This window comes from Bactrocera neohumeralis, chromosome 6, assembly GCF_024586455.1.
Source record: "Bactrocera neohumeralis isolate Rockhampton chromosome 6, APGP_CSIRO_Bneo_wtdbg2-racon-allhic-juicebox.fasta_v2, whole genome shotgun sequence".
Classification (NCBI taxonomy): Eukaryota; Metazoa; Arthropoda; class Insecta; order Diptera; family Tephritidae; genus Bactrocera; species Bactrocera neohumeralis.
Genome location: NC_065923.1, coordinates 52,762,746 through 53,339,461, shown reverse-complemented (window position 1 = coordinate 53,339,461; position 576,716 = coordinate 52,762,746). Strand labels below are relative to the sequence as shown.

The following is a 576,716-nucleotide window of genomic DNA, read 5'->3' as shown; positions in this document are numbered from 1 at the left end:
ATAAAAGTTAAGGACCGTAAATGACATCCATGCTCAGCCACTCAATTATATAATTATTCCTTGCGGCCTTCTCTGGAGCTCCGCAATAATCGGTCTGGCTGTGTGTCTGGTTCCACCATCTTTCTGGAACTAAATGCTATTGATAAGCGTACGTTTTAGGCCCAGTTCTGGATGTAAAAGCCCATTCAACATATTTAAATAACGGTGCTCATTGACAGTTACTGTTACAAAGTTTTATTGAAAGATGATGAAACTGCGTACCAATGTCCCATTTTGGGTAATGTTCCATCTCGTGGATTATTTCTGGATTCACTCCATTTACGGCAATTTGGCATTTAATTTCCGTTTAGATGAAAATGAGCCACATAAGACATAAACAAGCAATTTATCAAGTTATTGTCTTCTTCGGTCAGTTCAATAATTTTTTGGCGAAATTCCAATAGGCAAATCTGGAGAGTTAACCGATTTATGTTTGAACTTTGTCTGGAAATCGGCTTAAATCATCATGAACTAGTCGTTGTAATGACCGCCTTTTAACTCCAAATTGCGCCGATAAGTTGTAAGTCGAAATTTTTGGATTTGCCTGAATTTACGATGCAACAGCCTTGATTATTTCTTGAACACGAACATGCGGATCTGCATGGTGCAGTACCAGGCTCAATCAGTCATACGGTTAATGCAATTAAAAACGAAGGTCCCGTGTCAAATTCTTGATTATTTTTATAGCAGATTCTGATTCTGAGGCATATCTTCAACTGTTAGCGTTAAAGATTATTCTCCGTATCATTTTAAAAACACAAATATGGGGTTTCGTAATATTAAACTGTTTAATGACAACGGAAGATAGCAATGTATATAAGGTAACATCTTTGAAGCTAACGAGCTCAACATATTACTTTCACTTTCATTTAAAAAACAGTCAATTTTCGATGTTTGTGAATGATCACTGTTTGGGTACCACATGAGTTGTCGGTAAAAATTTTATGGACCGAATTAATAACATCTGCGATTCTTTGCTGAAATGAAATGAAATCGAATCATTTCTGAAGCGAATGGTAACAGGAGACGAAAAGTGGATCAAATGATCACTTCCTGTTCTTCCATTTTATTTTTTGTTTCTTTTATTCCGCTTCACTGAGTATTTTTTAACATCACTCAGTCCAACAATTTCTTATTTAAGAACTGGAACAAAACAATATTGAATTGAAAGTTCTCCTTCGTTCAGATTTGAGATTTATTAGAAGAAGAGACTTTTATTAGACGCACTATAGATTTGATATGAAATTATTCACAAAATCCGCGGAATACTTCGAAAATAATACCAAAATCATTGCGAAATGACTTTTCTCGTTTTTGAGGTAAACATGAGACGCACATCTTGTTTATACCGCCACTCTATATCAATCTCACTTTCTGACAATTTCAATATATCGAAGCAGTTAATGTATAGGTATTGGGAATAATATAGAATTGCACTGTATATCGCACCATTTTTATATTATGTTAAATATTTAAATTTCCGGCAAATTTCTTAAACTTTTATTTGGTATGTGTATAATAACGAAAAATTTATGAACGAAATCAGCCGCTCAAGGCTTCAGCCTACGCAGCCCGCTGGTAAATTGGCCTCAACACTTCCCTTTTCAACCCCGTGGAGCCACTTTTGGGAACACTTCTCTTTTTCTTATTATTACCAAGCAAGGCGCATAAAATGAAGACATCAGGAGTCTAGCGAAGTGGTTTTTCTCCTTAAAATGTTGAAAATCTAAAAAAAATAATTCCATTACTTATCGCACCAGCCTATTATTCGGGCAGAGGAACAAACCCAGAAGCTTAAAAGTATGGCATAAAAGAATATGTGCGTATATATTACAACGGTAATTAAACACACACGACCGCTGATACATAAGCTTGCGTCTATTCAACTATTATGCGGTATACAATTCTTTGCCTCCATGCACAGCATTCAAGCGGTTATGCAATAGCGGAATTGATTTCTCGGCAACAAAGCCCTTATATTACTTCCTTTTGTAACCGTTACAATATGTTCGCTTTTGTGGCTTCGGCAGAATTTCCATTATCGTCACAAAATACAAAATGTACAAAACACTGCTAACAATAACAACAACACAAATCGATGATTAAGCAGAAAAAATACAGGCAATTGGCAATGAAGTCATTGCAATGAATTCTATAAATGAACTCCCACACACGCATACAAACAACGAGAGAAACATACCTGCATGAACATTAGAAAAGCAATAAAACTCTGCTGAAATCTTTCACAAACTAGCCGCTTTGCTCCCGCAGAAAGACCATTAGATAGCGCGTCTTTGTGATGGTTTAAGCATTACATATAGGATATAGGTAATTTGACAAATGCATGTCTTCTCATTAACGAGAATCTTACAAATTTTAATTACACGTTAAGCATGCGTTAAGCACAGAGTGATCTTTCATGTATGTAACGAGCAGATTTCATATTTTTATGGGATACGCTTTATTAGCACATTACATTGCTTACTTTATGGCGTAGTTACTTTTAACTTATAAATGATGTCCTATGTAGTCAGTAAATAGCTCAGCCGTAAACATTTTTAGTGCTAAATAAAGCTGGGAGCATAAAAGTGGCATATTCAATGTTTATCACAAAAATGTTATATAACGAACGCCAAAAATACAAATACGAATTTTTCATCTTACATTGCTCAAAATGAAATTTTTATACTCTCGCAACAAAGTTGCTAAAGAGAGTATTATAGTTTTGTTCACATAACGGTTGTTTGTAAGTCCTAAAACTAAAAGAGTCAGATATAGGGTTATGTATACCAAAGTGACCAGGGTGACGAGTAGAGTTGAAATCCGGATGTCTGTCTGTCCGTCCGTCCGTCTGTCCGTCCGCCCGTGCAAGCTGTAACTTGAGTAAAAATTGAGATATTATGATGAAACTTGGTACACGTATTTCCTGGCTCCATAAGAAGGTAAAGTTCGAAGATGGGCAAAATCGGCCAACTGCCTCGCCCACAAAATGGCGAAAACCGAAAACCTATAAAGTGTCATAACTAAGCCATAAATAAAGATATTAAAGTGAAATTTGGCACAAAGGATCGCATTAGGGAGGGGCATATTTGGACGTAATTTTTTTGGAAAAGTGGGTGTGGCCCAGGCCCCTACTAAGTTTTTTGTACATATCTCGGAAACTACTATAGCTATGTCAACCAAACTCTATAGAGTCGTTTTCTTCAGGCATTTCCATATACAGTTCAAAAATGGAAATCGGATAATAACCACGCCCACCTCCCATACAAAGGTTATGTTGAAAATCACTAAAAGTGCGTTAACCGACTAACAAAAAGCGTCAGAAACACTAAATTTTACGGAAGAAATGGCAGAAGGAAGTTGCATCCAGGCTTTTTTTAAAAATTGAAAATGGGAGTGGCGTCGCCCACTTATGGAACAAAAACCATACCTCAGGAACTACTCTACCGATTTCAATGAAATTCGGTATATAATATTTTCTTAACACTGTGATGACATGTACGAAATATGGGTGAAATCGGTTAACAACCACGCCTTCTTCCAATATAACGCTATTTTGAATTCCATCTGATGCCTTTTCTGTATAATACAAGTACATAAGTATATACATTAGGAACCAATGATGATAGCGGAATAAAACTTTACACAAATACGGTATTTGAAAAATATGTAAATGACGGATAATGAAATCTCGATTATCACTTTATCATGCGACAGTATAAAATGTTCGGTGACACCCGAACTTAGCCCTTCCTTACTTATTTCTATAGATTATAGTTTAAGTGAATATCACTCTTCTTAGTTGCAGCAAATCATTTGCCGATATTTTATATGATGGTTGGGTGAGTAGTTCATAACTGATAGTGAACTAGTTGCACCATTTTTATACTCTAGCAACATGTTGCTACAGAGTATAATGGGTTTCTTCACGTAACGGTTGCACGTATCACCAAAAACTAATCTAACTCGATAGGATTTTATATAAATTATTCGAAATTAAGACAACTTGATGAAACTCGGTACACATATTCCATGGCAAAAAACAAATTATGAGTTCGTAGACTGGCGTAATCGGCCATGCACCATTAAATTAAAATTTTGAAAAATTGGGTGTGACGCTGCCTTCTAACAGGTTTAATGTACATATCTTCTAGACCACTACGTTGAAAGAAATCAGATCATAACTCCGCCCCCTCCCCATATAATGGTACTGTTAAGAACTACTTGAAACGGATTAATCAATAACTACATATGTCAGAGACATTAGATTTTACCCCCGAGATGGTATAAGAAGATTTTGAAGGAGCCGATATAAAAAATGGAGGATGGATATATTTTATATATTCTCATATTTCTCAAGACCTGCTCGACCGATTTCAACTAATTTCGATACATAACATTTTTCTAACAGTTTACTTCACAGTGCGAACATGGGCGAACTTGGACTGCAACCACGCCTACTCTCCATACAACAAAAATTTAAATTTCATTTGATTCTGTATGCCGGAAAATGAACACAAATCAAAAAAAAAATATTTAACGGGAATATTTGGACCCCAGTACCTGTGGTTGACTTTTTATCTCAAAATCGGTCAATGTGCGAGATATATTTGGTAGTCGAAAAAGTATTTTCGAATTTTCTCAATAGATGTCTTTGCAGCCGTATATCTCCAGTGCTACCAATCACATTGTGTCAGACCATATAGATTATTGGAAAGGTGAGATTTTAAGCATCATTTAACTAAAAAAAATTATGAAAATGATGATGAAATTCGCTACATCTTGAAATTTTTGTATAAAAAAGGGAAGAATACCATGCAAGCCATCAATGAAATTTGTGAAGTTTAAGGAGACGATGCTGTATCAGTTCGTGTAGCACAACAATGGTTCGCTCGCTTCCGTTCTGGAAATTTCAATGTGACACCTCGCTCTGGTCAGCCTGTTTTTAAAAAAGTCGATGAAATTATAGAAAAGATTGACCAGGACCGTCACATAACCAGCCATGACATCGCTAAGGAACTTAACATTCATCATTCAACGGTTTGAACCATTTAAAAAGGCTGACTAGAAAAATAAGCCCGATGTATGGGTACCACATAAATTGTATGTGAAAAATTTTATGGACCAAATTAATAACATCTACGAGTCTTTGCTGAAACGAAATGAAATCGAAGCATTTCTGAAGCGAATGGTAACAGGAGACGAAAAGTGGATCAAATACGACAATAATGTGCGAAAAAGATCATAGTTTAAGTATGGTGAAGCTCAACAAATAGCCACAAGGCCAGGATTGACGCCTCGAATGGTTATGCTGAGTGTTTGGTGGGATTGGAAAAGAATCATCCACTATGAGCTGCTCCAGCCTGGTCGAACGATTGATTCTACATTTTACTGTCAACAACTGATGAGAAGAAGCAATCGAAAAAAACCGCTAGAACTGCTCAACAGAAATGGCTTCGTCTTCCATCAGGACAACGCTAGACCACACACATCTCTAATGACTCGGCTAACACTGAGAGAGCTTGGCTGGGAAGTCTTGATGCATCCACCATATAGGCCCGATCTTTCACCATCGGACTACCATTTGTTTTGGTAAATGCAGAGCTCCCTTAATGGAGTAAAGTTGGCTTCAAGAGAAGCCTGTGGAAATAACTTGTCGCAGTTTTTCGCCGAGAAACCAGAAAAGTTTTACAGTGATGGAATAATGTCTCTAGCGGAAAAATGGCAATAAATGGTACATATAAAAAAATAAGTTGAAGTTTGATTTGAAATACGAAAAGACTTTTTCGACTAACCAATGTATTTGAAATTGTTGACAATAGTAACACTGTGTATCCAAAATGGGTTAAATGAGGTCAATACTTCTCTTACCTTCCATATACTACTTGTACCTAACCCAATAATTTTCGCACTTCCAGATGACTTTATACCCCATATATCGGCCAACATGTGAGTTATCTTTAGAGCGTGTTTTACTGATAACAGTGTATATTTGTGTCTAAAATGGTCAAAATTGGGCGCAAACTTGACCTAGCCTCTCATTTAACAAAAACATAATATGACTTTACTTTACTCAATATGATTGAAATGGTACCCTAATAAACTTCAGGGAACATTTTTTTAGTATGTGGAATATTAATAGAAGGTAATATTGGCAAAAAATAGTTTAAATCGGGTCGATACTACCCTTAACTTAAATATAATACATATAATGATTTTCATTTTTCTAACATGTCGGTCAGTGTATGTGTTATATACAATATATAGTTAAATAAAAGTAAATAAAAGTCAAATTTCATACAAATCTTCTTCCATAACTCAAAGGCTCTCTAACTGGAAGTTTCTTCTGAAGTATGGTGACTCGCCTTAAGGAAGTTCAACTCTATATATAATTGCTTGGATTCCTATCCTCTGGTTGACGGTTTACACCTTAAGGTATTTCTCTGGCTTTGATTCTTGCAAGAGTACAAAATTTTCGGTGGCATCCAAACTTGGCCCTTCCTTACTTGTTATATTTGAGAACCTCTTATGTGAAAAACCAATCAAAAAGTATTTATTATAGCTAGAAAATTTCTTAAACCGATCATTACCAAATTAAACACATGTTTCTGACATTTAAGTCCCCCACACTTCGGTGAATTAAAAAGGAAATATTTATTTTCAGAACTCGCAATCCACGCTAAAAAACCCTCTAATATATAGGTTGCTTTTTAAATCTCGAGATTTGGCAACCCCAGCGTTGCAATCTGAGAACTCACAAATTTATCGTAAATTTTGACATTTGTGATGTTATACATACTCAGACTCAATTTGCGACGTTGAGTTAAGCAACAGTGGTTCGATGAACTTAAGGGGGGAGCCTGCTTTGGAAGTTTAAAAAATATTTTTTTTTTTGCTTAAATCTCTTTAAAAATAATATAAGAATATGTCTCCAAAAGTTATAGATGGGAATTCGAAATATTTTCGAAGCTAGAAGGGAAATAGTGACCGAGCGTCTAGCAGATATATTAGCGCTTGGGCAGAAAGCGAAGCTTTGACGCGCGATTTCTCGGTTTTTAATTCTTACGATTTTTCTTAATTGGCGGGCAGGATAGAAAAAAAACTAAACGTCGTATAGTATTGGGGCAAAGTTTATTAAGATGTTCAAATTTATAGCTCCAAATCATAGAAATTTCGCATTAATCAATTATTTTTCATAAAAGAATCCAAAAAAAAAATCGATTTTTGTAACTCTCTACAGGAGGCTCCCCCCTTAATTCATATTTTAGCGATGAAGCTTCATCAAGAACTAGCGTTTATCGGTGGTATGGTGAACCCAATCGATGTCGTAAGTCCTCCAAGACGAGGTTTTTGAAATTCGAGGTTTTTGAAATTCGAATTCAGTTGTTGTTTCCGAACTTTTGATTGATTGTCACATCGTCTTGAACTCTTTATAATAAGTATATAGTTCCACTGAAGTCGAAATTACTACGAAATATTAGAAAACTGAAACTGAAGAATGATCAGAACTCAAGGTACATGTAGGTGACATATGCACAATTTTAAAAAAATAGTATGTATAATATACATATGATATATGTACATACATACATATGCGTGTTTAAATTGGTCGCTCGTCATGCTCAAAATATCAACCGATAGGTGTTGGCTGAGTCGGTTCATATGAGATGATGTGAACCTCTGCTATTATTCCAGCGCTAACAAGACGATGTTCGAATACAATTGCCTTCACTTGCTTAATGTTTTAGATGTTATGCGAGGCGGTTAGCTGACTCACAGAGCACAGAGCAAGAGTATTTGCAGTCTGCTGTTAAAACCAGATAAGAGGGGCTCTAAATGCTGGCTCAGTAACATACTATGTGGTTTGCTCATGTGAACGAGTTCAAGCTTTTTGGTTCTAAGTGATGTTTATAGTTTATATATACATATATATATATATATATCACCTTTGTAGGTTAAGTATGTTTGGACTGCCACGAAGATGATAAAACAGTTTAACTATGTGGTATCGGTTCGACGGTACATCCCTATTCGCTTCAGCTTTTGATACTCTAACAACTTGAAAAACCCTCAACATAAAGTGATTACGCCTATTGCGACCAAATCTCATATTTGTCGTCAGTAAGTATCTAGAGATTATATTGTTGAAAAAGTATCACGGTGATAGTATCTTAGGCAATCGACTCCTTTGAATACAAAGCAACAATGGAGAAATTAAGGCAGCACCGATCAAAGTAGGTCCCGCAATCTTGCGGCTGGGACACCATACATATACTCTTTGATTAGAAAAGTTTAAAATAATTTTCTATTTATCCTGTACTTCTTCATTTGAGCTCAGTGTAAAACGAGATTATTTTCTTTCAATTTTCGTGATGATTTCCAATTGTATTTTTCGTGTATTCGTACAAAAACAAAATAAAATTCCCTTACTTTTATTCAGCTTCTCCAGCCACAGTCAGCATTTAGCAAGCAAATACGCTCGTGTGCACCTCCCCAATCACTCACATGTGCATGGGCGCCATTATTCAATCTATTTGCCACTGTCATCAGAGCAATCACGTCACGCCGCCGCTTATACAGCTTCGCGGAACACAAGTGCGCCTAACGATATGCAGCAAACTATATAAGCCTTCCGAGCGCCACTCAAATGCGCCATTTACGCCGAGTGAGTCGAGTCTTACAGAACAAATCAGAGCGAATTAGAGCGTTCACACGCAAGCGGAAAAATAATTCGATAAGCAACACAATTATAAAAGCACTACAACAACAAGTAAAACGAGTTTGTATAAATTTAACAGAAATTAAAGAGATTAAAGCAAGCAACAACAATTTGCTTACGGCTCTATAACTGCATCAGTGCGAGCGCATAGCGTACAACTGGGCACCAACTAACGGTAAAGTGGGAAAACTCACGCCTATAAATACAACAAAGCACCGCACCCCCCAAGCGCTAATGATGTCTGTGCGGCAAGGCAAGCGCAACAAGCACAACAACTACAAATACAACAACAGCCAAAGAGCGCTTAACCTGCATTTGACCACTCAGTCACCGCTGTTGTTGCTGTTGTCGTTAATGCTCTGCTGTGAAGTGATTTTCATGGAAACGATTGACGCTGCCGAACTGCCGGCCGAACTGATGTTGGAGAGTGTTGGTTTACTAAAGTCAATGGAACATGCACAACAGCACCAACAACTACAGCAACTGCAACAACAGCAACACCGCTCCGGCCAACAAAAAGGGCAAATGTTACATGAACAAGCGAAACGATTTCCCTTTGACACACTCAACTCTGCCAGCGCCGATGTCGGCATCGATAACATGCAACTATCCGAAATGTCACCGGCCGATTTCGCGCGCTTCGAACGTGAGCTCTTCCTGCAGAGCGCCATTGACGAGACCTCACTGGGCGCCTCCGACGATGTGGAGCTGCCGTTGGAGCCGCTTAACATGGAGCAGCATGCAGATTTAATGGAGCATGCAATCGATTACAAGCAACAACACCAGCCGACAGCCATGTGGTTGCAACAGCATGGCAGCAGTGGCGGTGATGGCAAAAAGGCCGGCAGCGTCTTCTCAAAATTCCATCATCCACACCAGCAGCAGAAACATCAGCAGCAGCATCGTCTGAGTGGCGACGCCGCCAATTCGGTCACACTGGCCCCGCCGCCGATGCCTGTAGCGTCGCCACTGCGCCATTGTGCCTTGGAAGTTTGCACCAAACTGAGAGGTGTTTGCCAGCCAATGCCAACTATCGGCACTGCTTGTGTGGCAGGCGACAACATAGAGGTCTTCCATCAGGATTGCATGTAAAGTGGCCGCCGAGTGGCGCAGTTAACAACGTTTACAGCTGTTTTGCAGTTCCGCCATGCATTTGCGCTGAGTTATTGAGACCCCTTTTGATCAAATACCCTCTACAAACCATGCAACGAGCTTGTATTTGTTTTGTAGTTTCATGTTTGTTACATCAATAGTTCATTCCGACAAAACTGGCATTCTTATAATCAAATAAATTTAACCTCACACTTAAATGTACAGTTTATGTTTACTAATATGGCTTTAGTATAATTTGTTAAGAGAGATTATTCGGTTATGACATGAAAATAACCTATCGAAGCAGCTATTTTATAAAAAAGAGCTTTCATCCAGAGGAAGACTGAAAGCATTCGTCAATAATTTTTTCCAAGAAATTACATTATAAAAAGCATTATCTTAAAAGTTGTTAACTTCAATAAATTTTATCTGTTCAATTAAGATTTCCTTATAAAAGTGGAGCATGAAAAGAGCAAAGAAAGAATGAAGAGCTTTCCTAAATGTGGAACTAGGTAAACAAAATTATGGTTAATGCAGCTTTGAGGAAAATAGTATTTTTATATTAAAATGGTATTTCGTGTCGACCAAAGTCTACGGTATGAACGAATACAAATATCAACAGTTAAACACACCCCACAATTTACCTCAGCAGAATTGTATAACAATTTCACAAATCGTCTACTTTAACCATTGCAGAGGTAACTTTCTTTGGTTTCAAGCACAAGCACGTTGATTTAGTATGCTCGGCTTAGCCATCTGCGTATGTAGGTGCCTAAGGAGCTCGTCTGAACACCGCTATACACATTGCCTTCTTGCTGACAGCTGACAGCTAACTGCAGGCATAAGGCAAACCAAGTTGTTAGTGGGAGACTGTATGCTTTAACCGTTTAAGGGGTATTCTCATGTAATCACTTCGAAAAATCGATTTTTTTTTATATTTTGACAGTAAAACCTATTGAAAACATGCTGTGAAAAATTCAGACCGAAATTCATAATATTTGATAAGTTTCAGCTCTTAGTCGCCGACGTGTCGTAAGCGACTGTCTACCTGTCTTACTGTCTTCAACGCATTTTTCTCGAATCATCATTTTCTGAAACTGTCATGGTCCTAAAAAAAAAGTATTCAACCGATTGCTTTAAAATTTACATATTAGGTTGTCAAAAAAGTCTTGCGGTATTTTAGCTAGTTGGCGCTGAAAGCGCGTAGTTCTAGTTTTATTCGTCGCATTGGGTCATGCTATACCTTTTTTGGAAAGCTCATTTTACGCGCTAACACGTGTTTGATTGATTGTCGTTTCTTTTAAGTCGTTCGTGAGTTTTAGCGTCGCAAACATGGAACAAAATAAAGAGAAAATACGGCATATTTTACAGTACTACTACGATAAAGGCAAAAATGCATCTCAAGCCGCCAATAAAATTTGTGCAGTGTATGGACCCGATACAGTTTCCATTTCCACCGCACAACGATGGTTTCAACGTTTTCGTTCTGGTGTAGAGGTGGTCGAAGATGGGCCACGCTCCGGAAGGCCTGTCGACGAAAATTGCGATAAAATCGCTGAATTGGTCGAAAGAGACCGGCGTAGTAGCAGCCGTAGCATCGGTCAAGAGCTGGGCATGAGTCATCAAAAATTCATTTCAATTTCAAAAAAAAAAATCAATAAAAATACCGCAAGACTTTTTTGTCAACCCATTATGTTCTTCTACTCATTTATAGTTATCGTCCCTACCAGAATTTTTTATTCTCGAAAATATTTTCATTTTCTTTTTAAACGATTTTTAACAAAAAAAGAACAAGATTTTCGTGACTTTTTTTGAAGTTCGACATTTGGGCAAATGAAGTTTTTCAAATAGGTAAAGGGTGCTAGATCATGTGAGTAGGGTGAGGGATTAATGGTTAATATGGAGTTTTTTGTCAAAAAATCAGTGACAAGCATCGACCGATCACACGGCGCATTATCGTGCAACAGGCGCCAGGACCCTGCCTCACGGTATTGTGGTCGAGCACGACAAAAGACGCTTCATAACACCTAGGTAAAACACAGCATTAATCGTTTGGCCAGGTGAGATGAACTCTCGGTGTACAATACCCTCGGAATAGTAAAAACAAATCAGCATTGTTTTTATTTTTGACATCTGAAGACGACCGACTTCTGATCGTCACAGAGGTCCTCACGATCTTCTTGGAATCGCTTAAACTACTCATGCACATTACTACGGGATAGGCACTGATCACCATAAACTTTTTTCATTATTTGAAATGTTTCAGTAAACGTTTTCCCAAGTTTAAAACAAAATTTAATATTTGCTCTTTGCATTTTACGACCGATGACCAAAAGATGCTGTCACTTTTTGATCGATAACATCGATTGTAGTTATCCAATTGTCTTAAAATTTTTACGAAATGTCAACAAGAGATCAAACTTTTTATTTCATATACCCACCAATAAGTGGCGCCACCAGAAACTGTTATATTTAAAAAGTTCTGTTTCTTTTGCGACAGACTTTGTATTATAAATGTAAAAAAACGAAAAAAAAAAATTTTGTACATTTCAAAATACAAATAAAAATATATTAAAAAATTAAAATTATTGAATTTTGTTGTCGCATAAAAAAATTTTCCTAACAAGTGGTAAAATGTATGCGTTCACATGAGAGTACCCCCTTAAACAAATTATAAACCTTTACAGAGAAAAATCGGTCTTTTAGCGGCAAGTTATATTTAACGTTGATATAGCCTTTCCTGCAAATTGTCGGTTTTACGACGAGAAGCCGGAAACTCTGGAGCATCTGCTTCTGGATTGCATAGCGAATATCGGAGTAAGGTCTACACTGCTTCAATGGCGCCTAGTTAACTGTAGACCCAGCAGTAAATAAGTTCTTGAGAAATAGCAGAGTTCGCAATAGTGCTCACCTCAATTTTATTATATTATAATCTAATGTTTTGAGGATCCTTTTCAGCTAATAAATCTATAATAAAGTATTATAGAGTGACGCAACCCGTCAATTTAACGAAAGATCATAAAATAATTGTCTTTACTTTAATGTTAAAACAAATCGTTCGAATGATATTCCATTGTCGGCATTTAATTAATTAAACAATTCCTGAGTTTAATATTAATTGCTTCATTTATTTCAAATATTGGTGTGCATACTCGTACAATCTTTAACAAGTCATACGATTATAAATGAAGTTTACAAGCGCATTACAGAACGAACAAAAAATCGCTTAATTGCACAGCTCAGGCTGTAATGTACCAGTAAACACATTTTCGGAAAACCCATTAGGCAGTGCAGTGCTCTACACACACACAGACACACAGTGTTTGCTTTGCTTAAATACTTCAGCTGCTGGCGGCTGAGGTCCTTTCCTCCCACAGCTTGGTAACGCACTTCATTGCGCTCTCGTATCGCCATGTCGTGTGCGTCTTTAATGTGTTTGTTAAACAATTCTCTCCTCTATATGTATATGTGCATATGTATGTGTGTGCGAATGTGCTTGGATGTGAGTGTGTGTGTGCTCTGAAGTACTTAGTAATGCCAATGACAACCGTTTATTTTTAACGGAAGACATTTTACTTGTACGAATTGTTGTTGCGAATTAATCCGGTTATTTCGGTGCTGCCGTATTACCGTTAAAATGTTATGTGTTGACTTTTTAATGAGCCGCATCAAAGGAAGTTAATGAACCAAACTGCAAGTAAGTGCTAAGTAAGTAACTGTAACGGAAATCGAATTGTTCAGCTTGAAAAGGAAAACATTTTCAACTTAATGCTCACTTTGACAATTTCAGTGATTCCAAATGAAGATTCAATTCCTATTTATATAATTTAAAACTAGTTTTTTAAATTAATTTTGTCTTAATAGAAGATTTAAGTTATAATAAAGTTACATATTATTATATTATTTATATTTAAACCGATAACTGTACTCAGTCAAGAACAGTCATCAAAAATCAAAGCATATGACTGATGTTCGTTTTTCCTTTTTTTTTTGCTTAAACTTTTTTGACACTCATTGTTACCTTGCTTCTGAGACTACACAAGTGAAGCTCTCTGGTTCAAATATCGGGTGATTTTTTAAGAGCTTGATAACTTTAAAAAAAAAAAAAACGCATAAAATTTGCAAAATCTCATCGGTTCTTTATTTGAAACGTTAGATTGGTTCATGACATTTACTTTTTGAAGATAATTTCATTTAAATGTTGACCGCGGCTGCGTCTTAGGTGGTCCATTCGCAAGAACTGAAGCCGAACGATCTGCCACAACGTCGAATTTTCAGTGAATGGGCCCTAGAAAAGTTGGCAGAAAATCCGCTTTTTTATCGACAAATTTTGTTCAGCGATGAGGCTCATTTCTGGTTGAATGGCTACGTAAATAAGCAAAATTGCCGCATTTGGGGTGAAGAGCAACCAGAAGCCGTTCAAGAACTGCCCATGCATCCCGAAAAATGCACTGTTTGGTGTGGTTTGTACGCTGGTGGAATCATTGGACCGTATTTTTTCAAAGATGCTGTTGGACGCAACGTTACGGTGAATGGCGATCGCTATCGTTCGATGCTAACAAACTTTTTGTTGCCAAAAATGGAAGAACTGAACTTGGTTGACATGTGGTTTCAACAAGATGGAGCTACATGCCACACAGCTCGCGATTCTATGGCCATTTTGAGGGAAAACTTCGGAGAACAATTCATCTCAAGAAATGGACCCGTAAGTTGGCCACCAAGATCATGCGATTTAACGCCTTTAGACTATTTTTTGTGGGGCTACGTCAAGTCTAAAGTCTACAGAAATAAGCCAGCAACTATTCCAGCTTTGGAAGACAACATTTCCGAAGAAATTCGGGCTATTCCGGCCGAAATGCTCGAAAAAGTTGCCCAAAATTGGACTTTCCGGATGGACCACCTAAGACGCAGCCGCGGTCAACATTTAAATGAAATTATCTTCAAAAAGTAAATGTCATGAACCAATCTAACGTTTCAAATAAAGAACCGATGAGATTTTCCAAATTTTATGCGTTTTTTTTTTTTTAAAAAGTTATCAAGCTCTTAAAAAATCACCCGATAGTAGCAAGATCAATTTCAAATATATGTTTTCTTGCTGAGGTTTAACCTAAAGTCTCCTAAAGAATATCAGGACACTGCTGTTCGCTAGTCTTGAAAATTTGTGCAACAAATTTCGTTTTACATGAACCACTATGTTATTTATACAAAAATTTCAATTATCACTTCTGTAGACTTCTTCTTCTTCATAATTGGCGAAGACACCGCTTCCGCGATTATAGCCGAGTTAACAACAGCGCGCCAGTCGTTTCTTCTTTTCGCTACGTGGCGCCAATTGGATATTCCAAGCGAAGCCAGGTCCTTCTCCACTTGGTCCTTTCAACGGAGTGGAGGTCTTCCCTTCCTCTGCTTCCCCCGGCGGGTACTGCGTCGAATACTTTCAGAGCTGGAGTGTTTTCATCCATCCGGACAACATGACCTAGCCAGCGTAGCCGCTGTCTTTTAATTCGCTGAACTATGTCAATGTCGTCGTATATCTCGTACAGCTCATCGTTCCATCGAATGCGATATTCGCCGTGGGCAACGCGCAAAGGACCATAAATCTTTCGCAGAACTTTTCTCTCGAAAACTCGCAACGTCAACTCATCCGTTGTTGACATCGTCCAAGACTCTGCACCATATAGCAGGACGGGAATTATGAGTGACTTATAGAGTTTAGTTTTTGTTCGTGGAAAGAGGACTTTACTTTTCAATTGCCTACTCTGTCCGAAGTAGCACCTGTTGGCAAGAGCAATCCTGCGTTGGATTTCCAGGCTGACATTGTTGGTGGTGTTTACGCTGGTTCCAAGATAGACGAAATTATCTACGACTTCAAAGTTATGACTGTCAACAGTGACGTGAGAGCCAAGTCGCGAGTGCAACGACTGTTTGTTTGATGACAGGAGATATTTCGTTTTGCCCTCGTTCACTGTCAGACCCATTTTCTGTGCTTCCTTGTCCAGCCTGGAGAATGCAGAACTAACGGCGCGGGTGTTGGGGCCGATGATATCAACATCATCGGCATACGCCAGCAGCTGTACACTCTTATAGAAGATGGTACCTTCTCTATTTAGTTCTGCAGCTCGAACTATTTTCTCCAGAAGCAGGTTGAAGAAGTCGCACGATAGGGAGTCGCCTTGTCTTAAACCTCGTTTGGTATCGAACGGCTCGGAGAGGTCCTTCCCGATCCTGACGGAGCTTTTGGTGTTACTCAACGTCAGTTTACACAGCCGTATTAGTTTTGCGGGGATACCAAATTCAGACATCGCGGCATAAAGGCAGCTCCTTTTCGTGCTGTCGAAAGCAGCTTTGAAATCGACGAAGAGGTGGTGTGTGTCGATTCTCCTTTCACGGGACTTTTCCAAGATTTGGCGCATGATGAATATCTGGTCGGTTGTTGATTTTCGAGGTCTGAAGTCACACTGATAAGGTCCAATCAGTTTGTTGACGGTGGGCTTTAATCTTTCACACAATACGCTCGATAGAAGCTTATATGCGATGTTGAGGAGGCTAATCCCACGGTAGTTGGCGCAGATTGTGGGGTCTCCTTTTTTATGGATTGGGCATAGCACATTTAAATTCCAATCGTTGGGCATGCTTTCGTCCGACCATATTTTACAAAGAAGCTGATGCATGCTCCCTATTAGTTCTTCGCCGCCGTGTTTGAATAGCTCGGCCGGCAATCCGTCGGCCCCTGCCGCTTTGTTGTTCTTCAGGCGGGCAATTGCTATTCGAACTTCGTCATGGTCGGGTAATAGAACGTCTGCTCCATCGTCATCGATTGGGGAATCGGGTTCTCCTTCTCCTGGTGTTGTACGTTCACTGCCATTCAGCAGGCTGGAGAAGTGTTCCCTCCATAATTTAACTATGCTCTGGGCATCAGTGACTAGATCACCTTTGGGGGTTCTACAAGAGTATGCTCCGGTCTTGAAACCTTCTGTAAGCCGCCGCATTTTTTCGTAGAATTTTCGAGCATTACCACTGTCGGCCAGCTTATCAAGCTCTTCGTACTAACGCATTTCAGCCTCTTTCTTCTTCTGTCTGCAAATGCGTCTCGCTTTCCTCTTCAACTCTCGGTATCTATCCCATCCCGCACGTGTAGTGGTCGATCGTAACGTTGCGAGGTAGGCAGCCTGTTTTCTCTCCGCTGCGACACGGTACTCCTCGTCGTACCAGCTGTTCTTTTGCTATTTCCGAAAACCAATGGTTTCGGTTGCAGCTGTACGTAAGGAATTTGAAATGCCGTCCCACAGTTCCCTTATACCGAGTTGTTGACTAGTGCTCTCAGAGAGCAGGAGTGCAAGCCGAGTAGAAAATCGTTCGGCTGTCTGTTGTGATTGCAGCTTCTCGACGTCGAACCTTCCTTGTGTTTGTTGGCGTGCGTTTTTTGCTGCACAGAGGCGAGTGCGAATCTTAGCTGCAACAAGATAGTGATCCGAGTCGATGTGAGGACCTCGAAGCGCACGCACATCTAAAACACTGGAGACGTGTCTTCCATCTATCACAACATGATCGATCTGGTTGGTAGTTTTTCGATCCGGAGACAGCCAGGTAGCTTGATGAATCTTCTTATGCTGGAATCTAGTACTACAGATAACCATATTTCGGGCCCCGGCGAAGTCAATCAGTCTCAACCCATTCGGGGATGTTTCGTCGTGGAGGCTGAATTAACCGACCGTAGTGCCAAATATACCTTCTTTGCCCACCCTGGCGTTAAAGGCGCCAAGCATGATTTTGACATCGTGGCGGCGGCAGCTCTCATAAACGCGCTCTAAGCGCTCATGAAGGCATCTTTGGTCACCTCGTCCTTCTCTTCCGTCGGGGCGTGGGCGCAAATCAGCGATATGTTGAAGAACCTCGCTTTGATGCGGATTGGCTAGACGTTCATTCACCGGAGTGAATGATAGTACTCGGCGACGGAGTCTCTCTCCCACCACGAATCCAACACCAAACTTGCGCTCCTTTATATGGCCACTGTAGTAAATGTGACAAGGACCTACTCGTCTCTGTCCTTGTCCCGTCCATCGCATTTCTTGGACGGCGGTGATGTCAGCCTTTATTTTTGCGAGGACATCAACCAGCTGGGCAGCGGCACCTTCCCAATTAAGGGTCCGGACATTCCAGGTGCATGCCCTCAAATCGTAGTCCTTGTTCCGTTTGCCATGGTCGTCATCAAAAGGGGGGTTTCTCATCCGAGGCTGTTTAAACTTTTTCATTGGTATTGTTTTTTACGTGGCGGGTCCCAAGCCCAGCGCAAAACCCTATGTAGGGAATGTTTCGCCTTCTCACATTAGCTCGCCTTCGAACGGATGTTCTTAGGCTACCCCGAGGATACTTGGTCAAAGACCGGAAGTAGTGAGCTGCTTGAGCCATGTGTAAAAGAATCGTTTCTGGCCACTCCCAAGTGAATGACGATCAGAGAACTTTCCTCACTTGCGTGAACTTCTACACATGACTCCATCCTCCAAACAGTTGGATCAGCATAATTGACGTTTAGTAGGGCTTTGAGTGACGATAAAGAATCTGAAGATGAGATGCTTACGTCTACTCTTTTTTGCTATTAGGTAAGCGTGCAGGATGGCTGTTGCTTCTGCAGTGAAAATTGAGGCAAAAGGAGGTAGTAAAGCTGACATGATTACAGAGTTATCCTTAACGACACTGAAAGCCACATTATCATGATACTTTGTTCCCTCTGTATAGAGTGTATCCCAATTTTTGTGAGAACTTATTATTTCTGAGAAGTATTTTAAGTAAATGTCTGGTGGCGTAATTTCTTTTTTAAATTTAGCCAAATCCAGAATAACGCACGTTTTTGTAAGACTCCAAGGAGGAGCGCGAAGGCTTGGGATCACTGGATTATTTAAATGAATATTCATTTCCTTTGCAAAATGGATCAGCGTTGGTAAGGCTGAGGTTTCCTGGTTTTTCTTTTCCGGTGTAGCCTGTTTGTTAGTGCGGCTTTAATAGGAGAGCCTTCTGCATTGATCATTTTCGTAATCATGTTTCTGATGATGTAAAGCAATCTGTTTTCTAAGGTAGGTAATCCGGCTTCGGCTAGAATGTTTGCTATAGGGGTAGTACGGAAAGCTCCAATGGCAAGTCGGACTGCAGTGTGGTATGCTGACGCCATCTTTGACCAGTTTCTTTTTTATGTGCTGAATATAGGGAACCCATAATCAATTTTTGACAGAATAATTGATTTAACTATGTGAGTGAGTGTGTTGGAATTACTTTCTAATTTTATATTGCGGGGATTTCAATGCCTGAGCGATAGAATAGGGAAGCAAAGCAACTAACTATAGAGGAAGTACACTGCTTAAAGCCTTCGCTGTGCTAGACGCTGTCCTGCTGAACACAGGGACAAAGAATACATTTGAAAATAATAGGCATAGATCCCTTTTTGACGTATACTTACTATTAGAACTTTAATTCGGTAATTCCAAAGCTCCAGGCCTGGATGGAATCCCAAAGAGGGCCCTGAAGCTCGCAGTGAATCACATCGCAAATCCATTTGAGGAGCTATTTACAAGCTATTTATACGATGTCTACGAGAAAGGATATTCCCCAAGATATGGAAATGCAACGATGGAGTTGAATATCTGTGTCCAACTAGAAAGTTACCTAAAAGGGAAAGCCTGCAGGTGACATAATGCGGATCTATGACAAATTATAGACAGGAACCTGACAATGACAGAACGTAAAGAGGAAAGACAAGCCTGCATACAGAAAAGACAAAAACGTTGGGACACAGCAGCAAAAGGAAGAGGGACGCACCTATTAATTGGAAATGTGCAAACATTGGTGGAACGAAAGCACAGCGAGATAGACTTTTACATGACGCAGTTTCTAACAGGACACAAATGTTTCAGAGAGTTCCTGCATAGGCACGGTCATGACAATGGAGTTATTTGCTCTTTCTGTGGTAGCAGTAGCGAAAATGAGGAGCATATAATGGGTTGTCAAAAAAGTCTTGCGGTGTTTTTATTGAATTTCTTTTTATTGAAATTGAAATGGATTTTTGATGACTCATGCCCAGCTCTTGACCGATGCTACGGCTGCTACTATTGCTACTATGCCGGTCTCTTTCGACCCGTTCAGCGCTTTTATCGCAATTTTCGACGACAGGCCTTCCGGAGCGTGGCGCATCTTCGACCACCTCTACACCAGAACGATAACGTTGAAACCATCGTTGTGCGGTGGAAATGGAAACTGTATCGGGTCCATAAACTGCACAAATTTTATTGGCGGCTTGAGGCGCTTTTTTGCCTTTCTCGTAGTAGTACTGTAAAATATGCCGTATTTTCTCTTTATTTTGCTCCATGTTTGCGACGCTATAACTCACGAACGACTTAAAGAAACGACAATCAATCAAACACGTGTTAACGCGTGAACTGAGCTTTCCAAAAAGGTATAGCATGACCCGATGCGACGAGTAAAACTAGAACTACGCGCTTTCAGCGCCAACTAGCGAAAATACCGCAAGACTTTTTTGACAACCAATATTTTTCTGCTGCCCAAGATTTACAACCGAGCGACAGGATCTGAAGATGGAAGTGGCAAGCCGAATAACACCTGATAATATAGTCCCTTATATGCTACAAAGGGGACAAGCGTGGTTCCGAATGAGGTGCACCTTTAGTGAACAGTACGAATCGTACATACTGCATACTACTAAGTGTCAGTATCTATGGAAAATTCCTCCTTCGAAAACAAAACAAAAAAAGCACAAAACACTCCAATTAATTTAATTATCTTTTGTTTTACGATTTTAACAACACTTTTAATAACATTCACGAAAATGATCGGCTCGTGCCAAACCTTATTACTATTTACATACATAAATAATTATATTAAAAATTCCGTTAGCTACAAATACAGATACTATGCATAGATGTGTGTGATTTTTAGCCGATCTGCTGCACAATCACCTCACAGCCAAGTCGACTCACCGGTTTCCCATGCAAATCAAAGCCATCCGGCAGCGCGAACTCACTGCTGCAGTTGGAATGTCCAACAACAATGCACTGCCGCGTGAATATGTCGAGTAACTCTGGTGCATTGAAGAAGCGCTCACGCTTGCGCCGCGGGCCGTACAAATCGATGCGGTCGTAAATTACGCCGGACACATGCCAGCGTTTGAATTGCTTAACAGTGCGCGCATCTTGCAGCTCATCGCCCCACACAAATGTCGCCTGACCCAAGTCCAAACCGAAGTCAAGCAACGCGCCATGCTGCAGAAAGTCTTCCGCATGCGCCACGGTACCCAAAAGATTCGCTGATTGGGCAAAGTTCACGGCGTTCAGATAGCTGCGCGTGCGCAAATCCTTAAAAGGTTCCCACAAGCGCGTTTCGCCAATCGTCACGAACGCAACGGGAAAGACATTCTGTTTCAGACGCAACATAGTGCAGATGTCAGCATCGAAACTGGAGAAGAATAAGGGACGACCGCAACCATATTTAACGGTAGTTTTCAAAATGGTGTCGACGAAGCGATTTTTACGCTGCGTTTGCTCTGCCTCCAATGCGCCGCTCACTAAAGGCTGCGGCCACTTGATTTCGATATCCAGACCGAGCGTTGAAGGCAATATTTCGAATACTTCACGCAGCGTAACGAATATGCGTTCCATCTCCGAAGCATTGCGCGCGTTGTAGTTCGTGTATTCATAGATGTCGCCATCTTCAATGGCAAATACGCGACTGGCTTTCAGTTGTTTATAAGTTAAGTCCTTAATTAGAACATAATCCAAGTCCTCTACGCTTTCCACAAGGCGCCCCTTTGGCGCGGTCTTGAAACCAAAATCATGCCAGACTATTGGCACATAGTCGCGCGTTAGCTGTACGTCCAACTCCACCATTTCTGCCTTGAATTTGTGTGCGTATAAAAAACTGGCTAAAGTATTTTCCATCAATGGTGCATCCGCGTTATAGCTGGCACCTATGCCGCGATGGCTTATATCCACCGATGGCCAATTCATGGGCCAGTAGCGCTGAAAGCTGCCGCGCAAATTATAATCCGCAGCGCCGGCTAAAGGGCGTATAATCACGTAGGGCAACGTCAACGCACCGACTTGAAAGCCATTCACAGCGCCTTGTATAGGCAGGTTCAGCACGCCCTCCCCGCCACGTAAATCTAGAGATAGAATTAATGCTTCGCCTACGCGATCGGCATCCGCCGTAAAAATGCTCAGCTGATATGAGTTTTTGGTGTTCAACGCGGCTGTGAAGCGAAATATGACAACATCGCCCGCTGTATAGGGTACGCCGCGCTCAGTTTGCGCTTGAAACTGCGAGCGATTATAAGCGTAGTGTGACACCTCCAGTTCGGTGTCGCGCCAAGCGCTGAGCGGCAACTCAAAACCATTTTGTGAAACGCTCATCTTCAGCAGAAATTTCGTGGCCCGATTCAAGTGCATATAACGGTAAAACTTCATATGCTGCTCCCAAATGAACTTAAATTCGATGGCATACTCATGGCGCAGCCAACCTTTTTCGTGCTCCACATCACCCACGGTCATGTGTGACAACAAGCCAAATTGATCCTTCCCAGGTGGCCGATACATCTGGTATTGCTCCAACACGCGCCCATACGGTACACCCTCCCAATCGTGCACCCGTCGCCTGCCGTATCTATCGACGCTGAAGATAAAGTAACGGTAGTGTATACGCGCGTTGGCGCAAATTGCTACTTTAGCTGACCAGACGCCGTTGTCGCGACCGCTTGGCGTCATCACCACAGCTTGTTCCACCTGCCATGCGCCAAGTCGCGCATGATCACCCACCACAGCAACACGCTCGCCCGCAAGCACAACGCGACGCACCTCCACAGTGAAAATACGCATTATCGGCAGACAGAGAAAGCTACGCGTATCTTCCGGCACATACTCGTCGTCCGTTTGGTCTTTTGTCCGATTGCGATATGCGACTGAATCGCTGGGCATATCCTCGCCGCCGCTCATTATTGCCTCGTAGTCTTCCATTTGTTGAGGCGTTAGCTTGAATGGTGGCGCTTCCGAGTTGCTTTTGCCAGCCGCGCGTACGACGAAGTTCGCTAACGACTTCTTCAAGTCCAACGACCATTCACCAGCTGTGTCTGCATAGCTACTAATTTGGCTTTGTACGCTTGCCGTTCGTGGTAGTAGAACGCTATACAGCACAACAACAAATAATATGACTAGTTGTATCGTTTGCGAATTGGCACTCATTGGTTGAAAGCTGATAGAATGAAAAGTATATTTTATTTAAACTTTGCTCTTGGAACTCTCGACGTCTTTAAGTGTTCGATTTTTTTATAATATTGTTTTTGTTGCAGCGTTATTGATTTACTTTTTTATATTTCTTATTTACTGTTTATCTTTATTTAATGCGTCTGCGCAGCGTGTTGCGTCGCTTCTTCTGTGATCGTCGCGTTTATCTAACGTTAACGCTCGCCGCTTGGCATTTCGGAGCTAACTGAAGCGCGCTGACGGAAGAGTAAGAGCACTGCTAACAGATAACGTCACGGTGATTCTCTTTATGTGCATTTTGGTGTTTTTATTATATTTACATACATAGATTGGTTTAGCTGGACCAGCAGACGCCAGCAATTACTTGAAGACAGTGAACTCGCGCTTAATGTAACTCCTAATTTCTATGAGCTCTCAATAAGAGAAAACATACCAGCTGGAATTTATTCGAACAAGACTGGCCCAACGATCGGCCAGTTCGTTCCAATGAGTTTATATGATTCATCTTTCAAATGAGAATGAATTGCCAGAGAGTCTTGATTGGCCTTGACAATATCGTCAAGTTCGTGAGTACTTTTATTGTCTTTGACCAGAACTTATTTTATCAAACTAAGCAAGTGGTAAATAATTGTATATTCTCCGGTCAACATTAGAGAGCCAATATTCTAGAAAAAAGAATAAAAAAACAGCGAAAGAAATTATCGTCAACGAAATCGGACATAAACAGTTCATCGTGCCCATCATCAACCATTCTATTTCCAGAAATTTACTTGAGGACGTTTTTATCTAGTACCCACTGTTGTCTATAACTTTAATGAATTCAAATTTATTCCAATTTAAAGCTGCCTCAGGTCATTTATGGAGCGCCATGAAAACTGCAAAGGTAACAAAACCATGAATTGGATTTGAAAAATAAGGGTAAATACTATTTAATTTATGCAGAAATTTCTTTGACTACAAGTGGATGACTGATCAGAATGATCGTAAATTTCCAAATAACAGCGCTTATCCCATTCGTATTAAACATTGCTTACATAACTTTAAAAATGCAATCATAATTATAACTCAATAAATAATTATTATTTTCTTTAGTAGTAATGGGTGACCCAAGTAGAGTTACTTCTTTCAATAGCTTTTTTTACAGATCACACGTAAGTCGTGTCAAGCTCTCACTTTTTTGTATTGTTTGCCATTTCATCATGGAAAGACTTACGCCTGAACAACGTTTACAAGGCTTTCAACTTAATTATGAAAATTCACGATCTGTAAAGAATGTGTTTCGCGCCCTTCGCTCAACTTATCGGCAACACAATCGACCTGCTGAGCATACTATTCGCAACACCATCAGAGTAAACACGAAGACCGTGAAGAGTCGATTCGGCTCCGTTCGCAGCGCAGTTCATTTTACGTCGAAATCTTAAAAGTTCCGATGATCTCGAGCTAAATTTTATTCAGCGATGAGGCTCATATCTGGCTTAATATGTATGAAAACAATCACAACTGTCACATTTGGGACGAAGACCAACCTGAAGAGATTCAATCGCAGCCATTTGATCCAGAAAACACCACGATTTGGTGTGGTTTGTGAGCCGGTAAATTCTCACACATCGTATCAATCAATGGATTTATTGAGAGAATACTTCTGTAAGCATATAATTTCTCGTTTTGATCCTGTGAAGATATGTAAAGTTTAAAGTCTATGCGGATAATCCCGCTTCGATTCAGGCCTTGGAGCATAATATCACATGTGTCATTCGCCTGCTATCCGTCGAAATGAACGAGTCATCGAAAATCGGACTCAACGGATTGACCATCTGAGACGTAGCCCCGGCAAACAGTTGAAAGAGATAAAATTCAAAAAATAAATGCCAAAGAATGTTCTTTCGAAAGATAATAAACATTCACTATTAAGTTTGAAGTTTCCGTGTTTTTTCTTTAAAAAAGTAGAGAAAGTCGCAATGGTTCACCCTTTACCTTACAATTACATACATTCTTAATATACGCCGTTACTAGTATGTAAAAAAATTGATTTATTAGTATAGTATTGTAATCTGTTAATCGGGTGCTGTAGGCCTTAATTACTGAGCTGGTAATGTAAATTCCGTTACACAACATCACACACCTTCTCACTTGCTTTTGACACTCACACCTTGTTGTTGATTGTTAAGCGTGAAATATAATACATATGAGCTGCTTAAATAAATCGAACTACTTAATTAATGAAAACAAGTTTTCTCGCGTTAACACGATGTAAAGGGCGCCAGATGTCGTGTGTATATTTGTACTAACTTTTCGGGGCCTGATTTGATTTTGTTTGGACTAAATTATTTCCTTCGCTGGGCCTTTGCGAATTTCTATTACGATAACACACTTTCGTGTTAATCAGTGGTTTGAAAACCCATCTCTCTTAAAGACCATCAAATGGTCAAGGTATACTTCAAAAATAAGAGACGAAGCTGGATACAACTTCCATAAAATATATAAAATGTTATTTTACTAGATGTTGGGATTAGCTACTTCACCTATTTCTGGAAATTGACGCAACAAATAAGAGTTTTACAAATCCCAAGACTTCAGAAGTTAAGTTCAAATAAAAACACACACATAAATCTTCCGCAGAATTTTTCTCTCGAAATCTCGCAATGCCGACTCATCAGATGTTGCCAACGTCCATGCCTCTGCACCATATAGCCAGACAGGATAGAATTTGATCTTTGTCGAGAGAGAACTTTACTTCTCAATTGCCTACTCCCTCCGAAGTAGCACCCATTGGCAAGAGTTCTTCTGCGTTGAATTTGGAGGCTGACGTTGTTGTTGGTGCTAATGCTGTCGAAACCCATTTGCTTCGCTTGTTTGTCCAAACTCGTGGAAGCAGAACTAACAGTTGTTATGGCCCATGATATCGATGTCATCAACGTACGCCAGCACTTGTACACTCTTGTAGAAGTTTGTACCTATATACTACAAATGAATGATTTTCTAAGCGAGACGCACTCCTGCTTCGGACGAGCACTCGTCAACAACTTGGTATAAAGGGAACTCTCGGCGACAGCAAACTTTATTTCATTATTCCCGTCCTGCTATATGGAGGCCGAAGATGACAACAACTGAAACCATTGGTTTTCGAGAGAAGGTGCAAGCTGTACGAGATATACGAACACTGAGCTGGTACGTCGAAGCGGCTACGCTGGCTAGGTCATGTCGTCCGTATGGACGAAAACACTCCAGCTCTGAAAGTATTCGACGCAGTACCGGCCGGAGGAAACAGAGGAAGAGGAAGACCTCCACTCCGTTGGAAAGACCAGGTGGAGAAGGACCTGGCTTCGCTTGGAATATCCAATTGGCGCCACCTTGCAAAAAAAAGATACGACTGGTGCGCCGTTGTGAACTCGGCTTTAGACGCGTAGGCGGTGTCTACGCCAGTAAAGAAGTAGATGTATCACCAGTATTGTCATTCCATCTTGCATTGATAACGATGAACTTCTCGAAGTCGTCGGGATCATATCGAAAGGTTGCATTGAGATTTGTTTTTTTTTTTGCAATTAAAAGCGTGTCATTTCAAAGGATATATTAGTTCTGAGGGTCTAGATTTTTATACAATACTCTTCGACATTAAAAAAGAAGGCAAACATTTTTGGATCCGCTGAAGTCTTCTAAAAGATATTATGGCAGTTTTTTAACCCCATGTTCGTTACATTTAACAAACCTAAATATAGGTCAAATGGGGCTATAATCGGTTGTTGAAAAAATACGATAATAATACGCTCTTCCACTTACTAACTTCAATCCGAGCCCATGGATCTCAATTTCTGCTCAATTATTTAGCTTAAGGCCATTTTTTCTTTAGAAAACGCGTTCCTTACAGGTACAGTAAATTAAAGTCGGAGTTTCCGTCCAGAATTAAGTGCTTTAAGCACTCGACAAAAGCTTCCTTCAACTGAAAATTAAAATCCTCTAGCGAGTAAAGTCTTAGTTCGACGTTTCAACTCTCTGCATTAGTTTAACCCGACACTAATGGGAATGAATTCGTGCATTTATCATAACCTTTACTGAACAGCAGTAAGAATAAAACAATGCTGAATAATTTTGAATTTTTTTATTGAACTCAATTTTGAGTAATTGGAAAATATTCTTTGTGAGCACTGCTCTTTCATCTTTTAAAGCCTCTTTTATGTTTACAGGTACATACATACATTTTAGCAGTTTCTACTGACACTTTTAATAAATATCTAATATAATTTACTTCTAGTATAACAATATTTAATAATTTTAATAAAAACATTTGTAACTCTGATAAATGAAGAACGCAGCAATTTAATTAATACAATAAAATTTGTATATTAAAACCTTCTATTACTTGCGTATTTTCGACAATTAAAGGTTAAGAAATAATACGTATAAGCCGCTTATATTATCTTTAGCACTCAAGGGGGTTTCCGAAGTCGCTTTATTACGCGCTTCAAATTCTCAGTAAAATTATTTCACCCTTATTATGTAAAATACACGTGTGCCATTGCTTTAAGCTTTTATGAGTACAAATACTTCACAAGGCAAGTGTATAATTTCTTAAAAAAAAATATCTATTTATTTTTCTTTTTTTGCTTTCCAAAGGCCGACCCAATATTGCGCCGCGCGCTCAATAATATTTTAGTTTCGTGTTTATTATTTTAAAAATATTATTGCTTTGCATTGTTTGTCATCACGGTGCAGCTAAATATATTAAATATTTTAAAACTCGTTTTATAGAAAATATTATTTTGTTCATATTTTTCTTAGTAATTTAAATTTGATCCAGTAAGCTCTTTGTCATGCATTTTTTATTGGAAATAATTTGATTTATATTGCCGTAGGCTCGTAGTGTTCGAAAGTCTGAAACATTTTCTATAATATACATATACATATGTACATATATATATTTCACACATTTGTGAAGTAATCACAGAAATAATATTAATCTAGTTTTGCCCATAGATAATTTTAAGCTTTGCTTCTTATTGTCAATTTTCAAATATTAGAATATTTTCATCAACTAGAATTTTTTAGTTTTAATACAAATAAATTATAGAAATTTTTTCTAAATAATTATCACACAGTTTTTATATAAATATTACATTAATTACATAAACAAGCAAAATTTTTTTATATTTACGGGTTTCATAGCCTCATAAAGTTATAACGAACCAAAAATAAAGCGTTGAGAATTGTAATTTCGTAAACCTGTCTTTGGAGGTAATCAAACAACAATTTATTAAACAAGTGTAAAAATTTATGATTTTTTGAAGCTTTATAACAAGACGTGAGCCACTAATTTTGAAAATTAACGAAAACAGAAAATGTTTTTTGAAAAGTTCTGCACTTCTTAATGATCGCAAATTATCTATTCTTTATTTGTGTCAAGTCTTTTTTTTATACTTATTGCTGATTTTAGGTCTTATACAGTCTGTTCAAATAAGAAATATATTTTTTTAATAAAAATTCATTCCTTTTCCTTTCTGCATGATTTCCACAATAAGAGTAAAAATATTTCTTGATTTTGTTCTAAAGATACAGTCAATAATTGAATCATAGTTCAACTAGTTTTGTTTGAAAACTCAATTTTCATTAAAAAAAATTCTAAAACATATCCTATCTTCCTTTGGGAAATTAAAATTATTCACTATAAATAACGAAAGATTTCACTAAAACTGTTTACGCTTTCAGGAAAAGTCCGGTAATTTCATAAAACGAAATCATGTCTTAAGTAAGGTCTTAAAAAGGGAAGCTGAAATACATAAATAATTTTGACTAAATTCACATATTTATAAGCATATTATCTATTATTACTATCACTTATAACTATTACTTTTACTTGAATCTCATTATTCAAAATTTTATTTCACGTTTTCTATTTCTGCACTATGTTTCCCCAGTTGGCTACGTATTTCTTAAATTTTTTATAAAGTTAATGAATTTTTCAAATTTTTCTATTTTGGCAACGCAATAAAATGCGCCATTTATAGTTATGAAGTGTTGAAAGTTTATTCATGAAGAACTAGGTCAGAATTCCTGGACCTTAATTTAGACTTCCTGAAAACATTTACCAAAACTCATATAACTTAACATTTTCTTGTCTTTCCACAAGAAAATCTTCGCAACTATTTCGTTGAAAATTTCCATTAATTCGATGTCTTTAATTTTCCGTTATACTTATTGGTGATTTCTAAAATGCACAGATTGTTGTACCGGTATCTATAACGAAGTGTCTCCGCCGCATTTCCTCAATACTTCTGCAACAACAACAATATTGTGAACTTACTCCCGAAACGAATGTCATATGTCTCATTATCCTTGGTTATCTGTCATAACTAAGTGGCTGTCTATGTCCTAGTCCTATATCGGCGCTAAATTTTCGCTTAGAAGCACAAAAGGCTGTAATAGTTGAATGCAAGACATTTACTGTTGTTATAACGGTAAAAAAACCATGCCCAAAATAATTTACAAATTTAGATTCATCTGGACCCAACACTTGCGTTGGAACGGAACCCCTACAATATCAATGTTATCGGTCAACTTCGATAAACTGTCAACATTGTTGAATAAGAGAGAGATGAGAGAAATTCCCAATCAGCCTTCTGGAATGATTCCGGATCCTATAGTTTCAGAGTACATGTTATATTGCGAAAAGTTGTTAAGGCAATTAATTAATTCCAGAAATGTTTAGTCACACTCTTTCGGATTTGCCATGTCAATATTTTCTTTGTTGAGAAACTACTTCTAATTACTAGTTACTTCTCTCTTAAAAAAATATATAAATTGACAGTACTTTTTCATATCAATGAAAGTATGATCCTCGGTGACCTTTGATGTACGAAGTGATTAATTAGTCGACCTAAACGCGATAAGGCTCTCAACCATACCTATGCAAATACAGATATTTGAGGTATTTTTCCGTCGCAGTTATTTGAATCTTAGGTTTGCTTCCGTCTGTTTCGCATTGGGGATATTGGGGACCCTTATCAATTTTGACTCTTAGAAATCGCTTTCGTGGAATCAGTTGTTCTTATTCTCTTTTTATAGTCACGTAGCCTCGATCTATCTATCAAATATATTTAAGAACATATTCAGAGAATTCTTTATAGCTTAAGAGAGGCTCTTTTAGTTTTAAGAGTAAAATATGTATGTAAACCAGGGCAAAAATAAGTCCGATGGCAATACAATTATCCTTGCATAGTTGTTTGAGGTTTTTTAGGCCAATTCGTCACATTTTTTAAAATTTCCAATTTCTTGTAAAATTACAAGAATTTCATTAGCTGTTTACTCAGTAGAGTAAGTTAGCTGATTATAGAAAAGATTGTCTCGGAAAACATCTTTTTAAATCTTATTCCAAGTGAAGTGGGCAGAATACTATACACTTCTTAATAAGTTGTTTGCTTACTCAAAGGCTGTTTAGTTGTCACCGTGTTTGACCTCTTCGCGGGATGATTTATATTCTTGTCACATTCTTTAATGGCTTTGTATGGTTTCAGATCTATCAAAGGATCATAAGTCGTTTAAGTAAACTATTAAAGGTAAATTTTACATAAAAAGTTGGAGCATACTAATTGTGTCTACATGCTAAGGCTGCTTTGTGATCCATATTTTTGGCACGACTAATCCATAATAAACTCATTTATATAAATCCGGTACACCTCGGTGTCATGCAAAATATCCTTGCGATGTGAACTCGTGCGATTTAGTGATTTGGCTCTTAAATCTCATCAATAACTTTTTCAAGAACTAGTTTCTCAGCTCTATAGTTTGGAGTTTGGTAATAAGTCACATGTCTTTCAGTTAAAAAATATACTGTTGTTTTATATTAAAATTGTCTAATAAATATAAATTAAATTAAAATTAAAAAAGTTAACTTCTAGAAAAGCTTCCAATTAAATTTTTTCGTTCTTAAGAGTTATCATAAATCTCAAAGCACTTGTACGATATGTGAAATAAAAATTTAGTTAAATTAAAAACAATTAACTATTTAAAACTTAAAACTATAATTTCATCTGAGAATTATTGCAAAAAACAACAATAATAAAAAATTCTTCACAATAAATTTGATATTCACATTTGTTAACTAAAAACCAAAAAATTTACAAAGTTCGTCAATACAATTTTTTTAACTACTGTAATTGTTAAATTTGAAGAGAGCAAATATTTGAAAGAAAAACTGCCAAAGTTATAAGGTAAAATAGTAATTTGTATATGGGTCCATATCTAGCATGCTGCACTCTCAAGCGCCACTCGGGCTATGAGTTCGAGGGACGCTCACCCTGGGTTTCCCGCAAACAGACTCTCACTTTGCAATTTTTGTTTTTTTTTCAAGAGTTGTTGCTGTTACTGTACGTTTTTATCAGGGGCAGAATTACTTACTGCTTGGGAGGGTCACCGCCGCCACACCACAGTTCCTTGCTGGCGCTCGAGCTGTACGCGCAGCCGTTTAGCCGCCAACACATACAACGCTACTGTACCTTATACTTTCGCTTTGGATTTCTCATGCACTCACTTTGCGACCAGCGTTCGCCAGCGAACCGCATTGATCGCAAGCGGCGACTTAAATAAAAAACAGTTCCAAGTTTTTCTTGTATTCTTGTTTCTTTAACGGAACTATTTTTCATATCTTTTGTGATTCATATGTCTTAAGCGTATTTTTGTTTTTCTTTCTACGATTTTTAACATTAAATTATGTTGTGTGTTGTTATTATTATTGCTTATTTATATGTGTAAGTGTGTGTACTAATTAAAATTTATTTGCGACTACTTGAAGATTTTGTTTTCTATTTTTATATGGTGTTTTTGTGAATATCTTTTATAAAAAAATATAGTTAAGTCTACTGAAAGTGAATAATGCCGTTACTCAAATCGCCCCCGTATAAAACTCGGCATATACTTCCCCCCTTTGCTCCGATCGACAAGCCGATCACGATCACTTATAAATTACCCTCCCTTCAGAGTGTTATTTCAACTCTGTTATCACTTTGCTGCTTCCGCTATTGACGGCAAACCCGCTTAGCGCAGGCACTGCTCCTCGAACTCTGCTAGGAGACTGGACGAATTGAAGAATGCGCGCTCCTTGCCTTCCGGTATGTATAGATCTGTGCGATCGTAGCATGTGGCAGTCGCACCAATTTCCACAAAGTACTGCACGCGTTCCTTGGAGTTGCAATCGTCACCCCAGACCAGTGAGATCTGTCCCAAGTCGCGCGCTTTCTGCAAAAGCTGCGCGCCCTCTTCGCTCAGCAGGTCCTCAGCATGTGGCGCCGTGCCAGCCAACTCGAAGGCTTGTGCATTATTGATAGCCTGTTCGACAGTGCGTGTACGCAAGTCCATGAAAGGCGACCATTTCTTGGTTTGACCTTGGGTCAAGAACATCACAGGGAAAAGATTTTGCTTGAAGCGTAACATTGTACATATGTCCGCATCGAAGCTGGAGAAGAGCAGCGGACGGCCACAGCCATGGTTGATGACGGTCGCTAGCACACGATCAGTAAAGAAATTCTTATCGATGGTCTGATGCGCTTCGGGCGCGCCGCTGGCACGACGCTGTGGCCACTTGATCTCCACATCGATGCCCAACGACTTGGGCAAACCCTCGAGTACATCGACTAGCGTGGGGAAAATACGATGCTCCACACGGGGCTCTGCATTGTGCGATGGAAACTCGACTGGCTTGCCGTTGATAATAGCGAACACGCGCAACTGCTTCAATTTCTCGTAATTTATATCTTTGATGAGCACATACTGCAGCTGCTCAGCCTTAGTGATGTTTTTACCCTGTGGTGCTGTGCGCATGCCAAAATCGTGGTAGATGACAGGCACACCATCGGCCGTTAAATGCACATCCAATTCAATCATGTCAGCGAATTTTTCATAAGCGCGCATAAACGAAGCGATCGTGTTCTCGCGTTCGGCTGGCGGATCAGCAATGTAGCTGCGTCCATTGCCGCGATGACCCACATTCAAGTTCGGCCAGCTCCTGGGCCAGTAGTGCGCGTATGTGGTGCGGAAGTCAAGCGTCTTGTCGGCGAACGGCTTCACAATCAGGTACGGTAGTGTTAGACGCGCAATAACGGTGGTAGCCTCAGGCACCGGCTCGGTGATGGACAATTCCAGCACACCCTCGCTACCCTCCAGCTGTGCGGCTGTAATAACAGCCTTGCCGACTGGACGCTGATCGGGTGTGTGGAAAATAATTGCGAACGCTGTCTGTAAAGGACATGGCGCCGTAATATGGAATACAACAATGTCGCCTTGCTCATAAGCAATGCCGAAAGCTTGCTGGGGCTGCAAATGACTCTGCGCATACTTCAATTTCGCCACCTCAACATGTACGCCCGCCTCGGTCGGTTCGCCCTCCTCATTCAATGGCAAAATCTTCACCAACACTTCATCGGCCGGGTCAAATTTCTCAATGTCAAGCACCTGGAACATTTGTTCGCGTTCGAACTTCAACTGCACTATACAATCATTGGTCAACCAGCCACGATTCACTTGTGTCTCACCACTGCCATCGGCATCACCGAAGCGATCAATGCGCGTCTCGCTATTAGCCGACTCAGCGCCAGCGGGCTTGAGCACACGAGGCTGTAGACGTGTCTCCCAGCGACGTATCTGCTTGCGACCTTGCTTGTCCTCCACATAGATGAAATAGCGGTAACTTATGTTACGGCAAGTTTGCAACAGCACATTGGCTTGCCATCTGCGTTCGCCCTGTTGTGGTTCCAATGCAATGGCGCGCTCCAAACGCCATTCACCCAAAGCCTTGACGTCACCGGTGAGACCGACGCGCTCGCTAGGACCCAAATCGGTGTGCAGTTCTACGGCGAATTGCTGCAGCGTCGGCGTGCATGGCGTCGTTTCAGAGGCAGTTTCCAAAACCCGCAGTTCGTTCACGATCGTAGCTGCGTCCACGTACGAAGCGCACTGCACGAAAAAGAGCAAAAGAAAAGGACGAAAATCATTTAGTATTTTGCGAAAAGACATCTTGCGTTAAGTTAAGTTTAGGCTATTTCAGTACGATTAGTGCGATTTAAACAAGTGCGAACTTATGCTATTGCTTGTCAGCGTTGAACTGCGGACATGCTTGATTGGAAGCTTAGTTTAAAACTAGACTTTGGTTCGCTAAATGGCGCAACTGTTTCCGTAGACACAGGTATTGCGATTTCAACGACACAACAACAACATGATATGGATTGTGTTTTCAGAATTTCTATAACTGCTGATAATAGACTTATACTAAGACATATAACAAGACATATACTAAGATGCGATTAATGGACTAATCTTACATATGTACATACATATGTACACGGTTAGCTGGGTTGAATGTCAAGCGCACGAATCTGACTTCATCACGTGCGTCAGCCGAGCCTTCCCGAATGCAAATCAAGTCAAAAGGCGGATCTTAATACGTAAGCTCGCTAACAAGCAGCTTCCTAAAAAGCTGATCTCACTCAATCTCACCCGTGCATACGTACATATATATACATATATTTATATGTATAATTATATATATATATATATGTATATATACACGTGCAGTGTGCGGAAAAAATAGAATGTTTTGATTGAAGTAATCACTCATGTTATTGCCCTATGATCCGCTGTTACAACAACAAAGCTATGACTAGAAACATCTGATAAGCTGATAATTGTAAAGCTTGTTTGTTTCGACATTTTTTTTTGTTTGATTTTATGAAAATTAAAAAACAGTACCATAATTATATAAATAGAGTACAGTCGAGCGCAAAGCAAAAGAATCTTCTGTTTCAGTCAAGCTTCGGTGAGTGGGAATACTAATTGCTTTTAGATATCAGAGCAGTTTTTGAAAAACAAGACAAATTTCTTCAAGCGGAAATTTTAGAAAGAAAATCAATTGAATTAAAATTCTTAGAAAGAACCAACAGCCTGGAACATTCTTAGCTTAACCATATCAATATATAAACAAAAATTGAAAGAAGCGAGCGAAGCAAGCATAGTTACTCAACACTTAAGCACTTAAGATTATAGAAAAGTGAAAAAAACGAAGCCACTGCAGAATTCATTAAGCACAACGAGTACAACAACAACAATTTCAAACAAACAACTTGGAAAATCCAATAATACCTGTTGGCATGATTTGTTGGATAAGGTTGAGAGGGAATTAGTTGATGGATTTTGATAACCGGTTTTGGAGTTCTGTAAAAACAAACGTGTATTAAAGTAATTGCTACCAACTAATAATTTTAGGAGCATACAGAGTGATGGCAAGCGGCTGGTAGTAGGTAAAAACTTAACATAACTTAACGTAATGTAACCTTAACCAAAAAAATATATACATATGTTCATAAAACAAAATAAAAAAGATTAAGCAAAGAAAAAAATTAACTTAACTAGACATAACGTAATGTAACATAACTTAACATAACATAAAATAATTAAACAAAATAAAAAAGTATGAAATGTTGCGCACTTATGACTTATGAAATTTAACTTAACTTAACGTAACATAAAATAATTAAACAAAGTTAAAACGTTTGAAATATTGCGTACTTAAAATATAAAATTTGAACTTAACTTAACTTGACGAAACGTAACTTAACTTAACATAACAAAAAATAATTTAGAAAAAGTATGAAATGTTGCACACTTAAGACATAAAATTTTAACTTAAGTTGCCATAACGTAACGTAACGTAACGTAACGTAACTTAACATAACATAAAATAATTAAACAAAATAAAAAGTATGAAATGTGCGCACTTGTGATATGGAATTTTGATTACACCCTCATCATGAATTCCATATTAAAACAATTTTCATAATTTCACTTACATTTTTTCCTAAATTCCTATATGAATAACATTGCTAAGTTTGATTTATCAATCCATCAATGTAATTAAAAAACAATTTTATTCCGAAAATCATTATAACCAAACCGTACTTCCCCCCAAATCTAATACCTGCCCATCCAATTGGCTGATAATTTGCCAATTTTTATTAAAACTCTGAGCTGTTATTGCTGCACTGGAGAATTGTGCCTCAAGACATGAGCAAATGCGAAAATCTAAAGAGATTTGTCGACAAAGCGGTAAACAAATCAGCAAGTGGATATTATGCATTGGCAATGAGCTTGACAGCTTCAAATTAATAGCTGCATATAAGAAGTAGATATGTTTGTACTTACATACATATATATATATTTAATATATAGGTAAAGGTATCTAGTATTGTTTTGGCTAGCTGTCACTTGAAATCAATCACTGCTTTGAAGACGCGTGTCCCTGACATAATTCTAATGTCCGCAAATTGGAATAAATATAATAAGTACGCATAGGATTCAAATGTTTGGCTGTCGTCTTTGTTTACGTCACTATATCCATGGAGTTCATACATATATTTATTTTGGCACTAAATATATGAATATTTCAACACTATGTCATATATACATGAAAGAGTTTCAAAATGGCAATTTTAATTTTTGAAAAGTCAAAAAACTTAAGTCTGAGAAGACCAAAATTAGCAACTGAACTTTCTAAAAACTTCAGTGCTCATTTATAAGTAAATATGAATATAAGTATATGAGTACAATTAGATATGTATGTACTCCATTAAAAAAATTTTCGAATTTCAAGAAAAAGCTAAAAAATACTAGCTGTCACAATTATTTCTCATTTATATATACCATATATTTTTATCTTATTTCTTATTCCAAATCCGTCCATTTTCTTCGCCCACACTGATTAACTTGCACACATTCCAACCAACGAACCACTCGACAGCACGTGATCACGTGTCGTTTCTTGCCAAAGATCGCCAGAATACATAAAATTATCGCTATTGTTTATTAATAGCAGTTTTCATGCATTTTAATAGCACTTTGTTTCAGAGAGCTTGTGTTCACGTGATCGGCAGTTAATGCCGAAGCATTGAAGTCGTGCGTGGAATATAAATAAAATGTTGAAAGACAAAGAATGAAGGCAGAGAAGTGTTTTAAGATATGAAAAATAAATATGGAGGAGCAAGTAAGGGCAAATTGTGTTTTATTTTTAGATTTTAGCTGCCAAACAACAAGTCTAGTCAAACGAGTTAGCTGTGCCGTGACCAGTAGCAATCTAAGAAACATTATCAAAGTGCTTATCAATATGCACAAATGCCTAACAAGTTTCATATCACACCACAAAGCATACAGAAAACTATTCGAAAGCATTCAAGTTTGACGCGATTTGAATTTTAACGACAAAAAGCTCGTGTCTAAGGTAAAAGTAAAAGCTCCTAAGCTTTTGACAGCTTTTATTTCCAACAACATAACGGCATTGAGGGCGCTTAGCAACAACTGGTTATTTATTTGCGTCAGGGCTTTTAATGCACACACCGTCGCACATGGCGTATGAGTAATCTATATAGCCATTTACCTCACTTGCGCTCCTCCCACACACACATAAAACACTTGAGACGACTAAGCGGCCAGCCTTGGGTAGCTAAAACACAAGTGACATGTGTTTTGGTTGCATCAGCTGTTGACGCAGACAAAGCGACACAGATATTTAACTGGGGGATGTACACTGCGTATACGTAACAGTGGGCGTGTAACAAAAATCGGAAAGCTTTTATATAATGCAAAAGCAATAAAAAGTGTCACAGATTTAAGCAAACTGCTATATTTATCATTTCTGCGCTTAATTTTACCTCCGCGCCGCGTGTTTGCTGGTTAGCACTTGTTATTTTTGTTGTATTTGTAATGAGAAAATCTGCCATATCTGCACTGGCCGTCATGCCGTCAACAGCGGCTGTTACTGTTACTGTCGTAACTGGTGTTTTCGTTGTTGTTTGCGGCGTTGCTGCTGCTGTTGTTGCGCTTGTGCCATGCGACCTTGAACTGTAGAAGGCGACGCTTGTCACACCTGCCACGTGAAAGCAATCAAAACATTGCCCGAAATTGCGCGGCAAGGCACAACGCTTTGGTGAGCTAACGGCGTATGATCGCGTTTGTATTTCTTGTTGGTGTTTTTTCACTACTTGTTGTTGCCGTTGCGGTTGTGTTGTCACGGTTTGTGCTACAAAAGTGGGCATTGGTGTGGCACATTTTCTCAGCGTTGCCAGATAACGTTGCTGTAAGTTTTTATGCATTGAGTTTCTTCAGTCTTCAGCACTGCGCGAAAAATTAAATTCAGTTTACACTGCGCGAAATATTTTGTGCAAAAAAAAAAAGTTCACCAGACACGCTCGGCACTCGTGTGTTTGCTACGAAATTCGCGGCGTTCGACTAATGCGCTGGCGACGCACCGTCAATTGGGTGGGTGAAAATAAATTTCGCACCAAATAAATCAAGAAAAAATCGAAATGCAAACAAGGAAACTCACCTACCCACATGATTACTTATACCATTATAATTGTTAAGTCCGTATGTATGTATGTAAGTAGTTGTGCGCCACCGTAAGGCTTGTCGTTGCGTCATTTTTTGCACGAAAAGGCCTTCGAAATCCACCTTTAAATCGTGAAGTGAGGTGATTTTTATGCTCTTATGAGACATTTTTCTTTTGGCAGCGAATAAGTTGTTTTGGGAGGGAAACGCTGGCAGACTTTGCGCTTATTGCGTTATTTGTTTTCTTTGGAAAATTTATACAAAATAAATATATTATTTTTGGTAAATTTTCGCATGACAAGAATGACGAGGCATAAGGAAAAACTTTATAGATTTAATGTTGGCACATCAATAAGTATAATTAGTGGCGTAGCTTTAATGCTTTTAGGTGATTGATTGGTTTGTTGACTTCAGCATATCGAGAAAGATAAAAGAGTTTTGAATATCTGCACATGTGCAAATGAGAAGCTACGTAGTTTTATAGAAGTTGAAAATTGGCGAATTCCGATTTCTAATTATTTGAAACTTCTTTTGCAGGAGCAAAACAGAAGATTTTTTATATTAAAATATATAAAGATAAAAAATTATATATTTTCTTAATTTTCTGTTTTAAAAGCTTTAAATATAAATAATGTATTTTTTTATTAAAAAAATAGTAGTTTGAAATTTTTTTTTTAAGAATTTTTTAAAGAAAAAAATTTTTATATTAAATGGTAAAATTATTTTAATTTTTAAAATCCAGTTTTCCGTCCTTTATAATCAAATCTTAAAACATAATGTGTAATTACGATTACCTTATGCCCTTCACATAAAAAATAAAAATTTTTTTTATAAATTTTGAGGAAATCATTAAAGCTACTGAGTTGTCTATTTTGAACCCATTTACTTGGTACTTGGTACTTTCTTGTCTATTTTGAACCCATTTATATACGCAAAACACAGTTGGCACACTTTGCCCGTCACATGCTGCCCAAAAATTGCCAACAATTATTTCTAATACGAATTTCGTCTAAAGAGGAAAAAACAATATAAATGAACTAACCACAATTGGCTGCTAAATTCCGTTGTTTTTACGACATGCCAAGTAATGAAGCTAAAATTAGCAGACGACCGAAGAGCAGCACGTGCGAGAGCTTTTATACCACAGGCCAACAACGCTCTTATTGAAGAAATTTCAACTAAATACAGTAAGATGTATATATAATGTGTATGTCTGCTTTCGTTTTAAAATTTAATGAATACATGACACTGACTATTTTATTATGTAAATAAAAAAAATAAAAAGTTTAAAATTTTTCATTTGCCAAATATTTTGCAGAAAAAGCTCTCTACTGTGGACCGAAATTTTGAAAACAATATGTCAAAAATCAATATCCTTTACGGCTTCCCCATTTACCCATTCAATAAAGTTAAATTGACCTCAAATCACATTTGCCTGCGCTCAGCGCAAAATTTCGTAGCAAACCAAACAATAAACACTCACTAAGCCGACATTTAGACAGCAGCATTTATAATAATTTGCATTTCTCACACGTAATTCTGTTACATTGTTGCTGTTATTGTCGTTTTTGTTCAATATTTGCACAAAAATTTACTGAATTTACTCCGAACGTTTTGAAAGCGCTTAACCGATGGTGCGAACAGCCGCAGCACATAGCAACGCAGCCGAGCATGCGATGACTTTTATTTTCTTACAGAACTTTGTGTGAATTTTGTAATTTTTTAAACGACATGTTGAGGTCCTTTCAACTGTAGATTAGCAGAAGAGCGCATGCGCAGAACTGAAACAGCTGGATTTGTTACTACCGCGCTTTTAACGGTATTAATGTGTGTAGAGGAGAGAAGTATGCATATGTGAGGTTGTCAAAAGTGTGAAAGAACTTTTTACTTGGACGATGGCTTAAACATATTAAACTGTGGCACTCTTTGGCCTTATGGCGTAAGCATGATGACTCATTCGTTGCTAACACAACAACAGATAAATAACGAAGCGTTGTTGTTATAGTTGTAGTGGGACTCTTATGAAGTGCCGCCAAAGCTTACTACAAGGTAAGCGTATATGCACACATTCCTTACTCCATACGCTTTAAATCGTCACCTGGTGTGTATCTAAATAAAGTATTGAGTTGAAGTCATCATTGCAGTTTTTTCCAAGAAACTTTCAACTTTTTATGTTTTAAACGTAAAATTATCATTCAAAAATGCTTGTTATTGCCGAAGCATATGACTCTATATTGCCTAAAGGAGAGCAGATGAGTCATTGCTAAGAAAAATGCTCAGCAAAAATTAAATTCTCACCGGAATGAGCAGCTCTGTAACAATTTTACAACGCTTGGGTGGTATGAGTAATGTTAAAAATATTTTTTCATTACTTCTCTTATAAGAAACAATAAAATTTCAAAGGCTTCGAAAGTTTGAGGAATATAGTAAAGTAGTATTTTTCACATGAACTGCTACTTCTAAATAATAAAACTTAAAGTATCCCAGAAGCTTTACTTAACGTTAAAAAAGTTTGCAACAAAATCAAAATGATAAAAATTATATTAAAACAAATAATGTGGTAATAAAAGATAATATTTTAATTTTATTACATTTTTTCTGCTTTTTAGTATTTTTAAATTGTGTTTAAATCCACAGAATTGACGTCAACTACGTTATTAAAATATGAAAATAAATACAATGTCCCCTTTTATTTGCTCAGATGGCGCAAAAAACATCTGATATTACATACAAAACGTGTTCAATTTAATTTAATTGTTATATATACAGTTACGTGTATATATGCAAGCCCCTTCGAAGACACGTTTTAGACAATTAACACGTTTGCGATATGAATATGAAGTTATTGCAGAAAAATTGAGGTGAGCAAGCTTGAAATCGGTTTATTGACAGTATAAAATTTGACCTTTATATTCCAATAATATTTTATGCAAATAGAAAATCGAAAGAAAATATTTTTATTATTATTACTAAAAAAACGAAAAGGAGAAAAATATTTAATGAGAGAAAAATATAATATTTGAATATTTAACTTTTTTGGAATATTTTATAAAGAGAATTTTTTTAAACTTTTTTTTTCTTTCGTTGAAAAAATATTTCTTCTTTATATTATTCCAGTATTTTTATTATTAAATAAATTTTTTATTTATTTTTTAGTTAATTTCAACCAGTGATAAAAGTTGTTGGATAACAAATATAGAAAACATTTTTGATTAAAGAAAAGAAAAGGGGAAAAAATATTTTTATGACAGAAAAAAAAAATTGAATATTTAACTTTTTTGAAATATTTTATAAAGAGAATTTTTTTAAATTTTATTTCTTTCGATGAAAAAAAAAATATATTTTTTTTATATTATTATATTATTTTTATTATTAAATAATTTTTAATTTAATATCAAGCAGTGTTAAAAGTTTTTATTTACAAATCCATTTTCCATAAAAAAATTTGTTTCAAAAGTCCGAAATAAAAGCAAAGCTTTAAGCTCTGAACCGCGGCACGTGAAACTTGTCACAGCAACTTTGCTCGGAAACGTAACGCAGCAAAATACGTCAACATTCTTAATTACATTAACATTTGGCATTACATAGTAACCAGTAAGCGTGACTGAAGCGAATTGCTATTAAAGCAATGCATTTGTGTAAGCTTGTATGTACGTATGTAAATCAAAGTAGACAACCTTTATCTGGGTTGCTCGATTGCACAATCGTCGGAACTTTTTTGAATCATAGACAAAGCAAACACAAGTTATTCACACACACCCACACACATACATATGTTGACGTGGAGAATACTCATTAAAATCAATATTGTTTTCCCTGCTTGGCACTCAAGCGCCGCAAATTCAATCTAAACAACAATTGTCAATCATATTTCGTTGTAATTACCAATGGAAATTAGGTAATTTAATTAATTGGCGCCGCGTTGTCTGCGTCTCAATTGAGAACAAAGAAAATGTCAGCATATTTATGAATTTGAATGTGTGTGTAATTGTTGTCGGTGATGGTTTAAAAATTTTTCTCTCATTATTTGTTTAATATAATATGCTGATTAACTGCTTAAGCGAGCAAAGTGCAATTCTTTGTTTCCGTTTAGCGAATCATGCGCACAATTTCAAATTAATGCGACTTTTTATATAGTAGATGTGAAGGAAGTACAACAATGTAATGACACTCATATTTCAAAGGAATTATATAATAATGCAAGCAGTGAAATTTGTAATAAAGAACTTTTGTTGTGTATATGTACTTGTATATGTAATTTTGTTTATGCCTCTATTAAATTACACACATATTTACATAAAAAAATTTAATTTTCATTATTTCACTAAAGAGCCGCTTGAGCTTTCACAGGTTCTAAGGTTTGCTACATTTTCCTCTTGAGGGTATATGTATGTACTTATGTATACATTCTCTATTTGCATAGCTAAATTCAATTTGAACCAATTTATACTATGTACATATATATATACAAATATGTCGGACCATGCATTAACATGGATGTATAGTATACATGTATGTTTGTTAGTACTTTTTTAGAATGGGCTGATAATAAGAAACAACAACACAGAAAATATGCTTTGCAAAAATAGCAATGATCTCATCATAGAAACCATATAACAAAGCAGAATGGGCGAAAATCGAAAAAATGCCTAACAAAATTCACGCAAAGAGTAGCTTTATACCAAACTACAAGTAATGCATTAAATACTTTTTAGAGTAAATAGAGCGATTAAAAATACATATACAGAGCACAATTTCTTCAAAAATGTTGGATTTAAAATAAAAAATTATTAAGCACAAAAATCAAAATCAGTCAAAATTCCATTAAAATTCTTTAAAAATTATGTCTTCATTGTTTAACATACATATGTATATTATCACTTACAACACTTTATGTCTAGCGGCAGTTTATGAACCTAGGCCACAAAAATGTGATTACTAATAACGGCACTTTCTTTACTTTATTTGAAGTCCTACATTTTTCTCTAACTCTATCATTCTAAGAAGTAATTCAGCTACTAAATGCGCTCAGAAACCCACAGCTGATGCGATAAAGATTGGAGAGCATTAAGCGGAACAGCCCATGCAGCCGCCGAGCCGTCCAACCGGCCAACACAACACATCGAACTCAAGTGGGAATATTTATTATTCATTTATTTATCGCATGAACTGTACTTTGTACCATTCCATTACACACAGAAATATCTCTCAGTGTACAGTTGCCACAAAAATACACGAAAAATAGGCGATAAAACAACAACTGGGCGGCATACTGACAACATTGCCAGCGCGACGAAATTGTTGCTATAAAAACACATAAAAGAGATCGAAAACATTTATGGTGTGGAGAGCGCAAGCCAGAGAGCCGAGTGCGCTGTCAAACACAAGCAACTCAAAACTGTGGTAAACACAATAAACAATGGAAATCATGACGCTGACGACGTCACCTGAGAAACGCGCTCGTAGATACACTCGTTTTTGCGCCAAATGCGTGGCCCAAGCTAGGGGTTTGCCCAGTTGCTGGGCGCGCACAGCTGACGATGCAAAGGAGCAGCATTGCACAGGCAGACTGATAAAGAGTACGGTGTGTACACTTGTGTGCTTGCGAGCATGTGTTTGGCTTGGCAGAGAGCTTTACTACGCGACGGCAGACAATCGATTGATTTTGTTGAAAACGCCAAAAAAAAAGTGAGAAATCAAAAATCGAAGCGAGGGAAAGGACAGCTGTTGCAGCAGGAAGTGTTCGACGCACTTTTGGTTTGTGAAATCGATTATTTTTGTACACAAGCTCTGCATTTTAAGCACCAGGTGCGCGCTAACTCAGCGTGCGACAGCCAAACATTTAAAAATATTTCGACCTTCAAGCGCCATAATAGAGGTTGTAGGTACTACTATATACAAACATAATGCATTAACCTAAAAACTTTGCTTTGAAAAAAAGAAAAAACCAAACATTCCAATAATTATGAAATTTTTCAATACATACACTTGTTATGTGCTCGTCCAGCAGCAGCGCCTCGGCCAGCTCCATGCCTACTAGGGAGGTGCTAGTGTTTGTACGGGTCAACAGCATTGGCACAGACATTTTGCGTTTTGTTTGACTTTTTGTCTTTTGCTCGTGAAATATTAATTAATACTTGAAATTTAGGCTAATTTTACGCCTTGCTTAAGGATGCGCGAAGTTTGGTCTGTAACAAGCAATTAGTTCAGCAAACCGTAAAGCGGAAGCGGAAATGCGCAACTGTTGCCTTGATGCACGGGAATTTTTATAGAATATTGCAAAAGAAAATTTTCTTTTATTTTTAGCACATTTTATGTTTAGACATCTTTTGTAATATTTTTTTTTTATTATTATTTGCTGGCACTTTCTCTGGCAAGCTGCTTAGGTTTTTTCTTAAATAAATTCGGTTTATATTTGTAAAAATGTTTTTTATACTACGCATTCACTGTGTGTTTGCAAGCGCACATTGCTTTTAGTTTAGTTTCGCCGTTATGTGTTGTCTGCTTCATTAGCACTAGAAAACTGTCGAGTTCACCAACTCTCTCTTTCAATTTATAAGTTTCACTTTTTAATAAATTTTTGTATTTTCAATAAATATTTTTCCTTGTTTGCGCTGAGGTCCTTCCTCCACTCGAGTATTGTGTGTCTTTTTCGCCACAAATTGAAAAACGTTTTGCTACACGTACAGCAGGCACAGTCGCAATTTAAACGGTTTCGCTCGCTGCTTTTGCATTTGGCAGCGCACAACAAAAGGCAATTACGTTGCGTTGGACGTCGGTGTCGACGTCGACGTCGCCGGCATACAACGCTAAACAACTCTCTCTTCTCCCTGAATGCGCGAGTGTATGTGTAATATTGCGCTTGTGTGTGTGGTATAATGCGCCTGTGTGCGTGTAAATCGTCTATGTGGTGGTGTAAAGCCTTCCACTGCCTTTGTAGTGGTGTTATGTTGCGCTCACTTTGTTGTTGTTTACATGCGTCACTAATAAACAGGCAGCACACCTATAAACATACACACCCAAACAGCAAGATTCCTCAAAGAAATACACTGGCGTGTTCAATAATGCTGATAACACAAACAATATCGGCATAAATATCACAATAACAGCAACAAACAAACGAGTTTGCCAATATTACGAAAACACTTTCAGACAGACGTCAAGATCAGCGTGATTGTGTGCACTCCCGTCATTGCAGCGTAGTATTTCTTAACACTTTTTTCTTTACACACAAACACTTGTATATACATACATACAAACATAAATACAAACACATGTGTATGTACCTAGCACAAAAAAATTTTGGGCTTGTATAATTATTGACTCACGACGCGTGTCTGTGCACTTTCGACTGCGAAATAAACTCTGCTCTCTGCGCTCTTCAAAGTCAGCGCGCTCATATTTTATAAATATAATATAAAAAATAACATCAATTTGAATATGCAGTGATTTTAGATAATATATTTTCTGTTTTTAATTTATTTCTGATTATGTAAATGTTCTATACTAAGAATGCAGGAAACGCTGCTTTGCAAGTATGTTTGTACATTTGAGTGTGCGTGTGTCCGAGTCATTAAATGCGCTGCGGTAATCACGCCACAGCGCATAGACCTAACCGTACACCGCCGAGTCTCAACACATACTGAAAGAAAACAATAACAAATCGGCTGTGGAAAAGGTGAGATAAACAAATAAATTGGATTTCACAGTGGGGCGTTTTAAGATTGTACGTTATGAAATTCCCATATATACCTGAAAAGCCATAAGAGGGGAGCAAACCCGTTCCAATGTTCGCCACTTTTGATTTTTAAGTGCCGTAAAATTATTTATCACAGCTCAAATTTGACCAGAGATCGGATAGGTTTAAGATCCACAGGAATGTACTGAAGCATTAACCTATGGGTTCGGGTGATCTCGGAGTTTAGATTTATATTTCATTCTGCTGCCCTTTACTTATTTCCTTACCATAGAAATACCAAGATCTTTATGGATATTTTCATTACGCATGTACCAAGGCGAAAACGTGATTGTTCTAAGCATTTAAGATAACAATTTAAATACAGTTGCATTAACCAAACGAAAAGAGAAATACCACAAAAACTGAAGTAAACCTAACCTAATGAGGTACAGTTTCGCTCGTAAAAAGTGAAAGGCTTCAGTCTACACAGTTTAGTATTTGGTCAAAAGATCTTTGTGTTCTATTACACATCTCGACATACTTTCAACCACGGTCGTTACTATTTTCTTTGTTATGCTTCTCCATTCGATTTGAACTCTGCTCCACAGGTTCTTAATTGTCTAAAGTCGGGACTTTGTGCTGGTGATTGAATAAGCTGAAATAGTTGACTATGCATGGAACCAGCGAGTAACAATTTAGACACTGTGTTTCGGATCGTTATCCTGTTGGAAACCGATCGCTTTCTCTCGATAAGCACTCCTGTTCATAAAACCCGTAAATTGTAAAATATTCAAATGGTCTTCTTTTATCATAACTCCAGAGATTTTGACTAGTGGAACTATGTTCCACCACGTAAAGCAACCCCTACTACGAGACCGCGTCCACAATGTTTTCTAGTCTGTCGCACATGATTTTGTTGATAGTTTTCAAGTAGGCGACGCCAGTAGTACTGTTTGTGATCCGATTTTAAATAAATGATTTTTATATCATCCAACCAGACAACTTTTTCCCAATCTTCTAAGGACTAGTTTTTATGTTTCCCACTAAACTTTAGACTGTAGCGACCTAATTTCAATTGAAACTTAATTTTAAAAAAGTATGGAAGGTAAATTCCGAAAATGTTTACATATAAAAATTGCTTTCCGGAAATTTTTTAGGATATAAAAAATGTTGAATACCTTATCAACACAAAATTTCCGGAAATTTTTTAGGACATGAATTTCAGGTAACTTTTAAAGTGTCGTAAAAAAACGCAATTAATATACTATCCAAAAAATGTTGTAAAAAAATTTCAAAAAATACCTTATCAACACAAACTTAATGGCAAACAACCCAAGAGATCTACTGACAGTTTCATTGAATACTTGTAAAAGAAAGCTTTACTTGAAAAATAAACCATAAACCTTATAGTTCAATAAACTTAGAATGAAGTATATAGGTTAACATTAAACAAGAACCAAGTGAGAGCAACGTGTGTGGACTTCAAGCTTGTCGAAAATAATTGAGTATTATACCTACAATTAAAGTTTGAGAATCAAATTAAAATAAGAAGTTTGTACTCACAGAAAAAACCGGTGGACCGCGAATATCTTGGACCATGAATATCTTATTAGCAGGTATACTAAATTTGTAAACATACCGTGGATGTCACTTTTATCAAACTCGAATCCCGATGCATTCTTTTCTTATTTGGGATCTGAAAAATGATGGATGAGGCCATTCATCAAAACGCTGTTTTCTCCCTTTGCAACAAAAGTTTGGAGGTCGATGAACTCAAGGCCCTAAACCGATTGTTGCCTAGGGTATTCAGTACATTATTAAGAAGATCTCGAAGACTTAAAAATTGTTGTTAATTGTTACTATTTACAAATTTGGCTTTCATAGAAGTTTTCATCTGAATTAAGTACACATCTGTACGAACTTCACAATTATTTATTTCGGAATTGTAATAAATCGACGCTCGATGATGAAAAAATTTTTATATTCGTTTCATTCGATATGCTAAAACTATTTTGGAAACAAATAATTCAACCAAAATAGTCACAGTCTTTTAAGAGCTGCTTTCAGCATAGTTAAGCATAAAGACATTAAAAACGACCAAGTTTGTAAAAAAATTGTTTTGTAAGTGATCTCTAACGACATTCATTTCACCGATAAACATAATTGCATGTCTAACATTTAATATTAACGCCGGAAAAATTTTTTTGGGTGACCGCAAAATAAAATTCAGTTATTATTGTTGTCTACAAATGAGAACAGATTTACACTCATAATAAATGTTATTTCATTGTTATGCCAGGGACTTTTCAGTTGATATAGTATACCTGTAATATTTCTTTGTAATAATAATAACTTCATTTGAAAATTAAATTACATTTTGAAACACTGTGCAGCATGGTAAACAAAGCACACGAGTGTAATACACAGCTGTGGCTTCACCGAGTACAAAAGCGAACGAGAACAAGGCGAAATGAATGTATAAAAGTATTTGCAGTAGCCGATGTTATTTACATACACATGCGAGGACATTTGAGTACATACATACATATGTACATATGTATAAATAATTATTGTCACCGCAAATGAGGAGCAGAAATGAAGTAACAATAACAAACAAAAAGGGAACTTTTGAGCGATGACAATGCTGTTGGCTTTCATAACGAAGATAGCACAAAGGCAGGTAATACATACGGATGTGTGTGTATGTATAGGCGGGGTAATTGAAATCGAAGAACTGGTAGCGATTTCATTGCTATTAACAGTCAATTACCATTAAAAATCTTCGTTGGAATTCCAATTACTGCGCACAAATACAACAAATTATATGTACATACATAGATACATATGTATATAAGCACATGTACAGTCTCTACTTACATACTTATGTACATATATAATTATGTATGTTGCTGAGACAAAAATATTTAGCTGCACAAATAGAGTATTTCATCAGCAACAACAGAAAAGTTCGGTGTAGTGTCGCGCCCAAAAGCAGCACAAACACGTGCTTCATCACGCAGCGTGCCAAGTTTGGCAATTGTTGCCCACACTTAATAAATATTTATTGACCTTTGTATATGTGTGTGTATGTAACTGCCGCACATTTAGTTTTCGTCAACAACAAAACTGTACACTCCCACTTTTTTAAGATCTTTTACATTGTTCGACAAGCGTCGATATCTCTCGCTCCCTGTCTCTCTTTTGCGGCCATCAGTCGGCGTCAGCTGGTGGAGATCGTACGAAATTGGCTTGAACTGGTTTCACTTCGCCGCTGAATACACTCGCATGATCACTCGTGTATATTTATACTTATGTGCTTGTATATTGTTGATTCGATAAAAATTTATATATAATATATATAAACATACATACATATGTATATATAATGCAACAGAATGAAAATTGAATAGAAGTGCTGTAAACAGAAAATTTCCTGGTCTTATCGCATTGACTTTAGTAAACAAGTTTATGTAGATATATGTACATATGTACATATGTATGTACTATATATTATATACATATATAAAATACTTATGTAAGAAGGTAAAAAGCATTGTTTTTGCACGTTGGTTGTTTACAAGTTTTTATGACAATATTATTGTTTTTAATTTGTTTACCGTAAAAATATTATATTGCGCTTAATTCAAATTATCTTTACGGTACACTTAATTACCTCATTTACCGAGAAAAACAAAATTCTTACATATATATGTACATAAATAACTCTATTGTGTTGCGGCGAATGTGAAAGTGAGCAAAATTTTGTTTTGATAGTTTCGAAAGCAGAACCAACGCTCTCTTCATTGCTCTGCTTAAATATAAATGCATATACGTATGTATGTATATGTAGTTATGCATGTATATATGATTTTCAAAAACTATATACTTACATATGTATGTATATTTATACTTTCAAAAATATTTATAAGAATATTTTATTGTTAATCGTATAATTCGCAAATGAGAAGGTTATGCCGAGCCAAATCGAAAAAAAATAATTCAACATCAGCAAATGTCTATCTGTACTTGTATAAGTATGTACATACATATGTGTATACTCAGTTTTTTCGCACAGGTGATTTTTTCAATTTACCTGTTCACTTAAGGTCAAATTTAGCCAATATTACGGTCAAAGACCCCTTGCATTGGAAACTTAGCTCGACTTCATTCTGATTGTATGTATGTACATACTTATATATGTGTACAGGTCGGTACAGTGAAGTTCAGCTAAATGATACTAAATATTACTTCAATAAAAGTAATGAAACACATATAGAGAAACGCTATCAATTTTTATACTTGTATTATAAACAGACTTATTGAAGAGAACAGACAAATTAATTTCATATTAATACAAAGATTGTGGAATAAAAAATGTGTTCGCAAAATAACATGATTGTGTTCTGTATGTATGGGGACTTTTCTATGAAAATTTCTTTGTAGAAAGCTTGAAATACTGAATATAATCTGTAGATTTTCTAGAATTCTTCTCTTTGCAGTGACTAATACATATGTGTATCTTTCTCTTCTCCTCTGCCTCAATACTGCTTTCAATTGTCGATAAGACGGCCTTACGAGCCGTTAAACCACAACCATAGATTATCACATTGTTTATTATAGAATTATGCCTTTTTTATAATAAAACTTTTGAAAAAATTTTCGCCAATAGTATCTTGGAGTAAAGAATGTGTTGCTAACTTCACCTCCGAGTCCATAACTAAGAGTGTGGTTGATATGAGCTCAAAACCAAAATATTTGGATCAAAATATGTATGTATGCACATAGATGGATAAATTTTTTACAGACCAAAAAAGCAAAACAAAATAAGTTTTTGAGATAGTTTGAGAAGAAACAACAAGCAGATACATATGAAAATTTATAGCGAGGGCATTTTCAATGCGTTTTATGCTTATTTTCGTCTCAACAAACGAATACCTTAAGGAAAGACACACCACTCGCCCTTCCTTCAATTGACGGCGTTACGAAGAGGGTAAACTTCGTAAAGATTTTTATTTTAATATAGAAAGGCTGAACCATTTATCAGTTTGCAAACCGTGTACACTTGATCTGGGTGCCGGGACACATGGTGGTCGGCAACGAGCTGGCCAACGAACTCGCCTCTTGCGGCTTCTAGGATCATGTGGCTAGAAAAAGGCCTTGCGTTTGGGTGCCACACCATAAAATGACTGCTCCGTACAGAGGAGAGTGTTGGTAATGAAAGACGTCTGCAGCAGGCAACAGGAATGCGCCATACCAAGCTGCTGTCGGGAGGATACAACCTAACAAAGTTTAAAGATATGATCAACCTCCCCCGAAACGAATTCCATCTACTTGTCGCGTTTTATGCTGGGCACTGCAGGCTCCAGAAACACCTGTCCAACACGAGCGTGACCTCTTGTGCAAAATGCCGGTTTTGGAACATGAAACCGGAAACTCCAGAACACCTAATTCTAGATTGCCAAGCAATTTGCAGAAGCAGACTCAAAGCTCATGGATCCAACTCCGTGGACAGCGGTCATATCACCTCCATTGCGGCCAGCAAGTCCATGGAATTTATCAGAGTGCTGGGCCTATGTGAGCATATAGGCCAAAGGCCGCGGTAAAACAACCTCACTTAATTTCTATTTCCATACTTCATTTGGTGTATGATCTCAACAAAAATATTATACAAACATTGTTGAAAGTCACACTAGTTTTTTGCAGTGCAGCACCTCACGCCCCTTGCACGTGTGTAAGTTTTCATTGTAAGCCTACATATGCAAGCTGCAATTTTATATAAATACCGACATACATACATCTGTGCCCAAAAAATAAGGTGACATTGTATTTATTTTGAAAATTCTTTATTTATTCTTCCAAATCAATTTCATCACCTTCAAAGTAATCCCCTCCCGATGCAATGCACTTACATATGTCAACGGATTTTCCAATCTTCGAAACACTGGTTGTAGTCACTTTCCGGGATGGCCTTCAGTTCCGTCTTCGCTGCGGCTTGAATCTCCTCTATCGTATAAAAACGGTGCCCTGGAGCGGTCTTTTGAGCTTGGTGAACAGCCAGAAGTCGCACGGCGCCAGATCAGGTGAATACGGTGGTTGCGGAACGATATGGGTTGAGTTTTTGACGAAATGATTACGAATTACGAGGGCAGTATGGGATGGTGCATTATCGTGGTGTAAAAACCAAGAATTGTCTTTCCACAATTCGGGCCTTTTTAGGCGGATAGCGTTACGCAAACGACGCATAACGTCGAAATAATATTCCTTGTTGACTGTTTGACCGGTTGGAAAGAATTCATAATGCACAACACCACGATAATCGAAGAAAACAGTCAACATGACCTTGATTTTTGAGCGGCTTTGGTGCGATTTTTTTGAACTCGGCTCTCTTTTGGCACGATATTCGCTCGACTGATCGGTTGTTTCGGGGTCGTAAGCATAGATCCAAGTCTCATCGCCAGTTATAATGCGTTTCATGACACCCTGGTAGTCGGAAAGCATCGTTTCACACACTTCAACGCGACGCCTTTTTTCAAAAAAATTCAATGTTTTCGGTACCAGTCGAGATTTGACGCGCTTGAGGCCGAAAACATCCTTCAAAATGGTATTGGCTGAGCCTTTCGATATGCCAACTTCATCAGCAAGGTCTCTCATTGTTAATTGATGGTTTTTCAACACCAAATCTTTGATTTGTTGAACGTGAGCTTCGTCGGTTGGGGTTGATGGTCGCCCTGGACGCTCTCCGTCTTCGACACGTTCACGGCCGGCTTGGAACTCACTATACCACTTGTAAACATTTTTTTAGACATAGCCTCATCACCAAAGGCTTTCTGCACCATCCTCAACGTATCTGGGGCAGAAAATTGATTCCGTAACAAAATTTAATGCAAATTCTTTGCTCAACAAATTTCGACATCGCAAAAAACGAAAAACTTACTTTTAGCAGCTCACAAAACGACACGTATCTCAAACACTAATGAATATTTTGACATAAATGTGACTGACAGTACTACCAACCTAAAAAAAAAATAATAATTTTCCAAATCCTTTGACGCGCGCAGTTTAAATTCAAATGTCACCTTATTTTTTGGGCACAGTATTATATGTATATTCAGTATGTAACCATGTTGATAATTTAACAAACGTAAATAAGTATGAATTATTACATATTGTACAACAATAACATTACACACAAGTTGAACAAAACAAGCTGCGCTTAAAGCAAGTTCAGCGTAAACACTCGTCTTACAACTCACGCTTGTAGTTTTGCTAGAATCAATAGTAGTTCAACAAGTACACACCTCCTTTTTATGTAAGCTGTTATATGTATGTATGTATGTGGATGTATGTTTATATGTATGTATATCGGAAGCATTACTATGTTAATGTCTCATAAATGTGTGGTTAGAAGAGAAGAGGGGGGGCTAAGGTTTGACCGGATACATATACATACATATGTACACATATGTATGTACATATGTTCGTATTTATACTTACATATGTGTAATGTAAATCGCATGCAAGTTGCGTTTATTTCGACGATTTACGTTATCAAGGTTTAATTAGTTTATAAGCATTTCATTGCAGACAAGTAAATATGTACTTATGTATATGCATGCAATTTAAAACAAGGCAAATTAGTCTCTAATAAATTTGCTACAGAAATAGGAAAGCATGCAGTAAAGTTGAAATAATGGCATATTTAGATAACAACCACTATTGGTAAGTGGGAATAATTGCAGCTCAAAACAGCGTGTTCGACCACTGCTTTACTGTTTTTACTGTTATCTTTATCTTACATTTCTTCTTTATGACGACTTGACAACATTGTACAATAAAATTTTATTAGTTGACGTTTGCTCTCCTTCTATGAAATACTCGTGAAAATCACTCAAAATCCAACGTCAATTACTACAGATTAGGTCTGCTGCTGCCTTTCATGTTGCTTATCGGATTAATAAATCTCAAAGTTAAAAATATACATAGATACATACAAACATACATACATACATGTTTCCACAATTCATAACAATTATAATTTTAGTTATGATATATGTACATATGTACACACAGAAAACGCTAGATGTCAGATTTGTCTCAAAAGAGTGGTCCAAGAATCGGTGTATCGGCCTCGATGGGATCTCTGTTGAATAATAAAATGGAGTTTTACCAAAATAAAAGGGTTTTCCGTTTGCCATTTAAATTGTGTTTTAAGGGCAGCCTCAATTTTTCTCTAAATTTTTAAATAAATACCAACTTGGGAGTATTAATTCTATATAAACCTCTAAGCTTAAGCCAACTGCACTAGAAATCATGTACAATTTTACACTCGAAAATCCAGAATAATAATCTCGATCCAGCCAGTACAGTCATTAATCAATCTGCAAATACGTTCTGCTAGAAGTTTAAACTATTTTATATAATGTAGTCATTATTATACTTATTCATATAACTATAATGTGATTTTGAACTCAGTTGTCATTTAGATAATTGTCAATAATTGTCGTAAATTTTTCATTTTAGTTGCCGCAATGCTTGGTCAGTGAATGCTTTTATTATTCGTTCGTTTTTGAATGGAGTTGGAGTAGCAAGCTCTTTGATCTATTGAAGAATATTTCCAACATAAGAAAAGAAAATTATGGATAAATTTTAATCCCTGTTTCAGCTGCCTGACTTGATCGTAAATATAAATTTTGAAAACAGAATTATCACAAAATAGGTTCTAACGCAATGTAATATAGTAAAAATTCTTGTATTATATTTTTAACAAACAAGTTGTGAAGGTTGAAGGAAATATACTGCAAGTCTACGGTATACTTAGGTATATAGTTTTTTCAGTCGAATGATTTTCACACTTTGCATTTGTTACTCAAGTTCGTCACTAATTAAATATTTTAAAATTCAATTCTTATTTTATTACTATTTTTAATCAGCATTTATAGAAATGCAAGCTTCTTTTTGATAAAATTTGGCCTGTAAGTAGTCATATTTTTTAGGTTTTTGTACAAACCCCACATTACAAATAAATAAATTGCAAACAGATTGAAATTTAATTTTAACTGCCTCTGCATAATAGTATAATTAAGGGGGTATTCTACTCTAGAATTTTGAAACATTCGATTTTTTTCAAATATATTTAAAGTTTAGACCCTTAAGAACATATCCTGCAAAGGATTTTTAAAATTTAAAATTATTTTAAGAGCTACAGTTACTTTAATGACGCAGTACCTAGCCCGGTTCGGCCGTATGGAATTTTTTAAACGTGTTTTTCTCGAAACTACTTTTTTCCACACGGTACCGGCATTATCTCAAGTTCTATACAACCGATTTACTTGAAATTTTGTGTGAACCTTCCTTATATAATCCTTTATCGTTCCGATAAGCATCGTGTAAAATTTTTTGTTTTTAATATTTTAAAAAAATTTAGGAATTTCAAAAAGAACGTAAAAAATTATTTTTATTTTCAGGCAGTCGCCATTTTTCAAAAAAAAAATTTGTTTTCGTGTTCCCTGAGGTAGGGACTATAACAGCATCCTTACTGATTAAGAATTTCTTTTGATTTTTTTTTCAGACCACCAGGAGAGTCAGGATCAATGTCACCAGGATGCGCCATTTTTTTTACACCTGTCTCTACCACACCCCCCGCCCCCCTCTAATTATTTCAATTTTTAATATTTTTTTGTAAATTTTTTTTTCTGTATTCTTAAAATATCAATAAAAAAATAAAATACTATCCATAAAAAATGGATAGTAAAAATATTAATTGCTTTTTTTACGACACTTTAAAAATTACCTGAAATTCATGCTTCTAGAGTAGAATACCCCCTTAATGAAAGCAACATTTTTAATCCAAAACTGAAATGAAGACACTTTTATTTGGCTTCAAACGCAAAAACGCCTAATTCACATGCATCAAATCCGAGTTCTTCAATGTTTCAAAAGTTCAAAATTTCTTTTTAATTTAAGCATTTCAGAATTAATTATTTTTAACGCAGAAGAGACTCTTCGAGTTTTCCAGACAATATTTCTAAGGCCACAGTCACTGTTGTATATTTCCGACGCTATGATCAGTACTTCTTATGCAAATCATTGGTGCGACCTTTGACCTTCACCTTATCATCGCTTCTGCACCATATAAATATTAGGGCAGACAGACTGTACATAATCGCATCGGACCTGAAAATTTATACGACCAAGGACTGTCAACTCGGCACACTCAGTCCGAAGTAGCACCTATTGGCAAGAGTTATTCTGCGCTGCACTTCTGACGTTGTTGTAGATGTTAATGCTGGTTCCAAGATAAGCGAAATTATCTACGACTTCGAAGCTATGACTATTAATAGGGACGTGGGAGCCAAGTCGCCAGTGCGACGACTCTGTGTGGCATACCATTGCGGCTTGTAGTGATTTTGAATAACATTATAAGCTTGCGGTCGTTGCCAACTGTCAGCCATACTATCCAATGGGTTACAAAATCGTGATGAGAGAATTGAAATATTTGATTTCTAGAAGTGATACCACGTGTTTTCAATATACTTAAAAATGTTAAGTAAACATAAAAAATGGTTATTTAAAAAGCATCTAAAAGTTCGTTCAGTCATTCTCATTTGATTTTACTTCGAATTGCAACAACATTTGGTTGTTGCTTTTATATTTCAACTTGTTGTTGTGCGGTATTTACATTTAGTATCTCAATAATTTATTGGCAGTTGGCAGTTGTGTATGCCAACATTCGCTTGGTAACAATGCACAACAACAACAAAAATGCAATAGCCTGTTGTTGTTCGTACAGTACAAAGTACAATTTCTATTTTTTTGTCGCTTTGTTCTTTTTCACTTTTTTTATTTTTATTGCGGCTTGTTATTTAATGATGCGATTATATTATTGCTTTGCTTTTATTTCTTGATAAATACTATGTAGTAGATCTCTTAAAATTATTTGAATAAGCTGAAAACCGATTATTCGAATATCCGATTTGTAACCGTTCGTATGAATATTAACCGAATAATAGTATTCGAACAGTCGTTAACATTGCGATTATTCGAATATTTGTTCTACTGCGACTATTCGAGTGTTTCAAGTGTTTAAAAAATTAAAATTATCTGAAATCCAAGCAGCCTTTGATTTTTGATACAAAGTTTCTATAAACTTATATATGAACACGTAGAAAAAATTTGAACGAAGTTCGAATATTCGAATAGTCGACGACTTACGACTATCCGGACACTGCAAACCGAATATTATTATTCCAATAATGCCCTATCCGGTTAATCCGGTTAGTCGATTAGTCGAATACCAAGAGCGCTACTAAGTAGACATTTCAAATACATATACTAAATACGAATATATGCATATATGTATGTATGTACATATGTATAAATATGTATGGAAGTGTATGTTGGGTTGTAAAAAGTGGGCGTAAGCTAGTTCCCACTTCAAATTTTATAACATAGGCACATGCGTATGATAGACGTCAATTTGTGTGTATGTGCGCGTCGAATTAAATTCCTCACACTATAAGTATTAGTATGTACATATTCTACTGCCCTCACGTGCTGTCCACAGTGCAAGTTATGTGAGTATTTTTACAATTTGCTTGCGACGATTGTTCATATTATAGTGAGGGGTTCACAGTGCGATAATTTATGCGCATTTTCAATTTAATTTGTGCTCAAGCTTTTGATTGTTTTGATCATTTTTAAGTATAAGTATTAACTATTTTCTATATACATATGTATGTATGTACATCCATATGTACATATGTACATATAAAAGTGTTTACGTACTGAAAATTTTAATAATATTTTATATGTATATAAAAAGACGGATTAAGGGGGTATTCTGGTCTAGAAGCATGAATTTCAGGTAATTTTTAAAGTGTCGTAAAAAAAGGCAATTAATATTTTTACTATCCATTTTTTTATTAGTTATTTGTTAATTTTAGAAGAGTACAGAAAAAAATTAAAAACTAAAAAAAGTAAAAAATTTCAAAAATTATGAGCTGACGAAGTGGGGGTCTCTAAAAATTTCCACGTGACCACACCCATGATTTCAACCCTCCTAGTTATCTAAAACCAAAAAAAAAAAGATTATTGATCTGGAATAATGTCGCAATGGCCGGAACTACGGAAAAGTGGGAAAAAATATGTTTCACAAAATGGCGACTGCCTGAAAAAAAAATTTTTTGGATCACTTTTTCTGACTATTTCGAATTTTTTAAAAATAATAAAAATAAAAATTTGGGGATGAGGCTAGTTCCAACCATAGACAAGCCTATAAAGAAGACTATAAAAATTTCAAGTAAATCGGTTCAGTAGAAATTGAGAAATCGTGGGTATCGTTCCGAAAAAGTCAGTTTTGAGAAAAACGCGTTTAAAGTTTCGCGTAAAGTCTTTTGTTCGATTAGTTCCGGCCGAACCAATTTGGATGCCGGGTCAGAAAAATGCCTATATCTCCGAAAATAATTTGAATTTTGAAAAATCCTCTTGTACACATATTCTTGAATAGTTAAACTTTGAAAATATTGAAAAAAAATTCGATTTCTTTAAATTTCTAGACCAGAATACCCCTTTAAATATTAAGACACATTTATATGTTTATATATAGGGTTTTCCAATTAGAGTGATATGAATTCTTAAAATAAAAACTAATTTTTAAGGAAATTCAATTTTTTCTTATTTCATGTGAAAAGTCTAATCGATAAAATCATTCAAACGGCCCACACGACATCTTTTGCAGAAACGAATTCGATGATCTCAATTTACGAGTAATTTTGCCACTAAATCAGGTCATATGTACTGAATAGCGTGACTTCTAAAGTTTGAAGAGAGTCTGATTTATTGCTTAAGTCCAATGACTTCAAATAACTCCACAAAAAGTAGTCTAATTATGTTAAATCACAACTTCTTGGAAGCCATTCAATGTCAAAATTTCTTGAAATAATCGAATCTACAAACTTTTCTCGCAATAATTTGGTTGTTGCAGGTGCTGCATGGCACGTAGCCCGTCTTATTGAAACCAGATTTTGTCTTTTTCCAATTGCGCCCATAAAAAGTTGGTTACCATCGATATATATGTAAGTATACGTCTCTTCTTTAACATTTTTGGCGGCACCAGCTTTATTTCGAAGGAAGTGCGGACCGATGATTCCACCAGACCAAAAACCACACCACTCTGTCAATTTTGGGTGAATGTAATGATTGTTCATAAATAATTTGTGGATTTTCTTCGCACCAGATTCGACAGTTTTGTTTATTTATCGCATCACTCAGATTACAGTGAGCCTCGTAGGATATGATTTTCTTAAATAAATTGTTATCGTTGTCAAGTTGTTTAAAGGCAAAATTAGCATATTCACGACATTTACGGAGGTCCAATGACTTCGGTTCCTGAGTGAGAACTATTCCATACGGATGCAAGCTCAAATCCTTTCTAAAAATATGGCAGGTTGTTTTTTGAGTCAGTCTCAATTTTTGAGAACATCTTGGAATCCAAAAATTGTGATCTTCAGCAACACTTGCTTGTACGGCAGCAATATTTTCATTGCTATGAGCGGTATTGGCACTTGAATATTATGTGGAGAAAATGTACGCTCGAAATTTTCAACAATTCGACATATAGCGAGCACAGGTGGACGATTATTTCAACCATAAAACGGGAAAAGCATCCGAAAAGTTGAAATTGAAAAACGATTATTTTGATAATAAAATAGAATAATTTGTAAAGGTTGTACTTTCGTATACATATCTTTCCATGATAAAATTGTTAACATTACTGAATACAATGAAAAAAATTACAGATCATGACATTTAAAAAATGACCGAAACGATACTTAGATCACTATTGGAAAACCCGGAATAATGCATATACTTACATATGTATATATGTATATTAGGGTGATTCAAAAATTTTTTTTTTTTTTTTTCAATTGGTACTCGCAAAAATAGGTTCCTAGACACCTCTAAGAAAGCCTCTCCAAATATGAGTTTTTAATTGTAACGGGAAGGGCCTCCGCCTAACGGTTTTCTATTTTTTCTTATTATCAGATAGAAAAATTTATATCTCGCTTCCAACTACTTGAAAAAATATTTTGTTAATTAGGTTTTGTAGGAAATTGAATGCTCTAAAATATGGTCTCTTATGATTTTTTCGTAAACCCAACCGTTTAAAAGATATTAACGGTTGAAATTTGACTATTTTTGGAAAAATTCTTTTTTTCTTATTAATTTTATAACTCAATGAAAAAAAATTATTATGAATAGATTTTTGGAGAGGCTTTCTTAGAGGTGTCTAGGAACCTATTTTTGCGAGTACCAATTGAAAAAAAAAAAAAAAATTTTTTTGAATCACCCTAATATGCATTGATGTTTGACGATGAATATCTCGTAAACGCTTAACTTAATCGAAATATCGTAGTAGACCATTTTTATAGAGCAGTAAATTTCCTACAAAACTATGTGTATCATCATTCATAATAATTTTTTTTTCATTGAGTTATAAAACTAATAAGAAAAAAAGAATTTTTCCAAAAATAGTCAAATTTCAACCGTTAATATCTTTTAAACGGTTGGGTTTGCGAAAAAATCATAAGAGACCATATTTTAGAGCATTCAATTTCCTACAAAACCTAATTAACAAAATATTTTTTCAAGTAGTTGGAAGCGAGATATAAATTTTTCTATCTGATAATAAGAAAAAATAGAAAACCGTTAGGCGGAGGACCTTCCCGTTACAATTAAAAACTCATATTTGGAGAGGCTTTCTTAGAGGTGTCTAGGAACCTATTTTTTCGAGTACCAATTGAAAAAAAAAAAAAAATTTTTTTTGAATCACCCTAATATATATATATGTACATACATAAGCATGTACATAAGTATGTATGTATGTACTTATATATTTTATATATATATGTAAATAAATACTCAAGGCAAATAGGTCGATGAATACAAATTTACATACTTCCATACATACCCACATACATACATACTTATGTACATACATATGTTTAGGAAAAGAGAACATGCTTTTAGTCACGTTTTCTTAAAAATATTTTCATTTGTTCTGAAACTAGTTTCATTTAAAATATTACTAAAATATGCATAAGCACTTGCAAGTGTTGTTTTTATTTTATTCTAGGCTTACGAAAATTGTTATTTTCCATTCGAAAATGTCAAAGTTTTATCAATGTGTGTATTATTAATTTGTTTGTGCAGCTTTTGCATTTGTTTACATGAATGTTGAATTGTTTACGAAATCGGAGCGGAATTTCAAGCACTCAGTTTACGTTTATACATATTTACATGTTTACAACGCAAAGAAATTTCTTATTTGTTGATATATACATACATACATATGGACATAAGCAGATGCGAATACAAATCAGCATTTGTATAGAAAATTTATATTACAAAATAAAAATAGCTGTTTCCGAACTGCGAAACCTTAAACAGTGGCGAATCGAACAGACAACCTGTATCAATGTAATATCTACATATGAACTATGTATATAAATATCTAATGTTTTAAGAAGGCAGAACTTAGTGTGCAGAAAAGCGTTGAGTCGAACATACATATGTACAACTAGTATAAATATATCAATTGGTATAATCAAATATACTCATACATATACATAAATATGTATGTATGTAAGTTTTATTCGATTTGCGAAACGTTTGAGACTGAACTGTCGTATAAATACAATAAACCAGAATAATCAGTGAGAAAGAAAAAATCTAGCGAGCTTACCACTTCAATGACCTCAATTAAATCGCTTTGTTATTATGAGCGGATAGTGGCGAATCGAACTGAAAATTGTTAGAGATGTCGAATACTGACATAATCAGAAAAAACTTAGTTTGAAGCATGAAACATTGGAGTTTCGGAAACAAAACAAACAATTGGTATAAAAACTGGCATAAGCAAACAAAATGAGAAAATCAAGGCGTTGTAACGCCTCAATGACTTCATCTAGATAACTTTATATGTAATTGTTTTCAAATATCTACAATAGCACAAATAACAGACATAACAGACATAATACTATATAAAGAGTGATATATAATATTACATTAAATTCAAGTGCTTTCACAAGGTTATTTTCGAATTGTTTTAGAGAGCAGAATACAAACCTTTCGAGTAGAGAAATGTCGAGTCGAAGATGGGTAATGCTTACTTCCTAACAAAATGGAGAGGGTGTTGGTGATTATTTTCTTCCATCAATAAGCAAAATTGTGACATACTTAGATTGTAATTTTTTTTTTTTGCAATTCACTCTTTATGAGGGAGTATGAAAAGATTTATTTAAATGTTTATTAAATTGAGAAAACAAATGAGCAGGAAAGACTCCACTAGTAGGGAAAGAGAATTAGCGTTATGCAAAGCTATGTTCGAAAGAGATTTTTTTTATTTCATTGCCATTGTAACTAGTTAACATAAAATAAATTAACGAACAATTTGTTTGCTTATTGTAAGAGATTAATCAAGCAATGAACTTACAGTGGCATTCAACAAATTTTGAAGCGAAATTCACAACTCGTATAGAAAAAAAGTTTTGAAGCCTGTACATACTTTTGCCAAGGCATAAAATAGCAGGACTTCGATTTACTGAGAAATACAGATGAAGACAGGAAAAAGTTATTTTTTCAGACGAGAAAAAATTTTATTCAGATGATCCGGATGGAAACAATAAATACTGGATACATACATATGTAAAAGCTCCCCAAGGAAATTCAAAAAAGAAGAAGCTTTCTAGGTGAGTCTTGTATTACATAAGGTAGTAGTCTGGTAACTTGGGTTCAAAGAATCGAAAATTTTCTTTTTTGCTTAATTTGAAAGTACAATGTCTTGAGAATATGTATACTGTGAAAATTTCAGACAGAAATTGGAAATATTTCGGGACTTATAACGCGTTTCCTTGAGCGCCTCGGAGTCCTCTCTCTCGGAGTTGTTGAACTTTAAGCGCATTTTTCTCAAAACATTGTGTTTCTGGTCGGCCCTGGTTCTAACTTTTTTTCTACTAAACCATTGCTTTCAAATTTTAACATGTTATACACACTCATAGTTCTCGTCGGTACTAACGAGAATTTTTTTCACCCCGAACTTTTTATTTTAAAACCCTTTCTTTGCTAAAATAAAAGGCTTTATTTTTCAAAATCCGTCATTTTGTTATTTACCCTTGAAATTTAACTTCAGTAGTTCCGACCAGAATGACATGTCTATAGATTAGGCCACGAGCCAAAATCACCCGGGCCACCCACGTGCATTTTTTTTTTGAGGTTCCAAATTCGAGTGACAATAATAATAGTAATAAAGTATTAAATTTTTTCAAATACATTTTTTTTTATATTTTCAATATGTAAATAAAACCACTCTAAATATTCAAGATAATTCATTTTTATTTTCCTATAAAAAACCACTCTCCAAAGAAGTCATGAAAATATGCATTAGTTACCAGACTGCTACCTTAAATAAAATTTTTTATTAAAAAATAATAATCCAATTTGTAATACCAAATTTTTGAGTTAGAAATTCGCATCCCTGATCCTGAGTTCATTTTTCAACAAGATAATGCAGAGATTCTGATGTTCTCGTAAGAGTAAAGGCAAGTGCAATAGATAGGACAAGGACTGAGACGACTAAGTCCTTGTAACATTTACTAAAGAGGCCATATAACGAAGCGCAAATTCGGTGTGGGATTCGTGGTGGGAGAGAGACTCCGTCGCCGAGTACTGCCATTCACTCCGGTGGAGGAACGTCTTGCCACAATCCGCATCAAAGAGAAATTCTTCAACATATCGCTGATTTGCGCCCACGCCCCGACGGAAGAGAAAGACGATGTGACCAAAGATGAGAGCTGCCCCCGCCACGATGTCAAAATTAAGGTATCTTCGGCAAGGTTTCTTTGGCACAACGGTCGGTAAATTCAGCCTCCACAATGAAACATTCCCAAATGGGTTGAGGTTATTGGTAGTACTAGATTCCAGCATAGAAAAATTCACCAAGCTACCTGGCTGGCTCCGGATCGAAAAGCCACCTATCCGATAGATCACGTTGTGATAGACGGAAGACACATCTTCAGTATTTTAGACGCGTGTACGCTCTAAGGTCCTAACACCGGATCACTACCTTGTTGCAGCCAAAATAGGCACCCGCCTCTATGCAGCAAAAAACACATGTCAACAAACACAAGGAAGGTGCGACGTCGAGATTTTCTACTGGACTTGCACTCCTGCTCTCTGAGAGCACTCGTCAACTACTAGGTATAAGGGAACTGTGGGACGGAAAAAAATGCGGCGACTAATAGAAGGCTTGAAGACCGGAGCATAAAATTATGGAGGGAACACTTCTCCAGCCTGCTGAATGGCAGTGAGAGCATAACAGCAGGAGTAGGCGAACTCGATTCCCCAATCGATGACGATGGAGCAGACGTTCCTTTGCCCGACCATGAAGAAGTCCGAATAGCAATTACCCGCCTGAAGAACAACAAAGCGGCGGGGGCCGATGGATTACCGGCCGAGCTATTCAAACACGGCGGCGAAGAACTGATAAGGAGCATGCATCAGCTTCTTTGTAAAATATGGTCGGACGAAAGCATGCCCAACGATTGGAATTTAAGTGTGCTCTGCCCAATCCATAAAAAAGGAGACCCACAATCTGCGCCAACTACCGTGGGATTAGTCTCCTCAACATCGCATATAAGATTTTTTTCGAACGCTTTGTGTAAAAGATTAAAGCCAACCGTCAACAAACTGATTGGACCTTATCAGTGTGGCTTCAGACCTGGAAAATCAACAACCGACCAGATATTCACCATGCGCCAAATCTTGGAAAAGACCCGTGAAAGAAGAATCGACACACACCACCTCTTCGTCGATTTCAAAGCTGCTTTTGACAGCTGGAACACCCTAAAAGTTTTAGGAACGCCCCCTCAGTCTACGGATCTTAATCCGATTTTCGAGAGGTAGAAAGGATTGCTACAAAGTAAAGTTTTCTCATGCGGAACAGGTATTACTTAAATTCATTTTCTTTGTATGTATATATATACATACATATAAAATATATTTGAATAATATTTTATGAAAATTTACACATTAGTCTTGGATTTGCTCTGGATCTAAGCCTCACGATGTTCTCCTGTTTACAGATCTCAAGAGATTGAAAGAAAACGATGAGATAGAGGTATATTTTAAAGCGAAAGGCTAACCGTACTAAAAACAAAAAACGTTAACTTCGGTTGAACCGGAGCTCTATACCCTTCACAAATGCAAAGGTTCCATACAAGGACATGATTTTGATCGTTCATCAGCAACTTCTTGAGGAGAAAAGAACGTATGTCAATTTTTAGATATCTCAAAAATTGAAGAATTATTTCGCTTATATTATATATAGGTGAACGGACACACAGATGGACACTTTCTTTCCGCTCTCCCTAATATAACATACATACATATGTACGTTTAGAACAAACTAGCTCACAACGCGCTCTCGCAATTTTGTTATCGACTGTTCGTTAATACATAGATGTTAGCTTTGATTGCACAATTTGGGTCCGACACTAAAGCAAAACCTCGAACTAACTATAATATGATACCAGAATCACTCAAGTATTTACAAATCGCATTTCTGTCGCGATCCTTACACAGCCTCAATTTGGCACTTTCTTATAACACACAAAAATGCGCAAATTACACCGAGCAAACGAATCATTCGACCATTTGTTGTACCGCAATATTTCAAAGCGTAACTCACCTCTTTTTCCATTGTTTTATTGTAATATTTGAGTGTTTTGTTGTTGCGGTTTAAATGACTTAAGCGATTTTAAACGAGCAAAAGATCTTTATTTCAAGTCTTTGAATCCTCCGATTTTTGAGTATGCTTCGTGCCGTGTGCCCGATCACTGAATGTAAAGATTTGCTAAAAATTTAGAAACTGATTCCCCAATCTAGTAATCTAAATAACTAACGAATGAACTTTTTATTGATACTTAGTTTCAACAATAACAATAACGAATAATTTCATTTTATGACTACGGCTGTCGACAACAATCGCCGTTCATACTAAGGAAAAAGTACGTAATGCCGAGGTAGAAGGGAAAAGCATATCTAACAATGTAAACCCAGTGCACGTTTTGCGAAAATTGCCGAAAGTGATTTACATACATATATAACAATAATAATTAAGAGGCGGTTATAAATAAGGAAATGCTGTTTCTTTTGATTTACTTCGAGAAATTCTAAAAATAATTAGCTATAAAATATTTCCGCAAGTTCAAAATAGTTAATTCAATGATTTTGGAATCGTCGACTAACTTATATACGAAAAACTTTTGGTCCACTTCATTCCTTTATCTGTACCGCTGACCGAGTAAGTAGTTCTCCCTCTACTGGTGCCGAAACTAAAAATCCGAATCCGATCCAAATGCCATATAACATACGGCAGATGTAAAACATATTCAGAGAGATCTATCTTGATCCCCGGTTTATATTTCTACAACGTAGCTCTGCACTGCCTATACTCGAACAATGGAAAGTATTTGATGTTGTCCTTCTTCCTAAACCTAACCTTTAATTTGATACTGGAAAAATCAGTTAAACTAATGGTTATATGCAGGGTAACAAGATATTTAATGTTTCGTGGGAGCAATTCTTCTGAACCTTAAGGTGGCGACAGAATGGGTACTTGTACGTTAAAGACGGATAATTATTCGAATGAAGGGGCGTACGTAACGTATAGGTATGCATAATGAATGCGTTGCGCAAGTAAACAAAAAATTTTCATAATCGACAAGGTCAAATGTCAATTCCTCCATAAAAAAGTATACATTCAACTCAGTTGTCAGTTGCATACATTTCCGCTACGGAACGTACGCACATACCTAGTCTGACACGACCTTTACATTTTATAGTTATTTTCCATCCGTAAGCTCGCCTCAATTGAAGAGACCAACTGAATTACTGAGATTTGAGGCATGAAAAAGAACAAATAAGCATTGTCAAATCTGCTACATTTGCTCTTTCCTAGGTTTTATATTCCTATAGACATACATATGTACATATGTATGTATATAATGTAAACGTGCATCATAAGAAATCTATGTGGACATACAGTGACTTCCGAAAATATTCGTCTAAATTTAATACTTCCCGACATCTTTATTCAGCATAAGTCGTTAGGCTGAGATCTATGATTGAATACGTGACAACTGAGTAGGGACCAGGAAATAATAACTGCACTGAGCTTAATTTAAGTATAGAGATCGTATGAAAAATTCAAAAATTCTAGAGTCCATACAAAACATATTCGTGAAGTGGAAGATATAATCGAGGGAAGAGAATATTATAAATATTAAGAATAAAGAAAATATTAAGTCTAATTTCTAACTTCAAATCTGCCTCTCTCCTTTACACACTTTTAACTTCAGCGCAATATTATTCGTCATTATTTTATACAGCAAAAATCCGTCTGAAAATAAATACTAAATTTACGAGGATACGAGGTGAGTTCAAAAAGTATCGCGAATTTTGTGTTTTTTCAAAAATTATTTATGTATTTAATCATGAATATCTATTTTGTTTATCGATGCCGTCTTTATCTCGTCACAAGAAGCGTAACGTCGTCCTTTCATGGGCCTCTTCAGCTTAGGGAACAAGAAAAACTTACAGGGGGCCAGATCTGGGGAATACGGTGGCTGCGGCATCATTAGTGTGTTGTTTTTGGCCAAAAAGTCGCGCACAAGCAACGATGTGTGAGCAGGGGCGTTATCTAAGATTTTTGTTCTTCAAATAATTGTGCAAATTGCGCTTAACTTGCAGGTAATATTCCTTATTGACCGTTCTTCGCAAGAACTCGATGCACCACGCCCCTGCAATCGAAGAAAACTGTTTTCACATTCGACCGAACGGGCGTCCGGACGCTCTTCGTCGTTCACATCTTCTCGGCCTTCTGAGAACATTTTGGCAATTTGGGTAAATTAATAAATAACGTTTTTCACACAAAATTTGACTATTTTTTTGAGTAAAAATTCCAAAACACTGAATAATAAATGAACATTCAAAATGGCCGAGCTTGTCGGGATTTGGAACACATGTATATTCGAGCCACTGTGTGTTTCAATAAGTGAATTAAGTCGTAACAGTCCAATTTTCTTGTTGAGTTCATACACTTTCTCATGGCAATTTGGGTAAATTAATAAATAACGAGACTATTTTGAGTTCACTGCATAATAATAACGGATTTGGATGATATTTGTTTTAAACTAGTTATTTTAGGAATTTTGCTTTGCGTGTTGTACTTGTCGTGTTTGTTCCTGTTAAGTAGACCGTAGATAAATTGAAAATAATTGAGTTTTTGCACTGGTCTATTGTGTCCTCTCCTATATCACACATGGTCACAAAGATCCAGCATTCTGAATAATTGCAGGGGCTTGGTGGGCGTGACTGAGGTGATGTGATCCCTGTCAACGTGAATGGATACTAAGGCCTTGAGCCTGCTTCTACAAATTGCTGGGCAATCTAGAACCAGGTATTCTGGAGTTTCCTGTTCTGTGTCACAAAATCGGCAATATGCACAAAGGCTATGCCCATGTTGGACAAGTGTTTCATCCACCTGCAGTGTCCTGTAATCACTATGAACAGCACGCTCTTGGTAATTATGTATTACTATTTTGAAAGTCAACGTTATTGTTGTAAATACGGGTCCGTTCCGATGAAAAATACGGGTCCGTTACGTAGACCCGACTATCGTGAGACGGTTTTTGGAAAATTTTAAGTTCTGGGTTCTAAAACTAAAATCAAACATTACATGGGCTTTAAGAACAACTGATGGTCTATTCCAATAATATTTTTTATTTAATTCAAAATAAAATAAAAATTTTTTCTATTTGGGTAAGTTAAAAAAAAACGTTGCATATGTAAAGTATAGTAAAATTAATTTATTAAAAAAAAATACCCAAAAAGCAAGAAAACCGTATTGTAATTATGTATGAATAATTTCCGTTAAAATTACTTTCAAATTCATTATGGAGGCATCTAGCGGGCAATGGAAAATAAAGTTTAGCTCCAGAAAAATAATTAAATTTAGCAAATATCTGGCAGCGCCACCGAACAGCTGTTTGCCGAAAGTTGCCGGGAAAGTCTTATTTGACGCCTTTCTATTTGACAAGTATTCGGCACAAATTCCAATAGCGATTGTCAAATATTTTTCACCAGTTTTTTGCACTAGTCGAAAACTTATAAAATTTGCTATAAATTCAAGTAAATTGTTTGTTAGAGTCTAAGTGTGCATTTAGGAAATATTCAGAAGCAACAATAAGATTTGGTATGTAGTGACTAGGCAAAATAGAAAGAGCGTATGGCCATTGGTGAAGTTTTCTCGACTGTCTAGAGAGTAGGCCAATACTAAAAACAGGGAGGATGACTAATTTGTGTTATTACTTTTCTTACCATGTTTTTCTACACCCGTACGACGTTGGCATAATAGCTAACTGTTTGAGTCGCTGATTTGTCGATTCGGCGTACGTCATCCTATTTGTGCTGTCATATTGTTAATATGTGTTTTTTGTATATTATGATTATGTATGTATGTTTACTTGTATAGCTAAAAATTTATGGTAACACTATTTGCAGGCTTCTCCGTTTTTAAACGCAGCTGCTTGCCCACACAAACATACAGAAATTGTTATTTATATACATTTTCGCTTGCGGTACCGGCTAACTTAAAACCGACCTAATGTCGGAGCGGAGTTTGAAGGTGGGCGCGCGGGTCGATATAACCGGCAAGGATCTTCAAGGAACTGTTGCCTATGTTGGTATGACCAGCTTCGCCGTTGGCAAGTGGGTGGGCGTGGTGCTTGACGAACCAAAGGGTAAGAACAATGGCACAATTAAAGGTCAGACATACTTTGAATGCGGTGAAAATTGTGGCATGTTTGTGCGTCCGACTCAGCTCCGTGTCATTGGTGGCAGTCCAGATTCGAAGAAATCATCAGAAGACATAGCTGACTCGGCAAGTAGTGGCAGCAGCGCTAGAACCCCCATGACCCAACCCACTAAAGCACGGTTGAGCGGGTCGCGTAACTCGCTCTCTTCCAGCCGCCAATCATTGCTGGGTTCACGTTCGCAGCTGTCCACCTCGTTGATAGAACGTAGTGGCAGTACAGCAAGTAGTTCCAGTGGCGGCCGGAAGAGTTTACAACCACCCAGTGTAACAGCCAGAGATCACGCCGCTGGTTCTGCCACGGCATCCAGTTCGTCCATACCCACGGCTGAGGGTGGCAATGGCAATGCTTCACATTCAACTTCGAAACGTGCTTCTTTCGTCGAAACTGGTTTCCTTGAGATCCTCAAGCCGCAATTTACGCCATTGCAGCCAATGCGCTCGCCCTCTTTTACCGCTGTACCGCAAGGTCCCACTGCTGAAGAAAAGGCCGCTGCCGCTGAACAACAGAAACTCATCGAGGATTTGCAAATGCAAGTAACCGATTTAACGGAAAAATTGGAAACTTTAAAACAACGCCGTAATGAAGACAAAGATCGCCTACGTGAATTTGATAAGATGAAAATTCAATTTGAACAGTTGCAAGAATTTCGTAGCAAAATTATGACTGCACAATCATCGCTACAAAAGGAACTACAGCGTGCGAAGCAGGAAACAAAAGATGCCATCGAAGCACGTGAAAGACATGCCCAAGAAATGTCTGAACTGGCCGACAATGTCGAGCTCATCACCTTGGACAAAGAAATGGCTGAAGAAAAAGCAGATACTCTGCAGCTCGAGTTGGACTCTGCAAGGGAACGTATTGAGGAATTACAAGTGGACTTGGAACTAATGCGTTCAGAAATGCAAAACAAAGCTGAAACCTCGATTGGTGAAATCTCCGCTGAAGGTGGTGGCCTCTCCACCTATGAATTCAAACAACTAGAACAGCAAAATTCACGTTTAAAGGAGACACTGGTGCGCCTGCGCGACTTGTCAGCCCATGACAAACATGACATACAGAAGCTTACAAAGGAATTGGAAATGAGGAAGTCAGAAGTTGCGGAACTGGAGCGTACAAAGGAAAAGTTATCGAGCAAAATTGATGAATTGGAAGCGACAGTCGCCGACTTGCAAGTGAGTAAAGGCCCCTTACTGGCGGTCCAGGGTGCGCAGATGAAACACATTGTATTTAAAAGCAATACAAAATGTTTCCATAACAAAACAAATAAAATGTGTAATTACCACAGTTTAGCTACCAATTGTATAGCAATTCATCTGTTGACATTAGACATTTTATTTTACACTGGCGCAGATATAAGAATAATGTTTAGTTGTAGCATCCATTCAGACGCTCATGTTTATTCTTGCCGAAAGTTTTTCTATATGGTCCTTTTGTTTCTTGTTTATAAAATTTCAAGAAAGTACATACATAGATTAAACCTTTTTGTAAGCACTTTAGCCACAGAAGGTGCCACCAATACAATTTTTAAGCTTTTGTTCTTTTTTTTTAATTTATTTCAATACGCCGTTATCACATTTTTTTATCAGTGATGCACACAATGCCAAGTGGTTTAATTGCAAACTTTCTCGAGCTTATTTTAGCTTTGTTTATAAGCACAAGCAAAGAAGTCTGTCGTGCTGCGCCTGCCGTGTGGCACGTACCTTTGGCACCTATGAGTATGTTTAATAATATTATTCCGTTTAATTTACCGAAAATCTTTCTTCTATTTCTCCCCCGTAACTGCTTGCCAAACTGGTGTTCAGGAGGTAAACGCAAAAATTGTAAATTATTTCAAAAGCTTTGTTTATCGATTCGAATACACCAGCGTTAGTTTTTATGTTGCCATTTCATTTCGCTTTAAGCCGCTTAAGCTTGTTGTTCCGCAAATAATTTTCTTTTAATTAATACTTGCTTTTCTTTCTGCAGGAACAAGTCGATGCTGCACTTGGCGCCGAAGAAATGGTCGAGCAATTGGCCGAGAAGAAAATGGAGCTCGAAGATAAGGTGAAAATGCTTGAGGAGGAGGTGGCACAGCTGGAAGCGCTTGAAGAAGTGCATGAGCAGCTGGTAGAGAGCAATCATGAACTAGAAATGGATTTGCGTGAAGAATTGGATTTACTGAGTGCCGCACGTAAGGAAGCACTGCGCGAACGTGACGCTGCTATCGAGACAATTTATGATCGCGATCAAACAATCACCAAATTCCGCGAACTTGTGCAGAAATTGAATGAACAGTTATTGGATTTGCGTGATCGCACTACGAACAATGATCCTAAATCTCTACAAGACCCCAGCGGTGTCAAGATCGCCAGCGAAACAATCGATTATAAACAGATGTTCGCTGAGTCGAAGGCATACACACGCGCCATTGACGTGCAGCTGCGTCAAATCGAACTAACGCAAGCAACGGAACATGTGCAAATGTTGACTGCATTCATGCCGGAGTCGTTTATGAGCCGTGGCGGTGATCACGATTCCATATTGGTGATATTGCTAATCTCACGCATCGTTTTCAAATGCGGCATTGTGGTAAGCCAGACGCGCGAACGCTTCCCCGCTGTGGATAATATAACACGTGAGGCCGTTTTTCAGGGTCACTCAGTGCAGCAGTATGCCTTCAAGTGCCGCCTCATGCACTACATACACAATTTACAATGCGCTCTCCATCAAATACTCTACGGACTGAATAGCTGTCAGCCAGATACGCTGTTGCGCGCCGGAAATTCACTGCCCGAAATGGTTGCACAAGAGAAAACTATCGACGGCATTATTGAGTTGCTTAAGTCGAATCAATTAGATGAGAATTCTACCACAGAGAACATTGAGAAATGCGTCGCTTTCTTCAATGCAATGAACTCTGTGTTGTTAGCCGGCGAGGATCTACTCAATGAAACACAGATGATACGCGATTGCGTCGCTGCTCTGAGCTCGTCATGCGAGTCCATCTTGAATGATGTTACCATTGCGCGCACCATTGTACGCGAGGGTGGTGACACCAGTGACTCCATGTTGCTCATGCAATACCTCAACGAGCAAACGGAGGCGATCAAACAGCAAGTGAAGCTGATCAAACGCCGCTTGCCACAGGATCTGCATGTCATCAAATGTGGCATATCGCCGCTCAAACTGGAAGCCATGCGTCAGCTGGCACATTCGCTGTCGCGCGTCATGTCCGTTATGCATTTGGCTACCAAGCAAGGTGTGCAGCTAATAGCCGCCTCAATTGAAACGGACAACACCGCTGAGCACACCATAGAGCATGCGAAATTCTGGGAACTGCTCACACAGGCTTGCGAACGTGTCTATGAACAGGATGATCGTGGTCCATCACAGAACTTCAAGGGCATGTTGGCACAGGCCAACTGCGATTTGCAACAAATGGCACAGTATTTGTTGGACAAAGAGTATGAGATTATGTCCTTGGCCAATCAGAAGCAAGAGAAACCCGTCTCACCCATCATTTCACGCGCACAACTCATCAAGAAGCAGTTAGAGCAAAAGAACGTGCTTGCTGCGACACTCGAAAATCGTGAAGCCGACATAAAACAACTAAAACTGGCTGCCAAGCTAAAGCAGAACGAACTCTCCGAGATGCAGATACGCAAGGACTTAGCCGAGAAGAAACTGTCCGTGCTGCAGGGCGAATTCGAGCACACGGTTGAAAAATGGAAGCGTCAATATGAGGAGACGCATGCGCAGCTGGAGCAACTGCAGAAGAAGGAGAAAGAGTACGAGGATACGCTGGATCATCTGCAGAGTGACATTGAAGCTTTGGAGAGCGAGAAGAGCACGTTGCGTGAGAAACTCAAATCGACTGGCGGCACTAAACGCTTTGCCGACTCATCCCTTTCAACGACCAGCGGCAGTGGCGCCGCCTTCGCCAATCACGGCGTCTCCGGCAGCACACCACTCATCGCCGAGGAGTTGCAGTTGCTGAAGACAGTGGTCCATAACGAACGCAACGCACGCTTACGCATGCAGGCACAGAATATACGCGACAAGCTGAAGAAGTTCGAACCGATTTATGTGCCGCAACCGAAGGACAAACGCATCACCGAACTGGAAGTCGAACTCACGCGCATGAAACACGCATGGGCGCTATCGCTACTACAGGCCGCGCCCAAGTCGGATCCAATGGCTGCACAATCGATTGTGGCGCAACAGCGACGCAATCAGCATGTGCCCGCCAAGGCGGAGATCTCCTCGCGCGCTAGTCACTTGGCAGCTGAAATACTCGGCGAATATCTGCAACGCAATCCACATCGTGCCGCCAACTGCGATTTTGCGGCCTTCCCCACTGTGGAGGTGAAGCGTGTGTTAAAGCTGTAGGCTTAAGTTTACACGAAGGTATTGAATAGAAAGGCTAAGGATCTTTAAGTGCAACTGAGTGGCTTGTGATGCGGTTTTGAAAGCTGCATATAAGTAGTTAGTGGCTATAAACGTACATACATACACATACTCTCCCAATTTTTATGAACCCCAATGTATTACTCATAGCCGTAAATTAAAGGCAACCAATTAATGCTTGTTTCTACCAACGCTTCCTTACATTTCCCCTTATAACTGTTAAATTTTATATTTTAATATTTCATTCGAAAGTGCGGTCTCCATAATAATTGTATTTATTGAATAAAAAGAGGACTAAGCAATTTTCAATGTAAAATTATGAAAGATGAAAAAAAGTATAGCACAAAGCGAATCAAATGATAAACAAAGCAAGAAATTATTTTCGCTTGAATATAAATTCCATATAACATGCACTTTCTTATATAATTGTTAAATTATAACGTCACAATGAAATTATTGATATGTTTTATTATGATATTTATTTAGAAAGTTAATAATGCTAACAATATACGATACTTTTTTAAAGAATTTAATAAAAAGACAAACAAATGAATTCTTTTAAATTTGTGAGCTCTGTTTGTGTGCTGTAAACTTTTATTTTTAATATTTTCATTTTCGTTTTTGTTCAATTTTGAATGTTTGTTTAAATATATTTTTAATGCCTTTTCTACGTAATAGTGAATGTTTTTTCTATTAAATGTCCAATGGTTTTTTATTAAATTTAAACTTTGTTAATAAATAAATAAATTTTGAATTTTTTAATAATTTTATATAAACTCAAATCAAGTTTTGAATTTGTTTACAAAATTTTGATTTATTTTTAATAAATATCAATTTCAAAAAATTTAAATTTAAAGCGCGGCAACAAATAAAGATTGCATTATTATTAATGTATGAAGTGAAATTAACCTAAAAAATTATAATTTAGAAAATAATTGCAATAAAATACAAATTATATGAAAAGTAAAACAACACTAAATGTTGTATAATATTTTCCGAGGTATGGTATGGCATAAAATCTATTCGGGTGTGAGCAAATTAAAGGTGAAGGTCCATCAGATTTAAATAAGACATATGTATATCGATCTCTACGAACGCACAATCGGTCAGCTGTAACTCGAAAACCATTCATCACATCTCTTCGGTTTTTTCTGAATATTTTGTATATTTTCCAATTTTTTAATTGTAAATGAAATAAACAGTTATCCACAGAAAAATATTTGTTTAATGATGCTCTTGTCTTGACTGAAAACTTCAAAATAATTTTTACCGTCAAAATTATTCCCGCCAAGACCAATCAAAGAAGGTGTGACGATTCGACAAAAATCTTGTCAGTATTTGCGAAACATTTTTTTTTCAAAGATCTGACTTTTATCCCCTATAGCGTCAACCAAACTTATGACCGTGATCGAAGAATATTAAACACAATTAAAGTTTTTTCTCTTAATTTGAGATGATTGATGTTCACAACATTTTTTTGTATCTTTAGAGACTTACATTCAATATATCAAGAAAAACCGTTAATTTCTGATCTGAAAAATATGTTCGGAGATTGTATGCGACGTCTTGGATAATAAACTGTGGAGATTTTCGTGTTCAAAAATAGTAAGATTTATTAATTTAAATTTCGCGCGAAAACCCATTCGTCGAAATATTTTTTAACTAGATTGGTATGATTGTCAGTGACATCTGCGCCAAATTTCACATCTTAGTAGTTTAGTACACACTTGTCTTTCTGATGTACATAAAGTGCATTCGGCGATTTTTACGATGAGTGAAATTATTCAACATAGAAAAATCTTGCTAGCATATTTGGGATATCGGAAAGAGAAGTGGAAACCATTTTGAAATATCACTTGATCCCAAGTAAAATCACAATTTTTTTTTTCGAAAAACAGCGTCGCACTTACGTCTGTGAAACAATGCTTACCGACTACTAAGATGCGAAACATATTATTACTGGCGATGAGTATTGGATCTATGCTTACAACCCGGCTGAATATCGTGGCAAAGCTGAGCCGAAGCCGAAAAGCATCGTCAAAGCAGGTCAAAAATTAGGGTGTTGACAGTTTTCTTCGATTATCGATGTGTGGTACATTCCGAATTTCTTCCGACCGACCAAACTATTATCAAGTAATACTTTTTGAGTGTTATCTGTCGTTTGCGCGAAGCTATTCGTAAAAAGAGATCGGAATTATGGGTCGACAACTCTTGGTTTTTGCACCACGATAATGCACTATTATATACTGCAATGATTCTTCGTGAGTTTTTCGCCAAATTTTTAATCAATATCGTGCCGCAACTACCGTGTTCGACTCATTTAGCTCCATGTGACGTCTGACTATTTTGCAAACTCAAACGACCGCTCCGTGGAACCCTTTTTTAGGCAGTAGGGCTATGCCGGAAATTGACTTAAACAATTGTTTCGAGGATTGAAACATGTTTAGGATTGTTTACGTCAGTTTTAAGTTGATGTTCTAATAATGTTAAGTCGATCTGGCAATACTGTTCTATCTAAGTGTTCTATTTCTCATCTCTCTTTTATCATACATTTCTGTTTGATATTATCTTTGTTTGTTAATATTTCGAAGTAACGGTATTTTAAATTCCTTTGTCTCTCTTCTCTGATTGTAACTCAGTGCTGGTGGTACTCATCTCAATAAAGCATTGAGAACTCTACCCGCTGGTAAAATTAATTATTTAACAAAACAACTTAGATTTTGAGGAATAAATTGAGAAATTCTAAATTATGAATAAAGTATATCTTTTGTCCAAATGAGAATAGTAAATTAGCGTTCCTCAGTAGTATTCAACAGGATCATGGAACAATCAGAGCAACCACAATTTGTGAACTTAAAAAGTTTAAAATTAAGAAAGCAGCTGGATCTAATTACAAATGTTTATCTCTTCAATACAGCAATCCGTCTGACACATTTTCCAATTCTTTAGAAAGTTGCCGAAGTTGTTATGGTTCCTAAGCCAGGAAAGGATCACATTTCACTACTTCCACAAATCTCAAAACTTTTTATACTCTTGCAACCAGTTGCTACAGAATATTATAGTTTTGTTCACCTAACGGTTGAAAATCTATAATCGACGAAGAGCATTTAATCCCATCGCATCAGTTCGACTTCAGAAACAAGCATTCAACAATGGAATAATATCCGAAATAGAAAAATCCTTGGAAGAGGGAAACGTATGCTCAGCGGTATTCCTTGATGTTGCGCAAGCTTTTGACAAGGTGCGGCACAAAGCCCCTATGCAAAAACGAAAATCATGGCTTCCGATTGAGTATTGTGCTCTTCTAGAATCATATATCAATGTGAGATTTCCCATGTAAAACAAGGAAATAAATTCTCCAGAATTTGAAGCAAAAGTTCCTCATTGAAGTATCAACTTCTGCTGATGACACCGCAATACTGCTGAAAGAGCTGGGCGAAACCTGCAACATGTAATCAACTCATTAATTAGTTGAACTCATAAAAATTTTTATTCTATGTATAATAGAACTTTTTTCACATATCATGAGGTATATCGAGGAGTGCATAAACAAATTTTTTCGGAATTTTTGGAATGACATCTGTCAGAGAAATGGCTGGGTGAATGAGATGCCTTTTTCACTGGCGGACACGATTCCTCATCTGAAACACAAAAACCCAATTTATACTTAAGAAGTATGTGCATGGTTAGACCAGAATCATGAAAACATGTTGATAAATAAAAAAACTAATTAACATTTTCTTTTTAATTCTTTCCCATGTTTTTTTTTACATAAATTTCGTCATAACATTGTCAATAAATTATAAAAAATATAGGGACGATAGCCAGGCGTTTTGTGAACAGTTAAAAAACAAAATTAAGCAAATCGGTTGAGTAGTTCGACAGGAATCATGTCTGCCAGTTTAAAAAAGTGTGTTTTGAGAAAAACGCGTTTAAAGTTTGAGGTGTGCACTCCGAGCGCTCCGAACGTCGAGCGTTATTATTATATTTGGGCCTTTTCGAAACCTTCCACTGATAAAGTGGGTTTCTACATTAATTCTAAGGGTATAAGGGAACAGAAAATGCAAAAAAAAAAAAATTTTGAAAAAAGATTACCCTACTGACTCCTTAAGTTGGAAAGAGCATATTAAAATAAAAAGCATTGAACTTAATCTGAAATTGTCAAAAATGAAATGGCTAGTTGGAGGAAGGTCAAACCTATCCATACACAACAAATTACTTCCTTATAAACAAATAATCAAGCCGGTATGGTCATTTGGTGCGCAACTGAGCGGACGTGTCAATGATAGCAGTATTAATGTTATACAACGTTTTCAAAACAAGGTAAGAGGCATTGTAAACGCTCTTTGGCACTGCAGAAATGCTGATATTCATCGAGTCCTCAAAATAAGGAGTCAGGCAGATGCCCATTACAAAAGGCTTAATGCACATGTTAACGAGGAGGCGAGAAATCTCCTCTTAGACACATGACTCTCTAGTCGATTATGTCGAAAAAACCACGTAGTTTAGTTGGAAGCTAAAATACAAAGGAATTAATTACATACCATATACATATGTACATTTGTATGAAAGTTATTCTTAATTTCTATGTAATTTGCTTGTTAGTTATTCAAATCAAACTGCTCGTTAGTTTTCAAATATAGTTGGAGTGGTATGAAACATTTTTAAAGTTTTATAGTTTTAAAAATGTTTGTAGTAAAAAAATATTGATTTTAATCGATCAGTTTAAATGCACCAATATGATGTAGTGGTGTGATCTAAAAAATATGTGCCAAATTTGGATATACCTTCTCAAATTAAAAAGTCAAATTATACCCCAATTATATGCTAAAGTTGACACCGATATCGGCGATTCCGACAAAAGTCCAGGTTCTTGGTGAGAAATGGACGTGTGCAAAATTACACATCGAAATCTCAAATATTGAAAAACAAGTTCGCCTTTATACAGACGGATAACAACTTATATAATTAGAGGGTCTCTGAAGTTCGTGGCAAACTTAATATACCCAGTTCAGTTTCGTAGTCGATCTTGCCGTTTAGTGTTATTTTGATTTGAATATCAGAGAATTCCTAATATAAATTACAATCACTTGCTACTTAATTAAAAAATGTGAAATTAACGTTATATCCAATATGTTTTTTATACCAGAGAATGTTAAAGAATAGTCACTACATTTATTATATTCGTTAACATTCGCTGCTTTCACGAGGCAGCTGTTAACGGTTGTTAATTCGATTTCTTTGAAATGACTTGTGGAACGAAAGCTCGCCCAGCTTTCTCTCATTTCATTCAGAGGCTACTTGACTTTCGCATCGATTCTATGTTTGGACGAAGTAAGTAGCTCCACATTCGCTGACCAAGTACGGGAACGTCGACATTGATTTTCATTGAAAACGAATCGTCAACAGCAACAATGAAATGCATCATCTGCCTGCTAGCAACAACACTCATGTGCGGCAAAAACGAAATAACTAGAGTTAAGTCAAAACTGGAAGCAATAGCTCGTCAAACTGCCGCAACATGAACAATAACTTAGCGTCAATTGAAGGAGCAGCGGAGCAATTAAGCGGAAGCCCCGATATTATTCTACGCCGGCAATAACTACTTTGTTGCAACATTATTGTTGTATTTTTCTTGTAAGCTACAATTGAAGTTGTTATCAATTTACGTTTTATTTACAACTTTTTGCCTCTGCGCGTCGCGGTTGAGTGTCTTCTGAAGGTTCTCTAACCCTTGCGCCATGCGCCATGCGCCGCACCGGCTGGACTTGCGTTGTGTGGCACTTGCGCTGTGATTACTTGGCTTGGTTGGCTTAGCTGCCACCTCAATTCAGTCAGGCGTGACCAGCAAGAACTGGCTCTTATTAATTAGCCTCGTTCTAGGCGGTAGTGGCAAATTGCCGTCGACATTAGTCGTACAATCGAATGGATGGTCACTCTATGTGTACATATGTGTGTACATCTAGGCCTTAATGTATTACTTCGGGATGTCATAACTCTCTGTTGAAACATGAGCAGCCAATGCACTCGACTCTTGCAATTTGAATGAGAAACTCGGAAGCATCAAATCACATTTCCGCTTGATTTCATTGCGATAAAAGGCAAAATGATTTCAAATCATTAAAAACAACTTTTGTCATCTCAGAACTTAAGCTTTGTATAATTTTAAGTCTGGATTTTAAATTTAATGTTTCATGTTTTTTTCTGCAACCATTCATATATAATATATCCGATTTCTGTCAATTCTGAAGTTGTTCATTAATGATATTTAAAGCAAAATTCATACCAGGACACCATGACTGTGTTCTACAAGTATAGCTTTGATTTTTCCTCAAAGCCTTTATGATCGTAAACTCTAACTGTGCATTGTTGATAGGTGCTAGGTCTAAGACCTGGATACTTGGTCATATTTAATAAAAAAGGGGTTGGCGGGCATCCTGTCTAAGAAAGAAGCTTCAACTCTCATTCATTGACTTTAATCCCTTCAATGTAAAGTCCTCGACTAATTTCATACGCCGGACTTTTAACTGTTTTACAGAACACGGTCAAAGCTGTGCACAGGTACCACCACCATAAGTCCTCAATTTTGACACTTCGAAACATTCACAGCATATCATAAATAGAACCATATCAGCGAGCCATATGCTCATACAAATTTCGATATTTGACCGTCTATTATTAATCTACGTTCCAAATTTGAGATATTCCATACATTCATCTGTTTGTTTGTTGATCTAGAGCCTTAATTGATCGGGATAGAGACCTCTGAATAATATCTTGCACACCAATGACATTATCGATCAAAAAATTTGGGAAAATATGTAATTATTTTGCTGACTCTTTTTTAATAAAAATAAATGACTACACAGCTCTATAAAAATTATTTTTTGTTGACCTGGATATCTTAGCAAACGTTGATGCTTTCAAGCCTTACGACCTTATTGATTATACTCGTAATATTGAATTTGCTTTTATTTTTGATTGTTTCATCTAAAATTTTTATAATCATCGACTTGTTAGTAATAAAGATTTAGTTTTTCAGTCATGATTAGGGTTCTGAACACCTTTTTCGCTCATACAAACATCACGTGATCTCCTGGAAACTCTCGGACTCCTTAACGAAAATATGCGAAAAATTATGCGGGAAGTGTTAAGGTTTTATTAAAAATCAAGCGTGGAGATATCTACAATTACAATCTAAAAAAAGGCCTGTTTTACTCAATGAAAATTTCGATTACGTTTCAAAAGAAATGGCAGAAACAGCGAATTCCGCTCCTCCCTTCCCTAGTTACCGCCTGTAGTGAACAAAATTTGTCAAAAGTTGAGAAGAATGTTGCCATTGCTCAATACGCATATATAGTTTTGTACACATCTAAGTTTTCAATTACAATTTTTTATAATATAAAATATCAAAACTGAAATCAAACTATTAAAAATAGTTTATATATTTATAAATAATAGCATTCGACTCTGATTTTGAGTTAGTTTAAGAAAATTTCAAACATATTGAAGACAATTTTTATAATTACTACAGTATATCGAGAGTGGTAACCCTGCGTTGTGAGAGAGCAATCAGCTGACACGTTTCTACGGGAAAAATCCAAATACTGTGGAAATCTACGGTATCCTACGGTAAAGCGTGCGGTAGAGGCGGTGTTGGTTGATCATTTACATAGCGCTCCCATAAGATAGGTCGTATCAGCTGATTCGGGCTGCGAGTTTTCATCCGATTTTATCCCTTTCAGGAACAAAGATACATTATTATTAGAAAAACGCTCTCTTACAATTTCATTAAGATAACTCATATACTTGTATTGACGGATACTTTCGGTATAAAGTCAGCCGAAAGTTAGAAACATTTTCTGTTAGGTACATATATGGGGAATGAGGGAATTATTGATCCGATTCAATCTGTTATTGGCATTCCGGCATACTACCATATTGTCAGAAAAGGTTTCCAAATTTTTCTCGCATATTGACTTATATTTTCGATAAAAAGTCAGTAGTTTTTAATGGGATGTGGGCGGTGTTATAATCTGAATTCACCCATTTTCACAGATGTAGTACGAACAAAGACCAAACTCTATAAGTCACTCATTATTCCCGTCCTGCTTTATGCAGAGGCTTGGACGACGACAACAACTGATGATTCGACGTTACGAGTTTTCGAGAGAAAGGTTCTGTGGAAGATTTATGGTCTTTTGCGCATTGGCAACGCGAATATCGCAATCGATGGAACGATGAGCTGTATGAGATATACGACGACATTGACACAGTTCAGCGAAATAAAAGACAGCGGCTACGCTGGCTAGGTCATGCCGTCCGCCGGGGAAAGCAGAGGAAATGGAAAAGTGGAAAACCTCCACTCTGTTGGAGAGATCAGGTGAAGAAGGATCTGGCTGCACTTGGTATCTCGAATTGCTAAAACAGTGCTGAGTCACGCCTATTTTTCATAGATTTTGAAACCACAGTTATCCCTGTGTCTTAATTTGGAGAGTACAGGGTCCGACCAACTTCAGACCATTCGCGCAGCTGTCGCACTGGAATCAGCTGTTTATAAATTTGCTGAATGACAGTTCGGAGTATTGTTGACAAGTTTACAAAAGCGTTTTGCCAAAAGTGAACGCAAAAAAAAAGTGATCAGCGATGGAATTCAAACGTAATAGTGTGACTGCTTTATATTTAGCTGGAAAATCACAGCTAGCAATTGTTCGTGAGCTCAAACACCTTATTGTGAATAAAGCTTTTGTTTATCGCACCATCACTCGTTACAATGATACTGGTAGCATCGCAAAACGCCATGGAGGTGCCAATCAAATGGCTAAAGAACTGAAAATATCCGACCACAGCATCCGACGCATATTGAAAAATGAGCTCAAGGTCAAGCCTTACAAGTTCCAAAAGTCCCATGATCTCACACCGAAGCAGCAACAAGTAAGACTTGAGAGAGCGAAGCAGTTGCTTCGCTTGGCCGAACATTGTGTTTTCCGACGAAAAAATTTTTCCAATTGAGCAATTCGTAAACTCTCAAAACGATAGGGTTTACTTGACCGACCGTTCAAACGAGAATCTAAGTCATCGGTTGGCCACCAGGAGGCAGCACCCGCCACAAATAATGGTTTGGGCCGCTGTCACCGCAGATGGGCGCTCTCCAATTGTTTTCATCGAGCCTGGCGTCAAAGTTTATATTACTGGGAAAGTATTCTGGAGGCTCCAGCCGTGGGCAAACAAACATTTCGGTCGCAAACCATAGACGTTTCAACAAGACTCAGCACCGTCTCACAAAGCGCGAGTGAACCAAGAATGGCTGAAAAACAACGTTCCGAACTTCATTACGACCACACAATGGCTCTCGAATTCACCAGATGCGAATCCAATGGATTATTCTCTCTGGGCCATTTTGGAGAGCAAGGTCCGAAGTAAAAAACAAACCAGTCTCGAGATGCTGACGGAAGCCATTGTCCGTGAGTGGGCCAAAATACCGGCAAGTCACATTCGGGCAGCTTGTGATTCGTTTTTTGACCGTCTCAAGGCCATAGTTAAGGCAAAAGGTGGTCATATCGAGCAAAAGTGAATTGGTCCTGAATTTATGATTATTTTCACATATTTTGTACTTTAAAATAAATAAAAATAATTTTCCAAACCGAATTTATGGCTTTTTTGGTTAGTGCCTTCGGTTCGAGTGCCGGACCCTGTAGTTATAGCACTTTATAAGTTCTCGATTAATGGCATTTTGTGGATATGGCAATGGTCTGATCTATCTGCAATACCAACTTGAACGCCAAGAAACAGGTTTAATCAAGATATCTTAATTTTTACTCAAGTTATTACAGTCACTGACAGACGGAGAGACGAACAGACAGACAGGCATACGGATTTCAACAGCGTCTCGTCTTCCTGATCATTTATATATATAACCTTATATACTTGTATGTACATCTCGATTAGGTTTAGGTGATTTTACTCTCTAGCAACATGTTGTAAGAGTATAAAAATAAAAGTAAGTCTTACAAAAGCTATGATTATATGGGTACTGTATGCTGAAATATATCCAAAATCTATGTTATATCTATGGCAACAAAACCACTGGAGACCTGTGTTAATGCCTCAAAAACCAGGTCTCGACTATGAAGTGAATACGTAAGAATCTCCCAACTAAGGCCGCGTAGCTTTTAACGAGTCACTTTCGAAGCCTTATGGACCTGAACATCAGGGGTAGAATACCAGGAGTTGAGGTCGAATCGAACCTCAAGCATCTCATATGTTGTCATCTCTGCTATAGAAATGTCATGTCGGAGTCGAGCAGTGCGCGTGTACTACGAAAGGAACTGAACTGGTTTTATTACAAAGAGGTATAACATATCGATGAGGTGCCTCACCTAAAGTTATGATTTGGCTTTACGAATCCGTAGCTAAGCCAATACAGTTTTATGGTGTATTTGTCTGGTGGAGGGCGATAGTTAAAACTACACTCGCTATAGACTTCTCATTAGCATCAGTGGTGCCCTTGGTATAACACCAATGATTACACTTAATGTCATTCTGGAGTTAGCAACCATGGACATATGTGGCAGATGAAATTCTGCGAAGGTTGCTATCAGAATCGGGGAAATCAGACACACTAAGGGTCCCATAGAGGCATTCCTGATAACTTGGATCACTAAACCACGCTTGGAGTAGACGATAAACAACTTCTTCGCGCTTTTTCACAGATGAACCAAAGCTCAAGGAAATGTTGAATGGAGAGTCTTTTATCGCCAGTTTCCAACCAACGCTTGGGTCAGGCTGTCAGACCATTGTAGTCTCTTGCAAACAGAAGTGGTAGCCGAAGAGGTACTTTTCGACGGCTTCTTTTGGGGAGGTATGCACTTCAATAGCAAAGTTGTTATACAGGCCTTGAGCTTGAGGACAGTGCGCTCAAATGCAGGTGAGCTTGCAAGAAATTGAGTTACCCAAACACCTGCTTAGTTCCTCTGTCTTCTTGCATTCGGACGCTGGATCAATGGACCTAGCGTGAGCTCAGTAAGCGTTGGCCATGCATAAGAATTTGTGGAGTTCTATAAGACTTACTACCAAACACGCCTGCAACCTCATAACGGATATCAACACTTAAGTGAATTTATAACTTGAACCAAGAGGTTATGTTTCTTCTCTGCAGCTTGGAAAAAGAAAGAGAACATGAACATCGCTAAAAACTATATAACTACAAATCAAAGTTCTAATATTAATTAGCTGCGCGGTAATGACAAGCTGGCTGCAGGTTCTGCCTTATAACCGTGTTGCCAGCTTTCATTATGGCTTTCGTTCAACATGTTGCACGTACAACGTCAAAGTATCCAGTAACGGTAAAACGTATGCTTTCCCTACACACAATCTTCCGAAACTCATTTACGTTCATACACTGCTAACTCTGTAGATTTCTATGCACTTAAGTATGTATGCATACATATCTCATGAACATCATTCTGTTTTCTTTGCTCCGTTTTCTTACTTTGTTTTTGCTCACTCATTCTACGCATCTTCCAAAACCTTTGTATTATGTGTTGTGTTACTAGTCTGGCTCAGCTTTTCTATACGTCCGTATAATGAGTACCTAAACCATGGGCGGTCAGCTGGACGCAGTGACCATGATTTGCTACAGAGCAACGGAGTGAAACGTTCTTGAGTTACTTTGTTGGTGGTTTAGATATTTACAAGTCTAGAAAAAGAATCTAACTATGTTCGAAGTAGTTTCCGAAAATATAATATCAAATCATGTTTAATTAAACAAAGTTTTAAATCTCTTTACTTTTAAAATATTAAACTTTACTTTTTCATTCGCTGGGACCATCTATTCTAAAAATTGTTTTGTTTGATTATGATTTCCGTTGATTAACATACATTCATCAAGTTACAGTTATCTTCAAAAGAGAGAGAAAATACTTAAATAAATATTGGTTAGAACAGTTTCTTTTTGAGGTGACATCATTGTACATGTCTTATACTAATCATTTCCAGTTGTTTTTGTTTTCTCAAATTTTAAGATCACACGAGTGTTATCATTCTCCTTTCGGAGTTCTAAATTCATATTGCAGTTAATACCTGTATGTCCACTAAAAAGACGAGATGGAGCTAAGTGTGCACTCAATATTCTTTTACTTTTTGAGGAAATGAGGAAAGAGGAAATGATCTATAGGGATGCCGGGCCTTGACATTATAAGTATATGGTTTTACCGGTCGGATCGAAATGGTCACTGAAAATTCGATTAGTCAACTCGGTATTGTCGTGAAAAGCGATGATTATAACGCAGGAGTTTGGCTGAAGTATATAAGTTGATGTATACCATATCAAGTTAAGGGGTTATATACAGCTAGAAGACCGAAAAAAGCAAATTTTCCAGACATTTTTTTGAAAACTTTTAGATTTATTTTTCCAAAAATTTGTACCTTTGTACATATTATGGTATCTTTTAACTTAACTTTTTTAATATTTTTTGGAAAGGAACTCATCTTTGGGAGCTCTTCTCAAAAAAGACTATTTACGATGTCTCTGAACTGGATCCTCTGAAATTAAAAAACCAAACAGATTTCGTTAAAGTAATGTAATGTTAAAAAGGCACGTTCAGATTTTGAACTGCACTTTACATACACTCTGAAACGCCTTTTCAAATTTACATGTAACTTCGAAAGTATTCACCGGAAGGATATGCAGTTTTCTGTGGTATTCCTAAATATATGTATAGTACATTAAGAAAATAAAATAAACCCTTAAGGTGCTCATATTGATGTGGTAAACATTTATTCATACACTACTTAAAATTGTGGAGTTAGGTTTATGCTCACCCTAATAAACTTTAAGTAAGATTTTTAATTTAAATTTCGCGCGAAAAATAGTTTTTAACCCTGAACAGGGTATATTAAGTTTGTCAAATTTGTAACACCCAGAAGGAATCGTCGGATACCCTATAAAGTATATATATAAATGATCAGCATGTCGAGCTGAGTCGATTTAGCCATGTCCGTCTGTCTGTCTGTCTGTCTGTATATATACGAACTAGTCTCTCAGTTTTTAAGATATCGTTTTGAAATTTTGCAAACGTCATTTTCTTTTCAAGAAGCTGATCTTTTGTCGGAACTGCCGATATCGGACCACTATAACATATTGCCATACAAACTGAACGATCGGAATCAAATATGGAATACTTTCACATTTGACAAGATATATTCACGAAATTTGGTATATATTATTTTCTAAGGCAACAATGTAATCTCCGAAGAAATTGTTCAGATCGGTTGACTATAGCATATAGCTTCCATACAAACTGAACACATAGTTACTAACAGAAATGCACCTGTGAAGGGTATTTAGCTTCGGTGCAACCGAAGTTAACGTTTTTTCTTGTTTTTTTCTAGGTTCGTATGTATGACAACCATGACATCTGCGCCAAATGTCACATCATAATAATCATTCCTGTTTAGTATACTCTAATATTTCTGAAGGACATAAAGTACATTGGCGATTTCTACGATGAGTGAAATTATTCAACAAAGAAATTCTAAAAAAAATAAAACAAATAAAGGAATTTGTGCTTGCGACGATTAACAGTCCCTTACTAGCATCGTTGGAAATTAGTGAAAACCATTTGGGCCTAAGAAAAATGAAAGCATGATTGGTTCCAAAATCACTCAATTTTTTCGGAAAACAGCGACACGTTAACGTCTATGAAACAATGCTTTCCGACTACCAGGATGTCATGAAACGTATTATTACTGGCGACGAATCTTGGATCTATACTTACAAGCCGGAAACAGATGATCAATTGGCCAAATATCGTGGCAAAGGTGAGCCGAAGCTGAAAAAATCCCGTGCTTTGACGTCAAAAATCAAGGTTATGTTGACAGTTTTCTTCGATTATCGATGTGTGGTGCACTCCGAATTTCTTCCGGCCGGCCAAAGTATTAACAAGGAATACTTTTTGAGTGCTATGTGTTATGCGTGAAGATATTCGTAAAAAGAGACCGGAATTATGGGTCGACAACTCTTGTTTTTTGCACCACGATAATGCATAATAATAAAGTCGCATAATCCAATAATTCTTCGTGAGTTTTTCGCCAAATTTTAAACCAATATCGTGCCGCAACCACCGTATTCTCCTGATTTAGCTCGTCTGAGTTTTGGCTATTTAGAAATTTAAACGACCTCTCCGGGGAAACCGTTTTGAGTCAATTGAAGACATTGATTTTAACAACTGTTTCGAGAAAAACGTTCTCACTAGTGTACTGGAACTAAGGTGGATTACTTTGAGGGGACGACATAGATTTCGAGAAATTTTTAAGAATTTTTTATATTTTTGACAAAGTCTTACTATTTTTTTTGCTCACAGAAGTATGTACATAAGTCTGTTAAATATACATAAATAATATATGTAAAGTATAAATAGGCAAAACACACCCAATATTGCTATGGGCTCTCAGTTGTTGATCGCCAACAATGTTCTTCTTAAACAACTGAATTGCAGAAACAACAAAAACATGAACAAAGAGTATTGAGAACAAACCTGAAATTGAATGTATTTATGCCAGTAACAAATGTACATACATACATGTCTCTCAAAATAGAAAGGATATTTTTGTAAACAAGATTAGTTCGCTTTAGACAAGTGCTTTAGCCTTATTCTATCTATAGGTTTGTATACACTATATGTACCTATGTAGAATAGTGTACTGAATGGATTTAGCTTAAGCACAGATTTGAATGTAAATATAAAATGCGGCCAGGTGGCTGAAATTAAGGTTCGGCTTTGAATCCAAGCAACAGGTTTGGAAACTAAACGGAGCACAAAGTTCTAAGCAATTGACTCGCTGCAAATATTGTATGATAATGTAGAGAGAGGGACTATAAAGAAACTCTGCTTTGTAGATTGGCTGTTGGGCAGAAAACTGTGTTCACTGTAAAGAATTTTGTAAAATATTTGCCTTGACAAAATAAAAGAAAAAAACTCTGAGTTAAAATATTTTTTAAACAATAATAAATGCACTTCATAATTCGAGAGGACTGTCATGTTATGAATCCAAAGTGAGGAAGAATGAAGGAAAAGATGAAACAAGTTGAAAATTATATTGATGATAAATATACAATTGAGCAACACCGAAAAGATTGGAGTTCACGATAGTGTCTGAAGATATATTTAACGAAATCTAATGATTCCATTAAAATAGCTTCTGAAGACCTGCTTTGGGAATAAATAAAACTATACTATATATGTCATACGAGTATATGATCTTATGCGATTGAAGGTAAGTGCACAATATACGCTTAGAACTGAGGACTAGTTGAAAAGATGTTCATATTGCTAATAGTTGTAGCAATCAAATGCCAATTTTTGTTAAAGTAAAAGTGTCTCGTGGAACTCTCGTTAGTTCCAAAGTCATTGATAAGCCATGAAATCTAACAAAGTTAAATGAATAAGCTCTCCATAGCTACTAGGTAGGAATTGAGGCAGTCACTCTCTCTCTCTCACGAACAAAAGTATATCTAAACAATAAGAGATTAAGGACTGATTTGTTTTTTTGAATAAATATTTTCTCTTGAATTGAACTTGACTCTAAACTTTGAAGGTTAATAAAACTAAGATCTCGGCAAACTGACAGGTTCTCAAAAAAAGAATCGCGCACAGAATGAAGCGACGGGAACTGTGCCAAGAAAGTCAAAACATGAGCAGAACAACACAACAAAAAGAAGGAACTACAGTGAGGTGGCCATAGACAGCTTGCAACTGACTGTCATCGACGGAAACTAATCCTCACCGAGCACCATACAGGAGAGATGGATGAATATCGACGCCACAGTGTGGTATTAAGCTATGTATATCGACCGTCTGGCGGGTCCCCATCCAGAGTTTGACTCATCGGAAACCCAAAAGGGCTATAGCGTCATCAAGTGCGTAAATCTGGGCTCTCTGAGGCTTATACTCGCTAAGAACATGCCAAGAAGGCCTCGTGCTGACATTTGGCTGCTCCCTCTAGAGGAGCCGGGCGAAAATTCCTGTGGTGCATCAAGCACCAGCAGATACTTACAATATATACTAAATAGCAATTTAAGAATTTAAAATAAGAGCGACAAGCCAAGCTTTCCAGATTGGAAGGAAATACTGAACCCAACGCTATCAACGTGAACGGATAGCCTCGATGTCCGAGGAACCATTTATATCGGATCACTCCTGGATAGGCTTCAACATCCTCTCCAATTCCGAAATCTCAGAAGAACAACATGAGAAAAATTTTCCAAGATGGCAACAAAAAGCTTATTAAACAGCAAATGCCATAATATAATCAGCACTGTTCAAGAATTGTATGAAGAGGTAAAATAGTTACAAATAGGCTTAACCATATCTTACAACTAATCTACACTATTAACGGTTCGGCGGACATTGCCTCCTTGGTGGAACGTCGACCTTAGGAAACTAAAAACCCACTTAAGAAAAGCCATCACTGAATATTGAAGGATACTTATGGTAACCTTATATGGCCACCAATTCTTTCTTCCCACACTCAGTGGTACCACAATTTCTCTGTCCCCCATGGCAAAATACCTAGGGGTCGAAATTGATACCAAATTGAATTGAAAGATTAACATTGAAAAACGAATAAATAAAGCGTACATGGCCTACCACATCTGCAAAATGATACTTAGCAGAATCTGCGGCCTTAAACCAAAAATAGTTACGTGGATGTATACGGCCGGCTAGTTTACGGCCGTCTTTCGACAAATTCTAACTTATGGAGCACTGGTTTTGTGGTCAGCATTAAATAAGCAATATAATATCGGCAATAAAATACATACAAAGAGCAGCCTGTGCAGGAGATATCGAAGCCATCAAGTCCTGTCTGACTGGTGCGTTCAGTATAATCTTGTATCAGCTACCCATAGACGTGTATACTCTAAAAGTAGCAGCAAGTGGAGTAGGGGCGGGAGTATACTCCAATCTCAGCCAGCATCTTCCAAACGGAAGTACTAGATATAGAAAGCTTATGAAGTTCTGTTGAATATCTGCATGGGGACACAGAAACAACCATATACATAGACAGCCAGGCGGCTTTGTTTGCTTTACCGACATCACAGATGAATTAAAACGTAATCAACAACTGCAGGAAAGCTTTAAGCTCACTAGCACAGGAACATTTACGGCAAAAAAAGGCGGACGAGTTGGTAAGGCTGGGAGTCTCTTTAGACGAGTCCGAAGAGGAGCCAGTAATAGCATTAGCGGCACTCCTACCTTCCTACGTATCTAATATCTCGGTTACGACCTTTTTAATTAGAAGCATCTAATCGGTACCGATATATTATATTTGTATTGTCGTATTAAGAAAGAAAATATTGGTGAAGGTGATCCACTTTAGTCTTTTGCCCTTGAGGTTTTAATTTCTGTATTTCTTAATTTCCATTGGGTGTTCTGGCATTCGATAACACCTCCACTCATCAAGGTGCCGGTTGGAAGCTTTTGATCCAACCCGTTTGAGTCTTTATTAATTAAAAGTATTATAAATCTGCAAATATTATGTATTGAAAAATATTTCATGATTGAATTTGACATAACCTCAAAGTACGGATGAGCGAAATTTAATAACTGCCAAAAATATGAAAGAGAGCAAGTTCAAATATGACTAATTCAATGCCAGTTGCTCCATTACTTATTACCCATATTCATACAAAGTGAATATTATACAGTTAAATTGCTAATAAATTAAGAGAACAAAAGCAACAAATGGAGTAACTAAGCAGTTACCCTTCGCTGGCATTCAAACGCCACCACGATTATGCCAATGAGTTTAAAAACAAACAACACGACACATTTCACCACAATAAAACCCATTACAATTGGCTCTGGCAAACAAAAAGTCGCATTGGCACACATAAGCCTCAGCAATAATAAATAGCAGCAACAGAAGTAAAGACAAAGCACAATAAACCAGCCCCCAACAATTGCAACACAGTCCGTCACACCGCCCGCCCCCCACCTACCGTCAGACAGCGCAAGGCACGACCATAGAAATGTTGTGGCAAAAATCTGACCCTGTGCGACGCAACTCCGCAGTGTAAGGTCAATTTGGCAACAACAAAAATCAGAGCAACAGTAATAACAGTGTACAAGCCGCATGCATTTTAATGTATATGACATATGTAGTTACAACAACAACAGCATATGTATGAATATGTGTGTGCATTTTATAGCAGAATGGACGCAGTGGCACAATAAACCAACTGGGCGTGGGAATTTCGAATTGAATCGACAGCTGGAGGCAACAGCAACAACAATAGAACCGGTGTCATTTCGGCTAGGCTTGGTTGATGCCACACAAGAAACACAAGAAAAGGCTAACAAACAACAATAAGTGCTGAACGGGTGCTACAAATGTATTTACATATTCATACCTACGAGAGCGGTCTGAAAAATGCATAGTCCCACCGCTAGATGTTGCTAACATCGTAAGAGAAATTTACTATGCATGCACTACACGCTCGTAAGCAAATTTTGATCAAATTTCAGCCAAATCCAACCCATAATATTGTTTTGGTAGCGAATGGAAGCGGGAGGGTTAGTGGATTGTTGGGAATATGGAAAGAATAATATCGGTCGGTGATTCGAATCTCGTATTTGGAAGAGAAATCGAGCACAAAATCCAAGGATGCTGTATAAGTGATCACCTTCTTCGATAGCCACTGTCAAAAATTGGATCTGACGAGTTTCAATGTCGTCGGATGTAGGATAATGAGAGAAAAATCCACAATCTGGTAAAGATAGATTGAAGGAACGGGAAATAACTCAGACTGTAGACATCCCAAAAGGCAATTATTAGGTTATAAGCCATTAGATGATAGCAGTTGTCACTCCACATTTGTTCACTCGAAAACAAGCGCAACCATGGGATCACTACACAGCAGTTGTGATGCCCGAAAGAGTTTCAAAGCCGTTTCGTGGGTGATACACACCAGAGAAAGTCAAAAAGAAAAGTCACGTGGCTGTACTACTATGTCTCATTTGGGCAAGAAAAAAGTTCAAGATCAGTTTTAGCCCAATGCGACTTATTTTTGTTTCTAAACCTAAAAAAAATCATTCGCCAGCGGTAATTGAAGCTGAATGAGGAAGCCTATTTTGCAGACCTCTAGAAAACATATTTTTGAGGCGGCTTAAAAACATCCATAAGTGGCACAAATCGCAGTTTGGACAAAATTTTCGTTTTTTTTTTTGTAGTCTAAGTACTTATTGTACCGCCCTCGTATGTATGGAAGTATATATGTTCATCAAATACATGTGATATTCCATTATTTGGCAATCAAAAAGGTACTTGGTTCTAGCCGCTCAATTGTTGGTGTGCCACTTAAAAGAGCGCACTGTGGGAAAGCGTTTAGTTTCGGTGAATTTTGGCATTGCGAGAATTTGAAACAGTTATGAAATTTCTTCCAGAATGTAAATGTGGGCCAAACCACAAATGCAACAGCGACACATTAACACACAATTAGCAAAGCTTTTAGACTGGTTGCTAACAACAACACAAGTGCCAAGGCAAGTGTACACAAGGCACCCACGGATTAACGAGCACTATCAAGCAAATCGTTGAGTAAATTGTATTGCGGCCAATGAAAATCTTGTTTTCGGTTAATTAAAAGTGCAGTCACTACTCAATTAAGCAGAACACGGTCGGGAAGAGAGAGTGCCCGGCATTAATAAATACACACATACATAGAAATTTGTGTGTGATTCTGAAGTGCGAAAGCCCCATGCACTGTGGTTTAGAGAGCGAGAGTGATGCAGTCCACTAAGTTGAGTGAGAGAGCCAGAGAGTATGCCGTCTACTGACCAGCGGCTGAGCACCGCAATATGAAAGCACGGAAGCGGGAATAAATGTTACGGCAAGTAAAGTCGGTAAATGGCAAAGTAAACAAAGGTAAAACAGTGGAACTGGCTCCACTCTGTGCGGTGTAAGAATAGGGTCAATCAAGCGTGGAAATTCGCGTTTGGCCAGAAAGATGAGTGTAATTGAGTAATGCGGCTGTGGAAGAAGGGCACTAGGGTGTGAGTGTAAGTTTTGGCATCAAATTTCAATGGCCAATGACCAGCAGGTAGCAGCATGTTACCAGTGCATGGGCAGCAATTGCAGTTGAATGAATTGCGATGAATGACAGTTGTGTAGGTTGCACTGTGGTTGCGCTTAAGCTTAGTATGTCGAATGAAGACAATATAAGAATATGAATATTTCTGAAAGTTTAATTTGTAAGAATTCCATTTAAAAAGCTAAGGAATAATTTCGTTTTAATTGCTTTGCGTTTGGGCTTCATTTTATAGTAAAAAATATTATATTTGATTATATTTAAAATCCTTTGGTGTACCATATTTGAAGCAACTGGAAATTAGCACTCAGTTACAAAATTGAATTTTCTTTGCAGAACAAAAGTCAAAAATCTTGCAAGTAAGGCTTTTAAATAGTCACTGATATTTCCATATTACAATAGAGAATTAGAATATTCATTTTTATCTCACCTGGTTAATTCAGTAGAAACGTCATAATATCGATAGACTGGTAAATAAAGAGCCACCAAAGGATATTTTTCTCATAATCTTTGTTTCTAAATGTTGAAAGTGTTTATGTGCAGAGTATAAACTTAAGAATAATTTATTATTGCTTTCAACGGCGTGAATATCTAAAATAACGTTTGAAACGTAAAATGGCTCGGAAATTGTAAATAAAACGCAAAATATTTAATTATTCATTAATATTTACTTTTAGCTCTTCACTGGGGGTGTTTTTTACGTGGCGGGTCCCAAACCCAGCGCACAACCCTTGTAGGGAATGTTTCGCCTTCTCACTTTAGCTCGCCTTCGAACGGATGTTCTTAGGCTACCCAGGGATACTTGGTCAAAGACAGGAAGTAGTGAGCTGCTTGAGCCATGTGTAAAAGAATCGTTTCTGGCCACTCCCAAGTGAATGGCGATCAGAGAACTTTCCTCACTTGCGTGAACTTCTACACATGACTCCATCCTCCAAGAATAAAGAGCAATAAGAATATTTATTTTTTCGCCTTCAAAGTAATTCCTACCAGATGTGCTACACCTACATATGTATATGCCAACGATTTTTCCAGTCCTCAAAACACTTTTCATAAGCAATTTTTGGATGGAATTCAGCGAATTTTGTTTTATTTTTTTTGGATCGACTGAAAACGGGTTCGATTCCGATGATTGTTGACTTGTTAGCGAATGACACCCATGTCTCATCGGCAGTTATAATGATCTTCGTGAATGTGGGATCGAAATTCGCGCGACCAAGTAAATCCAAAGGGACCTGTTTATGGTACTCTTTTAAAACAAAAATCAGCTTTATCGAGGCGAGTGGAGCAAGAACGCGTTTAACCATAAAATTCATTTGAATAACCACCAAAATCATTTGAATGGACTTGCGAGAGATGTCGAGCTCTCTTGCCATCTCTCTAACACTTGCCTGATGATTTTTAAGCTGATAACTGAAGTAATGAGAAAGATGCCGGAACAAATTTAGAAACCTCATAAGAAATAGATTGAAATCGGTACAAAATGTTACTTATCTCCATAAAATCGCACAAATCAATCTGTATTAAGAACAGAAAATTCTGCCAAAAGGTAAAAGTTTTTCAATACTTTGAAGAAAAGAAAATAATGCCAAATGTTAGAATTAGTTAAGATCAGAAAGAAAACTTAAGCAATGTCACCTTTATTTATTTTTATTTATTTCAGAATATCAGGTTTAAATTTAACTTTTGTGTTATTGGCTTTCCAAATCTTTCATTTTACTCTCTCTTTAAATTAAGAAAAATGTCTCCTGTCTTTTTATTCACAAACATTGACAAAAAATATGAAATTTAAAATTTCATTTAACCAAAACTAAACACTGTTAAACTTTTCCGACTCTTTTTAGTTTAATGCACTTTATTGCCAATAACTCTGTTTTCAATTCGTGCAGCTCTCCGGCGTTGCAATTTCTCACTGTAACTACAACATATGAGTAAAGCGCTTTTACCACGTTTTGTGGAACCTAAATTTATCTCTACTAACCAGCTCACCTGTGCTTGGCCAAAAACATTGCCGCTCTCTTCTTTATGCTCTTTGAGCAAAGCTGAACCTCTCGCACTTTGGGCCGCCGCTTGCCAAACAATGTAGTGAAACTTTAGTAAGGCACCAGCAGAAATGCTCACAACTGTGGTGCTTTATTGTTTGCTCAGTTGGTAAAATTGTTGGTAAGAGATAACTGCGTGTGCATGTGTGAACGTTAGGTTGTGTTTGTTGGTAGTTTCGTAGAACGCTTTAAGCCAAAACGCAACGGTTGACTTGGTTACTCACTCTCTAACGACATTTCCAGCTCAAGTGTGTTCGCGTGTGTGCGTGTATGGATTCGTGTTTTGGCTGTGTTTTGGTCTCGGCGCTTTGCCATTTCAGTTAATATCGAACATTTGCCCGGAGTTGTTGCTTTGGTGCTGACGGAAAAAATTTAAAAAACGTTGTGACTGAAACAACAACAAAACCAATAATCATAATAACAATAGTAAAAGCAATAAGAAATAAACAAAAACGTTCGTTACCATTCTTGACACCGTCGGCAGTATCTTACGGATCCGTGACTAGTTCAACGGCAGTCGTCTTTTGCATAAATAATCTCGACCAGTCGTCGGATCGGGCGTTAAAGTGAAGGCTTCATCAAGGGCTATATTGAGTACCGCGCGAGTTAAACGGCGAAGACGTGCAGTGTAGGTGAGCAGTGTCTGTGTGTGTTGCCAAAAAGGTGAAAATCAGCAACAAAAACAACAACAGCACCGATACGGCAGTTCAGTGAAAAGTAAGCTGCAGAAAGAGTGCATGTCACTGCAGAATCAACGATTTTTGTGTTCTTTTCTTTCTTGTTTTTGTTTTGCGTTTTTATCGCTCTGGCTTCGGTGTTGGCGGGGCAGCGGCGCTTTTTGACTTCGATTTTGTTTTGTCAATAAATGTTGTTGTCGCTGAAACAGTTAAGCAGAATTTCCGCGAGTGACACGTACTTAATACTTCTACAAGTAAATATGCAGATATGCATGTGTGTCTGTGTGTGTGTGCTTGGAAATCGAATAAACTGCAAACAATATACAGTTGTGCAGAAAAAAACAACAATAACAAATAATATTAAAATGCAAAACTAGAATGGTTTTGTTAATAATAATGTGAAAATGAAATGGAAAAAATTAAAAAAAAAATTTAATAGTGGACGGAAAATAAAATAGCAAAATTCAATAATATAAAAAAAGCTTATACAAAAAATACTTAAAAGAAAAGGAAGAAAACAATTAAGAATAAAAATGAAAGTTATTAAAATGTAGTGAAATTGTTTGTTTATTACTGATTGCAAAGTAAATAAAAAAATTTAATTTGACGCAAATGGATTGCTTCAAATGTATGTACATATGTACCTATGTATGTATGTCGAGGTCACCCCAATTGATGTGTGTGAAAATTATAAAGATTCATAAATATGGAGTAGTGATGATAATTTGGCTACATATTAGTTTAAAAATAAAGTTTTAGAACTTTTAGTAAATTATCATAATCGAAATATTTGTTAATAAAAATGTGACTGATGAATTTGTCTTAATAAGATGCAGTAGCCAATTGTTTTATGTTTTTATGCCCGCAACAGTAATTCTTATATAAAGTTTTCTACGATGTTTATAACACTAAGAAAGACGCGTCGGAGACCGTATAAAATATATACACAAAAGGTCGGTGTGGCGTGCTCTGTCGATTAACCATGTTCGTCTGTCTGTTTGTCTGTAGATACCCGAACTAGTTCATCAGTTTTTGCGATATCAATCTGAAATTCGGCACTCGTTCTTTTCTCCTCAAGAAGCAGCTCATTTGACGGATGTATATTAGATGCAGCTGCCCTTGTATGGAGAACTTGCTTATATGCCTCGTTATCTTCTCGAGATTTGGTCTAAAGCTGCAAACTTCAATCATTCTTATTGTTCACAGCGGACCACTATAGCATATATTGCATACATACCGATACCGATCTTTTTATACCCTTTTACGCTATAAAAGTGCACCTAAAGGGGTGCTATACTGCAACCAATATTTCTACAAAGAAGGTGAGAATTGACAATTGAGACTCTCCAGAAGTTGAAATTCAAAATATATTCGGAGAACAATCCCAAAAACCTTAAATCTATGTGTTTTCTATTACATGCATATTACGACTTTTCATATATGTATATCATTATCCAGTTTTCTAGTTGAAAAACAAAGAAACTTCAAATTTAATTGGAAATGTTCATTAACATTCGAAAGAATCATCTCTTTCAAATGTTGACCGCGGCTGCGTCTCAGATGGTCCATCCGTTGAGTCCAATTTTCGAGTACTCGTTCGAGTATTTCGATTGGTAACTGGCGAATTACACGCGCGATGTTTTACTCCAAGGCCTGAATCGAAGCGGGATTGTCCGCATAGATTTTACACTTTACATATCCCCACAGGACAAGTATAACGGTGTGATATCACACGTTCTGGGTGGCCAATCGAGTGATCTAAAACATGAAATTACCTGCTCACCGAAGTTGCTGCGAACGGCGCCGAATCGAATCTCCACGCTCTTCGTAAACACTCTCAGCTACGGCTGCTATATCTTCCTCCCTGCCTGCTTGACGTGGTCGAATATTATCCAATAATGAATGCTGACTCTTAAGATGGGTGATGAAATTCTACGCTCAGTGGGCTAAGTTGAGCGAAGCGTGCGAAACGCGTTTATTTTTCTGAACATAAATTTTCCTAATAAAGTTGAACGATTTCTAAACGTTGTTCGGGTGTAAGTTTTTCGATGATGATATGCCAAACAGTACTGAGCAAAAATAAGATGACACAACTCACGCTTGATCTATCGAAAAATGCTATTGGAAAAAGAACCTCTACTTGGATCACCCGTCATACGCAAAATACAACTATTGTTTACTTCTATTAACAATTAGTCCGAGTTCGGTGTCAGCTTTGCTACTAAGTGGTAAATAGAAAGACTTTCAAGTTTTAAAGCGATCCTAATCGGTTCAGTAATCTTAATAGAAACTTCCTTGGGCACAAATGTGCTAAGAAGTTTGGTATAGCCTGGTATAGCCTGTCGATAAATAGTCGCTATTTGGCAGAATTATTTAGTATAAAGCTGAACCAGGTCTAGTTTGTAGCAAGGCGCTCGTTTAACCGTTAAGGGGTCTGCATTGTTCAGAAATAGAATTGTTTCTGATAATGAAATATCATAAAATTAGACTAATAAGATTTTGCTGCATTGTAATACCCTATATTGAAAGTTTTGAAATACACTAAAAATGGTATATTCGTTTTACTTCAAAGCTCTCAAAACAATATTAATGAAATATTAGCAAAACTAAGTCATGTGAAAGCTCCTAAACCGGCTACAGCCGAAAACTTTTAATTTTGAAACTAAAAAAGTAGAAAATTTGGCTCTTAACTTATAGAGTTCAAACGTAACTCTATTCGTGGATTAATAAGTGGTAATACTAAATTTAAAAAAAAAAAAAAAAACCTTATATGCTTTGCACTGATTTGGTACAACAACACAAGCGAGAAAACAGCGACTAAAACTGCAATGGCAAAACAAAATATGAAGTAAAATAGCAAAATCTGATAAGAATTAAAATAAAAAAAAATATGCAGCAAGATTCTAAAAAATACAAAAAACAGAAATAAAATTAATGTAACCCCGCGCACACGAGTAAAGTCAGCAGCGCGTGAAAAACATATAGCGGAGCGATGGCGCAACGCGGGCCGGCAGACGCACTAACAGATGCACAGTAGTTAGAAAAGCGCGCACACATACATACATAGATAATAGTGAGGATGGCACATGAAGATAATGAAAGATAAGGCAATAGAAAACAAAAGTCAAAAAACTAAAAATATAACGGAAGAATTTCAGAATTATGCAAAAAGATTAGTTAGCGTTATTTTGTTGCGTTCGGTGGAATAACAAAAACAAAACCAGATAGCTAGCTAGTGCGAGAACGCCCCCAAGTGGCAAGTATTTTGTGCGTGTTGATTTGGTATGAATGGATGACACGCATGTGTGTGTGTATGTGTTTGTACATATAAATGTGTGCATGTGTGTGTTTTATGTGCTCTACTAACTTTGCTTGCATTCACATCCATAAATAAAGTTCATGTCGACACATTGCACTTACTTTAAAGAGAAATGCTACAAAAAAACATATTTTATATTTGCAACTAACTAGTGCAACCACACGAAACAACAGCTTTAACGACAACGCCGACACACATACATGCTTAAGTTTATATATGCAGATAGACATCTCTCTCATACTAGTAAGTAATTAACTCCTGTGTTTTTGCGACATTTTTCCATCTTCTGCTCATCTTTAATGCGGCATAAGTCTGCCATACAGGCATACACATGCATATACATATGTACACTGTCAGCCATGCCGAAATGGGAAGCGACACCGAGCCGTTTTGTGAAATTACAAATCCATAGTAAATGCAACGGCAAAGTAATGCAAAGTGTAGCAAAAAAGTGACACCAAAACTCTGCCACATTGACGTAAGCACATGCTTACATATGCATGCGTGTGTGTGTGCAATTGCATATGAATACCGTTGAGGTAAAAGCCGCTTAACGTGCGCTGACCTTCAGTGCAACTGCACCAAAGCGGCGCAACCAAACACATTTCATACACATTTACACATTCATTTGGAAACATATACAGACCTACATACATACGCACATAAATATATCACAAATGTGAAGGAAGAAATAAAAGTGTAAATATTATATATGCACTTCGAGTGCAACGAAACGCTGCTGCATTGCTTTTGGGGAGAAGGGGGCGGTGGCGGCCAGGTGGGCATATCATTACCACCAAGTGGAACTAAGCGCTATGTAGATAAACGGTTCATGGGTGGTTGGGCTACATAAAGCACTTTGCTTGCGCAAAAACAGTTAGGGAATTTGCTTAACCCACACCAACAAAAACATTGAAGACGAAGGGGAGAAGGCTAAAAAAATGATAGAAATCGACTGCACTGACACAAAATTTCCATGTGACCTTAGTTGCCCCGAAATATGAAGAAAACAAGATGGATACGCCTGCAGTGTGTTGGTTGTCCCCCATTTACTTGCTGCATTTTTCATGTTTCGGCTTTCTTATTGGCCTCGTTCCATTGCGTTCGGTCATTCTGTGCACTTAAAGTTGGAGCTTTACTTCAATTTTGAATTTGTTGCAGTTGTTATTGGGGTGGATTAAAACATTTTTGGTTTAATACAAAACCTGCTTCATTCCATTTACTTTCAATCGGACTTCATGGGAACGACACTTTCGTTAAGATAAAACACAGTTTACATAGATAGAATCGAGGCATTTTCCTAACCGTACACTTTATTGTAGTTAAATACTCCCTAACCTCACTATCACCAGCATTGAGCTACTTCTGAGAATAGTTGGGTTACCAGGCCACAACGGAATCGTAACAATTGTAATGCCGATGAGTTCGCAAGGAAAGACATCTCAGCCTTGCTATCGGTGAATGGAACATTTCAAACTCGTGGGACCTTGACTTCCGCGGTTGCAAGACCCTTCTAGTCTAAAGAAAATTGCAAAAGAAACAGCACCCTCGTCGCCAAAGACAATTTGACTTTCCTTTTCCTTTTCTGTTAATTCTTATGCTTTCAAAGTTGTTTAGTTCGATAAATAGAATAGATTTTCTAAGAAATTTCCGCAAATACAATCGACAGTCCTTAGTCGAATAAAATGACGAAACCGTTCCGATTTCGTAGACCCAATTGTCGTGGAAATAATTTTTAAATCTGATAGTTGGCTATTTATCAGCCCTTAAACTCCCTTGAAGCTGCTGATTGGTTATTGGTTCAAATACTTGGTTTGGATCTTGTAAACATTAGAGACACTTACTAAATGTCTTATATCACAAATGGTGTTGGACTAATCTTTTTCACACATAGCACACATACACATCTTTTGTACATAAGATCTGCCAGCGTTATGTCGCCACAATCCGTGTACTGTAATTAAAAAAATTAACCACTTATTTACATATGTATATATAAATATTACTTCATTCAAGGCATCAACTCGCATTTTAATACATAAATAACCAAACAAAAGGAGAGAAAAAATATTACGTCTAACTCGCAAAGCTTCAAACCATCATTTATCAAACATATGAGTAATACTAAACATTTAAGAAACTAAATACCTAAATAATAATTTTGTGTGATTTGTGAAAAAATAAAATAAAAAATCGACGTGTACAAAATGCGCGCTTGGGTTAAATATGCATAAACCTTGGCTAAATCGTAGATCTTTATACGCTGAGCGCGATCGTGATGATCCAGCGATGCACCATCATCACAACGGTTTGCACTCTGCATCAGCTATAAAGCATAAGCAACCAACCTCGTTGATGTCGTCGCCGTCGTCGTCAATGTCGTTGTCGTCGTCGTCGTCGCCATCCTCATCAACGAACATTTTACATAATTCAAGTATTGGTTCCATTAATTTAGAGGATTATATAACCGCAATGGAGGCACGTACCAAAGCATTAGACCGTCAACAATCCGAAGTTGATGTATGGGCACAACTACAACAAAAAGAATCGGATATATTACTAGCCGCAGAGTTGGGCAAAGCGCTATTGGAGAAGAACGAAGAACTGGTGAAACAGCATGAGAAACTCATCGAGGACTATTCCATGAAAATCGAGGTGAGTACAAAACTTGAAAAAGTAAAAATAATTTCACAGTTCAAAGAACTTTCTCGGAGAAAATTTTTAGTGATGGAGATTACCAGTTTGTCTAGCATTGAAACTCGAAGTCAATGAAAATATAAAAATAATTTCTCAGTTAAATGAACTTTGTCGAATAAAATGTTTAGGGGAAGGTACGCGCGTCGCACAGTTTATCTAACATTGAAAACCGAAGTCATTGACTATTGACTTCCTTTGTTTCTTGAACTCTTCCGAGGTAGATAAGCCAACCATTAGCGTATGGCACGTAAATAGGAGTGTAGGCATTTGTCAACAAAGCGCCTGAAGTGAAATTTAACTAACCTCTACCGAGGCCACTATGTTAATTACGACGCGTAGGGGGCGTTAGCTGCGCTGAAACAATTCAGACAGGAGTCAATAAGCTGATGTGCCCGACACACCTTGAACTTAACGCCCGAATGTTTATCAGTAATCAACATAGTACATATGTATATATATATATATATATATATATATATATGTTTATATAGTAGCTCTACTAGATTATCTAGTAATAGAAAGTAAAACCGTATTGACGCAGCGAAAATTGTGATAGTTTGAATAGCTCTGGACACTGTGGCGTTACGACAAACAAATAAAAAAACGCTAGAATATCAGAACTCATAATTTTTTATGTGGCACATTTACCTTCTGGGAAAAGCGAAAGCTATAAAACCACAAAACCGCCGAACGAAAAACTATAATGAAAAGAAAAGCAAAAATTATTAGTAAAACGTACATATCAACGAACGAAAAGTTCAAGGCCAAACGACACGAATGACAAGCTCGATTGACGAATATTGTGTACAACACTTGCGTATACACATGTATGTATGTATGCATGTGTAAGCTTTTAACTATTCTCCCAAGCACCAGCTTGTGCTTATCATGTATTGCCGCGTGTCTCTTGTAAGGTGTTGTAGGTGCAGTTATATTTATATGTATACTTATATACATACTTTGATAGCCTTTCGGTGGCGCTACACCTGTCTTTCGCACGCTCATGGGTGGATACTGATTTTTTTGTTGCTTGTTCACCGCGTATGCAAGGCGTTTTCTATTCGTGGGGGTTCACTGATAATATATTGTGGCTCGTGTCACTGGAAATGCGCGCCAGAAGTGTCATGGAACTGATAGTGGTTCTACGGTTCATAATCAATAAGTCTACATACATAAGTAATATAGAGTACGAGGAGTGTTTTATATGAGAAAGTAGTGGACTCTAAAAAGTGGTATTCGCAAAGAAAAGTAAAAATTACTGCTTCACATATTTTCAATCGGATCAGCATTCAGAGCCCAAACTCAGTCGCTGAATGTTATACTTGAAATCTTTCCTTGAACTTCACAATAAAGCAAGCTTGCCTCATCTGTAGAGCCGAAGAGTTTATAACCAGTCAGCCGACCTTAGTCCAGTCATTTAAGCTTAAATTAGGGAAGAATCTCGGGATTCGATATACCCATTTATATGTCTGTAAATACTTGTATATTGACACCCTAAAATTGTATCAAAACCTACATATGGCAGGGTATTAGGGTGTCAATATACAAGTATTTACAGACATACATATGTATAAATGGGTATATCGAATTCCGAGGTGAACTTACTATAATGACTGGACTAACCTGTCCTAGTAGCCGGAAATTAAATAATATTCGTTAAATTGTCGTTAATTTTTTCCGACAATTCAAAACTCCGGTCTCGTTTCTATACCCTGTATATTAGGACGGACGTAATACTTATGTATATCTCTTATTATACATCAGAAATGCCTACTTAATCCAAAGTGACACTATGTCGATTAAAAAACTTTATAATTTTGTGGCATACGAAATTCTTCAAACTACCAGAAACTTTTGTTAAGACGAGAAATATATGATGGGTATTCGCTTTATCAGGCCTTTGCAAGCGTTTTAATAAACATAACGCCTCACTTTTAAGGCCCAACATAACAGCAACCTTCTCTCTTGTATTTGGAGATCAGTCTGACGACAGTTGGTGCAGGATATGGAACACCTGGCTATAAATACCGAAGAAAATTACCTCAACTAATAAGTATAGTCGTTTCAATACAAGCATTAAAATTTAAAAAATCCCCCTCTCATATCGATTTGAAATAGAAAACTTAGCCGATAGGCGCTTAATTTTCCAACACATGTGTCATATTTATTTATATTTGATGTTGAACTTCTAATGACGCATCCGATAAAACACAGTACCACAAACGTCAATTAAGTATTAAGGCGTTATACAGGGTGTTTCAAAAAAACGTTGGTGCTTAAGTAAAAAGCATTGACACAGAAAGGAAACATTTTTATTTCTCGAGCATATTTTTCGCTGGGTAAATTTGTGACTGCAAACATTTTGTTAAGAAAATATGTTATGAAACACTGCCAGTTATCAAAAGTATAAACTAAAACTTACCTTGAAGGTACCCTTTAAATATGTATATGCACCATTAGCTCGGGTACAATAACCGCCTGTTACAATATGTAGAGCCTTCTTCGTCAACAAACGCAAGCCATTCGAAACAGGTAAATAAACAAAATGCGCACAAAAACGCAAATGAAATGAATGTTATGGCGGAATAATCGATGGTACTGCGTTATAAAGGTAAATAAGCTAAGAATGGGGTAGTTAGCTCGTGTTATAATGGTGATAGGGGTAGCCAGACAATATGTCCCATCGACAGCGCGGATAGTTTATATTATTGAAACAACATGTGTGGGAAGTAAATAACTTGGGAAATATTTATGCATGTACACAGTTAATTTTGTATATCAATGACATATGATGAAAACGCACAAATCGATAATAATTATTTTTTTGGTATTGATTGTTCCTCCTATGTAGCATAAATATTTTATTTTCATGTATGTATGTATTTGGAACTTTTAATTTTCCATGTGTAGACTCAAATTATTAAATTTTCAAGAGTTATTAAAATGTTTTAGATTTTCACTATATTTCACATATATAGTAGCTCACATTCTTGGAATTATTTGATAACTTAAGAAGGCTTAAACTTCACAGTAAAAAACTGTCTTAAGTAGTAATTCATTTCCCAAACGTTCAGTTAGTTTAACAATAGATTGTCAGAACAGAGCAAATCGATATTACGGTTACGACGAATCTAACAAAACAATATTTGACAGTGGCTAGGACAGATTTCCCGCAATCCCTATTTGCTTCAATGTCATTCTTTCCTATTAGAAAACAACTCTTTCAATTCAGAAGTGTCAGAGGTAATCAAAGCCAATAACTTGGGAACGGTTGGATGAACTGTCGAAACTTTGAAAATATTCTATTTAAGGAAGAATGTTCTGTGAGTTAGAAATTAACCCCCTCAGCAGAGATACCATCCGAATTCCCATTATTTATGCGAAAGCCCAAAAATTAATTAAAAATTACTACCTTTAAAAGGAGGTATGCAGTGTTACTCTCAAAACTTATGATAACAATATTCCACTGTAGATAGGTTTCGCTACAAGCTAAGTTCATGGTCTTTATATTGCGAAATTCATCTTAGCATTTAGTCATACTGCTTTGGAAACACACTTTACCATTGGTTTTATACATTTTTCATTCAGGGGTTACATGGGTTCCTCCGGTAAAAAACAGTCTTTTTCTCAACAACTTTTTTCATGTAGAAAAATAAATATTTTTTTAGAATTTCGTATTATTGCAAACATAAACTATTAACAAAGAAATTTCGAAATTTTTGAAAAAAAATATTTTAAATTTTTTTAGATTTTTTTTACTAGAAACATAAACTATTAACAAAGAAATTTCGAAATTTTTGAAAAAAAAAATATTTTTAATTCAGCCGTTGCGACGCCATTTCCGGTGACTCCTCGGTTAAAGATGCGCCCGCTTTGGCAGAATAACTGCTTACAGGATCACCTACTTAGAACGAAAAAAAACATAAAATTGGATTTTTGGCAGACATTTTTACAAAAAAAAAATCAAATTTTCAGTGGAAATTATGCCACATTTTTTTTCAAACGGTTCTTCGTCCAAGTCTTAAAGAATTGTATCTCAAAGACCTGTGTAAAATTTCATGAAGATCGGTTGAGTAGTTCACGAGAAATCTTGCCAATAGACTTCAAAAAGACAGTTTCGAGGAAAACCCGTTCAAAGACGGCGCACTTATTCTAGCTAGCCTCTGAAAATTTAGAAAAATATTCTAGAGGTATTGTAGAATTTAATAAGACAATAAAAAAAATTCGATGTTTTGAAACCCGTAGACCCATGTAACCCCTTAACCCACCAGCATAACCATAATATTCTCACTTCCACTTGGAAATTTTCTTAGCTTGAATATCTCCATTAATATTTTAATTTATTGCCTCATATTCGCTATATTTACAGTATCACGGGAATTCAGTTTTAATTTTCCGGACTAAATCTACAAATTAGTTATAGCTCATCTCTATTACACAAAAAAATATCTGTATATGCATTCGTTCCAATATAATGTTACTAATGTTATTAGAACGTGTAATTATGGAATCCTCTCTGCAAGAATTATAGACACTCCATCAAAGAAAATAGAAATAGCAATTACGACAATTTCAACCAGTTACCTTCTCTGCAATGATTTCAAAATATAGACAAATACACGTGACGTCATAAACGAAAGAAGTGGAAGATTTGTTTGCAATTATTATGGAAGTTTAACAGTTCATTTCAGTTCGCAATCTGATCTTCATTGTTGCTATTTTATCTAGTCTGATTTTACACTGGCTTTGTAATAAATTAATTTTAGAGACGACCTTACTGTTAATCAAATTTGTTTATTTAGTAGTTTGTATCCAGATCCAGTATAAACTTCAATATTTGACTGAAAACGCCGGCGCTTAACACCTCTAAAGTTGTTTACATCAACAATTGTCTAAAAGTTTTTTTAATTATAAAACAATTACTTTTGTCAATTATTTTTTCTTCGAACAGAAATGGCTAACTCGCCCTGCTCATGTTGAAGCAATCTGCGGAGACAACCGGTAATCTTACATAGCCCCAGCCAGTTAGCCAAACACTTCACTAATTCGCCAGCTGCTAGAAGCCGAGTGCCTCTGGAAGCTGGTAAATTGCAGCAATTTACAATGGATTAAATTATAATTGTTTACAATTTCCGATCTATGCTCGATAGTCACGCATTCAAGATAAACAATTGTCTGCACCGACGGAGCCTTCGATCTTTGTGGCTTAAAGTGCTGCTGTGTTTTTAAAGCGTGGCTGAAGTTCTGTAATTACAGCCACTTCTTGTATATATATGTACATACATATAAGTATATATTTATGTGTGATGCAGCTGATGAATTACATATTTTAATGCTGAAGCCGCCAAAGGTGCTAGTTACCCGAATTGATTTTGTAAGCCTTTGCATTCGATGTGGATTCGGGCAATCTTCAGATTAAGTAGGAAAGTGGCTATTTTAAAATCGTATTTTTTTTATAATTCAATTTTTTTTATAATTAATTTTTTATAAATAAAGCACGTACCATATTTATCTTGCTTGCTGTAGACCTCAGTGAGATTAGACGACTAGATCGCGTTCATCATAAGCATTATAAGCATTAATTTTTGGTATGGCTTTAAAAATTCGGTAGCCTAAAATGTTTTTTCTGATGTCATGCGTCCACACGAAAATCGTATTTATTACGATTGAACAGCAGCATGTATACATTAATCGTTGTTGTTTTTAGTAGATTGTGAGGCTAAGTGGAAAGTCCTTTACACCGAACTTTCCTATACCCAAACATTCTCGAGCAACACCATGTTCCTTTGATATATTTCTGTGTCACCTTAATAGGTCTTGGTCAAAATCGGGAATTACCATTTTGCTAAATTTTATAAAACTCATAGAACTACTGGCTCAATGTGTTAAATGTATAGATATGGAATGAATACAGTCAATTTTGACCGCTGAACCACTTTTGGATTGTTGCATATTTGGATTCAACGGATTCATAAAAACAAAAAAAAAACGCTGTTAAAGAACTATGACTGCCATTTGACTAAGTTTCTTTCGAACCTATCTTCTGTATCATCTTACCACAACTTCTGTTCAGTTAGGTTGCGATACCAAAAGTGTTCCAAGGTACAGCCCAACTGTGAATTTTTATTCCAGTTTTGCACCAAGCAATTAAAAATCAAGAGTATTTAGTAGGCACACCATCAATACAAATCGGTTAAATTTAATTTTCAGTTTCTGAAAAATGAGCCAGCTCATCTGGCAGCCTTGAATTTCGGTATCATTAATCAATTGGTTTCTTTCGGTTTTGAGTGGTGCAGTTGAGTTGAGTTGAAAGCGAATTTAAGCCAGTAATAATTTGGTGGACTTTCAAGACACAATTTAAAGATTTTTCTCAGTAAAGTTTATTTTCTTACTAATATACTTCTTCTTCTTTACAATAATATTCACACACATACTTGAATATAAGCGGCCTCTTTGGCAATCTAAAGATTACAAATTTCAATTTATTAATTAAAAATTTAATTGGGTTTCTTAAAAGATAACAAAACACCGTCTCATTGCTGTTGCTTTGAACAATAAAAGGTAGAATAATTAAACGCCATGGGCTACTATTGGCAAAAATTAAAGTTTGATTTATTTTGTCTTCTTTCCATTATCTATTTAATGACTTTAAATTATTGTAAAAACCATCTGTTTGGATTTTCACATTCGAGCATTTGTTTCTAGCCATACAATGCTCCTTTTTGTTTTCATTTCTTCTTCTTATAAAGGTTGATCCATTTCGAGGTTCCCTACTTTTTTAAACGAAAAGCACAGAAACTTCAAATTTAATGGGGAACGTTTATTATCATTCGAAAAAACATTATTTGGCATTTATTTTTTGAAGATTATATCTTTCAAATGATGGCCGCGGCTATGTCTTGGGTGGTCCATCCATTGAGTCTAAGTTTCGATGACTCGTTCGAGCCTTTCGACTGGCAACTGGCGCATGACACGCGTGGTGTTTTGCTCCAAGGCCAGAATCGGGAAGGGATTGTTCATATAGACTTTAGACCTTATATCCCCACAGGAACAAAAATAACATGACAGCTTGACACGACTAACGCATTATCTGTTAAAAAAAGGCTATTGAAAAAAGTACTTATACTTGGATCACCCATTATATCATATTTCCCTTTCTACTTATTCATTTCTTCTAATCACTTTGAGGCAAAGAAGCTAAAGCCATTCTCCCACTTAAGTACACTAAAGAGCCTGAAATTAAACTTTCTCGCCGAAAAGTGGTTAGCTAGAAACAAAGAAAGGAATATTTGGTATTTTACATTTTTATTTTTATGTATATTTTCTTTACTTTTACTAGTTTTTACACATCTAAATAACTTAATTCGAATTTACTACTGCGATCAAATTGAAAGGTGAATTTTGTCCATTTCATCTCCTTCAAAGTAATCCCCTCCCGTTGCAATATACTTATGCCCACGAATTATCCAGTCATCATAGCACTTGGAAAAATCCTCCGTCGTGATGGCCATCAGAGCCTTCTTCGATTCAGCTTTATATCCTCAATTGAGTTAAAACGGTATCCTCGGCGTGGTTATGTGAATAACTAATAACCTAATAATAATAATAGGTAACTCAGTCGAATGCGGTGGTTGCGGAACGATATTAGTTGAAAATGTGGCGAAATGATCACGAATAACCAATGCCGTATGAGATGGCGCATTATCGCACTTCTTTGCTCAATAAATTCAGACATAGTAAAAACGAAGAATTCACTTTTAGAGCTTAATCCTTTACTAACACTAGAGATTTTTTAGTAAGCCGGCCACAAACATGGCTTCACTTGACTCCCTTACTGAGGAAGAAAACTTAATCGCTGGATTAAAGATGATCGAACTAGATATGTACGTTACTTTAGATCTCGTCCTATGAGTGATATTACTCTTTCCTCAATCGTTCACAGTATTCGGTGTCGCCTGTTTGCTGTAAAAATTTTTCGTCACGATGTTTGTATAACTTATTTGGGATTTGTGAATGCAACTTTCTTGTAGTTGGTTCAATATCAGGATCATTTTCTCATAACGTATATTTTTTTCATCCTGACCAGTGGTATCTTCTAGAGGACATATTTAAACGGAAGGGGTTTCTTGAAGCCCTTATTTCTGAAGAGTTTATTCAGAATGTTCATCAAAAACCAACATTTTTATATCAGAACAAAATTTAGTTCACACATTTTATGCTGGAAATATTAACAAGAAAAGAAGAAATATGTTACCATATAACATACATATACATTTACGGTTTACTGTATGATTTTTTTTTTAATTAGCTAATTTATTTGAAATGTAAATAATTTTGAATATATGTACATATATAAGTCTTATTCATTAAAATTTCACGAGCCACTCCTAACTACATATAAAAGTAAACAAAAAACAAGAAAAACGTTAACTTCGGCAGCACCGAAGCTAATATACCCTTCACAGGTGCATTTCTTTTAGTAACTATGTGCTTAGTTTGTATGGAAGCTATATGCTATAGTGGTCCGATATCGGCCGTTCCGACAAATGAGCAGCTTCTTGAAGAGAAAATGACGTTTGCAAAATTTCAAGCTCAAGCTTCAAAAGCTGAGAGACTAGTTCGTATATATGTATACAGACAGACAGACAGACGGACAGACAGACGGACATGGCTAAATCGACTCAGCTCGACTTACTGATCATTTATATATATACTTTATAGGGTCTCCGATGATTCCTTCTGGGTGTTACAAACTTCGTGACAAACTTAATATACCCTGTTCAGGGTATAATTACAAATATTATACACATATGTACGTATATAGAATGATACATACATATGTACATACAGAGTATTCCCCTCATATTCATCTTCGCAAAGCGCAACACAAAACACACGGGATGTCAGTCATTGGCTTGGCTTAGGTCACTTCTCATTATTTCTTTGCTTTCTCTATTTTTTGTTGGTATTCTTTTTTTAATTTCTCATCAGCCTAATGGACATTAAGCCCTATTTTTCTGCCGCAACATTATTCACCAAACCCAGCATTTGTCTGAAACACACAGTGCTATTCAAATATTTCTTTCTTCTTTTGCCTTGACAGTTGTCGTTTACCGTTGTCGTTTTTCGCGTGAAATTTTGTACATATTAGGCAGAATCTCCATGCTTTAGCAAAAATAGTGAGGAAATATGTAAACTTTTTGTGTGCGTTTCGCAACAACAACAATGTAGGGCTGTGAGCCCTTTTACTAATTTTCACCTTGAGTTACTTTTCTGTCCCATGGTATTCGAAAAATATATTTTTTGACACACTTGCAGACATATTACTACCAAGGGCTATGAGCGAGTTTAGGCATTTCTTGGAAGATAAATATATACATGCATATGTTTATATAAATATTTATATTGACATCTATGTATGTATATTTGCATAGTTGGAAGCCTAAATTTATTTGTATTTACTTCTATATTTTTTATGTTTGAGTCCATTGGCTTTCCCCTCTTTCGAATACCTTCCAGCTATTTAGTCACTCATCAAGCGCTTATGAGTGACCTCTAATGACCATTGTTGCCAGTTTTTTATACTCTCGCAACAAAGTTGCTAAAGAGAGTATTATAGTTTTGTTCACATAACGGTTGTTTGTAAGTCCTAAAACTAAAAGAGTCAGATATAGGGTTATATATACCAAAGTGATCAGGATGACGAGTAGAGTTGAAATCCGGATGTCTGTCTGTCCGTCCGTCTGTCCGTCCGTCTGTCCGTCCGTCCGTCCGTCTGTCCGTCCGTCCGTGCAAGCTGTAACTTGAGTAAAAATTGAGATATCGTAATGAAACTTGGTATACGTATTTATTGGCTCCATAAGAAGGTTAAGTTCGAAGATGGGCAAAATCGGACCACTGCCACGCCCACAAAATGGCGGAAACCGAAAACCTATAAAGTGTCATAACTAAGCCATAAATAAAGTTATTAAAATGAAATTTGGCACAAACGATCACACTAGGGAGGGGCATGTTTGGACGTAATTTTTTGGAAAAGTGGGCGTGGCCCCGCCCCCTACTAAGTTTTTTGTACATATCTCGGAAACTACTATAGCTATATCAACCAAACTCTATAGAGTCGATTCCTTCAAGCATTTCAATATACAGTTTAAAAATGGAAGAAATCGGATAATAACCACGCCCACCTCCCATACAAAGGTTATGTTGAAAATCACTAAAAGTGCGTTAACCGACTAACAAAAAACGTCAGAAACACTAAATTTTACGGAAGAAATGACAGAAGGAAGCTGCACCCTGATGACATGTACGAAATATGGGTGAAATCGGTTCACAACCACGCCTTCTTCCAATATAACGCTATTTTGAATTCCATCTCATGCCTTCTCTATATAATATATACATTAGAAACCAATGATGATAGCGGAATAAAACTTTACACAAATACGGTATTTGAAAAATATGTAAATGCGAGAGTATAAAATGTTCGGTGACACCCGAACTTAGCCCTTCCTTACTTGTTTTTTAATATTTTGGTAGCTATGTTTCAACCACTTTTGGTAGTATTGCGATTTTTGGTCATCCAAATGCAAATGAATGCTCTTTGTGCAAATGTTTTTGTTGATGTTTTATGAAAAATTCAAAAGCGACTTACGCTCTTTTGCATGCAAATGTAAATAATATTTATGTATAAATGCCATTGATTTTGTTGCTTTTACTTTTGCTTTAATACTATTAATTTTTGGCTTATGACTAACGATTTCGAAATAACTTAACTATCAATCTTCCGTCAAGTCGGAAATAAGATTGAAGTAAACACAAAAAAATGGTAAAATTTGATATTTTACATGTCTTTGGAAAAGTCTTAATCCATCTAAAATAATTTTATTTTTATATATAGTATTGTTGGCACTAAAATATATACATATATACATATTCAGCAGCCGCAATGGGGTCTGGGCTATCGCACTTTGTGCACGTATTAGTTTCATATGCCAAATAACTGTGGTTGTCTCAAGTGACGTGTGTACGTGGTTATTGAAAATGTTCTGTGCCCAAATGGTTCAATAAATTTCAAAATTCAGACTTACAAGAAATAAAGCAGCAGACGTGAGAATTTTGCTAAAATCTCTTTTAGCCATTTTTGTGGTAATATTTTTAAGTATAACATCTTAAGTCTGCTTTAGCTTTGATAGGAGGGTTAAGTTGTAAAAAAAATTTTTTTAATATACTCAAAGTTCTTTTGGGGGAAATTTGAAGCTTTTGGTGCAAATAAAAAATACAACATTGAGTATTGAAAATGTTAGTCGGAATAACACACCCATCATACATTATTTTTAGTCCAAATGCCTTTCAAAGGCTAAAAAACGAATAGAAGTTGAAAAGTTGTTATCTGCTGAAGTGCTTTTGGCAACTTCGAAGGATCATCCAAAAACGTTGTTATCTCATCCAAAGCTATTCCTTAAGCTAGTTACTAAAGTTTTAAAGTGAAAATAATAAATTTTTGTCAAACTGCTACACAAAATAGTCAACAGTTCCCACTGTCGGGTCCTTGTAACCCGAACATCTGGATTTTATGCGGCAAAGGAAAGTCGTCAGCATTTCTCAAAATTTTCCAGGAATATATTTGTCAATTATAACAGCAGCAACCGCACGCTAGATTAACATATCTAGATTGGTATTTAGACTTTAGCTTCTTTTTACTGGAATTTGTGTAAATAACAAAACGAAACGAAGATTTATACAACATTCACGCTTTTTCTCAAATTCCATTTCTGGATCTAAGTACAGGCACTATATAAACTCCACTAATAAGACACTTAAGTAAGAAAGCATTTAATAAAACAAAAAGTATTTGCAAAATTTTCGACAAAGGTTTTAAAAATTCTAGAGTTTTGTAACCCCTTAAAGAAGTTACGCTGGCGTGCCACCACTGAAATCACTTCTTCGTGACACAAGAAGCCAAAATATTCATGGTTGCTGCAACACCCTTTAAGTGTTGTTTATGGTACACAATATTTCTGAGTATTGACCACCACCCGGCTGACAATTTAAGATTTAAAAGGTTCAGTTCAAAAAGTGTTTCTTAAGAATATGTCTGCCATTTTGAAATAAGTTTCAAGTTCTTTTAAGATCCTTTATTTGTATGAGAATATTTATAAGTGTAGGGCAGTGCAGCAAACGACACATCAAGATCAAGATGTAACCGGGAATTCTCCCACCAACGAACCTTTGAAAATACTGTATGACCTCTGAAGTAAAAGCTTAACCATTTTAAAGCTATACTTGCTGAAAATGCCTCTTTTCTGTGAGAAAAACTTAAAGCCAATGATTTCTTGAAACACGCTAACATATTGCATTCTTTGAAAGTATGTATTGCCTTACTTGTCGCATCCACAGAATACCGGAAACAGTGACAATTGGATAACACTGTACTTTAGTGTATTGATAGCACACAATGAGATAGCCATTACAAGTTTCTTTTCAAAACACCTTTTTTTAACAACACGCTTTTGTCAGGCATTGAAATGACGAAGGAAATGTGTGAAGAATGATCCAACACAATGACTTGGTGGTGATTATTGCGGCAATTCAAACTATTTACAACACGGTACTGTGCCATTAAGCGGGTTTTAATTGGCTAAGAAGGCGTGTGTGACAGTGAGCGTCAAGAGAACGGTGACAGCTATAAACGCTCGAGTATAGAAGTATGTAATAGTTGCAAATGATATTAATTTGAATGCTTATAAGATATACATATGTGTGTGTGTTTAGTATGCGTGTAGAGTATTTATAGCATCGACTGTTAAACGACTTTGTTGGCGCACAGTTAGGCGAACAGTCATATTGTTATACATCATATAATACATATGTACTTAGTTACTGTTAACAGTTAGTTGTGAGCGTTAAAAGACACCCATGGTCTACTTGCAGTCCAAACCTCGGCTTCTATTTTATTATTATTGCCGCACAATTGGCCAATATCAGCCGCCATAAAGTGAAATACACCCATACACACATACAAGCAACGAAATGCAAGTGCTTGTCGCTGCTGCGTGAATGGGAACGGTAGTCGCGGCTTATGACTGTTGAATGAGTTCTTTGGACTTTTGACGACTTCTGCTAACTTCCAGCTGCGCGGCGTCGCGGTCTTGCTATCAACGCGCCTAAGCTGCTTTATGGCGGCGCGGATTGCGCCAAACGTGTTGTTCTTAATTCGCTACACCATCGCCAGCATTGCGGAAATTATTACTGATTTTTATATGCCTGCTAGTTTTGCAACACACAGAGACGCACACAGCCACGCACAAAACTCTGCACATGCGCTTTACCGCCGAGCTGCCTAGCTGCCGTCCGTCCGTCTGTAAAGTCACAGAAAGACCTCACAACTGGTTTTAAATTGCAAATGCAAATTAAAGAAAGAAAAAAGAATTAGAAGAAAAATAAAAAGTAATAAAACGCTGGACGAGACTGGCCAACAACAGTTGTTAGGCCAAAGGCTAAAGTCGCAGAACGTGTAGAAAACGCCAAGTAAAAGGCCGCAGAATATTTGTCTGTATGTATGTTTGTGCGTGTCTTTCTATGCTGAACTTGCTAAGCCTTTCACGCTGACGACTCTTGCCGCCTGAATGGTCGTGGCAGACACGACAAAAAGTTCGCTATAAAATCGTTATATCGAATCCCAAATAGAATGGCGTCGTTTGCATTTCGAGCTTTGCCAAATATTTAAGAACGTGTTTTGGCAGTAATTCCCGTTTGGGTTGATTCTGCTTGACTAGCTTAGGAAATTAAGAAATACAAAGTTTTTTTATTCGCTGCGAGTTGGTCACACGTATTTTGGCGATTGCGCAAAAAGTCGAAAGCGGAACTTGTGCGCTTCACAAGCAGCTATTTTTGGTGTTTGGGTGTGTTTGAGCCATCAAATGTTATGCTTTCACAACTTTATTAACACTTTGGTTACCGCAGTGAGTCTAGCTGGGTTCACACGTTGGAGTCGAGCATATTTTTTATTGACTAGAAGTTTGTTATGAAATTTTTCGTTCCAAAGACAGCACAAATATATAATTTTTACGAGCTAAGGAAGCACTAAAGCAATGAAAAGTAGAACAACTTAATAGTAGATGGTCGAAATTATGTTGAGTCTCATTATGTGGGTTTCAAAATACAATTTTTTGCTTAAAACCTTCACTGGAAAGGCCAATTCAGGCTGGATATAAAATATAACTCAAGATAGCTTAGATTGAGTTCCGATGTACAAAGCTTTTTTGGGAATTAAAAGTCAGTTAGGCCCATGCAATATCATATCAAATATAATATCATCCGTTTCGCACATTTCTTGGAATATATGCTGAAATATTAACAGCTCTAAAGGACTGTTACACACCTCAAATACCCTATATCTAAGAACAAGAGTGTAAATATAAACGTAGGTGTATATATAATTTTTAATGTCAGCAGGATAACCTTGTGCTATATTAGCCACCTACAGTTTCATACTGCAAGTGATTCGAGTTAATTTAAGCTGCCTTTAATATTTTCTACTAAGAAATTGCTGTGCATATACTACGGAAGCTTTTTATAGTAGAGGAAGCATCGAAAGCGCGGAGTGCGGAACTTTAATCCGCTAAACCTAACCTACTCCCAGCTTAAGACTCTCCCACGGAACCACCAGATAAGATATTACTTCGTAGAAGTGACAAGACATTTTACGTCTCCTCTATAGCACGTACGGACTGACGCCTATTCTGATGTAACTGTGATGATGGATGTTTAGTCGTGATAGAAGTTGCCGCTTCGCGAACAGCTTTCCACTTATCAGAGGACTGACACATAAGTCCAGTCAATTTTTCCACCGTTAAACTACCACCTAGTGCAGTTTCTAACTTTTCCTTTATGTTTAGAAACCGAGGACAATGGAAAAAACACTTGTTCAAAGTCTTCTATGGACTTGAACAATCATTTTGAAATTTGAATAGATATCCTTTGAAGGTGGAAATCCGGGACCCCACGTTGTCTAGTTATCCACATATGGATGCCAGGTATAAGTCTGTAGGTCCACCATTCTTTGATTGAGGTCTGCCTACGTTGCTGCCATAAAATTATTCTCTTCTTTCTCTCCTCTCTTTTTTTGGTTTCTGTAATTGGGGCTGATAGCTCATATAATCTCGTGAATTCGTCTCCCTGGATGTCTATGGGCGGCATCCTAGCTAGTACTTCAGCTGCTCCGCTGGATATACATACATAGTTCGAAAAGCACTTGTTACTCTTATTGCTGAGAGTCTGTGCACCGCATTAAGAAGCTTGTAGAGAGCAATCCGTTTATTTTACAAAGGATGATATGGTTTGATCACCTTTAAACATTTTTTTATACATTTTGAAAAGGCTAGAGGTGGTCCGGGTACGTTCCGGTTTTATACTGCTAAGTTTAAGGCTTTTCTAGAGTTGTTATAACATTAGTAACTTTAACAATTTTTTCTTCCAATAAGTAAAAAAAAAAATCTGGCAATCTTCTGAGTCACCTCAGCAAAGCCTCAACAGCCATCAATGATTATAAGATATTATGCGACCTAAAAAGAAATTAAAAAATTGGATCTTAATCAGTATAAAGCTCGCTAGTAAATAATGTATATTTTTAGCTTTACAGACCTCATTGTCTCAACCGAAAGAAATAACCGCTTTCAGACTTAACATCCGTCCTCGAAGTAACTAAAGATATATGATACACTCTATATGCATATGACCTATGACCGACTACATACTATAGCATCGATTTACATCCTCGTTTTGTCATAAAAAGGAGCTTTGACCTCAATTTTTTAGTACGTCATTCCTAAGCCCGTTACTCATTAAGTATTTGCACATTCTAATGCCTTGTAATTGTTTTTAATACCCCACACACTAATGCTTATACTAAACTAAAGTAAGCAAATGCAAAGTGATTTCGCAATGGACAACGCTTTGCATACAGGGGTTTTAGTAAAACAAAAACAGAAACAAACATAAAAGAAAAATATATACCCGCTATACATTTAGTGGTGACATAAACGTTAATGATTTTTATATTCAGGTTACCACAGGCACCTACACAATGTTATAAGTATACCATAATTAGACAAATGTATATAAATGGCTACACTGTAGTTGGCAAAAATATTGTTTTGGAGGGGCGTAGAAAAATCAAGTTTTGAAGCGGATGGGTATGATGAAAATTTAGTACAGAGTGATCTCTGAAGCTTTTCATATGTATTTAAAAAGAACCTTTGAAACAAGATGGCAAGTTTGTATCTTCGCATTTGTAAGAAAAACATTTTAGATCGTTATTGAAGTTATAGTAACCCCATTCCACTTCTCCATCGTTTAGTATGACCAGAAACGCATTTTGTTGTTTTAAGTCGCATACAAATTTGGGGTATAGGAGACCACCCAACTGCCAAATGAGCGGGGAGATTCTCCGCAGAAAAATTCATTCTTTTTCATGCTTCTTTAAGGGGGCATGAATTTTAAAGTGTCGTAAAAAAAGGCAACTAATATTTTTACTATCCATTTTTTATTAGTTATTTGTTAATTTTAGAAGAGTACAGAAAAAAATTAAAAACTAAAAAAAGTAAAAAATTTCAAAAATTATGAGCTGACGAAGTGGGGGGTCTCTAAAAATTTCCACGTGACCATACCCATGATTTCAACCCTCCTAGTTATCTGAAACAAAAAAAAAAAAGATTATTAATCTAGAATAATGTCGCAATGGCTGGAACTACGGAAAAGTGGGAAAAAAATTTTTTCACAAAATGGCGACTGCCTGAAAAAAAAAGTTTTTTTGGATCACTTTTTCTGACTATTTCGAATTTTTTAAAAATAATAAAAATAAAAATTTGGGGATGGGACTAGTTCCAAACATAGACAAGCCTATAAAGAAGACTCTATAAAAATTTCAAGTAAATCGGTCCAGTAGAACCTGAGAAATCGTGGGTATCGTTCCGAAAAAGTCAGTTTTGAGAAAAACGCGTTTAAAGTTTCGCGTGAAGTCTTTTGTTCAATTAGTTCCGGCCGAACCAGTTTGGATGCCGGGTCAGAAAAATGCCTATATCTCCGAAAATAATTTGAATTTTGAAAAATCCTCTTGTACACATATTCTTGAATAGTTAAACTTTGAAAATATAAAAAAAAATCGATTTTTTTTAATTTCTAGACCAGAATACTCCCTTAAAAAATGAAAAAAAGCCGATTATAACGGTAATCCAATCAGTTCCATAATAGCAGATTTAGGTATTTAAAGGAATTTCTATTAAAGTGTGCTTGTCTAACGCTTTAGACCCCATTGCCCGCCGCCTTTTTGAAAACACATGTTTATGTTTGCAAATACATTTTCTAATATGTATATAGATATAATATGTATATATATATACACATTTGTATATGTATGCACATATATATGAATTAATGCGCTGCCATTAGTCCATCTTTATAATTGAAGTTGAAATGGCAACAAATTCGCATTTGCATGCCAACACGCACACGCCAGCGCACACACATACATACAAATACCAACACAAACACATATTCAAATAACCAGCATTGCGGCCGATTCTGGAGCACAACTATAACGTGGTTGTTGTTTTCGTTCCATCATTGCTTTTTCATATTTCTTTTAGCTTTTATAAAACAACAAAAAATACAAAAATGATGAGCGCGTGTTGAATGTGCGTACTATATACACACACATATACATGCACATACATACTACTATAGAGCCACTGAGCGCAGGAGGTGAGTGGGCGGTTGGGAGAGTGTATAATTCAAATGAACCGTTACATGTTCGTATGTGTGTATGAATTTGTATGGGAGTGTGTGCGTGCATTGGTCATAATCGTACCTGTGCCGCTTTGGTGTCGCATCACATTTGCCATAATTATTTTGTGCGTTGTAATTGTTGTTGTTAGCATATGCTGTCACATACTCTGATATGTAAGCTTTACTATATGTGTATGTATATATATTATGTTATATATAAAAGCGCTAGCCGCTTGCTGCCCGCTCACCTCACACTCCTTCTCGGCCCATCAGCCCAAGTATGCAGTTTAACTTTCATATGGAGGTGCCCACTTTGTACCGAGCGTGTAAGTAGGTACCTACCTTTTTCTTGTTGTTTTTTGCTTTTCTGAGATCAACCGATGACTCAGACAGACTCTAGTTGGCTAGTTGGTATTTTATGATTATTATTCTTTTTTATCTCATCCCTCTTTGTGCACTCGTTTCGGAACAATTTGTTTTGCCTTTCAGTTTTTAATGTTTTTTTCTATATTTTGTTGTTTTTTTTCTTTTAATTTATATGTATATTGTTTTCGTGTTTTGTTTTGTTGTTTTTTATTGCGTTTCTCTTCGCTTGAAACATTATATTTCTCAGTCTATGTATGTTTTTATATTTCTGCGTAGTTGTTGTAAAGGTAAAAAGTACAGAACTGGTTTCCAGCAGCACTTCCAAATTGGCCAACACCAACAAACAGCTGTGCAAATCTACACTCATACATACAAACAATCATATAAACACACTAGTACAAGCAAACAAAAACAACACGTATTCAATTTGGTTAACTCCATCAAAACCACAAAAGCATTTAAATAAATTGTTGTATGCAAATAAAATTTTACAAGTCATTGTTGTTGCTATTTTCTGTTCATTCTTCTATATCATTTCATTTGCTACCATTTTCTGGGAACTTTTCTATAACTTTTTAATAATTTTGCACAACCATCGGAAGCACTAAGCGCCGTGGTACATCTGCTTGGCGCATGGTGACTTCATTCAGGTCGGTGAATGGTTCACACCAATTACACGTTGTTAAACTTTGCGCAATACATTTTACCTAAAAACATTTTCCCAGCACGAAATTACAAATTATGTCCACTACATGCCGCTCTCACAGCTTTCCGCTTCAAATATGGCTTGTCGATGGCGGTGGGCGTTTCTGGTAGGCGACCCATCGATTTTGCACGCCAACACACTATTTTGATGCTTTATTCTCGGTGTTTTGAACTCTTCAAGCGTTTCTAGACATAAATTCACAATGTTTTGTGTCATTTAATTATTATTTCAATTGCTGTTAATGGTCACTATATTATTGTTGGTTTTATACCACAGGGTGGTTCATAGAGTGGTTTCTTATGGAAATTCTAGAAGATTATCAAACAGAAAAGTCTTATTAGCATTATGATACTAAAACACTTTGGAAATCATTATCGATAATCTATTTCGATTATTTAACTTCGACTTAGATTTGGAGATCTTCAAAATTCACTTCTGTTAACATATACATATCCGTTATGGTACTAACTACTTCAAATAGTATAACGGCATAAGTAAATACCAAACTTTAAACTCAAAAAGTCGCCTTCCTAGGATAATTTCCTTATGGTTTGTCAAAACATTGCGGTCTAACGGTAACAGTTGAAATATGTGTTTATTCTTCTACGGTCTACCTAGTCCTCAAAAGTTTCAAACTGAAAAACTTTACTTACTTGCCATATCGGAATGAGAGCGACTGTAATTTACTCTCACTTGCCCTCTCGTCTGCCAGAGAATCACGTACAACTAAAAGCTTCTGGAAGCTAAAGTGCGTAAATTTTGATCTCTTAAAGCGCAAAGTTTCTTTATTAGCACAAATTCTGCTTCGTCAGAATTTCAATTTAAATAATTTAAATAAATTTTCACATGTTTTTTTAACATAAAACGACTAGTTCCTTTGACAAAGAAGTAAAACTGGCTTTACTTGAATACGATTAATAAATGCGTCTTTTTGACAACCACCCTTTGTAAAAACCCGCGCATGTTTCTTTGTTTGTAAGTACAGGAAGCTAACAGGTAGAACAAGTTTGCCAAAAATAGTGCGAATACCAATTTGTAAATAATGATTGGTCCACTTAAAATGTCTATTGCGTAATTAACTGTGAAGTTCGAGGCATTATGGCGCACAAGTTTCTATTTTGGCTTTTAAACAGGCGCTCAATTAATATTTGATTATACATACATACATATGTTAACACGAGAATACCTTACGAAGTTTGATGGCATGAAGTTAGCTAATTTTAGCCTCCGCCGTGCTGAAATGAAAATAGAGTGCAGAAATATTTATAAATCTTTTGTAACAATTCTCGTAAGCCAAAGTTGTCAAGGCTCTTGAAATTTAACTGAATTCTTTAAGCTTTTGATATACTAAGTTCTTGGTAAGGACCGACCTCAGAGCTATATGCCGCTCAGGAATGACCACATATCGAATGGTCTCTTAGCCGCAGGAGTATTCTGGTATATCTTTTATTGAGAGAATGACCAAGCAATTGTCAAAACGACACTTCTGTAACGGCTCTACAACATTATAAATATAACCTTATCGAGTTTTCCTAATTCGTGAAGATAGTACCCTGGTGCTGAATAGTACTATTCCGAACCAAGAACCAAGTTCTGATAAATATAGAACATAGGTCTTCATAATCATATACTCATATCTAAAAACTGGAACCGATTGGAACAGATACATAAATTTACCCCCGGCCAAGGCTTGCCACATATATTGTATGCTAAAAAAAGAATTGTAGCTTTATCACGATTATTTAAGAAAGCTTTGAGGGATCGTCTCAGTGTGACCTTTTGAAAAATCACTTATTTTCGCCATTTTTTTATTGTTGAAATTTACTAATCGGTCAGATGTTTTTTTTATAAAGAAATACATGCATGACGAATACAAATTGATTTTTTTATGTTTATTTATGGGGTGTATAATAGTTAAGTAAGTTGTTGAAATGACACGTAAAAAAAGGTCCTGTACGATGTCCACGATTGCGGCTGCAATTTTGTTATAAAACAGATATTTCAAAAAGATTATTAATCTGTAGGAAAGTCGCTATCGCGCTATAAAAGCCTCTTTTGTCGTTTTTTTTTTTGTTTAAATTGACGAAATGGCGCCGTTTTGAACAAAAAGTATCGAATTTTGCCCTTTTTTCGACAGTTTTCCGTGGAAAAAACTAGGAAGATTTCAAAAAAAAAATAAAAGCTTCCAAAGCCCGAAAGCGAATGTCGTCAAAAATGTTCTCTTCAAATTGGAACTAGATATCTTTAAAACTCTTCCTTTGAGAGTGAAAACCGTTTTGAAAAACACCATTCTGAGAAAAACGTGTTTAAAGATTGGAGTCGCTATGTTCCCCACTCTGTTCCCTTTCTACAAGAACCGCTGTATCGTTTGTAATAATTTGACTTTCGATTTCAAAATTTGAAATAATGTTTTTTACAGTGTATACTATCCGATAATGCAACAAAAAAAAATGATTTTTCGAAAATTTAACACTGAAACGATCCCTTAAGTTATATATAAACATTTTAGAATTTGATTATACATTTCAAATGATCCCGTTGCCTAAATTTGCTGATGAAAAGTTCGACAGTTTCTGGCTCCCTAAATACTAGTTGGAAACTCTATAGGAAAAGCTATACTTTGATTTTATTGTTTAACAGATCAAAGAACCCTTTCAAGTTAAGCTGTTCGTTTCACCAATTCTGTAGTCGCTTGGTTTCAGCGGTGCTCGCTTGTAAATTTTGTATGTTATAATATAACAGCAACAACAAAAAAACATTGTCGAATCCAATACAAAACGGCATCTGAATAATTAAGTGAGGTATAACTATCTCTCTCTCTCTCTCTTTCTACCTCTATCTCAGTCGTTTGTTCGATTCGACAATTTCTAAGTTTTCGAATCATTTTGTAACCATTTAATATTTAATAGACCGCACTTGTTAGATAAGAAATATGCTTTAAATCAATAAAAAACTCTCTTATATCCGATTATAAGCGTATCATAACGGTATCAGAACTAATCCGTCTCTTATTAATTTCGTTGAAAATCTAAGGTGTAAGATTTCAGTCATCAACTCGAATGATCTGACACCACATAAGCTTCTTATGCGTTCCCACCAAAAAGGTCACTTATGTACATAAATACAACAAATATGCATATGTTTGTGTCTATAGAAAATATGTTAGCACTGACATTAAGTAAAGCTCACCGGCCCGTCGTCAACAGCCAATTAAATTGTTGACTTAAACCATTAAAGCTACGGTCAAGCACAGCGCGAGCATATCCGCTAGAATACCCCCTCTCGCAGCACCACTCTAGGCGACCTTTAATGCGGCTGCGCCAACCGCACCGCACCACACGCCAGCGTGTTAATTCGTCAATTCGTTTGCGATTGCGCACCACAGTTGGCCTTCCGGCTCGACTATCTATATGAGTATACCAGTGTCTATATAGTAATATATATATATAGTGTGAATATATAATACAATTTATATGTATGTATATAGCTGGTCAACCCAGTTTATGATTCACCGCACGTTCGTGCGCAAGCGCAGCGCCGAGTGGCGAGCGTGTAGCTAAAGCGACGGCGAGCCAGCGGGTGAGTTGGCGAGCACAGCGAATTAGCGTTAGCGGCGCGTCGAAGCGTGTTGGACGTGCATCATATGATGGCCAGTGTCACTGGTGGCCACCACTGCTGGGACGAATGCGGTCTTTCGGACGCTTGCGGGGGCCACAGCTAATTTCGTTATTATTATTGTTTCCATTTGCATGTGTGTGTGTTTGTGTCTTTTTCCTATTTATACTCACATTGCCGCTTTTATTTTTGCGCTTGTCGATGGCAAACCTTGAAATTTTTGAGCTTTTTAACTAGCTGTATAATAAAAGCGTTTTGTTTGCAAATTTTATTTTATTGAAAATTAAAAAGCAAATGTTTCTTATTCGATTCGCTGAAGCTTTATTAAGTTGGCTAAAATGCAAATTAGCTGTTTTACGGAATGTTTATGCGAAATGCCTTTTAAAAGTCATAAATTTAATTTTAGTTTTTGAGCAATAAATTAAATTCCAAACAAAAGTGTTTTTCAGTTAATTTTTTATACATATTTAAAGTAAACAATGAGCCAACTTAAAAAGCGAAAGTCATGGGAACAAAAAAGAGAAGAGACATACACACATACACTTATACGCTCATGTGGTGAGACAAATTGTTGAAGAAGCTTCTGCGTTTCCGTCCAATTATTGTGTATTTGTAACAATATGCTGGCTAATTGGCCAATTTCTGTACGGAGTTGTGAACAAATATCATTATTTATGAGAAAAGTAAAAGTGCATATTTACAAATGCCTTTTATGCAGACATTTCCGTTAAAAATAAATTTTGTGAAAGATTCAACACTTAAAAATAGCAAATAATGAAAGGTACATACATATATAGGTACATTAGGGTGTACGTTATTTCCCAAGATAATTGGCTGCCTCCCCCAGATGTTTGAGTTTTTGCACTAAAAATGATCCAACACTAACAATTTAAATTTTCAAAGCATCGGACACATGCAAATCACTCACCAACATCTTCTTGGCGGCAATCCTATATGTACCATCATGCCCATTCTGCCCCAGCACATTATCCATGGAACACATATTCATTATCTGTGCAGCAGTAGAAAGTATTAGGCAAAAACACTTCAATTCTAGTAAATACTAAACATTGTTAAGTACACCATCTTTCGCAAACATTGTTAATATATGCAATTTTCTAAAAGAACGTAATTTTTATAACAAAATATAAACTTTGCAACTTTATACTATTATATCGGAGGCGATGGCCACAGTAGCTTGTACTCCTTTCTTACCATTAGGTTTATATTTTGTATATTTTTCTTAATAAAGTAATAATAATAGTAATAAATTTTCAATTTAAACCGTGCCTGAATTATCCTTCTTTCCCCTTGTATATAACCTAGGATTTTTTGATATTTTGCATTAAGCAAGTAAACATATAAATTTGACAAAGATACTATACCTATCACAAATTTCCGCTGTATAAAACAGCTATATAGACTTTTTCCATAAAAACATTTCTTTTGAAGCTATACTCAGTTAAGATTATACATCAAATGTACTGAGCATTCATCCAACTGATTTCTATACATATGGTACATTCTGGTTGCTCATACGACATGGTACTCAATTTGGATTAGATGGAACTGAAATTAGTAAATCAAAAGTTTTGCGATAGTTTCAAACCAATTTTGTTCATAATTTTAAAATTCTTAATTTATTCCTCAAAATCTGTTTCGTCCCTCCCAAAGTAATCCCCCTTGGCCCCAATACGCTTGTAACAATGTTTTTTCCAATCCTCGAAACAATTGCCAAAATCATTTTCCGGAATATCCTTCAATGCTCGTAATGATTTACGTTAAATGTCTTCAATTGACTTAAAACGGTTTCCCCGGAGCGATCTTTCTAGAAGTCACACCGAGCTAAATCAAGCGAATACGGTGGTTGTGGAACGATATTGATTGAAAATTTGGCAAAAAACTCACGAAGAACCAATTCAGTATGCGACGATGCATTATCGTGGTGCAAAAACCAAAAGTTATCGGTCTATAATTCCGAGTATAAAAAATTCTTGCAACATGTTACTACAGAGTATAAATATGGGGTTATTTATATATGTATAAATTATCAGGATGACGAATCGAGTTGCAATCCGGGTGACTGTTTGTCCGTCCGTTTGAGCTGTATCTTTAGTATAATGTTTGTTTGGTACAAGTGGGATGTATCAGTTCAATACGGGAAAAAATAACAATAAAACGATTCTCGATATTTCGGGTGACTTTATACGGAATATATCGGACAATTTTATCCATTTTATGCACAAAGATACTCCCATAGTAATCTTAATAAAGTATTGAGAGCGTATTTCTTATAACGGAGTATCTTTGTGCATAAAATGGATAAAATTGGGCGAAAGCTTGTCCTAGTCCCAACATAATTCGGAATGCACAACACCTCGATAATCGAAGAAAACTGTCAACATAACCTTGATTTGTGAGCTGATTTAACGTGGTTTTTTCCGCTTCGGCTTTGCCACGATATTCGGCCGATTGATCATCTGGTTTCGAGTCGTGAGCATGGATCCAAGACTCGTGACCAGTAATAATACGTTTCATAGCATCCTGGTATTCGGAAAGCATTGTTTCACAAACGGCAAAGCGATCTTCCGTTATTCCAACGATCCCAGAAAGTTATCTGACTGCTAATCGCCGATTCTCAAGCATCAATTGCTTTATTTTATTGACATGTTGATCATCCGTTCTCTTTGAATAATTTGTACCAATCGAAAATTGGCCCGCGGCGACAAACAATTATCACCGAAGGCCTTTTCTAACATTCTGTCTAATAAATTTGATTTCGCTCACAAAATTTAATGGAAATTCTTTGTTGAATAATTGCACTTATCGTAAAAATCGCCGAATACTTAGTACCGGTCTGCAACTATTTAAGTGAATTACCTTACTCTGCGGAAACAATCAATTTTTTGTTGCACAATTAGTTGATGGTTTGCAAAAATAATGAATTTACTTCATAATGGATATATGTTCCTATGAAGCTTTAGAAACGCCTAAATCGATATGCCCCTCTTTACATTTAATAACACGATTCTTTTCGAGAGATCGAGTCATGAGTAAAGAACTAATTTCTCCGTTTTTCGAAGTTAGCCTCCAAATTCGAAATATTTGTAGTCAGATTTCAAAATTGAGCTTATTAAGGACATGATGTTTAATTATAGAATGTTAATTCCTAAAAAGTTAAAATATGCCCATCATCCATCAAGCTTAGTTGACAGTTGGTACAAGAATTCAAAGCTCGATTAAGGCTGCATGGAATTTTCATCATTTTTTATTACATACCATATGAAAATACTTACTTAAAAAGCCGAAAATGAGAAGTATTAATGATAAAAATCTCGAACCTTTTTAGTAGCAAATAAAATTTCCTACAAGTTTGTGATGAACATTTTTTCTATAGCTCTTTTCATTTACGAGATATATACAAAAATGCGAATTTCATGAAAAAATCTGGTTTAGAGCCCTGTACTACCTCGCCGGTGTGAGTTTGTAGAGTGAGTTTTAAACGATATATTCTATATAAAGTCAACTAGAGCTCAAACCAGTAGTCATTTCTGACTGAGAGTGACTGTTATTTACTCTCTCTGCACACGGCAACGCTTTGTAATATATGCTGGTAAAAAACATACAATTTATGGGGACCAATGGGGATTATCTTGAGGGGGACGATATATATTTTGAATAAATTAAGAATATTAAAATTACGAACAAAGTCTTACTAATTTTTGCTAATAGTAGTACTCACATAAGCTAAGCTATCAAAAGTATGTAGAGACAAAACTTGATATTCAGAACTATTTCTGGTGGGGGAACATCCACTATTTTTTACCCACCTATTATTTATCTGATCGAAATGAGCAATATCAAGTTGATGGTAAGCATTACACAAATTTGCAACCGAAAAACATTTATTAAAATGACAAGGTGAAAAATGCGGTTTTTGATTTCCAGTTCATCCAGTGTGTCATCTCTTCCCAAAACAAAAATCTCAAAAGATCAACACTACACAAGCGTTGTACCGTTGTTGAACATACAACTATGCAGTATACCGCCATATTATTTCTATACAATCATCAGTGCAATGCAATACTTACTGGCAATCCAACAACAAATCCGCCTATTACGAGTATTGTAGCCATGACATAAACAGCGAAGAGATTCGGGTGCGCCACTTTCTACAAGGTGTGAATTGATGATTTATTTTTAACTATGAGAGTGCTGATTATTTTTACTTTTTTTGTAAATTCAGCTATCTTTTTCAGCAATGTCAATAAATTTTCACGAAAATAAACGAAAAGAAACAAGCAACAATTCGATAGCGCACGACCACTTGTAGGCCTTCTTATTGCAAAATCCGGTTAAGTGCATAGTGTTATTTTATTTGTGGTTGTTGTTATTATAAATCCGCAGTGATTGTGTTTAGGTTCAAGTTGACTCACGCCACAACCGAAATGATCTCATTCGATCAGGTCATTTAACTGACTTTTACAGCAAATACAGCATAAGTTAGTGTTGTTGTTTTTACCTGCCGACCAGCAGTCATCACAACCGCCAACCTCAGCAACGAATTGGCTTTTAGAATAAACGTAAGCGTCAAGTGTTTACGTGTGTTTGTGTGTTTATAGCTTTGCTTGATGACCGCCCAAATGCTTTAACGCTTTATTTCACGCCGCTGAAACGCTTGCATTGCATTTGTAAGCATGTGTATGTATGAGTGTTTGTAATTCTTGATTTACTTGGTGTGCGTTAATTGAATTTGCGAAACGGCCCACGCTTGCCGAATAAAAACCCGTAAATGTATAATATATAAATGTGTATGTGCTCTCTGTGTACTTATTTGCAAACTCAATCAATCACACAAGCACCTCTTTGAGTGTAAAGAGCGTAAATGTTTGCTCCTTCAGCGAGCAGAAGCCAGGCAGTTATTTGAACAGATTACAACAAATTATTTTGGCCGTTACTCATACCATGTAGGGCTGTTATTTTTGCTCTAAGAGACCTCAACAAATATCCGCCAAAAAATTTCATGTGGTTGTTGTTATAAAGTAACGCTTGGTGTTGGTAAAAATGTAATGATCGCTTTTTTTAAATATAAAAATATTATCATGTTAAGTCTCTTTTGAAATTAATTACTTTCAAACCACTTCATAACTAATTGAATTGAAAACTAGTTCCGAACTAGTTAGTTTAAAACCAGACCAAAAGCTACTTAAAAGACCTTTCATCACAAAATAATTTAAACATATTTTCTACCGCAAAAATTAACTGTGGAAAACTTGCACCAAAGCATCAGTAAATCAACAGTGGCCACAAACATGTCAGTTGTCTACGCTAAAGCTAAAGTGTGCTATTCGTTCATTATATTTAAAATTTGGTTCAGCACTGCTTCCTCTTGTATTATTAATCCTCGTTGTTATGAGGCACTATCAATTTGTTGCACACAGTTTAAATCTCTTTCTACGATCTAAAGTATTTTGAATAGCACAATTATATTGAGCATAAAGTATGAATTGTGCCAAATTTCCCAAAGGTTAATTAGTATGAAAATTAACCAAATTTGTCTATGAACGAAAATATGGTTAGCAATAACTTCTTGGATTGTGAGTACCCAGAAATTGTAAATAAAACGCAAATTATTTAATTATTCATCAAAATTTATTTCCCACCACCACAAGATGTAATATATTTATGCCAACGATTTTTCCAGTCCTTGAAACACTTTACATAAGCATTTTTTGGGATGGCCTTCAGCTCCTTCAGCGAATTTTATTTGATCTCTTCGATCGACTAAAAACGGGTTCCATGGAGTGGCAATTTCAGTTTAGGGAACAAGAAAAAATCATATGGAGCCACGTCTGGTGAATACAGTAATTGATTGATTTAAATTTGGTCACAATCGTGGCTCGATGCGATGGTGCATTATCATCGTATAAAATCCAAGAATTGTCCTTTAACAATTCCGGCCATTTTCGATAAATGTTCTCAGTTATTATTCTCTCAATGAATGTGAGATCGGAATTCACACGACCAAGCATGCCGAAAGAGTACTACTGTTACCTTACTCTTTTTGAAAAAATTTAGCTTTATAGGGACGAGTCAAGCAAGAATGCATTTCAAACCCAAAATATCCACCAAAATCATTCGAATCCTTTTAATACCTATGTTCATCAGTTGAAGAGGTCGAAAGTGGTCCAGAGCGAGTAGTGTCTTCAACGATCTATCGACGGTCTTTAAAGGCTTTGTACCACTCGTAGGCTTGTGATTTTGATAAAACGGAACCACCGTAAGCATTTTTCAACATTCGCAATGATTCCGCACACGAAGTTGGCTTAGAACAACAAAATATGAGAGAAATTCTCTGTTCGATAATTTTATCCATTGTAAAAATCCTAACGAACTACTGAGGTGTACCGACTGGTAAATCGCGCTCATATTTCGCATAGTAATTAAGAACAACTGTCAATGTGTTTTACGTGGGATCCTGCTTATGAAAAGCTTAACTCCACGGTGCTCAAAAGCACAACGGATCAATACAATGCGTCGATCAGCGCCCTGAAAATTGGGTAAGGATTTTCAGTACCAATTGGCAGTGTGACATGGATACACTAACCAACTTGGTAGGCCCATCTAAAACCTCTGCCGTACTTTGGGTCCGGCACCCGGTTGCAATGCAACTCCACATTCGACTGACAAGTCAGTTCTTCCCGCGATTTGGGTTTTAACCACAGCCACCACGAATCTCCACAAAGGGCCAAACCCAATGAGCAGACTGGAGCGAACTCCAGGGGCTACTGCTCCCCGTGGTACCAGGTTAAAGTCTTTGGTATGACCTTGTAGCCGAAACTACGACCAGTTAAGCCTCCATACAGCCCTGGACTGGTGGGCAGGATCTTAGTCGCCTCTTACGACAGGCATGCCTTACCGCGGGTATATTCGGTTTCCCCTCGAACCCGGAGGGGTCCCCCCGTACCCGCAGGGGGAAGTAATTAAGAACAGTTGGTAACTTAGCAAAATACATTTTTTTAATTATCGTTTATCCGGAGAATTTAATTAAATTTTCCGGTTGCTTTTTTTATCATGCCGTATATTCTAAGCCGATCTTGAAATTTTTTTTGTAATTAATCCACTTTTAATAACACATTCTCTCTACTTGGCCTTAACTGCACTGCTATAGAAACCTCACCTGGCGACTTAAATTGGAATTGTTGTAGCCCTCTGGTTGTTCAAATGCCGACACCAGTAACGTTGAAACAACACTGTCAATGTGTGATCCCTAAAAAAAGTGAAAGCTCAAGCGCTTGCTAAAGTGAAAATTGAAGCGGAGTAAAAAAGCTTCCTGGCATATATATGTAAGAAAGTATAAGAAAGTGCGCTAGAGAAGCATTTCCTGTGCGCTTAAAGAAGAAATCGGCCGCTAATTACAGCATCGGTTTTTGCCCACATCAAACATGCATTTCCTTTAAACCAGGCTAAAAAGCTCAGAAAACAAAAACTTGGCATTTTCAAGCTGAATTTTTGCATAAAGAAGAAGTAGAGTCTCCAGCGCTAATTTCCCCGCCTGTACTTGCACTTAATTGCGCTTGACAGCAAAAATAAAAATTAAATGCAAATAAAGAAAAAGTTATGCAAAAAAGGAGAAAATAAGCGAGAAGTAGACACAATATGCAGAGGTGTGCAAAGGAGGGAAGAGTGGGCTTGAAATGTCATGAGAATTAGCCGCCACTTGCATTCAAGTTTATAAGTGTGTGGATGGGCCCATGTGTGTGTGTGTGACTTGTGTCGGGGAAAAGTTTTTGCCTAGCATGCAGAGGTGTTGCTGGGCCTTTATGCAAACTCGTGTGAAGTGTCGTAAGCGCTTTGTTATCCTCGTTTGTTGTTGTTATTGCTGCAGTTCAACACCGTTAAATTAATGCAACTCGGAGTAAAATTGCAAATAAATGCGCTACACTAGCATGTGGAAATTTTTTCTTTTATAAAAAAACCACAACAATAAAAAAATAACAACAACAAAGTAGTTTATGCTGCAGCTTACGAAGCGCCATCTCTGCTTGTGGCTCGGTGGCAACTCTAATTATACAATTTACGGTATTTTAATAACATATTTAATAGGGCCCATCACCGCTAGAAGAACACATGTGCACGTGTGTAAGTGTGCGTGTGTGAATAGTTGGCGATATGAAAGTATTTTTTGTTTGCTATTTTTTGCCATTGAAGGTGAAAGCATTTTCACTTTCCAAAACTGATTTGATGTCATAGCGACCCATTGACAGGCGTCCATATAAATGCCAAAACAGCGACAACAACAACAATGCCAATGTGTAGCATAATGATAATAACAATAGAGGCGCATATGCACACACACAAGCTCACATATACACTTTGCTTTTAATCACACTTACGAACAAAACTTATTAGAAGCATAAAAGGCGAAATTATTGACCACACACACACATACACACACACTTATATTGCAGCGGGAGAAGCAAAAAACGAAAAAAAAAACAATAAATATTAGAAGTATAAAAATAACAGCGCAATAAAGTTGACTTGCAGCAAAAAGTGATAAGCGGTAACTATGTACATACATATATATAGTAGTATATACTTATCTACACTCATATATGTAAATATTTATGTATATATTTCGTATAAGCCGAAAAAACTTGGCGACAAGCGTAAAATATGAACGAAGCAGAAACTACAGCAAAAAATGTCTAATCAAACGCTTGCGGGAAAAAGGAAACATTTGAAAACGTTTTCGAAAAAAGATTTTCTGAAGTAACAATTAGTCTAACAGCACAGTCGTGGATGTACTATATATGTTTGTATGTGTGTGCGAAAAGCACTCGTGCTATACATGAGACCTGCTAGAGCGTTCGCATGTAGAGCCACACATACATACGGTAGCAAGCGCGTATATGGCGTATGAGCAACTTTCGCAAATGCCAAAGCAAAAAACCAACACAACAATAACAACAAAAAGTACACTACTTCACTTTATCTAAGTTAATAGAAACCTGCACGCATCTATGTACATATGTACATATGCATAAATATATACACATACACGCACACACTTATGCATTTCCATATAGAAAATAGCACCAAATGTCAAAACGGAAGATGGAAATAATGAGGTTGCCGCTACTTAAATTGCTTTGTATATTAATTTGTGGTTTGTTATTGCCCGCTTGTTGTTAGTTGTTAGTGTTTTTGGCGTTGTTTTTCCTAGGCAACGAACTGTGTGCGCCCACTCATGCGACTACGCGCATATTTTCGTACTAAAAAAATTTGCTTATGTGTTAGAAAAGGCACTCGAACTTATAAGTAAGCTGCTACTTTTGAAAGTTATGATTAATGGCTTAATATAGGGTGTTTCAATAAAGCAATGAAGTAAAATATTTCTAGCAAATTTTCAAAGTAATATTTTGAAAGAACCTTTATTAACTATAACGTTTCTGAGTGGAATTCACCAATCAGCTTTGTTTTAATACTCAAAATAATATTAAGTTATGCTTTTATTTATCGAATATTTATATACAAGGTGCGTTCCAAAGTAAACAGGACTTTAAAAAAAAACAGAACAAATGGTTTTTTCGGCAAAATCAATTTATTTTATTCAAAATAGTCTTCTTCTGCTTCAATTCAGCTTTTTGCACGGTCCAAAAGCATGTCGAACGAGTGTTTTAGCTCGTTGGCCGGTATGGCCGCCAGTATGCCGGTGCAAGCCTTTTGAATGGCCTCTACGTCTGCATAACGCTTTCCTTTCATGGGCAAATGCATTTTTCCGAAAAGGAAGAAGTCGCTCGGTGCCATATCAGGTGAATAGTGGGAAGTTTTACCAATTTTAAAACAAAATTTAATGTTGATTGTTGGTCATTTTAACCGATAACACAAACGTCGATTAAAAGCAATTTTTGGTCGTCAATCAATGAAATATTGAAATTCTCACTGGTAAATCGATAAAGATAGCAGATTCTAACGCACTAGTCGACATATACATAGATGGGCCACCGTGCACTCTGCTACTTGATTCCAATCAATGAAATATCTTTGGAACGCAATTCTCACTGGTAAATCGATAAAGATAAATAGTTTTGTATCAAAAATAGACTGATTAAAATTTTTGAATATTTAAAAACAATACATATAGAATTGGCAACGCTGTAAAATAAACCAACAAATATTTTTCAGAACATTTTCTATATACAATGTGACAAAAAAGCAACCGGAAATTGTAATTTATTTCCCCAGGTGAACTACATTTCAAAAAATATATTTTACTAATTTGGTAGAACTACCTTTAATTACTATGGCAAACGGCTGAAGGCCTCGTAGCCAGTGCTGCGTTTATGTCTTTATATAATAAAACTCTTTTTTGTTATATGAATTATTATAAATAAATAAATAAATAATACTATGGCAAATATGAGCGCGATCTGTCAATCAAGTTGTCTACAGCAGTTGCTTAAGTCCGTATACCTCAGTGGTGCGTTGCGATTTTTACACTGGGTAAAGGTATCAACAACGAATTTGTTCCAATTTTGTATTTCTAACCAAATATCGTTGCGGAACCGTTGCGAATGTTGGAAAAGGCTTACGGTGATTCAGTTTTTATCAGAAACACAAGCCTACGAGTCATGCAAACCTTCAAAGACGGTCGAGAGATCGTTCAAGACATGCCTCGTTTTGGACAACTTCGACCTCTTCGACTGATGAAAATATTAAAAAAGTTAAGGATATAGTGCTTAAAATCATCTCGCAAATGTTAGAGAGATGGCAAAAGATCTCGATATTTCTCATGAGTCCGTATGTGGTAACAAACACATTCCTGCTCGACTCGTCCCGATAAAGCTGAATTTTTTTCAAAAAGAGTACGTAAATAGGTCTCTTTGGACATGCTTGACCGAAATCCGATCCAACATTCATGGACAGCATTATGACTTCCGAGTCATGGGTTTATGAGTTCGACATGCAAACAAGTCAACAATCATCGGAATAGAGGGAAAAAAGGAGCCGAAATCAAAGAGACCATCCTCAAGCCGCTCAAACATCAAGGTGATGCTCATTATTTTTTTCCGATATTCTTGATTTGGTGCATCATGAATTTGTTCCGGAGTGACAGACGGTCAATAAAGAGTTCTATTTGCCTGTATTGAGGCGTTGAACATCGTTGAAAACGGCCGGAATTGTGGAACAACTATTCATTGATTTTACACGATGATAATGCACCACGATTGTGGCCGAATTCGAAGTCAAAAACGCAAAGAATACCATCGATCAACCACCGTATTCATCTGATTTGTCTCCGTGTGATCTTGTTCATCAAACTGAAATTGCCGCTCCGTGGAACCCTGTTTCAGTTGATCGAAGAGATAAAACAAAATTCGCTGAAGGAACTGGTGGGGATTACTTTGAATATAGATGAATTATTAAATATTTTTCGTTTTATTTTCAATTTTCGGGTACTTTTTTGTATAATACTAATTTACTAGTTGACGTGGTAACCGTCAATTTGTCTCAGTTGATTCACTTAAAGTATTCTTAGCGTTCTTGTGACAAATACTTTGTAATACCTTCGGTTTTACTTCTTTCTTTTGGCGGTAACGTAGTCACAAGTGTGTGTGTCGATTATCCGATGACTTCCGTTTAGCAATATTTTTTGCTTTCCTCTTAGTCGAATCTGGTGTTATGAAAGTCTGGATCAAATTTTAGTTGAATTTTTATCAAGAAACTTATATATCAACTACTAGAGAATATGTCTAAAGCAAAGTTTATGTTCCATTCGAATGGAAAATCGGAAAAAATCAAGGCAGAAGCGAATTTTGAAAATGCAAACAGGAAGCACAAACCGAGAAGAGGTAGAACTGAGGATTTCTACTACTTTTTGTCACATAATATTGCAAAAAAGATCAAAAATTAAACATCCAAAGTTTGCTCTTGCTGGGATCCAACTCCCCAAATCCCAAAACCCCAAACAAAAGGCATAAGCAAAAATTTCCTGTCAAAAAATAATTGACTTCTTCACTAATTTTCATGTGAGTATTCCTTTGTAGTTGCTCATAGTAAATAACAGTTAGAAAAGTGAGTTGGACAATTAGTTGAACCATTAGTTGGAGTGCACAGAACGTGGCCGAAATGTAAGTGACAGTTGACAGCTTGTCGCTGCGGTTTGGGCCACCACACGCTTGCAAGCGAAATTTGTATTGTGTGCATGGCAGACATGTGGATGGGTGCATAAATTACTGTTATCGCAGCTGTCAAACAATTCGAACAATATGCAATAACAATAACAAAACGACAATTCAAACAATTAACAAACGAACAGGCAAAGCAATCAATGGAAATGCCCGGAGAGAAAAATGAAAACATAGCAAAATAAATGACGACGATGAAGGGGAGGGGGGAAGCAGTGAAGTTGCGACGAGCAACGATATAATAGTTAATATTATGAATATTGACTTCGAAAATATTTTGCATGGTTGTTGTAAAAATATTTGCATTGTCTGGGTCTGCTCGTGTCTATTACATACCGAAGTGTTTCCATGCTATTATATGGAAGCAGTACATAAGCGTATGGGGCAATAGCTGCCAAATAATATAAATGATTTGTGATTTCTTGTGCTTTGTGCGGAGTCATTAGTTAGTCACTAACTGCCGATTGCGAATTGCCAATTGTGAATAATGAAAGCTAATTAAAACGGCAAACGAAAGAGATAGCAAGATGGGAATGGCTGCGTCATAGACAAAGACGAAAAGTTAAAGATGTTAAAGGGAGTTGAGGCAAAACGGCGCTCGGTGGCAACGTCGTCGTCTATTGCTTGTTGAAATGACATCAGCGTCTTCAAGATGTTTGCAAGCTATTAGAGACTAAAATAAATTAACTTAAAGCCTTTCTCGCACGAGCAATTACAAGTTAATATCTTAAATAAATTCTTTAATTGGCCATACAAATTTTAAGAGCTCGTATCTGTCTTGTCAAAAGTAAATATGTATATACTACTTAACTTTGATGGTCTTCTGGGCCAAAAAAAAAATGAAGGAAGTATACTTACGGCTGTGAAGAATGCGTAATTCTTCTACAATCTATTGACGAATAAACGTAAACATATATTTGGCCCAAAGAAGTGGGAAATATTAGATCTATATATTGACTAAAAATAACAGTTATTAACAGGACTGTTGTAAGAATAGCAGTTATCTCACATTATTGCCACATATAACGCCGACCAAAAAACCAATGGGTTTTTGGAAAAATTAAGAACAAACTAGGTTTAAATGTCCCACGCTAACATGTTTTCTCTAAAACAAAAGTTTAAACTTTTAAAGCCTCCGAGGCATTATCGTGAAAGCTGTTCTGATGTACCTCTTCGTCTATCTCTTGACAACTTCAATGGTACGAGTAATCGTTGAATGGTAGTAATGGCAGTCTGCTGATGTGTCTACCAATAAGGCAGTGACCTGTTAACACCCTTAAAAAACGGTATGTTCGTCCCACATTCCATTCATACCACGTTTTGACATTTATTGAACAAGTCGCGGATTGTTTCTACTGAGACTCAACTATAGTATTACTACAATATGGTGATTAATTATTTACTTGTAGCCAGAGGCATAAATATAAAAAATAGATTGTAAGTTGGTCCCCGAGCTATGTAGCTAGTTTGTCTGAGTCACAAATACCTGCAATACCACTGTGTCCTGGAACCCACTGCAGATTTATCGTGAAATAAAATGTTAGTTATACTAATAGATCAAGACATTCTTTCAATATCCTTGCTGAAACTCTAGGAGACTATAGTGATTTCAAGGACGTTTGGATATCTGTGAATATGAATATATATATTGTTCTAAGTGCCTTTTTTGAAAAATAGCACTGTGACAATTATTATGTTATTCCGACCAACTTAAACCACACTAAACCTTTACTTTAACGGAAAAATACTTAAGGAACGTAAAGTTTATCATGAGAAGAAATGGAAATGTAGAATTTACTCATATTTTTAGTAGAAGTCAACGCACTTATCTTAGTTTAAGTTCACCTTAGATTTGTTTAAATACATTTTGCCGAAGAAATTATCATCGAAAATGTTTACAGAGATTTTTACTCGAATGGGTACAAAGCTATTGACATTGCCACCATATTTCTCGCAGATGTAAAACAATCGATATAAAGTCGAATAATGAAATGTCTAAGTTTTGAATTTTTTCAATTGTTTGTAGCACACAACTGATTGCATTTATTTCTTATTTCATTACAGGTATGTAAAATATTTCGACACAAATATATGTGACTGACTTGTGAGTATGTACTTTTCCAAACTTTCTTTTACCAATCCACCAATAACTCTGGTTTATTTGATGAATAAATTTTTTTAATTAAGGTTGATGGTGGATTCTTAACATTCTTCACAAGTTCTCGGTGCTTGGTTTGTCACAATCAGAAAAAATGCACATTCCATCGGTTTTTAGCCATCTCTTTAATTAGCATTGAGTTTTGTACCAATTATTTTAGATAAGAGCCGTCTGCGGATAACAATACATACTAGTCAACTTCTTGCAGTTTTTCACCAAGCTGGTTTCAGTACTTGACAAAAGCGTCTTCTGAATGAGACAGCGCATAAGAATTCTCCTTCTAAAATAATAGTTTCTGTCTGGTCTTCCAGATTCTCCCATATCTAGGTACTTAGATGATTGATATTTTGATAGTCAAAAAGTTGCGAATCATTTCTATGTAGTAATTGCCAGTTCCGGCATCGTAATCAAAACCTACCAGATATTTACTATTTGTTCGCACTCCAAATATGGCGCCAAAAGGGTGGTTTTTTGAAATAAACTTCCAAGATTTGTATGCCTTGCTTTGGAGTAAGTCTTTATATCATAATTTGCCATAAGTACATTGAAAATAAATGTCAAACAAATGTGTTTCATTTTACTTTTTATTAAAATTTAATAAAAATTTCGCTAAATAGTCCTCCAATTGGGGCCATGTGCTACATACTTAAGGCTTTTTCAGGCAGTGTCATAGGCAAGTAAGGTAATCAACAGCATATCTAAGGCCTTAAGTAGCTTCAGCTTAATTCTCACATACATATTTCAATTACAATATTGCAAAATATTTGAGTACGTTTAATTAAATTTTTTACCCACAATAATTGCAACAAAAGATTTCGATGCGCATGCGCATGTACTCAGAAATAAAAACCGAAAGTCACAGAAGCAGTAAAAAAATCCGAATCTTGATTACGTTCATGCTTCGGCAATTTCGTTGTAAATAAATAAATAAGCAACTGTATGCGTTTTAGGTTTCATAATTGCCTCGACAGAAGTGACCAAGACTTCATGACACTTTACGCTTCTTACCCATGACGCTCAAAAGCCCAAAATGCAGTGAGACCACTAATCCGCGCTTAATATAATACCATATATTGCCATGGAGAATGATTTCGTGTAATTACGTATGCATGTATGTGTTTGTTGTTCATTAAAGGTGGCCACCCTTTTGACATGTTCATTCATATATTGCTGCAATAAAGTAAACAGAGCGTATTTTACACAGAAATATTACAAATTTATTAAAGTTGTAAAAGAAATCGCTTTGACATGTGAGACTCATGAAACTTTACAAATTTATACTCAAAACTTCATTAAAAATGTATGGTTTTTTGTTACTCATACCTTTCTAAGATGCTGGAAATGATTTGTAATTGTGAAATACGGTAATCATTGCAAAATATAAATACATAAGTACGCGAATGTGGTGATTCAACTAGTTTCTTTACATCGCAGACCAGAAGAAGAAATTCCCTAATAAGATTTATTGGCTGGGAACAAATTTACAACTCTTACTGACATAGTAACACGCTTTTGAAATGAATTGCAGTTTTTTGTTTTTTTCAACACTTCATGGATGCCAACGATGTGTGTGCAAATTTCTTAAGATATACATAAATGTTAGAAAAAAATTCATTATATCTTATAAAGAAAAACATTTGTAAGAAGTTATTTGAATACGCCTCCACTTACTTACCCCTTAGGGGTAGTCAGAATTTTCAAGAAATTATTTTTTTGCATTTCCGTTAAGTGTAATATCTTAGAAATATTCTCTAAAAATTCGTTGATCCGATAATTAGTTTTTGAGTTATTCGACAAATAACAAAGAGATCTCGGGCATTTCAAAGCGCTAGTGTGAAACTTTAAACGCGTTTTTCTCAAAAATATGTTTTTTGAACTGCTGACAACTGTAACTCGAAAACCGCCTAGTAGATTTTAATGAAATTTATACAGCTTTTAAATTACATAATAAACTCGGGCCTAATCGAAGGATTTTTTTTTGAAAAGTTTCTATTTTTTAAGACCAATTAATTGTTGATTTTTTCCCAAAAATTTAGACCAACATTTTTTTTGAAATTTTCATGACTTCAAGTCAACATATTCTATAATAACTACTACTTTTGTAAAATACCACGATTTAATGCGAAAAAAATACTGAAAATTCTCATTTTTTCGTACCTCTGACTACCCCTAACCCCTTAAGGATTCCATTGAAAATCTTAACAGCTCAACTCTTGAATTAATCACCCTCATATCATCTATAAACGTAGTTTCTTTTCCCATACTAATATAAAAGTATAAAGAATAATACTTTTATTTTACTTTTTAATCGAACTTGAAATTTATATACAAACATTACGATAACGTATGTTATTTGCAATGATACCTGAACACAATAAAAATAAAAACTCAATGTATTAAACAATATTTCAATGATATCTAACGAGAACTGAAAATGATTTTAATTACCTTGGATCTCATAAACAAACTAACGGGGTTTTCAATAGGAACGCTACAAAAGTAGACCAATAGGGACAGCAAACGACGCCATATTTTTCCCGCTCTTTTGACATTTTTCTTCAGTAAGGTTTGCCATTTCATCATGGAAAGATATACGATACAACAACGAGTCGAAACTACTAAAATTTACTAAATTCGAAGTCAGTGGCCTCAACTTTACGATATATTTAGGTATTTTGTACAACCTTTCGGGCTATGTATGATTTAATTCTATAACACTGTGATAGCTTTTTTCAAAAAAAAAAAAAGACAAGACCAACTTCGACGGTTTCCCCCTATTTCGGGTCCTACGAATCGAACTGCATCATTACTTTTTTGAGTTACAATCATGGTTTCATACAAAATTTTTTGTTGAAGTTTTTCATCAAAGTGGCCCATTGTAAGAGAAAGGCACATTTTTCTTCGGTCTCTAACTTTTTTAATGTTAACTTTTTTGGTAAACTTTCTTTGGCAAAGCTTCTCAGAATAAGTCCGTCTTTAAGTTCTTAGATGACTGTAAACCCCAAAATCAATGTTTTTTAGGTCCTTATAGCCAATATGTCGAAAAAACTGAAATTTAATCCATTTTTTTTAATGTTTTTTTCCCTCACGTTTCGTCAATATTTTAATTTACCCTTTGATACTTATACATTAAGTGACATCTTGTAATAGTAAGAAACTTAAGCAAAGACAACGTTCTGAGCAAACTAACCATTAGAAAAAAACTTAATAAAATTTGTATTTTTTAAAAAAGCTACACTAACTATGTTTGTGTGCTGTTTTATTTTTTGTATCTTATACACAAGTGTTATCAATAAGTATCATAAATTTTTACACAATATTATATATATATTTTATATTAATATTTGTGTTATCCACATACAGCAATACTGCTTTTAAACTATTTTTCGACGAGTCAATAAACAAGCGCTATTGCTCTGGTTTGTACTCACAGTTCATGTATTGCAAAAGACCAGGAATATTTTTACAATACGAAAAAGTATTATCGCCATTAACCTCAAAGAAATCTAAAAGCTCCTTCTGTCTTTTGCGGTATCCATACACCTTTACATCTTTAGACAATATATTTACCGATCGAAGATGATGTGATCGGCAAATCGCTTGTCTTTGCGATAATTTCAGCTGTCGTACCATCGTATTCAAACGGGCTTGGGAAATCTCCAAGTGACGACATGGGCTTTCAACTTCGGTTGGGTAGATTTGTAGGCTCGGTGGAAAATGTTGGCGAAATATATCTGTCAGTTGGACTTGGACATCTTGTTATCGGAGCATTTTCTGAGTGAGATACTGGTAGCTGTGCAGATTGAACACTTTTGTAAACTGTGTTTTTTTTGTTGAGTCCTGCAAATTTGTTCTTGCACGCGTAGCAGTTACCAGTATGATGCCCTTGTGGATCTATCCAAATCATTGGGATGCCGAACCCCGTTTTTAGGCACAGTCTTTTTGACCAGTTATGCAGGTTGTTGTTGCATTGCGTGCAAATGGTATTTGGCACCCAATCTACGTCTCTTATAACGGGCAAATCGAAACATTTCTCGTAGATGCCGGCAGTTCCCGAAGATATTTTGCGTCTACTCCGAGGGCTTGTAAATTTTCCACATACGTAGCAGAACAACGATAGGCCAATTGGACACTTATTCATTTTAATTTATTTTCTTAATATACAAGGCACTAAAACAATGTTCTTTCCGCGAAGTCAAAGTCAAATTAACAACTGCAATCTATGCTTAAAGTTTGTTAAGTTTTTTTCTAATGGTTAGTTTGCTCAGATCATTGTCTTTGCTTAAGTTTCTTACTATTACAAGATGTCACTTAATGTATAAGTATCAAAGGGTAAATTAAAATATTGACGAAACGTGAGGGAAAAAACATTAAAAAAAATGGATTAAATTTCAGTTTTTTCGACATATTGGCTATAAGGACCTAAAAAACATTGATTTTGGGGTTTACAGTCATCTAAGAACTTAAAGACGGACTTATTCTGAGAAGCTTTGCCAAAGAAAGTTTATCAAAAAAGTCAACATTAAAAAAGTTAGAGACCGAAGAAAAATGTGCCTTTCTCTTACAATGGGCCACTTTGATGAAAAACTTCAACAAAAAATTTTGTATGAAACCATGATTGTAACTCAAAAAAGTAATGATGCAGTTCGATTCGTAGGACCTGAAATAGGGGGAAACCGTCGAATTTGGTCTTGTCTTTTTTTTTGACTATCACAGTGTAATAAAAGTTTTTCTAATGCAAATTTTTTACTCAAAACGAGATATATTCTAGATAGACTTTTGGTATCAAATGTTCCCTTATATTATTTAAAAAAGCCATTTTCTACAAATCAAAATTTCAATAAAATTCGAAACGTAGAAAAATATACAATAATACACCGCCTACGCGGTCATTGCCGTGTTTACAAAAGCGCGTCAGTCCTTCTTCTTGGCCATGAGTCGCCTTGTCTGAAACCTCATTTGGTATCGAACGGCTCGAAGAGGTTCTTCCCGGTCCTGACGGAGCTTTTGGTACCAGTGTGGATACTCCATTAAAAAATGTTGCTGTTAAAAAACACTCAGAAAATTTTTTGAACTATAACTAGACATTATTGCTAGCTCCGAAAAAATGTCCAAAAAATAACTATTATTTTACTTGTCCATTAGCATGTCACTTCCTTCGCTCTTTTTCACGGATAGACCGAAGCGTAAGCGGAAGGTTGGGGGCGGGGGGTGGGTTTTGTCTTCTGACGGGAACACTCAACGAACTCTTGTTTCAGTCTTCCAGGCTACTGCAGTGGTTTCAAGCAGAAGTGGCAGCCAGCAAGGAAGCAGCAGATGTAATTTTCTAAAATGCGGCTTTTTGTAGGTAGCCACTCCAATAGCAGAGTTACTAAACAGGCCTTGAGGTCGATGACAGTGCGCTGGTTATGAAATGAATGATCTCACTAGCAGTAACATTAAGTTACTTCCATATTAAACTTGTATGGGACCTGACCACAGCGGATGCGTGGAAAACTGTACTGCAGATAAGCTTGCAGAAAGGCACCCATACCGAAATTCCATCAGGGTGGGAACAAACAGGGGTTCCCCTGTCATCGTGCATTCGGGCGTTCATGTAGGGTTTGGAAAGCCTTCGAGCCTAGAGTGGAGCATAAAAGGTCCGGTGAACTGCTATCTCTTAGCAAGGCTTTATCCGGCTAATTGGCTGGAATAGATATTAGCCACCTCAATAAATTTGTGTCAGGCTCCAAACGTTTTGTCGATATCCGATGATCTGGAGTTCTAAGCATCACAGCGAACAAGCATCTGTATCAGTTCAAGAGGGGCTATTCATGAGCTCCGATACCTTAATATACTTTTTGGAGAAGAAATCAACTAATCCTAATAGAAAATACCTATATATAAGTACATACATATTATATATATGTATGAGCAAAAATTGTATTATTTATATTAGCCAGAGTAATTATAGCTTGTTTTGCACATTTTCATGAAAAGTCCAAAGTGCTTCCAAATATATACGATTATTGTTTAACAATATATATAATACATAAATATAGTATGGTTGTATTAGCGTTGTTGTTGACAATAGCATATCAAATTCGAACAGTGACCTTCCGTCGATCAGCAAACAATAACTAACAAATACTAACACAAAAAACAACAATGGAAATAAAATATTAAATGACCGAAACATTAGTTGTTAGCCAAGTTAGCCAACAGTGCAATTGGGTCGCTCACTACCACCATTGTTGGTGGCTGGTGTTAAAGCGGCCAATCTCGAAAAGCGGAGCAAATATGCGAAAAGTGAACGAAACTGGGCTGCCAGTGCACACATACATACATATACATATGTATGTACGCGCGGTTGTGGGTTTTTACTTTGAGCAATATCAAATAGTGAATAGATGAGCTGATTAATTGTTCAATATTTGGAGTGATGGACTGACTAACTGATAGGCAGACGTCTGTAGACGCATCGGCGAGCTGTGCGGTTGTAATGAATAGTTTTAACACCAAATTGAGGGCTATGCGACCTCTAAGTTGATTGGTTGTGGTCAGACCGAAGTTTTTGTTCGAGATACTTGAACCAAATGTATATATTGGAGCAAAATACCAATAATTTTGTAAATGCAACACTGAAAATAGTATTGTGTTTTGATATTATTGGCATGTTTATACAGCCTTGTTGCAAAAAATTGCATTACTTGCAATATTGTCCTACATCTGCGGCTTAACCTCGATCAAAGATGTTGCAATTTACTACAAAAATGACATGAATTTGCAACTTTCTTACATAAAATCGTGAAATATCAAGTTTGACAAATTTATTATGGTAAAATATATTGATTTTGGTTAGCCTTCCCTTCCACAGAAAGGAACTTATTTCATCAAAAACTGTAATACTTTTTAGACTTTGAGCAAAGGAGTTGTACAGTTTATCCATGGCTATGTGGGTATCTCATATAAACCAGTAAAAGCTAAGCAATAAGATACTCATAAGCCCCAAATTTCGCAATTAATTATTTTTATGAGCGCCTTATGTATGTACTTAAGTATCTTTATACATGTTTATGTATACTTGTATACAATATTATGATTCTTTGCGAAGTCATCATCACAAAGATTTTATATCTCACATTCATTACCGTTTTTGGTAAAAGAGTCAGCATAAAGCCAACAACCATAACTAAATCATGCACTTTAAGAATCAGCCTGTTGTCGGTGCCAGGTACCGTTTTTATACCATATACCGTTCTTAATAGTTTTTGTTATTGCTGATATTTATCAGACTTACCAACTCTTACAATATTCTTAAAAAGTCATTAAAAGTGTTAAGCAAAAAATAAAAATATTTTTATATTCGCTGAACTTATTTTATGTTTGTGGTAGCAAGAATGGTAAAGACAAGATTGCGACACGCTACGTCATAAACGGACCAACTGTCAGATTCAGCAGTAATTGTAAACAAATCCTTCCCCTACTTTTGCTTATGACAGCACGAATAAATCTATTGTTGTATGAAACGAACTCGTAGAAAAGTTAAAAAGGGTGATATTATGAACTCTAATTTTATCATGTAAAATATGGTCGGACGAAAGCATGATGCCCAATCCATACATATGTCTGAGTTCTATCGAGCGTATGTATGTATCGTCAACAAACATATGGAAAATCCATACCAGATATTATCCGCCAAATCTCGGAAAAGACCCGTGAAAGGAGAATCGACACACACCTCCTTGTATCGACAGCATGAAAAGGATTTTATGCCGCGAATATTTGACTTTCAGAATCGGGAAGGACCTCTCCGAGCCGTTCGATACCAAGCGAGGTTTGTATATATGCTACTTTTTATGTATATATATTAGTGGTTGATATGATATATTTCACCGATGGTTCGCTGTAGAGTTAGTTCTCTTTTCAGGCTGGACCAAAAGAAAATGGGTTTGAACGATGATTTCTATCAAACCATATTTCATGTGTCTTAAACACCACCAATCTTAAAGAACCTTTGCTCCTCTCTCGACAAACAAAACCAAAGTTATATTTCCTGCTATATTACTTTGGACGAAACGGATGAGTCGATAGCGAGTTTTCGAGAAAAAGTTCTGCGTCCTTTGCGCGTTAGCCACGGCGAATACCGCCTTCGAAGGAACGATGAAGATATACGACGACATCGACATAGTTGAATTAAAAGACAAAATTCATACCTTTGAAGATAAATTTTCTGGTTTCGCTTCAAGGAAGAAACGACTGGCGCGCTGTTGTTCCGGCTATAATCGCAATTTTTGTAGACATACATATGTGTGTACATATGGTCCATACAATGTTGTATCTTTTCTTGTAGATATTACAATATTTAATTTTTTTGTGTTGTACATTATATATGTATATTAGTGGTTGATATGAAATATATTTCACTGGTACGCTGTAGAGTATCTTCGGACCTTTAATATGATTTCTAGCTTTATTTCAAGTGTCTTGCTCATCTTAAAGAAACTTGCTTCGAGTTATATTTAGATTGGTTTTAAAGCTTTGATATCAATTCACCCAAATTTGTTGGCGCACACCTTTTCGAAAGAAAATTCTTCACCATCTGAATCAAAATTCATATCTTTGAAGATAAATTTTCTTCTTAAGGATACGTGACTATTTTCCAATTTCCATTTGCAATTTTTTTTTCGTTAACCGTGATTAATATTTTTTTAGAAAACATTGACTTCTGTAGTGTAGAAAATATATAGAACATTTTTGCATGAAATAATGGCTTGTTGGCTTAGATGGTAGTGGTTCCAACCTGTTTGACCGACACGACATTAGAAGAGATAAAACGTTAACTTCAGAATTAAGTTTTCATTCTTTTCGGCTGCTGTTCTAACTATAGTGATTTATTTTCGAAAATCGTCAAGATTTCAAGCGAAAAGCACTGGGTTAATCTAAGCAATATATGAAAAGAATAACAAAAGGACGTTTTTTGAATAACAAAATGAAAAAAAGCGGTGAGGTTTTATGTTACCACATAATTTTATTTAATTCAATTTTGTTACCAAACTTTCTTACAATTAAAACTAAATCTGAAAACTTAACTTGCTCTTCATGACGTTTGTATCGTGTTTAGTACAGTCATTATAGTAAGTTCACCTCGGAATTCGATATACCCATTTATACATATGTCTGTAAATACTTGTATATTGACACCCAAAAGTTGTCTCAAAACCTACATATCTTAGGTATATCGAATTCCGAGATTCTGACCTAATTTAAGCTTAAATGACTGGACTAGTGATCGTTTAACCAGGACCCTATCTTTTTTTATGTTCGAAGTCTAAGGCAAGTTTAGAAATTTTTATTTTTGGCTCGATCAATGACATTGTCATTGCGTTTTCGTGCGAATACTTCAGTGAGAATTCAAATTTTTTAATCAGCACTGGTTAAGTGGTTTCCAACATGGAAAGTCATGAGAAGTTATTACTCATTTGCGAAGTGTAAACAATGCTAATTAATAGACCCATTTAGTGTAAGTGTTTTCAACGCGCTTCCTTTCCTTCAAACAATTAATTTTATTGAAAATATTTATTTCTCATTCATTCTTATTTAATTACTCTACACATTTTCTCAAAACGCTGAGAAAATGAAAATTTTTTTTTTTTTTTATGACACTTGAATTTATTTCAATATTTTTTCCGGCAGTGTGTCATAATTAATGAACAATACGGATAAACATCTCTGGCTAAAACGACCAACTTCACCGAATTGTGCTTTATTATTTATTTCGACATCACACTGCCATCATTTAAGTCTTCCTTATTTCGCTTGTGGTTTTCCTGATAGCCGCCGAGCGCCGCAAAAACCAAACAATATTTCATAATTCTTCGCAAGCTTCTTTTTTCTTCCAAAACCAAAAAGCAGCAGCTGCTCTGGCAACACGTTTGTTGTTGGTACTACATAAGTGTTGGCCAATTCACATGCAATATACAGTTAATTTGACTGAGTTAACTGCATATGAGTGAGCTCAATCTGCTGAGTTTCGGCTTCGGCTTTGTTAGTTTGTTGTTAATTTTTTTGTATGTTGACTTATCGCTTTTCCTGACTACGTATCATATGTGTGTGTGTATGTAGTCGCCCGCACTGCTCATAAATCATCTGCTAAAGCACAAAATTTTCTTCAGCTTCACTAACTTTATGATTATTATTTTTCCTACATCATCGCTTCCACTTTACGTCATTGTTTCTTCTCAATTATAGTCTTTGTTTTATGTTGAACATGACCCAAGTCTTTCAAGGACGCCACTAAACAATATAAAATACAAAACATATGTATGTATGTATATAGTTAACGCTCAAAGTCGACTGGTGTAAACCACAAGCCCAACTAGTCTGCGAACTGTTCAAAATATTCCACTAACGTCTATTAAGAGGTTAGACCAGTCTAGAGTGCTCAAAAGAGCTTCACTTTAACAAATTATTTCAGAAGTAAGGAAAACGGGGTAGCATTTTTGTTTATCAGGCAACATTATTAAACATTTGCTATAATACCCTTCACAAATAAAAAAGTTTCCTTGCAAGAACTTCATTTTGATCGACCCGTTTGTAAAGGAGCTGTAGTAACTTTTTATTATGTAATAAGTTTTCAAACTCCTAGTATATTCTGATATACCTCTATTATATATTAAACCTCGTTCCAAGATATATGAGAAGTCCCTAGCTTCACAAGAAAACTCGTTAGAATGTTACCTGGCATATTCCGCATTCTAAAGAATTGGCGTGTAATAGAATATTACTTTCGTCGAGAAACTGACAAAGTCAATTGGAATTTCTTATGTTTTGTGTTCCTAGGCGATGATAAATATCAGAATTCGGCTGGAAATTGATCAGTTTCATACTAGCTAAGGACAAAATTTAACTATCTATGTACTTCAATTTATTTCAAGTCCTCTGTGTTTTATACCAAAACTATTGATTTGCCGGGTCACTATGCTGCTCTTTGAACCAACTTTCCCAAAATCTGATACTAATGTGCTACTTTTCGGATTTGTTCAACTTTAGTGGCGAAATTTTAATCAAATACTGTGATTTTATAGGTTGAATTAAAAACAGAACAGGTAAAGTTTCATGAAGATCGGATCATTTATCTTCGAGATATCACTGCAGCAAATTCGCGAAAAATGAAGTTTCGAGAAAAACGCGTTCAATAATAAACTTATGAAGCTGATTGAACTGATCGGATTCCCTTTAAATGGGTGTAACTCAAAAACTATTTGAGATATCGATATGAAATTTTAATATGTAATTTCTAAAGTGACAGGCTATCGAAATTTGAAAAAAAAACAAAATCGATTTTATTTTTTTTAATTTCACACTAGGCTTTTGCTGGGTGGCTCATACGATTATATTGTTCATATACATACATATACTTGTATACCCATCTTAAGTACATGTTCACTGATTTGTACTCATAAGCAGTTTGTTAACTGCTTGTCTAATTAACAAATTTTCTTGCACTCTAAGCAAGCAAATACGTATGTACATACATATATACATTCATGTATGGTATATATATCTGTCTAAGTAATATAATATGCTTGTCCGACTTGCCACGCGAAAAAAAGTTACCGCCTGCTTTTGTCTTTGCTCATTCAAATCCATTTTCGTACTCATATTCATATTTAAATTCATTTATTCATATTCACAACAACACAACTTCGTTTTATGATGGCTTAACTGAACAACCCACCAATCAGTGTGAGCACTTGGGTGCCGAAGTTGGTGCTCACTGGTTTGTGGATGTTTTGCAAAATTTTCACTAACAAAAAAACGAATTATTTTTAATATGAAGGGAATTTAGAAGTAGGCCTTGAGGAACACACAGGGTGACCAGCGTGTAATTAAAACTGGCTAATTATTATTTTTTTGATTCAACACGGTTTGTTTTTTCTTATTCTGTATTTAGCTTTACCAGTATGCCTAAGTTTGCTTCTCGAAATAATAATAAATAATATTTATATAAGAATTCTGTATTTTATTATTTACCACAAAGGCTTAATTGTGGTTTGTGAGCATAATGGCTCATACTTGATTCCGTAATGACATCAAAAAAGAATAAAATAAATATTCGTCATTCATTAAAAAGAATAGAGAGGCAAGAGATTGCGATACGCCGCGTCATAAAAGAAACCAACTGTCAAAATATCATAGTAGTTGAAAGCGAAGATCTCTCTTTCTGTCATTGAGGACATGATGCATGATGCAAATTGCACTAAACCTAACAAGGTGAAATTGTGTAATATCTAAGAGACCCGACTAGGATATATTCTCATCGGGAGAACTCAGCTCAAACAAATTAGTAGTTGACAGCTTTATATAAAATGTGTTATTTTTTTGTTTACAAAAGAATATAAGGGGGGAGAGGTATATTCATTACCCATACATCATTTGTACTTGGTCATTATTCAAAACTTAGCCATGCAGTGACAATTGCTGCTCGCAATGTTTCCCACAAAGTAGAGAGTGCTTATATCTTGATCTTAGTCGAAAAATAGGCATCTCCCGCCATTCAATAAATCTCATCTTTATTATTTTGTGATTCTGCCAGAGTGAATTATTATTTTTGAATTAAACGATTATTAAACACATGACATTAATCTTGGATGTATATAGATAATTACTCTTTGTATACTTAATTGAGATCAATTAGGGGTTAATTTCGAGAAATTATTTAAAGCAACCAATCAAAAGTCATGTTAGTTCTTGCATTTCCCAAATTATTTTGAAGAAACTTGCCGAGTTGAAAGTCATCCACCTGAAAATATCGGTTCGTACATATTACTTAAACCTGACTGCCGGAAGTACGGTTAAAAATCAGTTTGAATTTATATAATTTAATTTTGGAAAACTTAAAACAAAGAATATCGACTAAAAATCATAGAAAAATCATTGTTTAAAATTGCCAAAATTATTACATTTAACGCCGAAAATGTATGCAAAAGAGATGTAGGGGAGCCATTTTTAAACAGGTTAATTAAAAATACCAAGAAATATAATTAAAAAAGGCAATTAACAATTGCAAGATGCTTAACACCAAAAACTAATTTACTGCTAATAACCAAATAAACGTAAGTAGCCATTAAAGAATAAGTTCAAATTTCATCAATTTTCTATTTGCCATTGTTCAATATTTTTAGAGTAATGTGAACTACGTCCAATAGTTTCTATGTATTAGATTATATGAAAAAACCGCCAGCCAACACAAATGGCGAATGTGGAAACAAAAACAGACATTTGTGCACATAGAAATTTGAGATTCACCCAAACCCAACTGACCCATTTAACGAGCAATGAAAACCCGCATTAACATAAGTATTTCAGTAAGTTTAAACGCCAGCACTCAAAGTTATGGTAAGCTATTAAGTAATTGAGTTGGGTGTTACTTTTCATATGCAGTCATAAATAAGGTAACATACATACTATTTACCTGAACATTGCCAGCAAAATGTGCCAGTGCCATAACTAGGTATATTGTAATAAAGTCCACGTTTTGGTCTAAATAAACGCAAAGAATATTATAAATATTAATAATCAGTTGTTGGTGGGTTAGTTTAACTCAATTTTGATAAATAAAGTTTTTGTAAAGTGATGGCAACTCTCAGTGGCGGATCCAGAAACATTTTTTGGGGGGTGTTTTACGAAAAGTTTTATTACTCAACGTATTTTTAATATAGCAGTTCCCTCGCGAAAATTCAGTTATTATAGGACACGTTTTGTCTTGTGCACAAAAATGGGTATAAGGATAGTTCAATTGCGAAAAATCATATTATACTGTTGAAAAGAATGAGGCATACTATCGCATTGCTTTTTATATTCCCTTTCTTGATGCTTATGTACATTCCTCATTTGAAAAGCCGCTTTCTTGACCACAGATCATTGTTAGAAAATTTTTATGTATTTTTCCCAAAGTACGAATTTGACGCTAAAAAAGCTCGAGAAATATTTTCTTTTTATGAAAGGGTGATCAACTGTTCAGAACAAAACTTTCCTGCGGAGGTGAAAATGTGGAAACAGCGAACTTCAGGCACACATTTTCGGAATGCTCTCGAAGCTTTAGAAGCAGTGAACAAAACGTCTTTTGGTAATGTTTTCAAGATTTTACGCATATTGGCGTTATTGCCTGTTTCAATGGCATCACCGGAAAGAAGGTTTTCAAGTTTAAAGAGAATTAAAACCTATTTACGAAATACGGCAGGTCAAGATAAGCTTAATGGTCTAGCATCGTTGAATATTCATGTGAGATCCCTTGTAATCCTCAATTAATCACTGAGCTTCAGCGATACTGCTTATACAAATGTAGAGAAAGTTCGAATTATATGAATAACAACAAAAATCTTGTAACTTATTATAATTGCTTATAATTTGATGTAATTTTTTTGATCAATAACCTCATTCCAAACCCATATCAACAAACATATATTTTTCTCTGAGTTTAGGGGGTGTTTTAACACCAAAAACCCTCCCCGTGGATCCGCCACTGGCAACTCTAATCACAAAATTTGTTCAACTAGAAGCTTTATTAACACTCTTGGATTTGAAATAAGAGTATGAGTATGTGGTGTTTATTTGTCTTATTCTCATTTTTTGTTGACTCTCAATTTTCCATCAGGTGGCAATCTTATTATGCCCTTAACAGGGTATATTAATGTTTCAGTTGTTCACTTTTGTTCACATTGCCATTACTCAATTTGTACAGATATCTATTTTGCACACATCTATAATTTTTCATTATGTAAAAGATCCAAACTAAAATCCAACTATAAAAAATAGTCTACCTATTTATAAATAATAATATTGAACTGTGCTTCTGAATTTGTTTAAGAATATTTCAAATATATTCAAGTTTATTTTTTAATTACTACAAAATATCGAGGTTGGCAACCCTGTGTTATAAGGGGGTAATCAGCTGACTCATTTCTACGGGAAAATCCACATACACGTACGGTAGAAGCGGTGGGAATGTTCGTTTAAAGTATATAAAGCTGATTCGGTCTAAGATTTTGCGTCGGTCACTAACTGCAGCATAAGGTGGCCACGAAGTTTGTAACACCCAGAACGAAAAGTCGGAGACCCTATCAAATATATAAATATACCATATACACATAAATGATCAGCATGGCGAGCTGAGTAGATTTAGACATGTCCGATCGGAATTTAGCGCTTGGATGGGAAACCTTTGTATTTGACGAAACATCTTTACGAAATTTGGCATGGATTATTGGCCAAGACAACGGTGTAACCTCCGAAAAAATTGATCAGATCGGACCACTATGACATATAGCTGCCATACAAACTGACCTATCAAAATCAAGTTCTTGTAAGAAATATTTTGTATTAGTGACGGGTATTATAGCTGCGGTGCAACCGAAGTTAACTGTTTTCAGTTTACAAGGAAATCTTATTGTATAACTTTATTTCTACGATTTGAAGTGAGTATATGACGGATAATCGCTTCATCAACATATTACCCTGACGCACTTTATAAATCTTTCACAGGGGTACCATATGTTGAATGTTTCACATTTTGAGGCCACTCCTCCCCCTTGTGGTTGCAATTCGTTTCAAATTGTAAATCGTTTAAAGTTTCAAATTCGCTTTCATTGCATTTTCTCTCAATGAATGACTGAGTGACTGAGTGACTAAATGAATGCGCCACCGACGTCTGCAATTTGGAGCGCGTTTTGTTTTTCGGTTGTAATCAAATTGCACAAACGCTGGCTGCTATGGCTGTTGTCGTTGCCAATACTATTTGGCCCAATTAGCTATGTAACTATACGCACACACAAACACACACACACAAGCACTACGTATACAGCTGACTAACTGTCTGAATGACTGTTTGCTTAAGGCACTTGGCAAAAGCCAACCGCGTCATCGCAATTGCGCCAACAACCGCTACTTGCCTAAATGCGAGTACGCGCCGCCGACAAATGCCGAGCTTTAGCCAAAAACGTTCGAAAGCCGCATAGCTGTTGTAGTGTAATGCAATCACGTAAACGGCGGTGGCGTTGATTTTTGCATTGTTGTTATTTTGTGCTTTTGTTATTTGCTTTCTGTAATGTAGTTATTATTGTTGGTGCATTTAGTTGGCACGCTGACGCTTTGCGGTAAATAATTGCTTGTGTTGTTGGTGTTGTTTTTCTCAATTCGCGCAAAGATTAAGTGCAGTACTAGAGTCTAGCGGATGACTTAAGTGTGAAGATTATGTAATAAGTATTTAAATAGGCATTATTTTCGCGTTGCTCTGCCTTCAGTTTCATTTTCCGTTCTGCACTTGCTCGTACACACACGCACATGTAATAATGAGCGCAGCCCAACGGCATAAGAAAGCAAAAGTAAGCACCTGGAAGCGCAAAGTTTACGAAACCGTAGCCCTTATAGTTTTTTTTAGACATAAATGTGTTAATTTGACAGCGATAGTTCTTTTCTCCCAAAAATCTTAACATAATGATATTATCAGTAAACAGGAAGGAAAATATTTGATTTTCGAACATTAGTTGTGACTATTCTAACAGCCAAACTTGCCGCATTTGAGAATTGGAAAAGCAACATTTGATTTTCGCTAAACCAAAGTATGTTCAGAGAATATGAACTTGGACTATTTTTGGTGTACGAAGGTACTATGAGAGTACCACAGTATTTTTACTCACCAAGCCCAATAATCGTATTAGAAGTCAAATGTATCAAGACACCATGACTTAACTTCGTTAATGTGCTTCCATCCTTAGCTAAATTTCTTTGGTTTTAAAGTTATACTGGAAATGAAAATTTGTACCTTATATGTATATAAAAGGTGATCCATTTCGAGGATCCCTACTTACAAATTTAATGGGAATGTTTATTATCATTCGAAAGAACATTCTTTGGCGTCTATTTTTTGAAGATTTTCCCTTTCAAATGCTAGCAGCGGCTACGATGGTCCATCCGTTGAGTTCATTTTCGATGCCTCGTTCAAGCATTTCGATTGGTCACTGGTGAATAACACGCGTGATGTTTTGCTTTAAGGCCTGACTCGAAGCGGGATTGCGCGCATAGACTTCAGACTTTGGATATACCCACAGGAAAAGGTCTAAAAGTGAGATATCTGCTCACCGAAGTGTTCTCTCAATAAATCCATTGTATGATACGCTGTGTGGAAATTGGCGCCTTTTATCGAAACAAAATTTCGCCGATATCACGAGCTTCAATTTCAGGCATCAAATAGTCGGTTATCGTGGCGCGATAACGGTCGCCATTGACGGTTACGTTCTCACCGGCATAATTTTTGAAGAAATATGGGCCGATATTCCTCCGTTCACAAACCACACCAAACTGTTGTTTTGTCTGGATAAAATAGGAGCTCTTGCATCTCTTCTCAAATGCTCTTGAATTTCGTCTCAAATGCAGCGGATTTACTCGTTTACATAAATATTGAGCCAGAAATGGGCATCATTGCTAAACAAAATTTCTCTCGAAAACATTGGATCTTCTTAGAGGAGTCCATGGAACGAAGCGATGTCGTTTGGGAAGGTTGAGCGGCTTCAGTTCATGACAAAGTTGTATTTTGTACGCTTTCAATTTAAGATCTCGCGAAGGCGCCAAGTCGTTCCATACGTCGAATCGACTCTCAACGGTCTTTGTGTACACTTTCAGCTACGACTGCTATATTTTCTTCACTGAATGCTGGACGTGGTCTATTCGGTCGAGCATTATCTAATAAGGAAAGCTGGACCTAAGGATGGGTGATAGTGCTGCGAATAGTACCCTCATTGGCCGATTTGGTTAACCAAAAATTCAGCGAAGCGTGCGAAACACATTCTTTACAGAGCGTGAATTTTCGTAATAAAGTTGAACGATTTGCAAACGTTTTTCATCAAATGATCTATCAAAAAAAGGCTATTGCAGAAAGTACCTCTACTTGGATCACCCGTTAATAATGGCAAGTAATACATAACAAAGTTTTACAAGATCCCAATGTCTTGTTAAACATAAATAAAGTTTCTCGGGATTCTGTTTCCATCAGCACTGAAACTATCAACTAAGTATTGATTTAAAAAGTTAATTTTTTTATTTAATACTATCATTCTTTTGGGGCATTGAGTGTTAAGGGTTCCATGTAAATTAAATTATATAAATATTTTCTTTAGTATTCTCTTATATAAATACGTGTGCTTACTCATATTCATGCCTATAAATAAATATTTCACATGTTTACCTGGAACAATTAACATTTTTATGTGAGAGAGAAAGAGCACCTGACGACTTCGTGCCTTTTTCAAAGTAAGTAGGCGAGTGCAGCACTGTGCCTTGGCTGTGTAATTAATGTCTTGAGGATGGTGTTAGCCAATGCTACAACAATCAAAAATTTTTTATTGTTATTGTTGCAGTACTTGTAAGTAGGCTTGTTAACAATTTGTTGTTTGTTGCTCTTCCTTAGCTTTGTTTTCGCTTTCGTAGTGCATTTTTTAATGACGGAAGTAATTAAATCACTACTTTAAGTTTTTTTTTCTATGCCATTAAAATAAAATATTATAAAAAAAGGTTTGTCGAATTTGTTGCTGACTTAATAAAACATACTGTGGCTTTAAAATGCAGAAGCTCATCAACTTCAGCACTGATGGCTGACATTAGTTTACATTATTACAATAACTACAATAACAACAAAAACATTTTTGTGCGAAGATAGCCAGGGAAAACCCCACAAAAACAACATTATTAGGCAGACTTAGTTATTGTTTTATTTCAAATGAATTATTTAATATTTCAGAAGTGAAAATATACTTAATATAAAGAAATAAATGATTAAATGAACTCAAACCGGAAAATACATAAATAATATACTCGTATAAATGGGGAGCTACATCCAAAAATATTTCGACGAAATTTTTGGAAGCAATTGTATAAAAAATTGCATTTCTTGATTTAAAACAATCACTGATTTTTTTTTATGTAGGCAGTCATCAATATTTTTTTATGAGAAACAAAAATGAAAAAATATTGTTTCCGGCTGCATTAAACAAATTGTTAATAGAGCAATTACTTTAGATGGAAAGATACAATGCTCTTTTTTCTATTCTTTGGATAATATTGCGATTCTCCACTTCCGACAATTCGTCTTAGTTATACGGTACTTTTAAATGAGTGCATAACAAAATATACACACTTTATAGATGTAGATGAAGCGGATGTCTTTTTTAGCGATTTTCTTTCGTCTATTTCCGCATAAATATGTGAAAGCAATCACATGTTTTGAAAAGAGGCCTTCATTTCATAAAGCTAAACACACAAGATTTTACTTGGACTGTCTAAAAGCTTCAAAACTTTTGCCACAAACAACTAACTAACGGTATTTGTTGCTAACTTCCAAATATTAATGCAATTATTTTGAGTTGGATGTTAGAAAAGCCTCAAATGTGATATAAAAGTACATTTACTTCAAGATTATATTGAAAATCTCTTAAAAGTACTCCGTTAGTAATGACAATTTTTGGGGACCTCCTCAATATATTCATTTCAACTTCGAATTAAAAATAATTTATAAAGTTCAAATGTGATTAGTGGTTGAGGAAGACAGCACCAAAGTCTATGATTCTGATAACAGTCTGAAAACTCAATATCACTGGCAGAAAATGGTATTCTTATATCATTACGACAAAGTTTGGAAAACGAAACGTGATCGTAACAGGTCTGAAAGTACGATTTTCGCCAAATATGCACTATTATGATACGACACTCTTTCGCTCTTCTTTTTTGGCAAAAAAAACAGGGACAGTCAGTTTTCACAAGCTTTTCTTGAGGCAGGAACAGGTCTAAGCTGAACCGATTGCACTTCACCACGCGAGACACAGGTTACTAAAGCCTAGAAGGATGGAAAAATAATGGATTGCCTTTACTAGACCTGCTGAAAAGATAAAATCGAAAATAAGAAGTGTATACATTATTAATTTCGAATTGGACTTTAGAATCTATGAAGCAGAAAACAATACATTCTGGTTGTTCGCATAAAGCGTTTAAAAGAAAGGCATAGAAGGGAATCTAAAATAAGTTACTACTTAAACATATTTCAATAGAAAAGCTACACTATGAAATTTCTTTCTTACAAGAAAAAGTATAACGCGCAGGCCAAGTTAGAGCTTCTATACGAAAAGTAATCAAAATATGAAAGAGCTCAACGTGGTACTCACACCAGATATGCCCGTTTCCTCACTCAAAATATTTCGATGCGCAAAACAAAAACTTTTTTTGCTGTTAATGTTATCAGAAACGGAAATTGTTATAGATAAAGTATGTATTTGTGATACCACCCACATATGTGCACTTCTGTTACAGGGAATTCCGATAATTGCGATATGGAGAAAACAGATTTTTTTGCAATTATGGAAACTGATTGATCACTACATTTATATATAACCATTCAAACCTCTCGCATATTAATTTAGAGGTTGGAGAGTGACAACCGTAAGGGAAGAACCATATATGTAATCTCTATCATTAGCAATTCACATTCATTTTTTTTAAATAGTTTTTTTCACAAAAGTAAGCTTGAGGTATTTATATTTTCTGATAACTTTTCACTGATTTGTTATGAATTTTCCATATATTCATAAACTCATATTGTATTTACTCTGCAAATAGTGCAATATGCGCTCGTTACTCATACTACTATACTCGTATATACCGTTAAAAAGATAAGATAAGACCCGATGTCAGTTTGTTATATTTGCACAATATTTTTGGATCTTTTTTTATACAGCTTGTTTAATAATAAAAGCAGGTTGTGAGTCATGACCGTATAACTGTTATTTTTGATATGATATAAGTATTACGAGTATGTGATAGTGGCGGCTGGCGCTCTTGGCAATATATTTCTGTAACTACATATGGTATAAGACTGATAAAAACCCATAATAATTGAGTGTTTACCTTTACAGTAGAATGAAGTAATCACCTTAAATGCAAAATAATTCAATGTTAATTAAAGACTCAAGCACTTAAAAGTCTATGAGATGACAATAAAATTTTTTGTGCACTTATTTAGTATATAATTGTATTTTTATACATAGATCTTGGTAATTGTAGAAGTATAATAAAAAATATAGTCAATCACGAAAGATCAAAGAAGAAAATAGCCGAAAAGTCGTAAAACTGAATTCCAAAACAAAGAGTAAGCCAAATCAACGGTTCATTTATTAACTTGTCAAATAATGATTTTTAATTGACTTACGGTCAAATCATTTTATCATTTACAACTTCAAACATATTAATTCGAAATTTCGTACAAATATCACAATATTTATTTAAAATTTTATTGCAATTGTGTGCGCATACTTTTTTACTCCAAGTTACAAAAATATTTGGCGTGGAATTCAATCACATTTCATGCGCACTCGAACGTGTTCATTGAAGAGCTCATAGCACGCTTATGTTACTCAAGCTAATAAAAATAGAAAAAATGTACTATATTTAAACTTTAAAATTTTGAGATAACAAAATGCGTTACGTTAAGCGAGTAACCTTGAGCATTTTATGCAATGCTACAATACTAATACTACAATTGGATTTTTCAAACATTGGTTGAAAGCAGAGATTGAATTATTGTGTGATTCTCAACTAATTCTTTGAATAATTTTATCTATCTATTTAGCTTGGAACATTGGCTACCAATGAGGTGATATAATATAATCCGTTTTAATCATCTGAAGTTTGAGAATTTCTGCTGTAGTGTGACTGGGTACCCAAATGCTATTCGCCAAGTGTTTGTCAGACTATCAGAAAACCAAGATCATATTTATATTTGTCCATTTCCACGACAATAGAATTTGCTTTATCGAAATGGTTCCACAATATTTAATATACCATTTACAAACTAATTTATTAGCTTCTGATTATAGTGTTTATTCCGGTGAGTAATTTGTAGTAGATAGATTATCCACAAAAAATCTTCAAAACATTTTTTCAGGCCACCCTAGTTAAGGGGTATTCTGGTCTAGAAGTATGAATTTCAGGTAATTTTTAAAGTGTCTTAAAAAAGGCAATTAATATTTTCAATATTCATTTTTTTATTAGTTATTTGTTAATTTTAGAAGAGTACAGAAAAAAATTAAAAACTAAAATAAGAAAAAAATTTCAAAAATTATGAGCTGGCGAAGTGGGGGGTCTCTAAAAATTTCCACGTGAGCATACCCATGATTTCAACCCTCCTAGTTATCTGAAACCAAAAAAAAAAAGATTATTAATCTAGAATAATGTCGCAATGGCCGGAACTACGGAAAAGTGGGAAACAATTTTTTTCACAAAATGGCGACTGCCTGAAAAAAAAGTTTTTTTGGATCACTTTTTCTGACTATTTCGAATTTTTTAAAAATAATAGAAATAAAAATTTGGGGATGGGGCTAGTTCCAACCATAGACAAGCTTATAAAGAAGACTCTATAAAACTGTAAATCGGTCCAGTAGAACCTGAGAAATCGTGGGTATCGTTCCGAAAAAGTCAGTCTTTTGTTCGATTAGTTCCGGCCGAACCAGTTTGGATGCCGGGTCAGAAAAATGCCTATATCTCCGAAAATAATTTGAGTTTTGAAAAATCCTCTTGTACACATATTCTTGAATAGTTAAACTTTGAAAATAAAAAAAAATCTCGATTTTTTTAAATTTCTAGACCAGAATACCCCCTTATATGTAAATAGTCCAGATAGATACGCATAGATAAGCTGATGGAGCGAAAATAAGTGTAAAGGTAAATATTAGTATAGTTATTAAATCTGCTACTTATTAGTAGTAGCAGTGTACTGCTATTTTACATACCCACTTTTGGTCGTTTGTTGTTGTGAAAATGTTGAATTTTTACGATCATATTTTTCTACACAATAAGTTCCCAAGAAGGGAGTCTACAAGTAAATGTGAACCAAACGAAAACCAAAATGATTGCTCTTAAAATAGTTAACACCGTTCTGAAAATGAAATTCTGAAATTTAGCTTAACATTAGTGGTTATAGAGCTATTTATGAATAAAAGTTGAACTAAAAGTTTTGCGAAATGTTTTCAATTCATCACTCAAGAGTATCTGTCGTAGAGTGACGCAAGTTGTTATTAAACATTCGAACCAATTACAAAAAGGACATATTTGGCAAATCACATTTCACCAGGTCAGATCAGATCAGAGAAATCTAGTTTTGCTTATCAAATATATTCTGCAATGTTTATTTTATCATCGTTTTAGACGTCAGTCTTGTGTAAAATATTTATATAGTATATTTTATTTTTTTATTCATACAACAACACCGACTTAAATGATTTTAGCAATTAATATATTTGGAGTTTTTGTTGCCAGAAATGCGCTATGAGAACTTGACGTTGGTGAACCGGGATCGAATCTAGGTCTTGCTTGGCGGCAGTACCATCGGCTAATTAACTGAGTAATTTCGTATGTGAGATGGACCGAGTCGTTAAAATTGATTGGGTACATAAATGTCGTAGAGTAATTCAATGCGTTCACCAATATGATTAAAGACCTTGATTTATGAATAATATCCATCAGTCTAAACACGTAACTGGGGTTAATTTAAAGGTAACAGGGATGTATTAATAACTTCCAATTTAAATATATATTTGGAACAAAAATTTGATATAGTAATATCAGACTATAAATAAAGACAGTTAGACTTTGTTCATAATTTTAAAATTCTTAATTTTTTCTACAAAATCTTTGTCGTCTCCATCAAAGTAATCACCCTTGGCACCAATACACTTGTGCTAACGTTTTTCCAATCCTCTAAACTCAATTTCCGGATTAGCCTTCAATGCGCTTAGCGATTCACGTTTAATGTCTTCAATTGACTCGAAACGGTTTCACCGGAGCGGTTGTTTGAGTTTGCTGAATAGCCAGAAGTCACATGAAGCTAAATCAGGCGAATACGGTGGTTGCGGTGTGATGTTGGTTGAAAATTTGGTGAAAACCTCATGAAGAATCAGAGCAGTTTGCGACGGTGCATCATGGGAGGATGGGATTTATTTCTTAAATATGGATTGAGTAATTTTATTCGGACCTTTTTAAAATTTTGCGCACACTTTTGACAATATAGGGTAATTTTTTCATACTTTTCATATTGAAACAAGACTTTGAAAGAGTAGTTTTGAGAAAAACCACGTAAACGACGTATTCTTTGTTGACAGTTCGGCCAGTTGGAAGGAATTCGGAGTGCACTACACCTCGATAATCGAAGAAAACATAACCTCGATTTTTGACCTGCTTTGACGTGGTTTTTTCGGCTTCCGCACTCGTTTGCCACGATTTTCGGCCGATTGATCGTCTGTCTCCAGGTCGTAAGCATAGCTCCAAAACTCATCGTCACTGATAATACGTTTCATGAAACCTGATAGTCGGAAAGGATTGATACACAGACTTTAACGAGACGCTGTTTTTTGTGATTTTGGAATCAATCATGCTTTTACGTTTCTTAAGCCTAAATGATCTTCCAAAATGGTTTTCACTGATCCTTCCCAGTCAGAGTAAAATCTCTAAATGTTAATGGTCGATTCTTAATCACCAGTTCCTTTATTTTATTGACGTATTCTTAACCCTCTTTGCATAATTTTTACTAAACAAAAACACTTGCTTGCGACAAATAATTATCACCGAAAGCCTTTTCCAACATTCTGATAGTTTCGGCTCATGAAGATTGATTCCGCAGACAAAATTTAATGGAAATTATTTTTTGAACAATTTCACCGAATGCACTTCAGAAAGACAAGCGTTTACTAAACACTAATGATTATTTTGATGCAATGTTTGGCATAGATGTCACTGACAGTCATTCCATCTAAGAAAAAAATATTCCGACGAAATCAAATTTAAATCTTTTTTGCTGTGCCGAGTGAAACAACTCAAAAAATTTCTGAAAAATTTTCACATAAAGTTGAAATTTCAAACGTACTGATGCAATCTAGAACTTGTATGTCCTAATACATCAAGAAGGACGACATCTAAGAGGATTGAGCTTTACGTATATAATATATTACATGTACATACATATACATACATACATATTCTTACACTTGCAATTTTTAATTTACAAAAAATTATTTTTAATCGTGGCATAAAATGACAATAATGCAGCTCTAATGCATTTTCACAATACATATGAAGCCACACACTCACACATGGGCGTATCATTAAAGTATTTACTAGAGATTGGTGGATAAATAATTTATATGGTTAACCCACTTTCTTATTCAATTAAAGCTAATTCAATTCTCTGGAATTTTAATCTACAGAAATGCGCACACACACACACCCGTATATACATATTTAAGTGCGTGTGTTTGTATATTATTAATTTATAATAATTTTTCTGCTTCACTCATTATAATTTCTTTTGCGAAATTGCATAAATTTTACAAAATTAGCGCATTAACCGGCAACACTTGCCGCCCGTACGAGAGCATGAAAGCAAAAGCGCTACCTCTCTCTGTGTGTGTGTGTGTGAATGCGCATATTTTCACACATATTTTTAAATATGTGCACCTGTTAGTGATGTTGCAGTAATTGGCAATAAATTTTGCGATTTCTCGTATAATTGCGAAAATTTTCACATACTGAAAATACACTTTCCATGGCGTCGAAGGCGCAATGAAGCCAAGCCGCCGCTTTACTTGCCCACTAACAAAAGTTTTTATTAATAAATTTAAAATTATTTGTAAAAGTGTATTTATATTAATTAAATACGAGGTTTTGGTTCCTTTTTTCTGTGTAGGTTAGGAAAAACATTGAAACAATTGAAATTAAATAATTACTTCAATGCAGAATTGCCTCAAAAGTCCATTATTTTTGCTTACAACTGTATCTAAAAGCATTACAACAGCAATCAAAGGAAGAAGAAAAATAAAAAAACTCGCTGAAGTGCATTGCGATTTATCGCTTCTGCCGCACATTGCTGCCACAATGAATTATTACAATTGTTTTCACTGTTAGTCACTGACGGCTAACGCCAACTCCTTCGCAGCGAAGTTCAGATGTACATGTTTTAGGGAGGTACTTTAAAGTAAAAAACATTTTAAAAACTGAAATAATTTTGGTGCCAATTAGATAGGGTTTAGATTAATTGTATAGAAGTCAGAAGTCCAGATTATGCTATGAATACTAATTAAAGGTAACTGAAGATAAAATTTGAGATAGTTTTCACATACAAAATAGGTAAAAATCACAGGGTGCCAGATCAGGTGAGTAGGGTGAGTGATTAATGGTTAATATGGAGTTTTTTGTCAAAAAATCAGTGACAAGCGTCGACCGATGACACGGCGCATTACCGTGCAACAGGCGCCAGGACCCTGCTCACGGTATAGTAGTCGAGCACGACGAATGCGTGACGAAAGACGCTTCATAACACCAAAGTAAAACACAGCATTAATCGTTTGGCCAGGTGGGACGAACTCTCGGTGTACAATACCCTTGGAATCGTAAAAACAAATCAGCATTGTCTTTGTTTTTGACTTCTGAAGACGACCGACTTCTGATCGTCACAGAGGTCCTCACGACCTTCTTGGAATCGCTTAAACCACTCATGCAGATTACTTTTTTCATCATTTGAAATGTTTCAGTAAACGTTTTCCCAAGTTTAAAACAAAATTTAATATTAGCTCTTTGTTCAAAATGCATTTTTCCGATGACCAAAAGCTGCTGTCACTTTTTGATCGATAACATCGATTGTAGTTATCCAATTGTCTTAAAATTTTTACGAAATGTCAACAAGAGATCAAACTTTTTATTTCATATACCCACCAATAGGTCGCGCCACCAGAAACAGTTATATTTAAAAAGTTCTGTTTCTTTTGCGATAGACCTTGTAAGTTTAAATAAAGCTCTTCTATTCAGCCTTTATAAACTTTTCTGAACATTTATCTATGCATAATATGACGTAAACAATCTACTGAGGAGGGAAATTTGATGTAATAACAGGTTGACTGTTAGATATTTAAGCAACTTGATGTCTAATTCAGTCAATATGTATTTTTTCATTGCTTTGAGCCACGGTACATGTCTCTATTGCCACCTCACTTAACACAGAGCCTTCGCATACCCAAATATGTAAGTCCAACAGTTCTAACACTCTCGATCAACCCCATTTTACGGTCATCCAAAATGTTTTATAGATTTTTGATGCTCCGACCCAAAACAGTCTCTTTTGGACACCCACAAAATTCATCGGAAATTGAACAAACTAGTTATGAATAGTACATTCGTCCCTGGCAGAGTACAAAGAATTGATACTTCAGTGCAAAATTTTTGAAAGATAGTAAAGGTGTCTTCTCAAGGATTCTTCTTCTTCTTAATTGGCGTTAATTGGATATTTCAAGCGTAGCCAGGTCCTTCTCCACCTGGTCCTTCCAACGGAGTGGAGGTCTTCCTATTCCTCTGGCTCCCCCGGCGGGTACTGCGTCGAATACTTTCAGAGCTGGAGTGTTTTCATCCATCCGGACAACATGAAGCCAGCGTCTGTCTTTTAATTCGCTGAACTATGTCAATATCTCGTACAGCTCATTGTTCCATCGAATGCGATATTCGCCGTGGCCAACGCGCACAGGACCATAAATCTTTTGCAGAACTTTTCTCTCGAAAACTCGCAACGTCGACTCAACAGTTGTTGTCATCGTCCAAGTCTCTGCACCATATAGAAGGACGGGAATTATGAGCGACTTATAGAGTTTAGCTTTTGTTCGTCGAGAGAGGACTTTACTCAATTGCCTACTTAGTCCGAAGAAGCACCTATTGGCAAGAGTTTTCCTGCGTTGATTCCCAGGCTGACATTGTTGGTGGTGTTTACGCTGGTTCCAAGATAGACGAAATTATCTACGACTTCAAAGTTATGACTGTCAACAGTGACGTGAGAGCCAAGTCGCGAGTGCGACGACTGTTTGTTTGATAACAGGCCCTCGTTGACTGCCAGACCCATTTTCTGTGCTTCCTTGTCCAGCCTGGAAAAAGCAGAACTAACGGCGCGGGTGTTGAGGCCGATGATCTCATTATCATCGGCATACGCCAGCAGCTGTACACTCTTATAGAAGATGGTACCTTCTCTATTTAGTTCTGCAGCTCGAATTATTTTCTTCTTAAGGATTACTCTTCAAAATATGCATAAGAATTTTTACACTTCGTGGCATATTCATCTAACTTGGACTTTCTTTAACTATTGTACTTTTAGAGCCACCCTCATATATTCAGAAACACATTAAGTTTACTAAAAGCACATATATATACATATGTACACGCATGCGATGCGTCGGCGCCTAATACCGACCACCCCACAACACATTAATTCACCGGTGAGTGACCAGCCGCCAGACACACATCGCAACGCCACCATTGAAAGCTAAACAAAACAGAAAAACGAAAAACAATACCGTTAATAGTGCGATTTACACAAATAATGCGAAAATGTAAAGAAAAACGTGTAAAAATACAAAAACCAATTTCATAATATCATCCAAGTAAACGCCAAATAATACCGCAAAGTAGCGATGGACGATGGCGATTAGGTCCGGGCATACTCTTTGTTACGCGAAAAATTATTACGCGGTTGCACGGTTAATGCCGGTGTTATTTTCATATCCACACACATGCGCACATATAAGAATATAAGTATGTATGCACGTTATGTACATATGAATATGTGGAGTAAGCGCAAGTGTGGAACAATTAGATTTTTTACTTAAGACTACAGTTAAAGGCATACTGCAAATAAAAATGCGCTTTTTATTCAATTATTAACGGATTTTTGTTAACACCTCGGCTTTCTGCTTTCGCGCCCTTATATACAAACTCATGTACGTGCGAGGTATATGGCTTGAAGTTTACTCAAGCGGGCCGAAGTGAATTCCCTTCCCAATGTTTAGCTACGGTATAACGGTGCCGGTTTTTATCCTTCCTTTGATTCAACTTAAAAAATCCTAACTCATCATTCGCAATTTCTGGCAATTATTTCTAAGGAAGATTGTCTTTGATACGCCCTCAGTCTGTTTATGAAAATTGCCTGGAAACGTATGTAAATCTTATGTAAGTTAAAACTGACAGTCGACTAACGATATAAGCTCCTGCAACTCACAAAAGTCATTTTCTTCGCGGAGTGTCACTTATGACGGAAACAATGTATAACTTTTAACTTTTGGGGTGGGGGAACTGCGTGGATCCACCCCTGATTATATGGGAGCATATGGCTGCCAAACAAACTGAACATTTGAAATAAGGTTTTTGTATGGATGACTTTCTTATTTGACAAGATATCTTCATCCTAACATAGGTTATTGCCCAAGGCAACAGTGCCATCTCCGAACAAATTCTTCAGATTGGACCAATATAGCTTATAGCTGCCACACAAACTGACCGATCCAAATCATGGTAAAGTTCTTTTTACCTGAAGGCTATTATGGCTTCAATGCAACCGAAATTAACGTTTTTTATTTTATTTTTCAATTTTGTTAAAATATGCTTCAGCTAATATGCGCATATTTAACATTATTGAAACGCATTTATTTAACATTTCATTAAACTTTTTTAAGTCTATGGCAGCTCTTACAAAACTGCAAATACTGCCACAAGAAACAAAAATATGGAACATCGGCAACTCGTTTTGGCTATTACGAGCAGCAAATGCAAAGAAGCAACAACAACAATTAGCACAGCAAGTAAACAAAACGATGTAACAGCAATTAAAATGTAGAAAAAGCTGACAGCAGTGGCGATTTATAATTTTAAAGAAAACATTTCAAAGCCGCCAAAGAGCGGCGGCTAAGCGCACACACGCCGCAATATTCAATTACGCATGCGCAGTGGCAGGCACAAAGCAGCAGACAGCTGACATAAAAATAAAGTGCAAAAACAAAAGAAAACAGAAAATATGAATGTTAAGGTGTTTAAAGAGGCGTAAAAAAGATGAGCAAAGAAGTGATGAATAAGCCGCGCTTACACGCAAAGCAGCGACCAACAACAACAACAAGCAGCCGACACTTGCTGGCATTTTAGTTGCTCTATTGGCGCAGCATGCCACAATGCCACAAGTGTGTGCAGATGCACTGCATATGTTGTTAAGCGCCTTTGCCGCTGCAACTTGCACGCGTGATTTTCTCCTTTTGTTTTTGCTGTTGTTTGCTGGTTTTTGTGCCTTTGTGTTCTGCGCTGAAAAAGAAAGGAAAATTAGTGCTGGCTAGCGACCCTTTGTGCCAATTCATACATACATATACCATATATGTAGCAACTGCTGCTGAATGGCGCACTTCCGTAGGTGCGCATTGCACAGACGCGCCGGCAGAATCATCAAGTCGCTTCATTGAGCGTGAAATGGCAACAGAGAAAGTCTCAGAGGCCAGCACTGGCGCTGACTTGAGTTAGACAGTTGCTGCTTGCTCAATCCAATGCCTTCAAGCTGTCGCTTTTACGCTGTTGTTTCACTTGTTGTTTTTGTTTTTTCTCATTTGAATTTTTTCTTTGCTAATATTTATTGTCTGTCGCTTTTCTGTTGCGCATTCCTAAGCCGTTGTGGTGCCATGCCATGATTCTTTTGCTGCCACTCTCCACGACTGAGACTATGGACGCGAAGCAATTTAGTTTTTGCTGCTGCTGAAGTTGTTGTTGTTGTGCATTTTTTCTTGTCATGCAAATTGCAGCAATTGTTACGCTTTTAATTTAGCTCGTCACAGCGCGGTTTACGGTTTTCACACTGACAACAACAAAGCAGTTGCCCACATTACTCATGGAGCGCTTGGCGTTGTTATAGCATTGTCGCCGCTTGCCGCGTAACTAACAGTTAACTTATTCGCATTTGCATTGGGTGCGTGCCACAATTTTCTTGGCAAAAAGTAATTTATGATTTAATTTTTAGCGCTTCAGCAGCATCTCTGAGGTTCTGTGTACACTCAAACAAGCACATGCACGCACACATATCCATGTGTCCATACAAAAGCCACTTCCGTTTCACAATTTGTCTGCAACACAAGCGCTCAAGTGTACACAAGCATGCACTTTGCAGCTTCCATAAAAAGAACACAAAGCAATTAAGAGCCTCTTAGAAGCTCGTGAGCTAATGCTCGACGCCTCTTTTGCCTTTTTCTACCTTAGTTAAAGTTGAATTGATTCACTTACAAACAGGAAATGCTTTTGCATGGAGAGAGATCTGTACTGAGCCTTAGTAGTTTCATGCAAAATACGATATATGAGCAAATCTGGTTAACATATATATATAAATTTATACACATGTATCTTTATGTTATACTAACATCCATTCCCTGGCTTCGGAATTCTGCATATCATTTTTTGAAAGACTTCAAAACGATTTCACTTCTTCAAATTTGTGGAATATACTATCAGATACATAGTATTCTGCCTTTAGTCTAAAGTAAACTATGATTACAAGTTTCAATACCCTTAAACAATTGTCAAACTTACCCTTCACGGCTCATTCCGAACTACATATATAACTTTCGATCTTAAAATTAACAGGTACACAGCAGACAATTACTAGTCTTGTAAAAACGGTGTGTTATTTGTTTCGAATTACGATGAATATGTGATATAATGCTCCATTCGTCCCTTTACCCTCTGTACATAGCATATCTCTTTTTCCATGGTCTCTACCTGATAGAGATTTAGAGATTGTAATAATAATTTCATACTGCGTTCAACGCGGGGGCGGATCTCCGCAGTTCCCAACAAGAAATTTTAGATATGAAGTTTCGATTGCTCTTTCAAAGTGGTAATTTGTGACAGGATAAAATTTGTGCACCTTGACAGGAGTTTGACATACTGCTGGACCAGTTTTCATGTGATCTTCAAATATTAAAACATGATTGATTTTATTTTTATGGAATTTCTTTGTTAACTCTGTGATAAAAATTGTACTAGGTGCTAGGCTCCAGGCATTTACAATTACAGTAGGTTTTTTATTATATTTAATTATTATTACTTTCAATGAGCCATAGATAATTTTTATCTATTTTTCCCGATAATTTTACAAAAATATCAGCAATAAAAATCGTATGTACAAATAGCAAATATAAAATCGAAATATATTTGTTTAACAGGTATTCAATCATATACTATATGATAAAAAGCAACATTTTCGTTTCAACAACTGATTGATTGGCTCTGAGTCACACTTGAATCACATTTGCAGTTTCTCTTTGCAAAATTGATTGCTCATTTGCAAACATTCATAGCCGAAAAGTTATTTTTTTTGTTCATTAAAAGCAATATTTTTTATACATATATTTATAGTATATATACATGTGTATGTATATACAAGTATACCTTTATATCTTGTTATTATTATTTATATATTTCTTTATTGAGTTTTTTGAGATTTTCTGTATCTTTATATCCATCAACTGCCCATTCCATTAACTATGTTTGGAAGGTGAATGTGTCATGTCAACTATTAGACCATTCATAACTACTCACAGTATATAGTACATATGTTGGATATATGAGCGCATTTTAAATTAGTCATTAATATTCAAGAGCTGAACTCACGAGTTGACTAAAAATCAAACTGAAAATGAACGCAGTGGCAATATTTTTAAATTTATTTCAAAGTTGAAGAAGAAAGGAAGAGCCAACTTCGGGTGCAACCGAATATTTTATACTCTTCCAACTTGCAAGAATCAAAGCCAGAGAAATGCCTTAAGGTGCAAAATCCAAACAATTATATATGTATGTATATGTACTATATATTCGACAAAAGGTTTGTTAGAAAATCCAAAGTCATTGTACATATGTAATATATGGTAGTTGGGGGTAGTATTCATCCTCGTATCATCTCTGTGAATATGCCACATACTAATAAAATGTTCCCTGAGTTTCATTAAAGTACCTCACATACCATCACTAATGATATGGAGTAGTCATCCGGGTTTGTTATGTTTGTTATATGGGGAATTTACTGCTATCAGTAAAACACGCTCCCTCATTTTCATTGAGATAACTCACATGTTGGCCGATATATGCGGTATAAAGTCACCTGAAAATTCGAAGATCGTTGTGTTAGATATATGCGAGTTAAGAGAAGTACTTATATTAACACGATTCAACCCATTTCTGATACACAGACATACCATTGTCAGAAAAAGATTATCCCTGATTTTCAATTATGTATCTCATGCATTGCCCGATATTTGTGGTAAAAAGTCAACTATAGGAACTGGGGTCAAAATATTCGGTACCTAGGGGCTTGAACACAATTGAGTGTGATTGCCGTCCGATATTCACACTATTTTATAAGAATGTTAGAAGAGTGTTACGTACCGATTTCGGATGAAAGCCGTCGAGTGGACCCTGAGATATATGATTTTACCTAAAAGTAGGCAGTGTTACGCCCATCTTCCAATTTTTGCACTGGCTCATATGAAGACCTCTCATTATATGTATGTATGTATGTATATAACCCCATACTATCTCGCTTTCGTGTGAGCTGATACATACAACCCCAAGGTGAACAAAACAATTATACTCTGTAGCAACATGTTGCAAGAGTATAATTATCAGCGTGTAGCCGAAGCTTCAACAGTTTGCGACCACACTATTCTTAATGTGATGATATAATCCCATGTAATCCTGCAGTGTTCACTAAGCTTAGATTTAAAAATAATTTTCAAATGGGAACTTGCTTTCAATTTTTAGCGACATTCAAACAGGTTTCGACTTTTTTATTGCATTTTTTCATTTCAGAAAACAAGTGTTAATTGTAATGGCAAACTTTTCATTAACTGGTTTTGTAGATCTTCTCATTTGAAATCAAAATACAGCAGAAATGATTAATAAATTTAATTTTTGCATAAATAAATATTATTTTTGTAGCACAATTTTGAAATAGTTTATTGCTGTTGAGTGGAGTCTAGTCAGACAAGAATAAATTTGCTTGGGTGACCGAGTAGATCGATTATCACTCTTCAGTGTTCAGCTTTCAAACTAAAATCGCAACATTACCGTAAGGAATTACGTCAAAGGACAACTTAAGCTTTAAGCTCACTAAATCTTTTCAGTTCTCATCTATACTTTTATAAAGTTTCTTTATATGGAATTTTTCTTTCAATGCTTTGAAATTGTTTTATGGTTTGTTTTCACGCGAATTACGATATAATAAAACTCCGGTTTACCGTACTGAGCGGCTTGCCGTCCAGTTTATTAATCATAATTTTATTCTTTACAAAAATCTTATTTCCTAAATTTACCTGAAGCCGTTGTGCTGACTTGACATTCCTCAGCATCAACGACCCGGCATATCTTATATATGTACATATGTATGTAGTTGAATCTGAAGATTCAACTTACATTTCAGAGAAATAAAAATATTTAAAAAATACTTGTCTTTTTTTGTGTGTCGACGAGTTTGACAGTGGTGGAGTCGTTTGACGACGCAACTCCCCCAGCGTTACTGTTTGAACTCTCCTGAGTTCTTGTATTTACAATTTTTATTTTTGTTGTTTTTTTCTTTAATATTATTACTAGGATTGCTACTACTACCATTACAATGATTATCAATGATATATTAATACCATATGATACATTTTTATGGTATTTTAATTCTGCAATTTCTTTTATGTTTTCTATATTTTTTATTGCAATATCATTGAATGTTAATTTTGGTGTGTAACTTTGGTTTAATTTTTCGGCAGGGTATATAATTGTATGAATATATTCTGTTTTATTATTTTTAAATTCTTGTTTTAAAATTTCCATTTTACAATTTACAAATTTGATTATATAGTTATTTTTTAATACAATTTTTCTGTCATCGCAGTTTTGTTTTATTACATAATTTTTTGCATTTTTTATTAATATTGTGTCATCGCTTATTTCTTGTATTGATGTTTTGTTATTATATTTAAATTCGCAAGTATTTGAAAATATGCAGCTTTTACTCAATTTTAGATTTTTAAATGCTTTATTTTCTACATAATCAAAATAGTTTTCTCCAATTTTTATAACGAATTTTTCTTTTTCAATAATTTGTAATTTATTTCTATTTGGCATTGGGGTTATTAATTGAATCTTAGTTTGAAAAAATGTTCTTGGTATCTGAATTGCAAATATTATTGTATCGTTTCTGTATACTACTACTCCTACTTTTGATAATTTTAGTTTGTAAAAATCAATCTCGTATTTTTCAATTTCTTCCCTAGTTAACACACTTGGATGTACCATATCGTATTTAGCCGCCGCTATATTATTTTGTATTTCTTGAACTTTACTTTCTATGAATTTTAGTTTATTCATTTCATCATTATACAAAATTTTACTTTCAATTCTATTTTCCTCTTTGTTTATTATATTTAAAGTTTCTATTATTTGTTTCCTATCTGATTCTATAGTTCCTTTTAATAAGTTTAGTGATCTATTTAAATGTTCATTAATTACTATTTGTTTATTTAAATTTACAATGGCATTATGGCCATTTTCTTCAATAATTTTTAAATGGTTCAAAATGTCTTGTCTGTCATCATCATCCATGACTCCAAACATCCATTTATATGCTATTCCTCCTATATTTATCAAGCCTCTTTATTTCTCTTTTTGATATTCGGTGTTATTGATGTGATTTTTGCTTTTATATTTTTTATTTCATCAAACAAAATTTCTTTATTTTCAATATTTAGTTTTTCAATATTTTCTTTAACCTGATCAACTATGTCTGCTATCTTGTTCGGATTTATAGTATGTATAACTGTACTTATTTCGTTAACTATTTCTATGTCCGCTGTTTGTATAATTGTATACCCCGCATCTTCTATTATTGGTGTAATTTGAAAAAGTGCTGTCACCAATGATATGATTATTGTTAAAAAAATAATTATTATCGTCATCTGTAAAAGTAAAAATGTATAACCGTTTTAGGTTTTGATTTAAAAAAACTTAAATTGGATTTTAGTCGCCTCTTACGACAGGCATCTCTTACCATGGGTATATTCTAGAAAGACCCCTTACCCACTGGGGTAAAAAAAATCATGTATATATATGTAGAAAAAAAAATTAAATGTTATTATCTCCATTAAATGCCCTTAGACTGAATGAATCGTCATCATCCTCATTTGGATTTTCTATGTTTGCTAATTTCATTGGTCTTTTTATATTTGCCGGATGGACGTTTTGTAAGGGAAATATTCTGAAATATGGTTGATCCTTATGCCGTACTCTTTTGTAGTTTTTAATTGGTCCTGTTTGTCTGTTTTCTATATATTCTTCTCTGTTTTGATTTAATTTGGCTATTGTTTTCTGTTTTACTGTATTTATTCTATCTTGTAATATGGATGGACAAATGTTTTCTTTGGCGTCCCTTAGAGAACATTTGATAGTTGAGTGGTACCTATCGTTATAGTTGCATATAACAATTTGTATCCTCATTTCTGTTGAAAGACTAGAGTCCTCAATTCCTGTTAGTTTTTCCAACAAGGTTGAGTGCAGTCTCTCAATGTCTGCATTTCCTGTATGGCTATTTGGTTTTGTGTGATGGACTTCTACATTTTCGGCATTTAAATATTTTATTAATTGTTCTGCTCTATCATTCATAAATCTCTTAAAAGTAGCTGGGGCATTTTTCAACCCGAAAGGCATTCGGACGTATTCATATCGTCCTGCCGGAGTGACAAAAGCTGTTTTCTGGATGTCCCTTTCTGCCATTAAAATCTGATGGTAACCTTTTGCTAGATCTATGGTGCTAAAGTACTGTGCTTTGCCCAATTTATCTAAGATTCCTTCAGTATTCGGTAGAGGATACTTATCGCCTACAGTCAATTGGTTTAACCTCCTATAATCAACCACTAGCCTGAATTTTTGTATTCCTGAATTATCTATCTTTTTCGGTATTATAAGAATAGGTGAGTTATATCTACTGTGACTTTTTCTAATTAGATAAGTTTATTGAAATGCTTTAATAATTTTTCGATTTCCTTTTTCTCATTTGATTTTAAATGATCAAGGTTGATGTTCTTTACTTCACTTATATCTAATGAATAAACTTGCTCTTGCATAGTTTTCATATAAAATGGAAGATTCACACCATTTTTCAAAATTATTGTCATTTTTTCGATATCAATGGTTTTAACGTTTTTTTTTTTTAAAGGAATCATTTCCTATTAACAAATCATATGGTTTATTAAAAATTACCGTAAAGTTCTACAAATTTCGAGCTACATAGATACAATTCCAAGGAATTTTTTTTTCAATTGAGGTGTCTTACTTAAAATTTCATAAATATTTAAGATACATACAATATTTTATTAATTTTTATTGAAGTCAGCACTTTTGCCACCTTCGTTCACTTAAATAGCGATTATTTCGAGTAGCATTAAGGATTTCGGATTGCACTTAACCCTCTCGTTCGAAAAGCAATAGGTGTGTTCGACCAGCTTCTATCCGTCTATTAATGAAATTATCACATTCACACTCGAATATGGCATTTCGTTGCCATAAACGTAACTCTTCCGTATTCATTTGAAAATTTGTTTCAGGTAGAGGTTCAAACAAAAAATCCATAATTTCCCTTAAAAGTAGCTTTTATATTTCATATATATAGTGCTATAACTTTACACACATAATCTAAGTACGCAATTTTATATTTTAAAGGAATTTTAACAAATTAACTTCTGTATCTACTGCTGCTTTTTGTTTTTCTTTTCTCGTTTGTTCGTTTCTTTTTCTAATGGTATTGTTTTTGAATTGATTGAAACATTTTACAAAGAAAGTATTGGCTTCAAATAAAACTACTACTTAAATTACTAAATTATTAGTTGAATAGTATTTTACCTTGCTGTTGGTGCTGCTCTTGCTTTTGTTAATGTTGTTGTTGTTGCTTTTTGTAAATGTTGTTGCTGTTAGAAACTTCTCTTCTCCCTGTTGATCATAAATATTTCACTTTCCCTTTGCCGCTGTCAGTAGCTTGAATTTCGTTCACCATCCTTCTCGTGGTTTTCGTCGCCGCCTTCGTTTCCGGTCAGCTCCATCACTTGTAATACTTTTCTGCACTATAGCTGCTGCTGTTGTTGCTGTTGATGTTTTTTGAAGCTCTGCTGCTGTTCCGCTGTTGCTGCTGTTTATATTTTGTTTTTTTTTTTGTTAAAGCTGCTTCTGCTGTCTCCGCTGTTGTTTTAGTGTTTTCAACAGTTTTCTTTATATTTTTTTTTTTTTTTTCTTTTGTTGTTGCTGCTGTTTATATTCTGTTTTTTTTTTTGTTAAAGCTGCTTCTGCTGTCTCCGCTGTTGCCGTTTTAGTGTTTTCAACAGTTTTCTTTATTTTTTCTCAAAATAATTTTTGTTTTGCACTTTTCACAATTTTTTTCACTTTTTGAATTATGTTTTTGCTTTTGCTATAATTTTCCAACTCAAATGTATTATTTTGTTCTGCTTTGGGATTTATATGATTAGCTGTATCTTTGTCACTTTTCTTTTAATAATGGTACTTTTGTTTAATAATAATTTATTTAGCTTTTATTTAGCTTTTATTTAGCTTTTCTTTGCTAGCTGAGCGAAGCTAAGAGAGAATATGGAACCGTTCCGTTCGACTGCGCCAATTACGATATAATAAAACTCCGGTTTACCGTACTGAGCGGCTTGCCGTCCAGTTTATTAATCATAATTTTATTCTTTACAAAAATCTTATTTCCTAAATTTACCTGAAGCCGTTGTGCTGACTTGACATTCCTCAGCATCAACGACCCGGCATATCTTATATATATGTACATATGTATGTAGTTGAATCTGAAGATTCAACTTACATTTCAGAGAAATAAAAATATTTAAAAAATACTTGTCTTTTTTTGTGTGTCGACGAGTTTGACAGTGGTGGAGTCGTTTGACGACGCAACTCGCGCTTGCCTGAGTTCGTTTTTCTAAACTTTTCAGCATAGTAGAAGGTTTTCGAAATTTTAATGTGTTGAAACATTTTTTATAGACTTCTAAAATTATTGTCTACCTTGCAAGAAGACCCAATTTTACCGACAAAGTAAACTTATAGAACATATCGCTTCTCGATAACCTATGATTTCTTATAAAGAAACCGATTTCGTAACTCGTTCTATGTTCGGATAAACAGCAACAACTTCTTTAATTGATTTAGTTCAGTTATTATCCACTTTTTATATTATTTGAAAGATAAATCTCCCCACCAGCACAACAGAGCTAGTGAGTATAAAAATTTCTCATTGTGATAACTTTCCCCTGGTACTTTTTATGAAAATTAGAGATACCTCCAAAATTTTTTTTCTCCAGATAAATCTGATTTTTTTCTATACCTATACTATATCTTGGGGACTAAAAAACAATTAATTTTTAAACAATGTTTCAATATTGGATATTATTGCACAAAATCAAAAAAATGTTTGCAAAAATGTGAGTTCATACAAATATCATTGCATACAAAGTAAAAGGTCTTCAACGTTGATGAAATGCTCAAGACCTATGATAGTAGGCACAAACGTCAGTCCACACAATTGAGGATGCGCTTGTTGTTTGGTTTCATATTGTGTTAAAATGAATTTGCTTTCGCCTTCGCCAGCTTTTGTATTTTTGCCATACCTTTACGTATGTATGTATATTTCGCCAGTTGTTCAGCGGTTGGTTGGAAACAATGCTTCACTCATGGCTTAAAGCTAAAATCCGTTTCTAAGCATTTCTTTTGTTTTCGCTATGACATGAACAAAGTTACTTTATTTAATCCAGCACAGTGGAAGAGACTTGAACGATACATAAGTGATTGTGCAAGAAAAAGCAGAGATTTAAATAGGAAACAACTTCGAATTAGACAACTTTAATTATTGTATGGATTTGAATTTAGAATTCTTCAAAAAAACATAGTTCCAAAAAATAAGTAAGGAATTGTTCAGCTCTTCTTTCAAGCAGAGCTTTATGCCAATAAAATAAAGTGTTATCCATTTCGCATTTCCGTATTTTTTTAAAGAAAAACACAGAAACTTCAAATTTAATGGAGAATGTTTATATCGTTCGAAAGAACATTTTTTGGCGTTTTTTTTTTTTAAGATTATCTCATTGAAATGTTGGTCGCGGCTACGTCTCAAATGGTCCATCCGTTGAGTTAAATTTTCGATGGCTCGTTCGAGCATTTCGATTGATCACTGGCGGATGGCACTTGTGAAATTTTGCCCCAAGGCCTGAATCGAAGCGGGATTGTCCAATTATACTTTAGACTTTACATATTCCCACAGAAAAAAGTCTAACGGTGTGATATTATACGATCCTGCTGGCTAATCGACCCGCCTAAAGCTTTGAAATTATTTGCTCACCGAAGTGTTCTCTCAACAAATGCATTGATTGATGCGATGTGTGGGAAATGACGCCGTATTGTTGAAACCATATGTCGGCGAGATCAGGAGCTTCAATTTCAGGCATCAAATAGTTGGTTATAATGGCACGATGACTGTCGCTATTGACGGTTACGTTCTCACCGGCATCAGTGTTGAAGAAATATGAGCCGATGATTCCAACGGCTCAGAAATCGCACCAAACCGTTTTTCAAGCGATATCGATCAGCCTAAGTTCTTGTACAAGCTGTATTTTGTACGCTTTCAATTTAAGATCTCGACGTAAAATGCGCCAAGTCGTTCCCTACATCAGTCCGAGTTGCTGCAAATGGCGCCGAATCGACTCTCCATGGTCTTCGTCCACACTCTCAGCTTAAGCTGATATATTTTATTCACTTGTGCTGAACGTCCGTCGTCTATTCGGTCGAATATTATCTAATAATGAATCAGTACGCTCAGTAGGCCGATTTATTGATCATAAGATTACCGAAGCGCGCGAAACACATTCTTTATAGAACGTGAATTTTCATAATAAAGTTGAACGATTTGTAAACTTTGTTCAGGCGTATAGTACCTGTAAGTCTTACTATGATCAATTGCCAAACAATACTGCACAAAAATAAGATGAAAGCTTGATACGACTCACGCGTGATCTGTCAAAACAAGACTATTGAAAGAAGTACCTCTGATTTGATCACCTGTTAGAAGCAGATATACTGACTTCAGCCTCCATCAAAGAAGTGAGCACTCACTCCCACAGCAAAGCGGCAATCGTTAAGGAATATTTGACTTCATTATCAATTAGTAAGATTTGTATGGGTGCTTAGCCGTAGTGGAATTTCACGAAAGTTCACAACCGATGACCTTGCAAGAAGAGTCAAAACAAAGTTCGAAGAAGGTTATGATGGTTGACCGGTTGTGGGCATCAGCAACAAAACTTAACCTTAGCTATTCTAATTCAGAGGAAATAATTAATAGATTTTCTATTTCCGATGCAAAATATTTCCGAAAGATTACTCTTTATCTTTCACCGCACCGAAAAATAAACTTATTATTAAACTTAAAAAACTTTCACATATACATACATACATGGTATGTATGTGCCAAATTTATCAATATATTTTGCAAAGCGTCAAAACAATATGACTATTTCCGTTTTTAAACGAATATCCGCTCAGATGTTTGAAGCCGCGCTTATTTGTGCACGAAAATTCGTTGGCGCTGCCATACTGTGCAAATACTTATGTACTTATTATATACTTATATATGTAATATATGGAATTAAAAATGCAAATATTCTCATATCGTGTCATGACAAAAAATAAATTAATATACATATGTATGTATGCAGGTATGTGTGTATGTGATAAAATCGCAGTTGCTTTTCAAGTTGTTTATAATTAAATGTGTGCTGCTGATGGCGTTGGTAACCTTGTGCGGCAGATGAACAAGTGCAAGTTATTAAATGAAAAATACGAGTGAACATAAACATATTTTTCTTTAGTCGCTAACTCCTATAGTTAGCCTATTGTTAGACTGCTGAACTTTTACTCAAATTACTTGATTTAAAGAAAAGCTTTGTACGCCGCACGCCGCAAGGAGGTGGTGGCGACATGGCCGAATGTTTTAAGTGAAGTTCGAAACACTGGAAAATACTTTCAAATTATTTATAAACCTATCCATATACACATATTTTTCTATGCGAGTGTAATAAATAAGTGTAAGCCTCCAGCTGTAACTCTGCGCCTGAGGCAACGCAAATCTCATGACACATCTCGTACAGTCACTCTCGTTCGTTTGGGGCATTGCCTCACTACGTTCGAATGACAGCGAAATGACACACTTGTCAATGACTCATTTATTAACATACTTGCATATTTTATAATTTATTGAATATTGCAAAAACAAAATCACAGCATCTCTTATATAAATTTCGCTTCTTCTTTTTTATTTTTCTTCAGAAATTGGAACAAGAAAAACATGTTTTGCGTCAAAAGCTCGCCATTGCCGAAGAGGAGAGCGACCAGCGCGTTCTCGAGCTGCAATCTGATCTTAACGAACTCAGAGATAAATTACAGGCACAGGAGAATGCAATACGGCAGGCGGAAAAGGAGAAGACTATACTAATCGATGAGCTGACACATCAGAACACGCGCCTCACTGAGCAAATACAGGAAGCGCACGCCACCGAACTGAAATTAATGTCGCAGATACAGGAACTTAAGGATCAGTACAATTACAGGAACACCAGCTTGCAGGTAAGCGACGACGAGTAATTCAATATATAGAATAAAACAGATGTCTTATGAACAAGAAAAGGTCACAGATTTGATACTTGCTTCGTAAAAAATGTGTCCATACAAACATAGCTGACTTCATACAAAGCGAGAATGCCTCTCAGTGGCCATTAGCTTCAAATTCTGATCAAGACAAGCTCAAAAACTTATGTCACCAAATTTTAGTTCCTTGCCGTTTTTATACATTAAAATATTTCTTCTAACAAAGCACATCTACCACTAGAATCCTTGTTGAACCTTATAGGGCCTTTTATTTATGTTAATCCACAATTCCACAGAATTATATATCAAACGCCAGTTACAGATGTGTATAGAGAGTACGAGTATTACGTCTAGCCTCTCAAAAACGAAATACGATATCTTCTTTTTTATTGGCGTAGATACCGCATACGGTTATAGCCGAGTTAATAACAGCACGCCAATCGTTCTTCCTTTTCGCTGTTTGGCGCCAATTGGATATTCCAAGTGTAGTAAGGTCTTTCTCTACCTGGTCTTTCCAAAGGAGTGGAAGTCTTCCTCTTCCTCTGCTTCCTCCGGTGGGCACTGCGTCGAATACTTGCCCTCGTTCACTGCCAGAGTCATTTGCTTTGCTTCCTCATCCAATCTGGAGAAAGCAGAACTATCGACGCGAATGATATCAATATCATCAAACTACAAAGCTAAAATTGTGTAAAACTTAGCAGTCACATTCCTCTACTTTCACAGCTTTCTTTTATGTGAAAGCTCATACGATTTTGTTAGCTCAAATGAAACCTTGCGCCACATTCATCTGCAGAAAACCATCTTATCGCCAGCTAGCAACTCCCTTCATCAGTGGCGTAGCTACAACTTCGGGCGCCCGGGGCCAAGGATGTTCTGCCGCCCCCCTTTATCTACCTACCTACAATTTTCATGAGGTGGTTCGAACAAAAGTGAATTTTTACAAAATATCTTTGATATTAAGTATATAAAATTTAGGAACTAGAAGCCACGCAAATTCTGAAGTTCCAAAATTCTCACAATACGGTTTTTGAGGAAATTGACAGTAAATTTACAAGACATCCTATTAAAAGCCATAGAAAAAACCCATTTTCGCCCTATATCTTGTACACTTTTGACATAATTTGCAGGAATTTTTGCCCGAATTGGAATTTTTAAATACCATTTTTGAAAATTTGGAGAAATAAAAGTATTTGTTACAAACAAAGCATAGGGTAACTGTGAGCTAGACAAAGCTAGAAAAGTGCAGTTTTAAGTTCTACAGTTTTTAGTTTCAACAATTATTATTTTTCAATTGTTGCCAAAATATTTCTAATAATAAGCCCGAACACATTTCTGTTCTACTTTCAGGAGCACGTGCACAGTCTGGAATCCATAAAAACCGAGTTGAACCTCACTACCGAAAAACGCCATGATCTTGAGAAACGTTTGCAGCACGCACAGGATGAAAAGGAGTCGCTTACGTCCGCATTAGAAGAGGCTTCTGACAGAATACACATGCTTGAGAGACATGCACGAGAGCAGGAAACAAAACTGGAGGTAATAACTGAAGACAATTTTATTTATTTGTGGTTTGTACCCGTCAAAATATTATACTATTTTTTAACGAAAGATCTTTTTTTTCTAAATTAGAAGTAATATCTGCACAGATTATTAATTATTTGACCTTTAAATAATTGGTAGACCATAAGTATCTTTTACATACCTAGAGATCCGACCAACCGATTTAGACTAATTATAGTACGTAACATTCTTTTTACAAGAACCACGCCTACTTTCCATATAGCACAATTTTAAATTCTATTTGATTCTTTCGCTTTCCAGTACACAAATCAAGAAGCAATTAATATAACGGGAAAAGACTTTGCTCTAAAAATTCCTTTAAAATTAGCAAAAAATTTTCCAAATCTAACCAAAACTGATCAAGCCCTAGGTACTGAGTATGTGGACTCCAATACCTATAGTTGACTCTTGTCCGAAAATATCGGCCGATGTGTGAGATATACTATTGAAACTCAAAGAGAATCATTTCCTGATAATGGCATAACCGTTTATTAAAAATAAGTTGAATCGGGTCAATACTTCCGGAGCCCCCATATAACTAATATAAAGATTTTCGAACTTCCAGGTGACTTTATAATGCATATATCGGCCAATATTTAACTTTTCTTAGCATATAGTTGCCATATAAACTGGACCATCGGAATAAAATTCTTGTAGGGAACATTTTGTGTCGGTGCAACCGAGGTCAACATTTTTTCTTAATTTTCCTTAGATTTAAGAAATAGTACACATTTTTAGAAATTTCTTAATTGTTCGAATCGTAAATAATTTTTATCACTTTATTATACTCTCGCAACAAAGTTGCTAAGGAGAGTATTATAGTTTTATTAAATTAATTTTCTCATTTCAACAGGAAATGTTATGTTTGTTATCAGATTTTATTTGCTAAAAAACCTCAAAATGTTTATCATTCCTCTATGTATGTATGTATATACAAAAATAAGCAAACGAATTTAATTGGATATAACAATTATTTTGAATTCTGCGCAATTTCTCTTTACAAATCAATATTGACTCAAATATACATATTGATAAATATTTTTAATTATAGACAACACTGCAAGCACTTGAGAGATCTCAGCGTGAAAATAATGTGCTCAGCGAGCGTTTGGGAGCGGTAAGTTTGCTTGCATCCAATAAAATTGAAACACTTATGACACCCCTCAACGATTACAGGATGCCAATTCCAGTGCACATGGCAAGAAATCGTTGCAATTCGAAATGGAGTGCGATGAAGATGATTCCAGTTTCTCAGATGGCAAGCCGAGTCAAATTTGCATTGAAGCGCGCTCTGTCTACATACAGCTGAAGTCACTTGTGGACTCGTTGAAAATTGGCCATGATGACGACTCAGGTATGGTTAACCCAAATTATAAACATATAAATTTGAGTACAATAAAACTCTCCCATTCTAGGCTTAAATTCGGACATATCGTTAGACTTGGAATCCATGGACAATACGATTTCATCTTCAAGCCGCACCGAAGGTGGCAGTCACACGGAGGCTATTGAATTTCGTCCCGGCATGCTATCAGCCATGTCCGATGAGCTAACACGCTTGCTGCTCAATTTGGATGCCGGCAACTTCAGAAAGATGCTCGATCAGACGCGCAATCTCGTGCTGGAGCAGGAGGACGAAATCAAACGCAGTCATCACCTAATTCAGGAGCTGGAATCGAAAGTAAGCATATTTCTCAATAATTTCTTGAACATTCTTACACATTTCCCTCCGGACAGCTCACCGTCACCGATGTGGAGCTGCAGAACGTGAAGGAGGAGCGCGATCAAGCACGTGGTGATCTTATTGACAATAGCGATCGCGATGAAATGCTCGCTAAAGCACAAAAAGAGCGCGATGCAGCGAATGAGCGACGCACAAAAGCCGAAATCGATTTGGCTAAGACGCGCGTAGACTTAATGCAGGCCAACAGCCAATTGCTTGAGTCCATACAGCAGAAGGTTGAGTTGTCACAACAGCTGGAACAGTGGCAGGTAAATAGACGATATTAAAACCACGATAAACTAGGGGGAAGTTCAATTTCTTAATTGAAAACAATCCTTTTTTACCTGATTTTTCATTATGAATGACCTTGTATAATAAAATATTCTGAATCACACCTACCACAGGAAATTGTTTAAAACCTTGCTGGTAGAAACGTTCAAATGAATGAATTCAAACGAGGAGTATAAAATAGTAAACTTCTTTACCGAGCAGTAAAAAATCTAAAAAAATCCAAAACCGTTTGAAAACGTTTGTTTCTCGCTGATCAAGCTAATGTTTCTAGTTACTCTCAGTAAACTTTCCGTTATACGAAACTTCGACGAAAGCATCAGAGCACGAACTTTGCGAGTGTCGAGAATGGTAGTAATACCAAACGATTGAGGTATTCATAAAGCAAACATTATGCCTCTCTTGTCCAAAGATGGCTTTGAGATTTTTAAACATGTTGCGGTTAATGTGTGGAATGAAGTCCATACAACTTTAGTCTTCTGCCTATCCAATCATTCTGTCCTAAGCGGATTCGAGCACTAATTTGCGTTTAAAAAATCACATTTAGCAATATACTTGTATTTGAAAGAAAGCCCTGTACCTAGCATGGGATCAATTTTAAAATTCGGTAAATAAGAACTAGTCTACAAGGGTTACTAACATGTTTTTATACATAAAAATTGGCACTTTTTGAGAAACAAGTAAGACGTTAGTGGATAATAACATTTGGGGGAAAAATTCTTGGAAGTAAGACCGTAGTTAGCAGAGAGCTAGAAAGCAATGTTCGAAAATGAAGACTTCATTATTCGTTTACAAACAATTAAAACTTATAAAAACTCTATTTTCCTTCGTAGATGGATATGCAAGAGTTACTGCAGGAGCAAATGCGTTCGAAGCTAATCAACAACCGCAAGGTGGCACCTGCCGCTGCCAGTACAAATACAAGCGCCGCGTCCGCGCTGGCAAAACGTGTGTCCAGCTACAAATTCTGGAGCTTATTTCAACGGTAAACTGAGCACACTATGGAAACTCTACGCTACTATAATTATACTAATGTAAAAGTCTTATTTTTATGAATATAATTTTTTATGATTACTTTTTAATATTTATACAATATACAAGTTTATTACATAGCAAAATATAGACACAAACATATTTACAATATATGTACATATGTATGTTGTAACATGAAAATAATATTGATTGCATTTTTATATACATTTTGCTAGTGTAATGACACAAACAAAAAATCAGAAAAAAATCAACAAAAAAAAAAAATTAAAAACATATACACTTATTAATATATTTACTTAAACTAACGTTAGACGCTGATTTTGTGTGAACATATAGTTTTGTTGGGAACCGCTGCGTTTCACATGCGCTTTACTAACTTTAATTGTTAAAAGTAAAAACTCAAAAACTAAAAAATTCAGCAAAAAGACATTAAACATATTTTACTATTTTATTTTATAAAAAAAAAGTATATATTATATAATTATTCGCTAGTTTTAAGCTACAAAATTCAAAAAGATAAAACAAGCAATTCCAAATTGTACAATAGTAGCAACAAGCGCGCTTCATTCGTGCGCATGCGCAAATACCTTTCAACATAGGGATGCGTATGGATGAAGTGCGTTCCACTCGTTCGCCCAAAAGACACATATCGCTCTATTCTGGTCATGAATAGCTAAACTTAAAATTGTCGTCTCTCTTATTGTTTGTTTTTTCACCACGCTATACAGTTAGTAGTGCACTAACACACCACACTTGCGTACGTATTAATAAAAATTAAAAAAATATATATGTATACATAAATTAATAAATTCATTTTAAAATTATATGGTTTAGCAGAAATGTAAACAATTATATTAAATATATTACATGGTACATACATACATATATACCTATATATTGATGTATCGTATATTAATTGTAAGTCTCTTAAGTGCATTATGTAGTCACTTTTACCGTTGGTTCAGCGCGTTTGGTGATGTGATTGATTAGTTCATCGTTTGATAAATTGTTGTTGTTGTTAGCATTGGCGCAATAGTTTTTGTGAAACAACAATAAAATTGATGTAAGTAAAGACATTTCACCAAGTGTTTAAAATGCAAGCTACTTAAAATAATAAAAACTGTGAAATAAAAAAATAGACGAAGAATTAAGGAAGGAAATATTAAGCTTTAATTTCACATACTTGCCTTAACGCTGACAATGAATCAAAATTTTAAGTCACAGCAGAAATCTTGTTTGAAAAGCAAATAAAATTGTGCAAACACTTTACTTTAGATTTGTGTACTGTAAAATTAATTAACACAATTGTATACCTAATTAAATAAATAAATCTTATGATTTCAAATAAATAGAAAAACTAAAAACCTCTAGTTTTTATTAACGTTTTAAAGTGTTTAATAACTTTGTTCACCAATCGACCCAAAACTAATCGATATAGACAGGAAGAGAGTTAAATATGCCCAAATGATTAGAAGGAATTAATTTCCGAATGCATGTTTCTTAAATAAACAAGTAAGGAAGAGCTTAGTTCAGGTATAACCGCACATTTTACCTTACCTTGCAACTTGTAAGGCTTAAAGCCAGGGTAGTACCTTCAGGTGCATAAGTTCCGATAGTTGTATCGGGTCTAAGGCGAGTTTTCGCACAAATTTGTCCATTCTAACTACAAATATGCACCGTTATAAAAAAAACGCTCTCTAAATTATATTAAGATAACTCACGTATTGACCGATATATGTACATACATATGCGAAATAAAGTCAGGAAGTTCGAAAATCATTTTATTAGGTTTATGGGGCTAAGAGGAGTTTTGATCCAATTTTATTATTGAAAGTTCATCACAAATTGGTTGTTGAGTTTCATTTTCGTCATCTTTTTACTGGCGACTCTCTCCCTTCCAGTTGTATCTAGTTGAATCACTGAACCAAGATTTGGGATAACTGCTCCTATTGCATCGCACAAAGCACTCTCTATGGAAATCAATTGAAGGTTCACTATGCGTTGCTATATAAATTGCAGTCAGTCCTTCACTCAATTTACGCAAAAACTGACGGTGTTTTTTAGTTTTTCTGGCTATCATTTTATGATTTTCATAATAAATTAGATATGATTACAGTGAAGAAATGTCTAGCATGTTGAAGAACACAGCCATTGGTCGCCTCGAATATTTATTATAATAATTTATGGTAACTTCCCTAACTGATACATCTGAATGCATTGTCCGTAATAGAAATACAGCATTGTTTTTTTAGGTACATAAGAGCAATGGTAATTTTTTCGTGAAATCCAAAAACAGATGAATATTACACACACACAACCGTTTCTTATTTGCAGCTATAATACTAGGAACCATACGTTTTTTGTTTTTTACAGTTCTACATATAATGACAAATGCTTAGCGACGAGTAGACAGTAAAAAAGTTCTCCACATCCTGTCACATTCTCCCAATTGCTTTGCTATTCTTTCATCCTAACTTTTTTTCGCGAATGTTATTTGTTTTACCAATGGACATATGTATGTACATATATAATAAACTGCTGCTCAAGTCGACTTACAGCGTGTTTCAAGTCATTCGTTCGTTTAACATAACACTGCAATGTTATGTTATCAACGAGCAAATCAATTCATGTGAGCACAGAGAGCAGCAAATGCAATAACATGCATGACAATTTGTTTGCATATATTGTTGTTTCAAACAAATACTGCGGGAGAAAACAAGGAAGGCAATGAAAATCAAGTCATATGACAATGAGTGCAACAAAACATTTTCCATATTCCTGTAATATGTGTACATAATGTTTTTATTTATTACTAGCTGACCCCGCAGCCGTTGTCCTGCGTGAAATTATGTGTTTTGAAATGAAAAGAAGGTTAAATTTATCATTTATTTTTTTTTTTGTTTTCAGTGTAACGCAGCTTGATAAACAACATTTTTTGGTTTCTGTTCCGGTGTACAGAAAAGATGGTTTTCCAACTCGTGAGCACGCCACGTATGTATGTATATCTGACTGTGTGAAAAACATAGCATTTCCAAATTTATGCCACACACTATGCGACTATCCTTGTGGCATACCAAGCCTGTCCAAACAATTTAGAAATTCCACGGGATAATTCACGGCGTAGTCTTCATTGTCAAGACGATCGATCGACTTGTACGAGCGCAAGTCTCCCGGAATTTGACTTTGAATCTTCCAGTTTAAGTCAACAACATCGGTATTTTTGGCAGCTAACATTGCGCGTGCACTTAAGGAATCGTAGTTACGATAATTTGGCCAATGTCCAAACATTCGTGACGAGTTCATCTTTCGTGAATTGATAAAGAGAAGATGGAATTGATATCAAACCACCACATTTCCAATTTTTAGCGAAGACGATGTAAAATGTCTTCGGCAATGTCATTTTTGTTCGTATTCCATAATTGACGCGGATTTGAAGGCTGATATGTCGAAATGTTTATCGCGAAAAGTGTCCGAAGTGTTCAAGACCAATAACCGCTATGTTGCTTCCTTTGGGGACGTAATTACAAACGTATTTTATCGATTACACCAAACTGCAATACTCAACATTGATATGAGTTGTAAATGTAAATTAGACAATAATGGTGAATATAGTACGATCCGTGTGTTGTCAACTTCGATATTCACTATTATAAATTTAATGCTGAATGTTCTGCCATTGTCGTCTTGTGAGCGACGCCGATAGAGCTGATATCCATCATTTCTAGTTTGTGTTTCAGAAAGAAAAGCACGTGGATAGTGTTTGGTGCATTTATTGACATACAAACCGAAGTGGGATTGTGGTGTCCGCAAGGTCCATGAACCATATTGGTTTTCATCACTTCGAATAATACTGGATTTCAGCAGAAATGATTTCATCAATTTGATCTGGTGTAACCACCATCCAAAAAGGAATGTGTGTGCGGCAAACCTCTCTTTTGCCACTCAACAGAGTACATCTACCATCTAACAGCGCCACATATACGTTGCTTCAAGATAAAGCCCATCAAACATCGTAAGTGTTGTTTGAAAAGTCGTGCTGTCCATAGTTCCGCACGTATGTCACCGCATAATAATAATTTTTCTTTTGAATATCCGGAATAAAAAAGCAAGCAACCGAAATTGAACGATTCAAATAATTTACAAATCAAAATATTGAAAAACAAAACAAACAAAAATTGAAAAAAATTTGCTTGGAAAAAAAGTTACTTTTGGAATTATGGAATTTTCCGACTTTTCCTCATGAAAAGTATAAGGTATTTTTATTTCTAAACCTTCCCCGATCCATAACGAACAACCTCTGAATATTTCATCAAGATTGGTTCAGCCGTTCTCTTACGTTACTAACAAACCAACATTCATTCGTTTGTATGAGAAAAAGAAAAGGGCTGTTTTTAGGGGTTTTCCGGCAATTATTCGAATTTTTCTTGCCGTAAAAACCATCCTTGAACCTCAACGAACATAGAAAAAAAAGAATTGCAAAATTGGTCCAGGCGTTGTTGAGTTATGCGCTTAGCAACACATTTTGCGATTCATTTTTATAGATATATGTACATACATACATAATATCGTGCTACCACCGAAGCATTCGCCTGATTTACCTTCGTGTAACTTTTGGCTATTCAGCAAATTCACATGACAACCCCAAGGACACCGTTTTGACTCAATTGAGAATAAAAAAAGCTGAACCTTAGAAGGCTCTGATGGCCATCACGACGGAGGATTTTTCCAAATGTTATGATGACTGAAAAATTCGTTGGCATAAGTGTATTGCGGCGGGAGGGGATTACTTTGAAGAAGATGAAATGGACAAAATTCACCTTTCAACTTGATCACAGTAGTTTGTACATATATACACACATAAGTGTATTTAAATTGTACTATTATTACAAATAATAGTTTTGAAAAAATTATGAAACGCACTTCAGTTATAAAAATTTAAATCGAAATGATTTTCTAACATTTCTTTTCTTATTTTTCACTCATACAGCACGCGATTTTAACAGTAAGTGCATGATGCACTCGCTGCTTTTTAGTTAGGCAATAAAGGCAATGTTTTACATTGCATTGCCTTTTAAGCAGCAAAACAGAATGTGTACTATTTGCTTTGTTGAGAGAACCGAACTGAATAGCAAAGTACACAACTTAGATTACTGTAAATTATATCAAACAATGCTAAAGGAAGGAATTTAAAGGAATGTATATTGTTATTCCTCTTAATTTTTACGGACCTAAGAAATTTTACCCAAGTTGCCAAGCCTCTTGAGGATTCCCTCCCATTTGCAGAACTCTTTCTTATTTCAAACAGAATATAGATTAATAAGTTGGATAGTGATATGTTTTATACCCAAGAGTCGTTGCTCACTTCCTTACTGATGTTGTTGTCGTTGCAGTGAAAGAAAGCATTCCCAATATAATTTGGAAAGCTATCTCGGCAGCAGTAATTTGCTGCATAAAATCCGGCTTCGCTCAGACTTTTTTTTCTACAGGTATAACCTGATATAGTACTTTGTAGATACACAGTCTTTAAAGCGACTAAGAATAAGGCTTAAGATAGATAAAATCCGGATCGAAATATTGTTTGAATTTCATTAAAGAAACAGTAACTACCATATGCAGCGCTACAGTTTTATTTCATAGAATAAAATAAAATACATGGAATAATATATAAATATGTAGTAATGCATAAAGGTTTCTATTAATAAATATATTATAATAATCCGTACAGTGCGTTTTTTCCGATACAATAAATTAGTTTTTTCCCTTCGCTGACTCTTTGATATTAAACTTTGGAACACGATCCTTTCTACCCAATATTTTGGTCGAAGATTCATCCACGTTCACATTGCTAATAACGGTATTTATTCGGCGCTCAATTACGCCAACGAAAAGTTTGACATTATGAACCGTTAATACCGTTTTAGAGCTCAGCACGTTTAATATTGGAGCATCATCGCAAGATAAAAGTCTAAAGAGAAAGAAAAAATGTTTGAAAAAACAATTTCCTATGAAATATATTTACTAAATGTCAATAAAAAAGTGTGCGTTAACTTGAAAATCTCTAAAATTCCCTGCAACATTTGATCCAAACGGGTATGCAGTGCCAACTCTCTATCGCTTGCCTCCTTGGCTGCCAGTTCAATCTTTTCCAGTTCGCTATTTAAGTAATCTAAAGCTTCTGTTTTCTGCTTTAGCTCCTTCTCTTCGTGTTCAGCCTGTTGTCGTTCTGTAAGCATAACAATAATTTCATGCGATTTCTATATTTCTAATAAGAATAAACTTTTACCAATTTCTTCGCTCAATTCTTGTGTGGTCTCATTCAAAGTCTCTACTTCGTGACTCAACTCATTAACATAACTGAAGAGTGCAAAGTTTTCCTCTTCCTGGCGCTTGAATTGTGCTGTCAGAGAGTCTGTATCCTCCACCGCATATAGTTCTTTAATATCATCAATGATGGCATGATATTCCTCCAACTGTCGCTCAAAGTTTTCTTTCAATGCGAGCTTTTTGTTGGCCTCACGTTGCTCCAGCTCGGGATTTAGACGCTTCTTGCCTTTAATGTCGAAGAACTTCTGCAATTTCGCATCATGTTCGAGGCGACGTTGCATCTCACGCATTTCCTATAAGAACATGAAAAAGGGAGTTTATGAAGAGCACAGAGTGCTGTATCTTACCTGTATATGCATAATTTTATCGTTCTCACTCCTGTCCTTGAGCACTTGTAATTTGTTGCAAAGCTCCTCGCGCAAATCAAAGGCCACTGTAGACTGATCTATTAGCTCCATAATGTATTTCTTACCCTCATTAAATTGTGTCACCATTGTCTGCCACATGTCGTTGAAATTCGAGCTGGAAAAGTGTTGGTTAAAAATTTTGAAATAATTCTAAAAATACATGAAGTGTATGCACCGATCCTGCAACATGTGATTTATGGAGTTTCGCAATTTGCAGTTCTCCGTCAAAACGTCGCTGCATTTTTTGTTAACCACGTCCAAGCGATTTTCCAACTTGACAACGCTCTTTTGCACTTTACCAATGCTCTCCTTATAGCAACTATCAGTCACTTCATTCTTACGCAAACCCTCAATTTCCTTTTCCACCTATATAATAGAGAATTTTTTTCGGAAATTGAAAACCAAAGGAAATCGCTACTAACTTTCTTTAGGTGGCCTTCCAGTTCCCAAAGCTTTACGCGTTCGCCTTGCAAAATTTGCTGAAGGTCAACATTTTGTCTTTGCAAATAACTCAAGCGTTTTTCTTTCTACAAAGAAATCAATCGGGATTTAGTACCTAGTATTTAAAAAACAAAATAATCAAATTATATAGAATATTTCCGGTAGACGTGTATTAAGTTCGAGTCTCTATAAGGTGTACATATTTTTTCTTCACATTAATAAAGTCTCCACAGCTGCTCCTAATGGCTTATTTCTAACAGGAGAAAACTTTCAAAAATTTATTACAAGAATAATCAGCGATTAGGAATAACAAGTTAGTGCAGAAAATTTAATCGTAACCGTTTGAATGTCAGAAGATCGGCAAATTCGAATTAATTGCCTCGCTGTAACCGAAACCCACTTTAAGTGCAAAAGTTTAGGACAGCTTGAAAGTTTATCACGTGATCATTTTTCTTCGTTGTAAAAATGTAGTATTGAAAATTTAAACTGAATGCACTCTGTCAAACGTACTCCAAAAAATCAACGGTACAAAAATGCCAAAACTACCTCTTCTGTTATTCTTGATCATAATGCTGTAGAATTGAAGTTCAACCTCATTACCACGGCTATATTTGCCTCTAATATCGATATTTGGAAGTCATAGTTGTACTACAAATGTAAATTACTAATGTAAAGGAAATACTGTGACCCATCGAAACTTGTACTTTCCTTTTGCAAAACATAATTCTGGACTATTTAGTCGAATTTTCGAGACATCTCTGTAAAATTTGATCATATACAAGAATTAAACTATGCTAGGTTTGAATTACATATATTTGACCTCTTGCTCCTTTAGATGAAATCAAAATCGGTTGCATTTGTGTGTTGAAAGAATAATTCATAGAATTCTTCATTAAAAATGGTAATGCTTTCGGTCTACCATAATGGGCAAACTTGTTGGAACTTTTGTGGTAAAAAAAATTGTCAGTTTTTTCATTTGGAGAATATAAAACGGTTAAGAATACAAAGTCTAATATGTATCAACACCGGGTCACCCGTATTTTTCGAAGACAGGGGTTTATATAAATCTAACGTTCGTGCTATGATCGTGTCAAGCTCTTAAACATTGTGAGCAGAAAACTGCTTTCCTTCAATTGACAAATTCATATATGAAAGCCGTATATTAATTACATTTGTATTCTTCCTGGCATGTGTTCCGCTCTCCAAAGTGTTAATTTCGTCCTTTAACTTCTGATGTTCTTGTTGCAAGACTGTGATCATGTGATTCTGTTTCTTCAACTGCTTAGCCTTTTCTTCAAGTAAACCACGAAGCTCCAATTGCAAAGTACGATGCTGACATAAATTATAGTATTACAATTAATTACAAAATATAAAATTTGATACTTTGCTGTTAATTACTTGTCGCTGCAGTCTCTCTAGTTCTGCTGCAGCTAATTGATCTAACTCATTTTGATCTGTCATGTTTTTTATTAATTACTCTAAAATGTAATTCTGATATTAACAATATTCAAAGGTATGCTTGTGTTATCACTGATTAATTTACCAGCCGTAAATATCAAAAGTCATGGCAACGGGAAAATTCTGTATTATCACCAAGCTACGACAGCAACAGGTCTTAAACCTACACTTATAAACATACATATGTATTTACATTCTTACTGCCTCCGAACAATACTGCAAAAAAAAAAATATATGCAACATAATAAACTTCCCTTCTCCTTAGTTCTTTAATGTGAACTACTTTCACATCAACAAACCCGATTTTCTTAAAAAAGCGGCATTTTCTTTCAGTCATTATACTTTTATTTCCCTAGTTTAAACTAGTAAATTAATAATTGCCAAACAGGAACAGCTGGTGCCAACCACATCCGGTTACAAACTGACACCTTAGCTCAGTGCTAGAATTTTTTTTTGAAAAATAATATAAATTAACGTTAATTAGAAAAATACTGGGGCCGTCAGGTCGTGCGATATATGTACCAAATTTTATAACTTTGCCCTTATATTCTTATATTTACTATGGAATTATATGTAAATACATATACATATATACATACTATACCAAAACAATTAATTATAAAGAACTTCAAACCACCCTGTATATACAACACCGGCTGATCAAAATGAATATCTTGAATTTATTCATTCGTCCAACTGTCAAAAAATTCATCTGCACAACCAAAACTAGGTTATGTAAATCTTATAATAACAAAGTGTAAAGATTTACAGAAAATTGTTCATTAGCTAAAGGTTTTAATAAAAAATGGTATCACCTACGCTTGCATTGTTCGTACGATCTAAGGGTCCTGATGAATTCTGGCGAAAGCGAAGGATATTCAAGCTTGCGGCTGTAAGTGTTTAACAGCGAACACGAGTTACTGTATTCATATTTCAATTAAACGGTTTATTAATAACTATTTTATACAATAGCACTTTCGTGGACGAAAACGTAACTGCTATTCTGTAGCGGTTCGCTATGTTCACAGAGCTTTAGTGTATGCCACAAAGGGCCGTAAGCTGAAGAAAATGGATATGGCGGAAGTGAGTATTGTTGTAGTATATCCCCTGAAATAAACAATTTAAAGTTCGGTATTACAGTTGTGGAATAAACGTGTACAAGCCGGTTGTGAACAATATGGAATCACTCTTGAAACATTCAAGGAGACACTTTCGCGCAACAACATTTTATTAAACAAGTATATATCTGCAAAATGACTGCTTGTATAGGAAAATGTATATATTCTGAGCTCTTTTATTATTTACAGAAAAGCATTAGCCGATCTTGCTATTTGGGAACCAAAGTCATTCGAATCGTTAGTTAAATTATCCAGAGAGCGTGCTGTTGTCGATTCATTACCAGGTTTAAAAGAGCGATCAGTAATGAATCAAGTTTATGGCTTTGCCAACTTAAAGTTAGATTAGTAACTAGTGCTTAAAATAATTAGCTGACGTACCATGCTTTAAAATTTAAATAAAAAAAAATATATTTCCAGAAACAAAGCGTAAAACCGTTTTATTTTCTTTTCAAACCACACAACACGTTTACATGAAAGCACCAATAATGTGCGAACATTTTGTAAACTAGTCTACATCATAGTAAATGGAATTTACAAACTAAGAAACAAAATTTTGAACCTCTTATCTCAAACAAAAGGTCATACACTATTCACATTATGAAAACGACCAAGCGTTTATAGTTAACATAATTCGAGAATTCTATTCCAATTTGGCAAGAATGTCCGATTCGCGGAAAAGAATGTACTCTTTCTTATCCTCCAGCTCCACTTTAGTGCCACCGAATTCAGGTAACAGCACACGGTCACCTTCTTTCACGCCCACTGGGATGTAGTTACCATTTTGCTATAAAATTAATTGTTATTAGTATATTATTTTTATAAACAAAAGTTTACTACATACAGGATTTCTGGCACCGGGTCCAACAGCAACGACAGTACCTTGGAGGACTTTGCCCACCGATGTTTCTGGAAGCACAATACCACCCTTTGTGGTAGTGATGGCCTCAGCACGTTGAATCAGAATGCGGTCCAAAGTGGGTAAGATTCTTTTAATAACTTGTGCCTATAAAAAGACAAATAATTGTAAACAACTTTATCTTTCACCATGTAGCAAACAAAATAAATTTCGAGTTGTTTCCATGTTACACAACACCCATGTGTAAAACAGCCGGCAATGTTAAAATTATCTTTCTGCCGCAGAAACATCGAGAACGATCACTTCATTCCACAACACAAAGTATTTTATGTAGTTAATAATAATGATGTACTAACCATTTTAATTTATTTTCTTTTAGTTTTAAATGCGAGATAAGTCTTGTAAAACAGGAATTATTCCTTTGTTCGCTGGTTTAATGAAAATCAAAAGCTTGCGCAGACACGTGCGATACGTCCTAATTCGACTAATCAGAATTTGATAATGAATTTTTCGATGAATTTCTTCCAAGAATGGCGACAGGCAACCCACATATTGGTACTAGAAAAAGTACGAAAAAGTGTATACCTGAGTTATCTACTCGTCTCAATAAGGGTATTCACCAACTATTTAGAAGAAAAATATAGTCTGCAAATATTTTATTATGAGCTTAGAAAATAATGTTTGTAAAATAATTCTTAGTAAATAAAAGGGCTAAAATTTAGAACAGAATTCCCCGCTTTAGAAACGAATCACTGAATTGTTAATGGATATAAAAGTTAAAATATAAAATTGTAGAATTTATTATATGGGTAAATCGAAAAAACAGCACTTAAATGGTGGAGTTTTTGTACTTCACATGCAAATATCTCAAAAACCATAACATCGCTATATATAATTGCGAGTTCCGGGAATGTTATTCTAAAATTTAGTAATTTAAAGAGTAACAAATGTAAAGTGATACTCGCATCAATCCAAGACAATTCGTTAACATCTGCATGAGAATACCTCAAAACATTTTCATCACATTTTATCTAAGCTTTTTTAAAGTGAAAAGTATTCGCAGTGTGGCAACTCACTACAACAGCTGGTAGTTTGTTTATATCGCGAAGGATACTTTCATTTATTTATATGACATAAATTGCACAAAGTTTGGTTAATGCCGCAAAAGTGTAGAAATATTCAGCTCTAATTTTGTAGCACAAATAAAGTGTGATAAGTAAGTTTAACGCCGAACAGTTTATTGCGGCTGTCGGAGACGGTCATGAATACCAGCCAAAGGACAGCACCCATGGACAATAAATTGTGCCACGAAGGACGTTTAAGTTTATATTGCTACCTGACGACTACTATTATAGTGCTTTTAGCTACTGTACCACAAATCTACTATGGTACGGTACCAAATGTTTGGGGTGCTGCAATGTGGGGCCCGGTTCTGTATTATGCACTGATAAATATGGTGATACGTTATTTACTGCGCGATAATGATTACCAGGTAAGCAAATCACTGCATATGCATTGATGCTATTTCATATATATAAACTCTTGCAGATTGCAATTCGTTCCACATTTTTGGGTTTTATGGAAGCGGCCAGCATACTAGTGGTTTTGTTTGCGCCTGATGAATTAAAGCAATTTGGAGTTTATGCTTTCTTTATGGCGTTCTTCCATTACTCGGAATTTCTTGCCATTGCATGGTGCAATCCAAACAGTCTTTCTACAGATTCTTTTATTTTAAACCACTCAATTCACTATGCTCTGGCAGCTATAGCCAGCTGGATAGAGTTTGCTTTGGAAGTGTGGTTGTTGCCTAGCTTTAAAAGCTTCTATTACATTTGGCTACTCGGTGTGGTGTTATGTACAATTGGTGAAGTTATTAGGAAGGTAGCTATGATTACCGCGCGGAATAGTTTTACGCATCTGGTATGTAACCTAAGTATATTTTATCACGTAAAATATAATCAGTTTTATTTTTTTCAGGTTCAACATGAAAAAGCAGATAACCACAAATTGATAACGCACGGTATTTACTCGTATATGCGGCATCCGTCTTATGTGGGCTGGTTCTGGTGGTCTGTGGGCACTCAAATAATACTGCTCAATCCTGTGTGTATATTGATTTATACAATCGTATCATGGAAGTTCTTCCACGATCGAATCTTCATGGAGGAAATCACATTACTAAATTTCTTTCGCTCCGATTATCACAAATATCAGCAAAATGTACCCACAGGTTTGCCATGCATCAGGGGTTATACCCTCGATTAGCTGCCTGAATGTGCAGATTAGAGTGGAATGGAGCTGCATCAATGTGCTGTGCATTTAAATGAAAAATATTAAAACTAATTTCTCACAATATCTATTTCTATTTAGGTAATTAAGAGAGCATAAAGTGTTGTATTTGTAAGTATTTTTATTAACAAAACTGTGTAAACAAATAACTTATGATGACCATATTATTTCAGTAACTAATATTATTATATAATCTAATTTTACTTGATTAGAGTTGTATTAAACGTAACGTTCAAATAAATGATTTAACTGATAATTATTATTTTTTTTTCGTTTTAACTACATTTTCGATAGTTAATATGTGGAAAATGCTAAATCGGTCTACTTACACCTGCACCTCATTTACTGTATATGCGAATTTTTATCAGAGAAATATTCTGATTTCTGTTGACTCTTAAAGGGGATAAGTCAGCTTTAGATTTCCAGAATTGATGCTAAAACATTTATCAAGTGTCGAATCGTTCGACTCAGTCAGCCTTCAATGAATTTTTCGCATCGGCCGAGAATAGCATTGGGAGACTCTCGCAGTTTTAATTGAAATTTATTGAAAGTTTTTTCTGTAAACAGTTTACTGATGATTTCTTTGGCAAACACTTTACCTTTTTACAAGTTCGCCAATTTGGAAAACGCCTAAAAATATACTTACTTTATTCTTATGGAAATTGAGATCTCGTTTTTTATTTTCTTTAAGGGGTCAATAGGGTAATCTGGCATGTTTTCATAGAAATTTTTTTTTTCACTGGCGGACACAATTTCTCATGTTTGGATTATCTGAAACACAAAAACCCAATTTATACTTAAAAAGTACGTGAATGGTTATCGTTCCTACTAGAGTCATGAAAAAGTTTTGATAAATAAAAATGTAATTAACGTTTTTTTTACATAAATTTTGTCATAACATTGTCAACAAATTATAAAAAAAGTAGGGACAATAGCCATGCGTTTTATGAACTTAAAAAAAAAAAATTAAGAAAATCGGTTTAGTAGTTCGGAAATCATGTCCGCCAGTTTAAAAAAGTGTGTTTTGAGAAAAACGCGTTTAAAGTTTGAGGTGTGCACTCGGAGCGCTCCGAACGTCGAGCGGTATTATTATATTTAGGCCTTTTTCGAAACCTTCCAATGGTAAAGTGGGTTTCTATATTAATTCTAAGGGTATAAGGGAACAGAAAATGCAAAGAAAAAAATTTTTTTGAAAAAATATTACCCTACTGACCCTTAAAAAAAAATATCTCGAAGCTTGGCTTATTAGCTGCAATTTCTATCATTTTGTATATATTATAATTGCTTATGCACTCAAGCGCAACTTTTTCTTTTTTTAGGGGTAAGAGCAGCATATTTTCTTAAAGCAGATATTTCATTATGATGATGATATATTATTTAAAAGCGGGCTTTGGTAATAATATCATAAATTTATAACACCTAAAACTGTTTTTCGCTTTCGAATTTTATAAATAAAAATAAAATACATATACAAAATTAATATGACATTCTTTTATTTTCCGCTTAAACATGTTTACATTTATTACACATCTTTACTTGAACTAGAATATTTTACAAAGAGTTTTTTATATTTAGAATGATAACAAATGAAAAAAATAATAAAAAATAGGCACACAAACTTAATGCTACATTAAATTGCTGCTTGCAAGCAATTATAGTTTCGTGTGAAAAAAATATTAAAAACAGTGTGACTTAAAATAGTGTAAACAAAAAGAAATTAAAAATTTAAAAAATATTGAACTATTTTTTTTGCTTTAAAGCACAAAATATTGCTTTAATTAATTTAATTTGCGTTTTGCTAACATTTTTTGCCAGAAGGTATTTATTATTTAAAGTTTGTTATGTTAAAACAAAGTTTGGTTTTCTAAATTTTAGTTGTAGAAAGTCTCAAATATTTGTGTGTTTTTGTGCGTACGCAAACACATTCGCAAGACGAAGTGCAATAACAAAGGAAATTGGTAAAAAATTATTAAAAAATGCAATTTACGGTTAGAATGTGTTCATTTTTTCTTTATTTTAAATGCTTTTTTATGCTTTGTATTACTTTACAGTTAGGTTCGTGTATTTTGTGTAATTATTTTTTTGTTTTATGTAATATATTGTTTTTGTAAACTCTAATATGCTTGGTTGGTGGTATGCTGCTAATAGTTTTTCAAACCTCAATACTATAAACTGTGTGATTTTTCATCTACCAACAATCCTATCTTACTTTATACACGCACACATTAACAAACGCTTGCTTCTTGGGCTGCCTTCTTACTGCAGCAGCCATTTCTTTTTAAACTTCTAACCTAATTCTGAAAACATCTTACACTTTTACAACAACATTACTTTTTAACATTTCATGCATTTGATTATAAGTGTATTTTCTTTAGGATATCCTTTTGACCTTCAGTCTTCTCTGTTAGTTTTATTCATGTCATCTTTACCGCCTTTCTTTAAATTTTTTTTTTTATTTTTATTTTATTTTTTATAAAATATAATATATTTATGAAAACAAAATATTTAAAAAAAAATATTTAAAAAATTGTTATTTTTTTTAAATGAATTTAACTTTTTAAATTTTATAAATACACATTTTTTTAATTGCATTTTCTGTTCGAGTTTTATTTTCATGACATTTTCCATTAAATAAAAATTTATATATAAATTATGAAAAAATATAAATACAAACAAAAAACAGTTACATACAAAAAAATATATATATTAAAAAACTTTTATTTTGTTTTAAATTACAACTCTGTGTTTTAAAAAATATTTCTATATTTCATTATTTTAATTAACAATTTTTTTAAATAAACAAAACAAATAATTTTTATTATTTTTCCGAAATTAACTTTTCTTAATGTTTACATGGTATGTATTTTTATGAAATAAAAATGGCTTATGTACATTAGACGCATAAAAACTTTTACATAAAATTGCATTTTCCTAGACACAAGTGAGTATACAAATTTTTTTCAGTTTAAACAAAACAAACAGATTAAAATTTCACTCACAAATACATATGCATATGCGTGCGTGTATATAAATATTTTAAAACATTATGAGTTGCCAACAAAGAAATATTTACATATATAAAATGTGTACGTATGCAATTTTCGGTAAATAACATATTAAAATAATAACAAATAAAATTCTTACACACATAATTAAATTATAAATTCTTTGTTGCAGAATTAGTAAAGGCAACGGGAAAGCGAAATATTGCAGATTTTTCGTTTTTTAATAAATAATTGCTTTCCTGCCTCTCGTGTTTGCTTACATTTTACGCTTAATATTAGAGTCTATAGATATATGTATGTATGTATGTATGTGATCATGTATCATGCGGTATATGTATTGTTATTAACTAAAATTATGTAATACTTTTCTAATAAAATACAAATAATATAATAAGATTAGAAAAGCATTAATACATGCAATGCATTTTGCAAAGGTCCAACGCGCATGCGCCGACTGCAGACACTATTTTTCGTTTTTGCAAGAAAATAGAAACGATAACTCTTCCGCTTTGTGGGCTCTTCTGCAGCTGTAAGTTATGCACATCTTCTATTTTCCATTTTCATCTTTTTTTCGCTCTCTCCCGCTCTCATTTAAACAGCGCCGTTGACTGCGGCTGGCGCTGTGCTCGCACTTTTGCCTTCCAATTCGGCTTGGATCTCATTCAAGCTCTTGCCCTTCGTTTCGGGCACAATGAAGTAGACGAAGAATACACCGACGATTGTGATGCCCGAGAAGAGCCAGAAGGTCTGGCCTTTGCCAATGGAGTCGTTCAAATTCACGAAGGTCTTTGTTACAATGAAGGCCAAAACCCAATTAGTTGTGCCGGCAATGGAACCAGCCACGCCTTTAATGTCTGCAGCAAATACCTCGCCCATCATCAACCATGGCACCGGTCCGAAACCGATTGAGAAGAGTATAATGAAGACGCACAAGCTGACGACGGGCAACCAGCCGATATTGGTGACTGAGTCGGCATCCTGATCCTGCAGGTAGAAGTAGACACCCATGGAGATGGTGGATAGTGCCATGATGATGGAAGAGGTGAGCAGCAATAGACGGCGTCCAAGTTTGTCAACAACAATCGTCGATACAAAAGTGGCAACGAACTGCATGATGCCGACGACAATGGTGGAGAGATTCGAGTCAATGCCGGTGTTTGCGTCCTAAGGAAGAAGAGGAAGAAAAAATAGTAAAATATTAAGTAGTATAACTTTGTATATCGAGGATGTGTGGGACTCATTAACTCTACAGTTTTAAAAGGCGATAAGTTTAATTCCCCGTAAAATATTAATCGTGTTTAAGACAAAAGTTCTACGAGTAGTGGGTGCCATAAACTTTAGTTAAAAATTTGTGTGTCAAACTTTAAACCATATTCATAAAAAATAGGACACCTAACTAGATAACCTAACCTCATTTAGACAGGTCCTCACAACATTCAAATTCTTCAGTATACAAACATATATAAAATATTTGAAAAATACTTACTTCGAAAATTTTGGCTGAATAGAAGATGACGGCGTTGATGCCACACAATTGCTGGAAGAACATGAGACCCAAACTGACAAACAATGCCTTGCGTGTGACGGGACGTGACAGACCTTCCATCCACGATACTTCATTTTGCTTGATCTTGTCTTGGGTTTCGCGTAATTCCTCGATTTCTCCCTTGTATTCGTAGTCCTTGCCGCGTAGCCACTGAATGGATTTAACAGCAGCTTCATCCTTGTTCTTAATGATCTGCAAATAACAACAAAAAGTAATTAATACACATGTACACATATGGATCAGTCGTTAACGCGGCTATTACTCACCAAGTATGTAGGCGACTCGGGCATGAAGACGAAAATGACGCCGAAGATCAATGGGAGCACACCGCATACAATGCTCATCCACATGACGTCGAGACCAGCTCCAATAGAATACACAAACAATATACCAGCCGTTATCATAAGTTGAAAGAAGCTGCCGAGCGTGCCACGAATTTCCTTTTGCGCTATCTCGCCAGTGTACATAGGTGCGGCTACACAGAAGGCGCCACCAGCAATACCCAACAGAAAACGTGCAACGTACATCATGATAACATTTTGTGCCCAGATCAGCATAGCCCAACCGATGGTGAACGGTATTACAAGCAGTAACATAGCCATCTTACGCCCAACCAAGTTGATGAGTATACCAATTGGTATACAAACGAAAGCCGCACCTAATGTCATGGCTGAACCGACCCAGGAGAATTCGCCATTGCTTACAGGGAAATCGTAAGCGCCATTGTAGATTTTTACCTCTGCCGGTGAGGTCCAACCAAGCAGGGTACCGCAGGCAAAGGCACCCCCAGCAGCCGATAAGGCGGCCACATATTGCGGAAGTGTCTTGGAGTTGGTCTGACTTGCACCGTGCACCATGCTGCTGCCGAGTAAGTTCTCTTGATCCTGCGTTAAATAAATACAGCACGAAATAATGCAAACTTATTAGTTTATGTTTAACGATTAAATATAAAATTTTAAAATAAAGTCAAGTCATTCATGAAGTTGTCTAATAAACGTACATAGCTGGGTCATTGTGTCATTAGTCATGCGTCAATTCATCAAAAATGGACGCACGTGATGGCATTAGATAACTGTTAAATTATATATACTTACGCACATATGCATGTATAAACAATATGTGAGTAGACCCCCACAACCCATCTTTAATAGCTGGTCAACTGAAATGCTCGTAAGATAACGGTAAATTAAAAATAATAAATTTCTGAACTGAAGGGGGTGCGAGGAAATGAAATGTGCCGTGACAATTTAAAAGCATGACATATTGAAATATTTTTTTGTCTATAACTTATGGACCGATATAAAAATGTTGACAGATAAAACACCGTTAAGTTTATATTTAACATAGATTAATCGCAAATTTATGGAACGAATTTCATTATACAAGTATGCTAATTTACACAAATGATAATGAAATTGTCTGAGAGGCAGTGTAAAACTCCTTTTGATTACTGCAATATTTTAAACTTAAATGGTGTCAGGATTAAGTAAGTTTTTACTACAAATTAATAAGAGATGAGCTTTTTGTATTACAAAGTAGTCGTAAAAAAGGGTAAAAGCTCTGAAGACTCTATCTTTATCGAAACCAGCCATATTTGTATAAGCACAAAGTTTTTCCCTTTACAGCATAGTCACCATCATAAAATTAGACTTCTGAACGTTTTTAACGGAAACAACAGAACAGCAGTAATTAGTGAAAGCTCAGTGTGTCAGGTATGATCTGCATGCACTATAAAGTAATCACCATAAAATTGTGAGATCTTAAAAGGAACTTTTCTTGTACGAAAAAACTTTATTTAGCGAAAGCTTTATATGAAAAGTGGGAACATTTTGGATTACCAAGTAATCACAGCATATAAAGTGAAAGCTTTTAAGAAACTTTTTTTCAACCAAATGCACTTAGCGCAAGCTTAAAAGCTGACTGAAAGTTCAATAACTAATTAACTAAAGTTTTCCGTATAAGTATTTATGTAAATGCAAATACTCACTCTCCACAAGAAAACCTCCAGGGAAAGGTTCTACAGAGCAATAATGAAACCTTTTCGTATACATACATATGTAAATTGAAGAGTTAAGTGCAAGCTCATTTGGAGCACTATAGGTGTATGATATCTTAAGGAATTTTAAAATAACAGTAATTTCGAAAATTTAATTAAACATTTTTTTTATTGATGTGTAGGATATTCTTTTTTATAGATGACTCTCGCAAATCGCGAGCGATTAATTAATAGAAAATAGTTGCCTAGCGCTTAATATTTTTTCTGGAACAAAGAAACATACAAATAAAGGTTTTTATCGAGATAAAGATTTGGTTAAACTAAAATACAACAAGCATAGTTCAAAACAGCACTTATTATGATATTATTGATAATTTTCCCTCAAGTACTTGGTAGTTGGTTGATTTAACAAGTGAGAGTACTTTTGTAAGTACAAAGGTAAATTCATTATCGACAGATAATACCAATTGGATAGTGATAACGGTAAATTATATGTCGATTGTGACGTAAATGAAATAGACGATCGAGTAAGGCTTATCTTGCAATCGTTAGTAGTCCAATAGGTTGATGATTTTTGATCAAAGAGTTAATGGTTGCTATCGACAAATAATTACAGCAAAATACATAAATATATATGTAATGAATGACATCAAAGAATTGAGAAAAGCATTGGTTTAATTATGTGAATTTGGTTATGAAATAAATTCGTCACTTAAAATGCAAATAATAGAAACCACTCTTTATGGAACAAAATTTGAGTTTTGGTTATATCTGACAACGATTTTTGATTTTTTTTATGATTCATTGTTTTGCATTTTAGGTGACGATATGAAACAAATGAACCTCAAAAAATTCTTTTCCATTCGAAATACATATATTTTCAATCCTCTGAGAGAATTAAGATGGCGGACTAGGAATTGTATGAAAAGAAGTGACTTAGGAAAAAGTGATTCTCTTTCAATTGTAAATGAACACCAAATCGAGGTAAGCGTGAGAATAAACGTTGTTTGTGAAGATCTTGACATTTCTAAGCTAGGTAATACTCGTCAAACTGTTATTACTACAAACTCCTTAACCATTTATAGAGAGTTCATGATAAAGGATCCGCGTAAAGAACGTTTACTGTTGTCTCATAAACACGCGATAACCCTTTTGGCGATAAGCGTTAAATACTATTCAGAAATACGGAGCTCCGTAAAAAAATGGTTCAAATCGTTTTCCCCTTCAATTTTTTTTTGTTTATGTGCTGTATCTACTATTTTGTACATATACTTTATAAAGACCTTTATTTGGCACTAGTCGCTAGACTCTTATTATTATAGACACGTGGTGTCATTAAGTCGAGTTAGTCACTTTGGTATCTTCATTCCTAAACACGGAATTACAGAAATTTTCTTTAGCTTGAGTTTCCCACCGTTTGTTGTTTTTGGTGTTTAGGAAAGTACAACCCTATTTTAAAACTAAATTTCAACAGAAAGAAAATTCGTCAATTATTTGTTTCTAGGTCTTTAGTGTACAAATAAAATGGCCCTGAAAAATTTAGAAAATCTGCAATAAGATTCAGATGAGTTTTTTTTTTTTAGTTCTTCCAACTAATTCAGTGTATTTTTATTTTATTTAAATTGCACTGATTTCCATTTGACCTTTACTCAAATCTCACACGTTAGAGCGGATGTTCATATTTTCAAACAGTTTATGTGATTTTCGACAGGCCTTCAGCTACGTTAACTGGATTGCGCCTGCACTTCCGGATTTGTTCTGGAGCTTATTTGTATGTAACCAATGCACTTATATAGCTTTGCTTTTAGATAAAGCAAACGCATGCGAAAACAGTTAAATATTTGCAACTGCATAAGTACATACATACATATGTACATATGTATCTCATATATGTATGTACATACATATGTATAGTAGTTATGCACGTTTGTAGTTGGTGATTGACACCTTTAAATCTCGTTAGATAATTGATTTGAGTGTCTTTCATGTAAACACGTTAAAAGTGCATACATGTCAGTATGTGTAACGGAATTTAAAGCATCGATTAGCTCATTCGGCATCAATGAAATTTGTGCGTGCCTCAGAGTGCATAGTAATGCTCGTAAAAGCGAGTGAATTATTGCGCAATGAAATGCTTAATATTCGCCACGTACGCTCCATTGCATTCGCCATGCAAATGCGTTTTGGCATTTACATATATGTATGTATGTAAATATATGTATATCTGCTAGGTGGATTTAAAAGCGGCAATTGTTTTCACGTCCCGTTTTGACCTTAATTAACATTTCATTGCGTGGAAAGAAAGCTCGTGAATAATAAAGTTGTTGACAGTGACAGTATTGCCAATGTTATTATAGTTGTTGTATAATTTTATTGTTTTTGCATACAATTTCGAACCAGTACAGTATTAGTACAGATGGTGCTAATTGGCACATACAAATATATGCATTTATTTTACTAAATAAAGAATTAATCACTCCACCACTCTTGACTAAATCAATCTTCAATCAGTTGATAAACTGTTACTGTCAATAAAAACCTGTTATATACAAACGTATGTATGTATGTCTTTTAAGTACAAGCAAGTTTTAAGTTACATGGCATGCCTTCACTATTTGCCGCTTCCTTTACAGGGTGCAGTTTGAGTGGGCAGCTTTATGAGCCTTGCTGATGGTGGCTTCCGTTAGTTTCTTGTAATTCAGCGGCTACTATACCTTTAATATTTACTACACAAAGTGGAATCAACATTCACACCTAGATATATTATGAGCATTAGGGTGGTACACAATAATAAATTTTTCCTCGACATACGTACATATTTTGTTAATTAACAAAATCAATTTAAAACAATTAATTTTATTAAAAAAATAATTTGAAAAAAATTTAAAAGTTTTGATATTTATCATTTTCGAAATTTCTAATTTTCAGAAAAAAAAAATAAATAAATGCAAAAATTTAAAATTTTTTTAATTTTAAAAGTCAAAATTTGCTCTTTTACAGACTACTGGACGCTGGTAAAAAATTTGACTCAAATAAGATCCAGTTGTCCGCAAACGCCTATTTTAAAGGACTTGAAGCTTCACTCTATCTAAGCCGTATTGAAATCCTATAATCGTTACAACAAATTTGTTATAGTAGATCATAATTTTCTGGAAATAATAGTCATATTTTGAAAAATATCTAAAGCACTCGATCTATATAGTTGTTTCTTTCTTTCCCCACGCATACGTCACACCCTAATGTACAACTTTCAGTGGCGTTAAAATACTTGAGGAAGTGAATGCCGGCAGCTATTGTGTAAGCATATTTACAGTACCCAAGTTTGTATGCCGAACAGGTATTGCGACATACATATACATATATACATATATGCGCGTAGTTGCCATATTTACTGTTTCACCTCCGAACTTATTGATATTTGCGCCAATTGTTTGCACACTCCGCTTAATGACCGCCCACGCTGCTGATAAAACACCAAGAAATGCAAGCGATTGAAGTCGATTATTTCTTGTTTTTGGCTTTGCATTAACTCCATACAAATTTGCATAACTTCGTTAAGAATGTGGGTATTGCGGCAAAACGCGAAGAAAGACAAAGAAATTAAAAGCAAACGCTTGGCTTCCAATGCATTTCAAATATTTGTGCGTCAATATTAAAAATTTTACGCGCAATAATGCTGACTCTTTGTTCCTTTCTCGGTCTTGTTTTTTGTTTTTGTGTTTTTTGGTTAAAGAGCTTAACGAAACGCAGAGTTCATTTCAAAGTCAAGCACTGAAAAGTAATGTGAATGGCTGTGGGTGAATGGCTCGCGGCAGTTGATGATGCACGAAGTCGGTGTAGCCTTCTTTGTCACCTGCGTCGACGTCAGGTCGCACACGCATACCGTAATTGGTATAAAGAGCCACCCACAAACGCAGTGGTCTGGCCAAAGGAGCGCTACGGCAGCTATTATTATCGATGATTACATGCAGGGGTCACCAAAATAGACATGTGCACTCCAATAATATCGCTGGTGGCTCCAGGCAAATATGAAATCGCCATAATTTAACTGGATGATATTTACCGTTATTATCACAATGCCGACATTTGTGTATGAGACTGCTTATTTTGGCGCAAACTTTATCAATTTATAAGCAATGAATCATCCAAACTTCTTTCGCGTTTTTCGCTGTAGACTCTATAGGAGTAAATACATACATATGTATGTATGTACAAATTTATGTATGTCTACTTATGTACATATGTACATACATATTTATGTCTGAATTTTCGAACTATTTACAATGGCATGAGATAAGAAAACAATTATAGATTCGCAGCAAGAGCTTTGTTAACTGGTAACGAGACTTCGATCATACAATTCACACCCTTTTGTTAAAAATAAAGCTAATACTTTTTATAAGTGGGTTATAACGGGTTCGCCAGTAGGCACTCAACAAATTCGTATTCGATACTCGCATAATTGTTATATCTGCCATTATCTGCCATAAGTAGTAAGTACTTAACGCAATAATTATAAAAATGAGACAATGACAGTCACACCTTGTTATTTTTCTGGTACTCGTTAGACGGCAAAATACAGCGGTTCGTGGCGTCATGAATTAAATACAATTTTTTACAATCACTATGAAAGGTTGACGGATCGTATCACAGACTTTTTTTTATTATTCTCGTATTTAACGTCTACTACTTCATAGGAAAAATTAAATTTTGCTTCGAGAATTTTTTTTAAACTATGCTGACTATACCTAAATCAAGAGCAATTTCAACATTGACTCAAAAAGACTACTTCGGACTTGAAGGAAATCAGAGCTTACGAATTCCTATCACATTGGAATCTCTATAATAACCACCCTATATCTGAACTGTTCCCTAATCGAATGCTTGTTGTTATAATGTGATTTTCCATTACTTATCACAAAGGTGATACTCTCAATGTGTAATACAAAGCAAAAACTAAAAAAGAAGAGGTGTTACTCAACGTAAACTTCCGAAGATATGTCCGTGTTACAAACATTTTGCAGGAAAGAATCTTTATGTTGCGAGTTTTCAAGGGTGTCAATTTTACTACAACCGTGTGAGGTCAAGAGTAGCAGTTTCGAACGATTTGATCAAGGAATTTACTCTTCAAATTTACTATAGAGATTAATCGGACTAAAAATGGGAGAGCTAATGAGTTCAGTTGCTAATATACTCATATAAGTCTGTGAAAGAAACGTTCCAAATGAGTATAATCATAGAATATTTCCCAAAATAACATCTTAAACCTAGCGTAATTTCTTAAAATAGTCTTAACCGATTTTCGGCTGTTTACAAACAAATATTTTGGACCAATTTCCAAAAGTGGAACAAACACTATTGCGCAAAGGCGACGAGAGGCACATGTTGAAACGAAAGCCATGTGAGCCAAAGTAAATAATGACGAAGTAAATAACGCCAAGTGGTGCAAAGGCGTTTGAATGAAAATCGTTGTTTATTTTGTTCGAAATTGTTTATCAATTTCACTTAAATTTACGCACGTAAAAATATCAAAAAAGTACCAACGCGGGTATGAGTGATGGTATAAAAACAGATAATAAATTTAAGTATAAATAAGCCAAAAATATGAATAAATAGTGAATTGAAATTAAGCAGTGACCTTTTTAACCTTGCAACATCAATGAGGCATAATTACTCAGCAGTAAAAGCTACAGTAGGCGCGCGATAATTAGTGCAAGATATAGCAATGTTGACAAAGTGTAAGCAATTACGGCATAATATAGATTAAGAGAGAGTATATTCATACATTTAGAGGTACAGAATCCCATCTAAGGATATTTGAGCTGTCGACATATGTAAATGTGGTTAACAGAGATGCTGCCGTGTAGTATTAAGTACATAAGTATGTATATTTGTTGGCATACAATTGTTGCATGTTTATGTAATCGCGTTTGAAATGACGCAAGTGACAAGTTGGACGGCAATCTTTCTCTATTTACAAAAGCTCGAATTTCATGTCAACCATTTGCATTGTTTGTGGGTATGTAAGGCCTTTAGGAGTCTATTTTAGGTTTCCTTTTTCTACATATTTGTCATATTATTTGTGATGATGATTAATATCATCTGTGGTTTTATAGCAATAAAATATTAAAATATTGTTGTGGTTGAAGAATGAATTTATGAAATATAATTTGCAGTGTGCTTCGAGTTGATGGGGTTCTAACGTCTTTAGAGAGGTGGAAAATGGGGACGTGGTTGTCGTGGTCCACCTATCCTTCAAAAATGGATCATTTTCTTTGTTTAAGAACGTTAGTTTCGAGTTCACATTTTTATGAAGTTTTGAAGAAAACTATAATACCAGAAAAGTTTTTAACGGGAATGTTTATTCAAAAACCTTCTAAAGTCAAGTAATTAGCGTCAATTTATGGATATATTTTATTAATTTAATTTTAATTAATTAATTACTTTTAATCAAATTAATTTTTTATTGAGGTTAGGTCACACGTGAATCAATAATAATCACCTGGCACATCTAATTGTGCCATTTATTTACTTTAATTGAAAAGTAAAAAGTATATTTACATTTATGCGTATTTTGATTTTAATTTAATTTTTAATTCAATTCCTCACTTTCCGCAACAATTTTGAAAATTTTACTTCCGGTTTTTTTAAAACACGTATAACAACATACCAAAAAGAAAAGTACATATGCATGAGCAGAGCAATTACTGTTTGCTAAAATTTCCAAATTGCATGAAAATTGAGGTTAATTGATTGTAATACTAATCAGTGGCCATTGAAAGGAATTATCAGAAAAAGCGATGTTGACGATTTTGGGGAAAAAGTAAAGTCATTAAAATTTCTAACCAACTTTTGGGACGTGCTTTAGAATTTCAATTACGCGTAAATTAAATAAATTATTGCTTTTTAAATAGAAGGTTAGTAAAATTTCCAAAAAAAATAAATGACAAATTTCATAATATTAATCAAATAAAAACGTAGTTCGCAGTGACTTTAATTATTTTTTTATTGAAAGCTGGTGAACTATGATAACTTATAGAGAGATTTAGAACTGCTTTCTACTGTTTCCTGTTACCAAACTTGAGAGTTTCTGGATTAAACAATTATTTCACACATATACATATGTATATGTTCATACATATGAATGTACATACATATGTATGTTAACTTGCCTCGTCATGTTTCCTAGTATCAAAATGTGAAGAGATATCAACCCGCGCAAAGCTTTGAAATTAAGAACAGTATCCTTATGCAATAAGACGATCAGATTTAAACAAAAAACCTCTCAAATAAAAGCCAGCAACTCAAGTTTAATCACTAACATAAGAATTGGTATTTTCATTGGCGAGCTTAAGAAAATCGCGGTTAAGTCGAGTTTAAGGTTTCAAGCTGTCAAGCTGTCAACTGGAAACATTATGTTTCATTGAGGAGTTTCTGAAACCCATTGTCCAAAGAAATATTGCAAGTACGAACTCCTGAGAGATAAACAAAAACTTTGGAAATAGACTCGAGTTGCTGCAATGTCAACAAATCAAAACGAGGTGATCTTAAGAGCATGATTGGTTGCTGTCTCTCAAAGAAGAATTCTAATTTTCTCTCGTTAGAATGTACGTGTGAATATTAAATATTATGCAATTATGAAATTATTATAAATTCATCGAATTCAATAAGAAGACCGTGTCATGGAAAAATTGTGCTTTAAAAGCCAAAACTAGTTTAGACAATTGAAGACAAGTAGCGAGATAACAACTACTAATGCACATCTGTCTGTCAACGGCCAACGCTGGCCACAGACACAGCGTCAACAGCACACAATCATACAAGGAAACAAGAAAAAATCATTGCAAAGTCTTATTCGTGAGTGGAAGTGTGAGCCGAACTTTACTTGCGTGCAAACATTACCAATACAAACACAATCACGCTTGTGTTGGCGCAGACACATATTGCGTCTTAAAAAATTTTCCATTAGCATTGGTAAGGCTGCAGGCCAAAAAGCAAAGCTGCTGTACAAAAACAACAAAAAGTCTAATAAAACAGTGAATATTGAAAAGATAGCGGGCAAATGAACGCGCATCGTGTGGCGACAACAACAAAGTTGGCGGTGTATTTACATATGTATATGCATATGCATACAAAGTGCAAGCTGGCACGCATAAATATATAAACATACACACATTTGTATATAATTATATATCTACATATGTAAGTTTATGTAAATATTGTATTTAAGCCAGTTTGTTGCTGGCATTGGCGCTATAAGTTTCGCAATTACAAATTTGGTCACCAACAACCGACTGTCGGAGTATTAAGTATAGCAACCGGTGGTCTGTGGTCTTGCGCCAATTGTGGGCTTGGCGTGGCGCTTGCAATTGCATTTGGCAAGCACTGCACCGGCTGGAGACCAGTTATTTAGCTCACCCGATAACTGCTGTCATAAAAATTTCTATTAATAGCTTATTTAACGGTTATTAGAATATAATGTTGGCAGAACTATTTAGCAAGTTGCTGCAAAAATCGCAGTTTTAGAAGCAGAAGCTGATTTTAAGTCAAAATTAGTATTATGACAATAAAGATATGGACTAAAATTTCGTTCAAATGTAAAAATTGTAATGGAGAAATAATGCAGAAGTAAATGTTTTTGGTAACAATTTCTTGTAATGCCTGCAGTTTCGAACATAAAACCAAACATAACATTTAAGGGAAGGCAAGTCAAAATACTTCAATATAAAGATAGTTTCAAATAGGCTTTAGAGCTTTTGTTTGCTACATTAAATTAGTGAAAGCTTTATAAGGAGTATTCAAAGCCCAAGGCATATCATTTTTATTGTGTTTTACACGGACTGTTTATTCTATCAAAAGAGATTTCAAAATGTGTATCTAAAAAGTCGCAAGTTCAATTTGGAGCTCTCGCTTATTTGAAGTGCAGTAAAAGTTTGACAAAAAAGGTCAACTTCCAAGTGAAACATCTAACCTAAACTAGAGCAACTTTTCAGATTTTTTATTTATCTGAACTATGAAGGAAGACATTTATACCAAGATTTAAACTCCTAGTGAAATGTAAGAATCAAGGTAGAGCAGAGCTTTTTTACGTGAAAGCTTCAGTGAAACTTTGACATATACTCACAGTCTAAATATACATATATTTTATATTATGATTGAACATTTCAAAATGATCTCAAAAAAATAAGCAAGTAAAAAGGTTATGTTCAAAATCGATGAATAAATCAAAGTTCAAAATATGTTGCAATTCTTGACTCAAAACACAGGGAAAGTTTGATTTGGATATGCAATATATATTAGTATATGGATTTTGTTTCACTGGTGATTTTTAGAAGCTCTGATTTGTTATAAAATTCATGATTAATGCTCTGGTGTTGGGTTGAGAAGGAATAAATGTGCAAATGTTACTATTCTTATAGAAAAAGAGTATTTATAGATCTTTCATTCTTCTATTATAGTGTTATAATACTTAGTTATAGATTTTTCATTGCATACCGCTTTGTTCGAGCCATATTTTTCACCGGTGTCAGAGGCCTCCAGCAAGTGGGCGCTCTCCTCTTTAACGCCCACTTTGGCAGGCGTATTTTCCATTGAGGTCGTCGACATGTTGCTGGTTATCGTTCCTTTTTTCGATTATTTAATACTTTTCTGGTAGTATTTTCGTGGTTGCACTAATTATTTGTTTATGATTGTAATATAACAGTAGTAATCCTGTAAAAACGGTACTCCTTCTGCTGAGTTTTTTGCAAATGTATTTCGTCAGGTGTCTTCAGTTTATTTGTAATTCTCTGTCTACAAGACTACGATTATTTCGAGTTGTGGAATGATGAAATGTGTCTTTTCAATTGAATAGCGATTGTAACCGAATGTCAAAAAATTTTGCTTTCTCACTTGCACTTGCACTCACGCACTATATTACTAATATATATTCAGCTTATTTTTTATAAAGTTGTCTATTTGTGTATATTATAAATTCCCACGTTTTTACCACGACGAAAGCAATGTCCTTCGAATGTTATTGTCAATGTTATTTGTGATGATTAATCATAAAACTACTGCACTTATGCTGCCGTTACTTGCTGCTGCTCGTCCAACTGTTAAATGCAGATTCACCGTTTTGGACTTTGTGCTCCTGGCGCTCGCTATCTAATGCTCACTACGAGCTTCGTTTTTCGGTTGCGAAACGCTGGCCGGGTTTCTACGCTAACGTATGACCAGGTTACTTACGACTTCGTGCCGTACTGAGTCCTGACGCCACAATAACACCCACACTTTGGCAATCAACAATATTGACGCATGCTCCGTTATGCCGTGACATTGACGTTGTTGCCTCGGCTTTTATTTATAGTTTATGTTGCTATTGGTTTTGCTTTTTTGTCCTTGATACTGGCGTATTTCACAAAACACGTATTTTTGACAACAATGCCGGGCTGGGTTTTATGGACTACAGATTTTTTGATTCTTATCTGCTCAGTTTTGTTTCGGTTTTTCTTACCAAAAACTACGAACTCCTGTAGATTTTTGACTGACTAGATTTTTGATCGTATTTTTGCTGCCACTGCTATTTTAACTTTACATACATATATACAATACAACTACATATGTACTAATTCCGTTATACTTATTGCTCGATATTGCCGTTAGTATCCTGATATGCTCTATCACACAGTTTCAATGCACTTCCTGCGTCGCTTTGCTTTCCTTTGCACTTTTACTTTTATTTCCGTTTTATATGCATGTCTATTTATGTTTAAGTGTATACATTTATATGTATGTATGTATGGTTTTACGTAAATATGTTTTGCCGAGTACGTATGGTTGAGTATGTTTCGTTATATAAATTTGCTCTTGTTTTTCCACTAATTTCCAGCTAAGCGCGTAAATCGAACTTTGTTTCTGTACCGCCTGAATGCTTACAAGTAAATGCTAAAAAATTCGCCTCTCGCACGAAATATAAAAACTCGTATCCACCAAGCATTCTCGTGCCGGTGGCAATTCGCGCCACGGCATTGTAGCGCACGCACGCACACACCTTAAAATGCCGCCTTTTGTGCGTATTGGTGTGAGTGCCGACGCATCTGGTGGCATGGCACACACACATATAACTGTATATATGTATGTTAGCTAGTGTATATCGCGTGCGCCTGTTATTTTACTCACGAGCGCGCTCAGCATCGTCCACGCCCTCTCCCATTCCTTCGTGTATGCATACCATTGCTCAAAGCAGTCGCGTCGCGCACACCTCCAAAACGGCAGCTGCAAAGCTTTGGCGCTATTTTGTTGTTGCATTTGACAGCTGCTGGCTGGTCTAACAAGTCATTCACCACTGGTGTAGCGTGGCTTGTCGGCTAAGGGGCTGGTGTGGCGACAGCGTGTTGTTGGCATTGTGTGTAGTGTGACGCTAGGCGCACACAAGTGGGAAGAGGGTAGCGGTATGTAGGCTGCAGAGCCGATAAGAGTTCCTGTTTTTTGCTTTTTTGCATAGTTTCGTTCAATGTACGATTTTTGCTTTGCTTTAGTTCTTTTATATTTTTTGTTTTGCTTTGAAAGTAGCTTCGTCATGCTCTCAACGCAACTAAGCGCTCGCGGTGCACTCAGCCAAATAGTACGTGCCCCTCTTTTCATTTGCTTTTGTTGTTTTAAGCTAAATGTTGTTTGTTGTTGCTGCGGTTGCAATAAAATGCATGTACATACGTCACAGCAGAGATATGGAAATGTTTTGGGTAGGAATAAATCGATTTTTTATACACCTACGAGTATGTAAGAGCACAAGTAACTTTCGTGCGAAAATAAATTTAAAGAGCGGAAACGTATCTGAGCGCAATAACAGTAAAAATAAATTCAAATCAGCCAATTCCTTTATAAAAAGCAGAAAATCATGGATTATAAATTTTTTCGGCTAATGGTGAAAGAGATTGTCTTATGCAATACCAGCGAAATTGCCTTGATTACATCGTTTCCCAGACCGCTGACGCATAATTCTAAAAGGTTCCGAAATTGCTTTGTACCTGAATTGGTTTGAGATATACATACATATGTATGTATGTATATAATACGCAATTCAATTAGTAAATATTGAATTTTTGCTAGGTATGTGGGCTGGGCACACCTCTTAACAGTCTGCTAAAGTCAGAGTGGGGGTTTATAGAGGATATTCGTGTTTAATAGTGAATTTGGAGTAAATAATTATTCTTGGATAAGCCCTCGTATAATTATAAAAATAGTAAATAGTTCTTTAATAACATTCTAACAACAAAAACAATATTTTGTGTGGAGAACTTTGTTTTCTATTTACTCAGTCAATCGTACTGACGGGAACTATACGAGTATAAACGCGAAAATGAAGCGAAAAATGCTTTTCGGATAATCCAGTAATTGTCTCTAAATCCAAACGAGTTCAAAAAATTAACTCAATAATGCATTTTTTCAAATTTCTTGGAATTCGCGGCGAAATCAAAGCCGCTGGTGTCTTCATTTATTTAATGAAAGTAAAGAAATAGTTTCGAAAAAGTATTTTGGGAAATGAATCAGCGCTAAAAGAAGAAAATTTCTAGAACATTAAAGTTAATAATTAACAATATTTCATGCATGTGGTCTCTAGTTCAAATATACATACTTATTTATATTATGTTGAAAAGCATTTTCCAAATTTGCTAATATTGTGGAAAAAATTGTGAACCCTAAAGTTTGTAAATAAACATTAACATTAGAATTTACGTGTTTATATGAACAAGCTTTTTGATGTGCTTTAATGACTAAATGAATTCTATAGTGGTAGCAGTATTCTTCATTTTTGATGTCTTCCAATTTTTAGTATTCTTTTTACTACTTTTTCAATTTTTTTTTTCTTTCCATTTTAATCTCTTTTATTTTTTCATTTCTTCCTACTTATTTCCAAATTATTGAATTCCACTACTAATACTAATGTGTTGATAAATATTTTAGTTGTTTACCGAAGACTGTAAATATTTGGGAATTAAATAAAGAGATAAGGAATGAAAATTAAATGTTTGTCAACCAAATTAAAAGATAATTATAATTTCAAGAAAATGTTAGCCAAAACAAATTTTGAATTTACTGCGAATTACAATATTTTTTGTTATTGTAATAGTATGTATGTAAAGTGTTGTGCTTATTATTTTATACATACATATGTGCATATGTATATCCTCATATTATGTATTAGCTTGACTCTGTTGGATGTCAAGGAGTCTTCAAAGTCAAAATATTTATTTGCATAAGTGTGTACATGTCGCAAACAATTGCAAATTGCGTTTTAAAAATTGCATAAGCCTAGGCAGGTATGAATACTTGATGATTATAGTGCATTAGGGCGGTTGCTTCCTTTTTAAGAGCAACACTTAATGTCATATTTTGTAAATATATTTTTATACAGTTTAATTTTTGTTATTTTATAACTTTATTGGCAAAATCTGACAAAAATCTCTTGATTTATTGATTCGTTTAAGTTTATTTCGAACAAGTTTATAATATGATTTTATGTTTGCGTTTTGTTTTAGTTTAACCTTTTTCATTTCTTTTTAATTATTTTACTTTTTCTGCTATTTTTATTTAACTTTATGCAACTGTATTTAATTTCAACCCGCTTTAATTAAAATATTTTTTACTTTGTTTTAATTTAATTTAGTTTAATCTTATATAAATTCATTTAATTTAATTGCATGTTAATTTATTTAATTTAATCTAATTTAAATTATTTTAAAAATTTGAAAAAAATTTAATTAATTTAATTTTATTTTACTTTATTTTATTTAATTTAATTTTATTTTATTTTAGTTATTTTATTTTGATTTTGTTTAGTTTTAATTCAATTTATTTTCTTTCATTTTCTTTTATTTTATTTTATTTTATTTTATTTTATTTTATTTTATTTTATTTTATTTTATTTTATTTTATTTTATTTTATTTTATTTTATTTTATTTTATTTTATTTTATTTTATTTTATTTTATTTTATTTTATTTTATTTTATTTTATTTTATTTTATTTTATTTTATTTTATTTTATTTTATTTTATTTTATTTTATTTTTTTACTTTATTTTATTTTATTTTATTTTATTTCTTTTTCATGCGCTTGCTTTCATCAAGACTTCATTTTACAAATTTTAACGTAAAACAAGGCGCACCTTAATACATACAATACAAATACACGGCAGTGTCGGCAAAAATGTCAAGCCTTATTAGAATATTAACCTCAAATGGTATATCGAATAACATTGAAATGCACACGAACTAATACTTATTCGATTTTACTTGCTTTATATAGATAAGAATGAGTAATTTTTATACAACTCGATGCATCATAGAATAAATAATGCTTCACTTAAATATTATATAGAACTAACCTTGAGAATTTAAAATTGCCCCAGTATCACTTTACGTGATTCGAATAAAGGATTAGCGCTGACAAAATTTCCTGTTAATCTGTTTTAGAACTAAATTATCTTGCGCCATTTCGACGATAAACCCAAGTTAAGAAGACTTAGTTAATACTGAATTACTGAACATATCTCAGATATAAATTTATGCCTATGTACTTAGGATATAGACAAAACATATGTACGTATTTTGAACATAAAAGCCTGACACTTGAATGTAGGTCTTCCAGTCATTTGTCTTTTTGTTTTTTTTTTCTGTTTTATTAAAAAAATATAGGTTTTTATTTTACTTACCGGATAAAAAGTGAAGCCTTAATTGAGGTATATGATGTTTTTCAAAGATTACACAAATCTTTTAGTGGTAGTTTAAGTGCTGCAAAGAGAAAAATATAAAAATAATTATTAGTTTTTATGGAATATTTGGTATATTTGTTCAGTCAAAAATAAAAAAAATGTTTAAGTACAAATTTTACATTTTATATAATTTGCAAAATATTTGAAATTCACGAAAGTACTTATGTAGTTCAAAAGGAATAGGAGAAGATAGTTGAGAAATGAAATTAGGGATAATAAGCCTAAATCTGACCTTTCAGAAGTTTTTTTAAGTTAAAAAATTGATAATACGAAAAGTGATGGGGTTTCTTTCTAATTGTTGCAGGACTGGAAAAGTCAGCAAGGATAATTAGAAATTGGTTTTATATTATAATTAAAATAAAACCATTATTTTTATAGAACATATTGCGAAAGGGCAATAACAACAGGAAGCATATTCATGCCGACACGTATTTAACTAGTTCTTTCCTTCTTGTCATGCTTGATCTTTGTTAAAAATCGCTATTTAGTCGAATATAAAGTCATACCACAAATTTCCGCAGTCGATTTTAATACAAAATATACCTACTTTAAAATAAGTAAAATTTTAGTAAAGCCTTATAATCGCTCTAAATTCTGGCATGATCATATTCATTCGTTTTATGCTAGCTGCTTGTTCGATTCATCTCTTTCTCATATTGAAGAAATCTTAAAACTTAGCATTTGATTTTTTAGTTTTGGTGGTAAGAAGAAGTTGTTGAACACATTGAAATATATTTATGTACATACATACAAACATTTATGGTATATATATACATACGTACGTTTATTTTAAAAAATTACTGCAGCAAATGAGAAAATGAATAAAAAATGTTCTAAATTTAGCGAAAAACAACTTTTTGTTCTTCGCTTTTTCCCCAAAAGCTTTTTTAAATTGCTTTAAGCCGTTATTTTGGTTATTATTTTTATAATAATTTGTTATCTAAATCGAAAATTGTTTTTGTTGTAGATTCCAGTTTGTTTGCTTCGAGTCATAATACTAAATATTTTATTTTGACTTTTAAATGAAACATTTGTGTTTATAATGGGTCTTAATAAGACACATACATATTTACATACTAATATTTTTGCATAAATATTTGAAGTAGCGAACGACGCAATGGAGCTGGACTATTTTGCAATTTTTACCACAATTTTATGCAAATATTTTTAACTTAGATATGCTTATTCAAATAGAGTACAAAAGTATATATATGTATGTACATATATGCACATACATTCATGCATATATAGAGAAATATAGTAGTGCTTATCATTCTGCTCACACAAAACCATGAGTTTTTTAACTGAACTGCTGTGTTTTGATCAATAAACCGGTTGATAAAAGTAAATATCGTGCATATTTTAAAGTTAGCAAACAAACGAGATTCAAATGTCCACATATCCGGAGGTGAGATAAAAGAGGCATACAAGTTTGTCCTTCATGAAGATGGGAAGCCAACAAGTGTGTAAGCTTACATATACACAGCGCTGCCAGATTTTTCCGGATTTGCCGGATTTTGCGAGGTCGCGGAAGATGTGGCAACCCTGGAAATAGCATAGCAGTGATGCAAGAATACATACATACATATGTATATATGAAAAAAACATACTGCAATCCTTTGATCAATTATCAAGCCTTTTAAGGATCTCCTTTGCCCTAATAAGGGACTTTTGTAGCATGCAATACGGAATGAGTAGCTCTTAAAAACCGAAATGTTTTTTTATCTCTGATTAACATACATACATACCTTCATATGCATGGCTACAAATAACAGGTTCCTCAAGTACAAAAGAAGGTCGTGAATATCAAAAGCAATTTCGCTAACCAAATTCCAATTTCAAAAAAGCTTCACGTTTTTATACGCATACATAAGTAAATACTTATATACATACATACAAACATAAAATAGAAGCATGCAAGAAGACACCTTTTCGAAAGCATTCAAGGGGCTCGTCTCAACACAAGAACATATACATACATACATACGTGAGCATTGACACGCAGCGTTGTTTGGTAGTATATGTGCCACCCAGTGAGAAATAGTATCAATTTTGAGATGGGCATTCTTATCGGAAAAAGAACATGTAGCAGAAATTTTTGACTTAAAAACGCAAAATGATTTATTACTGCAAGAGATATTAACTAAAATACAATAACCTTATTTATTTAATTTTTGTATATGAAAAAAATAGTCGATTTTACCCATAATTAAATTGAATGGTATTGGCAGACGACTGAGAACTGGTAGCACATCACCAGGCCAAAATAGTCAAGTTCGGGATATGACTAGCTTTTGAAGTCAAAAATAGCTGTAGGGAATTAAACACAACAAGTCTAGCATGAGATACAGACTAGTTTCTATGTACTTTCTAATTATTTAACTCCCTACAGGGTACGTACATAAATTTATATATTTGCGAGTACGTTTTAATGACACTGGTCACGTTGCCACAAAATTTCCAAAGCAAAACTGATTCATGCTCAGAGGATAAATACCCTGCATACACATATATAAACGTACTATATGTGAGTGTGTATGTATGCATATACCAATGGGCGGCATTGCTGGTTTGAGAACGTGTACTAAACGCAATAGTCGGCGCGCTCAGTTGTGGTCCTGCCTTGCCGAAAAAGGGAGGCGAGAAATGTATTATATAAATGCCTATAAGTACATACATACATACATATACATATATTGCTATTTTTAACCCTTACGACAAATGCTCTGTAAAAAGAAGCAGTTGTTAAATACTCTAATATATTTGAAAGTTTGCGCAATTTTCGATTTCATCGTTTCAAAAGGCTTCAATTGTCAAAAAAATTTACGAAATTCTGCAGAGGTAAAAATCTTTTATTAGAACAAATTTTCGAGCATGCTGATTAAGTATATAGAATTTATATTTAATTGTTAGCTACGTCTAGTGTGTGCAGGCTGGGAAATTATATAATCTTTAGTATTTCGCTGAAATGAAAAATCAGATTAAATTAGGAAAATGCTATTAATAGAAGTCTCGCAGTTTATAATCTGAATCTCAGAAGTTTTTTATATCCAATTTATAAAAAAGAAAGGCTTTTTCGAATTAACCGTGTTTAAGCATCAATAATATCTCAGAAATTTTTTGCTAACTTTTCATAAATTTTTTTTAATTCATGTGCAACATATCTACACAATTGTTCCAATATTGTCATACTGCTTATTGATTTTTAGTTTTATTATTATTTTTTATTTTTGAGTCTGACTCAGCGAGAACTCCTTACATTGCACTTATTAACACAGAAAAATTGTTAGCTGTTGAAGATAGCTGGAAAATAATGAATCATTTCTCAATATGTACATAATATATGTATGTATGTATGTATAAGCAGAATACATATAGACACACAAATGAGTAATTTGGCAATGTAAGAAATCATTGAAGAATATTCAAAACATTGCAAACCTCTCATTCTGATGCCTTGAATTACAAAACGTTGTCGGATCTACATACATACATTCATGTAACTTATATGTAATGTTAGGAGCGCAAATGTAAATTCTCTACATAGAATGTCTTGCGTCAAAACATTGTTGCTTTGACGTCATCTTCGTTGTTGCCAACGTTGTGCCAAGCCCCAAAACTAACGCCAATCAGAAGTGAGCAGAACCTGCTGCTGTTACTTCTTGCCCATTTTATTTCAATTGTTGTTATTGGCTTTTTGCTGCTGTCTGCCTCAACTCACAACATTGTGTTGTAAATTGTAGGCGCACACCCCTCGAGCAATAGCTCGTCAACGCGCTACTCATCAGTGGTGAGTGAATACTACTACTCGTATGAATGTATGTACATACATTTGTAGGTATAAATAAAAATGTGTAAGTTTTTGGCTGTTTATTGATTGCTGCGTTCAGTTGCCACATATACAAGTATATATGTACATACGTACACACATGCATATACATATATACATATGGACATATATATTCATATAAGTATTTTGTTCAACGAATCTTGGCCCACTTTGTTGACGTTAACATGGTTCCCTCCGTTTTGTTGCACTTAAGTATGGATATACTATATATTTTGACTCACAAAATGTGTGTTGTGTGAGACATTTCAAAATTCTATGCGAGCATTGCAAGTGTTGTTTGCCACTAATTTCAATATATGTACATATGTACATACATACATACATAAAATTTCGTTGATGTGGGAGATTGGATGGTTGTTGTTGTCATTACTTTAGCAGAAATATTCTGGACAACACATACTTTCACAAAAATATATGTATAACAATGGTTTGGCGCGCTCTCCAACTGTGCAAATATGTAGCCACCTGAGCTCAGTGAAAGCAGCAAAGAAAAAAATGAGAAATTGAGAAAAAAATGTATGAAATGAAGGCACTCAATGACTTTTGAACGAGAATATCACGCGATGTGCTAAATGTGCCTATACAGTTACATATTAAATGCAAGTATGTACATGCAAGCACGTATGTAAGTTGTTTGTATGCAAGCGAGCAGTGCGAAAAACGCCGCGTTTGTTTTTATTATTTTTACAAAAAATGCACTTACAAGTGTTCTGCACATACACCAGACATACAAACATATGTACATGAATAAAGTCGTAAATTTTGTTAGACAGGCCTCTTTCGTGGCAGCGCAGTTGGCAGCGTGCGCGAGAGTGGTGAGCGCAGTCTCATTTCTATTAGGTGATAAAAGAAATGCCAAACATCTCACAGTTCGCATTAATTAGTTACGTGGGCATTCAGCGATAACAAATTGGTTGATTAAACTTGGCGAAATATAGTCGCTTCTGTATACTTTAACGATTAGCAGTGAATTGTGAGAAAATCGACACATTTCTCTGGAAATATACTTCGATACATAATTATAAATAATTATATGAAGATCATGTGACTCCTGGTCGCGTTGATGTTGATAGCTGAACAAATTGCAGTATACTCCGGATAGCTGCACTTCGCTTAATTTTCATACTAATCAATTTAAAAACAAAAATATGTGTACTTTAAGTATTTATTTAGTTTTTAATAATGATATTTAAATGATAAACTTTAAAAGAAAAATTAAGAGCAACCAAAACTAGATAATGCACTTACATATATATATACATATGTACATACATATATTTAGAGATCATTGTTAAAAAAAACTTAAGGGATAAAAAGAATTAATTTTATTGTATGTACGCAGCATTTGCATTCACATATTTAGAGGTCGTTGCTTACGTTCATAAAATTTTAATTGATAAATCAGGATTTTTTTTTTGTATTTTTACAATCTACGTGAAATAACAAGCCAATCCCTATTCCTTAATTCAGACTATGACTTGTTTTTCGGAATAAAAATATGTTTGCTGTTGTTGTGTATACCTTCGGAAAGTAACAGATGCTTTGGAGGAAAATTATCTTTACTTCTATTTTTTAAATAACATATGCATACTTGTATTTCTAATTAATTAAGCGGGGAAACCAATTAACCGAGTCTAGTAAGGCGGAAATTTGTACACGTATTTTGTATGGAATTATTGTTGACCGGTCAGGTGATTCAAATAAATAGCCGGGGTCAATTAAGCGTGCGATACTGTATCGCAATTATGAATATACGCAGGCACGTGATTCTCAGTGAGTTATGTTTACAACTTCATTCAAATTATTTGAAGCTTCTTGAGGTGTGATAGTAAATGTATATTGTTAGTGGAGTCTCGGTGCAAAGTCTCGTGTAAGCATTTTCAATTATCAATTCAAAATATAGAATTATTGGCTAGTGATTAGATTTTTAAAATACAAGGCAATAATAACAATAATTATTAGATATTATATAGAAAAAATATTACTCATACGACATGTTGTTCAATGAGCGACATGTCGAATAGGAACGTAATTCAAAATTAATAAAGAAGTTATCCTATGTCAAAACAAGTAAGGAAAAGTTCAGTTCGGGTATAATTGAACACTTTATACTCTTGCATTTGCAAGGATTAAATCTAGGGAAGTACCTTCAGGTACTGGTATGGTATGGTAGACCCCATATATACATATAGCGGGTTTTGACCCGATTTTATACATTCTAAGCATAAATATGCACAGTTATAAGAAAAACACGCTCTCTCAATTTTATTAAAATAACCCACTTTTTGACACCCGGAAGTTCGAAAATCTTTATATTAGGTATATGGGGCTAAAGCAAGTACTGATCCCATTCAACCCGTTTGTAGCACACAGACATACTACTATCAGAAAAGGAGTCTCTCTCACTTTCAATTATAAATCTGACACATTGACATTGGATTTAGACAATTTTTGGCTATAAAGTGGCATAATCTAAAGACATTATTCGCGCAAAGTTGTATCCCGTTATGTTAATGTCTTTTTGATTCGTACATTCGAAAGGAAAGAATCAAAAGGAATTTAGAATTGTGTTATATGAAAAGTAGGCGTGGCTGTTGTCCGAGTTTGCCTATGTATAAAAATGTCAGAGGAATGCCACACACCAAATTTGGTTGAAATAGGTAGGTAGGGTCTCGAGGAATGTGTTTTCAGCTAAAAGTGTGCGGTGCCACGGGGTTATTATCAAATTTGATCAATTTTCAAATTGTTAGTAGGAGTTCATATACATAATATTTGTACTAGGCGAATTTGGTTTATTTTCAATTTTTTTTTTTTTTCGCAGAAGCCACTTGCTACCGTTAGGTAAACAAAACTAGAGTATAATACACTGTAGTAACATGTTGCAAGAGTATAAAAATATTAACTGAATTATTTATAATATATACAGTTCGGATGATATTTTTCATACAAACTACTTTTAACTACAAATAATGTGATAATTAGTACTTTAGTATTTTTGTCGAAAGTTGTTTAAAGTACAAAGTGGTAATTGAAATTGACATAAAATATTTAAATTTAGTAATTTACTAAAATCAACACAGTAAACTGGTTAACTAAAAAATAATATGCAAAATTAAAATGCTAATGAGTTCGATCTTGATCTGCGTTATAAACGTCTGACCTTCAAAATTAAACAATTTTAGAACTTTAAAATTCTTAAATAAACCTGAGCTATTTTTGTTATTTTTCGCATAAGAATTTGGTATTCGCGTGTGCACCAAAGAATGATATTAAAAATGTATAAAAGAAAGAGAGAAAGAAAGGAAATATGTACATACATACATATATTAAATTGTGTGAGCTTTTTTGGCTAAATTAAATTTTCTGATATAGAAATTGTTAAAATCCGTTTGTAAGTGCATATGAAATAGTTGTGACGAATTGAGCTGTATATATTAAAGTTCAATTTAGAAAAACTATTTATTTTTTCTTATTTATGTAACAATATATATACATATATAGCAAACTTAAGTCAAGCATACACTGTCAAATACTCATTTACATTCTTCATTTCTCAGACCGTCAAATCGCATTCCATAATGTTATGCCCCGCTTGCTAATTAATAAGCAAATACGAAATGAAATTGTAGTCTGTAAGAGAGCTTAAGCGTGAGAGCATTTGTAAAAAGCATAAAATAAAAATTATTCACCTTCATGATTTTCAAAAACGACATAATGTTAATTAAGTAAAATTTTTAAATATTTGCTTAATTGCCTAATCTACGTTATATAAAAAAGAAATAGGGAAATATCTACACTTAAAATCCGAAAATGGTTAAAAAAATTTATTTTTTTGTAAACAAATATTTTTATTATTTTTGTCTTTCAAAGCTGTTTAAAAAATTAAAAATTTAATCATTTTAATCTTCAAATTTCCTTGTTTGATCTTATTAAAATACAAAACATTTTTAATGCGCCTAATTGTAGACTACGTTATTCCAGCTTAAATCGTTGCCTACATTAAGGCATATCTCATAACAAAGGTCCTGTAAGTGCTGTTTATTAAGGGTTTAGGGATAGTCAGAGGCACGAAAAAATGAGAATTTTCAGTATTTGTTTTCTGCTATTAAATCGTGTTATTTTACACAAGTAGTAATATGGCATTATTATAGAATGTGTTGACGTGAAGTCACGAAAATTTAAAAAAAAAAAATTAATTTCCAAAGTTATAGTTGTTTGTGTTGATCCAGTTTCAAAAAAAGGTACTTGCGGTGACAACCATAAGTCCTTGGAGATTTATCTAAAATCAATCGGACAAAAAACATTAGTTTTATAAATAGATAAACTCGGGCCTGATCGATTTTTTTTTTCAAAATTATGAAAATGGCGGCCTCAGGAAATTTTTTCTCTAAATTTTTGCGAAAAAATCAACAGTTAATTGGTCTTAAAAAATCGAAATTTTTGAAAAAAAAATCCTTCGCTCAGGCCCGAGTTTATTATATATTCTAAAAGCTGTATAAATTGCATTAAAATCTACTGAGCGGTTTTCGAGTTACAGTTGTCACCAGTTTAAAAAACATTGTTTTGAGAAAAACGCGTTTAAAGTTTCACACTAGCGCTTTGGAGTGCCCGAGCTCTCTTTGTTATTTGTCGAATAACTCAAAAACTAATTATCGGATCAACGTGAAATTTTCAGAGAATATTTTTAAGATATTACATTTAACGAAAATTTTAAAATTCTGACTGCCGCTAACCCCTTAAAATGCGTCAATAAAGTAAAGCTAGCAATGAACAGTTATATTCTTTTATTTAATGTTAAAATTTCTATACCGAATAAGTATTTAATTTATTATGATAATGGCTCCAAAAAATAAAAAGTGAACGATAATATGCATACCTACATAAATGGGGAAATAAGAAATATAAAATATATATATGTAGATATTAAACTACATAACATATGTAGGTAGATATACAATTTTATATATGTATACGCTCCAAAAATATAAAGAAATTCATCTATTTTCTATAAGAATTATAATTGTACGCATAGTTTTGCGGCTCAGTATGCATAACAGCACAATTTCAATGTCAACAAGTAAGTAGTTGCAAATAGCTAGGTGTAGCTGTTTATTTGTATGTCTGTTTGTACAATTGTTTCACACATATATATGTATATGTATGTGCTTATTATGTGAGATAAAGTTGTTAACAGTAATATGATTGTAATATGCACTCTCAACGTCAACAACAAAAAGTTATTAATAAATTTTGTATCGCTTACTCAAAGCTCACTACTTGAAAAAACCACCGAAAGCTTTTATTTTGTGCGAGCTTTTAATCACTTACTGAGTTAGTGACTTTCAAACTGTTTGAAGCTTAAATAAGTACAAATACAGTGCTTTGAAAATATGTGTGCAAAGTAATAAATGCTTTGAAAGGAGTTGATGGCAAGAAAAGCTTTTTTCATTTGTTTATGTTGTTATATTTATTGTAAGTATGTATGTTTACCTTGTTATTAAAATGTAAATGATATTTGTTAATGCCCAAATAGCTAATTTCCTTAGACGATTAAAAAAATAGAATTATTAAAGCATGACAGCAAATATTTAGTTTTCTAATAATATACCACAATGATATTAAAGTGCCTTCATATAGATAAATATGTTACTAACACATACATATGTATGTATGTAGATACAGAGCGAAGTATGCGCTGAGTAAATCTTCTTTTATTTGTATTATTGTAATGGTCCCAAATAAAATTGTCAACATACATATTTGCATACCACTTTTCTACATTTTTTGCTATTTTTTACTTGTGTTTCTTTCGCACACAACAACAAAATACTTGAAATAAATCCTCGCTTTCAACAAATCTCAAGTGGCGCGCACAATTGTCCAATTTAGCACATGATTATTATTAATATGGTACTTTTCATCAAAGCTGCTCACTGTCACGTAAAATCCACGGTGTGCAGCTTATGTTAACTCTCTCAAATTACACTTATTTGTGTACTCTTTGGAAGAATTTATAGAAATATGGAGCATTTCACAGCAGCGACCGGAAATGGGCAATTTTCCGCGCACTTCGCAGCGGTCACTGACAGCAGTGTCTAGCAAATAAACTCGTAAATATGTACGTTTAAGAATTTAACCGGCATTTATGAGTGTAAATTTGTAGACACGAGAGTTCATGAGATTACTTAATTTACACGTACATACATCACAAAAGAAAAGTATGAGGTAATACTCATTTAATCCATATTGAAGAAGCACGTAAAATAAAAAGAAAGAAAACTCTTTAAAAAAATATCTATTAAGAGATTTGGTCAATCTAAGCTTGTCAAAAAATCGATTTTTTTTTAAGAAACCCGTTTTCTAAAACAGCCCTTTTGGAAAAGGTGATTTCAAAGATTGCCTCATTAGCAGATATGTTGTATCAAAATGCCAATATAACAGTTTTTTATACACACATAAACATGTTCAGTAAAGCTCGAAAGAAGGAATTTCCATTAACTTCTCCATATTCTCTGAACAAACCTTCGAAATAAGGCATTTTTAAGGGTTTGGAACTGACCTAACCTCAACCCTTAAGTATGATGTGATATGCTATCGGTTTCCAGCAACAAAAGAACACTTCTTCATATTTTAATAGGTTTCCGAATTATTTATATAATCTCGAAAAACCAAAACTTTCAGTTTTAAGTGTCGCATTTAATGCGGAAAGCTTAAGCTGAGTTATATAAGATATTAACATATAAAACATAAAAAGTATTTAGCTATAATATGTGTACTAAAAATTTTCATGTTCCAAGGAATTTGAGAGTACATCGGAGCTACAAGTAAGTCATAGCTTTCTTAAGTTCAAATCTTTTCCAGGAAGATTGATTACTTTTCTTTTTTCGAATGATTTATTACTTCCCTCGCATTTCAAAAAGAAAAACGAAGCAAGCAAACATTTACAATCGAAAAATATTTAGCGATTAATATTTTGCAACCGAAAGAACCATCCAAATATGGTAAACAACCGATAACCGATAAAGCACGTAGATGCTATTACGTCAATGCCGTTATAAAAGACCAATGAGTGCTACAATATCAAGAAATTTATTGAGTAATAGTGGCTTTACGACATGTACTACCTCCTCTATATACCGCTTAACCCCAAGCAAATTAACTGATTAATGGCACCACTCCAAATCTGATTAAATTTGCGGGAATTCTGTTTGCGGTTTTCTTGTGTGTTTTGGCAGCGTATTTTCCACAACGCGATAAGAATGCTTGATTAGGTCAATGGAAAAAATGTACTACCACTCTTGAATCACCTCCTACAATCTGCTACGACATCTGTATGGTACAAACTCATAAATCCTTTAAGTTGTTTTTAATGTCGTGTTCGGTTTTATAATTTGAAAGGCCTCACGTAAAATTGAATTTTAATTATTGCACTCGAAATTGCAAATTATCATTGTTTACATACTAGGTTTGATCTAAACAAATAAACAGTAATGGAGTGCAATAAAAACCTGAGGGATTGCAAGATCGGTACGTGTGGGCGCCTACCAGGAAACGATAAGAAAATGACGTGAAGCACTACGAGCTTTTTTGGGCATATTGAATATGTACTCGTATGTATGTGCCCAGGTATGTAGAAAGTGGTAGAGTGGTACTAATCCTTTATGTGAGTAGAGTCTCTACTAGTGATTTGTACCGAGCTCAATTTAAAGAAACTTAAAGTTGATCGTCGGATCTACAGAACCGCCTAAATAATATGCCCCTTCAGTAGCATTTATTTAATTATAATACATATGTATATCGTTGATCTCTAAATAAGCAGAATCACAACCGGTTTCGGACTCAGGAGAGACAGAGTTGAGCATTGAAAGCGAAGGTGATAGTCAGTTCCCACAGCAGTCGGGTCTATGTAACTATAACGGATCCGGATTTTTTATCTGATCAAGGACTGTCAACTCGGCACAATTCTGCCGCTACAATAAGAACTGCAGCAAGACAATAGTCAGAAATTACATAAACTATCACTGGATTCTTTTAAAGTTAAGCTTCAATAAATGCTGTTAGGTAGCATTTCTGTCTAAAAGGACAACAAATATTATTCCTTAGTTTATCAAATTTATCACAGGATTTGTTTTTTGTATTTGAGTGGTAAAGTTTGTGTGGAGTAATGTATTCCATAATTGAAAAAAACCCAATTGAGATATTTTCAAAACTTTCCAAGGACGAAAGCTTTGGATTATAGTGAAAGACTCAGGCCATCAAGAGTAAGATATGGTACAATTTTATGAAACTTGTTCTTTTTTATAGACTTTCACATGTTTAAAAATAACTGCCTTATTATCGATGCCTTTCGCTTAAACTTATGTAATAGTTCTTCACACTGAGCATCCACTGCAATTCACCCTCGGCTCTGCTTACAATCATATATATAGTACAGTTAGTATCTCACGAAAAGTAAATGTGACCACAAATTTCCTACAGGGTCGCGCTTGCTTTTGTTTTGATGATTTTATTATTATTTTTATTATAACTCGGAAAATTTTAGAGCCAAATCATTAAGAATTATAAACGCACTTATTTATTTGCTTTGAGCATCCGTTTCCTGCGTGAAAGTCGACGTCTGAGTAACAAGGTTCAGAGCACTCTAATCATCATTGAATTTATTAGTAAAGTATTGAATTAATAATTGGCGTTTGTTATCAGCGCCGCTAGGAGCAAATATACTAAAACTTTATAAATTTAATGTTTTTTACTTAAGTAACATATGTATTTGCTAGCAGACATGTTTCTATGTATGTATATATTTATATCAGACTTGATGATCGGAAATTTTTTCAAAGGCTGTTATTGAAATTTCAAGTACAAGACTGCAAGGGCGATAAGCGCTAATCTAGCTGCTAATTGATAGAAATTAATAGCGGAAAAATTTTTGTTTCAAAACAAGATAAAAGAAATTATTTTGCATAAAATTTTTTGTCATTTAATTTACTTGCATACAAGTGATTAAAAGTTAAAAGGCTGACTGAAGGATCCACTTAGGGCTAAGATAACCCAATTTTAACACACTTATAAAGCTTTCAGCAATACGAGGTACATTGGAAGTAGTTGCTACTTAATTATTTTAATTATAAGTATGTTGATAACTTAATGTTAAGAATCAGTGGAGTTAGTCACACTTAATACACTTGTCAGAAAGCTATAATTGATGGCTTTGAGACCTTCAAACTTTACAACAATTTCTAGACAGGCCCTCAGACGCTCAGCAGTCAGTTAGGCGGCTCGAAAACAAACAAGTGACTTCGCAAAAATCGAAATCGTGCGCATTCATCATTTTGTTGGAAATTAATTCACGACTGGTTAATGCCAAGTAAATTGGGTTAATGCGTCCAAAGTTGTAGGAATCAGCGGAAATTCGCTAAATGCTCATTGACTTTGCTCGGGTGCGCTTTTAAAAGCTCAACAAGCGATTTAGTGGGCGTGCAAAGCATGCATATACATATATACATATATGTATATATTTACAGTTAGTTTTACTTATTTAATTCATACAATATTTGCTGTTGTTGTTTGTTGTTGCTATTTAATGTCATTCTGCTTCATTTAGCACTTTCCATTTCGCTTTTGCTTATCAACTTGCTAGCTACTAGCGCTCACATGCTTAGTTAAGCATACTTCTGACAAGTACATACTTATTTGTATATTTATACATACATATATGTATGAAGGTTATTTAGTTTTTACACTTATGTACATAAGTATATATTTTCATATATTTTTTGCAAGTGTGCCAGCAGAATTAGGGATTTCTGCGCTGTTTCACATCTGCCGATTGCGATTATTATCACTGTCTTTGTTATTTGCTTTATGCGGAGTTTTCTGACTATAATAACAACAATTATTTTTTGTTTTGCAGTTTCACATTTTTTCATTCGCCATTTATTGCGCGGAAATAGGTGCAATAACAATTTATTATAGGTACACATGTAAAACATATGTATGTATGTCATTACCACCCAAGGTTTATCTTTGCGATGCGATAATTTGTTGTTGTTGTGAGTATGACAATACTATTATTTGACAGCTTACTATAGATAAGTGATATATTATATAAGAACGTTTGCTGCGAAATTATAATGCCCTTCAAAATTCACTCAGCGAAGTTTGACCTTGAACTTTGTGCCTAGATTGCTTCATAATAAATACCGGCAAAATTCGGAAAATATTTAAATAGATTAGACAAGAATATAAGGTACTGAAAATATTTGCCAACAAATTTGAGAATTTTCTCTAAACAGAAATTGAGATACAATTGTTAAAGACTTGAACAAAGTTTTTTTTCGATTACAACCATTTTTGAAAAAAAAATGTGTAAAAATGTCTGCCGAAAATCCAATTTTCAGTTTTTTATTCCTTCGTCCAAGTTCTAAGTTAAGGTTTTAACTAAAACATGTATTTTTTCACTTTAGATAATCCTGTAAGTAGTTATCCTGAAAACGCGGTCCCATCTTTTTTCCGAAGAGTTGCCGGAAATAGTGACGCAATTGCCGAGTTTAAAATATTTTTTCCAAAAATTTCAGAATTTTTTTGTTAATAGTGTATGTTTGTAACAATAAAAATTCTAATAAAATATTTCATTTTTTGTATGAGAAAAAAATTGTTGGAAAAGGCTGTTTTTTACACGAGAAAACCCATGTAACTCCTTAATTGAAGAAAAGTCTTTTATAAATATAACTGAAGATTTGAGAAAAGTTCAAATCTTTATTTAGTCAATTAGTAATTTCTGAAGGTTAATTGACTCAATTAAGAAATCATAATTTACATGCGCAAATTATTTTGTAGAAAGCTCCAACATTTATATAAAACTGAAAGTTTTGACTTAATTAGCAGCTTTTTACTGCTAATTGGCTCAATTAAGGCGCTCTCCGAAACGTCTAACGAAATTACTGAAGTTTTCAGCTAACGGGATTATTTAGCCCGCCACTCTCATATTCAATTGACATACACTAATAGCGGTTATAGTGATTAGAATGTACTTTATTGTTTTTGTGGTTGTAAAAAATATCTTGTGATAATGATGCGATAATCAGTGGGCAAATAAAACAATAATTTATGAGTATACCCTCTGTGGAGGTTCGTTATCAGACCACCATGTGTGATTTGGGTGAGAGATTCTTTCATATTTGTAAGAACTGTGTAGGTGGGTATATATGTAGGTATATAGAACATTTGATTAAATGATCGCACCGAATTTTCTAGTCATTTTCGTTTGACATATTGACTTTGCCAAATTTTTGTACATATCAGTAAATATTCCAAATACGTCGGTTATCTTAAATATATGTATATAGTATATACTATATACCTCATTCTCCGGAATTATTCATACAAATGAATGTATGTATATACCTTTAGTGGTATATATACTTGTATATTGCATAGGTAGCTCATGTATGCATATACATATATAATGAACTATTTATTTTAATTGATTTATTTTTGAAAATAGACCTTCACAAGTATTTAGTGACTTTCAAATAAAATATGTATATATGTGTTAGTGATTATTTGAATGAGGCGATCATTTATATTACATGAGGCCATCAGTTTTAAAGAAATTTCGAAGGGTGTGTCTTGCCCATTCTGTGATTTAAAGCGGTTAACATACACATAGTAAATTATAGCGGGTATTCCGAAATTCGAAAGAGATTTTTTTAGTCCACATGTTTTTTGAAGACATAAGTACATACTATACGTATGTATGTATATATGGCCAAACTTTAGCGGTATAGCTAAACCATAGCAAAAGTGATTGTCCTTCGAACCTCCAATGGGTTATATTCGGGCTCTGGACCACTAAACTCATTCCCGTTTATCGCTATGGATTTGTCTTTCGAAACAGATTTTCACTCGCACTAACATATTTTAGAAACATTATGCGCCTCAAGCAAATCGGGGCTCTGCAAACTTACACTCATTGGAGGATAGAGTCTGAGAAAGCGCCTTCAAATGTATCGTCTGAACGAAACTATCACTGTTTTTTACTTTTAGACACACGCGAAAGCTTATAAAATTTCACAAGGCTGAGTAGTGTTTTAGTGTTTTAAATATTTCGTTATATTATATTTTTCACACACTTACTTATAGTATAATATTTGTCATACGGCTATTGAAAAAAATGCTCACCTCTAAAGCTTCCTGAGTTGGTTGATTTTTTTGCACCTGTAATGAAGTAAAAACAAAATTAGTTTCAAAATTTCCAAAACATATTTTTTTAATTAAGAGAGAGCAATACATAATATTAAATAATTTTTTATCACGCCATTTTAAAAGCTCTACATGTTGCAGTTGGCAAGCTTCAGCGCATTCAAATTAGGTCTTATTTAAAACCCTGATTTTATTACCTGCTGTTTTGTAACTGTAATTTTAATGTAAATATTATTATATCAACTTATTTGTCAAACACAATTAATTTTGAAGTAGCTTTCGAAGCTGAGAGTTCGTACGCGCAAATACGAGTAGTTCCGTTAGCGCGTGAGATGTTTTGTGAAATGACGACGATTGCGCAAAATTCCTACTTAATAAACCAATTTATCAATAAAATAACATTATATGTATATTTTTGTGTTTTGTTGTTGATATTTCCCGACTGAGGGGCATACAGATGTACATATGTATATGTATGTACATTGTTTTAATGAATACAAAAAATTTAATCTCTTTCAAATTAATCTTATCGCTGAGACTGAAGAGCGTGTCTAACAAATAAGTCGAGTACTTCATACTCACAGATACATACATTATAACTGTACATATAATCTATACTTTCACAATATGACCACCCCCTGTTTAACATAAAAATGCATAAAGGGGGAAAAATACCTTTAAAGGACAAGACGTCAATTTGATAGCTTCGCATGTTTCGAAAAACTCGGTGCGAGTGCCGATTGCTTTTCAAGTAGTCGAAATTAAGCCAGTTACTTGAAGTACATTTATTGTACATGCATGTATTGAATTAACTTCAAATTAGTAAAATGTAGGCCTCGCTCGCTTGTAAGCTTTCAGAACGCTTTTCAGCACAGTTTTTTGTATTTAGTGTTTCGAACTCACGACATACTGCGTAGCAATCACGTACTCATCTCACTCATCTACACATTCTTGCTGCTTTTTTAAGTAAAAAAAAAACTTACTCCGATAGCTAAGAAATGATTTATTAGAATTATCTGCAATACAGTACACTCCATCTCTGCAAATTTATATTATATAATGTCGGAAATTTAAGTACTTGTTAAAAACATAATACGTGAGCAAAATTAACAGATTATTCGAATTGACAATCAACTGGCAGATTAATTAACGAATATGTTGTTCTAGCCGATACTTGAGAGTTATGAAGCATAGATAACAAGTCTCTGGTCTCACTATTTTACGTAAGATCTGTGACAGCTGTCACATGTGACATGCTTATCACGCCTGCGCGGTCTTTGTAATTTTTGTAGTGGCCCTTAAGACATGCAATGTTAAATTAATTCGATTGAAAAGGAGTGATATCCGAAAAAGCCCGAGTGTGATTTAGTGTTTGTTACCAAGGGCTTAAATAACACAATATAAAGATGTCATGTGAGCGATCAGACTGACTGAAAATTGTCTCTTTGTGAACTTTTACCAGAGAATGCAAAGGAACGAGAACTTGCAAATTCGAAAGTGAACATTTATAAAACTTCAAGCAAAACTCACCTCACGACGAGGGAACTCACTCCGTGAAATCTTAAGATTGTTTTGATTTTAGCAGAAACGATTTACTGAATTACAGCTTTGTTATCAAGAAAAACCAGGAAATTTTGATAAGGGGGAGGGTTAGGTTTGACAACTTTTTTCCCTTTTTTTTAGCTCTCGAATGACGTCGAGTTTTTCCAAAAATTTTATTTACTAACAATTTTACAATAACAAATAGGTCGATTTTTCGTCTAAAATCGTCATTTTGGATTGAAAATGGTACCAAAAATTGAAAAATTGAAAAATTAAAAAAAAAACTCGACGTCAATTGAAAGATAAACTAATAAACTAAAGAAAGCATTTTGATTTTTTATTATTCCTTATTCCTCGCTATTTTTCGATAAAACTTTTTTTTAAGTATCCTTCAAAATGTTGTACTTTTATATAATAAGTAAAATAAACCTACAGCAATAATTTTTTCTAAAAAAAATTCATGAAAAACCTTACCTTTTGACCCCGCTATTTTTTAAAAAAAATATTTTGCTTATTCCTCCAATTAATTACTAAATTTAACTTTAACGAAATTTGTTTGTGTTTTTAATTTCAGAGGATTCAGTTCAGAGATATAATGGTCACTGCAAAACTTCTTTTTTGAGAGAAGCTCCCGGAGAGCAGCTGTGGTTCCTTTCCAAATAAATATTTTTACTAAATCTAAGTCTTAAAATACAGTTGAAATATACCGTAATATGTGAACAAAAATCTTCTCAGGAAAATTTTGAAGATCTCGCTTTTTCAGCCTTTTGACTCTATATAACCTCTTAAAACCTTTAATAGTCTCTTCACATATTATAAAAATGTTTTTTTTTTGTGAAAACAGAGTTGATTTTTTATAATATATCGGCAAAGAGAATTTTTTTTCTAATTTCATTTTGATGAAACATTATATATTAAATTTTTGAGTTTGGTATCAGGTGTTCTTCTTTAATTTAAAATCAGACAGCTTAAGGGGCTGTCCAGTGCGTCACACTGGTGCATGAAAAATTAGACGGTTTTCGTGAATTTTTTTAAGAGAAAGTATGCTATCGATTACTTCGAACTTCTTTGAAGGTAATAAGGTGTATTTTAAGAGTTTTTTTTTTACAAAAATATTGAAAAATAACGGTGTTATGGGCTGCCTTCGGAGATGTCAAAAAAAAGTGCCCCAACTACTGACATGATTCCGGCCGAATGATTAGCTGAAACAAAAAAATTCAAAAAGTGTATAAACTTAAAGATAAAATATCAAAAATTAACAAAATTGCGTAATTAAAAAAAAAAAATCGTTTTTTTGGCTAAAAAATGGTTGTTTTTTTAAATGTCAAATTGACAATTTTTTGTCGTTTCGAGAAAAACGCGTTTGAAATTTCACTTGTATATGTTTGCACCTCCGAGCGGTCGCTCTTTAGAACGCTGCCATCCAAAAACTAAGATACGACCTTGCCGATTGCTCCTTAAGATATAACAAGCTTTTGAAAGCCAATAAAACAGCCACGCCCTCTATATATGTATGTACTTATATATCTGTGCTAAAAAAGTCATACAAATTAAAAAATTCACCGTTCAGTAGCTCCAAACACTCGAACTACAACAATGTGCCCTATTGTTCTACCAAAAAGTAATTATGTACGACTACTGCACCCACTGAAAAACAATCGGCTGTGTGAAAACGCCTACAAAATACATACATACATATATATGTATATGCATATATTGGTTTTTTTCCTATTGATTTATAATCATTAATTGATTGGCAATTTTAAATTTTCGCTTATCACTTTTCACCGAAATCGTACTTTGAACGACTGAATGACGGTGGCGCTTGTAACTGTAAATATGCAAATATTATTTACAATAAATTGTGACAAATTATGAAAACGTTTATAGAACAATACGCCCATCTATGTATAAGTGTGGTCGTGTGTGTGTGTGCGTCAACTCAAGTGGTATGCATTCGCGCTGATAGCCGAGGCTCGCATGAAAAAAACATATTCCTTCATGTGCGTCAACGATAACATATTGAACTCGGATTTTATAAATAAAAAATTTCAATATACTATATACAATATTTATATGTTTGCACATGCATATATACACATACATATGTATATATGTATACAAACACACATAAATATTGCAGCATCACATTAGTTGCCAAGTAAAAAGGGGCGGGAATTGCGAGAAGGCCGCGGATATTCGCTATCTGCTTGAAGACACATTTGTGTATGTACAGTAAGCGTCACAAGAATGTGTACACCATAAGTACATATATGCACTGCTCAACTAAAATATTATAATCTGTGATCAGTTTTTAAACACTCAAATATGTCTTTTCGAGATTACCTATAATCACAAGTGTGCATCGGAGAGCATGAATGACGCAAGTGCCCAGCTAAACGAAAAAACACTAAGGCACATAACTGTTTATATTTAGAAGTTTTCGTTATGAATGAAGCGTCCTTCAGCAATATTCTGTGATATTTTTAGAATTTTCATAATCTGCGAACTCAATATTTTTGTGGTCTGCAGAAGGTTATATAATAATTTTGTTTTGTTTATAGTGTTATTAGCTATATTGGGTTCGCTAAAAGTTGGAGCGTGACGAATCGAACATGCAACTGGTGTAAATCGTGTAAACAGGCATAATCAATGGGACGCAGACGAGGGAGAAATCAACAGGAATACTTTTTTCTGCTTAAAGGTGGCCAATCGAGCAAAAATGTAAACAAATTTTATATGTCTAGAAAAAATAATAAATAAATAGAGATACTATACAACAGAAAACAGTCAATTTAGAAACTTTGCTTTTGGTTTTACATGGAAAGAAAGTAAAAGTGTAATATCAAACACTGAAAGCAGAAAAGTAACGAATCGAATAAGCTACTGACGTTAATCGTATAAAGTGTCATTTTGAATAATAAAAAATAGAGTTAAAATAATTTGAAATTTTATCAAACAATAAGCAGAAAAGGAGTTAGTTGGGAAAGGACTGGCCTATCATAATAATAAAAAATAAATATAAAATAGTTTAAAAGAGTACGAATGAATGAAAGAAGATTTATGTAATATGAAAGAGAACTCAAACATTGTGATCAGAGAAGAGTCAAAGCAAGTACAGTTATTATTAAAATCTTCCAAAACATCCACCGAAATAGACACCTACACCAAATAGAGTATAGACATGACTTAATACTAAAGAAAACATAGATCTGGACCACCAAAGTACTCTCGCTGTTTATCAAAAAGCATGCAAAGGTGTAATTTCATTTTGAAATTTCAACAAATATTCACCTGCTCAAGTGTAAACCTTGCCTTTACACTCAGTATCGATGTTTAAAGACCTGCACTTACGGAAGCAGAAACTTGCAGAGCGGATTTCGTTCTTATATATTATTAAATTTGCATTGATTGCATTGATTAACTTGTACGCTTTATTAACTGGAAGTCATGAAAGTACCAGCGAAAACAGTTTAATCAAAAATAATAATTGAAGGAGGCACACTGCAGTGATGGACGTGGTGAAATTCTGCAATTGATTGGAGTGCACTATTTGAATTGAATGCATTGAGGAAATATTTGTTGTCGCATTGTTTTCGGATATATGTAATTAATGTCGAAGAACGAAATAAATGATAAAGCATTTCTTGTGACTCATCATCATGTCTTCGAATGACGGTTGAAACTGTCGTTAAATGACCTTGAATGTGATTTTGTTTCATATCTTCGCATGAAGAGGACTTTTACGAAATATATAAAGATCTGTGGCAAAAAATAAGACCTAGTTCTTTTTGAAATGCCGAGATAATATTGAAACCCCTCATCTTGTATATTTTGTTTCCTCTTTAATCTAAAGAGCTAACATAAGCCACCTCCTAAGGTGCTTAAAGTACACTTTTAGATTAACCAATCCGCTGTACTGTCAGAACGTGTTAGGTCAGTCAACAACAGCCCACAAAAAATGTTAAAATTGTGGCACGTTTTTAGGGTTCTTGTTAATCCAAACGAAAAAATTTTATATTCTCAAAATAATTTTGAAAATTTGAAATACATAAAAAGTTGTGATTCAATGAACTAAAACCCCAATTACTCAGTTTTTTTACTAACGAAATCAAACAAGTTGGCCGAACTCAAAGGAAACCGCTGAGATTGAATGCTTTTGTCACCATTTTCACAAATTTATGTAAAATCGCATAAAATAAGAAAGTATTACAATAACAATACAGTATGAACGCAGCCGAATGATGATATCAATATTTTCATAGAATCAACTGACGTCAGTGATGCAATATAAATTAACTATAAAAATCAAAATAAATTGCAAATTAAATTGTGAAAATAAAGAATACGTCAAATAATCGAAGACGGATGTAAGAGGGTAGGCTGTTGACGTGCCCCCGACGTTATATAGCGTCGAAATTCAACTGATAACACAGGAACGTGCCTCTTTTTAGTGAAAATATAAACAACAAGGCATTAATGGAATTTCCATCAAGCTTAAAAACGTGTTCTTTTGTTTACTTAAGTTATTGTTGTTTTTATTGTTTATTCAAAACAAATTTAACGCTCGCTTTGCTTGGCATTCTCATTAGCGTGTAATTCATAATTTTTAAGGCCGAAATACAACACTGTTCGGTGCAATATCTCATACAATTTTTTGTTGAGAGCCCATTAGTTTGACTCATCAATACAAACACTGTTGCAACGTGCACATTTTTAATGAACAGTCTTCAATAAATATTAGCGTGTTTCAATACTTTACAATCATAATTATTTATACTAAATTATTGCATTAAACGCGGCTTGAATTATTCTCGTCTGTTTTTTATTGTCCGCCTTTGTAATGTGTGTACTTTATGGCTTTAACCTTGATAAGGTCGAGGTGGACTTATTCAATGTTTTATTTGTGGTTTCGATTGTTATACCCGTAGAAAACATAATTTCGCACTGAATGTTTATTATTTTAAACTGTAGAATTATATTACAAATAAAACTTATACTTTATCTTATTTGTTTAATATACAATAGAGGCCCGCTAATCCGGACATGGCCTAATCCGGATTCCACTGTAATCCGGACAGGGTTAAAAAACCCAAAATTTCTATTATGTCCCTTGTAATCCGGACCGACATTCTCTATCCGTATTCTCTAATCCGGATCACATGTTTATTATTCACTACATTCGCTTTTATGCTTTATTGGTTTAAGTTTTTTTGTTTTTTTGGAACATGTATTATTTGTTATAATAAACAAACAGAAATGTATAAATATTTTTTCATAATACATAGTTCTGATATGTCTTTGGTAATCGGGATTTCCTTATATTCAGGATAGGGGCCGGTTTTAATTGATCCGGATTAGCGGACCTCTACTGTATATTTAAATTATAACTAACTGGCTGAAAATCTCGAAAAGAGATTAAGCACAGAAGGGTTTTTTAAACGGGCGTGACATAAACGGAAGTGAAATAAATTTATATTTTTTTTCTGGATGGAAACATTTCAACCCAAAATTTTTTATGTTCGACCGAAAACTTCGTTTTCTTCTTTATTGGCGTTATAGCCGAGTTTACAATAACGCGCCAATCGTTCTTCCATTTCGCGCGCCAATTGGAGATTCCAAGTGTAGGCAGGTCTCCACCTGGTATTTGCAACGGAGTGAAGGTCTTGCTCTTCCTCTGCTTCCCCCGGCGGGTACTGCGTCGAATACTTTCAGAGCTGGAGTGTTTTCATCCATTCGGGCGACATGACCCAGCCGAAATTCGCCGTTGACAATGCGCAAAGGATGAAAAATTATTCCGCAGAACCTTTCTCTCGAAAACTCGCAACGTCGACTCATCAGTTATTGTCATCGTCCATGCCTCTGCACCAAATAACAGGGATTATGCGTGGCTTACAAAATTTTTTCTTTGTTCGTCGAGAGGGAATTTTACTTCTCAACTGCCTACTCAGTCCGAAAGAGCACCTACTCGTTAGCGTTACATATGTATATAAATTATAAAATTTTTTTTTTTTTCAAAAATTCTAATCCCGATATTGGAACAAAAGGAAAGGTTAATCCGAAATTTGGGACTAAAAATTAAAAAGAAATTAAAACTAAATTTTTAATCCGGATGTGAGATTATTTTTTTGGTCAATTCGGCATGAGGTATTAAAATGTTTTTGTTGTAAACACTAATACAAATATAAGTGTTTTAATTTTAAGTAGATGTCTATTCTGTTCTTCGCTGACTCTAAGGAGCCTATTTTAGTAAAATTTGTTTATCATTAGTTTCACATACTTTTCGAGGCTTATATTTTATATCGAATTAATAATACCGGGGAGAAATTGCTGTCAGCAATGCTGCTAGTACAAAATCTTTCATAAACATGGAGCTCATTCAGAACACTTTCCTAACCCATGGAATTGTGCGTTTGGTACAATTTTAAATGACCGTCTATTATATAAACGATGCTGGTTTTCAAATAATTTAGTATTGAAAGTAAGTTTAATGAACGTACATACTTGTATACACAAATACACACTTAAGTGCGAGTACATGAATTTTCATTCCGCTTTTTAGTACGCTTCATTACATTGTCTTTATATTTGCTTGTGGTTTAATTACCATTACAAAGCTTGGTTGATTACCTTTTGAGTGCTTGACTTTAATGTTGCTTTGTTATATACATACATATATCTTTACTTCATTAGCACTATTAAACTTGTGCGCGGTTTTATTTTGCACTCAGGTGTATTTCCTGAATTTAGACATAAGCATTTTATTTAGCAAAATTGTGTCAGTGACTGTACCTTGAATTAGCCGATACAATTGGTGTTTAAATCAGGAATTGGGTTCTATAAAAATATTCAAATCACATAACGAGCAATTGATAGGTTGAAGGTCGTTTGAGGTTATGTTAAATTAATGAATTTGGCTTGATTTTTAATATATGGGGAAGTATTTGAAATTAGTGCCATTCGATTCGGCACTAATGTTATAACTCGCTCAAAGAAACAAAAAATAATCTATTTGAATTCAATGCAAGAGCGAGCATAAATACCTCATTACAATTGTTTATTCTATCCTTTTCCAAATTTTTAGTGAATATATAGGTGTTTGTGTTAGTCATGAAAGTCTAAACAATAAAAATAATGACAGTGAGTATTTCACGACTACTTTAAAAAGTTATTGGTACTAACATTTTTTTGTAAACAAAGCCTCAATGCGGAATGCCGATTTTTAAATCACAAACAAGCATTGCAACTAAGGTTTACCAGTTTTCATTTCTGCGCAGACGTGACGGAGCTCAGTGCTATTGTAGAATCATACAAGTAACAAAAGAATCTTATGGTCGTCAACAGCTGAGATCACCTGATCGAAATAGTTGAGTTTTCGGCACAGAGATTTAAATGAAAGGACTTAAAAATAGTAAAGAGGTTGCAATATAGGCGCGTTAGCGATATTTTTTGGGTGTTCGGTTCCACAGGATGCCTATTTTCACCCATATAATATATACAATACTAAACAAAACTACTTCTTATAATTTAAGGGGGTATTCTACTCTAGAATTTTGAAAACTTCGATTTTGTTTTTTTTTTCATATATTTAAAGTTCAGACCCTTAAGAACATATCCTGCAAAGGATTTTTAAAATTTAAAATTATTTTAAGAGCTACAGTTTCTTTAATGACGCAGTACCTAGCCCGATTCGGCCGTATCGAATTTTTTAAACGCGTTTTTCTCGAAACTACTTTTTTCCACACGGTACCGGCATTATCCCAAGTTCTATACAACCGATTTACTTGAAATTTTGTGTGAACCTTGTTTATATAATCCTTTATCGTTCCTATAAGCATCGTATCAAAATATTTGTTTTTAATATTTAAAAAATTTCAGGAATTTCAAAAAAAAGCGTAAAAAATGATTTTTATTTTCAGGCAGTCGCCATTTTTCAAAAAAATTGTTTTCGTGTTCCCTGAGGTAGGGACTATAAGAGCATCCTTACTGATTAAGAATTTCTTTTGATTTTTTTTTCAGACCACCAGGAGAGGCAGGATCAATGTCACCAGGATGCGCCATTTTTTTACACCTGTCTCTACCCAGGGTGGGGGGGTTATTTTAATTTTTAATATTTTTTTGTAAATTTTTTTTTTCTGTATTCTTAAGTACCGGCATACCATAAAAAATGGATAGTAAAAATATTAATTGCCTTTTTTTACGACACTTTAAAAATTACCTGAAATTCATGCTTCTAGAGTAGAATACCCCCTTAGACAAAAATAGATATGTATATTCCTCAAATATTTTCCATAAAATAGGAAATATTGGTAAACAATAATTTGTTACAATAAATAAAATTTTAATAAAAACTGGGATGTATTTCTTTATGAATTTTAATTATCGAAATATATTTAAAAATTTAACAAAAACGTACTTAATGTAATAAATTGGATAGCATACAACACACTCTTGCCTTTTCTAAGGCATTTGGCCGTTTTAATAGAAGAATATTTAGGAAACCCTAATGCAGTGCCTGGGCTTTTGCCCTGAATCTCCCTCATTCTATAGCATTCTAAATGCAATTTCTGTCATTCTATAAGCTTTTGCCTCTGTATGTATGGGTGAAAATGATAGGATTTGTTACTTGTAGGTTTATACAATGCTCAGTGCTCAACTCTACCGCTTGAGCAAATGCATGCTAGCAGTAATCAACAGTAACGGTAGATACACGAATTATTCAACATACATATGTATATAACTACATGTTTGTATAAGTGAAAGACAAATTTCTTTCATTCATAAAAGTAGCGAAAACGTGTAATCAAAACAAAAACGAAAAAGCACGGCACACTTCTAGCGCTAAACAAGCGAGAAGAAAAAATGCGGTGAAACAATATTTATTTACATAAACCATTACCTATTGGTTATGTGTTAATGATCGAATTCGGACTTTAGTAGTAAAGTTATAAACATAAATGAAAATAAAAGTGTAAGGATTGATACTAAAAAGCTTCGACCTTGAAAATTATGTAATACTGAATAAGAGAGGTGGGATTTTGGGACCTTATCACTGCTATAAAAAATTATTCAAAGCTACAAATTATTTACTGAACTAAACATCCGATTATAGCCCGAACACTATAAACACTCTCTTAAAGTGAATTAATATGGTTCCATTAGTTTTAAATAATATATTATTGAAAATGAAGTAAAACACAAGCCTATACGTGGTACAAAGCCTTGTGGACAATCTTCGACCTCTTCAACTGATGAACACAATAAAAAAGTGGAGGATATGGTGCTTGAAAATCGTCAGGAAAGCGTTAGAGAGATGGAAAGAGAGTTCGACACCTCTCGCGCGTCGGTTCGAATGATTTTGGTGAATATTTTTGGTATGAAACACGTTATTCCTCGACTCGTCCCGATAAAGCTGATTTTTTTTTTCAGAAAGAGTACCGATACAGCTCTCTTTGGACACGCTTGATTGTGCGAAATTCCGGACCCACATTCATGGAGAGCATTAAAACTGCCAGTGAGACATGGGTTTATGAGATTGACATGTAAGCCAACAATCATTGAAACGGAGGGAAAAAAGCAAGCCAAATTAAAAAAACCCAAGTCAAAGCCGCTCAAAAATCAAGGTGATGCCTATTGTTTTTTTCGGAATTTGCTGTTTGGTGTACCATGAATTTGCTCCGGAGTCACAGACGGTCAATAAGCAGTTCTATTAGGGAGTATTGAAACGTTTGCGTGAGAACATCCGTCGAAAACAGACGGAATTGTAAAAGAACAATTCATGGATTCTACACAATGATAATGCACCATCGCATCGAGCCACGATTGTGACCGAATTTAATACGAAAAACGCAATGAATACTCTCGATCAACAACCGTCTTCACCAGATTTGTCTGTTTTTGTTCCCCAAACTGAAATTGGCGCTCCGTAGAACCCGTTTTTAATCGATAAAATAAAATTCGCTGAAGGAGCTGAAGCCATTATAAAAAGTGCTTATGAAAATAAAAATCGTTGACATGTGTATTATCTGGTGAGGATTACTTTGAAGGCAACAAAATAAATATTGATTAATAATTAAATGAGTAGGCAATAAGGTTATTAGGGCAATACTTATAAGAACACTATCGAGTTTGTTTTTTCAAAACTATCTTACTTATTAACTGCAAAACTTTTTTATTGCCACTTTACTTTAACAACTATTCGACAATTTTTATCATTTTATGCATTATTTTTAAGAACTTAAGCTTTTGAGCGAGAAAACGTCTTTATCAACTTTTTTTTTTTAATTTTCCAATGTAAGCCCATAAATCCATGCTAGACATACATAGTAGTAAAAGAATTTAAGGCATTATAGATACGAATCGAAGCACTCATCGATTTATTGATAATTTGCACACGTCTATTAAAATGTCATACATATTTATATTATAAATATGTAAGTGTAAATATATATGGATATACATATATAGACAAAAGTTATCACTTGATGGAAATTGGTAAGCGGTTGGAAACTTGTTCTACAAAATATACAAATATCTGCCATATACATATACTATACATATGTAAGTATATTGTTGCATATTCACTTTAAATTTTACAGGTTTCGCCTTTCGGAGGCATATTTATTTTGTGTTTTGGAATTCCCGTAATAAGTTTTTATCGCGAACAAACTCAGATGCTCACAGTTGTCAGCGGTGCAATGTCCAAGAACGCATAATTTGATTGAGTTCATCGCTGGGGTTTTCTAAGGAAACTTGTACAAACTGCGTAGTAAATTTGGAAAATGTAAAGTACTATATGTAATCGATATTTTTGTGCATTGTAAAAATCGCTACGCATTACTGAGTTTTATCGAATTAAGCAGCTGTCTTAAACAAACTGGTTGACAGATCGCGCTCATATTTGGCATAGTCATTAAGGACAGTCCTATCAACTTAACAAAATACAATTTTTGAGATATCATTTACCCGGGGAATTTATTTACAATTTCCAGCTGCTATTTTGTCCCAATATATGCAGTTCTCGATCTTATAAAAATTAAAATAAATTTTCAATTCAAATCCTATAAATTCAGTTTCTAAATCATAGCAATAAGGATTTTACAAATAAACTAAGAAATATAAAATCAAATGATATGGAATGGCTTACACACTGGTGGACAAAAAGTAGAAACGATTTGTCCATTTAGTATTAATTATTGATTGATGTGTTATCTCAACAAAGTAATTGCTCTTACTGAATCTACTTACTTCTAATATGGGAGTATTCCATAAATTTTTTGGCTGAGTACTAAATAATGCTAGAAAGAATTGAGTACTTTTTCATATTCGAAATAACATAAACACTTCTGACCAGGCTATAAACCTTCGTATTTTACTTTATTTTTCAAAACAAATTTTTAATATTTTCGTCGTTAATTGCATATGTATGTAAGGCCTTAAATGATTATCTATATATACAAGGTCTGTCGCAAAAGAAACAGGACTGTTAAAAAAAAAACAACAAAAAATTAATATTTTTCAAAAGTTATATTTTTTTATTCAAAGTAGTTTCCTTGTGCTTCGATACAGCGTTTAGCCCGGTCAATTAGCATTTCAAATGAGTGTTTAAGGTCATTTTTCGGAATGCGCTTGACAATATAGGTCGTCGCCTTTTGGATAGCTGAAATGTCCTGAAACCAGTGTCCTTTCATGGGCAAATGAAGTTTTCCAAATAGGTAAAAATCACAGGGTGCCAGATCAGGTGAGAAGGGTGAGTGATTAATGGTTAATATGGAGTTTTTTGTCAAAAAATCAGTGACAAGCGTCGACCGATGACACGGTGCATTATCGTGCAACAGGCGCCAGGACCCTGCCTCAAGGTATTGTGGTCGAGCACGACGAATGCGTGACAAAAGGCGCTTCATAACACCAAGGTAAAACACAGCATTAATCGTTTGGCCAGGTGGGACGAACTCTCGGTGTACAATACCCTCGGAATCGTAAAAACAAATCAGCATTGTCTTTATTTTTGACTTCTGAAGACGACCGACTTCTGATCGTCACAGAGGTCCTCACGACCTTCTTGGAATCCCTTAAACCACTCATGCACATTACTACGGGATAGGCACTGATCACCATAAACTTTTTTCATCATTTGAAATGTTTTAGTAAACGTTTTCCCAAGTTTAAAATAAAATTTAATATTTGTTCTTTGCATTTGACGACTGATGACCAAAAGCTGCTGTCACTTTTTGATGGATAACATCGATTGTAGTTATCCAATTGTCTTAAAATTTTTACGAAATGTCAACAAGAGATCAAACTTTTTATTTCATATACCCACCAATAGGTGGCGCCACCAGAAACAGTTATATTTAAAAAGTTCTGTTTCTTTTGCGACCTACCTTGTACCTATGTATATATGTATGTACCTATATTATTTGTTTTGGTAAGATACAGCTATATGCGTTCGAATGTAGTTTGAATTTTATCTTACCATAAAAATTTGCATTACTTTGCTCTGACCACCCTTTTGTTCGTAGGAACAATGATAATTCTACCGCAAGTATTTAAAAACAATCATCACGTACATCTTTTATTATTTCCACGTTACTGCCGACAATACGGAAATATTTTGTACGCACACAGATTCATAAAAAATAGTCATAAATCTAAGTAAATACATGTGAGCGATTTATTTATTTATATAACAAGTAAGGAAGGGCTAAGTTCGGATGTAATGGAACATTTTATACTCTCGCAACTGGAAAACACTTTCAGGTGCTGCCAAAACTTTGAAATTGAACTTAAAAGTATCGCCCCGATTTCATCCATTCTTTCTGAATTTTATTCAGATTTCTTCCATATCGACCGAAAGATGCGGTATAAAGTGGTCAGGAAACTGGAATATATTATATTTAGGTTATTTGTATACACATGTACATATGTATGTACATATATGAGAAGTGTTGACCCGATTTTACCTATTTTTCGCATAGACTGTAATCCAATTGAGACAATTTTTGGGCATAAGTTAAAATACCTTGAGGACACTATTTTTGCAAAGTTTTACTCTAATAACTTTATTGGTGTTGGATTAGTTTACTGTAAAGTGAAAGAAGAAGTGGTTACTGTCCGATTTCACCCATTTTTACAGTTTTTTAAAGGAGTGGCTTAGTAACCACTCATACTAAATTTGGCAATGATTGGTGAAGTAGTTCCTAAGATATAGGATTACACCTAAATGAGGGTGGTGTCATGTCCATTTTCCAATTTTTACACCAGCTCTCATAAAGCCCTTCCCTGTTGTTGTGAAATTTAATGTTAGTGACTCATTCATTCAGTGAGTTTTAATAATTTCCAACATAACTGTTATTAGGGGAGTGGGCGTGGTTATTATCTGATTTTATCCATTTTCACAGAAGAAATGCTAAAAGACTTCTTTTCAATATGGTTTAATGGAGGGCGACAGACAATATATGTATATAGCTTTAGTTATCATGTCTATATGTATATGTATATATGTATGTATACGTAACCCTATATCTATCTCGCTTAGTTTTGGTTAAACGTACAACCGTTAGGTGAACAAGGCTATTATACTCTAAGCAGCATGTTGCAAGGGTATATAACTAATGCGGTGCTAAAGTAAAATGTAACAAATTGCAAGTGCTCACGTGTGTATGTGTGTGAAACGGAAGCACTGCGCACGGAACTAAACGCGTATAACGGGCAGGCGCCCACGCGCTGTCAACGACAAATGATTACTCATGTAAGTACATACATACATATGTTTTATTTCTCTCATAAAGCTTTACAACTTGGCAGCTACATATAAGGCCGAACTTCGTTCTAAATAATTTAAATACAATTTTAGCTAGTATATCTCAATTGAAGGCTTCCAAAGGATGAAAGCTGTCTAGCGATTGCGACTCTAAGTTTCTGAAGAGATTTTCCATGTATTTATGGCTAATTGCATTTTATTTTCAGCTGTTCAAAAAAAAAAATAGATTACGAACCAACTAGAAATCAAATAATTGTCGCGCACTTTATCCACTTAGCTGCGTATGCGCTATATATGTATGTACATATGTTTGTTTGTATGCATGTGTGTAGCTAAATAGTCAATTGCATACGCAGCATTTAAAGCTTTGCACTTCTGGTTTTGACATCTAAACACCGCTAAATGCCATTTCACGTGACTTTCATGTTGTTTTTGCCAACTGACGCAGTTGTTTTGTTGCTGTGATTGATGGAATGCACGCCATGCCACTTATGTAAATGGCTCACCGCTGCACACCTTACAACTGGTGCAATTGATTTTGTGAAGTAATGAACATATATGTAACTAGTCAGTTACAGTTACTTAACTGTAAGCGCATGATGCACACGCTCAGTTAATGCGTCAGAGTAGTAATTATCGTTGAGAACTACATAAATACATACATATGTATGTACATGTGTCCACATACACATCATTTTCATAACTTAACTATGTGTTCAGTTTATATGGAAGCTATATGCTATAGTAATCCGATCTGAACAATTTTTTCGGAGATTATATTATTACCTTAAGCAGTAATCCATGTCAAATTTCGTGAAGATACCACGTCAAATGCGAAAGTTTTCCATACAAGCCCTTGATTCCGATCGTTCGGTTTGTATGGCAGCTATATGCTATAGTTAACCGATCTGAACCATTTCTTCGGAGATTACATTGTTGCCCTAGAAAATAACCTGTGCCAACTTTTGTGAAGATACATTGTCAAAAGTGAAAGCTTTCCATACAAGAACTTGATTCCGATCGTTCAGTTTGTATGGCAGCTATATGTTATAGTGGTCCGATATCGACAGTTTCGACAAATGAGCAGCTTCTTGAAGAGAAAATGACGTTTGCAAAATTTTAAAACGATATCTTAAAAACTGAGAGACTAGTTCGAATATATACAGACAGACGGACAGACGGATATGGCTAAATCGACTCAGCTCAACATACTGATCATTTATATATATATACTTTATAGGGTCTCCGACGCTTCCTTCTGGGTTTACAAACTTCGTGACAATCTTCAAGTTTAGGGTATAATAAAAAATAAATAAATAAACAAATAAGGAAGAGCTAAGTTCAGGTATAACCGAACAATTCATACTCTTGCAACTCGCAAGGATTAAAGCTAGGCAAGTAAGTACATTCAGGTAAATGAGGCCTGTTAGTTATATGGGATCTAGGGCAAGCTTTCACCTGCTGTTATATATATTTATTCCAAGCATAAAATGCACCGTTATAAGAGAACACGCTCTCTCAATTTTATTAAGATAACTCACATATTGTCCGATATATGCGAAAGTTCGAAAAACTTTATATTAGGTATATGGGGGCCAAGAAAGTATTAATCCATTCAAACATACATACTACTTGCTACTGCGATACTCTGTGCGAAATTAAAGTTCTATATCTTAATTTAGTTGTAAGTTATGGATTTTTATAGGGCTTCGGTTAATGGCGTTTTGTGGGCGTGGTAGTGGTCCATTTATCCCCTTCTACGAACTCATATTTTTTTTGCCAAGGAACGCGTACACCAAATTTCATCAAAATATCTCAATTTTTGCTCAAGTTACAGCTTGCATGAACGGACGGAAGGGCGGGCGTTGAAAAAGAGCTAAATTTATGTTAAAAAATTTTGTTGACAAGTTTCAACTAAAAGCGGAAATGAAAATATCACCACTCTTATTAACACAATTCATTGTCACATTATCAGGTACATACTAGACATTTTCAGGAGACTTTTATCTACTTTTTCAATTATTTTTTGAAATTTTTCATTTATCAAAAATGTGTCTAGCAACCAAAGCAGTGGAATTTTATTTGCAGGTTGGTTTTTCCAATGAAGTTGAATGATGAGTAAACTTATCATTAATATGGATACATACATATAGCTATGTATATGTACATATGTATATGCATATGCTTGTGTGCATGTGGTTATTAAAACGATAAAATATATTTAAAAGTTTTTATAAATTGATTACAATATTTGTTTCAGTTCATATAGATTAAATAAAGTAAATCGATAACCCCTGAGCAGGTGACTACAGACTTTAGACCGCGAGTACCTCTACACTGCCGAATATTTGTTTATCTAAGAATTATGTAAGCATGTTCAATAATTATTTATATATATATATATATTTATATATATTACTTAGGGATATAGCTGTCAAAACTGAACTCATGTCGTGATGTTTATGTTCGGCATAATTTTGATAAATTATTAGTTTCTTATCAGAACAATGTTTACAAATTCTGAAACTCACGGGCTGTGAAGATAATTCACATTTAGATTTGTATCCTCAAATCATCTGCAATGATAAGGAACAAACTATGTCATGTCATTTGACAATGTTGGACTAATTTTTATGGAGCATCTAAAGTCAACTATGGCAAAACAGTTGAATAATACGATTTGGTTCGTTATTGGTTAGAAAATCGGTTATGCTCAGAAAAGTAGTGCACAACTGGATCGACAGTGTGATTTCATGTCATAAAATATACCTTAATTAATCACCATCATTTTAATTTTATGGTTTCAATCAGATCTTCAATTAATATACTATATTGTTTACTAATTAAGTGTTAATATTAAATCTAAGCTTTGTGCTTCAATTGTTATTTTTTTATACATGTCTTGAGTGTAAATCTTTATCGAAAATGAATCTGGAAGTATTTGCAATTTGTTACTATTACAATAATAATTAAATTACTATTTTCAGCCGATACAAATCATGAAAACAAATCGTATATTAGTCGGCATGAGAGCAGTAACCATCACGTAATTATAAAACTCAACTCATAATCATCAGATTTCCCTATAATTTTGGTGTTGTTTTTCATTGCAATAATTGCTGGACTTCTCATAAAGTGAACGTTGATCGTGACAACCGGAAAATATTTATATCGAATTATCTTTAATCGCTTTATTTATATAACAATTTCGCGAATGTGGGTGGTTTTTTTTTCGAAATGAGCAACGAACCGTAAATTGTTGATTTAGTAGGTAATTTAATAAAAATTTGTTTAAAAGGTTTGAAAAGCAACGTTTTTAATGAAACCATCGAATATTTTTTCGTATTTGCAAGTGTGTAAGGTTTTTTGTACGTTTTCTCTGAAAAAAGAATTCTTTTAATGTGTGAATCTGGGTTCGTATAGTATCACACACCTTGACTTAATACCGGATCACTTGGATCGTGGAATCGACAAACCGAATTCTGGCGGCTCTTTCTCTACCCATATACTGACGAGGGAGTTGTGGGTGGGAAGAAGCCGTTAAAGGAGAGGGGCAGTGAACTTCTTAATGGATGGGTAAAAGCTTGGGGGAAAGGTTGGTGGAGTGGTTTACTATTAGGAGCTATCTATAAACTGCAGCTTCAGACTTCCTGATTAGAGCAGTGTCTTCCAAGCCGACGTTGCAGCCATTAAGGTAGCAGTAAATATATTACTCCGGAGTGCGACCTCCTTCTGCTCAGATAGCATAGCGGCGATACTAGCCTTGAACTTTTTAACAGTGCTTTCAGGTTTGGTCGAAGAGTGCCTAACCTCGCCATCAATAGCATCGAGTGTCTTTGTGATAAGATTGGCATGGGTGCCAGGCCATAGCGGAATCGCAGGAAATTGCAAAGCTGATAAGCTAGCAAGGAAAAGCATCATAGAACCGCTATTGCTAGAATGGAAGTAGATCGGAGTTTCCGTGTCCATTTGTGTTCTACTACTAGATAGTTGCGCTTCGCGGAAGCTTGGTCCGCTTTTTGCCTTATTGATGTCCATGCTGTAAGGTTGGGAATCTTACCGAAACGCCATCTGCAGAAGCTGTATGGAAGAAGATAAGGTGGAAATAACTCAACACTTCCATCTTGACTGACCCGCATTTGGGAGGTCGAAACTTTAACACTTGGGAGCCCATACCTTCAGACCCATTGAATAAATTAAAGCTAAATATCATTGATAGCATTTGATATATACATTCCAGCCCAGAAAGATCGAAGCAAACTAAACGTAAAGCTGCTTGAAAAATTATTTCTAATTATTGCAAAAAAAATAAGTAATTGGCTCCAGGTCTCCGCTGGTTAAGGTAAAACAGTACGTGCAAGTATACAGTGCATACGAAAAACTATGGGTTAGCCGATGATTTCAACTCAAGTGTTCAATTTTGAACTCAAGAAATGAAAATTTTATTCTTTTACTGCTCACTAGCGATAACCAAGTTTTGACAATATTTTTGAATTTCTCTGAATTACATACATATGTATGTACCTATGTATAAGCTGTATCCAAACTTTTGCTCTTGACTGTATGCATACAATAAAACATTTTCAAAGGCAGAGACCCAGTTAAAACCAAATTTTGTGAACATACTCCTGTTCCTATAAAAAACAAATAATGCTATAAATCTGCTTCTATATCAACCGCACTGAGTGAGAGTCAAGAAAATAAGTATTTGTTTGCAAAAACTGAAATCAATCTTCGGAAATTTTTAAATATGTTATGCAAAACATACATACATAAGTACACAAATGTGTGGGAGAACCCATTCAAGTGACATGCATATACATACGTACATATATAAGTATATACATATGTGTATACATATATATGCTGAGAAACATAATTTCCTTTATTTTTCTAAATTTTCCGACAACATATACACATACATACATACATGCAAACACACACATAAATACTAAATTAGAATTTTGTTGCAGATTAGCTCTTTACGTACTAGCGTGTTGGTATTTATGGAACAAAATAAAGCAAGCGTAAAAATTCCGAAACAAAGAAGTGGAAAAAAACGAAAGCGGAAAACGCGTATGAATGTCACAGCAGTATTTACCTCTCTGCGTTGCGTAGACGTAAATAAATTTCGATTTCTTGGCAGTGAATACAAAAATGTTTTCGAAACAAAGCATATGAACCGATGCAGATAAAGAATTTTCCCACAAAAACAGAAAGATTTAAATTGTGTTTTTTGAAAGTATAATGGAAGTAAATAAAAACATAAATAAACAGAAACAAAACAAAATAAATGCAATCCGTAATTATCCCAAACATATTTTTGAGTGTGAGTTTTCGGGGAAATATTTCAAAAAACACTGACATTTCTATTTTTAGAGGCACTTGTGCTACCTTAGCATTGAAAAAAGTGGTCGTGACTTGGCTTTGCACTCAACGCGCTCGAACGCTTTCCAATAGGACTACTCTAATTTAGTGTCTTTCCATGACGCTCATGGAGTATATATACATAAGTACTTATATACTAGATATATGTATGTATGTATGTCTGATATTTGATTTGTTTGTTTAGTTTATTTTTTTATGCCAAATACGCAAACCAAAAATATTCCTACACGCATGCTCACATACCTACATGCATATGTATCTATATTATCATATTTTTGTATATACATACATATATGTATGTATGTCCATGAAACGAGAAAATACCGTGTAATGTATGCGAGAACTCTTTTATTTATTTTTCGGCTAACTGCAGCGTGTGGCCTGCATTAAACGTGTCGAATGCCGGCAAAGTCGGGTATACGGTGTCAAAGCGATTGACGTTGCCACTTACAGGTGCATTGACCTGCAAGCCAACAAACAAAAATTTCTGAATTTTAAATGAGTAAAAACTCAATTTTTTGTTGTTTAATTCATTCGGGTTTTTTGATTTTGAAATCATTTTGGGCATTAGCCCTTTTGTAATGCGTGATGCGCACTTTGATGATCAAATTTAATTAATTGAAAAAAGTAAAATAAATAAAGCTTATTTCTAAAATTTAAATTCACTTCAAATTTATTATTATTCGAAAAATATTTCTTGAATGTGTGCAGCATACAATATACATATGTACATATTTGATTTACACTACAAATTTTTTGTGACCTACTTTTCCTCCCAATCAAGCGGTCGGATTAATTTGGGACAAATATCAAAATATTTGAGAAACCACTGGAACTTAAATATGGAACTTCATTCATTGAAATATTGTAACAAGGCTGCTATTCGAGGCGCCTTTCAAATGAGCGCAAGCTTCAAATATGACGATATAAGATGTTTTCAGATTAAAAAGGATAATTTGGAGTTCAAAAAATTTATACATATGTATTTCTTTTATAAAAGCTTTTCAAGACCCTTTTATATTTCTTGTTAGAGAAATTAGATTTGAAATCTCTGAAACTAATTCAAGGTGAACAAAAATGTGGCTTTGCCACTACAAAATTTGTATATTTCCTATAAATTTATTCTCAACGAAAACAGATTTAGTTAGTATTATCCCTCTGAAACCATTATAAAAATCGATTCATAAAAATCGAACGAATTTGAGAGAAGCAAATCGAACAATCAACCGTCGTTAGTTAAATAGACTGACATAAATTAAAGTATACAAAGCTTAGATCACTTTAATGATATTTCCATTGATATGCGGCCGGAGCTTAAACATAACAACCAGGGGATCATCGAAGACGGCTATTATAATTCAATATGGTATGTATGTATTTAACTGTGGATAAAGTACTAACCCAAGGGGAATAAGTTGTAGTTATCATAACTTTACATGTGCAGTTATGAGTCAACATTCGAAATACGGCTTTACATACCGACAATACAAGTATAGTTACAGTATTATCAGCAATTAAAGTTTTAATGAGTAATGACAAAATAAAGTTATATGGTACAAATATTATACATATGGGCATATCGCCGTATATTATTATTTTTATATATTATACTATATAATGACGGTATAAGGAATCTATCCTTTTTGTAAAGTACTTGCTTTGTGTAGAAATCTGGAAAATCTTTGTAAATAAAACTTGATAAAACATTATTTCCTTTTAGAAAAATACACCGTCGTTGTCTTAATATTATCAATGCTAGTTATGGCAAATTCATCCACGCATATTGCACAATGAATTTCACTGTTATCGTGACCTACATACATATGTACTTATATAGAAAGACTATAAGAGGCAGTAATGCCAGAAATCATCGCGAAAATGTTCTGCTACATAGGTTTTTCTTACAACGTTGTTTGATATAAAAACCTTCGAGTGGGATCAAGGCTACTCAATAAAATAAAATATACATATATTATGAAGAACTTCACCTTCTTCCCGATCACTTAGTTTGTATGACAGCTGTTTGCTATAGTAGTCGGATCTGACAATATGTTAGAAGATTTTAGAATTGCTTTATCTATACTAAATTTCGTGAAGATATCCTGTTGTTTTTCCATACAAGCACTTGATTTTGATTGAACAGTTTGTACGGCAGCTCTAGTAAGTGGTAAGTGGTTCCGACAAATGAACTGTTTCTTGGTGTGAAAGGAACGTACGTAAAATTTCAGTTCGCAAATATATGTATGTATGTATATAAAGACAATTGAACATGACTAAATCGACACAACATTGTATACTCTATAGGATGTCCGACGTTTCCTTCTGGTTGTTATAAACTTCGTTGCAATCTTAATATACCCTGTTCAGAATCTAAAAATAGTTCATCAGGCGTACAAATGGAATACCGCCGTTTTTATACTCTCGCAACAATGTTGCTAATAAAGTATTATAGTTTTGTTCACATAACGGTTGTTTGTAAGTCCTAAAACTAAAAGAGTCAGATATAGGGTTATATATACCAAAGTGATCAGGGTGACGAGTAGAGTCGAAATCCGGATGTCTGTCTGTCCGTCCGTCCGTCTGTCCGTCCGTCCGTCCGTGCAAGCTGTAACTTGAGATACCATGATGAAACTTGGTACACGTATTCCTTGGCTCCATAAGAAGGTTAAGTTCGAAGATGGGCAAAATCGGCCCACTGCCACGCCCACAAAATGGCGGAAACCGAAAACCTATAAAGTGTCATAACTAAGCCATAAATAAAGATATTAAAGTGAAATTTGGCACAAGGGATCAAGGGCATATTTGGACATAATTTTTTTGGAAAAGTGGGCGTGGCCCCGCCCCCTACTAAGTTTTTTGTACGTATCTCGGAAACTACTATAGCTATGTCAACCAAACTCTACAGAGTCGTTTTCTTCAGGCATTTCCATATACAGTTCAAAAATGGAAGAAATCGGATTATAACCACGCCCACCTCCCATACAAAGGTTATGTTGAAAATCACTAAAAGTGCGTTAACCGACTAACAAAAAACGTCAGAAACACTAAATTTTACGGAAGAAGTGGCAGAAGGAAGCTGCACCCAGGCTTTTTTTTAAATTGAAAATGGGTGTGGCGTCTCAGGAACTACTCTACCGATTTCAATGAAATTCGGTATATAATATTTCCTTAACACCCTGATGACATGTACGGAATATGGGTGAAATCGGTTTACAACCACGCCTTCTTCCAATATAATGCTATTTTGAATTCCATCTGATGCCTTCTCTGTATAATACGAGTATAAACATTAGGAACCAATGATGACAGCGGAATAAAACTTTACAAAAATACGGTATTTGAAAAATATGTAAATGACGTATAATGAAATCTCGATTATCACTTTACCATGCGAGAGTATAAAATGTTCGGTGACACCCGAACTTAGCCCTTCCTTACTTGTTTATCATGATTTAAGGCTTTATTGTAAAAAAAATCGTTACATACTCATTCTTCAAAATATTTTCCAACGCTAGCCATAACTTTTTCTCATATTTCTCGTCGAAAAAATTGTTTGTCTTTTGTCATCCATGAATTGACCCTATTTTTGGGTTTTCCGTAAGAACAAGTGCTGATCGGCCTGGTCATGCCTCATCAATCGGAATAGGTAGAAATCAGAGAGCGATATCAGGAGAATACGGCGGGTGGAGTAGGATGTCCCATTTCAACGTTTCCAGGTATGTTTTAATAGACACTATGCCAAGTCGAGCAAACTTTTTCACCGGTCCGGGATGTTTCTTGTCTTGCACGTCATATTTGCCATATTTGAACTTATGAAACCATTCCCAATATTCCCATAAGTTTTTACAAATATTTGAGGCGCCTGAGCTGCATTTTTCTTGCCCTCGAATTTCGCGTTTTGTTAGAGTTGTTGACCGATGTCTTGGTTCTGATCGTATTTACATATCTACTGGTTTGCAAATGTGGCGTTCCAATAGGAAAACGACGGTTTTCTTTTTGTACGCTTGAATATCATTGTTAAGCTAAATAGCATTCTCCACAAGCAAGCTCATTATCTACGGAAGCATAACATAAAATATAAAATACAAGTTTCCTGTGCATTCAAAAATGTTTTTATCTTCAAATCGGCTTAATCAATTCCAAAGAAGCCACAGTAATCAGTAATTCAGTGAAGTATGCGTGAGCTTATCCAAGCAGTTCGAACAAAAGAATGCTCTCGAGAACGCTACCCAACTGCAATTGCACTAATGTACACTTACATACACATATGTACATATGTATGTTAAAGTACTCATTTACATATACATATATATAGTACGTCAGTATGTACATACATACATATGTAGGCTTTGATTTGTGCAAAGTGTAAACGCTTGTCAACAAAGCACGCACAAAGCAATTAACACATTCAATTGTCTGTATTAATGTACTTATGTTGGTATGTGCGTACGGTTGTATGTGTGTGCATTCGTTATCACTTTTATTTTATGTGCCCACTCAATTCATTTAGTATGTGGATCGCACAAATACAAGGCTGTTGACATAAAATTATTTAATCAGTGGGACTTTTGTTATCGACTGCTTCAGAATATGAATAAACACACACACATACATAAGTAAAGTTATAAATTTATGTACGGTTACATTTAATAAAGACTTGCAACAATAAGCACGTAATAGATGCAACGCAATCGTGGCGGCGCTTATCAGTGTGCCCGGAAGGCTGGAAAATGCTGTTTACGTCTCATGTATATACATATGTATGTATATGTGCGACGATGATATACATATGTGTGTGTATTTGTATATATAAGTGCGTTTGGCTGTATAAATGCTACGAGTATGCGTGCATAAAGCTTTGTAAGCCAGAAAATCCGATTGATATTTGTCGATAATTGAAATACACTGAGATATTTATGTACATACGTACATACATATGTAGGTTCATTTTAACTCCTAAATTGGATGAAAGTTTCTTTTTAGTCTCACCCTAATAGGTATGTATGAAATCAGGGCAATTTATGAACTCCTGACTAGTGCGAACACCAAAAAGCACAATTAAAATGTCACCGGTACATACACATGTGTACTATATGTAAACATATGTATACGTACATACATATATGTGACCTGGTCTACGAAAAGGGGGCTTAGGTGTCAAAAAAAAGGAGAACAATTAATGAGATAACGAGAAACTGACGATTATTTTTAACAGCTTTTCCCAGAAAACTAGTTTTTGCACGTTAGCTCCCTTTTCGTAGACCAGGTCACATATATGTAGATCATATTAGATACAAACAGAAAATATGGATGAGTTATAAATTCCACATACCACACACGGCAGGCTCTTGATTACAACGACGGGAATCTACGAAAAACATAACAGTAAAAATTACTACAAGTATACTACATATATAACTACATACATATGTATGTATGTATGTATGTATACAATTTGAGTGGGTGAAAGGTAGGTGAAGCACCAATAATCACTGTCACTTAACAGCCACAATGTGCACGTACTTCAGCGATTCAGCGGCATTTAATCTACGCCGTGTTATTTTTGTTGTTTATCGTGGGGAAATTTTTGTTTGTGCATACATAAGTATAAGTATAATGAGTATAAACGAACATGTTTTTTATATCTTTATAATGTTAATGTTCATGTCAAATGCGTATTAAAGTTAGTAAATAACAGCAGTCGTTTAAGTTCTAATTGCCAATAGTAACTAATTGCGATTTTATTCATTAATAGCGAAAATACTCGTATTAGAAAATATTAAACATTACAAACCGGTACAATAATACTGATGAAATTACTTGGAAAGTGTAAACATTGCTGCGTGCACGGCAAGGGGAAACACCTTCGCTTTTTGCTGCAAGCGATTTCCGAAGAAAAGTGGGTGTGCAAGTATTTATGTGCAATTTAAACTGACAATTTGTGAAATATATACCTGTTTGATAATAAATCATAATTTCTTATGTGGTTTTGTTGACTTTTTATACCTTTACATAAAATAGATATAGATAATGTATATAGGAAATAAAGTGCATATTACATATATTTTAAGCAAATGACACGAGCTTATTTGGATGGCCTTAAACTAGATAACTAGATCTTCAATGAAGATCGAATCAAAGTTTGTACCAAAAAGAGCCTCAAACACCTAAAAATGTCGAAGTCGGTCAATACTTTTTTAGCACCTACATACATACATACATATGTATATGATGATCACTATGCTTCGTCTTATACCGCAAATACTTTTTTAACAACCCGCAAGACTTTTTTAACAACCTTATATTATGATCAGGCAATTACATAAGGATTTTTCTGGTTTGGGTTTGCGGGCAGTTGAAAATATTTATACTCCTTCTTACAAATAGTGATTCATTTTCCAAGCAGAGGTCTTTGCTATAAGTCGATGCGTTGAAATATACCGCCAACGGAACTATCGCGACCGTCAAGCGGCACTAAAAGCAATCTCTGCATAAGAGATCAAATCGCTATTGCTGCAGGAGTGTATAGAACGACTGAACAGTCTATCAGATCGTAACCAAGTGCAACTTATTTGGGTGCCCGGTCACAAAGGTATGGCCGGAAATGAACTGGCTGATGAGCTCATCAGCATCCACCAACATGATAAGACCCAAACCTTTCATTGCAGTTGGTCTCCATACCACAAAAAAACTGCTCCGCATGGATAAAGTGAGTAAGTAGGGTGGAGTATTGACAACAACTCCAAGGCATGCGCCATTCCAAGTTGCTAATGGATGGTTATAAACTGAAAAGGTTTAAATATGTACTCAACCTCCCAATGGACAAACTCAGGCTAATTGTCGCCTTCTACACTGGCCATTGTAAGCTTAAGAAGCATTTATATAACATGGGTCTAGCTTCTTGTGCGACATGGACCTTAAACTCCAGAACACCTGCTAATTGACTGCACTGCTCAGGCTGTAGGCGCAGGATAAAGGTCCTTGGATCTATGCTCCCAAATCGCATCAATAGAACCTAGCAGTTTATTGAAATGTATCAATATGCTAGGCCTAAGTGAGTCGGTATGACTTAGGAGAGGCCACAATAGATCTTAGATCGCGGTAATCTAATCTAATCTACAAATTATGAGAGTATATAATGTTAGAACATAGCTGCTTCTTGATTGCTATGTCCTGAACAGGTCTATTATCGATAAAAATCAAGTCCTTGTATGGAAAACTTTTTTATTTTATAAGACAACTTCAAGAATCATAATAAAATCATAATATTTATTTTATTTAGGAACCATCCATGGTAAGTAATCTCACAGTTCCCTCAGAACTCTTCCATGCCAACTTTCAGAAGATAATCTCATGACATGTGTCATTGCCTGTGTTTATACAAACTTTCTTTTTTTAAGTCTTTCCCGAAACTATATTGTTGAAGCTCCTAGCTTTAAGTTTCCGTCCGATATTACACGTTTTTCATATATTCGCAGTAGGCATTTTTTGTGGCAATTGCAAATATAATTTTAAGATATATAGACCATTTCATATCGGACTTGAAAATACATACATATGTGACCTGGTCTACGAAAAGGGAGCTAACGTGCGAAAACTAGTTTTCTGGGAAACAGCTGTTAAAAATAAACAACTCCATCCGAATCAACTAAAAAGTGAAAATTGATTTTTTGACACCTAAGCCCCCTTTCCGTAGACCAGGTCACATATATTTATTTTTACATTTGAATTATTTTGGACACTTGTACATATGTCCTTCATAAGATTTATTTAAACTTTTATTGGTTTGTTCAGTTCTCTTTGAGGAGAAGACTAATCGGTATTATTTTGCCTTTTGCTGCATAAATCATCCATGTACTATATGTATATATGTATGTAGTTCTTAAATATGCTATTTATCGCGGTGACTTGCAATACACAAATAATTGCATTTCACTGGCAGGATTGTGTGGAAAAAATATTTTAATAACAATAAAAATATTTACTTATATAATATTATCTGTCTAAAAAAATAAAATGGAGTTAGCTACACCATATAATGCCGAGGCAACGTTTGGCCATATCGCAAACTGTTTATCTCTTACATCCCACTCGTATATATTTACGCATAATTTTCCCGGGTTCATTGCGAAGCAAGCCCGACACCATTAGTACATATATATTTTAATTACCTTATTCTACCATAATATTTAATGATTTTATTTGGTTGCTGCTTACAAATGGTCATAAAAATGGGAAAACAAATATTTTACAATTCCGTCTGGAATAAGAGAGGCCAAAGACTCCTCAAACCACACATGTGTAAATACCCGTATGCACATAGAAGGAAATTGCAGTCATCGAAGTCATCGATTTCATAAAAAATGCATTAAAAATGTGTAAATGAGAAGAGGAGAAAAGTGCATAAAGCAAAAAGATGTGACATTGTGCTATAAAACACATTTTCTGATGCAGAAGAAAGAAAAAGAAGTAATCAAAAGAACGCATTGTGTAAATGTATGTTCACATGTACATATGTATGTATGTGAGTATTTCATTTGTGCATATAGAATTTACGGTACAAGTACAGTAAATTAAAAATACCTTCAAGTACACTGACAGCAGGCATAAAAATGAAATTGATAAACGCATGGAAAATAAAACTCGAATAAACAAAGCAAAAAAGCAAAAAAGGGCATTGCAATTTTAAATAAAGACTGTTTTTTATAAGAACAACAACATCAAATAACAAAAAAAACGTAAAGAGTTTTGCACACTCCAACAAATTACACGACAAGTGGTAATAATAATGTTGACATTGAGTGCGCGCAAAAGCTGTGACTGGCCAGTTACATTAAATCCGATACTCAGACTAGAAAAATCTACGTACTTACCGACGAACACTTTGTATGACTGGCAGTGCAAAAATGTGTTTACATTTGAAAACATTTTATAATTACGCTCAAGTGATGTGCAAGTACCTATGTACGTATGTACATATATATAGTACATATGTATGTGTGCATATGGAAGAAGAAGCAGTGAAGCATCAAACTGGCCAGGAGAAATGTTAGTTTGCCAGTGAAACTTTCTGACTGGAATCGTCTAGTCACGAAAGGTCAGGAAAACTCGTTTATAGGTGAGTTGTAACTAGCCCGAAAAATACTAGTTGGTAACTAGTTCATGAACTACTGCCAAAAGTTACGGAAACTCATTTTCATACGAAAAGCAATCAGGCATTTCGTGGTTCGAAAATAGCTTGTCTTGAGAATAGACTAGTACTTGTAATATACATATGTATGTACATATGTATGTAAATTTAAAAATAAAATTACGTTTGAATAAGTTATTCATTTAACTTAGGATGCTAGTTGTAATGACTATTTGGCGGTAGTGCGAAACTGGTATGTATATGAGTATGTATGTACCTCACCGTAAACCGATGATAAACCAATAACCGATAAAAAAAACTATGGCAACAGTGTAACCAGTTCCTATTTTCCTATCTAGTTTAGTCAATTTCACTGCAGGTTATACACAAGTATATGTACATACACATGTATGTATGTACATATATACACCTACTACATGTGTTGGATGGGTGTCAGTTTTCTTGCAAATACAACGCTTATCAGTTCATTAGTTTTCTTTTCAGCTTACAACTGTAACTGTTAATGCCACAGTAATCTCAGTGCATAAACTTTTAATGAAAAGGTAAATACATGATAAACCAGAAATCAACAAAAATTTAAAAAATGCAAAACGATATATTCACATTTTGTTTATTTTGTTTATGAACGCACAAATGCTTTACTTAGACGACTTTTTGCAGTTTTTCTGTAATTATACAATTTGATTGATTCAAATATTACAAAAATGAAGAGATCATGAGTGAATTTCTATTTTAACTAGTTGCATGTTCTTTTTAAGCTATCGTTATCAAGATTAACTAGTCGTCTAATTAGAGCCAATTGTGTAACAGTAATTTTGATAAAATGGATATAAAAGAGTCTGTCTCTCTCCTCAATGCCCCTCAAAAACGGAAGTAATTAAAAACCAATAACTTGAATTTGTAAAAAAGAGTTAAGACATTTATTTTTTTTTAATTCAAGCAAAATTTGTTTTTTTTACGCATATTTGCTCACTAAACCGTAAAAACTCTCTCAGTTGAATTTCTCTCTGAATGAAATGTTAAACTGTAGATAAAAAGAAAAGCCTATATTATTTTTCAAGCGTCACTTTCTGAACACTTTTTATTTCAAGTTTATGTAACTAATTCTGATAGATGACACAACTCTAGTAACTGTGTCAAAAGCGAGATTAATAGAGACAAGCTTCCAAATATCAAAAGCGAGGCGAACTGTCAATCTGTCATAGTAAATGTAAACGAATCTTTCTCTTTTTGTTCATAACATCACGAACTAATGTCATTTAAAGTTGAAACTGTCCGAAACTATAACTGATTTTTCTTTAACCCTGGACGGGCTTCGCTATTTTGCGCCTGTTTGCAAACCACGATGATTGTTAGTCGTCACATAAATTTTTTTCACGAAAATGGTTTGTAGACACTTACTAAATTAGATAGAAAAGCACATTTGGTGCCAATTTCTGCCAGAACCCCGTTCTCACGTTTTCAAGTGTAGTTGTTATAAAGGAAAATTTTAGAGAAACAGACTGAGTAAGAGTTTTCAGTTTGCGGAAGTATTTGTATAAAAAATATTTGAGTAAATATGAGAGTTATGAAATAAAAAAACTGAACTTTTGTGATTAAGTTTTATAAAATTTAGGGTATTCTTGGCTTTCTCATTTGTGATCATAGTAAGGCGAGAAATATATATCCAAGATCGGTCGCAAGAGTTCCAGCGATCTCTTTGCTCTCGGTAAGGTTAGCCTCTCTCTAGTTCTGGGGCTTTTAAGAGGCCACTACCCTATTGGTGTCCATATTGTAAGGTTGGGAATCTTACCAAACTTCTGCAGATGAAGCTGTATGGAAGAAAATGAGATGGAAACAACTCAATACTTCCTTCTTGACTGTCCGGCGTTTGAGAGATCAAGGCATAAACACTTGGCTGCGCATACCTTCAGAGATCCCACCGAACTTATGGAAGTGGAAATTGAACGCCTGTACAAGATTGTATTGGCTACTAAGCGTTTTGCTAATTTATAAAATCCAACACAGGTCTTCTTCTTTTATATGGCTTCACAAAGGACTACATATAGCAGTCCACGTGCAATCTTTGATCAACCATCTAACTTAACCTAACCTAAGATAAGAAAAGTTACACATAAGTTAAATTTTAACTTAGAAAGCTGAGTTACAAAAACTTTGGCTGCTAAATGCAGTTTGTGTTAAAATATTTGCATGTACTGTATATTGCCCATTTCAAATTGTAATTTATTCAGCGATATGCTCGAAAATTCCTTAATCTGAGTTTTAGGCGACAAATAGTATAGATATAAGTACATATTTGCATACAACAACAACAGTAAGGAAGACAGCGGCAAAGTCAAAAAATATGTGTGTACATATGTACATATGTAGGTATATCTATAGCCATGTAGCTGTGCATAGTAATTTGGAAGCGCAGTGTCAGTTGCCGACACAAACGTTGTCTGATCACCTTTTCACGCCGCGGACGTTGCCACGTGACCCATACAAATTAATTCTAAAGCCGAGAAAAACAAACGTGCATTTGTGATATATGAATGTGACTTTCGCTACAATAGGCCTGTTTTCAATCACTACCTAAATGCATTTTGAATACTGTCTACGAAGTGTCGTTCTTACATAAACGTTTAGACGTTAATTTTATTTTGATTTAAGCAACGATCGTTACTTGTTTTTGAGCTGGCTATAGATCAGGGCGTGTAGGAGCTCATGGAGAGGGAGCTGGTCATAATATGAGTTGTACATCCCCGACAATGCAGTTATATACATGCATACATACATGTGTGGGTGGTTGGAAACGGTTGCGGTTATGCTATTTTGCAAGCGTTTTGTGAGGTGATTGCGTTAGACCTTCTTCCAGTTGCTCACCTGAATAAGTAATTAGTAGAATTTTGTTTTTGTATTATCATTTTTTCATTGTGTTAATTGGAAGTGCGACGCTGTAATTGCTTTCGAAAAATCCAATCAAATGAAAACACTTCTAATAAGTGATTTCGTGATTTTCCAATGAGTGATTTGTCAATGCGGAAAATTTAACCCATCACGTTTAGTATATCCTCGCTAAAAGTTTGCTAGATGCTAATAGACTGTTGCACATTTTACCAATCATCAGCATTTCTTTGAAGGCGTTAATTATAGTCCATTAAACTGATGATTAAATGGGTGATATGCGCCTACAAGACAAATATAGTACATCACCGGTGCGAAATATCGTAATGATTCTTTAAAACTTTCGAGGCGACAGCAACTAACAATTCCATATTCGTCCGCCTGTTTTACCATAAACAAATTTCTTGGTTTAAGAAGCGAAAATTAAAGAATTGAATTTAAAAATGTTATGTTAGATGAAAAAGTCGTAGGTAGCTTTCTTCCTAAACATCAACAATGTCATTATGTGTCTACAGATTGTGGAATGTTTTCTAAAACAACTACCAAATTTCAACAGCACTTCGGTAAGCAGATTATTTCACATTTTGGTCGGTCGATTGGCCACCAAATGGTGTGATATCACACCGTTAGACTTTTTGTTGTGGAGATATGTAAAGTCTAAAGTCTATGCGGACAATTCCGCTTCGATTAAGGCTTTGGAGCAAAATATCACGCATGTCATTCGCCAGTTACCAGTAGAAATGTTCGAACGATTCATCGAAAATTGAACTCAACGGATGGATCATCAGAGACGTAGCCGCGGCCAGCATTTTAAAGATATAATCTTCAAAAATCAAATGCCAAAAAATCTGCTTTCGAATAATAATAAACATTCCCCATTAAATTTGAAGTTGATGTGTTTTTTCTTCAAAAAAGTAGGTAACCTCGAAACGGATCACGCTTCATAACAGATAATGGTACCAAGCTCAATGAGGAAAACAAAGTCGAATGGAATTCACCTATTATATATTTATTGTAGGTGACAAAGGTAATTATTTGATCTCTTTAAACCGAAACAAATTAAATTAACGCGGCACTACTGTCGATTGGCAACACTTTGTAATTTAAGCTTGAAAATCAAAACACCTGACTTACATAGATAAATACAATACTAAATTGCTTAGCCGCTTTTAACCCAAAAATGCCTAAGACATCCATTACTTGTAAATTTTAATTACCTTCTAACTACACTGATTACATAAAAAAGTTGGTGAACAAGTGTGTCTGTGTGCTTGGCAGATTTGGATAAACAAATTTGGTTGCGTAAACGTGAGGCGTTGTTACAACAGCTGCCCTTGGAGCGGAGGCCAGGCGCACAGAAGGACAAAAACGTTTGCGACGGCGGCGGCTGGGTTGGAGGTACTTTTAGCTACATACTTATATGCGCTGTTATTGTTGTTGGTACTTACCCTTCACTTTTCTTAGTACTTTGCCGAAGTGTATTGACTTGTTGTTTTTGTTGTCTGACCTTCTCTTCTGCTTTGCTTTTTTATTATTTTTATAAAAAATATTTACACAAATTTGTTGTTGCAATAAAGTTCGTTGCTTATTTGCCGTTTTCAGTTTCTAGCTTTCAACGCGTTCTTATTCTTTGCCAAAGGACTGTCCCAAAGGCAATATTATTTCGTAAATTAAAAAATCAACAAAACAGAACACCGATTGGACGTTATCAACAGTAAATTGGCGGGTACGCCGATTCTCGAAACTAAAGAGAACAAAGCGCACTTCCTTGCTTTATATTATTGCACTTTTGCTTTTAAAAAGCTGAAAACAACAAAAAGTGTTCGTACGCGACACGAAAATGAAATAACAAAAACAAAACACGTTATACAATGGTGTCTTATATAAAGCGTTGGCAGGATTCTGGAAAGCAGCACTTGTGTGAATGTTATCGCCACAGTACGTGAGAGTGTTCAGTTGGGGGTATCGCGCAGGCCGCGTGTAGCGTATTCGAGCTCGCAAAGACGACTGTGCTGGCCGTTGTTGTGTGACTGCGCTCGAGGAGGTCGCATCGAGGCAGCAAGTCAGCACAAAGCAGCGAACCAGCGAGCCAAACCGGCAGCCAGTTCGTCAAGCAGCCAAGCGCGCACGTACACACATTCTGCGCCAAGTCAGACCGCTGTAAGCGTCACGAAATTGCTCGGCACTTTGGAGCTCGGTAAATCGACGATAGCTCACTCATCGCACATATGCATGTATTTATCTGTAAGTATCTGCTTTGGTATGAGTGTGGATATGCGCTTTCTTCTCGCTTTAAGTAGTTGTTGCTGGAGCCGGTATGGATGTTGGGGGCGCCAACAACATATAATTTCCCTTTTCATCTGTTTTTGTACTGTGTTGTAGTTGTTCTTACTCTTGCTTTTCTTGTGAGTCAAATTAGGATGCCTTGTCACATGCGTACATATGTAGGTATGTACTCCGCGGTATGTATTGTGTCTGCGTCGCGGCTAGGAAGGCATCGGCCATGAGAAAACCGGCATTGGCATTCAGCTGTTAAATGCTGTACAGTGGGTTGATATGAGGTATTCCTTCATCTATATACTATTATCTACTGAAAACAACAAAAGGGGGTTTTACCGTTACTGTTTGATATGTTATTACCAACCGGTGGTAGGATCTCGATACATTCTTGGTGTGAAGGAAATTACTATTTACATATGTAGATGTAACCAACTTTCCTTTGCTTTGCAATCAACTCTTGATGTACCTTATGTACATGTATGTATGTACTATGTATGTATATGGAAAATTGGCTGACAAGTCCTTGGCCTTTATTGAGATTGTGCTGCAGACAAAAAATCGCTTTCTAAGAGTATTCACATTATCCAGAAAATTGTGAAAAATATTTTTTGAAGACATTTCATATTTCTTAAGTTAGTGTTCGTTTTGAGGACGGATTTTTTGAGATTCACATGTAATTATTTTCGTAGAGGACCCCGAATATTGTGAACCAATCAATAAAAAATTTAACGCTGAGTTATTGGTTCAATTAGACTTCGAGTTCTAAGTTAAGCTTTAGCTCTTGCCCTGTCCTTCATATTTCCAGTTCACAACTTGATATTCGTCGTTAAAAGTAATTTCTCTAAGTGACATATTTTAAAACTTAGCAAAAATTTGGACTAAATCTCTCCTAATAGCCGTCTGGAAAGCTCTTAAGATCCCAGAGACAAACTTACGACACGGTATATTAGGAATGAAACGAGCTGTCGAAGCTTCAGCGTGAATACTTGCATTAGACTCGGAAAATTTAGATATTCTTTTGATTTTAGTATTCTTCTAGACAATATGTTTTGTATAAAACATCATCATTGGTAATTATTTTATAAAGGAACATCAAAGATAAATGTGGAGTTTAAAATGCGGAATAAATAAAAGGATCTGTGCACTCGTAACTTACAAGAGATCTCAGTAAATCAGCTTTGGAAAGGCATACATCGAAATCCGGTGTTTTTATCTGACTCCAATTCACATGCTATATAAAAAGAACTTTCGCAGTGCTTATTATCCAAACAGAAGTTAATGTTAACCTAATACTTTAGTTCTATCTGTTACAGAGTTGCAGATCCTGGAAACAGTACTCAATTTCAAACTAACACAACCCCTAACCATTCTCACATATTTCTTTTCGTAATCCTTTAATTCAGTGAAATTTCTGCAAAAACTGAATCTTTTCATATTTAGCGAATGAGTAGACAACATAGTAAATGCAAATTTTAAAATGTTCGAAATTGTTCACCCACTCCACAGTGTTTAACCTTATAGTGCCGCATGCTGACACTGTGAACCATATTGCTACGTGCAGTTACGTGCTTGAAAGAAAGAGAACGAGGGAGAGAATGTGTGGGCAAGATTTCCGGCGCCTTCAAAGCCAAGGCTCCTTGCCCACCCACAAAATAATCGAACTGCTTTTGTAGACGTCATCGTTTGCAGAACACACCAACGAATATACTTTGGGGTTAATTGCCGAGGGTCGACCAGCAGTCAAAATAAATGCATTTGTAGACACATAAACTGAGAAGCTACAAATAAGCCACATACAAGCATAAGCTTGTGTGGAAAGGAGTGCAATCTCTGCGCTCTTGATAATTTCGCAACTTCGCTAGACTGCAAGGATACCTTGATGCTGCGCACTGTTGCTTTCAGTATTGACTAACTGTTTGTCCTTGATGAAGGTGAAAGTGAATTAGTATGCATTTTCGATTTCTCGTATCATTCGCCCACAGTTTTTGTGTTTTATTGCCCGAATTATTGTGGCTCGCTTTAAAGATGAATGTCATGCTTTGTTCTTAAAATTTTCTGTGATGACTTCGTTGAATACGCGCAGATTGCGTGTAACGTTCTTCCTGAAACGAACGCTGCGTTCATAAAATTGGCTTGCTGAGGTTAATGAGTTTTAAAAGTAAAAGTTCATAAATTTGGTTGAGAAAACGCGACGGAAATGGATATAGGCTGCTCTTCCAGCGTCTAGTTTTGAGAAGTTTTTTGCTTATTATGTAACGAAGAATGATGAATAACTCTTTTCCCATTTAAGGAGTTGGGCCAGTTTAGGTTTAAAAAAATCGTTTTGGCTTAAATATACGTTATGTTCTTGAAAAAATTACTCATTTGGTGGAATAATTAACAAGAAAACCCGTTAACTTCGGCTGCACCGAAGCTAATATACCCTTCATAGGTGCATTTCTTTTAGTAACTATTTGTCCAGTTTTTTATGGAAGCTATATGCTATAGTAGTCCGATCTGAACAATTTTTTCGGAGATTATGTTATTGCCTTAAGCAGTAATCCATGTCAAATTTCGTGAAGATATATCGTCAAATGTGAAAGTTTTCCATTCAAGAACTTGATTCCGATCATTCAGTTTGTATGGCAGCTAAATGTTATAGTGAAGTAAATTTTAAATGTGTTTTTATCGAAACTGGACTACTGGACTTCTAATTGAAACTTAAGCTAAAGCTTTTAAGTAACTTTCTAGTCCAACACATAGGAATTTTTTGTTATTATTGAATTTTTTTACAAAAACATACATATGTTCCTTTATACTTCGAGATTTGGCGACCCTAGTGTTCCCATCTGGCAACTAACAACTTTATCGTAATGTTCGACATTTTTGATGATATACAAGGTCTGTCGCAAAAGAAACAAGATTGTTAAAAAAAACAACAACAAAAAATTAATATTTTTCAAAAGTTGTATTTTTTTATTCAAAGTAGTTTCCTTGTGCTTCGATACAGCGTTTAGCCCGGTCAATTAGCATTTCAAATGAGTGTTTAAGGTAATTTTTCGGAATGCGCTTGACAATATCGGTCGTCGCCTTTTGGATAGCTGAAATGTCCTGAAACCAGTGTCCTTTCATGGCAAATGAAGCTTTCCAAATAGGTAAAAATCACAGGGTGCCAGATCACATGAGTAAGGTGAGTGATTAATGGTTAATTTGGAGTTTATTGTCAAAAAATCAGCGACAAGCGTCGACCGATGACACGGCGCATTATCGTGCAACAGGCGCCAGGACCCTGCCTCACGGTATTGTGGTCGAGCACGACGAATGCGTGACAAAAGACGCTTCATAACACCAAGGTAAAACACAGAATTAATCGTTTGGCCAGGTGGGACGAACTCTCGGTGTACAATACCCTCGGAATCGTAAAAACAAATCACCATTGTCTTTATTTTTGACTTCTGAAGACGACTTTTTTTCGGTGATGGCTCGTCTGGATGCTTCCATTCGGCACTTTGACGTTTGGTTTCGGGCTCATATTGGAAAAACCACGTTTCGCCGCCAGTCTCAATCGAATATTTGTAGTTTATGTCCTTTCTCGACTCCTCAATCAAATCCGTACAATGTTGGATTCGTAGCAAATTTTTCTCTTCAGTCAATTTGTGCGGAGCAAACTTGGAGCACACCTTCCGTAGAATATATCTATCAAAATGCGATGAATGGAGTCTTTGGTGATATTTTACTCCATTTCCATGTAACGCAAAGAAGATTTCGGCTCATTCTTAATAAATTCCTGCACTTTTTCGATATTGTTTTGGGTAATCACTGATTTTGGCCGACCCGACTTCTGATCGTCACAGAGGTCCTCACGACCTTCTTGGAATCGCTTAAACCACTCATGCACATTACTACGGGATAGGCACTGATCACCATAAACTTGTTTCATCATTTGAAATGTTTCAGTAAACGTTTTCCCAAGTTTAAAACAAAATTTAATATCTGCTCTTTGCATTTTACGACCGATGACCAAAAGCTGCTGTCACTTTTTGATCGATAACATCTATTGTAGTTATCCAATTGTCTTAAAATTTTTACGAAATGTCAACAAGAGATCAAACTTTTTATTTCATATACCCACCAATAGGTGGCGCCACCAGAAACAGTTATATTTAAAAAGTTCTGTTTCTTTTGCGACCTACCTTGTACATACTCAGAATATTATGGCATACGAGCGCTATTTGTGTTGTTTGCAGTTACTTAAAATATTCATCTCGGCCAAAAAAATTAAAATAGTTTGCGAACATTTTTGCACGTTTAGTTTTTACAAATTTCGACGGAGATTATCTGAGCAACAGTGCATTGAGGAACTTTATTTAATTTTTACCGCTGAAGTTCCATCAAGGACCAGTGTTTATCGATGGTATGGTGAGTTCAATCTAGATGGTAATGATGCTGTGTGAAACTACTATTGCCAGATCGTCATGTGACTTATCGTGAGATTTAGAAAACTATAGGCATTAGTTTTCTACATTTTATTGTAGAAATTTGTCTTCTCGTTGGATCTCGCACAATTGTCAATAGCTTAAAAACCGCTCATGTTGATTGGACGAGAGAAATGTTAAAATAATAGGATAACGGTGCTTCGAAACACGTCTATGACAACGTGACAGCTGATAAATCGTGAAAGTAAGCAGCAGTTGATTGGGTGTTCCAAAACAAAAACTGGTCACGCACGAAGTATTTCCAAGCAAATGGCTGCCTGTTTTTTCAGAAAAACTGAATATGTTGCAACCATACCAATGGAACAATACAGAGCAGTACATTCTGAGTAGTAGACATCCACTTCAGCTCTGAGGGTATTCGACGCAGCACCCCAGGGGTGAGCAGATAATAGGTGGAGAAGGACCTGGATACACTTGGAATCTCCAATTGGCGCTAAACCGGGAAAATTTAGAACGACTGGCGTGCTGTTGACAACTATTTTCTTGCCAGTTGTCTTTAAGAAATCAGGAAAACCATTCGCCGAAGATGGATCTCTCTTCACCACTACAATGTGAGCTCTCATACATCGTCTGAATCAACTGTATTTTTCAGCACACAAAACACCGATTTGATGAGTAAATCACCGTAAAGTCCTAAACTATGAGGTCAACGTTTTGCGTCGCTTGAAGATGCGGTTGATGTGTTTAGAAGTTTAGCTTAGTTTTGGAGATATTTCAATCAATATAAATATCAGAGTGGCAATAGTGCTTCGAGAGTTGATTCATACGCATGCAAAAGTGTATAGATTTTAATTAAGAATTTTTTGAAAAATAATAAAACGACTTTCGATGGAAAAAATTTGGTTTTGTTCTCAAATCTCGAAATACAAAAGGCAACGTTGAGTTACTGTCAAAAAATCAGCCGAGTCGGAGTTAGTTTTGTTAGAAATTAATTCGGTGCCAGCTCTGGTATTGAAGCAGAAAATATTGGGTATAAGAAAGCTGTCGTCGCGATGGGTACCGCGTTTGCTTACTTCGGATCACAAGCGCTGTGACGCTACGGTTGTTTGTAAGTCCTAAAACTAAAAGAGTCAGATATAGGGTTATATATACCAAAGTCATCAGGGTGACGAGTAGAGTTGAAATCCGGATGTCTGTCTGTCCGTCCGTCCGTCTGTCCGTCCGTGCAAGCTGTAACTTAAGTAAAAATTGAGGTATCGTGATGAAACTCGGTACACGTATTTATTGGCTCCATAAGAAGGTTAAGTTCGAAGATGGGCAAAATCGGCACACTGCCACGCCCACAAAATGGCGAAAACCGAAAACCTATAAAGTGTCATAACTAAGCCATAAATAAAGATATTAAAGTGAAATTTGGCACAAAGGATCGCATTAGGGAGCGGCATATGTAGACGTAATTTTTTTGGAAAAGTGGGCGTGGCCCCGCCCCCTACTAAGTTTTTTATACATATCTAGGAAACTACTATAGCTATGTCAACCAAACTCTGTAGAGTCGTTTCATTCAGGCATTTCCATAAACAGTTCAAAAATGGAAGAAATCGGATAATAACCACGCCCACCTCCCATACAAAGGTTATGTTGAAAACACTATAGACGTAATTTTTTTGGAAAAGTGGGCGTTAACCGACCCTACTAACATGATGACATGTACGAAATATGGCTGAAACTACTAAAAACGTCAGAAACACTAAATTTTATGGAAGAAATTGCAGAAGGAAGCTGCACCCAGGCTTTTTTTAAAAATTGAAAATGGGCGTGGCATCGCCCACTTATGGACCAAAAACCATATCTCAGGAACTACTAGACCGATTTCAATGAAATTCGGTATATAATATTTCTTAACACCCTGATGACATGTACGAAATATGGGTGAAATCGGTTCACATCACGCCTTCTTCCAATATAACGCTATTTTGAATTCCACCTGATGCCTTCTCTGTATAATATATATGTACATTAGGAACCAATGATGATAGCGGAATAAAACTTTACAAAAATACGGTATTTGAAAAATATATAAATGACGGATAATGAAATCTCGATTATCACTTTATCATGCGAGAGTATAAAATGTTCGGTGACACCCGAACTTAGCCCTTCCTTACTTGTTTTTAATAAATTTGTTTGTAGTATTTGTTTCGATACTTCCTTTTATTTATGACTATAAAGATAAACAAGTTTAAAGTATTTAAATAACCAGTTTCATTGGTTTTTATTAAGTTAATATAATAAACATATTTAAGTAAAAATTAAACTAGGCACGAAGCCTAATCTCGTTTTTTTTCGAATAGCAAATATTTATGCGAGTTCATATTTAAAATCACCGTTTTTCCAAACGTATAATTTTTTAATTCTAGTAATTACTTTTTAAGAAATTTTTTTAAAATGTACGGATTAAAATCGATGTCTCTTTTGCGAGTAATTGATGCTTACGAGTATAAATGTAATAAAATTCGGGTTTCATGTTTGGTTATTAGCAAGACCACTAAAATGTCCTTCTTTTCACTCTTCACCCTTAGCGTTGTCACGCTCGTTGCCGCCGGTTCCACCATCAGCTGCAGTAAATCCGCAAAATTTCCACTGTGGCTTGGGGTCGTTATTACAACTTACTTCAGCTGGATGTTCCAACTTGAAGAGATTAGTGTAGTTTGTCAGTATCTGCTCTAACGTTGGCACCTGTAAGTCCAGCCTCTTCATGTAGTGCCGCAAGTAGCTACAAATTGACTCAGCGCTGACGCCAAACGGTTGCACTATTAGATAGGCAGCCACTAACGCTATGATTTGGGCCTCCACAAATGGCAAGAATTTCAACTAGTAAAGAAACGAAAAAAAAAAAAAAACAATTTATAATAATTACTAAAACCCTAAATGGAAAATCAACTGATTCATGTTATAAGACGCATTGTGAATTAGCATTTTTTTTAATGTTCAACCTGTGAATAAATATACTATTCATGCTTCCGAAGATAGAAGACCAGACCTCGAGCCTTAGTCATTCAAAACCGCATTTATTTGTAATTGCCGATCTTTGATCGCGTAAAACCAGCCGCAAGATACTCGGTTTAAAAATAATCTCGCCGCGTTGCTATGGTATACATTTTATACTATTATTCATTATTGAATTATTCAATACAGTGAAAATTTTATTTGCGAATAAAGGCGAACACGTGTTTTTCGGTTTAAGAATCCATGGGATTGTACTTGGAGTTTAATACCATGTTCAGACCGAAAATTTAAAAGATTAGATTATATTTAAGCATTTCATAACCCAACAGTGTTCTCACTGCCGTTAGAAAAATCAAAAAACAGCTGTTATTGTCATTCAAGAATTCACATCGCTTAATATTTATCAAAAGAAAAGATTGTCATATAGTATTTTGAAATAAAAAGACGTTTTTTTTTTAATATTTTCCATATAATAGAAATAATGGATGCATTTTTTCATTTGTTAAGTCGATTTTCAGATGAAATTAGATTCATTGCTTTAAAAAAAATTGTTTGTTTACATTTTTTTCCCTTTGTAGTGTCTAAATCAGCTGTGATAATGTAACAGATTTCCAGTGCTGACAAGTAGATTGCGCAAAATCAGAGTCGCACAGAGAGATTTAGCGTGGATCAGTTTCAAATAATTTCAATGAAGTGATTTGGAACTGTAATTTTTGTATGGCGAAATCTTGATAAATTTTTAAGAATAGTGGGTTAATCCATTCAACAGCCGAAATCGTGTGATTAAGTGTCGGTCAGAACATGGAATAATTTGAATATGTTGATACAAACAAATTTCTTTGGAAAAAATAACGAATTTAAAGCTCCTTTCTTAGAGTGTGGTTACCAGCCTTTCTGTCCAGTCAATAGATTGTACTTAATAAACATCAAAAATGTGCACGGTTAATGGAGATGTCCGCTCAATAGAGCGTCCATTTAATAGAGCTTTCACTGTATTTGTATTTATGAATTGTTTTACTATCCTTTCTTCTAAATTGGTTCAAACTGGACACAGTGTGCTAAATTCGGAGTCCATCGCGGACAAACAACGTGACACGTAATTTTTATATATAAAGATTAAATCTTTTAGTCTATCTGCCCATTAGAAGTTAACACTCTTTGAACAAAATAACCGATTGGGAATCCATTGCACGATTCCACCTTTAGAATGCAATATATTTCAATATAGCCTCATTCGATAACATGATAAGGTATAACATGTCTGAGAAGTAATATACTCACGGGCCGTATATATGTATGTACATACCATATTTAAGAGGTTAAAGAAAAGAATAAACCGAACTAAATACATTATCTGAGCCGTAAAAAACTCAATTTTGCTTTTCTACACTTACTTCAATCACTTTGCTTTCCTCTGATAACTGCACCTTAACTTTGTCGGTACTAGAAATATCACCGCTAGCATCCTTAGTTTCAACACTGTCCCCAAGCGTAGGGGTTTCGATTGTCTTTTGCACTGTTGCAGTTTCAGCTGCTTTTTTAATGTCTGAACGTTCGGCATGCGCTGCTTCCTCTGACGTTTTTTCGTCTGTCTTGTTGCTTTGGTTTGTGACTTTTTCGTCATCATCGGTTTCGTGTATTTCTACAACGTCATTCTGATCTTCGATAATATCCACTTCGTCATCACTTTTGTAGCCATCAATATCTATAATTTGTATGTGATTAGTTTTGTCGGCATTAGTCGAATTTTCAGTATTATCTCTCTCCCTATTGGACTTTGTCGAATCTTTCGGCTTATTTCTCGTTGAATCTTCCACAGCCACCTCTTCCACATCATTGTCATCCTCATCATCAATATCGTTATCTTCAGTTTCATCGATTAATATCTCACTGGTCTCGGAATTAATTGACGATGATTCGCGATCTCTTCGCTTGTTGGTGGTTTCTTTGATTCTAGTCTTTAACAATAATTGCTTCACGCCAGCTTCTTTCAACTTACGCTCGAGCTGTTCAATTGTTTTGTTGTCCTTTTGTTCGCGCATTTTCGTCTGCATCAATTGAGTTTGCATATTGCGTATCGTTTCCTGCAGCACTTTGATCTGTTTCTCACGATAATCATTGTCGTATTTGATGTCGGTGCGAACGTGCGACATTTCGCTACGCAAAGCTTCTAGCTGACAGCGCAGCGAGTCGTTTTCTTCCTGCAAATTGATATATTTATATCGAGCGAAAATGTGAGAAACAGAACATTTTAAGGTTAATATATTTCAAATAATTTATGATATTTTTTGGTGAAGGATAATTCGAGAGAACGAAATCTTTTAGCATTGCTATCCTGCACAAAAATTCACTCCATAATGCTTAGCGCCTAAAGTCAGAAATTGGATATCGAGCCATTTTTAAAGAAATCAAGTCATAATCAGTATGCACCATTCACAAGAGAAATTCACATTCCTGTTGTACACTCTCAAAAATAGCTAATGTCAAAATGACGGCCATGTCTGCGAATTTTAGAAAAATAAAGAATGATGGCTTTTGATGTTACGTCAGGATGCCTCGAAAACTGCTCACAAGTGAAAGAAAAAGACTGACGATTGAAGGTACAGTTGGCATTTTAAAAGAGCAGGACATAGATAAGAAATATTGGTAACGAGAAAACTGTCAGCGCAATGGGTCCCGCAACTACAAGTGAACCATTAGAATATATCACAGCAGTGTTTGTCGCTATTTCAACGCAATCTGACGAAGTTTCGGTGTCCTTTCGTGACCTTCGGTGAAATATGTATCCACTAGAGATCAAGGAATAGTCAAAACAGTGGATTTCACCTGGGAAACTTGCTCCAAATAAGGCCAACTGTCCTATCGACCGGATATATTCTGGGATATACAAGGTGAAATTTACATCGGCTAACTGAAGAAGCGCAAAACAGTGGCATGGTTCTAATACACCGTTTGATTGGGCCGTTTCGAGGCTGATTCGCAGAAAAAGCAATCGCATTCGGGTTTACACCGCCGCTGTAGTCATGCGCAAGTTGGTCGATCTAGGGTACGAACTGCTGCTCCATCTACCGTGTATTCCGAATTTGGGTCCATACGACTTCTCTTTGTTTTCAAATATGAAAGAAGTAGAAGGTTATCGTCAACACGACTGCTTGCATTTAGTCAATTTAGAGAAGTTGTAGCATAGGGTGTCTCTTATTTTTAGCGCTCTTATACTAAATTGAACTATTGTAGATCAAAAACTGCAAAGGGTAGAAATAAAAACAAGGTACCCACCTTCAAACTCTCCGCATCGTAGCGTGTTCTCTTTGCGCTGCTGCCCTGATAGTTCCGATCGTCGTCAGACATTTCCATTTCATCATCCTCAATCTGCACGGAGCGTAATTCCTGTTTTATGTACATCGGAGCAATAATTAGCACAGGAATTTATATATTTCATATTACTGCTTTATAATAAGATTTTAACTATAATTGAAGAAAATTTGACTTTGTCAAGTTTCGAAATGAAAAGGAATTTGAAAAAATCCTAAACTGAGATTATATAATTTTTCGCTCTTTACTTATATAATTTTGGCGCATCTTCAGCCCACGGTTCGTTTGTTTGTACTTACCTCAAGTTTGGAACTTTCAAAAATGATATTCGTTTAAAAAAAATATTTTTAATACGAACTCACGTTTTAAATGGTTTGGTTTCTTGTTTTAATAGTTCTTTTTAACTTGTAATAAATAAAGAGATTAATGTTGAGGCGAAAAAAGAAAAATAATCACCATGTTTGTTTTTGTACTTATTATATATGACAACCAATTTGAAGCGATTAAACCGAAATTAAAATGTATTTATACATGTGTATGGAAATACATGTACAAACTGAGTAAATAGTTTTACAGTTAAATATAAGTATGTATGCAAATATTTCAAGATACAACGGATACTGAACACAGTAATTGATTACAAGTCATGCAATGCTACATATACATAGTGTCTGCGTATGAGTGATGTGAGGGTGAACGGTGCATTCAATACTGAATTAGTGCATTTTACAGAACCAACATTTAAACATTTTGAAGAAACAGTTTATTAGTAAAACATTCAAGGAAACGCAAATAAAAGACGGGCAAGACAGACTCAGGAATAAAAAGACAGGAAAGCCGATAATACTTCATAAAGGCAGACAAAGGTACGAATCCATTGTCAAGGCGGTATAAGGTAAGGTCGTACATACCGAGTTCGTCCATTTAAGCACATGTTAATTTGTGTGCCGTACTCAATGCATACATTATAACGCGATCTAGAAAGACGGATATCTTTATATACGGTATGTGGGACTAATGAAAAATGTATATCGACTTCGTAAATATTTTGTATCGATTGACAACATGCCGGTCGAAGCACTGTGACCTAATTTTAGTTGAGTAATAAGATATAGAACGGAAATCAATATACTCTATATATGGGCTCCGCGACCAGCCTACAATACCGAAACATATCTTAATTCATGTCGCTCTCAACCCAAAAATATTCCTCAAAATGAATTGCGAAATATTTTTTATAGAAAAACATATATATTTTAGAAGTACTGATGTTGAAAAGAAGTTCATGGGATTGAAAATTGTATCATATGAGAAGTAGACGTAATTGTGGTCCGATTTGCCCATTTTTAAACTATTATAAGGTGTTCTGTCATCGTGGTATTCTACATTTTTATTGTTGATGTATGTTCTTGTTGATGTGGTAGATATTTCGAAAACTGTGAAGAAATGTTTCTAGATATGGCAATTTACATTATATAATGGTAAGGAGAGAGAATAAGTGGTTCTAATAGGACCGGGAGTGAATTTCCCGAAAGATTAAGTGTCATTGAGTGATTCTTTGTATAATCTCTTTTGAACTCTTCGTCTGTTGGTGGATGTTGGTGGATAACTCCATGAACTGAGTTTCAGTCCAGGTGTGTTAATCGTCATATTTCAAATATTTAAGAAGTCAGGTAATAGATACTGCTCAAAGTGTATTTCCCTTAAACATAGGCTTAGGAATTTCGAAGAGCGGGTTTTTCTGGCACAAAAACAATAATAACCATACGCTAATCTCAAGAATCACAAACTTTAAAGATATACGATCTATTTACATAGAAATTATTGACATACATTAAAGCTATCTAGATACTATGAACAAAAACCACGCTAATATGAACTTTATCTACAATATATCACAAATAGTGTGCAATTACTAGAAGATATTACTGGCAAAGTGCAAATGTATATGATTGCATTAGAAACTTGTAATGTCTCATATGTAATATATATTAACAAATATTATTGATTAGTGTTTTGAAATGAAAATTAGGCAAAATATAAAAACAGAGTTTTATCCATACAAGTCACCACAGAACAATATCAAATGCTTTAGTGTAGCTATGTACATAATTATGTATGTTTGTAAGTATATTATATATATGTATTAGTATATTACATTAACCCACACACAGAGAGACACACAAGCGTGTATGATGTAATGCAAGTAATAGAATTAAGAATTCTCTTGTTTTTTTTTGTACGTACCAATGCCAGCTTCTTCCACTGATCGATGTTTTTTCTTTGGGCTTTGGTGAAATGGTCCCAAACCTTCTTGTGACTTGCAGCACTGAACACTTTTTCAATCTGAGTGACTGAATATGCAATTATAATAATAACAATAATAAAGAGGGGAGAGGGTTGGTTGGTTGTTTGATTGATTGGTTTCTTTGCTTGCACGCTGGCTATATACTTCTGTTATTCATAGATTGAGTACTTCTTTCATTCAAATTTAAATTTAAAAGGAAATGCATGTTTTGCAAATAAAAAACGTTAAAAAGTAGAGTGTAATGGCTGAAAGGCTATACAGAGTCACGAGGAAAATATTTGATTCTTACGGCAGTTGATTTTCTATAGTTACCACTAATTCCGGACAAACTACATACATCAGTCAAAGAGCTTCCTTCGCTCTTCGAGAACTTATATGCTTAGCATTAATTTACAATTTACCTGTCGCTAGTACTTTTACAAACCTTTACGCCCTTTGTTGTTTCCATTTCTTTTCAAAATTTTGCATGTATTCCGAAATTGAAGTTACCTTTAAAACTAAAGTCGGCGCAGGCATAATATTTATATGTATGTGTTAGGGTCTTGCAGTTACTAAAGGCAAAGTCATTTAATGTGGTTTTTAATAGTCATTAAAATAAAACTGGCATACGCATATTAAATTCTCAAAAAAAAAAATGTCACATTTGCACTTTTAACAAACTCGGAATGAATTTGCCTTTAAGCAATTTAAATTGGTCGATTTTTTCCAATTTTGAAAATATTAAATAACACTAAATTCAAATTAATAAAACAATGGGTATTTATTGCTTTGTGACTTGAGAAAAATAAATAAATAAAGCATTTTAATGTTTCTGTCAAATGTCATTTCAATGTTAGTACTATGAGCGACGTCGCCTTAAAAACGCAATTTGGAAAATATTCCGTTTGCTATAAAAAGTTAAAAATTCACAGTAACTCATTGCAAAACTGCGCCTACCACCCTAAATAAGTATAAAGCGAGCAAATGCAGTTACTCAGCGCCGCGAAGTTAAACTAATTTTCAACTACTTTGAAGAAATAGGCAAGTCAAATACTTACACTGTGCGGACATAGTCAGCATTTGTTTGCGGTAGCTTTCACGCGCTTTACGTAGATCATCTTCCAACTGCTGCTTATCAGTATGTAGACGCCGCACATGGGCGTGTGTGCTTTGTATCATGGAGTAAAACATGTTGGCATTGCGTTTTGTGCAGTCGCCGCGCTCCAGCCAAATTGCAATTGTTTGTACGGCTTTAACGAAAGTGTCGCCGCTACGCAAATGCTCGGCTACCATTGATGCTTCATGATCATTGTAATGTGGTATGGGTGGCGGCGATTGAGAACGTGTACGATCGATAGACAAGCGTTCCTTGTGCCGTTGCTCACGTTGCAATTGACGCTGCTTGCACTCAAAATCGTAGAGATCATCGCGGGCTTGCGCGTAGTCAACATGTAGGCGTCCAAAATTTGACGGTTCGCTAGAGTTAGAGATACGTATGCGATAGCCAGAGAGATAGATGGCGCGGTCAACGGACGCTTCGTGACGATAGCGTATGTGGCAGAAATTCTTTTTCGATGTACGCAGTGTTGTGATTTCACCACAAGATTCGAATATTTCACGTACCAGATCCTCTGTACAGTTTTCAGGCAGACCGCCGACAAATACTGTGCGGCAACCAGGCGGTCGTTCTCGTGTGGTGGGGGGTGGCGCATTTGGATTGGGTGGAAACAGTATGGAATTCTTGGTTTTAATCACCTCTTTCATGCTGTTAACTTTAGAAAATATTTATTTAGTTTAACTTTTACATGAATTATTTAATAGTAATGTGTCATACCAGGGGCATTTGCTGCAACGGGTTGTCCATTGACACAGTTTTCGTTATTAGGCAAAGTGCCGGCAAAGCTAGCAGCATAATTTTGTTGCATTTGCTGCATAGCTGCCAACATTGCTGTCGGATCCATAAACATTTGATTAGTCACTGGCGTGGCCATTGCAGCTGCTGATGTTGATGCAGCATTTGTTGACGCGGCTGAAGGAAAGAACAAGTAGGGATTTGCTGTAATTCCAGCAGCTGTGCCCGTTGGTGGCATAAAACCATTCATAAACATATTAGCGCTGTGCACGCTCATTGTCAGCTTATCAACTGGCAAATTTGGGTCGGCTGCAGTGTGAACAGTAGTAGTTCCATTAAGACTAGCGTTTGCAGATATAGGCGCTGCCTCTGATTCAGTTTCAATATCCATTGGTGCGGTACCACGATTCGTCTTTACTGTGATTGGTGAATTCGAGGTAAATCTAGGAGCCGGTGGTGGTTCTGGTGTTCGATCACGCATATTCGTAGTTACAGCCATATTATTGCTGTTGGGATTGGTTGACACCGCATTCACTGCACCAACTGCGGTACTTATTGCAGCAGCCAGTTGGTTGATAAAATTCTGATTATTGTTTAGGGTGTTCCCGCTAGATATGGAACCGAGTAGGGGTACTGCAACAAAAACGCGAAAAAAATTCAAATGTTTACAATAGTAATCAAAACAGAAGAAAAATAATAAAATCAGCTGTTCATCAAAATAAAAATTCGATTAGCAAAGCGGCCGAAACAAGTGGAATGAAACGAAAAATAACAAAAGCAAAATGAAAGAAAATAAAATAAGAATAATGCGAAAATGAAGACGGTAGTAATTGAAAAAAATGAAGAGCTTGTAATTTTTGCAATGCACTAAAATATAATATTATTGTAGAAAAAAACCTTAAATTTTGAACAAAATGACTTCATGTTTTCAAAAAGTAGGATTATGCTTAAAAATATAGTTTAGAATAATTTCTGCAAGTGCTGGATTTTTACTACTTTTCACCGGTTACGTAGCCAATGTACTTACACATTTTTTCCAAGTTAGTATAGTTGAAATCCATTAAACTTTATAGCGTCTAATTGAACTGCTTCACAATGTTTCATTTGCAACATTTGGTTTCCCTTTTTTCACCAGAAAAGTTTCATTTATTCTTTATTTTGCCACAACGACTATTTACAAAATTCTCTATTTCTCAAATGAAAATATAATTTGCCAGTGCTGCCAACCGAACGTAATTGAACTAAGCGAAATTAAAATTTTTGACTCTTTTAAATATTAGCAAATTTTTTTAAATTAGAATATGTAAAAAGTTTCATTTTGAGCTAATAATATTAAAGTTTTTGAAAATATTCACGCCATTAAAAAGCTGTAAATGCAATAACGTTTTTTTTTATTAATATCAAAGGAGTAACAATAAGGTGTTTTGTATTTCGAATTGTGTAACTTCAAAAGGGCTGTTGAGCTCAATTTTTCAGTTTGCTTACGGATTTGTGACAATGCATCACTCAATTTTTAAAACTTTTGGATGCCAATTGATAACTATTTTCGTTGCGTTCACCCAGCTTTCCTGCACAATCCAGTGACGTACTATTTGTGTTGCAGGCATTAGAACCATTGCTTAGTATTTCGCGACACCTTTCGATAGATTTTCCAAAACAGCTGAAAATCTACAACAAAGTTTGTCAAAAAGAAAGATAGGAATAAGTAGTCCCATAATCACCACAATACCATCAACCTATACCATGTTTGCCGGTTTTCCTGAGTCAGGGTGGCGATAGACCAAAATGGGTTGCGCAAATCCAAAAACGCTGTAATTTTGCTCTATTTATATACATGTATTTTCAATTTTGGTTATGAAATTATCTCTGTAGAGATAATTCTACACTTTGCAATGAAAATATGTACAACATTTCCTTAAAAATTCTTCACCTAAAAACTTAACGTATTATTATTAATTTTTTTACAAGTTAGATTGGTTCTTCAAAAAAACGTATAAAAACACAGTGAGCATTCCTCTAAGTTTGTGCTATTTACAATTTCTCTGACCATTGTTCTTGGTTGTATCGGCAAAAAGGAAATTTCTTTCAATTTGGGCATATTTCACAAAAGTTGTGTTTTAAGCTCAATAAAATGTTGAGTTGTGATAAATGGAACAAAATAGTGTAAAATATTAAAAATTGTTTATTTTCAAACCGGGTAAAAACAGAATTAAGAGTGTATTTAGATTCGGAAAGTACATTTTAAATAATAATTAAATACATTGAATGATATATACTATATGTTATGAAAAGTGTACAAATAAATTTTCTGGCGGTATGATTTACACTTAAAGGAATACTGTTGCTGATATTTATTATTAATAATTAAAACACTGGACACATGATATCTACACAACAACTAGATTCTGTTACAAACTTAATAGTTTGTTGATGTACGCCTTTAAGACATGAGATTCACACATTTTCGATTCCATGTTTACGTTGAAAGCAACTATTCAAATGAGAAGATAGTCCTGTTTACCACCGACCTCACAATCATAGAAGACATCGGTTATCTGTGTACGACGAATTGTTCATTTGTTTTTGATTTAATCATTACAAAAATTGATGCAATTTAACGTTGTGCTGGTAATGCTCATTTTATTATTTAAAATAGGATTTTGGAGATGTTCAATGCGTTTGTTGATGGTGAAGCTAGTTTTCTTTTATAATAACTACTCGACATAATTAATTTATTATGAAATTTCATTTCTGAAAATTATAAAACTTATATTCAGTTTCCATTATTACACAATTTCTGGACATGGTTGCTTATTTTCTACTAAAATGTGTTGTGGTGAAAATTCATTATTTTACCATTCTTAAAAAGAGGCACAAATATAAAACTAAGTTTTTCTTACATTTGCCAATAATATCAGTCTTATAAAGAATCTACGTTAAAAATATCTGATTTCATTTAAAAAAAATATTGAAACTTTTAGTTTAATCAATAATTTTGATGAAAAAATTTTAGCAATTTTAAGCAAATAATAACATGCAACCATTTTCCTGTCTTAGTCTGCCATTTTTATCGCAATAGAAACTAAACTCCTGCGCAATCTGACAGTTGCCAGTTGACGCCTTTCAGCTGTTGCTTTGTGCGCACCTTTTTAGCTAATAGTTTTGGTACATATCCTTTACCATATTGTTTACAAAATTCTTGGCTGTTGCCAAATTGACAATTAAACTAAGTAGAAAATAATGTAATTTTTATTAATAATTAATTATAAATGTAAAATTTTTTGAACTAATAATGGTAATAAAGTAATTGACAATATAGACATGTGAGAAGTAATAAATGAATTGTTTCATGAATAACGTCAAGCAATAATTGTAACCATTTCGTAGGTGATTTTGTTATTGATTACGGTCTTACTACCATGAATGTCTATTTCTTTAACATATTTGGTTGTAAAGTGATAATAATTATCCCTGCATGTGCTTCAATCTAATCATTTATATTTGACGTACCATTTGTGCTACAGGCATTAGAATCATATGTTTAGCCTTTTGCGACACCTTTCGGCAGATTTTTCATAACTACCGAAAGTCAACAACAAAACATACCAAAACATAAAAGTGATTCATCTGTAATTAGGTTTTTGTGGTTCGAGAAAATTTCAGAATTGCGTGTTCTAATAATAGTAATTATATTAAAACCTGAAATATAGAAGTGGTTAAATATATTACCCGATAATGTCTGTAAATACGGCACACGCCAATAATGGAGTGTTGATTCATGCCGGAGAGTAGTAAGTAATATAGTTAAATACCAATTTTCCTTTGAAATGTAATTCTGCATACTGAGGAACATTAATTTGTTTAATTTATTTAGCAGGCAATATTATGTAAAGAAAGCTATATTTTAAATAATATGTGTGCACATTCTTTTAGCTGTTTAATCTATATTACGTAGATTAGCTCTTTTGATGTATTTACGTCAGGTTGTAAAATAAGATATGACGTATGCAAATTCTTTATTACTACTTTATTCGCAATGCACATACATAATATGTTCTAACATTTCTTTTTATCCTCAGCATATTACTGCATAGTGATGGCGTTACTATGGATTTCTCCGGTCAGGATAATCCTGTCTTTAAAGGCTCAAAGCAAGGACGTATTTATCTGACGTCACACCGGCTGATATTTAACAACAAAAAACCGGCGGATCAGCTGCAATCTTTTAGTGCACCTTTTATAGCACTTTCAGATGTAAAATATATATTTATATATAATATGTATAGATACATTTGTACTAATATAACGTTTTTTTATGTATATTAGGTTGAGTTGGAGCAGCCAGTCTTTGGCGCCAATTACATTAAGGCCAAGGTTCGTGCGCAACCAAACGGAAATTTTATTGGCGAGGTAAAGTTCAAGTTGCATTTTAAGTCCGGTGGAGCGATTGAGTACGGTCAGGCTTTGCTACGCGCTGCTAGTACTGCTCAAAGCAATTACCATCGTGGTGGCGCTCCAAACGATGATCCACCACCATATACGCCAGCAGGCGCTTGGCATGAGGCTCCACCACCGGCCTATCAGCCACCACCAGGTTACTACGGTTGGCTGCCTACACATGAGGCGTTCAGTGGCCCAGCCAACGGCACGGTGTTTGTAAGCGATAATCCACCACCATATCCAGGCATTGGCGGACGTAAGTAAAAATGAAATATTATTTTTGGATAATTCTTTATACGTGGAAATCGTGTAAGACTTCTCGGCTTTTGTTACAATAGTGTGCCGCTTATATATGTACATATATGTGTAGTTAGTGGTTTCGGTGCTTTATTGCTTAAAATATATATATATATATATATATATATATATATGTATGTATAACACTTTGCTTACATTACTACTACTTTAAGTCACTTTAAACACATTTTCAAATGCTAACTTTTGTGTCCCTTCTGCCACCATGCGCGTTTTCGCATACTTAGCACCAGCTTATACACCACAACCATATGCGCAACCCGGCTATAACCCACAACAGCCATATGCAGGCTATAATCCACAACAGCCATACGCTGGCTATAATCCACAACAGCCACAATCTGGTTACAATCCACAACAGCCGCAAGGAGCTTGCAACCCACAGCCTCAATACGGAAACAACGATGCACCAGCCTGGAACGGCTTTTCAGCACCACCATCCGAACAGCCACAACAACAACCACCACCTGGAAATCAGCCACCACCCTACGCGGCTGGTGGATACGGCCAACCAGGCGGTTATCCTCCGGGCGCCCCCGGTGCCTACAATCCATCATATAACCCCGGTTACAATCCGGCTTACAATCCCGGCCATCAACCCGGTGGCTATCCTCAGCCGGGAGGTTACCCACCACCAGGCGGTGCACCAGGTGGAGCTGCGGCCGGTGCAATGGGCTTTGGCATGCCACCAGCAAGTAAGTAAATACTAATCTGTGCATTTAATAATGGTTACAGTTATTCCGAGTCAATTTTACTTTTTCATCATAACCTAACATTATCTAAAATTTGGTATCAAACGAAAATTCTTCAATTTCTAACACCAGTGCATCAATCACACATGTCTTAACACCTGTTATAAGAACCTCGAATTTGAAAAGTATTTATTTAATTACTTTATTTTGTAAATTTCGCCTGCAGTGTTTTAAAAAAGAGTCGCACAAGTATGCAACCGCCTAAACTACAAATATTTAACGTCGCAAAAACCATACGTCCAAAAATCAAATCCCTCACAGGTACTATACGATCTTTTGAACTTCTGAGTTTTGTTAATTGTTAATTTTGAACTTTGAAAGTTGCCAAAACACACACAAAAAAGCCGAGAAGCTACACTCTTTCTCACACGCAAACGCGCCCACATATATTCCTTGCATATATTTTACTTAAACGCTTTAACTTTCATTGTCTACAGGTAATACCACATATTATTACTATCCGTACTATACACCACAGCCTTGTGTCAATTTTGCGTTTATACCAATACCAGTTATTTTCCCGTAAATACTTTTTCTCTGTGTGTATTGTGTGTTAGTACATGAAGAAAGTAAATTTCAATACTGTAAATTAAAAAAAAAAATGATAAAGTTGATTTAAATGTAAGCATTGTTATGCATTTTGACATTTCTAACTTTTATTCTGTTCTGATTTGCTTTGTTCATATGAAAAGTAGCAGTTTTAGTATTTTTGAAGTTATTCGAATTTAATCATATTTAATTTCACAGATTCTAAAGAAGCCGAGGCAATGGCCAGCGCCCAAAATACAACTTACAACCAATATTCCAATAATGCTGCGCCGAGCGACTTGCCACCAGCCTATGATGTATGCATTAATTATCTGTTATTTTAAAAGTTATTAAAACATTTAATTTTTTCATTTAGGCTCTGCCACCCAACTATGACAGCGCTAATAAGAAGAATCAGTAACTGTTACAATAACAGCAGCAGTAAATCTCTAAATACATTTGTTCACAATTTTTTACATAATGTCTAACCTGTAGAGCAACTCCACAAACTACGTCACAACTTATAAAACATAGACGAAAATATGATTTAAGTAGTAAAAATTGTTGCAATATACGGTTAACTAGCTGGCAGTGTTGCTTCGGTTCATAGTGTGCGAGTTTGACACGTTTCTTATTCATTCCGCTGAACTTGCGCGTAAAATATTTACATATAATATATATATACCATTTATATACTTATATAATATATGCATTCTTTATATGTTTCACATGTAAACCTTATATAAACCTATTACTACTCTATATCTGCATGTTTACACACACAGCATACACACATACGAGAATGTTAATCAAATTAGCTTCAATAACCAATTAGTACACTTACCAAATATTATCAGAGCATATTTTACTATTTTGTTAAAAATAAAAATCGTTTAATAATTAACATGCAAATTATTATATTGTTACATGAAGCGCCAATTAATTACAAATATTCTCAATTAAAATTACTAAAAAAGTTAATCTTCAAAATTCTTAGCAAAACTAAAATTATTTATACAGTATTTCCTTGTGAGCGATTGGCTATGCTAAACATTGTTTTGTAAAATCTTTGTATTATTGAAACTGTATATATTTTATTGCCGTTGAACTTGTACGCAAATATGTTTTTATTTTATTATTGTATTTATGTATTATATAATCAATCCAATTGAAATAAATAAAGTAAGCCTAAGCTGAAGTACTATAGATCTTCAATTGTAAGCGATTCTACACCGAAGGCGGTCGCCGGTCCCACGACAGTCGAGTCTACTAGCAAGCTAGCCAGATTTATATCCTACTAAGCGCCGTTAACTCGACAGTCTTTCTCAATTTAATTTGCGGAATATTTGATGTATTTACAACAACAACCACAACAGATGGTGAGCTCCATATATCAGTGGGTGGGTGTTTCCATCGATCAAGATAGACGATAGTTGCATTGCCAAGTATTGGACACTCTAGCTTAACTGGCTAGCGCAGCAAGTTAATCTATAACCTCACTTCCATCTGAGATATACCATACCATATCATAAGCTCATAATTCGTTCCCGCGACAGCCGCTTCTACGCACCGGTATTTACCCGGATTTTATCGGGCCAAGGGCTGTTTTTTCGGCGATCTAACCCCGTTTGGTTCACATACGACGAATATCTTCATAAACTCTCCTACAGTGAGTGGTGTGCCTCTGTCAAAGTTCCACGAATCGCAGACAAAACGATGCTTTATCAGACTTGAACAACCCATGGGCAAATGTGCTACGGATACTTAAGATTGATGTTTTTTCCTTGCTACTTCTCTGTAAGGCAAAGGGCCTCTAAAATGTTGCGTTATTATAAACGGTTAAAGACTGTGGCCTTTACGCCATCACAGGTGATTCGGACATTTGCTGACCGATTCTCCTTGCTAAATTTCCAGTCAAGCGACCTGCTGGTTACTCTGGTTGGTCTTTTGTTAGACTTATGGCTTATGGTTTTAGGTCAGAATATTCGACGCATGATTTGTATAAAGGGTTTACAATCTATCTAAGCCAGAGGCCTTATTGACACAACCTCATACATTCTAGGTTTTATGCTAAGCAGCTAGAATAGGGATAAATATGATGCCTCAAATTATCTTATTTATCATATATGTGCAACCTTTAATTTATAGAACTTTATTTATTGGACGATTGAAGGTGGCATGATTCTAGTCTAGTCCCCTCAGAACAATGATGAAGGCCTAAGTTACAAAGCGGTACAATATATAAGTTCGAAAGAGTTATTAGATTCACTTTTCGCCTTCAGTATGAAATATTTCAATCTTCCTAAGCGGCTTCTGGTGTCACTTAACGGCGAATGTAAGCGATATGGTGAGCAATTGGTGACTTTTTGATTCCCCAAGCCAATATCAATTGTTAAAGGTCTTGAATTGGTTCAATAGTTACCGAATAATATCAACAAAAGGACCTGTCAATAACCGCTAGGGAGAGGTGAGGGTCCATCGAGTGAAATCTTCTTTTGTTTCGGTCTGTATTTAAACTACTTAAAGGGCTACATAGTCACACACTAAGTTCAGATGACCGCTTGCATTATTATTTTTGAAGGTCAGTGGAGCTCGGAGTAATTTTATCCGTTAGTTTTTAGTAAATTAATGAACGTATATTGATATAAAATGACGTTGAGCAATACCACAAGCTATACCTATTGGGAAGGACCTATCCGAGCCGTTCCATACCAAACGAAATTTCAGACAAGGCGAATTCTGCTCTGCGACTTCTTCAATCTACTCCTGGAGAAAATAATTCAAGCTGCAGAGCTTAAACGAGCAAGTACAATCTCCTATAAGAATGATATTGATATTATTGGCCTGAACATGCGTGCCGTTAGTTCTGCTTTCTCCAGACTGGATAAAGAAGCGAACCAAATGGGTCTGCTTCGAAATCCAACGCAGAATAGCTCTTGCCAACAGGTGCTACTTCGTACTCTATAAGTCACTCATTATTCCTGTCCTGTTATATGGTTAAGAGGCATGGACGATGACAATATTTAATAAGTCGACGTTACGAATTTCCGAGAAAAAGGTTCTGCGGAAGATTTATGGTTCTTTGCGCATTGCCAACGGCGAGTGTCGCATTCGATGGAACGATGAACTGTACAAGAAATACGATGACATTGACATAGTTCAGCGAATTCAGAGACAGCGGCTACAATGCCTAGCTCAAGTCTTCCCAGTGAAGGAAAACACTCCAGCTCTGAAAGTATTCGACGCAGTACCCGTCGGGGGAAACAGAGGAAAAGGAATCTCCTAGAATCTCCAATTGGCGCCAAACAGCTGGAAGGAGAAGCCACTAAAGAAGAAGAAGATATTGATATACAAGTAAAAATGATCTAAAAGTACCAAAAGTGGATATTAGAAACAATCATATTTAATAAACTTCCAGAAGACTACTTTGTAAAGGGTTTAATAAAAAAACAATAATAATCTCTGCAGGTATTTTTCTTATTGCTGTACGGTATTTTCGTGAAGACATCATGCCAAATGAAAAAGTTTTCATACAACAACTTGAGTAGCTTCTTAGGAAGAAATGACCATGTGCAAATTTAAGTTCGATACACGTATAAACTGTCGGATCTGACTAAGTCAACTCAGCATTCATTAATAAAAGTAAAAAGTGATCCATTTTGTGGTTCCCTAATTTTTTAAAGATAAAACACAGAAACTTCAAATCTAATTGGAGTGTTTATTATCATTCGAAAGAACATTCTATGGCATTTATTTTTTGAAGATTATTTCTTTCAAATGTTGGCCGCGGCTACGTTTCAGATGGTCCATCCGTTGAGTCCAATTCTCGATGACTCTTTCGAGCATTTTGACTGGTAACAGGCGGACGACACACTTGATGTTTTGCTCCAAGGCCTGAGTCGAAAAGGGTTTGTCCGCATAGACTTTAGACTTTACATATACTAACATGAAAAATCTTACGGCCCACAAACCACACCAAACCATTGTTTTTTCTGGATGAAATTGAAGCTCTTGAATCTCTTCAGGCTGCTCTTCGTTCCAAATGCGGTAATTTTTCTTCTTTACATACCAATTGAGCCAGAAATGGGTCTTAGGCGCTGAACGAAATTTGTCTCGAAAACGTAGGATCTTCTTGGAACTTTTTAAGAGCCCATAGAACGAAACGCTGTCGGTTTGGGAATGTCGAGTGGCTTAAGTTCTTGCACAATCACTCAATTGTTATGTTTTATAGAGTCTCCGCCTTTCCTTCTCGCTGTTATAAACTTCGTCGCTAACTTAATATATCCTGTTCAGGGCTAAAAATTATAAATTATTTACTATTGAATAAATGCTTTCGCAATAATTGACAATATTATATATCATCTTCATAAGAAGGATCTGTTAAACATTTGGTAAGATATTTAAGTTCTTAAGTCATACCCTAGTATACGTACTTATTACTACATACCCACTTATATATGTATTGATCTATTTACCTTAACATATAAAGATATGTCAGCCTATGTATTTGCCAGTGTTAATGCCCCCAATGCCGTTAGTTTATTCTGCAGAGTTCTTTACTATGTGCTTCCTTAGTAAAGCAGTTTAGACGTCATTACGTCGAGATATCTGTTTACACATACATTACGTCGCGTCGAGATTTATTTTTCGTTTTAATTGTTTTATTGATCGCGTTTCCAAATATTTATTCAAAACAAAGTTTTCAAATTTCGTTTTAATGTTTGTGCTTTTCACAAGTTTTACTCGTAAATAAGGAGTGCTAAATCGTGTATGATACATTTTGAACGCGTTTTTTATTGTTGTTGTCATTTAAAAAACATATGGAAATTTCCAAAAATGAGCATACAGGATGAAAGTTTTCCACATGACGAACTCTTCGAGGCAGACCTCTCACCCACGCCACTTAATAGGTTTCAGTTTCCACACCGCCTGCGTGAGCGGCAACAACAAAAGCTGTACAACGGTGAAATTCCCAAAAGTCCACTTACTTTGGTGCACAATCTCAACATATCCAGCTCATCTGCTGACCAAACAATCTCCTCCGCAGAATCCGCTACAGAGCAACCACGCAACGCTGCCATGCTAAGCAATAATCGCATGATTAAGAGTGATCAAACTGATCTCGCTAACATGGGTGAAACACGCGCACAGCTGCTTGGAGGCGAACATAAATCGCGCTCTTACCAGGACATACATTCGGAATACACAAAGCGGCGCTACAAGCATGTCGAGAGCAAAGTCGGACAATATATCGCAAATATACGCAACGAGGATGAGCGACGTCGCAAGATGGCCCGCTTCCAAAGGCACCGCTCCATGCCCGTGGCACTGGTGCACGATCCGCAGGCATTGAAGAGGCTGCAGTTGCAGCGTGGCGTGACCGCGATGGCGGACAGTTTGAGCCAAGCGCTTGTGCGCGTCATGGACGGTGTTGAAGAGGAGGAGGACCAAATGGAGCAGGAAGCGAGCGCAGAGTTGTCCAGCAGCAATTTAACGGCGCTTACATCTGCGACTATGTCTACACAGAGCGGCAGTGGCGGCGCTGCTGATGACGATGACGACGACGATGCAGAGATTAACCATACACAGCAGACAGACTATAGTGAGGAGAACGTTTTGTGCGCCGCTCATAAAGTTGGTGCAGTGGATAAAGCTACTTATACGCTCTTACTGGACGAACGCGATCGTTTGCAATCGTACAATGACTACCAGCAGTTGAAGCTGGATGAGAAGCAGAGTGAAATTACGCGACTGAGACAAAATGTGGACTTCTTGCGTGTACGGCTGAGTACCGCCGAGGATCAGCTGAAGCGAAATGTTAGTGGTCGTCATACATTGAACGGCATGACAAGTGGTCCGCTTGGGTACAGTCACTCGAGTACGTCTGGTATGCCTTATTGGGGCACCGGACGGCAATCATTGCAGGGTTTGCTTTATTGCGCCACAAAAACTACGAAGTGGACACAGACAGAATTCGAGCGCCACTCGCCACCACCTCCACCACCGCCATCACCATCTCCGCTACATGTCGGTCTACCAAATAATGAACTGCAATTATTTGTGACACCCGACTCGCCGGACGCCAATAATAACCAATGCGTGGAGGGAACATTAGAGGTGTGTGAACGGAACATTAAGAGCGTGGCTGCCATACAACCGATGTCATTGAATTTCAGCAACTATACGGATGGGTTGAGTGCTGAACGGCGTTCGGCCAAAGATAAAGGTACGTGGCGTCAAATCAGCTAAAATATATCTTGCTTAATCCAGTCTTTTTCCCTGTAGCCTCACTACGCAAGCGCAGCAACTCTCTTAAGTTTCGAGAAGCACAAGCTCAAACGGTTGCGACACACAACAGCGATAAGTCACAACATAATTCGCGCACAAGCCAGCCGAGCAGCTCCGATTCGGCCATTGATGTCGGAGCGATTGAGTTGTCTTCATCGCCGAAACCAGCACGCAGTAATCTCTACACAGTCGAACTTAGTGAACATACGACGTTTGCGCCGAAAGTTCGCAGTTTACATTATAATCGTGATCAGCGAACTCCTTCACCGTCGGGTTTGTATATTGCACATTGTTCCAACAGTACCGCAATGGATATCTCAGCAGCCGTAGACGCTACGCAAGGCGCGCGCAGGTCGGCGCTTCGGAAGTGTGATGGCGCGGGTGGCAGGTCTATATCGCGACGCTGGTTACGTTTGTTTGGCAGTTGCATGCGTTGCAAGAACCCTCGGCAGATCGAACGTGAGCAATTCGCTCTACAACAGACTTATACACAAATTCCGTTGCTGGAAAGTACTTTCGATAGAAGCGCCATACCGTTGGCCTCGAATTAAAGCGATGCCATTCATTGAGTTTAGTTTTTTTAATTTTTCATTTTATTTAGATTTGGTCTATTCGAAACCCGTTCTTGAATTTGGGAGTTTTTGTATATTTCTGATATTAACTTTAGTTATTTATGTAGTAATTAGTTACTTTTTGTTTCGTTTAAAAAGTTACTCTTTTTGTTCAAATGCCATTAACTTACCGCTTCAATAAATAAAAAGCTTGATTTTCGAATGTTGGGAAATCGATCCTAACTAGTGTTCGGGTTTTATCTTGATGTTATACGGAGACAGCGCTCGGTACTATAAAATCGAAAAAGGGTGATGTCTTAATCACAACCTATCAAAATTGTCTATAATAATTCTGTTGCTATATGTTTCTTAAACCCTACCTCTTTGGTTTCGTAGTAGTTTTGCTATGCAGAAGAAATAAGGACGCTTCCAGTGGCAATCCGGCGAGTCATGCATATTTGAAAGTTTTCGCGTCAGATTCTACAGAGTATAATTTATCAACTGCTTTGTCTTTTTACGCTAAACTCTGACTGATACTCATTTGTGATTCTACGAATTAATGTTTTTTGTCTTCTTCTTCTTCTTATTTATTGGCGTAGACACCGCTTATGCGGTTATAGCCGCCAGTCGTTCTTCCTTTTCGCCGTTTGGTGATTCTAAGTGTAACCAGGTCCTTCTCCAAATGGTCTTTTCAACGGAGTAGAGGTCTTCCTCTGCTTCCCCCGGCGGATACTGCGTAGAATACTTTCACTTTTTAATCCATACGGACAATATGACCTAACCAGCGTAGCCTCCGTCTCTTAATTCGCTGAACTATGTCAATATCGTCGTATAACTCGTACATATCATCGTTCCATCAAATGCGTTATTCGCCGCTGCTAATGCGCAAAGGACCATAAATCTTCCGCAGAACCTTTCTTTTGAAACCTCTCACGTTAACTTATCAAATATGGTCATCGTTCATGCCTCAGCACCATACAGCAGGACTAGAACAATGAGTGACTTATAGAGTTTGGTTTTTGTTTGTGGAGAGAGGACTTTACTTCTCAATTGCCTACTCAGTCCGAAGTAGCACCTGTTGGCAAGAGTTGTTCGGCCTTGGATTTTAGGGCTGACATTGTTGTTGGTTGGTCAACAATGACGTGGAAGCCTAGTCGCGAGTGGGACGACAAAAAGGCAGCTCTTTTTCGTGCTGTCGAAAGCAGCTTTGAAATCGACGAAGAGATGGTGTGTGTCGTTCCTCTTTTCACGGGTCTTTTACAAATTTGGCGCATAGTTAATATCTGGTCAGATAAATATTTTGGTGATTTGCCAGGTGATAAGTCCAATCAGTTTGTTGAAGGTTTAATCTTTCATGAGATGTTGAGGGGCATACATAGTTGGCGCAGGTTGTGGAGTCTCCCTTTTTGTGCATTGGGCAGAGCACACTTAAATTGCAATTGTCGGGCATAATTTCGTCCCACCATATTCTAAAAAGAAGATTATGCAGGCTCTTTATCAGTTCTTCGCCGCCGTATTTGAATAGCTCGGAAAACCAATGGTTTCGTTTGCAGCTGTACATAAGAATCTTGGAATGCCGTCCCAAAGTTACTTTATATGGAGTTGCTGACGAGTCGTCATTTTAGTTTTTTGAATAGCTAGAAGTCACAAGGAGTAAAATCAGGAAAATACGGTGGTTGTGGTATGAAATCGGTTGAAAATTTGGCTAAAGGCTCACGAGCAGTCAATGCAATATGCGACGGTACATTATCGTGCTGCAAAAACCAAGAGCTGTCGACCCATAATTCTGGGCTCTTTTTATAAACAGATTCATTCGAAAGACGCATAACATTCAAATAGAATTCCTTGTTGACAGTTTGGTCGGAAGTAACTCGGAGAGCACAACACCTTGATAATCGAAGAAAACTGTCAACATAACATTGACTTGTGACCGGCCACGGCATAGATACAATACTCATTGCCAGTAATAATACGTTTCATGACATCCCGGAAAGCATTGGTTCACAGACGTTAACGCCGATACTGTTATTTTGAGTGAACCAATCGTGCTTTCACTTTTCTTAGGCCCAAATGATATTTCCAAATAGTTTGCACTGGTCCTTCCAATCCGATATTCCAACGATGTCAGTAATTTCAATTCCTTTATTTTATTCATGTGGTGATCATCAGTTGATTTTGATGGTCGTCCTGGACGTGGTTCGTCGTTAACGTGTTCTCGACCCAATTTGTACCAATCAAAAACATTTAATCGCGACAAACAATTATCACCGAAGGTCGGCCCCAGAAATTTGATTCCGCTTACAAATTTAATGGAACTTCTGTGTTGAATAATTTCACTCATCGTGAAAATCGACTGCTCTTTATGTATTTGTGAAAACGTGCGTATACTAAACCCTGATGAGTATTTTGATGTGATATTTGGCACAGATGTCACTTAAAATCAAGCCAACTTAGAAACAAATTTTTCATTGAATGGGTTTTCTTGTGAAATTTATATTAAAATGTCTTACTATTTTTTGCCCGAGGTATTAGTACATCTCTGCATCTTTCATATGCTGTATTGTTTGAAATAAATATATGATTGTATAAGTATATTAAAAAATAGTAAAAATTCCCTTTTGATACCCATCTAACACCTTAACTAACAAAGACTACTTTGAACTTGATTTGAGAAAAATTTGAAGATTTTTCTTTATTTCACTTCTGAACTCTCGTAAAATTAGGGTCTCACTAACAAACGAAATGATTTCGCAACGTCTGTCGCCCTTTTGCTGTTAAAAGACTCCTATTTAGAAAATTTCAAAAATGAAATAGTTGACACTCTAAATATAGTATTCAAGGAATGTGGGGTATGGAACTTGTCGTGCATTAAAAAATTGGGAATGAGATAACTTTATTGCAAAGTGACCAGAGACAACAACGAATTGATAATTCTGTTAACTTATATTGAGCAATGCTTTAGATTATTGAATAAACCCGATTATAACAATGAAGGAGGCTGGCTTCATGCCTATATTATGTTATTTGAACGTCAGTAGGACGAAATAATGCGAAATTGCACGAATTCAACTTCAAGCTGTCTTTGACGTTTCCTTTCCTCAGACCTCAAGAGAAGGCACGCTGGAGAGATATGTAGCAATAATGAAGTGATAATTGCAGAAGCAGAACGCAATTGTGAAGCATAATAATTTGGTTTTGTTTGTCGGAAATTGTCAACAAAAAATATTAAAATTTAGTTGATGTGTAACCGAATAGTGAAGATTATCAAAACATTATTTAAGCGAAACATTTTAAATTATTCATAAATTTTTTTAATTTCTTTCTTATTTTACAACTTAAGGAAATATTTCCGCAAAGTATTTCAATGTGAACATACCCTAAGCTCATCACACTCAGTGAAAACCCGCTGTATTGCAGCGAGCACCGTTTGTAAACAAATCCACTGATAAGGTATGACGAGAAGAGTAACAACAAAAACGCTGTTGTTCGTCTAATTTATGGTGATGTAAACAAAAACAACCACAAAAGAGATGAGAAGTGCAGGAGAAGCCACAAGAACCTTTGACAGTTGAAGCATTTGAAAATGACAGCATAACAAAAATCAATAACGTCCAAAAGACTTGCGCAGTGCGCGCTGAGGAAACTAAAAAGCCAGCCAAGTTTTGGCATCACACGGTATAGAAAGCACACAAAACTGTTCGCACTGCTTGAAACTATTCATAAAATTCAGTGACAGAGCATAATTAACAAACAAATAGTAGTAATTAAGTAATAAAACAGTTTCTAAGTAGAAGTTTAGGCTTGTCTCTGAAGCGTAGTGTGGAAAATGCACAGCGCTCTGCCAGCAGACATAAAAATGTTGTGAAGCTTATGTTGGAAGAAAAATCGAAATTGTGGCAAACATTGTGAAGGAATGTGCAAAATGTAAGGAGATTTGTTACGGAAGTATTCCTTAATTAATCTAATGTGAACTCGGAAAATTTCGGCTTCGGAAGGCAATGAAATTTTGGGAATTTTGGGAGTGAAATCTTGGGCATTTTGGGGTGTGTAGGGCTTGAGTAGCAAAAGTGTTGACGACGCTGCCTTTCCTTTATCGATTAAAGCCGCGCAAGTTGTTGCTGGCTTTTTACTTGAGCTGTCAACAATTGCGACAGTCATAAGTGATTACGTGGAAGCCCTTTTACAGTGTGAAATCGCGAAATGAAAAGAGTTGCGGAAAGTAGAGTTACTTAAATAACATAATAATACATAACATAGAAATCTTTAAATCTAAGCCCTTTTACGGTAATAAAAAATACATTATTCGTTGTTGTGATGTCACGAGAAATTACAAAAACGAAAATATTTCTAGTTTTGATTTAAACAAAATCGGCATTTCGCTTGAGTAACTTAAATTTCTTCGCTTGCGCGCCGCAAAGTAGACTAAACTATTTGCATTTGCGCTTCGGGCGGCGAATGTGTCTCTTGTTACTACAAATACAACAATTTCGCATTGAATTGTCTATCCATTGATTATCAAGAACATTTGTACACCTTGAGAGAGCATAGAATTGTTAAAAAGCGGAAATGGAATCCGCTCAGGCAACAACTTATGAACCGTTAGAAGGTCGCGGCGCCGGCATACGGCATGAGCCCATGGACAGTCCGGAGGCGGACGTACGCGCACCCAAAGATCACAAACATTCCGTGTATGTAGCATTGTTGGCCGCAGGCATTGGGTTTGTGTTGCCCTATAACAGGTGAGTTGGATAATGAATAAAGATTTTTTCGTGGATTAAATAGCCCATACATACGTATGTATGTATGTATGTAATGTGTGCGTAGCAGAGTTGAATTGTTGTATACATACGATTGTTCATCATTTTGATTTGGAACTAGCAATATGTGGAGTATGCAAACATCTGACTTTATAAATAAACATTTCCTTGGGGCCTAGTGGTATAATCTTCAACTGACTCGTTTAAAATAAACTTATGCAATTCTAACTCCTCTCCAATATACAAGGCGTTGTGATAACTTCGAACCGTCTTAAAAAGAACACATCTTTTGACTGAACTGGAGAACAGTATTCAACATAGTTGTCGCCGAGGACGAGACACCGATTCAAAAGTTTTTTATTTGTAGTACTATTGACCTTTAGTTTCAAAATCAGTCTTTCTGATACCAATAAATTTTATTACCGCGAACATGCTCTTGGGTCCTGAGGGCCTAAGCTGTCAGATTCGTTGCATAAATCTTGAAATTTGGCTTTGATTTCATTGCTTTGTGAGACGTTGTGTTGCCTTGCTGAAATTTTGTTCTTCGTTGAATTCCGCATTTTTTATTGCATTTCCAATATCTTGCTTTTCAAATGTTCCAATAACGATATATAAGTAATAGTCGCCGTGGAGAAACCACCATCTTCTAGTTAGTCGATGGAAAATATTCCATGCGCATAGCAAAATATAGATCTTCTGGCTTGGGTTCATCATGTTCAGTTCACTGGGATGATTGTTGATTGAACTTTGTAGTACAGGTTTTAGTCATTGTCACATATCGATGCCAAATTTAGACCAACTCTTAATGTAAAGGGTTTTTCAATAGGGATGATATGATTTTCAAGTGTCGTTTCGGCCATTTTTAATATGTAATGATCTGTATTATTATGTTCAGTAATATTTACAATTTCAATATGGAAAGATATACGCAACGTTGATGAAGTCTTCAATTTTTTTGCCATTTTATAATCGTAATAATCATCCGTATTTGCCTGCTATTCATCGAATTGTTGAAAATTTCGAGGAAATTTTTTTCACATAATGTTCAAGTGGCAACAAGACAAAGAACCGCTCGAAATAATAAAAATATTGCTGCCGTTCGGCAAGTGTTGCTGAAGACCACAATTTTCGAATCCAGACGAAAGCATTTGGGCTCCATATAAAATTATACTCATATAAAAACTGAAGCCATTGGACCACCGTGAACATCGTTAATTAAGAACTTGACCATTTTTTAAGAAAATTATCTTCGCCGATGAGGCTCACTTTCATTTGAGTGGAGCGGTAAATAAACGAAACTGTTGATTCTGGTGCGAAGAAAATCCACAAATTATTCAGGAACAACCATTACATTCACCTAAATTGACAGTTTAGTGTGATGGTCTGGTGAAATCATCGCACCGTACTTCCTTCGAAATGAAGCTAGTAACACCGTTACTGTCAATGGAGAGCGGTATAAATCGACGTTTTATGGCAGCAATTGAAAGAAGTTGATTTTGACAACAAATGGTTCCAACAAGACGTTGCAATATGCCATACAGTACGTGCAGGAACCGAATTATTGCGAAAAAGGTTTGAATATTCGATTATTTCAAGAAATTGTGACATTGAATGGCCTGCAGGAAGTTGTGTCCACCATTTAGACCACTTCTTTTGGAGTTATTTGAAGTCGTTGGTCTTTAGCAATAAGCCAAACTCTCTTCAAGTTGTAGAAGTCAATATTGAACGTGACGTTATAGGACATACGACTTGATTTAATGGAAAAGTTTTTTATGAAGAACTAGCTGGCCCCGCGCCCGTTGTCCTGCGTAAAATTATGTGTTTTCAAATGAAAAGAAAGCTGAATTTATCATTTAATTTGTTTCAATGTAACACAGCTCGATAAACAACATTTTTGGTTTCTGTTCCGATGTAAGGAAAAGATGGTTTTCCAACTCGTGAGCAAGCCGTGTGGAAAACATAGCATTTCCAAATTTATGCCACACACTATGCGACTATCCTTGTGTCCTATTGATTGTCATCTCAAATGCAATTTTCCCTGGAAACGGAATTCGTAGAAAGAATCAAGCATTCTGCCTCTCTGCCTCCTTGTATTCGATAGTTGCTTCACGATCAGTCGGGTTCCATTACACAGTTTCGGCGCATGAAGATTGCGAAACATAATAAGGACAGATCCTACTTTAAGACGCAAATGATGCGGTGGCATACCAAGCCTCTGCAAACAATTTAGAAATTCCACAGGATAATTCACTAGTTGGATAATTCACGGCTTTGTATTCATTGTCAAGACGATCGATCGATTTGTACGAGCGCAAGTCTCCCGGAATTTGACTTTGAATTTTCCAGTTTAAGTCAACAACATCGGTATTTTTGGCAGCTAACATTGCGCGTGCACTTCAGGAATCGTAGTTACGATAATTTGGCCAATGTCCGAACATTCGTGATGAGTTCATCTTTCGTGAATTGATAACTGGCAGATGGAATTGATATCGAACCACCGGAAGTATCAACCGAAATTGTACCATTTCCAATCCTTAGCGAATACAATGTAAAATGTATTCGGCAATGTCATTTTTTTTGTTTGCTTCTGGCTTGCTTCTCAAAAAGTTGCACACACCGTACCATTCACGGTACGCAATGACTCAAATGAAGTTGAGCCGCGTACATTAATCAATAGCAACCGAAGATAGAAGCAATCGTCGTTTTTCGGGTGGATTGTGTAAATTCGTTTTAATGTATTAGTTGAGAACACACCTGGATGTCTATTTACTGGTTGGCTTTGATTTCTGCGTAACTATTTCCTCGAAGATGCATTCCATGTATAATATCAAGATATTTCCAAATAGAGCAATGTTCTCGCAAACAGATCACTGACGAAAGTTGAGAAAAAACGCGTCAATGTTAATTTTGTTGCTGTATTCTCTGGGAATTTCCGCAGAAATGATTTCATCAATTTGATCTGGTGTAACCACCCTGCACCGTCCAAAGAAGAATGTGTGTGTGCGGCAAACCTCTCTTTTCCATCAAACATCGTAACTGTTGTTTGAAAAGTCGCGCTGTGACATCGTGACGATCGCTTGCTGATTGACCGCAATCCATAATTCCGCACGTATGTCATGGCATCCTGGGAGTACTCGGCTATGTGCCTTCGGCTGCCAATGGATGTTGATGCCAAAAATTACGCCGACCGATATTAGCGCGACCTCTTCGTGGTATCGTAACAAATTTCAATCTGTAATTAATCACTCTGTGTGAAACACACATAACGTTTCCACTGAATAATTTTCAATAATTTTTTTTGAATAGCCGGAATAAGAGAGCAAATGACAAATTTGAACGATTGAAATAATTGAAAAACAAAACAAAAAAAATTAAAAAAAAATTGTATGAAAATAAGTTATTTTTTGGAATTTTCCTATATTCCGACTTTTCCTCACGAAAAGCATACGGTTTTTTTATTTCTAAACCTTCCCCGATCCACAGCGAACAACCTCTGAAAATTTCATTAAGATTGGTTCAGCCGTTCTCTTAACGTTACTAACAAACAAACATTCATTCGTTTATATGGGGAAAAAGAAAAGGACTGTTTTTGGGCGTTTTCCGGCAATTATTCGAATTTTTCTCGCGGTAAAAACCATCTTTGAACCTCAAAGAAAACTTAAAAAAAGAATTGGTCAAGTTGGTCCAGGCGTTGTTGAGTTATGCGCTTAGCAACACATTTTGCGATTCATTTTTATATATAAGAGATTATTTTGTCGGTTTTTTTTATTATTTCGTCCTCAATAATCATAAAAGCACTGTGTTTTCTTAACAAACTGGAATTAGGTCTGACTATAAAACAGATCGGATAGATTTTCTTAGAACTAAAAGAGCACATTCAACTTACTTGAACCTGAAATTTTAAATGTCGGCCCGCAATCGATTTAGATCTGAACAGATTTGCATATAAAAAATTAAAAAAGGATATTTTTAAAATTAATAACTATATTGATACACCTTTCGAAATAAGTCGCTAAAAATATGACCATAAAATAGTCTCCCAGAATAATATTCGCGACAGAAGAGGACTCTTATTTAAATGTTGTGGCCTTGATTGATATTGGAAACGGCTTCTATAAAAAAGTGTTTGCGTAGTGGCGCCCCCCTAAAAAAATTTAATCTCAAACGAGCTTTCTTCGCGATTGCATTCTTCCATTCTCCACTTTTTGTGTATTATTTTTTAATCAAATATCAAGAAAGTTTAGCTCTTTGTGTCTTATTTACTTTTATTTATTTGCATTTAACTGTAGTGTTTCAGTTAGAAATATGTAAATCTTTTCTTTTTTATCCTTACTGAAAAATTATTTGTTACTCCATTGAATTTTCAATTTTTGTAATTAAATTAAAAACAACAATTTTAAATTTTTATTCTCAAAATCGGAATGAATTATTTAAAATCTAATTATTAAAATATCGCAAACCTGCTGTCTAGTTAATAACTTTTGTACTTCTGAGACAATGTACCGATATAAAAAATAGTAAGACTTTTTGATTTAAATTTCGCGCGAAAACTTATCCGTCGAATTCTTTTTTCTACGTTAGTATGACTGTCAATAACATCTGTGCCAAATGTCATAACGTTCAGAATGTTAGAAAAGGCCTTCAGTGATAATTGGTTGTATCGAGCAAGTGTTTTTGATTGGTACACATTTTTCAAAGAGGGTCGCGTTGACGACGAACCGCGTTCAGAGTGGCCATCAACATATACTTATGATAAACACGTCAATAAAATAAAGGAATTAGTGATTTAGAATCAACAATTAACAGTCAGAGATCTTACTGACATCGTTCCAAAATCACTCAATTTTTTCGAAAAACAGCCCCGTGTTAATGTCTGTGAAACAATGCTTTCTGTCACCAGGACCATGATTATTACTGGCGATGAGTCTTGAATCTCTGCTTATAACCCGGAAACAGGCGGACGGACATTCGGCCGAAAAACGTAGCAAGCAATGAAATGTTAATTAATAATTTTAGATTCAATATTTACAAAATCGACAATGATTAGCTTAGGGTTATGCTATATAAATATATCTTATAAAGGTCTTGTCGAGTTAAAACGAGAATAATTAACATTAAGCCCGCAGAGTATCTATCCGCTTCTCTGAGAAACGAAGTGGAATACGACCATGTTATAATGTTTATATAAAATTTCGGCTTTGTCCTGTTTACGTAAGACTGACCTCCCACCTCGAATTCACATATCATCATTTGACGATTGAACTCGACCAGTTTGATCTCGCTGTTGTGTCAACTTTAGCTGTCTTTGTTTAAATTTGTTCTCTTTAAACTATATCTCATAAGAAGTATGGAGAAGAACCAGAGAGAGGGGCGAAGAAGGCAAGCCCAGACTTATGATAGCAGACAGTATTTACGTTGAAAGCAATTAAATCTTTACACAATTACTCAGTGCTCATTGTCATCTATTCATTAAGTAACTGACAATTCCATGCGCCTTGATTGACTAACTGACTGCGAGCTCGTGCTATTTATGGTTATTAAATATTCTCTGGGTAATTTTACTACCTGCAAGTGTTCTTGCGATGAATTTGCAATAATAATGCCATTACTATTAAGTACTTTCGTACGTATATATTCAAACTCTCTTTATTCTGATGCACAAAGTCGTTGCGAGGTGATTGTGGGGGCACACATGTGTACGTAATATGTAGATATAATGAGAATTGATTTCGCCCACTTGTCGGTACTAAAAGTATTCCCACCGAAACACGCAATTCCACAACAATAAAAATAAGCAATTCTTCAACTGTGACTACTATCTGCAAAATATAGTACATAAGGGCTTATGTATGGGTCTAATTTTATGCAAATATTATTTTGGTCTATTCTTCAGCTCCAAGTCATGTCTAATTTGCTTTAATACTTTTATTGCAGTTTCATCATCGCCGCCGACTACTGGCAGGCACGCTTCCCCGGCCGCTCCGTGGCATTGGACATGTCCATGACGTATATAATTGTCGCCTTTGCCACTGTTCTACTCAATAACGTTTTTCTATCGCTGGCGCCATTTCGTGTGCGTATTCTTTTCGGCTACGTGGTGTCCTTTACCACACTCATCTTTGTGGCCGTCTGCGAGGTGGCATTTCATATGTTCGCCGCCAATACGGCGTATTCAGTGAACTTGGCTGCTGTGTCTTTGGTGGCTATCGGCTGTACAGGTAGGTGGAGGGGACGGGAGGGCATAAAGTTTAAGCGTAAAATTAATAAAAATGTTAAGTCTTTGAATAAAATAAGTTTATCATATTTTATACAAATTTATTCAAATTTCTGAAATTATTGGACCTTAAATTTTTTTGGGAATAGTTTTGCTATTCGGCAGCCGACGGAAATTCGAGCCACGATTTTTTTTGCGTTAACTCATGTGGCACCAATACTTCGAGCTCTTTTCTCTTCCTTATAGCAAGGGGCACAACCCTGGGGAGAGCTGTTTTGCCTTCTCACTTTAGCTCGCCTTCAATTGTATGTTTTTTTTGCTATCCAGAGGATACTTGGTCTAAGATAGAAAGTCGTGAGCTGCTTGTGCCATATGCAAAAGAATCGTTTCTGGCCACTCCCGAGTGAATGGCGATCAGAAACCTTTCCTCACTTACGTGAAATTCTATACATGGCTCCATCCATGATATTGGTGAATGAGTGAACTCTAGGTGATCATATGTTAACGTTCCAAAGATAGTCGTGGTGCGGATCTTTTTACAGTTTTGCAGAACTGTTTCATGGCGATTATAATTTAGCCAAAGGATTATACTTTCGTGTACCTAATTTACGGGTCCTGAATGATGAATCAGGAGTTCTAAGACTCAGTTCTATAAAATCGTAGTATGTTTTTATTTTTTTTTAACTTTACTCTTACATATTTGCTAAATAATTCGAACGAAATCATATTTTGAGACCCTAAGTCATTTCGAATCATTATTATTTCATCCACAGTCCAACAATCCAGCTTCTATGGATTTGCTAGCATGTTACCGAAGCAGTATACCCAAGCGGTAATGGCTGGAGAGAGTATTGCTGGTTTTTTGGTATCTTCCAATCGTGTGGTCACAAAGATGTTAATACAAAATGACCGACTATCAACGGTGATCTTCTTTCTCACTTCGACACTGTATGTGCTACTCAGTTACGCAATGCATTTATTCACTATTAATTCACCGTTTGTACGGTACCATATGAAGGCGTGTGCAAAGATTGTACTCCGACCTGATGAAGATCGATTGGTGCGTACTCTGTATTAAATTAAGTTAACCCAAGCAGTAAATAATTTAACTCAATTTCTTTATTATACACCCTTACAGCAAAATGACCTCGACGGTGACACGCCCATTGCCAAATACGGTGTATTAACGCTGGAGCCCACTTCGCCGCCAGCAAATGCGACAAATAACACAACAGGCGCACTGAGCTTCAGCAATCCCGTTTATGAGCTTTCCAATCCAACGGCTGGTGAAAGTGTAATAGAGGGACTCAATAGTTTACCCGATATGCCAAGCACTCCGCAAGAGCCCACTACGCCGACCACAGTGGCTTTCAAGGTAGAGCACGTACTCACGCCCGGTACTTGTACGCCCGGCAAGCTGAGCGATCTGAAGAATGGCTTTGTCTCACGTTGGACCGTAGCCCAGGCGATCTATCCATACATGGTGTGCATCGCGCTGGCCTACTGCGTCACACTCTCGCTATATCCTGGCATCGAATCGGAGATTATTTCATGCAGTCTCGGCACATGGCTGCCAGTACTGCTTATGTTTACCTTCAACACGGCGGATGTGATTGGAAAACTGCTGGCTGCTCTGCCATATCCATGGTCACGACGTCAGTTAATATTAATGTCTGGTTTACGCATCGTATTGGTGCCGCTATTGCTCTTGTGCTGTGCGCCGCGTCATCAACCTGTCATTTCTGGAGAGACAGCGGCTTTTATTTTCACAATCGGCTTGGGCGTTAGTAACGGTCTCGCTGGCAGTCTTCCAATGATGCTAGCGCCAGCCAAAGTGCCCGGCACACTTAAAGAGGTGACCGGCAACATGATGACACTTTCGTATAACGTCGGCTTAACGACTGGTTCACTCATCGGTTATGTTTTTGAATCCATGCTGGGTGCACAGCTCACCAATCCATGTCCGACCTACCCGTATGCACCGGCCTCAATGTTAGACCCAACCGGCGCGCATGCGCAACTTATCAGCACTACTAGCACGTCAAGCACCGCTGCACCCATTTTGAATACTACAGCCGTTGCTGCGGCGCTGTTTACCACAACAGTTTCCACATTATTACCGACCACCGAAGCAAGCACAACCGCTTTGGTGACCACAACAGCAGCGGCAGCTGTGTCCACAACCAGCACAACCGTGGCGCCGCTGTTGCCCACTCTAATAACGCCGACGACCGCGTTGGTGACCTCTACAGCGGCGGCGATTTTGAGTTCGGTAGCGGGCACCATCGACAATGTAGTCTCAGCCGTGGTGAGCACCGTCTCAACGGCGGCTCTGGGCGACTTGACTGGCGAGACGAGCATAAGCACCACAGATCCCCAAACGCCAATAGAGCTGATGCAACAGATTTAAACGATTTGTGTGGCGGGTTTTAACATGATTGTGGAGCGAGACTGAAAGGTGTTTTAGTAAAGACCAAAAGTATTTAAAATGGAAGGTCTAGGCGGGAAGTGCCCCGGTTTGAAATGCGTTTGGAACTGTAAGGTCACTATAATGTTTGACAAATTTGCTGTGGTTTATGAAGTATTGTAAATAGCTGCTTTAAGTTTTTGTAATCAAGGTGAATAATTTGTGGGTGTCTTAAACTTTCTTTTTACATAGACCTCGCTATGTGTGCTTGACTGAAATGGTGGTGGTCGTGTTTATAATCTAAAACTAGAATTCTCACATAAACGAAATACAGAACTACACCCATTTTATTCCACAGAACCCAGAGCATGAAACAAAATTGTTACCAACAATAAGCGGAAAAAGGTTTTAAAAATGAGATAATACATTTTACTCATAGTACTTGCTGCTAACGGCATGTCATACTCATAGCAAACACAAAATAATATACTCATACTGATAATTAGCTTACATACATACAAACATTCATACTTAGATATTGAATATTTCAAGTAACTGAAGTAAAAAAAAAAAAACACATTCTAATAAGAATTCGCGCCTAAAGGTAGGCTACGTAAACTTATCCGATTTTAATATTTTTTTCGCATTAACAACAAGCTAAAGCCGAGGTCAAATTTTAAGCGCCAAGTGTAAAATACCGCGCCTAAGGTTGCTTACGTTTAAGCGCTGAAATTTAACTCGACTATGTGTGCTTGTTTGGTTTTATATACTCGTAAATATCACCCTAACTTATACTCAGTTATAAATAAAAATATGAAAATTAAAGTATTAGAATGAAACCCGTAAATCGCGTGTAATTCAGTGGATATGTGCTATAAATTAAAAACAAAAACCAAAACACTTAAAAAACGCGAATAACTCAAAAACTTCAAGAACAGTTGGTACTTAAGTAAATATAATATATTAAAAGACAGTGTGACGAATACTTTTAGGCGTGTTACTATGTTTTTCCAGCATAACCAAAAGGGCTGATAGAAATTTAAATTCTTAAAATTACATGAGATATATTTTTAATATGTGCATACATAACTACATACATAAGGTTTAAAAATAAAAGGGAAATAAAAAAGAACTTAACTAAAATAAAAGAAACCCGAGTTAAAGGTATAGCAATCGGATTTGCCGAAAACTGTGTCATAGTAACTAAAACCATGGTTTTTGAATTTTATTATTTGAAATTTGCAATTTCCGTTGCTTACATTTTCCTTTTTGTGCCTTATTCTTAATATTGCTAAACGTTGTTTTTGATGTGTTGTTAAAGGTACTGCACCCACTGCAGTGGGTTTCCAAATAACGCAAAACTTACAAAAATATTAGTATTTATCATTGATCTTTTAATTGATCACTGAGGACTTTCTAAGATTCTCATGACACCATGAAAATCTTTTAACCCTCTCATAGAATAATTCGTATGAATAACTGAAGAAATGGGTGACATTCTTCAAGCTACTTTTCAACAATTCTGTTTGTCTTGAAGTTGCTCGATTAAGCTGATAATAAAACTAAGTGATTCTTGACTAGTTTCGAGCTGATCTTGTCGATTCTAGTTTCAAGTGCTGAAAAGTTACAGTTGTTCAAGAATCTATGTTACAAGCAGTTGAGATTTTCTTAGAAAAATTTATGTTTTTTGGCCTGGCTACGCTTGAACGGCTTTGGACTGTTTAGTAATTTGATGAAAGAAGCATGATCTTTGTCTAGATTTAACTGATTTTTGAGCGGGCCCAGTATCTGTTTCGAGACAATGTTGTAAAAGATCAAGTAAGGGCACTGGGCACTGAAGCTGCGCATATCAAACCCACTGTTAGTCTTATATAAAATTTAGCCTCGGCTTGACTTAAATGTCGATTGATTTGAGTTACTTATATCACTTATTTATCACTTTTTCTTTTTATTTAACTATATTTCAATATTTACCGCTATTCTTTAATTCAAACCTAGACTTGGTTATCCTGTGGCAGCTCTATAGTCTTTGGCGGCTTCTATAAAGTATCACTAAAATCAAAAGACAAGAAAGAAATTATGAAAACTATATAGTTTCATATATAGCAAATGCAAATGCAAAAACAAAAATGAAAAAATGGCAACTGTTATCATTGTTCGTGAAATATGTATATTTGTTGTACGTACTCGTATGTTATCGTGATTTTGTTTAAATTTATAAGTCGTAACACGAAATGGCAATGTGAAATGTTTTGTGACTTTTTTGATAAGCAAAAGCTATGAATATTGTTTATGGATCGGTGGTAATTATAATATGAATATGCTGGAAGATATATTGTAAGTTAATAGAAATATGAATAAAGTGAAATTTCAAAAGAAAAACGAGTTTGCGTTATTGATTTCATGTAGGAGTAATTAGCAGGCTGAAAAACGATCGAACAAGGGCGGAGAATATGGCGACCGCCGAAGTCGAAGCACTTTTCATGCAATTTTGACATCAATTAAATTGATTTGTAACACAGTCGAGAGACTGTGAGCTCGTGCGCTACTCACTTTTCGTAGAGCTTTCGCATACCAAAATTTTCATAAAGGATATTTCCAACACTTTTGATATCTTTAAGCTCAGCTGCCTTGAATAGTTCAATTTTAAAATTCATACTGTGTATTTTTTATGTCTTCTTATGCTGTTTTTTATATGACTTGCACGGAAGGCACGGTCAATATTCATAAAACCTCTTCATTTTAAAAAATACAACTAAATTAACACACATAATCCCTTATTGTTAGTTTTCGTCGAATCAATAAAACTTAAGTCACTTAAAATTTTTATTTTTTTTATTTTTTACTGCTCCCAAAAAATAAGGTGACATTGTAATTATTTCTAAAATTCTGTATTTATTCTTCCAAATCAATTTCATCCCCTTCCACAATTCCGGCCTTTTTAGGCGGATAGCGTTACGCAAACGACGCATAACGTTCAAATAATATTCCTTGTTGACTGTTTGACCGGTTGGAAGGAATTCATAATGCACAACACCACGATAATCGAAGAAAACAGTCAACATGACCTTGATTTTTGAGCGACTTTGGTGCGATTTTTTTGGTCTCGGCTCTCTTTTGGCACGATATTCGTTCAATTGATCGGTTGTTTCGGGGTCGTAAGCATAGATCCAAGTCTCATCGCCAGTTATAATGCGTTTCATGACACCCTGGTAGTCGGAAAGCATCGTTTCACACACTTCAACGCGACGCCTTTTTTCCAAAAAATTCAATGTTTTCGGTACCAGTTGAGATTTGACACGCTTGAGGCCCAAAACATCCTTCAAAATGGTATTGGCTGAGCCTTTCGATATGCCAACTTCATCAGCAAGGTCTCTAATTGTTAATCGACGGTTTTTCAACACCAAATCTTTGATTTGTTGAACGTGAGCTTCGTCGGTTGAGGTTGATGGTCGCCCTGGACGCTATTCGTCTTCGACGCGTTCACGGCCGGCTTGGAACTCACTATACCTCTTGAAACATTTTTTTTTAGACATATCCTCATCACCAAAGGCCTTCTGCACCATCCTCAACGTATCCGCAGCAGAAAATTGATTCCGTAAACAAAATTTAATGCAAATTCTTTGCTCAACAAATTTCGACATCGCAAAAAACGAAAAACTCACTTTTAGCAGCTCAGAAAACGACACGTATCTCAAACACTAATGAATATTTTGACATGAAATTTGACGTAAATGTGATTGACAGTACTACCAACCTAAAAAAAAAAAAATAATTCTCCAAATCCTTCGACGCGCGCAGTTTAAATTCAAATGTCACCTTATTTTTTGGGCACAGTAGTATGTCATAGACAAAGCAACCGTCGGTAAATTCTACTTATGCAAATTAGATTTTTAATGAATGTCAGATGTCCATTACTTAAACCGTTTTGTAACGTTTCGCATATAAATGCTTCTAATCGACTTTTTACCGTATTTATATCGACCAAAATGTGCGATTCTTAATCCTTTTTATATCCACATCTACAGCTCCCATACACCCAATATAATGACTTAAGTTTGTATTCCGTTCAGTTCTGCACTAGATGTATTTATAACGTTTTAGGATTTCACCTAATATCGAATATCGATTTTGCGGACTTGTTTAGAGTAGAATAACTTTTGCGTTATTTTTAAATATAACAGATTGAAATATAAATACCTAACACTAAAAAAGTTGCATTTTATTATAAATATCTTACTTTTCCGTTAGCCGTTAGCGAACAATTTATAAAGCTTTGTTTGAAAGCGCTTAAAGCTTCGACGCAATGTTTCGATACACAACATCTTATATGTATGGACAAACAGTGCTTTTGTTAATTTCGGGGATGATTTTAATGGTTGCTGAATTTCCCTATATTATAAGGGTAAGTATTTTGGTGGTGGAAGTTTTTGAATGAGGTTGTTTTGCTTAGAGCATTCCTATTGAACGACGGATTTATAGCTAAAAGCAGGGGTAATTAGTTCACAATAGAGCGGGAATTTATAGGTAGAGCTATCTGAAGATGAGTGGTGTCCTAAATAAGTTTATGGGACTTTTCTATAAATATCCCAACAAAATTGACGAAGAATTTCGCCATAATTTTATATGTTCGAATTTGTTGCTATTCTCAGTATTTAAAAATACATTGTAGCTTCTTATAATCCTAAAATTTATAACGGATAATTAGACCCCGTGTGAAAGCATTAAATGCTAAAAGGATATTTGTGAAATATTTATAGTTGCTTTATTCACGTTGCTCCATCTAAATGTCATCATTCAACAAGTAATTCTACAATTTTCGGTTTTGAGGATACGGAAATCTCTACATAACGTTTAAACGCCAGTGGTTATACATTATAATAGGGGACTATGTGAAGTGGATTTAGTACCGCAATTTGCGAGAAATATATGTACATATGTATGTATGTGCAGTGCATTCAAAAAATAAAGTTTTTGTTTTGTTATTGGAAAATATTTTGTAGTTGTCGAAAATACATTGTTTAGTTAAAGTTGACGTTTATTCAATACTTGCCTGAAATCTTTGATGGCAACCTTCAGGTACATTGAAGTAACTCAATGAAATATTTTGTTGACGTTAAATATTTAATTTTTTTTTTTTCAATAAAGGTCAAAAATTGTCTATTGCCTGCTGACTGCGTCTGCTCTAGCTATGTTTCGGATCATTGTTTTCTTCAAGTATCCAATCATGATTATTTTTGCCGTAAAGCATTTCAGCTGCCTTCAATCACCTCTTTTTATACATTAACGTTTTTCAGGTTTTTTGTGAATCACTTCAAAATTCCAAATCCATTAGCAGAGCAGCATCCGTAAGGGGCTTAACACCCCTTTAAATAAATGTTCGTTCTTTTCTTAGCCATTCAAGGGGTTAAACAATACAAAAGTAAACTCGTCTGTAAATATTACATTGCGTCAGTCATGTTTGATTACAGTACTGCCGTGTTTGACACCACATCCCTGAAGTTTGTTCCGCGTTGTATTTAGAATCTAATCCCTTTTTATAAATTTTTTTTAGCTTTTCTTAGAATGATCAATGATTTCTTCCAACAAATGAGAATAATAGCTCTGTCCTCACTTTTAGATGTCACGTGATAACTTCCTCTTTCTGGCTTCGCATCTATGATTCCAGTTTCTCCATAATGATAAGATCAGCTCCTCAAAATGCACAACTCGTAATTAAATACTTTGCAGTCTTAATAGTTCATTTGGAACCTCTAGGATGCTTGCTGAGCACTAATTTTTATACTCTCGCAACAAAGTTGCTAAGGAGAGTATTATAGTTTTGTTCACATAACGGTTGTTTGTAAGTCCTAAAACTAAAGAGTCAGATATAGGGTTATATATACCAAAGTGATCAGGGTGACAAGTAGAGTTGAAATCCGGATGTCTGTCTGTCCGTCCGTTCGTGCAAGCTGTAACTTGAGTAAAATTGAGAATCATGATGAAACTTGGTACACGTATTTCTTGGCTTCATAAGAGGGTTAAGTTCGAAGATAGGCAAAATCGGCCCACTGCCACGCCCACAAAATGGCGAAAACCTATAAAGTGTCATAACTAAGCCTTAAATAAAGATATTAAAGTAAAATTTGGCATACAGAATCGCATTATTTGGACGTAATTTTTTCGGAAAAGTGGGCGTGGCCCCGCACCCCACGTACGTAAGTTTTTTGTACATATCTCGGGAACTACTATAGCTATGTCAACCAAACTCTATAGAGTCATTTCCTTCAGGCATTTCCATATACAATTCCAAAATGGAAGAAATCGGATAATAACCACGCCCACCTCCCATACAAAGGTTATGTTGAAAATCACTGAAAGTGCGTTAACCGACTAACAAAAAACGTCAGAAACACTAAATTGTACGGAAGAAATGCCAGAAGGAAGCTGCACCCAGGCCTTTTTTAAAAATTGAAAACGGGCGTGGCGTCGCCCACTTATGGACCAAAAACCATATCTCAGGAACTACTAATCTAATTAATTTTACAGCAAAATAAAAAAAAATATGTAAATGACGGATAATGAAATCTCGATTATCACTTTATCAAGCGAGAGTATAAAATGTTCGGTGACACCCGAACTTAGCCCTTCCTTACTTGTTCTAATTTCAACGCGTGGCAATTTAATAAGATCGAAAAAACTGGACGAGCCGTACGCGTCAACATATTTTATCATCGAAAAACGCACTGTTTTAGAGTTTGAGGCAAAAATTTACAAAACCAATATCTTATTTTATATTTTTTATTAACAACAAAGTTAACTTTTCTGGTAATATGCTTCTGCACTAATATGACATCTATCCCAGTTAGCGACAGCTGTTTGGAGCGAATTCGAGATACCAAGAGTAGCTAGGTTCTTCTTCACCTGATCTCTCCAACGGAGTGGACGTATTCCTCTTCCTCTGCTTCGATCGGACGGTACTGAATCGAAAACCTTTAAAGATGGAGTGTTCTCTTCCATCTGGACAATAGAACCAAGACAGAGCAGCCGCTGTCTCTTGATTCGCTGAACTATGTAAATGTTGTCCTATATCTCGTTCCAATGCGGCATTCGCCATTACCAATGCCATTCCCTCGAACACTCCTGAGGTAAACTCATCAGATGATGCCATTGTCCATGCTTTCGCACTATATAACAGGACAAAAATAGTGAGAGACTTGTAGAGTTTGGTCTCTGTTCGTAGGGAGAGAACTTTACTCTTCGATTGCCTACACAGTCCTAAATAGCACCTGTTGGCAAGAGTGATTCTGCGTTTGATTTAAAAGCTGATGTTTTTATTGCAGTTGATACTGGTTCCAGGATGGACGAAATTATCTACGGCTTCGAAATAATTACTGTCTACAGTGACTTGTGGGCCAAATTGCGAAGGCGATGCCTGCTTATTTGATAACAGCATACAAAAATATTTCGTCTTGTTCTCGATCACAGCCATATCCGTACGCTTGGCTTAGAGTCCAGAGAAAGCAGAATTTACGGCGCGATTGTTGAGGCCAATGATATCCATACCATCGGCGTACGACAGTCAGAAGCTGCATACTCCCATTGTATATTGTACCAACGGCTGGTAGAGGTCCTTCCCCATAATGACGGAGCCTTTGATGGTTGCAATGCCGTCCCAAAGTTCCTTTATACCAAGTTGCTGATAAATGCTCTCAGAGAACAAGAGCGCAAGTCGAGTAGAATACCGTTTCGACGTCGGTTATGATTGGAGGTTTTCGCCGTTGAACCTTCCCTGTGTTTGTTGGAGAGGTTTCGCAATTTTCATTTGCTACTGCTCCGCTTGTGTAGAGTAGTAGTAGAGCAGAGCTAATAAAAATTTTCATGTGCTACAGCTACACATGCTACATAAGCGGAGCTGTAGCAAATGAAAATGTTTATTACCTCTTCTCTACTACCGCTCCCAATTTTTTGGTACCGCTACGCCAGAGCAGAGCACAGCACTTCAATTTTTGCTCTCTCTTTTTACCTAACAAAACTCGTAGCAGAGCAGAGCACATACTTTTACATTGTTATGCTATGGCTCTGCTATGGCTCTCGAGAAAGTGAGAGCGGTAGCTATAGCATAGCAACAATTCTAGAAATTTTGTTCCTACGGAGGAGTAAATGAAAACCCTGCTTTCAACAGGACATCTAGGACAGGTGGACAGCAGCACCTTCCCAATTTAGGGATCGGGCACACCAGGTGCATGCTGTTATATCATAGTCCTAATTACGTTTGCTGTGGTCGTCATTAAAAGCAGGATCTTTCATCCGAGGGTACAGGGCTGTTATATATATTCCGGCCTATAGCAACACTAAGTGTAGCCAGGTGCAATCTGACATTTCCATTGGAAAGTTTGACATTTTTTAGCTTAACATAACTCAGAACATTTTGTCATTTAATCGTGAATTGTTTTATTTACAGGGAATTAAAAAATTCATCTCGGCAAAAAAATGGAATTAACTCGTGAACATTTTCGTGCGATCATTTTTCACAACTTTCTACGTGGATTATCACGACAAGAGTGCATCGATGAACTAAAATCTTTGTATGGCTATGAAGCACCATCCTATAGCACTGTGAAAAACTGGTACAACGAATTCAATCGTGGCCGACGCTCGCTCAAAGACGAATTCCGTGAAGGTCGTCCAAAACAGCCGTTGTGCCAGAAAACATCGATGCCGTACGTGAACTGATAATGCAAGACCGTCATGTAATATACCTGCAGTTAGAGGCATGCCTATGCATTTCTCCCACCAGCATACATTCGTTATTGCATGAACACCTGGCCGTAAAAAAGGTTTGTTCTCGTTGGATCCCGCACAATTTGACAATCGCTCAAAAAAAGGCTCGTGTGGATTAGTGTAAAGAAATGCTGAAAAAATACGATCGCGGTGCTTCAAAAGACGTTTATAAGATCGTCACAGGTGACGAATCATGGATCTATGCGTATGAGCCCGAAACAAAACAGCAATCGACAAAAAAAAAAAAAATAAAAAAAGAAACATTTTCGTTGATAAATATGCCTATTTACATTATTAGGCCAGAAATATAGATAGCAACCTACGTATTATTTCTTTTCCATTGGAAGTGTATTCTACATGGCGGGTCTCAAACCCAGCGCACAATCTCTTTGGGAGTATAGTATACAATTTTAGACAGATATATATAGCGATTATTTCAAGACCGACGCCCGCCCGCAGCCACATTTCTGGTGAACAGACGCTTCAATTAGACTTCAGTGAACTCTTAAACAGAATAAGTTGGATTGGCTCCGCTGACGTTTCCCCTTTTTGAGCCATGACCCCAGGCTACACATGGGTTGGCTACCGCATCTTACATGAGGGTTGCTCACGTTTCCAGAGTTCGCTGCAAGGACGCAAGAGTCCTACGAATGTACCAGCTAACCCAGAAGCATGACTATAGCCCATTACAACCCTGACATCCACATCTGTTTGAAGGTGAGCAGACGTGATGGTTCTCCTATCCCTCCACAGGGTTGCGCAGTGGGTTTGGGACCCGTCACGAAAAAACACTACCAATTAAGATAAGAGACCCCCCTTTAGATGACGACCCTGCAAACGTGTTAAGGGTTACGATTTAAGGGCATGCAACTGGAATGTCGGGTCCCTTAATCGGAAGGTGCCGCTGTCCAGCTGTTAGCCTCGTTAGAGTAAAAGTTGACATCACCGCCTTCCCATAAATGCGAGGGTCGGACCAAGGACGGAGTAGATTCTTATGACATTTACTACAGTGGTAATATAAATGAGCGCTTTCGGTGTGGGACTCATGGTAGAAGAGAGACTCTGTCACTAAGTAGGTCATTCATCCCAGTGGATGAAAGTCTAGCCACAATACAGGGTGGGCAAAGAGGGTATCTTTGGCACAACGGTCGGCCTCCATGATGAAACATCTCCAAAATCGGTTGAGGCTGATCGACTTCCCCGTGGCCGGAAATACGGTTATTTGTTGTACTAGATTCCGTCATAGAAAACTTCAGGTATCTTGGCTGTCTCCGCATCGAAAAGCCACCAAATAAAGCGATCATGTTGGCATAGACGGAAGACACGTCTCCTGTGTTTAGATGTTCAACAAACACAATGAAGGTTCGACGTCGAGAAGCGGCAATCCCAACAGATTTCTCAACGATTTTCTACTTGACTTGCTCTTCTGCAAACGAAACCATTGGTTTTCGGAAACTGCAAAGAGTAGTTGGTACGATGAGGACTGTCGTGTCGCAGTGGAGAGAAAACAGACTGCCTACTTTGCAATGCTTGAGAGTTCAATGAAAGGATGCGGCGACTAGCAGACCCTTCAAGACCGGAGCATTATCTTGTAGGGATCTAGTAACGGGTGCAACAAAACACCAGGAGATTGTGAACCCGATTCCCCTATCGATGACGATGGAGCATACATTCCATTACCCGATTCCAAATCGAAATCCGATGCCAAATTCCTCTTCGTCGATTTCAAGGCTGCCCGAAAAGGAGCTGCCCCTATGCCGCGATTTCTAAATTTGGAATTCCCGTAAAACTAATACGGCTGTGCAAACTGACGTTGAGCAATACCAAAAATTCTGTCAGAATCGGGAGGGACCTCTCCGAGTCGTTCGATATAAAACGAGGTTTTAGGCAAGGCGATTTCTTTAATCTGTTGTTGGAGAGTATAACTTGAGCTGCAGAGCTGAATCGAGAAGGCACAGCTGTTGGCGTACGCCGGTGATTTCGATATCATTAGCCAGACCAAGGGGAGAAGGACCTGGCTTCACTTGGTATATCGAATCGGTGCCGAATTGCCGACAGAAAAAATACTCGCGCCGTTGCTAACTTCGCTATAAACGCGTAAGCGGTGTCTACGCCATTAAATACGAGGAAGAGGACAACTCTTTAGAAGTGAGGCCAAAGTGTTTAAGTAAAAAAACCATTAAAATTAGATCATGTAGCCGCGATGTTGTCATTGCTATCGTTGAATATACAGATTCCAAGGTAGACACAACACCAAAATAATGTGTCAAAACAAAAGACACACTTTTTATTTGATCAAACCAATCTCATCAGACATGTTGTTAAAAGCTTTCTCCAGATTGTTAAGGGGTTTACAGCCATACTTGGTAGGAGGAGAAAGTTAACATAACATAGTTTTATTCGAAGATCTTAACATTTCTGTTAACGCTGATAACTTTCGAACATTAGTGATGAGTATACATACTTATGTATTACTAAAGTTGGGCAGAACAGCTTGCGTTTAAGATAAATTTGGTTTTCGTCTGGCTCGTTAAGAAGGAAGTATTATAGAAATAGAGATTACGCCAATTTTGTCCTTTTACTTTTGTGAAGTACGTTAGAGGGAAAAATAAATTAGCTCGGGATGTCCGAAATAAATCAAGGTAATCATATTCGGTAGAATGTAATAAGTAATCGGTATGTAATTGCTAACGTCAGTATTATCAATGTGAAGAATCTTCTCAAAAAGACCTGCTATCTTGGTGGGGGTTTTAATATTCAGAAATTAGAAGAGGTAAAATTAGCGGAATGTAGAGCATGCATGGAGAATTATGAAATTTTATGGGTCAGTAATCTGTGTTTAATTCGAACTCACTAGGAAGCACAATGGCTTCCGAATGATTATATAAATACGGGCACTTGGGGTCAAGCATTTTTTCGCATTCCCTTTAAACTAAGCAAAAACCATGGAATTATGTACCAAGAACTTTATGTATCTTTCCCTCAATCACAATGTTTTATTCAAAACAAAGAAAGATGATGGACAGTTTTCAGGCTTAGCCTCGTCCGAAACCGGAACATTCATTATTCTGAAAGGCTACAGCTTAGCCTAGTCCTTGGTATTTTTATACTCTCGCAACAAAGTTGCTAAGGAGAGTATTATAGTTTTGTTCACATAACGGTTGTTTGTAAGTCCTAAAACTAAAAGAGTCAGATATAGGGTTATATATACCAAAGTGATCAGGGTGCGAGTAGAGTCGAAATCCGGATGTCTGTCTGTCCGTCCGACCGTCTGTCCGTCCGTGGTCCGTGCAAGTTGTAACTTCAGTAAAACACGTATTTCTTGGCTCTATAAGAAGGTTAAGTTCGAAGACGGGCAAAATTGGCCCACTGCCACGCCCACAAAATGGCGAAAACCGAAAACCTATAAAGTGTCATAACTAAGCCATAAATAAAGATATTAAAGTGAAATTTGGCATAAAGGATCGCATTAAGGAGGGGCATATTTGGACGTAATCTTTTTGGAAAAGTGGGAGTGGCCCCGCCCCCTACTAAGTTTTTTGTACATATTTCGGAAACTACTATAGCTATGTCAACCAAACTCTATAAAGTCGTTTCCTTCAGGCATTTCCATATACAGTTCAAAAATAGAAGAAGTCGGATAATAACTGCGCCCACCTCCCATACAAAGGTTATGTTGAAAATCACTAAAAGTGCGTTAACCGACTAAAAAAAACGTCAGAAACACTAAATTTTACGGAAGAAATGGCAGAAGGAAGCTGCACCCAGGCTTTTTTTAAAAATTGAAAATGGGCGTGGCCTCGCCCACTTATGGACCAAAAACCATATCTCAGGAACTACTCCACCGATTTCAACGAAATTCGGTATATAATATTTTCTTAACACCCTGATGACATGTACGAAATATGGGTGAAATCGGTTCACAACCACGCCTTCTTCCAATATAACGCTATTTTGAATTCCATCTGATGCCTTCTCTGTATAATACGAGTATAAACATTAGGAACCAATGATGATAGCGGAATTAAACTTTACAAAAATTCGGTATTTGAAAAATATGTAAATGACGGATAATGAAATCTCGATTATCACTTTATCAGGCGAGAGTATAAAATGTTCGGTGACACCCTATCTTAGCGCTTCCTTACTTCTTATTAATAAAATTATATATTTTTAAGTGCCTATAATTACATGCTTGGTGAAATACAACCACGCCGTAGGGGTTATAAGGGGTTACTAGGGGTTGCTAATAATCGTCACAAATCTACGTCCATCAAAATTGTATCTTTGACATTTTACACAGTTTAATGCGAAAATTTTATAAACAAAGCGGTAAAGACTCGTTAGCAAGGATGCATGCAGAGAACGTAAAATATTTGCATACAATGTGTATAATGAAATCTGCTTTTAGGCGCTTTTCACACGCAACGGCACATAAAACATACACACATACAGTGGTGACGACAATTCACCTGAGGTTTTCAGAAATTTCCTTATTTACGAGCGACGGTGTTATAAAAATAAATATGCCATGCAAATAACTTGTTTATGCAAAACAATTTCCATTGCGCCAAAATGTATGCTACACACACGAACTAAGCTTCTGGTTGGTGAACGAGCGAAAAAAGTCATCGACGCATGCACGCATATAACTTTCATTATAAAAGCGTGTGTGCTGTGTATTTTAGCGGTCATAAACGAGTTGCATACAGCAGGGGGCGAGGGGCGGGTGGCAGCGAACATGTGAAACGTGACGTGCAACTCTCCATCAGCGGCGCGGGTGCACCTTTCGCATTTCACGCTGTGACGTGGCACTTCAGCAGCGAGTCGAAGGCCCGCCTGCGGCTGTGGATGCGTGCCACGACTTAGAAGTATTGATTTTGCATTTGTTGTGCAACATAGCCCGCAGCCTAGGCATTTGCTGTGTGTGCCTAAGTGCTGTGCTGGAAACGTGTTGCAGCGCATTTCGCCACCGGCTGGGTACAAGAAACCAGTCGCATAAGCTCATAGGCTACACACACACTTACATAAGCCAGTGAGTGTTTACAATTTGCGAAAGGGTGGTGCATCGGCGTGGAATGAAGGAGTGCACTGTCGACCCGACCGGTGACTGGCCGAGTGCGGTATATGTATGTAGTGCCCCGCAATGTCATTGCTCCCATATTTAATGCTTGTTGCCACAGCGTGGTTGGCTGGGCGTTGGTTTGTTTTCTTTCGTTTTGTCTTTGTCACTATTTTCTTTCATTTCCGTTTTTGTCATTTTTGCCATTAACCTCGTAGCCAAGATTTGCCAACAAAGTGTGACGCTAACGGTACCAACGACTGACCCAGTGCGGCGCACGTTCTTATCTCCGCCCATTTCCTTTTATTTGCAAAGGCTACACTTGAAATGCTCGGCTCGAGGGCAACAAAAACACAAATACTTTATGAGTGCAAGCGCGCCGTGGTGTATATCGTTCACTACTATTACCCCTTATTGTTGTTGTTGCTGCATTATTTAGTAGTTTGCTATTTTTCAATTCGACTCCGGTTTTTTATACTTCGGCATTTGTTGGGCATTCGTAAGATGCTTGCATTTGCTTTTAAGCATTCAAATATTGGCCAACTTATGCACCAAGCGGTTCGGAGCATGAGTATCAAGTGCTTGCTGGTGGCTCGAAGCCAATTGTGGTTATTTAGAAGATTGTCGGCTGGTAAAGGCCGAGCTAACGACCTACTGTACCTTTTCGTGGCTATTCATCATGGACTCCTTTGGTCCATCCGGGCACTGTATGAAAATAAATAAGATCCAGTAAAGTGAAATCCATTACTTTACATATGTACACCACATTTTACAGTTTTCTTCGATTAAGTTTAAAAAGCTGAACTGGAGGCCCAAAATGTGCACAAAGATTGTGGCCCTGATACTTTTCTTGGATTCTGTTCCGATACTTTTGAACGTCCTAGAGACCTAATTGTCGAAAATGTCGATAAAATAATGGAAATGATGAGTGAGATGCGGATCTGTACTGTTAATCAGATCATCTGTGATAAGCGAATGTCCAGAAGTGACCAGTTTTGCCCAATATAAGAGGACTACAAAAGGTCACACATATCAATAGTGACTCGCCAGAAGCTTCGGGAGCTTAACAAGCTCTCTAATTTTTTGCCAATAGGTAAGATGTTCGCTGCGATAATGTAATTAAAAAGATACTTTCAAAATGGTTATCAAAGAAAACGGCACTTATTTGACTTTTTATTTGACATATTAAGTAGTTGACGTGATCGTCTATATAGTTTCAGATCGTAAAATGCAATACCGATTTTGTTCTGATCGATTGTAAGCATGCTTTCCGCTTTTTGAGTTTAGATGTGTAAAAATACATATCTTCTAACTTTCTCCAAGATCTTGTCTTAATAAAGATACTTATAGTGGAGGCGTATTTGTCGATAAAGCGTGGGAGACAAAAATAATTGTGTACGAAGGGCTGGTGTCTGAAAAATGTGAAGTTAATTAATGCAGACAGCAATTATGTATGTGGAGTAGATGCGATCCGGAATACTAAAAGAAGGTGACGAAGTTGCTGCTCTAATATCCGTCTATGAAGAAAGCTGAATAAAAAGAACTAAAGGAAGTCTCGTTGTTGTTGCATTATTAGTAGCTTTAGTAAATCGATAAAATAAGCTTATATTAAAGCTATCGTATCTGTTTAAAAATATTTTTTAAGATAACTTTTCCATCAAACGCCAACTTCGAATTGAGTGTAGGGAGCTTAAGGCAAATATTTGGGTCTAAATTTGATACAAATCGATCTATTGGTTTATAAGGTATGAAATTCATCTACTAGTGGACGTCTAGTTTATTTCGAATTATTGAATAATTCCACTTAAATTAATACTTCGGTATTATTCTTTTAGTATGTTTCAATATTGTTGACTAAACAATAGTTTTCGTCACATGGGTGGGGTCAGAGCCGTCGAGAGAAAAGCGGGAGGGTCCGGTAATAATACTATATACATATATGTTATTAACTATCTTCCCACTTACTACCTCAATGTTTTTGAAGAATAAGTCAAATAAGACATATTCAATTTGTTTTATAGTTGATGTTGGATGAAAAAATACTGTTTGATACAATTTTGAAATAAATAAAATTCAAACATAGACTTTCAGTCAGAAATATTATTCAGATTATACCGTAATATAAGAATAAAGCGATAGCAAGACTTGACAGACAGACAAGACATATACATCTGATTCAAAAATTTTTTATCGATCTAACTAATGAAAAAACAGTTCTTTTGAAATCTTTTGACTATCATGACTAAGTATTTAAACAGCCAGTCTAAAGTCCTCCAATCTTCAAATATTCGGAACTTTAAAGTGAGCTTTTCGAGCACTGGCGACAGCGGAGTCGTCGATAATGGTATGGAACTCCAACTGCTTGGCTAATTCTGTCTCTAGGTACAGTTCAGCTAGTCGTGAAATTCTGCCCGGTGACAAGCATGATCGCTGGAAATTTTTGATTCTTGCTACAGCTAAATGAACGTTCAACTCTTGTATGGTGTATGAAGTAATATGGATTTCAAAATTTGCATCTTGAATGTGTATAGGGAAATAGCTGCAGATATATCAAGGGAATTTTTTTGCAAAGTTGCAGTTGCGAGCAGTACAAATGAAAACGATTTTTGTGATTCGATTTCTTTGAATACTTGATGTACGTCATTTCCGTGATGTTTTTTTCTTTCTCATTGCAAAATCGTTCCGACATGCTCTAAATTCTCTGCAACAATTTTGCATAAATTACAAATTGCTTTCCACTTGTAGCGTAGAAATTGCATATCCACAAGAAGGCGTTTTATATTTCTAACTTCAACATCGATGGTGGCATTGATCTCTTGAAAACCCAAATATCTTTTAACGATTGACTGAAGGATTTTAAACCACCAATGTCTCGACAAGTTTCTAATGAAAAGTTGAGTGTTTTAATTACGTATTTCAAAGCCTTTATAAATCCGGGAAGATGACTTGACGGCATCGATTCTGGCAGACCACTTGTATTAGAAAGACAGTGAAGTGAATTTTGTATTTTGGATTTCAGAATTTCCAAACGTTGTGTTGCTACCGAAAACATTGAAACATTTTTTGAACGACACCGAGAAAAAAGTTATTTCTCGAGAACATCTTTCAGCCGAGTCGACTTTAACCAAACTCCGCGTGTGGGTACCACAGGACGAAAAAACTCTTGCAACATGTTGCTACAGAATATAATAGTTTTGTTCTCCTAACGGTTGTACGTATCACCTAAAACTAGGCTAAGTTATAGGGTTGTATATACATAAATGATCAGGATGACGAGAAAAGTTGAAATCCGGGTGACTGTCTGTCTGCCCGTCAATCCGTGCAAGTTGTAACATGAGTAAAAATTGAGAGATCTTGATGAAACTTCGTATGCGCCTTCCTTAGTAAAAAAAAAATACTTGGAGCTAAAAATTTTGAAAAATGGGCGTGGCTTCGCTCTCTTGTAGGTTTAATGTACATATTTTCAAATTCATTCAAGGATAATTCTCTTAAACACTCCTACCGGCATTAGAAAAATGGATGAAATCGGATGTTAACCCCACTTCACTTCCCATACGGTACTATTAAAAACTAAATACGCCATAGATATTAAATTTTATCCCCGAGATAGTATGAGAGGCCTTTATAGGAGCCGGTTTCAAATTTGAATAATGGGCGTGGAACCACCCAAATTTAGGTAAAATCACATATCTCGTGACCTGATCGACCAAATTGTGTATATGACATTTCTTTGGCATTCTTATGTAACAGTGCGAAATTCGCTAGGGTATAATATGTTCGGTTACACCCGCACTTAGCCTTATTTGCTTGTTGGTAATAGCTTAGTAGTACTAGAATTTTGATGCGGCAAACTTGAAAGGAATGCAAGTATCTTGAAATAAAAAGCTGATTACAAATCATTATAGATACACACAACATTGAATACAACCAAGAAGTAACGAATAGAATCTTAAAAAACACCCATGAGTTGTACTTATTTAAGGATTGCGGAGTAAACGCTTCTTCAAGAAAGATTCGCTGTTGAATGAAATAAAATAACGAGAGAGTGTATAATTCCTTTAAGTATACCTAGAGCTTTTTGAGAATAAAAATAATTGACAAGCAGACTTGTGGAACACAGTATCTTCTTCTTTACTGGCGTAGACACCGCTTACGCGATTATAGCCGAGTTAACAACAGCGCGCCACTCCTTTCTTCTTTTCGCTACGTGGCGCCAATTGGATATTCCAAGCATAGTCAGGTCCTCTCCACCTGGTCTTTCCAACGGAGTGGAGGTCTTCCTCTTCCTCTGCTTCCCCCGACGGGTACTGCGTCGAATACTTTCAGAGCTGGAGTGTTTTCGTCCATTCGGACAACATGACCTAGCCAGTGCAGCCGCTGTCTCTTAATTCGCTGATATATCGTATATCGTCGTATATCTCATACAGTTCATCGTTCCATCGAATGCGATATTCGCCGTGGCCAACCCGCAAAGGACTATAAATCTTTCGCAGAACATTTCTCTCGAAAACTCGTAACGTCAACTCATCAGATGTTGTCATTCTCCATGCCTCTGCGCCATATAGCAGGACGGAAATAATGAGTGACCTATAGAGTTTGGTTTTTATTCGTCGAGAGAGGACTTCTCAATTTCCTACTCAGTCCAAAGTAGCATGTGTTGGCAAGAGTTATTCTGGATTAGATTTCGAGGCTGATATTGTTGTTGCTGTTAATGCTGGTTCCAAGATAGACGAAACTATCTACAACTTCGAAGTTATGACTGTCAATAGTGACGTGGGAGCCTAGTCGCGAACGCTACGACTGTTTGTTTGATGACAGGAGATATTTCGTCTTTGCCTCGTTCACTACCAGACCCATTTGCTTTGTTTCCTTATCTAGTCTTGAGAAAGCAGAACTAACGGCGCGGGTGTTGAAGCCAATGATATCAACTCTTATAGAAGATTGCACCTGCTCGATTAAGTTCTGCACCTCGAATTATTTTCTTCAGCAGCAGATTGAAGAAGTCGCACGATAGGGAGTCGCCTTGTCTTAAACCTCGTTTGCTATCGAACGGCTCGGAGAGGTCCTTCCCGATCCTGACGGAGCTTTTGTTGTTGCTCAACGTCAGTTTACACAGGCGTATTAGTTTTGCGGGGATACCAAGTTGAGACATCGTGGCATAAATTCAACTCATTTTCGTGCTGTCGAAAGCAGCTTTGAAATCGACGAAGAGGTGGTGTGTGTCGATTCTCTTCTCACAGTATACGTCCCATAAAATATGTCTGCTGGCAACAGAATGGGTAATGGTATTCTAAAAGACTCACTTTGGATTCATTACACTCTATCAAGGAACAAAGGTCAATCATATAGAGACTCACATCGAGTGAACGTGTACAAAGCTAAAAGAACATACAGGAAGAAATTCCCTTAAATCAAAGAACAATTGAACTTTTGAGTTACTTTCCTAGGCATTCCAATTTACATTTGCGCAAACACACACACCTACAATATTCCGTTGAAATAACAACAATTGCACCTATGTACATATATAAATTTCTCCACTGATTGCATTTGCACTTATTCCTCGAGCCTTTAAACGATTTTAAATAAAACGCTATATATGTATTTGTAGATGTGTGTGTGTGTGTCTTTAACTGTTTGCATGCATTCACCTGAAGCGCGCTGTTGCTGTTGTTTGTTGAAAAGTCACTGGCTGCTTGGAGCAACTGCCGCAACACCGGTTGCTAGCACAAGTGGCACAACAACAACAATGATAATAATAACACCGGCAATTGCAGAAAGGCGAACAGCGTCAGCCGGAAAATGCAAGAAAAGGAAATTAGAAATGGAAATTATTATTGTAATTTAAATGTTAAGCGTTGTTGCGCGCTCTTGTATACATGTGCTTTGAAGCGTTCGCCAACGTTGCTGTTGCTGCTGCTTTTACACACACACACACACACATACTCACACTTATGCACATATACATTTACATTTGTTATTGTTTTGTAATTTTTGCTTCACGATTGCAACGATTGCTTCGGTTGTGCAAACCAAATTGCTGCTGTATACCCAGCTGCAGCTGCTGTTGCCGATGGCGTATACGTAACATTTGCTTATAATATACGCAGCTGTATACCTACATAAATACAAATATGCCAAAACAACAAAATGCAACTGAAGATATCGGCCAGCCGCTGCTTTGTTGTTGTATATTCTATGGTTATTGTTGTTTTAGACATTGTTGACCTTTTCTGTAGATGTTGCTGTTGTTGTGCTGCTGCTTTAATTGTCGAACACTTTAATTGCCAAGTCATACTTTTATTTTAATTGTTCAATTTCTGCAACAGAAATGATTGTATGCATTCAAGGCAGCATATGTTTGTTCAGACGCTTGTGCGCTGGCTGCAGCAGGTGAGTGCGGAGCGCGCAAATCAGTGCGAAGAAATTTCATTTCGAAACTATAGCGATTTCAAGTTTTGTGCGGCTGCATGGGGCAACAGGTAAGCAACTGAGTACTTTCTCAATGCATGAAACTTATATTTTTGTTGTTTTCTGGTATATTTTTCCAAGTAAATATACATGTTTGCTATATATCTTCTAAATATACATAGTTTTGGTTGAGTTTTTAAGAATAAAATATGGATTATCTCGATTACCGCTAAAACTACGAGTTCTATGCAAATTTTTTCACAAAATCAAAAAAATTATGAGAAAATTTCAAAATGCCCGTTTCTCGGTTTTTATTTTAAAGTTTTATAAAAAAACTTTTTCTCTCTAGAACTTGGTGTAAACTGACCTTTTCAAGCGCCAAACACACTGTAATTTTCTGGTATGATACATATTTAAAACGATCCAAACCTTTCAAAATACAATTTTTCGCAATATAGTGGGTTCACATTGTCATGTTGGTTATGATGTCTTACACTGTAAAAGAAACTATATATGAAGTTAGTAGTCGTACCTCTCTTGATTGAAGAACCATGATGTTGTAGTTGCGATTTAACTTCTGAATAATAGTCAACAATGTAGGAAACTAAGGCGATTTCATCCATTAGATCTCCTCTTCCGTTTCAACTGATCTAAACATCATTTTAGTAAACTATTTTTCATTGTACTTCAACATCACTGTTTTTGTCAGCATATTTCGTAACTTGTGCTGGAGGAGGATTATCGTCGACTTTATTTTCTTTAGTGAACTTTTTATACCTTGAACAGGGTATATTAAGTTTGTCACGAAGTTTGTAACACCCAGAAAGAATCGTCGGAGACCCTATAAAGTATATATATATAAATGATCAGTATGTCGAGCTGAGTCGATTTAGCCATGTCCGTCTGTCTGTCTGTATATATACGAACTAGTCCCTCAGTTTTTAAGATATCGTTTTGAAATTTTGCAAACGTCATTTTGTCTTTAAGAAGCTGCTCATTTGTCGGAATGGCCAATATCGGACCACTATAACATATAGCTGCCATACAAACTGAACGATCGGAATCAAATGCTTGTATGGAAAACTTTTACTTTTGACAAGATATATTCACGAAATTTGGTATATATTATTTCCTAAAGCAGCAATGTAATCTCCGAAGAAATTGATCAGGTCGGTTAACTATAGCATATACATAGCTTCCATACAAACTGAACACATAGTTACTAACAGAAATGCACCTGTGAAGGGTATTTAGCGTTGGTGCAACCGAAGTTAACGTCTTTTCTTGTTTTGCCATTCGTTAGAAATCTTTCGACGGTGTTATAGGGATTTTTAATGGCCAAATTATTGCTGAAGAGTAAATATCTTGTTTAAGCTGCAAATTAAGAATAGTAAGCTCGAGGTTTTTACGAAGAGACGTAGTAACAATCGGGAAACCTTGTACTTTTAAGTCGGTCTGACTTCATGTATCTGTAAACTGGTCTCCTCGAGCCTCTACAACTAATAGCGTAAATTGTTCGGCCTTCACTTCCATGACTTATATTGTAATAAGTGCAACATTTTACTTGGCTTTGGAAAAAATCACTGCAATCACAGTAAAATTCTCCGCATTGAATTGCAGACTTTTTGCTTACCCTGAATTATGAGCACCGCAATGGAACAGTCTAAATTTATCGAAAAAAATATAGAAAAATATTTACAACTGAAAGTTAAAAGATGATAACTAGGTTTTCATCTAACAGTTGTGACGAAGACGCGATAACTCACTAAATAAGTACGACAAAAGCAATAAAATTCTTATCAGACATTGTATAGGATTGCATAGAAATCCGCGTAAAAATTGATTGGGTGTGACACCGCCCACGTTTATGTTAAATTTCATATCTCAAGACTTGTTCCGTCAATGTCACCCAAATTGGTGGAATAACAATATCCTGACATTTTTATGTACAGAATATATACGGACGAAATCACTGGTCTTAACCCTCTCATGCCCGAATTAAAATGGGCGAAGTTAAAAAATATTTAGGTACAGATATGTTTTAATCGCGACCTGATTATGAACTGACCAAAATTTCAAAGTCCTGGGAGTCCTGGTTTGGGAGTTACAGGATGTTGCCTATTGGCGCATTATCGCACAGCCGAAAGTACTTTGAGCAATAGTGAACAATTGAAATGCAGATAAATTTATATTTTTGTAATCTCTTACCTGTTTTTATTTACAAAAATCCCGTGTAATACAAAAACTGTTTTATTGAACTTTTTATTTAATTATTTTGCACAGGCTATTTAAAAAAAAAATTGTGATCCCGTGTAGACACAGAGACAATAAGCTCGCAATTGAACTATTACAAGACTTTTTCGTTGATACTTGGTATATGCATGGACAAAACCGTAGTATACTGCACAAAAAAATCCGTTATCGAAAATAATAAGAATAACGGGAGTTATAACAGCATAAGTATGGTGTTGTCGATAGGCAGCGTCGGGCATGAGAAGGTTAAAATGTGGTTCTTTCATTTGACAGCATAAAAATCAAATTTTTTGAAAAACTTGATACCTTTATTTTTAAACTTCCGGTCGGACCATAAATATCGGCCAATATATGAGGTATCTGAACTCTAAGAGCAACTTTTTCTGCATGTCAAAAATGGATAAAGTTAGGTTCATTAAATAATTTCAACCTTTGGTCAATCAATTAGTTAGATTAGCAAAATTGATAATATTAGATACAAGACAATTTGTTATTTTAACAGGTTTTATGTCCAATATGTCGGTCAGTATGTGTTGTATCTTCACAAAATTATGTGAAAACATATTTCCGAATATTATGTTATGCCAAACTTGAATTCAATCAGTTCAGTGCTTCCCCTGGCCCTATTGTACCCAATATAGTATCCGACTACTCAACTTAAAAAAAATATTTTTTTTGCACGAAAATTTACATTTCAAAGTGACTTAAAAAATCGAAATTTTTATCAGAAACTTTATTCCTATGATCGGTAGTTGACAAAAGTATTTAAGAAGATCCTTTGAAAATTTCAAGTCGGAGAAATATTCCTCACCGACTTTGAAAGCATCGTTTCGAGAAAAACGTAGCTGCTACTCTGGGTTACGGTTCCGCCTACTTTCAAGCGCTCGGAGGCGTTTTTCCAAATACGCTCATTATTTCGAAACTATTTACCGGATTACTTTGAAATTTACAGACAATATTCTCGAATAAATGTATATACATTCAAAATATGCAAAAAAAATTTAGATTTTTTCAAAATTACAAGTGGATATAACCCCTTAATTTGTTAATTTATTTGATGTATTAATGAAACTCAGGTTTCTTGAGCATAATTTAATACTGAATATAAATAATTTAGTTACAAGTCTTGGCATAAAAACCATATCCCCAATATAATAATTTCCAATTAGGTGCTTCTCCTTACTATATTACCAAAGACGGAATATTAGCTCCTTTGGTTTGAGTTTAAAAGAGCTGAAGCATATTTCTAAGGCAGAGACCATAAGCTGTCTAAAGTAAGACATTATTCATTTTACAACCGAACTACTATAACCTTATTATACTAGAGGGATTGAACATAACCAATGAAGAAATTTTGAAATATTTTCTGTTTGAATTGTGCATACAGAAATGCTATTTTTGCGTTTTTCTCTAGTCTAAAAATAAGATACTGACTGCTTGAATTGTTCTCGTTTATACTTAAATACTTTTATTCCCAATGGTGGTTTTGTAGTTTAAATGTAGTTACCAACACTTAAATATTTCGAAATTATTTTGGCATTGCTTTCTGCCTTCACTTTTTTCATAAAATTCACTTTTATCCCAAACAAATGCCAACATTATCATACTTACCTTTTTATATAATAAATATACGAATGCAGGCACCTGTACACACACATACCCACACATAAATATGGCACATTGTTCAAATGCTTGTTTATTCGATTGCATTTTACGGCGCTCGGAAGCGGCTTTTTTCTGCACAGCAATTGTTTAATACCAACTTCAGCTTCAATCTTTTTCTATACCCGGCCATTTGGACGAACGAACACAAGCACATTGCCATTGCTATGCACACTTGCAGTGTATGCCATGGCGTATAAGTAATGTTAAATTACCAGGAATCACCGGCGCACATACACAATCGCATTTTGCATCAATTTATGTGTGTGTATGTATATAATAAACGTAGAGATAAGCATTTGCAGTTATTCTGCAAATGGTACAACGCTGACTTCCGCCACTGGCATGCAATGGCTTCCCGCTCGTTGCTACCTTTCCTCTGGCCGTTGCTTGTGCGGCAACTTGTGCTTTTGCCAGCTGTTGGTCCTGCTGCTTGTCCGTTTTGCTCGGCACTGTAAATACGTGTACGTGTGTGTTTGTTTTGCGCGCGCAAATCTGATTTGCGCTCACTTTCCAACATACAGAAATATATTTGCTCACACATACAGACATTTATATATATGTGTGCTTGCTTTGTTTGTATGTTAGTAGTTAATTTAACTCTAGTATTACATTTCCGTATTATCCATTCGCCTCTTTTGCATTTAATTCAAACGCCAATTTAACTCACATTCACTTTGATTGCCTCACCGTATTGCCCTTATTACGTGTTTCACTTGCGCTTGTATTGGTGATTGCCACACGTCGCTGTGTGAGTGTAATAATATGCTCGTGTCGAGTAAGTTTTCTTATTTTGCTGCTATTCCTTTTTCCTTTTTTATTGTGCAGTCTGTCAGGCATTGTTGGCTCGCACGAGTCGATTGTAGTCGATTGTAGTTTTATCTCAATTGTTGGAATTTATGGAAAAAATATTTACTTTACTTCGCTGTTGCTTTCGTTTTCCTTGTATAATGCATCAATTGCTGCGCATTGTATTATTATGGCTTGTTGCTTTCTTTCGATAATGGCAAGGGGTATGCATATGGAAATATTTAGTTCTTATTTATTACTTGGACTGAAAACTTGTTGGCCTCATCGATGGATCACGCCACAAATATGAAAATATTCCATTTTTCATAACAGAAGGGCTTTATGCACCGATTTCCAATATTTGATAAAATATGGATTTATAATTTCATACTATTTCTCGGTCAGGTGGCGGTTGCCCGGTGAAAGAGGTAAACAAGTGTCGGAAACACACAAAAGACAGTTATTTTTTTTGGGATTCAAGATGTCAAAGCACTACGCTATGAAGTAATCTGCCGCACACTGTATTCACCTGATTGGGGCTGTAACTTTTCTCTTTCGCTGACTCAAAAAATGATTCGATGAGAAAAGGTTTCACTCAAATCAAACGAGGTCTATTAAGAAATCAAGGTCTACTTTGAATATCTGAGAGCACCTCACTATGGAAGAGGTGTTGAAAAATGTTGGTGGACTGTTACATCTATTGAGTTACCCGGTATGAAGACTCTACAAATTTTTCGTACTGTGTCTGTAAACTTTGTTTTTTTGGTTTACGGTTAATTATAACTTTATTTTGTTATAAAGTTTGGTTTTGTGTTAGTTGTACCAATAATACACATTTGAAATGAACGAAAATGCTATAAAGTACATATACATTGTGACAAAAAAGTACCTGGAAATTGTTAATAAAATGTATTTAATTATTCCTTAATATTTATTTTGTCGCCTTCAAAGTAATCCCCACCAGATGTAATACATTTATGGCAACGATTTCTCCAGTAATCTAAACACTTTTCATAAGAACTTTCTGAGATGGCTTTCAGCTCCTTCAACGAATTTTGTTTTATATTTCGATCGACTGAAGACGGATCGGGACGGGTCAATACGGTCAAATAGAACTCCTTATTGACCGTCCGTCCTTCCTGAATAAATTTATGAAGCACCAAACCACCAAGATCGAAAAAAACAATGAACATCACCTTGATTTTTGAGCGGCTTTAATCTGGTTTTTTTGGTTTCGGCTCATTTTTTCCCTCCATTCCGATGAGATTGTTGACTCATAAACCCTTGTCCCATCGGAAGTTTTAATGTTCTGCATGAATGTGGGATCGGAATTCGCACGATCAAGCATGTTCAAAGAGACCTGTTTACGGTAGTATTTTCGAAAAAAAAATCAACTTTATCGGTACGAGTCGAGCAAGAACGCGTTTCATACCCAGAATATCCACTAAAATCATTCGAGCGAACCCGCCAGGTATCTTGCCATTTTTCTAACACTGCCCTGACAATTTTAAGCTTTTCTAACATTTTCATCAGTTGAGGAGGTCGAAAATCGCCTTTGAAGGCTTTGTACCACTCGTAGGCTCTTGTTTTTGATAGAATTAATCACCGTAAGCCTTTATCAAAATTCGCACACAATATTTGGTAAGAAATACAAAATTTGAGATAAATTCTTTATACAGAAATTTTATATAATTATTATATTTATTTTATTTTTTTAGAAAGTGTAACGCTCTACTGAGGTATTTTGAACACTTCCTTTTCTCCTCAAAAAGTTACTCAGTTGTTGGAACCGCCGATATCGGGCCAATATAGCATATGGGTTGGTTCCAAACTTCTTGTTCTTAACTGGCGTAGACACCGCTTACGCGATTATAGCCGAGTTAACAACAGCGCGCCACTCCTTTCTTCTTTTCGCTACGTGGCGCCAATTAAATGTTCCAATTAGCCAGGTCCTCTCCACCTGGTCCTTCCAACGGAGTGGAGGTCTTCCTCTTCCTCTGCTTCCCCCGGCGGGTACTGCGTCAAATACTTTCAGAGCTGGAGTGTTTTCGTCCATCTGGACAACATGACCTAGCCAGCGTAGCCGCTGTCTTAATTCGCTGAACTATGTCAATGTCGTCGTATACCGCGGACAGCTCATCGTTCCATCGAATGCGATATTCACCGTGGCCAATGCGCAAAGGACCATAAATCTTTCGCAGAACTTTTCTCTCGAAAACTCTCAGCGTCGACTCATCAGTTTTTGGCATCGTCCAAGCCTCTGCACCATATAGCAGGATGGAAATAATGAGTGACTAATAGAGTTTGGTTTTTATTCGTCAAGAGAGGACTTTATTTCTCAATTTCCTACTCAGTCCAAAGTAGCATCTGTTGGCAAGAGTTATTCTGCGTTGGATTTCCAGGCTGACATTGTTTGTGGTGTTTATGCTGGTTCCCAAATATACGAAACTATCTACAACTTCAAAGTTATGACTGTCAACAGTGACGTGAGAGCCAAGTCGCGAGTGCGACGGCTGTTCGTTTGATGACAGGAGATATTTCGTCTTGCCCTCGTTCACTACCAGACCCATTTGCTTTGCCTCCTTGTCCAGTCTGGAGAAAGCAGAACTAATGGCGCGGGTGTTGAGGCTGCATACGCTAGCTCTTATAAAAGATTGTACCTGCTCGATTAAGTTCTGCAGCTCGACTTATTTTCTCCAGCAGCAGATTGAAGAAGTCGCACGATAGGGAGTCGCCTTGTCTGAAACCTCGTTTGGTATCGAACGGCTCGGAGAGGTCAGCCGTATTAGTTTTGCGGGGATACCAAATTCAGACATCGCGGCATAAAGGCAGCTCCTTTTCGTGCTGTCGAAAGCAGCCTTGAAATCGACGAAGAGGTGGTGTGTGTCAATTCTTCTTTCACGGGTCTTTTCCAAAATTTGGCGCGTAGTGAATATCTGGTCGGTTGTTGATTTGCCAGGTCTAAAGCCACACTGATAAGGTCCAATCAGTTTGTTGACGGTGGGCTTTAATCTTTCACACAATACGCTCGATAGAACCTTATACGCGATGTTGAGGAGGCTTATCCCACGGTAGTTGGCGCAGATTGTGTGGTCTCCCTTTTTGGGGATTGGCCAGAGCACACATAAATTCCAATCGTTGGGCATGCTTTCGTCCGACCATATTTTACAAAGAAGCTGACGCATGCTCTTTATCAGTTCTTCGCCGCCGTGTTTGAATAGCTCGGCCGGTAATCCATCGGCCCCCTACGCTTTGTTGTTCTTCAGGCGGGTAATTGCTTGTTTGTTCCAAACTAACCCATAAATATTAGGTCCTTTTGGGGAAAACTTTTTATTTTACAAGAAATTTCACAATTTTTTACATGGAAAACTTTCAAGGCAACGTTGCAGTCTCCGAACATATTATTCAGATCGGACGACTATATAGCTGCTGTTCAAACTGACCTAAAGAAATCAGGTTAAAGATCTTCATAAAAGATATTCGTTGGTTGTTTTTAGTATCAAACTTCATGGGCGGAAAGAACCTGCAAACAGTTGGCGTAAGAAATTTAGCCGAAGTTAATGGTTTTTCTTATTTTGTTTTAAATTTTAATTAATTTTAGTGCATTAAGGATTGCCACACGATCAGAGTGTGGTTGACGCAGTACTCACAAATGGCACCCGGGTGATAAAAACGATTACGTGTTTTGTACAAATCATCATTAAAGTGTATATCTGCACACGACTTGACACAACCATCACCGATCCACCGAAAAAATTATCGTAGATCGTCATCACCTCCTAGTTTTATTAGACATTTCGATAAGGATTTTTCACCTCCACCAGCTTATAAGGACTTTATAAGAAATTTAAATTAGCCAAAAAATAAAGCAGAGGTTTAGGCTCTCACTTAGATCAGTGGAAGTTGTTTGATGGTGTCAATAGTAATAAATTGCTAATAATGAAACGTTTTTCACAAAAGAAGCTGCACTTTGTCTTGTTTATTGCTCTTTTATTACACAACGTTTTTGAGATTTTATCTCTTCCAATAGCTTACTCAATTCTTTTTAAAGAAAATTATGATTGTGAGTGCATTCGATTTAAAAGCCGTTACCCTTTTATTGAACAGACTACAGAGTATATAACAAAGTATCCAGGTCATTTGTGATTAGAAGATATCAGAACGGAAGCTAGGTACATGAGTCATAATCTTTAAGAGCTGAACTTTGTCTTTGAAAATGAAACATAAAATGTGAGAACAAAAGGTCAGAAGATTTTGGATACTGGAAAAGGTTGGGGTCTTTTATTTTTCGTTACTTGGACCGACGGTTCCACAACCTAAAGGTCTTTGGTGTAACACTCTCCCTCAGGATAGGGGCAGATCATGACTATCGGATATCGGGTTCGTTTTTCTCTAATCATTATTTTTATTTATCCAAAATCTATAATTTCTCACTATATTTATATGAATTGAGTTTAGATATATATTTTTTTCTTTTATAACATTAGTAGTTATATAATTTTCTTCAGCTGATTAGTCATAGCTGTGTATCCTTCACTTACAGCATAATCTCAAATGAAGCTCTAAGTCTAGAGGGAAAGATTTGGATTCCTCTGACACTATAAATTTTAAATACTAATTATCTGATTGAAAAATTGCTTATAATTGCCGCTTTGATTCGGTAATTTAGGAACATGCTGGAATATGATTACTAATCCCGTTCTTTCCATATTTCACTTATTTTTACACATTCGTTTATAAATAATTGTATTTGTGTGTGTGCATGTTGTTTAGACTAATCCCACATTGCAATTTATGTGAAAAATTCTTTTGACTTTTCATCACCTCTGTTGGTTGGCAGTGATTTTTTTCGTCTGCGCTTGGCGCTTAGCCTGCCTGTCAGTACCAATAGCCTGCCGTAGATGCCGTCTAACATATCAGCCTGCCGCTTGTTTGTCTGGCCAGCTCCGCTCGCACCGTCTGCCGCCATTTCGCATAGAAGCGTGCTTGTGGCTTTGCGGCCAACATCATGGCGGCTCCATGGCAGCAATATGAATGGTTTTTTGTGTGGTTGTAACCACTTGACTGCCACTTTTCAGCTAATATCATTGCGTTTTTGACTGACAGCCATACCAAATAGCATACGAGTATATAGTACATGCGGGTAAACATATACACGTGACGCGCAGTAAAGCGGATTATCCGTAGAGTTTCGTGGAAACCAATTCATTTTGCACTGGTACTGGCACTGGAATCGATTGAATTTTTAAAATTGTTTGGGTTCTACGTGTCAATTATCCATAAATATATATTATTTATTTTGGAGATATACCTTAACTGAAATAGGTCATTTGTCGTTTTTTGATATATAGTATGTGGGTTTTCTTAAATTGAGGTCATTATCTCTAAGACTGTTCTGTCACTAGGAACTCTAAACTAACTAAAACCAACTCCAAAGCATCATATACCGGAATCGTTCAATTTTACTACGATTCATGGTCTACAAATTCATGATTACGAGGAGCCAAAGCTTAGTTAGAGCTCTTATTTCTCCGAATTGCCTATTTGATTTACTACTTACTGAGTTAAATTTTCCCAAAAAGCCAAAATTGAGATAGTCAAAGCTTAGTGAAAGTCTCTGCTCTCTCAATACTTAATTTTTGGTCTATAATTTCATACTATTTGAGAATTAATAATATAAATAGAGAACCTGTTGGTCTTTTCTCTCGAAAGTCTCTTATTTATTCTATAAGAATACAAATAGTTAAAGCTTAGTGTAAGCTCCGATTCTCGCCAAGATTTCGTTTCCTTTTCTACAATTTCATACTATATATGGCGAAAATTGAGGAAATAAAAGTAGCATAAGTTTAGTAAAAGCTCGCATATCTGCTCTATTAAAATTGCATTACTCTCTTCGTCATTTTACACTGGAATCCTGATTATTTGATAGCCATGAGAAGCATCATGTAACCACTCTTATCGGGCGACTACTAAACTTCTTTTCCGACAGCATACATACCCGCACACGCCACGGCGCTTAACAACGAGCTTTTGTGCGCGTTTAAAAGTGGCCTCCCTGCCTGCCGCTCGATGCGATGCGAAAATTATTCATGAATTATTCAAACCAAAAATGCAATTTGCCTTTTTATTAAAGGGTAATGAAGCAAATTTACAAATAAATCGATTGCAATCAGTGTCGCTTCTCAAAAGCGCTGCACTGCGGCTTCCCTTAATAACTGTAAGTAAGTATGTACTTGTGTATGTACCAATGTGTGAGCGAGTACGAAGTGAACCTTGCAGCTTAATAAGAATGTTCGCATAATTTTTCGATTAAAATTTGTTTCAAACAAAACATTATGAAAATCAAAATGCAGCTGAAGCGCATGCCAACAACACTAAACGCCACAGAGACCAAAATCGATGGAGCGGAGGTAATTGAGTGCCAAACATATACAACAAAATTTTGCGTTTACCGTTGTGGTCGGCATTGGACAAATTATCCGCAGGTCAACAGGTCAAATGAGTCGAAAACTTAGTTTGCGGTTGCCAAAAAAGCCAACGACTGCAAATGTAAATAAAAAAGAAGGTAAACAAAATAATAAATTAGAGCTAACCTTGCAATTTTAATTAAAATTGTTTTAAATTTTATGAAACAGCAAATCTAATTCAGTGTTATTGAACTTACGTAATAAATTGAGGCACAGAAGTGGGAGAATCGATTGTGTGGGGATTTAATTATGACCGAAATGTGAATTTAATTCAAATCATCTCTCGCTAGTGCTTCAACTGATGCCAAAATGCAGAGGACGTCGTTGAAGCAACTCCTTTGGATTCTGGACAAGACTCTCACTGACAACTTCAGTCAGTTCATTCGAGCATTTTGGTCATTATTAAGCTGCATGTTGACCAATAATGGGAGACTATTAGGCAATGAGCTCCGGAATTTAAGGAAACTTTAAACATTTCTTAATAATTATAAACAAAGCAAGACAAATCGAAACTATGTATTTTTCTGTCAAACACACTGCAAAATGATAAAAAACTTCACACTGAAGCTGAAATTCCCTTCACAAAAACAAACGATCTCTTAAAAAAAGTTGATTCGGATCGGTCAGTTCAAACAACAAAAATGAGCAGCATCTTGGAGCAAAAAGTACATTGCAAAATTTCAGATCGATATCTCAAAATATGATAGACTAAGTAGTTCACGGGCCGGTTTGTACAAAATTCTTCGATTTTCGATTGTTTTATTGCGTTATCATATCCCTTACTTGTAATGACAAGGTCAGAACATTTTGAATGTTTAGTCAATTTCTCACAGCTATTTTTCTTGGACGCGTTTTAGATCGTCACTGATTTTTACTAATTCCGAAAAATGGAGCTAATCATCTGTACGTATATAAAATGTTGTGTGAAAAACAAAATTAAGTGTGCAGACTCATTCCGAACGTTGACTGGCCATATGGCGAAGCAACCTAGAGCAAAAGCCCCTTTATCGTTGGTCCACAATGTTCTCAGAGCGCGAATATTAGACCAAAAATAACACATTAATGGTGCGGCAGTTACCGAATTCCCAGACCTGGGTTCTTGTGACGCTGTTTTGTTCCACACTGTAGTAGCCCATGAAAGAACGACGCTACGCTAGTGTTGAGGAGATAAAAATTGCATCGAAGGAGGAGCTAAATAAGATCACAAAAAATTGCTTTAAGTGCTTTGAGGATTGAAAAAAAGCTGACAGAATTATAACACCATATCTGGGGTGATTATAAATAAATACTTTTCCAAGAAATATTAAAATCGATATATTTTGAACAAACCTCGTATACAGATGGACAAACAGACATGTCTAAACCGACTCAGCTCGTCATGCTGATCATTTACATATGTGGGTATACATTTTATAGGGTCTTTGGCGTTTTCTTCTTGGTGTTACAAATTTCATCATGGTATAAAAATATAAAATATTGTTTAGACTCGTTAGACGGTGACCGCTAGTCTAGATATCGATTGATGTGTACGGGTAGTTATGGTTTTGGTGAGAAATATATTAAAATAATGGTTTCTATAACATTTTTAATCTTTTCCAATTCAGTAAATATCAATGATTATACTGACATAAAAGGTAGGGCACCTTGTGGAAGCGCATATAATATATATTTATAATATTAAAGTTTTCGAAGCATTCAATTTTATTCGAATTGGTAAGGTTAGGTTATACGGGTCCGAGTTACCCTCTTGTTCCTTTATAACTACTTATGATATAGATTTTCTTGCTTCTGAGAAACTGTTTTCAATTATTTAATTCTGCTATTCGGCGTTCGAACCAATTTAGTCATTCTCTCGTGCTCTCTTCAACCACGATATATTGAATTGGTACAGATCTATTGACTACAGATCTATGAACTACTCTTCTGATTTCCATGCCCCAGTTTTTGCACAATCCTAGATATGAGTTTTAGAATTGACCTGAATACAGTAAATTTTTACTTTGAAATGAATTTATTATTATTGTTGTTTTGATAAGACTCGAACCGATACGACATTCACTCTCAATTCGTAGGATTTGAGTCTTCAGTTCTCGTTTTAGTAAGAGAAAAGTGGATTCAACGAACTTATTAGTAGTTTATAAAAATGTTTATTTCGATGCTAAATCTGAACTTATTTGTTTAAAAATGGAAAAATTTGTTCGCTGCGCTTAAATGTGGGAAAAATATACTAGTTTGCGATCCGTATCAACCATCGAATGACCTAGCTTAAATTAGAAACAATATATTCGGAGCTGGCCTTCTTCTTTATGGAATCAAGAGTGTAATTCTACTGGAGAAAAAAATTCCGAGAATAATTTTAATAAATAAGTGTTGCCAAACTGGCAGTCCTGGATCTTGCGGGTCTTTCAGGCGTAGCCATTGAATTATGCTTGAGCTCTATTTTATTAAGCCGAGCAGGTTATTTGAGGAGATTTATAAATTTAATTCGAATCCATGTCGAATACAGAGAGACTGATTTATAAACATCAATATCAGCACGTTTCGACTTTAGTTAGGAAGGTGTGCAAGATCAATAAACTACTCCAGAAATTATACTATAAGTAAACTGAAACCAGTCGACTGAGAAAGTTGTCGTCGAATTACTAAAATTCGAGGATTCAAAACTACATAGAGAATGTTTAAATAATAAAGGCAGTACCATGTAAAAGTCCTTGCGAGTGAAAAGCACTTGTAGGAGAGAACTTCCACTTTTACTTAGCTTTAAAAACGCTTATTCACAGTAGAAATTCGTAGAAACACCTAAGAAGCAAGAGGTCGTTAGATAAAAACTAAATTTAGCGAATTCAAATTATTTATTTTAAATGTCTATCCTAACATGCGGGAGCCATGTTAGAGCTACTGTAACATTCACTTCGACAGTACAAACAGTGTTGCTGAATCTGTTCAAGCGGGCTCTTCAAAACGGGCTGAAATGTAAAAGTTAATGGTACTAGAAGCAGCGAATGTTAAAGAAAGTATGTTCTTTAACATTTTTTGGTACCGATGCTAATAAGTGAAAGTGCTAGATTGTGCTATGTATGTGTAGGCTAGTGACTAGCTATTAAGCTAATATGAAATTTGTTGTGCGTGAAAATTTAATTTAACAGCGCGGGCTGGCTGATTTAAATGGCCTCGGCAATGTTACTGACCTGACGCAATTTTCAGCTCTCATAGATGCCTAGACACTCATTACATAGATGTCTAAGGACATCCTTAAAGGGAAGTGTGGGCTGCACTTGTAAACGTGTGTTTGTGTTAATGGCAAATGTTGGCGAAATTCAAGGAATTTTTACTAAGCTCTACGGCTTTATTACAGGAGTGTTATTGCAGGATTAATATTTTTTTTCCATTTCGGTTAAGTCGAATTTTTGGAAATGAGAATGAACCGATTTTCATTACATATACATATTTCAAAATATAAAATTCCAACTGTTGTCATCCAAATCGGTTATATTGAAATAAAAAAAAAAGTTGACAATTTCATTTTGATTTTAGGGGATTTAAGCAGTTATTTGAGCCGAACACTTCATAAGCTAAAATCTAATCATTTAGTCTAGGAAATCGAGTTTCTCTTTCTTGCGATATATCTATATTTGAGCGTAATTTTTTTTTATTTTCACAGTTTGTTAAAAAATGGCGTCTACGGAATCAATCTGTGGTTAGGCATGTACGGGCGATGATCTGTGAACTGACAAATTAAGATTCGAAATTCTTCTTTTTCACTTAATGGGTCGTTAAGTATGTTTACAAAATAGCGAAAATAAATTTTTGATCGGAAGGTAAGAACTAATGTACTAATATTGTGGAAGTAAGGGGTCAGTCAATGGTCGACACAGTTTTGGAGCCGAAGGGCATGTACAATCAGTAGAAAATATTTTCTTCCTTATTAGGATGTTGGATTCTTATGACTAATAAAATGTTTTTATGACAATATTATAATAATTTATTATTTTTGTCTTTACAACTCTTGTTCATCTTAAAAAAAATCCTATTTGTTTGAAAGCAAAACAAAATATTAATAAAAATAAATTTTAAATTTGTTATCTTAACATAGGCATATTTACCGCCAAATATTCGAAAATAATCACATCAAAATATTAACAGTTTACTACAATTCAGCAGTTTACAGCGTTGCATTGGAGCAGCTACAAGAGAGTTTATGCTTACTCGCTCAGCGCGCTCACGCGCACCATTTCCCCTTCGGATAAAGTTAACAGTGCGCTCTTTGTACTCGCGCTGACTGCCGACTTGTACTCACGCCGAATTCCGCGCTCACTCGCTCATTCACTTTCACCTGATTCGGCGACTGGGTTACACCAATATCGCGCACGTTGTCATTTGATTTCCACATGTCCGTTCGCTAGGAAGGCAAAACGAAATAAAAATCAAATTTACGATGTGTATGGAATTCGAGTGCCGAACCGTGGCAGCACGAAACGTACGAAGGACATGCCAGTACTGTGGCATACTTGCATACGAGGATATATATGTACGTATACGTGTGTATGTCGAGGGCATACTAATAAGGGATTCAGTGCATGGCGCTTGTGTAAGTAAATGCTGTTGTATTCCTATGTGGCGTGCGTGAAACCAGCTAAAGTATAACGGGAAATGTATACAAAAAGACCTAATAGAAAGGGCATTGGCGGTTGAGCAGAGCACGATGGCATGAAGAATTACAGTGTGCAGAGAGGTGTAGGGGTACAAAGGCCGGTCGACATATAATGCCAAAAAGCCATTGAAAAGCTGGCAACAGAATGCCCTCAAAGGGCACTGCGACCGCAGGCAAATGCAATAAACACACACACATATGTGTATGAATTTGTCTATATGTATTGTTCCGCATGTGTTTACAAATGGGCGCACATAAATTTCAAGGCACACACGCGAGTATTGCAACATTCATGCGAAGATATATACAAATTTCAGCACTCAAACCCTAGAGTTATGTGAGTGCTCGTACTAACTCATTCGACGCACTCATTCACAATTTGGTGGGCTTGAGTCGGTTCGGCTGAATGGACTGGATCACTGGCGTGCGAGTATGGCCGCAGACAATGGTGCGCAGAGTAGTAATAATTTACGCAGCATAACCATAAATATGTACTCTTAGTTACCGTTATATGGGTTTACTTATATATGTAAGTATGTAGGCTGCTACAGTAGTGCGGAAAATAAAATCATCAAAGGATTTTTGCAATTAAAAGGCTTACGTGTTAACGTTGATTAATCCAAAAGCTTTGACATTGCTCAGCGGAAAATGTTTGGTATTATTCCACAAATTAAATAGCCTTTTAAGAACCCTAAAGTGTATTTTAAGCCAAAACAGAGTTCATTTTTATTCCAGACTCTAACTCTATCGGAATCATTCATTACTGTATTAAATTCATATTTTCTGCTTATGGTTTAGTTTTGAATGGTGTGCGGTAATTCATAGCTGATTGTTAGTGGAGTTAGTAATTTCGAAAATATTATCCTTAATGAAGTGTGTCGTTGTAAAAAAGTGGTAACCAATGTTTTCGATTACGATTTAAGCAGTTTCAGCGGTTTAGTTAATGGTGTTGTAATAAAAAATTATAGATTTTCTCATTTCTAATCAACTGCCAGCAGCTTTGTCCAACATTATTCAAGATTTCGTAAGAATATTTGCTAAAGTGTTGTTAAATGTTGGCAAACTTCTTTTCTACTTTTTTTTAATAGTGTTACTATTTGCTTATCAGAATCAAGCTCTTTGATCGATACTATTAGGTCAAGTTTATACATATGCCAAGAATAACGGAATTTATGTTTTACTAAATAAGTACACTATTAACCATTTATAACGGCTTTGCATATCGGTATAACAAGAAACCAATATTACTTAACTTAGAAACCTTTCTGTTTGTATATCAATCGATTATTTACTATATACACAAAAATATATAATCGAAAATGTAGACCTAGGTACTGATTAGTGTTAGACCAATTAATTGGTATCGTCCATTTTTGTCCGATTCTTAGCCGATTCTTTGTACTTTTTTCGGTTGCCGTTCCATGTTTTTGTTTTTGTTTTTTTCAATTGCTCTAAAGATTGGGCGGATCATATCATGTGATGAACTCAAAAAATCGATTTTCTTTTTTTTCAAAAATTGATTTCTTAACATGTCTCCAATACGGTACGGAAAGTGATTTTTGAAAATTCGAAGTCGTTTTAAAGATACAGCAGTTTGGTAAAGTTGCTAGGCGGTGCGCTGAGAGGCAGACTTTAAACTTTCAACGCGATTTTCAAACTTTCCTTCATCGCTTGACCAAATGCCTTGAAATTTAAAGGATTCTTTTAGCACAGATAAACACAGAGAATGAACTATTATAAATCAAAACTTACCGAAATTTCGATTTTTTAATAACGATAAACCAAAAAAGCAAAATTTGCTATTTTTTTCATATGTCTACCGAAAGTCCAAGTTTCATGCTTTTAAGCTTACAAATTAAAACGCCGCTAATTATTTTTGCTTCAAATAAGTGAATCAGCCGAAAGCCTGAAAAAGTGCGAGCTAAGTAGTTTCGAGACGGGTGTTCAAAAACCTGTGACTAATGTTCTACACAATATTTTTAGCTGAAAAATTACATTTATACTTTTCGAAATATATTTTAATAAATGGTAATAAACTTAGAGCTCTATTTGTTTGCTGGTCGTACAAAACCTCCTTAAAGAAGTTTAGAATTTGCAAAAAATCGATGTTTTTTTCATTTTATTTTCTTAGTGTACATACATATATAGTATTTAGGAATACTCAGTAAATTTCTTACCGTTCTGGTGAATATTTTCTTCGAAGTTACGCGCAAATTTGAAAAGGCGATTCAGTGTGTTTGGAAGTACAAGGCCAAACTTTAAGCGCGTTTTTCTCAAATTGGTGTTTTCAAAGCCGGTGACCAACATTACCCGAAAACGACTATACAGACTAGTCTCAAATTTTAGCACGAGCTTTTCAGATATATTTCTTAGTAATTAAACGAAGATTTTTTCTAACCGATTAATATTTTTTATAAACAATTTAAGGCCGAAATTTTGGTTTTTTGGAACAACGACTTTTTGTCAAAAAACTATATTTTTTCTTATTCCTTTTTTGAATTACTAGATTTCACATTATTTTAACGAAATCTGTTTGGTTTATTAATTTCAGAGGATCCAGTTCAGAGATATAGTGGTTACCGCAAATCGTATTTTTTGAGAGAAGCTCCTGGAGATCAGCTGTAGTAAATATTTTTACTAATATTTAGTCTTAAATACAGTTAAAAGATACCATAATATGTTTACAAATTTTTGGATCAATGAATTAGAAATTTGACTCATAAAAAAATGCGGAAAATTTGCTTTTTTTTGGCCTTCTAGCTGTATATAACTGAATAAATTATACAATTTTGACTATTAAGGAAAATTAAGGAATAATAAGGATATATGTATATATGTATGGGGTTCGCACCTTCGTATTGCCAAATCAACTGAATTTTTTGTTTATGATAAATTAATACATGATATTTAATATTATTTTAAACTGTATAGTTACTCATTATTAAACTAGTCTGCAGAAACTACTACTATGAGAACAACTAGGAAATGCAATTTCGACTGAAATATTTATTTTATGTTAAATGTTGAAATGCAACGCATTTTCAATAAATATTTATTTATGTATAAATTAGCGAATCCTGAGTGCTTTTAACTTCGGCCGAAAATTGGCATCTGTCGGACACTAGTAATGATTGAAAACTTTAATATAAGAGAATTCGTACTAATTTAGTTTATTTAAGCTCCGTAGACTTTATTCAATGCTGTGCTTTGGAGCAAAAATGTAAGGCCAGACTCAACGAAAAAGCTTTGTCGAATAATTGTGAGCCCAGATAGGATTTAATAGCATATATTTAGGTGATCTCGATGGAAATTCAAGCTTTAAATAAAATACTGAATAGCAATTTTTTCAACAGTGTATGTATACATAGGCATATGGGCTGCAAAAGCGAAAAGCCTACAGAAGCAAATATACCCAAAGCTGTGTTGAGTGTATTCGACGAGCCTTGTGCATCATTGGTGTCTTGGTATTTGGACGTGGAAGGACAATGCCGAATGTTGGCCTGAGCTTAATGGAAAATATGCAGAATGGCAGCCAAAGCAGAAACATATTAACATACAGACTATATACACTGATTTATATATATATGTATATGTACCTAGTACCGTTATCCATCATCACAAGTTCACATTTCTCGTTTTATTTGCAACCGAACTCGCCGTTTCCGAAGTCCTACATCTCGTTTGCCACATATATTACACGGACTGGCCGCAATAAAAGCAAAAACAAATACGGTGGCAACAACAAATGACGAAAATATTGCCAACCGTTGCGCATGGAGCATGATGCGCTCTATCACCGGATGCACAGGATGTGCCGGATATTACGAATTATTAACCTTTGCTTGAATTTCGTTCGACTTGCAACAACAACAACAGTCTGTGTTGCCTGATGGCACCTAAGTCACTGTGTAGGCGTGGCAGCACACCTGCGTTTCCACTTTGCTTTTGCTATCATCGCTTTTGTTCGCAAGCTTAGTAAAAGCCGACCAAAAATGAAAACGTGAAAAGTTTGGCAATGCGCCTATAAGTATGCTACGTATATTCATAGCCACATATAGTGTTTGTCCCGATTTTCACACCGCCTGCGGCTAGCGGTCTCATTGAGTCAACGTCCGGCTCATTGTTCGGTAATTGTGGTCGACAAATTTTACCCTGACTCCTGTGTGTGTGTGTGAGTGGGTGTGCCACTAATGTTGTTGCTGGCTACATGCGGTTAATTTGTTGAATGCTTAAAACAAGCTTCCAACGCCAAACACCAAACCTCAATTGTCCAAAATAGTTGCAACGCTTTTGTTCTTGTTTGTGTGTGTGTCGACATATCGATGTTGGCACCGCTTGCTTTCTTCGCCACCGTGCGTTTGCATGCTTGTTCGCGTGATTTTAGACCCATTGATTTATGGCTTTGTGTGGCTTCAATGTATGTGGTTGTCGGTTGTCCTTAGCGTTGCACCCCTGCGCCGATTGATTTAAGGGGTTAGGGGTAGTCAGAGGCACGAAAAAATGATAATTTTCAGTATTTGTTTTCTGCTATTAAATCGTGTTATTTTACAAAAGTTATTACTACTTTTTGGCATTATTATAGAATGTGTTGACTTGAAGTCACGATAATTTCAAAAAGAAAAAAAAAATCATTTCCAAAGTTATAGTTGTTTGTCTTGAACCAGTTCCAAAAAAAGGTACTTGCGGTGACAACCATAAGTCCTTGGAGATTCATCTAAACTCAATCGGACAAAAAAAATAGTTTTATAAATAGATAATCCTGGGCCTGATCGAAGAATTTTTTTTTTTTCAAAAATTAACAAAATGGCGGCCTCAGGAAATTTTTGTCTAAATTTTTGGGAAAAAATCAACAGTTAATTGGTCTTAAAAAATCGAAATTTTTGAAAAAAAAATCCTTCGATCAGACCCGAGTTTATTATGTATTCTAAAAGCTGTGTAAATTTCATTAAAATCTACCGAGCGGTTTTCGAGTTACAGTTGTCATCAGTTAAAAAAACATAGTTTTGAGAAAAACGCGTTTAAAGTTTCACACTAGCGCTTTGAAGTGCTAGAGAGCTCCTCTTTGTTATTTTCCGAATAACTCAAAAACTAATTATCGGATCAACGTGAAATTTTCAGAGAATATTTTAAAGATATTTTACTTAACAAAAAAAAAAATTTGAAAATTCTGACTACCACTAACCCCTTAAACGTGGCTTTGTTTGCTGTTTGGTCTCCATATGAACTTGGGAATTATGGTTGGAAACCAATATTTCCAATAGCGTTTTGTGTTGTAAGTTAGAAATCACAATATCTCAACTTAGTCATATTCTCTTTTCTGCTGCTCTTAAGTCAAGGTTTGAAGTTAAGTATCGGAGGAAAGTTCAAAAAGTAAATTGATTTGAAAGCAATCAAAATGAATTTTGATCCATAGTATATGGTCATTTCACCTCTCAAATTAGTCAGACGGATAGTTGCGTTTTATATGAGTACAAGCAGGTTAGACAGTGTTCAAGAGCAGCATACCGTAATCATCGCCACAAATATGTAAAGCAGGTTTTACCTTGCTCGGGTTAGCGGTTGTTAAACCACAGCCAAAACAATACTTCTCTATGGGAAAGGCGTTGCGAACTACAAGGTCTCCTGCTTCTATATATGTACACTTGAGTTTAGCTTTTGGTCGGACCTCGATGCCGAAGCTATTTCCCAATGAGCCCTTACTCAGCTTTATCTTAAACTTCAAATGTCCTGCCTTGTATGGTTACATTCAGTTCAAGCTGAAATGTTATAGCATTATTAACTAACGAGATTAAGACTTATTGCTAAAACCCATACCACCGTGTATTTTTGGATTTTAGTTAGCACTTACAAGAAGTTTGTTAATTCTTTCTGAATTCTTTCACCGCCCAATCCACGTGACATTGTTTCAATACTATCAGATGGCCTTATAATTTTTATTCCCTGGACATGTCAGTTTACAACGAGGTTTGTAACAGCCAGAAGCCAGAAGGAAACTTCGAAGACTCTATAAAAAAATAATGTTTATATATCGGAACTGCCGATATCGGACCTCTATAGCATATAGCTGCCATACAGACTGAACGATCGAAATCAAGTTCTTGCGTGGTAAAGCTTTTTATTTACCCAAATATGTTCGTACAATTTCGCAAGAATTTAATGATAAAATATCAGAATAAATTCTTCAGATCGAGCCACTATAGCATATAGTATATGAAGCTGCTACACAAAACAACCGATCTTAACCAAGTTCATGTAGAGAAATGTATTGATTTGTGAAGGGTATTCTAGCTTCGGTGTAACTGAAGTTAACGTGTTGTCGTGTTTTGTAACTTCTTCTTCTTCTTAATTGGCGTAGACACCGCTTACGCGATTATAGCCGAGTCAACAACAGCGCGCCAGTCGTTTCTTCTTTTCGCTACGTGGCGCCAATTGGATATTCCAAGCGAAGCCAGGTCCTTCTCCACTTAGTCCTTCCAACGGAGTGAAGGTCTTCGTCCTCCTCTGCTTCCCCCGGCGGGTACTGCGTCGAATACTTTCAGAGCTGGAGTGTTTTCGTCCATCCGGACAACATGACCTAGCCAGCGTAGCCGCTGTCTTTAAATTCGCTGAACTATGTCGATGTCGTCGTATATCTCGTAGAGCTCATCGTTCCATCGAATGCGGTATTCGCCGTGGCTAACGCGCAAAGGACCATAAATCTTTCGCAGAACTTTTCTCTCGAAAACTCGCAACGTCGACTCATCCGTTGTTGACATCGTCCAAGACTCTGCACCATATAGCAGGACGGGAATTATGAGTGACTTATAGAGTTTGGTTTTTGTTTGTCGAGAGAGGACTTTGCTTCTCAATTGCCCACTCAGTTCGAAGTAACACCTGTTGACAAGAGTTATTCTGCGTTGGATTTCTAGGCTGACAGGTTTTGTAACTGCTCTGAAATATTTACAACTTTTCTTTATAATGTTACAGATACAGTAACAACTTGTTTGTTTATTTTTTTTGCGGGTGTGGGGTGAAAGATGCTTTCCGCCATTACCAGTGCTGGCCTCACAGCAACTGTTGCCCACCCTGGCACCAAAATTGCTGTGAATTTCTTGATAACCCCCCAGTTTGCTTCGTTCTACAGCAAGACGCTGATTAAATTGTCCGCGTTTATTGGGCCAACCAGGAGTTCCACGGCTGTGCGTTCTTGTTGCCACCACACAAATTTAAAGAATGTGCGCTCAGAGTCGTCTTCAGTCACGTCACTTTTCCCATTCTGTGGTGGTACTTTTTGAAGTATCATAAACGCTGATTGTCGTCGACATTAGGAGCTTTCTTTTTCCTTGGCTGGGGCCCCTAAGTTGGCCATTACTCTGCTAAGCATTCTCCGTGCTTCTTCTGTGTCTCGAGCTATAAAAGCTGCGCAATGTCGCCCGCGTAGTCAATTAAGTGCGATTCATCAGGCATTGCAAATTTTAGTATAGCGTCGTACCTGATGTTTCACAAGACTGGACCTAGAATGAATCCTTGTGCTGCTCCTGATGTGACCGCTGTCTGTCGTCAACCCTCTCTAGTTTGGTACAGCAGTTTCCTGTTACTAAGGTATCTCCGTACCACAGCTCTGGGTTAGTCAGGGATTTTAAAGATTTTTTTGAGAGCGTTTCTATTCTATTCTTTTGCATTAATGCCATCTACGCTGTGCGGCTTCTACACTTTCAATTACGCATTTAATAGTTCCTAGAGTTGATCTGCCGAGACTAAAGGCATTTCGATTCTGGCTTTATGTAGCCTTTCATAGAGCTTTCTCACTGTGTGAAGCATGCATAGTAAGCGGTATGCTGATGGCAATTTGGGATCTCCGAATCCCTTACTGATTAGCATCAGCCGTTGCTTCGAGGCAGGCATTGCACACATTCAGTAGTAATGCAGGTCGCTCTGCAGCGATTATTTTCACGTTTCATTTTTCCGGTTATGGTCGTGGTGCTGCAAAGCTTCCGTTGCCGTTGAGACGCGGCTACACTTTCAACAAAAACCCCAACCATTCGTTACGAACTATTTCGATTTCATATTTATTTACATATTCACGGTTTTCTGTTGGCACTTGCCATTCGACACTTTAAAAATATTTTCGCTTTCATGTTTCTTTTTGGCAGCGTTATGTTTTCTTTGCGAAAGCTGGCGAAAAAAGCCGAAATACCTGATGTAAAACACAAAATGGTCGCATGCGGTGAATTTTCCAGTGAAATTTGAAATGCAATTAAATAAAAACAATGAGCGCAGACGGCAAGCGACGCGGGAGAGGAGCACAATGGCCAACAACAAACACATGCAATGGAGTGCACGCACTGAGCAGCTAACTGTAGCATTGCAAGTGCATAAAGAAATCACGAAAAGCAAAAATAATGCTAAAAACAAAGGGGAAATGGGTCAGTGGCAATGCAGGTGCCGCCCCGCTGCCCGCCCGCTGTCGCTGCCGCTGCGTGTGAATGCTCGACGGAAATTCCGTGCCATTTCCGGTTGTAATTGTTATATAAAGGGTGTGCAGCGGGCGGATGCAAAGATGCATGCAATTTCGTGTATATATATGTATGTATTTATTTATATTGTATTTATTTGTGTGTTTGTGCATGGCGAATATTATATATATTATTTGCATATGTGTGCTTATGCCACTGAATATACGCACATACATACATATGCAAACATATATACCGTAGATAACGGTACATTTTCATTGCGTCGCATTCAAACACAGACACACCTCGTTTTCCGTTTATTCCGATTGTTGCATTTAAAATGCTTGCAACAATTTTAATTTCGTTTTCAATTAACATGCAACATTGCCCGGTTGAGCTGCACGCATACACACACACTCACAACGCACAATCGCTTGCCATCAAAAGCGTATAAAAAGCAGAAACACAACAACAAACATAACAACAGCGCAGCATAAGCCTTACTCCAACTTATCAGCCATTCTTGTCGCCTTCTGCCGCAGCCGTGCGCCGATTACCATTGTTTTTGTATTTTATCGCATTTAACGCATCGTCAACTGCGCCTGCAACGCCGCCATGAGCCACGCTGTTGTTGTTGCTGTAATAACAACGACGCTGGCAGGCATGTTGCATGCCACTGCCGTCTAGTTGCACATACGCACGCACACCTTCGGCCGCGTTAACGGCATGGTGTGGCATGCGCGCGGCAAGTGTGCGGCTATGCGGCAATATGACTGTTGCCTGCGCCTTATTATTTTTGCATTGCTGTAATTTTTGCGCGCTTGTTGCAGCCATGTTGCCAGCTGGGGTCGTTAATGAGCGGCTTGGCCATTGTCGTTTTACGGTTTCCAGCTTCGATCGAACAGGCGCGCGCGGCACTGGAGGGTGTTGCATGCAACACCGGCGGTAGCAGCAGCTGCTGCAGCATTATTTTATGTCCTCAACTTCGTTGCAGCGAATCGCATTGAACTGTAACGGTGAATGGTAGCATTTCTGCATTTCTGCATTGCAACAATAATCAATGAATACTACAACAACATGCCGTTATTCGCCTGAGTCAGCTACGCATTTGCGGCCCACCAGATGTGCGTTGCATGGCTTTGTGGCAGCGTTCGGGTAGCGGTTGCATTTCGCTGATTGCCGTTGGAATCGTTCACCCAGAAAGGAGCGTGTTATTACCGTTACCGGCGATATCGTTTGTGGTTGCCACAGTTTGCAGTGGCAACTGTTTTCCTCACAAACGCTGCCGCTGGTGGCCACTTTTTCATCAACAACTGAATCGCCCGGACGGCACGAGTCTTTCGACCACAGATAAGCAGCATAGTGAAAACAATCAAATGATATGGAGGTTTCATTTCGTAAAATAAAAACAATAATATTTAAGCTTACAGTTTTCATTGATTCTGTGCCAAGTGTGCCGTAACAAAATTTTCTCCAATGAAGTTCAAGGCAAGACTCTGTTGAGATGCATTTTCGGCATTTGCTGATGTCGCTCGCTTGATTTCGCCGTTCCCACGACAGTGAGGGCTACGTTACAGGAACACAACCAGATGTTTTTTAGTTAATGACTGTAGAACCAACCACAGCAATACGTGACGTTTTTACTCTTTTCTTCTTTTGCAGTTTCTGAACAGCTTTCTACTACTTTTCCGAGAATATAGTGCGTGACTTCGGCATGAATGTTTGATTGAATTTCATCAATGGTCAGCGTATTGCTGACATATTCTTTCCTTTTTTACATAGCTCCTCAAATGAAGTTAGACTTCCTCAAATATTGAGGTCTGGATGGCCGAATTCATTGTTTTAATATCAAATGTTCAGGGAATTTCTGTGGCACAAGCTGAATGTTTTTGCGATTTCCAACTTCGTATCACAAAATCGATCTATTTCTCAAACGTAAGGTTATTGCTGAAGAAAAGTAGGTCAGGCATCACTGGTCCGAGCGTAAACGGCCGTAATCGAAACGCGGTGGGCCGGCGCAATAGGTGCCACGCCAGGTTTGAGGGTTTGATTGATTCAAAAGAAAAAGCAATCGTTTGGAAGCAGCCAGCTTCGGCCAATAGGAGAGGAATTGTGTTTTATCAGTAGAATGCGAGGCCAAACCTATCGAGAGTAAGTAGTCAGAAGCTTCGAGAGCTTAGGATGAAGTTCTGGACTTGGAGTTGGTATCACTACCTGCTTCTGTAATTTATTACATTACGCTGAGCTTATCTTTGGAAGTTGGTTTCATGAATTGGATATGTGCATAAAAAGCGCGACTATTGTTAGAGAGACTACTTTTCTAAAAATATAAACAAATTTCTATCTAGCCAGCAGTTTAACTCATGATTAATCGGCTGTTAGTAGTAGATTTGGCTCCATATGATTATAGTGATACAATTGATGTATTTCAGCTTACAACTTCAAAGTTTAAGATCGTAGATTTCGTTATATTGTGAAATAGTATATCTTAAGGGGGTATTCTAGCCTAGAAATGCTTTTTAACGGCATTTTTTAAAGTCCAATAAAAAAACTAAGAACATTTTTAGTATCCATTTTTTTATCAGATACGGATATTTATTGATATTTTAAGAATACAAAAAAAAAAATAAAAAAAATTTTGGTGATAATTTATTAATTGCGGCGTGGTGGCGTGGCGGGGGTTGAAAATAAGGGTGCGCCCTTCCTGACACGATTCCAACACTTTGGGTGTTCTGAAAAAAAAAAAAAATTTTAATCAGTACAAATGCCGCTATCGTCTGAACTAGGATAAATAAAAAAAAAAATTCAGTAAATGGCGACTGTTTGAATTTTTTGCCCGTTTTTTGGCAAAGATCAAAATTTTTTAAAAATAGTAAACATAAAAATTTTTTAATAATCCTAGTTCCAACCATAGAGAGATATACTATAAAGAAGATCCACACCACACACACAAATTTCAAGTTAATCGGTTTATTAGAACTTGAAAAATCATGTCAGAAGTGTTGAAAATAGTAGTTTCGAGAAAAACGCGATTAAAGATTTGAGTCTAACTTGAGTCCGGTTTCCACGCTGCGTCACTAAAATAGCTATAAGTCGGTAAATAATAGCAATTTTAAAAATTCCTTTGGGGAATATATTCTTAAAGGTCCAGTCTTTAAGAATATGCAAAAAAAAAATCGATTTTTTTCAAAATTCTTGACTAGAATACCCCCTTAACATTTGAATTAACGTGTCAACGAAGGGGTTGAAATTGCAATAAATAATCTTCGAGCACTTCGGGAATTTCGAGAAACTTATTCTGGAAAGTTGTAGTCTCAAAATAGCTATCAATCTTTATTGCAGATATTTTTTCAGTCTGTAGTATTTTACCATGCATCACGGATCATAACTGCGTCACCTGTCGAAGTGTTGAAAACTTTTTTTCAATAAAGATACGGGTTATTTATAATAATTTTTTTACATTTAAGGTGAGGCTCAGTTGAGTCCAATCTCGTTCGAGCATTTCGACTGATAACTGGCGAATGACACAAGTGATGCTTTTCTCCAAGACCTGAATCGAAGCGAGATTGTCCGCATAGACTTTAGACTTTACATATCCCAACAGAAAAAGGTTTAAATGTGTGATGTCATACGCAATTGGTGGCCAATCAACAGGCCCAAAACATAAAATTATCTGTTCACCGAAGTGTTCTCCCCAAAACCATTGATTTATGCGATGTGTGAGAAGTTGCGCCTTCTTGTAGAATCTAAATGTCGCCGAGATCATGGGCTTCAATTACAGGCATCAAATAGTCGGTTATTATGGCGCGATAACGGTCGCCATTGACGGTAACGTTCTCACTGTCATCATTTTCGAAGGAATATGGAACGATGATTCTATCCGCCCATAAAGCACAAACCGTTGTTTTTTCTGGATGAAATGGTATCTCTTGAATCTCTTCAGGTTGCCTTCGTTCCAAATGTGGCATGTGTAGTTATGTTTTTACATATCCATTGAGCTAAAAATGAACCTCATCGCTGAACAAATTTGTGTCGAAAACGTCGGATATTCTTGGAACTATTCAAGTGATCTTAGAGCGGAGCGTTGTCACTTGGGATGGTCGAGCGGCTTCAGTTCTTGCACAAGCTGTCTTTTGTACGTTTCATTCACTTAAGATCTCGATGTAAAATACGCCAAGTCGTTCTATACGTCAGCCCGACTTGCTGCAAACGGCGCCGAATCAACTCTCCACGGTCTTTACCATACAGAATGTTACTTTTCGTATTAAAGTTGAACTATTTGTAAACGTTGTTCAGGCATGAGTCTTTCCATGATGAAATGCCAAACAATACTGAACAAAAATAACATGACAGCTTGACACGACTCACGCGTGATCTGTCAAAAAATTTCAATTGAAAAAATAACCTCTACTTGAATCACCCGTTATAAATTTTATATAGGGTCTTCGACTTTTTTCTGAGTGGTACAAAATAACGTGGCAAACTTAATACAGTGTTAAAAAAATTAAATACTTTGGTTGACATATTTTTTTAATAAATTCGGAACTCTCAAATTATGTTAATATAGTAATTTCATAGAATATAGAAATCGCAAAATATTTTGTTCACCCTGTATTGGTTAGCTCGCACTGAAGTGGTGAAAGGAATTTCATCGCATTTCAATGATCGTTAAGATGTACTTAGCAGTGAACTGTTTTATGTGGTCAGCGTGGTTCAGCCCTCGTTTTCTCCGCAATTTGACATGAAATGCTTTTTTATGCAAATACATATACATTTATACGCTCTAAGTGTGCGCTCCGACTTTATTCGTGTATAAATTATCTTGTTGCATATGTTAATTTGATGCGTAAGTAAATGTAATTAATTTAAATCACTCCGCATTACGCCAGCCGCCACCGCATTCGCACCACTTCTGAGGAACTCAACTCATTGCCGCCTGACATTGTGGCGCATTGGCCGGCTGACACGAGTTACCGGGATCGACATAAGTCAAATGCGTAATGCCAGAAGCGAAACGGGAAATGTGTAATGCGCGCGTTGAGTTTCACTTCAATCCACTTGAGCGCTACACTTCGGCGCTTACGCCGAGCAACAGCGCGCCACTTTGGCTAGAGCCTTGTCAGCGGTCGGCCGTTGATGTAAACGGTCGTTGGGAGGGTGTTGCGGAGGCTTCTTCATTAATTTCGTATCCCATTTTATAGCCATCCGGGACTTCATATCAATTTATTGCGGCTTCACGGCCATTTTCAAGTAGATCGACGCATAGCCGAGTATTATGGCGGTTCGTATATCAGCATGTTTGTGTGAGTGTGCATGGGAAAGTGAAAGCTTATGTGTGCGTAAAGCTTTTGCTTAACGCAAATGTTCCGTTATGCATGTATTGAGGCGCGTTGAGTCCAGTTGGGATTGCGAATATATTATTTTTTCGAGTGTGTGTGTGTGTGAACTCATATATGTATATGTGTATGTGTGTTGTTCCGGGCATGACTGGCAATAAGTGGACTTAATTTCAATTTGAATCTCAATTGGAAATGTATTCACTCAACCCGATTTGCCGCATCTCGACGCAAATTTAATTTGATTTCTCATGTGGCCAACCGGCTTGTGATCCGTGTTGTGGCAGTTCGCTCTTCAGCTTAAAGATACATATATGTGAAAAATTACTTTATAAACAAAAGCCATTAAAGTTACTGCGATTTTCGTATTGCATTTGTATGTATGCCACGTTTGGCGATGACAGTCAGTGGAATGGTCCACACAGAGCACAGTTATTTTGAAATCACTCAAAAGACAAAGCCGAGGTTAAAAAATTGCATTTGTAATATGGAGAATAGATATGGAATAAAATGAAGATAATAAATAAGGTTTGCACCGCGACTTAAAGTCTAGCGTATCCTCTCCTAAGGTGTTCTTGAGTTTCCGGCTTCATGTCGTAGAACCGGCAACAAGTAGCCGGAATTCGTCCCTTGGGAGATTGATTACGTTTATAAGCCTGCGAAGGCCACCCATTACAAACCTGATCTGGTGCCTTCCTTGGAGATGCTGCCAATACTTCTCCCTGACTACTTTTTCCTTCTTCGGCTATACCCTTGTCACCGGGCTCCCAGATACCCTTATACTAGTAGCAATTTCATCTCAAAGCAGATATCGCTTTAAATGCCCCATTCGTCTGCAATGATTGTTGCCTTGGCGCAGTTGTTGACACAGTTGTAGTCTATAATTGTTTTATGACCCTTGGCTCAATATGGTGAGCGGTAGGGTTGACGTTTGTAAAGGAGAACGCAAGGACCATCATGACGCGGCAAGGCCACCGTTTTTTCCCAATGTGGCCCCGTAGGGAAGGATCTGTTAGAATACAGCCGAATGTATCTACTGGCTGCAAATTAGCTAATGAGCAAGGGAGTCGCAAAACACGCTGGATTAAGAGGTGGCAGCTTTTCTTGCGCCACGCAAGTGGCTTGGAAGTGCCGATTATGCTACCACGACAAGATGTCTGCGAGTCGCAGAGGCCGCATTCCCAGACCTGGATCACTGTGACTTTTTTGTTCCTAAAACTGAAGCCGCTACGCTACGATTGACGAGGTAAAAACGGCATCGAAGGAGAAGCTTAACAAGACCACAAAAAAATACTTTTTCATGTGCTTTGAGGTTTGGAAAAAACCTTGGCAGAAATGTATAAATATGATTTCTGGGAAGGGGATAAAATATAGTATATATTCATTAATAAATAAACACTTTCTTAAGGAATACAAAATTGGCGATACTTGAACAAACTATATTATGCAAAGCTTGCTTGCAATTTCATACCAGTCAATATACACTGGTGGCCACATAATTAGCGATAAAGTTGAATAAGGCACGCGTTTCAGTTCAATATAGTTGTTTAGCACTAAATTTTGACCTAGAGACCCACTGTAAATTGCAACGGAAAACGACAGAAAAAACGACCCAGAAAAACTACTGCGATCGTGTAATTTGTAGAGTTTGCAAGGCGAATCCTTTTTTAACTTCCAGGCAAATTCTCGACATGATAAAGAATCAACTGACCAACGATGTATCAACACGAACCATCAGACGTCGTCTTCTTGAAAATGGGCTACGGGGTTGTATCGCAAGAAAAAACCGCACGTGTCAAGCAAAAACTTAAAGAGTCGTATAAAATTTGCAAAGGAGCATATCGGAAAACCCTTAGTTTTTTGGAAACAAATGCTGTGCAGCGATGAATCCAAGTTTAGTTTGTTTGGTTCAGATGGGAAACAATTTCTTCGACGCCCTGCGAACAAGGAATTTCAGCTTCGATACACTTTAAAAACGGTTAAGCATGGTGGAGGCAGTATTATGGCTTGGGCTGCACTTTTGTGGTACGGTGTAGGTCCTATTCGACAGATAACTCAAAGAATGAACCAATGATTTTATAAAGAAATATTGTCGAGTACAATGAAGCCATTTGCAGAGGAACACATCCCTGAACCATACATTTTTATGCAGGATAACGACCCCAAGCACACTGCTAGGAGTCTTAAAACTTGGCTTTCGTCCGAAAACATTACGGTTTTGGATTGGCCTGCCCAGAGTCCGGACTTAAATCCAATCGAAGACCTCTGCGCAGATGTCAAAAGAGTCTTGGGGAAAAAAGCAAGCAAAAATGCTGACGAATTATTTCAAAATATCAAGGAAATGTGGCAGAGTATATCAACTGAGCGGTGTCAGCGTTTGCTCGGTAGTCTGCCTAGAAGATGTAAAGCTGTGCTTGAATCAAGAGGCTATCCGACAAAATACTAACTGAAAACATTAATTCATAATCAAATTTTAGTTTTTTTAGTATTATTTTTACTATACTAACCAAAAATCTGAAGCGTCCTTAATTAGTTCACCAAGTCAAAATAGATATATTTAATTTTTTGTCGCACGTTGAATTGAAAACAATTTTTTCGTTAAATTTTCAATAAATCTATATCTTAGAAGATAGTAAATATGGTAACTAAAGTTTATAAAAAATATGTCGCTTTTAAATTAGAAAATAAACCAATGTTTTTAAAGAAAACGGAGTGTCCTTAATTATGTGACCACCAGTGTACATATAGTATGTGCATACTGCTCTAAAGAAGTTCTTCATAAAAAATCAGCCACTGTTGCTGAAGTACATTAACAATAAATAAATTGTATAGTTATATCTAATGCTTCTTCTGCAGATTTGGAGTTTTCTTGAATATTTTTTACTATATTTTTAGCAGCGATTCTTCGCAGCAGTCTCTCTCTGCGTACAATATTTGGTTCGACCATTTGCTTTCCCAGCTCTTCAAGAAAAAGTCTTTGCTTATAAAGCTTGTTGGTGTTCCATGAGGGATTTATCTCTGTCCATATTACGTATGCGTTATATACCGATATATCTAACATATTCGAAAAGAGGGCAACTGGCCAACGTTTGGTCTGACGTTTACATGTATAGTTAGCAACCAGCTGATCAAGCGCATCCACACCAGCTTTTCTTTTATTATAGTGAAGTATTATTTCAGGTTTGTTTCTGTCACCATCATCAACAAGTGGAGAATGGTGAAGGCAGCTCAATGCTACAACAAATTTATATTTTTTTGGGACGTACGATACAATAGTTAAATTCTCCGTAAATAAAAATTTGCTTTCTAAAATGTTCTTTTCCTTCATGTCGACAATTTCTCGTGGCAAAAAAATCTTATTTTTCCTCACTGTACCGACTTAAGTAATGTTCCTGCGAAGTAGCTGAACGTTGAGATTGCACGTCGTAAAAAAGTTATTGCAAGTAATAGTGTGACCTCTGGGAAGGGGTTCTGATAGGGATAGAACAACACGTATAGAGACGGTTTATTTATACTGTACATAGGTTTGAGACATACAAAAAGCCAATTTATAAATGCATTACCTTGGTTCCTTTCCGGTTGCGTATTTCTTGCCCGTCCTAAATAAACTTTCATGTTCCAGGCATACTTGCTTTTTGAATCACATAGAGCCCATATTTTTAAGCCGTATTTTGCGGGCTTCGATAGAATGTACTGCCTGAAGCTGCAACGACCACGAAAAGGTACTAACTGCTCATCTATTGTTACATTTTCATGTAAGTGATAATATGACCTGAGCTGCCGATTCCATTGATCCTCAATGTTTCTTATAGGTGCTAATTTATCACGCTGTCTTCTCTCATCCTATGTATGCTTCCAATTCTATAAGGTCTATAATTTTCCAATTGTCTCCAAGAAACTGCAATCCTTTGATGTTGCTCATTTCTACCACTATGTTTTTTATACCTGAGGGCATGAAAATATCAAAAGAGGATTTTATATCTGTGACCATAGAAATAGCACACTTTGATGGGCCAGGACTTCGACATAAAATTTGATTTCGAGGAATTTTGCCTCTTGAAATTGGAAGTGGCTGATCATGCCATATTATGCTCTTATCTTTCGATAAAATATTTGGCAAATTGAATTCTTCTGTCGCATTGCTACCTTCAAAACCGACATCTAGTACTTCACTTTCACTGGATGAAGTATTTGAATCGTCCGTTTCATTTTCTGCGATAGGTATAAAGTCTTCATCGCTATCACTTTTGTCGAAAATATCCTCAGCATCAGAATTAATAATTTGGTGTATTTCTTCAATACTTAGTTTCTTTTCAAAAACAAAAATATAAAAATGTGTAACAGCAACATAAACATAGTAAATTAAATAACTTGACTTACTCTCTTCCTTTGGGACATTGTACAAATATATATTTAGCAATCACTTTCTTTATAAAAACTTTGATAAGCTCCTTACTGCGCGGCAAAAAATTACTAACTAAGCAAACAATCGACACTTACTCTTTGCACAGGTGCTTAAAACGGGAGTTCCCCTTTTTCGAAAAGGCTATAAATTTATCGAGAATATATAAACATAGAGCTGTGCAAAATATACTCGATTTCCGATAACTAGCTTTCTTTGTCGGAGTTTTTGGTTGAGTGATGTATTAATAAACAGCAAAATGTTTCAAAATACAAGGTGGGTCAAATTGACCCAACAACGCAATAAGTGTAATGAAATTACATTTGGCATCCTCCAGCAACATAAAAAACAGATATTATTTTAATTTTCATATTTATCTATTCCTTTTATTGCAGTTAACAAATAGAAGAAGAATCAATACAATACGACTAGACTAACACCCGAATTTCGACGAGTTTTACTGAAAATTGGGTCAAATTGACCCAAACATAGCAGAAGGGTTAAAAAAACTGCTTGTGATCGCCGAAGAGACGATGCATGTCCAAATTATGGCAGATTTGGCAGACGTGAAAACATTTGAATGAGTGCTGAAACTACGTGCATTACTTGTAGTTAGATGTCTCTTTATGCAGCACATCTCAGTTCCAAAATCTTTAACACATTCGTTCTTGGTTCTTAGATTATTTGCTATAGAAAGCTCAGGCGATTCACGAGAACTTTATTGAATAAAGTTCATTAAAACCGAACTAAGAAGCAAGATCGCAAGAAATCACTAAAGTAGATCTGACCAAAAGTACTCTAAGCTTGTTTATGAATGGATGTAAGCATCGACAGTGGAGCGAAACTGTTAAGGTACTCATAATTATTCATTAAGAACCCCTCTCTATTGCAATTTTTAATTAACCTTTATGCATTGGCAACGGCAATACCCCAGTCGATGGAACGATGAGCTGTACGAGATATACGACGACATTGACATAGTTCAGCGAATTAAGAGACAGCGACTACAATATCCTGGCTAGGTCATGTCGTCCGAATGGATTAAAATACAAATTCAGAGAGTTTTCGATTCAGTACCCGCCGGGAGAAGCAGAGGATAGGAAGACCTCCATTCTATTGTAAAGGCCAGGTGGAGAAGAACCTGGCTACCGGTTAAATGGCAATAAACGTCATTCTAGCATGGATAAATCTTGAGGCCATCTTGAGTACTTTTTCAATATTTCTAAATTACACACAGTCTCATTTCACAACTTTAGTTATGCAAATACATATGTATGCTCCCACTCTAAGTAAATAAAAAGTTTCTATTGGAACTTGGCTCAAAAGACTTGCAGCTGCTCAGCATTTAAAGTGGGTTGGATAAGGAATTTTAAACATAAAAAGTAAATAAGTCACTTTGACATTTCAATGAAGTCTTACACCGCTTGATTCCCAAGAGAACCGATTAAAGTTATACTGCTTACTGCCTTAAGCGCATAAGACGTCTTAAAAACTTAAGCGAAAATAAAACGCATGGAAATTGAATGAATGCAATTTAAATGCTGGAAACGAAGTGGAGAGGAGAAGAAATACAAGAAAAGCTGATTTATAATTAATCAGTAATAAGCCTTTAACGGAGGTAAAGAGCGGGAAGTGGAGGCCAAATGACCACAGCAGCCACAGTGACCACAATAAATAGCACGCAAAGCATGGACACATGGACGAGCCAACGATGGATAGAGAAGCGCTGGGCATAAATGACCGCAATGCGAATGAGCGGGCGAAGACAACCAAAGAAAATGTGAAGAAAACTGCGGAAATTTGTGTTAAAGATGTGAGATGTACGAAACGATGTCGAAGAAGGAAATGCATAAGCGGCTAACGGGCGTTTTGCGCTGCGCTGAACGAGCTGATATCCTTATACCCATGCATCTTTAATTGGAGGAGCTGAAGAGTTGGCGTGTGCGCGTGCGGATTGTGTCATAATTAAAAATCACTGAATGAAATTATGTAAGACGAAATAAAGCCATACTCGCTTGGCTGCCACTTCCTTCCCGCCTTAGTTCGCGTGCTGTGTGTTGCATGCTCCTTGTTATGAGGTTTTCAATAAATTTTTGCTTTTTTTGGCATTATGGCGTCAACAATACGACAACATTGCCGTGGTGGAAAGCAGCTGTGGTGTAAGGAAAATAACAATAAATATATTTTTGTTATATAAGCATGTGTATGCGGGTCAACGGTACATTTTTGCACTCTCCTTTGGCTCTCTCTCTATGGCCTATGGCGTGGCACTGCCAGTGGCAGCGGCCTCCTTTGCGGTTCGACGGCGCGAGTGCAAGAAGCTTGCGGCTAAGAGTCAGTGGCATAATAAGAAGTGTTTATGTATGCGATTGATGCGTCTGTGTCGGTGTAAGTGATGCTGTTGTGAAATTTTAACGGCGAGCACTTGTTATTGTTTGTTTGTTGTTGTGGCTACGCGTAAAGAAACGCGTGACTGGGCACGACAAAGTGATTGCACTCAAAATTAATTAAAAGCGAAAAATTGTTTTTTACTTTTTATTGTTTTTGTCGAATTTTCGCCTTTATACTTAATTGTTTCGTTCGTTCTACCTCTTTTTACGTGTTAATACTTTTTGCTGATGGATATCCTTATTTCTGCCGCTTGGTTATACTGATATCTATTGCGTATGTGTATGCGTGAATGAAATTATTGAGGCAAAAGCCAAGATGAAGATATTGAAAACTGAACTGAGGATAAAAAAATATTGCAATTTAATGAAGCGTCGTATATTACAATTTTGGTAAGAAATTTTTTTACAATTCTGTTTGTACTGGAATTCTTCGAAATGTATAATAGCTATAGTTTTATTAAGCCTAGTTGGAATGGCCTGATTTTATTCGATAACCGGTTGCCATTGTGAAGGTAACAGAACAATCGATTTTCGCAAGCTTTAGGTTAGGTTAGCTTAGATGGCTGATCAGAGATGTGTGAACAACTCCCGTGTTCGGACTTACAGATTGGCGAAACGCTTTGTAGCCTACTTATTTGCAAAGGCGCTTAACTTCAACACCCGCCAGTTCGGTAGGATGTCCGAAGGTATGCGCCCCCAAGTGTCTAAGCCTTGACCTCCCAAACGCGGGACAGTCACAAGCTTTACTTGAGGCGAAGTTTTCACCAGCAAAATCATTCGCTTGTGTCTTGAGAACAAATGTCTGGAAGCATTAACGAGGCAATAAGACACTTTTCAGAGTTGCTTACTACATTTATTTCTCGCTTAAAAGCGAGGGTAGAGATTTTGATTATCACCTAAATTTATCTAAAAGTAAAGGATCAAATCTGTTGGCGTTTTTTCGAGAATTGAATATTGAATATGTTTAGAAGATGTATGAAATTTAAGAGAGCAGCAGCCATGTAACTCACTTCAATTGCAAAGATAATAGGAATATTACATGTATTTGGTGAAGACTTTTTTATCGATTCATCTGCTGAAATTTGATGATCATTAATGGGAAATGATATTACCTGATGCATTGTTCAGAAAAAATATTAAGGTTGAATCAATAAGTGGCGTTCGGCATTAGATGAGTTTTTATACAAAGTTCATAGGTTTCCTCGCGTAAAAAATAGCATTTTTCCAATTTTTCCCTTGTAAAAAAATTAAATACTTTATTCGAATTTTTTATTGTTGCAAACATACTCAATTAACAATAAAATCTAAAATTTTTGGGAAAAAATTTCTTCAACTTCCAGTTACGTACAATTTCTCAAGACTGTCTCTCCGAAAGTATTACTTGGATCAACTTCAAAATTTGGGGCAATATTCTAAAGGTATAGAATTTAATAAGATAATAAAAAAATCGATTTTTAAATCCCTAAACCAATGTAACTCCTTAACAGTTCATTTTTAGAAGCGGACGTACACTGTGGGCAAAAAATAGTAAGACTTTTTAATTTAAATTTGACTGTCAGTGAGAACTATATGGCATAGCAAATGGTCACATGAAAATAATTATAAGTATTTAATTTATTTTAATCCTGTCTTTCTGACGTACATAATGAGAATGTGTGTACAAATTATTCAAAGAGGGTCGATAACACGTTGGTGACGAACCATTAACATCAACTGAAGATCAACACGTCCATAAAATAAAGGAATTGGTTATTGAGAATCGACAATTAGCAGTCAGAGATTTTACTTGGCGCATGAAGCGATTGGAATGCCATGAAACGTAATAATGGTTTGTCAAAAAAGTCTTGCGGTATTTTTATTGAATTTTTTGTTGTTTTTTTTATTGAAATTGAAATGAATTTTTGATGACTCGTGCCCAGCTCTTGGCCAATGCTACGGCTGCTACTATGCCGGTCTCTTTCGACCAATTCAGCGATTTTATCGCAATTTTCGACGACAGGTCTTCCGGAGCTTGGCGCATCTTCGACCACCTCTACACCAGAACGAAAACGTTGAAACCATCGTTGTGCGGTGGAAATGGAAACTGTATCGGGTCCATGAACTGAAAATTGCTGTAAAGTTTCAATGTCCAAATGATATAAGAGAAATAATTAAATTAAAGAGAAATCTACAACGAAAGTGGCATCAAACTCTTTGCCCAGCTGATATATCTATCTTAAACAAAGTTTCTAAAGGTCTTAATCGGAATATGAGAGGTTAAAATATAGTTTCCCAAAATATCAACGGTCCCTAACAAATGGAAGAAGTCTAGCCGCAAACTGGGTTAACGTAGAATTATTAAAAATTGCAGCAGCACAAAGGGCTACAGCATTGTAACGAAGAAGTAGCCATGCTAACTTTTAGAGATGGACCAAAAAGACGACTTAAACGCCTTATTTTGTCTGAACTAGTTGTAATGTATTAATAATAAAAAAAAAGATTTATAATATTATAATATACAATATAATATAACACATATTAGTACGGATCCATACTTTCAATGTATATATGTATAAGTAGTATGGATGTGGATGGATATAATTTGAGGATAATATAATGGCCGTTGAGGAAGTGGCTGCGACGACTGTCTTATTTTTCTTATTATAATAAATATGGTTAAAGGTAATAATGGTAGACAAAGTTCGATCCCCATCTTGAGAATCTGCTATAGAATCTAGCCTGGAGTTAATATTATACAATAACCGGTACATATTTTTATCTGCAGATATATACGAAATCCGTCCATATTCCTAGATATTAGTTTGCTTTGCGAATGATAATTTGTTGCTAAAAAATGGCAGTTAAGATAATTAGCAATTCATGAGGAAAGTGGAGGTTCAAGCCAACCGAATGCGTTTAGTTAATTTTTAACGATTTTAACCTCAAAGGATTAGCTCCTTCTTCTTAATAGTACACATATTTAATGCCAAATGGGCTCCTTCGAAGAAATAACTTTTAAAAGTGGACTTTAGAAAAACTTAAACACAACTGGCTTTTGCAAATTCCCCGCAAAAAAAAGAAAACAATAGAAAACTTACGGTCCGCAAAAACTTTTGGTCACAATGACTGCGGATGGAATGCAGAAAAACGGCCACATTTAAAGTACAAAAAAGGCGCAAATACAAAGACAACAATAATTTATTTTAACTGGCCATAAAATAAATAAAAAGCGAATTATTTCGCATTCAGCTACAAGACCATTGTAGCGAAGGCATTTAAAAGAAATGGCGAAAAGGATTTCATAACATATACTTGACTCAACCGGCGGCTGAAGCCAAAGGCAAGCAAAGGGAGCCAGAGCTGACGGCGGCGAAACAGTAGCTGAGAAGGACAACGCTAAAAGCGATGAGGTCGAGAATACTGTTGAGACAGTCATGTTGAGTAGTTCGAAAGCGGATTGTGGCTTGAAGCTTCGAAGATTGTGTTGGGCTTGTGGTCAGCTGTGTGCATTGGCAGCTGCTTGTGAGCAGCGCGAGCGAAATGTGCGGAATCCGAAAAGGCAGAAGAGAATTGCAAGAGGTTGGAAGGGGTGAAGGAATTATAACGGCATGACGTGAAATAACAGAAATTCCAGCGGTAAACCTGCAAAATGTGTGGCCAATGCGGACAAAATGGTGTGAACATTTTCGGACGGGGCAAAGCAAAGCCGGATTGCGGTGAGCTATGCACATTTGGTACAATTTGTATTGTTTTTGGCTGCAAAGTGTGATGAGTCTGCTTTACGGCTGGGCGCAAGTGGCAATTAATCAGTTGGTGACACAGCGCGAAGATAAAAAATGAGCAAATACTTAGAAATGCCGACTGGTTGGCGGACGGCTTTGGCGCCGGTTGAGAAACGGGAAGTTGAGCGCAAAAAATGTCTACTCAAGCAATAAAAGCGAGTTAAATTAGATGAAAAATAAATAGCCTTTAAGAGCATTAAACTCTTAATTAAGTGAAGTGAGATTAAATAAATAAAAGACTGTGCAATTTACACGTAATATACCTCATATAATTTATATTTGTTGGTAAGAGTTATAAATTCTTCTGAAACTACCATAATGATTTCATTCTGCTTTTTTCGAAGAGGCGTAAATAGTCCACAATGATGAATAACGAGGCTTATCTTCCTAAGTTGTATGCTACCTTAGTTTATCTGAATAAACCTATAGTAATCTTGATAAATAGCGGATCCACTGTTTTTGAAAATAGACGTAGAAAGTTCTTTTAAACTTAACGGTAGCTACCTGACCAAAAATCGCGAACCTACTGCACAACGCAATATATGGTTATGGATCGGGTCTACGACTTCTATGTAAAGCTCCAGATGTTTGGAAAATGATGGTATTCTGAATGTGTTTTTTCTGAAATGAGTCACTCTTTGCAAAATTTCAAGAGGTCTCTCCAATGCAGTAAGCTACGGCAGTATTACTAGAAGTGTTTCCCCAACCACTCAATTAATGGGAGTGAATGGGAATAAATAGACAGGATCCATAGCTTGTTCAGAATATTGCATTATTTTGTATATAAAATAAAAAACCCCAGAGGTGATCTAGTAACTGATGCCCAGAGCATACTAAAATTATGGAAAAACTTCTCCGGTCTGCTGAATTGCTGTTGCTTAACACCAGGAGGATTCACCAATCGATGACGACGAAGCGGACGTTGAATTCCCCGACCATGAAGAAGTCCGAATAGCAATTACCCGTCTGAAGAGCAACAAAGCGGCGGGGGCCGAAGAACTGATAAGCAGCATGCATCAGCTTCTTTGTAGAATATGGACGAAAGCATGCCCGACGATTGAAATTTAAGTCTGCTCTGCCCAATCCACAAAAAGAGAGACCACGCAATCTGCGCCAACTACCGTGTGATAAGTCTCCTAAACCCTATTGTGTGAAAGATCAAAGCCTACCGTCAACAAATTGATCGGACCTTTGTGGCCTTAGGCCTGGAATATTCACCATGCGCCAAATCTTGCAAAAGACCAGTGAAAAGAGGACCGACAACCACCATGTTTGCATTTGTTTCAGCTGCTTTTATGCCGCTATGTCTGAAGGTGGTATTCCGTCAAAACTAATACGTCTGTGTAAACTGAGCTCCGTCAAGATCGCAAAGGATCTCTCCGAGGCGTTCGATACCAAACGAGGTTTCAGACAAGGCGACTCCCTATCGTGCGACTTCTTCCATCTACTGCTGCCGTACGCCGGTGATATTGATCCAGACTAGATAAGGAAGCGAAGCAAATGGGACTGATAGTGAACGAGGGTAAAACGAAATATCTCCTGTCGTCAAACAAACGGTCGTAGCGTTCGCGACTATTCTTCCACGTCACTGTTCACAGTCGGCAGTCATAACTTCGAAGTCGCAGATAATTTCGTTTGTTTTGGAATCAGTATTAACACCAACAAAAATGTCAGCGTCATAATCCAACGCAGAATAACTCTTGCCAACAGTTGCTACTTCGGACTGATACGCAGTGTGTACGCCAATAAAGAAGAGGAAAAACTAAATCATGCAATAATAAACCAACGTAAACCAATGTAATCTTAGTTCAGGCAAAACCTTGCTGTTTCAGCTTGTTGATTGCTGTTTATGAAGAGCTCAAATGAGAGTAATATCTCTATTGGATAAGTTGAAGTCGAGTTATTTATCTCGACATTAAGCCATAGAATCCGACAGTTGAAGCGGTATATCTCGTGGTATTAATATGTTAATCGAAATTTACCACCGCATCGTGTTGGCCCTGTCACAGCGGAGAGCTATAGTCTGATTTTCTGTAGCATCGTGTTAGCCGAACGTTTGCACCAGCCCGACCTCGCGATGAGTAACTGAGCTATAATCATTGTCCTCAAAATTTGAGAGTAAGGCATGCTGTGGTGATTTTAGATTACTAAAGTTTTTTTTACTAAGCTTTCATTTATAGTTATGTTTTACAATCTCAATGGATGCAGGCAACCTCGGTGGGCTCTTAGGCCAACTCTAATCGTAGATAATAGTTGTGATTCACGTGTTCTAACAAATTAATGAGACATATAACAATGCGTCTTGTAGTGCATACCGTGAAAATAACCCATTTCAGATATAAAATTCTTTCATAAAAGTTGTTTTAATACGCGGCCTCTCACTTAGGGAATCATTACTATTATTTCGGCAAAACTTTAATCAGTGAAATTACCTTAAACAAACTTTCGAAAATATAGTAGGTTATTTACTCTACACTTTGAGAACATACAGGGTTACCCACTCGAAGTGTTACCAAATTCAAACTGCTATAACTACCACACTATTAATGACAGCGCGCTTAAATTTACACCAATAACAAATCATTCCATTGTTTACAAGCGTACAAAAACATTTTAGTCTGTGTCGTGTGAAAAAAAAGTTATACGTGATGGAATTTAAACGTAATAGTGCGATTGCTTTATATTTGGCTGGAAAATCACAAGCAGCAATTGTTCGTCAGCTAAAACATCTCGAAGTGAACAAAATGTTTGTGTATCGCACTATAAATCGTTACAATGATACTGGCAGCATCGCAAAACGCCATGGAGGTGGTCATAAGAAAACAGCAACATCACCTGAGATGATTCGAAAAGTGAAGGCTCGACTTGAACGAAATCCACGTCGAAGTGGCAATCAAACGGCTAAAGAGCTGGAAATTTCGCAAAGTTCAATGCAACGACTGTTGAAAAATGAGCTAAAGGTCAAGCCTTACAAGTTCCAAAAAGGACACAATCTTACACCGCAGCAAAAAAAAGTTAGACTCGAAAGAGCGAAGGAGTTGTTACACTTGCACGAACGTGGCGAATTTCCGAACATTGTGTTTTCTGATGAGAAGAATTTCCCTATTGAGCAAACTCTCAAAATGACCGTGTTTACTTGACCGAACGCACGTACGAGAATTTAAGCCTACGAATGGCCACCCGAAGTAATTTCCCATCGCAAGTGATGGTATGGGCTGCCGTGACCGCTGATGGGCACTCTCCAGTCGTTTTCATCGAGCCTGGTGTCAAAGTAAATGCGACTTATTATCGTGAAAATATTTTGGAAGGTGCTTTAGAGCCGTGGGCACGTAAACACTTCGGCCGGAAAGAATGGACGTTCCAACAAGACTCGGCGCCGTCACATAAAGCGAGAATTAACCAAGAGTGGTTAAAAAATCATGTTCCACGCTTCATTTCGTCGACACAATGGCTTTCGAATTCACCAGACGCAAATCCGATGGAGTTTTCCATCTGGTCCATTTTAGAGAGCAAGGTGCGGACTAAAAAATACACCAGTATGGATGCGCTCAAGAAAGCGATTGTACGTGAATGGGCCAAAATACCACAAGCTCACATTCGTGCAGCATGCAACTCGTTTTTTGACCGTTTGAGGGTCATAGTCAAGGCAAAAGGTGGCCATATCGAGCTAAAGTGAATGGATTCTAAATTTTTGATTATTTTCATACATTTTTGTCATTGAAATCAATAAAAATATTATCAAACTAAAAAATTATAGTCGTTTGAATAGGTAACACTTCGAGTGGGTAACCCTGTACTCTTAAATATATGAAATTATCGAACTATTAAATTCTATTTTTCTCTGAGTGGTTATTTACTCCCCGTTTTCATACAAGAAATATAACAATTGTTCACTCAAAAATTTATACGCGATTGCATGTCCAATTTCATTTAAATGAAAATTACCTATAAAATTATCTTATAATACGTATCTGTGTAAAATTAAAGTCCGCTCATGCGTATAATTACATAATTTTAGGCTTCCACGGCGTACGCACAAAGTGTGCATTGAATTTTGACATTTACTGTGCCAAATTTTAATTATTGTTCAATACAGGGAAAGTATGCCAAAGCTGGGGAAATTCTAATCAAATTAAAACTAGATAGTCGGAGGGCAGACCTTGTGCAGGCGGACAAATATAATTTTGAATTTATGGTGATTTTCCGTAGGATATACATGAACTATTTTCAAATTTCAAATTTTCCAGTGCAAAGGCATTGAGGAGAGGAGAGATGGAGGGGGACGTAAATGATAGCTAAAGGGGATATGTAGCGTTGTACCGGTGCACTATTAGCAACAGGAATGCAGAAAAATTTGAGCAAAAATAACTTCACGGGCACCAAAGGCAATGGATGCGGTAATTAGAAGCATACATTTGGGCGTTTGTTGCATTGTTTTATGCGCCAATAATAATTAAAAGCCACAAATTGATAAACATACAAAAGCAGTTGGTCGACCGCATGGGGCAAATACGCTAAAATCCTCACACAATCATGAATTAACAATGAAATGCATACGAGCGCATGTTTGACGATTGCAAATACGCTGCTGATTGCGAGCGAAAACGAAATACAGGCCAACAGGCTGAAATGTGGGATCTTTGCTTCGCAAATTGGATCGGTGCAATTGATGTTGTTATACATCTGAACCATGTTTGGTAGAAAAGCAGTTGAGTCACCGTTGGCAATGTTGTCTAATGGGAAAACAAGGAAACGCATTGTTGCGACAGGGTCAGGTCATAAGAACGATGATTTTAGAAGTTTCAGGCAAGGACACTTTGGATATAAGTTTGATGTGATGAAAGTAGGAGTTCTATCTGCAATAATATCCAAAACGTAATTCCGCAAAATTCACTCGGGTTCCAAGAGACAACCCGAACTTGTATCACTAATGGGTGGTGGTTCAATACCCAGAACGCCATTCAGTAATTGAGAGTCAAGGAAGATGTTAATTGCTTCATTTCGAAATGTTTTTACCGAAGGCCCATCTGATCTGATCTTCATATAGTCACTACACTTCTAACGGAAAAGAAAAAAATTGCCAAAAACTGTTCTAGAACTGTCTAACGGTGAGAGAACTAGGATTTGGGCAATATGTTTGGTAATCACATGAAGAATTGAATGTAATCTGCATAGATAAGGGTTTTCAACAATTATCTGGTCAAAGTAAAACGAAAGAACTATTTCATGAAACTAATTGTGGCTTATTCGAAGCTTATGAATAGATTCCTTTGAGACTGTCTACGCCTAGATTGAGGAATGGTTGTGAAACATACTTCCTATGCTAAAAGTCGGTATGCACTCTCACATATCATAAAATGAAGTATTCGCAAAAGCTATAATCTCTTGCCCGTAAATGCTTTTCTTATCCAAATCGTAAGAAACTATAAGTAGGGACTGTTCCAGGTATTCTCTAATAATTCTCTATTTCCCTAATGTCATTTCAATGAATCTCTGAGAAAAGATTTCGTTAACACAACACGACTTCCGTAAATAGATGGACTAGAACTTCACCAACAAACGCCAAAAGCCTTACTACATATTGTCTAATGATCTAAGCGAGTAGTTCCAGTACTAAGAACTCGCTATTATGGGACTGAACAAATTTTTTGCCCCAGCTGCTTCGACATAAGCTAAGTGGCTTCGCTGTATTCCCAAAAATACTTAGGTTCACAACAACAATTATTTTAAGAGCACATTGGATGGTTGGGGTGGATTATTTTTGCCACAAAATTTTAAAATTGTTGAATGTTGCCTAAAGATCGTGAGGTACCGAAGACTCGCTTTTGGTTAAATGTAGCCTCCGTTATTTTGGGAAAAGTACAGTCGTAGTAACTCGTAAATGAATTACGTTCTGGTGGAGTTTTCTTCAAAGTTTTAAAGAATTTTAAGAACTTAAGACGTGGAATTTTGTCATACAATACAATGTTACCATGATCGTAGATCCAAACCAGCATTTACCAGTGGTCGAATACATCGGGAATAGCAACTACTGAACACTTCTATCGAACTCCTTAAAACTTCCAAAATATCAAGCACTTTTGTTATTTTAATGAAACGTCGAAGAGCTAAACAAGCACAGCTTGACAACTTTGTAGAATGCAACACTTGCCACGATTTTAGTCCGAAATCGACAATTTCAATTTTCAGCACAAGTGAAGAGTCAATAACGGAATTGCAACGGGCGGTCAATCGCTCGTAGTTGAACGGACGAACGGAAATGAGATGGAGATTTGCTAAATTTAAAGGCAAAAGGTGTGTAAAATGATCACACTTCGTACACCTGTTTCACCAAAATGTATAAATCTGATATATCCCTCTATATACGACAGCGCTCCAACTGTATGTATGCTTGTAGAGAATATGTTGATGCCATCAGTGAAAGCGAGCTTTCGCGCGGTAACAGCTTGAGTTATCGCTGTTGACATGCTTGTACTTGTTATTGTTAGCTTGATGTTGCTGTTGTTGTGGTTGGCGTCATGTGAGACATGACGTTGACAAACTCGTGCATGATAAACGAGTGCACTCACCAACACATGCACACACATATAATGGTATGAATGAGTAAACCGGCGTCCCATATGTGATAGCATATGCCGGATATCCGCTTCGTGAAGGATTATTCTATTGGTTGATGAGTGTGATGTGCAGGCACTAACATACACACACAGCTACCGCAATATCTATGCATGTGTGAAATACATGCGTTTGCATACAGAGCATATGTGTATAAAAACTACTCGCAACTTTTGATAAATTGATGCAACAACAAAATAGCTTTCTGGAAAAATGGTTTCACTTGCGGAAGAAACGAAGAAAAAATATTCTGCGAAAATAGTGTGTTGCACGAAACTGCATTTATAGCACCAAAAAACTTTTGTTTTTACAAAATGCGAAAGCGCTGCGGATAGCTGATGTCTTTTAGCGTTGAATGACTATCAGCTTACATACTATACATAAATGCGAGCAGTGGGAGACTGCGGAGATCATTAGTTGACAAGTATGAAATAAATTGCATCCTCTGCTACATCGCAAAAAGGTCGTTGTGACCAGAGACGCGTATCATCATAATCTGCAGACGAGAGTTGTTTATTATTTATAAATAAACAGAGAAGTTCGGGTGTAACCGAACAATGTATACTCTAGCAACTCGCATGAATTAAAGCTAGCTAAATACCTTCAGTGTTGGCAATATTGGAAAATGTAGCGAAAGGTTTCAACGAAATCGTGAATGGATTACAATCAAAGTGAAAATTATACCAAATCATCCTGAATCGATTTTGTCTCTTTCAGCTAATACCACATACTGTTAACATGCCACATTGCTGTTAAATGCCCTATGGATTTCATTAAAGTACCTCACATACCGTCACCAATGGTATGGAGTAAGATCAATCGGTTATTTGAAAATCCTGATGAGAATGGGTCAAGTATTCGTCCAATTTTATCCCATCTAGGTGTAAAGATACAAGGGCGCCCAAAAATTACAACGGAGAGAGTTGATAAACGAATTTTGGATATTTCCAAATATAATCCTTTCAAATCAGCTCCAAAAATTCGCGCACAGCTTATAAAAGAAGGCAAGAAGGTCCCCTCAGTGCACACTGTCCGTAATAGATTGCGCCAAGCCAATATTCACGGCCGCGTTGCAAGAAAGTTACCATACCTAAATGAGCAGAATAGGAAAAAACGACAAACTTTTTATGAAGAGCACATATTGAAACCTCAAAATTTTTGGCATAAAGTGCTCTGGACTGATGAATCGATGATTAGACTTCGTTACTCCCACGGTATGGTTTACGTTTGGCGCTCACCCGAACAAGAACTATCATACAGGTGCACTCTACCCACAGTTAAGTCGGTGGAAAAAGGCTTAATGGTTTGGCGATGCTTATCTGCGAATGGCCCTGGCAATATTGTTGTCCTGGAGGGAAAAGTTACTGCTGCAGTTTATTTAAATATTTTAAAGGAGCACGCAATTCCCGAGGGTCACCGCCTAAGTGGCCATGATTTCCTTCTTCAACAAGACAATGCGCCAATTTATACTGCAAAAGTCATCACAGAACATCTACAAAATGAAAATGTGAATGTATTGAAATGGACTCCTCAAAGCCCTGACTTGTCACCAATTGAAAATACTTGGGCAATCCTTCAGATGCGTATAGCTGAAGAGAAACCCCAAAACCTGATTGATTTGAAGGACTGCCTCTATAACATTTGGAATAATTTTCCCCAAAATGAGTGTTTGAAGCTTGTCAATTCCATGCAACAACGATTGGGTTAACTAGCTACACGAAATTATAGACATTGTGGATATTAAAGAATTTGATAACTTACTTTTTCTACATGCAATTTACTGTATGTGTTTTTGTTTTCCTTTTATAAAAGCAAAAAACTAATTTTTGGTTTTAAAATTACTTTCATTAGATACTTTGAAATATGGTCTCAATAAAAAAACAATATTTTGTTTGAAAAATGTAAACTTTAAAATTTTATTAACTTCGGTGTTTTATATTTCGCTTTGATAACTTACTTTTTCTAGCTACTGTACATTGAAATCACCCGGAAGTTCAAAAATCATTGTATTAGGTATATGGGATTTTTGACATACAAGGTCTGTCGCAAAAGAAACAGAACTTTTTAAATATAACTGTTTTTTCTGGGGGCGCCAAAAAGTTTGTTCTCTTGTTGATATTTCGTAAAAATTTTAAGACAATTGGATAACTACAATCGATGTTATCGATCAAAAAGTGACAGCAGCTTTTGGTCATCGATCGTAAAATGCATTTTGAACAAAAAGCAAATATTAAATTTTGTTTTAAACTTGGGAAAACGTTTACTGAAACATTTCAAATGATGAAAAAGGTTTATGGTGATCAGTGCCTATCCCGTAGTAATGTGCATGAGTGGTTTAAGCGATTCCAAGAAGGTCGTGAGGACCTCAGTGACGATCAGAAGTCGGGCCGGCCAAAATCAGTGATTACGCAAAACAATATCGAAAAAGTGCAGGAATTTATTAAGAATGAGCCGAAATCTTCTTTGCGTTACATGGAAATGGAGTTAAATATCACCAAAGACTCCATTCATCGCATTTTGATAGATAAATTGGGTCTACGGAAGGTGTGCTCCAAGTTTGTTCCGCACAAATTGACTGAAGAGCAAAAATTGCTACGAATCCAACATTGTAAGGATTTGAGTGAGGAGTCGAGAAAGGACATAAACTACAAATATTCGATTGTGACTGGCGACGAAACGTGGTTTTTCCAATATGATCCCGAAACCAAACGTCAAAGTGCCGAATGGAAGCATCCAGACGAGCCATCACCGAAAAAAAGACGTCTTCAGAAGTCAAAAATAAAGACAATGCTGATTTGTTTTTACGATTCCGAGGGTATTGTACACCGAGAGTTCGTCCCACCTGGCCAAACGATTAATGCTGTGTTTTACCTTGGTGTTATGAAGCGTCTTTCGTCACGCATTAGTCGTGCTCGACCACTATACCGTGAGCAGGGTCCTGGCGCCTGTTGCACGATAATGCGCCGTGTCATCGGTCGACGCTTGTCATTGATTTTTTGACAAAAAACTCCATATTAACCATTTATTACTCACCCTACTCACCTGATCTGGCACCCTGTGATTTTTACCTATTTGGAAAACTTCATTTGCCCATGAAAGGACACTGGTTTCAGGACATTTCAGCTATCCAAAAGCCGACGACCGATATTCTCAAGAGCATTCCGAAAAATTACCTTAAACACTCATTTGAAATGCTAATTGACCGGGCTAAACGCTGTATCGAAGCACAAGGAAACTACTTTGAATAAAAAAATATACTAACTTTTGAAAAATATTAATTTTTTGTTGTTTTTTTAACAGTCCTGTTTCTTTTGCGACAGACCTTGTACATCCATACCGTTGTCAGGAAATGATTAACCCATACATTAAACAATATTTTCGGTAAAATGTCAACTATTTGTACTGGGGTCCAAATATTCGGTCCCCAGGGGTTTGAGCAGTACTATTTGAATTTTGACAATTTTTGGTTTTATTAAATTAGTTATTACTTGATTTGTATATCGGAAGGTGAATTAATCAAAGGAATTTGAAACTGTGTTATATGGGAATGCTACAACCGCACCGATTCCGCTCATTTTTATAGTGTAACAAAGGCATCACAAAATAATGTCAGGTACCGAATTTGATTCAGATTAGCTGAGCAGGTTCCGAGATATGCAATTTCACCACCTCGGTGGTAATGTAATGTATCTAGTGATTTTGTTTATTTTGGTTTCACTTGTTTTTCACAGTACCGTTATATAGGAAATGAGCGGGGGTAGTCATCCGATTTTATCCTTTTTCACATTATTGGCAGGAGTTAGGTTATTATTTGAGCCAGGTGAATTTGGTTGTTGTAGTTTTAGCGGTTTAGGAGATATGTACATTAAACCAAACAGAGGGCGGGCCACAACCGCTGTTTCAATATTTTTGTTCTTGCAACTGCATTCCCCTCTGCCAAACTACAGTTGGTTTTGTGCTTAGTTGTGGCACTTTAAAGATTTTCGGCTAAAGGCGATTTGTGGGTGTGGCAGTAGTCCGATTATGGCCATCAACTTTTCTCGCCATTCCGATCATTTATGTATTGATATAACCATATATCTATCTCGCTTCGTTTTAGGTGATTCGTACAACCGTTAGGTAAACAAAACTAATATACTCTGCAGCAACTTGTTGCATGAATATAAGAATTTGCGCAAGTATTCAACTTTTATTTTCGGCGATATTGTGAATAGACAACAAATTGTCTTATTAAAATATTCTGAATGTCATAAGCTCACTTAATTTTATTGCTTTATATTACTTTGCGTCAAAGAGATGTACGTGATATCAACTCAATCTAAGAGGCTGATAATATAATGAATTGATGTGAAAATCGTCAACCAGATGACCGGAATACATTACATTGGGGAGGTTTGGCCAAGGGATCAAGAGACCAATTCCATTCTAATTCAACCATAGCCCTATATTTTTTAAGCAAACTTGTCCACTTATTTTAATTAATATGTATATCACACATTGAAAATAGAAAAGTCAGAATAACAATATGTCTCGAATTTATTCGAAATCAGTCGGGATATGGGGTTTAACTTAAATATTGCAGTGCTGCGCTCATTGTCCAATTTTGATATCTGCTCCGATAAAGTTTTTTTGTATAACCGCGGCTGCAAAGTTCAGTTTCTGCAACGCTTTTATTTGTTGAGTTATTGCGCTTTTAGCAGTTATCAGCATTAAAGTTGTATGGAAAGTGTGGGTGGAATTCTAATCCGATTTCACCCATTTTTGCACTTTCGGAGAGAATGCTGAAAAGACTTGCTCTGAGCAAGTCTGAGATACTGAGCTTGAATGGTTTGAGAGATTTGTATATTACGCCTACTAAAGGGAGAAGCCACGCACACTCTTTCTATACTCTCGCAAAGTTGCTAAGGAGAGTATTATAGTTTTGTTCACATAACGGTTGTTTGTAAGTACTAAAACTAAAAGAGTCAGATATAGGGTTACATATACCAAAGTGATCAGGGCGACGAGTAGAGTTGAAATCCGGATGTCTGTCTGTCCGTCCGTCCGTCTGTCCGTCCTTCCGTCCCTGCAAGCTGTAACTTGATTAAAAATTGAGATATCATGATGAAACTTGGTACACGTATTTCTTGGCTCCATAAGAAGGTTAAGTTCGAAGATGGGCAAAATCGGCCAACTGCCACGCCCACAAAATGGCGAAAACCGAAAACCTATAAAGTGTCATAACTAAGCCATAAATAAAGATATTCAAGTGAAATTTGGCACAAAGGATCGCACTAAGGAGGGGCATATTTGGACGTAATTTTTTTGGAAAAGTGGGCGTGGCTCCGTCCCATACTAAGTTTTTTATACATATCTCAAAAACTACTATAGATATGTCAATATAGTCCTAGTCTTATGGACCAAAAACCATATCTCAGGAACTACTTGACCGATTTCAATGAAATTCGGTATATAATATTTTCTTAACACCCTGATGAGATGTACAAAATATGGGTGAAAGCTGTTCACAACCACGCCTTCTTCCAATATAACGCTATTTTGAATTCCATCTGATGCCTTCTCTGTATAATATATACATTAGGAACCAATGATGATAGCGGAATAAAACTTTACACAAATACGGTATTTGAAAAATATGTAAATGACGGATAATGAAATCTCGATTATCAATTTATCATGCGAGAGTATAAAATGTTCGGTGACACCCGAACTTAGCCCTTCCTTACTTGTTCGAGCTAAGCTTCGCTTTAAAAATCGGTTTTAACCCTAAATATTTTTAAGTAAAATTGTTCAGAATGACCTATAAATATTTACAATATAAGTCATATTTGCATTTCGTTTACACAGTTAAACTGCTTTGCTAGTTATGCTTTCATTGGTTTCATAGTAGGGAGGGTTTGTCAAGAAGGTAATAGGACTGATTTTCTTCCGCCGCGACTGTACTTCGGAGTGTGCGCGCACTGACTAGATTCAGTAGAGGGCGTTCCTAGCTAAGGAACGAGCGGTTGTCAGATATTTCGTAGCACCTGGAGAGTCAGAACAAACATGTTCGCGTGGCGTGTTTCTGTGAGTGGTGCAAGCCACAAAATGCAGCGTTCGTTAGAGCAGTGTCTGCCACAGCGTGTGACGTTTGATATGATCAAGCAGGCTTACCCGGATGTTGCTTTAGCAAGAAGTGGTGTGTTTCGGTGGCACCAGGCCTTTTTGGAGGTCCGGGAAGATGACGCTGATGAAGTCCGTGCTGGGAGATCTGCGACTTCGACAAATACCGACAATGTGGCTCGTGTGCGCAAAGTTTTGAACTCAGACCGTCAACTAAGTATTCGTTTAATTGCCCAGATTTTAAATTTATCAAAATCTTCTGTTCATTACATTTTGACGGAGCACTTGAATATGCTCAAGGTGTGCGCGATGATGGCTCCAAAAGTGCTCACTGACGGCCAGAAATTGCGGCGAGTGGAAGTGTGCCAAGAAAATTTGAACATGAGTGAAAGTGACCCCCAATTTTTGAACAATGTAATCACAAGTAACGAGTCATGGATCTTTGAGTATGAATATGAATGGTAAGCATTGAGCATAGCCCTCAATATGTAGCAGATTAGTTATTCTTTATTGAAAATATATAAATAATACATATGTAGAAACAAGTGAATACGATTATAAAAAATAGGACGAATTTTTTTGACAACTAAATGGTTCTATTTCTAAAGGTTCAGAGCGTTGAAAGAGATGAGAGGTTTAAGGGGATAAATGATGAGGTCAATTAGGTTCTTTGTATGTTATATATGATCTCTTGCATATTTCTAGGCCTACTTTGAATAAATGAATTTAAGCGAAATTTCTGTGAAGATATGCGCTCCCAAGTGTTTAAGTCTTGACCGCCGAAACAAGGGACAGCGTCTGGTAATAGGACATTGACCTGTTAAAAGTCCCACTACTAGGGAGATGTTAACCTTACTAATGGCAAAGAGATCATTAAATCTAATCTCTTGCGATTGATCTTGGGCCGACAGTGCATGTTCGGATGGTGGACCAGCTATCTAGTAGTAGAACTCAGGAGGTTACGGGAGCACCGGCTTCCATTTTACCTATAGCGGTTCTAGGGTGCCTTTTCTTGCTAGCTCATCAGTTTTAAAATTTCCTGTGATCCCGCTGTGGTCTGGCACCCATGCCAGTCTTATCACAAATAGACTCGATGCTATTGATAGCGTGGTTACCAACATTGAACGCACCGTTAATGACTTCAATGCTAGTATTGCCGCTCTGCTATCTAAGTGGATGGTCACTTCTCTAAAGAAGCCTGCACTCCGGAGCAGTAAATCCAGTGCTAGCTTAATGACTGCAACATCGGCTTGGAAAATACTGCAATAGCCAGGAAGTCTGAAGCTAGACTTCCATCCCCCCAAGCTTTGACCTCTCCGAAAAGAAACTAACAGCCCCTATCCTCCAACGGCTTTTTCCCACGCACAAAAGTGTGAGAGGATTTCCAAGTGATCAGACACGTGTTCTTTTAGGAACCCAGATTATCGGAGTCTGATAGAAACTTTCGCAGCCATATGCCTTTCGCTGATGCCTATGGGCAATATGTGCAAGATGGCGTTAAGTGCCATGGTTGGAGTGGACCTTAATGCACCACACATGCTGATGAGCGCCACTCGTTGAAAGCGCTAGAGTTTCTTTGCAAGTGCGGTATTTTCTAGAGCCCTTCACCACATAAAGACTTCATAGAACATAATGGGCTTGACCGTTCGCCGGCAGCCTCTTCTCTGTCAATAGACAATACGAATTTAAGACGTCACTGGGCCTTCAGAACGAAGATCAAAGATCTCTTCCTGTTAGCTCAAACCTCCATCCAATATAAAGGCGGACTAGGAAACACTCGAATATTGGCGTTGGAACTCAATACACAAATTTCTACAAAAATTTATTTTCAATTTTATTTTATGTTGTATTTTTGATGCAATTTATTTAAGAAAAAATCATTTTAGTAACAAAGCAGTCAATAGCAGCTTTTTCATATTATTTGTGTTGCTGCTTTGAACGTATCACTGCATTTGCCTCTATGCAGGTGTTGTTGTCTGTCTGTCTCTACAGTTGTCAGTTAACCATTTTCATGGCTCAATGCCTCATCGAGTTCCATTTGACAAGCATAAACAAATGTGCAAACAATGGAGATGAAAATGCAAGTGGAAAAGAAAGCAGCTGCAGCTGCAGCAATAACAACAACAACGAAAACAAAGTGCAAACAACAAATGTGAATAGATAGGAAGCAACTTCAATAGATACAGGCACAACGGTAAAATCAATGAAATACATATAAACATATATGTGAATGTGTGTGTATGTATATATACATAGACTTGTATATATGTATATGTGTATGTGCGGGGATACCAACACTAACTGTGATACCAGCGAAAGCAAGTCAAACGTGCACAATTACAAAATCTACATAACGGTAGAAGTGTTGTTGCATGCAACAACAATCCCTGCAACAACAATAACAACAACAGCAACCGTTGTTAAGTCAATCGCAATAGCAACAGCGCCAAATAATAACAACAATAAACAGTCGATGCAAGCAGCTTGAGTGTGAGCGCCAGCTGCGCACCACCAACAACAACGGCGCGGCGAAGCAGTCGCGCGCATCGCCACGTAAGCAACGTTTGGAAAATGGAGCAATTTGTTGATTGCTGGCAATTTGTAGGTCGCGCGGTGCATACATTAACACCCAAATATGCGCGTATGTATGCGTGTGTGTGTGTGCCTGTGTATGTATTGACGCATCCGCGGAGAGTAAATGTATTTATCCCCGTTTGTTTGTTTGTATGTGTGTGTAAAGAAGGACGTTGTCAAGGCGTGTCGCGGCAGCTTCAGCGTTGATGTTGTAGTTGTTGTTGGCAAGACGAAATGAGTAGGCGTAAAAATTGCGGAAAATTGGAAAAGTGAGCGCGACGCAGCGCGGAAATCTCAAAGATGTCAACAACTTGCTTATTTAGACACGCGAAGATAAGCAGCGGCGTTGGCAGCGCTGCCGGGAAGATGTTGGATTGGGCGTTATTAATAACAAGTGTGTGTAAATACGATTACACGCACACATACACTTGCACAATAATGCATGTTTATGTCTATATAGCCGACCCATTATCAAGATTAAATTTTACTCAAGGAGGTACACACTTACGTACATACTTATCTACATACATATTTATGAGCAACATAAATTTGCGGAAGTTTAAAAGCAATAACTTCTTAATTTCGAAAATATTTCTTTACACGTGTGCTTTGGTTAGTTGGCGGCTTATTGAGTTGCGCAATTCTATAAATAAAATTAAAAATTGGAAAATTGTGGCTTCGAGTGCTCCCCAGATATTGCCTTTTCTGTGAAATACCGTCACCGAGACCGAGCAGAGTTTTCCTTAATATAATACGTGCTCTTCATTACTAATTATAATGCTAAAGGAGTAATTTTACTATGAAGAGAGTGCTGCTATTTCCTTCCAGCGCTTCATTTCAAGAATGAAAGTGACAAGATTGCGCTCCGCAATGCCAACCCCAAAACTTTTAGATAAAAATTATCGCTTCTTTCGTAAGTAACTTTACAAACTAGTTCATTCTGCTGTGAAATACATTCCCAAACAAGTGAGAGTACCTACTATATTAATGTAGTCTCTGTATTATAATTATTATCTTCATTTAAAAAATGTACGTTCAATCCTATGCGACTCGCTGAGAATATCGTAAATTGTGTAATTTCCCATTTCCTTTCAAGAAGAAAAGGGGCACTTTAACATAGAAATTTGAAAAAAAAATTGGGTTTAGTTATTCGAAAATATCTCCATAAAAGGAAATCAGATTGTTTTCAAAGTTATAGCCGTCTTAGTGTCGTGGTAGCTTGATTGTTTTTGTCTTAATATAACACTTGAAACTCGTTGCTCTCCAAACTACTATTTCGCTGCGCTCTTATTGATATCTCAAGCTCTCATTATTTGATTTACTTCAAAATTTAAATTTTTAAATATTTCTTTATCGTATCAAACTTTTGACAGTACTGAGGAATAATCGAAAACATTTTCACGTGCAATTTTATGAATATATATAACTCATACATTAACCGATATATTCGAAAAAACAACGAATAAAATTTTTTGTAGAAGAAGAAGATCTCTTCTTTATTGCCAATGCGCAAAGGACCGTAGATCTTTCACAGAACCTTTCAAAAACACGAAACGCCGACACATCGTCCATGACTCTGCACCATATTGCAGGACGGGGGTGATGAGTGACTTGTAGAATTTGGTTTTTGTTCGTTGAGAGAGGACTTTACTTTTCAATTGCCTACTCAGTTCGAAGTAGCACCTGTTGGCAAGAGTTGTTCGGCCTTGGATTTCAGGGCTGACATTGTTTTTGGTGTTAATACTGGTTCCTAGATAAACGAAATTATCTACGGCTTCGAAGTTATGACAGTCAACAGTGACATGGGAGCAAAGTCGCGAGTGCGACGACTGTTTGTTTGATGACAGGAGATATTTCGTCTTGCCCTCGTTCACTACCAGACCCATTTACTTCGCTGTCTCATTCAGTCTGAAGAAAGCAGAACTAACGGCGCGGTTGTTGAGGACAATGATATCGGCGTTCGCTCTTATAGAAGATGCAACTTTCTCTATTAAGTTCTGCAGCTCGAATTATTTTCTTCAAGAGTAGATTGAAGAAGTCGTACGAAATGGAGTCGCCTTGTCTGAAACCTCGTACAAAAAACACCCCCCAGTGAGAAAATTCTAACATTTTCATATCTTATAAAGACAATTCAGAAAGACTTGTTCTCTTCAAGGTTGTTTGAAATGGCTTTACGGGTTCATATATGTAGATTAAACCTGATAAAAGGCGGGAATATTTAAAACCATAGGTAAAAGTAAGGTTTTGTATCTAATTTTTGAGTTAAGTTATGACTTTTATAAGTCTTCGATTGACGACGTTTTTTGAGCGTCGGAACCCTATTCGCAACACAAACCTTCTTATACCCAGCGAGTTTCATCAAGATAGCTCAATTTTTACTCAAGATATCCCTTGCACGAAGAGGCGGACGAACAGACAGACAGTCTACCGGAATTCAACACCGTGTCATCGCTCAGTTTAAGGTGTTACAAGCAGTCGTTAAGTGAAGCGAACTGTTATAGGTAGGTACTCTATTCTAACCTGCTGTCAGAGTATACGAAAGAATGCCATGCTCATGTGGTACTGTACATTAAATACTTTCTATATCAAAAACTTTTTGCAGCTCTGATATATCAGATGAGCCAAAACGTTCGACGATGTGGAATGATTTGTTTCTTGCGTCTAAAAAACGTCCATTTGGAAAACTGTTTTGGTTGTTGTTATATAACACTTTCAAGAGAAAACGATAATTATTTGTGAAAACAACAGAAGGTGGATTTAATCGAGATTCGAGAGCAGCAATTATTCGAACGTGTTTTTGAAAAGAAGAACAACGGTGCCCTTCAAAACGTGGTGCTTGATAATCCGAAATCAAAAACTCAAGTTTATCGTTAAAAAAGTGTATCGTCCAGGTACCGTCGAGAGCGTTTTTGCAAATTCCAGTTTTTCAACTTAAAAGAATAAAAATACAAACTAAAAAAATTAAAACCTTGCCTCCGACCTTAAGAGGTAATATGTATTTTGGCATTTCAAAAAAAAAAAACAAATTGTCTTATTTATTTCTATAATATCTCAAAAATATTTACATAAATTATCAAGTTCATCCGAGTAATAGTTCTTGAGACACAGCCTGTATAGTCGCGCGCTCGAGTTCAGTTATGAAATCACTTAAAATTTTAAACTCGTTTTTCTCAAACCACTGTTTTCCAAGTAGGTTGTAAAGATTTATGGCGAACTACTCAACCAATCTCAATTAAAAACTCAATTGAATTTCATCCAAAATTGCATTGGTTGGTTAAAACATTTACCAAAAATAGAATTTTTATATTTTTTCCGTCGTTCAATATCTAACTTATGGTTTTAGTAAAAAGACGTATTTTTATACCGTTGCAATATGTTGCTATAGAGAATAATTGTTTTGTTCACCTAACGGTTGCTTGTATCACCTAAACCTAATTAATATAGATATGGGGTCATATTTATACGTACTACTATGAGCATAAAATAGTAAGACCTTGTTCCTTATTTTAAAATTCTCAATTCATTCTTCAAAATCTATGTCGTCTCCCTCAAAGTAACCCTCCTCGGCCTAATACATTTGTGACAAATTTGTGAATTTAGTGAATTGCCAGAAGTGAAACGGAGCTAAATCAGACGAACACGGTGGTTGCGGCTCCATATTGGCTGAAAAGTTCACGAAAAACTCACAAAGAATCAATGCAGTATGCGACGGTGCATTATCGTGGTGCAAAAACCGAGAGTTGTCGGCCCATAATTGCGGCCTTCTTTTACGAATAGCTTCGCGCAGATGACGCATAACATAGAAATATAGTTTGGTTGGTCGGATGAATTCATAGTGCGCCACACCTCGATAATCGAAGAAACCCGATATTTGGCCTGCTTTGATGAGTTTTTTCGGCTTCGGCTCACCTTTGCCACGATATTTGGATGATTGGTCGTAAGCATAGATCCAAGACTCCTTGGCAGTTATAATACGTTTAGTGACATCCGGGAGCAGAAAAGCATTGTTTCATAGACGATATCGTGACGCAGTTTTTCGAAAATATTGAGTGATTTTGGAAACAATCCTGCTTTCACTATTCGTAGGCCCAAATTATCTTTTAAAATGGTTTTCACTGATCCTTCCAATCCGATAATCCAACGATGCCATTAAGATTTCTGACTGTTAACCGCCTATTCTCAAGCAACAGTCACTTTATTGACGTGTTGATCATCAGTTTATGTTTATGACCGATACAATCCAAAACATTTGCCCGCGACAAACAATTATCTCCGAAGGTCTTTTCCACCATTCTGAATGTTTCAGCGCCAGAAGCAAAAATCGTTGAGGCTAGTTGAAATCTGCATAATCGTCCGTCCGTCCATTAATGGCAAATTCATTAAATGCCATAAGTAAGCCGTAAATTAGGACATAGAACTCAAATTCGGCCCAACGATTCAGATTAAGAAGGGTACTCTTTTAGGTGAAATTACATATCTCGGGAACTGCTCTACCGATTCCAACCATATTCGGTACTTAAAAATCCGTTGAAGTGTGTCATATTATTACCAAAATTTGAATAGCCTAAACTGGTTTAGCGCTGAATTAGAACGGGATTGTTCTAGACCTTGGTCTAAACCTCATATTCCTAATACAATATATTATTTTGCTCTGCTAGATGTTCTCTTCATCAATAATTATACATATATTGAATTTAGCCTCTTCGGTAGAGTTGATATCACATACATACATATATCCTAGTTGAAGCTGTTTTTTAATGTAGTTTTAGCTGATAAGAACTAAAATATAGTAACAAAATAAAGTCAAGTCAATAATATACAAAAAATGGTTGTAATCCTTTTACGATTTTGTTGAAGAATGAATGTTGAATTTTAATATAAAGTTTTCCACCACCTGCAGAAATTTCGCGGTCTTTAAATCTTGCAAATTGAAAAGAGTATAAAATGTTCGGTTACATCTGAACTTAGCTCTTTCTTTCTTGTTGCTTTTTACTTTTGAAGATCCGGTAAGAAGTTCTGCCGTCAATCCTTTTTCCGAAAATTACGCCGTAATGGCGGAGTTTTCACAAAATATTTCTCTGATATGCATGTTTGAATTAATAAAAAATTTGAATAAAACATTTAATTTTTTATATTCCTCGAGGAAACCCATATAATTTAGTTCTACAGTTGCAAATTTAGACCTCAACACTCGAGAAGTCTCCTGCCTACCGTGTTTGAGCGCGAAATATGAATAAACAAATGCGACCATTCGGACGAGCATGTCAAGGGTGTATGCACAGTAAATTTAGGAATCGCTTCTTAAAGGCTTATTAAGATACGTGCTTCCTAACTTTACGTCGAAGATAGACCTGTAGAAGGCGTAAGTACTCTTTGCTATACAAATATTTAATAATACAACTTCGTCGGCGGAAATTGTAACGAAAATATGTTTTTGCCACAGAAGAGTTATAACGGTATAAAATAAGTTCAATACTTTTAACAGTCGCATTATGTTTGAAACGAAAGTTTAGAGGAAGAGCGTGTATTTCAATAGAATTGTTGCGTGAAAGGTGGAAGCAATAACGGAAACGGACGTAAATCCGCTTACTGATGATTTTATCACCATAAACAAACGCAAGTGGAAGAATAATAGAATGCACACATATATATCTGTGTGTATGTGTGTCTGTTTGCAATCACTTGAATTTTATCTGTAACTCAGCCACGCACGTACAATAAATAGTCTCCACATATATGTGTGTGTGCGGATGTCAAGTAAATGCAATGAAAAATCGTTCTATTGGCGCTATTATAGAAATAAATTGAAACTTCAAGAGCGCTTTAACTAAATTGTCTCTGTGTGTGTGTGTGTGTGGAACGAAAGCAAACTTAAATACATGAAAGACAAATACGCGCGGATTCGGAATAAGAGGGCATTGTGGCATGCGGTCACAGACGACTAAAGTTCACAATTGTTTCGCGATTTTCTTCCGCTGCTTGCATTAAAGTTTGCACTTCTATTCTATTGCGCCACATTCTAAATACTCTTACAGGATTCCATTTTGACATTATTCGCACAGCAAAAAGTTTTTACTTGTCTGCTTTTCGCTTTTTTCTTTCCTTTCTTTGGAAGTGCTGCTTGTTGTTTGCTGCTGGTTTATTGTTATTGCAGAGCAAATGTGGTGTGGCGCGTTGGTTTTGTTTTTTGTGGCACGCAGAGCAAACTGCAATAACATAATTCTTGTTGCATGTCGTCGAACAAACAGTGTTGCCCTCTCGTTAATACGCGATTTATTGTTGTTGGTTGTTTTGGGAGAACACCACTCCACAAGTAAAAGCATATTGTACAACCCTTTGTTGGCAGTGATGGAAAAGTGCAACGAATTGTGTGCCTTTTAATATCCTGAACAGGGTATATTAAGATTGTCACGAAGTTTGTAACTCCCAGAAGGAAGCGTCGGAGACCCTATAAAGTATATATATATAAATGATCAGTATGTTGAGCTGAGTCGATTTAGCCATGCCCGTCTGTCTGTCTGTCTGTCCGTCCGTCTGTCCGTCGTCCGTCTGTCTGTATATATACGAACTAGTCCCTCAGTTTTGGAAAGCTTTCACATTTGACAATGTGTCTTCACAAAAGTTGGCGCCGGTTATTTTTTTGGGCAACAATGTAATCTCCGAAGAAATTGTTCAGATAGGCTTACTGTAGCATATAGCTGCCTTACAAACTGAACGATCGGAAAAAAGTTCTTGTATGGAAAACTTTTGTATTTGACAAGATATATTCACGAAATTTGGCATGGCTTACTGTTTAAGGTAATAATATAATCTCCGAGAAAATTGTTCAGATCGGATTACTATAGCATATAGCTTTCATATAAACTGAACACATAGTTACTAAAAGAAATGCACCTGTGAAGGGTATATCAGCTTCGGTGCAGCCGAAGTTAACGTTTTTTCCTGTTTGCATGAAGATTTTAAACCTCTGCTCATTTAGTTAGATTTTTAATTTTTAGGTCTCGTCATTTGGCTTGTGTTTAAGCGTGAGAATATTCCCAAGATCTTCAGGTCTTTCCAATGTATTTTATTCTACAGTTTTCTGTATATTTTATAGGGTTTGAACAGATATTTCTAAAGTAATCGTTCCATAATTTTTTTAATTGAGCCACATATATTTTCGGCATACTAGACAGATTTAGGTAAAGTATAAACCTTGTGGAGCATCGGTTGCTTCGGGGTAGAGGGAAAATGATGGCTTCTTATTTTTAAAGCGGGAGCTTCGATATCCTTACCTGCATCTTCCATCTATGACCTCGCTTACCGCCTTCTCTAAAAAGGAGTTTCTTTAAATTCATTACAATATTATTCTTGTGAAATTTCTTGCTTTTTAAAAACGGTTCGGATAAATCTAATACTGTGGGGGATATATTTTCGGGCACCGTATTTTCGGTATCTTTTGTTTCTTTATTTCCTTTTGCTATTGGCGAAGCAGTGGGGAATGACGGAAATCTGGTACGTTGCGTTAAGCTAAGAAGGAAATGGCGAAAACGACGTCATGAAACTCTAGGTTAAAAGTGGTAAGAAATCGATTCGTTGTAGAATTTTAGGTTAGCACTCAACAGGTCAAATTTCTAATGTCGTTTCCGTTTGAAAGTTTGAAATATATATTTTTTTCTATATTAATTCGATGAACCCAAATTCAACAAGAAACCATTGAACCAGCGAACCAGGGCTTCAGCGAACCATCACGCTATTCTAAGAAGATAGTTGGTTATGAAAAATGAACGGAATTGTGATTTAATGGATTCAATAAATTCGGATCGAGCATGAAATCTTCGTACTAAGGTGTCCGTTTTTTAAAAACTATTAAATTTTTTGGAGAATCCCAGCTGAATATCTTATGCTTGATGATGTAAGCTACATTTTTGGAAAACGTGCCTTCCTTTGACACTTCAGTGTATATAACCGTTATGCAGTAGCCAATATGAATTCACAATTACCAAACAACTTTCACCACATCGTTTTCCATCACCGAAACACTCAATCGCTTTATAAATATTGTAAGCATACGTCGTTGTATTTGTGCAACAAAGTGTGCGCCAACTCTGCCTCTGTGGTGGTCGCCGAACTTTGTTGGCCAGCTGTGTCACCAGTTGTTGTTGCACTGTCTGGCCGTGCTGAGATAACTGTTAGCGAATATGTTTATCTCAACACTCAAATGGGACATAAATGTTTTTATAAATGCTCTGTGTGTGTGTGTAGCGGTGCTTCGGTGGGTGGCAGTGCTTGGGACTGACCGCAGGACAAAAATAGAAGAAGAGTAGAAAAACACCAAACTAGACGCATAAAAAACGGCAATAAAAATTGCATGAAAAAGCAAAAAAAAAGAAAATTATTAAAAAGGTCGATAGTCAAGCCGATACACATGCAATTGTGTGCTTGTTTGGGTTGCTGGTATTGCTCGCAGAAAAGTCAACATCAACACCTGCAGGCATTTACGCATCAGTGGGCGCCGAAGTCAGCATCCACATAAACAAACAATAACAAAAATATTAAATGTTCGCACACACAACCAACATTGGCTATAGCTGGGTATTGTTGTTTCTCCGATGTAACTTTCAACGCCTGGAAATATGCAAAGCTCACGTAAACTCGACTCGCTGCTGCGTGTAAACTTTGAACTAATGCCAAGCTGGAAATATTGTTGATTGTTTTGTTGTTGTTGATGTTAAATTTTCTATCGCGTTTATATGGATATTTTATAGCGTTTTCCAATAAGAGCAATATGATTTCTTTTCAATTTTCGGTTAATTTTGCCACTAAATCAAGTCGTAAGTCATGGACTTCTAAGGCTTGAAGAGAATCTGATTTATTGCTAAAAATCAATCACTTCGAATAATCCCAGAAGAAGTAGGCTAATGGTATTAAATCACAACTTCTTAGAGGCCTTTCCATGTCACAACTTTTTTAAATAATCTAACCTCCAAATTTTTCTCAAAATAATTCGATTGTAGCACGTGCTGTGTGGCATGATGATCTTTTCAAGATCAACTTATTCCAATTGCGGCCATAATAAGTTGGTTATCGTCGATCTATACCTAGCCTCATTGGCAGTAACGGTATCATCAGCCTCATTTCGAAGGAAGAACGTTGCAATGATTCCACCAGACCAAAAACCACACTAAACAGTCAATTAGGTGAATGGATTGGTTGTTCATGAATAATTTGTAGATTTTCTAGACACAGTTGAAAGTGAACCTTAGCGGATAAGATGATGTTCTTAATTATTTATTATTATTTTGATAAAAAAATTGAATAATTTGTAATTGTTGTTCGTGCGTATTTCTTTCCATGATGAAATTGTAAACATTACTGATTACAACGAAAAAAAAATATTAGATCCTGACATTTTAAAAATGGCCGAAATGACACTTAGAAATCATATCATCCCTATTGGAAAACCCGATATAATTTTTTATGCGGGCTTTTTAAACTCTTGACGGCTGTACAACATTTTTTCCTGCTTGTTGCAATTAATTAAAGCACTATAAAGCGTAATTTGAAATAAATATGCCGTTATGCTTTGCAATGTATGAATATTTAATTCTTTGGAACTATTTATGGGCTATAATAAACTAGGTAAACGTTTAAATTAGTGTAGGTTAATACTTTTATACTTCTTCACTTGCATATATTCATGAGTAAGTGTAGAGTGGTTTTTTTTAATAATTGAAATAATAATAGAGATCCCGTCCAAAGGCACCGTCCACAACTGACATTAGGCAATAGTTTGTCAGCAAGAGAGACAATGAAATGAATGGAAACGCGCTTATCATTAAGATGAGTCCCAGGCATGATTGTGTTCATTTAGAAAACTCGATTTGAGCGCGTTCTATAGAGCATCACGCGCTAAAAAACAGCAGTATCATTATAGGGTCAAAGACTGTTTGTTCTCAAGTACTTTAAGCGGTCAGGCCAGTTTTAGATTATACAAGGTACATTTTTGGTTCCTAAGAATGTTATTAAAATAGAAGAATCGTAAAAAAATGTTTTCCCTGTTTCATTCACTGCATTTATCAGTTCGGTCAACGACGATAATCGCTCGCATTGACTTGTAATTTTAACTGCAGTTTCAAGTGACATTATCTATTAATAGTAATTTAGTGCAATTTTTGGCTATTTTTGCAAAATTGTTGATAAACACTTTACAGCTGTTTTTTCGGCAAACAATTTAACCTTTTTTCAGGATTTTGGGAAGAAATGTTGTAAAACTAAAATTATTCGTACTTTAATAGAAATTTCTCTCTTTAGATTAAGTTCCTGTTCCCAGAATCACCGCGGTCGGTAGAGACTCTCAACACTCAAATATTGGCTCAATAAACTCTAAGAATAAATTTTCAAAGTTGAACCATGCTAAAGCTCTATACTGTCCCAAGGCCTTATTGCAAGGGTAACATACATTCTCAACTGAAAAACAGGAAAAGTTATTTGCACTACGTTTTGATTGTGACCTCGCGTGGGATCTGCGTTCAGCTTTTGCTTATCCAAATATTCATAAGAACTTTTGAGTGGGCTTTGTTATTCAATGCTTCGTAGTTAACAGCCTTTTTTGCATATCTACTAGAGCTCCCACTCCCGGAATGTTTTCGAATTCCCGGGATTTCGGGATATTGAAATTTCATTTAATTGCCGGGATTCCCGGGAAAAACGGGAGAAAATAAAAATTGCTAATTATTGCTTATAAATTTAAAAAAATTAAATTATTACATAGATTCAATTAAGTATGCCCATGTTCTTGGGTTCTTTATAATAAAAAAATTATTATTTAATAATAATTATTATTTCTTATAAATTGAAAAAAATATATAATTCACTTTTTATTTCGAATCAGTTACATGAATTAAATTAAAAATATACCTATGTATTTGGTATTATATATATGTACATATATTATTTTGTCAAAAAACAAATAGTAAAAATCACAGATCGATTTCTGTAGGAACTAATTTTAAATAGTATTTTAAAAATACAAGCGCATCCATTGTTTCATCGTTTAAACTAGATCTGATTTTAGTGCAAATGCTTCCAGACACTGAAAAACAACGCTCCCATTCGACACTAGTTGGTGGTATTGTCTTTAAAAAATTACAAGCAACCTCCAGATTGCTGCCAAACAGTGTTGTAAAGTACTAAATTCTTACTAATTGTTTTTTGGCAATGTTCATCTATTGTAAATACAACTTTGTTTATGAAAAAATAATAATTAACAGTGTTTAAAAAAAAGGACAAAAATCCCGAATATCCCGGGAAATTAATTTTAAATCCCGGGAGGAGTTTTAAGTCCGGGATCCCGGGATTTCGGGAGCCCGGGAGTGGGAGCTCTAATATCTACTAAGATCATTATAAGCATATATACGAACTAATTGTCAAACACCTAACAAATTTATGAATTTTTATGGTGATGTCTAATTAAGGGACACAGATCCAGTTCTAGAAATGAGAAGTTAATGCACTAATTGTTATATATAAAGGGCAGTTCCAATAAGTATTTTGGGTTGGAAAAATTACCGCTACCCGTACCGTATATTACCGCTATTTCAATGCACAGTTACAGTTAGCTCTTTACTGTGGAGGGTAATATTGTCAGGAACTCTCTATCAACTTCATTTTCAGAATTCTTGACTATTGCAGTATTTTTCAAGCCAAGCTCTGCCTTTATGGTAGCGGTGGATATACTGTTCCGGAGTGCAACGAAAATTCACTCTGATGGCACGGCGGCGAGACTAGCCTGGATCTTACTTACCGTGGGTGCAGGGCTAGTTAATGAATGTCTTACCTCGTTATCAATGTCATCGAGTCAATTTGTGTTAAGACTAGTATGAGTGCCAGTCAGAGTGGAATCGCAGGCAACTGAAAAGCTGATGAGTTAGCAAGGAAGGGTACCCTAACCCCGATTTCAGTAGAATGGGAACGGGTCGGAACTCTCCTCTACACGTTGGTTCTACTACTGGTTAGCTGGTCTTCGCCAGAACTTGGCCAGCACTGGGCTGCTATGGGTTCATCTGCTGTCGCAAGATCCCTTTGGCTCACAATCAATCGTAAAAGACGCAGTCAGCTCTTTGTCTTCAGTAAGGCTAGCCTCTTCCTGGTTATGGGGGTCCTTTTTCAACAGTTTCTCCTTGATTGTCCGAGACTTTGCGAGACTTAAACACTTGAAAACTCAGACTTCAGGATATCCCAATGAACTAGTGGGAATCGAAATTAATTTGCCTGAGCAAAGTATTATTGGCCATAAGGCGCTTTGCTGATAACTAAATTCGAATACATTCCAAAAAAGGGCTTAACTTCTTCTTCCTCAAGTATATCGGTTTTTATCGTTTATGAAGACTTCTTTGGAAAGAGAAGTAGATTAGTTGGAATACTCCTGAATCTTCGCTGTAATGATGCATAGAAGTCAAAGTTGATAGCGCTTGTCGGGTATTTGGGTTTCAATGTGTATTTCTAACCTAGATGACTCGTAAAAGGCACGCCCATTAAAAACACAACAGCACATCTTATGAGATCCTTCACAAGTCCATTTATCATAGATTCATTTAAAATTTTTCATACTTTTTCGCTGTGGAACCACATTGTCTACTTCAAACTCTTTCTGCTTTCAAACGAAGAAATGAATTATAGCTGACAGCGGAAAACAGAAGGGCTTCAAAAATAGATTTAAATTTTTTTCATCATTTGTTTAAGCTTTCGCCCGAATCGGCAGCAGACATAAATAATAAATATAATAATAGTTTTGCCAGTTATTGCACTCGAGCATTTGGCCTTACTTACTTCTAGTGTTTTCGCTTAACTTTGCAACCTAATCAATCATTGCCGGCGCAGCGGCATAACTGTTTGTACGTCTGCTAGCCGCAAGCGTTGAAAACCCGTTGCCGCTTTGTTTTTGTTTCGTTAAAAAAGTTTACAATTTCAACGGCTTTCAGCTCGCGGTGTCTATTGGCAATGAGAGAAAGAGCTGAGCTTTGCTTGATTGGTGCTGTCTGCCGCTTGAATACGCTGCGCGCGGAGTGGCAGGTTGAATCGTTTCAACTGCATAGCGAACTTGTTGTACGCGGCTTGTTATCTGCTCAAGACTGTCTTTCAACTGCTCCACTTCGCCTGTCAAATATACAATTTTTCCTACTTAAAAGATTTCTTTTAAAAATTTCGCCTTTTGATTTCCATCTTTTTACTGTTAGAAGCAATCTTTCACTTGCACTCTGCAAAAATGCTGCTTAACGTTATTTATTTTACTGAACGTTTTGTAAGTGATGTAGCAGTCGCGTTCCAGCCAGCACTTAAAGCCTCAGCGCGCAGTTGAAGAGTTCAAACCGTTTTCTTAAAAGATACTCTCAACCTTCGTCTTATTCCGCAACATTTAGTACGTACGTCCATCAGATAGTTTTCAGACCGTCGCTTTGTCTTCGTAGCTTGCTCCCGCATTTATGTAGTTGCGACCGCAATTGTATTTCGCAACTTGATGGCAACTTTCTTGACTGATAGCTGGCAGCTGCAGCAGCTGTGAGCGTCAAGGGGCAATGTAGTGGAAACTTTTTGAACAACAACAACCATAACAAGACAAGTAAAAATGTTTTGCAAAGCTGAAGTTGACTGTTTCTAAGTAGCTGTCAGTAGTTGTTGTTGCTTTTGCCGAAGGTTATGACGATAAGGAGTAAGAATAAGTTAGGTTAGGGTTCAAGCGATGGTCTATGACTCGGGCTCACTGATACGGTATATACATATGTATATGCATAACAATACCAAAAAGTCGAAAGAATTAGTTATAGTCTTAGATGTATAGAAATTCAGTATTGCCCTTGGAAGAATAGTGAATGGAATTAGAACACATATAAGACACTTCTTAAAGGTAATAGGATTCAGTGGTAAACAAAGGTTTTGAAAATCCCAGAAAGCTTTGGTGTGAGCGTAGAGAATCCACGCTTAAGTCTTTGCAGGCCCATGGACAGTTATACGAGCTTTTTTGTAGAAGAGATATTTGAAATACATCAGTCAGCGTGAAGAGTTAAACTTTCAACACGAATGTCACAATGAGCGGGTAGCCATTTTTAACGATAGTCAAGTAATACGTAAGGCAATCCCATCTTAAAAGCTAAAACCACTATTGGTTAGGAGTGCATAGAAAGATTTTCCAGTTTGCAACTGTCGGATCAGTACGATCTGCAGCGACCACCAGATCGCTGAGACTATAACTCTCTTTGTGGTAAGATTCCCTACACAAAGACGCCAATAGGGTATTGGCCTGTTAAAAGCCCCTCAAACTAGGGCGAAGCTAGTCTTACTGAGGGCAAAGCGATCACTAGATCTCCTGTTATCGATCTTGGGCCAAAAGGCTTTGTCGACAGCGCATGTACCGGTGGTGGCCCAGCGCTGTCCAAGCTTCCCAGCTATCTAGTAACACAAGAGGATACGGGAGCACCGAACCGCTCCCATTCCACCGAAAGGGATTCTAGGGTGCCTTTCCTTGCTACCTTTTCAGCTTTGCAGTTTCCTGCGTTGCCGCTATGGCGCAGGCCCATACCGGTTTTATCACAAAGACACTCGATGTTATTGATAACGAGGTTAATCACTCCTCGCTCCCTAGTTTCTTTGCAAAGGTGGTCTTTTCTAGAGCCCTCCACCATAAAATATAATGGGCTTGACTATGGTGTTGTAGTGCCATAGGACCACTTTCGGTGAGAGAGCCCACCTTTTGCCAATGGCTCCTCTACAGCAGTATAAGGCAATCGATGCCATTTTGCTCTCTTTTCGATATTCGGCTTCCATGAAAGCTTCCTGTCCACGATGAGCCCTAGATATTTCACTATATCCGCCGGTTGCAGGCGAATGCCATCCATTTGCTGCAGCGTTGCCACCGAGATCTTATATGTTCTAGTAAATAAAACCATCTCTTGCTTGGGTTGATAACGAGACCAATTTGTAACGACGCTGAGATACCCCTGTGTCGTGATAATTAGAAGGAATAAATACCTTGAATCCACATAGATGAGGAAGCAAGGACTACCTTTTATCTTTGACTCTTCGACAAAGGATCCTCTAATTTATCAAGATGTTGGGGTTATATTAGTCTTTGTAAAGAAAGGGAGCGGATGTGAATTATACAATAAGTCTCTTACCTTACTACCGTTACATCCACGTTATGCGCAAAAATACTTGAATTCAGAAGCAACCAGTGCTTCAGCACTAAAAAAAATCTAATGCTTTTCAATCGAAGAGTTCGTGCCGGAACAAGCCAAATAGTAAATTTCGTATTAAATTAAAAAAATTGTAAATATTAAAATCTATTTATGTGAGGTCGTAAGAATTATTAATTAATATGCAAATAAAATTATTTCATAGCCACCATTTCGGCGTGTGCCTTTGGCGCCCCATTTAAATAGCAGAGATTAGCAAATTAATTAACTCCACAATGCCGTCGGTTGCTAGCGGGTGTTCGAGGGTTGCCATGTGTTTTTTCCTACGTAGTTGTTTTACAAAACTCCACAGGTGCCACAGGTGTTTGAAAATGCAATGACTTTTGCTTTTTTGTGGCGATTCATTAACATAACAGTTAACTCATTAAAATTAATTAATGCGTTTTTGCTTTCTATTTGCATTGTGTGTGTACACAGTCTGCGATAACTTAGATAAACAATTTTTTGTCATACCAAAAGCTATTATATTTATTATTTTATAAAAAAAAAATTTATAATCCAAAATTAATTAAATTATTAGAACAGGAAATTAATGCTCATATTAGTGTCATAAATAATTACAATGACAGAAAATTTATGAAAATTGTGCCTATTATGAATTAAAAAACGAAAACTATAATACGCTTACAAAATTTGTTTCATAGCATTATGTAATCGATATTTTATTCGATATAAATAGTTTTAAAATAATAAATTTATTTATATTTTTAATTAGATTAAATATTCATTACATTAAGGCGGTACTTAAACTTAAATGTTTTTTTCACAATTTCTAAATCATTTTGAATTTTTTTTTTTTTTCCCGAAAATAATAAAAGTGCAGTAATTAAACAAGCGAGATTTGGTAGAAAACAGTTGGTAAAGTTTCTGATCGTACCTTTCTACCGACTTGGTTTGCCGGCGCCACCTATGGGAAAATTACGGTTTTCCATTCATACGCCTGATATGTCTGTTTAAAATGAATAAGGATGTTTTAGAAAGCGGCAAGCGTTGCAGTAATAATTTCGTGTTCGGAATGGTTAGTTACTCATTTTGTCTAATTTCTACCAAAAACGCTGAAAAGAGTATATTCTTGGGAAATTAAAAAGTCCATAGGATATTGGCCGATCAGTCAGTTTGTACGGCAGCCATTTGTTAAAGCAATTCGACATCAGCAGTTCCGATAAATGAGCAGCTACTTAGAGGAAAAGGACGTGTGTAAAATTTTAGATTAATATCTCACAAATGAGGGACCAGTTTACATACATTTATGTACGTAGACGAGAGAGACGGACATGTCTAAATAAACCGGGCTCGTTATATGAACAAAGACTTTGTCTCAAATTTTGTATTTAAATCCAAATTTCGTGTGCGGAATCGTTGCGCATGTTGGAAAAGTCTTAAGGTGATTCAAAAACACAAGCCTACGAGTGGCAGAAAGCATTCAAAGACGGTCGAGAGATCGTTGAAGACATGCCTTGTTCTGGACGATCTTCGACTTCTTCAACTGATAGAAATATTACAAAAGTGAAGGTTATTGAATGATCGTCCGGCAAGTGTTATAGAGATGGCAAGAGAACTCGAGATCTCTCGCGAGTCCGTTCGAATGATTTTGGTGGTTACTTTCGGTATGAAACGCATTCTTGCTCGACTCGTCCCGAGCTTAGTTTTTTTTAAAGATCACGATTGTGACCGAATTTAAAGCCAAAAACGAAATGAATACCATCGGTCAACGACCGTATTCACCAGATTTGGCTCCGTGTGAGTTTTCCTTCTTCCCAAATTGAAATTGCTGAATTGATTCGCTGAGGAAGCTGAAGGCCATCCTAAAAAGTGCTTATGAAAAGTGTTTCGAGGACTGGAAAATCGTTGGCATAGGTGTATTATATCTGTTGGGGATTACTTTGAAGGGGACAAAATAAATATTAATGAATAATTAAATATTTAACGTTTAATTTACAATTTCCAGGTTATTTTTTGTCACAATGTGTATATATATTTTTTTTAGTGCCTCCGACGTTACCTTCTGGACATTACAGACTTCGTGGCGAATTTAATATTTTTTTATTAGTTATTTGTTAATTTTAGAAGAGTACACAAAAAAATTAAAATCTTAAAAAAAGTAAAAAATTATATATATGAGCTGACAGACAGTGGGAGGTCTTTATATATAAATTTCCACGTGACCATACCCATGGGTTTCAACCCTCCTTAGTTATCTGAAATAAAAAAAAAGATTATTAACTAGAATCACAAAATGGCGTGTGAGTTTTGCTTCTTCCCCAAAAAAAAAGAATTGTTTGGATCACTATTTCTGACTATTTCGAAAAGTGTTTTTGGAAAATAATAAAAATAAAAATTATATCTGTTCCAACTACTTAGAAGGTGGCAAAATAAATATTGATGAATAATTAAATATTTTGCGTTTTACTTACAATTTCCAGGTTATCTTTTGTCACAATGTATATATATAATATATATATAAATATATATAAATCACAAGGTATATATATATATATATACACGGGTGTCACAAAATCGGCTGTACCTTTTTTTTTCAACTGAAAAATAGCCTCAAAACTTCCGAAATGTGTAAAAAAAACTCACTCAAAAGATGAGCTCTTAATATTAATTTAAAGGTCCAAACTTTCAAGATATGCTGTTTTCCATATAAATTCATGAATAAAAAATCATTTTTTTTGGGTGGCAGGCATATTTTGTTTTTAAATGTTATTTAAATATATGGACGTGTAGCAAACGAATTGCACGATTCCAGATTCTTTGAATTTTATTGTCTATAAAATAATCGAAAAAATCAAGGAATCGATTCGAAAATCGACTTCGACTAGTGAAACGAAAAGGGGGGACATGGAGAAAACCCGGTTTTCGAGTTATAATGCTAGTAATGAATGTTTAGACTCGAATTAATTTCATTTCTCCTTTAAAGCTGTTATGCTTTTGAACACATCGGAATAATTGGAAATTGAAAATCTCGTGTTACCGGAAAAGAAAAGAGATATAGCTATCTTGACAGTTTCATCTGACTAAGAATGTAACATTTAAGATTTCCTGACGTTCCTGAAGTCAAAATATCATCTATCATATATAAAAGCTAAATTTCTACATATCCAGATTCGCCTCCGACTTATTAATTGTATATTCCAAATGTGATGAGTCTTCAGTCAATTTATGTACATATGTATAAGAAATACCTGTTCATCGATTTCCATTACCGAAGGAATTAATTTGATTTTTATACTCTAGCTGCAGCATATGATAGTTTGGTTTCCCTAGCGATTGTTTGTATCACCTAAAACTATTCAAGTTAGACATGGAGTTACACCTGTATGTATATAAATGATCAGGGTTACAAAATTTGTTGAATTCCGCGTGACTGTCTATCTGTCGGTCCACACAAGCGATACTTGAGTAAAAATTGAGATATATCGATGGAACTTGGTACTCATGGTAGGTATTGCAGATGCACACAACACTTTTAATCGAAAACTTATAAAAAATTATAACTAATACTAACTACGGTACAAAGCTGCTATTAAGAACAACGAATCTCTCGTATCTATGATTGAAAACTTTCAAAGAAGTGGGCATGGCTACGCCATCTAGTAAGTTTAATGTACATACACATCTTCTAAAGCATTCAAGCTATAATAACCAAATTCGTTTACGAAGAATCTTTTTAACATCCCTACTCACTCTGTAAAAAGAGGTGAAATTATAACACCGCCCACTGCCTGTAACTGTTTTGTTAAAAACTTCTAAAATTGCAATAAATCCATTAATAAATACGCCAGAGGCATACCATTTTGATGCCGAGATGATTCGAGAGAGATTTATATGTTTCGTGGTCAAATTTGGACGATGCCACATTTAAGTGAGACTCCATATTTCGGGACCTGCCAGATCGATTTCAACCAAATTTCGATATTATCCTGACATTCCTACATTACCGTGTGAAAATGGGCGAAATCAGACATGTAATACAACTTTAAATTTCATCTGGTTCTTTTAATTTTCAATACACTAATAAATATCCAATCATTGTATCCGCTTGGAACTTTGTACAAATAGAGAAAGTTAAATTGCGATTTTATCAATTGTATGTGTGTGGTTTACTTCTATTATAAGTAGGGGTCCTGCCCCTTTTATTGACCTTGACACCAATTTTAAACATTGTACTTGTATTATTGACTTTGTAATTTTACCTATACATCTTCCGACTGACGGTAATTTTAGGACGGGTGAATGGTCCGTGTTGAGAAATCCCAAATTGTACTCGTTTTGTGAATAAAACTAGTATATTAGAGAACGTAAAGGATTTGTTCTATGTTCTCTTACTTTTAGCTTTATTGAGATATTTTTTCCAACAATTCAAACAACAACAATTCACCAGTTAAGTAGAGACTGCTTTCTTCGAGTCACCTGTATTAAATCAACAATAACTTCACTTAGAATACTAAACGAAGAGATGAACTTTGATTCAGACGCCTAAACCCTGAGCAAAGGACTAATACTTTATTACCAAGTACTACTAAAAAGTGAAGTAAGTATTTAAGCGACTTTTCATTACAAATTGATTACTTTTAAATGCTGCAAAGGAAATGCGCTCATATTTCAAACGTTAATAGTTTCTACGGCCTCGACTCTCCCATCTATCAGGGCCTCATTGTTATAACATCACTTAACTATACAAATAACAGTACAATATTTGCATGCGCGTGGGGCGGTTTGGGGCGGCAATATGAGAGACTATTTGTTAAGTGCGTGCAACTTAAAATAATTTAAGCATTTAAATCTCGGCATAAGCAGCGGCTAATGCCACTTAACTGCCATTAAACCTAATGCCAACAGCTAGATAGCAAGAATATATGCAACAACAACAACGATAAATAGCCACCAACGCGACATCACAAACTTCGTTATGTAACTATGTAAATATATGTATGTGTGTGTATGTGTGTGTTAATGCGTGAGCCTCCGTGAAACTAACGTTGCTTTAAAGCTTAACTTTAATGGTTAGGTTAGTTCGGCGGATCAGCCATCCACTGGGGAGGGTTGTAGGGGTCAAGTGAGGCAGCAGCGAACAACCATTAAATCTTTGCCTACACACTTCATTCATCAACCGTTAAATTGCATGCAATAACAACAACCGCTAGGTTGGCAGCGCTGGAAATGATTGTAACAGTTTCATATTTTATTTAAGGCTGTAATGGAATACATTTTATGCTTTTAAGTGAGCGACTGCTGCCAGCAGGTTGAGTGCAAAGTGCAAGCAGAGTTGCAATTAGGCACAGAGTTCCAGTGAGGTGGTGTGCGTGCTCTTGTTGAGGCCGTTCTTTAGGAAATGTTACACTAATAGAAATTTGCACTGAAGATTGCAATTACACCACTCCATTTTGTTCGCTTGTTGGTATGTGTGTTGGTGTGGATAAATGCTATTTTAGATGGGATTAATCTGCAGTGAGTTCAGCAATGCCAATATCCCTCCGTAAAAGTAAGAAATCTTTCAAAATTGACTAGTTGCTGATCCAGGGGATCGCACTTGGACCACTATATACAGTCCTTTGTGATGTCAGAGGCGTTGAACTTTTCCAATTAAACCTTATAAGTCCACAAAGTGCGATGAGGCTCATACAAATCTACTAAAAAATTTTATTTCTATTCGCACCATATTAGCGGAATGTTTGAAAGTGTGAGCTCTGTGGTTATTAAACCTTGATTTCGAAAAGGTGGGAAAATCAAGAATGAAGTGTTGAGTTTCTACTTCGGCCTCTAGCAGATATCATCTATAATTTTCAATGTAAACCGTCAGGTTTCCAAATACCTAAATAATGTACAATCTTGTGCTGAGGACGCCATACATATTTCAGCGTTCTAAAATCTGTGGCCAAGGCTAAGTTCTTAAAATGTATACATTTCTAAATAACTATCGTTAGTTTAATTCCGAAAGAGCTGGTTTAAATCATAATATTTGAGCTATTTATATTTTAGAATCATGTATTTATAGAATCATGTTTATGCTGGTGATAATAACGAGCACCCCCTAGCATATTGTCACATTATAGACCTTTGGAACACACAAACTAAAGATATTGTTAAAAACTTAGAGGGGTGCCAAGTCCAGAAAGCTAATAATAGCCCACAAGCTGTGACAAAGTATACTGCTGAGGTGGGACTTCTTCTTCTTAATTGGCGTAGACACCGCTTACGCGATTATAGCCGAGTTAACAACAGCGCGCCAGTCGTTTCTTCTTTTCGCTACGTGGCGCCAATTTGATATTCCAAGCGAAGCCAGGTCCTTCTCTTTGACGGAAAAGTCTTCCTCTGCTTCCCCCGGCGGGTACTGTCTTATACTCTCAGAGCTGGAGCCCAGCTTTGTCGCTGTGTCTTAATTCGCTGAATTGTGTCAGTGTCGTTGTACATATATCTCCTGCAGCTCATCGTTCCATCGAATGCGATATTCGCCGTGTAACGCGCAAAGGACCATAAATCTTTCGCAGAACTTTTCTCTCGAAAACTCGCAACGTCGACTCATCCGTTGTTGACATCGTCCAAGCTCTGCACCATATAGCAGGACGGGAATTTGACTTATAGAGTTTGGTTTTTGTTACAGATTTCAATTGTCTATCAGTCCGAAGAAGCATCTGTTGACGTTGGATTTCTGACATTGTTGGTGGTGTGGTGGGACTAATTACCAAAAATAGTGCTCTGAATATCCAGGTGTGAATCAATTAGCCAATCACATTTTAGCAAGGTTGACATGTGGTACAGATTTCCTTAATGAATAATGAACTATCTCTCGATGGTGTAGTAAACACTTGTTAAGCTTTCTTGTGTTCCAAGAAACTCCATGTTATGTCCTCTGGAAGACATCATTTTTAAGTTTGTGCAATCTTACTAGTACCAAGATCATGATTATGGAATAGATTCAGCACAACGAATGGCTGTATATTGCGAATGAAAAGATCTCTCTGACCATGGGTCGATAGTACAGTTACTGGAAACTTCCAAACCGCAACTTTGAATACTAGTGGATCTACTTAAGTTGCTATACAAATGATTCATGATATCTATTTCCTGTAAGAATTAATCTTTCTCTCCTCCACTTTTTAATAGTCCGATACCGAGGAGTCTTTGAACAACAAATCTGAAGAAGAATTTGCGATTGATGCGCTAAGAGGAAGGTATTTAAGATATCCTATTATCAATTTGCGTTCAAAAAATGTTCCCTTAACTGGCATTAGCTATTTTTGTTGTGATTTGACCCTTCCCAATAAAGCTTTGCCAGTATGAGTTAAGGTCTCTTGATCAGCCCATGCAGTATATAGAATTACTTAACCGTAATTAAATTAGTCAAACAAAATTATAATTAAAGCTTCACAAAAATTAACTGACTTACATAAGTCCCCCCTAAGTCCTAATGGGGCAATTAAATCCTCTACAGGGGCTTCACACACACACACACACACACGCATGCAAAAGCCGTAAAGTAGAGCAAACAATTGGCTTCTGCAAACTAGAGCCAAAATTTTAATGGCCCTAAAGTGGCGAAAAATAGTAAATAACAGGGAATTCGGTAAAATGCAACACTTCAACAGCACTCAATTACTGCGTCGACAACAACAGCCATTACAATACCAACAGCTGGCAGCATTACCAAGTACACAGCAGAATGGAAAATAAACTACATTATAAAGTTGGTGGCGGCAAATAAGCTAACAAGCTACGAGAGCGTGTTGTACAACAACAACAATATAAAATTTAGAGCAAATTATCGCCAGCAACAAATACTAATGGCCGTGTCAGTCATTATGTAATACCCAATTTAAGCCAATCGCATCACACCCGCCCAGACAATGTGTAAGCAGCACACATCAGCAGCGCTCCTCCGACCCTCGCCCACCCCCACTGGCAGCTAAGCCCCGCTCGCCCGGCACTCGGATATAATTGCAAATTGCGCTTCCTTCGTTTGGCCTAAATTTTCTTTAAATTATGCACTTTTCCGTTAATGTTGCTGTACTGGCAACAACAAAAACAAACAACATTATGGACTGTGAGTGAGTAGCAACAGCCAGCGAGGAGCAACATTAAAATTATACGAGTAAAGGCAACTATTTTCTTATAATAATCACAACTCGCGCGCGCTTCTTCTCATTTGGCCGCTTTTTATACACGCTCTACTTGGCTATTACTCAACACACTTGCAGCTTGCGCTCGTCCTTTTACTTTTATTCGCGTTTGAAATTGTTATTATATCCTTTGCTGTTGCGAGCAGTAATGACTACTTCTTTCTTGCTCTGTTGTCGGCGCCGTCGTTGCGAAATAGCTTGGAAGTGTGCGCCTTCGACACCAGCGCCGAGCGAGGCAAAGCTTTGATGGCATGCGCTGTTACAAAGTGGCGCACAATGGGTTAATGAGCATACCGTATGCTAACGGAATCTAGCTTTTGAAAGAGTGAACATCGTTAAAAAATGAGCACATGTAACTGTAAACTCGTTTGTCAGTTGATTTGCTTTACAAATTCTAGATGAAGATATAAAGTTCAGCAGCTTATGTTGTACAAGTAGGTGAATCTTTTAGAGGACCCGAAATGTACGAAATCGGTTTGAAGTTAGATGCGAAATAACACTTACATATGTATGTATACCTATTCTGCTCCAACCAAGCGGATTTGAAAACTTTCGTACAAGCCTTTTGAGTACCGAAGACCATGAACCCAATGGACGTCCAAACGATGCTGTAACCGAAGAAAATTAAAAAGTACACAAAATGGTCGTGGGTGACCATAAAATTAAGTTGGTTCAGACCGCTTAACTCTAAAGAGATAAAAAGAACGTATTTGAGGTAAAAGAAAAAAAAACTCAAAGAAAGTGAATGTTGCATGACCTCGTGATTATTGTAATGTTAAATTATTTCGAATTGCTAAGCATCACTCATATTCTGCAGATTAAGCCCCAACCACTTTTTCTTGTTCTCAGATCTTATGAGAATGCTCGTTGAATAGGAATTTAGTGTCAATAAAAAGTAGAAAAATGCAACTCGTACTGAAATACTGTACCGAAAAGGTAATCGTAATCGTTGATCTCGATAGCAACTTTAATAAAGAACAGAATCAGATTTTGATAAAAATAACTGTGTTTTTCATTACATTACGAATATATGGTACGAACGAATAGAACGAGGACATCTCTTTGACTGCGAAACAAGTAAGCCATCGTTAAGCTACAGCTACGGCCTGTTCTGCCTCCCAGATATTTTGATAGGTGTTTTTAGTAATTATAGATCGAAGCATATATCGGTTCTACCTTCTTTTGTTTTGTTTTCATTTGATCAGCTGGGCGTTCTTGAAAACGTAGTATACATTATAGTATACGAGGGCTGCTATATATATTCTGGCCTAGGGCAACACTAACTGTTGCCAGGTGCAATCTGACATTTCCATTGGAAAGTTTGACATTTTTTAGCATAACATCACTCAGAACGTTTTGCCATTTAATCCTGAATTGTTTTATTTACAGGGAATTAAAAAGTTCATTTCGGCCAAAAAATGGAATTAACTCGTGAACATTTTCGTGCGATCATTTTTTACAACTTTCGACGTGGATTATCACGACAAGAGTGCATCGATGAACTAAAATCTTTGTATGGCTATGAAGCACCATCCTATAGCACTGTGAAAAACTGGTACAACGAATTCAATCGTGGCCGACGCTCGCTCAAAGACGAATTTCGTGAAGGTCGTCCAAAAACAGCCGTTGTGCCAGAAAACATCGATGCCGTACGTGAACTGATAATGCAAGACCGTCATGTAACATACCTTCAGATAGAGGCATGTCTATGCATTTCTCCCACCAGCAAACATTCGATATTGCATGAACACCTGGCCGTAAAAAAGGTTTGTTCTCGTTGGATCCCGCACAATTTGACAATCGCTCAAAAAATGGCTCGTGTGGATTGGTGTAAAGAAATGCTGAAAAAATACGATCGCGGTGCTTCAAAAGACGTTTATAAGATCGTCACAGGTGACGAATCATGGATCTATGCGTATGAGCCCGAAACAAAACAGCAATCGACAAAAAAAAAATAAAAATAAAAAAAAAAAAAAAAAAAAAAAAAAAAAAAAAAAAAAAAAAACAATTTTCGTTGATAAATATGCCTATTTACATTATTAGTCCGTCCGTCTGTCTGTCTGTCCGTCTGTCCGTCCGTCTGTCTGTATATATACGAACTAGTCCCTCAGTTTTTAAGATATCGTTTTGAAATTTTGTAAACGTCATTTTCTCTTCAAGAAGCTGCTCATTTGTCGGAACTGCCGATATCGGACCACTATAGCATATAGCTGCCATATAAACTGAACGATCGGAATCAAGTTCTTGTATGGAAAACTTTCACATTTGCCAATGTATCTTCACCAAATTGGGTATAGATTATTTTCTAAGGCAACAATGTAATCTCCGAAGAAATTGTTCAGATCGGTTAACTATAGCATATAGCTACCATACAATCTGAACGATCGGAATCAAATGCTGGTATGGAAAACTTTTGCATTTGACAAGATATATTTATCGGTGCAGCCGAAGTTAACGTTTTTTCTTGTTTTATAAATTAATTTCGTCAAATTTTACTAATTCCTTCTTTTTTTCAATATTTCCTTATTTATTGGATCTGCTTAGTAAAGCCTAACAATAAGTATTAAAATCTTAAATCTATTTAAAACTAAAGAAGCTCAAGAATGTGGTTGAGCTTTTTTGGTAGAACGTTGCTCTCTAATAGACTCGTAGATCACTTCTTTTTAGACGTGTTGGATTGCAGGAATTCGCCAAGCCATTAGCCAATGGGTTTGGATGCTCAAGAAGTTTGGAAATATATCTCATTCTGCTGTCCTCTATCTCCTTCTTTACCATAGGAATATCAAGATCCTTATGAATGTTTTCGTTACGCATGTACCATGGTGCACCCGTGATTGTTCTAAGCATTTTAGATTAAAACCTTTGTATTATATCAATGTTGGTTGCACAGGTCGTATTTCATTCGCTTGGGGTACTAGGACATTGTTTATTTTAACTGTTCGACACGTTTCTGGTCTTAGCGAGAATGTAATATGCCTGCATTTTTGCTCATTAATATTTATATGCCAGTTGGCTAGCCATTCTTCGATTAAAGATAAGTGCTGCTCTAATACTCTTGACACTCTGATGGGGCATTTGTTACGGCTTACTAGAGCTGTGTCATCCGCGAAAGTGGATATCAATACGTTGGAATGTCTGCTGAATATATTATTTACATAGTTGGGTCTAGCACGCTACCTTGAGGTACACCAGCCCTTATTACTCGTTCTTCTGATATGAAGTCTGCTACTTTAACTGTAAATTTCCTGTTACTTAATTATGACTCGAAAGTTTTGTGCAATTCGTAAGGTTGATTTTCCATAAAAGGTCTTCATGCCAGACCTTATCGAACACCTGAGCTACATCTAGAAAAATAGCTGAACAGTACTCTCTGTGCTCGAATGCTTTCCTGATTTCGTTCGTAATTCTATTTACTTGCTCTAAAGTGCCATGTTCAGCACGAAAACCGAATTGATGCGTTGGTATTATACTATTTTCGTGGAAGAAAGGAGTCATCCTTGATAGTAACACTTTTTCAAATATTTTAGAAATACTGGGTAAGAGACTTATTGGTCTGTAGGAAGACGGTGTTAGGTCTTTACTAGGTTTGTCTATCATTATGACCTGCGACTTTTTCCACGAAATTGGATAGTAACCAAATAACCAATAATTGCATTAAAGAGCAAGAAGAGCAGCGTTATAGCAATATTTGGTAACACAATTAGCATTTTTGGAGTAATATTATCGTGTCCAGATGCCTTTTTCGGATTTAGTTCTTTTATGATTATAGTAACTTCAGAAGTAGAAGTCCTAATAGACACAAGCGGCTCGTTTGCGGTATTGGGTAGGGTTGGCGACTTAAAGTAGTTCTTTGGCAATTGGGTTTAAATACCTTTCCTAAGTGATTTGCAATGCAATTTGCCTTATCCTCGTCACTACGTGCCCAATTACCATTCAACTGTCTTATAGGCGTGTTGGAATCTACTGGTGGCTTGAATCACTTTTGGGCTTTCTGAAGGGTGTTTTGCTTGCTAGAATTCGGACACAGTTTCTTTATATAATTTTCAGTGTTGTGTTCTTCCTCGCGTTTAAGCGCTTTTTTTTTAACTTTCGTACAGCAGATTTCAGTTGAAGCAGAGTTGAAGTGGAGGGATTTAACTGCCACTGATGTCTAGCTCGTCTTTTCTCATTTACAAGGTTCTCTATTTCATTATTGGTGATCTTTCTAAGGTCAACTGGTTTATTCTATTTCTTTTTGGTGCTGCCAATACAGCTGCATTAGTTATTACGTCATTAAATTCTCTTATAATTTCACCAATGTCTCTTCGTGCATTTTTTTGCAAAAAATATTGATGTGGCTCCTGATATATTAGGTTGTCAAAAGAAAAATTATTTTTCTATACTTCAACCAGTTTAGTTTTATGCGTTGTTAGAAAAACTTTTGGCTCAAATATCATGGGCTGTTCTTGTAACTTTATTAGTACAGGCGAATGTCTGTACATGTATCAGCTGTGTTAAGCGATCTATCTATACTTTTGACTACAGCAACATCTATTAAGTCTGGTATTTTTTTTCTATCACTGGGCCAGTATCTCGGCTTACCAGGAAGTATTATATCCAGCTTATTATACTGGGGGGGCCCATTCAGCTAATACCAAAAATGGGCAAATGGGGTTGGTGATGCGAATATATAGCCTATCCCTCCCAAACGTCAACCTCACCTTCGCGCGGTACCCCCTGTTCACTACGAACGAGGCTCTGACGACCGAGCAAAGGCGGTATAACCTTAGCACCTGCGAGGAGGAAATTCACACACCATTGCCTGCCTAGAGGCAAAACCGGCAGCCCCGGAGCTAGGCTCGGATGCAGAAGGCTAATCACCTACTCATCTTAAACCCTGTGGATAGATTCATCTCAGTGAGACTGCACACAAGAGCTAGAAACATGACTGTAGTACAAAGTTATGCTCCAACAAATGTAGCAGAAGTGGAAGTTAAGGAAGCCTTTTATAGTTGCCTCACAAAAGTAATGAGTGAAATCAATAAGGGTGACATAGTCATCTTAATGGGTGAATGAATGCCCAAGTTGGTCATCACAATAAGGGTTAGAGGCGACGATGGGCCGGCACGGGTTAGGCATGATGACTGAGAATAGCGAGATGTTCACCGAACTTTTAATCTTGTGATAGGTGGAACACTATTCAATCATAAACGCGTCACAAAATAACTTGGACATCTCCAGATCGAATGACTGAAAATCAGATTGATCACATAGCAATAAGTCGTAAATGGCGCGGTTCCTTTATGGACACGCGGAATAAACGTGGAGCTGATATTTCAAGTGACCATCATCTTGTAATTGCGTCTGTCAGACTCAAAGTTGCGGCAGTTAGCGACTCGAAAAAGAAGATACAGAAAAAAATTGATGTAGAGAAGCTGAAAGATGCATCCACCTGCGCAAGGTTTATCGAATCGCTAAATGCATCTGGCGAAACAGAATACACTCTAACTAGCGACTGGGAAAGTATAAAGCAAACTTTCCTAAAAGCAGCGGAATATTGTATTGCATTCAAAGAATATAAACGAAAATCCTGGAACTCAGACTCCACATGGAGGTTAATAAACGAACGTAGAGAAATAAAAAATCGGTTAAATTCCGCTAAGACGAGATCCGCCAAGGCGGCACTACAGCACACCTACAGCAAAACCGACAAGCTTATAAAGAAAAGCGCGAGAACGGATAAACGAATCTGGAGTGACAATTTAGCTAGAAAAGCGCAAGAAGCCGCGGAAACGTACCGCACTCGTGACCTGTATCAAACGATATGGCAACTGACAAACGCAACATTCAAAACTGCCAAACCGCTAAAAGATGAAGATGGCAAACTGACAACGGCCAAAGATAAGTAAACTACCAGCTGGAAGCGTTATTATGATAATTGCTCTCACCAACTTCGTCGGAGGCTATTCAGTCATGCGGTTGCCAACGTCACATACCAAGACGTGACATTCACACCTCGTACCCGAATGAGACGGAGATAATGACTGCTATCAGAGCATTAAGGAACAACAAAACTCCTGGGCCGGAGAACATCAACCCAGAACTCCTAAAAGCTGACCTTCAGACGACTGCGCGGATACTGTTTCCTCTACTCAAAGATATTTGGGCCTCAGAAAAGATACCAGACGAGTTGAAAGAAGGTGTTATTACTCTTCTTCCGAAGAAGGGAAATTTATCGGAATGAAAAAATTGGAGAGGAATAACTCTACTAAGTATGGTGAATAAAATAATAACGCACATAATTCACAAAAGGTTATCTGATTCGCTGATGCATGGGCTACGTAAAGAACAAGCTGGTTTCAGACCCCATTGCTCATGTGTCGATCACATCAAAACCTTACGAGTGATTGTAGAGCAGTCGGTAGAGTGGCATACTCCTCTCTACTTTTGCATTATCGATTTTGAGAAAGCGTTTAACACTCTCAAACATGATGCGATTTGGAGAGCCCTAGTATGCAAAGGAGTTCCGGAAAAATTAATCAACCTAATAAAAGAGCTGTACTCAGGAGCTAGTTGTCGAGTAAGGTGTGGAAATATTTTAAGTAGCGGAATCCAAGTCAGGACCTATGTCAGACACAGACCCCTTTTATTCAATTTGTTATTGGATTTGGTGATGCGTCAAGCGTGTACGACTAAAAGAGGAATATCTGGGGCTTAAGCGGTTGCCTGGAAGATTTGGACTATGCGAATGATATCTGTCTGTTGTCCCATAAATAATCGCACATTTCCTCGATCAACACAACCGAAACGCCAAACCTACAGATCGCTGGAACATGTCTCGAAGAAGTCGACTGCTGCTATTTAGGTAGCATCATATCTAAAAACGGTGGATCAGCAGCCGATATACGAAACCGTATATCCAAAGGTCGCGCTGCCTTCGGAATGTTGGATAAAGTCTGGAGATCAACACATATATCCATACGTACGAAGCTAAAAATATTCGATTCAAGCGTGAAATCCATTGTATTATATGGCTGCGAGACGTGGAATATTGCAGCGAATGTTTTACAGTCGTAGTACAGCCCCAGTACGTATGTTTTGTGTTGTAATCTCCACCTGCTAGAAATCCTTGACCTAATGTTCCAAAAAAATCTTTAAATTCGTTATCGGTAATTTTAAAACGAGGTGGACAGTATATAGCCGTAAAGTTTAAGTCCCAAACCCGATTTTTTAGTGATATTGTTGTAGCTTGTAGCTGTGGTGTAGCGTGAAGTTCTAGAGAATAGTGGTTTAAACGAGATCTAATCGGCACCGCCGTGCCACCATGCGCTTTTCCATCTGGATGATTTGTAAGTAGAGTCTAAGTCACTGTGTATTGAAATTATTTTTATTTGTTAGATGAGTTTCTTATATAAGCATTACATCTATATTTTTTCAGACAGAAATCTCTAATTTATGTTGATTAACACCGTTAGCATTCCATCTACAGACATTAAGTAAGCTCATTTTTTACTTAAAAAATTTTGCAGCATTTTATTTTGTAATTTTATTAAATCTTAGATCATGTTTTGCATGGTAGACATATATTGTGTCATATACTATATAAGATTTATAATCATAGTTTCAATACGTCCATTTGGAGGATTTTGCGGCAGTTGCATTTGCACAGTGTTGCCTCTTACCATATTTGCATAGCCTCCTTGCATATTATTATTGTTAGAAGTAATAGGATTTGAACTTTTCTCTGAGGTTGTTTGTAATATTTGGTTACGACGTGCTTGAATACTCTGTGATAACTTCGATTTCATATCTTTATACACAGAACAACCCCTGTAGTTAGCAGTGTGATTTCCTCCACAATAGCTGAATTTTTATTCAATTCATCTTTCCTAAGGGTGCATTTAGAAGTGGGATTTAAATCACCAAATACCACACAAACACTGCGTAGTGTACAATATGATTTGGTATGCCCATGTTCTTGGCAGTTACTACAGATTATACTCGTATATACATAGAATGGGATTCATTTTTTTTTTAAGTTGATTAGAATTCGGTTAAAACTTATCTAAAATAACGTAATTTCACTAGTGGCTTTACTCATACTTTCAAAAAAAGCAGTTGAAGAAGGCAATGAGCTTTTCTACGGATGATTTAAGGCTCAGGGGAAAGGTTGGTAACAGAGTTCTAACAGTTCCCCGGTCTGACACTTAGTTGACGCTACTAGATTTGAATCCATATGATTTAAATCCATTTGTTAGCCCAAACCTTCAAAAGACGCATTAATAAATCGGATCGGATCATTAACATACTACTATAAGCAAAAAGTAGTAAGACTTTGTTCATAGTTCTAAATTTCCTCACTTATTCTTTAAAATCTATGTCGCCCCCCTCAAAATAATCTCTCAACTTCCGGAATAGCCATCAATGCGCATAGCATCTATTGTTTAATGCCTCACATGGTTTCCCCGAAGCGGTTGTTTGAGTTTGCTGAATAGTCAGAAGTCACTCGGAGACGAAAAACTCACATAGAATTAATGCACATCAAGAGTTGTCAGCCCATAATGCCGGCCTGCATAGCCTTGATTTTTGACCTGCTTTGATGTAATTTTTCCGCAGTTTTTCGAAAAAATTTAGTGATTTTGGACCCAATTGTCAACGATGCCAGTAAGTTCTGTGATCCTATATCCTTTTCCAACATTCAGCTTCAGATTTGATTTCGCACACAAAATTTAATGGAGATTCTTTGTTAAATAATTTCACACATCGTAAAAATCGCCGAATGCACTTTATGTGTACTTCAGAAAGACAAGCGTACACTACACCGACAGTCATAAAAACTTAGAAAAAATATTACGACAAATGGGTTCCAAAAAGTGTTACTATTTTTTGCACTCAATAGTAGTTTGTGAATTATAAAATATTGAATGAAGCAACTTTTCTAATTGTGAACAAAAAAATGGAAATGGAAAAAATAAATTTTGCGCTTTTTGATAGAACAAATACAGTTGAAGCAAAAGTACACTGTCCCAGGAAAATCAACCATCAAAAGTAGGTATGCTAAGTTTAGACGAGGTGAAATTAGTACAGAAGACTTTAAGCTCAATGGATGCCCAAAACTGATTGTTAACGATGACAACATCAAAACATCCGTAAAGTGAAGCTATTCGAGATAACTGGTTTTCTAAAAAAATCAAATGAACATGTACTATACATCATATCATCCACGAATGTTTGGGTATGAGAAAGCTCTGGGCAAAGTGAATGCGTCGCGAGTTCACGTTTGAGCAAAAACAACGACGAGTTACCCGAGTTTTTGTTTCGATATGTAACAATGGATGAAACATGGCTCCATCATTTCAACCCGAGGTACAATCGACAGTCAACCGAGTGGACTGCATACCAGAAACCCGCTCTATAGCGTGGAAAAATGCAACAGTCGGCTGATAATGTTATGGTCTATATTTTGGGATTCAAATGGAATAATTTTTATGGACTACCTTAAAAACGGAATGACCATCAACAGTGGAGCGAAGCGAAGGACGAAATTGCAAAAAACGGCCACATTTGAACAATGCACTGTGTCACAAGTGAAGACGTCAAAGGTCTATGAATTGGGCTTCGAATTTCTTCCGCATCCACCCTATTCTTTAGATCTGGCACCGAGCGACCATTTCCTGTTCTCAGATCTCAAAAGAATGTTCGCTGGGAATAAATTTTTGTCGAATGATGAGGTGATCGCCGAAACTGAGGCTATTTTGGGGCAAAGACCAAATTCTACTACAAAAATGGTATCGAAAAGTTAGAGGGTCGCTATAATCAGTGTATCACAATTGAACTGTTTTATGTTGAATAAAAAAAACGAATTTTGGCAAAAAAATCTATTTTGCTTTGATAGGCCACGAACTTTTCAAGTTATTTGTTATTATAGCGAGCTCTAGTAAATTCTATTTAGCTGCTTTGTGACAAGGAACTTCAAAGCTGTCCAACGTGCAAATAAATGTATTTTTATCATCAAATTGGGAAAGAGTCGGAACTCTGCTGCCTTTAGCTTGAGTGAGCTTAGCGTGCGCTGCTCAATCCTCATCATTTGACAAGTAGCAAGGTCCTTGTGTATATGGTGAGCCCAGTGGGTTTTTCGTCCTCATCAAAGGTTTTTAGTTGTAGGGATCTCTAAGTAGTCTTTGTCCATTGTGCAATGAGGATTGCCGTATGTCAATTGTAGAGGCTGTTTAGAAGAAGACGTGGTAGAAGATCAGCGCAATATTTCTATTTGACTCTTGTTTTAGCAGATTTGATTTCATAAAGGAATTTAGTTTAATTGTTCGAAGTATGATGTCCACTTCGAAGATCAGCCTTAAAACGTAAAGCAATCAAACCTTATTCAAATATACTAAAATAGAAAATTTTTTCGTGACTGATTATTTCAAAAAGCAATTTAAATTTTATTCTGGCATAATTTGGTGCAGCTACTATTATATTTATATGTTATATCTCAATTAACGAAAGTTTATACAAGCTTTTTTTGGGAACTCAGAAATTCGCTACAAATTGCAACACTGCTTCACAATTTGTAACGCAAATAATTGCAAGCAATTTTCCATATTCTACTTGACTTGCAGAGCTCGTTCGCCCAAAATTGCTTCAGGCACAAATCTCTTATTCTCCGCTACGAAAGTGGAGAAGCTCAAATATTTGCAGCAGTGTAAGCTTACATTTTCCTCCACATATGCACATATTTTACTCTATTTCGGTGTATTTTTTTAAAAGCGAGATCTTTTTGGCACTTTTCGTGCAGATTCTGTATAAACACATCCTTATTTTGATAATACCAAGTCATACTCCTATTACCGCCTGTGTTAACCGGAGCGTGTGTGTTAGCACTTTATCTCTCAGTTATTTCTTCGGTTTCGTATTAACTCAAGTGCGAAACGAAATAGAAATCTATTTTTTCACACATACTTACGCACATACAACACAGATGTCCTTGGATGTATGTAAAGGACTAAATGCAGTTTTATTGCTGAGTGCTTCAGATAAGCATGCGGGTGGTTACAACCTACGTACAAATATAGTTACTTATATATAAGTGTGTATATATTGTATTTTGATACATTTCTCGTGAAGTCAATTTATTTTTGAAGTGAGCTCTTTTAATTTCTTGCAACCACTGGTCGTTAGTTGCATCCAATTTGCTTCAGGTGTCTGAGCGGTGCTTATGATTGCATTTATCTTTCAACCATATACAGCAATATCATATCTACACTAATCCTCACGAATTAGATTTAAATTTGACAGAGATTCAAGAAAATAAAAATAGATAGAAACACGTCCTTTTAGAGCCACATTCTTCATAAAGTGGCTTTCTTTCTAGCCAAAATTGCAAGTATTGTGTACAGAACCAAAAAGGGGGTCTTTCATCCAAGGCTGTTTTGTGCTTTTCATTGGGGGTGTTTTTTACGTGGCGGGTCCCAAACCTAGCCCACAACCCTGGGGAGGGATGTTTCGCTTTATCACTTTAGCTCGCCTTCTAACAGATGTTTTGAAGATGAATAATCGCGTTTACGTCTTTTAGAGAGAAAGGCTCTGTGGAAGATTTATGGTCCTTTGGGCATTTGGGAATGCCGAATACCACAGTCGACGAAACGATGAGCGGTGCGAGATATATGACGACCTTAACATAATTCAATAAATTAAGGGACAACGGCTACGTGGCTAGGTAAACACTCTAGCTCTAAGCGTATTCGCCGCAGTACCCGCCAGGTGAAGCAGAGGAAAAGGGATACCTCCAATCCGTTGGAAAGACCAAGTGAAGATGAATTGGCGCCAAATAGCGAAAAGAGAGAACGACAGGCGCGCTGTTGAAAACTCGTCTATAACCGCATGAGCGGTGTCTACGTCAATTATGAAGAAGAAGTGTGCAGAACCGCCATCACGGTGGATTCGAGATTCGGCCAAAAATAATGTGACTCCTATATTTAGCTTTTTTCTGTCAGCGGATAGTCCATTAATAAACCTTTTAGAAACCATTTTCCAGGCCATTTATCGTATGGCTTAGATGGACCTAGGTCCCATCGTTGTCCTCTTAATTATTGCCAAATATGAGCGTTCCCTTGAGGTCGGAATGCAGGAAATTATTCTGAATGTTATAACTGGAGATCTGCGTATCACACAGAAGAAATTCAAAGATCCATTCACACCAGTTTTTACTTCGTTATGTATTCTTTATTTTTTGTTCCAAGAGAGGCTTTAATTTGGTTAGCAGAGGGTTGGGCCTTTACACACTTTAGATTTGGACGTCGCATGCAACCCACAAAAGAGCCTTCCTATATTCATATTTTCATGGAGGATATATCCAAAACGTTCTGTTGATACCCATAGAGGTAACTGAATTTTTCGATTGACTGAAATTTTAAAATACTATCAAAGCAGGGTACACACGAAAAGTACTTTGGGGTATTGTTGATGGCGGCCAGACCAAAAAGCTTGTACTTTAAGGTAAGAAGAAGCTAAGCAACCTCACAAGGCAGCTTCCTCTAAGATTCCATATCCAGAGACTTGCTAAAATTGAACCGGCGGAATGATCAGCATGCGCGGATGATGACGGAAAGCTGGAACATTACCACTTCGGATGCTCAGCCAGCTTAAATCATATATTTTGTCAAATCCATTGAGTTCCGAAACAGCCGATCGACTTCATTGTGTTGTCATTCAAAATGTTCTTATGGATTCTTTAGATGTTTTCGCCATCAGGCGAAACGTCCATTGAGTTCATTGTCTTCGGAGGTCGTATGGCCTTTATAGAATGTAACAAACTTTTGAGGAAAAGTGTTTTCGTCTGGTACGAAAAGTATTCTTATACCCGGTATAGGGTATACTAAGTTTGCAACGAAGTTTGTAACATCCAGTAAGATCTATATAAAACATATAAGTATATAAATTATCAGGAGGATGATCTGAGACGATTTAGCCATCACCGTCTGTCTGTCTATTTGTCTTTCTGTACATCATTCCAGTCTCTCAGTTTTTAAGATATCGATCTGAAAATGATCATTTTCTTCCCAAGAAGCTGCCCATATGGCGGACCACTATATACAGAAATTAAATAACCTTTTAATAATGTATGTGAGCACGTATGGGCTAGAAATTCGCATAAACTAACACTGGAATGCAGAGAGATGTAGTGAGCACAAGACAAATGTAACTTAATTGGCAAGAAGTAAAAAGCTGCCAGCACCAGTTAAATCCTATACTGCCAGGCACTTACCAAAATGTGCGCGTGGCTTCCCTTAAAAATTCGTGGAACTTTTACAAAGGCAGGTCGATAAATACTTATCGTACAACAGTAAAACGAAAATATTATTTCGGTAGAGAGTCAGATACACTTATCCCAGCGATGTTCCATTTTCTCTAACGCGTTTGAAAATAAGCGTTTGGAAATTCTACAAAGTAGGCACATGAGCATGAGTAGACAAAACGGATCGTTAACCACCGCGGAACTCTTTAAAGCAATTTCTGACGACCGCCATCGAAGGTGAAACTGCCCATGTATCCGGTTTCACAAGCGGAGTTCGATTCGGCTGAAACTTCCATCTACCATCTACGATAACGTACTGCATAATGGTAGGTGAGGTCAAGTACTTATTGGACCGTCCTCGCAGATGCGAAATATAAATGAAGATCGCTTTGTATACCCGAGCATGCTGTTGAATTTTTATGAGGGACTACGCCAATCAGCTCAAACTGTGACATTCGACATAAGGCATGAAAAACCGGAGCTCCGCCGCTCTGCGTCCACCCTCCCTTTTCGCAACCAGCTGCAACCAACTGCTAAGCTGACTCTAAGTTGCACGGCGCTGTCGGAAGTGTTGTGCTCCCCATGTGTGGCATGAAAACCCAGAAAAATGTGCAACAAACGAGCACCTTTTTTCGATTTTTTCTTTTTTTTTTGCTCGAATCAAATATTTACTTTGATGTGCATGTTTTGGCTGTATTTTGTTCCGCGAATTTGCAAGCCATGCTAACAGCAACAACAACAACAGTCACAACGCAGAGTGCATGCTGCACTTGCTGGCACATAAACCCGTTCGGTGGCAGGCGAAAAAACACACCAGCGCAGCGAAATCACAAAGTAATATTTTTGCGTTAGATTTTCGACTTCATTGTTGTTGTTTATTTGCGTGGGTGTTTTTCGGCGTTGCGCTTTTTTCCCGGCTTACTTCAATTTGTTGCAGTTTTTGTGCCATGAGCGCTGCACGGAGTTAGGAGCTCGAATTTCGAAGGTGAAAGCTAAAAAAGCAGGTAGATAGTGCTCGTGACTTCTACTACACACACATACACGCATGTTGTGCCGCTAAATAACTTGCTGCATGCATGCGAATGGCATTTACTGTTGCATACTTCTGGGCGCGCAGAGCTGTTTGTTTGCGCTGTCGTTGTCAGTTTGTGTATTTTTGCCTTGTTTCTTGTTTTGCTATTCACCGTTTGTTTATGCAGTCAAAAGCTGCAGTTGGCAATCAAATGCACATAGCAGCGCATAGCATAGCGGCAGCAAACACCGACAGCAAAAAAGCGATGGCAACGGTGGCAACAGCTGCTGGTTGGCATGGCGAGCAATGACAAATAAATTAAATGCTGCCGTTTGGTCGTTCTCTGTTGTTTGCTGCTGCCACCAGCGTTGTTGCAGCTCAGAAATGGAAATTAAAGTGCGCAATATTTCACTGTATGGCAGTCTGTTGACCAGCCCCAGCCCCAGCCCCAGCATTCCCACCGCCTACAACCGGTGTGCTGACTTGCCATTTTCATTTACCTGCCATGCCCTAACTGGCATTTTAGTTTACTGCGTAAACTTGCGAAAGTCTTATTGTCTGCTTCGATGCTACTTACCGTCCTGAGGGGCCTTAAGTGGCTGAAGCAGCAGTATCGTTATGGATTACTTTTTTAACAAGTTCGAATTTGTCCCAAGGTTGTCATTGCAATCGCTTACATGTGTGCTGACATGTGTTGATGCGCGCACAGTTGCGTGAAATATTTTAGCGGTAACTTAAATAATTTTCCTTGGAGCTGTGATTGTGGTTTTCCTACCTTTAAAATTTTTTATATATAGCAATTTAGTCAAAGTTCCCAGGCCATCCGTCTTTTGTTGCCAAAGTAGAGATGTTTGGGGAGAAAGTTCGAAAAGCCGTAGAACTTTTCATGGTGTTCAGATCTTAATATAAAAAGTAGTAAAGCTGATGAGCTAGCAAGAAAAGAACCCTGAGCCGCTATCGATAGAAGAAGTTCGCGTCGGTGCTCCCATATCCTCTTGTGTTCTACTACTAGATAGCTGGGCTTCGCGGAAGCTTGGCCAGCGCTGGGCCACCATCGGTACATGCGCGGTCGCAAAAGCCTTTTGGCCTAGTTGTGGGGCTTTTAACAGGTCATTGCTCTATTAGCGTCCTCGCGGTAACGCTGGGAATCCTAACAGACAACATCTGCAGAAGCTGTATGGAAGAAGATGTGGTGGAAATAACTCAACACTTCCTTTTTGACTGTCCCGCGATTGGGTGGTTAAGACTTAAACACTTGGGAGTGCATACCTTCAAACATTCCACCGAACTACATATATATACATATAGCAGTCCATGTGCGATCTAACCTAACCTAACCTTAGTATAAAAAGCCTTCGACATCCTTCAGTGAATTCAAAATTATTGGAGACAACGAACTGTAGAGGAATGATTTGGTATATCCAATATCACCAGTTTGAGATGAGCTCTGGGAAGCTCATTTCAAGAATAGCAACTAACTTCTTCTAATTTTACTCTCATAGACTAGACAGGACAATCAGTTACAAGGAAGTTTCCGATGATAATGATGAAACTTTAGAAAATAACACTTCGAGCCTGAATTGGAAGTTCTGAATTTCATCAAATAATTTATCCATTACAATGTCATGATTTCAAGATGACTCCTGTCAGAGTTATTATGTTGCAGTCAGGCGGTTTCTAGCGAAGGCTCACGTACTTTCCCAGCCATTATGAGGGACTGCTTTATATGCACCCTCAGAAATAGATGAATGGGTAATAAAACGTTGCTAAAGAGGTACCTGTTACCTGCTGGTAGATCATATAACATGGAGGTCAACAAAGGAACGAAGCGTGTCAGTCCAAACGTCGGTGGGAAACGAGGCTGCTACCGCCGGCGGGCACAGCGATCCTATGAGCTGTGTCAACAGCGGCTATACCTCCACTGCAACGAGAGCAGATTGCGGTGATTGTAGTACTACTGCCAAACCAAATTTACAGCGCACGGGCGCCACAGTCCATAAGGACTCTGACCAAGAAAACGCTGTAAGAATAAATGCAGAAAAGGAAGAAGAACTTCATGCGGCGGTCGGCATATGCAACCTTCTTCAAAGCAAGTCTCGAAAGAAGAAAAATTGAAACGGTTTGGTTGGACTTTGGAGGGGGTGAAGAACCGCCGGATACTTTACAAATTAGGTTAGTTAGATTTAATGGCTGATCCTCACGACGGGAATCGCGCTTGGATCTTTACTTAAATCCCAACAAATAATGAAAGGCTAGCCTTAAAGATAGCGAGTGCTCACTAGATCTTTTGTGATCCCCTTTGGGCCAAAAAGACTTTTCGACAACGCTAGAACTAGTGGTAGTCCAGCTCTGCCCCGCTATCAAGTCTTGCTATCCAGTAGTAGAAAACTCATGAAGTGCAGTTGGCAATACAATTTTTTTTTTCGGCGTTACTGGAGTTAACCCGGATTATATTTGGTCAGAGGGCAACACTTAGCATCATGTTCGCTCTACATTCTTCTAATTTGGGCTGGCATTTTTTTGCTATCTTGACTAGAAAGCATTTTTCTGGTGCATGTGTTTTAAGTCTCTATAAATATTCCAACTTGGTAAGATGTAACACGTAAGTGGATGATCTTAACCTGTTTTATCCACTTTCTATGGCTTGGAACGGTATATGAAAAAAGTCCTTATTTATTTAATGCTTGAACTCGATCTAGTTCTGTTTCTTGTTTTTTAAACTTTTTGATTAATAACTCAAAAACTAAAGTTCCATTAAGCTTGTGGAAAATGTTGTATGGCCTGTTTTCATGAAAGGTAATGTGGCATTTGCAATATTCAAGAGTCTATCTGCGGCTTTTGGCAACAAAAATGTTGCATCGCTTTCTCTCTCTCTCTCTCTCACTGGTTCTCTCGACTATTTTTCGCTCTTGGAAGCGATTTGAATATAAGCATTTGAATATTCAACTGATAATAGTTTTCATAAAAGTAATAATTTCGAGCTTACTTGTTCCCCATATGATCTATGGTCTCAGTGCTCAAGCCAACAACAAGTCGTCTTACAGTTCTTTTTTCCAAGTAAATGCGGTAGCTGCTAATTATCCAGCTTGGTCAACAGTTCAACTCTTCAACTACATACCACAATTATTAACTTAATAATAAAGAAATGATTTTTTCGCACACAACTGTAGCTGCCAAGAAATAGTAACATTTTCGAAAATAAATTCAAGTGAAGCGAAGAAGTTCAAAAGTTGCTAAACGATTTGAAATTCGTGCATTACCACGTCTCCCACGCCTCCAACTTGCTTCATTTATTTGCGTTGTTTTCTTAGCCCCCAAGGGACCTTCCGAATTCGATTGCACGCATGTGTGCGTGCGTATGCTCGAAATTGTCTTTGGAGCGCTTCTTCTTCTCGCTTAGTTCTGCTGCTTGCGTGTGAGCGTGTGAGGATTTAATTGCGCCGAGTTGTTGCGCTAAAGTTTTTTGAAACTTTGTTGTTGTGTTCGTCAACTTTGCGCAAAACTTTCATGCCGGCATTTTATTTTTTCGTTTTGTTGTTGCCAAAATACATTTACGTAATGAAACGGAATTCAATGGCGTTCATTTTTTGCTGAGTTTTACGCAATTCATTTACAATTTGTTGGCTTTAAGTTTGCTGCGAAAATAATTTATTTACATCTCTTGCCATTTCTGATTTCAGTTTGGGCGCTTGTTAATGAGTCGTCTGGACATAATGAACGCAATGAAATGTTTTGTAAAATTGCGAAATTAATGAAATTGCAAAACAGCTGCAGGAATTGTGGGCGGAACGTGCCCAAATTATGCCGTTTTGGCAGCTGTGTGTCTCAGCTGCAAATTCGATTTTCTTTAAATGCTTGAAATTGCGACGAAATTCCCAAATTCTGTTAGATAAATATTTAATGAGCTGCAATTTGGCTACAATTGTCACTTGTGACATGCCAAATTATTCGTCTCAATTGGTTGGGGCTTTTTGAGTGGAAAAAATTTTACACTTTTGAGGAATGTTGCTAAGAGACAACTGTAATTAAAAGGGCAGCTGGACTGCATACCGTTATGTTGGGTGCTATTTAGCAAATATGGGTGAAACGTTTCTATTTACAAAGCCGAGAAAGCTCTCAAAAATTTATAATTTAAGAAACATTTTAAAGCAAGCACTTTTGCCATGAAATGGAGTTTTAACGGTTTTTGAAAAAATAATTTTAAATTCAAATTCGGCTTTATCTGTATTTATATTAAGCGATTATGAAAAACAGCCGAATGTATCGTGGAATTATTTTATACATTAAAGATACCCACAATCACTTTCTTATAGCGTCTTCCATTGTCACAAATATGTTGCATTATTCTGGCTTCTGGATCGGGTAGTCAAATGGGCGTGTTCTTTGCATTTGTACTGTTCGATGAATGTTGCTTCTAATCAGGAAAAAGTGCAACATTTTTCGTTTTTCTCAAAACGGAAGAGTGAGAGCTTCACATCCGCATGTGTGTTTATCGTTTTTGATAGTTTTTTGTTGGAATCAAGTTTTCCTATTAATTAGCATGAAAAAATTTTCCGGTTCAATATTGAAACATTCTCTTTTCCTGCGGGTGTCGACAAATATTTCACAACTGGGTGTAACACTTGCAATGTCATGATTTAAGATGACTCCTGTTGTCAAGGCTTACTTTCCCAGCCATTATGATGGACTGCTTTATATGCATCCTCAGAAATACGATGAATGGGACGTCGCTCCACTGAACACGACAAAACGGTCTTGGAACAACCAAAACAAAGCAGAATAGAAAAAACGGCGTGTCTGAGCGCAAAAGCTCATTCAAGAACCCATAAAACGGTTGTCCAAGAAAACTGAGTCTTTTCGGCGGGAGAGACAGCGATCGGCTATGAGCTGTTGCAGACAACGAGACTTTACGGTCCATTGCGAGCTCGCTTGCGGTGGTCTATGGTCTCAGTTAGTCGTCTTACAGTTCTTTTTATAAAGACTCTGACCAAGAAAATTATCCAGCTTGCTGTGAATAAATACATACCACAATTAGAATAAGAATAAATGCAGAAAAGAAGAACTTCGCACACAACTGCGGTCCATATGTATAGAGGAAGTTAGATATTTCACACATCAACTGACGTTTTCAATAAAAAATTATAAATGGAACATTGATCCACATATTCGGTATGTGGGGGGTTAAATAGTTTTGGCTCTATTCGGAAAATTTTTGGTTATGTTGTGGCAGATCTCAGAGGCACTATTCTGAGCAAAGTTTTATTCCGATACATTTACTTGCATCTAATTTGCATACTGGAAAGTGAATGAATCAGATGGAATTTAAAATTGTGTTATATTGGAACTAGGCGTGGTTATAGTCCAATTTAGCTCATCGTCAGGATAATATTATATACTAAATTAAGCCGGAGCGCTGTCGTGGTGCAATTTCCAATCAGATGCGATGTCTTTTTGACTTTGTTGTTGTGTTTCAACTTTGCGAGAAATAAAACTTGGCGTTTACGTTTTTTGTTGAAAAAAACATTTACGTTGAAAAATTCAATGGTATCGCTTTCCTTTGGTTTTCCTCATTCATTTAAAATTTGTTCTTTAAGAAAAATCTGCGAAAAAATAATTTATTATCAAACATCTCTTCCATTTGAGTTTATTAACGAACGCTGCATACTCACGCAATGACATTAATTGATTATGCGAAATCCAGGTGCTGAAATTGAACCGCTCGCGTTGCTATGGCGACTAAATGCTATAATGATCCGATATCGGCGGTTCCGCCAAATGAGCAGTTTCCAGAGAGGAAATAAACGTGTGGAAAAGTTCAGATAAATATCTCAAAAACTGAGGGACTAATTCATATATGTATATACAGACAGACAGACGGACGGATAGACCTACATGGCTAAGTCGATTCAGCCCTTCACCCGGATCATTCGTATATATAATTTATTGGTTCTCTGACATTTTTTTTTTTGGTGTGTGGTGACAAACTTAATATTTAACAAGTAAGGAAGGGCTAAGTATAACGGAATTTTAACTATTGAACTTGCAAGGACATGCTAAATACCTTTAGGTATTGGCAATATTGGAAAATGAAGTGAAATTGTTCGACGAAGTCGTGAATGCATAACACTGAAAGCGAGAATTATTCTAAATCGCCCTCAATCGATTTTACAAATTCTAATTAATTGATATCTAAGTTTCGGACCAAAAACACGCTGTAATGAGTAATTTTTTATATAATGACATATATGGATATATACCCGTTTGATAAGCAATGTATTGTGGATTCGTCATCACACTATTATCACAAAATATCCATTATCGAAAACGTAAAAATCTTAACTAAGCACTTAATTAAGATAAAGAACACAACTTTAGCACAACTATTCACTGTAAGAAGGGGCATTCGGGATTTGAAAATTTGTAAAAGTGGGGGTGGCACTGCTGATGACTACCCTGTCGACTCCCCATGTAACATTTATCTTAACTAAATGCGTCAGAGGCATTAAATCTTACACTCGAGATGGTAGAAGGGGGTTTAATAGGAGCCGGTGTCAATTTAAGTTTAAGTCCATATCTCCGGACCTACTTGACCGATATCAACAAAATAGACACATAAGACTCCTCTGGTGGAAAAAATGATTTCCGTCTTCTACTCGTATTTAAATCTTTCAGGTTGGTCGAAATGTGTGATATTTTAATAAAACTAATTGGACAAGTTTTCATAAAATTATGAGGCTTAGGCCTGAAGTGTAGGTCTATTCCATTGAGACCTACACTTTGACCTAAGCCTCATAGTCCTAATACCTACAATCAATTTTGATCCTATTTTAGGATACTTTTAATATCCTGATCGCTGACGGGAGCTAAAATATAATTATAAAACCACCTTAGTTTATGACCTCACAGCTAATAAGACACAAACTTGATTATAATTTATTCATGATTTCGTTGAACAAAGAATATTGAAGTCTTTCGCAAAATCTTTAAAATAAAGTTTTGCCAACACTTTAGGGTATTTCCCCAGAAAATTGTTTCAATTCGATCACCTCTAAAAATGTTTCTCTATTAAAATATTAGTTAAAATTAAATTATAAAAAGTAATTAGTTTGCTTTACACAAGAAGCAAATAATTCGAGGTATTCAATTGAATCACCCTATAAAAATGCCTGCTATAAAAACATAACCGCAATAACGATTAGTGGAGCTGTCGTTCAATAGGATTTGGTTAGCAAAAGTTGCGGACAAGACAAAAACTAATTTATATTAATTACGGATCATTCGCCAGCGGAAGTGGCGGCATCCGGGGTGGATAACAGACTGACTGACAGCCGAAAGTTCGCTTCACGGACTATTGCATGTTTCGGCAGATAAAGACCGCCACGCACACGCACACTCACACAAATACGTGCACGCATTCAACTAAAGATAGCTCTAAATATGTATATTTAGATAGATCTGAAGACATACGCCTGATGGCCTGTGCCCTGTGGCTGGGAGTTGCCATTGTGTCACAGATAATTTGGCTACTTTTCCGCCAGCGTTTAGCAGCAATCTTATTGCTATTGTTGTAATTGGTATTAATTGCATAGGCGCAGTACTTCAAATTGCGGATGTGCGTAGAATACGAAGTTGAGACAGACCATATAAGTGGTTGTGTGTGTGGGTGTGTGTGGTAACTCGAACTGAAAGAAATGTAACGAGGGAGCAGCTGGACGCTTATGTAATGAATTTCTATTTAAGTTTAGCGTGTGTAATTAAAAGAAGCATGCCGCAAACATAACGGCACATAATATTAAAACAGCAAAAATAAATGCAAACACAAAAAACCACTAATATGTTGATATGTGTATACTTATTAGGAAAACATACATACACAATAACAAAAACAAAAAAAGGGAGGCAACGAAAATTCATTAGACAACATGACCTAGAGCGGCTGCACTCAACGAGCGCTCGCATACAAATCGAAACAAAAGCAAAAGTGAAGTGGAGCGGCGCCGGTGTGTGTGACGGTAGGAGCGCATGGTACCGTTTGAATATTAGTTGCACAGACGAAAACGTAATGAACAGGTCGCAAATACACATCCGACATGATACTCATACTCGTGTATGGCGGTGGGTGCCGAGGGAAGTGAAAATGAAGAAAAATTGCGAAAGAGCAATAAAATATCGCTCATACGCCGTGCAGGGTGCACCATGACCATGACCTCCCCTCAACAGATCTACAAAGGACAGCAGAGCATAACAAACAGCGAGCTTTGCCAACAGACTTCAAGTGAGTATGCAAACACTGAGCTTATACATATGTAGAACAGACTGACTGAATGAATAACTGAATGGCAGACTAAAGAGCTGGCTGGTTTCAATGGCCGCTCGGCAAACAGAGCTTGGCGGACTCGAAGAGGGTAAGTGTGTTAATACAATATGTGTATATGTGTATGCTTTATAGTGTATACATGGAAGAGCGAAGCGTATGATATGCTCGTTTCGAGTGCTGATTAAGCCTGGAGCTAGGTTCGTTTGAACGTGCTTGTGTACCGACAAACAAGGTAGGATATCGCATATACCTGTAATAGCACCACTGTCAGAACAATTGTCTCCCTAACACATAGGGTTCTCTGACAAACTCTCTGAACCTTTAGATACAAAACATGATCTTAGTTAAGACGACTCGTCACAATATGATTTCTATAATTTGAAAGTGGAGATAATATTTCTAATAGCTCAGGAACAATAGGCCAAAAGAGATCCTCTTTACCAAAGAAAAGAGGACAAAGTAAGAAAAACCAAAATTAGCGATGATGATGGAATGCGTTTAGGTGTGATGAATCTTAAACGGAAACTTTATGGAAAATACTAGATCAAGGGAAATGAGATGGAATTTTGTATACAACGACTCTGGCTCTCATTAAAGCCAGAGTAAGAGAGAATAAGTCGCAGGCCAAAATGTTGGAAATCGGACCATTTGTATATTAATTGTATGCATAATGACGGAAAATTTAAGTCTGATGAGCTTGCGAGAATTCGCACTTTCGCATTAATATCATGTCGTTGTATGTCTCTTGAGCCATACCTAGCTTTGTTATCATAGATTTGTTTCATCGCTTTTGCATACATTTCCCGGCGTAATCTCACCCGCTGTGGCTTTTCCAGCAGGGCCTCTTCGTATGAATATGAGTGAAGTCATATTTTCATCTGTGTCTGTCGCTCAAGCATTTTATTACACAAATTTTATTGTGTTTTGTTGTTGTTGCTTGTCCGGATATCCATGCCGTTTTATGTTTCCATTACAAATGTAATGAGTGAAATATATGTCTACAAGCACACAGGTGCAATAAGCCGACAACACACGATGCGTTCACATGTACCATGTATACTCACTTGCGTGTGTGTGGGTGAAAGAGTTATGAATGCGAATTCGGAGCCACATAACTGTCGGTTGTTCACCAACAGTCATAAAAGTTTAAGCAAAAATAATAACAAGAAAAGTTACAACAGCCACAGCCATAATTATGTCATAACAGCAACAACAACAATAGTAAGATGAAGACAACAACACCAAGTGAGCATAAATTCATGAATTAGCACCATTAATATGCGTGTGCGCGAGAGCGTGTGAGTGTGGGAATTTTTGTGTTTTTGGTGGAACATCTTAATGGGAATTGTGATTGAGAATTTATGGGATCGCGTGGGCATTTTGTGCTCAATGTGCTTTTAACTTATATTAAAGAGGTAAAAGTATTGTAATTGTGAATTAATTCTTATAAATAAATGTACAGACATGTGTAAGGGGATACACTAAATCAACACACCCTTTACTTGTAATTTTCGGTACAGCTTTTTGAAACCAGAAGTGTTTTCTAGTGAGGTTTGGAACTTACTACTATTCTGAAACTGGAATGGAGCGCAGTATTAAAAGAAAGAAAATACTGCAATGTCTATTAGATTTGAGAACCTGAGTTTCAATTAAATATTTTCTATTTTGCATAAATAAAGGGCAGCACATAATTTTGTCACCTTCCTAAATAAAAAATACAAATATTTAATAAAATAAGTCCAGCTGTGACTTTACTAATTTCTTAGTACCAAAATATAAATAATTCAAGGCGCAGGTGCATCATCATTGATGGTTGAATAGACTAGTTGGAGAACCACGTTGCGAAAAGAAGAAACGACTGGCGCGTTGTTGCTAACTCGGCTATAACCGCGTAAGCGGTGTCTACGCCAGCAAACCAAAAGATGGTTGGCGTAAAGGTACACTCTAAGCATTTATATGGATGGCTCGAAAATAGAGGATGGAGTTGGTGTGGGGTATGCTGTCCAGAGTTAAGCATAAGGCAGCCTCTTAAATTGCTGGACCAATGCAGTATACAGATTTCAAGCTAAGGTCTTTGCTATTGCGAAAGCCGCAGAAATTCTAGAGTCATCATCTACGTAGACAGCCGCAGCAATCAAGGCAGTAATCTCGTATTGCATATTGGCCAGAAGTATCTAGGGAAGCAAGGCAGCAGTGGAAAGTGTTGCCAGAAATAAGCAACTTCACTTCTACCGGCCAGGTCACAAAGGCATCGAGGGCAACGAAAAAGTGGACGAGATTGCCAAGAATGGTGTGCGGCTGACATCCGTGATAAACATTGTGGAACCCATGCAATGTCTATACGATGATCTCGACAAAAGCAAAACACAATGGAACGAGCTAACTGGGTGCAAGACAGTAAAAGTCATGTGCAAAACGGTAGATTTAAGATACACAAAATTATTATTGACACTCTCAGGAAGATACTGTAGGAACATGATCAGTATACTAATTGGTTACTGTCTGGTGGCGACACTTGCCCGCACAATGGGGCTGAAAGATCAAGAAAACTGCAGGCAATGTCTAGAGCAAGTCACCAGGGGACAATGAAGCACTTTTCCCCGCATTTGCAAGACTATGCTGTTAGTGTCTGGGTTTGCCACGGTATGATACAGTGGAAGAGGTATCGATACTGAGACCACAGAGTCTGTTAAAATTCATGGCTTCCTAAAGGATGACAACTCCTCACGGACCTAGTAACTGGACTCCATCTGGTCTCATAAAGGATCAAATGCATGCTTCATTGACCTACCAAACTAACAGGTTAGTATTTAGATTGCCGAATAGCTGAAAAGTGAAATAGGTATTTGTTGGTTTTTAAACACTTCGATTTATGAAATATACAGATGTTATCAAAGTTATCAACCTTCGGAAAAGTAAAGCGTGTAAATGATTTGTGTTGATATTCTAAAATTTCTTAGGTAACCGTAAATAAATAATTATGAAGAAGTTTTGCAAAATATGCTGACAAAGATAAAGATTGTAGGGGCAAATATGAGTATCAAGTTAGTCTACATCCGCAATCATCCGTTTAGTTTAATTTTCGAGTAATTTAAAAAATGGTAGTGAGGAAATGAAAGAGTGGTTCCACTAGGATCCTAAAGTGATGAAAGAAACGTATCAAAGTTGATGCATCTACCCATTGTGGTAGATTATTGCTGCTCCTTACAAAGGGATTGTCAACTAGAAAGTTCTTAAAGAAAAGCTAATAAAAGACATTTAATGAGATATAAAATATTTATCCGAACTCTCTCTATCTAACATACTTTGATGTATCCTTATTTTTAAAAAAATCTGATATTATAAATACCATGTAGACCAGTGTTACATAATTATGAAATAACCAAAAAAAAAAAGGAAATCAATCGAACGTTTTCTTTAGTTTTAGGTGCATGCCTTAGAAAAAGGAACAACAAGATTTTTGACCACAAGCAGCCGCAGTTCTGCGGTTCAGTTCTGCGCTGGATTCAATTTTTGGAACATGGATACACATTTACAATACGCAACATAATATAGCCTGGTAAAGTTAGCATACACCATTGGATTCAAACATGATTTATCTGCTAATCTATTAAGCAGGAAGCAAAATTACTATGGTAATACGTTTAAGGACCTTAAGGAGCAGGATAAGTTTGTTTAACTTACACAAAAATTTGTTTGACACTCGATGGGTATTTGTAAAGTTTCAAAATAAATTCCATCCAATGAAGTTGTTAACCTTAAAAAATAAAACGCCTGAGTAGATTTCTGATATGTTCAAGGTACTTTATCAACAGCAGTGTGAGTCCCATCTTGGAGATCAGACATAAAACCCAACCTAATCCAACGAAGATTTTTAATTCTTAAAATATTCTAAAATATAAAATGTAAGGAAAAACGTACGAATTCTTAAGGTCTAACAAATAATATCTATTCGAATCGTTTAAGAAAATAGTTAAATGGGTCTATGGAAATTTATGCTGATCAAAAGTATGGTTTACGTATGCATGTCATGAACGGAAAAAAAAGAGCATATATCGTGTATGCGTGGTGCTATTTACTTAGAAGTTATTAAGTGTGACTTGAAAGCCCACAAATATTTGTATCTCTGAAGAGCAACACACCATCTAAATATTAAACAACGACACTTCTTACTTATAATGTCCAAAAGAAATCCATTATTTTTCCATCAGAGATGGGCCTCCACGCTCAGGAAAATATCGATAAAAAATTAAAAATTTTCAAGTTCGACGGTAATACAAACACTATTGTCTAGAAGCTGAAGTTTGCAATAAAACGCTTGAAACCATTTAAATAAAGCTGTGATTCCAACTTACGTCTGAATCGCTACAAAATCGATCATGTTTTTCTGAAACGGATGGTTACTGGTGATGAAAATCGGGATACTGAACGTCAGAATGGGATTGGTAAGGAATAATCTTTATTATCTTTATCAGAATCATCGGTATTATTAGCAATTTTGTAGCAGAAATAGGAGCTCTGCTGTTATCTAAATTGCACAAAGCACTTCTAATAAAATGATTTAAAAAGAAGAAGGCGTATATATGGTAAAATAAATTACTATCGAATCCTAATTTCAAAAAATCAAGTTGCATTGATATCGTAATTGGAGCTGATTTGTAACCAAAGCTGATGGATTATTAGGACAAGCCACAATGCTGGGTTGGATTCTGTCTAGTAATATTGAAAGATCCAGAAGCAAAGAGGTAATAGCAGCAATGAGAACACTAAAACTAGATGAATTAGAAAGATTCTGGGAAATGGAAAGGATGAACAGCAGCCTAAACCAGAAGATGACATATGCGAACAGACGACAACACGAGATTGAACAGATCGGCGATTTGTAGTAGCCATTCCATTTGAAAGGAGAAAGTCCTTGGTGAATCTAGAAAGACAGCAGTTGCACGATATAACAGTATGGAAATGAAATTTTATGAGAGAAAGGACCGACTATAAAAGTTCATACGGAAATATCGAGAGATGGGACACATAAAGAAAGTAGGAAAGATAAGATAGGTGAAGGTATATATTAGTTGACCCATCAAGCAGTCAATGTAGGAGATTGGTAACATTTACTGGAAAAGCAATGAAAACGTACATGACGTCATGATGTTTATGTTTTTCATAATGATGTTTATATGGACGATCTCATGACTGGAGTTCATATTATTTAAGAATGCAAAGCATAGCGCGAGAAATGTATACAAGCCACTCTGTAACGCAGGATTTCATTGGAGAAAATAATTGATGACCATACACAGGGGGAAGATGAAAATATTCTCAGCTCAATGAAGATTCCTCGTTGAGCTTAATCGCACACTGTATGTATGTTATGTACTATACTAGATATTTAATTGCATGTCGCCTTAATCTAGGAAAGTGGTCAAACGCCAATGAGAGCGAGAAAATAGAAAATACTAACAGCGGCAACAATTTATAAATATAATGGGTTGTCAAAAAAGTCTTGCGGTATTTTTATTGAAATTGAAATGAGTTTTTGATGAATAAAACTAGAACTACGAGCTTTCAGCGCCAACTAGCGACAATCCCGCAAGACTTTTTTGACAACCATTAATATACCTATATGTTATTTATAAAGTAGTTTAGCATTATTTTTGTTTTTGTTATTATTCTTGTTTGCTGGCGATTTTATCTGTAGGTGCCGCTTCGTTGGCCACTTCGTACAGTTTAACTAAACAAAGCCCGGAATAAAAATCATAAAGTGCCACTTGTGGTTATCAACGCAGTATATCTGTCACTGACTGGCTGTTGTTGTTGTAGTGTATGCCACATTTACGTGTGAAAAGGCAGACAGCTTTAACACCGAGCGAACGACAGGCCAATTGTGTCTGACATTTCTTTCAATTTAGTTCTGATGTCACTTATTGCTGTAATGATTACTAGGATTTAATTCTTTGTTATTGCTTTCTGTGTATGAACGGTATTTCGGGGCTGTTGGCTTACGAGTGCCCGGGCCGGCTTGTTTGTCAGCTGTCCTTGTCAATGTTTGTCGTCTGTCTGGCCGGCCACTAAGTTTATTGCATTCCCGAGTTAAAGTTGAGCATTTAATTTAGTTGTTTTTCTTGTTGCCGTAGTCTTATTTGTTATGTTATGTTGTTGTTGTAGTCTTATTTGTTATGTCATCTGACCAGCTGTACTTACGACGCAACATTTTTGCTTGTCGAGCGAAGCTTCTTACTAACTGTCAGCAATTATGCTATTTATATAATAATTTTTCTTGTTTTTTGTTGTTGCAGCTAATAGAAGAGTCCTTCGGCTTCTGTCTTCTTTGGTAGCGCACACGATACCCATTTCCGTTTGTTATACAATGTGTGATTAGCTCTAATTATATTTCGCTTATGGCCTCTTGACCGTTAATTAATTGAGCGCTGCCAACTGCAGATTGCCGCTTTCATTTATGCATGTGTCCGTGTGAATTTTCTTAAGCCTGCTTTCCTTTATATTATTAGTATTGGCGTTGTCCTGTGTGACACTCACTATTACACTGATGGGATTATGAGTATGCATTTGCTTTCGTTGCCCCAATAAATTATTTCAATTATTTTTGGTGTTATAAAAATATTTATTGTGTGTCCTAATTAAGCAATTAATCGAGGCATATCCCAGTAATAAATTAGTTCAGTGACGAAGTCGAATTTTAAACCTTGAATAAATTACTCTATAATTTCTCAAAAATAGATTCAATCCATTAGTCTACCTAATTGATCGTTATGACTTTTCAAGGAATTAAATAAAAACATTATCAACTAATTTCATCCAAGTACCAATTAGCTGAATAGAGTTGCTGCTTATCGTTTCTTAACCCTTCTCTCGATCAATCGGCACGAACCTTTTTTATGAGGGATCAACAAATTATGTGAGATCCAACGTGAATTTCATTTTTTACAGTCAAATTTTAAGGAATACTGAATTTATGCTGGCTCCACTAATGTCGATAGTTGTCTCTATCTCGCAGGGCACATGACGATCTCCTCGATATTACTTTGCGCACGGTATCAGTGTTTCCGGAAGAACAACTGATGTTGGGAGACATTCAAGGAATCTGTTTTTAGGGTGATCTCTGTACTTCCACTATTGAATTTATCTTACCACCGATGAACGTTTTTCCTTGATGGAACTTTATCGGTAAAAATGGAATTAAGTTCATCGATGTACTGTTGTTGAGTTAATCCTTCTGGAATATTGTAAAAACTAAACGCGCGTTCACGATTTTATTCCATTTTTTAGTCGAGATGAATATTTGAAGTTACTGTAAACAACAGAAAAAACGATCGAATATCAAAACGTTCTGAGTATCTACATATATCTTCAAAAATGTCGAAGTTTCCGAAAAAATTTTTAGTTGCCAGGCTGCAACACTAGGTTTGCCGAATCACGAAATATAAAAGGCGACCTACGAATTTATATAAGGTCTAGCAAAAATTAATCCATAATTTGTGTACTCAATTGAATGTTTTATTTAGCATAGTTAGAATTATCTGATTTTGGAGCATTTTGGGGTAACTTGAGGTAAGTTTTTCCCCTTCAAAATGATTCGCTATAAACTTGAACACGTGGTGATAGATCCGAACTATAGCTTCTGACATGTCTCTGTTGATGTATATAGGAGACGAGAAGTTGTCCTAATTGAACACAATTCCTTTTTTATTGGCCAAAGCTGCTCAATTGTTGATGATTGATTCTTTCGGATATTTCGATTGTACAGATCCGAATTAAAAGTTTTGTCGTAAAATATTAGCTTATAGTAAAACCCTATCTTATTTAAATGTTTAGCTCATGGGCAATAGAAGCACAATCACTATACTCTTGCAACATTTTGCTATGGAGTATAATAGTTTTGCTCACCTAAGGTTCTTTATAGTTATATGAATTAAATTATCCCATCTTTTTGGAACCACTACAGTGAGAAACTAGGGGAAAAAAGAGGACGACTCTAACCATATGACGGTTTTGCGGAAATAGGAGAAATCGGATGACATTCCTTCCCACTCCCCCACTAACTAAACTAGTTTATAGCGTCAGAGATTCTAAATTTTAAACACAAAGGGAAAATGAACTTTAAAAAAGCCAATATCTAAATTGGACAATGGCATGGCAACGCCAATCTTTAGGAGTAATTTTATATCTCAGGACCTAATTTAACCTTTCCTTACATGTTATAACATTAATTTCCCCAAGTTTGCTTAAGCCAGGAAAGTATCTTAAAACAGCTGTGTTGGTGTCGTCATCTTATGCATCTCTATTCATTAGATAAATTAATCTGGTGCGAAAGGCAAAAAAAATATTGCTATTTTGGCGAATTTAATATGACTTTTTAGAAATATTTCTTTCCTCTAGAAATCACTACCAAAAAGATTCATTAATTAAGCCACTTTTTGAGCAATAAATTATTATCATTTTAGCATTGCCTTTAATTTCGTTCAAGCAAAGAAGAAACTCGACTCTGATATCATAAAGATGATTATCAGCATTCTTTAGTTAATATATCTTTCTTTCAAACTTCAGAGGTAAACAACTTCCTTTGATTTGATGACACAAGAAATGCGCCCATTGTTACTACTTTTTAAGCTTATGATATAGGAGTATACTAAATCATTTGGCTAAATAATTTTGCCAACCCGTTGAACAATGTTGTCAACTCAGCAACTTACAAATGAGCTACGCAATGCATTGTGATGCTTAGTACAGTCAAGCCTGTTTAAATGAAATTTAATGTGGAGGATAAATTGATTACTCGTAATATTCCTGAAAACCCGATTCTCGGCTAATAAATAAAAAATTTTTCTGTGTTTTATCAATTTTTTAATGGGATTAATACTGACAGTTTGATTTACAGAAACTACGTACTAAAGGGTTTTAATATAGTCATTTTCATCCTCAATATTTATCTAGATTAAGAGATTGTGTGTTGGAAGATATGTTTTAGTAGTCGCACTAGATTCATCACCTTTCCAAATTGAAGTATATGAAAACAATACCAAAATCTTATACTTATCAATGATATATTTATAAAAAGGTAGAAACAAATCCTATTCTATTTACATTTGTTATAAATATTAGTTTATGAGACCCACTTATAAGTATTGCTGTTCGTTTGATTCATACCTCGCATCTAAAACTGCTAATGAATGTTCGACTCTGAATGGGATCTTTTCAACAATAGAGCTTATGATGATCTCTCTGAGAACTTGTAGTATAACTATTTATGATGCATAAATCTGCTTACACCAGTCTGTTCCAGTTTTATACAGTCTGTTCACGGTGTGACTTTTCATGTTCTGGTGAACTAAATATATCTAAGGATTGTATGCCTCATGTTGGATTCATGAAAAGAGAGCGTCAACTCTTCAATGTTTACATTATACCAGTTCAGATAATTACAAAGAACTGACTTTTGTATGTTTAGTAAAATCGAATATCTCAAACAAATAGTTTCCTTCCATATACAGAATGTGTTAATGATGTGACTCATTTAAAGCGTTTCTACTGTAGAAAATCACGTTTTCATATATATCTCTCATGTACCGAGTTGCAATCCTTTGGCAACTTTTATTTATATATACATATATACATCTTTGTATTTACATGACAGCATGTGCAACACATTAGTATTAATTTATTTACATTAGGGTTTCTGTTATTTGCCAAGTTCTTCGTATTTTTCCAAACGCCTCCAAAAATTCCAGTTTTATTAATCCATTCCATTAAGTGCAGTTAAAGTTGTGAATGTAACGGGTGATCCAAGTTGAGTTAATTTTTTCAATAGCATTTCTTTGATAGATTACGCGTGAGTTTTGTCAACGACTTGGCCCATTTTACGTCGAGATATAAAACTGAAAATGTACCTAATACAGCTCGTGCCAGAAATGAAGCCGCTCGATCTTCCTAAGCGTCATAGCCTCGCTCTATGGACTCTTGAAATGTTCCAAGGAAATCCGCCGATTTCGAGCCAAATTTTGTTCAGCGACGAAGCCCATTTCGGGCTCAATGGGTATGTAAAGAAGCAAAATTGACGCGTTTGGGACGATGAGTAACCTGAAGAGATTCAAGAGTTACAATTTCCTCCCGAAAACATAACTGATTGGTGTGGTTTGTATGCCGTTAGAATCATCTGCACAAATTTCTTCAAAAATGATGCCGGTGAGCAGTCTATTTGATGCCTGATGTTGAAACCTTTTATCTCGGCAACATGTGGTTTCAACAAGAGGACGCTACTTCCCACATATCGCATCAATCAATAGATTTATTGAGAGAACATTTCGGTGAACAGATAATTTCATGTTTTGGTCCGGTCGATAAGCTCCGAGATCGTTTGATGTAAAGTCGAAAGTCTATGCGGACAATCCCGCCCGATTCCGACCTTGGAGAAAAACATCACGCGTTTCATTCCCCAGTTACAGGTCGAAATTTGGACTCAACGGATGAAGCCAACATTTGAAAAAGATAATCTTCAAAAAATAAATGCGAAAGAAGGTTCTTTCGATTGATAATAAACATTCCCCATTAAATTTAAAATTCATGTATTTTTTTAAGTAGGGAACCTCGAAATGTATCACCCTTTATATAGGAAAAATATGAATTTGTAGCATAAGGAGGCGTTTGCAAAAATAGCAACAACTTGTGAAATAACGGCCACCCTAATGTACATATCTGGTAGAAGAAGAATTTGTATAAACACTGAATATTTGTATGGATACGAATATATACGGATATATACATATATTATATATATACATATGTGTATCTGTGTGTGAAAACCTGAGAGTGCCCGATTTTCGCTGCTGAAGTGGGCGCATGTTGCAAAGCACAAAATTGTATTTCACAGTCTGCTGATTTCTCTTTATTCTAAGGATATCATCATACATAATTTGTTTACATAGAGGAGTATATACATACATAAGCCTATATATGTACATACATATATATAATTATCGCTAAACTGTGAGCTCTGACTGTTGTTACACAACGGTATTTACGTATATATAAATCTATAGTGTAGCATAGATGTCTGTAGGTAAATATGTACCGTTATGCTATCTTAACATATCCACTGGTACTAAGTGTTGGTTGAGTTTCATATGAATGACCTAATTGTGTGCCACGCACAGTACGTGGTTGAAGCTTTCGAGTTCGGGTTAATTTTGCTGATTACCAACATTACCGCCCGGAGAGCGCCAAAGTGGAAGGCAAATGCCGCCAGAAGATGTGGCAAATTGATAAGACAAAATGTGCGAGAAATTGAGAAAGTTAATTAGTAAAAGCACGATTTCCAGATCGAAATTAAGGATAAGAAAGGGATTGAATGAATAACAGAAGGTAGTGAATCCAACAAGTGGCTATTAGCAACATATGCATTTAGTTTATTATTATTCCATTTTCAAAGACTACCGACATAAATATTTTTGTGCTTGACTGGCGTTTATTGGAATCAAGAGCACTCAGCGAGATCTCGTAATTACCAGTGCTGTGTGTTTAAACTGCTTGAATGGTATGAAGCACAGAACCAGTATCTAAATTAATGAAGACAACCTTGGATTCGAGTCAAGACAGGGCTTAAATTTCAGACCAAAGCTTGGTAAAGACAGGTGTGGAAAAATAATTATGCTGATCAGCTATTAATTTCAGTCTGGAAAGTGATATTATAATGAGCGGTATCTCGCAAAACAGCATAATTTGAGGGATGGGGTAGCAAATGAAGCTTTAAAAAAGAAAGTATTCAAATAAGTACTAGAAGTATTCACTTGGTTGGTTTCCATCTTTAGAAAGTAAGTAAATGAAGAACAGCTTTCAAACCTAAAACGACGGAATAGTTTTTATCATGATATGAATTTATCACCAGCCTCAATGCCCGTGCTGTTCTTGATTTTTAAAAATTGTTATTTCTAATAAGTTCTAAAAATATACTCTTTACTGGCCGAAAGACCACATACGAGGAGTAATTTTTCAACTATTTGAAAGAAATTTTTCGAATGACTTGAATCGAGTCAAATTGCAATATGATTCCATTCGGGAATCAGCTGAAATCTTCCTTCCAATTTCCATAATACTATTTCCAAATAAGAAAAACAAACGTAGATCATTCAAAATATATAATACAACAAGTACCAAAAAGCTGCTCATAAAAACAGAATTTATCGAAGTGGTGTAGTGTGAAATATATAGGAAATATTATTATATGATTATATCTCAAAAGTTTGGGTTGTACCACAAAATACTATCAGATCTGGCGAAGAAGATCATAATGTAGCATCAGTTGGCTATCTTCTTAAAGAATTTGAAAATAGACATCGTAAATTAGTAATGTATCAATGAAAATCTACTTTATTGGATAACAATCGATAGCTTGGTAAGACCATGATGGGAGGTAATCTCTCGTTAACAGTTTCTGGGCCCGAATACGTATGTGACTGTAATAAAATCGGTGATTGTGGTGTAATTCTGATGCCATGGGTGGCAGTCTCCCTAGAGGTTCAATGCAAGCTAATCGTGTGACACAAGTTGACCTTTTGTCAGCTTGTTGTATATTTTCATCAAACCGAGAATCCTACCAAGATGGTTAGTGCGTCCATTTCACACTACCAAATGGTACTGGCTGTTAAATGGCGGCGCGCTATAACTTCATATATTTTATTACCAGCTTCCCAAGCTTCTTATAATACCGCATAATTTCGTTGAGCAATGATAAATCTTAGAGATATTAGATGATAGGTTTACAACTTATTGTTTCCTCTCTAGTCCTACCGAAGTTATTTACTTAGATCTTAAGTTTTATAATACAATCGAAGAACTAAAAATTTAGATATTATTATCACCGGGCTCTTTAGTGCGAGCATATTTGGGAGAATTGTCTCTGTAGTCTCTATTTATGCTTTCGTAATGGGAGGGTACAACTAATACCCGCGTTTCTTTGATGGTATTGATTCTTTTTTAAAATCCCTGCTTTAAATTCAAAATCGGTTCGAAGGGTGGTTCAGCTCTCTTTTGCCTATTTTGCTAATTGGATACGTTCAGTTGCGATTTTTCCAAATATTTGCCAAGGTAACCTATTAAAATGTTCCCTTAATAGTTATTTTACAAAAAAAAAAAAGTTGTTTATTTATTTTCGCTTGCCAACAACAAGCTGTGTAATTGAGTTTTCCACTGAGTGCGGTTGTCCTTTTCCGTCTGAATTTGCAATTGGATATTTGATTGAATGCAATTGCATAAATGAGCGCTTGCCTTCACACACCCAATCACATGCGTTTCGGTGCCTGCATAAATGATGTGATATTTGTTTGTACAGCCTACACCTGCGTGAATATAACATATTCACATAAGCACACACACACACGCTCACACACAACTAAATGTACGTTTGCGTTTGCAAAATTGATGAAATGCAAACAATAATAAAATGCAAATGTAACAGCTGCAAGGTGTTAGTGATTGTGGATGCTCAGGGGGTGTGGTTAGCAAAGTGCGAAAACATAAGAGGACACTGAGTGGCCTAGAAACACATACACGCACATTCATTATATTCGTACTTTGGATGGCTTTAGGATGTCTTAAATACATATGTATGTATGTATATATGTACATATATACATACAAAGTGCGTTCTAAAGAAAACAGGAATCTAGCGCCCCCTGATGGCGCCATCATCGACTGGTGCGTTTGAATCTGCTATCTTTATCGATTGTCCAGTGACATGACATTCATGACATTTCATGGAAGTGAAGTTATTGCGTTTTAAGTGTCAGTATGTTTGTGTTAATGGTGCGAAAATGAGCTTCGAACAAAGAGCCAACATTAAGTTTTGTTTTAAAATTGGTAAAACTTTTACCGAAACATTTCAATTGATGAAACAAGTTTATGGCGATGATTGCCTATCCCGTAGCAGAGTGCACGAGTGGTTTCAACGTTTTCAAAGTGGTCGTGAGCACATAAATGACGATCAACATGTGGGCCAATCAAAATCCGTGATCACCGAAAATTCCATCGAAATTGTTTGTGAATTCATCAAAAATCAGCCAACATCATCACTGAAATTCGTGGAAATGAAATTGAACATCTCCAAAACATCGATTTGTTGCATTTTGACCGAACATTTGGGCTTACGTAAGGTATGTGCACGATTTGTTCCACACAAATTGACTGACGACCAAAAATTGCTCAGAATCCGTCTCATCGATCGACGCATGTGACCGATTATTTGACAAAAAATCACATTTTAACCATTAACCACTCCCCGTATTCACCTGATAATGCACCGTGCGAGTTCTTCCTTTTCGGAAAAATGCATTTGCCCATGAAAGGAAAGCATTATGCAGGCGTAGAGCCCATTCAAAAGGCTTGCACCGGCATACTGGTGACAATACCGGCCAACGAGCTAAAACACTCGTTCGACATGCTTTTGGACCGTGCAAAAAACTGTATTGAAGAAACAATTTAAAAAAATTAAATAGATTTTGACGAAAGACTATTTATTCTTTTTTTTTAAGCCCTGTTTACTTTGGAACGATCCTTGTATAAGGGGAAACAGAGACGGAACTAAGAAAGCAGTTAAAAACACTGAAAGTTAGGAAATATGCTCAAAACATGGTCAATAAAAGATATACATATAATTGAGGTCAAAAACCAATATTTGCTTTTTCACAATTTTCAACGAAATTGTAGGTTGTGTCAAAAATTACTTTAGACGAAAAATCTAGATTATAAAATTGAAAATTAAGGAAAGCTGGCAGAAGAATATTTTCGGAAAAGTTGTATGAGAAAATCTTATTAAAATATAGATATACAGAGCCTTACAAAAATATTCGGAAAATTAATTTGAAGAAATAAAATGTCTATAATTCTTACAAAAGTTTTATTATTATTAAAATATATTATTTAATTACGTAACTGTAGTTTCAACTTTTATTTAAACTCAAGAACAAGTTTTAATTTTAACGGAACATAGGAAAAACACTGCAACTGTAAAATTCGGTGAATTTACATCACAAAAGTATTCGTACAAAAATTGTATATATAAACATATATATAAATAAAGGGTGATCCATTTCTAATTTCCTTACTCTCTTAAAAAAAATCACATATTCTTCAAATTTAATGGAAAGTTTTATCATCATTCGAAAGAACATTCTTGGTCCTTATTTTTGGAGGATTATCTCTCTCAAATGTTGACCACGGCTTCGTCTCAGATGATTCATTCGTTGTGTCCAATTTTCGATTACTCGTTCGAACATTTCGACTGTTAACTGCCGAATGATACGCGTGATGTTTCGCTCCTGATATTTGGTCAAAAGTCGACTATAGATACTGGGGTCCACATATTCGGTTCTAGAGTTTTGTGGTCCCGTTTTGTTGAAACCAAATGTCGCCGAGATCACGAGCTTCAACTTCAGGCCTCAAATAGTCGATTGTTATGGCGCTATAACAGTCCGCCATTGACGGTTACGTTCCCACCGGCATAATTTTTTAAGAAATATGGACCGATGATTCCACCAGCCCACAAATTCTGGATGAATGGCAGCTCTTGAATCTCTTTACGTTGCTCTTCGTTGTAGATGCGGCAATTTTGCTTGCTTACACACCCCATTGAACTTTTCAAGAGCCCATGGAGCGAAGTGATGTTACTTGGAATAGTCGAGGCTTCAGTTCTTGCACATGCCGTATTTTGTACGCTTTCAATTTAAGATAGCGACGTAAATTGCGCCAAGTCGTTCCATACGTTAGTCCGAGGTGGTGCGATCAGCTCCGAATCGACTCTCCACGGTCTTCGTGTATCTATATTTTCTTCACCGCGCGTTTGTCGTGGTCTCTTCGGTGGAATATTCTCCAATAGTGAATGCTGGATCTCAAGATGGGTGATGGGGTTGCGAATAGTATGCTCTGTCGGCCAATTATGTTGACCATAAGTTGAGCGAAGTGCGCGAAACACATTTTTTACAGAATGCGAATTTTCGTAATAAAGTTGAACGACTTGTAAACGTTGTTCAGGTGTAAGTGTTGTCATGATGAAATGGCAAACAATACTGGACGGAAATAATATGACAGCTTGACACGACTCACGTGTGATGTGCCAAAAAACGCTATTGAAAAAAGTACCTCGAGCGTATTTTCTTTAGTTTATTTCACGATAACGACTCTAACACGACTTTGATGTTTTTTCAGCGAATTCCTCTGCAAAATGCTGTAGACTGTTCCAACGCTTCTGTTGGTTAATTTTGACATCTCCTGCAAGGGTTTTCCTCATTTTCTTTGATTCATTCTTTCATTTTTCTTTGTGTGGTTTCTTTTGATTTTTTCCTATATTTTACACAATCTAACGTATTTCACACTGATACGTGCAATTAAAACGAAAGTTTTGCTGGGCTAAACTAAATTTAATGAAAATTTTTTGATATTCATTTGCTCAGGTTTATACTTAAAGTAGTTTAAGTTCATACTTTTTCCAAAATGAGTCTTGTTTTTTATATTAAGTAGATTCAAAACTTTATTAGAAGTAATAATAAAATTTCCAAAACAAAATGCTGCAAGCCAAATATCTTTTGGGTTCATTTTACAAACAAAATATAATATCTGAATACTTTTGTGAGGCACTGTGTGTAATTGATATTGGCATATTAGAAGAGTGTAAAACAAAAATTATTTGAGACACTATTTCTAAATTTTAGATTGTTAGTTTTAAAGGTATACTACTGTGATCAAATTGAAAAATGAATGTTGTCCATTTTATCTCCTTCAATGCAATCCCCTCCCGCGGCAATACACTTATGCCAACGAATTTTCCAGTCATCATAGCACTTGGAAAACTCCTCCGTCTTGATGGCCATCAGAGCCTTCTTCGATTCAGCTTTTATATCCTCAATTGAGTCAAAAGGGTGTCCTCGGAGTGGTCATGTAAATTTGCTGAATAGACAGAAGTTACACGGAGGTAAATCCGGCGAATGCGGTGGTTGCGGCACGATACTTGATCAGAGTGATTTGAAACTGATCCACGCTAAATCTCTCTGTGCGACTCTGATTTTGCGCCATCTGTTGGTCACATTTGTTTAATTGCAGCTGATTTTGACACTATAAACTGTCAGAATTAAAAACTAACAGACAAAGAAGACAAAAAAATAAAACAAAAATTGTCGGTTATAATACAAAATAAAAAAAAATGGAAAAATCTCAAAAAAAGAAGAGAGTTATGTGAAGTGAGGCTGCCGAGGCCGACCTTTTAGAGATATGGCAACAAAAAATGCCAGAGCTGCGATCTACGCGAAAAAACAATCACATATGCATATGAGGAAATGTCTTATGCAATGCTTTTGGCTGGACACGCTTATACGTCCACGGAGATAAAAATAAAATTGCACAATTTCAACAACAAATACAGGTAAGTAATAAATTATGAGGTAAACATATAATATTAAATATTTTTTTTTATTTTTAGACAAGAAAAGCAGAAAATTGGCCCATCAGGTCGGTGGAAACATTATGAGGCGGTATACCAAGCAGTAGGCGATTTTAAAAGTTTTTGTTCCGCCGAACTTGTGGAGGATAGCATTGTGGGTAAGTTTTAAGCGCATTGGAGTAGATTCCAATATTCATAATAAAATGAAAAACGTTTATGGAATGTTTCTTTACACTTTTATTTGTTTCTTCTATTTTCAGTTGACATGGAACCAATTTACGTGCAGGCCGATACGGAAGGAGAGTCGCCGCTCCCAAGCCCAGGCGATGGTCCTTCTACGTCGCGTGGTTGCGCTCGGCCATGGTCAAGCGATGCTGTAAGAAAGAAAAAATCAGCAATAACAATAATAGAGGACATTAAGGATGACTTAGTAAAGGAGACTGAGGCGATGAAGGAAGCCGATGAAAAGCGCCTTTCTCTCCTACAAACATATATAAACGATTCAAAAGAAGTGAAGGACGCTTTCATCGACTTTCTTCGTCGCCAAAAATAGATTAAAAATTTTTTTTTAAGTTTTAGTTTTAAGATATATGTATGTATATGAATGAATACGAAAATGGTAAATGAATATAAATATGTGAATGAATACGAAAATATATATGGAACATATATATAATATAGAAATATCTGTTTTTTTTGTACTGGAATTGAATTATGAGATAGTATGTAAGTATGGATCGGTTGAGATTTAATAATACTTCAAAGTTGAATGTAGTAACTCACAGAAATACGAAACGAATGCTTGTCTTATTTCCTCTGCTCTTGGGTTAACATTTCCACAAATGTTAGAGACGTCTTCTGGCAACTGCCGAGATTCGTTTTTGATTTGGTGTGCTGCAATCCACTTTTCATTAATTTCATCATTTTCCTCATTTAAAAAGTTGTGCAAAACGCAGCACGCTTTTATGACAATTCTCGTGTTGGCCATGTAGTTATCCAAGCCTTTTCCAACGCGTCTAAGCCTTCCCTTTAAATGACCGAAAGCATTCTCCACCACTCTTCGGCATTTCGAGAGTACATAGTTGAATTTTGTTTTATCCAAAGGTTGGTTTACACAAAATGGGTACGGTTTCATCAAATGTTCATCAAATTTGAACGCAGAGTCGCCCAACAAAACGACTGGAGCATTAACTGACGATATTTGTCTACCCATGTCTTTAAATATAGTAGATTGTGCCAACTCGCTTTTTAAAGATGAAGCCTCAAATATTGAAGAGTCATTACAACGGCCTGGACTACCAACGTTGATGTATATAAAGCGACATCTATAACATTAAAGAAATACATTAAGTGTTTAAATGAGCTTCATGAAAAAACTTACCTTGCATCTACTAAAGCCAAAAGAATTGTGGAATACCAGCCTTTGTAATTGTTGTAGTCAACACCGAACAGCTGGGCGAACTTCTATATGACAACTATCCAAACCAAAAAATGTATAAAAACTTGAATGTAAAAAAATTTACTTATTATAGCTCCTAACACTTGAGGGAAACCCAATGACTCAAAACCATTTAAATACTCGCGCAATAGAATTTCGTTCATTGGAATTTCTACAAATACAAAGGCCACAAACAACGCCAGACATCATGACAGAAATCAATTAGAATGGAGCATACTCTGCTTTTACCGATTCCGAACATATTTCCAATTGTTCGGTATTCTACAGAAGAGCCAAGAGCATATAAAGCAATAGCAACGCGTTTCTTTAATTGAATTACTTTCCGGTAGTTAGTGTTTTTCTTCTCCAAACCTTTCAACATAATACACAATTTAATGAAAGAATTGCGCTTCATTCGGAAGTTGTTTTTAAAAAATGCATCTGAATTCACCTGGCAGTCGACTTCTCAAAACATTTGGCCACGAGTCTGAATTATATACACATTATAATAGGTTGTCAAAAAAGTCTTGCGGTATTTTTATTGAATTTTTTTTTTTTTTTTATTAAAATTGAAATGAATTTTTGATGACTCATGCCCAGCTCTTGACCGATGCTACGGCTGCTACTATGCCGGTCTCTTTCGACCAATTCAGCGATCTTATCGCAATTTTCGACGACAGGTCTTCCGGAGCGTGGCGCATCTTCGACCACCACTACACCAGAACAAAAACGTTGAAACCATCGTTGTGCGGTGGAAATGGAAACTGTATCGGGTCCATAAACTGCACAAATTTCATTGGCGGCTTGAGATGCATTTTTGCCTTTATCGTAGTGGTACTGTAAAATATGCCTTATTTTCTCTTTATTTTGCTCCAAGTTTGCGACGCCATAACTCACGAACGACTTAAAAGAAACGACAATCAATCAAACACGTGTTAGCGCGTGAAGTGGGCTTTCCAAAAAGGTATAACATGACCCGATGCGACGAACAAAACTAGAACTACGCGCTTTCAGCGCCAACTAGCGAAAATACCGCAAGACTTTTTTGACATAATTAAACGAAGTTATAATACCAATATTTATATACTTGCCTTTATCCAAATAGACCTTGTTGAATTTGCTCCATATAGACTACACATTTTTAGTATTATGTGTTCATACAGCAAACGTTTCATTGCTAAGCGGTTAGAATCAAACAATTCCCAAATTATTTCCATTGAGCGGAGATAATTTAGAAAAAAGAAGACAATGTTTATAACAAAGGTACGACAACTCTTCGAAAACAGTTATCCGTCGAATTATAGCCTTGGATATGATATATTTCATTAATCATAACATTTGCTCTTTGAGCACTACAATATTAACCGGATTAATTTTCGCTCAGCCATTTTGGAGAGTGTGTGTTCTGCCCATCACTGCTTCACCTTAAAGCTTCAAGTAGCTCAAATATCATAAAAGCTACTTAATCATTAACGAATTAATAATAAATAATCATTTAAAAACAGATAATTACTGTGTTGCAGTAACTTTTGCGACTGGAAATAATATGGACTACATATCCTTGTACATATATATACACATATTATCTTTAACCTCAAATATTTACATGGATGCCTACATAAATAATTGTCTTGAAAATTTGCTTGAGTAAGTTTATTTGTGTTGTTGTTTTTGTGGCAACTGTGGTTTACCACAAACAATAGCAGCTGTGCTCAGCCAACCTTATTCCCCGAACGCCTCGCCGCTTGCTTGCCGCATTCTATCTTCCACATACGCTCTCTCATTAAAAACCCACTGTGTTATATATTATGATGTTAGATGTATTAGTAAGTTTGTATATGTGTATGAGAGTATTTATGAAGTCCCTTGGATGTGTGATGGATCTGGGCTTGTGGAGTACTTTAACATTTATTTATGTTGCTATTTTCATATTAGTGTAGACCTACATGCGTTCGGTCTCAGTTGATACAGCGAAGCTCTTTTTAAGCCTATGAGTGTAAGTTTCTAATGCTTAAAACTTTATACTGATAATCAGAATGTATGTAGTTATTTAATGAGTGGAATACTTAGGCAGCAGCTGAGCACGTCAAACGGTGGAAAAAGAAAAGACAATCTAGTAACCGAGTAATGAATTTATCTTTATATATATGCATACAGTTATAGATATTAATATACACAAATGTGGGTAGGTGCATAAACATGTATTTTGATATATTTAACTAAATATAAGGTTTTTAAAGAATTTTCTATCGGAATTTTGGAGGATGAAGTCATGTGTAGAAGTTCAGGCAAGTGAGGAAAGTTTTCTGATCGCCATTCACTTGGGAGTGACAAGAAACGATTCTTTTACATATGGGTCAAGCAGCCCTGCAACGTAAAAAAACACTACCAATGAAAAATTACCAACAGCCTCGGAAATAAACCCCCCTTTTGACGACGACCATTGCAAACAAAATAAGGATTACGATTTGAGGGCATGCATCTGTAATGTGTGGTCCCTTAATTGGGAAAGTGCCCAGCCCAGCTGGTTGATGTCCTCGTGAAAATAAAGGCTGCCATCACCGCCGTCGATACGATGGACGGGACAAGAACTGAGGCGAGTAGGTCCTTGTGGCATTTACAACACTTTTCATATAAAGGAGCGCAAGTTCGGTGTGGGGTTCGTGGTAGGAGAGAGACTCCGTCGCCGAGTACTGTCATTCACTCCGATGAATGTCTAGCCACAATCCGCATCAAAGCGAGGTTCTTCAACAGACCGTTGATTTGCGCCCACGCCCCGACGGAAGAGAAGGACGATGTGACCAAAGATGCCTTCTATGAGCGCTTGGAGCGCGCTTATGAGAGCTGCCCCCGCAACGATGTCAAAATCGTGCTTGGCGACTTTAACGCCAGGGTGGGCAAAGCAGGTATATTTGGCATTACGGTCGGTAAATTCCGAAATGAGTCGAGGCTGATCGACTTCGCCGGAGCCCCAAATATGGTTATCTGTAGTACTAGATTCCTGCACAAGAAAATACATCAAGCTACCTGGCAGTCTCCGAATCGAAGAGCCACCAACCAGATCGATCAAGTTGTGATAGACGGAAGACACGCCTCCAGTGTTTTAGATGTACGTACTCTCCGAGGTCCTAACGTCGATTCGGACCACTATCTTGTTGCAGCCAAGATACGCACCCGTCTCTGTGCAGCAAAAAACTGACGTCAACAAACACAAGGAAGGTTCGACGTCGAGAAGCTGCAATCACAACAGACAGCAGAACGATTTTCTGCTCGGCTTGCACTCCTGCTCTCTGAGAGCACTCGTCAACAACTCGGTATAAGGGAACTGTGGGACGGCATTTCAAACTCCTTACGTACAGCTGCAACCGAAACCATTGGTTTTCGGAAAGTGCAAAAGAACCGCTGGTACGGCGAGGAGTGCCGTGTCGCAGCGGAGAGAAAACAGACTGCCTACCTCACAACGATACGGTCGACCATAACACATGCGGGATGGAATAGATACCGAGAGTTGAAGAGCGAAGCGAGACGCTATTGCATGTAGAAAATGAGAGAGGCCGAAATTGGTGAGAGTGAAGAGCTTGACAAGCTCGAAAATTCTACGAAAAGATGCGGCGACTAACAGAAGGTATCACAACCGGAGTATACTCTTGTAGAACCCGCAGAAGTGATCTAGTGACTGATGCCCAGGGCATAGTAAAATTATGGAGGGAATTCTTCTCCAGCCTGCTGAATGGCAGTGAAAATATAACGCCAGGAGAAGGCGAATCAGATTCCCCAATCGATGACGATGGAGCATACGTTCCATTGCCCGACCATGAAGAAGTTCGAAAAGTAATTACCCACCTGAAGAACAACAAAGCGCCGGGGGCCACCACCCTCAACAAACTCATTGGACCTTATCAGTGTGGCTTTAGACCTGGAAAATCAACAACCGACCAGATCTTCACCATGTGCCAAATCTTGGAAAAGACCCGTGAAAGGAGAATCGACACACATCACCTCTTCGGCGATTTCAAAGATGCTTTTGACAGCACGAAATGGAGTGGCCTTAATGCCGCGATGTCTGAATTTGGTATTCCCATAAAACTAATACACCGAAAGCTCCGTCAGGATCGGGAAGAACCTCTCCGAGCTTTTCGATACCAAACGAGGTTTCAGACAAGGCGACTCTCTTTCGTATGACTTTTTCAACCTACTTCCGGAGAAAATAATTCGAGCTGCAGAACTTAATCGGGCAGGTACAATCTTATTCATATAAGAGTATACAGCTGCTGCCGCATGCCGATGATATTGATATCATTGGCCTCAACATCCGAGCTGTTAGTTCCGCTTTCTCCAGAATGGATAAGGCAGCGAAGCAAAAGGTTGTGGTTTGGGTTTTTTCAATGTTTTGTCAGAACTCAATTTTCAATAATTCGTTTGGGAACATAAAAAAAATTCCGATCGCGACCAAGCTTTACACAACCTGAGTCATCCGGAAGATTGTGCTAAAACTTCATTGAAATTTCTTGTTTATATACATATAAAGATATATGGGTCGTATTACTTAGAGGTATATTTTTTCAGACCAACTAAAATACTTTTCAAAACATGAAGAAATATTTTTAATTTCAGATATACATATTGCGGCACTAATTTTTTTCTACAAAACTTATTCCTTGAGTAATTCGCTTGCCGAATTTTCGTGCATTCGAATCAAGTGATATATTTCTTCAACTCGTCTTGAAGAAAAATGCTTTAAACTGCGTTTTTATAGATTTGAAATTTTTTTATGTCTTTTCGGTTAATGTGATTTAAAGACCTAGTACTTATATTTCGCTTATGCTAATTTCAGTTGACATTACTGAAATCCCTTCAATGTATTACGAAATTTTTATTTGAATTATCTTTACAATTTTCACATGTCTGCTACTCGAAACCGGATGGCTATAAAATATTGGTTACACTATAATTCGTTGAAGTATTCTACATTTCTAGTGTCATGAATTGCGATAGGTTTCTACGGAGTAAAACAAGACTTGACTGTGGAGCCTGAATTTGTTAGTAACAAGATTGCCGAGAGCATATTTACTTTTCAGTCACCCTTATGAGAGCAAACCCATGAACCAATAAATTCCTTTACAACTGAAAGAGTCTACTTTAAGCAACACATTTGCATGTATTTTGTCACATTCTCTTCGATTGATAATATGATAATAACATTCAATACTCCTCTGAAAAATATTGCACTACAAGCACAAACTATCAAATAACTCTCACATCTCCTCCACCTCCTCCCACTGCAAGTTAAGCTCTTATATTTGATCTCATTCCGGTTATTTGAGCGCGTCCACCAGCTTCACGGCAAGCAATTTTGCCAATTATTTTAATTGGCAACAAATACTTCGGCGGAAAAAGGAAAAGTCAAAACCCTACTCAAGTCAGGCGGCGGTGGAGTGGGGTCTCCAGACCGATTGGCCGCACTGGCTGCCAGTGGAGTGCTTCGTGTACACGCTCGACCGACCAGCGGCTTTGTGGCAACATCTCGCAGTTTGTTGGTTCTCAAGTATGCGCTGGCCGCCTTTGTGTTCGCCTTTCTGCGTAATATTTCAGTAAATAAATTGTTGTGTGCGAGTAGACATTTTACAAAACGGTATAAGCTTGTGTGTGTGTGCTTTTACCTTTCATAAAGCATGGGCATGCGGAAATTGAAAACGTGCTAAAAATAGGTTTAATGCGATATGCCATAAATAAGCTGATATACACAATATATTTTCCATGTATTATGTAAGAAGCTAATTCCATTAAAATATATATGTAAGAATTGCTGCTCTATTTAAGACCGTTAAGCGGGAGGTTTAGGCGGTTCATAGAGTCGAAATTTTGACGTGGTAGTCGGCCATATATGTAAACGTATTTGTAGTTATTACGAAATATCATATTCATATACAATTAGTCAAATTATATTCTCAAATGACAACAGTGACTCCTTTTAAGTCTTTTAAGACTACTAGGAGAGCATTGAATCTTTAGCCATTTACAATTGCCTTAATCCTAACAATTCATTTGAGGAATATAATAGCTATACGCGAATACGATGGTTTGTATCCAATACAATATAACTCGGAAAACAACCACGTTCATTTCCAGTTTAATTCAGTCGTTCTAACAAATACGCAATTGTTAATAAAGGGTTTTTCAAGAGATGACATAACTTGATTATTATTCCATTGTTCCAATATTCAGCACATGCGTTTTTTGTGGTGGTCTTCTTCATTACTTTAATATGAAGAAAACCTCAGCCGAATGACATCGTGTTTTGGTGAAAGTTTATGCTGAATATGCTTCAACTGGTCGAATGTGCCAGAAATGGGTTGCACGATTTTAAAGTGGTGATTTTGGCTTGGAAGTCGAAGAACGTCTTGGGTGGCCCAAAAAAGTTAAGATGAGGAACTGGAAGCATTACTCAATGAAAATTGTTGACAAACACATGAAAAGCTCGCAGAACCTTTGAGAGTCACTCAAGCACCAATTTCAAGGCAATTGGGCACCATATGATCTGAAGCCCAGCGAGGTTGGAAGTAATCTGCTTGTCAGAAATCCGGCTCGAATGTTTCAAAAAGAAATAGTTTTGCCTCGGATTGTGACTGGTGATGACAAATAAACCCTAAAAATAATATGTGAAACCTGGCCAACCAGCGAAATTATCCATAAACCCGAATATCCATGGCACCAAGGTTGTTATTTCTAGTTGGTGAGATCAGTGTAGTTATGCTTCTGGGTAAGCAGAGTAAGAGTCGTAGGGCTATACCCAATTCCTACCCTTCCGTCCTCGCCGCGCACCCTAGAAACGCGTTAAGTCGCTGTGTAAGATCCGGTAGTCAACCCGTGTGGAGCCTGAGATCCCGGCTAAAATTGAGGAAGCTTCAACGGAGCCACGGAAATGTAGTCGTGCTTCTGGGTAAGCAGTTACAGTCGTAGGGCTATACCCAATTCTTACCCTTTCGTCCTCAACGCGCACCCTAGAAACGTGATCAAGAACATGATTGGAGACTAACGAAAGGTTTCGAGACCGGAGCATACTCATCTACGACCCAAAGAGGTTATCTAGTAACTGATATCCAGAGCATATTAAAGTTACTTCTCCTGTTTTCTAAACGGCAGAGAAAGTCTAACATCTGAAGATGGCGAACCTGATTTTCCCATCTATAATGGTAGAATAGATATTCTGTTATCTTTTACTTTGATTCGAATAACAATTATCTGCCCGAAGAACAACAAAGCGGCAGAAGCCGATAGATTACCGGCCGATCTATTCAAATACGGCGGCGAAGAACTGACAATTACAGAGAAATAAGCCTTCTTAATATCGCATATAAAGTTCTATCGAGCGTATTGTGTGAAATATTAAAGCTCATCAACAAACTAATTAGACGTTATCCGTGTGGTTTTAGACCTGGAAAATTTACTAGTGTCCAGATTTTCACCATGCGTCAAATCTTGGAAAATACCTGCGAATAGAAGTTAGACACACACCACCTCTTCGTCAATTTTAAAGCCGCCTTCGACTGCCTCTATGCCGCTATGTGTAAACTTGGTATCCCCACAAAGCTAATACGGCTGTGCAAGCTAATGCTCAGCAACGCAAAAAAACTCTGTCTACATCCGGAAGGAACGTTCCGAGCCGTTCGATATCAAACGAAGTTTCAGACAAGGAGACTCCCTATCGTGTGATTGCTTCAATCTATCGATGGAGAAAATAACACGAGCTGCAGAGCTAAATAGAGAAGGTACAATCTTCTATTGATATCATTGTACTCAACAACCGCGCCGTTATTTTTATCTCTCAACCAGACTGCGTATGGGTATAGTTGTGATCGAGCGCAAGACGAAATATCTGCTGTCATCTAACAAACATTCAACGCATTCCCGACTTGGCTTATGAGATACGCTAGGGCATGTTGTCCGAATGGAAGAGAAGGTTTGTGCTTTGAAGGTTTTCTGTTCAGTTTCCGCCTGTGGAACCAAATAATGAAGAAGACCATCCCTCACTTTTAGGGTTGTTATAGGGTCACTATCGGTACATTCTGAATGTAAAGCAAACACGAACTAAACGCTGAAAGGCAAGTTTCAAATATTAACACACTAAGAAAACTTTTCTTACGAATCAATACGCTTTAAACTTGTGACAAGTAAATAAACAGTAATTTTCGTAACATAATTTCAGGCGCATACGCGTAGAGGCGGTGTACGTAAAGCTCAATGAGAACTCACAAGACGGACTCAATTTGGCTTGTTTAACTACGCGATGTGTCTGTGTTTATATGTTTTGGTGGTATGCTTATTTACTTACAAGAAAATTCACCAAAGGAATAACGGCTTATACACATATTGCCGGCACTTACGACAACTGTATAAAGCAATTTGCAGACCAACACTATATAAATAAATATTTTCCAGCGGGTGTTTTGCAAACTGAAAGAAAAACTCTAATTCCAGAAAGAAAGCCACGCATGAGGCTCATGATATTGTGCCTTTAGACATGGAGAATGATTTGAAGGCATATTAGGACGGGTCTACCCTTATATTCTTTGCCAAATATTACGATGGAATTTCTGAATAATGTACGAGGTTCATTCCAAAGTAAACAGAACTTAAAAAAACGGAACAAATGGTTTTTTAAATTGTCTCTTTCTGTCTTTCAGCTTTTTGCACGGTCTAAAATCATGTCGAACGAGAGTTTTAGCTCGTTGGCGGGTGTGGACGCCGGCATCTGCATAACGCTTTCCTTTCATGGGCAAATGCATTTTTCCGAAAAGGAGAAGGTCGCACGGTGCTATATCAGGTTTATCAGATGAACACGTGGAGTGGTTAATGGTTAAAATGTGATTTTTGGTCAAATAATCGGTCAGAAGCGTCGATCGATGAGACGGATTCTGAGCAATTTTTGGTCGTCAGTCAATTTGTGCGAAACAAACCGTGCACATACCTTACGTAAGCCCAAATGTTCGGTCAAAATGCGATAAATCGATGTTTTGGAGATGTTCAATTCCATTTTCATGAATTTCAATGAGGATTTCGGCTGATTTTTGACGAATTCACGCACAGTTTCGATGGAATTTCCGGTGATCACGGATTTTGATTGGCCCACATGTTGATCGTTATTTATGTCTTTACGACCACTTTGAAAACGTTGAAACGAACCACTCGTGCAATCTGCTACGGGATAGGCATTCATCGCCATAAGCTTGTTTCAACAATGGAAATGTTTCGGCAAAAGTTTTACCAATTTTAAGCAAAATTTAATGTTGGCTCTTTGTTCGAAGCTCATTTTCGCACCGATAACACAAACATACTGACACTTAAAACGCAATGACTTCACTTCCAATCTATGAAATGTCATGCAATTCTCATTGGACAATCGATAAAGATAGCAGATTCTAACGCACTAGTCGACATATAGATGGCGCCACCAGGGGGCGCTAGATTCCTCTTTACTTTGGAACGCACCTTGTAAAACATTCAGAGATTTTTTGGAGATCTATTGCGTTTTAGAATTTTTAGTAAATTGAGAATGCGGCAAATATTGAAACTGCACTTCCGCCTGGAGCGGTCAGTATCGGTTTGTTGTTAACAGCTTATTCATTCAAAGTCAATTTTGAGTGTGATTTGGATACAAGTCTAGTAAGTATCTTTACAAGGTATGCTCCATTTTTCAACAAAAATCTTTAGCACTTTGCATTTAGCTTCCGATTATTAGAAGCATCGCATGTCACTTTACGAAATAAGCAAAAGCTCTTAAAAAGTGGAAAGTGTGACAGTAACAAAAAGTTTGACTGCTGCTTGGGCTACATTTGAGTAGATTTTCGATCTCAGGCCACATCCAGAAATATATTTCCGTATATCTTCAATGTCTCAATCTTTACTCATATATTTTAACAAGAAGTCTACAACTTGAGATTCGAGCTCAACTATCTTTGCTGCATTTCGTGACGCACCCTAACCCGCTGACATCCTGCTGTGGGTGTGCCTGCCACATCACTTCGGGCTTGCGGAACGCGGTGGCTTAGCACTAAACACGCTGAAGTCCTGTGCAAATTTCGTTGAACCACTGAGCTGAAAAGCAGAACTTTTGTTATTTTCACATCTTGTTTTCTCGGTCGTCCCCGCCAGCAGCGGAGAAGTGTTTGGCTACATACTCTTGGCGATGTTTTATTTATTTTCGGCTCTTTACTGTTTTATCAGGCATTTGAAGTTTTGGTTTTGGTTTTTGTTTTTGTTCCATTTTTTGCCGAGTGTTTTTTCGTGCTGTTACAAACACACTCATCATTTTCGCATTATCCACACTTGAAGCTGACGCACTTTGTCCATTAGCGGCAAGTTAATATATGTTTTGCTTTGTTGTTTTCAATTGCAAGTTGTCGGCTTGCGCGCCTAACATCGCGCTAATGTATCCCTCCCCCCACAGGCATTTTGGATGCGTGTGTGTGTGAGAGCCGCGCGTCTGCCTCGCGTTAAGATTAGTGGATTTGCGCTTTAATTTTGCCTTTGTTTTTGAGTCAATAAATCATATTGGGGTTTGCTCATGGAAAACTTTGCAGCGCTTAAACTAGCGCCTAGAAGTATTTTACGTTTTTTCGAATTAACGCACATGCTTAAGCGTTACGTTTGCCAGTTAAAGTGGGCTTATTCGGGGAAGCTTTCGACTTGCTTTCACTCTTGTAACTTGTGCGCTCTTCCTTGCCTGTCCAAGTACATGAAGCGTGCGTGCTTTCGGAGGCATGAAATCGCATAACTCAAAGCATACATCCAGGCGCTTATTTAATGTTTAAAGTAAATAGACCATTAGCTGAACTGCGTGTAATCAAGCAGACTGTTGTGCAAACGCGCTGCGTTTTAAAGCGCAAACAAACTTCATATCTCAGAACTGAAATTTAAAGCGATTTTTCTTATTGTGGGAATTCGGTTAACCCTCTGGTCGGAGACGTACCTCCGTGGTGTTGCTGACGCACATAGATATGGTTTCAGCTATCCTTGTACTTTAATACCATTAGTCATCATTTAGACATTTCAACTTTGCTGTGACATTTCCTGCTCGACATTTTGCTTACTCATTTGCGCTTTCATTCATTAATTTATCCATTTGTTTGCTCATCTCTGTGCTTTTAATGTTTGCTTTCAAAAGTTTCCTAAGTAAATTGTGGCGAATTTTCGGCATTTTTAATCTGTTGGCAATTTCCGTGCCTCTTTACCACGACGCCTCCCTGTGCATGGTACATTTTTTGCCGCAGTGATGGCAACCAAAATTGTCAACTAAATTTTTGGCCAAAACTTTTGAAGGACAACTTCCGTTGGCGTATACGAGGCAACGAAGAGTAGGAATTGAGTAGATTTAAATGTTGTTTGGTCATTCCCAGTAAATAAAAGCATGCAGTGCAATGAATATTAATTTTGGGTTCACTAGAAGTATTTTGATTAGTCTTTCAACTTTTAAAGCATTTCTTGACTTCTTTTTTGCTAAATATCGTTTCCAAGAAAGTCAAGTTTATAAACACTCGTGGCCACGCAAACCTTACCACTAAGCCTTCTTAAATTTGTTTTTGGTCTATTTCGATCGTTTGGGATTTTTTTAAATTTGGTTTTTTTTTTTGTATTACCATTATTGCTTATACAAAAACGGCCGATTTTGTTGTTATAAAGTGAATCACCTTCTAAACTTCGTGTATCAACTAAAAAAACAAAAGAAAATAAAACATTAATTTCAAATATAGTAAAAATGAAATTAAATTAAAAAAATAAAAAAATAATTTTTTCATCGCATGTCAGTCTTTTGCATTTCGAGCTCATTTTGTAAAGCTCACTTTTTTCAATTGATTTATCTATAGCTGAACGTGTTTTGTTTTTCATTTTTAATATTTTTGCTAAATAACATGTCACTAACTTATTTCTAAATAAAAAATTTCTATACCGCAAAAAGTGCCGCTGTAAAGTGTTGTCAAATATGCACAATACTTGAAAATGTTTAGTAGTAAGGTTTGCGTGGTCACGAGTGTAACTTCAAATAAATAATTATTTTTTCCTGAAATACATTCAAATACAAGAAACCATCGAAGCTTGGTAAAGATTTAAGATATTCGGGTTTATGACAACATACAATATATTTTTAGGATAACAAATCAACCCAAATAATGAAATATCGTTCGCAGTATGAGGGTTAACAGCTTCTTTAGTTTGACATCAATAATTCGAATTATTGGCGATGTTCTCGATTACGAAAGAACTCTTATACGAGCCTGGCTGATTCCTGGTCATTAACCGAAATACGTCCAGTAGGACCTTCTTACTATTCTTATAACGTATTTAATATCAAAAGAACTCACCATATTGTTTAACCAAAAACTACATTAATAATTCATTAACAAAAATAACACAAGTGCCTTGTGGTGCACGCGAGCTGACGAAGCTGCGGAATGTTGGCATTTAGGAGTTATAATGGATGCCACAAAACGGGGAGGCGGCATTTTTGAATTCCACAGTGCAGAAATGTCTGTAGAAAAATGGCGGATCCCCTGTTGCTTTCAAGTCTGACGGTTTTCATTCTCAATGATGTTCCTTCACCAGTTGATGCTGCGTCAACAATGAGGTAAATGTATTTCAAACAAGAAAAATCGTTGACTTCGGCTGCATTGAAGCTAATATACTCTTCACAGGTGCATTTCTTTTAGTAACTATGTGTTCAGTTTGTATGGCAGCTATATGCTATAGTTAATCGATCTAAGCAATTTCTTCGGAGATTAAATTATTATCTTAGAAAATAACCTGTGCCAACTTTTGTTAGGATACATTGTCAAATGTGAAAGATTTCTTTACAAGAACTTGATTCCGATCGTTCAGTTTGTATGGCAGCTATATGTTATAGTAGTCTGATATAGGCAGTTCCGACAAATGAGCAGCTTCTTGAAGAGAAAATGACGTTTGCAAAATTTTAAAACGATATCTTAAAAACTGAGGGATTAGTTCGTATATATACAGACAGACGGACGGACGGACAGACAGACAGACGGATATGGCTAAATCGGCTCAGCTTAACATACCGATCATTTATATATATACTTTATAGGGTCTCCGACGCTTCCTTCTGGGTGTTACAAACTTCGTGACAAACTTAAAATACCCTCTTCAGGGTATAAAAATATTGTAGCATTTCCAGTCAATGCCCAAAGGGCATCTATGCGGAGAGGCTAAAAATGTTGACCGATGAAAATTGCTTTCCCTTTGCTGGGCACACATCTTTCTTTTGAATTGGTCCGCCATCTTAAACTAATATACCTCGGATTTCGGGACTTCAGTCAAATAGTCTCTAAGAGAAATTAATGTTGATCTGTAGAAGTTTTTGATATCACAAAGAGATATATGTGTGTAGTACCCCATTCTGTTTGAGCAAAAAAGGAAAATGTATTCTAACTTTATATACATATGTACATATATCTCACTTTATAGAAACATAATGATTCTTCAACTTATGTGATTTCAATCAGGTTTTTAGCAACTATTCATACCACGAACATAGGCGTATGTTCCGTATATCTTACATAAATAATTGGATTCTAAATTGGGTTCTGTACTACTTGAATTTCCGATTAGCTCTTCTGCCTATATGCTGAATAATTCTGTCTGCTCTGAAGGTGCTCTTCGGAGCTTTGTTGGACCATGGGTATAGCTATCAGGAACTAGAACTTCTAATAGGCAACGTTTTAATGAGGATTGTAGAAGTGACATAAACTATAAGTACCAGATAGGACTTAGAATGCATAAGGAAATCCAAGAGGACGTAAAGTCTTCTCTGCAAGTTCACTTACGTGCAATCCACCACCGGAAGCAGTACCACGTGTAGTGCTTTGAGTTAACATCACAACTTTGGATAAACACTGCCTCATTTGGCCTATAAATGTTTTAAATTCTCAGGGGCTCAAAAGGACTGCAGGAGGGATGTTAGCCTAATGTCCAAGTGTCATCACATGCGAGCTGGATGGGCACAAGTAACGACAACACTTTCAGAAAGTGCAGAGAAATAGACATGAGTGAGACGTTAGAATTCATCTTAGGTAGCTAAGAGCGTCGCACTTCAAAGAACCCGATGAAGTATCTAATTTTGATAACAAGCCGCTTTTAAAGTTCTTTTGCGAACATCCTATATGACGAATATTTCAGCTCAAAATAAACTGTACTTCCATCTGCCAATGCAAAGGACCAGTAGGTCTATGTATGAAGTGACAACCGGCTAGTGTAACCTACACATCGGTCAGTTACCGAGTTGTCCCATATCTTTGAAAGATGTTTTCAAGTCGATAGCGAATTTGCCAACATAACGGTCAAAGAAAGTCTTCCCGAACGTGAAATTCTAGTTAACATGAAAAATAACGAGTATCAAGCATCTTCCACTTAGCGATTACATGCAAATTACTTGTAATTACTATTGATAACCTCTAAGTAATTACAACAATGATGTTTCCAACAACCACTTCAATGTGTTTCAATTTAAGAAATGTCAGTTAATTGCTGGTGCTGCGTATTTTGGCGAAATTATAAGCCGAACAATGGAAGTGACGCACATAAATTTTAGAAGAATAGGGTAGAGAAGAGACGGATACAGTTGATAAAGCGAAAGAACCGAGATTCGGTGAGCGTGAAGAAATCGATTTTCATTAAGCACAAATTGCGGATAATAAATACAAATTAAATACCGAATGAAATAATTTATTTACGAACAACTAGGGAAACTTGAGCGTAGCACAGCAACAAGGCGAGGACAAGTAATGCAGCGCCGAAAAAATGACAGCAACAGCCTCGGTAAACCGCGACATGAAGCGACGCGAGAAGTGAAAACAGCTTAAGCGCCCGCAAAACACACACACACGCGCATATATATATATATGTATATAGCCGTCAAACCAAATTAACAAACCAACGAGGCGACCGATACAACGACAACAAAAACCAGAACAGACAAATTGTTGACCAATTAAGCGCTGACAGCAGCGGGGGTGGTGGTGCTGCCGGTGGCTTTGGTGGGCACCGGTGGTGTGGGTCGTGAATTTTAGCCTCAGGTTGTTATTGTTGTTTCAAGGTTTTTGTGCGTGGGCGCGACAAAAGTTACATAAACAACAACACCACTAACAAGTGTGCGTAAGCGATTCGCTACATACAACAGCAACAACAACAACGCCAGTAACAAGTGGTCAGCGATGTCACAGAACCACAGCGGCCACATTGCATTAAGCGTACAACAATAACAACATTAAACAAGCATAAGCATAGGCGCTGTTAACAAAATGATAAATACCCAGTGTGCTGTCCGCAATAATGCCAACAACACTGGGCTACAGATAAAAGCTGTAGATATTGGCTGTGCGATCAAGTGTCAAGTACGCTTAATTTGGTGGGACTTTGAGCGGAAGCAACTTTAGCTCTATGCGACCCCCAGCTTAGGTATGTGTGTGTGAGGCGAGTGAGTTGGGGGCAAAAGGTTGTTACATGAGACATTCTTGAGAAAACTCAGCGGAGGGCAGGCGCAATGGGAAGAGGAAGCATACTGAAATTGCTTAAATTTATCAAGCCATTATATATTGGCAAATGGTGTGTGGTTGCCAATGAAAGGAGCAATGAAAAATGGGAAATGAATAATAATCGTAAAAGATGAACGCAATAAATCGTTGGATAACGGCTAGAAAGACTCCGAAAAGAATAGGAATTTTTGATAAATTGCAAATTTATGGCGGTAAGGTTAAGACGTGTTGCTGCAGGGCTTCTGCCCTAATAATTGGTTAGACGCATATAATTTTAAAGCCTAATTTATTATCAAATTTTATTGTTAAGAAATTAATATTAAATTTATAACTAAATCCTGAAAAATATATGATGTTGCTTTTTACTCTTTTTAAACAAATTCTTTCTCTGGTTTGGATGCATAGTACTGTACTCTTAATAAAATAATTTTTTTTTTTAATTTAAAATAAAACTGAAGTTAATTTATCAGCTAATGGCTGTAAAGTCTCGTTGATAATCCTTAGTCCCTTCAGCGAACCGTCTACTTCAGATGACGGTTGAGTTTGCAATAAATTTCAAGCAGCAAGCAGGCAAACAAATCAAGTGAACTATTTGGTTCTTCTTTCTTATTCTGTTTCCTACTTAATTCGATTCAGTTTGCAATATCTTTCCTGGTCAAAACTGGGGTTTACTAAGACGAATCGCAAAGTGAAATGTTGGCCCACAAATATTGTAAAAGGTCTAGTAAAAAAGTATGCATATTCGGCTTAGGTCAAATATTAACCGTGGCTAAATGAGTCTCAGACCCCCTTCAACGTACAACGCTGCCACACCAGATGCACCACATCTTACAAATCACACGCACACAAATACAACCACATCACGATTACACGTTTTCTTGCACAGTAACTAAACCAGCCGGAGAGCCCAGCTCATATCGACCGCTCTGTATGCTGGATACAATTGGCAAGTTACTGCAGCGGATAATCTGTGCATTAGAGCTGCCTTTAGGAAAAGGAAAAGAAGAAAGGTATGTCCGATAACCAATATGGATCAACCACTAGTGCAATTATGAAGCTTACTGACACAGCTCACAAGACAATAGAAAGTACCAGATGGCTGTATGGTACAAAGAAATACTGCGCAGTAAGTGCACTAGAACGTAACGAAACCCCAGCGTCAACGATCACAGAAAGGCGCCCGGCAACAAATCTGCAACTCGCTAGGCAAAAACTAGAAGCTGTGCAGATCACAAGCTGGAAGAAGCTTCAAGACATCAAAATAAATATCGGCGATTATAGTATCATGACGCAGGAGTCACTGAAGTACCTAGGAGTGCTGATACACAATAGACTCCTCTACAAAACGAAAATCGAAAAGATTTGTGACAAAGCAGTCCGAGCAAGAATAATGGCCAACATTGGTGGACCAAGCCAAAAGAGATGAGCACTATTGGCCAAGGTGAGCCATTCAATTCAGATGTACGCGGCGCCCATATGGGTACCTGCACTACAGCAATAGATGTATGCAAGGAAAGCGAAGTTTGCAATACAGACTGGGCGGGCGATTAACGGCGGAGGTGCAGGATGGAAGCAAACAAACTTCAATGAATGGCAAAAACGTGGGGATGCAGCTCCAACCTTTTATGACAGAATCGAAACTAGTGTGGGATAGTGAGAGAGCGTGGTGTGCTGTAGTTGTGAAAGAGCTAAGGCGAAAAGAGTGCCAACGCAGCGAAAACAGAAGAATGAATGAGGAGTAGGACAGAATGGCGTGACTGACTTGGCCCACGATGTAATGCTTAACGGCAGTTTCGTGAGACAAATAACAAGAAATAGTTATGGAGATAAGGGTTCAGTATGTAGGCGTATTGGTATCCGCTTTAGCCCCTAATATGGATTTCCATTATTTTACCGAATAGTTTCTACAACTGGTATATCAGATAGTGGTGCATCTTTGATACCAAAATCACTGCAACGGAATCGATGAAACCAAAATTGCACATAATTGGCAGTTACAGTATCAAGCTCATAAACGCTATTCACATATTGTATATAATATTTAGGATTTCTGATATTTTCTTTCACGCCTATCTCTGGGTTCACGGCTTGCATCTTCTTGGCATAAGCGTTTTGTTTCACTTTGAGACTTCGCTTAAGAAATAATGTTTTTCATCTTTTTCTCCAACTCGAACTTACGTTCGGAGCCTTAGATATTTGGGTAACTCCTCACGTCAGTCAAAATCGGATATGTTTTCGAAATATGCATTAACCACTCACTAGTACATGAAAAAACTGCGTTACACCAAAATGTCACCGCCAGTAATCGACCAAACCGAAATGAAAGCACAAATGTACGCCATCTTACATCGGCATCATTAGCTTCCTGTCAAGTCATTGCCTGCAATCAGCAAACTTAAGGCAAATAAACGAACGTGTGATCATTGCTAAATGTTACAAGCGCACGAAAACGCCAACATAAACTGTAACTGTAAATGTCCAAATGGGCAATAATATTTTGCTTTTGCCCAACTAAACTTTCTCCTGCTCAACTGCGTCATGTTTGGCGCTCAGCAACTATCTTTGGGGTCAATCGATATGGACCTGGCACACTTTTCCGCATGTTCGCCTTATTTATTTTTTCTTGCCGATTTACAGCTAGTACAACAACAAAACCGCAGCAAGATTACGACAGATCCAACAACAAGCTGAGCCGAGGTGGAGTGGAATTTACGCTACGGTCATACGTTGTCATATACATACAAGTATATATAGCAATATGTCAGTGTGAACATCAGCAGCGTCAGGGTGTTAAAGGACATTCTGCTCGACATGCCTGCCCCGAGTATTTTCGCACTTTATTCGATAGTACACTAACACTGACACACTCTCATACACATACATGTATGTACTACATTGAATTTGATTGCGGATATGCGATATTACCGACGGACTTCGGGTTGTAGGCGCTCTTAGTGGCGGGGTGGGCCGCCTGTGTAAAGGTTGTGTGGAGACTGGTTAACGTGAGTTGGCAACGTTTGGTGCAAAAAATATGGCAGGCAATTTAAATTTATTGACAACGCAGCGAAAAATATTTACCGAGCCAGAAGTGAGCAGAAAAACTGAGGTGGTTAGTCTATGTAGTAGAGTCGGGATGGCGGTTTTAATATTTGTGAAGATTATGCATTGGATAAAACGGAGAGCCAGCAGGAAAATTTTCTACAACAAATACTCTGGGACATGTACATAAATAAGTATTAGATCAATAGGTTCCGTATATAGGTACAAGATATTGTAGTCAATCGAGTCGAAAAACCTGAGTGAAACCTTTGTAGATTTTATATCACAGTATCGCATCAACACAATTATCTTGCCTTGACATAAAGCTCATAAAAACATGGTAACAGCTTTTAAAATATTCCGCTATAGCCATAATTTAGTAAAGGTCCACTGCATGATTTTCCTGCTAGCATGTTCATTTGAAAGCAAGTATGACTCTTTACTGTTTGTTTAATGCAAAAACCGCGCTTGGCTTTCAGACTTTAGGGTAAGTTAGGTTAGGTTAAGCTGGTAGGCCAATAAGTCACGCACAAGCCAGTTTTGGTCCTTTGCGATACCAGATGGAGTTCAGTTGCTGGAACCACGAGAAGTAGTAATTTATTCTTTAGGATGCCTGCGCTTGACGCGACTATTAACAGACTCTGCGGCCTCAGTATCATACCGTGATAACCCCAAATACTTACAACGTAATCTTGCCATTCTTAGAAAAGTGCACTAAAAATGCTCCATTGTTGCCCTGGTACTCTGCTGACCTTTCCTGCAGCCTTCTCGATCTGTTACAGACTTTAACTCAAGGTGAATAGTGTGGCATAAATAAATTTAGATCATTTAAAGGTTAACCCGTCAAAGTCTATTCGAGTATGCGCTGAGCAACTCGCACATAAGCATAAACATATTTTGAAATTCTTTGAGGTTTTCTAGGTTGCAATTAGAAAGCACACTCGTTTGGAGCTTGGCTATTAGGTTAGGCTAAGTCACAGAACCTTAGCTGAGCTTAAAATTTCTTTCGAAAGAGTTTAACTTTATGGTTATCTCCGATTTTTTATTGTTATAGGCTGTTTCAGAGTATTTTATATAGATAAAATGATTTCTTTAGTTATCTAATAAGCTTTCTAATAAGATTAATGTACTACTGTGATCAAATTGAAAGGTGAATTTTTAATTTATACTATACTTCGCGTGTTTTTCGAATCAGTAAACTTTTTTTTCTGTACGTTGGTAGAACTGTTAATGACATCTATGCTAAATTTTACGTCAAAATATTCATTAGTATTTGAGAAACGCGTCGTTTTTTGAGGTTTTATAAGTGAATTCTTCGATTTTCACTATGTCTGAATTTATTGAATAAAGAAGTGCGATAATTCATCATCTCACACTGCATTGGTTCTTCGTGATCATTTCACCACATTTTCATATATATAATATCGTGCAACAACCACCGCATTCGCCTGATTTACCTCCGTGTAACTTCTGGCTATTCAAGAAATTCACATGACCACTCCGTGGACACCGTTTTGGCTCAATTGAGGATATAAAGGCTGAATCGAAGAAGGCTCTGATGTCCATCACGACGGAGGATTTTTTTAAGTACTATGATGACTGGATAATTCGTGGGCATAAGTATATTGCAGCGGGAGGGGATTACTTTGAAGGAAATGAAATGGACAAAATTCATCTTTTAATTTGATCACAGTAGCATATATCTCCTAAATTATTTACGCTATAATAACCAAATTCACTGAAGACAAGTTCTTTTGGCATCAATATTACACCTGAGATGGAATGAGAGGACTTTTGACATGACACCGCCCACTTCTAGGTTAAACCAAATTCGGTATATAATATAATACATAATATTACTCTTAAACTCCTACGACACAGCGTGAAAATGTACGAAATCAGTCAAGAACCACGCCTACTTTCCATATAACATAATTTTTAATTCCATTTGATTCTTTCACTTTCCAGTACACAAATAAAGAATTAATTAATATAACGGAATAAAATTTTGCGGTAATAATTCCCTTAAAGTAAGCCACCTTTTGACCAATAATTGTCAAAATCCAACCAAAACTGTTCAAGACCTTAGGTACCGAACATGTGGATCCGATACGAATAGTTGACTTTTGACCGAAAATATCGTTCAATGTGTGAGATATGAAATTGAAATTCACACAGAATCCTTTTCTGACAATAGTATTTCATTGTGTCAAAAATGGGTTGAATCGGGTCAATACTTTCCTGAGCCCCCATATACCTAATATAAAGATTTTAGAACTTCTAGGTCACTTTATGTTGGATATATCCGCCAATATTTGAGTCAAGTCTCAATGAAAATTGCAGAACATATTTTATATTTTACAGCGCATCTTTGCGCCTAAAATAAATGTAATTGCGCGAAAACTTGACCCCTCCAACGCAACCACCCCACCTATATAACTATTACCAAGATTTTCAGACATCCACTTGACCTTGCTCCATATGATTGCTGATTGTATGTAAGGTACCTAAATGAAACCGAGGGAACATTTTTTTGAGTATGTGGCATATTAGTAGTATGTGGGATGAGCAAAAATAAATAAAATCTGGTCGGCACTACCCCCTTCTCAAATATATTCAGTATAAAATGTTCGGTTGCACCCGAACTTAGTCCTTCCTTACTTGTTTTATTTTAATATATTGTATTATTATATTTAATCATGCATTTTTATTCATTTTCATTCATAAAATCACTTTAAATAATTTTGTCCGGTTTTTGAGACCAAATTGCTTCTATGTGCGATGGTGAGTATTTTTGAAAAAATATTCTTAACGAGTAATCGAAAACTTTATAAGTTTCACTTTGTGGTCATTGTTTACAAATGTGTAATATATATAATAATATCATCTTAAAAATAATCCTTTAAGTTCAAAAACAGTCTCCGGCCCATTTTTTCTACAGACCCTGCAATTTCTCCGCGTTTACTCTCACCTCACATTCCTCTTGTTCGCCTACAAGAGCATCCCAAACGAGTGAGTGTTCGAAAAGAATGAGCTGAATGATTTATTGCAATTGAGTATGGATTGGGTGAGAGAAAAATGCTGGAATTTTCAATAATTCTCATTGAACGTGTGCCATTGTTGGAGCAGTCAACCATTAGTGTTTCCGTCCGGTATCCTCCTCCGAAGAATTCAATTTGGCCCGACATTTCTTTACGATTATCTGTGCATTATGGTTGAACATGAACGCATATAATTGCACATTTGTATATATATACATACTTATATTTTAAATAAATTCTCTTTAAAGATATGACATTTCACTGACTCTTCTTTAATTTGCTCATTCGTTGATGCCTTTGAAAGTAAAATCTACAAAATATTTGCTCGTTGCCGTACTTTTACTCAACCGTAATGAGCGTGTGTTTGCTTTCAACCCACTTTTATTTTCCTGTTTGTTTACTTGTATGCGTGTCAATGCCCCGGATTTATTGACAATCAGTTTTTGCTCTCATTAAACATTTAAAGTGAGGAAATGCAATTAAGTGAGTTTGAGAATGTAGTGGCTGAACGATATTAAATTGTTTTATAAATCTCTTTATAGGGATTAGTTTAATGCACTATATTATGACTCAAATTCTATAATTACTTTACCTGGGGGCATGTTTATGAATTTATGGCAAATACTTCTGAAAACCTTGTTTATTTCTAGTATACGAGCTTTGTTTTTTTATTTTTATTGAGTTAGGGGGAGCATCGATAGCCGGAGTACGGGACTTTAATCCGCTAACCTATTTCCATCTCATGTATCTCCCACGGGACCACTGAACAAAGTATTAATTCATGGAAGTGAAGAGAACATATAAGTCTCCTCTATTGTACGGACTGACTGACACCTGTGTGTGACATCTGTTGTAAATGTAGCAATCTTGTCATAATTAGAGCTGCCGCTTCGCTGACAGCTTTCCATTTTGCATATAACTCGGCCATAAGTGCAGTCAAATTTTCTACCATGAAACTACCTTTAAGTGTGCCTTTCTTCTTTTTTCTTATACCTGAAAACCGAGGGCAATGATAGAGTACGTGTTCAGAGTTTAATATACACTCTGCACATTTCGGACAATAACGACTAAAGTCATGGCGATATTTTTATAGGCAGCTTCTAAAGCACCCACTGAGTATTTGGGTTAGGTGGAAATCCAGGTCCCCATGTTGTCTATCTATCCACGAATGTATGTCCGGAATCAGTCCGGGGGTCCACCGTCCTCTGCATGAAGTTTGCCACCGTTGCTGCCACATTGCGATGCTTTTGATTCTCTCCTCTCTTTTTGCTGCGGTAGAAGTTTCTGATAAGTTGTACATATGTATGTATATTCGCGCGAACTCGTCTTGAAAAGCACTTATCACGCGTATTATAGAAAGCCAATGCACTGCGTTATAGACTAATTAATTATGGTTCTACATCTAGTAACTGTATCTATATTGACACCACATTCAGTATAACAGATCTGATTACTTTGGCTATTAAAAATCAACGGCTGGAACGCACACAGCCTTTGTTTGCCAGCATTCTAGATAAAGCATTATAGATTTCAATTGCTTTATATGTTGTATTTTTCAAGTGCTCCTTGAAGTTGAGTCTTGAGTCCACTAATACACGAAGGTACTTCAACTGTGGCTGTGAAAAAATCTCTCCTATGTTGAGCGATATCCTTTTGCTTCTTTTCCTGGAGCTTATGAGCAGCAGGTCTAGATTCATGGTAGCAAACTATCGGCGCTAACCAATGCTATCACTATGAGGTCATCCGCATATGCGATTGTTTTCACATTTTTTGGTTGATGCATCCTTAGCATTCTGTCGTACATGGGGTTTCATAGTAGCGAGTCTAAAACGGGCAGTTTCTTACAATGCTTTCGCACACTTTACCAATCGTGTCGAGCATGCACAGAGGTCGATATGATGAAGGTTCTTCTGGTGGCTTTTTTAGTTTTGAAATAGAACCAGATGCTGTACCTTCAATGGATCGGGAAACACCTCTTCTATTATACACGCATTGTACATTTTAACAAACATACTGGGTCTTAGAGTCATGGCTTCTTTTAGGGCTATATTTTATTTACCTTCTATTTCATGCGCTTTGGAATATTTGATATTTTTCGCAAAGTTAGTACTACTCTTTTCTGACTAATAGGGATGGATTTGTAGCTTTGTTTTGCTTAACATAGGAAATAGGGTCGTGTGTCGGGAAAAATTATTCGACAACATTTCTCATATATGATGTGTACTTAGGTTTCGGCGAGTTCCATTCCTTGGGAGAACGAAACTTCAGCAATTATGGCCATATGGTCACAGTTTGTGCACATGTCTGACACCTTTCACTTAGTATGCCTGCTAAGCGCGTCGTTAGTAATCATTAAGTCCAGCATCGAATCTTTATATCCCTTTTGAAAGGTATTTTGGTTGCTACTGCTTAAAATCGTAAAGTTTGCTTGACTCAAAAATTCTAGAATGCGTTAAAATCTCCCGCTATTATTATTGACTTTTTACTATTGGTCTCTAGAGACGGCTCCAAGGAAAATCTTCATAATCGCTAACGAGCACAGCAGCTTCCAAAATATATTCCTGGTATGTTCGCCCACATAAAGCTGTTATGGGCTTCTTTAGAGCGTGATGTTAAAGCTTGTCCTTCGCAGCACCATGCTGTCTTCCCACTTTAGTACATATATCTTTAATCCAAGTGCCGTCTGTTTTAGAAGGTATTGTGCTGAAGAGCAGGGTTAAGATTTAGTTGCCATATCGTAAATTTTTCATTGACTTCATAATATACAAGCCTGAAAAATATTTTTTGTTTGCTTTGGCTCATAAGTCGGATTTTCTCCAATATCTTAGTCATATAATACTGGTCACTTGGAAGAGATGGTCTGTTGACATTTCCATTTCACCTATTTTGTGGATTGGGTCGTAACAATGTACTGCAGGGACAGTAAATCATGCGTTATTTAAAGTCGTGGTTCCAGGTCCTTTGGGAGAGGGCGTAAACAAAATTCCCGAGTTTTAACACATAACGCATATTTACTGTAATTAACATTCAAACCTTTTCCGGAATGTTCGGTGGAGCTTCTATTCACATTTGAATTGTGCGCTTTGCTATTAGAGGGCTCCAAACTCAGATTTCTTAGACAGAAGATTTTATTATAAAGAATTATAGTTCAAATGTGTTGTTCAAGTTCTTGCTCTACGAGTTGTGACATAGTAAAGTTGTAAGAACTTTGACAAATACGAAGAAGATTTGTCAAAAATCTCGGATCAATCTTGTCTAGGCACTCTTCTGAATGGCAGTTTATATGTAGACTATAATCAAATGCGGGGTACAATCAACTGCTGAAGAGCTGCCGAAGTTGAAGATTAAAAACGTTGATTCTGATCGTTGAAGCCTTGACAGCTTCCACTTTTACTGTGTATGTTCTTTACCAACAAAAATAGTAACAACGACAATAGCATTGATTAGCAGCCCATTGACTTGCAATAGTAAAAAAGGATTAACATTCATTTCAAAGACAATGATGGCCGCTGGCACCAACAGCTGACAGCGATCGCGGCAGCAACAACAAAGACGAGAAATCTTTGCTGTCTAAGTGCCACTACTACTTTTAATTACAACAAAAACACGTTTACAGAGTACAATTGTAGCCAAACAACGACTTGAGCTCGTTAGTGGACAAAGAGTTGGGTGTATGCAAACAGAGGACACTCGTGTTGAGTGGCGCCCGTCGCGACTTACAGCAAATAACACAACAATTAATACAAAGAGAAAAAACAATAACAACGACTAATTCTATGCTGTGGTAGCTGAAGCGACAACTGTGAAATGTTGAGCGAGTGGAATTTATTGCAACTTCAATTGGGCACACAAAACACTGGCGGACGCGCAAAACCGGCGAATCGACGGAGACCATGTGTGTGTCAGTTTGTGTGTAGACAGCGACAACAATTCCAAGAATGCATGGCAGTGAACATTTGCAAAGAACGTTGGCGTTTTAGACTCTCGCCTACAGCAATTGTCTCCACCTCTTCGGCTAAGGTGCCTCTCCCAAAGCCTTCTCCAGCACGGACTCCCTACGGCTTACTTAGCTGATGGCGGCGTTAGTCTGAAGTGGCAAACTCAATTTCGAAATTGCTGTTGTCCTCAATGCCTGTGTATACTTATATAGTTAGACAGAAATACGAGTGCGGTTCGAAAGGTAATTAGGGTCTCACAGAAAAAACGAAGCTTTCTTTAGGCTCGATTGTTCGCCAAGTCTGTTTCATGATTGTTCTGTGGAGAGAATCTGGACGTGGCTCATTTAAAACTGACTACGATCACTACGAGACTCGCTCAACCAAGTTTTAGCTGTCGATAAGGAAGCTGAAGAGCCACTGCATACAGCATCCAAGCACTTTTTGCTTTCACGAGGCGATTCTCCTTCCAAAAACAAAAATCGAATCGCCGACCAATATATATTTTTCCATTTTTTAACTACCAGTCCGATTCGGTTGAACTTATGGTAGTAAGCTTCTATGAGAATGTGCCACACGATGAGTTTTGGTCGACGACGAGGTTAAGTACTTATCGGAACTCATATGTGTCGTCGTACTGGAATATGTTGCTTCAGCCCTTACCCGCTTTTCTTGTTGCTTTTGTTTTTCATTATTATGCTATTCATTGTGTGCCACTGTTGTTTAAACGCTTGTTACACTTGTTGTTGGTGTGGTTGTTTTTTTGTCGAGTGGTCCTTGTTGTAATTCTAACACGACATTTGCCATTTACGAACGCCACTCGCCCTCCCGAATTCCCCTCTCGCAACAGTCTGGGTCCGCATGGGGTACATTGCGGAGGACAGCTGGCGCAACAGCAGCAGCGACGCCGGCAGAGCTAAGCTGTGTTTATTGCTTGTGATTGTCGCCGAACAGTAAACGGCAAAAGTTGCTAAAGGAAGCCCAAATTGAAATATATGAGTAAGTTAGGCGAAATGATGCGGAGGGTACGCGCGTGTATGTGTGTGTGTGGGGCGTGTTTGTGTAGCAGGTAGTTAGTATCGGGTGATTTTTTAAGAGCTTGATAACTTTTTTTAAAAAAAAAACGCATAAAATTTGCAAAATCTCATCGGTTCTTTATTTGAAACGTTAGATTGGTTCATGACATTTACTTTTTGAAGATAATTTCATTTAAATGTTGACCGCGGCTGCGTCTTAGGTGGTCCATTCGGAAAGTCCAATTTTGGGCAACTTTTTCGAGCATTTCGGCCGGAATAGCCCGAATTTCTTCGGAAATGTTGTCTTCCAAAGCTGGAATAGTTGCTGGCTTATTTCTGTAGACTTTAGACTTGACGTAGCCCCACAAAAAATAGTCTAAGGCGTTAAATCGCATGATCTTGGTGGCCAACTTACGGGTCCATTTCTTGAGATGAATTGTTCTCCGAAGTTTTCCCTCAAAAGCGGATTTTCTGCCAACTTTTCTAGGGCCCATTCACTGAAAATTCGACGTTGTGGCAGATCGTTCGGCTTCAGTTCTTGCACGAGCTGTATTTTATACGGTTTTACACCAAGATCTTTGCGTAAAATCTTCCATGTGGTCGAATAACACAAACCCAATTGCTGCGAACGGCGACGAATCGACATTTCACGGTCTTCAGCCACACTCTCAGAAACAGACGCAATATTCTCTTCTGTACGCACTGTACGCATTCGTGTGGTTGGTTTAATGTCCAATAAAGTAAACTGAGTGCGAAACTTGGTCACAATCGCATTAATTGTTTGCTCACTTGGTCGATTATGTAGACCATAAATCGGACGTAAAGCGCGAAACACATTTCGAACCGAACACTGATTTTGGTAATAAAATTCAGTGATTTGCAAGCGTTGCTCGTTAGTAAGTCTATTCATGATGAAATGTCAAAGCATACTGAGCATCTTTCTCTTTGACACCATGTCTGAAATCCCACGTGATCTGTCAAATACTAATGCATGAAAATCCTAACCTCAAAAAAATCACCCGATATAAGCGGCTGAGCCCTTTGGCAATGAAGGAAATTAAAAAGCAGCAACACAAGCGGAACTGCAAAGTCGAAATCACTGGCAGCACTGAAAGCAGCAGAAGTTAATTAACCTACAAATTGCCAATGTGGCGCACAAATACTGCAAAAGTCACCTATTTATACTCACACATACACACATACATGCATACATAAATTCCTACATTGGCGTGTGCACCTTTGTGCATAAGCTTTTTAAGGTGAAGCCATGCAGAAGTGAAACACTTTGGTGGAACTCCGACGATGACTATTTAACTTGCTTCTAGTTGTGTGTGTGAGTGTGTATTTTATAGTTTAAGCTTTGAGGGATTTAATGTATTTAGTATTAAAGTGACATTTCCGCATTTTCTGTTTCAGAGCTTCTCTTCGAATCTACGAATCGCATTCTTAAAGCGAAAGCGATCCTGTGTGTGGTCCGATTTGGCTCAAAACCTATCATTAGCCAACGTTACAAATAATGATTTTCTGCGATGCTTTGTGTAAAATGAAGGATACCTGACCACGAGAGGTTGCATTTAAGCCATTCTTAACGTTGCTGGTGCTCTCTAGTAAACACCGTTCAACACCATGTTGTCATTGAAAACAATTTTAGGTATATGCCACCTGGGTAGCCGTAGTTTCATTAAATCGGATCTATGCGGTCGTGAAGACCGTCTTCAAGCTGAGCAATCACATGTTCTCCATTTTGCCAAATCTAGCTTACTTTGCTTCTTACGGAGAGCTCTCAGACTCACGCATTTCTAAATGTAGAAGCATTTTGGTCTGTGCTTCATCTTACCACTACCCCAAAGTATGTACTTTCATGGTAAGTCCTACACATGAATATTATTGATTAACTAATGGGAACTCCACCAGAACTGGAAAATTCTTTCTCTTCGTGTTTGGTTACCCAAGTATGTACTTAGTTTCTCGCTATAAAAGACGTCTTAATTCAGCTCATCACTCTACAACCTTTTTCCTGACGCAAGAAAGTTGTAAGCTAGCTTACGAAAGCACCTGGCCTGAGTGACAGAACTACATTCATTTAGTTGGAAGCAAGGGACGGTGGACCAACAGACTGATTCCGAACAAACATAGATAGACAACAAGGGGACCTGGATTTCCACTTGACCCAAATACTCAGTGGCCATGGGTGCTTCAGAAGCTACTTATAAAAATATAGTCATGACTTTAGTCGATATTTTCCGGCGTGTACAGAGTTTATAGAAGAGTCTGAACACATACTCTATCATTGCGCTCGGTTTTCAACTAGGTAGTCTCACGATGGAAAGCTAGACCACACTTATGTGCGAGTCCTATATAAAATCGAAAGCTGTCAGCGAAGTGGCAGCTCTAAGCATGATATGATTGAGACAGTTACAACAAATTTGGCGTAAGTCAGTCTGTACAATAGCGGTTACTTAAATTTTTTCTACTCTCTCATGAAGTAATACTTAGTCCACTGGTCCCGTCAGAGAGACATGAGGTGGGAGTATGTTTGATTTAGCAGATCAAAGTCCCGCACTCCGACTTTCGATGCTTCCTCCTACTATAAAAAAGATACATTCTGTGCAGGGATTGCCACAGAAGACTCTTGTACCTGTGCCTGCTTTTCGAGAACTGGAAAAATCATTGGCATGAATATATTATACATATCTGTTGGGGACTACTTTGAAGACGTCAAAATAAATATTGATGAATAATTAAATATTTTGCGTTTTATTGACAATTTCCGGGTACTTTTTTGTCGCATTGGCTGTCATACAAACTGAACGATCAAAATTAAGTTCTTCCATAGAAACTTTTGATTTTTGAAGGGCATTCAATTTCTTCGTGTTTTATGAAAAGGAAAATTCCCATTATTTTCTGAACACACCTCGGAAGGTGGTTAACCGTAATATATTCTTACATTGCATTCATTAATTGAACAAATTGCATCTCTAACCATACACATACTTGAACTCGTGGATTTAATGAACGCATTGCTTTGTCCTTTTCTTTTATAAATTTTCTAATAGGGGGCACCAATTCCTAGAAATACTCGTATATACGAGAAGAATTTTTAATGCAGTTTATTTTGCTACTTCTTAATACGATATTTGCATCTAGTTTAATAACTCTATTAAATAAATCGATTTATATAATCTATATTTAACTTGAAGCAGCTTTCATTGGACAAAATTAAAGAGATGGCAACAAGTATGCACATTTTTCCCACAACTATGATTTGGGTAACCACTTTTGTTTTTCTTTCTATTCAAAACGAGTTTGAAAGGTGCTTTCGATGGAACACAAAAATATTTGAATTTATTAAGTGGAGAGTAATGTGACCATTTTTAGTCTGGGGACCAACTCTATTTGACAGACGTGACGCTTCTATGTTCGATACCACTTCACACTTGTTCTCACTGGTTCTCACAAAATTGTACTCATTGTCTGCGCTGACAACGCAGGCCTTGGGACTTTTGTAACGCATATTTCAAAAGTCAGACACAAACAAACATTTTTCCAGTATATATACTATATATATGTAGGTAAGTATGTGTGAGCTCATATGTTTTTGTTCCGAACTTCACATCATTTATCACAATGTGGAAAAAGTTTGTTAATAAATTTTTTCCTCCGTCATATCATACGGCTAGTTTACCATATACACCCGTCGAATCTATATACACACACACCGAGATATATGTAAACATACACTGCGTATGTGAATAACTCACTTGTAAAAGTTCGAAAGTGAAATTTGTTGCAAATTTTTAGTAACAATAACGGAAAGGTCACAACACCTCAACAACACACACAGCAGCAGCAACAGTTGCAGTTAAAACACATTGACGGCAACTGCAACCAGCAACAACATACATATGTATGTAGTAGTGCGTGAGTGCAAACCAGCGCCACAATTTCCGTTTATTTCTATTTTGTTTTATTTCGGTTCGGTTGGCCTTTCACAAACATTGCAACTACAAGCAGGCGAGCGACTTTTTCGAGGCCGTCGAGCCAAAAACAAAAAAGTCATGTTTCTCTTGTTTTTGGTCTCAGTTGCAAGTGCATGCACATTCGTAGCGTAGTCGCCCGCACTTTTATGGCATTTTGAAAAATTTCTGAAATATCCACCATTCACGAGCGATTTAATGGATTTGATTGCAAGTTGGCTGTTGACTGTGTGGAAAGTTTAATTTATTCGCATAACAAACACCGGAAGTGGAATATGAAATTTTATATTGCTTTTGCGAAGGTTTTCGCGTTGTTTCGCTTTTTATGCTCTTGCAACATGTTGCTACATAGTATAACAGTTTTGTCCACCTAACGGTTATACGTTTCAATTAAAACTAATCGAGTCAAATATACGGTTATATACATAAATGGTCAGGGTAACGAAACGATTTGAAATCCGGGTGGCTGTCTATCTGTTCGTCGTCCGTCCGTCCGTGCAAGTTGAAACTTGAGTAAAAATGGAGATATCTTATTATAAGGACTCCTACCGATAGTGTCAAAATGGATGAAATCGGATTACGAGTATAACTATGTTCACTTCCTACATAACGGTTCTGTTAAAAACTACTAAAAGCCCGATAAATAAATAACTAAATACGACAGAGACATACAATTTTATTGCCGAAATGGTATCAGGGGACTTAAATGGAACCGGTGTCAAAATTGGACGATGGGCGTGGCACCGCCCACTTTTAGGGAGATCACAAAATTTGATATGTGACATTCCTCTGGTTCCTGAAGGTGTTTCTCTAGCTTTGGTCCTGGCAAGTGACAAGAAATGTTCGGTTATACCCGAACTTAGCGCATCCTTACTTGGCTATGTAAACAATTAATGGAAAAGCATGTGTATTTAAAAAAGGGTGTTGCGAGTTTCAATATTTAACAGAAATGGCGCAGAGATGATTCCAAAAGTGATCAATTAAGTTAAGATTAATCTCTCCACAAATTTTGACGGGTTTTTGACATTGCTGTTGTTGTTATTTTTTACAATAAGGTTGGTAGAGTTTTAAGCGTCTCAACCAACGGTGCTGAATTTATTATTGTGGCGCAAACTTCGGGTTGTACAGTATAATTTTATTGTATTCAGATTTTTAAAGTTAACCTATTTTCTACTTTTCTTTACTTTCGGTTGAGATTTTTTCATTGAAAATTAGGTTCTTTTTCGGTATTAGGTCAATATAAGGAGAAAGAATACATATTTCTAGTTAAAAAATGCGTTGTGTTTTGGGCATAAGTTTCCACAAAATTTCGTGAAAGAAAAATTTTTTTGCACACCTATTAATAAAAAATTCAAAAATATGGTTAATTGAGTTTATAACGTAAATTATAAGGTCATGTGAAAAAAGTCTTTAAACAAATGTTATAGACCTTTTCATTGCCTACAACATTGCCGGAAATGTCGATAACTCTTAAAGATTAAGTCACTCCTCGTCCCTTTCTCAACCTCACATCACCGTTTATTATTTACATTTAATATTTGTTATTTTATCATTCGCTTTCGATGAGTTTCAACCAACTATGCGTTTTTTGTTTGCGATTTGAAAAATTATCTACCCTGATCTAAAATACTACAGTGTAATGCCGTCCAACATAAGGCTTAGTTTCAAAGGTTTTATAGATTTAGTAAGAGTTCGCACATGTACTTGACACCATTTGTTTAATGCGATGACTTTCAGAGTCCTCACCGTGAGGCCACAAAAGGCCTTTTCCCATCTTCTACTCTGATTGAAACCCACACCTTATATTTCGTGAGGTTTTGCGGTATTTGTAAACTTCTTAATTAAAGAAAAGTATAAACGACAAAGTTGGATCATTAGTTCATGAATTATACCTATATAATAACCTTCCGATGTTTTTTGGCTGTATTTTTTTTTTTTTTTGTGAAAAACTTTGATGATGTTTGTGGATTATTTTTATTTGGTCTTTTAAATTGTTTCTAAATTGTTTCACATCAAGTCGACTTTTTATGACATTTTCCCTCACTTTGGTCAGAACTTCCAGCGATAGGTCCTCACATTCTTGACGGATATTGTCTTTAAGAGCTGCAAGAGTCTGAGGCTTGCTGACATAAGCCCGCGACTTCAAAAAGCTCCACAAAAAGAAGTCTGGAGCGGTCAAATCAGGCGATCTTGCTGGCCAGCGCAAATCGCCAAAACGGGAGATTAGGCGCCCGGGGAAATGCATCTTTCAGCATATCGGTTGTGGCAGGTGCAGTGTGTGCCGTTACACCATCTTGTTGGAACCACATCTTTTTCAATCCCAATTCATCAAGTTGCGGCAAAAAGAACTCGTTGATAATTGCTCTGTAGCGCTCACCACTCACAGTAACCGTTTGGCCTGCGACGTCTTCGAAGAAAAAAGGTCCGATGACTCCTCCAGCGGAAACACCACACCTACACTTTGAGCGGATGTAATGGCTGTTCGTGGGTTACACGCGGATTTTCAGTGCCCTAGAAGCGTAAATTTTGCTCATTTACGTACCCGCTAAGATGGAAATGGGCCCCATCACTCATTATTATTTTTGATGACCTCTTGGTGGTGCTTAAGGATGGCTTGAGCGTATGTTAGACGCGATTGGCGGTCAGCAGCTAACAGCTGATGCAACGTCTGGACTTTCTACGGAAACATCTTCAAAGCTTGTACCAAAATTTGCTGTAAACACCGTCGACTGATACCCATTTGCGTGGCACGTCGTTTGGCCAATGTCGACGGCGCTTCCATGACATCCTCGGCAACGGCAGCAATATTGTCTGCAGAACGGCTACTCCGGGGTCTGCCACGCCTGGCAGCATCTCGTGTTGTGCCAGTCTCTTCGAGGCGAGCGGTTAAACGTCGCAGTGTTTCACCAGTAGGCGTCTGACGGCCAGGAAATCTGCGACGAAATTCACGTTTTACCAAAGTCACCGACCGATTATTGGTCAAATAAATAGTTACCAATAACCCGCGTTCTGGAGCAGTGTGGCGTACCATTGTTTATTTACGTGTATTTCGCATGTGTTTACTACACAAATGTCAAAACAGAACTGACATTAGAGGTCAATTGCAAAATTTATAGCATCTTTTGATAGGAGGATTCCTTTTTGTATTATATTGAGTGAATCAACTTTTGTTGTGGTGAAAAATTAGATAAAAAAGAATTTCGCGGGATAATAAAATATTGTTTTTGAAGCAAAAACTTGGCTTTATGACGGGTTTCCGGATTCTGTACTAGTAAACTAAACCATCAATTTAGTATTCAATCAATCGTGGTGAAATAAGCACTGAATACGGTGAACGCACTTGACCCCTATAAGTGGTTGTTACCGATGAAAACAAAGACGAGTTGATGATTCGGAGCAGTGTTTGTAGATGTTCAAGCGTAATAAACCCGAGTTTTTGCATCGACATGTAACAATGGATTAAATATGGCGCCATCATTTCACTCCGAAGTCCCTTCGTTAGTCATCCGAGTGGACTGCACACGAAAAACCATCCAACGCAACAGTAGGCTGGCAAAGTTATAGTCCATATTTTGGGATGCGCATGGAATAATTTTTATTGTCCACCTTGAAAATGGAAAGACTATACAGCGCCTATTACTTAGCTTTATTGGATCATTCGGAGGACGAAATCGCCAAAAGCAGTCACATTTGAAGAAAAACGAAGTGCCGTTTCACTAAGATAAGATGGCAGAAGTCAGTGAAAACAATGGAAAAAGCTTATGACTTGGGCTTCGAATGGCTTCCGTATCCACCGTATTTCCAGACCTGGAACGCAGCAAACATTTTCTGTTCTCAGAAAATGAATCGGACGTTCAAAAATCTGATATTAGTTATACGAGAGCTTGGTCAAGTTTCCGCCCAACTTTATTTATTTTAGGAACACAGATGCACTGTTGTTAGAAAACAGGCTTTGTAATTTTCATTGATATAACTTGAATATTGGCCGATATATTCAGCATAAAGTCGCTTGGAAGTTGTAAATGTTTATTTTAGGTACATGCGGGCTCAGGGAAGTATAGACCCGATTCAACTCATTTCTGCCTTACAAATTACAGGATTGACCGATATTTTCGGTCAAAAGTCAACTATGGATACTGGGGTCCACGTATTCAGTACCTAGAGGCTTGAACAGTTTGAATTGAATTTGGACAATTTTTGGTCATAAGGTGGCATACTTTAAAGGAATTATTAGTGCAAAGTTGTATCCCGTTAAATTAATTACTTCTTGATTTATGTACTGGAAAGTGAAAGAATCAAATTGAATTTAAAATTGTGTTATATGGGAAGTAGGCGTGGTTAAAGTCCGATTTCGCTCATTTTCACATTGTGACAGCGGAATATGAGAATAATCATACGTACTAAATTTAGTCGAAATCGGTCCACCGTGTCTTGAGATATGGGATTTTACCCAAAAGTGGGCGGTGCCACACCCATCGTACAATTTTGACACCTGCTATAATACGACCTTCTCATACCATCTAGGCAGTAAATATATTATCCCTGACGCATTTAGTTATTGATTTATCGCACCGTTAGTAATTTTCAACAAAACCTTCATATGGGAAGTGAACGTGGTTATCATCCGATCTCATCCGTGTTCACGTTGGTAGTAGTTCTTATAACATTTGCTGACAGATGCGGATTTGGTTGTTGTAGCTTTAGTGATTTAGGATATATGTGTATTAAACTTAATAGAAGCGAGGTCACGCCCATTTTTACGGAATTTTTCGCCCACAGGCGAATTTATAGATTTAAGGAACTTGATAGATTTTCGGTTAATGGCGATTTGTGGGAGTGGCAGTGGCCCAATTACGCCCTTATATAATATACATATATCTCGCTCAGTTTAAAGTGATACATGCAACCGTTATTTGCACAAAACTATTATACTCTGTAGCAACAAGTTGCAAGAGTATAAAAACGACACCGAAAAGTTGGAGGGTCAATATAATCAGTGCATCCTCCTTGAAGGGAACTATGTTGAATTAAAAATACGAATTTCGCTAAAAAGTATTTTTTGCTATGGTAGGCCGGGGACTTTTCAATTGACCTGCTAGATTTAATAGAGTATTTTATTTTTAAAGGTATAATCTATCAAAATATATAAATTTGGAGATGTCCCCCTTGATATTGTGACCAGTAGGCGATTTTTCACAAAGCATTATTCTTCATATTTAATTTATTTTTAGTTGTTATTACCAATTTTTAAATCGGTGGTCGGACGCCGTTAGTGATTTAAAGTGCGTACTAAAATTACGCTAAAGATGCCCTAACCCCCAGTTCCCCAGTTTTATGGGGCGAGTGTAGTTATTACACGACATACACTTTTTTCACATTGTGGTATGAAATGGATTAGTTCTGAGTTGCCAGCGAATTTGGTTGCTAGTTGTACTAGTTGAGGAGTAAATTCCGCTTTATACCTATTAGCGAACGATACCGCTTCCATAAATTCTTTAACTACATTCTTTAACTACACATTCCCCTTCTTAACAAGGAAAACAAGGTGCTCCAGGGTTCTTCAAAGTTTTTCCATCATTAACTAAATTTTCGAAGACGGACAGACAGAAATAGAGAATTTAATAGGTTTGTCTGTAATGTAAGCATTTTCACTGAACAATTATTACATGAAGTGTAGGATTAAAAATTAGCTGATTTCTTACCCTCTTTATGATAAGAAACCGCTGAATTTTGGAGTGCACTCGTTCGTGGTTGAAGTTCTATTACTTTGAAAATTGTTTTTCAAAATATTCTCCATTAAGACCTATATATTTTGAATGCGTTCGCACCAATTTTCGAAGCACTTTTGCCATTCTGATTGACGTATCGTAGTTGACCTATCAACTTATCTTTTACGTAGGACGTGAATACGGATCATATGCGTAGATTCATGATTCATCACCTGTCTCGATGTCATAGCTATTTTGTAACACTTCTCTCCTCCAATCGACACGAACCTTTCTTTGAGCGTCTTACAACCTTCACGAAACTCGTCTTGGAGTGATCTACGATCTCGTTTAAGTTTACCATACCATCGATAAACATTGGTTTTTGATAGATTTTCATCGACTAAAATTGAATTAAGTTCATCACTGAACTCTTGATGAGGTAGTCCACGTCGAAATTAGTAAAAAATAATCGTGTGAAAATGTTCGCCATAGTATTTTAACTAATAATGGTTGAGAAACATATTTTAAGTTACTGTAAACAACACAAATAACGCTCATAAGTCAAAATGTTCTGAGTGTGCATACTATCAAAAATGTGCGATAAAATTGTTAGCTGCCAGATTGCAACACTAGAGTCGCCAACCTGCGCACCATACTTGCCAGGTTGTTCAATAAGTTTTGTCGTTTGATAAGAAAAACAGAATTGTATGATTCAAAATACATTTTATCCAACGATTCTCCAATCTGTGGATCCCAGCCCTGAAGTGAGAGTCTGGAAGGTCTGCAACAGCTTCAACAGCCGTTATGACCTTTTCATTTGATGAAAAACGCTTGCCACGCATAAATTTTTTGAGTTCTGGAAACAAATGGAAGTCGCTGGAGGCCAAATCTGGTCAATACGGCGGAGGCTTCAACAATTCGAACTTTAGTTCATGGATTTTAGCCATTGTCAAAATGCTCTAGTGACACGGTGCATTGTCCTGATGAAAAGGATTTTTTCTTCTGCAAAAGGCTTCTTTTTCCGGAAGTTTTTCTTTCAACTGGTCCAAAAGGTTGCAATTATATTCATACTTAATTGTTTTTACCAGTTTGCAAGTAATTCACAAACAAAATTCCTCTCGCATCCCAAAAAACTGATGCCATAACCTTCTTGACCGTTTTCCGGACATAAACTCGTTTCGAAGCCGAACAAACAGGTTCACACTCTTTAGCCTCTTGTTTTGATTCAGGATCATGGTGATAGACTAAAGTCTCATCTATAGTGATGAATCAACGCACAAACTCCACTTTATTTTTTTTAAAACGCTCCAAATGTTGCTGAGAACGTCGATTGTTAGCAAATGCGGCACCCATTGTGCACACAGCTTTTTAAACCCAAAATTTCACTTCAAATATGGCTCACACTGCCTAATGAGATGTGTGGAGCCTCTACTAAATCTCTCTTAGTCAATCGACGATTTTCCAAAACCATATCCTGTATTTTGGTTTATATTTCTGGTGTTGATGCGCTTTTTGGACGTCCTTCACGTGAATCGTCTTCAAGGCTTGTACGACCACGCTTAAATTCAGCTACAAATATTTCCACCGTTCTAAATGTAGATGAACAATCATTATACACTTTTAACAATCGTTCGTGAATTTCTTTTGGTGCTACACCTTCCAAAAATAAGAATCGAACGACAAAACTTATTGAACAACCTGGTATATATAAAACTTTATTTCGTTGCTAATTCGATTTATTTATGATTTTCTTACCATACATCACACACTTGTTCTATGTTAGACCGCTTAGAACTTTATCTACCCACGCTTATATTTTTTATTTTTTCCCGCTTGTGCGCGAAAATGTGCCGTTAAACGCACTTTAAATGCTTTTCGACATGAACTAAATTTAAATCCACTAATTGTGGACGAGGCTTCTATGGCAACCGTAATTTTGAAGTTTGCGCCTTGTGGTATGCTAAGCTGCACCGGAGGCCAATGTGTGCAAAGGAAATTTAGGTGCTTGCATACATTTAGCGGGTGGAAAATTGCGTTAAAAGCATACATATTGTATAGCCCTACACACATACATACATCCGGGAAGGCCTTAAATTCTTAAATATGCTGCATGCTGGGAGTTAATTAACTTTAGGCTTACAGAATTTAGACTTCAGAAGTAGCAGCGGGGCGCTTGTGCTCGGTTCCAACTTTCAGTTGGCCGAGCTGATGTATTATATAAGCTATTGCTCAGGTTGCCGCAGCTGTTAACTCGTCGTGTAGCATGTGTTGTTAAATTTTTTGTTTTTGTTGTTGTTGCTATATACGGCTCATGCCGCATTATCCTTACAAAACCGCTAACTGGAAGTGTATACGCCGCTGTTGCACGCGCTGCTGCCGCTCGAAACATGACCACAGATTGTTGATGTCGATTCCCAGGCGAGTACACGCACATAAAATGCATACATACAGACAAATTGTGCACACACACACACCTAAGCGAGCGCATGCGGCGGTGCAAGAGTTGCTTATTTAAACTTTAATGTTTTGAGAGATTTAATTTACATTTATGCACATGTTTTATTTATGCACGCGCCTTTCGTTTCGCGTTTGCGTGATATATGTGCATTAGGGTGACTCTTCAAGACAAGAGCACATGTTTTTGCAGATAATTTTCTAACGGTTAGGCTAGGTTAGTCAGGTCCTTTGCGATTCCAGTTGGAGTTCAGTTACTAGGTCCATGAGGAGTAGTCATCCTTTAGGATACCTGCGCTTGACGCTTGATCCAGTGTGTCGTGTCACATCGTGAGACCAGAGATGCTTATAGCGTGCCAATGTGGGTCAAGTCCACAAGAGGTGCTTACCGTTTTAATACACTTTTTATACCCTGAACAGGGTATATTAAATTTGTCACGAAGTTTGTAACACCCAGAAGGAAGCGTCGGAGACCCTATAAAGTATATATATAAATGATCAGTATGTCGAGCTGAGCCGAGTTAGCCATGTCCGTCTGTCTGTCCGTCTGTCTGTCTGTCTGTCTGTATATATACGCACTAGTCCTTCAGTTTTTAAGATAACGTTTCGAAATTTTGCAAGCGTCATTCTCTCTTCAAGAAGCTGCTGATTTGTCGGAACCAATATCGGACCACTATACCATTATAGCTGCCATACAAACTGAACGATCGGGATCAAGTTCTTGTATGGACAACTTTCACATTTGACAAGATATATTCACGAAATTTGGTAGAGATTATTTTTTAAGGCAACAATGTAATATCTAAAAAACTTGTTCAGAACGGATTACTATAGCATATAGCTTCCATACAAATTGGACACATAGTTACTAACAGAAATGCACCTGTGAAGGGTATGTAGCTTAGGTGCAACCGAAGTTAGTGAGTTATTTTTGCTACTTGTCTTTGTAGTGTTCTGTATTACCTCTAAAACATTGTTGAGTTGATATTTTAAGAACCTCCCTTTTATAAATATTTGAAGTTTTAATGCCTCTGAAGAGCTATGTAACCCAACATGTATAAAAAAATGTTAACACATGTTGCTGATAGTAAGAATAATTATAACGAATCTCCCAAGGGGTTTCTGAAACCATTCTTTTTTCTTAGTCGGCATACACCATTGCAATTCATTTATTGAAGGTCTTATTTAGCTTTAAAGCGAGGAGTTTAATGTTTTCTTAAAAATCTAGTGTGGTGCAACCCTTTAAAGCCCATATAATAAAAACTTTTAGATATTTTAATGGGCTACCATAGTACATCAGTAGTTGCCTTAAATAAGCAAGAAAAAACTTAAATTTGGGAGCACCTAAGCTATAATATCCTTCATGGATACAGCAAAAAAGAGTATACAATGACTTTTATCTGATCGGTGCGCTATATGCTATATTTGTCAGATTGGTTTGGAGGTTGTAGCGTTGTCTTGAACGATAAGCTGTGCCAAACTTCGTGAAGATATCTTGTCGGATTCTTGGGGAGAAAAGATCGTGTGAACAGTAAAAAAATAGTAAGACTATGTTCTTAATTTTAACGTTTTTAATACTTCTTACTTCTTTAAAATCTTTGTCGCCCCCTCAAAGTAATTCCCTCGACCCAAATACACTTGTGCCAACTTTTTTTCGAATCTTCGAAACAGTAGTTAAAGTCAATTTCCGTAATAGCCTTCAATGCAAATCTCAATTAATGTATTCAATTGACTCACAATGGAGAGGTCGTTTGAGTTTGCTGAATAGCCAGAGATCACACGGAGTTAAATCAAGCGAACACCGTGTTGGGGCACGATTGTGGAAGAAAATTTGGTGAAAACATCACGAGGAAAAATTGCTTCTTTTTACAAATATCTTCGTGCAAATGACGCATAACACTCTTGTAGTATTTCTTGTTGAGAGTTTCGCCGGTCCCAAGGAATTCGGAGTGCACCCTACCTCAATAATCGAAGAAAAATGTCAGATTACTTTAACTTTTGTCTTGCTTTGACGTGGTTTTTTCGGCTTCGGCTCAACTTTGCCACAATATTCGGCCGGTTGATGGACTGTTTCTGGATCGTAAGCAAAGATCCAAGACTTATCGCTAGTGGTAATATGTACCAAGACATCCTGGTAGTCGGAAAGCATTGTTTCATTTTTGAAGCAATCATGCTTTCATTTTTCTTAGGCCTAAGTGATCTTTCAAAATGGTTTTCACTGATCCTTCCGATGTTTCAACGATGCCAGTAAGATCTCTGACTACTAATTGTCGATTCTCAAGCACCAATTTCTTATTTTGATCATCTGTTGATGTTGATGATTCTTCGTCAACACGTTCTGGGCCCTCTTTGAATAATTTATACCAATCAAAAACACTTGCTCGCGACAAATAATTATCATCGAAGGTCTTTTCCAACATTCTGAACGTTTTGGCACCAGCAATTTGATTTTGCACACTAAATTTAATGGAACTTCTATGTTGAATAACTTCACTCATCGTTGAAACCGCCGAATGCACTTTATGTACTTCAAAAAGACAAGCGTATACTAAACACTAATTGTATTTTGAATATGACATTTGGCACAGATTTCACTATCAACAATGCCAATCTAAAAAAAAATATTTCGACGAATGTGTTTTGACGCGAAGTTTAGATTAAAAAGCCTAACTATTTTTTGTCAATACTGTTCCTCTACGTAGGGTTGTGCGCTGGGTTTGGGACCCGCCACATAAAAAACACCACCATGGCAAACAAAATAAGGACTACGTTTTAAGGAAATGCACCTGGAATTCCCGGTCTCTTAATTGGGGATTTTGATTTATTTATATTAAATAACAATATTTCTATGTTTTTGCCTCGTATTTACTACCTTAATATATACAGCACAGCGTTGCCACCGCTGAAAATCCAAGATGGCCGCTATTCACCCCTCAGAAGGCTACCACGAAAAGGTTTTCTACTGTTTCTACTTTGGTATGGGATTCGTGGTGGGAGAGAGACTTCGTCGCCGTGTACTATCATTCACTCCGATGAATGAACGTCTAGCTGCCACAGCCACAATGTCAAAATCGTGCTTGGCGACTTTAACGCCAGGGTGGGCAAAGAAGGTACCTTTGGCGCAACGGTCGGTAAATTCAACCTCTGTGATGAAACATCCCAAATGGGTTGAGGCTGATCGACTTCGCTGGGGCACGAAATATGGTAACATGTAGTATTAGATTCCACCACAAGAAAATACATCAAGTTACCTGACTGTCTCCGGATCGAAAAGCCACCAACCAGATCGATCATGTTGTGATAGACGCAAGACACGTCTCCAGTGTTCTAGACGTGCGGACACTCCGAGGTCCAACACGTGTGGGATGGGATAGATACCGAGACTTGAAGAGGAAGCGAGACGCATTTGCAGACAGAAAAAGAGAGAGGCCGAAATGCGTGAGTATGAAGAGCTTGACAAGCTGGCCGACAGGGGTAATGCTCGAAAATTCTACGAAAAAATGCGGTAACTAACAGAAGGTTTCAAGACTGGAGCATATTCTTGTAGAACCCAAGGAGGTGATCTAGTAACCGATGCCCAGAGCATACTAAAATTGTGGAGGGAACACTTCTCCAGCCTGCTGAATCTCTGTGAATGAATAACGCCAACAGAAAGCGAACCCGATTTCCCAATCGATGATGATGTAGCAGACGTTCCATTGCCCGACCATGAAGAAGTTCGCCAAATCTTGGAAAAGACCCGTGAAAAGAGAGTCGACACTCCACCTCTTCGTCGATTTCAAAGCTTCTTATGACAGTACGACAAGGAGCTGCCTTTATGCGCCAATGTCTGAATTTGGTATTACCGCAAAACTAATACGGCTGTGTAAACTGACGTTGAGCAACAATAAAAGCTCCGTCAGATCTCTCCGAGCCGTTCGATACCCAACGAGGTTGCAGACAAGGCAACTCTCTTTCGTGTGATGTCTTCAACCTTCGTCTAATTCGAGCTTCAGAACTAAACCGAAAAGGTATAATCTTCTATAGGAGTGTACAGCTGCTGGCGTATGCTGATCATATTGACATCATTGGCCTTAACAACCGCGCCGTAAGTTCTGCTTTCTCCAGAATGGATAAGGCAGCAAAGCAAATGGGTTTGGCAGTGAACGAAGGCAAGACGAAATATCTCATGTTATCAAACAAACAGTCGTCGCACTCGCGACTTGGCTCTCACGTCACTGTTGACTGTCATAACTTTGAAGTTGTAGATAGTTTCGTATATTTGGGAACCAGCATAAACACCACCAACAATATCAGCCTAGAAATCCAACGCAGGATAACTCTTGCCAACAGATGCTACTTCGGACTGAGTAGGCAATTGAGAAGCAAAGTCCTCTCTCGACGAACAAAAACCGAACTCTTTGAGTCCCTCATAATTCCCGCCCTACTGTATGGTGTAGAGACTTGGACGATGACAGCAACCGATGAGTCGACGGTACGAGTTTTCGAGAGAAAGGTTCTGCGAAAGATTTATGGTCCTTTGCGCGTTAGCCACGGCGAATATCGCATTCGATGGAACGATGAGCTGTATGAGATATATGACGACATTGACATAGTTCAGCGAATTAAAAGACAGCGGCTACGCTGGCTAGGTCATGTTGTCCGTATGGACGAAAACTCTAAAAGGATTCGACGCAGTACCAGCCGAGGGACACAGAGGAAGAGGAAGACCTCCACTCCGTTGGAAGAACCAGGTAGAGAAGGGCCTGGATTCGCTTGGAATCTCCAATTTGCACCACCTTGCGACAAGAAGAAACGACTGGCGCGCTGTTGTTAAATCGGCTATAACCGAGTAAGAGGTTTCTACGCCAGTAAAGAAGAAGAAGATGTATAACCGTTTCTCATATACTGACTGATGGACTGACGGTCTTTGGCAAAATCTGCTCAGATCATCATGCTCATCACTTTTGTGTATAATTCATGAGGTAGCCAAAATGTCCTTCTGGATGTCACAAACTTCGTGGTATCTTTATATTACCTTTATAACCTCGGATTATAAGTGTTAATTACAAATTTTTAAAATCTTCACCTCAGATTGAAATGTCCTAGCATTGATTTGTTTCTTTCTTCTAAACAAAGAAAGATCTATCTGTGGTGATGATTTTATGAGGCTTTTTCAAGTATATATAATACGTGGTGTACACGATTTATAAATAATCGTGAGAGTTTAAAGTCCAGAAGCTAAATCGTGCTGAATTGGTGCAAACTTTTGATCGCGATGCATATTTTACTATGAGATTGTTGGCTGAGGGATTAAATACGAGCAAAAACACTATTTGGAGAATTTAACTGAAGATCTCGAAAAAAGAAAGGTCTGTGAGCGTTATGTTCCATATGAATTAAATGAAAACCAAAAAAATTATCGAGCTTTGGATTAAAAAAAAAAACAAATTTCTCTTTTCCAGCAGCCTCTGTAATCATATGATCGATCACCTTGTGACTAGTTTCAATTTCCAAAACAGAAAACCGACATGAAAACAGCCATTTATTTTTCCAGCTGTAACCAAAGTGATGAAGACATTCCAACAAATGGCATAAAAAAATCTATGTATGCGCTAGTTGATCGTGCCAAATGAAAAGATCGGTTATGTTTAGGACTTTTATTGTCTGCAATGTTCAAGGCTTTCTCTCGGTTCAGACATCTCGCCGTCAGAAATCTTTGCACACGTAGTTTGTTCACGATGTGAAGATACAAATGAAGACTTTGCTTCCAAATAAGGGGTATATAAGATAATAATTTAGTCTACATTTTAGAAACGAAATTTTAACCACTTTTTGTATTTAAATATTTGTTTATATGTAAGATATCAGATATACGAATATCATGCTATAAAGGAAATATATCTGTTTACTTAGTAAAATGTTTGGGTTTCTTAAGAGATTGGTTTTGAGCATTTTGTAAGAGACTTTTATTCCAATGTTCAAATCTCTGGAATATTTATACTCTGAATAGGGTATATTAAGTATGCCACGAAGTTGGTAACACCCAGAAGGAAGCGTTGGATGCCCTATAAAGTATATATTTAAAAGATCAGTATGTTGAGCTGAGTCGATTTAGCGATGTCCGTCTGTCTGTATATATACGAACTAGTCCCTCAGTTTTTAAGATATCGTTTTGAAATTTTGCAAGCGTCATTCTCTCTTCAAGAAGCTGCTGATTTGTCGGAACCAATATCGGACCACTATACCATTATAGCCGCCATACCAACTGAACGATCGGAATCAAGTTTTTGTATGGAAAACTTTCTCATTTGACGACATGTCTTCACGAAATTAGGGATGAGATATTGTTCATAAAAACAATGTAACCTCCTCTGCTCTGTGTTTTTATAAAGCAAACTGTAAATATATATATGATATATATGTAATAATATAGTATATAAATATATAATTTTTTTTCATTAAGTTTATGTTAATAATAAATCTTCTTCAAATTTTAAATATCTACAAATGTCTAAAGGATCCATTTTCTATGTTAAATAACCTTTGGATGAAAACCACTGGCTTTAGATTTGCTTAAACACATAGTTACTAACAGAAATCCACCTGTGAAGGGTATATTAGCTTCGGTGCAGCCGAAGTTAACATTTTTTCTTATTTTTATTAAAATCATAAATGAGAAGAGAGATATCTTGTAAATATGAGAGATTAGTATAACACTTAAGTTTAGCAAATCGATCTGAAAAAAATAGCCAAATGTATAGGTTATTTCGATACTAACAGACATAGTTGCCTTCAATATTTTATTGTATAAATGCTTAAAAAGAGACAACAATCAGCAAAGTTGCTTATAAATTAAAAAATGCCATCTGGCAGCACTTTCAGGCTTATCTATGTATATTCTCATAGTATACGAAAACATTTTGTTCATATTTATGCTTACATATACATACATATGATTTACCAGCATCCATAAAACAAATTTTATTTCTGCCATATTTTCTGCTGACCGATTGTTATCAATTGAAACGGTTGGCCTCTTCGGAACCATTGTTGCAATTGGCTTTGTGTTTATTTTCGTCAATAAAATTAATAACAAAACCTCCGAGCACTCCATTCGGGGCAGTAAAAAGCGTGCAAAAATGCCATTGATTGAATCGCATGCCGTGGAAATGGTGCTGGCGCACATGTACGTTTGTATACCTATGTATGGAATATTCGGACACACTGTGGCTCTGTATATGTGCGCATATAACTGTGGGTGTATGTGTGCAGCACAAATATTTAAATAATTTTAAATTAAATTCTTTGTAGCGCCACACATTGTTTCCTGCACTCAATGAAATTCGGTTGAACTCTGGGGAGAAGGGCTTTCGGCTTCAGCACACACAGCCCTCTTTGTTGTAGTAATTTTTTCTTAAAAATAAATTTATTTTTAAAGTGCTTCGCGACCTTTTTTGTTTGCTCACTGTAATTTACTTGTTTACTTGGCTGTAATTTTAATTAAAATTAAATGCTGGCCTGTTTCTTGTTTGTATAGGTGAGCGATTTTTTTTGTTTGACATCTTTTCAATTTCCTTGTTGATTAAGTATCTGTGCAACTCTTTTAAATACAAATGCAGCATTTGAAATTAATGATTCATTTAAAATGGTGTGTAATTACTTTCATTGCTTTTTTTCTACTGGTAGAATACTTGTAAATATATTTTCATCAAAATAAGTTTTTCACAACCTCCGTGCCCTCTGGTTGACGACTTATGGGCAGAAAAATTTTGGAAAGCTCATGAAACCATCCTAAGCACTTAAATATTAAAAAAGCTGTCACGTTATCATCATAGCGCGTAAGGCTAGCCTCACCCAGATTCACGGCAGTAGTACCGATGCTAAAGATCTGATAACCCTTCTCATATCGCCTTCAACTGATAAAGCCCCGCAGTACCTCAAAGCGCTATAGAAAGCAAAGTTTATTGCGACATATTTGTAAGCAAGGTGGTTCTATGTGGACAGTTTTTTAATAAGCTTTCTAAATCAGTTAAGGATAGACCCATGTGTAGAAAATCATGCAAGTGACGAAAGTTCTCTGATCGCCATTCACTTGGGAGTATCCAAAAACTATTATTTTAAATAGGGCCTAAGCAGCTACGACTTCCGGTCTTACACCAAGTATCCTCTGGGTAGCCATAAAACATCCGTTACGGCGGATAAACGTCTAGCCACAAACCGCATCAAAGCGAAGTTCTTCAACACATCCCTGACTTGCGCCTACGCCCCGAAGAAAGAGAAGGACGATGTGACCAAACATGCTTTCTATGAGCGATTGGAGCGCACCTATGGGAGCTGCCCCCGTAATGATGTCAAAATCGCGGTTGGCAACTTTAGCGCCAGGGTTGGCACAGAAAGTATCTTTGGCACAACCGTCGATAAATTCAGCCCCCTTGATGAAACAAGCCCAAATGGGTTGAGGCTGAACGGCTTCGCAGGGCCCGAAATATGGTTATCTGTAGTATTAGATTGAAGTATTGGAAAATTCATAAAGTTACCTGGCCCTGGACCACGTCAACAGACATAAGGCAAGTTCACCATCGAAAACCTCTAATCACAACAAACTGAGATGAAGAAGGAAGCAAGTCGCAAAAGAGAGAGGTCGAAATGCGTGAGTACGAAGATCTTGACAACCAGCTGTTGACAGAGTAATGCTCGAAAACTCTACGAAAAAATGCGGAATTACGAAAAGTTTCACCTTAGACCTTAGAAACTCTTGTAGAACCCCTAGAGGTGATCTAGAAGCAGAGGCAACTAAAATTATGGAGGGAACACTTCTCCATCCTGCTGCATGGCAGTGAAAGTATAACTCCAGGAAAAGGTGGACCCGATTCCCCAATCGATGGCGGTGGAGCAGACGTTGCATTTCCCGACAATGAAGAAGTTCGAATAGCAATTCTTCTTCTTAATTGGGGTAGACGCCGCTTACGCGATTATAGCAGAGTTAACAACAGCGCGCCAGTCGTTTCTTCTTTTCGCTACGTGGCGCCAATTGGAGATTCCAAGCGAAGTCAGGTCCTTCTCCACTTGGTCCTTTCAACGGAGTGGAGGTCTTCCTCTTCCTCTGCTTCGCCCGGCGGGTACTGCGTCGAATACTTTCAGAGTTGGAGTGTTTTCGTCCATCCGGACAACATGACCTAGCCAGCGTAACCGCTGTCTTTTAATTCGCTGAATTATGTCAATGACGTCGTATATCTCGTACAGCTCATCGTTCCGTCGAATGCGACATTCGCCGTGGCCAATGCGCAAAGGACCATAAATCTTTCGCAGAACTTTTCTCTCGAAAACTCGTAACGTCGACTCATCGGTTGCTGTCATCGCCCAAGCCTCTGCACCATATAGCAAGACGGGAATTATGAGCGACTTATAGAGTTTGGATTTTGTTCGTCGAGAGAGGACTTTACTTTTCAATTGCCTTCTTAGTCCGAAGTATCCACCTGACATTGTTGGTGGTGTTAATACTGGTTCCTAAATAGACGGTTCTTTCCGATTCTGACGGAGCTTTTCATGTTGCTCAACGTCAGTTTACACAGCCGTATTAGTTTTGCGGGGATACCAAATTCAGACATCGCGGCATAAAAGCAGCTCCTTTTCGTGCTGTCGAAAGCAGCTTTGAAATCGACGAAGAGGTGGTGTGTGTCGATTCTCCTTTCACGAGTCTTTTCCAAGATTTGGCGCATGGTGAATATCTGGTCGGTTGTTGATTTTCCAGGTCTGAAGCCACACTGATAAGGTCCAATCAGTTTGTTGACGGTGGGTTTTAATCTTTCACACAATACGGTCGATAGAACCTTATATGCGATATTGAGGAGGCTAATCCCACGGTAGTTGGCGCAGATTGTGGGGTCTCCTTTTTTATGGATTGGGCATACCACACTTAAATTCCAATCGTTCGGCATGCTTTCGTCCGACCATATTTTACAAAGAAGCTGATGCATGCTCCCTATTAGTTCTTCGCCGCCGTGTTTGAATAGCTCGGCCGGTAATCCATCGGCCCCGCCGCTTTGTTGTTCTTCAGGCGGGAATTGCTATTCGAGCTTCTTCATGGTCGGGCAAGGGAACGACGGCTCAATCGTCATCGATTGGGGAATGGTTTTCGCCTTCTCCTGGCGTTGTGCGTTCTCTGCCATTCAGCAGGGTGGAGAAGTGTTCCCTCCATAATTTAAGTATGCTCTGGGCATCGGTGACTAGATCACCTTTGGGGGTTCTACAAGAGTTTGCTCCGGTCTTGAAACCTTCTGTAAGCCGCCGCATTTGTTCGTAGAATTTTCGAGCGTTACCCCTGTCGGCCAGCTTATCAAGCTCTTCGTACTCACGCATTTCGGCCTCTTTCTTTTTCTGTCTGCAGATGCGCCTCACTTCCCTCTTCAACTCTCGGTATCTATCCCTTCCCGCACGTGTTGTGGTTGATCGTAACGTTGCGAGGTAGGCAGTCTGTTTTCTCTCCGCTGCGACACAGCACTCTTCGTCGTACCAGCTGTTCTTTTGCACTTTCCGAAAACCAATGGTTTCGGTTGCAGCTGTACGTAAGGAATTTGCAATGCCGTCCCACAGTTCCCTTATGCCGAGTTGTTGACGAGTGATCTCAGAGAGCGCGCCGTTTGTTCTGCTTTCTCCAGACAAGGTCAGCAAGCAAAGCAAGTGAGTGTGGCAGTGAACTAGGGCAAGAGGAAATATCTCCTGTCATCAAACAAACAGTCGTCGCACTCGCGACTAGGCTCCCATGTCACTGTTGACTGTCATAATTTCGAAGTCGTAGATAATTTCGTCCATCTTGGAACCAGTATTAACACCAACAACAATGTCAGCCGTGAAGTCCAACGCAGAATAACTCTTGCCAACAGGTGCAACTTCGAACTAATTTTGAATTGAGAAGAAAAGTCCTCTCTCGACTAGCAAATACCAATCTCTATAAGTCACTCATTACTCCCGTCCTGGTGCAGAGGTAAGGACGATGATAAAATCTGATGAGTCGAAGTTACGAGTTTCCGAGAGAAAGGTTGGGTTGACAGAGTTCAGTGAAATAAGAGACCGCCACTACGCTGGCTAGGAATGCCGTCCGAAAGGATGAAAATACTTCAGCTCTGAGAGTATTCGACGCAGTACCCTAGGGGGAAGCACAGGAAGATCCACTCCGTTGGAGGAATCAGGTAAAGAAGGAAATTGTTCTGATCTAGAAGTTTTTACTAGTTGTTGAACTGGCTTTTTTGAAAATTATAGTTCTGCTTTTTCATCGAAGCTTTGTAAGCTTTGGTACTGTCAATACTTGCCTTTATTTTGTAGAATATTGACCGAACGTTACCTATTTTTTTATTTGTATCTCATAAAATTATTGGACAATTGGTGCATTATATGCATTTTTGTTTTACTTAATTCTAATATTATAATTTTATAATTTTAGTCAAACCCAACTTGAATTTCCGATTTAATTTAACTTTTTCTCTTTAGAGCTGTAATGTGTTCGAACATATATATTAAATGCCTGTTTCTGCTTTAACTTGGCATTTTGCTGCTTCAATGATATGTTGCTTTAATTGAAACAAAGCACACAACCAACAATAATTTATTGAATGCCAAGGCTGAATAATCAATGCCAGAACTGCCATTAAATGGTAGACAAAATAGATAACCGAAAGCAATGAAGAAGAGAGTGAACGAGAAGAGAAGTGATTTAAGTCATAAAAGTGAAATAAATATGTCTCAAAAGCTTACAATTTCGTCTGCGCTAAACAACAGTGTATGTGCCACGCACTACTATGTGGCGTAAGTGGCATTAAGTGCCCAACACCTTCGACACTGCGACCGCATTAATTCCACGCGCCGCAGCAAAACAAAGTTGAAGGTATTTATCAGCAGAAAGCTTTGCAAACGGTTAAGAAGGCAATAGAGATTCCGGCGGAGTACAAAGTAAACACAACCCGAAACGCGCACATTGAATGCAGAAAGAGGAAATCGTCCGAAATGAATGGCTACGTACAATGTTGCAGCCGTTGTGGCACCAAGCGGCGGCGAGCGCGGCGGCGCGCCACAGAAGCGGCAAAATGGGAAATAAATGATATATGACTATGTATGTTGTCGGTGCAACTAAGTAGCAGAAAAAACGGTTGTAAAGGGCACTTTCGCTACCACACAGCACAACAACAACGACTTGACAACAACAGCGCGGCGCAAAGCAGCATAACGACGCAACAACGATGTTGTTAAGCTTTTATGGCGAATAAATCATTTCGCTTGGCGCGCTACTGTGACAACAAGGCAACACTGGCGACAAATAAAATGGCAAAGCAATTGGCGGGGTGCGGGGAGCGGACGGCGAGCGAACGCAATGCAAAGCATGCACAACAAAAACAAGCGCGCTTAGGATGCAGTGAACGTGGAGCTGGAGTGAGGGGCAGGCAGGCATATAGCGCACTGCGTTTGTGGTCGTCATTGCGGCTACGTAATACTTTAATGCCCGCTCATTCACTTCCTTCTCAACTACGTATCTGTATATGTACTCCAGCTCCTCAGGTTAGTTGCCTTGTTTCAGATTTTATTATTTGTGCTGGAGAGCAAAGTTAATAAATCAATATTTATTTTAACAATTTAATAGAAAACGGAGACAGGGCATCGCTAAGTTGTTGTAGTTTCGAGAAATAGTCGCTGTCAGCAATGGAAAGTGGAAGCTGAGGTGGAGAAAAGGGCAATTGAGAGACCTAATTTGGTTTTGAAATACTTTCAAGTACTCCTTTTCCCACGTCTTTTCTAATTTTCGTGCAATTGTATATAACCACTTAATATTCTCATTTCTAATTGTCTTCCAAGAGAGGCAGGGTATCTGGAAAAATATTACATTACGATCGAACATTTAATATATTATAATATAAAGCAATCATTGGATTACATCAATATTAAAAGCCCATACTACATTATTATATAAAATCATATAATACAATATCTTATCATCCAATGCAACACAACACAATCCGACACAATGCAATGCAATGCAATATAGCATAATAAATTAAATTTGTTTACAATTTAATATAAATTTTTTTTCTGTTTGCGGGTGAGCGGAGGAAAATATTTTCCGCATCATCGTTGTACGGGCATGACGGCTCTTTTCCCATTCTGTGGGGGTACTGGTGAGTTGTGTTAAAGTCGACATCTCCGAACATACGGCTTCTCCATAAGTTTAGGTCTTTTATTAGTCTGGCCATCCATCTGCCGCGGCTCTCATTCACCCATCTTCGTTGCCATGCGAGTATCGTGCCTTGACGGTATGCTGATGGCAAGTTGGGATCTCCTTTTCCCTTTCTTTTAGCACCAGCCGTCGCTTTTTCGTGTTCCACGACAATTCAGTATACCATAAAATAATCCAATACATTACAATCTAATACAATAATTTTAGGAGCTTGAAATCGGACGGATTATGAACACAGTACCATCATGAACCGGCTAAGCCTTAATAAATCAGGCTATATCGTCTCAAGGTTAGATTTCAATAGCCACTTTCGAGTGAGGTTACCTTCTAGTCGTGAATGGAGAAGACGTTTAGTAGGGGAGGAGGATACTCTATAAATCTGGCCAAAAATTTTAGAGAAAGTTTGTGATGTGGAATAAATGGAAGTAATCTTTTCTCAAGACACTTAGGGCGAAGCTCGAAGTTCTAAAAGTATACCTTTTAAGACCACAAGGCGATAATGCCGACCAAATCGTAATTTTTGTCCGTATTTGTATTTATATTGTCCTCTTACGTTTACATGTTTATTTGAAACATACAACTTTGGTCCAAGAAGTTAATTGCAATCGAACTTTTTTGTTATCAATTACAGGAAAGCCTTTGAACTTTGTTTAAATTTGAATGTGCTGAAACACTAGGCCAAAATATTCTGTTTGTCAGATCTATTTATCGGTAAAACCTGGTAATACCTCACATTGAAAACAAAAAAGAGAAAAAATATTTTCCACCTGATAATTGAAAAACGGAAGTTATTACGCACACTTAAGCGAAATTACTAAAGTGAAAATGGACGAAAGTCAACAAAAACAACAACAGGGCACAAAAAATTGGCAATAAGTTTAAGAGAGAGCAACGACAACAAATATAACAATGCCATTTGCTATGATAACGCCGAGAACAGAGCCAAATTGAAAGTGAATAGTACTTGTTAGAGGGGTATGAAAGAGCAAAAAGCAGCAACAACTGCCGAAAAGTGCTGAAATAAATAGGCAAATCAAGAAATAAACGAACAAACAAGTGAATCGCTAAGTGAGTTTAGTAAGTTAGTGCATTAGTCAGCAGTGAGTTTGGAGTGAATAAGTTTGCGAATGAGTGAGTGCCAGTGAGTGAGGGCGAGTAAGTTGAATAAAGTGGATGAACTTTTGACGAAATTAATACTTTTCTTGTCTGTTGTGGAGCGTGGGAAGCTGCAGCACGAGATACAGAACGTTCTTAAGTCTTCAGCCATATAAGCTGGTCAGTTGTGTGTATTTGAGTGAAATTTGTCAAAAATCTTTATTCTATAGTTTATACCTCGAAAATAAAGTATATGACAAAATAGTTCCAATTTACTGTAGTTCATATTGATGTATTTTTTTTTTGGCAAAATAAAAATACTAGCCCAAATACATGTAAAAAGTGCTGCCGAGTTGATAGTATTTCACATTTCAAATTCCAACGATAGTGGCAACACTTTCGGTTAAAGACCTCGCTTTCTGTTAGCAGAAGGGATATGTCTCGCTTATCGACAATCTGGCAATCTAGTTCGGATATTCCGGTATCCTATATATTACAAGAATGTGGTATTTTCTAATTTTCTTAGGATTCGCTTTAGGCCAATGAAAGCTGAAGAAGCCGAACTTAATAACCAGATAATATTACTGCCGTTGCCGAAAGCATTAGTAAATGAGTTGTACGATAACCGGCTGCTTCTGTCTTACACCATCCGACTTTTCATACAATTGCCCCTGAGTTACCCCAAAATTTTCAAGCTAACATCATAACGAATGCACCTTAAACAAGTATGCTTCCTTAAGTTGCATTATCGATTTAAAAAAATTTCCATCCAAATTCTACAAATGTAAATCTTTGAAATCGCATTCCAGTGACATTCTCACTCAATTCCGCAAAAAACTAAATCCAAAACGACAACAGCTTAAGTTAAGAAATCATTTGTGCCGATTAGAGTAATTTAATTTGTGGAAAAACTTTTTGGTACCGTATTAATGCGCTCGGAAATGCATTAAGTTTTGCCAGTAATATCCCTTACAGGTGTCGCTCTAAAGCCGCCATTAGAAAGATATCCTCACGCGAAATTTACTACCATGAAGCTGCAAGTAGCTACGAGGGGAGGTCGAAAAGTTTGCAAATGAAAAGAATTCCCATATCTGTAGGAAATTTGTTTAACTCTGTTGTCAAGAAATCGAACATTACATACAGGGTTTGCCTGGAAAGTAATAGGACTGAGACGATTTAAAACAATTTATTTAACCAATCGTTATAATACTTTAAAAACTTTCAAAATAGGCACCATCTGCATCAATGCATCGCTACCAGGGCGATTTTCAAGCATTGAAGGTGTCACGGAAGGTATTCTCCGGAATAGCCTGAGAGCAGAGGTGTATGCTGCTTGGATCCCCTCTGTCATCTCAAAATACTTGCCTTTGATCGGCGTTTTCAGGCAAGAAAAAAAAAGTCCGGGGGAGCCACATCTGGGCTATAAGGCGGCGGAAGCGTTAGAATGCCGGCCAACGATCCAGTTGATGATTTGTCCAGGAGGAACAAATTCATGGTGGACGATGCCTATGATGTCAAAAAAGAGAATGAGCGTTCTTTTGCACTTTGGATTTGCCCATTCATCAGCGAGCTACTCCCGTTCCTCCAAAAAGACCTGGTGTCCTCGAAAGACGCCACTTCTTGCTCGCTACACTCGTTCGTTAGCAAGAAACACCCTGTATCGAATCCAGTCGTTGCGCGCACGCTCCGAAGTACAGTTGCGGTGGAAGGTTACCGGACAAACCTTATATAATGAAGGAAAAATAAGGTGTAGTCCTTTCTCCAAATATAGTACGATCGAAACCTACAAGTGTTAGTCGTCTTTTGGTCAGCATTCGGTTAGTCAATTAATGTATAAATATAATGGACGCTCCAACTTTACCAGTCCATTCTAATAACTGTGAACGAGACACTTGATGAGTGAATATTTCCAAAAATAGTTCAGAGCTTTCAATTCACTTTTACTTTTGGCCGATCGGAGCTTTAACATTTTACAATTCTTTTCTTATTATCGTTTTCCTCTGGAGTCATTGTGATGCATAAAGTTGGCGGTTTCGCGTGAGATTTTTTATGGACGCTTTGTTTCTTGGTGTAAGGCATTGAAATATATATTATATTTTAAAGTTTCTTGCAATATTTAATGTTGTTTAAACTCTTTCTGTGGACTTTGAGCTTATTCCGTCCACAACTATAATGATATTTTCTTATAGCGAAAGTAAGAACTCTGTGTATTACTCTAGGTAGACATACCACAAATGTTTCCACTTCGGAATATTACTTTACAGTAATCCAGAAAAGACAGAGAGAAGGGAGGAGAAAAAAGAGAGAGAGAGAGATAAAGAGAAATAGTGAAGGACACTGACGAGTTATATTTGAAACTTTCCGATGTATTGATAGTTGCGAAATTTTTTACTTCCCCTCGTAGAATGCAAGCGCACCTCTTCCTAATGGGCACAAACTACTCTCGTGCTTCCTTTTGTGTGTGTAGTATACATATATATATGCAAGTGCGCAAACTTTCAAAAGCTACCAACCAAACTATGTGCGAACATAAATATTGGAGGTAAGAGGCAACGGCTGCATATTGTTCGCAGGTACTTGAGAGACAAGACATTAAACTTGTAGTAAGTATATTTGTTCGATCGCTCTGAAGAATAGCGACATGTGAAGGTGTCCGCACAGCATGGCATATATGTAGGTACGTAGATAGCAGTGCATTAAGCATACTGTCCAGTGCTGCCAACTGTCGCGCAGCTTTCGGTAGCGAGCAGAGGAATGGTTGGAATTGGGATCAACGTTGTTGAATCTTTATCAAGATGCGCCGGAGCAACTATCAAGGAAGTGATGCAATGAAGCGTAGAGTGTAGCGGAGGGCAAGAAGTGGATATATATTTTGGATTGGCCGGGTGTGGGAGTGTGTGCGTCCGAGAAAGTTTTGCAAATTAAGGCGGAAGTTTCCAAGACAAAAACTTCTTCTTCTGAACTGAGAGAGTATATGTGTGTGGGTGTGTGTGTTCAGTGTTGCCGGGCTTGTGCGAATATATGGCACACAAGGCGGCCGCCAAAATAATTTTAAACTTTTCTATGACATTTTTGCCGCTGTCAAACGACGAGTACGAATATCAAATGAAAGTGAAGATGTCCGAAGGAAGAATGCAGTAGAAGTATGAGCAAAATGGGGACAGAAACTAAGTTGCCACACAATGTGGCAACTAAAATATACGGGCAAACTTTAAACATGAAAGATATGCAAAACAAAGGCTAAAGCGGGGTGCAGAGGGTACAGCACGCGGTGAGCCCGATGAATGCAAAACTTAATATTTACTTAATGCCAAACAAGGACGTTGACGAAGATGCAGCAACAACAATAATGACATGGCTAACGCGGGTAGCCAGTCAAGCACATTGTAAGAACAAGAAATTACAAAAAAAAGAAAAAGCAGTAGGTTGTTGTAACTACACGCGCTTACAAGTGAGCCTGTGTGTGTGCGCTTGCGCGCTAAAGAGGTCCTTCGAGGGACCTAAGGAGTAGAAACTACATAAATGACAAGCTCATTTGTATGTTGATGAAAATTGAAACTGATACGGATGTGACAGCAACGCAGCGGCAGCAACAGCAACAGCAACAACAAGTGAAACAAAAGCGTAAGTAAAAGCCAAAAATGTGCAAACTTAAAGTGGCAACGCCAGCAATGCGAGTATGCGAGCAGAAGTATGTCTGAGTGTGTGTTTCTTAGAGTTTATTTAAAAACTTGAAACATTTTCAATATACAATTTCAGCCTTTCAGATTGGTCGTAATGCAGCGTATCTGCCCTACAAACAGACACTCGCTGGTTCGAAGAAATCGCTTCACTTTCATGCTCCGCTCACTTGAATTCGCACGGCGAGCGAACTCTTCGAAAAGTTTGCGACATGAGTTGACAGCGAAATGAAATTAAATATTTAAATGATGGCTGCAAGTTGGCAGACTCCTACACAGCGCAGTATTTTTGTGTACGTACTACATGGCGTATGAGTGATTTCTAAGTTGTTCTAGGCCGTCGTGAAGTTGCTTGCGTTTATTGAGTTATTTCATTAACTAATTGTCTGCTGACGTGCGAAAGCTGATATTTTAATCATTTAATGTGTGCAACTTGTATTTTTATTCGAAACCAGAAAAAATAACAAAATTTGTTGTAACATACATATTAACCAAAGAAATTATATCTGCTCCTTTCTGAAGTAAGTGTGGCACGAATTGTAATTAAAGCCATTTGGCGGGTGTTTATATTTAATTGTAAAGCATTAAATAAAAAATTAAGTAAAGCGTTAAATCTGAACAATTCTTGGATAAAATGTATTTATATATCAGTTGTAATACTTTTTACGCGACTAAAAAAATTTTGTTTATAGCGATAATGTGCACATAAACTTTTCTTCTGCGAAAATGAAAGCTGAAAAACTAAGCTTCAGGTATTTATTGAGCTTGTTAAAAAAAAAACTTTTTAGTCTATTATTGTTTGGGTACTCTTTTACTTGAGTAAAAAACAGAAAAGAACAGCAGCTTCTTGAGATGAAAAAGACGTGTGCTAAATTTCAGATCGATATCTCAAAAACTGAGTGTCTAGTTCGCTTATGTATAGACAGGCGGACAACGTCCGGTGTGTTTAACGTCGCTACTTGCTGACGACAGCCCAATGTAGAGAAAGCCGAGGAGTTTTCCACACATCACGTTTTGACCTAAACAGTGTAGTGATGTAACCATCAATGCAATAGTCAGCCATTTTTTGGATGTTGCTTGTCAAATGGAATTTCCGATCGCTGAAATAGATGCTGTAGAAGTGCAGGAGTAGATCAAAGCATTGACAACAATAAATCACCAGGTTATAACAGAATTAATGCGTTTGATCGAAACGGTAATCAACATGATTGTCAAAGTACAAGGTGTCTTCCAAAATAAACTTAAAAAACAGAACAAATGGGTCGGCTTCAATACAGCTTCTTGCACGGTCCAAAAGCATGTCGAACGAGTGTTTTAGCTCGTTGGCCGGTATGGCCGCCAGTATTCCGGTGCAAGCCTTTTGAATGGCCTCTACGTCTGCATAACGCATTCCTTTCATAGGCAAATGCATTTTTCCGAAAAGGAAGAAGTCGCACGGTGCCATATCAGGTGAATAAAGGGAAAAATGTGATTTTTGGTCAAATAATCAGTCACAAAATGTCCTTCGAATGTTGGATTCTAAGCAATTTTTGGTCGTCAGTAGGTTTGTGAGGAACAAACCGTGCACAAACCTTTCGTAAGACCAAATGTTCGATCAGAATGCGATAAATCGATGTTTTGGAGATGTTCAATTCCATTTCCACGAATTTCAATCATGATTTCGGCTGATTTTTGATGAATTTACGCACAGTTTCGATGGAATTTCCGGTGATCACGGATTTTGATTGGCTCACATGTTGATCGTCATTTATGTGCTCACGACCACTTTGAAAACGTTGAAACCACTCGTGCACTCTGCTACGGGATAGGCAATCATCGCCATAAACTTGTTTCAACAATTGAAATGTTTCGGTAAAAGTTTTACCAATTTTAAGCAAAATTTAATGTTGGCTCTTTGTTCGAGGCTCATTTTCGCACCGATAACACAAACATACTGACAAAACGCAATAACTTCACTTCCAATCTATGAAATGTCATGTCACTGGACAATCGATAAAGATAGCAGATTCTAACGCACCAGTCGACATATAGATGGCGCCACCAGGGGGCGCTAGATTCAAAAAGTCCTGTTTACTTTGGAACGCATCTTATATTGAACGGAATGCTGAGACTTTGTCAATTCCCATCACAGTGGAAATATACTGAGGTTATATTAATTTATAAACCCGGAAAACCTGAACATCTGGGTAATCCTTGTCGACCAATTAGACTACTGGTAATTAACTCTAAAGTATTGGAAGATAAACAGCTTATTTCCAATCAATCAGAAAATTGCATGGCACAATTGAACAAAGTAATAGGGCAGAGCACTTTATCACTGATACGATGGAAAATAATAAATACCGTTCTGCTGTGTTCCTTGATGTCCGACAAGCAGTGCCTCATCAAATGGAACATTGGTATCAATAACGAAAAGTCCATAAAAGTGGTATATCCTCTCAAGCACAAAAATTGTCCTCAAGTGGCTTTATATAGTCAGTTGTTACCAACAAATACATGTGCAAAATATTGGGGATTGAAAAGATGACGCAAAAGTAAAATAACTCAGCTAAGATTGAAGCTGGCGCAGCTATACTGGCGGCGCTGCTTGATAAAATAAATATCGAGATTAAATTCAAACTTCAGTGCCAATAAATGTGTGCTTGGACATTTCACATCGATACCGACGCCGAAGTATCTTAACAGATTTTCATTTTTTTCCGCTTCAAACTTTTCTTCACGCCATATCACTAGCAGATCATTTATTTGAAACTTTTAATTTTGCTTTGCCACTTTTTCGTCAATTTATCTTTGACCAACGCACACACATCCATTACCCTGACACCACTCCGTTCTACATTCCACTTCAAAGAGCTATCTATTTTTATTGTCGCTAAGATCCATTTGCCAGCGCCGAGCTCCAGCTTAAGCGCAGGGGATTGTGAGATCGAATGAGAAGAATGCAATGCATCCACTGAAGCTGCAATATTTAATGAGCAAGACACTTGAGAATGAGCGACGCAAAGCCGTTGCGAAAAAACGCACTTGATGCACTTGCGGCCGAGAGTTTTTGGTTGTTGCATGTGCAATTTTTATAGTTGTCCTACACAGGTGCAGCAAGTTGCGCGCTCAGGCTGCCCGGTCGGTGGCGTCGGTAGGGTCGTCACGGGTCTTGGTCAGGCACAGAGTGCTGCAAGTGCACAGAAAAGTGAAAAACGCGTAAAAGTTTCGAGTTTCGAGCGCGTCCCAAAGTTTCGCATTTCACATTTCAAGGTGAATTTTAAGCGTCGCGACAGCCACACACAGCCGCAGCTGTTCACTATTACAGCTGGCACTTGGCATTACGTTGTTTTGGTGTTGGTGGCAACTGCAAACTTGCTGTTTTTTCGTGCTTCTGTGTTTTCGAGTTTCAACGCGAAAAAGTTGCATTAAGGATTTATACGCGGTAAGTGGATTAAAGTTTTCGGCCATCATGAGCGCGGAGCTAACTTATGCGGCTGGGCAAGGCAGTTGGCGCGGGGATGGCAGGAGATTAACGAAGTACATTGCGGAATTACGGGAATTATATGGAGTGCATAAAAGCGAGTTGCCTTGGTGCAAGCACCGTATCTGGTAAGCGATATGCTTTACGACAGCTGCTCTACACGATTTAATGTCAGGCGCTAAAGTTTCGTTTGGGTGTACGCCAAACCTCATTCAAGCGTTGAGTATCTGAGTAAGGGAATTTAAATAAAACTATCTGCGCTCTTAAAGCAATAAGTAGCCGTGCTCCTATGCATTTCTATGGCAGTCGTTTCTACGTACACGGCCAAGGGCTGACAAATCGGCAACATCCTACAAAAATATTTTGGAAATTCTTAAAGCCACGTGAGTCTCATATATTTCTTATTACTCGGAAAGTTCAGAAGTTATGTACCTAAGTCCACATTTGATGGCATTCTTAGAAACAAGCAAATGTATTAATTGTCTTCTTTCAGATTATGCGCTTTCCGTTAGGAAGAAGCTAGGTAACAATAATGCCCGTCGCCTTTTTGTAGTGGTTTTGAGAACCCATAAGCTCTTGGCTCGATTGTAATTCTTGATAAAAGGAAAATTGAATGTCAGATGGTAAGAAAGATACATATCTCATTATAGATCGAAATACTTCGAATACAATTTTTGACTTCTGTAAACGGAAAAAGTACATTTAACATTCTGCGCAGACCCCCAACCGCTCTTATGATGGACCCCAGTTGTAATCTTTTCAAAGCTAAACTAATCCTAGGTATAAGGGTGAGGGTGTAAAGTCTCAATGTTTTAACATTAATTATATAATATGCTAAGATAGAGTAAAGTTATTATAAGATTAGGAAGAAACCGTTGAAACGTGTACGCTATTTATGCAGTGCTGAATCCGCTCATTAAGTATAAACTAGAATTTTATTGATATCTTGACCATACATCCGTCCATTTTCCATTATTTTTGGCATTACTTAGAAGACTTCCATTAAAATTTGAACGATTAAGTCAAAGTAAAAAGTCCTAAGGATTTGATGATATAGATGAAAACATCAGTTTCGGGTAGCTCAATAATAAAATATTTAGAACGGATTTGGTACTTTTTGGTTCAAATTTGTCTGTCCGTCTGCCCCTCCGTTCGTTTGTCTGACTGTGCAAGCTGTAACTTTAGTAAAAATTGAAATATCGTAATGAGACGTGTAGCCTGGCGAAAAACGTTGGACAAGTTCGTAGATGGGCGGATAACGGATACACTAAATTTTACCTCCGAGGTGTGGGACGACTTTATACGAGCCGGTCTCCAAATCGAACGACGGTCGGGGCACCGCCAACTTTTAGGTAAAGTCACATATCTTGGGGCCTGCTTGACCGATTGTAACCAAATTTGGTGTATAACATTCTTCTAATAGTCCTATATCTTCTTCTTCTTCTTCTTAATAGGCGTAGACACCGCTTACGCGATTATAGCCGAGTTAACAGCAGCGCGCCAGTCGTTTCTTCTTTTCGCTACGTAGCGCCAATTGGATATTCCAAGCGAAGCCAGGTCATTCTCCACTTGGTCCTTCCAACGGAGTGGAGGTCTTCCTCTTCCTAGTCGATGTCGTCATATATGTATCTCATACAGCCATCGAATGCGATATTCGCCGTGGCCAACGCGCTAAGGACCGTAAATCTTTCGCAGAACTTTTCTCTCGAAAACTCGCAACGTCGACTCATCGGTTGCTGTCATCGCCCAAGCCTCTGCACCATATAGCAGGGCGGGAATTATGAGTGATTTATATAGTTTGGTTTTGTTCGTCTAGAGAGGACTTTACTTTTCAATTGCCTACTCGGTCCGGAGTAGCAAGCACCTGTTGGCAAGAGTTATCCTGCGTTGGTTTTCGAGGCTGGCATTATTGTTGGTGTTGATACTGGTTCCAAGATAGACGAAACGACTACCACTTCGAAGTTGTGACTGTCAACAGTGACGTGAGTGCCAAGTCGCGAGTGCGACGACTGTTTGTTTGATGACAGGAGATATTTCGTCTTGCCCTCGTTCATTGCCAGACCCATTTTCTGTGCTTCCTTGTCCTATATCACAGTGTGAAATTGGGCTAAATTAGACTATTCCCATACAAAACAATTTTCCATTCCATAATATTTTTTCACTTACCAATATATAAATCAAGAAGAAATTTATAGAACGGGCTATAGTTTTCCGCGACCACCTTATGACTAAAAATTGCCGCATCGAAGAAGAACTTTTCAAGCCTGTAGGTACCGAATGCGGACCCCGATCCCTATAGTTGACTCTTTACCGAAAAAGTGGAAGATATATGTATAATTTAAATTATCCTCCATATACCTAATATAAAGATATTAAACTTAAACTTAAATTGAGAGAGCATGTTTCTCTTATAACGGTGCATCTTTGTGCTTAGAATGAATAAAATCAGGTGAAAACTTGCCCTAGGCCCCACATAACTAATAAGCCTTTTGTACCCAAAGGTATTACCAAGGCTTTATTCCTTGCAGGTTGCAAAAGTATGAAATGTTCGGTTATACCCGAAGTTAGCCCTTTCTTAATTGTTGGTAGATAGGTTCGTATCGACCGATTAACCCTCAAATAAACTCGTAGGAGCTAATTATAATCTAATATCGAAAGCTTTACAAGTTTATTTTTCGAAATGAAGGAAATTTTATTGAAATAGAGATTATGGGCAAGCCTTGTAAGTTCTAGTAATGCAAAAAGTCGTATAAATATTCATGGTAGAATTAGAGAAGACTTTCATCGAAGGCACGAGACTCAATGCATTGGCATTTCAGTGCAAAAATTTTTGAATGAGATAAAGATATTGAGATCTAATATTTTGAAAACAGAAATTTGTCGTTTTGTGGCTAAATGATTTGTCTCTCTCTTAGGCCTAGATGCTTGATCGAACTTTTTGAACTACTAGTTACCGATTAATTTCTGCTCTGTTCCAAATAAAAACTGTCATCGAAGAACTCTTACAGTCGAGTTCATGTTCATAAAGAAAACGAGCTAATTCTAAGCTATTTTAAATGTATTTATCGATTACTTGCTGCACAGCAGATCTACTGCCCTTGGTGCTCATCTCATATCAACGAAAGAGGCAATACAACCGCAAAGCAAATATGTCTTCAATGAAATTACGAAGCATTCCTCTCCGATCCACGCCCTAGCAAAGAAAATCGTTTTATACTTTAAATAAATAAAGTAAATAAAAATTCCACTTACGCTTATATAACTTAAATTTTATTCCATCAAAATGTAAACGAAAAAAAAGAAACTGAAATATGCCAACTGGAATGCTTGCGCACTTGAAGTGTGTAATGAAATTGCGCTGGTCCACGAAGACCAGAAGATGGCGTAGACTCTCCGCACTCTAAAATTGCTGTTGCCCATTTTGCGAAAAGTTGCAATGAAATTTTTGTGGCTTGAGTTGAGTTTGCACAATTTTCTGTTCGCTTTTGTTTTTGCCCACTCGAGCCAAGTTTCAAGTTACTACCCGGAAAAACGAAGGCAAAAACCGCTGCCACATGCCATAAACTGGTGGCTGTGGTAACTATTAAAAGTGAGAGTAGTAAAATCCGAAGTATGGTAAGCAGCAAGGAAACTGGTGTTCATACATAACGGTCCATATAAAAAGTGGTTGGGGTGTGAGTGGTGAGCTGGCTGGATATGGGAAGCGTTAATGCAAAATTGGTAAATATTTGCAATCTATCTTTTATTATGAGCATATCGCTTGACCTTGAAAGTGAAACGTTGAGTGGTTGCCTTGAAATTTTCTCCACAAACAGTAAATATAATTGTGAAACGCATAGTTTTGAATTGAGCTGATTGTAAAAAGATGAGGGTCAAATATAAGTAATAATTTACGGTTGTGAAGCAACTGTTTTAGCTTCTGTGCATCTGCCTGATGGTGCACTTGATTTCCTGGCTACAGAAATAAAAATGGGCGATAGCATTGAAATGAAGAGTTAGCGCTCTTTTCGTGAACATGAAACAGAGGTCATATAAAGTAGAATAAACAAGAAAAGGAGTCAATGTACAATGTTTATGATATATTAAAATTCTATGGGTCCACTAAGCAAAGAGATATCTCACCATTTTGACTGCGGCTATTCGACCTTATTGTGAGAACTGATTAGCTAAAGAAGATTAAAAAGACATAGATCTTGATAGATGATTTTCTCATTTGCTAATTGAATACTGCTACTACAATCTTTAACCAACCTACCAAGCGGAAGTTAAGGGCGCTCCTATCTATAACATCTTAAATGTTTTTACGTATTTCAGAAACAGCGAATAAGGTCAAGGTCAGGGAAATTCTAAAGTATGGATGAAACTAGGCTTGAGTCAGGCTAAAAATTTAACATTTCCGTAGGAACTAACGAATATTTTACTTTATGAATGTAAGAAACCATACCCAAAACCTATATTTACAATAAAAGCCCATTTGCATAGACGTTTCCATGATGGTTCACTAAGCCAAAGATTAACAAATTCTTGAAGAACCTTCGAACGAAAGGATTGGACTCTGTGACACTCAATAGGAACGTCACTATTCCCAGCAGCCTTTTTTCACGAAACAGCCAAGAAAAACTCATAACCAGATGTTTGCCTACAAGCAGTGGCGTAGCTACAACTTCGGGCGCTCGGGGCCAAGGATGTTCTGCCGCCCCCCTTTATCTACCTACCTTCAAGTTTCATGAGGTGGTTCGAACAAAAGTGATTTTTTACAAAATATCTTCGATATTAATTCTGATCTTCCAAAATTCTCACAATACGGTTTTTGAGGAAATTGATAGTAAATTTTCGACATCTTATTAAAAGCCATAGAAAAAACCCATTTTCGCCCTATATCTTGTACACTTTTGACACAATTTGCAGGAATTTTTGCCCGAATTGGAGTTTTTAAATACCATTTTTGAAAACTTGGAGAATAAAAGTATTTGTTACTTTCAAAGCATAGGGTAACTGTGAGAGTGACACGTCGCTAGACAAAGCTAGAAAAGTGCATCTTTAAGTTCTATCACTATTTTTAAGAAAGATATAAGCCAAAAGATGTAAGACAAATTCAAAGACTGAAGAGTATTCGAGTAAAAATTAATATTTTTCATTGTTATTCAGATTATTACATTGTGAGTGTACAACTCTTTATCTTTTATAATAAATTTTGTAAAAAAATTTGTTGAAATATTTTTCTGAATATTAGAAAACAGCGAAGATCGTTTTGCCGCCCCAAGACGTTGCGCCCGGGCGACGGCCCCCGACGGACATCTTGTCAGATATAAAAGTTTCCCACACAAGACGGACGGAATGCATTGAAAACAGTGCTTCATTGTTATAAAGACAACCTTTTCACCACGCAAAAAGAATAGAAACACATTTTTATTTTTCCTTAATAATTTATTGTTTTTCCATTACTATTAATAAGTGCGAAAATTAGATTTGGCATTGAGTTGGTGTAATGAAAAAGCTTTTCTGGGGTTAATAAAGCCGATGTATCCAAAATGGCTGTTTTCAGCCCAGTTTCTCATTAAATTGACAATAATTCTTGTAAATCTTTCTCATCAGCCATCTCCAGATGTTTCTCAATAGGACTTATATCGGGAGAACAAGCTGGCCATTCCAAAAGATCGTTATTTTTACGTCGAAGCTACGTTTTCGTTGACTACCCGTATTGATTCTTGCGTTGTCTTGTTGAAAAGAGAAAGATTTTAGCGGATGACTGTGTATATGGAGTAGCAGATTTTCTAAAACTTCCTGGACTTGGAACTATTCATTCGGCAAGAAGAGTATGCCAACGGTACTGTCCCAGAATTTGAAAATGCGCCCCATACCATAAGTGAGCCTTTGCCGAAATGGCGCTTTGAAAAATATCGCAGCTCTTTCGAACCGTCTATTACTCCTTTCTCTTCATAGTCAAGTATACTTTTGCGCGGCATTCTCCTATTAGCTAACACAATTTAATAAAATTAATTTATAACTCTAAAGGGCACAAATCGGTATGAGTGTCTTTATAGCAATGACAGACCGTTTTCAGAGCATTCCTCTTACTATCTACGATAGTAGCAAAAGTACCGTTGGAAAAAAATAGTTTTTTATAGAATTGTTATAGTTACCATAGAACTTTAAAATGACATGATTCTCGCTTAACTTGATATACTCTATACAATGTATAAATATACATATAAGAAAAGAATGTTTTCCTGACTTACCACACAATATCAAGGTCTTCCGCAATAGCTCCGATCAATAATAAGCTAAGTGGCATTGAGACAAACTTTAGCGATTCTGAAAAGAACTAGTGCATAGTTATTACATTGGCGGGACCAATGAAGCTTCTTTCTCTTTGAGGCATTTATCATGCACGTTGAAAAGTTTGATCCATTTTCAAGAAAAGCAAATGTTTTTGAAACATTTTTGAAGTGAAACCTTCTTATGGGAGGGTTTTGAAATCTCGATCGGCAACCTTTTTGGTGACGCTCGCTCTAACGTAGTAAGTAAGAGTGAGAGGCCTCCGGGAATCGAGCGAGAGTGAGACGGACTACCTTACGTCTCGTCTATCGGGCGAGAGTGAGAGGCCTTCGTGTATCGTGCGAGAATGAGACGGAAGACTTTCTGTCTTTCATGTCATTCTCTGCGTTCAGGCGGCGTCGCGATCGCGGAAAACAGCTGTTGGTTTCTAACACAGTGATCATAAGCAACGTATTTTGTTTTTGTGCGTGTCTTCATTACTTAAATCGAGAGTTTTGTGCAAATATGCCGAAGTCGGGTGCAGAAAGGACAAAAACGTGGCGGGAGAAAAAACGGGCGAGTGAAGGATGTGATCAGAATAGAAAACGGAAAAAAAGGGAACAGAGGCAAACACGTGCTAACCTCTTACGTGACAGTGTGGACGATAGTGTAAATAATCCAGAGAATGAACTATTAGCAACGACTTCGACTCATCCTCCTCCTGATTGTGATGTACATAGTGGTGATCGATTACAATATTCAGACTTTAATAAGTTTAAAACTGGACATAAGAACTTTCACCGTGATTTTATAAATAATCCAATCGGTTTTACGTGTTGTGTATGTGATAGATTATGGTTTAAAAATGACTTGAAGACTCTATCCGTTGAAAATGAAATTCGTATTCAACAAAAATTTCCAGAATTCAGAAGTAATAATGAGCTGGCATGCACCAGCTGTCGCCAGGCTTTGAGGAGAGACAAAATTTCATCATTGTCGAAATTGAATGGCTTTGTATATCCCCCGATCCCTTACTATCAAGAAGTGTTTGACACGTGATTAAAACGATTCCTCTCCCTCTAAACATAGAAAATTAAATAATCCTTGCAGATCCAATCATTCAGTTTCACTTCTATCGCGTGTCTTCATGACACGCCTATTTTTTTATTGTTTATGGCAACATATATCGAACGCGATTCCGATATTAAAGATATTTCTACTTTCCTAATCACATTTATAATTCTGTTTTGCTTCAGAGAAGAATGTAATCTTAGTGAAAACCTCTTCGATGACTCCAACTTTCTTCGAGGGAGCCCACTCTTGAGAGCTAAAGATATGAAAAGGTTTTGTTTGTCCCGTCACTCAAACAGCAATTGTCAGACTTTCATGAAATTTCTGCACGTGTCTGAATGTTATAGATAATTAACTTAGACCTTAGAGCCACAGATTCTAGATTCTCCATTCTAGTAGTTCATAGAACTACGAGAACACACTCTGTGAAACATGTCTAAAGGTAGGTAAGTACTGCTATGCCATAAAATGAATTTTATGGCATAGAAACCACACTCACCGTCAAGTCTTGTGGCAGCCTGCTTTGCTTTGTGGCTTCAATCGTTATTTCAGCAAAAAGTAGTAAACGGTTTCGACCGACATAAATTTTAATGGATTTACTTGAAATTTCTTTTGACGAATAGTTTTTCTTCCGTATCATTTGCAACAAAAAATTACCTTCGTAAGCCCCGAGTTGCATGTGCAAAACACATAAAAATTGATATACGACCAATTTCGCCAGCTGACACAAACACACACCCTGAGCCTTGCACTCACTCGACGCAGCTTAAAAAGTTTTTATTTTTTTGAGTTTTTTTTGTTTTGTTGAGCTTTTTTTCAACGCTATTTACAAGAGTACGCCACTTGGCACTTTACTATTTTCGGTTTTACATTTTTATATTTATTCGACTTAAGTTTTGCTCGTCCGAGTTAAGCGCCATAAAATGCTTCCATGAAAGATGCACCTTCGGTGTTGGCACACATATTTCTTGGCCGCAGAAATTTCCAACCAACCAACTTAAGCGTTTAAGCCGCACCCATAAAGGGAAATAAATATGAATGACGGGGGCTAGAGCAGGGCCGCCACACACGCCGAGCACAACTTTCCATTCGTCGTGTGTTGCACAAAAGAAACTGTAAATTGCAACTTATTGCCAACAAGCCCATAAATTAACACCCGAAATACTGTGTGAATAGCCGTAAAGATCGCTTCAAAACATGAAAATACAATTTGTGCGCCTAAAAGTGTGCAACAGTGCAACAATAAATGGCACGCCAGCGTGTAGTAGCCATAAGTGGTGGGGCAGAATAGACGTCTTGTTGGACACAAAACTTGGCAGACACGCAGACGAGGCGAAAGGTGTGTGGCAGCGAGGCAATGCCAACGATGGTAGGGCGGTTGCATAAAAGTTGATTGCGCAAAAAAGTAGATTACACGAGTGGACAGTCAACAAGAAGGCGAACGAAAGAGTGTGCGCTAAATTGCTTTGTAAAATACGACGATGGATTTGATGGTTTTAATTGCATTTTGTGGTGATGCTGATAAACATTTCTACTGACAGCAGTGACGCGAATGAGAACTAGTGAAGTGGCTGAGAGTGGAGAGATAATGGAGGGAAAATTGAAAATAATTACTTATTTCACATTTGTATATACACACATATGAGAAGTATATTAACTTACGACCGAGCGAGAAAATAAAATAGTATGGGTATAGAGATTATATGTATCCCCATGTCACCTAAAGTTAGTTGCGCCTAGACGAAATGTTTCGAATATTTCTTAAGGTATAATAGTACTATAAAAATTCAATAAGGTCTTCAAAGTACGATCAGGATCTGGCTTAAACTCCTTGGGCAGTGTATAAAACAATTGATTTTAGTGCTTGGTGAAAGCTACCTATATGATATAAAAGTTATATTAGATTGTCAAATATCTCTCTTCCTCCTTTTTGTATTTTGTATAAAGCGCTACAGAGCTCGTATCTGGCAATACTATACATCTTTAAAAGGTCTTGACATAACCTACAAAATGACGCTATGCATGATTAGTTTGGATATTACGTCCAACAGTTATAGACGTGTAAACATGGAGTTCACTAACGCCGAAATTCGCGCTATTTTAAAGTTTTTCTTCGTTAAAGGCAAATCCGCTAGAGAAACGTTCCGTGCGATTAATGGTGTTTTAGGGGATGGTATTCCATCATTTCGAACAGCGGAGAAATGGTTTCGACGATTCAGAGCGGTTGAAAACGACACCATGGATAAGCCAGCCGGCGGAAGACCTGTGACGACAAATACCGATAAAATCATAGAAAACATCGAGGCATGTGACATCGCCCAGAAGATAGTAGTTAGTCACCAAACCATTTTAAACCATGGATGGAGGCTGGATACACAAAAAAGCTTGATGTTTGGGTGCCGCATGATTTGACGCAAAAAAACCTTCTGGATCGAATCAACGCCTGCGATATGCTGCTGAAACGGAACGAACTCGACCCATTTTTGAAGTGGATGGTGACTGGCGACGAAAAATGGATCACATACGACAGTATCAAGCGGTCGTGGACGGAGGCCGGTGAATCATCCCAAACAGTGGCCAAGCTGAAATTGGCGGCAAGGAAGGTTTTGCTGTGTTTTTGGTGGGATTGGAAGGGAATCATCCACTATAAGCTGCTCCCATATGGCCAGACGCTTAATTCCAGCATCTACAGCGAACAACTGGACCGTTTGAAGCAAGGGATCGACCAGAAGCGTTCAGAATTGGCCAACAGGAAGGGTGTAGTGTTCCACCAGGAAAATGCCAGAAAAACATTTCGTTGATGACTCGTCAGAAGCTACGGGAGCTCGGATGGGAGGTTTTATCGCATCCACCATATAGTCCGGACATAGCGCCAAGTGATTACCACCTGTTCCTGTCCATGGCGAACGCCCTTGTTGGTGTAAAGTTGAACTCAAAAGAGGTTTGTGAAAAGTGACTGACCGAGTTCTTCGCAAATAAGGAGGGGGAACTCTACGAGGTGGGTATTATGAAGTTGCCTTCTAGGTGGAAACAGACTATCTAACGAAACGGCGCATATTTGAACCAAATCCGATCACTGTAACACTTTTTATAAAGCATTGAATAAAGAGCAAAAAAGCGGATTTGACAACCTTATATAATATTGAGGTAATACTGAGGTTCTCCAAGAAAGCATACTGTGTATGTCATATATTATTATTATTTGGAATCATTCCTGTTCGAAAAAATATCCAAATTAAAGCGATCATTCTAAAAATAAACCAAAACTCATACATAATAGGGCTTAAATTCTACTGGTTTTTCTTGTGATAGCGCCTGAAACCTTCAGTTTCTATGAACTAGAAACAGCTATCTCCAAGACGGTTAAACGATATTTAAAAAAAAAAAGTTAAAATAGTATTTTTCACAGCTGGTAGGACTGTTCTTAATTCTTCTTCTTTTTTACTAGCGTAGAAAACGCTTACGCGGTTATATACGAGGCTGTTGATTAGTTTTCATTGTGGCGTTTTTTTAAGTGACAGGTCCGAAACTCAGCGCACAACCTTTAGTAGGGATGGTTCGCCTTTTCACTTTGGCTCGCCTTCAAACGCATATTTTTTGGGTACCTAGAGGATACTTGGTCTAATACCGGAACTCGTTAGATGCTTGAACCATATGTAAAAGAATCTTTTCTGTTTGATCTTGGGAGTTCCGATCATACCCGTAATGTGTACTTCACGCAGGAAATAAAGTAAAGATAACAGAGTGTGCGAAATGAAGTATGAGCTATCTATCTACTTGTGCCGTACTTCTTCCAAATAACGACGTCATCGGTCTCTGCTAACACAAATTAAAGACTAATGTTCAAAAAATTCGAAAGAAAGTCAAGTTTGTCTTAAACCACCTAACGTGGAGAGATCATCTGAATTCCAATAATTAATATTAAACCAAGTAAGAAAGAGTTATATTTACGCTTTATTTCTCTATTCCAAATAAAAATTAGCTGATGAAATTAAAAAGGGTGTTATACTATATGTTTCAATTCACATTAATCCGATTGCAAACTGCAACAAAATGCTGTAAATATGTCTAGCAAATGTTACGAACCAAATTCGGTTCGAATTGATTAAGAAGTTGCTGAGATAAAGATGTTCAAGTTTTCTGATATTATCTTAGACAATTATCGAAGTTTATTAGATTTGAACGTAGGCGTTGTGATGAGTGTATTTAGTACCCCATTTCTCTAGTTCTCGCCGAATTAACAATGGACATACACACATTTGTCAAGATCGTTTATTTTTAACTATTAATAACTGACAGATGAAGTAACCGTAGAAATATAGATATAATTCTATATAGCTACAAAAGTAGGTATATCATCTGGTCAAATGTCATCCAGTCTGACAAAAAAGTATTTACACTTATTTTAATACAAATCTTTAGTATCGCATTGGAAATGGGCTCCTGAGCTAATCCAAACCTTGGTAGAAATAGTACCTTTAGCGAATTTTGATTTTAAATGTTTCGGCTTCTCTTTGTAGCGCCATTCGCAGGATTTTGAACAATCGACGACATATCAATAAACCCATGTCCCGACACTGGTAATGATAAACATAGGGTTCTCATCTTCGGAAGAGTATCTCTTTTGCGACTGCTACTAGACATGGTGTTTGCAAAATATTCAGTACCGGCCTAGTATTGACACGGTTCATACTCAAAACGTGTTGAATGAATCCATAAGGGATGTTGAGATTCTCTACAATCTCTCTGATGCCACCATGACGATGTTATCACCATTAAGGGAGTGGATGGACAACTCGCATTAGACGCGTTTTAGTGACTTCACGACCTCGACTGAATGCTTTGTAGCACCCAAATACTGTATTCCTGAAAAAGTAGGCTCTTCAAAGCACTTCTACAACTATTCCATAGTGGTGATTTCATAGGAAACAAAAAAATTCAAGCAAAGTCTTAATACGATTTTTTATGGCAAGCCTCGCCAAATGAAATTTTTCTTTTTTTAAGCTCTACGTGAACATTGAAAAAGCTTGTACCAAACTAGAAAATTATTTTTTTTTATCGATTCGGCTTGCGCGTGCAGTTTAAAGGAACCAGTTCGTGTTAAATTTGGTCATATCGTAAAATGCAAGGACGAGATTTATATTTATACAAGAAGTTTTAAAAGAGGTAAAAAATTTCTAGGTGTTAGATGTCTGAGCTAGTTTGCATGGCCAATTCCAGTTCGCAAAGTTTTCATGTAACAAGAAAATGATGTCAAAGTTATGGTCAATACAATTGACCAGCTAAAGCAGAAACATTCATCTTTTTACACATACACACAAACCAATAAGGCCAAAATATCGGCGATTCCATTAATTTGTGTGCGTTTTATTTGAAACAAAAGTTCTGAAAAAACACACTTTAAGTATTTCCTGCGGCTCTCACTACCGAAATATAAAATAATGTGGTGCCATTACATGAGTTTACATTTCAAATAACTGTAAATGTAGTCAGAAGTACTCGCCTGCGGTATATTCTCTTCTACACTCGCATTTACTTGTACACTGAGGTCCTATGTACCATCTAGGCACTATGAAAAGATATGTACATACATATATGCACACATACACGTGCAGTTGCATGAGTGAACAGCATAGGAAACATTTAAGGGTGTCCATGGTCATATAAATAAGCATTTATATGTACATAGGCGAGCAGAACATGCATTAGGACTCGCAGTCGTATCGCACATGGCGTGTCTTCACTTGTCCCGCAGATAGGCATGTGTTGCACTTAAACGCCGCAGTGTGGCATAAATTACTAAGAACGCGCCGCCGCATGCCTACTGCAAGCGTCCGCAAAGCGGTTGTTACACATCCCAGCGCAGACCTCAAAATGTTGCATACCAAAGCGGCCGCAAATTCGACTGCATAGCTGAGAAAGCATTCCACTTATCTTGCGGCACACATACACACACACCTATGCGAACGCGCGAAAGCATTTATTTTACTGCAAATGCGCTTGGTTTCGTGGAAAACCAGCGGCGCTAATGCTTACACATCGCACACACATTTGGGCGAGTGCATGTGTTGGGAGTGTGCTAGTGCAAATGCCGGTATTTATGCATTTCATGCCGTTTTCGGTCACTCCGTCTGCTTTGGCAAGTCGTTTTGCAACGCTTTTCTTTGCGGTTGCTTTGGCGCTGTGAAATTCCTACCATTTCCGTTTCCGCTGGCGCGTTGAAGCTTTTACGCTGCTGGCTCTGCTGCTGCTCTGTTTCCACCAGCCAACGTATAAAGGAAGGAAAATTAAAATTTAAAATAGCAGATTTACAATGTTGCCACTTGCAACAAACGATTTTTCACACATCAAAAAATACACATGCCTGAATATGAAATAATAGAGTCCTTACACAGGGCAGGTTGGCTGGCTTCTTGGTCGAATAAAACAGTACTCCAACTTCCCGATACCATATTTATAGAATGATTATTATTTTGCTGGAGTGCTCAGTGATAGACCCCAAAATATGTAGCTGCCAGTGAGTATTCTATGGAGCCCTAATAACAAGAGAAAATTTAATGGATGTAAATCTGAGAAATATGGCGAACATAGAAACGAGTTAATTGTCTTTTCTGAGCCTAGGTTTAGCCAAAAAACATGTGAATTAAATCTTATTGCCGACATAGAGCGCATAGTTTTAACTTAGAATCTAAATTTTCTGAGGAAAAGTGAATACATCTTTTATGTGTATTTTTCACATCAACCATCTACTTTGTGGAAATGTTTTATTATCTGTTCATAATAATTAAATCAATTGCATTAAAATCCAATTCAATTCTCCCGTCCTATGAATGAGTAGCACCGGACAACAGTTATTCAGCGGAATCCCGCAATACATGGCATGTACTTAGCCGAGCAGTACGTGACTATTGAACTTAGACTCATTATTGCTTCGCATCAGTGGTTCAATTTCTGCAGATATCTTGTCAAATCTAAAAGATTTCCATACAAACAGTTGATTCCGATCGTTCAGTTTGTATAGCAGTTTCTTGGAGAGAAAAGTTCGCGTATATACAAACATTTTATGGGGCTTTCGAAGTTACTTGCTGGGTGTTACATATTTAATAGACTTAGTTCTTAGATTATGTTATATTACCAGACTAATTATTGGCCCGATTAATTTTAAGTGCAAGAACACACTGAATGATGCTCCCATAACTTCTTTAAAATCTCACAAATTTACCGAAATATACGATATAAACTAGGTGTATGGGGACTACGGGTATTGAACCCGATTCAACACATTTTCGGCCTCAAGATATATTACATTCAATACAAGATGTTCACTGAAATTCAATAAGGTACCTAAGGTATTTATTCTTATTGGTGCTTAATTTATGTTTTGAAATGTAAATATTGATATGTCAAATGATGCACTATGGGCAGTAGATTGGATTGGATACAGATGCAAATATAATATAAGAAGGTGCGTTTTCGAAAAACTAATATTTAAATGACAAATTAAACATACTTGGAGGAATTTTGTTCCAATTATTACTTTGCTTCCATGAAAACATATAAAATGCCAGAAGTAGGCTTCAAAATAAGATAAAAACTGTTATTTTGTACAACGAATTTCATTAGCGAAGAGCATTATGCTTGAAAAATATTTTAAAAAGTGGGCTCACTTCCACCCTCTTAAAACTATAATGTAGTACATATCTGATAAATCACTGAATCTATAGAAACCGAATTCGCTCAAGGCAAATTTTTTTGGCATTCCTACCAACCCTTTGAAAATGGGTGTATTCGAATTGTAACCTCGGCCATTCCTAATAATTCTTTTCTAATAATAATGTAGAATGCCTTTATGTATAAGTGTATCAATAATTCTCTTAGCCCCCATATGCCCAATAAAAAAGATTTTCGAACTTTCGTCTAAATTTATTGACAAATATGTGAGTTATCTTAATAAGACTGAGAGAGCATAATTTTCTAATGACGGTGCATCTTTTTGCCTTAAATTGGTCAAGTCGGGTGAATATCTACCCTAGACCCCAAATAATTCAAATCAGGATATTCGTGGTATTTGAGGTACTTAATGGAACTCACAGAGCATCTTTTTCTTTAAATTATATATGGTACTGCCAAAACTAGATAAAATCTGGTGTAATTGTCTCCCAAATATATAAAAACCGTATTCGTAAACTTCCGGCAAAATTAATTGAACGTATTATATAGGCTATATTATAGTTTAATGTCGAAAATATGTGAAATTGAATTACTCATATTTTACTACATAGAATGATTTTTATTCTAACAAACCTTATGTTGAATATATTGGCCGTTATATGAGTCATATACATAAAAAATTACTTGGATTCCGATGCTCTGAATGACGTTTTGCACTTGAAGAAATTTCCGGACTTTCGTCCAAGCAAGTTGCAAGAGTATGACTGTTCGGTTAAATCCGAACGTTGCCTTCTTACTTGTTCATTGCTTATTTTGCACAACATAAGCCCAGAAATGGCAGAATGGTTGATGAACTTCATGCCAATTCCTTTCTTTAATATAGTAGACTATATAGCAGGAATTGTTTGCATCAAATATCACTATATGGGATGAAGTCAGACATTATTTCCAATCCATAAGACGTTAATTTGTAAATTGCGGGACCATAAAACACAAATAAATCTAAAGGTAATGGTAGACTATTATACCGTAGATAGTAAGCTTCAGACTATGTGACAATTCAGTCCTTCAGGCCGTAATTGGTGTGATAATAGAAGGTGTCCAGTGGGTTTCACCTCGTACTAGAAAGTCTATAAATCGAAGTATTCCAGTGGACAACTAACCTCTCAGTGGGTAGCTGGGTTAATATCATTTGGGTACCTAGTCATATAGGAATTGGCGAGTTGGTCCGCTCGGGAGTAGGAGTAAACACAATTACTTTAAGTTACCCTAGAACATTCAGCTCATTCCTGGGTTGTTTGAAGCAATGGACCTTATCGGAACAACTCAGCTCTTGGAACACTTGCAATACTATGCCCACAAACTTACTTGAGTAGTGTTAACGGTAGACAGACTTAGTAAAGAGGAGATGGCATATCTTCCACGGCACTCAATGACCCAACTTAAAAGACTTTGAGGGGCTGCTGTTGGAAAATTAAGGTTCTTACCAAATCCACTGATTAGATGATTAAGGCTTAATTGTGTTACCATCCGAGAGCATCATGGGCCTAATGATGGTCTAAGTGCGACTGCCTGAGGTCTGGCGGCGCCTTCCTATACCATCAACCATTATAAATAATAAATAAAATGCTGTAAGATATGCATGTGGAAGACCCACCCTAGTTGTTTGCTTCAATAGTGTTGGTTTAGGATTTTGCCACGTTCCGAGTTCTATACTAACACCTGTAAACACATACTAACTGCATGCGGCTTAAACGCCTAAATGTAGGCCACAACGTTCAACACCGGCCCTGTGTGGTCTCCATATTGGTCAACTGTGCAAGTGCTTCTTTTCGGTTTTTAGGGTTTACATTTTTTCGAGAATGAAGAATTTGCGTTATATACACATGGTGCCGTTAGCCTGAGTATGTTTTTATTAATAGAGAGTAGGGCGCTGGGCCATAAACGGCATTTGCTGCTGCATTGCATGTCGATTGGACTTTTATCACGTTCTCGTTCTCGTATACCTCATTCATATATGTCAGTATGTAGGTGGGTGAGTACAAATACCAGTGGACTACCTGTGAATGTATGCTATTTACCGTTCTTTATGTGCTGCGGTGCTTTTGGTCCGTTGGTCTTCTGACTGTGCTCGTAGGTTTTCTGTTATGCTTCTGGGAATTTTACGCTTCAATTTTTTTGCTTTACGCATTCTATATTATGGTGGCAATCAATATTGCAATGCAGTCAACGAAGATTGCTGCTTTTCATCTACAAGTTTAACTTATAATTCTGCATAAATATATTGCACCGCGCGCCCTGGTGTCAATTCCAGGAACGTTTTAAATGTCATTTGTCGAGCGACAAGCGCTTCGTGAAGCTTCCGGAATTGATTGATTTCAAATTAGAAAAAAACTCCTGAGCTAATACAAGCATACACCGCTTAATATTGTTTGCATAGACTTTTTAGTATCCTCGGAGGGAATGGCCTTTGGTGCCTACAATAAACTTTGATTTTACCGATTTCGTCATCATATTACTAAGTTCACGCCCTGTTGCCAGTAATGCTGCGTTTGGTGAATGTAAGGTTCTAAATTACGTTGTTTAAGCATCTCTTTTGCAGTCTGTACTCGACGTTGTTTGCAAAAGATTCAGGTCTTTTGGTACAAGTTTTCTATCATAGTAACCAAAATGTGCTGAGTCGATCCAAATGAGATGTTGAGATCCTTTGTATCTCTCTGATACCAAACACAAGCATTGTTATATGGAGATCAAACCTTACACGAGCGTAAATAAAGTTGTTCAATCTTGGAAATTGTGTTTTTGATTCCTTTGGTGCGCGAAGTATATATGGACCTGTCCGGATCAGACGGTATTATCAGCGAACTGCATAATCACATCCCCGAATTTTTATGTTAAGATCTTATGGGACCAAGAGGGTTTTTAAGTTTAAATGCTCATTTTTGAAGTTTTTTGAGTTATTTTTTTTATAGTATTTCGGTAAAAAAACCCCGGAACAAAAAATTAATTGATTTCCTGTTGGTGGAAAAAAACAGATATGATTTGAAAGTCAAACGTTGTTTCGCCCAAATAATGCATTCATTGAAAATATTGAACTAAAGATGGGCATATGTATCAACTTGCCGATCTATCAGAGAACCGTAAATACGACATATGATCGTCGGCGGTTAATTAATCGGCTGTATGTAAGAGTTTGTCGATTATGGAGCTCAATTCGAAAATGGTATTTTCTACACAGAAGTGGTGATTTTTGTAGAATAAAATTGAAGGTTTGGACGAGTCTTGGTTTCACCGTGGCCTTAACTATCGAGAGGCTAATAAAAGTACTATTTAATATTAAATATTCTAAGCATCCCCTGCAGGCAAATGTGTACACTGTCAGCCCTTCAAAGTAGACAAATTTGGAAGTTTAAACTTATAAGTCTCGAATACCATCAAATTTCACACTCACTGTAGTGTAAATTTCATTTATATTCGTTTGTATGATATGGTGTACTTTAGTCGACCAACTTTCGCCGCACTCTAACGGCAGCCGCATTGCAGTCGCAACCGAACAGCTTTTACCGCAGTTTCGTGCTCATAATTAGATAGCAAACACATGCAGGGCCACTTTGCGAGCGACGCAAACAATAATTTACGAAGTATTAGCGCGAAAATGTGGCAACAGTTAAGCGTTAATATAGTTAGTTGTGCAGGAAGTTGGCGCAAAACTCGCAGCCAACTTTAAGTGTTAAATAGAAAGTATTTGCATTTATGCCGCACTCGTGCTTCATATTCACGTGAAAATAAATATGCGAAATTTTAGTTAAATGCCAACTGTGAATCTGACTCCACGAAAACTTTTAGAACTGAATAAACTCAGTATACTTCTGCGGGCAAAATATAGTAAGACTTCCCAAATTAAATTTCGCGTTGTTGTTAGTGATATCTGTACCAAATGACATGTCAAATTAATCATTAGGATTTAGTATACGCTTGCCTTTCTGAAGTTCATAAAGTGCATTCGGCGGTCTTTACGATGAGTTAAGTAATTGAACAAAGAATCCCGTTAAATGTTGCGCGCGGTTTTTGCACCATAATAATGCACCGTCGCATACTTCATTAATTCTTCATAAGGTTTTTGTCAAATTGTCAACCAAAATCGTGCCGCAACCACCGTATTCACCTGATTTAAATCACTGATGAAGACACTAAATTTGAGTCGCTACGCACATTAAAGGCTATTCCAGAAATTGGCCTTAATAACTGTTTCGAGAATTGGGAAAAACGTTGGCATAAGTGTATTGGGGCCAAGAAGGATTACTTTGTGAGGGGCGACATAGATTTTGAAGAATGAATTAAAAATTTTAAAATTATGAACAAAGTTTTAGTATTTTTTGCTTATAGTATTACTGTGAAGAATTCTCAGGAAAATGCATCCCAAAAGTCAATTGAGATAACATTCACATATTGTTATTTTTAGTCTGTTCAACCTTCTTCGAAAAGGTCGGTCCAAACAATCTAAACACTCAAAATCAATGAAAATTGGGAGCTATCATTGACTTTCATGAGATTATCAGCTTATTAGGCCTCTTTTCGAAAAATATGTATCTAATATTTTAAACATTAATATTTACTAAGTTTTCTGAATTCTGTAGCTAATAATAAACAGATAGGGACATAGCCACCACAATGAGAATCCTAATGTCGAGTGATTAGCTTTCTGCTATTAAAGTAATTCCAGGCGGCTCTCTCACTGCAAATGTATGGTAAGATATAAAAGGTGATCCGTTTGAAGGTTCTCAATTTTTTTTTTAAGAAAAACATGGAAACTTCAAATTTTATACGGAGTGTTTACTATCAATCGAAAGAACATTCTTTGGCATTTATTTTTGAATATTATCTCTTTCAAATATTGGCGGCGGCTACGTCTCAGATGGTCCATCCGTTGAGTCCAATTTTCGATGACTCGTTCGAGCATTTCGACTGGTAACTGGAAAATGACACCCGTGATGGCTTGCTCAGCGGTTGAATCATAGCATGCTTAAGACCTTACATATCCTTACAGGAAACAGTCTTACGATGTGATATCACACGATCTTGGCGATCGACAGACCCAAGATGTGAAATTATCTGCTAATCCATTGATTGATGCGATGCGAAACCAAATGTCGCTTCATAAAATCTCTCGCCATAGTAAACATCCGTCCTTTTATGTTTATTAGATCACATGATTATTTAGTCAGTTGCATCATGTCGCGATGCTTTTCGTTTACGGTCATCATTTTGAAGAATTATGGACAACGGCATCATTTTTGAAGAATTATGGACCGCAGATTCCACAGGCCCACTAATTAGATCAAACCGTTGCTGTTTGGATAAAATGGTAGCTCTTGAATCTCTTCAGGTTGCACTTCGTCCCATAGGCTGAAATTTTGTTTGTTTGCATACCCATGGAGCTAAAAATGGGCCTCACCGCTGAACAAAATTTGCCTCAAAAACGGCGGATCTTCTTGGGTCTTTTCAAGAGCCCACAGAGCGAGGCAATGTCGCTTCGGAAGGTCGAGTTGCTTAAGTTCTTGCACAAGCTCCATTTTCTACTCTTTCAATTTAAGATCTCGACGAAAGAGGCGCCAAGTCGTTCCATACGTCAGTCCGAGTTGATGCTAACGGAGTCGAATCGACGCTCCAGGTTCTTCGTGTACCCTTCCACCTACGGCTGCTATATTTTCTTTACTGCGTTCTGGACGGGATCTATTCGGTCTAATATTATCCAATAATGAATGATGGGTGATGGTGTTGCGAACAAAACGCTCAGCAAGCCGATTATGTTGACGATAAGTTGAGCAAGCGCGAAACACATTCTTTACAGAACGTGAATTTTCTTTATACAAGGTGCTTCCAAAGTAAGCAGGACTTAAAAAAATCAGAACAAACGGTTTTTTCGCCAAAATCAATTTATTTTATTCAAAATAGTCTCCTTCTGCTTCAATAAAGTTTTTTGCACGGTTGTTTTAGCTCGTTGGCCGGTGTGGTCGTCAGTATGCCGATGCAAGCCATTTGAATGGCCTCTACGCCTGTATAACGCTTTCCTTTCATGGGCAAATGCATTTTGCCGAAAAAGAAGAAGTCGCACGGTGCCATATCAGATATATCAGATGAACACGGGCAATGTGATTTTTGGTCAAATAATGTTGATCGAATGTTGGATTCTGAGCAATTTTCCATTTCCATTTCCATGAATTTCAGTGATAATTTCGGCTGATTTTTGATGAATTCACGCACAGTTTCGATGGAATTTCCGGTGATCACGTATTTTGATTGGCCCATATGTTGATCGTCATTTATATCCTCACGACCACTTTGAAAACGTTGAAACCACTCGTGCACTCTGCCACGGGATATAGTGCAGTCATTTAAGCTTAAATTATGTAGATAAGAATCTCGGAATTCGATATACCCGGTATATATTCGGTATACCTTCCATATGTAGGTTTTGAGTCAACTTTAGGTTGTCAATATACAAGTATTTACAGACATATAGGTGAACTTACTATAATGACTGGACTAATAGGCAATCATCGCCATAAACTTATTTCATCAATTGAAACGTTTTGGTAAAAGTTTTACCAATTTTAAACAAAATTTAATGATGGCTCTTTTTTCGACGCTCATTTTCGCACCGACAACTTCACTTCCAATCGATGAAATGTCATGAAATTATCACTGGACAATCGGCAAAGTTCTGTTTATTTTGTAACGTACATATTCGCGATATTCGTTGTGCAGGCGTAAGTCTTTCCATTATGAAATGCCAAACTACACTAAACAAAATTAACATGTGGGCTTGACACCACTCACGCGCGATTTGTAAAGAAAGGCTATTGAAAATCTGGATCACCCGTTCGTAAAAATAAATGCATTGCGAATGAGTGCGAGCTATGAGTATCATGTAGAAAATGTGTTCACATTGGATAGCTGTAGTCACTAACCTCTCTCTTACTTGATAGTGAGTCGACAGTTACTATAATCTCGCAGAGTTTACCTAATACACCGACATTCGTATAATCAATTTGTTCTTAATCTATTTGTTTAGTATTATTAATTAATATTTTTTTAGTAGATTAAGACTCTAACCACAGTAGTTAGCAAATGTGCGCTTTTTGTTGAAGGCACATCTGCCTTCTAGGCAAATGGTCTTTGCGGTTTCTAAGCCAACATTGAGCTGAAAAATCTGTAAAATTGCAATTTTGTTGGTAGCATTTTATTATATTTATTTTGGAATTACTTTAAACTCACTTGAATTTTTGGTGTGACTGAGCGTTTCACCTCGCCTGTGACAACGATTTAACTTTCCGTTTAACACGAAGGCACACAAACGACCAGGGCTAAGCCATTGCTAAGCGGATCTTAACACGTCTTAACTGCCAGTTAAGCATAATACGTTTACCGTTATTTGTGTGCTGTTTGTGGCAGCGTTTTAACACATTTTATTTGCAAATTGCAAACCCCCGTTGCGCGTATGTATGTGTGTGTGTGCTGTGTCAGTTGAAAATGGAAATAAAATTTAATTAAAGACATGGAGGAAATAATAGAATTTGATTTAAGTAAATTGCCCCAGAACAAAGGAAATTAAATGCTGCGTTGCAACACAGTTTCAATTGGCAAATTGCGGTGCATTCTCCGCAAATACCTTCGCATGTGAGTGGTGTGTGTGTGTGTTGTTGCATGTAATTCTAAGCTTTTTAGTGCGTGTTACACACATATATACGCTTGTAATATGATTTATTTATTTATTTGCTTATTTGCGAAATGTTAAAATTATTATCCGAATTTCGCTTGCAACTTTGACATTTCGCAAACACCAGCAAATCAACTTAAAAATTATAACCGAATTCAGAATTATAGTTAAATACATGTTTACATTTGGCTTTAGGTATTTATGTTAGGGTGGTACTTATATGTAAACAGGTTTCTCTTTATAGACGTGGTCGGACAATGCTAATATCCATTTAGAATGAAATTGGGATAAAAGTGCTATTTCTTACGAGTCCATCAGCTTCCTAGTGAAGCTTCCGCTATGATCAAACACTCATAAACGTCTGGTAAGGAAAAAGCCAAGACCAAGGAGATATTCAAGGAAACCTTCGTAGGCACATACGTAGGTCGCCTTTTATATTTTGCTATTTCACAACCCGAGTGTTGACATCTTGCGACTCACGCCATTATAGTTTAATTTGACATTTTTGATGTTGTGCATACTCAGAACGTCTTGATATACGAGCGCTCTTGTGCTGTTTACTGAAACTTGAAATATACATCTCGGCTAAAAAATGGAATTACAGCCGCAAACATTTTTGCACGATTCTTTTTTTTAACTTTCGATGTGGATTAACTCAACAATAGTGCATTGATGAACTTAATTCAAGTTTCGCCGATAAAGTTCCATCAAGGACCAGTATTTGTGGATGGTATCGTGAATTCAATCGTGATCATTGTTAAGATTTGATCCCACACAATTTGCCAATTACTCAAAAATGACCCATGTAGATTGGTCGTGTTAGAAAAATATGATAGTGGTGCTTCGCTATTAAAAATTCGTAAAACTTTTTTGCTGAATCAAAATAGTTTGAAAATAACAGATTCCGTATGAGTTAGCGACTGATAAGCATTAGTCTAACTCCTCCCAAACTGCTTGGTTGGACTCTTTTTTCAATTACCTACTCTGACGAGTAAAAGCTCTCTGATGTACACCTAATCCAAGCTTCGTTAATGTTTAAAGATAGCTTAAATTTATCGGATATGGCTATCCGATTGGTATACGGAAGTAAAAGAGTGAAAAAACAAGAAAAAACGTTAACTTCGGCAGCACCGAAGCTAATGTACCCTTCACAGGTGCATTTCTTTTAATAACTATGTGTTCAGTTTATATGGATGCTATATGCTATAGTAATCCGTTCTGAACAGTTTTTTCGGAGATTATATTATTAGCTATATGCCATAGTAAGGCGATCTGAACAATTTCTTCAGAGATTATATTGTTCCTTAGAAAATAATCTGTTCCAAATTTCGTGAATATATCTGGTCAAATGCAAATTTTTTACATACAAGAACTTCTTTCCGATTGTTCAGTTTGTATGGCAGCTACATGTTATAGTGGTCTGATATCGGCAATTCCTACAAATGAGCAGCTTCTTGAAGAGAAAATGACGTTTGCAAAATTTCAAAATGAGATGTTAAAAACTGAGGGACTAGTTCGTATATATACAGACAGACGGACAGACAGACAGACAGACGGACATGGCTAAATCGACTCAGCTTGACATACTGATCATTTATATATATACTTTATAGTGTCTCCGACGCTTCCTTCTGGGTGTTGCAAACTTCGTGGCAAACTTAATATACCCTGTTCATGTGTGTGCATTCTCGCTAAGAACAAAAGCCTATAGATGGGAGCTTTACCTACCTATGCCACAATGGAAAGCATAAAGCCTCTGGGTATGTGCTATTCAATTTGGGCTTCACCAGGGTAACAAACTTTGCATTATCCAGCTCGTTTTGTTTTATGTCTTATTCACTGACTGATATTTACAGCACATAGCCAATCAGAAAGACAGAGACAACATTAGTGGATATAGAAAAAATATTGATTACTTAACCTTTGGGTTAACAGTGCTAATTGATATCTTAACCTTTCAGGTTAACGATGAACCGATAGCATCCATTTCTGACATCAAATTAAAGTAAGCTCAAGAAAACATATTGTTTGAATATACATATCTTACACATGGCGTAAGTATAGTATATGTAAATAAACATAAAATGATAAATTGAGTTTATGAAGGCGAATGTAGACATTAGAGAGCTCAACAAATTTGTGGAGGGCTCAAAACGCTTCACCGATTTGTATATGAGACTTTTTTAGGTATTGCAATGTGTGTGTGTGCAAGTAAGATCGACCTCTTAACCTAATTTAGCTAAAGATGAAAAACTCAGAAAATTTCAAATTGAGAAAAAGGTATTCAAAAATGGGTATTTGTTCGCTTGATAAGTTATATTCTGATGAATTTTATGTTCCAAAATTTTTACTGGTGCTTAATATATCTATTTTAAAGTGAAATAATCCGAATTATCAGGTCGGTGTGTTATTAAACCGCCATTTTCCAAGTTCCTCCCGTAAAAGCTAAGAAACACGTTTTCAGTAATCGGACGGATGTACAGATATACATAAATGAGTTCTACATCAATCTTCATTAGCTTTAGGTGTTAAGAAGTAACATTAGATGAACGAAGTAATACAAGCAATGAATCATAATTATTGAATATTCAAAGTAAAATTTATGACTAACCATTTCTCATTTAACATCCAAAACGAATCCCAATCAGTACGGTGAGTTTTTGACCTCTCTTGAACAGAACTTAATATTCGTTAAACAAGACTAAAAATTTTGGTTTCTTGCAGAAAAAGTGAAGCCACAACACCAAGAAACTCTCATTTGGTTTTTTAAAGTGCCACCTTAATACATTTTGCAGAATGTCAGTGAATATGCCAGCATGCATTATTGAATTTGCGATGGCATTTACACACGTTTGAGTGATTTTTGGACAATAATATTTCCTATTTAATTAAGTTAATTGGAAAGTGTGAGCTCGTTTCAATTAAATAATTGCGAGGAAGTGCATATGACATATATTAAACAGTTAATAACTATCAATTTGGCAAAAATAACAATTGCATTGTTTCTTGTTTGTGTTTCTGCATTGATGCATACCCACATACCTATAAATAGATACACTTTGCGTAGGCGTGTGTAATGATCGAACGTTTTGGCACTTGGCCGTTTGCGTAATAAATTATTGTAATTTTAATTAAATATCTGACAGCTCACTTCATGGAAAGTTGTACAAATTATCCTATGTAAAATAATAGGAAATAATTGATAATGCTGATTTGACGAAGAATTGCACAAATTCATTATATACAAACTGATGTAGTTGATTAATTTCACCATACTGACATATAACGGTAACGAATGGAGTTGCTTCGAAATGTTAATGAGAGGAAGAGCTATTATGCGCTTCTAAAATTAATCCGTCTTAATGGGAAACTATAGTTGTAGGGAGAGGCATTGTTTTTTCATTATAGAAAAAAATAACCTCTTACATGGATGAGCAGAGGTGAAAAATCTGACTAAATCTTAATATTCTATTTTATCCCATATTTATAACCGCCACTTGAAAATGCTTAGTCAAGTCAAAGGGTTTCTTTTGTCGTACGGGAAGCATGGAAAGCCGAAGTGCGTCACTTTAATTTACTAAACCTAACTTACTACCAAGGCTATTTCTCCTACGGAACCACCATATTGAGTATTACTTCGTGATAGGAAACAATATATTTAAGTCGCCTTTACGGTCCTGACGATAAATCTGCTTCGCTGACAGCTTTCTATTTATCAGAGTATTGACAAATGCTGTCAAAATTTTTACCGCAAAACAACCACCAATTGTGAAGCCCTTGGCTTATCCACAACAATGCATAGACAAATAACAGGGTATTTTTATACATTGTATCTTCAAATGGTTTAAAAAAAATACTTCATCAATAATATCTGATCGTTCAGACAAGATTGAAATGAAATCGAACAGTGAAATGGTAATGAAAGATGTTCAGGTTCACTAATTACTATTTGGCATTTTTACGAGATTTAGTTATCTATGTTTATTAGATCTAAAAAATGTTTTCTGGCTGAAAAATGTTAAAAAGATGTCGATGAATAGACGACATCTTGTCAAGAACGAGGGAGTAACACGCAATAATAATATGGAGGGCGGTCCAATATCTCACCATTGTCGCAAGATAAATTTGATATCATACTTGTATAGTACATTTTTATAGACGTTCAAGACTCGCAGTGACAGCTTGTGGTAATGCATTTTAGAAATATGGTAAAAGAGCCCATATCGATTGCTGATTAATCTTTTGCTTTTAGAAATGAAATGGGGTAGTAAAATAAAAAGCGCTTGGATACTGTTTACGGTAACCCTACTCGTTCGATGGATATCGTTAATAATGAATTTGACGGTTTGACGAATTGGAAAATGAGCTTTATCAAATATATATCGTTTCGTGATCATAAGCGAATATATATCCACTAGTAGGCACCTGAGGCTGAGTAGCAGTTGAAACAGTCAACCGTCAAACCTGCTTCATTGGAATTCACAAGGAGTGAATTATATTAACCACCTGGAATAGAGTAAAAAGGTCAGAGAACTGTAGAGTAAAGTAGTCAAATATGGATCACCAATTTTTTTATTGTAGTTCACCAAATACAAGAATACAATAAAATTTATTTGATTAACTTAAAAAACAATTCATTTTTATTTATTTTTTTTTTGTATGAAACAATAACGAAAAATTTATTATAGACTAAAACAAGTAAGGAAGGGCTAAGTTTGGGTGTCACCGAACATTTTATACTCTCGCATGATAAAGTGATAATCGAAATTTCATTATCCGTCATTTACATATTTTTTTTATTTTGCTGTAAAACTAATTAGATTAGTAGTTCCCGAGATATGGTTTTTGGTCCATAAGTGGGCGACGCCACGCCCATTTTCAATTTTAAAAAAAAAGCCTGGGTGCAGCTTCCTTCTGCCATTTCTTCCGTAAAATTTAGTGTTTCTGACGTTTTTTGTTAGTCGGTTAACGCACTTTTAGTGATTTTCAACATAACCTTTGTATGGGAGGTGGGCGTGGTTATTATCCGATTTCTTTCATTTTTGAACTGTATATGGAAATGCCTGAAAGAAACGACTCTATAGAGTTTAGTTGACACAGCTATAATAGTTTCCGAGATATGTACAAAAAACATAGTAGGGGGCGGTGCCACGCCCACTTATCCAAAAAAATTACGCCCAAATATGCCCCTCCCGATCCTTTGTGCCAAATTTCACTTCACTTCACTTCACACTTTACAGGTTTTCGGTTTTCGCCATTTTGTGGGCGTGGCAGTGGGCCGATTTTGTACCAAGTTTCATCATGATATCTGAATTTTTACTCAAGTTACAGCTTGCACGGACGGATGGATGGACAGACGGACGGACGGACATCCGGATTTCGACTCTACTCGTCACCCTGATCACTTTGGTATACATAACCCTACATCTGACTCTTTTAGTTTTAGGACTTACAAACAACCGTTATGTGAACAAAACTGTAAGACTCTCCTTAGCAACTTTGTTGCGAGAGTATAATGAATGTTTTATAGGTGTCGTTTGAAGCTTCTTGAACACGGTGTTCTCGTCACCTGTGGTTATTTTTAGCTTGCCGATATGTATGTAAATAGTTTCGACTGAATTTAAAAGCCTTTGTGGTAACCCATATCCATATGGTATACTTGGATAGTATTATTACCGCTTTTTCCCACTAATCTAAAACTTATTTTTGATTAACCCAGAATACAGAAAAATATACGAATAACCGCATGAAAAATCACTTGAAGGCCATTGATAAAGAATACCTAGTTTTCAAGCGATTTGTCCTTCCTGACCGCCTCCTTGTAATGATTATTCTTGAATTGTTGCTCTTGCAGACATATATATGCTAAAGAAAATATTTAAATTGGCAACCACTTTATCGTGACCGTTATCTTGTAATAAATAGCTTATGATTACTTATATTAAAAATTGAGCAATAACGGTGATTGCTTGAGCAACAAAAAAATGTTTCCGATCGATAAAAACGACCACAAGATTTTCCGGAAAGCTCTCTAATGCTTTACATACTTTTCATATCGGTGGAGCTAGATGGCTTCAAGAGCATGTATGTGTGTGTGTGTGAGCGCTTTATGGTAAGCTTCTTTTGTGTGCGCCTGTGGAAGTGCATGGAAGGTAAACCAAGGAATTTCCAATTTAACTCTAAAGTCAACCAAGCAAATAAACCCAATAACCAACAAACTAGCAACGTTTCGAACGCCCATACACTAAATCGGCCATCCTGCCAGTCGCCCAACCGCCGCCCAATCAACTAACTAACAACCGTTCAGCCAGTGAAGTGTGCGAAGGCGAAAAACGTTCGTTGACCCAACCACAGCTTTCACTAACCAGCTCGGCAAGCAGCTATTCAAGCAGCCAATAGTTCTGTAGTTGTTGCTTACACTGCAGGGGGCAAGGGCGGCGCGGAGTGCTGAGATGTCGAAAAATTGCAACTTTGCATGTTGCAGCATTGCAAAGTTGCAAGTAATTTGTTAGCCGGAAAGCAGGCGATGCGGTGCAGTAGTCCCAGGGTTTGCTAGTCTTCTCTCGCCCCACTCACCGTCGCTTTGCTGGCGAAGGAAGTTTGGCTGATCGAAACGAATGGAATGTGAAAGCAAAAGTTTTCTGTGGGCAAATGACAGGCGGAAAGGTGAATCAAAGCGTCGCAACTGCTGACAATGAACAACGTATGAATGAACAACAAAAACGATGGCGACGCCGCCTGGCAACAACAATGGCAACGTCAACACCAACAACAATAACAACTTTTCGACACTTAACTTTGGTAATTCGAGCGAGTGCACCGAGCGCACAGACGCACGCAAGCTTTGTAATGAAATTGCACCCAGCAGAAAGAACTTGGACTTGCCTCGAAAATGAAGCACGAACTTCTTTGCAAATAATCTGAATAAGGGGGATTAGAATTAGTGAGGTTTACTCCATTTAACGGCGTAAAAATCCAATAATCCAAGCATTTAATCTTCTGTAGAATAGGAGTTCCCTTTTGGTGCCTCATCGTTGCTAACAAAAGTAAGTGGAGACTCTAAAACTGTTATTTCTATTCATGAATAGCGCGGTAAATGGAACAGTGCGCCTTCCTATTGTTATTTTATGAGATAGAGGTAAAAAGCGAGACTGACAGATTGACTGAAAGTCCAACGATAAAAATCATTCCATTTTTATACTCTCGCAACAAAGTTGCTAAGGAGAGTATTATAGTTTTGTTCACATAACGGTTGTTTGTAAGTCCTAAAACTAAACTAGTCAGATATAGGGTTATATGTATATACCATAGTGATCAGGGTGACGAGTAGAGTTGAAATCCGGATGTCTGTCTGTCCGTCCGTCCGTCTGTTCGTCCGACCGCCCGTGCAAGCTGTAACTTGAGTAAAAATTGAGATATCATGGTGAAACTTGGTACACGTATTTCTTGGCTCCATAAGAAGGTTAAGTTCGAAGAGTGGCAAAATCGGCTAACTGCCACGCCCACAAAATGGCGAAAACCGAAACCCTATAAATTGTCATAACTAAGCCATAAATAAAGATATTAAAGTGAAAGTTGGCACAAAGGATCTCATCAGGGAGATGCATATTTGGACGTAATTTTTTTTGGAAAAGTACTATATATGGAAACTACTATAGCTATGCCAACCATACTCTATAGAGTCGTTTCCTTCAGGCATTTCCATATACAGTTCAAAAATGAAAGAAATCGGATAATAACCACGCCCACCTCCCATACAAAGGTTATGTTGAAAATCACTAAAAGTGCGTTAACCGACTAACAAAAAACGTCAGAAACACTAAATTTTACAGAAGAAATGGCAGAAGGAAGCTGCACCCAGGCTTTTTTTAAAAATTGAAAATGAGCGTGGCGTCGCCCACTTAGTACTTATGAACCAAAAACCATATCTCAGGAAATACTCTACCGATTTCAATGAAATTCGGTATATAATATTTTCTTAACACCCTGATGACATTTACGAAATATGTGAAATCGGTTCACAACCACCCCTTCTTCCAATATAGCGCTATTTTGAATTCCATCTGATGCCTTCTCTGTATAATACGAGTATAAACATTAGGAACCAATGATGATAGCGGAATAAAACTTTACACAAATACGGTATTTGAAAAATATGTAAATGACGGATAATGAAATCTCGATTATCACTTTATCATGCGAGAGTATAAAATGTTCGTTGACACCCGAACTTAGCCCTTCCTAACTTGTTCTCGATGTCTTTATTATCCCACCGATTTTGGCTGAATGCTTCATCGCAAAACAGGAAGTTAGAATTTTAAAGAACTGGATCTATTAGAAACTTTATGCGGCCAAATTGAGAGTTAGTGAGAAGGATAGAGGAAACGAGAGAGAGTAGAGAACTTATTGTTTTCTTTATCTACTAAGTTCACTCGCTTAATTATTTCAAGAGTAGAGTTCCGTGAGAGCACTTTGTATATTTGCTGCTTTGTTCATATTATTTGTCCACTCCATCAAATATACTCAGTATCTCATCACCTTAGCATTATTACGTTTGAACATTGGACCCTAGATGATTATTTAAATTTTCACTGAAATTTTTATTTTTTTTTATAAAAATGTCTGCCAAAAATTCAATTTTCAGTTTTTTTCCTTCGTTCAAGTTCTAAGTTAAAGTTTTAACTAAAGCACGTATTTTTTTCACTTTGGATGATTCCTTCCTTTAAAGAGTTATCCTGCCAACGCGGGCGTATCTTTTTTCCGAGGTGTCACCGGAAATGGCGTCACAATGGCCGAAATTTCAGAATTTCTTTGTTAATAGTGTATGCTTGTAACAATAAAAAATCCTAATAAAATATTTAATTTTTTATCGAATGAAAAAAGGCTGTTTTTTATCTGAGGAAACTCATGGAACACCTGAACTACTTATATCTTCTTAGGCCAATCAACATTCTCATGATTTCGGGAGGATTAGTAGTCAATATCATGACTTTAGATTTAGCAGAGGCTGAAGAATTTTGCAAAAAGTTTTAATTTCGGGTAGTCAAAAGTAACACATAACTGAAACTGTATGAATTTGTGGGGCATTTTGCGCTGACAGAAAGCCAAAGATCTTGAAAAGCTCGCTTTGAAACTGATTTTAATCAGAGAATAATCAAAAAGCTTGTCTATGGTAAAACCACTCTTTGAAGTCTGAATAAACTGTTTTCATAAAATGTGTTGAAAGAAATCTGATGCCTCTATGGCTTCTTAAAACATCTTGGCACAAAATGGAGTCTTTGCGAACTTCGATTATATTCAAATCCAGGATGTGGATAATCCACAAATTGTGCCTTTTATTTACCCAATCGAGACCATGTTAAAGCTAAGGTGATGTAGTGAAAATCAAGTATTTAAAGTTAAAAAAGCGCTGCACTGGAACTAAGGGCATTCTATATTGAAAAGGAAGCTTTGAAAATGTTTCTATAGCCCACTACTCTTCTTGTACAATAACTACAAATCAAAGATCTTTACTAACTACATCTAAAAATAGTACTCTCTAATTAGTAGTTCCTTCATAGGGTTATACCGAGTATGCCTGCCTGCATAGCTGTATATGTTGAACTTGTATGTATGGGCATCTATGGCGAGAAAAATTAATGGTCTTTCTGCTGGAATGTGCAACTCTGCTTGCAGCCAACTGGTAGGTAAGTCAGTAAGAAAGTAAGTCGCTTTTGACACTTTTGTCAAATCACACTTTTGCCAAGTTTTCGTGAAGCGTTGTTGCAGCGTGGCGAAAGGGTGTGTAACTGGGTCTCTAACGATATACCTACATAGCTCCTCATTACACACACAATATATGCTAAAATATGCATATCATAGAGTATAAGGTTACAACTATTTGCATTTCGATAGATTTCATGTGACAGAAAAATTATTATTTTTGAAAGCATGGTGCTGTTAAATATGTTTGTATATGTTAGATGAGTATTTGAGGAAAGTACTGCATTATTTTGTTTCATTTTATATTGAAATCCATGAATGGACTTATGTTTGTACTTGAGAGTTTGTGAACGTTGAGATTTATGCATTTTGTTAGTCTTTCCTACGTCTTGGCATGAGATCAAGTTGTTGCAAACTTCGATTAGATTCAATTCATGATAGTATCCACTGAAAATATGCCTCTTATTAATCCCATTGAGACCAACAGGGTAATAAAGTGTTGTACTGGAACATAGGGTATTTCATACTTATCATTAATAAGACTTAACATAAATCCTGGGCTTCAGATTCCTAACATACGTAAGTCTAAAAGTATTATACTATACGCTTAAGTAAAAAAAATTCTAACTTTTTCCAACAGATGGTTGTAGTAATCTCTAATAATAAGATAAGATTTCGTACTAAAAATTTTGAGAGAGTTTTGTGGATGCCTGACTCAGTAGTGTTAACGCTAGCGTCAAAGATGTGCACCAGCAAAGAAAATACACGCTATATTTACAAGTTTTCTTTGACAGAAGCGAAATGACCACACAAGTTATCGAAATAAACCTCTTGGACCGAATTTCTATCTACGAAGCATTGCTGAATGGCAACAAAATTGCTCCATTTGCGCTTGACTACAGGTAATGAAAAATGGGTCCCTTATGACAACGTCAATCGAAGACGGTCTTGGCATCAGCCAGCACAAACGGTGGCAAAGCCAGGATTGACGGTCATTAAATTTTGCTTTGGTGACATTAGCAGGGAGTCATCTATTATGTGATGATTGCCTATCGGTCCTCTACAGTCAGCAATTAGATCGTCTCAAGGAAGCAATTACCCAGAAGTGGACTTTCGCCAATATATGGGATGTAGTATTGAGTCGTTTACTAAGTAATTTCCTTTTTTAGTACAATTTGAACACGATTTTTAATTGCGTAAATTTGTATGAAATTATATATTCTTCATTTTTGTCCAATGCGTTTTGCTATCTTTCGGGCAAGAGATTGACTCCACACCCTTAAACTGTTTAATCCGATTTATGTGGTTTTTGACGTCCTGGTTGAAGTTCGACATTTAAAAAATACTAAAACAGGTGATAATCCGAAAAGATGAAAAGTCTGGAGAATATGGTGGCTATCGTAACTCATCCTTCCGAAAGCTTTTGGCGAGTCATGAAATTTATATGAGGTTTCGCATTATCCTGGTGGAACACTATTAAGCATCACTCAAATTGTCCAGCTGCTGACAATACACTACAGAACTAATCATGGTATGGTCGGACTAAAGCTGCAAATAGACGATCTCTTTAAAATCCCATATAACATAACTTTTTTGTGACTATCGGCCCTCGAAGTGGCTTGAGCCGTTTCAGCGTTTTTAGACGATGATCTCTTGTGATTGACGGTCTTGTAAGCAACCAACTTTTCGTCGTTTAAAAATGAATCACGTCTTTGACGTTTGATAAGCAAGTCACAGCCTTTAATGCGACGAAGCAAATCTCGATCTGTAAGAATATGCGTAACTCAACGGCAATTGACTCATCTTCTTCTTTACTGGCGTAGACACCGCTTACGCGGTTATAGCCTAGTTAATAACAGCACGCCAGTCGTTTCTTCTTTTCGCTACGTGGCGCCAATTGGATATTCCAAGCGAAGCCAGGTCCTTCTCCACTTGGTCCTTCCAACGGAGTGGAGGTCTTCCTCTTCCTCTGATTCCCCCGGCGGGTACTGCGTCGAATACTTTCACAGGTAGAGTGTTTTCGTAAATTCGGACAACATGACCTAGCCAGCGTAGCCGCTGTCTTTTAATTCGCTGAACTATGCCAATGTCGTCATATATCTCATACAGCCCATCGTTCCATCGAATGCGATATTCGCCGTGGCCAATGCGCAAAGGACCATAAATCTTTCGCAGAACCTTTCTCTCGAAAACTCGCAACGTCGACGCATCCGTTGTTGACATCGCCCAGGCCTCTGCACCATATAGCAGGACGGGAATTATGAGTGACTTATAGAGTTTGGTTTTTGTTCGTCGAGAGAGGACTTTGCTTCTCAATTGCCTACTCAGTCCGAAGTAGCACCTGTTGGCAAGAGCAATCCTGCGTTGGATTTCCAGGCTGACATTGTTGGTGGTGTTAATGCTGGTTCCTAAATAGACGAAATTATCTACAACTTCAAAGTTATGACTGTCAACAGTGACGTGAGAGCCAAGTCGCGAGTGCGACGACTGTTTGTTTGATGACAGGAGATATTTCGTCTTACGCTCTTATAAAAGATTGCAGGTTGAAGAAATCGCACGAAAGGAAGTCGCCTTGTCTGAAACCTCGTTTGGTATCGAACGGCTCGGAGAGGTCCTTCTTGATCCCGATCCTGACGAAACTTTTGGTGTTGCTCAACGTCAGTTTACACAGCCGTATTAGTTTTGCGGGGATACCAAATTCAGACATCGCGGCATAAAGGCAGCTCCTTTTCGTGCTGTCGAAAGCAGCTTTGAAATCGACAAAGAAGTGATGTGTGTCGATTCTTCTGGCTCATCATCCCATCATAATTTAACTTAAAATATGAACCTATAATTTGTATACTCTTGCAACATACAAATGTTGCTACAAAATGCTGTTCCCGATCTTAATGGCTCAATGCAACTACCTTGAATGTAAGAGGTGACTTGTAAATAAGCCAGAGGCAAATAACGATAAGACACACTGCATAATGGCAAACGCAATAATATTTTAAAGGCTGAAAGGCCAGTTGACAGCCACATAATCCACAGACAATCGTAACAAATCCTTCTGCAATATAAAAACTACCTAAGACCCAGCCAGAAAATCTTTCTTTCTTCCACCTCTCTTTCTGCTTCCAAATTTATTGACTCTTTTTAACCAAAGTTATCTATAAAATTTAATGATGACAACAGAATGCTACCCGTTGAGCTTGTAGGCGGCGGTGTCTTGCTCACTTGGCAGCCGCAGCAACACAAAGTACCACAATGAATATTAGATGTACGAGTATGTGTACGTGTGAGTGTGTGTGAGTAATTGTGCTTTATAAATTGGCGACATTGTTTCACAACACTTGGAACGCAAGCAAAATGTAGTGTTAACATAATAATTACAACAATGCCAAGAGTTAGTGCAAAATATATCGCTACGGATAGAGAGCACAAAGAGAGTGCAATAAAAGTTGAAAGTGTGCAGTAAATGACAAGTACAAACACTTTGGTAGTTAATATCTTAACGATACGAGATTGCGCCTCTCTCTACTTTGGGAGGGGGAGGATGCTGTAAACACGGCCATTCAAGTGGAGCTTACATTTGAATGACAAAAACAACAATTGTGGCAGCAAACACAGCCCGAGTAGCTGAGCGCTAGTAGCCGGGGCAGTTGAAGTCAGTGTGATGGCAAATTAAGCCAACAATCACAACAAAGTGATGTTATTGGTGTTACAGTTACATGACAGGCAAAACATATTATTGGGTCGAAAGTTGCAAATAACTTAATCCGCTGGCAGCAGCAAACTTCTAGCCAGAGATTAGACAAAGGCCATTAGCCGTAAGTGTGTACGTGCATAAATACACAGACAGAACTTATATAAGTACAGGCACCATTACCTTAGGTGATACATATGAGACTTATATAGGGACATATTGAGGTAAGCCTGCATGCTTGCGGGTGTTTATGTAAGCTTATTAGGCCTCGGACATGCGAAAACGCAGTGAGCTGCGCGTGCGAAACAAAGAAACTGCTGCGGTCCTTGTGGCAGGGGGCGGGAGGACAAGCGAGTATGATTGTTGACTGCCGACACGGTGATATTAATTAACCACTGTCATGATAAACGAACAGCGAACACGCTATTGCTCTGGGGAGAGCTTTGGGTAAACAGTGAGAAACAATCAGAAGATTTGCTTGAACAGAAAACTTGACGAAAATATTTTCTGAAGTTTTAAAGAAGAGGTACCTCTTGCAGGAACTTTACCACAGCTTTAAGTATTTTATTAGATTTCATAGAGATATAACTGCTTCTTTTTCCTCTTGCGATAACTTAATTTTGGATTTATAATTTGGTTGTAGAAAATAATTCTTTGTTCATTGAAAATAATCAATGTTTTATTCGAGAGAAGATGACATTAAATTTTGTGACATAATGTCTCACTGTAACTACAAACACCATAGCCTCAAATGAATACAACAGTTGTCTTAGATTCTCCAAGTGTTAGAGTTGTGAATTGAATAAACTTAAAAGCTGTTAAAACAAACTGGCCTTTAACACATTATGTTAAACTTATATTTTTTACTAACATTTACTAGTAGTGTGCCATTGAAGCCATTCAAAATAGTAAAAAAATGTATGAAATCTGCGAAACAAAACTCGGTGGCAAATGGGAAAAACGGTTGTGTCAATTAAAAAGTTATAAAGCTCTCCAATCGTACTGAATTCACTGTGATAATGATGATGGAGTTCAAGGGGTTCGACATGTTAGATTAAGGACATAGAAATAACAATCTTTCATTAAATGTTCATATCCTCTAATTATCAGGCTCTTTCTAATCAATCTTGAACTCTTGACATGCATGTAGACTTAAACGCCTAACCGGCTAAAATTATATCCTATAGCTTAGACATAATCAACGCTTGTGTTCGATCGCCTATTTACGGAATTCAGAGGAGCAAAAGATATTATTATTTCTTCGCCGAAACTATTTCTTCATAGCGAGACTTTATTTAATTATTATTATATTTTCTGGACAAGAAATAATACAAGATCTTTTAAATCTACCATTTGTAATTTGGTCTTTTTGGATTTTGACTAGGTGCCGATGTCATTAAACTCAAAAGGGACTTTTCTGTCATTTATGTTTGACTTTGTTTTAATTTCAGGAGTGATTAAAATAATACAGTTAGATATATGGTTATACATATATAATATGTAAATGATCATAATGAAGATACGAATTGACTGTCTGTCTGCGCGTCAGACCGTCTGAGATATACAGGGCACTCGAAGTGTAACCAACTTCAGACCGTTCGCGCAGCTGTCGCACTGGAATCAGCTGTTTATAAATTTTCTGAATGACAGCTCGGAGTATTGTTCACAAGTGTACAAAAACGCTTTGCCAAAAGTGAACGCGAAAAAAAGTGATCAGCGATAGAATTCAAACGTAATAGTGTGATTGGTTTATATTTAGCTGGAAAATTGTTCACCTTAATGTGAATCAAGTTTTTGTTTATCGCACCATCACTCGTTACAGTGATACTGGTAGCATCGCAAAACGCCATGGATGTGGTCATCAAAAGACTGCTACGTCACTTGAGATGGTTCGGAAAGTGAAGAGCGACTCGAGCGAAATCCACGACGAAGTGCCAATCAAATGGCTAAAGAACTGAAAATATCCGACCGCAGCACTCGACGCATATTGAAAAATGAGCTCAAGGTCAAGCCTTACAAGTTTCAAAAGGCCCATGATCTCACACTGAAGCAGCAACAAGTAAGACTTGAGAGAGAGAAACAGTTGCTTCGCTTGGCCGAAAGCGGTCCAAATTCCGAACATTGTGTTTTCTGTCGACAAAATTTTTCCAATTGAGCAATTCGTAAACTCTCAAAACGATAGGGTTCACTTGACCGACCGTTCATACGAGAATCTAAGTCATCGGTTGGCCACCTGGAGGCAGTACCTGCCACAAATAATGGTTTGGGCCGCTGTCACAGCAGATGGGCGCTCTCCAATTGTTTTCATCGAGCCTGGCGTCAAAGGAAATGCGACATATTATCGGGAAAGTGTTCTGGAGGCTGCTTTGAAGCCGTGGGCAAACAAACATTTCGGTCGCAAACCATGGACGTTTCAACAAGACTCAGCACCGTCTCACAAAGCGCGAGTGAACCAAGAATGGCTGAAAAACAACGACCACACAATGGCTCTCGAATTCACCAGATGCGAATCCAATGGATTATTCTCTCAGGGCCATTTTGGAGAGCAAGGTCCGAAGTAAAAAATACACCAGTCTCGAAATGCTGAAGAAAGACATGTCGGTGAGTCATATCGAGCAAAAGTGAATTAGTCCTGAATTTGTGATTATTTTCACACATTTTGTACTTCAAAATAAATAAAACTAAATTTCCAAACCGAATTTATGGCTTTTTTAATTGGTATTGATGACGTGGATGGAACATGTGTTCCTTGGAAAAACAGTGAGGATGAGTTCGTACGTGGACGCAATCGCACGCCCATAAATCGCCATTAAGGGAAAACCTAAAAAGTGCAAACTAAGCATTTAACTTAGATATAATAACTGAAAGAGCATCTGTGACCTAAAAATTGTGAAGAGCTCTTCGTGGATCTGCTCTCTAAAAGGTTTGATCTACATTTCTCTAAAACCTCTAAAGACACAAAAACTAAAATTGCAGAACAAATCACAATTATTCCTACCAACATTGTAGAACTCGAATGTCGAAATCGAATGATAACATCGCCCAAGCCTTATATAAGAGTTATGTTAAGAACTTCTAAGAGCGTAATAAACCATACACCAGAGACATTAAATTTCACACCCAAGATGGTACGTGAGGGCTTTATAGGAGCCGTGGCACCGCCCATATTTAGTTAAAAATCTCGTATCTTAAGACCTAATCGATCAATTTCAACAAAGTTTGAAAGGTAATATTCTTCACACATTCTTACACTACAATCACAACCACAACTACTGCCCATACAACCTATTTTACGCTACATCTGATTCTTTCAGTTTTCAGTATACAAACCAAGAGCCAAACAATGTATCCGGATAAAACTTTGCACGAATTGTGCATTTGAGGTGTCCCGCCTTATAACGAAAATCAAAACTGTTCAAACTTTCAGATACCGAATATGTGTGTGAAAGATACCTCTTTGTCAGAAAACGTCACGTTCTATGACAAACTGGAAATCATTTTGAAATTTTGCACACAGAAAACTTAGGAATAACGCAAGTTATCGCACATCGCGTGCTGCGTCCAACATTTAGTCGACAGAAACGCCCAGCAGACTCGCACAGTGCACACCGAAGACACAATTACTGCTGTGGAAGCAAGTATCGAAGAAGACACGAAGTATCCTATTGCGAACTTATTACCGAAAATATCGGTCAACCTGTCAGCTACTATATACTATTGAAATTCCAAAAAAAATCCCGTGTTTGATCTTTGAAAGTTGCGAAAATATAAAATGATCGGTTACATCCGAACTTAGCTCTTCCCTACTCGTTAAGAATTCGTTCAAATTTTATAAGCAAAATATAAAGATAAAACATGTTTCTGTAGCGGAGATTTTTAGAAGGATCGCGCTCAGTTAACATTTTTCATTCAGCAGAAAAATGTTAACTACGGTTGCGCCGAAGCTTTAATACCCTTCACAAATAATAAAGACTCGCTACAATAACATAGTGACCCGATCTGAGCAATTTCTTCGAAGATTTCACAATTGCCTTAGTCAACAATCCTTGCCACATTTCGTGATGATATCTAGTCAAATGAAAAAGGCATACAAGCAATTGATTCCGATCGTTCAATTTGTATGGCAGGTATATGCTATAGTGGTCCAATATCGCTGGTTTCGCCGGATGATTCACAAAGTCGATTCTAAGGGGTAGAACTACATAATCCTAAATTTTCTCTCATAAATACCTTGCTACGACGCCATTTCATCTTTGAAAACAGACTGAATCAAATAATTTCTCCTAGTGCATGCTCTTTTAAGCAATTACAAACTTTGGTTTTGCCCCCCTCCCGATTGACGAATGCTATTGGTGTGTTTTTGTGCGTGCTCGCTAACGATTGCGCTGCAGTCAGCTCAATAATTGCAGATAACGTCTTGCAACACTCAATTGCGTGAGGCAACAAATGCAAGACAAACGATTAAGCTGCGAAAGGTAGCCAAGCGTAGGTCGCCGCCGTCGCCAAGCCACAAAGACTTGACCTGCGGCAATGCCTGAGTTGCACAGACTAAGCACACAGGCGAATGCCTCCGAGCCTTGGCAATTAACAGTGAGCTGTGAGCGAGAGCTGAAAGCAAATGTATGTGTGTGCGTACTCATACTTAATGCTGACTCATTTGTTGGCGACTTAAGTTAACTTTGGAATTAAGAGCGCGTGCATGCGAGCTACTTGACTTCGATTGCCAGAAGGAAGAAAACATAAATGCGTGTGCCCCCCTCCTTCTCACATATGCAAACCAATTTGTGTTTCTATTTGTGTCGTGATAAGTGAATATGATTGTGTTTTGGTCCCGTTAATTGCATTACTTATGCTTACGTGCCCGTCCGCACAAAGAGAGCGTTTGCGGCATTGGCTGACCGCATATATGTACTCAAGTCAAGTCATTCGGCTCAATCGGCAATCAAATCAAGGTGAGATTTCAAGCAGCACAAGCACCAGCCAGCCTTTAAGATTGGATTTGATTGAATACAGTGTATGTTATACTAAACACTAAGCAACAACTTGGGCGTCATATTAATTTATTGTGGCAGGTAAAATCCTGCTGCTCATTTAACGGTGTTTTGACTGCCAACCCATCAACTATTTTCATCATACATAACACAGTTTTCTGAAGTTTTTATGTCACAAGAAGTTAATAGAATAAATCTTTAGAATTGACATAAAGAACGTAAAGTTTATTTTTTGAAAAACTGATTACGCTAGCATTTTATCGAGCTTTAAACTTTCTAGAATTTTATGCTATATAGGGTATATTTTCCTACGGTAGACCCTGGATGCCAAGAAATAAGGAGGGTTCAGTGTTGTAACTAACTTCCGTTTCCAAAATATGAACAAAAATCAGTACGGAAAGATTTAGATCAACATGATCACATCGATCACAAGCAATAAAAAGGCAAATTTTTTTTAAAAGAATTTAGTTTTTTTTCTTTCTTCGATCGTATGTATGTAATACGGGGTTTATACTGAAAGTAATAGAACTGAGTCGATTTCAAAAAAAAAATATTGAACAAATCGTTATAACTCATTAAAAACTTTCAAAATAGGCTCCTTCTGCGTCGATGCAGCGCTGCTAGCGCAATTTCCACGCATTGAAGGCGTCACGGAAGGCATTCTCCGGAATAGCCTTGAGAACCGAGGTGCATGCGGCCTTGATGGTACATCCAGGAGGAACAAATATATGGCGAACGATGCCTTTGATGTCGAAAAAAACAATGAGGATCGTTTTCACTTCGGATTTGCTTATTCATTAGCGACCTCTTCCCGGCCCTCCAAAAAGGCATGGTGCCACCGAAACACATCACTTCTTCCTAAAGCAACATCTGGGTAAGCCTGCTTGATCATATCAAACATCTCTGTCGCGGATTTACCGAGTTTCACACATAATTTAATCGCTTACTTCTGCTTTATCGAACGCTACATTTTCGGCTTGCACCACTCACAGAAACGGGTCGAGCGAAAATGTTTGCCCTGACTCTCCATGTGCTCGGAGTCCTATTACTTTCCGAACAAACCCTGTCACTCGTAAATTTTTTTAAAGATCTTGGTGCACTATAGTATAATGTACCTGTGCGGAAGTGTGTGAACTCGTCTGACGATTTCTATTATATTCGTGGCGAATGTATGATATTGAAACAAAAACTTAATATTATGGACTTTGCAAAAAAGTATATTTCGAGTATTTTGTCTTTAAACTTGGAGAAGAGGATAATATTTTGGGTACTTCCTAAAATAAGGAACAGTGCGGATTTTCATAGATTATTCAAAAAGAAGCCTTATAATAGTTCTGCGTCAAAATGACGGTTTCCGTAGTTAAATTTCTGTCGGTAATTCTGTACATATCAAGGAAACCTACGAAAACTTCGAATTAGTTCTTCCCACATTAAAATATAAAGACCACGGTTGCAAGTGTGCGGCGATGACAGAATATTGGGAATGTTGCTTAGCCACAATCTGGGTTTATCAACCTCCTTTTCTTTTTGTGTTAATGTGATAGTAGAGACCGATCCAAATCACTGGACTAAAAAGTGACTAAAGCAGATATTCGACGGCTTATGACCATGACGGTTCTTCAAAGAGAATGGTGGATTGCTTTTAAAAAGTTCATAGAGAAATTTTTAAGCAATAACAAAGAGCTTAACTACAAAAAACTTTATTCTCGTTCAAAATTCAGTCGACAGAATAGCCCAGCAGATACGCACAGTGCAGATCGAAGACGCAGTTGCTGCATTGAATCAGAGTATCGAAGGAGACCTGAAGGAGTCCACCCGCCATCGCGCGGAACAATCAGAGCTGTACCCACCCACTTTATGGAAGATTTTGCGGAAGGATCTTAAGCTTACAAAATTGCGTGTGCAAGAATTGAAACCGAACGACCATAAAGCGCGTCGCACGTTCGGAGAATGGGCCGAATACGAGTACGAGATGGCTACCGATCCCGATTTGCACAGAAAAAATTTGTTTAGATATTAATTTTACTTTTGGTGAATGGATACGTAAATAAACAAAATTTTCACATTTGTCAGTGTTTGGCCAGATGGAATCACTGTTGAGGGAATCTTTTGTGAGCTCATTTTCTCGTATCGTGGGCCTGCAAGATCGGTATTAAATCGCCGTTTGAATATTTTTTGTGAGATTTTGTGAAGTCGCTTGTTTACGAGATGCTTGATGCTCGGAATAGGATAATCGGTACATTATTGCTGACATAAGGCCCTAATTGAGTAACTTGCACGAAATTATTTTTAAAAACCTAATGTCAAACGCTTATCTATATACTAAAAGTAAATATGCGATATATTTTTCTGTAGATATACATATACATATATGTATATGTGAATATATTATATTCATATTCATCTTCATGCTCATAGTCAAACTGATAGTCATGTTCATTATTCCAATAATTGTATATTTTGTCAAGGTTATTATAATATGTATGTATGTATATTCATTTTGTGTTTTGGAGTTCATTACTTGTTCGTGTATCCATAGGTACCACATATACAGACCTCGTTCTTCTCTGCGCCTCATCTCACATTAATACATACTACCTTAATTAAATCTTAACAAACTTATCGGCTTTCAATTAAGGTTGCAGCTATTACTCTACTTATTAGAGCTGATACTCGTAACCCAACAACAACTATGTATCAACCAAGTTCTGTGCATATGATTAATGTACACACGCACACAACCGAAAGTTATCTTCATACAACTACAAATTTAATGGCATCTGTCAACATGGATCATTTTACTACACACAAGTGCATGTACATATATATACATGTGTATATGTGCATAGGGGTATCTGCTAATGCATGCATGTGTGAGTGTATGGGTCTGTTGTTTCTACCTTGCTCGCTATTACACAATTAGTGCCAAATTAATTACCGGCTAAAGGTGTGCAAATTAGCAAAGTTTGGCGCAAGCAACTTGCCATTGTCGCCTCTTACCCGCCTTGTACTCCGCTGACTATGATATTACATACATATAATTTGCGATGCCACTTCGAGTCGCCTTTGACTTCGAGTCACCGTTCACCTTTTGTTGCCACCAACAGCTGTTTTGTCGTGTTTGCGTTGCCATAGTTTTGCTGTGTTTCTTCTTCTTCTTTTGCAAGTTTCTCGTCAACTTCTTCGCTTAAGTAGTCGTTATTGCTTACGACGAGGATATCATTTTCAGTTTGGCGCAATTTAATTGAATTAATTTTCGAGTCAAGACGTGCTACTTGTTATACCTATATTCCGGGATTTATTCACGTTTATATGTACGTTATGTATGTATGTGTGCCCAGCAAGCTTATTCAAGGTCTTCAAGCAAGTGGTTCGCTTACATGTTTGTTTCTCCAAGATATTGTAGACATGTGTTGGGCTCACCTTTATGCCATACTCACTCGCTTTTCCCATACATTATTACTTCGCTAAAGATTTTACTGCTTCGAAGGTGTTATTAGCACTGTCGACGTAGTTTCGTTCTTTGTGTGAGTCTGTGTGTGCTTGTATAATACCTGGAATCAACATGTTCTTTTAGAATTTTCGTATTCTACACTCTATGGTCCTTGTAGCTTTTACTAGTTTTTCGGTTGTTTACCAAATTTATTACGAGACTTGTCTACATATGTAAAAGGATATGTAGATCTATGTAGGTATAGAATAAATTTTCATATATACCAACATATAAACATATCATTTTGCTGTCGAAATATCATTCTATTAATTCGATTGAAAAAATAAAATTCGCACTCTCATTTATAAAATTGAAAGTTTCCTACGCTTTTACCTTGAATCTTGTTGTTCTCACTCTTCAGAGGCACTTATGTAATTAACTTGGAAGCAAATGCGTAATTCGCTTTCGCTTTTGGTAAAAAATTTATTTGTTGACAAACGAAAAGTTTTCAAGGATATTAATCAAATAGATCAATATACAGCACAAATAAAATACTTTTCGTAGAAAGTAATTAAAAATTGCTAGCTAAGCAGTTTTACAGTATAATTCTTGTTTTAAATTTGACAAAACGGATCCAAAATAGCAATAATCATAAAAACCAAATATTTTGTAGCTAATAAAGTCCTTCAAACACTTGAGATTCCAGAACCTTTCTATATCCAGGTCACGTTAAGGTTGACGATCAGGAATATTTTACTATGCATTTGCTGGATTTGGCATGGAATCTTCTACTATGAGTAACTTCCTATGGCCAAACTCTTAAAATAGACTTGTTTTGTAAAAAAATGGATAATTGGAAGGAAACAATCGTTCAGAAGTTGCCATCTTTGGCCCATAGGACAGGAAAAACTTTTTCTCCATCGGGACAGCGCCAGGCTACACATATCGAGAATGACTCACTAACATCTCCGAGCGTTTGATTAGGACGTTCTTATGCTTCCATTCTTTAACCCGGACTATGCACCTTCAGATCTCCGAACAACTGTTAAATACCTCTTCCGGCTATGGTGAATAGTTTTCAAGTGAAAAATTCGCCAAAAGAGAAGCTTAGGAAAATCAAGTACATAACGAAAATCTATTTAATTACTAAATACAAGTTTGTTTCGCAAATATTTGAAAAGTGGTCAATCGAACAAACTACTGATACATATTATAACATTTGAAATTCTTCAATCAGGCATCAGCTCCGTAATTTTTTCAAACTATTTAATTGTGAGCCCTTTTCAGAGTTTGACTCTGGCTGGGAGTAGTAGTTACAACTGAACGCACTAGTAATCCTTGATTATTCTCTTGTGTGTAGTTTGTTCAGTGAATTTCCTAGTTACATTTATTTGTTCTCTCAGGAGAAAAGATTTCACAGATTGGACCTAATTAATCCAAGGTAATTTTAAATTATGCCAACAACGAAGCGAAGTTCTCTACGGTATATGGTCTACTGAAAATGCCGTCCGACCTTGGTGACTTATAGTTCGAGAAGGGAGCCAGTGCACACTTGATTGAGTTTGCAGTGAATAATTTCCTTGCAGCTGTCCAATTCGAGCGATCTGGCCTATGTGCGATCATTGGTGGAATTTGGTCATTTCGAAACGTCTCCGGGAATTGCGCAAGCAAGAGTTCAATTACCCTGTCCTCTGCGCTGGTCGTACAGGTACCAGCATGTCTCTTAATTGATAGTATACTGAGCTTTGCGCAGTCTGGCTGCCTATGGGGCCGAGAAGACGTTGGTACAGAATTTGAGTGCCACTACAGGAGGACACATGCTCTTCGAACAGTGCGTTTTTATCCAGCGAAAGAGCATCTATGAAGCTGAACTTAAGCCAGCTCGTGAACCGCTCTTACCTGCAATCGACATGTTGCTGTCAGTTGGTTTTGTTGTTGTTATGGTTGTTGATTTTAGTGTTTGGTTGCTCATCTGGTTCTTACGACCATTAGCCCAGCTAGGTGAGCCTATTTGTCTACTCTTCATATGAGGGACAGAAGAGTCCGCCGCGCAAGAGCCCGTTGACTTTCCAAGACGGCCCGATATTGGAAAGGTTCCGTTAGAATTCAACGGAATTTACCTCCTGGCTGCAAATCATCCAACGGTTACGGGAATCGCATAATATACTGGATTGGGAGGTGAAAGTTCTTGGTTGCCGCATGCATGCACATTTAGATTGTTCGAAATATATTTACAAAATATTTAAACAAATTCACGTGGACCAGTTTTCTTAAAAGTTATAACATTATTATTATCATTTGAAGATGTAATTTTCGCTAGCGGGAATTAAAATGTTGTTATGAACTAAGTGAGTCAATGACCTTCAACACAAGTTATGAATATAATGAATGTTGAATTATTTCGCTAAATTTTTATACCCTCGCAACAAAGTTTTGTTCACATAACGGTTGTTTGTAAGTCCTAAAACTAAAAGAGTCAGATATAGGGTTATATATACCAAAGTGATCAGGGTGACGAGTAGAGTTGAAATCCGGATGTCTGTCTGTCCGTCCGTCCGTCTGTCCGTCTGTCCGTCCGTCCGTCCGTGCAAGCTGTAACTTGAGCAAAAATTGAGATATCATGATGAAACTTACCAAGTTACTTACTTACGTATTTCTTGGCTCCATAAGAAGGTTAAGTTCGAAGATGGGCAAAATCGGCAAACTGCCACGCCCCAAAATGGCGAAAACCGAAAACCTATAAAGTGTCATAACTAAGCCATAAATATAGATATCAAAGTGAAATTTGGCACAAAGAATCGCATTAGGGAGGGGCATATGTGGACGTCATTCTATAGAGTCATTTTTTGGAAAAGTTCAAATATGGAAGCGTGGCCCCGCCCCCTACTAAGTTTTTTGTACATATCTCGGAAACTACTATAGCTATGTCAACCAAAGTCTACAGAGTTTCCTTCAGGCATTTCCATTCAGTGAAATTCGGTATATAATATTTTCTTAACACCCTGATGACATGTAGGAAATATGGGTGAAATCGGTTCACAACCACGCCACCAGTATTTACAACGACTCTATACAATCTATAGAATACCAAATCAATGGCATGTTTCTTAATGAAAAATGGTGTCGTCTTTTTGATTAACGCTTATAGAAAAGTTCAATCGAATTTTCTGGTTTTTTTGTGTACAATTTTCACAAAAATAGATTTGAGCTCTGTAAGATTCGTTATATCCAAGAACTTACTTGGCTTTCAAAGGTTTTGCAGAGCTTTTCCGATTTAAACATTCGGTGGATCCGGTGATATAATCTTTCACATAGTGACGTTAAGAACCAAGTTTCTCTGGCTTGAGTATTATTCAGACCGTTAAGTCTCTTTTGCAGGCATTGATGGTAATATTTAGAAGCAGTGGTCGCTCTTAATCTGAACTCAGCAATTTAAAATGTACGTATTCCCCTCCCACATGGTTATGTTGGGTATCTTTGAATTTCTCAACCAACTTTTAGCTTACCTTGATGAGTTGATAAGTAAATTGAAAACTCGTTTAAGAAAAATTTTATGAAAAGTGTAATTACACTATGCAAAGAGCCTAAAAGTAGGTTAACGTCTAATAAAGTTGTAATTTCGAAATTGCGGCCTTCTAAAATATACCCAACTGCATTTCAGTAAACCGCCTGTGCAAAATTCAATATATGCAAATAGCTATTTCGCACTCTTCCTGCACACACACAGACATACAGACATAGCCGAGTATATGCATGCATGCACTTTGACTAATAGATCAACCTGTGGTTATCAAAACTGCCAAACTTTTTAGCCGTTAGCAACCGAAAGTGCAGAAAAATTGCCAACAGTGTAGTTAATACCGTTGGTGGCTTAGCCACTTACAGAGGCTTCACCACACACTCACCCATGTGTACGCAACCTCACACATTCCATACACACGCACATACAAATGCACTCGTATGTGTTCGCAGATATACGGCTAGCAGTTTAGTACTTTGTAGCTAATAGCTAGCCAGCTGTAGTGGCTTGTAGTTAGTTGCTAGTGGCTTCGAGCGCTTTGTACGCGCTGGATTATACGGCATTAAGTTCGGATGTACCATATGCATATGTAATATATGTATATGTACAAGTATATTGAGGCGTTCATATATAAATAAAAGTGTAAATTTATTAGTGCTCAATAATACAAGGGGTTTCAATTGGAAGCCGATGACGACCTTGCTATTAAAATTAAAAATTGTCAAACGTAAATTCTTTTTCTGATCAACAAGTAGGTAAGGAAAGGTTACAATTGAACTCTTGGATCTCACAAACCTCATGGCATAGGTTGATCTCATCGCCTTTGTATAGAGTATGACTTTATTTAGTCGTTTAGTCGGTTCAAAACTGAACCTGGAAGTTGTTTCCAAGATAACTGACATTGTCTGCAACTTCAAAGTTTAGGAAACCCACATTAAGGTTTAGAACAATTCGAAATTAACCTCATGACATAAGATATTTTCCTTTAGCCTTAGCTTCGACAAGGGAAAACATGCTTTATTAGTCTGTTCATGCGATATCTTCTGCATATACCGATCCAGATTGCTTAGTTCAATATCAAATTAAAGGCAACGAATAATGGAGGCCTGTCCGATCCTGAAAGATGTTCTAGTTTCAGACTTTACTGCAAATTAAATGAAAGGAATATCATGATATGATAGTCACCTGATAGAAATCTCGAGCAGTGCTTTACCGACTGAGCTAGTCAGTTCATAATAGCCGCAAAAGACATAGAGGACATTTGTCAGTTTTGCTCATTGCATTCATTGTACGTTCCGTTAGTCTCGAGCAGTTGCAAAGCAAACTTCTGCATTGGCGGATTTCTACAAAATATTCCTACATTTCCACGTCTTCGTTCTATAGCTAAGAAAAGTGATTCCTGCTCAAATTAAGTATAAAATAAACTCTAGGGTTTTTCCAGACTTTTCAGTGAAAGTTTTCCCGAAATCATAATTCCAACATATTATATTAAAGAGCAGTGTGTCCAGCTCTATACAATCAGCATAATTTACCCTAATGCTCACGTTTCAGATTTGTAAAACATAGCCCCACAATTTTCTTCGATTGGCTCCATCAACGCTAAATCTTCAGAAGAAAGTATGAAAATATCCTTAAAGCTTCTAGCTTGCCACTAGAATACTGATTGATTATGCCAGTGCATACAGCTATGCCAGTATAAATGATTTATACCTGTCTTCTATTGAATTCGGTCTTTTCTCTAATTTGGTCGAACCGAAGGCAGCTGTTATCTTGCTTTTATTTACGCAACTTTTATTCATCCTCTTTGGAAAACCCTATATATGAACATGTAAACATGTATGCTATGTGTTTGCCAGTGAACGCCAAGAATACGTTGCAACAAGCGCTCTTCCGCAAGTGCTGCATTTGAGCTCTTTCACACATAAACATTTACTTAAATTCGTTCAGCTGTACGATCCTTCTTTGTTGCTGTATTGAATCATTAGTTTGTGGGTTCGGTAGTTCGTTAGTTAGTCGGTTGGTTTCTTGTTGCGTGAATCGTAAAAATAACGGAAACAAATATGACTGAGCTGCTGACTGATATTGAGCCCAACCAAAGTCTTTAACGAAAATTCAATTTAGTTTTAGATAAATTAATTTTTATGAAACCATTATCAGTAAAAATAAATTCTTTAAGAATATCCGTTGTATCAGAACTATTTACTAGCGTTACAAACACTTATTATTTGTGTAAGCTCCCTTGTTTATATGTCTTCCTCAAGCGTCGGCAATGTGTGCATGCTTTCATTATTTTCCTTGTAAATTGAAGTATTCGCTGCTGACGTTGCAACAGCTGCTTGCGGCATGCAACATTGACCAGCACACAAGCACAGCGGTACACATACACATAAAAGCTCATCGAAGCTGGACTAACTAAGTATTACAGGGAAACATGCCAAAAACTAATTTACAACTCACCACGAAAGTTGCGTCAAGAGCCTAGAAGGAATGGCAGGGCTTTACACACAGCAAGCTCGGGTGTGAGTAAGTGGATTTTAGGGCATAGACGTTTGGCACGACTGAATTTTCAACTCTACACTTACCTCTTGGTATGGTGGGCTCTTTTGCACCGGATGCGTATTTAGTGCAATTTATTTTCAGTATTTTTTTTTTGTGTTCTTAGAAAGTGTTCACATGAAATTAGTCGACCTACAAAATTGGATGAATACAAAACAAAATAAAAACTCACAAAGTAAAAAAGAAAAAATATATATTATAGATAAATTTTTATATCTAGCCCACAAGTGTCAAATATTTGTCTATAGAGGCGGTGGTGAATATTCCCTACCAAAAAAACAAAATTTTATCTTATTGTTGACTTAAAACATTATTTGAAGACAATTTAAATATTTATTTTCTAGATTATTTTAGGATTTGTTTTTATAATATCTCCTGTTATCAAACATATTCGTCACCCTCTCGACTAGGCTCCCACACCACTGTTGACAATCTTAACTTCGAAGTCTTAGATAATTTCGTCTATCTTGGAATCAGCATTAACATCAAATAACAACGAAATCCAACGCAGAATAACTCTTGCTAATAGGTGTTACTTCGGATTGAGTACTCAATCCACTCCTGATGAACAAAGATCGAATTCTACAAGTCACTCATCATTACCGTCCTGCTATATGGCGCAGAGGCACGGACGATGACAACATCTGATGAGTTGGCGTTACGAGTTTTCGAGATAAAGGTTCTGCGGAAGATTTATGGTCCTTTGCGATAAGCTGTACGAGATATACGAAGAATTGAAATAGTTCGTCGACTCGGTTCGGTAGCGGCCACGCTGTCTAGGTCATGTCGTCCGAATGGATGAAAACTCTCCAGCTCTAGAGTATTCGACGCAGTACCCGCCGGTGGAACCAGACGAAGACCTTCACTTCGTTGGAAAGACCAGGTGGAGAAGGACCTGCCTGCACTTGGAATCACCATTTGCCGAAAAACCGCAAAATAGAGAAACAACTGGCGCGCTGTTGTAAACCCAATAAAGAAGAAATATTATTATCAAAGGCAGCTCACTTTCATAAGCACTGGTACTTGGAATCCTTAGTATAGTTATCACACCTATGCTCAGCTTTTTAGAAACAATTTCATTTGTGACATTGTAAGGTTTTCGAAATAATAATATTATCCTGTTTCACTTGCCATTCATGAACAGATTTTGCTGAAAACTGTATACTAATGTCAGGTGCCAGGTGTAGAGTGTTCACTCTTCACTTATTTTTTTAGAAAAAATTATCGATTTACGAACTTTTCAATACACTTTTTATAACACGATATGTGTTTACTGCGAACTAGACTACAGACTCAGCAATTACATTTTCGTCGTCGTAAATTTTTTCCATTGAGCTTTTTTCTCGAGGTCTGAGAACTGGAAAAGATCATTTGGGGCCAGATGCTGAAGGAATTCAATTTATTTTGCACCGTTTTCATTGTTTTCCATTGTCTTGCACTTTCTTCTGCTTCAAAGTCCTCCCATTAATATGTGAAGTATCGTCTTCCTTTGATTCGGTTAATCGATAGCTTATCTATCAGCTGTAAATACTGCTCGGAATATTTCAGTCCAAAAACGCGTGATTCATTTGGACGACCGCTGTTTTCTTAATAACAGTATTGAGTTAAGTTTTAAATATCAGCTGAGAACAATTATTTCTTTGATTTGGATATTAAGCAAAGTACCACCCTTACTTTTATAAGAACTACTAGTGCGCTTCGACATCATCAACACTTTTAGTCCAAACAACAGCGCTGCAACTATGAATGGAAAAGGAATTGAAGCAAATTGGAATAATATGAGAAAAGTTGCCGGATTACTTAGAGCGAACTCTATACAAAAAGGAAGAAGCAGATCGGATTTGTAGATCTCTTGGACCACTTTGGTTTTGCTCAGTATTTTTAAGACGGCAATTACGGTGCTCAGTCTACTAACAGCTCGTTAAAGAATAAGAGCACAAACGAAAGGGGATCGAGTGAAATGGTCCGATTATCTGCAGACCACAACTACACAGCTGTGGGTTTACGGCGCAAAGTGTAAGGATGAGTTCAGCAGGCACTTAACTTACAGTTAGTCCAAATACCGATTCTGGCCGCTTTTTTGGCCTACTCAACATTGGCCTGTGGCATGCAGCAGATGTGCGAAATGTTCAATTTGAATTATAGGCAACAACAAGGCAATGAAAGCACAAACGAAGAAAAATTGGCCGCCAAAGAATTTCGCAAAACTGAAGAAGAGAAAGCGGAGAAAAGTAAAAACCTACCGAATCGAAACTGAAAACTGTGAGTTGTTGGCAAACAGTTGCAGTGTGGCAACAATTTAAACAGTAGTGATTTAGCTCAAGTCCTGCCAAAGCAGACGAAATAGATGGAAGAAATGAGTGCGAGTGCAGAAGTGTACGCGTGTCTGTTCCGAAGTCGAGCGCTAGCTGTCAGTAGACGAAGCGCTTGCCAAAACACGAAATGTAACGCATTTGGATTCATGGCAACTTTGGCCCTACACACATACACACGCACACTTTAATTCATGCTCATAAAGTTGAAAATATCTACATATACTTGTATATCTTAGCAGTAATTTAAAGTAGAATACCCGGACGTGGGCGATATCCAATACATCCACAAAGCGCATGTTGGCTGAAGCTAACTTAACTGTAACAAACATCCATATGCGTTTTTACGACGTAGATCCGATAAGTTTGTTAGTCAACCCATAAAGGAAAAACTAAAATTTAGTAAAAAAAAGATAGTTTATTTCTTACATATTCTTAATTTTGCTCGATACACTCGACTCAGGGATTATCAAAACTTTCGCGGTTTGAAAAACATCCTTTCTTTGAACACTACCGCGCCGGCGGTGGATGGAGCAACAGATCGTAGTATAGTTCGACCGATTTGGCCGTGGCGATGGCAAAGGTGCAAACCGATGGTGATATAGTTCTTTATTCTTCGATAAATGATGCCGTTTTGTTTGCTGTCTTGCTGTCAAAGAAACTGAAAAACGTGTCAAAGGCTTGTGGCTGATTTCTCTTTCTCTAGACAAGCGCTGTTGGTCGCGCTCTGTGCATTCTATAAGAAGGCGAACATCATATTTCCGACCATTCGAAAGAGTAGAGCTTTCGTCTTATTTGGAGCTAGTTCGCCCAGTGAAGACCATTACTATTCTTTGGCTTTTGGTGCATTCTGGAAGACGAAGACTGCTTCCTAGTGATCTTAGTCTTGCGCTTGTTGTCTGGTGTAAGCAACCACCCATCTCCCCGGCATCTTTCTTAAGCTCAATATTTCACATAGAATAAGTCTACTTTCGGAACACATCGGCGTGGGTGATTATTAAATCTCTTCTGACGGTTACCAATCATCGGACCAACCTTGGGGTCGAATCGAAACTACGAATTCGATCTCTTTGAAAATGCGACAGAAGCTGTCCTCGAGAATGTACTAGACACTTGTATGGGTCATACTTTAGTGAGGCTCTGTACTTAACGGACCACCCTCGTACATACTAACCCACATATTGACCTGCCGCATATTGCTCGTTGAAAGCGTATGGTTGTATTGAGGCAGTCCATCGGTTGAAATTTATTGGCTTTGCACATTTTGGCAGCCGAAATGCATCCATCTTCGCCTACAGACCGACATGCAAAATGCCTGAGTGCGCTCGCGATACCAGCGGTATTCAAAAATATGCTCGCGCTGTGCTGTTCTATGTGTGCAATGGGATTGCTGCTGTTCGGTAGGTGCGTTTCGTATTTAGGTTTCCGTAGAAGAGAAGTAAGCAAAAAAATAGTGAAAATTAACTGGGCCATCTCCTAGGCGCGCTACGAGGTATAATAATCCATTTGCTTTTACTGCAGCGTTTGTTTGAAAGCGGGAGCGCCTTAAATCACCGTTACCGGAGTGGTCGGCTTTTACGCATTTATTGCAGCCATGCACGAAAGGCGGACAGATTTCTGGCGTGTAAGCCGTTAGGCGAATGAAATTAAAAAGTCAAACTTTGGGGTCGAGTGGGGCTAATGGGCGAAATTAAAGAATTTAATTTTCACACACTATTGTTACGATTAAGTGGAACGGTGAGCTCTTCAAAACTCAAAATTCGAAATTCTACTATAAATTACCTTTTGGGGACTTATATAATTGAGTGTCTTTGCACTATTGCACTGAAGCATAGAAGTTAGCTCTCAACGTTCTATTAGTCGAAATGCAACTGAACACATTCCTGATGCTTCGCATAAATTATTTGTAGATCACAATAATAGCCTACGATCGCTCATTTATGTTAGTTTTATATTGAAGCTTAGTGATGTAACACTATAGGTTTTTGATAGTAGTCTTTTTTCGTATTCCCCTGCGAAATATGGTGCATTGTACATACTTAGTCGTATTACTTCTTTTCCTATAAATCTTTTAGCTGATTGAAGTAATAAGAGCCCGTCGATTTAATTTTTGATCTAGTAAATGTGGGTTCGTTAAGAAAAAAGTGCTAATATAACTCTGCCTTATATTCTACTTCGTCAGCTGGAATCCAAATTTCCACCCTTAACGTACCCCCAGAACTAAGTGCCTTGCTGAGAGAGAATGAGCTCTCTAAACCTCTGGTATTTTATCTTAGACCGGTGGAATTTTATTACTATAAAAGTACTCAAAGTAAAGCAGTGCTTACTTGAGTCCAGCTATCCAATAGTAGATCGAAAGACGACAGTAACATTGTCAAAATTTCTACGAATTTTGTGTGAGACTGAAGAGCCATTTCTTTACAAGACGATTAATAGATTTTAATTACTGCAGTTTGATTATGGCCAAACATGTGTATAAGTCTTATGAAAAAGGAGCTCGATGCTAGAGATAGTGAAACTAACCATTCCGTCACAAATTTCGAACGCACAGTCAGTAAGCTAAAGTCTGTTATCTATTCACCTTAGCACTATCTTAAGAATTCAGTCTAAGTCATCTAATCGAAAGTCAAATAATCGAAGTATCATTGCGGATCGAGTAGAGATGTGAGTTGTAAAATCTGCGAAAGATAGGATTGTGTGCATAGACATGCCATTTGATAGACCAGTAGATTCTCTCGAAATACCTTCTCCTCCAAATAAAAAGCGCTTAACCCAGTTTTTGGTCCATTTCTTTCGAATTATTAAATTTTATGCTAATAAAAGTGCCAATTATGAACTTCAAAGGAAATAATAAAGTTTCTGCGTAATTAAGTTAGAATAAAGAAATAATTGCGAACAAATTTCCATTTTTCCTTGCGCGAGACGAAATTCTGCAGCAACGAGTAAAGTTATGTTGCAATGAGTTTTATCTCCATCTCTCTCCACCACTGCAAATCATGCAACACGGCGCAGCACAAAGAAGAATACAATAATTGCTTTAAAATTATATTTGCTCGGAATTCATAACACAATAAACAATATTTTTGATGGCGCCGAGCAAAAGGCTATAACTCATGTTCCACTCTGAAAGTATACAGTTAGCATTCACGTGCTTGATTAGCCGATAAGTGCATGCTTACGATTGTGGCTGTGTCTGCCGTTATGGTTGTAACTACAGTGTGGTTCCCATACCCTGCAGAAATATATATGCTAGTGTGTACACACACACACAGGATTGCTTTGAATGGCAAACAATTTATACAATCTGAAAGAGTCAATTTCATATTTTTCTGCAATCAAACGACACTCAGACCCACTCGAGCACTTACCAGCAACGCCACAAATAGGAGAATTCGAGCAAAATGAACATATTGTCGGTGACTGCCACCAACTGCAACTATACTGCTGCTTCTTTTCCTACAAGTAATTGTATTTTCAATATGGTTTGAAGGAGCAGTGGGCTTTCGAAAGCGTAGTACCGATTGTGGAGTGCTTTTTGTCTGGCTCAAACTAGCCAAAGTTGATTAAAATTTGAATTGTTTATGAGGTTTCGGTCATGGGCAATGAACGTTATAAATGAACGGTAATGCAGTGTTGCTGATATTACTTGCAATGACAAATTAGTTCTTAAGTTATCGGGATTCGGAAATGAAACTTGGATACCATAAGTTATATCCCGGCAAATTATGGTTTGTACACTTTAGATATTATAGAGTTATTAAGCAGTAGAAGAATAGGTTGTGCCGCCTCTTTCGATGCTTTCGGGGCAACGATTCTTCAGAGTTTCATAAAATTCTATGGGTGTACAACTACAAACAGCAATCTTATATCTAACATTTAGTACTGTCTCCAACAATATCAAATATTTTAATGTGTCTTCTTATAAGTTTTTCTCAAATTTTCGGTCGGATCGCTACACCCGACGCGGATCTCGTTATACAGCACTTAAATAGAGGTCTGATAATTATATTTCTGGTCTGGAAATTTAACTCTTTACTTATTGGAATTTAGAGTAATTTGCAATACATTTTTCTAAAGCTACTTAAATAAGCTTTAGCAACTGTTTTTTTACTCCGTTGGACGAAGTCCACGGATCATGTATAACTTCCGGACAATTCGTAATATGAGAGAAACATATGAGAATTTGGGCACAGAACTGTATGGTATGACATATCCAATCAATACTGTTGTCGTTCAAAATTTTTGTTTTCTTTCCGGACGAAGAGAAAATGTTTAAAACGAAATACTTCGCTCGCACATTAATTTTCAAATAGTGTTCATTTTTTCAGTGTTAAGTATGTAGCTGGTGCAAACCACGTCAAGTGATCCAGGGAAATTTCGAAAAACCACCGATTTTGAAAATGTGTAGTTCATTAGGTCATACCCTATGGTATAAATATTTTTACAAAATTATTTTGTTTTTGTTAAAGTTTATTATTGATGATTTAAATTTAGAGGACAAAAATTGTGAAATTATTTTCTCATAAACTACTGGAGATAAATCGGCGAAATTTTGTGAAGTCAAAGAAAAATTTTCGTGATTTATTATAAATATTTTTTCATGGTCATTTTGTTTAAAAAGTATTATTTTACATAATTTTTTGTTAAACAATTGACATTTTTTAAGTGCTCTTCACGCTAAAAAAATTGAAAAGTATGTGACACAACGCGAAAAATATTCACCTTTAATAATCTGCAAAAAATTTTTGTTCATTCATACCATTCCAAGGATATTGCATTTTTTGTTCCCCCACCGTATGTATGTGCCGCAAAAAATCATAAGCTCAATGTAGGGGGATTTTGACGAAATATTTTAAATAAATGTAACGTCGAACTGAACCGTAAAACTGGACATCGTGACGTGACTGTCAAGTGAACAAATTTAATTTTATTTTTTTTTAATTCTTGACTTTACTCCATATGATTGATGATGGCTCCTTAATGAACCTAAGGAAACACTTATTAGTATGTGGTGTATTAATAGAAGTAGTATTGGCAAAAATTGATGAAACCAGGTCAATACTACCTCAAACTTCCATATACGACATATGTACATACATATGTATAATGATTTTCGGATTTGTATAAATGACGTTTCGCTCCTTAACGCATTTCCATGGCTTTGAATCCAGCAAGTTCCTTGAGTATAAAATGTTCGGATGCACCCCAACTTAGCTCTTCCTTACTTGGTTTAAAGATGATTGACAGCTGCGCAATGTCTCTTTAGTTGGAGCTTCGGGAGCCGTGGAATATATCTTGCCTTATTCCGCTGAAGGCTGGGCATTCGCAAAGATGATGTTCCAGCGGCTCATCATCCTGCATGATCTGCATTTTGCCAAATCAACTTTTTCAGTATTGTGATGGTGGGGTTTTAAGTGTCATGAGCCTTTCAATATTAGTTCCCTTTCAGCCCAGAAGTAGAATTATTTACACTACGCTAAAGTAACTTTGTGGTATGCCCTGTGTTGCTAGTGAACCTCTCATTGCGTTAAACAACCCCTGAAGAAACTCAATGGTTTGGGCAGCTTTGTGGAAAGATGTTCCTTGCTGCCGCTGTGCGGACTAGCTCGTCGGTCTTTTAATTTCCTTCTCGTCCTAAACAACTATTTATCCAGATTGGCCTTTGATTTTTGGGTGAATTTGAGACTTCGCGTTGGAACTGTCGATCACAGAACCATCGGATCTTTTTTCGATCGCATTACCCATTTCGCATTGAGGATAATCTCCAGAGCTTAGACTCGTGCAGTTTTCATTGCGTCGTAAGCCTCAGCAAGCAGGCCTATTGCGCCTATTGCAGGGTATTAATGTGACGCTTTTTCGATAATGCCATCCACCACATCACCGCAAGGGTGTAAGATGCGAAGGGCTTTGGGAACCCTGCTTTGTATGGGTTCTATTCCGCTAAATTTCTATGCCTAATTATATCAAACAGCGATGGATGGATAACAGACTGCGAAAACGTGGTACAGAATTTGTCGACAAGCACAGGATTGGAGTCCCCAGGAAGGCGAAAGAGAGGCCGTACTTAGAACACGTGGAAAAGAGGCGAACAAAAATAATTCGATCAATATAGAAAATCCGAGAACGAATTAATGCAGCAGAATATCTGTAGAATCTAAAGTTTTGAATTAAAAGGATGGGTCACTTTTACTTTTACAGTTAATTTTCAGAAAACCAAAAAATTAATAAGTTAATTTGAAACAGAAATTATGGCAGGTTTAAAAACTACCAGAATGAGTATTGGACCGAAAGGAATTTCGGGATCACTGTATTTCCAAAGCTCATTACCGCTAGCACATTTTCAACATTTTTCATTGCCATCAGTTGGCTTAGCCATGCAGCAAACTGTCTGTAAGTATGTTCACAATTTTGCGCTTTGCGCTTTGCAGGTGTTAAGCAGCAACACGGATGCAGTATATTAAAAAGGAGGGGAAAGTGTGCAAAAATACAAAAATATACAAATTGGAAAAATTGCTTGCATAACAGCAACAAATAGAGCATGAAAATACACCAACAGAAGCACTGCATACATTATGAATATGAAAATAAGAATAAAATAATATAAAAAAAAATAAAAAAAGAACAGAAAAAGTCAGAAAAAGAGAAAAATACAAGTATTAACAGCAAAATTCCTTGTCCATCCAGTGGCACACAGATAAACATCACAATGATCAATGCAGGGCTGCAGGATATAGATATGTATGTATGTATATACATGCAAACAAGCATACAGACAGACTTTCATACACATTTACACACGAGGACACATTAAAAATGTTATCGCACTAAGAAAGCAACAAAAACAAGCTAAAGAAAACAACAGTAACAAACGAGCGACAATTTCGATAACAAACGAAGGAATTGACAGCAACAGGAACAACAAAAGCACAGCCCAGCAGTAGCAGCGTATCAGTGAACGAATGTCGAGCGACAGCATGACAGCATGCAAAGACTGACTGACGGACTGACTTCATGTCGATATGGATTATACATATTGCTGCGAAGTCACCAAGTTGGCCAGCGATGAGAGCAATACCGTTGCATTGACTTAGTTGCTTGCCCTGCAGCTGCCACCTTTGGGGTAGCAAACTGGCTCCCATCCCCAGCACTTCACTTCATTTGTTGTGGCTTTGCTTGGGACAATCACACACACACAAGCACACATATGTTGGAAATTGAGTTGTTTACGGAAATGAATTGAGCACAAGCATGAAAGGAAATGAAAACTAAAACCTCGGGCGAGAGCAGCAATTGCAGTTGAAGTTCGATTAGTAGTCAAATATGCTGTGAAAAAGTGGGAATCCATTGAAGCTGACATGTTTGTGATTTTAGTGAAGAAATGATCCCATATTGACGAGTTCGCCGGTTGGGAAAGCTCCGCAGGATAGTTAGTAATTTTGATTTACAGTAATCAGCGGTCGATTGTTTGTGCATTCGATCAATATTTCTTGTAATGAATGCTGATTTTGGTGTTAAGCACAGGGAAGGTACGACGTCGAGAAACTACAATGATTACCTACATATAGCTAAATAGTTTTCTACTCGACGTGCTCTCCTAGTCTCTGAGAGCACTCATCAGCTACTTGGTATAAACGTATTGTGGGGCGACATTTAAAGCTCCTTACGTACAGCTGCAAACGAAACCATTGAGCCAAAATTTCTACGAAAAGATTGGGCCACTAACAGAAGGTTTCAAGACTAGAGTATACTATTGTCAAACCTTCAGAGGTGACCAAATGACTGATGTGCTGAGCTTAGTTAAATTATGGAGGGAACTCTTCTCCAGCCTTTTGAAAGGCAGTGAAAGTGCCACATCAGGAAATGGTGAACTCGATTCTCCAAACGTGTTATAACCCTCCTTGATATCGCATGTAAGGTCTTGTCGAGCGTAGTGTGTGAAAGACTTGACTTGGAAAATTCAAATAAAATCGACTAACATCACCTAACTTTAAAGTCGTAGATATTACAACAATATCAGCGCAGAATAACTCTTGCCAACAGGTGCTACTTCGGACTAAGTAGGCAATTGAGAAGTAAAGTCCTCTCTGGACGAACAAAAACAAAAGCTTGTAAGTCACTCATTATTCCTGTCCTGCTATATGGTGCAGAGGCATGGGCGCTGACAACAGCTGATGAGACGACGAAGCGAGTTTTCGAGAGAAAAGTTCTGCGGAAGATTTATGGTCCTTTGCGCATTGGCAACGGCGAATACCACAGTCGATGGAACAATGAGCTGTACGAGATATACAGCGACATAAAATATTATAGTTCAGCGAATCGAGAGAGAGCGGGTGTGCTGTGAAGGTGAGGAAGGTGTAATGAATACAGAATACTGATTGGCTTTCGTTCAGACTTTAAACAAAAGCTCGGAAAAAATGTGTCAACTTTGTTAGGGATACTCATGATGGAGTCTAAAGATTAGAATTAGTGGTTAAGTTTCTGTTACCTGTACACTGATTTATCGGAATTTTACGAAATCCTTAGTGATCTGGTACTTATCCTTCGATCGACTTCATATGTTCGCGTCAAAATGTCTAACATTTAAATCATATTTATACTCATGCAACATGTTGCTACAGAGTAAAATAGTTTTGTTCACCTAACGATTGTATGTATCATCTATCACCTACAACTAAGTGAGATAACTATAGGGCTATATGTATACTACTGTGAACAAATTGAAAGGTGAATTTTTAATTTATACTTCGCTTGTTTTTTGAATCGGTAAACTGTTTTTCTGTAAGTTGGTAGTACTGTTAGAGATATCTTTGCTAAATTTCAGGTCATAATATTCATTTTGTGAAGCTCTAAAAGTGCATTCTTCGATTTTCTGAATTCTGAATTTATTGAACAAAGAAGTGCGACAATGCACCTTTTCATACTGCATTGGTTATTCGTGATCATTTCACCACATTTTCAATTAATATCGTGCCGCAACCACCGCATTCGCCTGATTTACCTTCGTGTAACTTCTGGCTATTCAGCAAATTCATATGACCACTCCGAGGACACCGTTTTGACCCAATTGAGGATATAAAAGAATTGAGGATGAATCGAATAAGGCTCTGATGGCCATCACGACGGAGGATTTTTCCAAGTGCTATAATGACTGGAAAATTCGTTGGGTTAAGTGTATTGCAACGGGAGGGGATTACTTTGAAGGAAATGAAATGGACAAAATTCACCTTTCAATTTGATCACAATAGAAGATTGGGACAAAAACAGCGTGCCCGGAAATTGTAATACAAATTCCCCGGGTAAATTATATTTCAAAAAAATGTGTATTCCTAAGTTGATAGGAGTGTCCTTAATTACTATGCTAAATATGAGCGCGTCCGATAAAGCTGAGTTGTTTTCAAAAAGAGCACAGTAAAAAGGTCTCCGATTCTACATTCATGGAAGATAACTGCTGACGAGGCATGGGTTTATGAGTTTGACATATAAAGACGTCTACATTCATCGATA

General features: G+C 36.6%; 14 protein-coding genes across 34 annotated transcripts; 8 read left to right on the top strand and 6 right to left on the bottom strand.

The window, feature by feature from the left end:
* Positions 1-20,710: 20,710 nt before the first annotated feature.
* Positions 20,711-23,413, bottom strand: LOC126762762 (glycerophosphocholine phosphodiesterase GPCPD1). The gene has a single exon (XM_050479782.1). It carries the CDS (start codon positions 23,086-23,088, stop codon positions 20,791-20,793), a length of 2,298 nt encoding a protein of 765 aa, XP_050335739.1. The 5' UTR covers positions 23,089-23,413; the 3' UTR covers positions 20,711-20,790.
* A 3,777-nt stretch (positions 23,414-27,190) lies between these two features.
* On the bottom strand, positions 27,191-66,036 carry LOC126762761 (glycerophosphocholine phosphodiesterase GPCPD1-like). 7 transcript variants are annotated; one of them, XM_050479775.1, is made up of 4 exons: positions 39,950-40,136; positions 37,791-38,253; positions 35,230-35,301; positions 27,191-34,047 (listed from the first exon to the last, which is right to left on the bottom strand). In XM_050479775.1, the coding sequence occupies exons 2-4, from the start codon at positions 38,229-38,231 to the stop codon at positions 32,134-32,136; spliced, it is 2,427 nt and encodes an 808-aa protein (XP_050335732.1). In that variant the 5' UTR covers positions 38,232-38,253; positions 39,950-40,136; the 3' UTR covers positions 27,191-32,133. The 7 variants fall into 7 exon arrangements, with proteins under 7 accessions (XP_050335732.1, XP_050335733.1, XP_050335734.1 ...); XM_050479776.1 differs by having other exon boundaries at positions 37,791-38,281; positions 39,998-40,136; XM_050479777.1 differs by having other exon boundaries at positions 39,998-40,136.
* A 3,276-nt stretch (positions 66,037-69,312) lies between these two features.
* LOC126761260 (dynactin subunit 1) lies at positions 69,313-75,026 on the top strand. Of its 3 annotated transcripts, none has more exons than XM_050477267.1 (3): positions 69,313-69,455; positions 69,764-71,249; positions 72,043-75,026. In XM_050477267.1, the coding sequence occupies exons 2-3, from the start codon at positions 69,867-69,869 to the stop codon at positions 74,443-74,445; spliced, it is 3,786 nt and encodes a 1,261-aa protein (XP_050333224.1). In that variant the 5' UTR covers positions 69,313-69,455; positions 69,764-69,866; the 3' UTR covers positions 74,446-75,026. The 3 variants fall into 3 exon arrangements, with proteins under 3 accessions (XP_050333224.1, XP_050333226.1, XP_050333225.1); XM_050477269.1 differs by having other exon boundaries at positions 69,313-69,651; XM_050477268.1 differs by lacking the exon at positions 69,313-69,455 and adding an exon at positions 69,693-69,712.
* Positions 75,027-96,901: 21,875 nt separating this feature from the next.
* On the top strand, positions 96,902-188,620 carry LOC126762686 (bicaudal D-related protein homolog). 6 transcript variants are annotated; one of them, XM_050479620.1, is made up of 9 exons: positions 96,902-97,223; positions 103,043-103,242; positions 182,369-182,665; positions 184,034-184,222; positions 185,298-185,363; positions 185,423-185,600; positions 185,662-185,927; positions 185,984-186,238; positions 187,091-188,620. In XM_050479620.1, exons 2-9 carry the CDS (start codon positions 103,060-103,062, stop codon positions 187,244-187,246), a joined length of 1,590 nt encoding a protein of 529 aa, XP_050335577.1. In that variant the 5' UTR covers positions 96,902-97,223; positions 103,043-103,059; the 3' UTR covers positions 187,247-188,620. The 6 variants fall into 6 exon arrangements, with proteins under 6 accessions (XP_050335577.1, XP_050335574.1, XP_050335576.1 ...); XM_050479617.1 differs by having other exon boundaries at positions 102,604-103,242; XM_050479619.1 differs by having other exon boundaries at positions 96,902-97,308.
* A 4,202-nt stretch (positions 188,621-192,822) lies between these two features.
* Positions 192,823-196,318, bottom strand: LOC126762694 (coiled-coil domain-containing protein 63). The gene is made up of 8 exons (XM_050479635.1): positions 195,821-196,318; positions 195,593-195,754; positions 194,404-194,508; positions 194,157-194,347; positions 193,922-194,096; positions 193,534-193,867; positions 193,299-193,473; positions 192,823-193,215 (listed from the first exon to the last, which is right to left on the bottom strand). The coding sequence occupies exons 1-8, from the start codon at positions 195,881-195,883 to the stop codon at positions 192,999-193,001; spliced, it is 1,422 nt and encodes a 473-aa protein (XP_050335592.1). The 5' UTR covers positions 195,884-196,318; the 3' UTR covers positions 192,823-192,998.
* Positions 196,319-196,595: 277 nt separating this feature from the next.
* LOC126762710 (39S ribosomal protein L20, mitochondrial) lies at positions 196,596-563,296 on the top strand. Of its 2 annotated transcripts, XM_050479663.1 has the most exons (5): positions 196,596-196,772; positions 196,853-196,963; positions 197,021-197,118; positions 197,188-197,352; positions 563,284-563,296. In XM_050479663.1, the coding sequence occupies exons 1-4, from the start codon at positions 196,686-196,688 to the stop codon at positions 197,342-197,344; spliced, it is 453 nt and encodes a 150-aa protein (XP_050335620.1). In that variant the 5' UTR covers positions 196,596-196,685; the 3' UTR covers positions 197,345-197,352; positions 563,284-563,296. The 2 variants fall into 2 exon arrangements, with proteins under 2 accessions (XP_050335620.1, XP_050335619.1); XM_050479662.1 differs by lacking the exon at positions 563,284-563,296 and having other exon boundaries at positions 197,188-197,430.
* On the bottom strand, positions 197,409-198,355 carry LOC126762712 (10 kDa heat shock protein, mitochondrial). The gene is made up of 3 exons (XM_050479665.1): positions 198,211-198,355; positions 197,840-198,001; positions 197,409-197,782 (listed from the first exon to the last, which is right to left on the bottom strand). The coding sequence occupies exons 1-3, from the start codon at positions 198,211-198,213 to the stop codon at positions 197,639-197,641; spliced, it is 309 nt and encodes a 102-aa protein (XP_050335622.1). The 5' UTR covers positions 198,214-198,355; the 3' UTR covers positions 197,409-197,638.
* LOC126762705 (protein-S-isoprenylcysteine O-methyltransferase) lies at positions 198,926-200,399 on the top strand. The gene is made up of 3 exons (XM_050479656.1): positions 198,926-199,346; positions 199,403-199,774; positions 199,832-200,399. Exons 1-3 carry the CDS (start codon positions 199,116-199,118, stop codon positions 200,117-200,119), a joined length of 891 nt encoding a protein of 296 aa, XP_050335613.1. The 5' UTR covers positions 198,926-199,115; the 3' UTR covers positions 200,120-200,399.
* On the bottom strand, positions 201,613-272,240 carry LOC126762691 (facilitated trehalose transporter Tret1). 3 transcript variants are annotated; one of them, XM_050479628.1, is made up of 6 exons: positions 271,672-272,240; positions 237,474-237,509; positions 221,384-221,462; positions 204,961-205,578; positions 204,635-204,886; positions 201,613-204,312 (listed from the first exon to the last, which is right to left on the bottom strand). In XM_050479628.1, the coding sequence occupies exons 4-6, from the start codon at positions 205,549-205,551 to the stop codon at positions 203,740-203,742; spliced, it is 1,416 nt and encodes a 471-aa protein (XP_050335585.1). In that variant the 5' UTR covers positions 205,552-205,578; positions 221,384-221,462; positions 237,474-237,509; positions 271,672-272,240; the 3' UTR covers positions 201,613-203,739. The 3 variants fall into 3 exon arrangements, with proteins under 3 accessions (XP_050335585.1, XP_050335586.1, XP_050335584.1); XM_050479629.1 differs by lacking the exon at positions 271,672-272,240 and adding an exon at positions 237,692-237,817; XM_050479627.1 differs by lacking the exons at positions 221,384-221,462; positions 237,474-237,509; positions 271,672-272,240 and adding an exon at positions 216,186-217,610.
* On the bottom strand, positions 279,164-288,584 carry LOC126762678 (ecto-NOX disulfide-thiol exchanger 1). The gene is made up of 7 exons (XM_050479597.1): positions 288,403-288,584; positions 287,358-288,008; positions 286,582-287,295; positions 285,484-285,590; positions 283,201-283,311; positions 281,319-282,125; positions 279,164-279,789 (listed from the first exon to the last, which is right to left on the bottom strand). The coding sequence occupies exons 1-7, from the start codon at positions 288,434-288,436 to the stop codon at positions 279,481-279,483; spliced, it is 2,733 nt and encodes a 910-aa protein (XP_050335554.1). The 5' UTR covers positions 288,437-288,584; the 3' UTR covers positions 279,164-279,480.
* LOC126762701 (WW domain-binding protein 2) lies at positions 290,973-294,608 on the top strand. 5 transcript variants are annotated; one of them, XM_050479648.1, is made up of 7 exons: positions 290,975-291,166; positions 291,455-291,629; positions 291,702-292,071; positions 292,358-292,439; positions 292,494-292,825; positions 293,630-293,727; positions 293,787-294,608. In XM_050479648.1, exons 1-7 carry the CDS (start codon positions 291,111-291,113, stop codon positions 293,829-293,831), a joined length of 1,158 nt encoding a protein of 385 aa, XP_050335605.1. In that variant the 5' UTR covers positions 290,975-291,110; the 3' UTR covers positions 293,832-294,608. The 5 variants fall into 5 exon arrangements, with proteins under 5 accessions (XP_050335608.1, XP_050335605.1, XP_050335607.1 ...); XM_050479647.1 differs by having other exon boundaries at positions 290,976-291,166; positions 292,358-292,825; XM_050479651.1 differs by lacking the exons at positions 292,358-292,439; positions 292,494-292,825; positions 293,787-294,608 and adding an exon at positions 293,320-293,404 and having other exon boundaries at positions 290,973-291,166.
* LOC126762685 (protein swallow) lies at positions 297,986-300,492 on the top strand. Its single transcript, XM_050479614.1, has 2 exons — positions 297,986-299,636; positions 299,696-300,492. The coding sequence occupies exons 1-2, from the start codon at positions 298,181-298,183 to the stop codon at positions 300,247-300,249; spliced, it is 2,010 nt and encodes a 669-aa protein (XP_050335571.1). The 5' UTR covers positions 297,986-298,180; the 3' UTR covers positions 300,250-300,492.
* LOC126762684 (equilibrative nucleoside transporter 4) lies at positions 303,887-316,009 on the top strand. Its single transcript, XM_050479613.1, has 4 exons — positions 303,887-304,988; positions 310,941-311,224; positions 311,994-312,280; positions 312,359-316,009. Exons 1-4 carry the CDS (start codon positions 304,816-304,818, stop codon positions 313,628-313,630), a joined length of 2,016 nt encoding a protein of 671 aa, XP_050335570.1. The 5' UTR covers positions 303,887-304,815; the 3' UTR covers positions 313,631-316,009.
* LOC126762798 (uncharacterized) lies at positions 452,460-453,251 on the top strand. The gene is made up of 3 exons (XM_050479842.1): positions 452,460-452,680; positions 452,738-452,856; positions 452,959-453,251. The coding sequence occupies exons 1-3, from the start codon at positions 452,595-452,597 to the stop codon at positions 453,249-453,251; spliced, it is 498 nt and encodes a 165-aa protein (XP_050335799.1). The 5' UTR covers positions 452,460-452,594.
* Positions 563,297-576,716: the final 13,420 nt, after the last annotated feature.

What these genes read in the sequence shown, in the direction of transcription:
- LOC126762798 (XM_050479842.1), top strand. Translation starts at nt 452,595, where the DNA reads ATGTCTTATGCAATGCTTTTGGCTGGACACGCTTATACGTCCACGGAG. An exon ending in AATTTCAACAACAAATACAG is followed by an intron (nt 452,681 to 452,737) that starts GTAAGTAATAAA and finishes TTTTATTTTTAG; the next exon opens with ACAAGAAAAGCAGAAAATTG. An exon ending in TGTGGAGGATAGCATTGTGG is followed by an intron (nt 452,857 to 452,958) that starts GTAAGTTTTAAG and finishes TTCTATTTTCAG; the next exon opens with TTGACATGGAACCAATTTAC.
- LOC126762691 (XM_050479627.1), bottom strand. Translation starts at nt 216,296, where the DNA reads ATGTCGACGACCTCAATGGAAAATACGCCTGCCAAAGTGGGCGTTAAA. An exon ending in CCGAGTCGCCTACATACTTG is followed by an intron (nt 204,887 to 204,960) that starts GTGAGTAATAGC and finishes TGTTATTTGCAG; the next exon opens with ATCATTAAGAACAAGGATGA. An exon ending in ATTCAGCCAAAATTTTCGAA is followed by an intron (nt 204,313 to 204,634) that starts GTAAGTATTTTT and finishes CTTCTTCCTTAG; the next exon opens with GACGCAAACACCGGCATTGA.
- LOC126762701 (XM_050479647.1), top strand. Translation starts at nt 291,111, where the DNA reads ATGTCTGTAAATACGGCACACGCCAATAATGGAGTGTTGATTCATGCC. An exon ending in TTGATTCATGCCGGAGAGTA is followed by an intron (nt 291,167 to 291,454) that starts GTAAGTAATATA and finishes TTTTATCCTCAG; the next exon opens with CATATTACTGCATAGTGATG. An exon ending in ACTTGCCACCAGCCTATGAT is followed by an intron (nt 293,728 to 293,786) that starts GTATGCATTAAT and finishes TTTTTCATTTAG; the next exon opens with GCTCTGCCACCCAACTATGA.
- LOC126762684 (XM_050479613.1), top strand. Translation starts at nt 304,816, where the DNA reads ATGGAATCCGCTCAGGCAACAACTTATGAACCGTTAGAAGGTCGCGGC. An exon ending in TTTGTGTTGCCCTATAACAG is followed by an intron (nt 304,989 to 310,940) that starts GTGAGTTGGATA and finishes CTTTTATTGCAG; the next exon opens with TTTCATCATCGCCGCCGACT. An exon ending in GGTGGCTATCGGCTGTACAG is followed by an intron (nt 311,225 to 311,993) that starts GTAGGTGGAGGG and finishes TTTCATCCACAG; the next exon opens with TCCAACAATCCAGCTTCTAT.
- LOC126762761 (XM_050479775.1), bottom strand. Translation starts at nt 38,231, where the DNA reads ATGCATAAAAACTTACAGCAACGTTATCTGGCAACGCTGAGAAAATGT. An exon ending in AGCAAACACGCGGCGCGGAG is followed by an intron (nt 35,302 to 37,790) that starts GTAAAATTAAGC and finishes TTGTTTTTACAG; the next exon opens with AACTCCAAAACCGGTTATCA. An exon ending in CCAACAAATCATGCCAACAG is followed by an intron (nt 34,048 to 35,229) that starts GTATTATTGGAT and finishes TTTTTCGTGCAG; the next exon opens with TGCGCTTCGTACGTGGACGC.
- LOC126762762 (XM_050479782.1), bottom strand. Translation starts at nt 23,088, where the DNA reads ATGAGTGCCAATTCGCAAACGATACAACTAGTCATATTATTTGTTGTT.
- LOC126762705 (XM_050479656.1), top strand. Translation starts at nt 199,116, where the DNA reads ATGAATACCAGCCAAAGGACAGCACCCATGGACAATAAATTGTGCCAC. An exon ending in TGCGCGATAATGATTACCAG is followed by an intron (nt 199,347 to 199,402) that starts GTAAGCAAATCA and finishes AAACTCTTGCAG; the next exon opens with ATTGCAATTCGTTCCACATT. An exon ending in GGAATAGTTTTACGCATCTG is followed by an intron (nt 199,775 to 199,831) that starts GTATGTAACCTA and finishes TATTTTTTTCAG; the next exon opens with GTTCAACATGAAAAAGCAGA.
- LOC126762686 (XM_050479617.1), top strand. Translation starts at nt 102,814, where the DNA reads ATGCATAAACCTTGGCTAAATCGTAGATCTTTATACGCTGAGCGCGAT. An exon ending in AGCAGGAAACAAAACTGGAG is followed by an intron (nt 184,223 to 185,297) that starts GTAATAACTGAA and finishes TTTTAATTATAG; the next exon opens with ACAACACTGCAAGCACTTGA. An exon ending in AACAGCTGGAACAGTGGCAG is followed by an intron (nt 186,239 to 187,090) that starts GTAAATAGACGA and finishes TTTCCTTCGTAG; the next exon opens with ATGGATATGCAAGAGTTACT.
- LOC126762710 (XM_050479663.1), top strand. Translation starts at nt 196,686, where the DNA reads ATGGTATCACCTACGCTTGCATTGTTCGTACGATCTAAGGGTCCTGAT. An exon ending in GGATATTCAAGCTTGCGGCT is followed by an intron (nt 196,773 to 196,852) that starts GTAAGTGTTTAA and finishes TTTATACAATAG; the next exon opens with CACTTTCGTGGACGAAAACG. An exon ending in AACAACATTTTATTAAACAA is followed by an intron (nt 197,119 to 197,187) that starts GTATATATCTGC and finishes TATTATTTACAG; the next exon opens with AAAAGCATTAGCCGATCTTG.
- LOC126762712 (XM_050479665.1), bottom strand. An exon ending in GACCCGGTGCCAGAAATCCT is followed by an intron (nt 197,783 to 197,839) that starts GTATGTAGTAAA and finishes TTAATTTTATAG; the next exon opens with CAAAATGGTAACTACATCCC.
- LOC126762685 (XM_050479614.1), top strand. Translation starts at nt 298,181, where the DNA reads ATGATACATTTTGAACGCGTTTTTTATTGTTGTTGTCATTTAAAAAAC. An exon ending in GCGTTCGGCCAAAGATAAAG is followed by an intron (nt 299,637 to 299,695) that starts GTACGTGGCGTC and finishes TTTTCCCTGTAG; the next exon opens with CCTCACTACGCAAGCGCAGC.
- LOC126762694 (XM_050479635.1), bottom strand. Translation starts at nt 195,883, where the DNA reads ATGACAGATCAAAATGAGTTAGATCAATTAGCTGCAGCAGAACTAGAG. An exon ending in TGGAAGGCCACCTAAAGAAA is followed by an intron (nt 194,348 to 194,403) that starts GTTAGTAGCGAT and finishes TCTATTATATAG; the next exon opens with GTGGAAAAGGAAATTGAGGG. An exon ending in ATAAAATTATGCATATACAG is followed by an intron (nt 193,868 to 193,921) that starts GTAAGATACAGC and finishes ATGTTCTTATAG; the next exon opens with GAAATGCGTGAGATGCAACG.
- LOC126762678 (XM_050479597.1), bottom strand. Translation starts at nt 288,436, where the DNA reads ATGGATTTCAACTATACTAACTTGGAAAAAATGT. An exon ending in TACTAACTTGGAAAAAATGT is followed by an intron (nt 288,009 to 288,402) that starts GTAAGTACATTG and finishes TTTTTGTTGCAG; the next exon opens with TACCCCTACTCGGTTCCATA. An exon ending in ACGATGCGGAGAGTTTGAAG is followed by an intron (nt 282,126 to 283,200) that starts GTGGGTACCTTG and finishes ATCAATTTGCAG; the next exon opens with GAAGAAAACGACTCGCTGCG.
- LOC126761260 (XM_050477267.1), top strand. Translation starts at nt 69,867, where the DNA reads ATGTCGGAGCGGAGTTTGAAGGTGGGCGCGCGGGTCGATATAACCGGC. An exon ending in CGACAGTCGCCGACTTGCAA is followed by an intron (nt 71,250 to 72,042) that starts GTGAGTAAAGGC and finishes TTCTTTCTGCAG; the next exon opens with GAACAAGTCGATGCTGCACT.